The 576716-nt window shown below is 39.6% G+C and overlaps 6 protein-coding genes, 1 long non-coding RNA gene and 1 other non-coding gene across 24 annotated transcripts; 5 read left to right on the plus strand and 3 right to left on the minus strand.

The window, feature by feature from the left end:
* The first annotated feature begins 14377 nt into the window (after positions 1-14377).
* ARRDC3 (arrestin domain containing 3) lies at positions 14378-28498 on the plus strand. Its single transcript, XM_030511645.1, has 8 exons — positions 14378-14873; positions 18056-18137; positions 20644-20791; positions 22000-22102; positions 22490-22746; positions 23171-23333; positions 24154-24308; positions 25753-28498. Exons 1-8 carry the CDS (start codon positions 14594-14596, stop codon positions 25807-25809), a joined length of 1245 nt encoding a protein of 414 aa, XP_030367505.1. The 5' UTR covers positions 14378-14593; the 3' UTR covers positions 25810-28498.
* Positions 28499-53769: 25271 nt separating this feature from the next.
* LOC115600590 lies at positions 53770-71136 on the minus strand. Its single transcript, XR_003989059.1, has 3 exons — positions 71124-71136; positions 58384-58387; positions 53770-53847 (listed from the first exon to the last, which is right to left on the minus strand). It is a non-coding gene; the product is annotated as an uncharacterized LOC115600590 (long non-coding RNA).
* Positions 71137-102546: 31410 nt separating this feature from the next.
* ADGRV1 (adhesion G protein-coupled receptor V1) lies at positions 102547-375706 on the minus strand. The gene is made up of 90 exons (XM_030511555.1): positions 375545-375706; positions 363950-364134; positions 362071-362220; positions 361091-361186; positions 359917-360021; positions 358646-358759; positions 355128-355693; positions 353508-353778; positions 352369-352698; positions 349288-349464; positions 348148-348371; positions 340172-340298; positions 339898-340083; positions 337357-337537; positions 336256-336419; positions 335475-335598; positions 334833-335099; positions 332257-332383; positions 329447-329664; positions 327542-328285; positions 326161-326534; positions 324147-324323; positions 323180-323360; positions 322367-322569; positions 322011-322140; positions 320566-320646; positions 318974-319113; positions 317861-318470; positions 316659-316874; positions 315916-316131; positions 314493-314737; positions 314110-314291; positions 312572-313383; positions 311190-311399; positions 307913-308043; positions 307541-307640; positions 306241-306420; positions 304965-305128; positions 304384-304477; positions 301630-301708; positions 300729-300867; positions 300034-300175; positions 299372-299634; positions 297599-297774; positions 296514-296638; positions 295018-295184; positions 294792-294935; positions 294147-294254; positions 293404-293656; positions 292255-292377; positions 291828-292050; positions 291154-291358; positions 290011-290157; positions 287913-288168; positions 285582-285790; positions 284717-284890; positions 284108-284290; positions 283182-283361; positions 282006-282170; positions 280527-280644; positions 279857-279980; positions 278526-278664; positions 278203-278388; positions 277646-277878; positions 277011-277159; positions 276712-276913; positions 276014-276233; positions 274659-274898; positions 273454-273603; positions 272135-272608; positions 271258-271401; positions 269828-269999; positions 269347-269482; positions 267235-268079; positions 264796-264913; positions 263849-264020; positions 260263-260505; positions 257502-257909; positions 256162-256346; positions 254746-254995; positions 254437-254573; positions 252702-252862; positions 250134-250234; positions 190315-190431; positions 182139-182317; positions 157510-157667; positions 143947-144068; positions 112223-112414; positions 111368-111545; positions 102547-102847 (listed from the first exon to the last, which is right to left on the minus strand). The coding sequence occupies exons 1-90, from the start codon at positions 375564-375566 to the stop codon at positions 102729-102731; spliced, it is 18657 nt and encodes a 6218-aa protein (XP_030367415.1). The 5' UTR covers positions 375567-375706; the 3' UTR covers positions 102547-102728.
* Positions 375707-391582: 15876 nt separating this feature from the next.
* On the plus strand, positions 391583-397146 carry LYSMD3 (LysM domain containing 3). 2 transcript variants are annotated; one of them, XM_030511574.1, is made up of 3 exons: positions 391583-391830; positions 391966-392244; positions 395102-397146. In XM_030511574.1, the coding sequence occupies exons 2-3, from the start codon at positions 391981-391983 to the stop codon at positions 395708-395710; spliced, it is 873 nt and encodes a 290-aa protein (XP_030367434.1). In that variant the 5' UTR covers positions 391583-391830; positions 391966-391980; the 3' UTR covers positions 395711-397146. The 2 variants fall into 2 exon arrangements, with proteins under 2 accessions (XP_030367434.1, XP_030367433.1); XM_030511573.1 differs by lacking the exon at positions 391583-391830 and having other exon boundaries at positions 391833-392244.
* A 2948-nt stretch (positions 397147-400094) lies between these two features.
* On the minus strand, positions 400095-416742 carry POLR3G (RNA polymerase III subunit G). 16 transcript variants are annotated; one of them, XM_030511566.1, is made up of 13 exons: positions 416487-416741; positions 415914-416049; positions 413699-413827; positions 413082-413174; positions 411522-411617; positions 409981-411044; positions 407451-407507; positions 406685-406735; positions 406074-406175; positions 403257-403327; positions 402584-402670; positions 402297-402488; positions 400095-401820 (listed from the first exon to the last, which is right to left on the minus strand). In XM_030511566.1, the coding sequence occupies exons 6-13, from the start codon at positions 410108-410110 to the stop codon at positions 401734-401736; spliced, it is 777 nt and encodes a 258-aa protein (XP_030367426.1). In that variant the 5' UTR covers positions 410111-411044; positions 411522-411617; positions 413082-413174; positions 413699-413827; positions 415914-416049; positions 416487-416741; the 3' UTR covers positions 400095-401733. The 16 variants fall into 16 exon arrangements, with proteins under 16 accessions (XP_030367426.1, XP_030367417.1, XP_030367416.1 ...); XM_030511557.1 differs by having other exon boundaries at positions 411036-411044; positions 411522-411651; XM_030511556.1 differs by having other exon boundaries at positions 411036-411044; positions 411522-411651; positions 415914-416741.
* Positions 416469-423828, plus strand: MBLAC2 (metallo-beta-lactamase domain containing 2). The gene is made up of 2 exons (XM_030511576.1): positions 416469-417134; positions 420255-423828. Exons 1-2 carry the CDS (start codon positions 416690-416692, stop codon positions 420638-420640), a joined length of 831 nt encoding a protein of 276 aa, XP_030367436.1. The 5' UTR covers positions 416469-416689; the 3' UTR covers positions 420641-423828.
* Positions 423829-433425: 9597 nt separating this feature from the next.
* Positions 433426-445309, plus strand: CETN3 (centrin 3). The gene is made up of 5 exons (XM_030511577.1): positions 433426-433592; positions 435060-435195; positions 437008-437122; positions 439742-439933; positions 444294-445309. The coding sequence occupies exons 1-5, from the start codon at positions 433576-433578 to the stop codon at positions 444335-444337; spliced, it is 504 nt and encodes a 167-aa protein (XP_030367437.1). The 5' UTR covers positions 433426-433575; the 3' UTR covers positions 444338-445309.
* Positions 434254-434325, plus strand: TRNAQ-CUG. Its single transcript has one exon. It is a non-coding gene; the product is annotated as a tRNA-Gln (tRNA).
* Positions 445310-576716: the final 131407 nt, after the last annotated feature.

The raw sequence follows: 576716 nt of genomic DNA on the forward strand, positions 1-576716 counted from the left end.
ACTCCGTTGTTTTGCAACCTCTTTAAAAGGCAAAGCTTCTGCCATCCTTGGTTAGGTAACACTCCCAGAGTCACCAGCAATATAAATGGACACAGAACAGTATGAGTGAGTCAACATACCCATATTTGTTCTCCTCACTGAGACTTATAAGACGTTTGCTTACAAATAGTAAGCAGTGTCTTACAGACTCTGTACAAAGTATGTCTGCTGGCACTAATGCTCCTACAAATGCTCTACCAGCTGGCTGGTGGTGGCTGAGCCAGTTCCCCTGCTGAGCAGAAGCATGACTTAAAGCTATGAAAGATTACAGCAGCATGCAATTCTTGCTCTCAGCCCAATGCTAAGCGGGATGAAAAAGGGCACTGGTTTAGCCTCAGTGTGGTGGAAAAACACACTGCCATAGACCTACAATATGGAGCTCTGACGTAAACATCTACTTTCTTATTAAGGACCAACAGTGTATGAACGCTTTATGCGTTACATACATTGCAATACTCACTGGTGGACTGATTTTACTTTAACCTAATGTGTCACTGCAGGCATTGGCTCCAATATTTATATAATATGTTACATAAAGTTTCTTTGCCCTATCTACCCTGACAATTTTTTATCTCATACCTTTTATCCCTTTTATTTATCCCCTTATTTATCCCTTTTATTCCCTCCCCTAACGACTCATTATTGCTTATTATTTCTCCCTTGGGGCAGGACCTGGAAACAGAAGTGTAGAGCCTAATTCTCAAATCTGACATAGGATGTAGTCAGTATCACTCCTGGTTTTGGCCAGGACACATTCCAGGTAAGAGCTGAAGTGCAAGGGCATTTTGCTGACTTCTGTATTTTCCATAGAAAAAGGAATCATCTTCAGTATGAATGTGAAAGAACTACAACCATCAGCAGAACTACAGCTTTCTCTAAAAGTGAAAAAAAAATAGGAGCCCAAAAGTGTTCCACCAGGCAACATCAGAGGTTTTTCATAAGGGTGAACAAGGACCACAGTTCCCTACACAGATGAGATCTGAAGGGCAAATCAACCTCACTAAATGCCACAGTGAGGGACGCAAAGTCATATGAAGTCTGGAAGAGGCAATCCTGGGAATGGTCCCACATCCAACTGCCACCAATTTCACTCGCTCAGCTGAGCTGGCTGCCTTGGAAGTAACAGATAATGACCTTTTTGTAAAACATGGAGGGGTTTAAAGCCAGGCTTTAAAAACAGTAATGCTCACAACAATCAGAGAAATGCAGACACCTTCTTTACGACTAGAATGAGATGGCGTAAGAGGAAATTCATAGCAGAGCACAATTTTTGGTAGTGCAGTGTGATAGGAAGGAATATGATTTTTAAAAGAAAAAAAAACAGCAGGAAGAGGCCTGTTTCAAAATGTTTCATTGTTCTAGTACTGAATGATTAGAGAACACCAAGATAAGTAATTTTAAAGGATTTAATGACAATATCAGATGTAGCGGATTATTTTTTCCCAGTTCCTGCAGAAACATAGATGACAGTCTAGAGGACAAAATAAGACTGTGATAAACGAGGCTTAAAGTACCAAGCAGTGCAGACAGTAGCAGAAATAAAGGCAAGACTTTGCATGCAGGAAAACCTGGCAAACACCTCATTGTCAGTGCTGGGAGAAAACAGCCCAATAAAAATAGCATCACAAACCAAAGGAAGAGCACAGCAAGGACGGTGGACATAGCATCAGCAGAATAACCAAAGAGGAAATGACTACAAATTGATTTGATGCATTCCAGGTAACACATGCCCACCTCCCACATTGGAGATTGTCCTGGGTTCAGCTTAAACCATGACAGAGATACATTGCTAGTGGCAACACCAGTGCTGCACCTCTGGCCAAAGCCTCTCATGCCACTGTGCTTTACTGCAGACAGCTGCAGTGGCTACCAGAGACAGTAAAAAGCCTTTGTGTTCCCCAGCTCCAACCACAGGGCAAGATTTGTGCCCAAGTTTCTGTTTTGTTTACACTATCCAAACACAGACACATGTTGTGGGGCAGGCATAAGGAACTCAAAACCATACAATTTACACTTTAAACCTACGTCTAGATTTGACACCTTGAAAAGGGTCTTCCCCTTTGTTTCCCTTCCTACTTTTAGGATGCTTACCTTGCTGCTAGATCAGGGACCACATTAAATCTCCATCCAAAAGTTTGTGTCCATAGAAATGAACACAACTTTTTTTGCATTGAAATGAACATCCTTTCCTTTCCCTGTCCAAAATACACTATCATGAAACCTGATCACGATGCTGATCCAAATATTTTCCTGAAGGATTTTCTCTTACCAACACATGGAATAAACATTGTGGACTACAGAAAAGCTGTTAAAGACTGCTTTTAACAAGCCATAAAAAAAATCACAAACATTATACAAGAGTAGCACTTGTTTCTGCCTATGCAGAATGAAACTGAAATCTCATTTACACTGACACTTACAATTCTGATAAAAGTACAACCATGTTGTAAATGACACAAAGTAAAATGCACGAATATATCAATGAGATTAACAAATAACATCTATTATTAGCACTTGAGTGGAGCAGACAGGATAGCAACTGAACATGTGGAAGTAGAAATGCAAGCTGAGTTTCAGGAATACTGAAACTCATCATACACATTCTCATACGAAAAGTAACTAATTCAAAGAGCACCTCGAGATCTCAAGTATCTTCTGCCCTTTAATGACTGTTGAAATTTTCTTTTGGCCCTTATGTCATAATCCTAGAGAATTGCAAATACCCAACGCTGCACAGCAGTATTCTGACTACTACTGAGGTCCATAGGACTTTCAGGCTGCATTTGGACACGTCTCCTCATCTTACACTATTTAAATCCTGTGTATTAGTATAGGGTATTCTATATAATATTCGAGTATTTCCTAAACTCAGTTAACATTCGTTACATAGCTGCTGATTTTATGTTTTCTTTTTGAAATTATATGAGTACCAGCACACATAAAGATAACAATTCGATGTAACTCTGAAATGCAGAGAAGCAGCCACCAGATGGCAATAAAACCCAGATAATGAGCAAGGTTCTGGATTTACACGATGTTCAACATTGCTATTAACTGTTGCCTTCCTTTCTTACCCCTACTGGACATGCAAAAAAAAATCCACTCCCGTAATCCAAGTGCTGTTGACAATTCATGAACACCTGAAACAAAAACTGGCAGTATTTACATATTACACCAGTATAAGTGAGTTCACCGAAACAGTAGTTTAATTGCACGCCATAGATGAATACAGCCCTGAAATACTAAATATTTCAGGATAGATCCCCTGAATTGCCCTAAAAACTCTTCACAATGTCCACAGTTTCCAGTGTATGCTTATTCTTTTTCTTCTTCTTTAGTTATCCTCTTAATATTTGCCCAAATTCAGTTAAACGAATATCAATAACTGTGACTGAGACCACTTTACATCCTTTTTCCACTATTCTGTAATTTCAGATGCTTTCAGTATAAGTGCTAATATAGTGATCTACAATACTCACTATCGCCAGTTTTAGGTCCTGTCCTTCATTAACAAGAACGTCACTATTTTAATACGTATTGTCAGATAACATATGAGCGTTTTTTTGGGGTTTTTTTTTTTCTCCTTAAAGAAAATCGGGTTTTGGTTTTTTTTTCCCCCATTACTTGTGATATCATCAGACATACCTCATTTTGGTTATTTAATGATTTTACTCAGGTTCATATGCAAGAACCTATTCTTGTTGAGTATATTGTCATGTACATAAGAAATCTACTTCAGACCTAAAAATAATCAAAAATCCATCTACTTAAAAAAACCTACACTGGTAAATGAGGAAAGTTCCAGCACTTTCTCAGACTCACTCAGTTAAGCACAAAAATGATAGCTAGGCTTTATTTTCATATGAAGTACAAACAATCGTGCATAAAACCAAAATAGTCATGTTCAATGTGAATGAATGGCTGTGCTATTCATCTGAAAGACAGCATATATGAACTTTGCCAGTGCATACCAGCCAAAGTACTGGGACTTCTTGTTCTTCAGCAGCTTTCCCAAAGAATATCTCTTATGCCTTTTATCATTCAGGGTTAGTTTCATAACAATTACACTGTGTGCTGGGAAGCATATTATGCTGAACCTCCAAACTGCATACTACATTAATCAAGTTTGTTCACTTTTCTAATGCTTAATTTGGTCCGCTTGGAGCTTCTGCACAGCTAATTCTTCATCTCCTCATTTAAGAGCTGAATGCTGAGGGGGGGTGGTGGTGGTGGTGTTCTCATCCAGTTGAAGAAAAAAAAAGAAAAAAGGTGGAAAAAGAAGAAAAAAGTGGAAAAATTGCTAAAGTATCTTGACATGTCTTGACATCTAGCAGTAGGACACATGAAACTGTTGGATGATTTGGGATTCTTTGTGCTCCTTTGTTTACTCAGCAGCAAAATAGGGCTTTCTCTCTTTGCAATCCTTCCTGAGGATCACTGCTGAAGTTGCTGCAGCAACTAATTTGTTTAATTTGGCAGAATTAAACAGAAGCCACACAAGGCTCACCAACAAACCCTTGACGGGACCTTGGCCTTGAAGGTCTGAGAGTTGTTTGGTCTTAATGAACGAAAATACGTGACAGCAACATTTTTCTTTTCTTTCCATAGTTAGCTGTCAACACTACCCTTCCCTGCACTGCAGCATTTAATAAGGCCCTTAATGTCCCCTTAATAAGTCCCTACTTAATGTTACTGCTCTACAGCCTTCCTTGTGTGACTCTTCCCCAAAGATAATAATAGCTGTTTCAAAGATAAAACCTACTGACAACTCCATATGTTATACAGTAGCAAGCTCCTTCCTTGACTGATTTATTTAAGTAGAGAAGTTGCAAAAATTTCTAAGCTGTTGTTGAAGGGTAAATCAACACCCTCTTTCAGTGAAGCATTACATCTTTTGGGAAGCATTTTCAGTGAAGCATTACATCTTCTGTGCACCAGCCAGAGTCAATCCAAGAAGTATGTCTGTGTGCCCCTTCAGCACAGTGCACGGAGTTTTTCTTGGTCAAGTTCTCAGCAAGGCCCATGGGTCATTTTCTTTCTTCTGTGGTTGTTTCTAAAGCTTATTCATGTTGGTTGAAAAGGCAGTAGGTAGCAGACCTGTGACTGAGATTTAGCCACAAGGGTGTCAGAAATTCAGAAATTCACGGTGCACATGGTCCTCCCCAGGAATTACAAAGGGGAGGTATGTTAGTTTCTGTCTTCAGCATGAAGGTGATTTTAAGCATCCTCAGCAGGGCAATGAAATAACAACTAACAGTCCCAGCAGAGCACCATCCTCAAACCTGCTCAGATGAATTCTTTTTCTCAGTACAATTTTGCCATCCTGCTGAAGAGCACTCTTCTTTTGCAGTCTTCACAGGGTGCAAGATTAACTCATGGAAAACACTTTAACACATATGCATTAGCAATTTACCTGTAGAATGAATTTACCCACAGAAACTTCAGGGGAACAAGAAACAAAACAGTCAAGCTGCAACACTGCCATTGATCTGAACATATGGATGTCATTGCAAGTACTGTCACCTAGTATTTCACTTCTCTGTAATTTACATGTTCTGTATTCTACTGTGTTGGTGATTTCAGTGAAATGTACATGACTACATCTGGAAGAAAGCTTTAAACAGTTGTAGCAAGAGAAAAGCCTGAAAAATTTCTTCCATTCCTTACTGATCCTGTCAGGGGAGTGAAGGAGAAAACACTAATGTTACTAGCTTTAGCATCTGAGTTCATCTAGATCATCCTAGGTATTCATAAATATGCTGTTCATTTAACTAAAGCATTCTTCAGATTAAACAAACAAACAAAAAAATCCCCAAATTATCACTTACTTTCATACCTCACCCAGCATTGAAGTGAAAAAGTATGGGTCACTACAACCGAGCAAGAAACTCACAGTCCAGTAAAATGAATTAATTTGCCAATGCTGGTGGTTCCTAGAAAACCAGAGAGAAACTCTAAATACATGTTTCACTTCATGCTTAGCTCCAGAATTGAATCCAGGCACTTCTGCTAGGTCCAAACACGGTACGTATAGAGAATTAAGCACCTGAGAATGAAACTCATAAACAATGATACGCTGAAACCACAGCTATCAATAGTGGCCTACAAACAGTCCTGAGGACACAAATTAGTCTTACATTGCTGCATAATTGCAGCAATAACTACATATTATGCAGCAATAACTGCTGCATAACTACATCTGCTGCATAACTGCTGAATTGTGTGGCTGGGAAACAAATCTGCTTGCTTGGGATCCAAACAGTCTGGAGAGAGGAAAACTTTGGAAGAGTTAAGAAAAAAGGTGTGTCATCTGGCGTGTCAGGTTGCATGAAAAGATGAGTTGCACACACATTGTGCCACATAAATGGAATAGTGCAGATTTTCCTGCACAAACTGCATTTGATACAATTCTACTTCTCTGCCTAGACCCCCTTCTGCTTTCATACGTCCTTTATATGAAAAAAAAAAAACAACAAACCAAAACAAAAACACACACACACACACAAAACCCCATAAAAAACCCTGAAAGAACTATAAAGGCCAGTCCCCTGTATTTTAAAACCAGAGTACTTGAGAGGAACTTGGAAATAATACTTTTAACTGCAACAGCCTGCAGACACTTCAGGTACATTTCAGGTACCTACAGCATTTCTGATGCATTTCAGGAGTCACTTTTGGAGACCCACATCACCCCAGAGTGGTGTCTGACCCCACAAGCATGCAGCACAGTGCCAGGGGCTGCCTCCCATGGCAGAATGCAGCATGACAAAGGGCTGTCATCTGCCAGACATTTGCATCAAGCAGAGCAGAGAAGAGGAGCAGCCTCAGCTTGCAAACTGTCCCTAACAAATGTGAGACACATGGGCCCACAGACATACCTGTAATATGACCAGAATGCCACCACAGACTAATTGTGAGATGTTTTCAGGGTGTGCCCCTTAAAACTGGTAGAAAACAAATGCCTAGTTTCTGGATCCTAATCAGCTGGAATAAGAGGAAGACCAAGCTGAACAGCTCTGGCAAAAATGAGCCATGCAAAACTTTCTCATAAACCCTTGTGGTGCCTCTAAAACAGAATGTCAGGCAGAAATTGGGTAGGGATTTTTCCACGATCATGGTTTTGCCTATTCAAAATGCCTAAATCCTTTCTTTCATTAGCTTCGCCTGCCCTGCAGAACACAAGTTGCACAAGGTGTTGTGCTGGAAGGGACCTTAAAGCTCGTTCAGTTCCAACCCCCTGCCACGGGCAGGGACACCTTCCACCAGACCAAGTTGCTCCAAGCCTCATCTAACCTGGCCTTGAACATGGCCAGGGATGGGGCAGCCACAGCTTCTCTGGGCAACCTGTGCCAGGGCCTCACCACCCTCACAGGGAAGAATTTCTGCCTAAGAGCTCCTCTCAATCTCTCCTCTGTCAGGTTAAAGCCATTCCCCCTTGTCATGTCCCAACAGGCTCTTGTCCAAAGCCCCTCTCCACGTTTCTTGTAGCCCCTTCAGGTACTGGGAGCTGCTCTAAGGTCTCCCGAAGCCGCCTCTTCTGCAGGCTGAACCAGCCCAGCTCTCTCAGCCTGTCTTCAGAGCAGAGCTGCTCCAGCCCTCACGGCATCTCCATGGCCTCCTCTGGACTTGCTCCAACAGCACCATGTCCCTCTTGTGTTGTTGCCCCAGAGCTGGATCAGGACTGCAGGGGGTGTCTCCCCAGAGCGCAGCAGAGGGGGAGAATCCCCTCCCTCGACCTGCTGCTCACGCGCTGGGGATGCAGCCCAGCACACAGGGGGATTCTGGGCTCAAGTGCACACTGAAGCTGGGTCATGGGGAGTTTCTTGTCAAGCAACACCCCCAAGTCCTTCTCCTCAAGGCTGCTCTCAATCCATTCTCCAACCAGCCTCTATTTGTGCTTGAGATTGCCCTGACTCAGGTGCAGGATCTTGCTCCAGCGCTCAGCAGAGCACCCTGCATCACTACCCTCTGGCACTGTTCTCTTCTGCCTGAGCACCTTCACACGCTGAGGTTCCAGCACAAAGCCACATATGTCTGTCATACCCACAGCCGTCTCCCCCTGCCATTTTGGTTTCGATGTGGGTGTGAAGGCTGATTTGCAGTCCTGAGCACCCTGAATATTTATTTCTGCACACCTGCAGAGCTGCTGAGCCAACAAAGGGTACACGGAGTCTGTGACTTCACTTCTTAACAGCACTTGCCAGCAAAGAGCAGAGAGGCATCACTTCCACGTTGCTTATGGGGCCAGGAATAAAGACAGCAGCCCGGCTTTCCCAACAGTGATAACCATCACTCTTGTTGCTGAAATGCTCGTCTCGCTAGTAAAGGCAGATTGGATGTGCTTATTGGTTCAGCTTAGAATGTTGAAGCAAAATAGATGGTCTAAAACAGAACTGAGCTTGCCTTGGGGTCACTTTCTTGTCAAAATTACTGCCTTACTAAAGGTTTGAAACAAAGCAAAGGAAAAGCTGGTTTGAAACAGACCAGAAAGCTGGTCTGTTCTCTTTCCAGCATGTAAGTTAGTCTGCAAATAGAAGATATTACTTTTCCTACAATCCTTGCTTACGAAAAAGCGTAAGAGCTTATTTCTGGAGATAAAAACACAGTATATACCTTTCTATTTTGAAATGCAAAGCTGACAGGTGTCCTTTGATGAACCAAAAGAAAGGGGAATAAAAATATTCTTAGTTTTCTTACAAAGCTCCAGTCCAAATATTTTAAAAGTCTTTCTTTTGCTTTTGCTGGATATTGGGAAAGATCCTGTAACAAAAACAAAAATCCTGGGGACATTTTATAGCCACATCTATTACAAGATTTCTTTGCAAACTGCTAGCAAAAAGAGATGTACATGGAAAGAGAGGATACAAAAGCAGTATGAATGAGACAATGGTGGAGTACGGTCCTTAGCACCACCACAATCCAAGCGTGAAGCCAAGTCCTGCTTTCTCTGATAGCACATGGTCAAACCTTATCAATAAATCTGCATAACATGTTTTGTCTCCTGGACTTGCAGTAGAGTTTGTGGCCTTCTTTATTTTGTAGCTTAATCAGAATAATCTTGTCTTTTCTCATGTCCTCGTTAAAGACCTTGTAGGAAGTTTTCATTAAAAAAACTCCAACACACCGAGGAACAGTGATGATCCTGATTTAAAATCATCAAGTCCAACTGTTACTCCAGCACTGACAAATCCACCACTAAACCGTGCCACTGGGGGCTTCATTTACACGGTTTGTGAACACTTCCGGGGAAGGTGACTCCACCACTGCCCTAGGCAGCCTGTTCCAATGCCTGAACACCCTCTCGGTGAAGAAATTGTCCCTAATATCCAAACTAAACCTCCCCTGGTGCAGTTTGAGGCCACTTCTTCTTGTCCTATCACTTGTTCCTTGGGAGAAGAGACCAGCCACCTCCTGGTTCCATGCTCATTTCAGGTAGTTGTGGAGAGCGGTAAGGTCCCCCCTGAGCCTTCTCTTCTCCACACTAAACCCTCCCAGGTCCCTCAGCCGTTCCTCATCACATTTGTGCTCCAGGCCCTTCACCAGCTCCATTGCCCCTCTGACCCGCTCCAGCACCTCAATGTCTCTCTTGTAGTGAGGGGCCAGAACTGAACACAGGATCTGAGGTGCGGCCTCACCAGTGCCCAGTACAGGGGGATGATTCTCTTATTATTAAGGTGATCAGGTAAAGCAAAGGATGACCGTAAATGAGTCCAGTAAGAGAACTTTCTAAGTGCATTTCACATTTACCATTCGTTCACTGCATGAAATACAGAACCCATCCTGGAGGATGGTTTTTCTCTGCAGGATTATCCTTTTGATATGAACACCTTAACCACCACACAACATGTAACATTTGCTTTGACACCTTCTCTAGACCACTCTCTACTGCACAATGAAACAACTTCAAAAGTAGAGGCAAACACTGTTTCTATCCCAAAACAGGTAATGTATCAGAATGGTCTGTAAGGATATGAGAGAAGAATCTGGAGCTTCCTACTCATGCAAGCTGGTTTTTTTTCTTCTCCTCTTTCTTATCTTTCCACCAAAAAAAAAAAAAAAGGAAAAGAAAAAGAAAGAAAAGACAAAAATAATGAAATACAAGGGAGTGTTTGCCAGTTTCGGGAAATGGTTCATTAAGTAAGGTGGAATATTGCGATCTTCCTTGGAGCTACTGACTCCAGTAATAAACAGAGCATCACCTTCATGGTTTTTGTCATCCAAAGAAAAAAAAAGGAAAGAAAGAAAAAATTCTTTTTTTTTTTTATCTTTATGTAGACTTCTATGTGGAGCCTATCATGTACAAGGCCTGAGAAAGCTTACTGGAGGCTCCTCACAAATAACAACTTCTCTGTGTACAAACTAAGTCTTCATGGCCTATTGTTGGTCTAAGATTATAAGACTTGATCATCTTTCATTCAATTTTTAAAATCCCATTTCAGGATCTATAAAGCTTCTAATATGTAACTAAAGGATGGTTCATATGGGAAAATAAAAACTCCTGAAAATTAGCTAGTATTTATAGTAAATTAAACATCTGAAAATAACTTCTGAATAACTCAGTTACATTTCATAGCATGTTAGCTATTTAAATAAAAGCAGGATTCATTTAAAAAAAAAAAATATATATTTGATTTTGACACAAAGTCTTCACCTTTTACCAGCCTTTGGCCTGTCACTCCTGCCAGGTTTGCAGGCTGGTAAAAGTGCAGGCAGTTCATGCCCTTTGCCACGAGATGGCACGAAACATATAAATTACGACAACGACAATAAAAATGAATAGCATACAATGAGACATATCGAAAAGGAAAGCTGCCGAGACAGAACCTATGTGTGACTTTTGGCAGGATGTGGGAAATGCATGAATACATCATTCTGCAGAACTGTAGATCTAAAGTTTAGTATTTACCATAAAGGCTTAACCAAATCCTGTCAGCACATTTGGTGCTCCAGATTTAAACTACATACAAACACATAAAACGGTGTGGTGATCTAGAAGGTCGCTGGAAGCAAGCTGGCATGGGACCAGAAAGAACAGCAGCAAAGAGATGGTGGGTGGCATACCTGGTGGGAAAACAACCTAGAACAAGGGGGAATGGCTTTAACCCAACAGAAGGGAGATTGAGATGAGCTCTTAGGCAGAAGTTCTTCCCTGTGAGGGTGGTGAGGCCCTGGCACAGGTTGCCCAGAGAAGCTGTGGCTGCCCCACCCCTGGCAGTGTTTAAGGCCAGGTTGGACAGGGGCTTGGAGCAACCTGGTGTAGTGGAAGGTGTCCCTGCCTGTGGCAGGGGGTTGGAACTGGATGAGCTTTAAGGTCCCTTCCAACCCACCATTATGTGATTCTATGAACCTGGACAGGAGGAAGGGGTGGGATGGCAGGGAGAAGGGCTGAGTATCAGGCACCCACCCAGTCTGAATTGCTCTCAGTTAGAGACACAGGGGTATGAGATGGGTGAGAGGATGAGAGACTGGTAGGAGAACAACTATAGGAGGGCAAAAGGCATATTTAAAAGGAGGGGGGGTTTGTACAAATTCATATATATTACACAAGAGACCAGTATAACAATTTGTGTGCTGTTCTGGTGAACTCAAAATTCTGTTCTGAACTCACCAGGTCTAAACCTGTCTGCTAGAGATGAGCTTCTTACCTTGCCTGAGTCTCAGACTTTAAGTTGCCATACCAAACCCTGCCAGATTCATAACAAAATCTTGTGACTTGGGACTTTATAGCTATGCCCATGATAACCAACAGGATGAAACACGGGAAGTGCTATTCCCAGTCCATTCTCCTTGTCCAAAGGACGTGAAGGTGAAGGGCTGCAAGAAGGACACTCGTGTTTCACGGAAGAGATAATAGAGATTAATTTAAAAAAAACCAAAAAACAGAGGAAAGTTTTCTGAGAGAGGCACTAGGAAAAACAGGGTAATTGTTTCAAACAAGAGTAGAGGTCAGCTCAGATGCTCGGGTGCATAGCAGAGAGCAAATATGAAATTGGCTTTGCTTAGTTTGTTTGGGGGTTTTTTTCCCCACCAAGATTTGTAACAGGAATTTGGAATTAGTCTTGAAAATTGGCTCAATGTTCATGTAAATAATCACATCTGATTACTCAGGATATTTTGTAATTAACTTAGAAAAACAGCATAGCAACATATGCAAATCAGAGAGTTTCAAAGATTGTGAGATTTTGCATTGCATGGGTATCCAAATGTCCCACTAATTCCAACAGACTCATGTTTTCAGAAAAACATTCAAGAATGCTCAACCCTGCCTGCAGCCCTCAAAAGTCGTTCCAAACTGCAGCTGTTTCACTGTTGCAATAAAAGTCGCATTTATCAGCGGTGTTCTCAGCATGTCCAGTAGAAGTCAGGCTACCATCCGCTGCATTTTCCTCCAGACAGCAATTCAGGAACAGGAAAGAGTTGTCTGCTGCTCAGTATGCTGCATGGTCAGGACTTTTAAGTGTCTGCAAACCGGCAAAACCTAAAGTCCTAGAAGATGACCCACAAGCTCGCAGAAGGTGTGATGTTCCCAGCAACCTGCTTGCATGGAATGCTTGGCGCATACCCCTCATCCCAACAGCAGCTGTGGTATCCTCAAGTTGTCTGTCCAGAAATTGACTGGCAAAAGACAGGAATCCTAATGAGAGAGGAGTCAAGTTAGGGCTACAACATCTGCAGATGATACACAGGGGAAGGTGTGCAGCAGCTTATTTATCTTTCTCCTGACTATGAACCAACATAAGCAGTACACAAAGCACATCACATGTATCAGAAAGTAAATGAGCACACACTATATCCTGATTATGTAGGAATTACAGAATAGTTTGGGTTGAAAGGGACCTTCAACAGGTCATCTAGTCTAACCCCTCTGCAATGAGCAGGGACGTCTTCAACTAGATCAGTTTGCTCAGAACCACTTCTAGCCTGGCCTTGAATGTCTCCACGGATGGTACAACCACCACATTTCTGGTAAAGGTCACCTTCCTTAAAGAGTCAAAGAATGGCTTGGGTTGGAATGGAGCTTAAAGCTCATCCAGTTCCAACCCCTTGCTACGGGCAGAGACACCGTCACAAGACCAGGTTGCTCCATGCCCCGTCCAACCTGGCCTTGAGCACTGCCAGGGATGGGGCAGCCACAGCTTCTCTGGGCAACCTGTGCCAGTGAGAAACACGCAATTAAACACATGCATGAGACCAACTGCATCTAAAGATGTGGCAGCAACAGGAAAAGCATTAGCAGGAGAGGAACTGAAACGCCTCTGCTTCTCTTAAAGTTATCTTTTTATGGTTTGACTCGATTATCTTAAGGGTCTTTTCCAACAAATTCTATGTTCTAAGTATGAACTCTTACCACAAGATGGTGCAAAAACACAAAAAGTCCTACCAGACTCCCAGACCGCAGTCTTGGAAAAGCATGAGAACCTCCACCAGGTGTCAGGTCAAGTGAAACACGACTTTTTTTATTTGAGAAAATCTGTAAATAGGGGAATACACCTTTGGAATAACTTATTTAGCAGTTCAAACTCTCAAAGCACAGCGGCTAGAGAGTGGGGATGGTTACTCACCACCACTCCCACCTCAGAAAAACCTGGTGCCTGTGGGGAGGGCTGCGAGAATTACCAATGCAGTAACTGAACCAAGCGTGTTCACCCTCGGGGGCGGGTAGGAAAAATAAGCTGGTGAAGGGCCTGGAGCACAAGTGTGATGAGGAACGGCTGAGGGACCTGGGGGGGTTTAGTCTGAAGAAGAGAAGGCTCAGGGGGGACCTTATCGCTCTCCACAACTACCTCAGAGAGGATGGAGCCAGGAGGTAGCTGGTCTCTTCTCCCAAGGAACAAGTAATACGGACAAGAGGAAACGGCCTCAAGCTGCACCAGGGGAGGTTTAGTTTGGATATTAGGGACAATTTCTTCACCGAGAGGGTGTTCAGGCATTGGAACAGGCTGGCTAGGGCAGTGGTGGAGTCACCTTCCCCGGAAGCGTTCACAAACCGTGTAAATGAAGCCCCAGTAGCATGGTTTAGTGGTGGATTTGTCAGTGCTGGGGTAACAGTTGACTCGATGATCTTAAAGGTCTTTTCCAACCTAGCTGATTCTATGATTTTATGAACCAGGAGTGGAAAAGACGCGCACTCACACCCAGGGCCGCTGTGGAGCGGGTTTATGAGCACGGCGGCCAGCGGCCTCACCCTCCTCGGGTTCGCCTGGGGTCTGTCACCCAGCGAGCTCACCTCAACAGCTGTTTACCTCCACTCCGCTCCGCCACACCGCTGCTGCGGGGCTGTCCCCGCCTCAGGAGGGCGGCAGCGGGAGGTGCAGCGCATGCGCAGCGGGGCTTGTTTGTCAGAGGGGTTATAAGGCGGGTGCGGCGACACTGGTAGCGCCTTTGTGGGGAGCGGGCGGCGGCGGCGGCGGCGCTCCCGCGCTGGGCCGGGCCGCGCTCGGCGGCGTCCCCATGCACGGGCCGCCTTTCGCCTGAGGCGGTCCCCCCCTGCTACTATAATCTTTTTCCCCCCTTTTTTACAGTCTATTTTTGTACGCTTTGCTATAAAAAAATCATGGTGCTGGGGAAGGTGAAGAGCTTGACAATAAGCTTTGACTGTCTGAATGACAGCAATGTCCCCGTGTACTCCAGCGGCGACACAGTCTCAGGAAGGGTCAGTTTAGAAGTGACCGGAGAAATCCGAGTGAAATCCCTCAAAATCCACGCGAGGGGACACGCGAAGGTGCGCTGGACCGAGTCGCGGAACGCTGGATCCAACACTGCCTACACGCAGAACTACACGGAGGAAGTGGAGTATTTCAACCATAAGGACGTCCTGATCGGCCACGAGAGAGGTGAGCGCTGTCCTGCATAAGCGGTGGGGTCTGTAAATGTAATTTTGTTTGTTGTATATGTGTATTTATTACTTACATTGCTGCATCGCCTGCGCTTGTCGTTTTCATTTTATGTTAATGGACCAGCAGCCTTACCGGGGTAATTAATGAAGGTTGGAGCTGCCTCTGCAAAGTGCCTGCAAACCGGACTTTGTGGAACTACCTGCCCTTCAACGCAGACAGTTAATAACACTTTATTACCTTTTTAAACACACTATTTTATTTTTTTTAACCAAGTTATTAGCATTTGCCCCTCCGTGGTGAAAGCACCTCTTAAAAACAACCCCAGACAGGCAGTAACCGACTTAGTGGGCAGCCCCGAAGAACAAAAGCATAAAAACAGAGTTTTTGACACATCGGGGTTCTGCTTTTAGGGCTGATAATGTGATTATTATTTCTAATTAAGACTGATTATTTGCAGATAAAAAATTGTCCGTGGTTTATTTTGACATACCACTACACGTGTAATCCGGGGGGTGTGGGGTGTGCTACCCCTTCCCGGTAAATCGCTTTAATTTCTTTTCCCCTTCCTATATATCACCCCTCGGGGTTGGGGGTACGGGGAGAGGAGGGGGGACACCCCAATGTACAGACGTGCTCTGATGGGGAGCAGAGGATGGGGTGGGGGTTTGCACCACGGAGCATCCCCCACAAAACCGGGGAGCTGAGTGCCCCCGCGGGGTTCCCCGGGCCGAGGGGTGCCCCCCCACCCGCCCGCGGCGTGCGGGGCCGGGGCCCGGGGGTTGGGTTTTTCCCGAAGTTCGCAGCCTTTGTTCGAAGCGGTTCAATCCTGTTTGGGACCGGAGGAAGGGGGGGGTTGGGTGGGGGGGTCCGCCCGCTCCGCTCAGATTGGCCGCACGCGTCAGGTGGTGGCGATGACTTAATTCCCCAGCAAAGGAAAATAGTGTTAAAAGCCGGTTATGTAATTGTGGTGCCGCTCCTGACGCCTTCTTGCTCTTTAAATACTGCAGCGATGGGGTATTTCCCTTCCCTTCGAGGGGAAAAAACGAGATTTTTTTTAAAGAGCTCCGGCTGCACTGAGCCCGTTACCAACCATTTCTGAAAACAGCGCTGTCCTTTCTAACGCCTTTTCATTATTTTTACCTCACGAACGAGGTCATTTTTGCTTCATCCCCCTCTTCCGCCTCAGGACTCGCTCGCCCGAGCGAAACTTCACTCACCTCCGGGTCGCGGGTGACAGAAGCGTGCGGGCACGCACGAGCCTCCCGCGGTGGGGGGGATCAAACCCGCGAGTTGGGGGGTGTGTGTGCGTGGCAGCATGCCCGACAGTCGGAATGGTTTTGCGGGTACAACGGGGGTAGGGACGGGGCCGGCGCCCGCCGCCCGCCCCCTGCCGCCCGCCGCCGAGTTTCAATGACTGCCCCTGGGCGCCGCTCCCCTGAGCTGGCGGCGCAGGCCGCGCCCCCCGCCCGCTCTCTGATTGGCCGACCGCGGTTTGTTGGCCTGTTGCTAAGGCGATGCCAGCCGCTGATTGGCGGGGTGAGGGAGCAGGTTCCCCTGCCCGGGGCGGGGCGCGGCGGGCAGGGGGCGCTCCCCTGAGGGAAGCTTCTCTCTGCGGGCGGCGCGGCCGGTCACGTCTGTCCCCTTGTACCTGGTAGCGTTCCGGGGAGGGGGTTCTCGGCGGAAGGGTCGAGCGGCGCCCCGCCTTCCCTCCCTCCCTGGGCCGGCGGGGCGCGGAGCTGGCTGAGTGAACGCGGCGGGTGTAACGTATACTGTATGTATATGAGCGGCTGGCTGGGGATCCGCTCGCGCCGGTTTAGGCCGGTCGGCTCCTGCTCCAGCCTGGCCCCTGACTGACAGCTCAGCACTTGTTTACCACAGCGCGGCCGCCCGGCGCGGCGGGACTGCTGAGCTGGCAGGGGGGGGCAGGACGGGGCTGCGCTGGGGGGAGGAGAGCGGAGCGCCGCGATGGGAACACCCCAAAAACACCCCAGAGCACCCCAAAAAGCCACTACACACCCCCGCGCCGGTACACACGGCCTCGTCCTTTTGCCGACATTCGTTCCGCGGCGCTGCGCGGTGAAGGTGCATTTGTGTCCGTAGCCTGCTGGTGCGGGCTTTCCATAATTCCGGGTTATTTCTCTTCTTAAAGATCTCTCCGCGTTTGCGGTGAGCTGCAGGAGGGGGAGCATCGGTGTTCTCTGTAGGACAGTGGGAACTTAAAAATCCTGTGTATGCCTCCATTAACGCTTTAGACCATTAAATATAAGTGGTTGCCTTTCGTGCTGTCTCGCTGCATCCACCTTTTATTGTTCCATCCCTTTTTATGTGCATGTTGCTCAGTTATTTTCCTCTCAACTTTCATTTTGATAGAGTCAGCGTTTTTCTGGCTTTGCGGTAATTATGCCAGAATAAACTGCAAATATGTTGCTGTGTTCAAAGGCACACAAGAAATTGTGGCCATAAATGAAGGTCAGCTTTCTTGGTGGAACCAGCAAATACCTGGGTCTTGCTGTCCAAGCAAGATAACCTATCAAAACCCAAAAAGTTCAGCTCTAGACAGTGCTAATCGGGCGGCTTGGCCATTTTCTGTGCCCCTTAATCTGTCTGGTACTTTCCAGGTGGTGGCTGTACACCAGTTGGGGTATTTTTCCGTTTTTCCACTTCTTTTTTGGTGATGAATTTGTGGACACTCTGGCTAGCCGGGAGATAAAGCTGAATTTCTAAACTTGATCCTATGCAGCAGACTTCATGCACATCACTTAATGCTGTTGAAGAAACATCCCTATTTCATTTTAAGTAGGAGTAACTGTGGAAGGCATTATTTTCATTACATGTCTTGCAGGCAGGCCATGAAATGGCAGCAGTTGCAACTGTGTCAGTGTTCAGAAGCAGGATTATAAGTTAAAACATATAAATATGAAGGAATATGAATTAATGGGAATTAACCTCTGCCTCTATGTAGGGTGAACCTGGCAGTCTTGCCTACCTTTCTGTAGGTGAGATTTGTTCCCACATGCAGCAGTCAATATGAATGGACCAAAGACCCTTATTTCTGGGACACCATGTTCTTAAGTGCTGTAATGAGCGTGTAAATGCCTTTTATTCTAGAAGAGAAGTGCGTGTAAGATATAAAACGTGTGCAGGTGGAATAGCGTGTTGGTTTTTTTTCCCCCTTCTAGATGATGACAATTCAGAAGAAGGCCTTCATGCCATCCATTCGGGAAGGCACGAATATGCATTCAGCTTCGAGCTTCCACAGACGTAAGTGCCTGCATGCAGTCCTGGGGCCCTGCTGCCCACCCTCCTAAGCAAAACTCCTGCTGTGGGTGGAGGGGAAACCTTTTCAATGGTAGTAGGAATTGTTCTCCAACATGCAGCAGAGGACATAATCTCATTAAACTGAAGAGGTTGCTTTTAAAGTGGTAATACATTCTTTTTAGTTCTTAATTTCCACAGAATGGGAGCTCATTGCTGCCCACTTGGTCACTTTCTTTTGACCAAATCCTACTGACTTAATAGCTTTTCCAATATTTTGTTCCTTACCAAGAGGAGGGAGAGGAAATTTGAACCCTCACTGGAGTACTGCAGAGTGGCTGAGATACCTTCTAACCCAACTAACAGTTTACTGGAGCCATGCAGACCAGCAGAACTAGAGATAAGATCACAGCTGAATTGTTTGAGCTCCGTCTGGAACAGATGTGGCAAGTTTTACTAGGTTTGAACAAAAGAAGAGGTGGTTCTTGTTTAAATAGGGTGTATGTGCGCAGGCTGGCCTTTATGCAGAACGGAAATAAGCAGAAGGTTGGGTGAATGAAGCAAGAAAAATGTCCCGTACTTAATCCCATTAGTCTCAGAAAGCAAAGGTAAAGCAACAGTAAGAACAGAAGTGCTAGAAGGTTGTTGTCCTGTCCCTTGTCCCCCCTGCCAAGCCTGAAACGTGTGACGTGGACAAACGTGAATGAAATATTTGTACATAGACGAGCCCCCAGTATGGAAATCAGCTAAAAATACAGGTTGCAATAAAATTAACTACAGAAGAATAGGCGGGGTTTCAACACGGATGGAGAAAAGGAGCCTTCTGCTGTCAAAGGCAAGTGGTGAAGTCATTAAAGTTGAAAAAAATTGGCAGTGTCTTATGTGAAATAGCTCTGTACCTAATATTAAAGCTGTAAACAATCTGTTGTTTAGAGGTTCTGGTTAGCAGAACCTGCAGATGAAGAAACTCTTCTACGGGTCAGTTCAAAGTGAACAGCACAGGACTTTAAACCTTACTGGAAAGGTGAAGACCTGTATATGTGGAGAATTTTAAAGACCATTTAGCATTCTGTGGAAATCTCAAATATTGCGGCTAATACTGATCTTCATTTGAGTTGGAAGGGTCTTTAAATACGAAAAACCAAAACGTTCTTTATACAAACATGAAATGCTTAGCTTGAAGTGAAACAGCCAGTAAAATACTGCCATCAGTGGTCAAAGGACACGTTTAAGTGACTTGAAGGACTGTGAAAATAGCTGTTGATAATAATACTGAAAAAGACAAAAGGCTGGCATTAGAAGCCTGAAGTTTGACACTGCCTGCCTACTTGTTATTTTGTGTCCATAGAATACTTCCAAAATTTACTTAAACTACAGAGCAACAATGGAAAGAAAGACAACAAACACTTGCCCTAAAGAATATGGGGCCAGATGAAGCATTGAATACAGATTAGAAAAATCCTTTATTTGGATTAGTTGGGGGGGGGGGGGGGGGGGGGGGGAGTAAAGGCTTCAGATGTGCAATTCAAGAAGTTGCACCTGTAACTGAAAGAATCATTCTAGTAAAGTACTAGCATGGCCAGTATTATTCCCTGTGGAGGATATGGAAGCTTTGCAGATAATTTATTTTTAATTGATATATTAGTGTATTCAAAACATAGTAAAATAAATCTATTTGCACAAAATAAGGAGAAAAGTTACAGAGAGCTACTGTTAATTAGAGGCAACTGGAATATGAAGATCTTTTGTCTTTTGTGATGTTACGGGGAAAAAAAATGTGATGCTGAAAGGTTTGGAGATCCTTTCCACATCATTTCTGCTCCAGCTCCTAAAAAAGGACTTTCCTCTGCCAATGTTCAAAGCAGAACAGTCTTGATGATCTCTTGTGTATATATATCCTTATATACATACATCCACATATGTATGTCCTTCTATAATATGTTTCAAGCTGGTCTCATCAGGGTAGAGGAGAATTAGAAGGTATTCAAAATAGCCTTTCTCTTCAGAACTCGAATATTTACTCTGCTTACAGTGAAGAAAACTATGAAAGTGCTGACTTGAAGCCAAAATTAACCTGGCACTGAGGTACCAGCCAAGTAAACAATAGACTGATTTACAATATACAATACCAAAAATAGTAATGGGTTGGTACTAATGCTACTTTTCAGTTGATAGTCATAATGTGGCCTTAAAAGGGCAAACTCCAGATGTGAAAGTGGCCTCTTAAGTTTAAAGGAAATGTGTACTCTCCTGGCATTTTGTAGTACAATTCTTTGATCAATCCTTAAAATCTATGCAAAACCATAGTAGGATGAATTGGAGATGATTTTTTCTCCCATCTTTAATCTTGGTTTTTTTCCAAGATATGGAAACTTTGCAAATAAGTTACGCTGCATTAAATATTACAGTGTATTAAAAATGCAGTTCTGCATACTAATCCCTGATCTGATCAATTGTATCATTATTAGACAGAAAAGACTTTACTCAATTTTGACCTTTGTGTCCTGCACAGACCACTTGCTACCTCATTCGAAGGCAGACATGGCAGTGTGCGCTATTGGGTGAAAGCTGAATTGCATAGGCCTTGGTTTCTACCAGTAAAATTAAAGAAGGAATTTACAGTCTTTGAACATATAGATATCAACACTCCTTCATTACTGGTAAGAATTGACAGAATTACTCTTTGTTTCTGACATAAAAATAATTAAGTATAATAACTGAAACAATATCCACATCTAATTTTACGTAATATTTATTCGCTGCTATAGCTACAGCTGATCTTCTAAGTATAATTACATCATTTCAGCAACTCTGTAACTGCTGGTATTTTGAAAGCTATGTTTTCCTGTACTTGGAGTTGCTTCACTTCTAAGATGTGTAATATGGCTTTGTCAAATTAAATTTACAATACTAAATTGTAAAATGTCACTGAGAATGAAAATTGATAACTGTTCCTCTTTGATTTTGAATAAAGAATAATGTGTGGAAGGAACAGTGAAACTTAATATTACAGTGACATTGCTAACTTAAAAATGCAAAGTCAAAAATGTACTGGTGTGCATAATTCATAATTTCCATATGGATAGTTTTCTACCAGTGGGGAGAAATTATCACAGTTCTGTATCTTTTTGATTGATAATGGCATTTCTTTAAAATAATTTCAGTATCACAACTGCTTTCAATGAGGATTTGATTTCAATCTGGCCTGAAGTTCCTCTTTTTTTTTTTCTTTTTTTTCCCTCCTATTTCCAAATTATAATCTGTGGAGGGGAGGGAAAAATTCAGAGTCCATTGAAATAGGTTTCTTGTGTGTATGGGTGAAAAATCAGACTTGCAAAGGGACATTGGCCTTGCACAAATTCCATTAAAATCAAAGGACTCCCATTTGACTTCAGTGGGTTTTGGATCAAGTTCTAAATCCTGATACTGTGTAAAATAACAAAGTCTGTTTAATATAGATGAAACTAGATCATTTTGAAACAGAGGAAATGGCAAGAGTCGAGGTTACAATACTTTAGTTATTGTTTCTGCAATAGTGTAGATGTTTTAGTTTACTGAGAAATTAAAAGCTCTGCCAACAATACGTTGGAATATGTAGGCTTTAAAGCCTTTTCTTCAGTTAAACAGTAGGTTTAACTGTAGCATGAAGTGTAGCAGAAAAGGCAGTGTTAATAAGTAATAGAGTTGGAATAAAACTTGAACCTGCATAATGCCTTTTAAATTGCTTGAGCTTTTTTTTTTCTGAACTAGCAATGTTTATCAAAATCCATAAGCAGTACACTAGGAAAATCACTTATGCTGATTGGAGTAGATTTAAGAGATATGTGGAACTCTTCATTAAATGGGCAATGTTGTTCTTTTCTTGCAGTCACCCCAAGCAGGCACAAAAGAAAAGACTCTCTGTTGTTGGTTTTGTACCTCAGGCCCAATATCCTTAAGTGCCAAAATTGAAAGGAAGGGCTACACCCCAGGTATGTAACCGAAGTAATTATAGGAAATATTTTTCCTTCACTTTTAAAATGACAGTTTGTACTTGCTGCTTTTATATAAACAAAGTATTTAAACTGTTTTTACTGCCTTGGTCTGTATTCAGCAGTCCTGATATTTTCTTAATGACTAATTTGGTAAACTAATGCTATCTGTGTCTCGAGATTCTTGAAAAACATATGCTTCTATTAGACCTGTGCATTTTTCTTCTAGATTAGCTCATGGTGCTCCTATTCCTATTAGCATCAATGGATGCTTTTCAAAGTATAGCATTGCTAGCAGTATCCAAGTGCGTTCTCACGATGCACAGAATGTGGCAGTTTTCATAAGCTACCTTGTAGATATAAAGAGAACATGAAATTCTGTTTCAGGTGAATCAATTCAGATCTTCGCTGAGATTGAGAACTGCTCTTCCCGTGTGGTGGTGCCAAAGGCAGCCATTTACCAAACACAGGCATTTTATGCCAAAGGGAAAATGAAGGAAGTCAAACAGCTTGTTGCCAACCTTCGTGGGGAATCCTTGTCATCTGGCAAAACAGAAACCTGGAATGGCAAACAATTGAAAATTCCACCTGTTTCCCCTTCAATCCTTGACTGTAGTATAATCCGTGTAGAGTACTCGCTGATGGTATGTTGGATGGTCTGTTTCACTTGGGCATGAGTAGTTTGCATCATTCCTTGTGAACTGTTAACAGAGTATTCTGTGCTAACCAGTTATTAAAGAAATACATCTTCTAATGTTAGTCTCCTGATGAGTTCTGTAAATAAATTCAGTTTAAATTCTGCATGTTCTTAAACAGTTGTGGTATGCCAGCTAAATGAGTGTTTTACAAGTAGGCAAAATTTCCATGAGAGGGCTCATGTTGAGAATCCTGAGCTGCTTTTGACTCTGAGAGCTTTTTCTCCCCATAGGGACATTGGACCTAGAACAGACAATAAGAAAGATAAGTTCCTTGTGGAAAATTGCATGGACAGATAATTTAGTCTCATTCTGAAGTGCTCGTATAAACCTACATTTTAACCATGCACCTCTTCTTGTTTTTGATTTTTAGGTATATGTTGATATTCCGGGTGCCATGGATTTATTTCTTAACTTACCACTGGTCATTGGCACCATTCCTCTACATCCATTTGGTAGCAGAACATCAAGCGTGAGCAGCCAGTATAGCATGAACATGAATTGGCTTGGTCTGACACTGCCTGAAAGACCAGAAGGTAAGGTGGCAGTACAAATCCCAATCAATTTGCTAGTTTGCTTTGATTTTTTTTTTTTGTCTGCTTTATTCATTGCTGTCATGCAAACAGACGCAGATTACATCTTTCATAATAAAGGCCATAGGAAATCCCATGTAGATGTTTCCTTGACATCTGCTTCTCCTCTATATAAGAGCAGAGTTCCCTCTCTGCCTTCCTCTCTCAGGGACAAGCAGTTAAATAACAGGTCCTTGGAAGCTGGCACAAGTGGAAGCACAGGATGCCTTTGTACCTGTATAGAATTAATTCTGCCTCCAGTATCCCAATTGCATCCTTGGTTAAAAGCCATTGTAACCTGTCAGAGTAGCAGTTTGTAGTGTCCTTTACCAGCCTTAGTAGTCGAGGCTTTGTGAAATGATAATGTAATTCATTTCAATGGGAAGTCTCTCCCATCAAAGGAGAAACTGTATCTCCTTTCCTCTGTTTTCACATAAATGAATAAACGCCCCTTTTTATATATGAATCCCAGACACAGATTTGTGAGGTCTGGGAGAATGCAACGTTTTATCATTCCTACCTGTACAGAAATTCAGTTTTCTGAGTATGCTTCAATTTTTAAGGGGTTAGTTAAGCCACAGTAAGCAGTGCAAGTTAGTCTGCTCTTGTATTTAAGCATAATCTTAAAAGAAACCTTTCATGTTCAACAACTGTTAAAAAGTCACTGAAGTCATTTAGCTACCTGCTTGTGCATTTTACAATGATTACAGAGTTTTAATATGTTCTATATTTTGACATGCATAAGAACTCATTGTTCAAACTGCGTGTTGCCTTTTCCCTTCAGCACCTCCTAGCTATGCAGAAGTGGTCACAGAGGAACAGAGGCAGTCCAGCCTCGCACCTATAGGTGCTTGTGATGACTTTGAGAGAGCGCTTCCAGGACCATTGTTTGCATACATCCAGGAGTTCCGTTTTCTGCCTCCACCCCTCTATTCAGAAGTAGGTGCCTCAGAATGTGGTGATCCATTCACTGTTGTTTTTCTGATTTGTGTATGGTGGAATAAATGTAGGAGTCGTCTCCTTCCTAAAATCAGGAGAAAACACTAAAAGGATGAATAAAGGATAAGGCAATTTTTTTTTAATTTTTTTTTTTAATTTTTTTTTTTTTTAGCAAAGTGCCAGGTGAATTGTATCAACAGTTTTTAGGATTCTTCACTATACTAAAATTTTGTAGAAGCTTCCAAATGGTCATGTGCCTTAGCAACTTCATAAAAACCCTGGGTTACATACATACTGCATTGCATTGGTGAACACAACATTTTGGGTCTGTAGATGCACAACATGTTTTTCAGTTCTAGTTCTTTCTGAAATAGCTGTGAGGTTTTTTTGCTTTTGTGAATGCTGTGCTTTCAGAAGTCCCATGTAGAGAAATTATAACAGCATTTTTGAGACGTGGGTTTCTGAGGATACACAGTTCAACACTTCTGGCTGCGATTTTAGTTCTGTGGAAGCCGTTCAATAACTGTGACATAACTTCAAAAACTTTCCATGTTGATGTATTTCTGGAAAAAGCAGTGGTGCGGGACAAAAGTAAAATAGTATTCTTTGGCTAAATCTTGCCTGAATTCACCCATTGTGTTTTTTGATTTTTTTTTTTTGGGGGGTTGTTTTTTGGGGGGTTGGTTTTTTTGGTTTTTTTTCTTGAAACACTACTCTGCTGTTGAGTGGGCAGAGTGGCATTATTTCTGTATGCTGGAGACCTCTTCGAGGACTCTTGTATAGCTGAACCTTAGAATACAACTCAAGTCCTTTTCATTTTAGGTACTTAAAGAATTAGAAGCCTTTTTTGTCCTCAAAAAATGGTTGTATAAAATTAACAGATCAGAATAGTCCACTTAAACTGTTCTAACTAACCACTTTCGGAGACCTAAGTTAGCAGGTTGTTCTCCTTCTTCCTTTTACAGAAAGGAAGAAGAGGTAAGGTATGGAACACATGAACTTCGGTGCTTAAGGATTATAATTTGAAATTAGAATGACTTTTTACTAATAACTGTCTTTTGAAACAAAGCGTCTTCTGAAATCAATGGAATCATTTTAAGTTACGTTTTTAGTGATGAGCGAAGTTGTCTTAGTGTACAGTAAGTAATTCAAGACTTCTGTGCTACTAAAGTAGGTTTTTCAAGTATTTTATTAGTTCTTTGTGCTTATCTTTAAATTACTATCAACTCATAGTGAAAAATTTTAAACTAGACTTCCATTCAAAGTTTTGTCTAATTGATGAGAGGTTTAACAGTTACTTTTGAGTAACTTTTGGATTGGGAATGCCATTTATCCCTGCGATTTTCTTAACCCCACCAAAACTGACAAGTATGTTTGTATTGGTTTATTTCTAGCAATTAACTCTAAAAATGCCTTGTTGTTCCTCCCCCCCGCTTTTTGTTAGATTGATCCAAACCCAGATCAGCCCACAGATGACAGACCATCCTGCCCCTCTCGTTGAAAGAATCCGTGAAGAGCTGACTTGACTTGGGTTTTGAATCATACCTGCCATGTTGAAGGTCAAGGCATCATACTGGAGACACCCTTTCAGAGGAAGTGGGTTTGCTGTTGCGTGTATGGTGAATAAATGAAAACAACCTGTGATAATGCTTTGAAGCCTACAGTAACATTGTAGGACTGCTCCACATGTTTTTGAAGACCTGAGCTTTTTTTCTTCCCCTTTCCCCTCTCCCTACCCCTCCCCCCACCCCCCCCCCACCTTCCTTCTCCTTAAATACTGGCACATACTAGGAGCAGCCTTACTAACCAACCTACAGTCATGTGTGTCAAAACACTTAAACCATGCTGTAAGAGAGGAGTGGCTTCCTCTTATGATTTGGAGATTTGCACATGCTCATTGCTTACATTGTGCGGTTCAGTGTCACTACAGCTTTTTCTCATTTATGCCGGACTGTTGTTATCCCCCTCTTCTTTGTGGTCCGCACAATAAGGAGCAAAAGAAAGCTTTGACAAAAAAAGAAAAAAAAAAAAAAAAAAAAAAAAAAAGGGGGAAAAAAAAAAAACAAAAACAAAAACAAAAACAAACAAACAAAAAAAAAACAAAAACAACAGCAACAGACTTTGACAAATGCACTGACTTTTTTTTTAATTTAATGTAGCCTGGACTTTACCTGCATATGCACATGCTCAGAGTTGTCCTAGTAGGCTGATCATGTATCACCTCTTCAGCTTGGATCCTATTGTGGATTTATTTACAAACATCAAATGCCTTCAAGCCAATCCTTCTTGCTGTATGTTTTGCAGCCTACTGTAGTAGATAAGCAACAGATGTGGGGCTGGGGTGGGTGGGTGGGGAGTTCATAGAAACTAATAGACTTCATCAAGATTGTATACCTTCTTGATTACTTTTAAGAATTTGTTGCCTTTCTACTATTATTGCAAAGCAGCATTTTGTTATAGACTGCCTAAAAATCACTTAATCTCAGGTGAACTCATCACTTGCCAAACTGTTGGAATGCTATTTGTTTTGTTACGTTGCACTGTTGAGTTACTACTTTTTTTTTTTTTTAACCTTTTTTTTTTTTTTTGTGTTCTGTTTTTGTTCTTTATTCAAGAGAGGGATCTGGAATAGGGACATACACAAAAGTTAGAAAACCCACCCTCATTCCCATTTCTCTTTCTAAACCATGAAAAAAGATGTTGTAGTTGTGAAGCTTTAAAAAATAAAGGCACAGATGAAAGCAATGCCAGCAGGTACCAGCTCAGCCCCAAGAATTCTAAAAGGAAATAGTCATACACTGTCTAGGGTTCATAGACAGCTCGATATCTCAAGTAGTAGGGATGGGAAGGGAAAGTAAATTTATTTTTATATATAGTTACCTAATCACCAAAAATTCTATATGTAGTGAGTCTCTAGTAGAAAGTATATTTCAAACTGCAGGAAAAGCTTGGACTAGGCAAAGAGCTCAGTTTGTGCACTTTGTATTATCTTCAGGGTTTATGATACTGTAAGAATAGTAAGAGTAGAAGAACAATTAAACTGGGCAAGATCAGTGGTACCAGCCATACTCAGAAATGAGTTAGCTAGAATTGCTTCCGTTTCTTCTTCTGTGGTACTCTCAAGAGTTTTAAAACAAACTGAACAAAGAATTTTGCTGTATATTCATCCACAATGCAAGAAATCATATGGAAAGAGCACTCGCCCTTGACTGTGCTGCAAGGAAGAAGAGAGTGCCATGGAGTCATTAGATGTGCTAACGCAAGTACCAGCACTTAAATGCTAGAGATTTACAACAGAAGTCAACTTTCCTTTTCAGAAATTGTGTAACACAGACCACTGACAAAGGGATGGGCTTCTGGTCTTGACTGCTTAAACAAATCAAGATGTCATCCATCAAGTATCTATCTCCTTGTGCAATAAAAGAGCAATAAAAGGGAGAGGGGAGGCTGGTGTTGCTGTGTGGTGCTCATTCTTGAAAACCTCTGCCTTGTTTTTTAAGGTTTCATAAATGCAACAAAATAGGCTTTTCCGTAAGTGGCCTTCATGAGAACATGAACTACAATTCATGTTTCAAAAATGACAACAGGGTGATAAAATACAAATGAGTCACGTTTTAAGTGATTCAGTTAAAAGGCTTGTGGCTTTGAGCAAGAGTATTGGGCAAGAAGGAGATCTGGTGATATATTGCGTGTTACTAGGCCAATTTTGTGAATGTCCCGTTCCTTTACCCTCTCCAGCCAGACAGTTTAAAAGCTGATGGGATCATTGGCATCAAAGGGCATTTGGTGGTTTTACTTTCTTTTCCTTTTTTTGTTACTTTAACAGACTAGGGAACAATTGCTGATATACATAGCATTAAAGTACTTGCCACAGTATAATGGAAAATTGCATATGAAGCAGGATTGACCAATATCATAGTAATTGACATGGCATTGCAGCCTTTGTGATTAAAGTGAAAAATTCTGTAAGCTTATCAGATCAAGACTTTTCAGTTCAAATTACATTGTAGTTATTCAGAGGCATTACTCTTGCACAAGTATTGGTCAAATCTCAGTGTTACAAAACATGAGGTTCACAGTTGTAGCCCAGTATCTGATAGAGAATTCTGATCTGAATTAGGAAAAAGTAAGTAAAATCCAAACATCAGAGAAACAAAGTGCAATATTAAATGTTTGCTTTATAGATTATATTCTATGGCTGTTTGTACTTCTTTTTTGTTTTGGTTTTAGTTTTCGTGCTGAACATGTCCTTGTAGACTCTGTTCAAGAAAACTGTGTGTGGAAAACAGTTTAATTTTTCCTATTGCTCTTTGTTGTGGAAAATAAACTTTTTTTTTTTTTTTTTTTTTTTTTAAAAACTCTCATGAATGTCCTAGCTAAGTATAAAATAACAACCACTAGGATCGCACAACACAGGAACTTACTTCAGGAACATATACGTTACCTGTCTCAAGCTACATAGGGTGAAGCTCCTAGAACTAAGCACCATGTCAGGGAAGTCCAGTTTCAGTACTCTCAGCCCATATTATTTACCTCGGTGAGTGCTTGGTGCCAGGTCCCAGGTGGGAAACCAGAGTGTCCTCTGTGGGGAGATGCCAGCAAGAGCCAGGAGGTCCATGCCTGTTTGTATCTCATTGCTGCTGCAGCGGGCAACCCTACTTCCAGGCATCTGGTCCTTTACACGCTGGAGGGCTGGGATGGGGTTCTGGGAAGATCGGGGAAGGGGAGCACCTTCACAGGTCTGGTTTGCAGCTGGGACTCCAAAATGTGGTTTGGCAACGTGAGGTTGAGCAGGTGCCCATGGCCGTTCCCTTGGAACATGCAGTGTGACCAGATGTTGAAGGGATCTGATCCATGACCTGCTTCCTGGAGCTCAGTGAAGCGTTTGTGAAGCTCCCCGGCTGCGAGGTGCTGCCATGGCATGTTTCTTCACATGCAGTTGAACCCTGGGCAAAATGGGTTGGCGTCACCCTGTGGTATCACTGTGGTGTTTGACCTAAGAGAAGGTTCAGCAGGCGAGCAGCCAGTGGCTCATGAGCCACATTCTCTCCAATTGTGATCATACTGCTGGGGACCCCTGTGTCCCCATGGACCCTAAGTTCAGTGGTGCGGCTGTTGGTGGGGACAATCCAAACACCTGATCTAACATCTCACATAACACTGTAGGACCTGCCTCTCTGAAACATCACATTTCAACTTAAGTGTTATGGTGAAGAATCCAGGCACACTTTTTAGGGCTTTTTCCCTTGTTCACATTTTTGCCTGAGTTCTGGTTCAAACCAATAAGAAACCGGGAGGTTTGTCTCTCATTTCGCTCATCTACTTTGAGGTCTTTTATAGCTGCATGACAATAAGAATGTATTCTTTTCTTCCAGTACCAGCACAACCCTTCCCAGCAACCAAGTTTCTAAAGCTGCATGGCAGTGCTAGAATTTAAATTATCATCAGCATCATTTGAGGTACACACACTTCTAGCAGTTCTGTGCAAGTTTTCTTGAAATAAATACCTCTACTTAGCAATTAAGCTTAGCTTTATTGCATTTGTTTATGTATATGTATTTATATGTTTAACATTATTGCAGAGGCGGAAGTTGCCAGTTTTATTGGGATCAGATTTGCTTCTTTTTTCTAATGCAAATGTTTCTGAATATTAAAATGCCAATGCACACATACAAATCTGTGCTACACCAGGGTGTAAAGCTAACGGGTCTTCCGCATCAGCTGTCCGTGAAAATGTACAGAAGGATTGGGAGTTACTGCATTTGAGCTTCTGAGAGGCATAAGGCCATGTTGCAAGACTTGATCAACACCTTTTCTGGCAATTATCAAGCTAATACATGTACCTAGTGCTTTTTAATCTCTTTCTAGATTTAAGCCTTTCTATGTTTTACAGAAACGAACCACTGACTTGCCATCAGCTCCAGCCACCTTAGCTTCCCATGGGCAGGAAGCCCAGGCACAGGACTGATGAGGGGTCTCCAGAAGCAGCACGTGAAGCTGGGCATCCACCCAACAGCAGCTTCCTGCAGGAATATATCTTTGCTCAGGTGAATGCTGCTACAACTCCTGAGACTTGAGGTACATGACTATGGGCAACTCTACAGAGAGTCAAGAGCCCAACACAGGTTTTCAGTAGGGTGATGTTGCAGGAGAATGACTGCTGCTGGGGACGTTGAGTCCAGACTTTCCACGTGGCATGGATTTTGGGCAGAGACCCACTTCAGAGGTCCACAGAGATTTGGGGAGATGGCAGGAGTTGTGTTATATGACTGTTACCTATTTCAGGTCCCAGATTTTGGGGTTCTTTAGTGAAAGCCACTTGCAAAGGTGCATTTTCAGGCACATTCCACATGCCCTCCAGACCGTATCCTGGAAACAGGAGAAGAGAAGCCTATTTCTCCCCCACCTAGCTACAGCATGCTATTTTTAGATCTGGATCTCCGTATCTCCTGACCTAGTGGACATGAGGACAGAGCTGTACCTTCTGAGTAGAGGCCAGGTGCTGCCACGAAATCTGAGTTGGACAGTGTACCTTTCATCTAACCCAGCTCCAGATTCACAGTTCAGAATGACACTGCGTTTAGAGTTTGCTTTGGGCACTATGCTGTAATAAATATTTGTCATATTCGGATGAAAGACAGTGACCTAGAGCAGAGACTGCAAGTGTTTTAGATATAAAAAGTTAATTGTTTAGGAGATGTATTTTCACGGGGGTAAGAATATACAATTTAAAATAAAAAGCGCATCCATAAACTACAAAGTGCAAACCTGACACTATGTGTTAATTCTCTGCCACTCCAGCAGTATGATATCTTGCAGAAGAAAAACCAAATTCTCCCTCAGATGGTGCATTCCATCTACCATAACCAGCTCCCTGCAGGATCTACAGCTGAAGACACTGGAGGGAGCGACCAGGGGCACTGTGGCCCCCATCCCTCCTGTGCATCACCACAAGGGACTCTCATCTTTCATCTTAAGTCTTGCCAAGTTGAAGTATGCCTTCAACTTGTTGCCAACTCTCCACCAAGTGCTGGGTGATGGGGACACCACAACCTGTCAGCTACTTATTTTTTGGGGGAAAAATAATTTCAAAACCCAATATTATTTATTTTTATCTTAAAATTAAGGCAGTTGCCGCAGATCGAAGCAAGGCCCTGCTGTCATTGGACTGCCTAGAATCAAAATGAAACTTCCCACTGGTCATAGCAACATTCAACGCACATGTCTCGTTGTTGCACATCCGCTAAGAAACAGAATGTAATAAATCCCTCTGTGGTTCTGTAAAAGTTGTAGAGTATTCACCAGGCAATGACTTCTGACTAACGTATTACTATTTTTTTATTATCTACACCCTTGTTTGGGGGCCTACCCTGAGTCAGTTGATGTTTGTCAACACCAGTCCCTTTCTTCTGTAAGCAGCACTTTTCCTCATTAGGATTGCGAAGAGAATAGATCACCATAACATCTTCATCTCCGATATCTAAAATTGTTTCAGTATTAAATGTGTCATAAACAAAGAGAAACCTGCATCAGTGTTTTACAGCTATTTAATTATCTCCCATAAATTAAACTAAATGGTCCTCTTACCTATCTTTTAACAGGCTAAGACAAGAAAGACAGTTTTACTGCTGCTCATTATTTTTTTAGTGCATCAGACACCATTTATTGAGACAGAGCTGCACACCTCTAAAGCAATAAAGCAATTCATCAGTTGTACCACATAAAGCTATCCACCTGAACAAAACAAATGAAGAAAACAATACCTGGCCTTTGCAGAAGCAGAACAGTGTAGTTAAAGTTAACTTTCAAACCACAATTCTGTGCTTACTTTTCTGATTTTCCCCTCTTTTTTCCCGTGGTAATTCAAAGTTGTTCAAAGGAAGTAACAGTCTTCTCTTAACCCCTTTGCTGTCTTTCCTTTCCTGTATTTTTTTCAAACTTTGTAATGCGTCAAAACATCCTTCTGCTTTTTGTGCTTATGTTTGCTCTTACATCCTATGCCACCAATAAAGCCTCATCTAAAACTGGATTACCTCAAAGAAAATCTTTCATCTACCTTTTTGACCTGAAATGCCTTCCCAGAATGCACTTGAGAAGTCAATTTACATTTTCTCCCCCAGATCCTCTTTTTTGTTGAAAAAAACTCAGGAGCAGTGATTAGATAGAAGGCTTGTGTCTTCCTAGTATAAAACTTACCTTTTATTTGATGGTATGGCCTAGCCAATATGCAGTTGCAATATGGGAACTATTTTAAGGCATTTTAGCACCATTACCCTGAGGAATCTCACAATGAACATAAATTGACTTACCTTGAAAGACATTTTATCACAGGTTAAAAGCATACACAGGAACAACTAATATTGGAGTACACTGCAGTGAACTCATACCTTTTCTACCTGTGAGATAACATATCCTAGCACTGTCTCACAATTACTCCTCCACTCCCCCCCAAAAAAATTAAGTTTTAAAAGTCTTATAAACATCATTTTCATTTAGCTGACACATGAAAGTCCTGTTCTAATGAAGGCTCTATTACTCTACACTCCTCCTGATCCCTTTTGCTTACCATACACACTTAGAAAGTAATTTCAAAATACATTAATTTCTCTGGCATACATTTGGTGCTGTTCCATGATTTTGCATGCACTTATACTAACAAGGCTTCTGGCACTACCAGAAGAAACAAGAAAAAAATACAACTTAGGGTTGAAACAGAGTACAAGCAGCACTCTGCTTTCATTTATTTGCTGCTGCAAAAGGCAAGCTCCTTGCTTGCCTTACTCTCTTGGCAACTAGTTAATAAATACAAAATACTCCAGCAAACCATTTCTTTCTCCTTGGCTGACTCTGAGCAGATCCAAAGGGGAAGAAGAAAAGTTGCTATTATTACAAGTGAAGAGCAGCACAGGGAGGAGGAAGAAACCCAAAATTTGCACTGGCAACTGGCCCCCCTACCCAGAGGATCCAAGCAGCCACCGAGAGAGAAGCCAGACATCTCAGCCTGATGAACACATGGTTATCTTTAGCTCAATAGTGCAATCTGCAGTTTGTAAGCGCATTGCAGTAGGAAAAGTCCCTTGCTGAATGTAGCAAGAGCCCTCTACAAACCTCTGATGGAGCAAATTCCCCGTCAGCCTGCATCACCTTCATGCATCCCAGGGATACTATGTGCACGCACCCCAAATGTGCGCACACACAGATCGAGTAAGCTGTGGGTGATGAATAGCTTTGATTTATGCAATCCAGAAGTCTTGACTGGTTACACAAAACAGAGATCTTGCGAGTTCAGACAAGGACATTTTGGATTTGGGCGAGCTGTTGTGTTTTCCAGCTTTGTAAGAAGATGTTCTGTTTCTGCAGCCCATAGATCTTGCTAAATATGGTGACAGTTTTAATAAGGGGTTTCAAAATGCTGTTGTAGGATTATTCTAAGGTGCTCTGAATTGTACCCAGGAACCGCACTAAATACATTTATCCAGCCCTCGTGCAAAACAAGTTGTTGACAGGAGGAGCAAGCACTTTGGTGACCTTTAGGAAGTTTCACATTCGTAGATTTTAACCCAGGGCCCCAAGAAGCCTTAGGGATAATGTTATAAGGAGACCAAGAGAGGAAAAAAGACAACTAAGAGCACTGAAGCTTGTTGAAAAATAGAAACTACTGTTATTTTGCAGTGGCAGCAGCATGTGCCATGGACGCAGCTGGTGCGATGTGGCAAGGAACCTCGTCACGGTGCTGTCTACTTCATCCCCCTGTACTGGTCACTGGTGAGGCTGCACCTCGAATCCTATGTTCAGTTCTGGGCCTCTCACTACAAGAGAGACTTTGAGGTGCTGGAGTGGGTCCAGAGAAGGGCAATGGAGCTGGTGAAGGGCCTGGAGCACAAGGCACCTAGAGCACAAGGCTGATGAGGAACGGCTGAGGGACATGGCAGAGTTTAGTCTGGAGAAGAGAAGGCTCAGGGGGACCTAATTGCTCTCTACAGATACCTGAGAGGAGGATGGAGCCAGGAGGTGGGGGTCAGTCTCTTCTCCCATGTAACAAGTGATAGGACAAGAGGAAACGGCCTCAAGTTGCACCAGGGGAGGTTTAGAATGGATATTAGGAACAATTTCTTCCCCAAAGAGTGGTCAGGCATTGGAACAGGCTGCCCAGGGCAGTGGTGGAGTCACTGTCCCTGGAAGTGTTCACAAACGGTGTAGATGAGGCCCTCAGTGACATGGTTTAGTGGTGGCCTTGGTAGTGCTGAGGTAATGGTTGGACTTGATCTTAAAAGTCTTTTCCAACCTGGTTGATTCTATGATCCTATGATTTGCTCCAAAGCAATGGGTGCCATTATTTGCCTTCAGTTCGGTCCCACATCACTGGGCAATGCTGAACACAACCCTGAGCAGTAAAAGATTTGCAGCGCAGACAGGGCCGCTCCTGGGATGATGCTAACTGCAACACACAAGTCATGGGCTAGCACAGAACACCCTACTCCAGGCAACATAAACACTAACAGGGGTGCGACAGGAACACCATGTCTCGTCAGCAGACTCCAGAGACTGTCCCCTGGAAACCGGGGTATCAAAAGTGGACCCTCATCAGCGGCAAGGGCTGGCTGACTCTCAGGAGCAGCTGCAATGAAAATCAGCCCCTTGGCTCCTTGTAGACTGACTGTAAAAAGTGCTGCTGGCACCGGCCTGCTCACCCCATCCGGGGCAGCAAAAGGACCGTGTCACCATGTTCCCCAGGAGGGTCAGATCTGTCCGCACTCACATGGGCTTTATATTCTTGGCTTTTCCTCCAGAATTCACAGCTGACACTAGTTATTTCTAGACGTTCTTTCCCTCTAAAAGGAAAAAGCAAGGCTGGAGGAAAGAAGATGGTTGCAATTATTTAAATAAATAACGTGTAAGCAACTGGTCTTATTAAAGAAACAAATAATATGTTCAGCCTTTTCACATCTTGTGTGCTTATATGGATCATGACAAGCCCAGTTCTGCACAGTTACTTTTATGAACGCGCATTTTGCTTCTACATGGTGGTGCATATAGCTAGCTTTTTTGATTTTTTTTGGGGGGGGAGGCTCATATGCCATAAACGCAGTACATAGAAAAGGCAAAAATGGTCATCTAAAGTAGAATTTGTGGTTCACTGACTTTGTTTACTGAGTTAAAAAGCTAAAATTTCTTCCGTTCTGTTGATTTCCTTGTAGTTCACTGGCTTGATTTGCTTTTGGCTCTTAAACTCAGTTTCTTCTAGCTCTGATTCATGACTACTATATTACTAAACCTGCAAAAAAAGAGATCTTCAGCTTCCCCAATCATTTCTTTCTCTGGAAGAAAATGGATAGTGGAGTGCTTCACCCAAACCACACAGGATCAGCACAAACAAAGACAACCAGAAAAAGGCACCTCTGGGGGAATGACTGGACACTGATCTATGAAGAAGATTGTGTGTTCCCCTCCACCAACATCTAGACAGTCACTGGCGATACGCCTAGGTATTTTGGATGTTGCATATCTGTCAAATAAATCAAAGATCCAGATGTAGAATCTGGCAATGATGACATTCTGCTGGTGACTTTCAACCCGTAAGATAGTGAGTAGGACACAGAAAAGCATAAATATTGTGGTTTCTGATCAGATATGTTATTTCAGGCAGCTGTTATATTTATAGGAAAGCTGACATTTATTTCTTTCAGTTCATCAAACCAGTATTTCAAAAACATCTTTTTTTTTTAAAAGAAAAGGAGATTTTCTAAGAGGAGACTTCTCTCCCAAATCACAGAGAACAATCATCAAAAATGTGGCATCATTCAGAACATCATCTCCATGGAATGGCAAGGAGGAAATGGTTTAAAGATCTGTATGAAGGAAGGTAATGAAATTTAAGATAGTACTTCTCAACTGAAAAGACTTGCGGCATCCTTCAGATAGGCTTACTGTAAAATTAAGAGACACAGCCTAGCTCATGCAGGTTACAAAAGGCAAATTTACTGCGTGAATGCTTGTGTTTCACTTCATGTTTTCTTTGGCCCAAACCTGAGAATTCTGCAGCCAAAACTGCAGAAAGCTCTGTCGGACTAACCAGCTCTGTGGATCTAGCATGGCGCACCCAGCACACCCACAACTGCTCTGCACTTACCACTGCATGTCTGATATCTCCCAGCTTGACACCACACAGATTACGTCATTGGGCACATAGATTCATTTTGCACATGCTCTGCCAGGTTCAAAGGAACTTTTTTAATTCATTAGTCATGTATTAGGTAACATTAAGAGGGTTTGGGTTTTTATAAAAGCAAAACAACCTAAACAATTATTGAAAAATACAGAAAATATTGCAGAGTTTTGCTTTAAGTCTCTGCCAGCCAGCCTGTGCTGAGTTTTCTGATACCCACATTGTCTCCTAATAGATACTGCTCTAATTTCCACTGGTCTTTAAAGCAACTGATTCTCTCACCAACAAGTTATTTTTCCTGTCACCCTGGAAGGGCAACAGAGATGCCCACCACTCCCAGCAAAGCACTTGGATAAAGAAAAGTGTGTTGGTTAATGCAGCTAAGCCATAGGCAGCAGGGAGGATTGCCAGTTTGGAGAGCCATTACCTAAAATGCCATTTACCAGCATTCCTCTGACAGTTCTTTGCACAAACACTATGTTTGCCTGAAAGAGACTGCCAAAGGAAGGAAAGCAGTGCCCTGTATGCCCCGTGTTCCAGTGTTCAAAGTGCTGTGATTATCTGACAAGTTACCTAAAAAAGTGGCCATAGACCAACTTCTGACAACTAAATCTTACCTCTTACAATGACATTGTTATGTTTATAATACAACATTTTGCTGCCTTTCTCTTCAAAGCCATGAACAGGCTGTGTATTAGCCGTGTCTGAGAAAAACATTTCAAAGCCCTATCCTAATACCTCTTAATGACTGCAGAAGGAAAGGTTAACTATAGTTACCTCTTACAACCTAGTATAACCTCACCTTTTTAACCTAATGTAAACTACAGTTGTGGTCTTCCATTTAATATAACCACATTGATCTGCATCTTCTCCTTTCATTCATTCTTGGGGTCAGGGCTTTAAGGACTAAGCAATTTTTATGCTATCCATTTTAAATCTGCTTTTCAACAAAAATATCTGCTGAAGAAAGCCTTTAGTTATTACTGAGAATATTCGGTGTGTGCTGGAGTTAATAAATATGCACAAATAAGCAGGAGATAGAAAACAAAATCTCTAATTTACTCTCTGAATTTACTCCTGGTGACCCATGTCTTTGGAGAGTGGATTTATAAGCAATCCTAATAGCCGCATATACAGTTTAAATGGCACTGTCTAATCTAACTGCTGCAGCTATGTGCTAGGTCAACCACCTACCTAGCCTTAATCATTTTTACTAAGTAAGTACAGCATCTAAGCATACACTTTTTTTTTTTTTTTGTGAATCCAGAGTAATTCTTATGCCATAAAAGCCTCAGTATGCAGGAAACTCGGCATTTGAAAACTGTCTTAGTGATCTCATTTTACAGTCTTTATAATAACATATTAAGTACGTTGAAGACCACTTTCCTACCTTCATATACTTTTTCCACTATGATCTCAGTAGGTCTTCAGACTTTCAAAGCTGAGCAAGCTTAGAAACTTTAAATAGCAATATATTCCACATACTTTCCATCTCCCACATCTTACAGTATGACCATAAAGTGTTAAGTGAAGCCTCAGATAATTTGGGATTTGAATGAGGTTTCATGTGAGTGAATCATAAAACACACAAGCAGCACTTTCTGCAAAGAAAAGGGAAGGGATTCTTTTCCAGTGAGAGCTACCCAAATGATTTTCTTCATTATGGTTTTTCAAGTCCTTATGCTTCTTTATAAGTAAAGGAAGACTAGGCAATTGCTATAATCAGCAACACATTCCAGCTATTCTAGTCTAAAAGACTACATCAAATAACTTGTCAGGAAAAAAAAAAAAAATCTAAGACAGATTTAATTTTAAGATTGAAAAACAAGATCCTTTTCAAGCAAACAACAAAAAAGATACCAGCAATTTACTTTTCCTATTTAAAATGCTTTTGCTTCTTCCCCAATTAATGAGTATGGCAAAAAACCCTCTGGAGGCTTAAAACTAAGACTTATTTCCTTACAAAATATTGTTTTAGACTGTATTTTATATAAACCTATATTTTTTAATGTCCATTGAAGCTATATGTGGTAAAACATATGATTTAGAGCTCAGGTTACATGACTGCATATGAAATTTCCTAGTTTCCTGTTTTCATACATGTGTGTGTCACTTGGATAGACACTGAAAATGGAATTGACAGATCAGTCTGTTGTTGAAGAGTTTCTTATTGACATGAACCATTTCAAACTCTTAGGTGCGTATAAAAGAAATGCAAAATGATTCTGGAGACAAACTCCATGGATTCAGATGTCCCTTTATGTTGTTCACTGCTTTCCAAAGGCCTGAACTGTATTTGGGAAGTTTTGCTCCATAAATCTCAAAGCATATGAAATGCATCAATTTTCTCACTTCTGTTTTCTTCACACACATTCAATCCATATGTTTGAATAGCTTTCAAAAGCCACAGTTATTAAATTAATAATATTTTTTTAGGTTAAATGTAGAAATAAGCATATACCTTAAAAAAAAAAAAGAAAGTGTATTAAAAATGAAAGGCCTTGTAAATGACACATGCTTATTTTTGATTTACAAAGCATTCAGGCTTAGAAAATTATTTGAATGTAGGAGCAGGAAGACAGCTGATGTATGCATACCAGAACATAGCACTGCTGACTGAATGAAATTACCGTGTTTGTTGTTAAAGACTAGGACAACACTGGGACAGCTCTGAAGGGTTAAACCCTGCAGAACTTGCTCTGACAAAAAGCTGCATGGGTCCAGCTCTCATGCTATTCCTACAAGTTTTGTTCCTAGCCTACTGTAAGCAGGAAATCAGAGTGGACAAGCCAGAAAAAAAAATGCAAAATCCTCGGTTAAACGTGCTGTGTAATGAGTTGATGAGACGTGCTTGAACAGAGGGCTTACTTAACAGAAGCTGAGTCATGTTTTTGCAAACCAATGCCTGGATTCCCCCCCACTCCCCCTGCCTCTGGGTTGTGTTTTTTTGTTGTTTCTGAGTCATCCCAGTCAGCCCTGGCATATCCCTCCACCGCCTGGATGATCGAGAGCAGCTGCTCATAGCAATTGTCTTGGTGGCACACAAGACTGAACTTCTTGCAGTTTCTCAGAAGCATGAGCAGGAAAGGGAAGGGGGGCATGGAATGACAGCGTCATTTTCATTAAGCAAAACCTCCTCTTTCTTAGGCTGTGTAATTTTTTTTAAGGAGAAGAAGCAGGACAAATTAACCACAAGTGCAACAAGGCACTGTACACTGCTGTTATTAAACCTACACCACGACTGAGGCAATGAATTCATTAACCCACCCTCCAAGCCTTCAAATATCAACAGCGGACTTATCCCCACATTGCAAATAGGGAGCAAGTGACACATCCCAAGCTCATTCCACTGCCTGGAGGAGAAATCAGAAGTATTTAGTTGTTAAAACTCTGAGCGTTGTGTCAGGCAAATGTCCCAAAGCTCCAGACACGGCCAGGCTGCTAATGGAAGGGGGATGGCATAGGCTGCAGGCTGGACTCTGCTGCTTAAACAAACATGGCAGAACAAACAACTTCACAGCTGGAAAGCAGAGTTTTTTCTTAGATGTAATGATATGACAGGCTGAGAGAGCTGGGCTTGTTCAGCCTGGAGAAGAAAAGGCTCCGGGAGACCTAAGAGCAGCTCCCAGTGCCTAAAGAGGCTAGAGGAAAGCTGGAGGGGGCTTGGATGAGGGCCTGTAGGGACAGGACAAGGGGGAATGGCTTTATCCTGACAGAGGGAAGATTGAGATGAGCTCTTGGGCAGAAGTTCTTCCCTGTGAGGGTGGTGAGGCCCTGGCACAGGTTGCCCAGAGAAGCAGTGGCTGCCCCATCCCTGGCAGTGTTCAAGACCAGGTTGGACGGGGCTTGGAGCGACCTGCTCTAGTGGAAGGTGTCCCTGCCCATGGCAGGGGATTGGAACTGGATGAGTGAAAGTGGGAATTTCTGCACAAGTAGCAATAAGATTGTGCTGCTCAGGAGAAATATCCAGTGACAGCTAGGTGGTAGAACAGAAAGAAAGAGGTAGAGAAGGCAATGAGAAAATACAAGCAGCTGAACCAGCTTGATCTTACTTTCTTAGATTAAATTCTGCCACCTATTCATTTCCCAATAAAATACAAAAGGAATTATATTCCTCACCATTGTGAATTTTCTCAGAAAGTAGTGGCAAGTAGTAAACAATTCACATTTTCTTTGTTTGCCTTCCCTCACCTGTGGCTGCCTCAGGCAGCTTCGTCTTTCAACTGCCCTTAAAGCTGGTGCTGCACAAGGGAGATAAACAAAATAGCAGAGGTGCTCTGTGCTGGGAAGTGATGCATCCGTCAGCTCCAGCTGGAGCCCTCAGCCACATGGACTGAGATTTAATTAGTATACAAAATTCTGTTAATCTTCATTACGAATTGTCTTGATGGGTCATCAGCATCCTCCAGCAAGATGATTTACATACACCAGGGGACAACACCACTGTATCTGCCCAGAGCTGGGTCATCCACCAGCTATCCCGTTTGATAAGGTCCAGATTATTCCTTAGTGAGGGCTCCTATCTAGGAAAAGCTCAACTTCCAGTAAGAAAGTTTTTGACCACCTAGCACTCCTACCTGTCAGTACGCAGTGAGTCCACCTTCTATTCAAATGCTGTTCAAACCCTCATGTCTCACCACTCTGTGGGGAAAAAAGCCAAAACAGCACATTAGTGTTCCTCAGTGTTCCCCTTGTTCCTTTTTAGGCTTGTCTTAGTTTTGTAAGCAGCAGACATTTTAAGGTCAGTGTTCAAGGCCAGGTTGGACAGAGCTTTGGGAGACGTGGTCTAGTGTGAGGTGTCCCTGCCCATGGTAGGGGGGTTGGAACTGGATGATCTTAAGGTCCTTTCCAACCCAAACCATTCTATGATTCTATGATTATTTCCAAAACCTCTCAGATAAGGAATACATTTTCACTGGCATTGATTCTCGATCCCCAGTTGTGAAGTTGGGTCTGGCCCTCCCAACCGTTAAGGCAGGGCTCAATGAAGAAATGTGGGAAGGAGACTAAATGAATGAAGAGGACCAGAAGACTGCATTAGACTGATGGTGGAGGCAGCTGTGGGGTTAACCCAGCCCCAGGTACTCCTGTTGGGAGGTTATTCCTCTTTCTCAAGCAAGAGGTGCCCACGGGTGTGATTTCATCATGTGCCTTCTAGTGCTTCCACAAAAGCTCCAGACCTGGGAGTGAGGCAATATGACCACTCCCATGGGAGCCTTGGGGATTTGCCTGCAGCAAGCTTCTATCCACCTTTTTCTGGGAGAAAAGATTGAAACTTGGAAAGTTAAATAAACTAAAAACCCCTCAAATCTCAAGCCATAAAGAAAAGACAAAAGAAGAAGACAAAAACCTACACCCAGAATTACTTTCGGAGTCTTATCAGAAAAAATCCAAAATTGCATTTAGCTCATTGCTCTCCAAGAAATTCATATCCTGTGCAGTGTAAACCAGCGCACTTGTGCACTCTGGTCTGTTTTATTTTGACCTCCATGCTCCCAACAAGCCTCTGCCTTGCCCCAACCCCACAACAATACCGTGTTCTTGTGTGAATTCAGGGGATGCAACTGGGAGAAGAGAACCCAGAATTTTACCCCATCGTGAGTTCATCATTAAGGCTGTACAACGTGCCTAAAATATTTAATTGATACTGTCAATTGCCATTAATTTTCTCAGATGATGGACAAAAATAACGTATAGCACATACTGGCCATAGCTTTATATGCTAATGACTCCCTACCTCCACTCCCAGAGTGGGGAAATGGGGAAAATAATCAGCTTGGCACTTACTAAACTCCCTGTTCATGAACATATTCCCTTGGGTACTCGACACATGTTATCTTTCCTTTCATCCTTCTGTTTGTCTTCGCTTATGCCATAAATAACCTTGCAAGCAATAAAATTCCTTATCTCTTAGGTAAATAAAGCTTAGGCCATTTTATAACCTCCACAATGAGGTTTCTCTTCTAAAGGGAAACTTAAATGCAAGAGCAGATATTCATTTTCATAAAAGTCTCTGTGGGATTCACATTTCATAACCCCCCTTGTTGTGAAGCCAGCCAAAAAAAGCCAGGACATTCACTGTCATCAGCTGCAATGTGGCTCCTGACGTTGTGCATGTTGGCTTTTTCTGCTCTCCTCCTATTTCTCCATTTTATTCTGAGCCATACGGAGGGAGGGAAATGTATTTGTAACGAGATCAATGTGCAATGGCCAAGCAAAGAAAAGGTGGGGGCAAACAAGAGGATTCATTTATTTTGGATCCACTCCCATGCTAAGGGAAGAGGACATGAGGAGTTTGGTGAGTTCAGCATGAAACACTGAAGTTGAGAAGGTGCAGAGAAGAAGGAAGAACACAGTGAGGCAGGGATGGAAAAGAAGGCTCAGACTTTTTTCCTCGCTCTTCCTACGTATCACCTTGAGAGCAAACAACCCTCTTCCAGCTCTCATGTCACGTCTATTCACAAAAACCCCTGATAAAGATACTGAGTAATTACGGGGCAGAATAAAATCTCAGCCACGGCATCAGGATTTGGCCCTACCTTTTGACGTGGCAACTTAAATGAACATGTCAGTAGCACCCAACTAATTAGTCAGTACCATTCTTGGGATTACAAGCTGTACCATAAATTATCCCAACACGCAAGCGAGGAAGTAAATTAACCACAAGGCAGTTGACTTCTGTCATACTCAGCAAAAGGGAAAAATTTGGTCATTGAATAAAACAGTAGAAAGAATACAGGGAAAGTGGAGGGGAAAGCTTTCTTCAACTTGGGGGGAAAAATGGGCAATCTAGTTATTTGCAGCTCATTACTGTATAAAAAGCTTCAGATAGCGCATTTACCCAAATGATCATAACTCTTTCTTCCCCTCCACCCTCTTTAAAAACAGCCACTCAGTGGCTAACAAACAGTTCTCTTGAGAGCAAATTCTTCCACAAGAGAAAAAGGTCTCCAAAAGTATGATATGAAATATCATATGAAAATATGAAAACCCTACACACTAATAGCAGCTTGTCATTGCATGGACCCAATATGCAATATCCATCCCCAAAATACAGAACCAGAGAAATCCTAAAGTAAGCCAGGAAGACTGATTTTTATTATTTACTGATCTATACACTAGAGTTAACAAAAAGGCTGAAACTGCACTTCATTAAACCTTAGCTAGCACATCTTTATGTTAGAAAAAAACCAGCAACTAGCACCCTTACAAATTCTCAATCATCTGTTTCCTTGGCTGAGCAATAATTACTCCATTAGCACAAAATAATTCATACTTCATTATCACTCATTTAATTACTACCCCAGTCCCTCACAGCATTAAGAAATGTACAAAATATAAGTGAGGGGATTTACCTGAAATTGCAAAACTTTAAAAAACTTTCAAAAAAACCCTTTATAATATCCTATGTGTTAGGTAAGGCATAAAAAATACCATAAAAGAATACAGTTCTCTCTTGAACAGCGTGTGGTTGAGTACACCAAGGAAAGATATGGAGGGAAAACTCCACAACAATTCCCTTATCATCTGCAGGTCAGGCTCGTGGGGACACCTATCCTCTCCCAGAAAATACTCTTGAATTTACGGATTTACACATACATAGGCAAATCTGGAGAGGTCAGTTCAACTCAGTTAAAATAAAAATTATTGTGAATCAGTGATTGCCTTTCTGTAGTAGCTGACACAAGTGGAAAACATGCCAATGCTACCTGCAGCCCTACTAATGCAGTTTGAGGGTGTGACTACCTTGGATAGTCCTATAAAGAGGGAATATAGACCCGGATATAAGGACAGCACTAAAAATAGCCACACCTTTTAATGACAAGCAGTCTTTTCCACCCTTGGCTTCTGCTATGATTCAGTCGTTACTCAGAAGGAAGAGAGCATCGAGTGAATGAATCACCAGGCTACATCCTGCAGCAATTTTGTGTTCTCTAGTGGTCTTCCATAGAAGAAATGATGAGCCTCAGCCTCTGCAAGTCAGAGGGATCCAGCTGGGAGCAACAGTGCCAGAAGCAAATGAGTAAATGAAACATAAAGGCAAGGCCATACATGACACCATTTACATTCCTCAGCCTTGACTACACATAACCACATGCCTCCATGCAACATGTATAAGTAGTCACACTGTAGTCAATTAGTTTATTCACGCAGATAAAGTAACTTTTGTTTAAATCTCTAGAGAACAGAATGCTTGGTAAAGGGCACCCTTTAGCAACAGAGAAACATTCTGGCTGAAATTACTTACTCATGTGGAAAATTTCTGTTATCTTTCAGTTGTTCAGTTCACTTTTCACTAGCAGTCTTAAAGCACAGCTGAATGCGTTTATGTGAAATAAAAAGTACTGCAACTTGAGTCAGATCACAACCATTTCAAGTGTACTGTCAATCTAAGCACAGCGTTTTACAAGAACTATCTTCAAAATATCCTTTAATCTCAGTATTGGAAATTTATTTCTAAAAGCCAGGCAAGAGTAACAGGGATCTGAGACTCTCAAATTCCAGCACATCTGATGAGAGTCTAAGGTGTGCAGGGATGCCTTATTTTTCATGATTAGAATTCATGGAAGAGAGACCAATTTTCCAGATTTTTCTCTCTTCATCCCCCAAAAAACTTCTATTAGGGGGAAAAAAGGGAAAAAAAAACCCACATGAAAGGTTGCATGTGATACTGAATTTATGTTATCCACATTAGCAGATAATTTTCTGGATGTATAGACATTATAATGTAGTTACTGCAGCTCTTTCTTTCAAGCAGCAACATATAAAGCTGTCAATCAAGACAATTCAGATAATTCCCATTAAAATAGGTATACACACACACATATATATTTACACATGCATATGTACATACACATCCACATATGCACACACATACACAAACACATACATACATGTATATACATACAAATTACATACTAAACATACAAATATATACACATAGCTTAATAAAGAAAAGCTAGAAAAGTGTGTTCTATTCAGCTTTATACCAGAAACATTGTCAAATGGGATTTAAACCTAGGGAATAAAGTAATTTTTCATGATAGGTGAAGTTATCAAGATCTCTGTTGTTCAACATACTCATAAGCAATTTAGAGAAAAGAATCAGTGGTAACATGACAGCAACCTCTGACAACACAAAGCTGTTGGGGAGAGTCAGAATGAAGCCAATCGTGAAGTTTTACAGGAGGATATCTTGATATTGCACCCCTGAGCAACAAAATGGCAGATGCAATTCAATGTGACAGAGGCAACTTTGATACTCAGGAAGAAAATTATTCTAATTTCACACACTAAGTCACCTATCTGCTTGTGGGTAGACCTCCAAGGACACCAGGCAAGAGACCAGGCAGCACAAGCTCCTGAAGTCTTGAAATGTGGTAGCCTATGCAGTCTCCCTGACACAGGGTTGCATATGGGGGTCATATAGGGGATGTCTTTTTACAGGACATAAGAATACATATTTCAACTTGTGCATGATCGTCACTTCCTTAAGCAGCCTGTGATCACTGGTCACATCCTTGACATATAATGGTTAATAATTTTTCCCATTCTTAGACTCTTTCTTAAATGTCAACTTTCTCACACTCCTGATGATGTCTTCAGATGTTATGAAACCTCCTGAGGCTGAGAGGAAAGCCAATGATGCAACCTCCCTCTGCCAAATGAAATTTCACAATTTGTTCTTCAATGTTTGCTTTGACTTCAAAAAATATACACTATGTATTTCTACATCCATCTTAAATGGAACTTCACATTACTGAGAACCAAGTTACAAAGCCTAAGAAAATATTCTCTGAAGGGATAGGGTGGAGGAGTCTGTTGAGTCTCTGTCAGCTGCTCTCCATTTTGTTTCATCCTGTATTTATACTTGGTAAAGATATTAACTCCAACATCCAAAAAACAACCATCATTTCTAACTAACAGGAGAGTAAACGCCCACTGAGTCTAAACTCATTCCTCCCCTGTCTTGTGGAGGACGATAAGGCCAACAAGCAGTGGGGCAAGAGTGAAGAAAGGGACACTAACAGCTGAGGAAGCAGCTATCATCTTTCTCCAGCTCTCAATCTGTGCACATAGGCAAAGAAAGATGGGATGTTAGCCATCTTAACAGCGTGGCATTAAACAACAAGTAATAACACTTTAATCATACACCAAGTAATACCACTTTAGTCATACTTTCACCCTGTTTTCTCAGTAGGTTTCTCCTATTTGTCATTCTTCCGTAGTTCATTTAGAAGCCAAAATAGCTGGAAAGCACATTGGACTTATGACCAAGTAGTGAACAAATATACAGCACTGACAGGTGAAGGAAAGTTACTTCTTGGCCCTGAGACTGCAAAGAGGATGTCTGTGTTCGAAGGACATGACATAAGTCATGGTTACAATACTTATCCCCGTTCCATGCAAGTGAACACCCACAGCTCCATCAGTGGCAGCTGAGGCGGAATGATCACAGTTATGAACACCTAGACAAGAAACTCTGAGTTCTCATAAAACAAAAATGAGCAACAGCCACAGATGCCACTTCCCAGGCCAAAATTTTGTAATGATGTCATGTCGCCATGGCTCTGCCTTCCCAAAGAGGGTGGTTCTTCAAGGAGGAAGCTGGTATGGATATTTATGGATATTTAAATTTAATTAACACTTGTGTAGTCATTGAATGTTCTGTTTTACAGATGCCCGTCCTAACAGTTAGGTATTTTTGCCAGCTATTTCATCAAAAGTCCTGCTGTCTTTATTGGTCTCTGTAAAGGGTCGGACTGTTACAACCAAGAATTTTTGTACAGAGTGGTATGAAGATAACAAGCAATTTTTGACCCTAAGATAACTGAAGCATCTGTGCAACTACCAGTTCAACCAAGGAACTGAAGAGAAATATGTCAGGCAGACATTTTTCCACTGCTCACTTCGTTCATTATTCCGCAGTCATAAAACTATGATCTTTTCAGGGAATTAAAAAGGTACCAAGGCTAAAATACAAATTGGATTTACTCAGTTTAGAGGGGATCACTAACACAATAGGCACCTCAAAGCAGAAGCTGTCTGGTAATGAACTGTAAACAGTAATTGAAACATTGAATAATACAGATTGAAAGGGATCTCTGGAAGTCCTAAGTCAAATCCCATTCTCTATTAGCTAATATCTTAGAGCTACATGGCTACTTTTCACATATCTACTGAATCTCTTGCCTCTGGCAACTGCTCCTGTAGTCTGTAGCTAATCCTTAGTATTGCCAGTAGCAAAAGTCCCATTAACTTCTTCAAACGCAGGATTGTTATGAAAAAACACCCTTGATCTGTCTGTATCTGAGGTACTCTTACTGCACCATCCAAGCCAAAGGCTGTAACACGAAATTTTTGCTTGAAGAGACACATTGCGGTGTTGTTGGGAAGGGGTTTCTGAATAGAAGCCATAGATATCACAAGATATATCTTTGTTTTGCAATGCAAGACTTCAAAATAAACAAGCAATTGTGTAAAAAGAAAGAACTCGCACATATCACAGCACACACGGGGTATCTAATTTGTTAGGCAGTTCAATTACTGAATTTGGTCCCCTACAGAATTTACATCTGACTTCCCCAGAGTGAAGAGGTTTACATCTGTTCCAACTCTTTCATTTGTTTAGCAATTTCTTGCTGATAAATGTAGAATTGTTAGGGTTGAAGTACATTTTTGCCCCAGATAAAGAAAGAAAAAAACCCCAGAGTTTGAAAAGCACAAGACTTGTGGACATGTGAGTGCTTATTCAAAGTTTCTGTAAAATAACCAAATATCATTGTATAGAAGGTCCTATACCCTAATCTCTCATTCTGCAGATTGAAGGTGACATTTTCCCTTACTTCCAATAAAATTCGCTTCATTAATTTCAAACTTTTTACAAGTCAGCGCTCTTTGGCTTTTCCCCTCAGCTCCCACAGGCCACCAGAGGACTTTGAATGGTATTTAATTCGTACTAGAAGTTACTTATTTCATGATAACTTATTCCATGTAGCCCACCCAAACCCCAGATGGTAACAACTTTCAATTACTGTTGACATAAATTGGATATGAAACAGATGTGGAAAGCCTAATGTAAGTGTGAATACTGGTTTGCCTGAAACAGAGTTTAGTATTTACTGTAGGAGGTATCCTTTAGCAGCAAAACTTTCCTGTCACACTCCCAACGCTATTACGAATTCCTGCTGAAGGAATGCATAGGAATCGTGTACCTATTAACTTTAACATAAGCTACTCTATGATGTCATTCATTTCTGCCCTACTCTATTAAATTAAACCAGCACTTCACTTTACAATGACTTTTAAGTTTTTTTTCCTTCAGGTCTAATCAGGGTTTCTTGTGTTGCTACTGAGATTTGTCACTCCTGTCAACAGCAGTTTCTAATGTTTCTCCCTCCCACAGACTCACCAGTTGTTGCTCCAGTCCTTGCATTTACTACCTGAAGCCAAGGAAATCTCTTGTGCTGCAAGGTTAAACTTTTATCTTGCTCTGTGTCTGTTTTCAGATGTGATTGATAGACATTGCTTTAGCTTTCTGTTTCCACAGAGGAGCCTAAATGTTTCTCAGGCTTATCCTTGACGATAACATGGGGTTACACATACCAGGCACCTTAACGTTTTATCTACAACTTCAGCATAACTGTGTCGAATATTAACTTTATCATGTTTCCATTCCAAGTTTCTTTGCTGAACATATTTCCAAAAGAATTACAGCCATTATATTTTCTAGGTGAAATAATTGCAATATGGCAAAGTTCTATATGAATATTCATTGCAGTTTGGCAGCAAGTTAACTTTCACTTCCACAGTTTGCATTCACTTAGACAAAGGCGTGACTAAAAAATCCAAACAACTGGTCGGAAGTTGTCCAATTTCCAAAATTGCAGGGTTTGGGGGTTTTGTGTTTTATGGGTTTTTGCTTGTTCAAAGTTTTGTTTCTACAGATAGCCTGTCCTCTCCATAGACTCTCTGTCCTGACCCACTCAGGGACACACTGAACCCCAAAGATGAAGATACTTCCAGGTCTCCAAGACCTACCCCTAACTCACAAAATCATCTTATCCAGGTCAACTCCTTGGTATTGTTGACTGAGCTTGCAAGGTCTTGTTCTCAGCTTGAAGATATTGCTCCGATTTGGTGTTACACAATAGCTTACGAACGTCACATGTACTAAATCAGTTCTAAAGTTTCAGGGAAAATAAAAGGGCAAAACTCTACTGCTGTCATTGGGAAAAGCAGAAACACAGCAGGGTGGAGACAAGAGTCTACTGGAATGCGATCATCAAAACTTCAAACTGTAGCAATATCTTTGACTTTTTTCCAAGGAAGTTGTTCCGTTTCAGCTCTGTCAACTTTCTAATATACTTCTGAAAGGACTCACATCCTGAAAAAGTGGGAGGAGAGAGAAAGCAAGCAAAGAGAATGGTAGAGGGCAGAGGCAGGCATAAAAGCGCAAGGGAACGGGAAAAAAAGCACAAACAAGTAGATATATAAAAATCCCGGAGTGGTGGAGAGGAAGTACGTAGTGAGAGGTTTGCCATCGAACAAGTACAAGATGTGGGTTAAACTTTTAACAATAAATGTGAGATCTGTCCCTGGAGTTCAGGGCAAGTAGCAAGTGGCATACAGAGAGACTGGGAGGGGAAAAGCCGAGGAACACAAGAAGCGCTTGCTATGCATGATGAGTTGGTCCTTTAGAAATTACAGCATGTAGCCCTCCAGGGCATATAAGTTAGACTTTATTGCACAGGACTCTGACAAATTTATACAGAGCTTTGAAAAAAATAGATAGTTTCCATTTGGTAATACATCTTGGTAACTTATAATACAATCCTAGCAGAATAAATCTTTCTGCTCCCCACTGACAATGTTGGACTAAAGAGATTGTCAGCTTTTTATATACTAAAATATTTTAAAATGCTTCCCTCAGAGTAAAATTGTGACTGAATACAGCGTATATTTTCTATTTGATCAGCTTAAACACAACATTTCTAAAAGGCTGGCAAAAAATAATAATAAAGAGCAAAAAAGTGTTCTAAATTTAAAATGTAAAGTACTTGCATTAGTGAGGTCTTAACTCCCTTAACAGTTCTGATCTAACTGAATTTCCACTGAAGTAAAGAATATTTGAAGGTCCTTGCTGCCTCACTAGAGACACATATAATTTTATGAGATTGGGGTCTTTATTAAATTGGCCTTGCCTTGTTTTAAACACAAGTTAATTACACAAGTACATTAAGAAAGGACATAAAGCCACCACTACGTAGCACATAAAGAAAACATGAAAGGGAATGCACTAGTCCAACACAGAGCAGGTCAGAAATAAGGCAGTATTATCAAGTTATTCAAGCCCTTCTAAAAGAACTCCCCTGTTACCCAAAGTCTAACCTCTATCATGTTTTCTGAAAGAGCCTCTTTTCTGACAGCCTTTCCAAAAGGGCTGCTGGAAACAGCTGCCTTCCCCCCCGATTGTGTGCCGCATAAACTGGCGAACGCAGCCCAAAGTCGGTTTAGAGAGCACAAAGTGATTGCTATGTTTATGAAATCCTATTCCTGTTAGTCAAGGAAATGAGTTTGACTCACCGGCTTGTTTATGAGTTTTGCTTTATGCAAGCTACTGCTGACCTCAAACTGCTGACCTGCCAGCCCTGCTCAGAACTTCTGTTCAGAGGGGATTTGCACAAGTTGCTATGTCTACAAAGCATTCCTGTTTCTTCAGAGGTAGTATTTTCTACAGTCTTGAAGTATTATAGTGAAAGTGGTTGACAGGTCTTATATGGTACAGACCTGTAACAACAGCAAAGCAGCACAGCATCTCTGTAATATTCTTAGCTCATTTACCCTGTGAGAAAATGATATACTTCTTCTCTCTGAGCGCTCCCTTCCCATGCCAGTCCTTGCCAGAAAATATGCAACACCAGAACTGCTGCCTTTAAATTCAACAGTGACTCCACAGACCTCAAATTTAATCAGTGCCTTAAAAAGAATAATAAAATTAGCCTTTCATATCCGGATCTGAAGAGCTAGAAGGTGAACACCCAAGGATTCTGAAGCAATTAAAATTATTGTTTTGAAACAGTCTGAGGTCTCAGCATTAGAACAGTAATAAAGTTAGCTTACTGGAGAAAACAGAGGGAAAAAAATAGTTGAATCACTTGCAGAAATCTTGGGTTTAATGTTTCTTTTATGGGCTTTACTTTCCACTTGATCTGCACTGGAAAACTTTAATAAGGTTTATCCCCTTCTCCTTTCCAGGGGTACATAACACATGACTGAAGGCCCCGTTCATGTTCAGGCTATTGTTCTGTGTCCCTTTGTTTTAGCAGAGATTAGCTTGGAAACTGAGGCTAGAAGTTAAAACCAGCAGAACCCATACAAAACAGATTTCAGCATGAGTCACAGATATTTCTTTTTTCTTCAGTTAACCAAAGGGAACACAGAGAAGAGGAGAAACCACCCTGTATCTTCTGTACACAGAGTTCATTGATGAAGATGTGATAAGAAAATTGCACATCTGATGTACAGCTATATAGCTTATGTGCACATGCAAGCTTAGACACCGTTTGAATTTGAGCCCATTTTCAAATGCTTACTTCTGGGGATTTTAGCTTTAGATAAGCATAATGTCACCACAGACTGTTGGACAGTATAAAAAGAAAGATACAACAAAAAAAGAATCTGCAATTGTCAGCTTTGTTTGCTTTTTAGAGATCTGAAATCTTACCTTCCTTTTCAAAGAATAAAACCATTCAACCTAATTATATCTTTTCTTTCTTCACAAAAGGGGTGTCCTGAGTGTGCTGCCAAAAGATATTTAAATTTAAACAAACCTTCTCCTCACCCTCCGTATACCAGGCTTCTCTTGTTTGTACTTTTCCTGCTCCTTGTTCTTTCTATGAGGATAGTAAGACACTGATAAGCTTCCTACTCTTTTGCACTGAGGCATCCCACTTGCTCTTCTTCCTCATGCTGGCACTGGCGCTCAGATGACCTTACAGCGAATCAGCTCAGGGAGTTAAACTGGCAAAAAAACAAGCACAGAAAAATAGCTTTCTGCCAGCATAGCTCACCCATTGGCAGCAGAGGCAAGAACCACAGCACCACGGCTAACATTCAGCAGGTCAGCTCAAGGAGCATCCCCCGGCTGTACCCTAAGCCCAGTTACGTCGGACCCAGTTTGTTGTGTAACATTCATTTTCTGGGGCTTACAAGCTTTGATCATGATAGAAATATCCCAAGCACAGCCCCATTCCTGGCGGCTGCCAGCGGCAATAAATATAGAAGGAATCCAGCCTGCTCACGGTTCATATTGAGGTACTGTGTCAACAGCCTGTGATCTGAGGAATGCTTTCTGGACCACTGTCAAGTTCCTGAAGGACAGTGCAAAAACCAGGTCACAGTGTGCCAGGCTCTCTTCTTTCCAGCTGCTGAATCAAAGGGAAAGAGAGAGCAGGAATTCATTCTATGTGCTCCTCCTAACTAACTGCATCCACTGACATTAGTGCTACACAGATATTCTGCAGCTGCAAAAAAGGGGGTCATGGGGTCTGCATGGTCCCAACCTGAGATGACTTTTTGTCAATACCTTCGCTATTCCAAGCTTGGATGGGCTTTTAATATGATAAGAAACCCAAAGGATAAAATGGACAACCAAAGAGCACCCTCACACTGCTTGTTCTCTCACTCCTACCTGAGTTTGTGGCAACTTAATGTCATTCATGCCATAATTTTCCCCTACGTTTAATCCTGTATAGGTGTCTATTGTCGCTCTACTTTCAGCTACTGCCTGCAGCCTTCTCTCTCCCCATCACCATCAGATGAGCAAGATGCTTTTATCAGCCTCCTTGCTGGACTTTGGAATAGTCACAGAATCATAGAATATCAGCTTGGAAGGGACCTCAAAGGTCATCTGGTCCAACCTTTCTTGGCAAAGCATGACCTAGACTAGATGTTCCAGCACCCTGTCCAGCCCAATCTCAGTAGTGTCCAAGGCTGGGGAATCCACCACTTCCCTGGGGAGATAATTCCAATGGATGATCTCATGGTGAAAAATTTCCCTCGTATGTCCAGTCAGAATCTACCCAGGAGTAACTTGTGCCCATCACCCCTCATCTTTTCCATGTCACTCCTTGTAAAAAGGGAGTCTCCATCTTCTTTGCAGCCACCCTTTAACTACTGAAACATGGTGATAGGGTCTCCCCTTAGCCTTCTTTTCTCAAACCCAGATCCCCCACACAACTGCCTAGTCCTTGGATCATCACTGTGGCCCTTCTCTGGACCCTCTCCAGCCCATCCACATCTTTTCTGGACAGCAGGGACCAAAACTGAACACAGTTTTCCAGGTGCAGCCTGAGAAGTGCTGAGTAGAGTCTTCATTTCCCTTGTTCTCCTCCCCTTGAAACCAATTTTGTCTGAAGCTGCCGTGGCAAGTTCATCAGCATTTCTGCTGAGAAACTGTTCACACATCTTTCAAGCACTGGGATCTGAAAGTTTCTATCATATCTGTAATCTCAAATGAAGCAGTAAAGTCCTTGGGGAATGATTACAGCTGGAGGACAAATGCAAGGACAGACAAGTGAGGTCACCTAGGCCTAAGAGAATGATCAGACCTTGAAGGAAGGTCTGGTTGAAGATAAGAGAAAAGCTGGAACGGAAGAAAAAGCCCAACAGTTAAGGCACTGGGATTCACCGACTGTGAACATCCAAGAGTGCTTGAATCCTTGCAGAGGCAGATTAACACTCACTTGCAGAGAAATCTCACTGAAGAAATGCAGTTTTAATGAAAGACATCCGCAATGTTTTTTTTGAAAACACTAGGACATTTTAAGGCACAAAGTAAAATGGTAAAACGGCCATTTCCAAATATTAAAACCTGCCTAACTTTTCAAAAGTTAGAGAGAAATTGAATACCCTGACTTTAAATTTCTATTTTTTTATACTGTCAGTCTAAAACAACTAACATTTTTTCAGCTCAAAAAAGTCGTGCAACATGAATTCAAAGTGAGACATTCTTTGTTATTGTCTTAGCACCCCTACCAAAAAAAAAAAGAGAAAAAAAAGGAAAAAAAAAGTTTATATTTACTTACCTTAAAGGAACCCCATTTCATGTATTGATACCTGCTTTCTGGAAATTAGTTGCTTCAGTTTGGGGACCCAAAAAGACAAGGAGTTTACCCGCTATTTTTAGAACCTGTTTTCCCTATCAACAAAACCCCACCCTGGACTGTTTAAATATAAATGATAATGTAGGCCTCCGCTGTACTGACTTTGCATGTATCTTTTCACGTGTCTTGTAGTATAGGACTAACGACAGGCATATCTGACACAGTGCAGACTCTGGATGTGAATCAGATAGACTGAAATATATCCTCGCTAGTGATGCAAGCTATTAGGAGAATTAGAGACATGCTGAAGAGCACAGCTGAAGACCTGAGCTTACTCATGGAAGACTGGATTCACACCCCTTAACCAGTTTTTACCAAAGATTTTCTGTGATACACAAAGTTCACAAACTAGGTGATCATAGAATCATAGAACCACAGACTGGTTTGGGTGGGAAGGGACCTTAAAGCTCATCCAGTTCCAACCCCCTGCCACGGGCAGGGACAATTTTCACTAGAGCAGGTTGCTCCAAGCCCCCTCCAATCTGGCCTTGAACACTGCCAGGGATGGGGCAGCCACAGCTTCTCTGGGCAACCTGTTCCAGGGCCTCACCACCCTCACAGGGAAGATCTTCTTTTAAGTTGTCTTCCAACTCAAATCTTTCTATGAATCTATGATTCTATGATTAAGTCAAAATCTGTGATACTGCTAATTCAGTCAGTGGTAGCAAACTGGTTTTACAATGAGAAAGGGAATTGTGAGGTACAAAAACACTGCTGTACACAAAACAGATGGCAAAGCCAGGAACTTCCCCAAATTAAGCCAGAGGGGTTTGGGTTACTTAGCTAATATTGCAAACTAGCATATTTTAACTGTCAGGTTATGCTCCAGCTATAATCAGAAATCCTGCATATAATTTGGAGTCTTGTGTGAAGGGGAGGCAAAGAACCAGAATTGGATTGATGGTTTCTGCAATCCATACAAATGCAAAGGTAGGACTCCAGAAGGTCTCTCCTTTAAGTCAGCATGCTTCCCCACTGACACTACACTTTAAGTCTTCTGTGCACACTAAGTACTCGCTTTTAGCTAGAATTAATTCTTCCATTTAAAGCCAGGAATGGTTGAAATCAGCAGAGCAGCTGTATGAATTTTTGTTGCATCTTGGGGAGGGAGGTTTGTTTTTGTTTGGGTGGGGAGGCATTTGTTTGTTTGGGTTTTTTTGTTGGGTTTTGGTTTGGTTTGTTTGGGTTGGTTTTTTTCCTGTTTGTTTGCTTTTGACGCAATGCTGGGAGCAGAGGAAACACATTGCTTGCAAATATCCTTCGTCCCTCCAGCCTGCAGGAAACCAGCGATCCAGCTACAGGATGCTGCAGTGGCTTCCCACGGCCGCTGGAATGGATGGGGGCTACTGGGGGTATAGCAGTGACTCAGTGTGACTCAGGGGACTCCCCTGAGTTTGGGGCACTGATGGGACCTCAGGCAGCCCCAAACCCGCTCCAGCACAGGCATCACACTGGGTTTATGATGTGATTTTTGCATTATTTTGCATTTTTTAATGTTTTACTTTAATATTTTTTTATTTAGTGGTTTATTTTTTTACTATTTTACTGGTTTATGTCAACAGTTTATTATTCCATTATTTCATTATTTTATTAATTTAATATCTTTATTATTGCTATTGTTATTATTATGTTTTACTAGTTCTGCTATTATTCTCATTATTTTCATTATTATCATCACCATTATCATTATTATTATTATTCCTCTTGAAAATTTACCAAAAGAGATGAAATGCCCACACATTTCTGCCAGCCAAAAGAAAGGCAATCAGCCTCCGCAGCAGCCAGCATCTCTATCAATCCGTACTACCGAAAAAAGAAAGAAATTAAAAAAAAAAAAAAAAAGAAAGAAAATATTTCATGCCTAGTTCTCTTCTCCCTCACCTTACTGTAAGCTCCAGAGTTACGTTATCATTGCCATACACCGCAAAAGTAGCGTCGGGGCAAAATCAGCACAGCGGTGACGAAGATCAAGTCTGCACTTGGCATGGGCTGCTGGCACTGAGTGGCAAAATAAAACAACAAAGGACATTTTAGATTGATAACCAAGTTGCATTTATTCACTGTAGATTGCTATCTAGGTAAATAATATTTCTGGTGTTCTCATTTCTGAAATACCTCTAGTATTTCCCCGAACATGATAAGGGAACACTTATCATGTGAGTTACTTTTAGACATTTAAATAACTTGCACAGAATTTAACAAGATGTTTGTTAGTAGCTCAGTTTCTTAATCTGGGAAGATACTGCCGTAAGAATGGCTGAGAATCCACAAGTGTAGGTGCTAAATGCCTAGCTGCTATGGAAATGTCGATGCCTGAAGAATGCTGGCCTAAATTTCTGGGGCAGATAAAGATGCCCACAGTTCCTGGCTCTGCACTTCCACTTTAAAAGTGTTAAAAGTTACTTGAACTCTCATTTGGCGATTTCTCTGTCTGTGCAATGGAGTTAACACTGCAGTGCTTTCCAACACGTGTTGAGAAGTGCTGTACAGAACACTGACTGCCAACATCTTCCTGGGATGACTGGAAGGACAACTCATTTAAAGGTCATGTCAGTGTGTTATTAAAATATAATCACAGCACTGGTTCATGTCCTTGCAGCCACATTCTTTTGGGGTCATTGTTTCAGTGCTGGAATGGGAGTTGTTTGCTGTTGCTCCACCTGCTTCACCAGGAAGATGTATGATTTGAAGGACCCATGAAGGAGGAGGAAGGGACAGAAGAGTTGAGCAGGCAAAGGAGGAGCATCAGTTCTCCCAAGAACTTCCAAATACTTTCAAAGAGGACCATAGCCAGCACTTGTTGTTTTCCACAGCCGTTCCTCCCCCAGCAGCAGATCATAGAATCATAGAATTGTTTAGGTTGGAAAAGATCATCAAGTCCAACCATTAACCCAGCACTGCCAAGTCCACCACTAAACCATATCCCCAAGTGCTTCATTTACAGGTCTTTCAAATACCCCCAGGGATGGTGACGCCACCACCTCCCTGGGCAGCCTATGCCAATGCTTGATAATCCTTTTGGGAAATAAATTGTTCCTAATATCCAGTCTAAACTTCCCCTGGTGCAGCTTGAGGCTTTTTCCTCTTGTACTATGACTTGTTGCTTGGGAAAAGAGTCTGGCACCCAAGATGAAGCAGCTGTTAGAATCAGAGAATCATAGAGTGGTTTGGGTTTGAGAGGACCTTGAGCTCATGCAGTTCCAACCCCCTGCAATGGGGACACCTTCCACTAGACCAGGTTGCTCCAAGCCCATGTCACTCAAGACTCCATCCAACCTGGCCTTGAATGCTGACAGGGATGGGGCAGCCAAAACTTCTCTGGGCAACCTGTTCCAGTCCTTCACCACCCTCACAGTAAAGATCTACTTCCTCATGTCTAACCTGAACTTCCCCTGTTTAAGTTTGAACCTATTACCCTTGTCCTATCACTACAGTCTCTGATGAAGAGTCCCTCTGTGGCACCCTTATAGGCTCCCTTCAGATATTGGAAGGCTGCTATGAGGTCTCCATGCAGAGATCTGTGAAGTTGGAATACATCTCCAGTTCTCTCAGCTGCATAGATCTCCAGACAGACGAAGTGCAGATAGAGGCTCACCTGCTGGGGATACACCTCCATATGCTGGATCATGTGTTTGCAGAAGGGAGGAGAAGGGAGAACACACCTACATGGCAAGGCAATGAGGGATGAACCTAACAGAGCTGTGGGTGTGAAGCATCCTCCTCCCCAGTGCTCATCAGAAACAGGACTGCTATGGAGGTAAGTTGTCTTTCCCCAGCAGACGACTTGTGCTGGCTTGGACAGTGGGTGAGCAGCATCCTAAATTTCCTTCCCTATATAAATCCCATTCCCCCTATTCCACAAATCACCCTAAAAAGTACTGGTGAACCTGTTTAGGAGGGAAAAAAAAAAAAAAAAGAGCTCTGCAATTTCCTAACCTATGGCTATTTCCTTGGGGGGAAACATGTACCTACATCTCAAATCTTTCAGATAAAGAGCATTCAGCAACCCGTTTTCTGAGTTCACAAACTGCATCCGTCCCTAACACATACCCCCATGCGAAAGAAATACAGGCCCAGCAAAATGTCTTATTCAAGCTCTGAAAAACCAGATAAGACTGGTTAGACAGTGTTTACTTTCTGGGACTCAGAGACTGAGTCACTCTCTCTTCCTGTGCTGCCTTTGTTTCGTATTAGGACATATGAAGCTCATTGCCAGAAGTCATCACTATTTGGAAGCTACATATTTTATTGTTGTTTTTTTAGACTCACTTGACCTTTGTTATAAAATAGCTACAGAGAAGGAACAAAAAAAAAAACCCAAACAAAACAAACAACAGAAAAGCAAGAGACAAGTCTCTGTAGCTCATGGAAAAACTATGAGCGAGACAGCTGTTGCACAAGGCTCCTGGTGTTGCCTTAGGGTAATCCAACAAGAAGTTGCCCTCTTACTCTCTCCTCCTTATGGGATGGTTGCAACAGCCCACGTGCAACGCGTTGGTGGAGGGCGAGGGCAGGAGGCAAGCCTGAGCAGTAGAAACAAACCACCTTTTCTCCAAGAAAAATTGATATAAGAAGTGATAGAGCCACAGTTCTGTTAGCTCTCACCAGCCCATCCATCATGAAGCCCAGAAGAGGGATGCTTATGAGCTGGGGCAGGGCAAAAGGGTTTTCCCACCCTAAAGCTGTGACTGAGTTACACACCTTCCCCACTCACTGCCTGCAGGGCAAGCTCCATGTCTCTGAACTGAGGAGCCTGGGATGGTTTTGCTGGGGAGGGATGCTCATCACTGTGAACTGCACTGAAGCAGGATCTGCATGTTTTCTTTTAGAACAGCCAACTGAGAATTTGGAAGTTTTACAAAGCATATTTGTATTTTCATTGCTTCAGCTAAGAAACACACCAGTTTACAGGATGTCATGAATCTACATGATTTGCAATTTAATCTGTACTTTTAAAATGACTCAATGTTCTGTTCTACTCAAATATTTTCTGTTCGTGAAAAAGAGCAAACAGAGTTTAGTGAGATTAGGAATTAAGATATTCAAAGGGACACTATGGGAATTAAAGGCTCTGCCAATGAGAGAACAGAAAGAGTGCATAGCCTCGCCATGGTAATAAATGCACTTATCAAAAATCCTTTAAAGTTTTGTATTTTCTAGCCTTATCTTGTTAGGTGCTTCTTGGATCACGCTCCTTGAGCCAGCTGTAGAGAGGAACCCTGAACTCTGGATTTTGGTGCTGTATCCGGAGACACAATAGTTAATGGTCCGTGATGGCCCATCCCGAGTCTTTCTTGCCTTGAAAGTGTACATCCCAAGCTTTTCTGCCTTGTAACTGTAACTTTGTAACTAAGAAGGAGCAGAGAGCTGTGCTGAATTCATCATTTTCATCAGAAGGGGATGTTGTAACCAGCTACCATAGCCAACTGTTGCCCATAAAAGGCAGCCAAGGACATTTAGAGGTGACGAAGACGCTGGACTGGGATGAACATAGCGATGAAGAGGAGGGAAGGGGAGGAAGTAACCGGAAGTTGCCGACCCCTAAAAGACCCTCTTTGCTCTAGAACGCAAACTCAAACTAGTGCCAAATAGGTCACTAGGCCGCTCCTCTTGGCACAAGCTGGCCCCCTGAGCCAAGACGAGCCAGCACGTTTTAACTAATAAAAGCCCAGGACTCGTGAAGGAGGGGAGGCAGATCTCACTACCACTGAGGTCCACGTTGCCTCCGCGGGGACGCCCGCCAAGGTAGAACCTGCCACCTCTCCTGCTACGATGTATCGCGGAGCTGGTCTCTTGGTCATCGGGTCCTTAACAGGGTCGGTAAGCATATAACTTAAGAAGTAACCTGAACACCCTTTAACCATTTTAAGCATTTTTTTTCCTTTCCTACTCTAATCATTGTAATAAAGTAAAGGAGAGACTTATTCTTGTTGGTTCCATTATTTCCTCATCGGAATCTTCGATTTCCCCAGAACATAATTTGGTGACGAGGATGGGATTCCGGAACTGAGGAAATTGGAACAGAGGGTCTTTGCACGTCGGGTAGTGGGGTGCACAGCTATCTGACAGGTGCATGTGGGGCCGTGTAGTGGAGTGCACAGCTACCGGATCTCGCCACGATTACAGATAAGACCTGTTCACTTGATTGCTATTAGTGTTTAGCAGAGGAATTAACATTATGTTTAAGAAAAGGGATGCTGGGGCTGCTTCTGCAGCACCTCCAGTAGACCGGCCCGAATGGGGGGCCGAGCCGTGGAACACATTATGGGATAGGTGGGAAACGTGCACATTGGTATGTCCTGAGTCATGGACGGAGCAAAATCCACTGGAACTATTGAAATATTTGGGACAGTTTATAGAGGGACCTAATACAAAAAATAGAGAGAGGTTACAACATGCTGGGCGAATGGGGGGCAGCCTCCTCAGTGCCTTTAAGTTCATTTGGGGACATAATCAAGTGTTAACAGAAAAGATAGGACAGTTAGAACAAGAATTGACAGACAAGATAGGCCAATTAGAACATGAATTGCAGGCTGAAAAAGCCAGAGGAATTGTACAACAGCAGGCACTAGTAGCTGCCACTCAGACGGGAGCAGGGTGGCAGGAGAAATTAGAGAAATTGGCAGCATCGTATGCAGTACGAGCTGCCCAACGCAGACGAAAGCATCCTAAGGGAAAAACAGATCCGGGTCCACAGGTTAGAGCAATAATTGCTCAGCCTGATTGGGACCCTGAAACTTGGGATGGTAATATCTGGAGCTCTTCGGATTTAGACGAGAGTGGGGGGGAATTGGAAGAACAGGGTATTGAGTCACTCTGAGCTGCCCCTGTAGTAAAGCGAAGGGGGGCGATGGACCCTGTATCAGGGAGATGGGCAAGAGCAGATACCATGGAAGATTTTTCACCAGAGGATGTAAAAAACTTGTTAGCAAAATTTAGTCAGCGACCAGGAGAGAGACCACAACAGTGGTTAGTACGATTACTGGAAGAAGGGGCCGATAGTGTCATGATAGATAGCATTGATGCTACAAAATTCAGTGGGATCTCTAATGATCCATATGTTCAGCAAGCCTTAAGAGCATTGCCAACAGGCATAAATGTTCCCTTAAGTACAGTCATAGCTTATGGAATAAATCAAAGATACACTTCTGATGGTGCATGGCCCCCTGTTTCTAATCAGTGGATAACATTATCCCAAGCAAAAACCTCCTGAAATGGGAAGGGATGAAAATGGCTGTTCAGCGAGGGGACCCTGGCAAATACTTAGCAGAACCTTTTACAGCATCAGTGCGTAATTTGTTGCTAGAAGGCTGCCCAGCAGCCTGGAAACCCTATATGATCCCAGTGGTAATGACAGCACAAGGAATGACCGTAAGTGGCATGATTGAGAAGATAGGGCGGTTGGGGGAACTACCAGGCCTGGACAAACCTTCCAACCTACCTAGAAATGAGGTACCCAAGACTAGGCAGGAGGAAAAGGGGGATCCAGGAGAGCGTACCCGCCTTTTCCATCAATTGTTACAAGAGGGGGTTCCCAAGAGAGATATCGATGGGCAACCCATCAGTGTGTTGAGGAGAATGGCCAAGGAAAAGAGGGGGAAGGTTCGTAGTGTGACTGCGTTAGGCTCTATGGAAGAAGGGAATGGAGGATCACCCCCTGGCTTGGATAAGATGATATACCCATGGCGGGAGCTAGACAAAGGTGTTGCGCAGTTTCACCCCAAGGCAGAATAGGGGTGTGGCCAAGCCTCAGAGTCCCAAGTCCGTGTAACTCGACATGACCCGCGCCCCTTTGTCACATGTTGTATCTGGTGGACAGATAACAATGTACAACGGGTACGGGCATTGGTGGACACTGGGGCGGAGGTCACTATTTTACATGGAAACCCGACCAAACATAAGGGAATGAAAACAACTGTATGGGGATTAGGAGATGCTCCTGTATGAAGTGTACAAACCAGACTAAAATTGCAAATTGGAGACTGGTTACCCAAAGAATATAAAGTAATGATTGCCGCAACAGGCGAATACATAATTGGGATTGACCTGTTGAAAGGCAACAGCCTAGTATTAGGGAATGAGTTGTGGTCATTTGGCTCCCCTCGGTGGATACAAGTTCGCACCGTCACAGTAGGGTATATCCCTGAAGAATCATGTATACCGGTTGCCACCCAGGTTGTAAACCTCAAACAGTACAAAATTCCCGGGGGAGATCAGGAAATACAACAGACCATTGATGACCTACTGGCAGCAGGTGTTGTACAACACACGCATTCTGCTTTTAACAGCCCAGTATGGCCTGTAAAGAAACCGGATGATAGCTGGCGTATGACAATAGACTATAGAGGAGGAAATAAAGTAACTCCTCCAATCACTGCAGCTGTGCCCGATGTTGCTTCGTTGATACAACAAATCCAACAACACAGTGGGCACTGGTATGCAGTAATTGATGTGGCAAATGGTTTTTTTCACAGTCCCGATTCCACCAGAAACACAGGAGCAATTTGCATTTACTTGGCAGGGGACACAATATACATTTACGCGGTTACCACAAGGCTACAAGCACAGCCCTACCTATTGTCATCAGGCATTGGCTCGTACCTTGAAACAGATTTCAATAGATCCGCAGGTCCAGGTGGTACAATATATTGATGACATCCTCATACAGGGACCAACACATGCCTCAGTAGACAACACATTAACACAAGTTATTGCTAAGTTGCGAGATGTAGGGTGGGCAGTGAATCCGAAAAAGATACAAGGTCCAGCCACCACTGTGACCTATTTAGGAATTGTGTGGTCTAATGGTATCCAACAGATGCCTGAAAAGGCACGAAAAACCCTTCAAGAATGGCCAACCCCAAATACAAAAAGACAAATACAGCAATTTTTGGGAGCAGTAGGTTTTTGGCATAATCAACTACCTAATTTAGCTATTATATTAAAACCTCTGCATAAAATTGCCCGGAAAAAGGCAGAGTGGGAGTGGGGACCAAAGCAAAATAAAGCATTTGAAGCAGTTAAGGCCCTAATAGGCGAATATATGGAATTACACCCTATCCTCCCTGGTCCGGTAGAACTACATGTTTCAGTTAATCAGGGAACGGCTCTATGGAGCCTCTGGCAATTACAAGAGGGAAGACGCCGCTCTCTGGCATTCTGGTCACGTCAATTCATGGGGGCAGCCACTTGCTATACAGCTTTTGAACAACAATTACTAGCCATTTATTGGGCATTGGCCGATTCAGAAGCAAAAACAGTGGGGCATGAAGTCATCCTACGAACAGAAACTCCCATCATGTCCTGGGTCCTTAGTGATCCAACCACCCATAAGGTGGGACATGCACAAGAGGCTACTATACAAAAGATGAGATGGTACATACAGGAACGAGCTAAACCAGGACCAAAAGGAGTGCAGTTTTTACATGAAGCTATAAGTGACGGAGTGACGGGGGCTCCTCGACAGCTTAATCGAGAACAGATAAATTATCAAATGGGGAGATGGGGGGCTGCATATGAAGACCGCATGGATGAACAAAAGAAAAATGCTTGGTTTACAGATGGAAGTAGGAATGGTATCAAAAAGTGGCGCACGGTGGCTTTCAATCCTGTAACTAACACACGACTAGTGTTAGAGGGCACTCAAGGCAGCAGCCAATTAGCAGAATTAGTAGCTGCATGGCAAGCCATCGATGCTACACCGGAAGGCCAAGTATACTATCTGTTCACGGATTCATGGGCAGTAGCACAGGGACTGGTGAACTGACTAGGTAAGTGGCAGCAAGATGATTTCAAAATTGGAACAAAGGAAGTATGGGGAAAGGAATTTTGGCAAAAAATATGGGACACACTGCGTACCGAATGATTCAGGTCCATCGTGTAGATGCACATACAATGAAAGATACAGAAACTGCTAAACGGAATGAAGAAGCAGACAAACAGGCAAAAATCCGACCGGCTGCCCTGGATCAGGAGGAACAATTGGGTCTTAGTCGATGGGCCCATGAAAAGGCTGGTCATGCAGGACGAGAGGCGACACAGGCGTGGGCGCTTGCTCGTGGAATCATATTATCCCAAACAGTACTTGAACAGGTGATTGGAAATTGTTCAGTTTGTCAACTCCTAAAAAATGCAAAAGTCTTTCAGACTCCAATGGGAAAGCTGAAAAGAGGGATCAAGGGAGGTGAAATATGGCAAATTGATTTTATTGGTCCTTTACCAGAGCATAGGAGACAATGGCATGCATGTGTAGCCGTAGATACCTATTCTAGTGTTATAGTGGTAATTCCCACTCAATATGCAAACAGCCATGCCACTATCAGATGTTTAGAAACTGTTGAATTATATTATGGAACTCCAACAGAGATACAGTCCGATAATGGAACACATTTCAAAAATGCACAGGTAGCCCGATGAGCTAATGAACGAAATATTAGTTGGACATGGCATTTACCACATCATCCTCAGGGAGTGGGTTTAGTGGAACGAATGAACGGCCTATTAAAGGCCCAATTAAAGCATCTGGGGAATGGTAGTTACTCTAAGTGGGTAGACCATTTAAGCGAAGCCCAATGAATTCTCAATAATCGAATGCTCTCCCCTACACTAACACCTTTAACGTTGTTAAAGGGCAAGACCCATGCAGTAGCACGGGTAGCGCATGGCTCCGTCACCGTGTCCAGAGGGAAGGACTATATGGTATATCCTGAAAACGGAAGCATAGTTTTAGTCCGGAAACAACCTTTAACTTTAGGCCCAAAGGAGGAATACTGGTTGAGAACTGATGTCCAAGTGCATATACAACCCAGCACAGAAGTATTACTGCGACATATTGTCTTACATCCTGATTTGAAAAAATTAAACATACAGCTGTTAAATCCTTCACAAGCAGATTATAAAAAACCCACAATGTTGGGGCTGAAGAATCAATCTGAAAAACAACAAGTCATTCCCCCTGGAACATGGTGCAATATTTATTATGTAACTCGACTAATAGAACTAAAATCAACAGGAAAATCCTTTGGTGGAGGTCGAGTTTGGTATCAGAAGCCTGGAACACATGTCCCAATACCAGCAGAAGTAATAGCTGCGGATGACTCTCAAGCAGTCACTATCACATGTCCCGAATCTGAGCAATGGCTTAGAGTCCCAGCTGAGCACCTTCGTAGAAGAGAATAAGAATAAAGGGGGGAGGGGAGGGTGTGTATAACATCTTTTATGTTTCCTTCCCTACAGACTTTTGGCCTGGCCGTGGCCGATGATACAACCCCAAACCAATGTATGGATCACCATTGCCAATATCACCCACCACGACACTCTCTGTTTGAGTACTGCAACACCATCTAACCCATTTTCGACGTGTTTAGTGGGAGTTCCTTTGACAGAAAAGGAACTCCACAAAGTGGTAAGCGCTACCCTCCCCACAACCTTACAGAACACCTTCAAGAACTGGAATGGCACGCAGAACTGGAACCTATGGCTCTCTCATGTAGGCCACACACATGTATTGCCTCCACAGGAGCTTAATCTACTTGGCACTTTACCCGGATCAGCAGTATGTACTTGGTTTAACTATGCAAGTGCCACTGCAATCGATGTCAGTATAACTATTGTCAATGCCACAAAACCTATTTATCTGAGCCACATACTATGGTGTAACGTTAGTAGTGTGAACGCCACAACCTCATTTAACACACCAATGACTCTACCTGATGGACTCTTCTTGTTATGTGGTGATAGAGCCTGGTACGGTCTCCCCGCTGCCATATGGGGAGGTCCATGCACCCTAGGCCGACTCACCCTCTTACAGCCAAACATATCCGCACTACAAATACTGCGGCAGCCTCATAGAAAACAACGCAGCCTTGACACTTTTCAGAAAAACTGTAATAGCAGAGTCACCTTTTGGAACGCTGAGAAAACCATCTTTGCCTCTTTCTTTGTGCCTGGTGTAGCTGCTGCTCAGGCTTTAACTTCTCTGCGTAAACTAGGATGTTGGTTAGCCAAAGAAACCAATGCTACTACAAGTGCCATAAAGGAATTATTAGCGGACATTGATTCCATACGACACGCAACCCTACAAAATAGGGCCACTATTGATTTTTTGCTACTAGTACATGGGCATGGATGTCAGGAGTTCGAGGGCATGTGTTGTATGAATCTTTCGGATCACTCTAAATCTATCTCTGCACATTTAGCTGAGCTAGACAACTTGACTCAACAATTGAAAGTAGATAATAGTTGGAATTTCTTTAGCAACCTCCGATGGGGGTGGCCGTGGCTACAAAAACTATTGTTACTCGGCTTATTGTTATTGCTTATCTTCAGTTGTATTTTGTGTTGTATTCCCGTTTTGTTATCCTGTATGCGACGAATAATATCACAACTAATGGCCCCTTTTGAAGTCCAGTTAATACGACTCGGTGATGGTCCCAACACGGACTACGCAGTGGCATGTGTCCGAAAACACCATAGCTAACACCACTAGTGAGCAGGTTTTTTTTGGCTTTATTCCTCACTTCCATCAGTGCCTACAACACGCTACTACATCCTGTAATAATTAGTTTACTAATGCAAAATGTGTATACTTTGTTACAATCGTAATTTGTTCATAGAAGAGGTAGATAAAACTCTGCATTGTCAATTGGATTGCCAAAGAAAGTGGTAAATGGAGCAGCATAGTTTGGTGGGAAATATACTACCCATGACAAGGGGGTTGGCACTGAATGCTCTTGGGGTCCTTCCCAGACCAAACCATTCTATGACTCTATGATTGAAAGCTGGCCAGATGCCCTTACCATGGTCAAGGGCAAGACTGGATTGGCCTCTGTGTTTGCCACTAAGAACCTTTAACTCCGCTGTTGGCTGCAACCCAATAGGCATTGAGCAGTGGAAACACATGTCATACCAGACCTTGATGTAAGGAATGGCCTCCTCTGTTATAAGAGGACCATTCAGAGGGAAGGGTAGGCCAAGCTGCCTGCGATTAACACGAGTCACTGAGTGGCAAAAAGCTGGACAAGACCTCTGCCAACCGCCTGTTCACCAGGGTCACTTAAAACAAACTACCCTAGACTGCACTTAGCTAAGTTTTTGGTTTTCTTTTCCTTTACAAATACAAGCGATTAATTTAACTCGGAAATGGTCCACTCACGGACCACGAGGTGGTATGTATCCGGAGACACAATAGTTAATGGTCCGTGATGGCCCATCCCGAGTCTTTCTTGCCTTGAAAGTGTACATCCCAAGCTTTTCTGCCTTGTAACTGTAACTTTGTAACTAAGAAGGAGCAGAGAGCTGTGCTGAATTCATCATTTTCATCAGAAGGGGATGTTGTAACCAGCTACCATAGCCAACTGTTGCCCATAAAAGGCAGCCAAGGACATTTAGAGGTGACGAAGACGCTGGACTGGGATGAACATAGCGATGAAGAGGAGGGAAGGGGAGGAAGTAACCGGAAGTTGCCGACCCCTAAAAGACCCTCTTTGCTCTAGAACGCAAACTCAAACTAGTGCCAAATAGGTCACTAGGCCGCTCCTCTTGGCACAAGCTGGCCCCCTGAGCCAAGACGAGCCAGCACGTTTTAACTAATAAAAGCCCAGGACTCGTGAAGGAGGGGAGGCAGATCTCACTACCACCAAGGTCCACGTTGCCTCCGCGGGGACGCCCGCCAAGGTAGAACCTGCCACCTCTCCTGCTACGATGTATCTCAGAGCTGGTCTCTTGGTCATCAGGTCCTTAACGAGGTCGGTAAGCATATAATTTAAGAAGTAACCTGAACACTCTTTAACCATTTTAAGCATTTTTTTTCCTTTCCTACTCTAACCATTGTAATAAAGTAAAGGAGAGACTTATTCTTGTTGGTTCCATTATTTCCTCACCAGAATCTTCGATTTCCCCAGAACAGGTGCCAAGCAGTTGAGCCCTACCTGATGTCTCTTGCACATGCCTAGCGTTCAAGCTGGAAATCTGAAGGCCACAAGGTTAAAGTCACAATGTTGAGCTTGGTAAGAATCCAGCTCCTGTTTTGGACCTGGCCCTTTCTCAGAGGTGATGGCTTGCCGAAGTAATGCCTTTCACCCTTAGAGAGTGAAGTGGTCCTGTCTGGCTGCTCCTGTATTCCTGGGTTAGCAGTGCTGACCATGTTGGTAACAGACTGTACACAAAAAATTAATAACATTAATACATTTCCAGCCTTGTAAGTAAACATATTCTAGTGCTCCAGCTCTTTCAGAGTTATTTAATGAACCTTCCACCCCAACATGCACTTACTATAAGCCTTAGTTTCGACGGCTGCTAAAGCCCCAAACCTGGGAGCAGTTTATCTCTCCCATGGGAGTGCATGCCATGGGGCCTCCTGCACCCTCCTGTCTCTTGCACCAAGCTGGTTGCCAGCAGAGCTATATGACAGAAAGAGTATTAGCTGAAAGTGGGAAAAGCTTCAATTACCTAAATAGCTGAAGGTCTAAAAATAGTTTCCCAGCAGGAGCTAATACACCACCGCCAGCCACCGCTGGCTTTAAAAGAAGTGCTGAGTTACACTGTTCCTTCATGAATCTACAGAAAGAGTCTACTTTAAACCAGTAAAATACCCACAACATCTCTTAATTAATTTCTGTATATTACATAAGGCAATTACATTCATTAAAGTGTTATAGACACTAGATTGGGCTGTTCAACTGCAGTGTCCAACTGCAGAAGTCTTTGAAGTAGTACTGCAAAGTTACTTCAGACCTTCGCCCAAAGTCTGCTCCCTTTAACTTCTCAAATAAGAAAAACAGCAGGTAGGTTAAAATATAACTAGCAGAAAGACAAGAATTCTTATCACTGGGGTGCAGTGGAAAAAAAAACAGCCCAAGGTAAATCTCATCAGTCCCACGATGATGAAAATCTAACACAGCAGCTGTTTGACCGGGAACAGCCTCTCAACACGTTTTTATTTCACAGCAGTGAATTAATGTTTTCTAGAGAGCACATGAGAACAGCAGTTCTCCTTGCAGATGGGGTAGACTGTTCTTCCTTTCTGATACATGTCAGTGGCTGCTGTAACATTGCCTACAACCATGCCATGGACACAGTGGGAGGGGAGAGGGAAAGGATGCCCAGAGCTCTGAAAAACTTTATAGGGATGAAGCAAAGTTATTCACTTTAGGTCTGATTATACCCACTAATGAAAAGCAAAATTTTAAATTAGTATCAGAACATTTGCTTGCAAAGTGCATAATTAACCTTTAAAGCTCAAAATGTCATTGGATTTAAGAGCTTATCTGGAGGTAAAAAGGATTATGTATTTATGTTTGTAGTGCAGACATTTATAGATATATTATGGAAAGAAAGAGAGCTGCCCTCATGCTGCAGATTTGTGTATATGAACTGGGTTTTGCCAATAAGATTGAGTCAGTAGAAAACCTGATGTCATTAAATCAGTGAAAATCCCAGGTTGCGGCACTGTGGACGTGTCATTTTGATAAACTACTCCAGCATAATCACGATTTCTTTGAACTTTAAGTTGAAAATATTTTCATTCCTGAAGTAAGTGATATCACAGAGTAATGTCTTAAAAATGTTTTTAGCAATGCTTCTGTAAGCATGATGCCAATGGTGGACATTGAAACTTACATGCAAAGAAGCATACTAGAAAGCAAAAAAAAGATACCACATTTTCTCTAAACCACAATGATTTTGTATAAACAATCTCAGTTCTAAAAGGGATTTTTTTAAATACAATGACTGAATTAAATCAAACTTGAGTGTAGGAATGGGGAAAGTAACTTCACCAGGCTATTTCCAGAGCTGTCTGGTTAAGAAACACCAACAAAAGTTAGGGATGAATGTGTACTGGTATTCTTTCAGATATTTAGCTATAAACCTAAAAAACTTTCTTCACAAATATTTTCAGCATTTTCTGACAAAGGAAAGCAGAATAAAAATAGTATCACCAAATAATTTGCTTTGACATACTTAGATGAGCTTCATTTTCCCCTTGGAATATAGTACAGCAATTTCAAATGGACACTGTAAGTGCTACAGCTTTGTAGAAGAATGTTGAAACAAATATAAGGTTTTTCTAATAATCTCAATTGTATTTTATGTATTGTAATTATGTGCAAAAATAATAATATCATAATATTAGCATGACATAACATGCTTATAAGTCCACAGCAACTTGTCAGGTGTCTTGATACCATGGCGTTTAAAACTAAAACACAGATATGCAAAAATGCTACATAGCTACATGAATATTCCAAAATGTTGAAAATAGAAATCTCTCTTCCATTAATTACTTATGGAAGGAAAGTTTTTGTGCAACTGCATATGTAACTCTGGAAACCAGAGTCATAAGATAGAACTTTACTAGTGGTAATGGTTTTCTTGAATTCTTGAAATCTATCCTACTTTAGGTTGACTTGTGCAAGTGTGGTTAAATTTTTATTTTTTAAACACGCATGCTCACAAAACCTTATCTCTGCCTGGGTTCTCCACTAGTGATTTCTTTCATGTGCCAAGATTCTTGCATTACATGCATTTCAGAAGATAAAGTTTGTTCTCAGCTGTGACCCTTAATTCTTCAGGCAAACAAGAGCAGACAACTGCTAAGAATAAGCATGAATGACAAATATCTATGGCTCTTTATGGGAATGAGGATAGCACTAAAAGGAAGAAGAATCCTTGCAATGTCAGCTTTTGCATCGACACTGTTTGCATTCTCGATGGTTCTTTTTTCAGTTGTGTGTTCATTTTCACATATGCATATTCTATAAGAAATAAAATCTGATAAACTGCATTTTAAGTCTGTAGAGGAAAGATTACCTTGAGAGAAATATAAGCAGACATAAACAGCAGAATCTTGTTGCTTTCCAGTGAAACTAGTTCACATTTATCTGTTCATCTGCAGAGACAGCAAACACTCAGAATTATTAGAAAGGTAAATAAAGTGCAGAAAATAATGATGTTCATAATTACAGATTAAGCAAGTTTCCATTCCCATTGTTTGTGCCCTAAAGGACAAAGAGATACAATTGAAAAATTGAAAAAGTCTTGCCACTAAGATGCTGAACCATCTGCATATGTATAATTGATCTAAAGTGAACAATTGCATGATAAATTAAGGCATAATTTAAGGAAGAATTAACTTTCTCACTTCCTGCTAAACCAGAGCATGCTCTTTTTAAAAGGAGAAACTGTAAACAAAAAGGCTGCCCTTCCCAATCTATCAATGCTTAATTCAACAGCTGTACATCTTAATTCAACAGATGTACTTTGACATCCAGATCACAATATTTCATTCTGTTCTGCACATTAATCCAGTGTGTCCAGTTGAGTTTTGGCTACCAACTACAGACCTCTGATTGGATACTTGGGGTCAGACTGGAAATCACAAAAGGACATAAAATGCCTATTATGCATGAGAGTGGAACAGAAAAGCTTTAAAAGGACACAATCTTGCCTAAATTCTAGGCTCATTTTACAGGTATCTCCTAGCTCCAGTCCCAGTATACATCCCTGCCTTGAGGCTGGCAAGTCAATTTGAACCTTTGGTTAAAATTTCCCTGGCTATTGGTCAATGCCACAGACTGGAAGATATGAAGAAACCAGGTGAGGGCACCTTCCATCCTTCTGACTGAAGCAGGAGAAATCACACATATCGTGCCTGAACAGCATTTGCCTAAACCATTCTTCACAACTGCAACATGCCACCAGTGCTCCTGCAAAATATTTCCTTATTCCTGAGGAAAAACCTTAACTAGTAACCTAAGCTTCTTTTTTGCAAGTTAAACTCTCTGCTTTCTATTGATCATCAGCATGGGAGAACTTTCGGATTTTTTTCTTTTGCAAGTTTTTTTTTATATATTAGGAGGCTTATTTTCTCTTGGTTAGGTAAACATGTAAATATTTTTTATCTTTCCTCTAGAGAACTTTTTTCTAGATCTTTGACAAGATTGCTACTTACTTCATTCTCTCCAGATTATTTTTCCTCCATGCACCTAAAACATCTGACTGCCATGAAAACCTTGCAGCACTGAAGGATGAGGAAGAAAGATTTTTTCACCTTGCTCTCACAGGTTATCTTCTAGTTTCACTCCCAGAAGAGTGTTTACTTTCTCACCCAAACAGCATTGTTGACTCATCCAACCTGTGGACCACAGCAATTCCCCTTTACAAAATGTTGCTGCCTTGGTTGCTCTTTATTCTGTGTTTGAATAGATGATGGCCACTGAGACGAAGTGCTCTACACTTGTCCTTTCTGGCTTGTAGATGCCAACTTGTCAAGACCAATCTTGACGCTAAACCTGTCTACACATTCTCATTCTCTTCCAGCTTAATGTTGCCTCTAAATTTAATCATCCCATCATTAATACAAAGTATTGATGAGTTCCACACACAGGTCATATTCACTGACTTTAAGCCACTGAATTCTGAGAGTAGTTTTCCAACTGGTATTGCACCAAGCCTTCAGAACACACAGATAACCATTCTTCCTTGACAAGATGGTGTCAGGTGAAATGATACAATGATTTGGACTAAAAACAGAGTGTGTAACATCTGCTCTTTGTATCTGTAGAGAAATAAATCCTTCCTTATTTTCAGAGTAGGAATTTAAATTGGTTAGACAATTTGGCTATTTCTCAACACCTTGTTTTCTTCCAGATACTTGCTAACTCCTCTGTATTTGTCCAGTGTTTCTGCAGAATTTTCTAGTAAGCAACAAGGTAGTTTGCCATCCATCCCTTTTCTTCCTCCTTAAAAATTAAATAAAGTAGGCAGCAGGTTTCTCCCTTTTTTCAGCTTTCCATCATTCTTCCCATTCTCCACAGGTTTTCAAAAGTAGCTGCAAACGCCACAGAGATGTCAAGATCTCCCCCAACAGAGTTCACAAGCAATGCTGTCATGATTTTTAGGATCTGTCTGTTTCATCTGGACTACACTAAATATGGTCGGTTTTCTCACCTCAGGATGGACTCCGTCCTCCAAAACAAGGCTGCTGGTGAGTGCATTGCACGCTACATTGACCCAACCTGGAGCCTGCTGGCTTGCATGGTCCTTGTCTGTGTAAACACACCTGTTTTCCCTGTGTCACTCATCAACAGGAACCATATAGTCAAAGCACACTGCAGTGCCACAAAGCAAATCTCACATTCTTCTTCCTCCAGCTAGGCAGAAGAATCTGTCTCTCTTTTGGACATTTGTAGCTATACAATTCATATAAATGGATAAATACCATGAGAATATCACATCCTTTTCCACAATCCACTCTTTTAAAAAGCCTGAGAGGGAAAACAAAATGATGAGCCAACTCCTCAGACTTTCCCATGAAACAAGTTTTATTAGGTAATTGTACAAGTTTTTTTCCTGTTTAGAGTTCACGCTCTTATTAATGGGGATGAATAGGAATTAAATACAAATAGGGTAGCCAATTCCTACAGGAGAGAAGTCTATGGTAACTAATACTGTTTGGTAACATTTAGGGCCAGAGATAATAGCTGCTCCAATCCTCTCCCCAATATCACTCTGTTCAAAATTCCTTCTTTAACAATGTTTGCAAGAAGTTAATTATGAATTTAATGGGAAAACACTGGTGTTTTCATGACAACTTCCACCTCCACTTGCAGTCCTAGGAAGATAATTTAATCCAAAATTAATTGCACTCGAACCAGTTAGAAGTGAACGTAAAATATTTTGAATGAGGGAGGACTTTGTTCCTCCAAAGCTTTCTAATGCAACCAAATGAAATAAATCTCCACTTCTTCAAGTCATTTTTTCCTCTGTTCAGTCTGTCTCCACTATAATAATGACTATTTTCCAGCTGTGCTCTCACATGAGTTCTGCCTACCCAGACTTTCCACATCAATGAGGAGCCTGATTTCCACAAGACTGAGAGAAATGGTTTGGCTGAGAAGTAAACCAACTCTCTGTATAACAAGAGTGCATATAACTAATCAAGGAATTCACTGTTCTCAAATGATGCTGGCTGGGCAAACCTGATCCAACTGCAGTAATCTTAAGCCAGCTGCTAGCAGGAATAAATGTTTTAGGAGGAAGAGGAAATAAAAGAGGAAGGAGACACCCACACAGCAAATAAATAGGGATCCTCTTGAAGGAGAGACAACAGCCTCTCCAAGCTGATCTGACTATTCACGCAAAGCTTGGTAGAAGACAAAATGGAAAAGCTGGCAGGAGAGCAGAAACCAGTTACATTCAGAACTTACTACACTCTTAAGTGGAATGATTATCATACCTAATATATATATATATATTTGTCTTTTTAAAAAGCAAAAGAACAAAGAATCACTGCCTTTGAGGGACAGCATATCATTTCACCATGTTTCTTGATTTTGTGTGTAAATACCTGTTTACAGGATGTCTGCAAAATTACTTGGAGTCATTCAACTATGCAGGCTTTTTGGCAAATAATTGGCACATCCTACTTCTGTACATGGGCAGTTAACTCTGTTCTGTATTTCAGATGTAATATGAAGGCAATGGCCAGTATCTTGATATGCTGGTTGTGTTGAGCCATTGGGTAGTGCAAAAAAACCTAACAAACCCAAAGAACAATCCCAAAACCAATAAAAAAAGCTATGACCCAAATTTTTTTCTTTTTTTCCCAGAAAATGACCAACTGGATCATAATATACTAAGTGTCTCCTTTTGGTATACTGAATTAATTATGTTAAAATGTCTTTTCTCTGAATTCTTTAGAGGGAATTTAAGAATTAAGAGAAAAACAACTTCATTTATATTGTCTAATCCTGGTCTTTGTTCAGGATTAAACAAGCATCATCATCTGCTTTTGAGCGGAGGAGTCTGATGGACAAGAAATGCAATGATTAGCTGTTCTTGCCCTCATACCTCCAAGAGAGGGACCGTGCTCTGCTCACAGATGCATATCAGCCAGGACTCCTTGGCATGTTCCAGGCTTGCTCTTGGCCTCACAGCCTCATGAGATCCAATCCAGTGTTCCAGGTGTTCCTTTTCTAATCCAAATGAAGGCAGAACACGCTGGCAGAAAATTGGACACTGATTTTGTTTGCGACAGAATTTGTTGTGTCTTCCTCAGTTACATCCAGCACTTTTGATAAAAGCAAGCTGCCAGTGCACAGAAAGTGGTTAGCTTTTCACCATTTAACCACTAAACTCTATAAATATTAATAAAATTGTTTTTAAGTAGTAACAATCTAACCAATCACTTTTGCCTCCCACTGTTCCTTCCTAGAAGATCAGAGTTTTTCCTTCTTTTAGTGAGGATTTCTTCTTTATTTTTTATAGATACATATTTATATGACACACCCCTGGCAGTGTTCAAGGTCAGGTTGGACGGGGCTTGAAGCAACCTGGTGTAGTGGAACGTTATCACTGCCCTCCGCACGAGGTTGGAACCGGATGATCTTTAAGGTCCCTTCCAGTCCAAACCACTCTGTGATTCTGTGATTCCATGGGGATGGCTGCCAAGTTAACTCTTCCAAAACCAAATTCCTGCCTGTGAACAGTGGGAACAGGACTCATGTGATTTACACGCAAACTAAGGAAGGGGCCTGTCAGTCTAGGAGGTTATGTCAGCCACGCCAAACAAGCAGGGAGCTCAGACCTGGCTGTTTGCCGTTGGAGTTTCACTGATTAGAGGTCCCCTCTTCACCAGGCTGCTATCAGCAATGCTTGCAGAGAGGAGGGACCACTTCACCCAGACATCACCGGCACATTTCTCCCAGGGGAGGTTTCTCTTTCGAGGGAGAACATCAATGCAGAGAGCAGCTAGTGTTAAACTCTAGATGTCTGAAGGACTTCTCATGCCTATCTTTTATGGGCAGAGTCTAGTAATACCCTTGTGCTTCCATCCTGATAAAGGGCAGTGAATAGCTCTAGCCTGCGGCATGGGCTCAGACAGAGCAAACTCAGACAGCATTAGTCACCTTTCTTGATAAAATTCCATAACATCAAGACTGTTCTTTATCCCAATCCCTCACCTTCAAAGTAAACACATCTGGCTTCTTACTAAAACATACGCCTCCTATCTGAGCTATTCTTTGTCCAGCAGTAAAGCCAACGAGAACATAAAGCAAGACATAGCTGTGTCTGGAAAAGCACCTATTTTAATTTGTCCCACCCATCGTTGTCTCAAGGATGGTACTAGCCTGATCCTAGCTGACGCAAGAATAGTACCTCTATAAAGTCGTAACAAGCAAAAAAAAAAAAAAGAAAATTAAGAAAACCATGGCACACTGTTACAGGGTTGCAGGGAGTAAAGATCATCAGGGTTCTGATGAATTACTGCTGAGCAGCTTTTTGAAAACAAAAGTTATTTAACCTTAAGTCATCCTCAGTCACCATGCTGTTAGTGCAAAGCATAGGGACAGAACTATCTAGAATTTTATTTTCTAGCCAGCACTGGGTTTCTCCCATGCACTTCTACATTTCTGAGTGTGAAACAATGACTCTAACTCAACAGAATTCTGAACAAACTCCCTAAAGAAAAATAAAAGGATTTTGCCGCAGTTCGAAATACACTGGCCTTTGAGTCCTGCTTGCATAAGGTACATGCTGACACTAGTTTCTGAACACTGGCAACATAACCACAGTGAAGAAAGGCAAAAGTAGCTATTTTGACTCACAGTTTGGGAGGCAGCAAATCATTCATCTGAACAAGAAAGACAAAGCAAGCTCACGTGCAGAAGCAACAGGGATATGCTCAGCGTTTTCTTCTCTGTTTCTCAGACAGTTTAAGAAGGTATTAGCTCATCATTAACCTTCAGTGTCTATAGGCTTGCCAAAAGTGATGAAACCATGAAAAGGAGGGGTAGGACCTACTTTGCTAGAGTCCACATTTACTTAATCTTATAGCTCCTCAGTACCTGAATGATGACTGATCTCATATAAACACAAGAAATATCAAAGTACCTTTGTAATGAGACATTTGTTTTAACTAAGGAGCCTAATACTGTGCTGTGGTTTCTTGGTTAAATAAGCTGAATCTCCCATCCCACTAATTGACAATCATGTCAGTTTTTCCACTCAAGTGACTAATGGAAATTTGAATACCACACATGCTTGTTTGCCTGAAGTTTGCCTAACGTTGCATGATTGCAAAGCATTTGTAGATTTAGTCTTTAGTGCATTGATTTTTCTTGTTAAGCTTTTCTATTCAAAGTTAGCAAAGTCTACCTAGAAAACAGCCTGATCATCTCCAAGGTCCAAATACCTCACAACCTTCATTAAGTTCATGGTGAGCTAAAGACGTTTGAATCCTTCAAGGGAAGGAAAATCAGGACAGAAGTCATTTGCCAAATCCCAACTCTCAACATACTGGCAACAAAATAGGTCAGAAGTGTTAAAGAGAAAACCGTCTTTGTATCTGCAAATAATCTGCTATTTGTCAGAAAATTGGAAGTAATGAGGTTGTTCCTGACCATAAAGAGGTATGTGAAGGCTGGATTTTCTTTTCAGATAAAGGTTACAGGGGTTTGGTTGCATCTTGATAATCTCCTTGCAATATCCGAGGAGTATTGCAGCCTGAAAATAATATATGGACACTTCCACAGGTATAGATAATTCAGGCACTGGATAAAATAATTTTCTATATCTTCTGTGAGATCTATAAGGAAAGAGGAAGTCTTACTTGGAAAAGGACTCCTTTCCATGGAACATCAAAAATAGAGAGGCGAAAACGTGATTTGTTCCTGCTTACATTTAGCAGCAGTGGTCCCTGTGCAGTAGTGGAACTTGTGTGACTAAACTTTCAGGCATCGGAGCAGACTGGTATGCCCTTGTATCTCAGCAACTTCAGCTCTTTGTGATTTCCATCTTAAAGTTTGGTGGGGTTGACTGTCTCTGGGTAAGTTATAAAGTCTGCAGCAGAAATACCCTTTACTAATCATCTTCTTCAAAAAAAATCATCAAAGCCAAAGGGGTTTAGGAGACATATGGAAAAGGTTTGAACATAAATTTATCATACACTGGCAGTAAACTTGTCATTCACCATGTATTCAGACTTGCCGCATATATGCTGTATGAAATCTAAGATCAACATAACATTTGAATTTAAATTCCTTAGTTTTGATAAAGAAACAAAAAAACCTCCTTTTCTGCCTTAAACTTCCTGGATCATCTTTGGCATGATGTATTAAATCTGAATGATATGGAGAGCGAATCAGGGGCAGAAAAGATTATGGTCCACAACAGAAAATAACAAAAGTAATTTCTTGTGGAGCAGCACCACGTGGCCAGCTTGCTATTTCATTTCAATCAAACTAATTTGGGCAGCCAGATTAAGGAAAGCACTAAAATTACTTAATATATCAAATGAGTGACATCTCCTCCCGATTAGGTTTTCCAGAGCTTAATTCCTTAATCATTTGGGAGATCACACTCTAACTCTGTAGATGCTGAGCAGGATGCCACCCTGGAATTCAAGCTAAAGGGTGAATAACTTTCCTGGCTGCACCAGGCTGGGAGTAGCTTAGGAGTGGCTACCCCATGCTCAATAAACGCAGGGGGAGAGAGGCCTATTACAGCAGGCATTTTGAAAAAGAAATAGATCCCATGTTGTAAGCTCCAACAAAACAACAGAAGCACTGGCTGAGATGGGGGCTTGGCAGACACTTACAAGAATGTTTTATTGTTGATAATAATTTCACATTGTTGACTAAGATGAGAGTTGCCATCTATTTACACTATTTAAATGAAGGTTAAACAGGTTTGGTCAGTGCATAGTTTCTATGGGCTGTTCTAGGTTAATCTGTTCTTTTCTTCCCCTGCCTCCTCCCCTAGCCTGAAAAAACAAACACAACCCCCCTCAAAAAAAAAAAAACCAAGCCAAAACATCCCACACTGACAGTTTTAGCAGTTTGGGAAAAGCTGGCATTTTCTAAGCTCCTGGGGACAGATTTTACTCTCCAAGCTGGGAAAAAAGCAATAGAATTTCACTATTCTTTCAGCAGAATACCATAATAGCTGAGAATAAAATTTAGCTCCTGCTGGTTTGTGTTTCTGAAAGAAAATTGTTACCTTTTAGTGTTGTTTATTCTTAAAAAGATAAAAGGGAGTCGAGGGTTGTTTCAAAAAGTTAGCTACAGAAGATCAAATCTGGGAGCTGGGTTTTCATATGCCATTTCTGTTAAAGTGTGGGATTCAATAGTGAACTCTGTTCCTAAATAAAAGAATAAATATGTTTACCATGGTCCTAGTCTGATATCAATTTATTAACCCTAGCCCCTTATAACAGTTTATGATTCTGTGGCACAGTCCTCTTTGCAGTAAAAAATAATAGGATGTATCAGTCTAAAAGTTCATCTACTGATGTGAAACCCATATGCATTACTTAACTCTGTAAGCCTTGATCTGTGCTGATCTCCATCATGGTAGTGTCTATCCATATCACTGAAAGCTGTTCTGAGGTCTTCAATGTTCAGGGAGGAAAATACTGGAAGATGCAGAAGGACATAAGAACCTGTCCTCGCACAGAAAAAGAGTTTTATTTTGACATAGACACCCAGTAAAAAGGATATGGAGGAAAGACTGGTTGTTGGTTTGAACAAAACATCAGGCTGATATGCAGCAAGGGTGCTGGTGCATAGACAAAAAGCTGTGTGTGACTCAGCATTGAAATCCGATAAGCAATGGGACTGAAGGTTTCTCCAAACACAAACAAAAAACCCCAAAAGGCCTGGAACAAGCACTCTGCCTGCTAAACGCCCTCCTGCCTACAGCACAGTGGAAGCCAGCAGTGGTATATATTTAAATAGAGAAACCTGTTTTGAAGTTGTGTGAAGGCTTGATATAGGTTATCTATATCACAGTAGAAACTAATTAAGCGTAGGCAATTGATGCAAAGAAACAAGAGAGCAATTGTGCCATTGCAGCTTACTGGGAAGTGACAAGGTAATGACTATTTTAACAAATTCACATTCTTCAGTGAACCTTACAAAGAACTCAAAACCAGTCGTTTCCTCAGGCTTTAAGAACATCAACAAAAAAAGTGATAGGTGCATATTTTCTAAGGAATTTCCCCATCTCTTCACCTCCTTCAAGAAAAGCGTTAACCCTGTAAACAAAATCATACCCTCATTCTCAAAAAGTTGCCTCTGCAAACTGTCAGCTTCTGTATCTCTGAGGAAGTGCAATTCAAAACGCAATCAGATGTCACTGTGCCAGCCAACCTACTTCTGCATTTTGCAGGCAGATGACACAGCGTTGCCTCAAAATGAGTCCCTCGCTGGTGCCTCTCCATGGTGGAAGCGGGCCATCTATGTGCTCCCTTTGGTGGAAGGAAGGCAGGAAGAGGCCATCTTAGAGGATCGCTGAGTTCCTGGCGTACAGATTTCTGGGGGGGGGAAAAAACCCCAACAAATATATGTGTATATACATACATCTATCTCTATATAGATAGATATATAAAATAAATGTATATTATATATAAATATATTTTATATATATTCATATATGATATTTGTATTATGTATATTTATATATTATGTATATATTTGTGTATATATATATTTATTTATATATGATATATATAAGATCATATCTTTGTATCTGGCCCAGAGAGAGTGCATGTTTCAGTCAAATGAATTCAGCTGCCTCTCTAAGGCTGATGCTGACAAATGCGAAGGCTGTCCAGCGAAGTTGTGGCTGCCCCATCGCTGGCAGTGTTCAAGACCAGGCTGGACGGGGCTTGGAGCAACCTGGTCTAGTGGAAGGTGTCCCTGCCCATGGTGGGGGGTTGGAACTGCATGAGCTCAAGGTTCTTTCCAACCCAAACCATCCTGCGATTCTATGATTCCTTCAGCATAATGGCAAATATAGAGGAGGAGTTCACGTTCAGCCATTATGAACTCTTAGCAAGCAGAGGTCAAACATTTTCAGGTTCATTCTTCCCTGCTTGAAGAGAGAAAAAGCAGCAATAGAAGTGCCATGGCTCATGCTGCAGATAAGGGCAATGCCACCAGCCCTTAAAAGGACCTTAGAACAGAGCTAAGATCTTGGCAAGGAGTATTAGCATACTTAAGGCACTCTTGCATGACATTACAACTGCATTACCACAGAGCAGACACCTTCAGATGCCAAGAGACATTCATGCAGCACTGAATGCTATTGAGAGCCTACAGATCACTGAGCACCGTGGAAAATCTTTTCAGATTGTACTGAAATGTAGTAGTTTGGCTGTGTTGATATTGCTGTGGGAAATGTTCTCTCATACACTATCCATCACAAATTTATTCTAAGGTGATGTGCATTGCCATTGCACTAGAATGCAGGGGACACATGGAACAGTTTGGAAGTCATTACAATTAAGAGTGTTGCATTAGAGAAACAGAACCATAGAATCAACCAGGGTGGAAAAGATCTTTAAGATCATCAAATCCAGCACTGTCAAGGCCACCACTAAACCATGTCACTAAGGGCCTGTTCTACACTGTGAACACTTCTAGGGATGGTGACTCCACCACTGCCCTGGGCAGCTTGTTCCAATGCCTGAACACCCTCTCGGTGAAGAAATTGTCCCTAATATCCAGTCTAAACCTCCCCTGGTGCAGCTTGAGGCCATTTCCTCTTGTCCTATCAGTTGTTCCTTGGGAGAAGAGACTGACCCCCACCTCCTAGCTCCATCTTCCTCTCAGGTAGTTGTAGAGAGCGGTAAGGTCCCCTCTGAGCCTTCTCTTCTCCACACTAAACCCCCCCCAGGTCCCTCAGCCATTCCTCATCACACTTGTGCTCCAGGCCATTCACCAGCTCCATTTCCCTTCTCTGGACCCACTCCAACAGATTTTCTAGATTGCTTTATAATAAAAGAAAGCATTATCCTTGGAGCTAGCAAGAGTTTAAAGATTCTAAGGCATAGTCATGGAGTGCTAGCTTCCTCAGCCCTTCACTCAAAAATGAGCGCAGCGTCTTAAAAAATAAAATTACAGCTAAATTACAAACTACCCATGTGCAAACTCATTAGACATGTTGTGTTCAACGTCATAACACACTATGTCTGTTCCTAACACATGCCTTTACACAGTCACTCTGCACATGGTGTGCATATTGACACCTAGCTGAAGCACAAAGGGTTGGAATTTGAGTGGGCAGGTATATATACACACACAAGGAGGCGAATTTTCTGTCTAGCAAAGTCAGGGTTGACAGCGAGAAAGGCCAAGAAGACCTACGTAATGCAAATCCAGTGGACAAGGCTAGAATATTAGGCAGATCACTTCATAACAAAATTCTTCCTCTGGTTTTGTTCAAATTCTCAGGCCGCCTGTGGGCTCTGAATTTCCCCCCTTTTTTTTTCCAGTGGAGGACTAACCTATAAACATTTGTTTTTGCCACCTAATCCATTTTCTGAGAATAGTACTGTCTCATAAATCTTCTTACATATTTCTTTTCAGATACTCTACAACAAATTTCTCAAACTCCTTTTCCACCCTTTCCCTTGAATTCCATTACCAATTTTGCTCATGTAGCCTAAGGAGAGGAAAATTGTCTGCTCTTTCTCCTCCTCCATGGTACACTAACAGCAACAGCAGTGTCTCAGCCCTTCAGCAGTACAAACACTGAACGCCCTGGGACACTGGATCCCAAAAGACTTCACAACTTACAAAGTATCTGCTTATGGTATAAACCAAAATGGCCTCTGACAAGTCCAGCTTGTCTCTGACAACTAACAACTTTGCAAAACTGAACAAGATTCTGAAGTGAGAAAATAAAACATTGTCTTCATTCACAACATATTCAGTAAGAAACTTTAAAACTTGGAATTTTAGATGTTAGGTAATTAATTTTTGTTCTGCAGTAAGCAGTTTCCCTGGTGCATGATGAAGATGGTTGAAGCACTCTGGTCCAACAGTCGGTGTGAGCAGAGGTCCATTCGTAGGTGGTTGTTCATTAATTGACCTTTCTAGCTACATAAGTGTGTACTCACCAAATACAAACACATTTTCATCTAAAGATTGCTCATCAATACTTTACTTTGGCTTGTTACTTGTGGGAATGCAATTGTCAAATAAATTTTTATTTGTAAAAAAATTAAAAATAATTATTTTCTAATTTATAAACACACTGACATATGCACATTATTTGCGTTTTGCAAGTAATAAACCTTTCAGTTTGACAAAACAATGTTTAGTAGCCTTAATTCAGACAAAAAACAAACGTGCTCCATGCGTATAGTAGCAAAATGAAGGTCCCTTTCAACCATTTAAAGACTAACTAATCAAGTTTGCTATCATTTGGCCAGCTCTAGTGTGAAATTTATCTGTAATTCTGGACTAACTACCATCTAGTGAGACTTTGTTCCCATTGAAGTCATCAGCAAAACTCTCCTGATGGCTTAGATCAGGCCCTGAAATCTTGCACATTTCTTTACTCAGTCAGCTGTAAAGTCAATGTGCTTCACTCGCACCACAGTGAGTCAAGTTCCTGCTGCCTCAGGACCTGCTACTACATATACACATATTAACTGTGCATGTGCAGTTAACCTTGCAAATTAAGCTATTCAATACAGCTAAGAGTTGTACATCTGATTTAATAAAAAAAAAAAAAAAAGAGAAAGAGATAACACTGACTCATGAGGAGCTTGTTTAATTTGCTTATTAATGGCTTTATGGTTGACTGAGTAATTATTTCCTATTGGGCAGTGAGCTAACTTCCTGCAGTTACAAAAACAATTCTTGGAAGATTTCTTAATAACTCTTTTTTTTTTTGAAAAAAAAAAAAAGTCAAAACTCCTGCACACCCTGAGATTTCAATTAGACTGCAGACGTTTCTCCTAGTGCCTAAAGTTTTTTTAAAGATAATAGAATCTTTTAATTTAAAACCACACACACATAAAACATGCAGCATGTGATGAATGAGTGAGCAGTATGTGATCAAGAGATCTGCCAAACATATATAAATATTTATAACACGTGTACACACACTGAATTATAGACATAATAATTCACTATAAAAAAATTCAATTCAGTTATTCTAAAACTTAATAGATGGGTGTGAGTACATGCTATTATAACTGGAACCATCAGTATTTCTACACAGGTATCAGGCAGTAAGCAGAATTTTGCTGTAGTAAAAGCACACCATGTGCACTGTGCCAACGCCTACCATCCAAGGCGAAGAAGAACAGTATCATTTACTCATTTACTATGTTTATGTAAACACAAAGCATGGGACAGTGTGTGGGGGGAAAGCTAAGCAAAGAATCCTTGAATTAAAAAATTTAGGTAGCTGAAATATTTTTTCTTTTCTTTTTTAAAGCAAGAATCAAACAAATAAAAAATGAGCAAAGGCAGAATAACGGAATCATGGAATAAGTTGTATTGGAAGGGACCTTTAAAGATCAGGTAGTCCAACCCTCCTGCAATGAACAGGGACATCTTCAACTAGATCAAGTTGAATCTTTCTGCTATCCTTTTGGATCAAACACAGTACATGGATAAACATATACAATTTTCTACATTATATGCATAGAAGGAGGTTAAATTGTAAGAACCAACATTTCACATTGTTGAATTTTCAACTTTTTTAGGACTTCTTTTTTCATGTCTTCAATAAGCCTAGGTGAGTTCTCCAGATACCCTCCTCCAGGCCAGAAATCTGAGCTGTCTCTAGGTCCCAAACAACAGCTATGTTTCTAGTTCTATGAAAATTAAATTTTATTCCCCTCATGGCACCTCCAGCTGGGGGTGGGTGTTCTATCCTATCATGTCCAACTGATTTAAGTTAACAGAAATTTAAAACAATTAATACTTTTTGCTACAGGAAAAGATAATCAAGCCATGTACCTGAAGAAAACAGTGTGTTCACCTGAAGATGGGCCTTTGTTGGTTTTTTTTTTTTTAATCCTAGGTTTTTGCTGTCCAATCTGGAAAAATGAGGAAAATATGTCCCTCTAGAAGGAGAACAAAAAAACCTGATTCACTGTGGGCTCTGCCCAGTGAGGAGGAAAGCTGGCTACGTATGCTTTTTTAAGCTTCATTTTTGATTCTTGTGCTCCAACCTCACATTTTACTGCTTTCTAGCTTGCAAAACACTTCTTCAGTCCGTATATCTTCAGCAACTTCGCTCTTACATAAATACACTGATATGTCCTATTTACTGCAAATTCCCAAAGCAGAATGCTGCTAAATTCCAAATACAATCAGAAAAAAGTGCGTTGGGATGGAACTGCACATGGTATTTCCAGCCCCTCAGAGGTGGCCTTCTTCCTGTCTCCAGAGGCAGGGAGATACCTCGTTCTCTCGGAAACTTTAAATTTTAATGAATGTATTTTAAATCATCTGCTAATGTTAATAAGCATGGGTTAGCGTCAAAGATTTTTTGTATTCATGTGCACACATGCAGATGCATATGTTGGTTTCTGTTGAGCTGCTTTAAGATCCCAGACCCCCAAAGCTTCACTCTCTGCTTGTTTGAAGGGTCTCATCAGAGCTGTCATGCAGTTAAGAAGCTTCTGTGGCGACACTGATGGGTAGTTTCACCCTGTAGCTTTTGCTGACCAGCATGAACACTAACGGATATATTTCCAGACATCCACATCCACAGACACAACTAAACTAAACTTTTTACTCAGACAGGCACATGCGGTGCAGGTGCAGGGAGGCAGTGGGGCTTGTGCCAGGTCATGATGAGAGAATCAGGATCACAGACTCATAGAATGGTTTAGGTTGGAAGGGACCTTAAAGCTCATCCAGTTCCAACCCGCTGCCACAGGCAGGGACACCTTCCACTAGACCAGGTTGCTCCAAGCCCTGTCCAACCTGGTCTTGAACACTGCCAGGGATGGGGCAGCCACAGCTTCTCTGGGCAACCTGTGCCAGGACCTCACCAATGTCGGTTTTTCCCTGGGAGAACTAGCAAAGGCTCCTGTTGAATACTCACACTTTGGTTTGTCTAATAGGTAGTTTGCACAAGCCCCATTTTTGAAACTCCCTAGGCAAACTGTATATTTGCTCTCTTCTGTGTTTTGAGCACTTTGTTGCATGGTGTGAGTTTGTTCAGGCTCCTGACTGCAGTGTTCTGCAGTTTAAAATGCAACCATGAACCCGCAATTGCAATGGCACCTCTATGTTCACTGCATCAGCTGATAGCATTTCTAGTCCCAGCCATGCTCACAGGCCCCTCCTCTGACACAAAAGTCAGGTAAGGCCTAAATAAGGATTTGTAGATAGGTGTTGTTTCTAGAGGTCAGGGAATTTTGATTAGAGTAGCAAGAGCTGACTGAGCTGTTTGGGTTGCTAATATGAAATTGAAAGCTACTCCTCATCCCAAGTGTTTTTCTAAAAAGGACTGAATACTCTTGAGAGGGAAATTATCACCAGAGAAGTAGAACATATCCTGCTGCTACTAATGGGAAAATGAGCAGTGACTCAATAAATAATAAGATAAGATATAAGCTTTTCTTGACCCAGTGAGCCATCAGGGAAATCAAAGAACATATTCACTAAAGTCTATAAATAATAATAAAATTGTTTCTAAGTAGTAACAATCTTTCCCTCCGACTGTTCCTTCCTAGTAGAACAGAGTTTTTTCTTCCTTTAGTAAGGTTTAAACTTTACTTTTTATATGTAAATGCTGTACCTCATGCTGATAATTAGAACAGTAAGGAAGTACTCAATAAACAATGCTCTGAAACAATTTTTTCCAGAAATACTGTTATCCTTCCCTGTGGTTTGCATTTGCTTTGTTTTTTCCTTGAAATGTCTAAACAATATAAGCATTCCTGGAAAGTATTTATATTCTTCTTTTGCGCACTTCCTCCTTTTAAGTCCTTCACTGTCAACTTGGAGTTTCCTAGGGCTAGCGTGCCAGTCTGCATGCAGCACCAGCCATGGTGTTTACACCAGCACAGCACAGCCACGTCTCGGTCACTGTGTCAGCTTTTCTGCTGTACTTGATACTGATGCTTGTTCACATGTGCTCAAGGCTTAGACTGTCCCATTCATTTCTTCTACAGCCTCGCTTCATAACACCGTCTCCTTCAAGGATGACTTCTCAAGGATGGGAGACACTTGATGTTGTTGGCAGCCCTGGATTGTCTGATTCCTTACCATACAAGATCTAGCTTCCATGCTAAGTAAGGTGTTTAGCATTGTTAGCTGATCATACATTTGTACTGGGCACTGGTGAGGCTGCACCTTGAATCCTGTGTTCAGTTCTGGGCCCCTCACTACAAGAGAGGCATTGTGGTGCTGGAGCGGGGCCAGAGAAGGGCAACGGAGCTGGTGAGGGGCCTGGAGCACAAGTATGATGAGGAATGGCTGAGGTACCTGAGAGGTTAGTCTGGAGAAGAGAAGGCTCAGGGGGTACCTTATCCCTCTCTACAACCTGAAAGGAGGATGGAGCCAGGAGGTGTCTGGTCTCTTCTTGCAAGGGACAAGGGAAAGGACAAGAGGAAACGGCCTCAAGCTGCGCCACGGGAGGTTTAGACTGGGTATTAGGAAAAAGGTCTTCGTTGAAAGGCTTGTCAGGCACTGGAACAAGCTGCCCAGGGCAGTGGTGGAGTCACCGTCCCTGAAGGTGTTTAAAAGATGTGTAGGTGTGGCACCTGGAGACATGGTTTAGTGGTGGACTTGGCAGTGTTAGGTTAGTGGTTGGACTCAGTGATCTTTTCCAACCTAAATGATTCTATGATTCTGTGATTTGGAAGTCTCTTTTATTTTTTGGCATGACACCCAAGTGAAGTTCCTGGCCTATCCCAGGGAGCATTTTAGGGCCCCTGCACAGTAATGGCAGTTAAACCATTCCAGGAGAGGGGGAGGAAACCCAAAGGGTTCAGTGGTTTTGAGAATCACAAAAAAAAATCCCTTCTAAATCCCAGCCCTTTCTAAATCCTTTCTAACCCAACCAGGACTGTTATTCCAGAGAGAGTGCCCTGACCTCTTGTAGCTTTAAGCACCCAGGGCTGGTGATGTCCTTCCACTGACTGTTAATAAAATGACAAAAAAAAAAAAAATAAAAAATAAAGCAGTGAAGAACCACTGCCAGAAAGCAGCTAATTCAGAGCAAAGAAGAGGGGAAAAAAGCTCTGAGCCATGCCTGCAGTGGCTTCAGAAATATGAGTTTGGGAATATTGATGAAAATATCAGTAATTAGTGGTTAAAAATAAAGGACTTCTGGTTGGCCATAATTTAGGCCACATCTAACTTTTGTGGAATGGTTGCAATTGGTTAATTACTTTCTAGCATGTGTTCACCAGTTTATGTTCAAACATTAACAGGATCAGTTGAAAAGAGCATAATATTTTAAAACTCTAATGTTAGAAGCCACATTACCAGATTGCTTCATTTAGTATATTTTACTGAAACCAAGTGCATTTGAATACTTTTGAGATTATGAATGATTTACTAATTAATAGGCCTAACCAGACTCTTGAATTATAGTTAACAAATTGTTTTAAATTACTTAACCAGTCTCTGGCTTCCTGCTGTTTGTTTTCCACAGTGTGGTAGAAAAGAGATCAAGGTATACAGTACAATTATGATTTATTGATTTATACCGTGGAAGGGTAACAGTCTTCTTGGCAAGACTTCACTTTCTTAGTGGCTAAAAAAAGGCTATTAGGCAATGACTAATATTACTATAGCTTTAATTTAACATGATTAAATGGTTGTATTTTATTTGGCAGTGGCTGGTACAGTTTGAGAAACAAGGAATCACTTAATTACTAGAGTGATGTGTGTCTCGGAAAGCCTAATTGGGGCAGAAAGGAAGTTTCATTACTTTTGTTTCAATATGGACTTAGCAGATGTTGGGTGTTGGAGTTTTCTTTCAATATGAAAATTCATCACATGGAATAATTAATATTTCAGCAGGGAAAAAAAAAAAAAAGGTTTGAAACACCCATTCACCCATTACAAACTAACATGCATTTAAGCCCTTAATCTCCTAGCATTCATGACATGCTAATGCTTATGGTATGCTTTATACAAATTTATCCCAAACATTACTGAGGCTGCAAAGAACTGGTAAGGGAGTCTGTATTCCTGGAAAGACCATGATGTCTATTTCAGCAACTGTCTGCTTTTAGTGGCTTTCCTCGGTCATGGCAAGTTGTTCGTCTTCATGTCCAGCAGGCATCTGTTCTTGGTGGAATCCTTCAGGAGGAGCATTTAAACAGACAAGAGCAGGAGAGCAGCACAGCACCCTACTGAAAGCCTAGAGGAATCACATTGCTGTGCAACAGCTTTGCATAAGGGAGTGTCAAGGTGTCTTGCTCCCCATCATCATCATCATCATCATCATCATCATCATCATCATCATCATCATCATCATCATCATCATCATCATCTTCATCATCATCTTCATCATCATCATCATCACACTCCTGTGGCACTGTGGCCCCTCCCCACACACCGGATGCTGTTTCAAAGTGAAACATCTGCAGCCAAATGGAAACTGCAACCAGTTGTCACGTGGCGTGCCTGTATATGCAGCAGGTTCTGACTAAATCCCCTTAGACACATTTGGAAGGCGCAAGCCAAATTCTTGTGGGTTGTTTGTTTTGCAAATTAATGATTGAATATTCGGGTTGGTTTCCATGGGAAAAAGCATTCACTTTCAATCAAACGCATAGACAAGCTCTCCCTTCCCATTCAATCACGAAGTCCAAACAAATATTATTACATTACGTCCAAGCAAAAATACAACCTTAATCTTTAGATACTGTTAAAGATCCTATATTTGTATAGGATGAAATGCAGTAGTGTTCAGTGCTTACTTTGACAAAAATATAGTTGCGTATGAAAGCAAAACCAAAACAAAACAAAAAAGACACAGCTACACACAAAAAAAGGGAACTTAGCATGTTATCTGTAACATTTCCTTTCCTCTTCCTTTAACATTGAGAAGCATGTTTGTTTTTAATCAAGGTCAGGCATTCCGGATTATACTGCTCTTGTGTAAAGACAGTGCACTAGAGCAGCATTTAATCAGACATTAAGAACATGTGTATCTATCTTTGGTGTATCTTTCCAGTTTCTTGATGAATAGAAAAACTGCTGTTTTGTATTATTGATAATTTTCACCATTTTTATAGAAACTGACAACACCAGTACTCTGGACCTCTTACCTGAATAAGGCAGAAGTTTTAGGTTTTTGGAACTAAAGAAAAATAGTGTCCCTGGAAGAAGATGAAGTCCAAATCCAGTGAACTAGAAGGCTCAAACCAGTTTGTCCTTCCTGCAGCAGGCAACTACAGCAGGCAAGAAGCAGGCTCTAACTTACCATGCAGCATCACAGTCCATTGCAACATACATGCCCTATCCTTGGTTTGTCTTCCACACACCCCCCCCCCCAGTTGTCCAAGGTGAACCAGAGCCTGCATACCTTCCTGATAGCCAAAGCTCCCTTTAGCTGAACAAAAAGTAAGCGAGCACAGAAAGAAAGTACTGTTACAGGGGAAATCGTAGCAGGCTGTCCTGTAGAAAACCAAAGGAAGAGAGAAAAGTGAAGCAGGAAACCATGTGGTCACAGACAGACTTTCTGCCCCAAACTTGAGAGCCTGAAACACAAATAGAGGCATAGCTCTCTCCAGCCCTTGTGGCGCCCCTGGAAACCAGTTAAAGTTCAATCCAGAAACAAAACCAAGCCTGAAACAACCTCTTGGAATCAAACAGATAGAGCTATTTTTATGGAGACAAATTAACCAAGCTGCAGAGATGAGCCTTTTATCATGACTTTAAATGACTTTTATTGAGTATGTAATCTGGCTAAGCAAATATATGGTAGCTGCACTCACACGTACTCTCCAGGTTCTGCTTACAAGAAAGCAGATCAGACTTTGCTGATCCTGGGCTGTGGGCTGGGCTGCCATGGGCCCAGGCGACCCACACCATACAATTCAGCCTTGATATAGGCTAACACTGAGGCCTGGGAAGATCCCAGGACACCAGCAAGCTAGCCTGCTCCCTCTTCCTTGTCTGCTGGGCATCAAGATCCCAGACAAGGAGCTTCCCATGTCCTCTCACTCTCTTACCTTGTGCCAGACCAATTTCCAAGGCTCTTTCCTAACATGCTAGACATATGCATGCCCAGACAATGAACCGCTTTTCTCTCAGAACATAGCTGGAACTATGATCCATGAGACTGCACAAACAGAAGACATAAAGAGAGGTTGATCAGGCGCAACTAGTTCTTCAAGATCTTCACGCTCGAGACACCCGAAGCATGGGCACTGCAATGTTTTATCTCTGTCCCACCTAGGTATGCAATCTGGATGCCAGCAATAGTCCTTTGGAACACCTTCCCTACAGCATGATCCTAGAGCTCAGATAAATCCCTCTGAGGACTGGGAGAGGCAGAAGAAGTCATGATCTGGGCATGGCCCAAGGCTGTCACTGTGGCCTCAGGAGAAGGGAGAAAGAAGACTCAGGGCAAAGGAGGTGACAGAAGTGAAATCTATTTTGTCTCTGCTGTATGCAAATACCTCCCAGAGGGGCACTCGTGCTACGTGCATGTCTAGTGCATGTGGGGAGTGGATGGTGAACTTCACATTAATAAAGTCCTAGCCTAAAAGCAATGGTTTCTGTAGTGGAAAGCCAAGGTCAGGCAAGATTAAGTGCTGGGACGCTGCAAAGAGTGGCAGGTGGGCAGCCAAGAGCATGAAGCCCCTGTGTTATGGCTCAAGGGCTGCGAATGAGCTGGGTCCGCCACACACATCTGCTCTGCCAGCGCAGATGGTACCTTTGCCCACCAGAGCCCATCTGAGCTGAGGCATCCCCTGTTCTCCTCTGCCAGGTAAGAGACCAAGGGTATGCCAACATATAGGACTGCAGGCTGAGCACAAGCTCACGCATCAATGCAAACAGTCAGGTAAAGTCTTTCTAAAGCTGGGTTGTCAGTCATTATATTCTGCTGTCTCTGCTGGGCTTGCACACAGCCCAGTGTGACACTGAACTGAATAATGCTGCATGCCAGGGTTTTATGGGAGATCTGGAGATTCAGTTTCTCCACCTGCAAACCAAAAATAGCATTTATGCTTACAGCACAACTCAGTTAAGACCCGATTTTCATGCCTGCAAATGCAAAATATAAACTCTAGCTAGTGAAATCTAACGTTAGGGAATACTGTCTGAGAGCCACTGGATCAGAATCTGACCTTGAGAAGCAGTAGAGCTGTCAATGCTGACTGTATCCTCCCAGTACAAATGAAAACACTCACCCCAGGCAAAATCCTGCAGTTGGTAATGATCAAGCTAAGACAATGACACCCACTGTCACTGATCTGTTTTCTGTGTTTTCAGTTTTGGCTTAGAACAGGTCTTACCAGGAAGACACTCTTCTTCTTCTTCTTTGCTTAATGGGATTAAACATTCCCCATCCTTCCCTGCTCTATACTTTTTCTATTGAAATGTAAACATACTAACATCTCACTTTCAGACCTCCCCTCCCAAACCCAGCAAGTATTATTTGTTTGAAGTCTTTATTTAGTTAAGTTTAAGGTTAATATATAAAATACTGAGCTATTTACAATAAAGAAGGTCTCTCTTCAGCAAAAGGAATTAAGCTTGCCTTTATTTCCCTCTGAGCCAGAAAAACTAGAAATAATGGACCTAATTTTGAGCAAAACATGTACTGCCACAGGAATATAAAACTCGTATAAGACACACACATAAGAAAGGGCTTTAAATAGTTTCAACACAACAATTTTCCTTCTAGAGTAGATATCAGATTAAAATAAGTAACAGGCAGTTTAATTAGTTACAATTAATGAATTCTGAACACTTGTGGTCTACAGGTGCTAACTTTGTGTTTTATGATCTAGATGTTAACTTACTTCTATATATGTGTATATATATGTATATAGAAGTATATGTGTATATATACTTCTTCATATACTTCATAAAGTATATGAAACACTGCCTGTTGTTGGCTAGTACTTCTGCAAAAAAGGAGTAGTTCTAACAATACTTCTGAAAGTATTTGAACACAACCAGAGAAGGCATGAATAGAAAGGCACATAATATGAATAGAAATGCACACCCTTTTTTTCTTTGCTAGTTCACACAGTTTCAGAAAGCTATGGCATTTTTTAATCGTGTTAGCCTCAGTTTTATGAGGAGCAGAAAAATCTCAGCTTCTGTTTCCTTTGCAATAAAAGATTGTTTTCATGAACATTCAAGGCTCCTTTTCTCGGTTAGGAAAGCAAGATGATATTGTTTTTCCATTTACTTTCTCCTCTAGAGCATGCAGCTTTCAAAAACAAGGTCTGTGTCCCTGGGGTCGGATGGCATAACAGTGTACAGCGTCTCCGAGGATTTAGCTGTCCATCTCCTGAGGCTACGTGGGATTCTTTTCCATGCTTTCAGGATTATCTTTGATATTAATCTCCCAATGTTTGCAATGAGCCATTCCATTTGCAAGTCAGAAGGCTTGCTAGTAACTGCCTGGCATTTGCCCTGCTCCTTCTTGCTTTGCACTCCACAGCAGAGCATGATTTTTAAGGTGGGCAGACTGTGTCACATCTGGTAATACAGCAGTGGTCCACACTACTGCCGTGGGTCAGGTCTTATTTAGTCCACCAAAGACCAGGGCAGAGGTCTTCTAATGTGCAGCAGAGGTCTTCTGCCAGCACTGAATTTAAGGAGTTGATACGCTCTTAACTCTGGAAAGCCCCTCAGCACTGTTCTCAGACTGAAGCCAAAACACAGCACTGTACCAGCTACTGGGAAGAAAATTAACTCTATCCTAGCTGAAACCAGGACAGTATCCACGCCTTATTCTATACCATTCATGTCATGCCAGGTCCCACACTTACCACTATCACATTTCCTGTTTTTAATATATAAAAATAGCAAAAGACAGTATATATATGTGTGTGTGTGTACATATATATGTGTGTATATATGTATATGTGTATGTGTATGTATATGTAAATGTATACACATATGTGTGTGTATATATGTGTGTATATATATGTATGTATATATGTGTGTGTATATAGATGTGTGTGTATATATATATATATACACAGACACACATACACACACAGAGATATCATTCTTAGTCTATTGACAATCCCTACAAAAGTTCACTGAGTTCATTCAGTCCATGATTTGGGGTTCCCTGTCATAACAGTCTCTCAGGGTAGGAAAGACACATGGTGGGTAGTTTTGGATTGTTGCATGCTGAAGCCAGTTCTGATTCCATCATTGCTGCACTTGTCTAGTTTTATTGAAGTTCCTTTTTCATTAATGTGGCGGTCAAAAGGGAGTCAGGTTCAGATCCTCAAATCCAGAGTGGTGGAGATGGGTGCCGTCAGGTGACTAGTTTAGTTACAGACATATAGCTGCCATGGAAGTGATCATATTCAATATTATACAGCATCATACAGTTTATTTCATTGACTATTTTCACCCAAAATCAAATCCCCTTGAGGTACACACTGGATTTCCCCATTCTCTCGCATTACTCACCAAGTGCACTCAGGTCTTTGAGCAAAAGTAATACCACATGTGGGTTTGCCTTTGCTTGGGGCAGGAATAACCCAGACTGTCTTTATGCGCACCACAGGAACTTTATCCCCCTCTACAGTACGCGAAGGTTCTGATTGGGCTGGGCCAGCCCTGTTGGCAGATCCCCTAGTGTTGACCAACCAGGTGGCTTTTGGTAAATGTGTATCCCAGTGTTTGAAAGTCCCACCACCCATTGCTCTCAGTGTAGTTTTTAACAGCCCATTGTACGGTTCAATTTTCCCAGAGGAGGGTGCATGGTAGGGGATGTGATATACCCACTCAATGCCGTGCTCTTTGGCCCAAGTGTCTATAAGGTTGTTCTGGAAATGAGTCGCGTTGTCTGAATCACTTTCTTCTGGGGTGCCGTGTCACCAAAAGACTTGTTTCTCAATGACCAGGATAGTGTTCCGGACAGTGGCATGGGGCACAGTGTATGTTTGTTCTGTACAGGGGAAACTGATAAAGGCATGGATTGGTTCTTTGGTTCAGCCGCAGTGTCTATTGGGGTTGGAGCAGCTGTAGAGTCTGTTGCTTTGCCACCAGATCCAGAGACCTCTTCTTCTAGAGGGTACAGGATAGTGCTGAGCAGGGCTCAGTAGGCATGGGCCAGGCCCCAGCACGTTGCAGTGATTTGTGCCTCTCTGGTATTGCCAGGATGACAGCATGCTTTTTCTAACTGTTTGTCTAGTTTTTCCACACTTGCAATAGGGCCATGATGGTTCAACATGCCAAGAATATTCAAAATTTTCAGAATTCTCAAATGCTGCTGTAAATAGCCTGGTGTGGAAGGTGTGGGAGGATGTCTCCTCCATAGGCTGGCCCTCCAAGGAGGCAAAAGGTATCATTATTAATAGTTCCCATTACATGGCTCCCAAAGTATAGAGGTGATAGCAATGCCGAGTACATGTACCAGATTAGTTTCGTGACTAGCAATTCTATTCCATAACAATCCACTATTTTACAGTTCAACAAAATAAGAACCTTAGCCCAGGCCATAAGGATGACCAGCAACTATTAAACCAATAAAATCAATGCTTATACCAAGTTTGTTTTGACACACTTTGGTCCAGATCTGACATTACCTCATCCCTTCGTGCCCCATGCTGGGCATCAAAAAGGCCTGTTGTGGTTTAAACCCAGTCAGCAACTAAGTACCAGGTGGGATGGAGAGGAGAATCAAGAGAATGTAAAGCCCACAGGTTGAGATAAGAGCAGTTTAATAACAAAAGTACAGTATAATACTAACACTAATGGTACTACTAATAATGCAAAATAACAAGGAGAGAGAGATAAAATTAAAAGCCAAAAGAAAAAAACCCAGCAAAAAGCAGTGATGCACAATAAAATTGCTCACCACCTGCTGACTGATACCCAGCCCATCCCAAGCAGTGACCAGCCCCTTCTGGCTACCCCTCCCAATTTATATAGTGAGCATGACGTGCTGTGGTATGGACTACTCCTTTGGCTAGTTTGGGTCAAGTGTCCTGCCTCTGCTTCTTTGCTGCTTCTTGTGCCCCTCCTCACTGGCAGAGTATGAGACTTGATCAGGGTAAGTGCTACTGAGCAACAACTAAACCATTGGTGTGTTACCAGCATTGTTCTCAGACTAGAGCCAAAACACAGCACTGCACCAGCTACTAGGAAGAAAATTAACTCTATCCCAACCAAAACCAGGGCAGCCTCTTAGCCCTGTAAAACAAAATAATTCGTATTAAACCTGGCTCTCAAGATGAAAGAACCAAAAAGCTGTAGGCACTTGGTCCTTGGAGGAGGATTGCAGTCCTTGCCTTAAGTGCCCAGAGTGGGCACACAGTGCTGACTCAGAAGGCAGAGCAGCATGCTTATGGAAGCAGTAGGAAGTGACTGGGTGATGGGAAACTATTAAAAATTAAGGCAAGGAAGCTATCCTTATTTCTCCTCTTTGCTTGTGCTCTACAGCTGTTAATTTTTTCTGCCAGAAGTACTACCATCCCCTTCCAAGGAACTGCCCAGAGTGCATGTAAGGGATGGCAGAAGCTATAGATGTTTTTGTACAGTAGGCAGCTGATCGGAGCAGTGCTCACAAACCAGAGCAGGGTTTCAGGCCCTCTGCAGGCCCACAAATTCAAACTCATCTCTTACACCTGGACACTAGTGTAATGACCAGAGTGAAGAGTTTCCACTGCCTGTGCACGACCGTGCCTCAGTGGAATCAAGGTTTCAGCATTCACTAGGACATAAATTCAAGAGATACCACAGGGCAGCCTGCATGTCCAAAATGTGCAGAAAGTCCTGGTTAAAATGGCTGTTCCAGCTTTATTGAATACATAACAGACAGTAGCTGGATACAGGATTCACATGGGTGGAGAGGTGACTGTGTGTTTTGCCATCTGAATAATCAAAGTGGGCATATATTCAGCTCTGTGGATGGTCTCAAGTGTTTTTTGCTGGAGTAGAACATTACTTCTTAAGACCTTATCCAGCAGAAGGTACAAAATGTGGTGATTGCAGAACAACAAAGAAGTAAGAAGGAAACCGGTTCCTTCTTACACAAGAGAAAAGCAGAAGGTTCTTATGTGGCATTATGTCCTTACAAAGGCCTGCCTATTGAGGCAAACTTTATTAGAAGGAATAATTAAATAAAGAGCCTCTTTGGGAAGGAATGTGGGCTCGCAGAAGTGACTGAGGTGTTGGACAAGCAGGAGACCAGGGAGAAGGGTCAGTAATTCAGCAGAAGAAAGGCAGTCAGTAGGGTATTTTTAGATTGCTGCTGCAAGGACTGTTGCACACAATATCCATGGCATGGAGAACAGACACGAACAGGGCTCACTCTGGGCATGAAACACCAGAGAACAAGCCCCATCTGATCTTCTAGTGCAGATAATTGCTTATGTGTTGCAGCAGAGGTGTTGCCATCCTGCAGGAACAACCACTATACACACATTTGGTGAGGAACATCTAATTATCTCCCTTTATGAGGACTCAACAAGGATTTTGAGTTCACTTTCTGTTTGTCTGTTCTTTTCCTCCTTGCCTGTCCCAATGTCCAGGACATGTGCTTGTCCCTAATCAAAAATAAATATGTCCCTGCATGCCTGCAGAGCAGATATCCATCTGGTCCTTGCCAGATAGGAAAATCTTTGCTTCTTTCCTTCCCCAATGTGGGGAAGAGACAGACCTGAGGCAGCAGCATCATGGTGTATAGAGGGGCTGCAGGCAGTGCATTACATGCTTGTGCACTGCAGGAGGCTGAGAGCAAAGGGAGATTTCAGGCATCCGCTTTTCTTGCACCCTTGTTGACAACTGTATATCCCATGCCTGGATGCATGACTCTTTCCAGTTAGGAAACTGGGAAATCACATGCTTAACTTCAGTTCAGGAATTGCAAAGCAGGAGCCAAGAAGTTTCCAGGGAAACCTCTTTCATAACCTGGACCGCAATGTTTTGGCTTCCAGATTGAAACTGAATTCATTTTTATTATATTAAATTGTTATATCCTGTAATTATTTTTCTGTCTGTGTGTACAAAGTGACACGTACTTATGTTCCACACTGCTTTAAGCCATCAAAATATAGGCCAGATGCTGCCATTTGCTCTGCATGAAAAGTAGAGCCACACTAAGGATGACAGCTTTTGGAAGTTAGAGCATCTCTGCATAAAATCACTGTGCTCAGTTCGGGGGTACTATAGCACAGGAGTGACCACACCATCTTCAAAGCCTACCTGCTGAGTTGGGGAAAATACTGACAGCTTCAGTAAAAACCTTTCCCTGCACTTTTGATGCCAGTCATTCCTACGAGATGTTTTATGAGGGGTTTTGGGGCTACCATTCAGACCAGTTTAGACAACTGTCTTCTCAGGTTCAGTGCATCATTAGTCCCAGGGATTTCATTCAATAATATTTGAGTATTACATTGCAATTATTTCCATGTATTTATTGCATAGAAGATTATTTCAAATGATGAAATGAAAAATAGATTTTTTTTTTCTGTGAAAATTAGCAGAATAACATATTGAATTGAGCAGATGAGCCCAAACTTGCATGTTCTATTTTATCTTCATTACATGTTACTGCCAGTAGAAGTAACAAAATTCTGAAGGAACAAATTTTGCTGCCAGCAAACTGGGCACACGTTCTGATTTCTTACTGGTTTGCAGCACTGCTGGTGAAGCAGAACCTACAATAGTAGATTGAGGTTCACAGTACAGGCTGAGTTATAGTGAAATGTGCCTGAAGGCAGGATATGCCTGAACCTCAGCAATTTTCTAGTCAAACCTCTGCATTATCAGCCATTTTAACATAATTTGATATGTTAAAAAGAGCACATAGGCACTTTATTGCTGTAAAGCTCTCAACATGATTTAATCCTTTGCAGATCAAAATTCTCGCTGTGCAGTTCTCAGCAGCATGATGAATTTGCACGTGGGATATGGGAGTACTAAGTATTTGCATAGTAGAGACAGACAAGGGTATACTGGGGGTCTCAACTGGGTTCTAATGAAAAAAAATCTGAATACTTCTGCTCAAGTCCCTGACATGAACTGACTTATTCTCGATATGCACTAAGAAAAGTTACATCAGAATCTTCCACAGTGGCTTTCCCTGAAACATCACCTAAAAGATGTCTGTTGAACTTAGCATTTTTCATCACTTGCGCACTTGAACATGAAATATATTCAGACATCTTTCAAAAAGTTATTCTAATCATGTTGGCATACAAGTGGTGATAAACTCCTGAAACCCATCCATTCATTTATCTTATCTACGTATTTAAGTAGCTCTAGCTGAAGCTTGTCTGGAAAAGGAGTCTCCTTCACGCAGACAACTACCAAGTGTTACATCCATATTAACCACAGTTCCTTCTACCTCTCAAAACGTGGGGATAATGGCCTCTTGTGCAGGAACGATGGTGCCTTTTATAGGGAAAAACAAAGGTAGCAAGCGTCCTGGTGTTCTTCGCTATAGGGGAACAAAGCAAAGGGTTGAAATAGTCACCTCAGCATGGCAGGCCCCATGGTAGCACTTGCTTTGAAAACTGTTTAGCTGTGGATTCATTCGTCTCACAGAAGTGAAGAAATGCTTATACTCTGTACCACATTTTAAAATGCCTGAGACCAGGGAAACGCAGGAGGCATCCAGTCTGGTTAGGTTGAGTCCCGCCACCTGTAAAGGTACTTACTCCTCCTGTCCACATGTGGCTGTTGGGCACATCTGCCCTGCTCCTGTCTCAGTCTTTGACTGCTCAAGCAACAGCCAAAAGGAGCTGAGAGAGACCCTTGCTATTAAAACATTGAATACAGATAAAATATTTTCTTAAGAAAAAGAAAATGGTTCTAGAACAATAACAGAATCCATTTCATGATCTTAAGCCATGTGAGCACCACCTAGAGATTTAAAACTCAACAAATGCTGGCAGCAGACATCATCCTACTGATTTGTTCTGAAAATGCCGATGAATTTACAGTAAATCCCTAACCAGGCCAGTTGTGCAACTAGCTGAAGTGACACAAAGTATTAACATTTATGGTGGTGAGTCAAAATCAAACAAACATCCTTCTTTTATAAGCTTTCTCACAGCATGTAGTAGCATGTACCGCGAGTAATGAAACATCTGTTACTGCCCTGACTCTCACAACTGAGCAAGTGTTGCAATCATTCTGCAGGGCCAGGCTTCACATTAGGACTTTAGAGAGGAGTCAGATGAGAAGTATCAGCAACAGACAATGCCCATCTCTGCGCAATCAAGGTGAATGAAATAAAACAAAAAAACTCTTCAAGAGCCAGGTTTCCTGTGTAGAAAATTAAAAAAAAAGTACCATATTCCAAGGTAAGTGTCCCAAACTAATTTTAACTGCAGACTGAGACTTATTTCAATGATACTTGCACTTCATTCAAGCGTCCAGAAAGTCCTTTTTCAGCAGGTGTAGGTATAGGCAGAAAAGTGAATTACATTTTTAGATGGCTCATGCTTGTTTAAAGCTGCCCACTATGTTTCAGATGCACCGAATTTAATTTTAAAGGCTGCCTCTTCTACAAGGGGCATTGGTCTCCCTGGCCACACCATGCTTCTGTATGTTGTCCACAGTCAAGCAAAGCTCATTCCCTTCCCTCCTCACCCCCAGTAAGTTTTGCCATTAACCACAAAGACTTGGCCCTGTTTGCTCTCTGTTTGCAGCATAAACAGAGTCAACAGAATTCCTGGCAAATTCCAAGAAACTGAAGACTCAATGCAGCAGAACATGTACTAATTAAATATAGATATACTCTCATTTCCCATCAATTCAAATGTGTACTTAAAAAGCACTTGTTTAAGGGCTCTGCTCACTAGAATTAGTTTTCTGTGTCTGTGAATGCTTTTGCAGCATTAGAGCTTAAAGGCCATGTCTGCTTTGGATATGAGTGATGACGGTAAGCTGTGCAGTCCTACCAGATATTAGAGAACTGGGACACAGAAGTGGGGCTTGTTTGTTGGTTTGGTTTTGGTTTGGCTTTTTTTTCTCCAGCTCAACACGTAATTAGATACAGCAAAATCTGTATAAAACTATAGCAAAATTCATGGAAAGATTTTCGTAAGAAAAGTTTTCTTCTAAAGGGAAAGGGTGTTGCTCAGAGCTTGCCTGGCATTAAGCCTTTAGGTAAGTTCCTGAAGAAGGTATGAAAGGCTTGCATTCTCATTGACTGTATTTCTATACTATGCTCAGAAATGTTCAGAGGAAAATTCCCTCAGTCTTCTGCTTTAATATGTTTTAATTCCAGAGTGTCTGTGCAGAAGCAGAGTTAATGATTCCTACAGGAATCATTAACTCCCCCTCTCAGGTCTGAAATGCTTCCTCTGTGTATATATTTCTTGCTCATTTATGACCCCAGATTACTGATCTAACTAACTTGTTCGTAATGCAATACTTGAACCCTTCAATCAGAACAGGGATATCTGTGTGGCACACAGAATGACTATCAGAAAATTAAACTCCCTGGAATTCCTCCTTACTTGTGACTGCAAGAAAAGTAACAGGGTTTAATGTTATGAAACAGCAAGGTAAAGCAGTCGACAGCAGGCCAGTGGTTTTGCTCTTGTCCTTCATCTCCCCTCTGTTTGTTTTGGATCACTGCATATTTTATCATGTCACAATTCAAATTTCAAGTTCTCTGGCTGAAGACTGTGTCTTTATTTGAATTTGTAAAGTTCACAGATTTGGCTACTCAAAAACCAGTGAGATCAGTTCAGCTTAGGAAACTTGGAGCAACTGTGTAATTAAAAAGCTTTCCTATCCAACATGGTGTCTGCATCATCTTCCAGCTGTATATTCCAGCAAGCAGAAATAACAGACTTGTTTGTATCAAACGGACTATTATTTTTATTAATCAGTGTTACACATACAGGTTAATTAAAAAAGCTACAGTTTGTGAAATACGCCATCTAGCTAAAAGATACAAATCTAGGCCAATTGCCGTGGTATCTATTGATGCTCAGCCACTGTAAGAAATTTACAGTTTATTTTCCAATATACAAAACCTCAAGCAAACATTTCCTGTTAAACGCTCAGTAAAGCTCACAGCATTCTACTACGCAGTTTCATATATAGTGTTTTAGTGCAAAAGGAAGTACAAATATAAAAATACTGAGGCTCGAATTAAAAAAAAAAAAAAAAGACAAAAAAACCCAAGCAAGCCGTGGAGTTAGAGGTGGGTGTCTGCTATGGGTATTCTTCTAAGCTCTACAATCTGGGAGTTAGCCATGCTGCCACCATCCTGGCTGCCATGACAAGATTCATTATCACTGACACTCAGACCTGCACCTGAAACAGCAAAACAAAGAAAACAAAGAAAGAATCAGTGAGAATGAAATCCTGACACAGAAATGGTGACACTGTGTCCTGCTCTGCTTTATTCCAGTTATTGAAATGATTCCCTACCCCACAACGTTGTGGCAAGCTTCCTCTTACTAGCCTGCAGTTCTGAATCCACAGATTGTAACATTATCTGACGTAGTTTTGTACCATCCAGATACGTTTTTTCATAATTCCACTGTCAGTCGCTTTATTTGTCTCAGTAAATGGTACAATAGCTATTCAAAGGTTGTCTTGAAATCACAAAAGCATAAATCAAGGCCTGGCTTCGGCTGGGTTCATGGTCTGGCTGTTACAGTCTGGTATTTCCAAGGACTTCTTCATGAAAAATTGATTTTTAATGATACAATTTCCCTGTTAAACTATAATTCCAGCTGGTTTAATAGGATTGTAATTTCAACATGAGAAAAGACGCTGACTAAATATTCCTAAACCCACATTTGGCACAAGCTGGTGTATTATGTTTTTCTTCTGCTGTGAGATAATACTAGATTTTGGCCCATGGAAACTTCCAAAACATGTCTGGAAGAGACCTCAGGCCATCCCCTCCATCCTTTTGTCACAGGAGTTCTGCTAGCTTGTTGCTTCCTTGTTGTTTTGGGGAGGTTGGAGTTTATTTGGGGGAGAGTTTCAAGTTATTTAATGTGAAGATACATAATCCTTCACTAGCTTTTATGAAATATGTACTTTTTCAGACCACTTCTTCAAAGAGTATCAGTTGCAACTATAAACTTTGATGTGTTTTCAGCTCCTCTCTTTGAGTTGCAGAGCAAATCCTAAAAAATACATGGGTCTTGTTAGGGTTTAGGGCATCTAGGCTTCGAATTTATTGAGAAGTGCACATCAGTGTGATTAGGCATGGTGATTTCAAGACAAATTTCAGGCATGGTCTTAGGGCGATGTCACTTACAAATGACTAGGTACGTTATTAATTTGGGCATACATAGATCTGTAACTACATGTAGTTCAAGGGAGCTGCAAAGGAATGACATTTGGCTCACAAAGACCTGAACAGATTATTTCGGGAGAGCCAGAGATTTGCATTTTCATATTAAAAAATATGTTCAGGAGTTTCTATCAGTTGTGACATGCATCTCTCATTTCTGCCTCAACCAGCACTCCAGGCTTTGGCTTGTTCAGCAAAAGACGAGATAAGTGTCATTTTTTGGAGTTACCTCATCATTTTCTATGCCCCCTATTGTTCCACTTTTACAAAGTTTTTCCACGGCAGCCTTCCTTCCACTATCCCCCAAGTGGAAAAGAAGTACAGACAAAGAGGCAGAGGTGGGATGCTCCTTTGCTATGGGAAGTCAGGCTGCAATCTTGAATATGGAGCTTGGTACACAGAACACAAGCAGGTTCTAGGCAGGCTTTCCTGCAGAGGTCTGGTAGAAGTTCTGGTAGGGACCAAACTCAGCCCTACTGCATCCAGGGAAAAAGTGGGTATTTCTGCACTGAGGTCCTTCTTACAACTGGTTTTGGTGTTTGGGCTGTAGAGTCAACATACATACATAGGTGAATCCTGCTCTTGGGTCTGTATGACCCAAGCTCTTTAGACCAGCAATTACTGTCAGAGTATAACAGGAGTAAAAATCTATCAATGTACAGAGATACAATAATAAAGACAAAAAGATTAGGCTTTGAATCATTAAAAGACTAGTTTATAAGTGTACTGAAGATGATTAAGGAGTACTTTCTAATTTAAATTTATATGCGTTATTTAATCTTGTCATTGAATTATGGTCCTAATAACTAAAAGCTGCTTGAAAGTCCTCGGAAACCAGCCATTGCATAACCCAGTTATTTGGATTTTTTTTCTTTCTTCTCTCAAATGGGTTGTTTTAGAAAGGAAACATGAGTATAATAGAGAAGATAAATCAGACTGCTGTATTTACCACTTGGGGATGGAAGAACAAGGTAATAACCTTGAAGTAACTAAAATATTTTGAATAGAGAAACAAAATAATACTTCTTATACAGCACCATTAACATTGGAATTTGCTCAAAACATTTATTTAGGCTGAAGAGGGTACAAATTTCAAAATGGGAAAAAATACATTACTGAAAAATATTTAAAGTCATGTCATATAAATATGATCATTCTGGGTTCTGATTTTAAGGTGAACACTGACTGTTGGGGTTAGAAAGATATTTGTCTTACTGGTGGCTATACTGCAATTATTCAGGTCGAGCTTTCTTAAAGAATCTCACGCTGGTCATTATAAAAAGATACAGATGCAGGTCTAATATGCTAATACATATAGCATATGTATGTATATTCTTATATGTCATATATGTCTGTATATTCTTAAATGTCATTTACATGCATGCTTTGTGCAAAGTAAGAGCAGAGGTTTTTTGTTACAGAGCTTCTTCTCGGGAACTTGGTAAACCAGAGACTGAGGTAGGCTACTCTGGGTTTACAAGGGCCTTGTTCTGCTGCTGGTACAAAGGCAAACTATGTAAGTGCTGATCCTTTTTAGGAATACCTGGATACCAGCTTACCAAACAGCTGGCAGACTGGGAAGGGTACAACTGTTTACATGATGGAGTTTCATAGAGTTCATTGGCCTGGATTGTTCTCAGATTATTAACTCAATTTAAACTCAATCAGATCACAAAAAACATGTAGTCCCCTGGAGATGCAAGCGTTGGATGGTAGCTACGTACACAGCAGGGAGTATTACTTTTCCCCAATTTGTGAAGAAACTATTTTAAGAAAAATCGCAGGAAAATGGGGCCTTTCTTCCCTTTTTTTCGTATCAAAGGAGTAGCTAGAAACCAGAAAAATCTTGTATCTCACTTCGCAAACCCAGCAAGATCGCTCCAGTGACATCTACTGGTAGAAGGATTTCACCCGAGCATTCCTACGTGCCCTTGAACTCCCGCTGTTAACATCTGTTTGCTCAGATATATCTCAAACTTTCACTAAAACATTTCAAGGAGTTTGTAATTACTGTACTCAGATTTCTGGGGAGACTTTATTTTGTAAACACTTCCATCTTGCTCTCTGAATCAGTCGTTTATATTTTATGCGTAAGCCATATTAGATAGAAATGAGTAAGCTACATGAGCCAAATTTAATTGTTCTTTCAGAGTTTTGACCATACAGAAATGACACCAACAGACATCTAGACTTCTATTAATAGAGTTCATTGGACAAAAAAATGCTTTTTGGATATTATTCAGTCACGTTCAACAGATAACAAGTAGAATATTTGTGAGCACTCACAAATGAGAAGTTGAATGAATATGCACACTGGCTACCCTCCCTTCCTTTTTTTGAAGGTGAGCCGTTCAAAGTGGAAATAACACAGGTTGATAAGGCAGAGCACGAATCTGGCACTTTGCCACTGTCTACAATTTATCTGTCCTGTGACAGACCATCTCCAGGATGTTGCACTGAAAACTTTCCAAAATTTGAAATTTCAAATGTTTCCTCTAGTTCAGGATGCCCAGCATGAGATGCTTAACTTTTAAATGAGGCACCTACAGTGGTATCCCCAGTGTTTAAAAATGCTGACTTTGGAACGCTAGCTAAGTTAGATTAAAAACTATGAGTTGGTTTATATAGCATCATTACTGTAATCAGTGCATTTGTGTGTGGGGAGGGTAACTTAACACAGCAGATTTTCCCATGTTTTCTCCATGTAGAATATTTATTTAGGATTTATCATATATGCCTCTGTTAAACTCAAAAATACACTGAGATGTGGATGTAGCAATATCCTCCATTGATACTATCTAATATATATTTGGGAAATACCATGTGTTAGGCTGGTATTCTCTGCTCTAACCCATAAATATCTTTGCAAACAACTTCCTACAATGGTGGATCACCAGTCAGCAGTGGAGGGGTTTGGGCCTCTCCAAGGGCTTTGTTGTTTCTTGCATTCACATCTCACCCAAAGGAATGAATTGGTTCAGTTTTGTGCATCAAAGAAGAGGGGAGGACAAGAGCATCTGTAGGAGAATGGAATAGGGATGGAAGCTCAGAGATCAGTAAAGCTAGCGTGCATTTATGGTATTTATGCTTTGGAGCAAAGCTGATGGACTGAAGCTGAATCTGCTTTGGGACAGATTCCGTCTACTTTTATTCTCTTGGCTGCTTTTTTAACTCCCCAGCTCTAACCAGAGTCCTCAGGGAATTCTGCTATATTGAGCTTTAGCCTCAATGATGGTAATATGCAACTCTGTGACAATCTGGAATGTAATGGTCTTATTAAATTGTTTATCAATATAAACCTTGCATAAGAAATTAGAGGAATAATGAAATCTAGTCCAAAATGACAGCACTTTTGAAGTTAATTAGTGCAATTAACAAAAACTGATTATTAAATATTTCTCCTCAGTACAAGCTAAGCCTTTGATTCATTATAAAAGCCGTAAATGAAATGTAATAAGACAAATTCAAAAACACAAAAAATGTTTTTATTTTAGATAACAAATATTATATAATATTTAAATATTATTTAGATTTTATTTTATTTTTACCTAAGTACATAAAATAGACAGGATATCCCTAAATAATTTTTTCCTACAACAATTGTTCTATAATTTCTTCGGGTAAACTGTATTTGAGTTGACTGGTCTCCCAAAAGATATCTACAGTATAAGAGATGAGGTGGTATAGTGGGAATAGTGATTCCTAACTATGTATTTCTGTAAGAACATGGACATATTAGATGGAAAGGAGGAATTTAGTGATTAGGAATTCAGAGGCTATGACTTTATGATAGAAGAAGTCCAGCTTTTGGATTGCACCAAATAAAAAATTCACTGGCCATGTGATGCAAGGCTTGCATAAAGCTAGCATAAAAGCTGTCCAAGAAACAGCACACTGTTGTCCACCTAATTTGCTAGAAAAGCAGTTGTACGCCTTCATCTGACCCAGTCCGTATTTCAGGTTAATCTGTAATTAGGCCCAGCATTAATGATTATGGAACCAAGGGCTAAGTGCATAGTTCTACAACACATTTCTTTAGCAATAAGGCCAAGTGTGCCAACGCATCTATTCGTGGAGCTGTACTGCAAACTGCAAGCTCCTAAATCATTGCAAGTTAAAGAACAAAGTTGTGCTGTGGGGGTTTGTTTGATTTTCTTTAACTTACACCAGTCATCCTTCATTTCTACTGTTGAAAGTGGTCAGCTGCAGTGCAAGGGTGAGGCAGGAGGAGAGGAATGGGATTTTAGCTCTGCGGTGGGTTATACCCTCATTCTTACTGATCCTGGCTGCCAGATTAAACCCTGTGGCTACAAAGAGTGAGCATAAATTAAAGTAACCTCCAGGCAGCTCCAAACTATGTATGCAGAAAGAACAGATGAAGTGCAAAGAGGCATAATGACATTTTTGCATATTCCTCTGCTAATCAGTGCTGATCCTCAGCCAAACTTCAGAGTGGGAGCTAAGGTTGAGTTTGGTTACAGATTGATAGTTTTAGGGAACGACAGATAATGGAGGTTTCTGCTTCTGTTAATCAGAGGTAAAGCTCAAGCAATAGCAGTGCAAGCATTTCTATTCTTCCTCTCTAGGCCAAAGCCACAACATACAGTTTAGGAGTGATAAAAACAGCTCATGTGGTGCAAAGCACCTTTCCCCTGCTCTCCCAGGCGCTTGTTTACTTTAGATAAGGAATTCTCAGCCTGCTGAAATAAAGCCTGGCCCAAAAAGTTTTGACAGGCACTACTTAATAGCAAATGACCGACAATAGCAAGGCAGCAAAAAGGCATCTCAGCTGCCCATACATTTTAGTTTGTTTAGAGAAGTGCTGGCCTTCCAGTTGCTGATGACCACTGCTTCCTTGGAGCTGGGACTGGAGCTCAAAGGGCATCAAGCAAGGGAAGAGCAAGACAGACAGAGGGGGAGAGGAAGCAGAGTAAGAGGAAGAGGGAGAGAAGTCCCTAACCTGGCTTGATGCAGTTTCATACGAGTACGGGCAAAGATGCAAGGGAGGAAGAAGAAGTGTGCAGCCAGAAGGGACCAGGAGACAGGTTCCTTTCAATGCCTGCTAGCTTAATGGTATCACAGAATTCCCATCAGACCACAGCTCAGTGAATACTTTTGCAGAATAAGCTTGAACTGCCAAATAGAGGAGAAATCCCACTTTCACCACCTCATCTCCCTTTTTATTGCTCCCATGTGGTTTCCTCCCTCATGCCACTGGGAGCATCTTGGCTCCTTGGCCATGCACTGAACTGGACTGAAGAGCAAAAATAGTAAATCAGATATGATTTTTAGTTACAAAAAAGGTCATGTTTTTTGTTTTAAAGTATGTGTTGAGCTGCAGCTTGTACGTAAGGCAATAGATGATAAGCACTTACTTGGTGGTTTAAGCTACTCTAACCTTAACACCGCCTCTTCAGTTTGGCTTGTTCAAATGTTGCTTGTGGGGCTCAGAAGCATATGGGACAACTAGTTTGGCTTAGAAATCATCTTATTTTGCTGCTCTAATGTTTCTGGGGACACAGTTCAGGCAAATAAATACATGTTGGGGCAAAATGGTCAGGTGCTACTTGAATCTGTAATGCAAATAAAAATATTTTTCCCCAACTGTGACCTAAGGTCTCTGCTTCAAACCATACTGATACAAAAGACTCATAAGAACAAATGATAATGAATAATAAAATATTAATAAAGAAGACAATAATAAAATCCAGGCAAAACAATCGAAAGTAAAAAAGTTCTAGACCCACTGCCTTTAGAAGGACTGCCTTTAGAAAACAAATTAACTGAGGAGCTTGAAGATTTATTAAAATATCAATAAATGCTAAATTGTGATGGATTACATTAACCACAAGTTTTAACTACTGCTGTTGCCTAACTTGCTCTTCATGATTTAAGATTCATTCTTCCACAGTGTGTAGAGTTTACTGCTGAAAATAGGCCAACTGATGACAACTGACCTGCTTAAGAGGTCAACATTGTGTGCAATGGTGGGAGTGTTCGATATGAATGGATTCATATCGTACTATCTGTGAATCATCTGGTTTCCTTCAAATTATTCAGGAAATAGTAACAAAGTAAAAGCTACCATCTTAGGTATTTAGAAAAAAAAGTTTGCAATTCTAAGCTTGTGCACCTAGATTTGAAAGTCTTGCCCAAGTCTTTAAATACATAACAAAGTAGAAGTAGTCTGCAGGATATGCAGGAAAATTGATGGGTACAACACAGATTTTGAGACAATTTTCATAAAAATTCATATTTCTTAGCAGTAGACCAGTTATCAATCAATCAATTATATTCCTAATTAGAAGAGTTTTCTGCAATAGAAATTGGCTTAGGAGATAAAGTATTATGCATATACTGCATAAAACTACCCCTTCATTCTCAGCATTCCCAGTCTTCCAACCAGCTTGACTACTTTCCTTGGTGTCACTGAAGTGAACAAACTCCTTAAATTATCAGTGCCAGAGCACCTAACCTACTATTGCCACCAATACCTCGCTGTTGCCTCTTGAAAGGCTCAATGGTATCCTCAGAGATCATTCGGGTGACCTCCTACTACCAAGCCTGTCCATTTGTATTTCAGCCAGTGCCTAAAGGTCGGCTTGGGTTAGCATCTGCCAAGTCTTATCAGTTGGCACTCCTCTGCCTTTGTGGTCATCTTATCAGATATTTCCATGTTGACCTATCTTTGAATCAGGTGTCACTTCACTTCTTCCACCTGTGGCCACATTTTGACTATCCATTTATATCACCATTTGAATAACTTCAAGTTTCCTTGGTGGAGTGGGTGAGACAGCAGGAAAGCAATACATACTGAGGGCAAAATCTAGGATTTTGAAGACTTGAACTCTAAGGCTATTGAGGGGAATCTGATTATAAACATTTTGGTTTGCAGGCATAGTTTGAACGTGGACACCTGTAGTGTCCTCCCCTGCTTCTGTCCTCCAGTGGCACAGTGAGATCATCACAGCTGGGTCTTGTGTTTGGGCAGAAATCTGACTTGTTTATCTTTTGAGCGTGCCCCATTTTTCAGGACCAACTGTATTTTATGTAAATATTTTGTCTTACACTTATTGAGAGAATCAATATTTATGAAGTTATGCTGTTTCTCATAGATATATATATATGCAAAAAATAAAGATAGGCATTGTATGTACCCTATATGTCAATGTGAATAAGAAAGGAAAAGAAGACAAGACAGCCAATGTCTGGAAGCAGCAAGATAGCCATTTAAGCACTTGTGAAAAAATGTCAGAGCCTCCAATCTGCTGCTACTTTCTGTAGGTATGCTTGTCTTCATGAATCAAAATGTATTTTTACAGCCCCTTTCTCTGTTATTTTAGCTAGCCTCAACAATATTGTCATCGAATAGCATTCTAAGGCAAAACAATTTTACTTCAGAATTTCACTGGCAATCAAATTCCTTTAATGGATCTCATTAATTGGATCTCATGGCACAGTGACACCATTAAGGTAAAAAACAGCAAAACAACCTTCAAGGAACAAGCAGAAGAGTCACTCACCAGCCTTTAAAGCAAATATTAGGTCATCAAACTCCTGTGATTCCTCATCAGCAACCAATGAGCTGGCACTAAATCCTCTAGAAGGGTGGAAAACATTGCCATTTTGTGGACTTTGCTTAAAGGCAGCACTAGCCTGACTAGCAGGCTGCAAGGATGCCCTCTCCCAGTCTGCAGGCACCTGCAAAGTTTAAAAAGACACAGAAATGCAGTAATCATCAAAACTACAGTATAGAAATTGGAAACTATGACCAGAGACAAACTCAAGACTAAGAGATTTTGAAACCAGCTATTCTGTCACTTCTATAGGAAACAGGTAGCCTTTTTTTTTTTTTTAAATAATATATTTAATATATATAACTCAACTACATGTCATTTAACTTTGCTTTTATTATGCCTCTCTTCTCTTCTCCTTCTCTCTTCCATTCCTTTCCATTCCATTTTATTCTAATTTTATTCTATTCTATTAAATTTTCCATATATTTTGTAGAGCATGACTTTGGAAAATTAAAACTCATCTAAGGCCTATAGTAAGTGTTAGAAAGAGTTAACTTGATATATTGGTATCTCATGACCCACTTCTGAAAACTTTACCCAGTCTTTATAACAAACTGAAGACTTGAGTAGAAAAAGAGAAATTCTCTAGATGGGATGTTACCAGGGAATTGTAAGTTCTGAGACTATCACCATAGCTAAAGATAACAATTTTTATGGTAAAAAAATTAAAAAATCCCCCCCTCCCCAAAGCCAACCTAAAATGATTAGCAACTCATTCCTGTCTATTACATTTCAGTACTGCCACCTAAATTTCTAGGTACATTTTCAATAGACAAGGTAATGACTACGGAGCATTGTTACCTCTTCCATAGCACTGATGAGGTTCTGAGTGGACTTGCTGATCTCTCCACCTGCAGCCGGCAGACCACTGCCATGTGTGAGAAAAGCTGACCCCGGTGTTGTATGCCCATTCATGTCTACAGAATAACTTGCTTTCACAGGGCAGCAAAGTTGGTTGTGCAGGATAAAATATACCACAAAGACATAAAGACCCTGAAACAGAGAGAGAAAAAGAACATCAGCATTTGAAATACAGGGAGCGTAGGTCAGAGTTTGAATGCAGTCATGGCAAGGTCCTATATACTGTAGCAGATGCTTTCCCTTATACCAGCAATCTGTGCCTTAAAGGGCTGTAGCCTATGGAAATTCTATGGAAAATAAGAGAAGACATCACTGCCTATCAAAAATCTGGAAGCTAAAAGTAAGTTCACATTTTGAGGCCTCCAGCTAAACACACACAAACACAAAATCACAAAACAAACCAAAAAGAGTCATTGAAACTGATTATTTGGTTGAACCCACATGGTTGCAAAGCAAAGCCAAGATCCCAAGAACAACAAAACCAACTTGAGTTTCACAGTTGTCATAATAGTGAAAATGTGATCAAGGGCCGCCTTTACAATAGGATTTGGCTGCTTTCCTCTAGCCACAGTTCTTTATTTCCTTACTGACCTGCTGGCTTTTTGCATTCTTGCTCCAATTTCAATCTCCTGCAAGCTGCACTGCTGCCATCACAGATACCAAGTTGTAGTTATAAATTAGATTTCCTATGATATCCACGAATTCAGCACTGCCTTTCATTTCTGATTACTACAAAGGCTGTGCTGTATGCTTCTGCAGTTCTTCTTTAAAACCTGTTAATTTTGACCTTTAGACTTATCCAAGAAAAGTATTATAACAATGCCTTTTGTTTGCATAGAAATCCAATGATTGAACTTCTGAATATGAAATCTGACTTTCTCTAATTCTTAAGTTACACTGAGAGAAAATAATCAATTTCAACTGACAAATCAACCAGTTAAATAGTTACTAAAGAAGGAGTTAACCAAAAAAGTACAGAAAGAAGACTTCTGGATTCTTGCTGATTGCTGCAATACAATTACATTTGCACTGTATTTTGTATTTATTTCCCATCGTCCTGAAGACCCCTGAAACCAATTGTACTAAACAGAAGAATTTATTGGAAAGGTACTCATTGGCATGAAAGTAATAACTGCTATTATAAATAGAAAGGAGTTTCATCTAATTATATTTGTGAATTCCTCATGGAAGGAATTTTGAAAATACATGGAGACTGCAAATACCCATGAGGTATGTTCATTTCCATCTCTATAAAACAGCCAACAGCACTTCATTATCTACAGATTCATAATTTCTAATTATGCCGAAACGATATGACAAAAATGCCGGGTCCAAAGTGACACAGAAGTTACTGGAATTTCAATCTCAGCTGGTCAAATACTGGAAATACCCTCATACAGTTTCTAAAAAGCCACATGTGCACTCTCTTTTTTAACAGCAAAACAGCAAACAAAAGTGTAAAACCAACTATTTCAAGAAAATATTTTCCCACTTTTCCACATTATTGGTTTTTGTCATAAGGACCCAGGCAGTTAACCAAGAGGAGATTTCTCTGTGATACGTATAAGTAAATACATTCCAAAAACCTGATGCAAACACATATTGCACTTAAGAAACACTAAAAAGGAATCAAAATGCTCTTTCATTCTATAAACAAATCCAAGAACTTTGATGTAGGTCAAGCATAATGGGACCAGCAAATGGATTTCTTTTAATTTGTTTAATGGATATGAAAAGTATAAAAAAACCAAGAAGGACAGATAATAGTGACAACACTGAATTCAAAGCAGCCTCTGGCATTTTGGTCTCTGAGGACATAGCCACAAAAGCTGCACACGTTTCAAGTGGTTTTATACTTTTAAAAAATACCCCATTAGCTGACAACACTGCACAGCCCTGTCTTTCAGAGTCACTGGTATGAAATGACCATGATAAGTCACTGTTCTAAGCAGCCCCAGGTGTGGGAACTCACTCTTCTAGAACAAATAAACATGGAGTAAAGTGCAAGAATTTTCTCCTTAACCCAGCCTGATCTAATTCTCTGTGTGTTTTGGACAGTGCTATTTCTGAGGAACTGTCGCTCTACCAGAACTGTAGACAGGCATGTCGGCACCCCAAACATCCTTGCTGCTACTCCTCCCTGCTTCTGCTCTTTGCTGTCATCCAGAGACATAGAGCCTTGTCCTAGGGAGCAGGAGCTAGCATCCCTGAGATGCACTGCCTCCTGTGGCACTCCTGCTGCAGCCCTCCTTTTCTCGAGGCTGAGAATGAACTTCAGTGTGTGCAGTTCAAAGAATTCCCATGCATTGATGCAGACAGGTGACGAGGCAGCTCCTCTGGCTCTCCTATAATGAGCGCACAGATTCAGGGGGGTTATTTGACTGTGTAAGATAGGGGGAATCAAAGGCTGAGTTAGCTAACAGAAAAAAAAAACTTGTGAGTTTTACTTCCCCAACTCTTGTGAAATATTATGGCAATGCCTTACAAACTGAAGTTTAAACCTAGCAAACCCCAACACTCCTAAGCAGGTTATATGTTTACACAGATACTGTGTTGCTGGCTAGATTTCTTGTTTAGGTAGACAAACGATGGAATCTGCTTTGACCTACATTCCTATTCAAATCTTGACACTCAAGAAGATACACTTTGTAGAGGTGATTTCCTATGTGGTTTAGTTTGAAGTATCAAAAAGCATTTGTGGTCTTATTCTCACTACCCTGTGTCTTTATTAGAAACCACCGCTATTGAATTTCGAGAAACTAAAACAAGGCAAATGATCCTGCCCAAACCACACCGAGGTCTAAGGATAAAACACATGAAGATGCCATGGATCAAGTCATGGAAAGAGATTGCCCTGAGAAGCTGTGGCTGCCCCATCCCTGGCAGTGTTCAAGGCCAGGTTGGATGGGGCTTGGAACAACCTGGCTTAGTGGAAGGTGTCCCTGCCCATGGCAGGGGGTTGGAACTGGACGAGCTTTAAGGTCTCTTCCAACCCAAACCAGTCTGTGAGTCTCTGATTACGATATGACTTGTGCTTGTTTTAGCACCAGCAACTGCCAGGCTATTTACTTTGAAGGAGAACAGGCAAGATGCAGACACACGGGTTGTGTCAGTGCAACCACAGCTTTCATAGTCTCAGTGTTTTTTTCAAAAGCACTAGTTTGAGAATTGACTTGACCTTCATCACACTTTTGACATATTATGTTCTTTTTCACTGCAACCTTTAATACTGTAAAAATCATCTTAAAGTACTATGAAAATAAGGCTGTTGGCATTGTAATATATGTTTCACTGTGTTTATCATATAAACACAGTTTATATAGGCCAAGTTGGCACCACTTTGCTTTTTCAGAGACATACAGACATTGCCTTTGCCAGCTGGACCAAGTATGAAATGCAGAGAATAGTCAAGTTCTGTTGACAGGTCTACCAGTCTTGCAGGCTGTTCAGAGAAGAAACTTACACACTTCAAGGGATCAAAAGAAGATAGGTCTGGGTTACATTAGTAACACCAGCAATGACATCTCTATGTGGTTAAAAACGTGGTAAATACAGATTTTGTATTCTTCAGAAGTTTCCATTAAAAAATCCCCAACTAAACTCCCAAAACCCAAAGCCCAAAACCTCAGCCTAGTACCAATATCCTCTGCTGTTGCATACAGATTCAGAGCCATCTTCATCAGCACATAAGCACGTACAAGGAAGTCAAAAGAAACTATTGAATCTCAGAGTGAAACAACTGCTAATCTCAGAGCTGGACCTGTGCTCTGTGGAAGAAGATTGAACAACTAAGCTGAAGAACTATGACTCTGGAGGATGCAATTGTTATATTACCTAACTTCTGTAAACTGGGCCCACAGGGCCACTTAAAAAACATTTAACCCTGTGTCATTTATGGTTACATGATGATAGCAGTATTAATACAGTGTCACAGTAAAAGATAAGAGGAAAAAGTGTTACTAATGCATTTCTCGTAGAGGAAGATGAAAACTACTTCAAGCAGACAATCAGGTTGTCCCAAAGGAGGGAGCACAGACAGGCAACTTACAGTTCTTCTCAGATGTGGTGGCTGTCTGAAAAATGTTTACAAGATATTGTCAGTAAAGACTGCTGGTTATTTCACTGATATATGTTGATGGAAGACAATTAAGCTTTTATTATCTCACCTCAGGAAGCTGGCCTATACATCTGATCTTTTGCAGAGTTATGTTGGGAAAAATTACCCAGAAAAACCACAGCTTCAACTGTCTGAAGGAAAGCTCACGTGCAACAGAGTCCGCTGTGACCTTTTCAGCCACTGAGGTCAACCACTGAGCAGCCTCAATGCTGCTCTAAGTTACACAGATATCTCAGCAATCCTCTTTTGGATTTTCTATGGATACTTGGCCAACTTGATTGATTGACTGATCCCATGGACAAGGGGAGAATGGTCAATAACAGCTGATTTGAGTTTTGCAAGGCTTTCAGCAAGGTCTCCCACAGCATGCTCGTACCCAAGTTAGAACATTGTCGTCTACATGGGTAGAGAACCAGATGGGTAAGAAATTGAACAAGCGGAGGGCCACCGAGATGGTGAGGGGCTCAAGCACATGCCCTGTTAGGACAGACTGAGGGAACTGGGATTTTCAGCATAGAATCACAGAATCATGGCATGGTTTGAGTTGGAAGAGACCTTAAAACTCATTCAGTTCCAACCCCCTGCCACGGGCAAGGACATCTTCCACTAGATCAGGTTGTTCCAAGCCCCATCCAGCCTGGCCTTGAACACTGCCAGGGATGAGGCAGCCACAGCTTCTCTGGGCAACCTGTGCCAAGGCCTCACCACCCTTACAGGGAAGAACTTCCTAAGATCTCATCTCAATATCCCTTCTGTCAGGTTAAAGCCATTCCTCCTTGTCTTGTCCCTACTTGCTCTTATAAAAGGATACTTAACATGAGGGTAATTAAGCACTGGAACAATTTGGACAAAGAGACCGTGGAAAGTTCTCTATTGGAGAAGAAGGGAGGTTTTTCCTGGTACATTTTATAATCTGTGGGAGGGTTTTGTGCATGCACGGGTGTGCGGGAGATTCTCATACACAACAGCTTGATTTACTTATTCTGTGGTGTGACAGCTGCAGGAAGCTACTAAATTAAGGACAGACTTCCACAGCTGTCAATGAAAGGACAGTATATTTTACACTTCATAAGATTACATGCAGACCGGGAGGACTGATCCATAGAAAGCCTTCATTGCATATTTGACACTTGTAGTCTCTCTGCCTCTTTATACTCTAATCCTGCATGTTCCAACTCACTGTGTTGACACTAGAGTATGTCTAAATTTGGAAATATAGATAACTGCTAATAGTAATGAGAGAGGATACAACAGACTGTAGGCCATCATCAAATCTCTTTATTATCTCCTTTTTACACACTGAGAAAAAACCAAGTTGCCTACCGTATCCCATAATTTTAAATTGGTCTTGTAAGAGAAAGGACTTTAATTACTCTAATAGACACAAACACATCAAGGCATTAGATTTAAAATAAAAAACCAAAACAGCCTAAAATAAATTATACTTCTCACAAAAGTATTTTCATCCATGCCTAAGATATCCTACCCTGAATTGCAAAACTATTTTTCCAAGGAGAAGTGGATTCAGACAGCATGATCTATTTTAGAGCAGTGGTATTTCTATTTATAAAATTAAAATATTTTAGCAGGGCTTTTGGTAAAGACAAGTAATTTAAACACTCCATTTGAATAGATCCTCATACTGTTTCAGGGTTCCAACACTAAGTAAAATTCAGTGTACTCTACAGAGGCATTCTTTGAGTCCCAGTTTTTACTTGATAACTATCATCATGTGACTGTATCACCAAAAGTTGTTTTTTCAAAAAACAGTATTTTAAGTGAAATCAAGGCTTGTGAAGAAAGATGCTACCTTGTGTTACACCACAAAAAGACCTCTTTGTCCGGGACTGGATCATTCTGATCTTTAGATTGCCATGTCTACAACATCACTATCGCTTTTAAAGTTACACATCTACTGGTTCTAGGTGGTAAAAAAAAAAAAGAAATCACACAAACAGGTGCCTCTACAAAAAGAGTTGTCTTTATTCAGACCAGCTTTTGAGACTAGCTGTCTGTAGTCGCTGTAGTAGAATTTCTGCTTGCTGGTTTATGCATTGATTAGTTTCACTTTAGAGTTTTTAATCTTGTCAGAGTGAGATTTATTCTTGTTCTCTGTCTGGACCACACTAATTTACTGTTGGCAGCCCATCCTAGAAAGTTCTTTGGTTGTGAGTTTAATTGTCAGGCTGTTGATGGCCACAGGATGTTCCTGCTCCTGGTGGCGTGTGCCTTAATGCCATAGCTGACTTCCTGTGAACTTCCCTGGGGATTTCACTAATTTACTGGAAGTTCTTATGCTGCGGACTTCTCTTTTCTCACGTAGTTTTCCATCACTGGCCAGTTAAAGCCTGCTGTGGATTAACAATGATTTACATAACAAGTGCCTACTGCTTTGGGGAAAATTACTGGTCTGATTAATCCAGATAATTTGCATGTTTCTCCATGTTCAGGATGCTAGTATCTACATAGCAAAAAGTGAGTCAGAACGTTAAAGGAATCATATTCAGGAAATTATAATCAGGGCCATTGTACAATGCATGATATATATTTGACACTGTCCTCTTCCCTAACCATTTCTGGAAGAAAATTAGCCATGGAACCGAATATTCACACACATAATGTCATTGATAATGTTAACCAAGTGACATGCATAAAATACCTAATTTTCTATTTCCTTATGCAAGTTTCCTTTTTTCAGAGATAATTATGATAAATTGGAGGCACAGTATTTTTGTGCATGTCTAGATACCAAAAAGCAGACTTTAATGTACATTTCATTTTTCTGTATCTCCTTCAACCATATTTTTCTTTGAGAACAGCTTGAAGATCTTTTATTGGTGTCATCATGACAGAAGTATCATCTCAGTCACATGATACTACATCCTAAGCCATCGTTCAACATCTCCCACTCATACCACTCCAGAAATATTAACCTTTGAAATGTAAATCAGATCCTTCTGTTTAAATCTAACTTTTTCTTGTCATTAAGTGACTGTTGTAAAAGCCATGTCCTTAGCAGTGCAATCCTGCCAACTGGTGATTACATTTAATAATTCAAATTTGGACCTGCTGTGTATCATCAAGGTTTGACTGTTTATTTGCCATTGGCCACCAGTTTTGATGAAGCTATTATAATTCTTATTAATCATATTATTGCTCTTATCACAGTTTCTATTTGGAACATTCACTGCTTATCCACACATTGCTTCCTGAGATAGTTACTCTCCATTTTGCTCTGCAGGAAAAGATTTGTGTCAGTTACAGCTGAAGTTAAAAAAATTCACATCAAAAGCAAAAGACAACAATAAATGTAACTGAGGACTGCAAAACTCATACCATCTTGGTAGGCAATATCATAAAACCACTTGTTGAACCAAACAACTGCCCTGACATACACATACACATACGCATAGACGCACACACACATATATGCATACATGTATAGGAGTCACCAGAAAAAATGAAGAAAAACAATAATTAATATATATATCATTAAATTAAGACTGTATTTACAAGTTTGCACTATAGTTATTTCAAGTGCTTTCTTTTTTGTAAAGTTATAATTCCACAGATAAACATATTACCGGTATATTCTGTAATAACTCTAAAAATATGTGCTTTCAGCATTATGAATACATTTTCCTAATATTAGCATAACACCTGAAGCTTAGTTTAAACTGCCAAGTTTCTCTTTATGCAGAGCCAGCTATGCCAAGACCATGCTGAATCTTGCAGTTTCTACACAAAGCCAAAGCCATAAATTCCTTTCAGGCAAACCGCTTTAAGCTCAAATTTAGTCAAAACTTGGCTCACGCTTACCTGAAAGGTTCACAGATTTTGGCAAATCTTTAAGAAGCAGATTTGATTGGATAGTCAGGATTCATTCTAAATATTTTGCACAGCTCTCAGCACACTCACAGCTACTCCCACACAACAGCCATTTGTACCTTCAATTTCAACCCTGCGAGTGGTGGAAAAGGTCTTGGGGTGTTTGGGGTTCTTTGTTTTGGTTTTTTGGGGGTTTTTTGGGGGTTTTGTTTGTTTGTTTGCTTGTTTATTGTTGTTGTTGTCTGTTTTAAGAGGACAGATTCAAATTTTAAAAGAGGTGTTCAGCTTGAAGATGCACTGAAAATACAGATGTTCAGCCAAACGTTCCAGACGTGCACACTGGGCTAGAATAAAATCCTGTTACTTCCTTCCAATGTAGTCATCCCGGAAATATCAAGAAAGCCCTATTTTTGTATTTCAGCTTAGCTGAGGAAGAAACAAACACTGAGTCAGAGACCAAAGGTACAAACAGTGGGACAGGCGTGATGTGTGGAGGACAAACATGGGAGAGCCAGCATGCAGAGGCATCTTGTAATTCATAGAATCATAGAATCATAGAATAATAAGGGTTGGAAAGGACCTTAAGATCATCCAGTTCCAACCCCCCTGCCATGGGCAGGGACAACTCACCCTAAACCACGTGGTCCAAGGCTCTGTCCAACCTGGCCTTGAACACCGCCAGGGATGGAGCATCCACAACCGCCCTGGGCAACCCATTCCAGTGCTTCACCACCCTCACTGTAAAGAACTTCTTCCTTATAGCTAATCTAAACTTCCCCCGTTTAAGTTTGAACCCATTACCCCTTGTCCTACCACTACAGTCCCTAAGGAAGAGTCCCTCCTCAGCATCCTTGTAGACCCCCTTCAGATACTGGAAGGCTGCTCTGAGGTCTCCACGCAGCCTTCTCTTCTCCAGGCTGAACAGCCCCAACTCTCTCAGCCTGTCTTCATACGGGAGGTGCTCCAGCCCTCTTCTCATCCTCGTGGCCCTCCTCTGGACTCGCTCCAACAGCTCCATGTCCTTTTTATGTTGAGGACACCAGAGCTGTATGCAGTACTCCAAGTGAGGTCTCACAAGAGCAGAGTAGAGGGGCAGGATCACCTCCTTCGACCTGCTGGTGATGCTGCTTTTGATGCAGCCCAGGATACGGTTGGCTTTCTGGGCTGCAAGCGCACACTGCCGGCTCATGTTAAGCTTCTCGTCAACAACACCCCCAAGTCCTTTTCTGCAGGGCTGCTCTGAATCTCTTCTCTGCCCAACCTGTAGCAGTGCCTGGGATTGCCCCCACCCAGGTGTAGGACCTTACACTTGGCTTGGTTAAACTTCATAAGGTTGGCATCGGCCCACCTCACAAGCGTGTCAAGGTCCCTCTGGATGGCATCCCTTCCCTCCAGCGTATCAACCGAACCACACAGCTTGGTGTCGTCAGCAAACTTGCTGAGGGCGCACTCAATCCCACTGCCCATGTCGCCAACAAAGATGTTGAACAGGACCGGTCCCAACACCGATCCCTGAGGGACACCACTCATTACAGGTTTCCAACTGGACATCGAGCCATTGACCACAACTCTTTGTGTGTGGCCATCGAGCCAGTTCGTTATCCACCGAGTGGTCCATCCATCAAAATGATGTCTCTCCAATTTAGGGACAAGGATGTCATGCGGGACAGCGTCGAACGCTTTGCACAAGTCCAGGTAGATGACGTCAACTGCTCTGCCCCTGTCCATCAGTTCCGTGGCTCCATCATAGAAGGCCACCAAATTGGTCAGGCAGGATTTCCCCTTAGTGAAGCCATGTTGGCTGTCACCAACCACCTCATTGTTTTTCATGTGCCTTAGCATGTTTTCCAGGAGAAACTGTTCCAAGATTTTGCCAGGCACAGAGGTGAGACTGACTGGTCTGTAGTTCCCTGGGTCTTCCACCTTCCCCTTCTTGAAAATGGGGGTTATATTACCTTTCTTCCAGTCATCGGGAACTTCACCTGACTGCCAGGATTTTTTGAATATGATGGACAGAATTCACCTCCACATTTCTGGCTGTAATCCCTCATTGCAGAGCCCGATAAGAATCAGTAAATCATAGCAACCACATGTGGTTGCAGGAGGCTGAGAACAGCCAGGAGCAGACAAAACAGACTAGCACCTCATTGTTCCCATCCTGCCTCATTTCTCAGCCCATGGCTTTTTTTTCCCTCTGCCTTTTTCTTTTTCTTTCCTGCACAGGCAACAGAAACTGAGGACAGCATCCCTTGAGGTCCTCTTTGATTAGGTTCTTCTTGTACTTCGTCCTATGCAGAGGACTACTCTGGTAATAGAAAGCTGCCAGATCTAATGAAAAATTGACTATTTGTCCATGGACGAACCTTACAATGAAAAAAGAAAAAACAGAAAAACTGAAAGCTATCAGGATGTTTTTTCACATATTTTTCAACTGCATTGACTATAAAGACCTAGAAATATCACAGGTCATGAATTTGCACACACAGTTTACCAATTTTGCAAACATTTACTCTCATACTTGCTTTCCAAGGTAAACATTTATAACCCTACATTTCAGCTCACATCTTACAATCTGAGCGTACTACTAATTTCTCTCTCCAACAGACAACAAATAGGGGATGATAAAGCCTTTGTTACCTCTGCCCCTAGGTCAGGAGGTCCCCTGACTAATAGTGTTAGAGCAGTTAATTCTCTAGTTATATCTGAAAGCTAGCATAGGAAAGCAATACTCCAGAGGGAAGTTAGCAATTGAAGAAATTACACTCAAGGACCATACAAACTGGCATCAACGAATACAGGTCAATCTTGCCCATATGAAAAATCAAAGAGAGGGCTGTTCCTGCAGCATGTTAAAGAATTCTTTTTATCATTAATTTTTGCTAAAGCAGTAACTTCTGCATATGTATACCAATGACAAATATGCAGAGTATAAAGAAACAGGGAACTGAAAGTCAGTATTGACAGACAGGAAGAAGTCAAAATAGAGAAGGTAACTTTGTGTTTATTGCTGAACTTGCTATTACAGAAAATTCTCAAAATGAAGACTTTAGTAAAGGCTAGGAATTACTGCTATAACTACATTTCTTTCCCTCTAATTGATTCTTTCAGTGTCATAATCTTTCTTATGCTTACTGTTATGTCTTTTTTATTTGCCACTCTGTGATATGTGACTGAGAAATTTGGTAGACCATTTACTTAGCAGCATTTTGCTGCAGTGCCACAGAGGAGTGCAGCTGTAACTGACTGGTGCAACTTCAGAAGCCACAAACACAAGAAACTTTCAAAAAACTCTGGACTGAAGGGACCCCTGGAGGGTTGTGGATTACTGATATAATTATTTTCCATACCTGCTGCTTGGGTCTTTTAGGGCAGACTGGTCAGAATAAGGTGTTTGTATACTCCAGCATCTACTGACTATAGGGAAAAGCTTTTGGGGATGTTGCTATCAGTTAGAGACACAAGCCATGCAGTTCTGTAAGGAACCAAACAAAGTTTCACCATCTTCAACCTCCTCTGAGTTAAAATTGACCCCAGCAAGCACCTTACAATGAATTTTTATACTTTTTATGTCCAGAATAACAGATGTGTACGGTACTGCAAGAATTTTTGCCAGAGAGCTCTGATAGTCTCAGAAGGAGAGGTCTTGTTTAGCAGGCTTTGTGATTAAATGATAATCATGGGAACCTCTCAGCAGTTTACACTCCCTACTCCCCTTAATAAAAATTACTGTAGATATTTACTGCCTTTCCACAGCTTTAGAGACAGAAGAAGGCAAGTCTTACTTATAAAGAAGGAAGTTAACACAGTTTTGGTTAGGGATGCTCCTCAAAAGAAGGGAAACATGGGCAAAAATGAGGACAAGGACTAAACGTCCTTCCATATCTGACAAGTAGGTGAACAAGAGTAGGTGGAGTATAATAATATATTTGGCTCTGTCATTGAAATCATTCATTTTCTTGCTTGAGATGCCAAGCTGATTTCTTCCCTCCATCCTTGCCCCCAATCTGTGCAAGGAGAGAAAGCTGTGGTTGAATAAAACGCACCTCAAGAGTTAATGAGATCTCTTTTCACAGGGAGTGTTACTCAAAGTAAAATTAAAACCAAACTCACATTACATATGGATACGATATCAGCCTTGTATTAGAAACTTTTGATTATGTATTTTCTTTTCCCCAGCAATGGTAACTCTAAAGCTTTCTAGAATTTGCATTTGTGGGTTACAATTTTCTGGTTTTTAATGGAAAAATTAATGGCACAAAAATTTGTATTGGCCTTTTTAAATAAACTGAGACAGAAATGCCACCACTAAACTGTTGGGAAAAAAACCCCACAAAAAGAAAACAACAAAAAAAAAAAACGAGGAAAAAAAACCCCCAAACCAAACAAGGGGACATTTACACAAAATAGAAAGGGAATTAAATGAACCTTGAGGCAATTCCATTATCTGACTCTAAACAGGGACTCTGTACTTCTGAGACAAGAACACCACTTGGGAGAGTAATGACTTTGTAGTATTTAGATATTTCCCTATGATCCTGCTTATATTCTGCCTAAACTGAATGTCAATGCATACCAATGTAATACCAAAGGATATACGTACACACATATGTATTTCAAAACTAAGCAACTGGAACATTTGATTTCCATGCCCTGGCATATTTACTGAACTTTGCAGGAATGCAGCTCTACCCTTTGTCAGCAACAGATAGTGTAAGTCATGAAACACGTGTCAAATTTTCATTTCTTCTTGTACTTGGAAAACGAGAAGCAACTTTCCCTCTTGGAAGTTCTCTCTAATGGATTAATGCCAGAAGTGACCTAAGATATGTTTGCAGCACTAAACAGAAGGATTTGGATATGATCTGCTCTGTGAACCATTCCTGATATCTGGGGAGTATTTCTTAAGAGACAAAAATGATAGGAGCTGATGAAGGTTGGACTTTCACATATTTTTCTAAGCAATAAGCATCTCAGCTGTTGTTTTGGGGTTTATTTTAGCTTAGTTTCCCCTACTACTTAGCATGGAGTATATGTACTTTTGAGGTCTCCCTCTGTGTGAGGGCTGCAGATCACTCTCTATTCTTTTCCAGCTCCCTTGTATGGCAATAACTGCTGGCTCTGCAGTGTCATGTTTTCTCATTGCAAAACCACCCAAAGTGTTTGACAGAGCTGTCTTGGCTGCATGGCGAAGCCCAATGTAAAGCAAACACAGACAGCTGCCAACTCCAGAGCTGTGCGGTGGGTCAAGAAGAGATGGACTGGAAGAAGACCTTCACTGTTTTAGACTGTTTTCACCCTACTGTTTTTTGACTTTTCCTCCTTTGCACTTTTCTGTCCCCAGTTGCAGCAGAGCAGCTACCAGTTCTGCCGTTATCCCTGCATCAGTCAGTGCTGGGAGAAAGATCTTGAGTCTGGTGCTCCTTGCCTGCACAACCACAGGCAGCACTGGGTCTGCCTGCAGAGCATAGGGAGAGCAGCTCCACCAACCTGGAGGTACTTACAGAGCAGACCAGATTGGGAACACTGACCTAATAAGGCTCCCACTGAGAATGCGCATGTTCAGGTGGCTGTTACAGCATTTTGGCTCCTTGCAGAAGTTAGCAGAAAAGATGGGCTGATAAATGAGTAATGAAAAGCCTGATGAGAGGTAAAAGCAATCTCCTGAGGGCACAAGCAGGAAATTCTGGAGTGAGACATGGAAACTTTGCCAGGCAGGTGGATTTTGAAGCAATTTTATTTTAAGCAGGTCAAACATAAAGTCTATAAAACCCAGTTCTACAGGCAAGTACTGGAAGTCTCATAGCCTGGTGTGGCAGTGCCGTGTCACATAACTAGTAATTATAATAATGAATATAATTTAATGAACGTATAAGTCCATAGTGTAATGTTCACCGCCCCACTCCAGCGAGGACTGTGGAAATGGTAACAGACTGAGCGCGCTTCTGCTTTCTCTGCTCCTACGTCAGGCACAGTGTCCCTCCACCACCTCCACCAGGATGGTGGTTCTTGCACCCAGCTCACTCAGAAAACTTCAGTTCAATGTAATATAATGACACTCCTAAAACTTGCCAAGCCAGTTTCTCCAAGTGCTTTCAGTGGAAAACCGTAGCTTCGTGTCTCCACATACCTACCTTTTGCCTCACTTTCACTCCATTCTTTCCTTTAGGAGTCTTTCGAAGCTACAAACAGCCTGTGAGGGCTTTGTTAAGGTGGTTTCTGTCTTATCTAAGACATAACAAACATTTTCTGGGTAGCAGAAATACATATTAATTTGTGTCTGCCCATAATTATCTGTAATTATATATACATAACTATATACCTATTAATGTAATTTAATATAAATAAGCACAAAATTCAATAAACTAAGCACAGTCAGCAAGTACGGCAAGTTTTCCAATGCAGATGAACTTCTGTCTTGGGCGTTAGATAACTGCTCCACACGGACCTACCTCTGAATTCAAATATAAAGCTACTCAAAGCACGTGCATTGAATTACTTGTAACCGTACTCACAGTCTTAGGTTAAGATAGGATTACTAGATGTAAAACTAGATGTAAAATTGGATGTAAAATTACCTTACTAGATGTAAAATTTGTGGCAAAGATAATAAGGGGTTTTTTCTCCATTAAAAAGTATAAAGATAAAATGAAGATCATACCTTCCAATATAAATTAAGGTATGAAAATGTATTTACTTTGTGTCATACTTTAGCTCTATGTCACCTTTACTGCAGAAATTGAATGAATGAAGGCTAAACTGAATTTTTCCTTTCAAAGGAATCTAGCAGGAAAATAATAAAAGTACCAGTAGTAGCAATCTCCCCAAACTTCACAAAAACAACAGAAAAAGAATTATAGATTATGATTTCATCTCACATGTTAGTATCGGACATACATCACTAGAATGCCCATATGCAAAGAAAATGCTACTATAAAAGCCAGTATAAACATAAAAGGAAGATAAGTTGCTAGTAAAAAACCACCAAACCATAAAATGGTTGGTAACACATTGGCCTATAAAAGAATGTTACCCATGCATGGCATTTTTATGCTTGGCAAATCGACTCTTTGCAAGTGTAATCATTAATTACTATTACTTCTGAGAAAACTGGCAGAAAATCTGTTCCAAGATTCTATTTATGCTTAGTTTCAAAGGGTCGATAAATCATTAATGTACAGTACGGACACGACTATTACATTTTGCAGGTGTTAGTAAGTGTAGTATTTGTAGCATGGCTGTTGTCATAATTATAGTCCAACCTGTTGGACATTAACAGACTTTGTGCAACAGAACACTTACTGTTATTTAGTAAACCTTAATCGTGCATATGAAAGTGAAGTTTTAATAGAAAACAGAACTTAACACAAACCAAAACATGACCCAAACAAATGACTGATCCAAAGGCCACTAAGGACGAGGGTATCTACAGTCATCATCTGAGCAGTGGGTCAATAGCAGCATAGCAGAGTAAGCAGCACTGAGCTCAAGCTTGGGAGCTTTTCCTCTCCTCACTGCGCTCCCTTGTCTCCACATTTCTGTTGACACTATTAAATTACTCTTGGCTCCAAAGCAGATGTGCTTTATGTCCCTTTGGGATTATCTGTGTCATATCATATAGCAGATGCATTTCAAGTGGCAGCCCAAAAATCTAGCACTTTTGCTTTCAGGATGCACTGACCTTTGACCTTTTTTTTTTTTTTTTTTTTAAAGAAATAGATAAATGTCCTCACATTTTCTCGGTATTTCTGCATTGTGCTAAAAGGGAGGTTTCACTTCCAATTAAAAGACCGGTTTTTTATGTTCTTCGTAGGTCATTAAAATAGAGATTTTATCCAGTTTGCCAATGAAAGCATCCCATAGGATGTGACATGGGTATAATTTCACTGTTTAAGAGCAGAGAATACAGAAATCTTACACACTGCTGTTTTCTGGGATTATTTTTGCCCTGTTGCATTCTTGGGGTCATCAAGGGATAGCAATGAAGACAGCAGCAGAAGTATAGGCCTATGGAATTAACTTCTGCTCCTCTGGTTTAGCAGTGCTGGCGATGAGATTACTCAGTGGGATAGGATGAAGTATCCTACAAAACACACCTAAACTGCAAGACTTTTCCATCCCCAAAGTCTTTGAGACTGACATGATGGCTGATTCCTCTTTCTTATAAAAAAAAAATGACCGAAGCAGTTAACACCTACTTAAACACCTTTTTGAAAAGTTGCACTATACAGCATAACTTAGGTTTTATGTGAACAAAGCCAACAAAAATAATCTTTTAATTCACTAGATGGCTCAATCCGTAGAAGTCACACACAGAAATCACATTTGTGGCAGAAAGCTATAATTATGACCCTGGGATTTATTTATTTTTTATTTTTGCATTGTTTGCATGGGTACTGTGCAAGGAGAAATTTCCACGCAATTTTGACATCACCTATTGTTAAGCACTGCATTATTTTCTTCCAGTCCATGCTTGGCATTTTAGCTGTTACAAATCCTTTTCACAAACTAAGACAAGCCATGTAAGCAAAGAGGATAAACAGTTTGTGCTAATGCTCTTTGCCAATGGAAAGGAGGGTGGTGATCTGAAGAAGTCCAAAAAGAGATGTTTCCAGGAAGAGAAGGGTCTTTGTTTAGACTATGCTGACAATCATGCATCCCACAGCTCCTTCTGCTCTCCACTCTTACAGAGATTTAAGGAACTAGCAGCACTGAATTTGGCTTCCATTTAAAAAATACAGTCCATTCGAAAAATAAAGTACTTGTGGCCATGCAGACTAAGAGACTGGTAGTAATCTGAATTAATAAACTAAGCACAAACCTGAAATGTATAAGCTGTTAAATTTGCTTCCTACTTAGCAAGTGTGCTGGCTCTACACAAGCCATTTATCTTCCCATGGCTTTTATTCCAGCCATCTACAAAACAGTGGTGATAATATCCATCTCAGAAAGTTGCTCTGAAGATTGACAGGCTGGTAATTCAGGCTGCTGCAGAGCAAACATGACCACTTACAGGCCAGGTGAACTATAAAGAAAGTCATTAAAAAGTAATGTATTCTCAGTTTTTCATACATTATACCAATGTATCCTACTGTGGTAATTTTCATGAGAAGAAAATGACTGTGAGTGCTTTGACATGTCTTCACAATGTATGAACTTAAAATTTATATTACATTAGCGAAAATACTGCCTTTCTGAAATTTTTTATTTTCTGTATTTTCAAATTTCTACAAATACACCAGATAAGATCCATGTTCTTCTAAAAATATATTTTCTGAGAGGCAAAGTGATCAAAATTTTTGTTACTTTAATTATTTATAAAATTTTGTTAGGTCTACCCTAGACATACTTTCTCAGTTGGTTTTCAAATGTCCTAAAGGAAAGTGGGCCAGTTATATTGTTTTTCAAGGAATTGGGATAACAGCTTCAGCACACACATCTAGATCTTGGATAAATTACTCTTCAGACTATTTATCCACTGATTTTTAAGGAAAACTACAAGGGGTCCAAGAATCTCTTCATGACTCCATGGTGTCACTACATCCTATACTAGTAAGGCCTTTGTGGACATACGATATCTACACCGTACTTATTTGTAAAGCAAAGCCCCTGTGGAAATGTGGACACAAATGATCCATTTCTCCTTCTGAGATCACCCATTTCTCAAGGAAAAATAAAAAAAAAAAAAAAAAAGGTTTTGAGATAGGCAAAGAAATATTGGAATGGGTGCTAGCAGACTTTCTGTTCTCAAGGTACGTGATGCCTCGATATTATTTATTTAAAACCTATGCAGAAGGGGACAAAGAAGCAGGTGTGTCTTGGACCTAAGGACAGGGTGTCTTTGGGACTAAATCACAGAAGAGTTTCAAAGACAGGACTGGATTCCTGCCATGGGAAGAAAGGGAAAAGCTTACCTCTTTGTTGCAGAGCGCTCCACAGCACTAGACTTTAGTGTGGGTTTACAGCATAGAAAGTCTTTATTCCTCGTTGACCCAGCTCAAAGGTACCTAGTGTACTTGGGGTTTATTTCAACTTATTCTCATTTTCTCTCCTTCTCCTACCATGCAGCACTTTGAATAGCGCAGTGCACCGTCAGTGATGATTTATATGGACAAACAGCTAAATGTCCAACCTGCTCACTTTCTTGTTGACCTCACCTCATAGAATCATAGAGTGGTTTGGGTTGGGAAGGACATTGAAGCTCATCCAGTTCCAACGCCCTGCCACAGGCAGGGACACCTTCCACTAGACCAGGTTGCTCCAAGCCCCGTCCAACCTGGTCTTGAACACTGCCAGGGAGGGGACAGCCACAGCTTCTCTGGGCAACCTGTGCCAGGGCCTCACCACCCTCACAGGGAAGAACTTCTGCCTAAACTTTCTCTTAGGAGTCTGGCTAGAAAAGCTTGTGGCCTGCCTATCATGCTGGCCTGTTGTCTAATTGCCTGCTTGTATTGTGCGTCCATTTCCTGTCTGACATAGAAGTTTATAGACAAGTTAGGGCTCAGAACATCTTTTTGTTCTCTGTACAGTATTCAACACAATGGAAGTCTGGCCCATTCATGAGCTCCAGAGAACTACAGTTAATATACAATCATAGTTTCTGAATCTATATAATTGCTAGGCATTAGCATTTACTGAGAAGCAAGTATAATAGATACCAAGCTAAAGGAGGTGGTCCTAACCTGAGCTTATCTCTCAAGACCTTATCATGTTCATCAACTTAAGATGTTCATCAAAAAAACCCCCATTGTAATAAGGAAAGGACAAAGCACTCTGTATAAGTAAAGGCCAACCTGAAAGTAAGCAGTTCCTAAGCAGACTATTACTTATTTTCACTTTTGTTATGTGTTGGTTTTTTGTCGGTTTTATAGAACTCAAAGACATTTCTATTTAATAAAACATTACAGTGTCAAGAACCTTAATACTGAAATGTTACACTAACTGAAAGTAATGCGAAAGCAGGAACCTCACATGTGTCTGGTGATGTATCCTCTGGAATCACATTTCTCTCTTTACTGACCACATAAAAAGCTTTTTGAAACCAGTGTACTAATTCAGGTGCATAGAGGTGGGAAGGGTGACTAAACCTTTTTTGTTCACTGATGAAAATGAAATGACAGAATTGGAAATAGACCTATCAGCATGCACTCCCTTTATAAAGTAAAAATTTCTGTCACATAGGTTGGCCTTTTCAGCTAATAATAGGTGGTTACACAAAAGCTGGTGTGAAAATAACTAAGCTTTGCAAGAAAGCAGCAGTCTTCGTGGTGAGAATCACTGTTTTCCTTCCATCTTTTAGGAATGAGAGAAAGGTCCTCCAAGAGCTGCTCCGCTCCATCCAGAAAGGACTCACTTTGCCTGTTAAAAGGCCATTTTTCTCTTCCCTGGAACTCAAAAGATTAATCCGAGAGTATGCTGGGGCATAATGAATACTGAACGTTCCAAATCCTCTACTGGGTGTGAGGGCTGTCTGAGCATATCTTAGGGTAAGTGTTACAATTTTCAGCTTGCTTCCCTGCTACACATTTTTTGAAGCACAATCACAGCATTAAGAAGTCTCCAGAAGACCATGTGTTTTATTCACCCACACTCACACAAAGAAAATAAGATGATACACCTACCAAAACTTAAGTCTTCTTACTTTTTACGAAGGCATGTAGTGACAGGACAAAGGGGAACAGTTTTAACCTGACCAAGGGGAGATTGAGATGAGATCTTAGGAAGAAGTTTTTCCCTGTAAGAGTGGTTTTACGGTTCTATTCACTCTCCTTTAAGAAGATTTAAAAAAGAACAAATATCAGTTCACACTTCTGTGGAACTTGCGGTTCCCCATTTTGCTGTCGAGGATCTAATATATCTTTATCACTAAAACTTTTCATGAATGTTACAACAGCAAAACACCGCATCTGAAGATTTAAACAAATAATGAGCTGACAATACAAGCTGATTTGGTGCTTTTTTAAAATCTAATTGACCTTTCTCGACACAAAGGCAAAAGAGCAATACTTGACATTTGCCTCAAAATAGAGAAAACATAATTTAGCAATTTTCATCCAAATGTGGTTAGCTCCAGCTTCACATTTGCTCAATTCTTTCTAGACACAAATAATTCACAGTCCTCACATGCATTAGAGGGCTTCTTGAGAGAGTTGCCATTAAGTGTTTATATTCGGACCTCACATTTAACTGTTGACATATTCTTCTTGACATGTTCCTTTGAAGAAAAAAATCCGCCACAAAAGTTCAGTACAAAAAGAAAATATTGTCAACATTACAATTACACACTTTCAAACAAACTGACTTTGGAATGAATTTACAACAGTACAGTTAACTTGTTCCTTAAATTCATGATACTTTGGTTAATAGAAGGAAATACTCAAAATCTCTTTGGTGTTATGAGATCACAGCCACACTCTGTGTTTCTCAGCAAGTTAGCTGTTTAAGCTTGCCCGCACAAATTGCAGGTGGCAGAGTACTGTGCTAGTAAATGTAGTCACAGTGAATTGAACTTTGAAAGTGACACTCAATGCCTTCTCTATGACCTTACACCACCTTGCCTCCTGAGCAGAACCAAGGTGTTGGAAATCAGAATTTGTTCCAAGCTAGGGCCAACTCTGAAAAAGACTGAAGTCTCTAAAAAATGCCTGCTGAGTGACAGGATACATTATTTACTGTGCATCATGACACAAGTGTGATTGTACAGTTGATGATCAAGGCCAGTACACACAGACGGTAGTGAATTGCTGACATATGAATTACTCTCCGGCTTCTGAAACAAGATTTTCAAATCCCTGATCACCACTAATACTTTTTTTCCTACTCTTACAATACACAGAATTCACCTCTTGCACGTAGGCTCAGAAATGTCCACAGGATCCCAAATAATGCATCACCAGTTTACAATGGCATTTGTGTTGCTGTTGGGTGCAAAATTAGCATTGCATTTCCTTCTTTCAAGCCTGACTCATACTGTAATTTGCATTTTTCCTGAGATAAAGCAATACACACCATTCTTTGTTATATATGACTTCGCAACTTATAGCAGAAATTCTTTCACTATTACTATCTTAGTGCATAACTCTGCATTTAGTGTAGTCAGATCTCATATAATTCCTATCAAGTCACTCCACAGACTAAAAATCATCCATGTCATTGTGTAGGATACATCAGTTCTCTGAACCACCATAACCCCTAAATTTGTGTAATCAAAAGGTGTATTAGCATTTTTTCTGTTATGGTTATAACGAAAATTCAATGTAGTGTTGAGATGCAATATTACTATTATTTTTCCCATTTTATTTTTACTGTGTTTTTCCCTGTACTCTTAATCCCCCATTTTTGTTGTGGAACTGTATCAAATACCTCCATAAGAGATTTGCTGTATTTCCTTTATATGGATTAGCAGATAATGACTTGGACTAGTATGCCTAACTTCACTACATCCAAATTAGATTTCATCTTTCTTCTAAATATCTGATCTTTAATTGTAAAACTGTTGTCTAAATAACAGGCTTCTAGTTGACAAAATCAAAATATGGTTAGTATGTGACATATAACTGAACCTATGTTCGGTTTCTATGTACATGTTTCTATGTAGTGGCATAGAAAGGTTTTGCTGATGTCTAGATGACTCCCAGCTTTATTTCAAGGATTCTTTGCTTATTCTATTCCAGGCTATTTTTGAGTAAAAAGCAATTTATATTTTAATCACTGTTTCAAGGAGTCATTGTTTATTTTGGCAAACTACCTCCCCTTTAGTCCTAATATGACCTGAGAGTCCTCAACACCACTTTACCAGAAAGCACTTCTAAAAAGAATCCATCGAACAGTTTCTTTTAGGATAACTCTGTTCTAGTTTTGACACTTCTCTTCATTATTTCCTAGGCTAGCAAAATCATTATCAACTGTACTTAAAGAATTGCTCTGTCCTCACTGGAAAATATGCACTTGCAGTTTATGTGCCTGTTAGATTAGTACAAGAATTAATTTTTTTTTAGAGTATCGTAAGAAAAAGCTGCCAGGGATTGGTCTCACTGATGATTTCAAGATGATCTTAACTCTGTCTTGCCCACAGTACAGCAGAATTTCACTATGTGAGAAAACTTATTAAGTGGTCTGGTTTTTTACAGTTTGGAACTCCTACTTAACTCACACTGGTTGTTATATGCAATAACCTTTTTACCTACATGAGAGAAGTTCCTTCATGCATTATTCTATAATGACCATATTCCCAGTCTTGTACACGTTTTTCACACCCCTTCCTTTCCTCTTCTCTTACCAATTCAACAAGTCATCCTATAAATTAAGGCTGGGTGGTGGTCCTTTAACTCATATTCCTTCAACACTTATCAACTGGATGACATTCCAGAAACCTAAACAATTTCCATCAATGGTACCTGTTTAAAATGTATTACATGTCAAGGATAAAATAAAATACAAAGAAGGACTTTATGCTGTGTATTATACTTCAGAAAAAAAATCAGTGAGAGCGGTCTTTACTGAATTCTTGTTATTTCAGTATTGTTTCAGAATGAAAGCTTATGTTTCTGCTAAAACTGCATTCATTAATATGTTAAGTAATAATAAAACTATGAGACATAATAGCAGTAATACCAGTCACTGTTTCTGAAGTAGTTGCTTGGAGGCTACTGAAGCTGCATATAAAGTAAGGGAATGATTTTTAATTTTTTTTAAATACAAGTTTTACAAGCCTCCAAACAAGAACTCACCTGTATTTGTTATGAAGGAGAAAATATCCTTCTTATTTTGGTGAAACATCAGGCTTGTACAATATAGAGGGTTCTTGTGCAGGAAATGTGTGGGTGGAGGAAAAAGGAATGGTTCTTTTCCTAGAGGCTATTAAAACTTCACATGCATTTATTTCCTAGAAACATTCAGTTCAGCATTCATAACATAATCTTGTTCAGCAAGAAGACGTGTATGCACAGAGGCCGCTTCGTAGTGCTGAAACATGAGAAACTAAATCCCCTGCTCTGAAGTAGTTCCTAAAGATGGCTAATATTTTACCTAAACTTTCCTACCTATATAATTTCCAAGTCTTTGGGTTTTATCATTAGCTCTGTGGTACTGCATGCTTTCCTAAAAATTCATTACCTCAGTGCCACATGGCTGGTATTGCTTGCCTATCGTAACAAATGGGTTGAGAATTGAGCTTCCCACGTGCCATATCATAGAAGCATAGGAAAACTGGCTGGATAGGACCTCTGAAGGTCATTCAGTCCACTCAGAGGGTCAGCCCACGGATCACGTCAGTAGGGCTTTGCCTAGCTGAACTTTAAAACCCCACAAAAGGAGAGATCCCAAACCGCTCTTGGCATCTGTTTCAGTTCTGTATTCCTACTGAATTATTACCTCCTTCTGAACTACTTTTCCTAATCAGAAAATTACACACTGGTTTGGGTTGGAAAGGACCTTCAAGCTCATCCAGTTCCAACCCCCTGTCACAGGCAGGGACACCTCCCACTAGACTAGGTTGCTCCAAGCCCCATCCAACCTGGCCTTGAACACTGCCAGGGATGAAGCAGCCACAGCTTCTCTGGGCAACCTCATAGTCTCACCACCCTCATACTGAAGAAATTCTTCCTAATATCAAATCTAAATCTAGTCTTCTTTATTTTAAAGCCATAATGTCCAATCTGAATCTCCCATGCCACAGTTTTGTGGCCACGTGCCCTTGGTATTACCTGGCACTACCAAGAGGGTACAAGGGAAGAGAATGACATCACCATCTTTTTAACTACCTTTCAAATATTAGCATGCTGCTATTACATTTTCCATTGATGTCCTCCTCATCTAACTAAATAAACTTATCTCCTTCATCCACTTTTCACAGGACATCTGCTCCAGGCCTCCAACCACCATGGTAGCCCTCTCTTGGACCATCACTAGCTTCTCAACACAGCTCATGAAATGGAGACTCCAAAACTGGACAGATTATTCAAAGTGTGGCTTCAGCTCTGAGTAAACAGGCATGATAACTCAATCCATTGACCAAATTCCTCCTAGTGCAGCCTGGTATGTGCTTTATCTGATTTCTAAGACAAATTCCACTTTCCCCAGTTACTGTCAGCCACAAATTCTCCTGTGTTCTTAAAATTTGAGAGCAATCTCATCTTTTACCTTGCCACCACGCTTATCCTCAGTTGTCATGATATTCAAAAGCAGGCTCACAATTACATGGCCAGATCTTTCAGCACTTTTGGATGAATTCCTTTCAGCCCCATTTGAGCCCCAAAGCTCAAAATTCTTTGAGCTGTGTTTAGCTGTGTTTGGTTTATGCACTCAGCTGACAGAAGAGTGTTTGGTATTGCTTCTACTATTTCGACATGAACAAGCTTATGCACTTTTCTTGATATTCTGCCTGTAGTTCACCTTATCCTGGCAATACTACGATGACTTCATTTTCTTTTGCTGGGCTTATCTGTAGTGTAGAACCAGACTTCTGCAAAATCTTTAGGCAGTGTTTTGCAGCTCGCCACATTTACTCACATCTCATGTCTGGCTAGTACTTGATTTTGTTTTTGTGTGGCTTCAGTCATCAGAATTGCTGTATGGGATCATGGTAGTCCATCTCTGACTCATTAGTAGGAGACACTTTAGGAGATGCCTTAAGAAACAGGAAGTGAACCTATTTATAGCACTCGCCTTCTCAATGTCTATGTCCCAGGGTTAAAAGAGTACATTCTAGGGAAAAACATATCTTTCATTTCAACTGGTGTTGCCATTATCTTTATAAACTGTAAGCTTTTGTTTATTTTCTTTACTGCAGTAATATAATACGCTTACAAAACTGCATGGTTTTGATCTCTTCTTGCTTTCCCAAAATGCTGTATTTTTTAACCTTTTTTTTTTTCTTCTGAAACTGTGGCACATTGATTTATCTTGTTACATTAATTTTCTGTTGCTCCACGAACAGGGTATTCCTCATTATAATGTGGTTCATTTGGGTGGGTTTTTTTTGCCACTATACCTCCTAATTTTCTTTTGTATCTTATCTCCTTGACTAGCCCTTGCTTCTGTTCCAGTTTGCCTCTGTTATTTTAATTAATTTTGGTGAATTACGTCAACTCCAGCCAATGCCAGGTTTTGACATGCTTCTGTTCACTCACTTTCTGTACATCCACATTTCTTGTTAAAGATACTATGGGCTTTTCAAACATTTCCTCCAATGTTCCTGAATCTTCCCTTACTGTAACCTACTATAAACATATTGTCTTTTAAAATGCATCATATTAGGTATATCAGCCATTTTGCACAGTTTGGAAAACGAACAGTCCATTCTTGTTTCCTGATGTCTCCTGTGTTTCTTGGGAAGATATATTTTACACGTAATACATGTAATAAAATACCACATGTCATTATGTGGGCATGAGTCATCCTGGTGTGCTCAAACACCCTGGTCGGCAACAGACAAAATCACTACACAAGATCTTTTTGAACACTGTCCTTGATAATGGGTTACCTCCCAGGTTTTATTTACTTTTCTCCTATTTAAAGTTGCTGAAAAATAGAGTTTTGATACTCGTGACAGGTAATATTTCAGTATTTCATAAAAGCAAGGTTTTGATTTAAAATTACTTATTAAAAAAGATAATTAATTTATTGCTGAGACTCGGGCGTGGTGGGGCACAAGGTACAGAAAACCAGGACAGGGGTAACTATGGAGTATCTAGTACCTTGTAGTTTTCAGCATACATACACCCTAAATGATAAGATGGAGGGTTGGGGTGTGCAGTGAAGTTTGCTGGAAATGTAGCTGAAGAATAATCACGATTATATTAAGAAAGATCCTGAGATGGGTCTGAAGCCTCAACCCAACCCCTCTGCAAAGACCAGGAAGACATCCACCCACTGCCCTGATCTTTGGATCCATTGAACTGCAAATACGATGCTGATGACGTTAACCATACAAACCAGAAACATCCCTCCCTCACTGCATGAAAAACACAGTGATCATTTTGGATGAATATGAAGTATGCACAACAACTTGTGAAATCCTCACCTCTAGAGAGAAGTACATAAGACAGCAGGTTATTCTTTCATTCCTGACCCCAGCAAATGTCTCGTGAATAAATTCATAAAGGCAATCACACATTAAAAAAAAAAAAAAAAAAAGTGAATGTTCCTCTCAGTTTTGAAAGTGAAAACATGAGGAGCCTAGGCATTACACATAGAATCACAGACTGATTTGGGTTGGAAGGGACCTTAAAGCTCATCAAGTTCCAAGCCCCTGCCACAGGCAGGGACACCTTCCACTAGACCAGGTTGCTCCAAGCCCCTGTGTCCAACCTGGCCTTGAACACTGCCAGGGATGGGGCAGCCACAGCTTCTCTGGGCAACCTGTGCCACGGCCTCACCACCCTCACAGGGAAGAACTTCTGCCTAAGAGCTCATCTCAATTTCCCCCCTGGCAGGTTAAAGCTATTCCCCCTTGTCCTGTCACTACATGTCCTTGAGAGCATGGGGTATGCTTCCGCAACACAGATGCTGACTGGGTAGGATAATCAAGAGCACACTGCTAGGGAACCCAAAACATCTGTTATCCCAAACATACTTCTTTTCTTTTCACGCTTTTCTAAATTTATATTTTATTTTGTAAATCATCTATTGTCCCCCAATACAGAACTTTGAATGTTTATTCCTGAAGTTACAGGAAAAGGCTTGCTTTCCCCTCCATTCACTAGAATAGCTTGTACTATAAACCCATCTATGATGGGAACTGTTTCCCACAGGAAGTGCTCGGAAACAATTTGTCCTTAGTAGATGATTTCTCTATGAAGTTCATTTCCTAGGAAACGTATGTCGTAAGGCTAAGCAACTAGATAGGATAACATGCAGTGTCCTTCCAATCTCCTGAGCTGAATCCATTTGGATATCCAGCACATTTTAAGACTTTATGTTCTGCTTCGTTACACAGTCTGCATCTCCTGAGCAGCGGAGAAGCAGGTCTCTGTTTCTCATAAACTATTTCATGTTCTCTTCTCCTGTTGAGGAAAACCTCTTAACTAACACCAAATTGCTTTCCAGCTGAAACAGGGCACGTTGTATAATAGAAATGCCCACCGATAAATGCTAAAACCACCTTTTATTGCAGAAAAAACAGCCTCATTGTAACAATCGCTATCAATTCTGAGAGCTGATAAAGACATAATGTGTAGGAATGAGATGCCAACAGCATGCAATAAAAGATATCTAGTTCCTCTCAAATCATTATTAATATCTGTTATCCACTGCAAAGTCCCATTTTCCTATCCCAAACAGCCGGGCTGAGATTAAAGCTTCAGATGACACTGTAGATGGTTATCCATGTCATGGATGAACCTGGCTCTGCATGCTGACATTTTCTCTAAATAAGACAATTTAGTGCATCTGATTATCCAATGAAAATCATAGATTAAGGAAATTTACAGACTCTACACCTTGTTCCGTCCCTGTTCTTCTTTTCATGCTGCAATATGGTCTCCTAATCATACATATTTTTTTCTGTTTCCTGATTAGATAAATGGTAACATTAAACCAGGAGAACAATATATGTGAGGCGGTTATTTTCTCTAAATAAGACAATTTGGTGCATCTGATTATCCAATGAAAATCATAGATTAAGGAAATTTACAGACTCTACACCTTGTTCCGTCCCTGTTCTTCTTTTCATGCTGCAATCTGGTCTCCTAATCATACATATTTTTTTCTGTTTCCTGATTAGATAAATGGTAACATTAAACCAGGAGAACAATATATGTGAGGCGGTTATTTAAAATGTGGGGGTGTTCCAGGAAATGTTTTTTAAACTTGTTTTATTGTAGAGATTTACAAAACACTGAAGACAATCACTTATTAAAACAAACAAACAGATATAAAACCTGTAGTACTGTGAAAGAGCTAGGTTTTTTGTTTTGTTTTGGTTTTTTTTTTTACTGTTCTCAGGGTATCCAACACAAAAAAGGTATCTTTTCCTTGTAAATATTTGGTAACTTTATACTTCAAAAAGTAATTTCTAATATATAGTAATAAATACCAGATACTGCCTAGTAGTTGCTATCTAGATGGATTCCGTCTGATTACATTATATGTCTGAAAACTCCAGCAAAGGATAAAAAATGGTTTTAAAACATGAAGTCTGAAGTTCCTGACCTCCTCACTGCTGGAAGGAAAAGTTTTTATTTACTATTGCTTGACTTGCAGCTCCAACTACATTTTAATTTAAAATATTAATCAGGAAGAGAGTATACATTTGCAGGGTTTTTTATATCTTTCATAATTTAAATTATAAATTATATTTATAATTTTAATTTAAAATATTTACATTTTAATTTAAAATATTAACCAGGAAAAGAGTATACATTTGAAGGTTTTTTTATATCATTTCAATAAAGGAAAATTTGTTTTATATTTGAGGTTTTACAGATTCTGTAGGGTTAGGAATAACAAAAATAACATTTCTTGTTTTCATGTGGCAGATCAATATTGATGTAACTTGAACACAGATGCTGCAGTATTTTCTGCAGACCTATTGATATCTACAGTTATTCCCCAGATATTGCTATCTACTACTGATAGATTTGGCAAGAAGTCAAATGAATTGATCCCAGTACAAAACAGATGACATTCATTGGTGGAGCAGTTGCTTGTGTTGGAAAAGAGTTGAAGGAAGAATTATGGGCAATTTAGCATCACCACCAGTATGAAACTAAGCCTATGCTCCATAAATGGTGTTGCACAGCAACGACAACAACACAAGGCAAGCTGGCCAGTGGAGGGTGAAGCTTAATTTTTCATTTCCTAGCTTCTCTGAAGGATTTCGAACAAAGTTTCTGAATACATATTTTCCAGATTTCTGGTTGAGGTGGGAATGCAACTGTGGACATGCCTCTGAAAGATTAGAAATGCACCTGACAATAGAGATTACTTGACCTTTGTGCGCAGCCTCCTTCAGCATACAGCCTATGCTGTATGCTGAAAAGTACAGCTCTTCAGAGTATAGAAGATTATAGCTTTTGATAATGAAAGTTATTTATGTCAGGTCCCTGAGTACAAGAACAGTATATACGAAAATATGTGTTATTTTCTTTAAGCAACCTGCTCTAGTAGAAGGTGCTCCTGCCCATATCAGAAGATTAGAACTAGATGAGCTTTAAGGTCCCTTCCAACCCAAACCATTCTATGATTCAGTTGCATGAAATCATGGTAGAAATATTTCTGAGACTATAATACCCCAAAATAAAAGTTCCAGGAGATGCACAGAATTATGTACTACCTATGCAAGTCTTACTGGCCTTTAACTTTTTTACGGACAAGCAGACTTGATAAGAGACCAGTCAAAAATCAAAGAATAAAAGAAAAAAAACCCAAAACAACAAACTTCCTAAAGTTCAAAGATTTTAGAGTGCATGAATGGAAACAAAACTACACAGAAAGCATTGAATTTAACCAACTGAAAACCTTCACATAGATTGAGAAATATTTCTGCTATAATCTCACTTTTCATAGAACCATGGGATGGTTTGGGTTGGAAGGGACATTGAAGCTCCTCTAGTTCTAACCCCCTGCCACAGGCAGGGACACCTTCCACTAGACCAGTTTGCTCCAGGCCCCATCCAAACTGGCCTTGAGCACTGCCAGAGATGGGGCAGCCACAACTTTTAGCTGGATCTTTACAAAATCCTAACTTTGGAGTTATTCAGTGATGCATCTCTAACAGCCGTCATGACTTAAACATTTTTCTAGGAATGCTATTTTATCTGTATTTTCACATTACTTGCTATCATACTGGACCACTACTGCAATAAATCCTCACAGACCTTGTGCGCCTCATATTTTATATGACTGACTTTCAACACCCTGCTTTACTTCTTGATAGTATTACATGAATTGGTGTCTTGAAACTGGCAACATTAATTAAAACAACAATAATTCTATGGCTTTGAACTTCACTTGAATTTCAAGCTATATAAAGCAGATTAATAGGAAGTCTCTCCCGGCAGTTCCACGGAAGGGTCAACATTCTGGCCAAGAATGCTAATTTTCACAGAGCGCTCATATCTCTCTTCTCTAAATATGCACTGGCAATAAAGTAGTTTTATTTTAAAGCAAATATCCATGCATACTGCAGTGCTCTGGCACTGTTTTACCTTTGCCAGAAAATCTCAATTATAATGAATTACCCCTTTAAAACATTTATATCTGAGATATATCTATGTAACACAAACCCAGACCAGAGTGTAGTAATAATTCTTTTCAAGGAGATATTAAAGAAGGATATATAAATATAAAAATATATATATACACGTATACAGATATACACATGTATGTACAAACGTCAACACACATTTGTGCTTTATATCAGTGAATTAGGTTTCACTAAAAGGCTGCAGCAGTTACAGTTGCAGTGCTAAAACTCCCATGGGGATTTGCCTGCACTCTGAGATTTTGCAGGGGGAGAGGAAAGGGAGGCGATGTGCTTTGGTACTACTGCCAGTCCTGCAGAGCTGTGGCAGCCTCACTGCAAAGAAGCAATTTTATGTTTATGCTGTAGACTATTAATAGAGCAAATCTATTCACCTAACTTCACAGAAAAAAACCCAAACCATAAATCATAACTAATTTGAGCCAATATATACAGAATAGTTAAGTGACAACATATACTGAATAATCAATGTATTACAAGGAGAATAAGTGACATTTTTTCCTCAATATAAAAAAACTATTTATGTCTGAGATGTACATTTTAAAAATATTAGATTGCTGCTTAAGGAAACTCCCAAATATTGAATTACATTCTAAAATAAGTTTGCTTTGTGAAAATACACAATTAATTATTTTTTATTTGATTCAGTATATTTTTTTTAATATTGGAAAATAATACATGGCATCACAGACATTTCTGTTATAAAAATGGCAGAGGAATTTGCACACCATAGGTTTGGATATATATTTTTAAAATTCCTCTTAATTTCACTGTTTTCAGACATCATTTTCCCATCCATGATATACTAACCTGCATTCTGCAAACAACTCTGCAGTGTGCAGTGTAGCATTGAATGCAGTGTAATGCAGTACTGAGTCCAGTGGAAGTACCTACATGTGTAAAATTTTGCAAAGTTCTATTTGCCTTTATAACTACATAATCAACACCCAGTTGTCTGTATTTGATTTTTTCAATGAAAACATTTTTTTTTTTGTTATTTTTCAATGAAAATCTTTGCTTTACCAATACATATGCTGAATGAGAAAAGCTAACCCCCAAGGCTCACCTCCCATAATAAAAAAAAATGTCAATATTAGGGTTGTGTAATTTTAAATCTCTCTGGTTTGTTGATTTTTCTTGTTTTGTTTTGGTTTGTCTTTTTATTAGAGTTAACAGATACATAAAATTAAAATACTCAGTGTTTTTGCAAAGGCTGCAGTTTACTCAGTAAAACATTACATACAGAAGCAAGCAATTTTATTTTCCAGTGTATTAGCTATGAAATTAAATCTATGCAATTATACTGCTATTGTTTCAAAACAATGCATCCCTTGCCTTAATATGCATTCTATGTTCATTTGAAAAATACACAGAATACTTAATTAACATTTCTACCGTGCCATAGTGTGTGAGTGGATATTGCTTAGCTGGTGAAGCTGAAATCCCAAGTGTTTTGTGAGTGGTGGAGACAAAGCCCAGCTCTGAAAGAGGACCGAAGGAGAAGTCGCCAGCTCTTACCTGCAGGCTGTTGAAGATGATGAAGAAGACTAACATCCAGAGGTGCTGGTAAGCCATGTGCAGTCCTCCCCACAACCAGGTGACAGAAATCAGGGCAAAGAGGTACAGGACCAAGGGGATCTCTGAAAACCACAAACACAGCATTTCACCCTGGGAAAAACACTTTTTGAAGCATTACTGGCACAGGACCTGGTTTTGCCATCTCTATCCAACCTTGGAGTTTGCTCTCCAGCTATGGGCAGCCCTTCTCCTGCCCCAGATTCTTCAATAAGAGGGTGGTGAGACTATGAGGTTGCCCAGAGGAGCTGTGGTTGCGCCATCCCTGGCAGTGTCCAAGGTCAGGTTGGACGGGGCTTGGAGCAACCTGGTCTAGTGGAAGGTGTCCCTGCCCGTGGCAGGGGGCTGGAACTGGATGAGCTTTAAGGTCCTTCCAGCACAACCAGTCTGTGATTCTATGATATAAATCCACCTCGGTCTGGCCATTTGTAAATAGTGATATTTCTGTGCATGCAGGATTACTAGCTTTCTCTCAGTGGATGGGAGCCCTCAGTACCTGGGGACTTCTAGCAGGACTTCAGGTATGAGGACTTGAGGTACTCATTGGGTGAGCACTGGTGTCTTAGAATGGCATCAGACTTAAAGGAGGTCCAAAGGATCTGTACATGATCAGTACATACAAAACAGGCCCTTTGGAAGACCAGTTCCCTATGAAGAGAAGGCAGGAGGCCAGACTGGATATCCTTGGTTGACAATCAATGTCTATCAAGCACCTGAATCACTTCTCCCATGGCAAGGTGAGGTCTGGCTAAAATTTACTACAGGTCTGAGACTTCCTGACTTCCCAGGGATCCCTGATCCCAAACATTACTCTTAATAATATATGTGTATTTTTCAGAGCAGCATGCGGGGAAGAAGATTAAGACTACGTACTTCTGTTATTTGTCTGGGATGAACTCAATTTTGTTAGATGAACACAATAGAAATGCAATGCCTTTGTAACATCATACTCCAGAGCCACTAGTATTCGTTGCACACAAAGCACCTGTCTCAAAATCCCATGGGCAAAATGAAAAAAATTCCTTGTGGCATCAGTGGATGTTAAAACAGTGGATGTTTACACATGACCATGTTTTATATATGGTCATGTATAAAAAATATACATGACCAACATCACAATGCTTTTGCAATAACAAAAAATGCAAAGCCCACTAAAATACCAGGTAGTACCGTAAGAAGTAGAGCATTAAGTATTTCTCTTTATCCTGCATTGCATGCATTACTGAATCCCTATTAGATGTGTAATTACAATGTTCACAAAAAAGAAGAAAACAGCAAAGAACTGACAACCCCTAAGTTTCTAAGGTTGTAACAATGAAATTCATAAAAATTAACAAAAAATAACCCATACATCAAAAAATGCTGCTTTTTGTAAATGTAATTCTAAAGGTAAATTCAGTAATTATCTGTAGAGCAATTAATTTATTTATGGGTGCACAGATATTAATGGAATGGTATCAGCTTTTGTTTAAATCTCAAAATCATGCAAAAATATTTATCTGCCTATGAAATTCAGCAGATATAATGGAGTAGAAACTAATGATCACCTATTAAATTCTAAATGCTGTACACAGACCAAAGTGAACAATGAAGTACTGTCTCCTGTAGTTCAAATAATGACTTGGCTTTGTATTACTTTGCAATTCAGTTCAACTCAGGTGAGGGCAGGTGAGAGAAGAAAGCAAATTGTGGGACGACAAACTGCAGGCAGCAGAACATGCCAGAAGCTAACACACCATGATTTCTGCTTTTAGTGCATAAACATTACCTAAGGAAAAATACCACAATATAAATCATAACCTAGCACCTCAAGATTGTTGCAGCCATAAACGGCTGAAATAGCTGTTTACATGAAGCTGAAGGAAATGGACCAATATGGTGTCTAGATCACATACTTTTGATGTACAATGATCTGACTTCACTATCTTCAAGTGTGTGTGTGGGGAAAATTTGATAAATTCAGTGCCATCTCACCAGAATAAAACTACCACAGGTAAAACCAGAATCAAGCCCACTGAATCTAACAAGACCTCTGTGGAGTGTATCTTGGGTAATGCTCATAAAAGCTTATGTAATGAATGTCACTTATACAAACACTTCAGATTATAGATGCATTCTACCAAGAAAAGTCTGAAGACACCTGCTTTTTGCTGTATGCCGAACACTGGTACAGTTTACAATTCTGCTTTTATCTTTCTCAGTAACAATTGCTTCATTGTCAGTATTGTAAAGGGTTAATGCAGGGTTGAAACTTTGGCAGTATTTATAGTCTCAGCTGTTTAAATTCTCTTCATTAAATTCTCTTCAATTGTTCAAACAATTTGTTGTATTTTGATCAAACAAAAGCTCAGTGACTAGAACAAATGTATCAGAGTATCAGCAACATTTTCTTTTAAGTTTGTAAAAACAATATTGCATGAAGGAAAAGGGTGCCAATAAATAGGTTTGAAATAAACCAGAATAGACAGTCTAGTTATCTGTGGTTTCCTTCATATGGAAAGAAAACCAACAGCCTCCTCTCAAACAAACTGCAACTCCAAAAAAGTTTCTTTCTGGGCAGATGAACCTTTACTGACACGACTTTTAGCCTAAATCCAGTGCAAACAGCTGCCTTTAGACTACTTGAGTAAACCTTAGCAGATCAAAGACTGCCATGGAATACTCAAGTCAGTATCAGTGTGATGTACCCCACACAGAGTCAAGCAGCTCTGCTGGGTATTATATATTCAAACCATGCCAGTCCACATTTTTTTACATCATTAGTACACCTTTTTTTAGTACTAGGAATGATGAAAGATTTTATTTAAGCAACAGTCAGTCCACCCACTGCTTAAACATATATATATGTATGTATGCATCCATGTATCGCCATCCTGACTGTTCATGTTCTCTCCCTGAAATATCTTCCTTTTTCCTCAACTACAAGCTTAAGAAACACTGGCAGAATTGACAACTCAGTAGAGATAAATGCAGCTTATGCAACTCTAGTTACACTTTTTAGGTTTGAAAACTTACAAAGTCAAGCTTGGCATTTGACTAGATGAAATTACATACATTCAACTTACCAAACAACTGTTTGTGCCCACTGTTTCTCATTTCTCCTCCATTGCTAAGAAAAGATTATTTTCCTTACTAATTCATCTATAAAATTTATTTTTCTGCAATGCTTACTGTTCTGAGGGCTGCAGTATATTGCAATCAGTTTTTATGGGTGGTAAACCTGTAGTTTTACTACAGGAGGGGAGTTCTTAAAGTAAACACAAGGCTTTTTCCAGTGATTTACACAGAAAAAATGCTGGGGAGAACTTGAAAGAGAGACTGCAATATTTTCATTTGGATTAGATTACAAAATTAATGAACTGAAAAAGTATTAAGATGACAGAAAAATTCAATTACCTCAATGTGAACCTAAAAGGAGTATGGGGTATGAAACAATATCTATCTGGCCTTGCCACCAACAAGGGCCAGAAAAGCTGGCCAGATGTGGTACTTCTCCCAGCATATCTCCCATTTACAGCTCAGGAGGTTCCTGAGAAATTTCAGACATAGTTTCTTTCTATTTAGTAATCTTTAGAGGACTTCTCTTTCATGAAATCATGTTGAACCAATTCTGGCAAACTAGGATAATTCAGAGTATCCAGTGGCAAGGAACTCCATAAGAACAGCATAAGATTCAGGTAATAAAATGCCAGATTGCTCAACTGAAACAGCTGTCAGCCTCATGTTTGTTATTTGGTTTCTTTCTAACAGAAGCAAGAACAAGAAATAAAAGGGATCAAAAACACCAGAACATTGCCAAACAGCTAAGCTTTAATCTACAGTGGTTTTAAATCTGTAACAAAATAAAACCACACAATTTTATATTTCTGAAATAAACCTCACAAAGAAAATAAAGGGTATACTGACAGTTCTAAGTTTCATCTGCTGCCACTGTAAAACATCTGTTCTGACCTACGCAGAGAAATAATCTGATGATGAGGCTTATGTGTCTATACCTACTGCAACCTAAGCAGGTTGCAGCAGCTTACTGAGGTCCACAAAGAAGTTCACCACCATAAGACTGTGGTTCAGCCACCCTCTGCATGACTTCAGAAACGAAGTCACATCTAAGAGGGTCAAGGAGCTGTTGGAGCAACTCTAGAGGAGGCCATGGAGATGCTCCGAGGGCTGGAGCAGCTCTGCTCTGGAGACAGGCTGAGAGAGCTGGGCTGGTTCAGCCTGCAGAAGAGGCTTTGGACAAGGGCCTGTAAGGGCAGGACAAGGGGGAACAGCTTTAACCTGACAGAGGTTCACTAGCAAATGCTCTGACCACACCATGAAAGTCTTCGAAAGCAGATGCAGGGACTGTGAAAATGAAGACCTTAAGCCCACTGTAGGAGAGGATGAGGTTCGAGACCATCTTAAGAACCTGAACGTGCACAAGTCCATGGGACCTGATGGAATCCATCCACGGGTCCTGAAGGAGCTGGCGAATGAAGTTGCTAAACCACTGTCCATCATTTTTGAAAAATCCTGGCAGTCAGGTGAAGTTCCTGATGACTGGAAGAAGGGTAATATAACCCCCATTTTCAAGAAGGGGAAGGTGGAAGACCCAGGGAACTACAGACCAGTCAGTCTCACCTCTGTGCCTGGCAAAATCTTGGAACAGTTTCTCCTGGAAAACATGCTAAGGCACATGAAAAACAACGAGGTGGTTGGTGACAGCCAACATGGCTTCACTAAGGGGAAATCCTGCCTGACCAATTTGGTGGCCTTCTATGATGGAGCCACGGAACTATGGACAGCGGCAGAGCAGTTGACGTCATCTACCTGGACTTGTGCAAAGTGTTCGACACTGTCCCGCATGACATCCTTGTCTCTAAATTGGAGAGACATCAATTTGATGGATGGACCACTCGGTGGATAAAAAACTGGCTCGATGGCCGCACACAAAGAGTTGTGGTCAATGGCTCGATGTCCAGCTGGAAACCTGTAACGAGTGGTGTCCCTCAGGGATCGGTGTTGGGACCGGTCCTGTTCAACATCTTTGTCGGCGACATGGACAGTGGGATTGAGTGCGCTCTCAGCAAGTTTGCCGACGACACCAAGCTGTGTGGTTCGGTTGATACGCTGGAGGGAAGGGATGCCATCCAGAGGGACCTTGACACGCTTGTGAGGTGGGCCGATGCCAGCCTTATGAAGTTTAACCAAGCCAAGTGTAAGGTCCTACACCTGGGTGGGGGCAATCCCAGGCACTGCTACAGGTTGGGCGGAGAAGAGATTCAGAGCAGCCCTGCAGAGAAGGACTTGGGGATATTGTTGACGAGAAGCTTAACATGAGCCGGCAGTGTGCGCTTGCAGCCCAGAAAGCCAACCGTATCCTGGGCTGCATCAAAAGAAGCGTGACCAGCAGGTCGAAGGAGGTGATCCTGCCCCTCTACTCTGCTCTTGTGAGACCTCACTTGGAGTACTGCATACAGTTCTGGTGTCCTCAACATAAAAAGGACATGGAGCTGTTGGAGCGAGTCCAGAGGAGGGCCACGAGGATGGTAAGGGGGCTGGAGCACCTCCCGTATGAAGACAGGCTGAGAGAGTTGGGGCTGTTCAGCCTGGAGAAGAGAAGGCTGCGTGGAGACTTCAGAGTAGCCTTCCAGTATCTGAAGGGGGCCTACAAGGATGCTGGGGAGGGACTCTTCCTTAGGGACTGTAGTGGTAGGACAAGGGGTAATGGCTTCAAACTTAAACAGGGGAAGTTTAGATTAGATATAAGGAAGAAGTTCCTTACAGTGAGGGTGGTGAAGCACTGTAATGGGTTGCCCAGGGAGGTTGTGGATGCTCCATCCCTGATGGTGTTCAAGGCTAGGTTGGACAGAGCCTTGGGCCGCATGGTTTAGGGCGAGTTGTGCCTGCCCATGGCAGGGGGGTTGGAACTAGATGATCTTAAGGTCCTTTCCAGCCCTTACTATTCTATGATTCTATGATTCTATATTTTTTTTTATTTGCTGCTCCTTGTGGCAAGCAAGAGTTTGAAATTAAAGAACAGCTCCTAAAAGAGAAGCATGCCTCCCAATAAGCATAAATACTACATCACAACTACAAAATCGTAGAAGACTGGCATAACCTTTCCCTAAATCTTTTATTTTTTTTTTTTTTTTGGCAAACTTTCTCATACAGCTTTATGGTATAATCAAATGAAAGATCAGGCATCTTATTACAGCTTATGCTATTATTGTTATTCAGGGAACATGGCAAATCCCAGAACAACAGCAAAACAAAAAAGAAAGAAAATATTGAACCTATTTATTCCATATAATAAAATTATTTAGAAGTATTATGCAAAATATTAAATGAATGCTAACTTCGCGACTGTACAGGCATAACTCATGCAAATTAACTTGCTTCTGTAGATTTCTTTAACGGAAGAAAGCTAATAGCAGCATGTGAAGCTCAGGGCAAACAATCTAAATTACATGAGTGAAGACGATGCACTTAAGTTACTATGTTATTCAGATCTTTCTTCTTTATTTTGCTGGTAATTATATTTTTGCTTTCTATCTTAACTGCATTTGTAAAAATCTTGGAGGCAAATATTTGGTTTTCTCCTAATTACAAAAAAGAAAAGCCCCTGGAGCACTATCAAGACTAAATTATTATATCCAATGCGTGACTGTGATGAATACTGTGAATACTGTACATAACTTGAAGTTCAGAGGTAGCCAGCATCTGGTTCTTGATTTCTAGAGGCATATTGTCATCTCAAGATGAAAGCACTCCTGCAATTCACTGTGCTTTCGATTTTCTTAGATACATGATATGTATCTTACAATTTGAGATAAAGATTTTAGTATACAGCTCACAGGATAAGGAAGACATGTAACTACAGGTTTAGATATACATTCTTACTCAGAATCAAAAGCCCTGTCCTCAGCACTGTTTCCTGAGCACAGAAGTATGGTTGGAATGTCTTGCACTTGTATTTTGTATGGCTTATTTTTTTCATGCGAAGATCAGATGGTGGTAAGTATAGGTGGACCATCCAACATGTTCTGTCATGATCAAGAATTGCATACTGCTGAGACAACAAATATATTAAAGAAATTTATATGAAAGAATATGCAAGAAGGTAGTTAAAATTTTACAGCTAAATATCTAAGGCATTCTTCATGAAGTTCTAATTTGACAACATAAGGTTTTAATCTTTAAATTAATTTGGCACATATACAATGATGAGATCGGAATCAGGTAAATTCTACTGTGTATTTATGTGCAGAGCATAAAACTTATCTCACCACATGTTCTTCAACAAATGGAAGTCATCTATTCACCAAGGTATTATCAGAAAAAATGCAGCTGATTTTTCAATTCAAAATTTTTCGTTATATTTTCAAACCTTTCTGTGAAATTATGAAAGATTAGCAAACAGTTGGAAAATAAAATAATGTATATTGGATTGCTGTCTTATCTCCAATTTCTATATTTGCATATTAGGACTCTCAAGAAAAAACAATCACTTCTTGTTATTTCAGCCAAATACAACCATCCTGCTTTATACCACCTGATTTCTTTCAAAAGCAGTCTTTCTTGTTGCAGACTTAAATATTAGTTCACCCAGAGGCTGTTTAACCAATGCGCTCTTCTGACTTGTCTCCTTTCAAGGCTAAGTTTTGAGAAGAGAGTTTCTATAAATAGCAGAAGAATCAGTCAACAAAACATATTTGAAGAAAGGCTGGCAAAATGAACCAGTTCAAATTGAAGTATCTTTTCTAGCAAACTCAATGAAAATCTTTAAAAGAGTTTACTAGGGGTAGAGCTGACATTCTTTGTAAACCAACTTTCACACTATTTTCCAACAGTCACTTTTGAGGAGGAAATGCTGCCTGCTCTAAGAGATAATTGATTCTTGCCTCTCCCATTGCACTTTCTTCTAGCCTTATACTATTGAGGGAAATTCTCTTACATAAGCAAGCTGTATCAATCACAACTGTGTAACAAAAACCTATTACTAGCATAAGAGCAATTCTGGAGCAGTAAAAAAGAATGTGAGAGTGCAATCTCACATATTTGGTGGTCCAGACAGGGCAATGGTAAGTGTATGTATTGATCAAATTAGGATTTGGAAATTCTATTTATTTGTGTTTATTCTCCACTACAACCTTATTTTAATCATATTATTTTAAAGTGATATCTCAAGTATAAGAAAAGAGTATGATAAGCTCTCTGGTAAGACGACAGACCACAGCCAAATGAATTAACTATTATTAAAAGGAAAAACTAGCAAAAAGGCTAGTTGTCCTTTTTAAAAAGCCTGGAAACTACCAGGACAGCATATGGGAGACGTGACTCTTACCAGGAGTACCTAGGACAAATGTAGAGAACTAGGAAGAATATATGCATGACAGAAAAAGAGGTACAACTAATAAATTAATATCTGTGTATAAATATATGCAAAAAAAACCAACCCCAATTATATCCTATAGTTTTCTGAGAAACTATTTAACTAGGCATACAAAGATCCTTTTTGCAGTTACCGAGGGGCAAAATTTTTCTTTTAGATATGTATGGTGAAAACCAGCATTTTTACCCTACTTTTAGTAACAAAACTACTTTGGAGTCCACTTTAGTGTGGTTAATAAAAAACTCTCTGCTTCTACAGACAAACAAAATAGTAAACCACTGTAGTGCTACCTATCTTCAGGAAGATGCTTTACTACAGCAGATAGAATTTATTCTCATATCTGTAGAAGACTAATCTGGTGGCCCTCTGTGATGGAGTGACTGTGTTGGTAGATAAGGGAAAGTAACTCATGCCATCTATCTTGACTTCTCTAAGGCCTTTGACTTAGGCCTGTACAACATTCTTGTCTCTAAACTGGAGAGATATGGGTTTAGATAAATGAACTACTTAATGGATTAGGAATTGTAGTCAAGGACTCAGTATCCAGATGCAGATCAGTAACAAGTGGTGCCCCTCAAGCGCCCGTACTGGGACAAGTACTGTTCAATATATTTATTAATGACACAGTGGTCTTGAGTGTGCCCTCAGAAAGTTTGTGGATGGTAGCAAGCTGAGTGGTGTAGTTAATATGCTCGAGGGAAGGGATGCCATCCAGACCCTGACAGCCTGGAGAAGTGGGCTCATGTGAACTTCATGAAGTTCAACAAGGCCAAGTGCAAGGTCCTACCCCTGGATCAGGGCAGTCATCAGTATTGGTACAGAGTGGGCAATGAAGGACTGAGGCTGCCCTGCAGAGAAGGACTGGGCGATACCAGCAGATTAAAAGCTGCACATGACCCAGCAGTGTATGCCTGCAGCTCAGAAATCCAACTGTATCCTGGGCTGCATCACAAGAATCATGACCTGGACTTCTGTGTCCAGGGCTGTGTTTCCCAGCACGAGAAAGACATGGACCTGCTAGAGAGAGTAGAGAGGAGGCCACAGAAATGATCAGAGGGCTAGAGCACTTGTCCGATGGGGGAAGTCTGAGAGAGTTGGGGTTGTTCAGCCTGAAGAAGAGAAGGCTCTGGGGACACTTTAGAGTGGCCTTTCAATATTTAAAGAGGGCCTATAAAAAGATGGAGAAAGACTTTAACCTGCCAGAGGGGAGACTGAGATGAGATTTTAGGCAGAAGTTCTTCCCTGTGAGGGTGGTGAGGCCTTGGCGCAGGTTGCCCAGAGAAGCTGTGGCTGCCCCATCCCTGGAAGTGCCCAAGGCCAGGTTGGACAGGGCTTGGAGCAACCTGCTCTAGTGGAAGGTGTCCCTGCCCATGGCAGGGGGTTGGAACTGAATGAGCTCTTCAATGTCCTTTCCAACCCAAACCACTCTATGATTCTATGCTGTGAGGTCAACAAGAAAGTGAGCAGGTTGGACATTTAACTGCTTGTCCATACAAATCATCACTGGCAGTGCACTGCGCTATTCAAAGTGCTACATGGTGGGAGGAGGAGGGAAAATGGGAGTAAGTTGAAATAAACCTCATGCACACGAGGTAACTTTGAGCTAAGTCAGGGAGGAACAAAGACTGTTTCTGTGCTTTGAGCAACCTGGTCTAGTGGAAGTTGTCCCTGCCCTTGGCAGCGGGGTTGGAACTAGATGTGCTTTAAAGGTCTCTTTCAACCCAAACCATTCTATGATTCTGTGATTCTGGATAGTTCAAGATGAACCTTCTTTGCGAGGTAAGTTTCAGAGTCAATAATAGCAGAAAAAGTGAGTATGAAAAAAAATTTACCTAATTTTTAACTTAGCCACTTACGTGTTTGATTTATTAAAAAAAAAAAAAAACACCAAACCAACAAAACAACTGTATACACTACAAATGAGGATAAACTTTACTGTTTCTACTCCTATTACATTTCTATTAAGGCTAGTAATAGCTTTCCTCAAGTAGAGATCACAGATCAGCATTACTAGTAGCTTAAGAGGCTTTTCCTACAATCTGTGAAATGACTCAAAGAATGTACACTCAGAAGTCAGATATCAATTTAATTTTTTTTCCTTTTAGATCTACAAATCCAACCCCTTTTCCTGTTTTATGGTAATATGCAAGCCAATGACTTTGCTGTTTTATTTTTATTGGCAGTTTTCAGTCATGTTCTGCGTGAATTATTGCAGAATCCACATGGGGTCATCTGTATCACACTTCAATTTTATCTATCTTTTAATCAGATGACTCCCACAAAGGGAATAAATAGTACTAGTTCAAATATTCACATGAAAATAGGTGTTTGTATGAATATCTATGTATAAATTATAATTACATGTCTATAAAAGCCACATTTTCTTTCCTGTAATACTCTTTGCTCCCTGGAATTTAAATGAACAGGTATCCACAGTAACTAGTAAAAGCTTATTTAAAAATATTTTTGTCTGTGTTTCACCTCTCTACACTTGATATGCCAGAATTGTTTACAGTGTCATTCACCTGGAATTTTATTCTCCTTCAGGAAAGTGTAACTAATGGAGAGTAGACAGCTTTCCAAAGCAGTGATTTGGGGTTTTTTTTCATTGCATAGTGCACTGTTCAAAGTGGGGAAGGTTTGGGCACTGAACCTCAGGCTGAAGTCTGGGAAAGGTTTTCCTTGCTGTAGGAATTCATTGTTGTGGGTGACTGAACAGGAAATAAATCAATATGCAGATGACAGCCAGAGACATAAGTCACAAGTCACGAAACATAGATAACTGTTGCTTGGTAGCTCCATCTTTCTTCTACTTTTGAATGAAACAGAGAAACCCTGGCATATTCATTGCCATAACAAAAGAGCAAAATAATGGGCGTCTGTGCAACTTCGGGAGGCAATGCTGCCGAAAGACCTCCCTACTCCATAGGATCTTGTAAGTGGCACTGAAGACAGAACTCACTGCGGGTGTGATCCTCTCTGTTGCAGAAGCAAGATATCATGATGCCACGACTGCAGGCAACTCTGCCGTTATGAAAGACATTGTTTCCCACAGCATTCTCTGAGGCTGTTGCAATAACACTACCAAAGCAAGAGCAGCTCCTACTGAGCTTGTAAGAACATGGAGTCAGTGGAGTGAACTTCTCCAAAAAGTGGGTCATATGGTAGCATTCAAACTTTCCAAGTAGTAAAGATTCAAAATTTAAAAGTGGTAATAGGTTTTACCACTGCAAGCTCCTTTGAGTATGTGTTTAAAAGCACAATATATCCATAAAACGTCAAAAATAATGTAAATGTACTACCACCGTCTCAAATTTCAGGAGGGAAATATTCAGTCAGAAAGTCAAAGGCCTTCAGTTAGCAGCTAGTACCATGCTGCGTAATTATAGGCAACATTAAAAACTGCATAAATCACTGGCCCTTTTCTCAGAAGCTTACACTATAAACAGAGCTACACAGAGAGTCCTCATATAACCCCAGGCACCATAAACCTCAGCAGACAGCTCTTCTTCTCTAAATCAGCCTCTCTCCAACTTGCTCTCACCCACACGGCACGATGTACTTTCATTTGTGCTTGCAAAAGCCTCTTGCTAGCAAAACGCCAGTTTGCTGTGCAAGTGCACAAGTAGTAAAAGTTACAACCTGCTTTTTTTTTTTTTTTAAATAAAAAGCTATTACTGACATTTTACTGAACCCTGATTTTTTTATTTTTCCTTCTGCATTCTCTATACCATGTCTGGACTCTACCAAAGAAAGAAAATACCCTGAATCCTATTTTAAATCAAACAAAGTTTTGCTTCAACCATATTATTTCATATCTTTATGTCATGTAGCTGTAACTCATATTACTACTTTCTGCCATTTTGCAAGCTGACTCTATGGCATTGTTCCAACATTCAGTATTTTTCTTTCATTGGTTTCACTGCTCTGAGACTAAACTTAACCTTTAACATATGAATATGGAATCCTAATCTTTAAAGAGACTAAAATAAAATGTTATTTATAAATAAATAAACTGTATTACCAAGACTGAATAAGGAGCCACCTCTGTGATTGCTCCAGGCAGTCCCTTTTATATCAGAGAGATATGAAAAAGTGCAATTAAGGTCTTGGGTATCATATTTAAAAGCTATGTTTATCAGACTTTACCCAAATTCATATAGCTATTAGTCAAGCTGACATATTGTCACTAATAAATTAATATTTTAAGAAATATGCAGATGATATTTACTTTCATTTTCTCATAAAGGAATGTACTTCTCACAAATATATTTTCATAATATATTCTCATATATTTTCATAATACATTTTCTCATAAAGAAATATGTTTCCATAACTCAAATGTTATAAACATACTTGCACTTGTTTACAAAACTCAGATTTCTTCTAAAAACACCATGAAAACAAAAGAAATATTCTTTGCTTCCCACAGAGTGTGCTATTATTATGATATTGGTCTAAACTGCTGCAACTTTATTTTGGGGACATTATTGTACTTGAAATTGTTCTGACAGAGGAGACCGACTGATACTTCCTGTTTTGCACAAGACAGATCTTTTTTTCTCAAGCACGTTTCAGTTGTGTGTGGTGCTGGGACATTTCAAAACTGCCATTAACTCCAAATACTCCAACACGCAGCCTGCGCATAACTGTGCAGCCACCGAGTACACTGCAAAACACCAGCACCAGGAGCTATTCCCATCCCCTGAGGACAAGCAGAGGAGCACAGCATGGGTTCATACGTTATTGCTGCTACACATGCAGGCAATTGCTGCTCCTGACCCTCCACAGCCCCGCCTAGGACAAGGTTGTTTGGTACCCCCACCAAAACCAGGACACAATGGTCCAAGCAAAGTGGTGCTGTGTGTTATCACTCTTGTCTTTACTAGACTACATAATGAGTTCTTGGTTTGGGTTTAACACGTTTTCATCCTCCTAAGACAGTTAAGCATCTGCATAACTTTCATCATTAAAGTACTTTCGCAGACTTCAAAGGTGATGCCTAACATTAAACAAGTGTGTAGGCTCCTATTGAACTGTGGTTTCAAGTGGTGTTTTCTGAACTGGTGAGAACAGTCAGTACCATCCTGAAAGTCTAACTTGTCTGCATAGGAGTAGCCAACCAATCATACCTGCAGCATTTGTTCTTCCTCTGAAAATATCATCGTACGCTTTCCATTGCGGGGTCACCTGGTAGGCGTGGATGAACACCACAAAAACCACTACCAAGCACATTAACGGCACCAGAGCAGCAGTGAAGAGCGCAGCGTAGGCATTTGGAATGAAGCACCTGATGGAAAAAAAATGGAAAAAAATTGCTCTTGATAAACATAAGATTTGATAAACATATTGATAAACATAAGAGACACCCTAAATGTCCAGGAGTGAAATTTCAAAACCAAATGTTTTTGAAGAAGGATATGCTCTATAAATCACAAATTCTTTAACTCTATTACCAGATAGGATGCATTGGGTTCTGTTGGTTCCTATCTCTTTATCGTATCTTATGGAATATAACATTTGCACCTTAAAAATATGGATGTTATAGTTTAGCATAATCACTGTTGGAGAGATTTAAACTGTTGCAATGGAACAAATTATATTTTAACAAACTCCATGCAAGTTATATTCATTTAATGTGATCACTCTTAGTCACCAAAGTCTAAAAAGCCATTATGCAAGTTTCTATACTTAGCTCCTGAAGCCACAAATTAACTTTTGAAAAATATATTTTAAAAATAAATTAACAAGTCTTACAGGCAACATAATTATTCCTCCTCAAGTTGTTGGAAATTGTACATCATTTGCACACTGAAGCCAAATGCTCCCTCCCTCCTATTTTTTTTTTTTTAATTGTCCTGTCTCTCCTTATCCTTTCCATTTATTAAAGTTATAATTATTTATAAAGATGTGACAGGAACATGAGTTATTCCTGAAAAAGAGTCAAATTGCACATATAAGATGGTGACTTGAAGGATATGGAGAAGATAGTTAAAAAGAGCTCTCAACAGCATGAGAGATCAGGGTTTTCTGTGAATTCCCTGGAGATCAGTATGTGCTTTACAGCCACTGACCTACTCTAGAGATGACGCACAATGGAGCAGCCCAAGGGATAGCTTGGGAGTCAGTATGTCTAGAGAGTATGTGGTCACTGCTATCCCTATTAAGAGGGTGTAACTTACCCAGCCTTTCTGTTTGTCAGGTCTGCTCCGCTAAATAAGCTTAGAGTCAATGCTGGCCATGTTCAAGGCCAGGCTGGATGGGGCTTGGAGCAACCTGCTCAAGTCTAGTGGAAGGTGTCCCTGCCCATGGCAGGATTTTGGAACTAGATGGTCTTTAAGGTCCCTTCCAACACACACCATTCTATGATTCTATGATTCTATGACAGTATACATCTGAGAAGAGCCTGGGTACATTTTTCACTGATATACCTGGTATACCTTCAGGGTTTGCTTAGGTGGACATGCGTACTAAGTCCAGAAAGTCAAGATTACATTCTCTGTCAGCTCTTCCAGAGCATCAGTTGGGCATAATGAATGAATCCCAAAATAATTTCTAACAGAATGTAGATAACTTCTGCAACACTCTTCAGGAGGTACAGGCTCTGCCAGACACCAAGCTGAGGTGCCACCAGATAACATTACTGCACAAGGAAGCAAGAAACAGGGAAGGCCAGGTTGGACGGAGCTTGGAGCAACCTGGTTTAGTGGAAGGTGTCCTGTCCATGGCAAGGGGTTGGAACTAGATGAGCTTTAAGGTCCCTTCCAACCCCAACCATTCTATGATTCTATGATTCTCTATTGCATAATTGGTGTTCTTTTCACAGAATCACAGAATGGATGAGATAGGAAGAGACTGCTGGAGATCATTTTGTCCAAACCTCCTTCTCAAACATAGAGCCAGCAGCCCAGGACTGGGTCTAGATGGTTTTTTTAGTATCTCCAAGGATGGAGACTTCGTGACCTCTCTGGGCAACCCATGCCAGTGCTCAGTCACCCTCCACAGTGAAACCACCATCTGACTCTGTCCTCTGTGCGCCCTCCCTTCAGGTGTTTAAATTCATTAATAAGATCCTCTGGGGCCTTCTCCAGGTTGAACAGTCCCATCTCAGCCTTTCATTGTTGGATTGATGCTCCAGCCCCTACGCATCTTCCTAGCCCATTGTTGAACTCTGTCCAGTCTGTCCATGTCTCTCCAGTACTGGGGAGCCCAGAACGGGACACAGGACTTCAGGTGTGGCCTTGCCAGTGCTGAGCAGAGGGTAAGGATCACCTCCGCTGACCTGCTGGCAACACATTTGCTTCCTGGACACAACATCTGATTCATTTCACCCTTTTAATTTTTAGTATTTCTTAGGTATGAAAGTTATTTTTCTTCTTGAGTGGGGCCAACTAGCGTTAAGACATGAAGGCACATTACCATAACCTGTGCTGCTTTTAATGATTAAAATGAAGCCAAGAATCTTAGGACAAGTACGGTCTCCTATAAAATCATATTTATGATTAAAATCTGTATTTTTTTTTTTTCAATTTGATACATTTTTGTATTTCAGAGATCACATATTCTCTTCAAAAACATCTGAACATCTCGGAAGTTTTCTGTGAACACTATATTGTTAACAAAAGCTGCATAAAAATGAAACCCCACAAAGATGGATCAATTTTACTAATACCCTTAAGTACTCACTCTAAAAAAGACACTGAAAAGTTATGTACAAAGGAAGTACACGAAGACATATTAACAATTTTTTTTCTTGAAAGCAATGGTGAGCAATTCAACAATGACTACTACTTCCTGTAAGTTTTCTTCACATATAGTAGTGTGATGACACATGTTGAAAAATATCTTTTATGCTGAAAATCATATCGGACATCATTATAGGGACCAACTGAAAATATTTGTTATACTTGACATAGGGGCACATATGTATTGTTCTGTTACCGTCACACATTTGTCCCATGGAATTAGTGTGTATCTCATATTCCTAGCATTGGATGGGAATAGAAGAAAAATGTCCCAAAACATCAACTAAGTTGGTGTTCCAGAACACAACTACTCTACAGGCAAAGGCCTAGAAAGACTGATGTGGGAACTGGAATGACCCACATAATTACAAACCTTACTTGTTTAAAGAAGTGCATTATCTCCTGCAGTATCGCCTTCAAGCAAGTTCTTTTTTCTTTTTTTAAACAGGCACCCTTTGTAAAGTAAGTCTTTAATCCATGAAAGATGAAGCCATTGTGCACAATGAAGTAATTTTTGTATTTCTTTCTTGGGTAACTAACTGTAAGGTTTCTGTTTTGTTTGTTCTGAACCTAAGTAATAGCAAAAAAAACATCACCAAACTTACAGCTAACATACACACCTTCTGCAATGGGCACAAGAAAAATAAAATACTGCTAGCTTCTTCAAAGACTGGCATTTTATTACAAAGTTTCTGTGACTTCCTATTAACCAAATTAACAACTGACAAGATGTATACTGGAACTATTTGTTAGTGCCATTACATAATTAATAATAAAAAAGGAAAAAGAAGCAAAAAAAAAGGCAAAAATAACCACGCAACATTGTTAAGGAAATAAGAACTATTAAAAAATGCAGGAAGTTATAAAATGAAAGAACTGGCATATTGTGTTCCCTAATGTGCAAGAAAGATTTAAAACAGATCAATGTATTAAAGACAGTTTCATTCCGTCATTATGTCTTGAATTCTAAGGACAATCTCCTTGAAATGCATCTCGAAACTAAGAAAAGTTAAGTTTGACCAAAAAATTGAAAGTGTTCTTGTCTATTAAATACCCAGTGCTCTCATTTAGTTTTGTCAGCAAAAATCTTCTGACTTTTAACAAGTGATAGGATAAGAAGAAACAGCCTCAAGCTGTGCCAGGGGAGGTTTAGGCTGGATATTAGGAAAAGTTTTTTCATCAAGAGGGTGCTCAGGCATTGGAACAGGCTGCCCAGGGCAGTGGTGGAGTCACCGTCCCTGGAAGCGTTCACAAACTGTGTAGACAAGGCCCGTAGTGGCACGGTTCAGTGGTGGCCTTGGCAGTGCTGGGGTAGAGGCTGGACTTGATGATCTTAAAGGTCTTTTCCAACCTAGCTGACTCCTGTGACTTACTTTTCATGTGAATTTCTCTCCAGAGCTAGATTATTATCATTGTTATTACTACTATTGTTCTTGCAATTTTTAATTTACTATTTATTTTCATTTTCACTATAATCATTTAATCCTGCGCACAAGGCTCTACAACTCTTGTGCTTCTCCCACGTTTTAGGCACAGCTGGTTGGCGGGCAGCCCAGCACAGAAAACAGGGAATTATGGCACCATGTGAATTTCCCCATATTGTACATGTTACATCAGGAAAGTAAAAGGCAAAGGTCAGACACCTGAATTTGCACTTACATTTGTGTTTCATCACCTCCACATAAAGAAATAAATGTGTGTACCTAAAATAACCTAACAAAAAGGAAAGCTTGAATTGCTTATTCATGCTTCCTCAGCAAATTCTTCACAAAGTATTCACTGCTTAAAATTAAAATACACAAGTTTGGTTATAATCTACATATACTTCTGCATATTCACACATTCTGGCCTTTCTTAAAAAGCAACTTCCTCTGTTCCAGATCTTAGCTTTGCTACACTACCCTTGAGTTGGTACTTCATATTTTTTCTTAGAATGCACAACCATTTTCTGCTAACTGCAGTGCAGGCCAGACAATGGAAACATTTTGTGCAGATAATTAGTTGCTAAAAAGTTGCTAATCTGACAAATTATCTGCAGCAAATTGTGTATGACATGTATCTAACAAACAAAACAAAACATAAAATGTCTTTCTTTTATGAATTTATCCTAGATATTTATTATCTGCGTCTGATGTTTTGGGCAGCATAATAGTTTGGTAATCAACCCTTTTTTGAGAACATTATACGTATATAATAGGTGGAAACTCTGGGCTTTTAATTTTGACACAGTTGTCAAGCATAACCCTGAGAAGATCTGATCTCTTGTACTGCATCTCAGAATCACCAATAAACTCAGTTCTCTGCTATATGTTCATTTGCACATTCAGCTGACAAATTGCTCCTGTGTGGGCGTACATCTAGTGCGATAATTCTTACAGGAGTTTATGCTGCTCCCTCTGGCCCCTTCTTCCAACTTTCTGCCTGTTTTGGAATACTGCTGTTCATCATATCAAATACCTTTGTACAAACCCAAGGCAGCAAGCATCCAGGTAATGGTGTAGTATTTTATTTCCCTTAGCACTACGCTAGAGGCTCTGATCCATGTACACTTCATACGCAGCTCAGGACTGCCAACATTTTATGCACATGGACATCTACCACAATTTAACAGTAGTCATTTTCCATAAATACATTAGGCAACAAGGTTGATGTTTGCCCTGTGTTTTATTTTCCACTCCCCTGACAGGGAAAGAAACATAAGGACCATTTCGTTGTATGTGTTGGTTTGGGTTTTTTTTTTCAAAAAGGCACTTATATTTCTACTGCGCTCTGGGGAGACCCCCTCTGCAGTCCTGCCTCCAGCTCTGGGGTAACAACACAAGAGGGACGTGGAGCTGTTGGAGCAACTCTAGAGGAGGCCATGGAGATGGTGCGAGGGCTGGAGCAGCTCTGCTCTGGAGACAGGCTGAGAGAGCTGGGCTGGTTCAGCCTGCAGAAGAGAAGGCTCCTTAAGGGGAGACCTTAGAGCAGCTCCAGTGCCTAAAGGGGCTACAAGAAACCTGGAGAGGGGCTTTGGACAAGGGCCTGTAGGGACAGGACAAGGGGGAATGGCTTTAACCTGACAGAGGGGAGATTGAGATGAGCTCTTAGGCAGAAGTTCTTCCCTGTGAGGGTGCTGAGGCCCTGGCACAGGTTGCCCTGAGAAGCTGTGGCTGCCCCATCCCTGGCAGTGTTCAAGGCCAGGTTGGACGGGGCTTGGAGCAACCTGGTCTAGTGGAAGGTGTCCCTGCCCGTGGCAGGGGGTTGGAACTGGATGAGCTTTAAGGTCCTTTTCAACCCAAACCGGTCTGGGATTCTACGATTCTATAACTGATGTGAAGAAAATCAGCTGGAAAACATATGCTAAGCTTAAAATGGGTAACATTTCAGATGACAGCCACTAGTTCCTGCAGAAATTCAACTCACATTCACAATGGAGAAGTTTCTGTTTCCTGAGTAGATAAGATTCTGGAGATATCCACATGATTTTACAGAATTTACAGTGACAAAGGCACATGTTTTTAGATCCATAGTCTTCATTCCACTTCATGCAGTCTTCTAGATACACTAAAAACAGACCACACAACACCCTGAAAACATAGCCTTAACACTTTTTAAAACTCAGTGGAAAACTGAATTAAAGACAGTGGCCCAACCAGATGTGTTTTATGGGTGCCTTGGGCAATGGAAGGTGGTGCAGCACTTATTTGGATGTTTTCTGGGGCTTTACTGCGCAGATAGGAAATTTACAACCCAGCCAAAAGACAACTACATGTGTAACAGATGCCTCCTTGATACTTAACATTGCAGCAAGTGTTGGCCTGTGATGGTATCAAGAATACAGCTATGGGGCAGTTCAACATGAGTGAGAATTTGAAAATATTTTTGATGTACCATCAGAAATTACTCACTGTCCATTTGAACCTTTTATTGAAGGAACTTGTACTGCGGCTTAGAACTAAACAGCTATAAAAAGGCTCCCCATAAAAAGGCCTTTCCCTATACCACACCCTATGTCATTACTGCCTGATATCTGTCTAGCCTGATAAACACCACAAAACCTCTCCAAGAATCCTGTTTCACTGCCCCACAGCACTCACCTCTAGAGACCACTTCCCAGGGTTAAACTTTACTATTTCTTGGTGCGGTATACATATGTTACATCTTGGCATAGCCAACATGTATTTTTACCTTATTTGACACAAAATTTCTCTATGTACTTGTAAATTGCTACAATTTTCCCCTCCAGTCTTCTTTTAACTGAGCAGTCCTAGATCTTTCAGTCTTTCTGATCATACTTTATATTGAAGACTTTTGCCGGTCTCATTGATTACACTACTTTGTTAATGTATTAATTAAATTATGAGATCCAGCACCTTTGGTAGGATTTCATCTCAGTACATCTGAATACTTATTACTCAGTAGTCAAAAATTCCTTCTGACTACAGCAGAAGGAATTTATGTGTCCTTAAGACTAAGTTGCTTTACCTACAGACCAATACTATTTCTGCCTTTTGTGCCGTAGCACAAGGTTGTTGACTCATGCTCATTTTATCATCTGCACTAGCACAAGATCTTTTTGCGAAGAACTGGTAAACAGCCAGTAGTTATTCTCCATCCTATTTTTGCATAGCTAATGATTCTTGGCAAGATACAATTCTTTCCACATATTCCCACTGAAAACCATACTACTTTTTCAGAAGAGATCTAAGATACCAGTAACATTATGAATTACAACTGACATTCAATGTACTTCTTTCCCAGCTTTGTGCTGTGGTAAATTTGAATGGAGGCTCCTTTATCCCAGGCTTGTATTATATGAGGTAAATCTAATATTTTCCACTTCATTAGTAACCAAGGAAGATGTTGAACAACATCTGAAGGGCATTTTAAAGACATGATTCCTTGAGAAATTTCATCTAAGAATTTGGAAAAATTTAGCTGAGAACATAGTCTACTGACATCTTTTTTTATGTCTTGGAATATATAGGGAAATTTGAGATGACTATATATGTACCAACGTTGCTCCAAAGGTCAGAAATTAAACAAATATGGGACATGATAAAACATTCAGCCCATGAAGAATTAAAAAGCAAAAATTAAAATGCTTTTCTGGACAATGGACTACATCATTTAAACTTCATTTCATTCTTTCATGGGGTTACGGGTCTGGTTTATAAATGCACTTGGAAACTTCTGACACTATGTGAATTACACAGTAGGATGCAATGCGAGGAAAGCAGATGTAAAACCTACTACAGACCTACCACACTCACTGGCTAGCTCTTAATTCTGCAGAAAAGAATATGGAAATTACTGGTGATCACATTTAAGCAGAACATGATTCGTAACTTTATTCTGTTCCAAAAAGGTAAATGTCATACTTGGATGTATAAACAGCAGTATATGCTGCCGCACATAGGAAGTAATCGTTCTGCTCTAGTCAGAATTACAAATACTGCATTGGCAAGCTGTCTCTGGCTTTGGCACATTTAAAAAACGTGAATTAAATAATGAAAGTTCACAGTAAAGCTGTGAAGGCTACCACAGGTCTTACAAATGTGCTCCACTCTGGACAGACTGAAAAAAATTGTTTTGTTTGGTTGGTTGGCTTGCTTGTTTCTAAAGAGAAGGAACAAGTATTGGCAAACTACAAGTAGGCAAAGGAAGAGGCAACCTAGGAGTAGGCAAAAAGCAAAAGCAGGATACTTTCTCCATGTTGTAATACATTTTTCTTGCTAGAAAACATAAGCCCAGGGGCTCAAACTATTCCAAGATTGGCTACCAGAGTAGTCACAGAAGGGATTAGCTGTATTTAGCAGATCCACGAGGATCAGAGCTAGGTACCTTAAAAGAGGATCCAGACACAAACTAGCAAGGTACTTTCAAGCCTAGTAATTAATGCTTGGGCAAAAAAAAAAATAGAAGTAGCTAAAGCACATGCCTTACAATGAAAGACGTTAGGCAGCTCTTGTTTCTGTGCTTGAACCGTTCTTTCCAATGAAGCCCCTGACTTTCAGTTCTAGTGTAGACAAAGCTTTCTCTTCTGGTGAACACTTGTTAAACATTTCCTAGGCTATCCACAGAACAAAGCCCACAACAGGAAACAGAGAAGATGAGCTGAGCTTTCTTTTTTCACTACTGATAATTTCTCAATTTTACTCCTTTTCTTTCCTTTACTCACCTTGCCTTTCCTTTCTCCCAATACCTGCAAACTATGCCCATGCACAGGCTACCTGCACACATCCAGAGAACATGCCTAGCATGTATTTTATTTACATCCTATTTGCTACTTTACTGGGATGTTGCCTGCCAAAGCCTCTGATGATAAGCAAACTCATTTATATCCATAACTGACTAAAATATTGCACAATCCAATCTGCATAGTAGGAAAAGTAATCCTTCCAATGCCCAAGGATGAAAATCACCTGTATAGCTCCAGTCTAACAATGCAGTGTTTACTTCATCCAGTACTCAAAATAACATTTACCAAAAACTTAACTTTCATTGATAATATGTCTTGCATCCTGGTACTGGCTAGACAATCTCTCTCTAAAGATTTGCATAAGACACAAACAAGAGAATTCTAAAACAATCCATCAGCAAAGGTTGTTCTTTTTGATTTTGCAAAAGGCAATACAGTAGGCATGGACGTATGCCAACCATTACATTCTTTTTCCTAGGCCTTCAGAAAGCAACCATTGTTTTCATGTGTGCTCTGAGTAACAGGATGGCATGAAAAGATAGTACTGAGTAATGCTTCTATCATCTATACTTATTATATATTAAGCATAGGCCATAAAATTACAATTTCCAATTTGCAGCATAGAAAGAAAACTTAGCAATGTAAAATAATTTTTACAGGGCTTTTGAGGATGTTAGTGCCAGGTCAAAAAGTAGAATATAGGGGATTACAGCTGCCAGGACAGTGCTTAAAGAATCAGGTTGGTCTGTCTTTATGGATGAATTTACATGTAAATATAGCTTGAGACAATATTTTTCAACCAAACATTGGTCCACTGTTGGCACAATGTGTCTGATCAGGTAAGTGAAAAGTTAAAACAAGGATTTAGGAAAAAATCAATCAATATTGACTTAATGCAGGCAAATGAAGATCTAGGGATTTATGGTCAAGCATGGGCTCTTAAGATCCAAGATGCCTAACTCTCTTTTGCATCGCTCCAACTAGGGATTTTCAAAACTATACGTAGGTAGAGAGAGACGGAGTCAAAAAAGTAATTTCTGACAAAACATCAGATTAGACTCCTTCCATCCTCTACAGTCTATCAATCAACGCTACTCCAGCCCTACTCCAGGCCTTAGGGCTCTGTGGTCAGCTGACCTTGGCTGGACTCCAGATGCCCACCTGTAACTCCCCTCCTCAGTGAGATGGAGAGGGGGTAGAAAATAAGGTGGAAAAAACCTAATAGGTTAAAATAAAGGCAGTTTAATAAAGCAAAAGCAAAGGCTGCATGTGGAAGCAAAGGAAAACAAAAAGTTTATTCTCTACTTCCCATCAGCCGGTGATGTCCAGCAGCTTCCCAGGAAGGAGGGCTTCAGTACATATAGTGGTTGGTCCAGAACACAAACGTTGGGACAACGAATGTTCCTCCTCTTCTTTCCCCTTAAGCTTTTTTTGCCAAGCAGATGTCATATGGTATGGAATATCCCTTTGGTCAGTTGGGGTCAGCTGTCCTGGCTGTGTCCCCTCCCAAGCTCTTGGCAAACCCCAGCCTGCTGGTGAAGGGGGATGCTGGAGAGACAGCCTTGATGCTGTGCAGCACTTCCCAGCAGTAGCCAAAACACTGATGTGTTATCAGCACCTTGCCAGCTATCAATACACAGCATAGCACTATGAGGCTGCAATGGGGAAAATTCATCTCAGCCAGACCCAATACAGGCTATCACAAATGCCTGTGTGCCACCTGTGAGGGCACACCATGCATACCCTCAGTTTTGTGGTATAAAAATACTCCCCTGGCTGCTTCAATCCAGCTCTCGTGTTGCTTCAGATACTTCAAATTGAAAAAAAAACCAAACCCCAAACCAAAACCCAAAAAGAAAAACACATGAACAAATACATTTTAATGCTAAGAAGCCTCTTTGCAGAGAACACAGCAGATACCAGGACCAAGAGCTGTGTAGGGAGAAAGTTGAATAGGTAACTAAAGAGAAAGTTGAATAGGTAACTAAAAACCAGTCTGTGTCACTTTACTCTTGGGTCCTATCAGTCCTTGCAGCTCTGTTATTTGACATGCATATCTGGAATTTGAGGTGTCGTTTTAGAATTTAAAAGGAATTTTAAAATTTAAAAGTTTTCAAAAGTGACAAGTAGTAACCTCCTCAATTCTAGGCCACCTAGTGAAATCGCTAATTTTGGGTGATAGTAGATACCTCACAGTAGGAGGGAAGCAGGCCCCTTTATAGTGTTTCAAGTTGGTCCTAAAAACTGACACACCAGAATTTTTATTTCTTTGTCTTGTCTTACAGTGGTAGGATCAAACTTCTACAGAAAAGCCAATGATGATTAGGAGAATGTATTTCCTTACAATCGTACTACAGTGTTTATATGTAAACTAAAATCAGCCAGTAATGTATATTGAAATACCAAGATCACACTGTGGTAGTCATATTTCAGTAGTTAATGTAAGAAATTATATAAATGAAGACCTAATACCTCTATATTTTGATGACTCTCCAGTATGCAAGAGTTTATTTCAGCAAGAGGTTCCTCTGAGGAAATAGGTTATTTATTTATTTATTATCTGCTCTGCAACAAGAGAGTAGCTCAAAATGACAGACAGCACATTGAGATGAGCTCTTAGGCAGAAGTTCTTCCCTGTGAGGGTGCTGAGGCCCTGGCACAGGTTGCCCTGAGAAGCTGTGGCTGCCCCATCCCTGGCAGTGTTCAAGGCCAGGTTGGACAGGGCTTGGAGCAACCTGGTCTAGTGGAAGGTGTCCCTGCCCATGGCAGGGGGTTAGAACTGGATGAGCTCTAAGGTCTCTTCCAAGCCAAACCAGCCTGGGATTGTATGAAACAAACAAAACTCTACATAATGCAAAAGCTTCTGTTAACACTTAGAGCTGGAGATTCTCTGGCTGTGTTGTTTCTGGTGAGAAATGAGACACGGTTTTAAAAAAACCTTCACTAGTACGGGGAAGGGTTGCCTGTGGCTCACTTATCAGAAGGAATATTCGTTTATATTAGAGTTCTTCATTTATCAGTAACAGCACCATCTTGAGCTTACTGTAAAAATTCAGCAAACACTGTATTGTTTCTGTTTAAAAAAGAGAAATCTTTATAAATGCTGATGCATTTTGTAACATTTCTAATTTGTTTTACCATTTTCTTAGCTTTACTAAATGTCCTATCTTCTGGTAAAAACCCTACTTATTTTTAGCAAATTTACTTTTTAAATTACAGAAAGGTTTTGTTTTGGGATTTTTTTTTTTGTTGTTGTTATTATTGTTTGGTTGGTTGGTTGCTTTTTTCCAGAACTGGAAGCAACAGGAACTGACATTTAAATAGTTTCAATGCAGAGAGAAGTATAAATTTACAACTGTTCTGTCTGTCATATTAAATTTCAGAAGTGCATAATAGATAGCATGATGTGTTCCTGCCCATGGCAGGGGGTTGGAACTAGATGATTTTAAGGTCCTTTCCAACCTAAAGCATTCTATGATTCTATGATTCAATATGAGTAACAGGGAACCCACTAACATTAGAAAACATTTGGCTTCACAAAATGTAACTCCAGCAGAGTGCCAGTGTTCTAAAAATCATCATACACTCCTTAATTTCAATGCATGCGGTATTTAGGATCCATTGCTTTGCAGTTAAGGCACAATTCTCACAGCTGCCTACATGTTTTTATGGAAAGAAAGAAGCAAAATATTTCTAGTAAGAGCATGTATATATATGTATACCACTTTAAAATCTGAAACTGTCTAGTTACAAATTTCCAGAGTGCAATGAATACTTTCCGAAGATTTTTTTTTAATAAAATCAGAATTCTATCTATTTTATAACGCTGTATGACAACTCAATTTAAGAAAATCAAAGTTCAGCTTAGAATTTGATACAAGCCACATAATTTAGGCAACATGGGTTAAGCACACAGTTTGTTTGCAAGTCAAAAGAAAAAAAAAAAAAAAGTGGCAAGGGTTTTCCAAAGATAGGAGAGGTGCTGGGCAACCGCATCCTGCCAGGGTGATGTTAGCAGGATGTGGGCTGTGTCATGCCTCTTTGAAAGGTCCAATAACACCCTTTGACTCAGTGATAAATCAGTGCTGCTTTTCCCTTTACCACAGTGCCATTTATTGAAGTTACCTGCTCAAAATATAAATCAGATGTACCAGATACTTTCTCCTATTTTCATAGAATCAGAGGATGGTTTGTGCTGGAAAGGACCTTAAAGCTCATCCAGTTCCAACTCCCTGCCACGGGCAGGGACACCTTCCACTAGACCAGGTTGCTCCAAGCCCCGTCCAACCTGGCCTTGAGCACTGCCAGGGATGGGGCAGCCACAGCTTCTCTGGGCACCCTGTGCCAGTGTCTCACCATCATCTCAATCTCCCCTCTGTCAGGTTAAAGCCATTCCCCCTTGTCCTGTCCCTACAGGCCCTTGTACAAAGCCCCTCTCCAGGTTTCTTTTAGCCCCTTTAGGCACTGGAGCTGCTCTAAGGTCTCCCCTTAAGGAGCCTTCTCTTCTGCAGGCTGAACAAGCCCAGCTCTCTCAGCCTGTCAAACCCTTGTTTGGGGTTTTCAAGGTGGTTCCCCCTCCAAGCAGACACAGCTCTCAGCACAGCGTGTGCAGGGTGGAAGCTCGCAGTGTTACTGCTTTGGAGGAAGTACTGGTTTCTTTCCTCACCAGCAGCATGAAAAACATAAACTTGTGAGCCTCCAGAGGGATGACTACACTCCCATGCCTCTTATCAAAAGCTGCGCACTGTTTGGTGTGTGACAGAAGCAGGCTTTGAGATAAGCTGCTGCTTGCATCCACACATCCCAAAGCCAGCGCAGCTCACCAGGCGAGACGGGGCACCTAGCAAAGACCTGGCACAGCCCCCTAGCAAACACTGAGCCTCTGCCCCAAAAATACCTGCCTGGCTGGAGCTGCATGTTCCAGCACATGTTACAGCACTTCTGCACACCTTCTCAAGAAATCTTACTTTCTTTATGATGTGTAAGTTCTTCATAACCCCGTGGCCACAGTGTTCCACTAGCTGTTTCACAGGTTGTGTTACAATTAGATGTGGTCTTGGTGACTTTACAAAAATTTTGGTGTCAAAGTGTAAAAGAGCCTGGTTCAATTTGCCCTACTTACCTAAGAGATGGGGTGCAAGAACTGGAATCGGAGGGAAGGGGAGATAGATAAACACTTTTCACCCTGTAATTTCAGCAAAACAGTTGATTGAGAAAGTATGTATCTATGGAATTCTTTGGAAAAAAATTAGATAGGCGAGTGCTTTCCCTATAGCTGCAGCAGGTTACACCATACTATTACTTCTGCTTTTGTTTAATCATTTTCCCTCTGTCTGGAAGGTTTTAAAGGAAAATAGGAAGGTTTCTCTGGAAAACTTTAAAAATAAATAGGGGCTTTTCACTGGAACATCATCTGCTCATAAGTCAAAGCAAGCAAATCTCAGAACCATAAAAAGTGCCCCAAAGAGTCCCATATAGCTGAGAAACAAGTCACCCGCTTGTACCAGTACATTTGAGACTTCTGTAATTAATTACTGCTGCCCAAAGCACAGCAGAGCTAGACTGACCCCCTTTGATTTAGTGCTGTAATTGACCTCTGTCACCTTACTGGGATGATGGGAAAATGACCAACCCAAGAAATATCTTCCTGCCCACACTCCTGCTGTTGTGATATGAACAAAAATGAAAGCTGCGTTTGTGTTTGATAAATTTAGATCAGTTTATACCTCATGCAGATTAGCTCAGCAGCAGGTCCTTACCTTTGATTTCATATATATAATTCAACATGGGGAAATTAATTCTTTTACTGGTTGTCAGTTTGAAATTAAATACGAAATGTTAAATAACAGTTTTTCCAGATTTTGTAGATAATGTGAAAGTCAACCCCCGGCATTACTTAATTTCCTTTTAGTTTCTTTATACAGCAAAAGAAAAAGGAAAGAGAGTGAGGGGAAGAGGAGAAGAAGGAGGGGAAAATAAGGTAATGAAACCCATCTGGACCATTTTGGTTAAGAAATGTAAACTCATAAAGCAGCGGAACTTACAATTGCCAGAAATCAAGCCAAGACTTGATCGTTCTTGTTCACATTTAGACAGATTGTCCGAGCAATCTTTTGAAAATCAACATCAATAGGAATTACTGCTAGCAATCTGACCTCATCACCTTTACTCCCATGTAAAAATTCATTATGAGTAGCACCATATTCCTTAATGGATTTACTCACAGAGTAACTATCAACAGTAGAAAACAGTGAAATCCAGCCCACCACGGACAAAGAATGAAGAAGTGCCAAGATGCTGTTTTGAAGAAGCAAAGTACAGAAGATTCAGTTTGAGTCAGCATGTGCAATAAAAGTCATGTCAATAAACCAGACCTATTGCATAACAAAGCAAAAAACTATTTCCTTGTTTTTCTCTACTGCGGCTGTTACTGTAGAGTAAACAGTTGGGAAAAGGGGAAAAGTAAAATGCCTAAGCAATGCTCTTCTATAATGCAAGTGTCATCTGCTGGTTTAGAATATGGCCCACTGTGTTTCAGTCTTCTCATTATACCATCCTCTGGAAATTTCTCTGAACAATTTTATACCTACTTTTTTGCTTTTTGCTTTTTCCTTCTGTGAAAGTAAATACTAAGGAAGCACCAATTATGAAAGGAGAAGCAGCAAGGACCTAGCAGAAGCACTGCATTAATACAGCTTGGGCTTCTAGGCACTGGAAGCTCTGGAGTCCCCAGGCAGGTCATCCCAAAAGACTTGTAGCCTTCAGCATCTGACCAGGAAAAAAAGCTGGTGGAAACCTGCTTGGAATCTCTTAGAGCAGGATTCTTGCTAAAACACTGACATTTTAAAATTACATAAGGAGTTGTGTGTCTGATTTCTGTTAATAATGCTCCTGTTTACATCTAAGGTTTCTTCCTTATGTGTGTCAGCCATCACCAATGGTTTTGAAACAGTGATCTATTATTATGGTTATTTGGGGGTGGTGGTGGTGGTGGGTGTTACTATTTAATATTTGTTACATTTTCTCACATGTAAGACAAATGTTCCCCTTGTACTAGCTTTTAGGGCAGACACTACCAATTTGCTTACTTTTCCTATCCACTCTTTAAACCAAGGATTTTAGTACAAATCTAGCTGAAAAAGGAGATGTTTCCACATGCAAACTGTCAAATGAAAATGAAGCATATGTTCACAGCCCTTCCGTTTGGCATGAAGATTAACAAAATATCATGCAAAAGTGTGTGGGGAGGGGGTTCATGCTTCAAAGCAGTATTTAGTATGTAAGCTTTTTTTTTAATCTGCATGTTTTGTTGTAACATAATAAATGTCCAGGATAAGCATACACTACAACTGCTTGTGTTGCAGCTTCTCCATCAGACATACTGCTTCTGTATAAGCCACACTGACAAATAAATTTAGTATCACTACTACAAATCAATCTGCTAAAGCTGCACTCCTATTTCTCAGAGGTAACTTAGCACTTAGAGGTATCAGTCATCAGTGAGATAAGCTTTTAATTACTGGTGCTGTTACTTAGCGCACACAACAGTTTGCCTTCCACATCACAGCACCCTGCTCTAAATACGGTCAGTGTCCGTGGACTTCACACAACTAAAATGTGAGCACAAAATCGACCTATTGCAGAATAATCCTCTGGTGAAGATAAAAAACAAACAAACTTTTTTCCTACTTTTTAGGAAGATCAAATACAAGAGGTTAGATATATAAACTTACTATAAACAGCATGTCAGTGTCAATAAAGTAGTTTGAGCCAGCTGCCTCTATTGATCTCATGATGGCTTATTTTAGCATTTCCTGCTATAATATAGCATATCAGATGAAGGCTTTTTTAAGCTGTTGGAAAACAGATAAACTGCGAACAAGCTTTTTTAGTAGCAGTAGGTGGTATTCTGCTAATTAAAGATCATAAAGTAGGAGGGACTATCTTGCTAATTTCTTACACAGTCTGAAAGGAAATACGAAGCTTTTAAAAGCTGTCAGTGGCAAGGATGCAAGTCTTCCTCCTTCAGACATTCTCTGTTACTCTTACCATAGTACTACACAGGCTTCAAAGAAGTCTCTGGAGTTTTGCTTGGGCACAAAAATCGCATCATCTTACTGAACCTGCTTGAAGGATCAGGCCCCAGAGTCATTTGTGAGTGCAACTTTCACCTACCAAAACCTAACCTTGCAACATTTTAAAACTACCTTGGTTTGTCAGAACTTAACAGTGGCTGGGAAATTTACGTTAATAACAAATATTTATCTCTACTCGCTTTTCAAAATTCCATCACTTAAACCAGCCAGAATTTATCTTTCTTTATTTTAATGCTTTAAAAGCATAACATAGTGGTTTTGCCTGTTTCTGATGTGCTAACATTTGCTTAACATTAACAGTAAATATTTACCAAGATATAAAAAGCATTCAAGCCCCTGCCCCCAACTATTTTCCTCCACTGAACACATATGTTGGTAATGAGGGATAAATAAAAGGTAATTAAAGCCATCACATTTAGCAGTGTTTTTAAATAATCCTTAGCAGTGGGTAGCACATTAGGCAGCTTCATTTGAAATAATGAAGGACTTCAGAAAATAAAGCATGAGTACAGAATACAAAAAGGCCAAACTTTGTACTCTCTTAACTGTTGCTATAGATCAGAGAAGTAAGGCAATTTGGCCAGTCTATACATATATACGTATATAGGGATGTCTGTATTGTGTACTCACAACCCACGTGGCTTTGGTTCATCAGAAAGATTTATCCCACAGTAGCACTGAGCTCAGCATGGGCTAATTTACCCTACTGAGACAGGCAAAACAGTGAATGGTGAGAAATCAGCCTGTGAAAAATGCAGGCTTTTTCCCCCCTGCTGCTTCATCCAAGTGGTTCACGCAGCATTCAGCCTCGCATTCAGACGTGCAAGCCTCATTCTGCACTAAGCTCTAGCTATGGTGGCTTGCAGAAGCTCTGAAATCCTAGAGGGTTTGCCAGGGAACTGCGGAGAAAGGAGGTGAATAAATTGGGATAACAGGAAGCACAAGCTGGAGAGAGAGAGAGGACAATGCAGAGAGACATTTCCAAGTCCACGCAGATTATAAAGCAAGGCTTGGGGGTTAGGGGATGGGAATTCCACATCCATTCGTGGTATAAATCTCTTTCTCTTAGCACATCTGGCAGCCCAGTTAAATCCCTGAATGCTTTTTCTAGCTATTTTCTTAACTATTCCTGCCTGTAAAAGTCTGGTGTTCTTCTAAGACTCAGGACTAAATACAGTGCTTTTGAAGTAATATGTGAAGGGGGACATGAGATTTAATCCAAATACTTGGACAGAAATTAGCTCGCTCAAGCTAAAAAATTCCTATAACTGGTAGTGGCACAAGTCCTTGGGTTTAAGAAGGCAGGGCTCCATTTTGGTGAACAGCTAGCAAGCCAGGGATCTGTGCCCAGGATGTGTCCCAGCACTGAGACACATCCAATTTGGTGAGACCCAAAGCAGCGTCCAGTATTTAGTCTGACCAGATGAAGTGTTGGTGCACCAGTCTGGCTAGTGTTTGGTTAGAGAGAAAGCATGGCTCTATCTGTAACAAATAATTAAGGTTTATGGGATCCTCCTTGTAAGTGAAGGCAATAGATAACTGGAAGTTGCGGAGTTGTCGCCTCTGAAATAAAATTTAAGAAAAAAAAGTAGTGTCTGGAAAACTCCTTCAGGAAATTTTTATCCTTATAACAGCATCAAAACATATTAACCTTAGAGAAGTACTTAGACAACTCGTCATGAATTATGATATCTTATGTTTCTGTTTACTTTGGGCCCTGAGCCCAGACTGTCCCCATCCTCCCACCTATCCCTGTGAGTTCAAACTTATATCCCTATAAATTCAAACTCATTTAAGAAATCTTTGATGGGCCTTACCATTCAAACTTCCAGTCCTGGCAAGACTTTAAAGTAAACATTTCTCATTGTACCCAACTTTTATGCACTGCCTGTAACACCAAATATACAAGCAAGGCATAATCATTTATACATTTGTGCCTCTTTCAAGCCTTCCACTGCTTCACTACACTCAGAAGTGATGTGAACCCTGCTACCCTGCTAGCATTTGTACCTCACCACACAGGAGTATCTTTGGAAGTGTAGACTATCTGTACTTTTGTGCAGTGTATAGCTCCCAGCATACAGGTGTTATGCAAACCAAGTAAGACAATACCTTCGAGCATTAGTTGTCTCCATGTTCTATTTTAGTTTGTGTTGCAACCCAGCAGGGCATTATATGTTCAAGGAAACTAAGCATGCACACAGCAACTGCACTGTCTGTTTTGTCTGAAATCAAGGTCTGACCCCCTCTCAAAGGAAAAACCTCTGCCTTGGGCTGGACTGTAGAGGAGATAGAAATGTTTGGGGTTTTTCTAGAAAAGAATTTTGGTGTACAATCTTTTTTCATTATTTCTCATCATGGCAGATGATACATTGCAAAGAAAATATATTTGTGAGAAAATTTATCTTACCCTTTTTCTGCTGTGAAATGTTATATCACTATCACCGAAACCAAATACACGGTTACTTCTATAATTCTGAAGTTTTGTAATGGTACATGTGGCTATTCTGTGCTCAGCTTGATTGCCACAGGGAATGTTAAAGAGGAAACTGAATGAATCAGGTCGGACCTGATGAGGGGGCAGATCATTCTTCCCTTGGACAAATAAATGATACTGCCTTTAAAAGAGATGCCTCTAGAATCTGGAGGCGTTGGCAGAGCGAAAGAGCTCTTAGAAGTGCAAAGAGCAGATAGCCATATCTTAGAAACAACAAAAGAAATGTACTGGGAACTAGAGGAAACTATAGTTTGCTTCAATTAAAAAAGATAGGCTAAAGCGTGACAAAAGCCGTGCTTGAAAACCAGCTTGATCAGCTTTCGCAAGGACACAATGGGCAGGGAGATATTTGTTTATAAACTTTTAAATTTGTATTCTGTCATGTCTAATTGCTTCCAGTTTTCTCCTTTTCAAAGGTTACTTCCACTGCTTCACTACACTCAGAAGTGATGTGAACCCTGCTACCCTGCTAGCATTTGCGCCTTGCCACACAGGAGTATCTTTGGAAGTGTAGACTATCTGTACTAATAAAAACAGTCCTTTGGTCTTCTTAGGGGAGTTCAGTTTCAAGAAGGTGGTCTAGTCAGACTCAAAGGTTAAAGCTGCAACAAGAGTACTTCTCAAGTTTATGAAAACCACACTTTAATGCTATTGTAGGTAAGAGTTTTCAAACCACCCACGTGAATTAATAGTTCAAGATCCTCTAAGCTGATGTATTTATTTATTTATTTTATGTATATAACATCTATTATAGCGCTGGACAATCTTTTGTGTACAAGTGCAGTGAATGTAGCATAATTAACCTTTAAACTCATGTTTGTGGAACTCATCTCAGAAACAGATGAGTTCAGGTAATACCCTTCAAATGGGTGTGGATCCCCTGACTTCAAAGTGCATTTACATTTTTACCTGTATGTAAGTGTGGACAATTAAATTTTCAGTGTTACATGAGAAATAAGAAAGGTACTTTATTGTACAGGGATTCCCATTTTAGAAGTTCTTTTGCTTGCCTCTTTGTTTTATAAGTGTAAGGTGTCATGAACCCAAACCCAGCTTTCTCCATAAAAGATGAATGAATTGTTGCTAGTCTCAAGTCATTCTCCAGTTTAAGGTTTTATATCTATACCTGTATTGCTTTCCAGAACTGTCTGCAGTCTGTAAACCCTGTGATGCAATCCCTCTAAAGGTACATGGTGGACCTATATTGCTGACATTTTTCTTCAATGGAACCACCAGTGAGACCAGATGAAACTGGTGGGAACTAATTTTTATGTAATTCTTTACATTCCTTTCTTCACCTCTCCGTTGCACTGTACATCTCTCTTTGCAATAACTACAGTTTGAATTTGCCTCCATATGCTTTCCACCATACCAGCAGAACTGTGCCTCTGTAAAAGACCGATTAGACATATACTACTCAGTTTAAACATACTGCTATGATTAAACTCTCTTTGAGAACATTAGCTAAAAGATTTAAAGAAATGAGGGCATGACTGGCTAACCATATTATAGCAGGACAAACAACAGCAAATAATTGAACTTTGGGAACTGCAGTGAGCTTTGGAATTTGATTTTAAGCTGAACTCTTGTTTTATTGTGAACTCATCTGTTCATAAGTTTTTCTTATTCAAGAAGAAATATTAATTTTCAAAAGGATAAGGGTGTTAAAGTGTTCCTCTGAAGAAACACAAATTGTGTATTTGGTTTATAATCCTCAAAGAGACAATCAGACAGAAGATAAGAAACAAACCAGGGCAAAGGGAAGAGAAAGGTTATCCTGAAGTCTCTACTTACAGCATAGACAAAGTCATAGTGACAAATGACAAAAGGAAGTACTTTTTTCTAAGAGGTAGAATTTATGTTTTTAGAAGATATTTTAGACAGTGATTGCAGGGGTTGGAAAATTGTATGTATGACATAAAATCTCAGAAATACAGCAGGTTAATATACTTTTCGTTAGAGTGATTTTACACTGTCTAGTTCAATGCTTAATTCAAACTTTAGTTATTAGCAGGTTGAAAAGAGCTGACATCTCTTATCACAAAAACCCACTAATGCCTCAGCCACCATGGCAGTTCTTAAGCAAGCATATACATTTTAGAGCATGGTTACTAGAGACCAGGGTAGACAATGTACTTGAAATTCAGGGACACATTAGAAATTTCATATTTACAAGCACTGACAATCTTTCATGTAGGACTTTTAACATAACACAAAAAGTAAAAGACAGGATAGATGGCAAATGCCTATGCAAAACCCTTCTACAAGCCAGCTGCACACAGTGAATGCCCCTACTTTGAAGTTTCATGACATGACTTAGCCAACGATTATAACACACAGAAATTAAGCAGGGGTACAGTCATGGACACCTGCATCTGAAATAACTCAACAGTCTTTTTAAAAGAAGATGAGAGAAATAATGCATATTTTTAAGAGAAGATCAAATCTTATTACTTTCCTTAGTAAAGGTATTGTATCAGATACTCATATAATCCCCATGTTTTTCTTTACAGATACACAGACAGACCATTATTCCTGCATTCAAATCGACCCTATGCAAATGCCTATCTCATTACTTCTTTCATTCAAGTTATGCCAATATGCTTTTCCTCAGCAACTCTTCTGGTCCTATTCAAACAGCCTTTCACCTCTTCGTTTTAGCAATGGGAGAATTAGCAAAGGGAGGAGTAAAAAAGCCCTTTGTTGGCAGTTAGCTCTTTCACACATCATTGAGCTGCAATCTGAAAAAAATTATGCTACTTGTTGGCATATTGATACGAACAAATTTACCAGTATCACAAAAAAATTCATGTAACGCCAAAAAGTGCATTGTTCACACTATACATAAACTCCCTTCATTATGAAAATAACCAGCAATATGTATACTACTGTTATCACCCTAGCAGCCTGTTAGTTTTATACTCTGACATGTTATGGGAGTTATGTACAAAATATGTGCATTTGTGTGTAGAATTTGTCATATCTGAAGGAAGATTCTGTCATAATACTTCTTTTGAAGCACAAAATCCAATACAGCTCAAATCATTTTTTGTTCAGTACAAGTATGAAATGAAGTTCTTTCAGCATAGCTATCCCGTTGCCCATGAATTGTGCCCACGGCATTCAGGTTAGGAATAAAACAGTTGGTCAGACACCACAGTAATGCAAAAATGAGTTGCCTGAAGGAGTGATCACTGAAGGAGAGAGCTAAGATAACAGGCTTCACTGCTTTTATTACTTCAACCATTCTCATGGCTCTCACATGAAATGAGCTCCTTAGCAGCACACCATTGTTCTCAAACTATTTCTGACACTGTGAAGTTACTATGTAATGACCTTGACTTTGGAAATCTCCTTGTTACTTTTTCCACTACTACATCCTGTGTTGTAGAAAACAAACCGAGTGATGTAGTCCAATCTGTTCTTGTTTCCACACTCTGGCTTTGAAAGTTCTCTTTTGTATAATTATGAACAACTTTTAAAGTGCTCTTCAAATTAGGAATTAGCATCAATGCTATTTATGAAAATCCTTGCAGATAACTCCTTACAGTGTTCACATTGGCTGAGCTGGAATAAGCAGCACACAACTAAGCTTGGGATGATTTCTGGCATTTGCTCACTTTAATAAGATGTTGGAAAAGTTTTATATTTAATTAGGGCAGATGAGTTGGACTGAGTAATTTTCCTCTACTTAATAACTTTATCAGAACTTAGGGAATTTTCCTTTTTTTTCTGAGGAATGAGACATGGACATCAAAAGAACTGTGAAACTGTGGCTTACTGCATAATGATACCACTAACCCATCTGATTGCAATCAGAAGACTTGATTATGCTACACACATTTCTTGTGTTTACTATGCACAGAGAAGCATTTTAACATGAAGATAAATACAAAACTTGTTTGCCATGTTCTGCAAAGAACTGTCTATGTGTATGGAATGGTATAGACCTATGCAGCACTCCCTCATGTAGTGTGAATATCAGAAATGGTCTTCTATTGTGGACTTCAGATACACTTCTGAGTTCAGAGCTGGTGTCTATTAATGTGGGGCTAAACCTTGGCTAACACAGCTAGACAGCTTACCGTACCCAGTGCAGCTCATTTAGACCTAAATCAGATCCCTGCTTATTGTGCATTGTACATATATACACATATATATGTGCATAAAAGTAGTAACTGTAAGTCCACATATATATGTACATATTCAAACAGATACAGAATTCTACTACCTACTCACAGTAATTCCCTTTGTATGACAAAAAACCACTACTGAATTATGTTCAGTTATAACAGAATTCTACAATATAATATTCTCCTGATTTGGGTCTACTCTGCAGTCACCCTCAAAAGAGGAATTCGTTCATTCTTCTATTGTGTTAAACAGAAATAATGAAGAATTTTCATTTAAAAGTGTTTACTCTTTCCCACGAAAGCATGCAGCATGTAATTATGACACAAAGTGAGTAAGCATAATAGCCTCGTATCCTGGAATAGCTATTATCATAGATTAGCTTTGCCAGAAAAGGGGCCAGAGCAAAACAGGTAAGGAAGGACAACATAAATATTTATCTATGTATCTTCCCACCTAAATGTCTCAGGTTCTATGAAGATGTGTTGTTTTAATTGGAACAGTCTTCTCAGGTTATATATAGCTTTCAAAGGACTGTCTTAATTATTGGCATTACAGGAATGCTCAAATTTGGAACAGTTTGAATACAGTATATTCTGTACTCCAAGAGCAATCCTTCAGAAAATATATTTGACATGTTAATGTAGTAACATTGTTTACCAGAGAATATATTTTGACAACCTAAGAGACAGAGGATTTGGGTTCGGTTTGGTGTTGTGTTTTTTTAAACACTGAAATTAAATGGAAGAAAAACATGCTCTTCTGCTCGCTTCTGCAGCAGTCGCCACTTCTATCCTTTACCCTGAAATTGCACAGTCTTAGAAAAGAATAAATAATTTACCCACAAAGCAGACACACTGGAGATGGCTCTGCCAATGCTCAGCTCAGAATGGAACTGTGGAGAAACCGGAGCAGAGCCCAATTGCACAGAAAGTGCTGCGCTGCATGTGGGTGACATTCTTGCTTTATCTCCACCAAACAAGGAATCCCCTGCCCTTACTGCATTTGGGTGTATGTCTGCCCCCTTTTCTACATGCAAGCAAATTAGGTATATAACAATATAGAGAATACAATAGCTAGATCATGTTTTTTTTAAAGGAAAACTTACAGATCACTGTAGACAAGGCCATAAACCTGTGCTGTACTGTGATGATAGATTCCTCTCAGGATAATTAAAAGCAGGATCACAACAAAAGCTGGAAGCCCCCAGCTCAAAAGGAAGTAAAGCAGATAGCGCCGCTCTGTGTGTTCGTCATTCATCACCAGGACGTACCAGAAATTAACAGCCTGAAGAATAATGCAGAATATCAATCAGTAGATTTGGTGAGTGATTAGTTATCCCAAAAAACAAACCACTCTGAAAATCATAATACTGCATATTTCTGTCCCAACATATGTGTGTATATATATCAACATTTTTCAACATAAATATTACGTTCTCAGTTTCTTAAGTAATCAAAAAAGACTGATTATAAAGGAACTACGCCTATTTATGTAACTGTTTGTTAGATTTGAAATTAGATTATCAGAGAGGAAGGGACACCCTGTCTAGTAGAAAACATTACTTCTGTAGTGCAAGAATAGCTTTGTGGTGTAAAAGTAGCTTTCTTCTTGGATTTCCATACCTTCACAGAAAAGACTGACATATAGTATTGCTAAATCTGATCTGTATTAAATCTTTTTACACTATTGTTCAGCTATATGTATCTCCTTGTAGAAAATGCCCTATCCCTGGCAGTGTCCAAGGCCAGGCTGGGTGGGGCTTTGAGAAACCTGGTCTAGTGGAAGGTGTCCCTGCCTGTGGCAGGGAGTTGGAACTGGATGAGCTTTAAGGTCCCTTCAAACTCAGACCATTCTGAGACTCTGTGATTCTATGAAATGCACTAACCTCCATCAGTGGTTCTGACTGTGGTCCAGTTTTGGACTCACCGGTACAACAAGGACATAGACCCCAGCAAAGGGCCATGAAAGTGATTAATAGAGTGGAGGATCTCTCCTATGAGGAGAGGCTGAGAAATTTGGGACTGTTCAGCCGGAAGAATAGGAGGCTCAAGGGTAACTTATCCATGTGTATAAATTTCTCATGGGAGGGACTGACAAAGAATGAGCCAGATTCTCCTCAGTGGAGCCCAATGACAGCACAAGAGGCAATGGGCACAAATTAATACATGTGAAATTCCATCTGAACTCAAGAAAAAGCTTCCTTCCTGTGAAGCCAGTCAAACACTGGGTTAAGCTCTCCAGAGATGTTGTGGGGTTTCTATCCTTAGAGATAATCAAAACCTAACTCAACATGGTCCTGGGCAGCCTGCCCAAGCTGACTGTGCTTAAGACAGGGTGTTGGACTAGACAGTCCCAAGATGCCCCCTGCAACCTCAATGGTCTGTGATTCTGTGTAATATTTGTATAAGAGTTTGAGGAAAAATGCAAAGAAGTGAATGTAAATTCACATGCATCTCTAAAACAAACTGTGTCTTTTTATGATCAACTTATTATCAAACAGCATAACTAAGAATTTAAAACCATATAGAATCAAAATTTAAAAGCAGAATAGTTGAAATCTCTTGAAAGAACTGGTAGTATCAGTAAGGAAACTCTTCAAATAAAATTAAATGCTTAAGAGATTTGCTTGGATCTTTGCATTTTCTTTAAGAAGATAATACTAGAAACACTTTCCTAGGTGTTATGCATTTTTGCTGTATTACTACTTTCTAATAAACACCAAAAGTATCCATAATAAAAATGTTTTGCAAAATATTTCTTCACTTCCTCCACTTCAAACATATCACTAGCTACAGCTTTGCATGCTATGTAGTTATTTATGGCCTTTTTTATGGGGTGAATAAGGGATTAGTTTTGTCTTTTTCTGCCTAAAGGGCATCTAAGTCAAGCTCATGCCTGTAGCCTGTATGTCCAGTCAATGGAGAGAGGACAGACACCTCCAGGCACTCACTGATCTTCACCCAATCATACTCATCTCTCTCCATTGTGTAGACAGGGATTTAATACTATAATGTTGATTTATACACTTACTTTGCAGCTGTCCATTGTTAGGAGAGATAAAATCCATACACAGTGACAAGAAAATTGCAAAATTATTATTTGCAATAATCATATTTTGCATAATCTCCTATCCTTTGTGAAACTCTGCAGATTTCCCTCAGCCAAGGCTTTGTCTACCAGTTTGTTCAGATAAACTGAATTTTCACAATCAAGTACTTAATTAGTGGATTGTGGATTCCCTGTGCAAGTAAGAAAGTAAGTTAATTACTGCAAAAGGTTTTTTTTTTCTGTGATCTATATAGCATGAACATACAACGCCATCTGTCATGAATCAGAAAGCACATTGCATATGCTAAGAACTTGTTTAAAAAAAATATATGCTAGTTTAGTTAGCATTTTAAATGCTCCCTTATGGAATGATATTTTATAAATACATCCAGTGTATTTAATTATATACTAATTGTTATGACCTTTTTTATTTTCATTTGGTGATTGGTACTATGTGAACAAAGGCAAAGTTTGTTTTCCTTAAAAGACACGGGAAAATCTTACGATATAATTGTAACTGCCCTGTATAGAAAGGGCACACTAAAGAACACACTAAAACTATTAATTCCATTATTGGACACTCACAGGAAGAAAACATTAAACAGATGCAAATGATATTTTAAAAAAACATCCACCGTATGTGGAAAGATTTGGTTGCTCTTTTATGAAGTCTTTTTCTCTCTTAATTTTTACATGGTCTTGAAAACCTATCCAAGATTCTGTTTGTCACCTTATGCCAATAAATATTCTTCAAATTACATGCCCTTGTGGTGCTGACTGGGCTGTGCTTCACTGCAAGCATTTCCAGACAGCAAAAGCCTTGAACTGATTTATGCCATTATGCTCAGAGATTGTTGGTTCAACTAATTCTGACAACCTGGTGAACATTTCTCTCAGTCATCCAACTAAGATTGCTTTCCAAGAAATCGTACCCTTTGTCCTTGCTCTGTGTTTGTTTAGCCATATTTACCTATCTTACCTCATTTACCACGGAACACTTTAAAAGCAGTGCTGCTGCAAAGCTGCAAGTGGGTTTGGGTAGTTCACCATGTCCCGCACAGTAACATTTCTGTCTCGATAATTGTAATTTCTTGTCTTCAACCCATTTTGATGTACCAAAATTTAACCAATGAAATACAAATAATGCAGCTAATTTTAGCAAATTCTTTCCTGTTGCCATGCTGCAACAATAACCATTTCTACAGAAGAATAAAATGTACAGTCCATTTCCCAGCTGCTCAGGTGGAAGACCAATTGTGTAAGTTGTGTTTGTTCTGATGTAGATTGAAAATTAATTGCAAATTCAACTAACACTCTAATGAGACAATGCAAACTTCATTAAAGCTTCTATCTTTTAGAATGAGGCAATTGATTGAAATTACCTTCCCAAAAGTAGGGTGCTTTTGTTTATTTCTTTCTTTCTTCATTAATTTATATTTAGTAATAATCTGAGGATATCCAGTAAGTATCTGCTGCAAAATATTTTAAATAAAGTCTTTCCTGTCTCAGTGGGAAAACTGCTATTTCCTTTCTTCCTTCTTCTAAGAATGGCGACAGCTTTCACTTTCAGAATGTTTGCATGCTTTTATATAATTCCTTTTTCAACGCTGTTAATAAATCATTCTTAAAAATAAGCACTAAACTTATTATAAGGTAAGTGCTTGTCTTACAAGTCTGCAATAAATTTATAGAAAATTTAAGGTGCCAATAAATTCACAAAGGGGGAGGATTCAGGTATGGGTGATAGCAAGCTCATGACCTTCACTATAATTTGCTTACTGAACTGCCATTTTTGCTATTGATTTATGCCACTGTAGCAACAATTTAAAAAATTACAAGTCCACCTTTTCCCATAATTTTACTCTATGTCAGAATTGGCAATTGAGAACTACAAAATTATTATTCTTTTTTTCTTCAAATTACAATTTCTAACTTTTTTTTAACTTTTGGGTTTTTTTTTTTTGTTTTGTTTTGTTTTTTTGGTAACAAGTTAGAAAACGCTAAAAGAAGAAAATTATTTTTCCTGATAACTGGTTGTCATACTATAGATTTGTCCTGGAAAAGCAACACAGAAAGCTATCCTTAGTGTGTGCTCCTAAGATAAAAGCACAGACTGCATTTGAAAATAAAGCCTATGCTGCAGCAACATATATATGTATGAAGGGACATTTGTCAGGAGGAAGACTTCTGAATTTCGGATATTAGTATAAGACAAACATTTCAGGCTAAGCTTTATTTGTGGGCATAAAGAGTCATTTGCACCCTGATTACGCCTTTACTTCTGCAGTCAAGAAAGCCTCATCCTTAAAAAATTGGGTAATATTATCAACATTTGCAACTTACAAAACTCTCCATATAAAAGCTAAAAAACAAGGCTATGCCATACAAAGGGACAGGAATAATCAGGCAAGAAAGGATGACTTAATGTGGGCTTTGTTCTGACTCTGAAAATGGACCAGGTGACCTCTGAGGTCTTTTCCATTCCTGCGGTTCAGTCAATAGGTGGGTAGAAGCTATGTGTGTAGTACAAATACTGATACCAAGTGCAAGCCCACAAATACAAGAAGCTAAAAATGAAAAAGAATTAGAATATGAAGCAACTATAACTATGATTTAGTTGTTTTAACCACTAATAAAATACGATCAAATGCTACGTATAATTACTATAGCTGGCAATATGCAGAAGATGGAAAAAAAAAGGACAAAAAGGTAAGGAAGTTATCCTAGAGTGTAGAAACTGAAGATCTTTATCTGGACTACAGAATTGAATTTGCATAGCTCCAACTGTAGTGTTAAATCTGTGGTTTCCTATAGACTTTCGTTGCCTGGAAATGTTGCTCCATCACCACCTGGTCACTTAAAATTGGTCTGAATTTTCTGGATGTTTCAGTTCCACATATCTGCACATATCTGCATGCTACTTGCACTTGATTTTCACATCCACCCACTCCTGTATGAAGAGATCAAGACTGAAACTAGCACATTTGTATAAAATGAGTCAGTGATCAAGCATATGCACTACACTGTGCAGCCTCACTGTCCTGGGTTCAGCTATAGCAGTCATTTTTCTCCTTCTTAGTAGCTGGTGCAGTGCTGTGTTTTTTAACTTTCAGCCTGGGAACAACGCTGATAACACTGATGTTTTCAGTTGTTGCTAAGTAATGTTTATTCCAACCAAGGACTTTCTCAGTCTCATGCTTTGCCAGGGAGGAGGGGAAGCCGGGAGGAAGCAGAGACAAGACACCTGACCCAAACTAGCCAAAGGGGTATTCCATACCACAGCACGTCATGCCCAGTATATAAACCGGGGGGAGTTACGCGGAAGGCCCAGATCACTGCTCGGGTCGGGCTGGGTATCGGTCGGCGGGTGGTGAGCAATTGTATCCTCTCCCTTGTTATTTCACTAATCATTATTATCACTGGTGGTAGCAGTAGTGGTTTTGTATTATACCTTAGTTGCGGGACTGCTCTTATCTCAACCCGTGGGAGTTACATTCTTCCGATTCTCCTCCCCATCCCTCCGGGAGCGGGGGAGGAAGAAGGGGGGGAGTGAGTGAGCGGCTGTGTGGTTCTGAGTTACCGGCTGGGCTCAAACCACGACACTCACAGAGGGCAGAGTGTCTGTATGGGGGATGCAGAATCTGCTTGCATATTTTTGCTGATCCCAGACAGAAGTATTTAAGTCCTGTTGAAGTATAAATACATTAATAATTCTGCCTTCCAGATCAAGTCATGTGTATTAAGTATACCGTACTGAGAAATATGACCATTCATTTCCCAGGAATTTAAATCTGACATTTAGACAGCAGTAGCATCCAGACTTCCCACATCAGTCTGGTTTTCCCCTGGATCCACCTGCTTTGCTAATACTATCATGGAGACCAATTCAAGTACAGAAATCTCCCAGCACTCTTTTACTTCCCTGGCATTGATTCCTCACTGCGTAATGATAAATATAATTTCAGGAGCTATTCTCAATCAAGAGGAGTAAATTGTAGCTGAGAGCTGGGTTGATCTATATTTCAGATTATTTCTTTCCTTTTGGATCTTTCAAATTTCAGGAATTATTCACAGTTGAAGAGCTGCACCTACAAAAAATGACATCTCCTTCATTCTAAGTTTTACTCCTGGCAGCTCATCACTCAGCATTCTATAAAATATTCCCTCTATGGCACCTTTGTCCTCTCAGATCTGCATGAAGAGTCTTCATGACTAACACAAGCCTGAGGCTCCACTAAATGCAATGGGACACACAAATTCTTAGGACCTGCCCAGTCTACTCCAACAAAAATAACAATGGATTTTAACTACAGCCAAAACCTGACCAACAGTTAACAGTCATACTTTGTTTGTTTGTTCTGTCATTCTAAGTGATTAATCCTTAGAAGAGCAAGCATTTGAAACAGGAATCCTTTTGCAACTTCATGTAATGTAACACACGTAGGATGGGATCATGAAACACTATCAAACACCGAGAAGCCAAAACATGAGATATCCCAGTAAACTTGCAACTTAAAAGCATTACTTTGTCTGTCCAAAATAGGGAATTTTCATGATGTGACTTAGGAATTAGGTGAAGGAGCAGCTGTGAAGAAGAATGTAATTTACAGCTCAAAAAATAATCTACGTTTGTTAACCTAGGAGAATGTCATAAACCAAGATAGGCAAAGAAGTACAGCAGAAATATTTCTGTACTGTGACAGTAGAATGTAACATCCACTGGAAAGAATATTTAGTCTTGCTAACTGTATAAATTCAGGAAAATAAGAATTAGTATCACTAAAGTCAGAGGAGTTTAGATGTCTCTGCTCTATCATTACAAGCAGTTGCAGCAGCAGCGTACATGACAGACTATCTACTTGTAGCTTGCTAAGACCAATAGGCACAGTGGAGCTGCTAGGGAAGCTGCTAAGGCTCTCAGAAAAGTGAGCCTGACATCCCAGGAAAATGCCAGATACCACATGAATGTCACTGGGGAAGAAAGTTGTATTTAGATACAGCCTAATCTGCAATTCTCGGTTTGGTCTGACAACTTGCCTATTGGAGAATTGTACGGTAAGGTATGGAGCTGCATATATAAAGCTGTATGCAAAAATAAGTGTGCTATGGATAAATCCTATTAAAATAATAGACAAAAAAAGGCATAATTCACACATTAGTGCTAAATATACATTTCTACATGAGTGTGTGATAATGTATTTTTCAAATAACCTCAGAGCTTGTTATTTTGACTAATTTACAATTGGTAATTTTCCATAACAAATTGTTCATGGTGTCCCACATTAATTCAATTGTGTTTACACCATGTTGTATAATGTGTCAAAAGAACAACGCAGCTGGTTAAGAGTCTGGAGAGCAAGTGTGATGAGGAATGGCTGAGTGAACAGAGATTGTTTAGCCTCAAGAAAAGTTGGCTCAGGGGAGACCTGATCACTCTCTACAACTATCTGAAAGGAGGTTGTAGTGAGGTGGGGGTCAGCCTCTTCTCCCAGGCACACTAGGAGAGGTTTAGACTGGATATTAGGAACAATTTCTTCACCGAAAGAGTCATCAGGTATTGGAACAGACTTCCCAGGGAAGTGGTGAAATCACTGTCTCTGCAGGTGTTTAAAAGACATATATATGTGGTGCTTAAGGACATGGTTTAGTGGTGGACTTGGCAGTGCTGGGTTAACAGTTGGACTCGGTGATCTTAAAGGTCTTTTCCAACCTAAATGATTCTATGATTCTATGAAAATTCTGGCAATATTGATGAATGTATGTACTCCTATTTTAATGCAAAATTATGAGGGTATGTTTCTCGTATTCTATGATTCTAATGACTAAAATGCTACTGACTCAAAAGATTAAAGCGTAGTTTACACTTACATTTCACCTCTAGGAGACTGTTTTAAAAGACCAAGTGAAAGATGCTTAGAAAAGCTATTAACTCTAATAAAAATAGTTCTTCATTATTTTTAGGCATTAGCTTTTACAGGTCACTTTCACAAGTGAGATGTGGAAATTCTTACACAGTTGTAATGGATGTTACTGGAAAAAGTCTTTATAGGGTTCAAATATTTACCCTTGCAGCTGTAACATTCTAGGTTTAATAAGGACCATCTAATGTTTTGCCTTTCTAGTAGCATTAGATTCAGAAATACATATACTATGATATAACAGAAACACAGTCTAAGCATCAGGTATTTTTACAGAGTTTTTGGAAAAGGGGTTAAAAAGACAAAGAGACCAACCTGAATAAGCATCCAGCTGAACTGGCAGAGGTAAAGGTAATGTGTAATGGATGCAAGAGCAGAGCAGCTTTCCTCTGAGAGATGTTGGCTCATGTAAGCAGAGGCCAGAAATGAAATCTGCAGGGAAAAAAATAATATGTGCATATTAGAATTAAACAAAACTACTACTAATAATGAGGGGAAAAAAAAGTATCTTCCATTTGGAAGCAAAATACACATCCAGTTACCATTCCAGAGACTCAGGAGAGATACCTTTGCCATTTAATATTCATCCAAAAGAACACTGTCAGCCACAAAACTAGCTTTAAACTTTTTGCACTCTAGTATCCATTACATCCATATCTGAAAAGACTATAGAGAGATTTCATATTTATTGGTTAATATTGTTCCCCAGACTAATTGCCATACAACATTAGATATCTGTTTTGCAACTGAGGGTGGGTATTTTCCTCCATAAAACAAAAAGAGATGTTATCATCTGACCTCACTAAGGCAAGAAATTTTATCAAGTAATCAAACTCAAGAGGCATTTACTGTCTTCAGACTGTGACATGTGTAGCAATATTATACCCCATCATATATCAATATAGAACAAAAGTGAGCAAGCATTTCTTCTGTTGCCTAAGACCATACTAGGATTTCACACACACAAGGCAGATCTAAGTTGTTTTGCAGAGACATGCCCAATGTCAAAGGACTATTCCTTGGCTGGATAAGCAGCCAATGCATTGTCTAAGGAACAAAGGTATTCTGACTCTGACTGCAATGAATGCTGCTAAACAATTTCAAAATAGCATTTAAAATTAAAACACAACTCAGAAGCTTTTAGCTCTGTCTTCTGTGAACTTCTTTACAGAGGAAATAGTTCTGCAAGCAGACTTCATAAAAGAATTAAAGTGTTCAAATAAAGAAATGTTCAGTTTACCTACTGAACACCTGCAGTAACTGATGATTTTTCCTTTCCTTTACAAGGAATACTGCTATTTTGACCAACGGCACATTGACCTGTTAGTGATAGCAATTCATGGACTGTGCAGACTGATTTTACATATATAAAATCAGGAGATGGGGTGGGGAAGGAAACTAAAGTATACCAAGTGATTTGGCATATACCTGCACATTGTATTTACAACAAAAAGACATGTATGGTATTGGATAACTCTTATGCAGTGTCTTTACTATAGAAATACCCTTATAAAGGCAGGGTCTGCATATTGACAGACAGAGAATGTTATCTCACCATGAAATGGAAGTATAAGAATAAGTAACTGGATGACAACTGGACTAAAAGCAATTATGAGATGCATTTCATTATCTAAAGGAAAAAAAAAAGTGCACTTTTAGTATTTTAAGTGGTGTTCATTAGTCTTTGCTGTGAACTGGAGTCCAACCATGGCCATGTAACCATTCAATTATTAAGAGGTTAACTCACAGTTTAATATAGGCTGCTACTTGCCAAATTCTGACGCTGATAAAACAAATGCTATTGTCTGGAGTGAGTTAAACACAATTGAAAAGTGTGTGCAATAGCTGCCTTCCATTAGAGGTAAACACAAAAAATATATGTGTAAACAACTCCGTAGCACTAGCTAGCTCAAACAGTTCCACCAGTACTTTTCCTAAAACTTGAGCAAGTGCTTCTACTTACAACAGGAAAAAAAGCACTGCACATCTGGGTGGAGAGGCTCAACCACCTTTTGTTATGTGAAGGCTCACGTATGTGCCAAGGACAGACTGTTAGGTTGGACAAAGAAGGGATGAAAACACAAAAGCAGACTGACTGAATCCTGGAAACATGTTTTTGCACCTTCTGGACTGAATATTGGCTTGAAAGCGCTTCACATGTATAATTGAAACTGTAATTTCTCATGTTTTAAGAATTTATTTTTTATTCTTTTTATATTAAAAAGTATCTTGTTATGTCAACAGTTTTTCAACCAAAACAATGCAAGGAGTCCAAATATTTGCTAAAAATGCATACTTTTCATGGATACTGTCTTTTGTTGAAGAAGTAAAACAGCAATACAACTGAAGTAATCCCTTAGCTAAGGATTCGTTGAATATATTGGCATTACAGTGTTTTAGACAAAAGAGAAGTCTAATGATGTAAAAGACGCAAAGACACATAGAGTCATAGAATGGTTTGGGTTGGAAAGGATCTTAAGTTCCAACCCCCTGCCATGGGCAGGGATGCCTCACACTAGACCATGTCACTCATTTTACATTATTTTAATATGTTATCTTGCATCTTGGGAAGAAGATACAAATAAGAATTGGATTATAACATAAAAAAACAATTTGCAGCCATATTTTGAAAAGTTGGGAGAAGAGACTGTGGTTTGGCTGTGCTGTTCTAATAACGCACTGCAATTAGCAGAAACACATGGAGCGCCAGCCACTGAATAGACCATTCCCCCATAATGTGTGAGGTGGTTAGGGAAACGAATGAAAAAGCACATTCCAGATAAGTTGTTCCTTAGACCTAACTGCCTTGTGGCTTCTCTACTTTGCTTAGTTTTTAACTGTAGTAGGCAATCCATAAGTTGATTAGGGTGGTGAGGCCCTGGCACAGGTTGCCCAGCAAAGCTGTGGCTGTCCCATCCCTGGCAGTGCTCACGGCCAGGTTGGATGGGGCTTGGAGCAACCTGCTCTAGTGGAAGGTGTCCCTGCCCATGGCAGGGGGTTGGAACTGGGTGAGCTTTAAGGTCCCTTCCAACCCAAACCATTCTATGGTTCTATGATTCTATGATCTTTTGTAATAATGAACTTGTTACTTTAATAAACAAAACACATACCATATATTGGAATAAGCTGTTCCCTTTTGGAACATTAAAAAATACATGTTAGGTGTGTTCCTTTTGATACCAATTGTTCAGAGCTCTTTTTACAGTGACAGCATGAAATTAAATACCCCTTTTTCAAACAATCTTTGTAACCTGCCATTCTGTTCTGTGCAAAGATTATAATGTAATGCTTCTTCCTGGTAAGACTTGACCCAAAATGGTTTCTCTAAGGGATAACAAGTGACTGAAGTTATTTAAGTAGCAGGCTGCTACTCTTGGTAATTTGTGATAGTTCTGTGCCACATTCAAAATTACAGTGATAGCATATCAGTCACAGGTTCCTCTTGACAAATTGAAAAAATGAAAGTTAAAAAATAAATGACGATAAATCAATGCACTTCTGCTGAAGAGCAAAAAGGTCTTTGGCAGGGTTCCCACCTGACAGTCATTTACTCAGTTAATTAATCAAAGGATACTGTAATCCCTTTGTAACTCTAAGACAACTGCCTAGTAATTACTTGAAGGAAATTAGTACCTGGGTATTCAACCTAAGCCATCAGCACCAAACTATAAATTAATAACACCAGATGATTCACAAAACTGTATGCTCCTGTATGAAGAGTAATTTTGTACTGTACTTTCCAAGCAGCAGGCTGTCTCAGAATATCACTCTGCTATTTAAGAGCTGCCTCCTATTTTCCAGCCTGCACTTATTTGTGCTCAATTTATATCTATTTTTTCTTCTGTTGGAAGCCTCTCAGGTTAAACAGGATTTCCTCCTCCTTGAGGTTTGCGCTATCATGAATTCACGGAAAGCAGCAGCATTCTTCCCCAGGCTTCATTTTTCAAGGTTAAATAAGCTAACCACTGCACAGCACCATACTCTGTAGCGAAGCCTAAGCTGGGCTGGACAGCAAAAGCAGTTTAGCTCCAGGAATACAGCATCTGCCAGGTTGATTTTATCTTGTTTCTCCAAGTAATCCTGTGTACTGCATTGTGGAATGTGTACTCACACGTGCAAAAAACTATCTTTCTGCAAAAGTCTTTGCAGCTTGCGCACCAAATTCATCATCCTCCTCTATACTGGTGCTGCTTTGATTCTGTCCTTCTTGAATCTATGTACCTAAGGTTGGATGGCGAAGAGCTGCAGAGGTTTTTAAGGTTCTCATCTGGCAGTTTTCTTATCTCCATATATCTCATGCAAAGACTTTTTCTGACATAAGGTAATACTTTGGTGATCATCTGGTACATACAGTTTTTCTTCTCATTTCCAACTCACTACTTCTTGCCCCAGAGTTAAAGCTTTGCTGTTAGCCTACAAGTTACAACTTTTCACTTTGTTCTTGGAAATATCATTGTATGCCACTCTTCAGTCTTCCAAGATACTCACATCTTCCTACGTGCTACCCCACTACCATTTTGTAGAGTCAGTGCTTCTCTACTTTCTGCCATCAGCTCATTTTGCCTGGGCACATTATTTTCCATTCCACAAACAGAACAATGCTTTAGGATCAGTGAAATACCTCTCTTCATAAACCACTGTCCCAAAGCTGTGTTTTCCTATTAGTCTGCCTCTTTCCACATCTGAGTTCCTGGACTAATCCTCCTCCATTATGATTTTACTAACTATGTGACATACCATGTATTTTAATGCATTTATCTCATCAAAGAAAGCTATTAGACTAGTCTGGCACAATCTAACTATAAACACACAGGAGTATTATTCTCCACTTCATTTATCACTATGCCTTTGATAGAATTTTGTTCTATCTTTCTGAGACTGAATTGAAGGGCCTGCAGTTGCCAAAATTATTTTATATATATATATATATATCATACTTAAAAGTTTGCTGGTAACATATAGCTGTGTGGTTCGGTCAACATGCTGGAGGGAAGGGATGGGATCCAGAGGGACCTGGACAGGCTGGAGAGGTGGGAGTGTGCAAACCTCATGAAGTTTAACAAGGCCAAGTGCAAAGTTGTGCACCTGGGTTGAGGCAATCCCAGCACAAACACTGGCTGGGGGAGACTGGATGGAGCAGCCCTGAGGAGAAGGACTTGGGGGTGCTGGTTAACAAGAAACTCCCCATGACCCGCTTCAGTGTGCGCTTGAGCCCAGAACCCCTCTGTGTGCTGGGCTGCATCCCCAGAGTGTGAGCAGCAGGTCGAGGGAGGGGATTCTCCCCCTCTGCTGCGCTCTGGGGAGACCCCTCTTGCAGTCCTGATCCAGCTCTGGGGCAACAACACAAGAGGGGCATGGAGCTCTTGGAGTGAGTCCAGAGGAGGCCACAGAGATGCTGCGAGGGCTGGAGCAGCTCTGCTCTGGAGACAGGCTGAGAGAGCTGGGCTTGTTCAGCCTGCAGAAGAGAAGGCTCCTTAAGGGGAGACCTTAGAGCAGTTCCAGTGCCTAAAGGGGCTACAGGAAACCTGGAGAGGGGCTTTGTACAAGGGCCTGTAGGGACAGGACAAGGGGGAATGGCTTTAACCTGAAAAAGGGTAGATTTAGATTAGATATTAGGAAGTTCTTCCCTGTGAGAGTGGTGAGGCATTTATGGCATGATAAGGGCCAATGATACCAAATAGACATCCAAAATAGCAGCAGCACTTCAATTACTTCTGGATTTAAGACTGCATCTAATCTTACACCGTTTTTAACTTGTTTGGAAAGTACTGTATTAGAATGGTTACAAACATTGTGGCATTCCTTCAGAAAGGTTCTACAGAATTGCAGTGAAACTGGTAAATACTGGAAGAGTTATTTTACAAAGACCTAAGTTTATGTGATGCAATATAAGCTACACCACTACTAGTAAAACACTAGAAATATACCATTCAAAAATAGAATACATTATAGAATAGAATCATAGAATGGTTGGGTTGGAAAGGACCTTAAGATCATCCAGTTCCAACCCCCTGCCATGGGCAGGGACACCTCGCCCAAGGCTCTGTCCAACCTGGCCTTGAACACTGCCAGGGATAAAGAATTCACCCATTCCTTTGGCAACCTGTTCCAGTGCCTCACCACCCTCACAGGGAAGAACTTCTTCTTTATATCTAACCTGAACTTCCCCTGTTTAAGTTTGAAGCCATCACCCCTTGTCCTGTCACTACAGTCCCTAATGAAGAGTACCTCTCCAGCATCCTTGTAGGCCCCCTTCAGATACTGGAAGGCTCTTATGAAGTCTCCACTCAGCTTCTCTTCTCCAGGCTGAACAGCCCCAACTCTCTCAGCCTGTCTTCATACGGGAGGTGCTCCAGCCCGCTGATCATCGTTGTGGCCTCCTCTGGACTTGTTGCAACAGCTCCATGTCCTTCTTAAGCTGAGAACACCAGAACTGCACACAGTACTCCAAGTGGGGTCTCACAAGAGCAGAGTAGAAAACAACAACATATTGCAAAACCCCCTAAGTAATAAATAAAACTAAGGATAAAAGTAAAATAATAAAGTCATAAAGTAATATAATAAAGCCATACAGTAAAATAATAAAGCCATAAAGTAAAATCAAAACCTGATTTATAATTTTCAGAATTGCAAAAATGTTTTCACAGGGGGAGGATAAATCTGAGAGCAATATTCTTTCCCTCTTGCAAGAAGTACCGAAAGGGCAGCATGTTGCGCCTGGTGAAGAAAAAAGAAAGAATACATTTTGCTATGCTGAAGAGAAAAAGCTGTGGAAAAGACTAATCAATCCAGGCAGACACAGAAGCACCGAGCAGCAGAACAACAGACATTTAGCTCTGTAAGAGTGCACAGAGTTAGGGCCTGCTGCTTCTGCTCAAAGCAGTTTCATTTTCCCATCAGACAGGAAGCAGCTTTGCCTCCTGCACTGAGAAAAAGATCCTTTCCCAGAACCAGTGGATGACTCCTCTGGAAAACCTCAGAGCATGCCAGTGAAGAGCATGGCACTATACTCATGTCATATTTTTGTAATTCTAGTAAATCCCTGTTTCACAGCATGAACTCACAAGGCTTTAGACACTGTCTTCTTCTAGATAGAAGTCTTCATGTATGTCTTCTAGAATTGGATCCTAATGTCGGTAATTTCATTTCTTTTCACATTAAATATTTGTTGTCTTTTATAAATGTCATTATTCTTATTTTAACAAACCAAAATTTATTTCTTTGTTCCATGTAGGTAGGAACAGACTGTCTTCTTCATAAAGCCTGTTTACATGCATGCCTATTAAAAAAGAAAACAAAACAAAGAGCCCACATGCACGCTATCTGTCATTATACCAACCCAATCTCAAAAAAGTAATAGTATCAAAGGCATACTTTACAGTGCTGTTCCTTTTGTTGGACTTAATTGCAGTGAACAATAACATAGGAAAATAAACACATTAAAACTCCCATGTCCTGACCAAACTGCTCTCTTCTGCTTTGAATTTACTTTATATGGATAAAAAAAGGGGTTCCCTCTTTGAACACGGGGACACTGCTTAATACTAGCACATATGAATCATACTTTTTGTTACTGCTTGGTAGGTTAGGACAGCACTGATGGGAGCCAAGTGTTCTCATGTTTTGTATTCCAATATTAAACGCCAGGACCAAAAATACCAACAAATAATTGCAGAGATTTATAGATGCTAGCAAAAATTCTAAGCCACTCTTCCTGGAAAAAGTAACAATACAACATGCAGCATGTTTTGGAGCACAGAAGAAAAGGTTATTTGGATGATTCAAAACACAGTGTTTAACAGGGTCAGAAGAAAAGTTTTGTAACTAACTTTTAATTTCATATTTATTCTGTAGTAATGATGGTAAAGTAAGCACTTGAAATACTGATGGTATATTTACAACAGTGACTCATGATGCTTTTGTATAAAGATGTTTACACTTTATTAAGCAGCAGCAGAACTGGCAAGCATTGTAAGCAGTGATTAGGCATCAGCAACCATATGTTACTCATTCCCTTCCCCGAGCTGAGCAGGATGGTAGTTTCATGCTGGGTTCATTCCCATTTTTAAGGCTCAGGGACTTTTTCTAGCTTCTCCAAGCAGGGCAGCAGGCACTCTGAGAAGCAGGCACACTTCTCCAAGCAAGGCAGGGTCCAGGGCAGGAGCAGGAGCGGCACCACAGTGTGCAGCACACCAGCTCACAGCTGGCCAAGCAGCATGAATTAGCTGTCCGGGAAAGGCTGGGGTAGCTTGCACCTCCACAAAACAAGTCTGACAAGCACCCAGCTGCATGGTCTCCTCTAACACAGTTTCTCCTCTGTTCCAACCATGCTGTGCCTTACAAGGAATGTGTTCATAGAATTCCAGACTGGTTTGGGTTGGAAGGGACCTTAAAGCTCATCCAGTTCCAACCGCCTGCCATGAGCAGGGACACCTTCCACTAGAGCAGGTTGCTCCAAGCCCCGTCCAACCTGGCCTTGAGCACTGCTAGGGATGGGGCAGTCACAGCTTCTCTGGGCAACCTGTGCCAGGGCCTCACCACCCTCACAGGGAAGAACATCTGCCTAAGAGCTCATCTCAGTCTCCCCTCTGTCAGGTTAAAGCCATTCCCCTTGTCCTGTCCCTACTTTTCTGCAGTAAGTGCACATGGATTTGACAGCATGACCGTTTATTACCTCTAAACTGAATTTACGACTCTATCCAGGGTCAGTGGTATGTGGTGTTGGGTAAGTAAAATTACTGCAAGGAAAACACACCTGTTAACTCCTGATGCTTTATATAAATGGCTAGAACTGGTCAATGTTCTGTGCCTGTCAGTGTTTAAGAGGCATTTGGACAATGACCTGAAAAATATTCTTTAACTACTAGTCAGCCCTAAAGTGGACATGCAGTTGGACTAGATGATCAGTGTAGGTCCCTTCCAACGGTAACTAGCCTATTTCTTCTATTCTATTCTAGAAAAAAACTGAAAATAAGAAAGACAAAATCACTCCTCAGAGTCTAGATGCTGCCTGGAGTAATATGCAGCTCTCTTTCCACCTGTATGCCTACAGGAAATTCCCTTCCTGTAGGAACAATAATACAGGGTAGGGCAGACTCACCACAAATTGGGGTCAGGATGCTATCAGAGTGCCCCCTTGGTTGATATTTTAAGTATGGTAGCAGAGGATCTCCCATGCTTCTCTATATGGCTAGCCAACTGTGAAGGATAACTTTTTATCTATACTCTTAAAGAAATAATTAAGATGTGATAATTATAGACCTGTAGTGTCTTCTGGCTTCACTGTGCTTCAGTAGCCAATCTCTGCTGTGAGACTAGTCCCCTTATACTGGTTTGGAGATCCTCTTGAGGGGCTTTTACTCTTCAGTTAAAATGCGCTAGGTTAAGCAAAGACCTCCTAGTTAAACTGTTAATAGTAATCTGAGTCATGTTTACAGAATTAGTGGCTGCGTAACCAGCTCAAAAAGCAGGTACACTAAAAATATAACCTCTCGCAGAAGTGATGGTAAATAGTTATGCTTTTCACGCATACCTCTGCTGGGTAGAGTGCCTGCTGTCTACAGTCTCAGGAAAAAACAGAGGTTTATGTACAGAAATTAAGAGCTGCACAAGACTATGGGATCTGTCTCCATTTATTGGTTGGAAAAGCTATACTAAGATGAAGTCTGACGTGATATAAAAGAATATATAATTTAAGCAATCCAAGTCTTGACAGAAGCTTTTAACGCATGAAGAAAAATTTCCTTCACACAACCCAAGCTTTCTTCAACAAGGGCTCACAGGTAAGTTTCTGAGTTCTACTATTATTTGTAACCTATGATATTAAAGAAATGCTGGCCTTATTTAAATATTTGTGGCAATCTTTGATCCAGATTCCTTCTAAGTGTCGAAATATAGCCTAGAGAATGCTGAGTTCAGTGATCAGTATCATCTATTGTGATATAAGTATCTTTACTGTTGCTTTCTCTGTGCAAAAGGCTTCATAACTACAGAGCAGAAGGTTTCCCTCCCTAACAAAAATACAACACAAAACCTTTGGATCTTGTGTTAATGGAAAGATTGAGTTTTGAACCCACAATAATCAATGTGAATTAGTAAATTGCATAGGCTGTAAGAAGCAGTAAAGATTTAAGGTGATTCCACTTGAAGACAAGACTTTTCAAATGCCTGTAATAAAACCATCTAGAGCACACCAGCTGATGTAGATTATTAAATAGCATTAAATGATCTTTTAGTAGCCATAGTTTATCTGTTCTGTACAGAGTCATCTCATCTGTAAACAAGCAGAGAATGAACTGGGTCACTAGTGCTCTGAGCAATAACTTAGATTAAAAACAGACAAACAAAGAAAAATGCATTAAATATGCCAGAAAGATAAGGATCCTAGAACTGTGAGTAACCTAAAGTAATAACATAGGTGAGGTAATAAATAAAACTTTTAGTACGTAAACAGTCTCGTAACAATAAGTTCCAGTGTGTGGTTCAAGTAATTATACAATTTAGAAGCCGTATCCTGCTGCCACAGACTTTGTTCAAGGGTATAGGCTGTATGGCTTTTTCAAACTCAAACACAGAAACTTCCTTATCTAGCTAGAATCCGTGCTCTGTAGCTCTGCCAACATGTGAAAACGAACTGCAGAGCAAGTCACTTATTCCTAAAATAAATGCTATTCTAATTGTCTTAATGCAAAAATTATTTTAAATAAACTGATGTTTATTCTGGAATAGAGCATCTGCATATGAAACTAGTCTGAAAAATTACTCTATAGTGCTTACTTCATTATTCTGATATTTAGTGATTAGAAGTTCTGGTAAGCTCTAGAGAATATAATGTTTTCTGTTATAGTTTTCCATAGTTTCTCATGTATAATGAGAATGCAGAACACATTCACTTCTTTGTCTAAAGTTAAGTGGGCTCGTAGATAGTAGTCAAAAGCCAGGCTTAGCAAAATTTCTGAAGGTAGAGAGTGATTCATGTTTAATTCTTTAAAATGACCACTCAGATGTTATTAAAGAGACTTCTGTTAAAAGGGTAATGTAGACATAGATTTCTGTATTTAAAAAAAATAATTAAATACTGTCTGCATTGTATCTAGTAAGTTAGACAATCATGGCCAAGGTTGGTCTAAGTAGGTTCATATGTTTTAATTTCTGTTTCTTAGTCAGGATTTACTATCAAATGCTTAAGGAATTTGACCACGCAGTTCTACGCTTTCAGTAAGTCAGCTGCTTTTTGCATGTTCCTCTCTTAATTACTCACAATTTGAAACATTAGTTTGGTAAACTAGTACCAGGGGACTGTGGGAAGAAGCACTTAAACATATTCCATGCTTTGGGCACTATTTAGATCATACTTGTACTTATTATCACACTTAGTAGCCTCAAGTTTCTGATGCACATTTATGGAACTTCAAGATCAGTTTGGCTGTCCCTTTAATCAGAGTGGAAATAGAAAGGAGGTTTGTTTTCTATGTATGCTTTGAATATTTTCCATCAATATGTGAAATTTTTTATGTAGTTTATGAAAAGGGTGGGAAGTAACCTGGGATGTGAGATGGTCTTTTCATTTCACAACATTTCAGATATTTCTAAACCATTATTACTGTAAAAATCCTCAAGCTGTGCATAGGAATTAAAGACATTTAATCTGTCATACCCAAAGTATAGCGAATAGCCACTGATTTGGACTCACCGTATCCAGATGCAGCTGAATGTCAAGCAGTGTAGATGTTCTGAAGCTACAGTAGGTAAAACAAGTTGTAGCTTTAAAATGCTGTGACTGGAAAAGCGTAGTTGTATTCTTTCATTTATACATACTTCTCTAGCTGATTCTTTCTAACAGTTTTAATGTTATTTTCATAGCTTGAGGTTTTGCTATGTGTAATGGACACAGGATTGAGTGGAGATTCATACCCGTCTTGAGAGAAGCTGTGGGCCACAGGCTCACCTTTCTGCATCTCAGCTTGTATGAATCCCCTTGGTCCAAAAGTTTTTAAACTGCATCCCTGGGCTTTTACTGAAAACACACAAAATATCCAAAATACCCCTGCTCTATCTTACTTGAACAGGAATAGAAACACACTGGTAACTCATTTTCCAGGGAATCTATTGACTAGATTGGATCTAGCAGGGAACACATAGATTAGATTTCATGCACTAAAGGAAGATTTCCTGCACTAAAGGAAATCTTCAGCATCCAGTCAGAAAATCTGGGTTTAAAATATACTTGACTAAAGCAAAAAGGCCTTTCTGTGCCTGGACTGCAAGGAGGTGTGGGACAAAGTAACAGGTCTGGATTAATACTGCAGGTGTCTCAGAAAAAATAGCATCTGGAAAAAGAGCCCGCACCTATGGCTTCAGCATGGATTTCTCAAAGCCTCATACTGGTATGAATGAGGCAGCTCACAGCTACCAGGGAAATTTCAAGCTCTCACCTGAATGAGGGAAAAACCCCTACTGTATCAGAGTAAAGTCGAAATCATGAGTTGGGTCTATTTCTACATCCTCGTGTTGTAGGAATGTATAGGAAGTTGTATTATTTAGGAATGTAATTTTAAGAGGAAAATTCAGGCTGCAGAGTAGAGTTCTGTCATGAGCCATTTCCAAATTTTATAGCCTTTATACTGCAAGGATTCACCCTCAGGGGCGGGCAGGTAACAATGGGTCTGCACATCTTTCCCAGCCGCGCCAATCTTACTGGCTGGGCAAATAAGGACACCTAGAGAGAGACCATTACTTACATCAGCTGTGAGCAGCTTCGAGACTCTTTTATGATTACTGGGCATCAGTAGGGAGGCTCTAGTTACTGCTGACACGTGACTGCAGAGATCGGACGCTGCATGTGAGAAAGACTGCACGGGACAGTCAAAGACAACCATAGGAAAACGAGATTTGTATTAACACCCAGCAGGATACGAGCCCAAACTTTCGAGTTTTGTTTTGGTTTTTTGGTTTTTTTTTAAAAAAACACCTCCCTGAAACAAAGCTGTTATGTGATAAATTGAAAATTATTCCTGTTTGCTTATGTATTACTTATTTGATCTTCAAGAAGATTTTTTCACTATTATTTATCAAACTTCATGGCTTCGCAGGAAAAACTATTTAGATGCCTCATCTTCAATAACTTTTTAGGATGCTGTTTATTAGATGAAATGATTATGTTATAAAACCTTAATGTTTTGTGGAGAGATGATGGTCTCTGGCAATGTTTATTCACCCACATGACTTCCTTTCTTGCAATAAAATGTGTTCTTATAGAGAGCATGAAACACAAAAAGAGAGTGTAGGGAAGATAGGAGTTAAAACAAAGCACAGTATTAAATACAAGCAAAATTGAGAGAACATGGAAAGTGAATGTTAATGTGGGCCTGAGAGATACTGAGTCTTCTTCCAATATAGTTTTTCTCCTTTGTTCCATATAAACCTTCCAATACCTAAAGGGGTTTTCCTACAAGGAATCTGGAGAGTGACCTTTTACAATGGGTTTAGACATTAGGAAGAATTTCTTCCCTCTGAGGGTGGTGAGGCCCTGGCACAGGTTGCCCAGAGAAGCTGTGGCTGCCCCATCCCTGGCAGTGTTCAAGGCCAGGTTGGACGGGGCTTGGAGCAACCTGGTCTAGTGGAAGGTGTCCCTGCCTGTGGCAGAGGTTGGAACTGGATGAGCTTTAAGGTCCCTTCCAACCCAAACCAGTCTGTGATTCTGTGAGTATAAGATGAACTTCTGGCCTTGACACATATTGAACTTATTTTGGCAACGAGAAGCAATAACACCACTGAAGGGAACGGGGCGATGAGATGGATGCTAATTACAAGATGGAGAGTGAATGAGATTCCTAATCTCCAATTCTTGTTTTACTTTTTCCCTTGTAAAGGGTAAACACCGAGCAACTTCTGCCACGTGATTCTATCAGCTCATCCCAAAGTAACACAGGACAACACTCAAAAACCCTCCAGGAAGCCCAAAGGTCTGTTCCGCTGCCTAAGGTGGTACCAACACTCTCCCACCAACTATGATGCCAATGTCCATATGGCCAAATGAGAATTCCAGTGGGCTCAGTGGCAGGTCCCCACTGAAGTGGGGATGTTCTGCAGATAGGGATGAGATGCCTGTCCCAGCAAGTGTGGCCCCATCCCCAGCACCTCCTTTCTTTGGGTTTTGTTCCCAGCAGAGCACCCCCTCCCCACCCCCAGCCACTTATATTTAATCTACTGAAACTGAGTTTAATAATTCTAATTACATGTTCCAGTGACCCTACCCTATAAGAAAAGCAAAGATCATTCCTAATAGGGAAGTAATTTTTGAACGATCCTCTCTTTCATTATGTCAGACTGAAACCATAAAAAGTAACTGGAAACATTTCAATTTCATTTCCAAATGAACCTCTTTGCACAAAAATTGCTTTTAGACCAGAAAGTATTTCACAGCTGATTAAGATGCTATGAGGTTTTTAGGCTCAAAAATGTTTCCTGCTGTACCTTCTGGAACAGTAGGGAAAGCTTGTCATAGGTAATGACCATGCTTTTTTGTTTTTTAATGGTAGTTAAACTGATAACCAGACCTTTCTATGTACCACTGGTTGACTGACAAATCAAGCTGTAAGAATAGTAAATCTTCTGTGACTTTGCAGGATATATACTGTATAATGCAGTGTGATGGAGAATTATCTTCAAATAATAACTCAGATACAGCATTCAGAGTGAGAGGAATAAATATCCATAGCTTAACGATTTTTGGGGGGGATCCTTTTAAACACTGAATGTGCTCCTGCCACTCAGAGCACAGAAACCAATTTTCTCCTGGTAGGACAGAGTCAAACAACTGCAGATCTGAGTTCTCTAGAAAGAGGTTTCTGTGAGCTGATAGATGCCTAGCGCTGTTTACATTCCTCCGCTGAGGTGACTGCAGCTCCTCTGCAACTCTGTCACTGTAAAGCCAGGAGCTGTTTGTGTTTAGCAGGCCCAAAATAATGAATATTTCTCACAGATGTGTAGTGATTCTGCATTCAAGAAAAGCTGAGACAGAAAACAGAGTTCTGAAAAACAGCTTTGAAGAGCTTACTCTTAAATCACACACGCAAGGAAAACAGGCCAAGCAGAATGGCTCTCTGTATATTTAAGGAAGCAAACACCCTCTCTGCTTAACTGATAGTTCCAAAGCAATTAATCATCACATTTACTTTCAAGATGTGAACAAAAGCACTTTTTCTGCAGCCTCTTTTTTTCTAGGAATATGGCATTATCCCCCTTATCTGTTATTGCAACACAAGCCAAACACAGAAGTTTGTTTGTCTTAAATCAGTCATACATCTCAAACCTTCCCTCTCTAGAGATCATTTCTGTATTTAGTTTCAACATTTTGCTTGTTCCTACAGAAACAGGGATGTTTTTGCTGTGACCAAGTGCTTCAAACGCTTCCTATGCTTGACTCTACTAATAATAGCAAATGCTCTCCTCAGACCCCTCCCATGTGCTAAATTAATCAACACTAGAAGGCCAAACATGCATAAAGTAGCTTACGTACATTAATTTATTAACTGAAATGACCTCATCAGCACCAGTTTTCCTTTTCTGTTTCTTCTTAATATGTTCATGTAGTCAATTACTATCACTGAAATATCTTCTGAACTCCAAATCTGCATTGATTCCATGCCATTTCCATACTGCATTTGTGGACGAACTTGCTTGTGTTTGCCTCTCGACAGCAAAGGAAAACTGGATTTTGTAATTTCAAAGAGAACAACTTAATTTCCTTAGTTCTTTAGTTAACCTCGTCTGTGAAGGTACCTTCCAGCACTCTCCTCCTCTGCACCTCCCCATTCTGTAACCCACCTCCACAGGTTGTGACTGCAAATAGCTCAACCATGTGTCTGTCACCAGGCCCTTTGGTGCAGTGAGGGCAGACTTTCTGCTGTGCATGGCCATTACCCCATGTTGCTTTATATCAGTTTTAATTTGTAGTGTATCTTGCACACAGATGTGACTTCATCTGCCTTATGCTTAAAGTCAGCTAAATATGAGGTAGCACCAGACCAAAAAGCTGTATAGTTAGGCTAATGCCGTGTAGTACTGAGAAAGTAAGTCTTGCTGAGAGGCTGAGTCCTGCATCAGTTAGAACACAAAGCCACTCTAACTGCAGCTAACCAGTTTTGTTCAGAGCTGGCCTGAGTTCAGCTTGAAGCAAGAGAATTTTATACTTGTGTCTGCCAGGAAAGGACGACAGAGGCATATCCTTGCTCTCCAAGGCCTGATGAATAAAATGTCAGTAGATAAGATTAAGTTCATATGCTTCATTGTTTTGCATTGTACAGCCACTTGGATAGGAGTTCAAGGAAAAGTATCAGGCGAAAAAGAAGGGTTCTCCTAAAATTTTCCAGCAATTGCAGGCTGCTGTAATGGCCCCTTTGTGTCACTGACAAAATTCACAGTGAAGCAAAGCCATTCAGTGAGGTAGTAAAAAAACATGTAAGTTGAGGGACACCAGCCCCTTCCCCGGTTCTTCATCACTAAAAATGTTGGCATAAGACTTACCAAGTTTCTCCAACTGTGATAGCTGCTGTAATAAAAAATATTATCTTGTCCTACATATTTTGCTGTGAGCAAACTGATCTACAGCAGTATTACTACATGAATCATACTCTTATTTAACATATCCTTATGAACACATATAGCTCTGCTTTCTATTTGAGCGGATATAAGCGTGCATCATGAAGATACAGATTCAAGCAAATGGATTAAAACCCCGGGTGTACAGCCTATGCCAGGATGATCCTTTCCTACACAGACCCATACCCCTCACTGCAGATTTTTCCTCTGCTTTCCTGTTTGCATGCACCTGGCAGCCAAGCTCAGAATCTTATTTGGAAGCAATGGGAATGTAATCGAAAAACGTAAGTTCTACTTTTCACTCCTCATGATCAGTCATTTCCACCATTTCTTATTGCAAAGTATAAATGGATATATGAAAAAAATAGGATTATTTTCCTATGATTTACCATATTTTTGTGTCTTGAGTGCAAATGTAAAACCCTAAGGTTACAAAACTTAGTATCTATGCAGAACAAATGAGCCTAAAATTCTGCTAATACTATTTTTCTCCTCACGGTTTCAAACCTCTTTACTTTATACTTTGTTTGCTGGTATCTGTAGCATACTGCAGATATTGATGTGACTGCTCAACGTGCAGCATTAATTCAAAACACTTTAGAGACTGTATTATAGGATTCCCTTTCATTCCCTCCTCAGGTAAATTAATTGTAAAGAAAATCTACATAGAATAGGTACAAACGTCCCACATGAATGGATTCTAAGAACTTGTGAGCATTCAGATTGGAGCATGGGTAAAGACTGCCTCTCAGCGGGCATATCTGTTCAGTGTGAAAGTGAAAGTCATCTTAAGTGGAAACCCCCATCATCGTATATGTTCAAGTGATTTTGTCACCATCTAAATTAAACAGATCTGAAGGGAGACTGCCATCAGTTGCTTCCCCAGAAATGCAGTAATTCACACTATTTACTATGCTTTTGTGCACTATTATGCTTATCATCAGTGGAATTCCTATACTGAAAATACAGGAGGACTTTCTGGGAATAAAAAGGACTCTTTTTTTTTCAGCTGCACACATTAGAAGTGACCTGTTCTGCATATTAAACTATTTTTTGGCCAATTTTATAACTTCTCTTATTTCTTTTTCAGAAAAGATAGCTGTCAACAGAGGTATTGACAAAGGTCCCAAACTTACCATTTTGCCAGGACTATCAACTCATTTCCCTCTCACCTAGACCATGGGCAAACAGCACTGTTCTGCTCTCAAAATCCCTAATTTGCAGCAAATCTCTTTAAAAATAATTAACATTTACTTTGACCAGAAAGTAGAAAACTAAAATTAAAAAAATTACACCCCTCAGGAATTAATAACTAAACGAAAAACAGGAGGCAATCATTTCTTTAATACTCTGATGATAGTGAGTATGTGAAAACAAAAGACAATTCTGAAGAGATTATTATGAGCTAAGGCAACTGCTTATTACCTTTGGTAGCATATTCTACTATTTGACAGAGCAATATATTTTATTTCCTGTTGAAGTAAGCAGTTCAACCATAAAACTGAGATGGAAATAAGTACACCTTTATAAATATATTGGCATTTGTCCTGTGTTAATTTTTGTCTCTGAATTTTAATTTTTGTTTGTCATAATTTTATTACACTAACCTCTATCTCTGTTCCAGAAATGTACAGACTTGCAAACTTTATATTACCCTCAATTTCATAAAACTTCTTACTCTCAGGAAGCAATTTTGCAAATATTTACCTTCACTCAAAGTGGCTTTTGGTTTTTGTTATATTTAAACAACACGGCAGAACACACCAAACAAAACCAGTACCGGTGTTTGCTTTGGGCTCTGGTTAAATGTTGCAGAAACAGATGGTTAGCATAGAGGAGGAAGAGGGGAAGAGGCATTAACAAGGAGGTTAAGGATGAAATAAAGATGCAGAGGATCAGAGGAAGGTTAAATTGAGAGTTTGCAATGCAGCATTTTTACAAAGGCTGAATCAGAGCATAGGTGGGGAGGAAAAGTCATGGTTTAAGCCCCTCAGGAAGAGAAAATCTTGGAAGCCCACCTGTTTTCTGTAAGACCAGCTCTTTCTAGGCTCAATACTGTGACTACAAGGCATGCCTTTGAAATGGAGGCTGCTTACATTCTTTGCACAGCACTGACATAACCAGCTTATGAATTGGCATTTCCAAAGAGGTTAGCAAGGCACAGAACTAGGAGAAGAACATATTTTTATCATGAACGCTCATTAGTACATTGCTGTGCAGTGAAATCTCAAGCTTTATGCTCCAAGAGCTGTCAAACACATTTCCATTTCTTCTAAAACCTCTTTCCTCTGGGCCTGACTGACCCTAACAAAGGAATTCAGCCAGACTGGTGAGGCATGAGTCACAGAGGAAGATGACTTGAACATGAGCATTCTTTGGCTTCCTCTTTTCTCTCCCCTTTCCCACCATCTTTTCTGACTTAAAATTCTCAATTTCTATTCTTACTGATATCCAGCCTAAAAATCAGAATATTTTATTAAAAATTGTCTTCAGGGGTGGAAGCAAGATACATGAAAGAATAAAACCACCAGCTGGAAATACAGAAGTGGCTACAAAGAAAGAAGACAGAAGCAACTTCAAATGACACTGAGAATTACTATTGCTCATGTTTTGAGGAGCTACACAAAAAAGATTACCTAGCCCTTAAAAGCACGGCAATGCTCAGGAGTATCAGCACATGTAACGAGTTAGTATTTTGGAGTTGTGACAGTTAATTTTCATGTCTAAATTAACCCAGAACAGAGTTTATTGTTAAACTGATGAAGAGAAAAAGCTCATTTTCAATGTGAGAGAGGGTCCAAAACTCTGTTGCAGCTTAGTTAAAAAGCATAAGAGACCTTCTTCCCTCCCCCAAAAATATTAATTATTAGTTGAGTGATAAGGTTTAATTCCCAACGTACTCTTCCACTGGCAGAAGGTGTTGCAGGACAGCTAAGCAAAAACATTGGCATGCTGATTGCAGCAGAGAGTCTGCACTTGGCACCTATGCTCAGCACAGACGTGCCAGTCTTTGTACGTAGGGATTGAAAGTATTATCACTTGAGAATCTTCAGTGCTTTCTGTGGGAATGAATTGCCAGGTATCAGCCAAATTAAAATATTCTCCACTTGTCTTAAAATATTTCTGCCAGATAATCAGATGAATGAATGAAATGTGATGAAATGCATTTTAAACTTTTACGTATAGAGGTAATGTTTTAGCTTTATCCAGTCAGTATGTTTAAATGTTTTTCACATTATTTGCATCACTACAGAGAATTAATCCACAGTTGCAGGCTGGTTTCTCAGTCTTGAGATGTTGTAATAAATCCATCACACGTGCCTCCATGCAAATACTTCACATGCTTACATAAACATTCCTTTTTTTTATTTCTGAATTTTAAGGTCCTGAAGGAGCTGGCGAATGAAGTTGCTAAGCCACTGTCCATCATATTCAAAAAATCCTGGCAGTCAGGTGAAGTTCCTGATGACTGGAAGAAGGGTAATATAACCCCCATTTTCAAGAAGGGGAAGGTGGAAGACCCAGGGAACTACAGACCAGTCAGTCTCACCTCTGTGCCTGGCAAAATCTTGGAACAGTTTCTCCTGGAAAACATGCTAAGGCACATGAAAAACAACGAGGTGGTTGGTGACAGCCAACATGGCTTCACTAAGGGGAAATCCTGCCTGACAAATTTGGTGGCCTTCTATGATGGAGCCACGGAACTGATGGACAGGGGCAGAGCAGTTGACGTCATCTACCTGGACTTGTGCAAAGCGTTCAACACTGTCCCGCACAACATCCTTGTCTCTAAATTGGAGAGACATCAATTTGATAGATGGACCACTCGGTGGACAAGGAACTGGCTCGATGGCCGCACACAAAGAGTTGTGGTAAATGGCTCGATGTCCAGTTGGAAACCTGTAACGAGTGGTGTCCCTCAGGGATCGGTGTTGGGACCGGTCCTGTTCAACATCTTTGTCCGCGACATGGACAGTGGGATTGAGTGCGCCCTCAGCAAGTTTGCCGACGACACCAAGCTGTGTGGTTCGGTTGATACGCTGGAGGGAAGGGATGCCATCCAGAGGGACCTTGACACGCTTGTGAGGTGGGCCAATGCCAACCTTATGAAGTTTAACCAAGCCAAGTGTAAGGTCCTACACCTGGGTCGGGGCAATCCCAGGCACTGCTACAGGCTGGGCAGAGAAGAGATTCAGAGCAGCCCTGCAGAAAAGGACTTGGGGGTGTTGGTTGATGAGAAGCTTAACATGAGCCGGCAGTGTGCGCTTGCAGCCCAGAAAGCCAACCGTATCTTGGGCTGCATCAAAAGAAGCGTGACCAGCAGGTCGAAGGAGGTGATCCTGCCCCTCTACTCTGCTCTTGTGAGACCTCACTTGGAGTACTGCGTACAGTTCTGGTGTCCTCAACATAAAAAGGACATGGAGCTGTTGGAGCGAGTCCAGAGGAGGGCCACGAGGATGAGAAGAGGGCTGGAGCACCTCCCGTATGAAGACAGGCTGAGGGAGTTGGGGCTGTTCAGCCTGGAGAAGAGAAGGCTGCGTGGTGACCTCATAGCAGCCTTCCAGTATCTGAAGGGGGTCTACGAGGATGCTGGGGAGGGACTCTTCCTTAGGGACTGTAGTGGTAGGACAAGGGGTAATGGATTCAAACTTAAACAGGGGAAGTTTAGACTAGATATAAGGAAGAAGTTCTTTACAGTGAGGGTGGTGAAGCACTGGAATGGGTTGCCCAGGGAGGTTGTGGATGCTCCATCCCTGGCGGTGTTCAAGGCCAGGTTGGACAGAGCCTTGAACCACGTGGTTTAGGGCAAGGTGTCCCTGCCCATGGCAGGGGGGTTGGAACTAGATGATCTTCAGGTCCTTTCCAACCCTTACGATTCTATGATTCTATGATTCTATGATTTGTTATTTAAGGCAAGAAGAAGTTACAAAGACCAATTAAAGGACTTTGGTGCTATTTGCAAGCCAAAGGTGAAAAATGACAAGATTATTTACTGGTAGGAAACAGCATTTTCAAAAAAGCAGGCACTGGGTCTCAGTAGGTGGTGCTGTGGATAGAACAGACTACATGTCGGCAACAGAAGAGAGTTTTATAGGATCATAGAATCATGGCACGGTTTGAGCTGGAAAGGTCCTTAAAGCTCATCCAGTTCCAACCCCTGCAACGGGCAGGGACACCTTCCACAAGACCAGGTTGCTCCAAGCCCTGTCAAACCTGGCCTTGAACACTGCCAGGGATGGGGCAGCCACAGCTTTTCTGGGCAACCTGTGCCAGGGCCTCAGCACCCTCACAGGGAAGAACTTCTGCCTAAGATCCCATCTCAATTTCCCCTCTGTCAGGTTAAAGCCACTCCCTCGTGTTCTGTCCCTACATGCCTTTGTAAAAAGTACCTGTAACCTTGATTCCTGTATTCAGTGCACATTAGGAAAACGTGGTTATATAACAGGGGAGAGAGGTTTACTTTGAGCATAGTGCCTGCATGTTCAGGCAGAAAAAGACCATGTTTTGTCTATCTTTAAGAGTGCACTGCACTTTTTGAAAGTCACACTTAGCTAAGAATATATACCAGCCATCTAATACTAAAATTGTCACCACTAATTTGTCCATGATCTCATGATTTCTCACATGTAGGGACAGGACAAGGGGGAATGGCTTTAAGCTAACAGAGGGGAGATTTAGGATTGGACATTAGGAAGAAATTCTTCATTAGAAACAAATTTTAAGATTCTATAATCAAATTATGAAGTGAAGTGGCAATAGTAAATGGTGTCAGCAGTGCAATACAAGAGTTCATACCACCTACCACCTACCACATCCCACCTACCACCTACCACCATTCAGGTATTTGACATTTCTGAAATTCCAGAAAAGATTTGCACGGATGTATGATTAGTTTATAAATACACTGTAAATTTGAGTATAGGTTCTTCATATAGATCCACAGAACATATCCCATAGGTCTGCTGCCTTTTACACAAGCCAATATAAACAGTAGCTTCCTGATCCCCATTTGCCCTTGACCAGTGCTTTCTACGACACGTAAGAAATGGTCACCACTTGCTGAAAAACAGAGTCATTTGGTGTGGCAGTGAGCACAACCCACTTCGTTTTGAACTCTGCGGTACTGTGTGACCTGTAAGACTTAAATTTTCACAAAACTCCATTTCATCCCTGTCCTCAACCTCGTAAATTATAATTGTTTTTTTTTCAAGAGGGGAAAAGTGGGAGAGTTCCTCTTGCATTCAGTATTAACTAAACATTCACAGTTTCTAATGATTATATGCGGAGTTCATACACAAAATGTTTTTCAGAGTAATCTGGCAACAATTTTCATAATTTTGTACGTTCTCATATTGGCATTTAATTTGTTTGGAGATAGGAGACTATGCCTGTTCCAGTCATGAACTACCTCAAGACTTCATTACTGAGGATGAAAATATGGTTAGTTCTTAAAATACATAGATTTACTAAAGTAGTTTGTATTTTGGGGAAAGTTTTTTTCATTCCAGAGTACAGGAGACTATCTGCAAAATTCTGTTTATGAACACAAAATAATGCTCCTTAAAAGTTACTTCCTCCTCTCCTTTTTGCGCCCTTTTCCTTCTCTGGATAATGGGAAAGTTACCAATGGAACCACTGGAACCGATCTTGCCTGTTTTTGTTCCAGCTGGAAAAAGAATTGAAATTCCTGGCTCCAGCATAATTGTTTATAGCTCCCAAAGGTGTTCAGCTACTTGCTTTACTCCTTTGTAAATGTATACATTGAAACAAAAGGAGATATTTATATGTAACCACAGTATATTTTTGGCATTGCCAGGGCTACTCTAGGAAGAACCTTTCTGACTTTATGGTTTCAAGCATTCTCAAGGGAGAGATTTTTCAGGAAAATAATTCATTGTTTTAGTGGGGGTTAATGGCAGTGTTAATTAATAGAAAGTCATCATCAATAGTTTAAGAACTTTTTACTTACCCTGGTCAATCAGTAACAGATAAACCATGTTATGAGGGGGAATTGTGTAAGTGATTAATTCCAAATCCCACATAAACTTCTAAGTAGCACATGGAAAATTACAAAGTGTCTGCCCTGTGATAAGAATTTAGCATCCTATCTGCCATGGAAAAATCTAGGAAAATACAAAGAAAATGAGAGAAGGCTCTGCAGACAGGCAGTATTTTAAACATTTTCAAAGAAATTATTTTGAGAAACATAAAAAATAATAACTATATTTACATTTACCTGTATAAAAAGTAACAGTGGCTGCTATCATTTAAGAAACTTTTCTTAAACATTAACATCTTAACAATGAATATATAGCATTGATTTAAAAACAGACAAGAATACTACTGCTTGCCCAAATACAAACCCAAATAACCGCTCACAGACTTGAATTCCAGCAAGTTACTCTCAGGCAGTGGAACTGTTTTTTAATAAAGAATTTGATAAATTTAATAAAGAATTTTGATAAATTTAATAACGAATTTGAGCTGTTGTCAATGGGCATCTCTTAAAGTTTAAGGTAGAAACGCCTCCTCAGAGGATTTTCAAAGGAAATCCTAATAGCTAGAGGACTAAACTTCTGGAAAAGCAGCTCAGAATGTAGTATAGATCTTAACGTTGGTTAGTGTCTCAAAGAGAAAATGGGACTGTAGAATTGGTAGACAAAATTTAGATTTTTTACTAAGAATATGCTTATGGTGTGATTCTTATCACTTTGGAGTAAACAGATCACTGGACTGGGGCTGAAGGGACCTAGGTTTAAATCCTGGCTCTGCCCTGTCCTAATGTAAGCACTCACAGAAGAGTAAGGATGCTTCTCTGCCTCTCACTTTCTCCATCTACAAAACAGAAATTTCAAATATCTTTTTTTGAGCACTTTTTAATGGGCCGTGGAAAAATGACACACCTTATGTGCTGTTGCTGTGCTTATTTTTAAAACCATCTGTCACTTGAAAAAGTAAGAGACAAGTTGTTATGCTTGAGCCATGCAGCTGCATGTCAGACCTTCACTGACCTAAGGCTACAAAGATTAATAAGTAATACCATAATTATGAATGGTGGTTAAACAGCAATCTAGATCCCAAAGCCAAAATATACAGTTCTCTTTCATGTTATAAACTTGCCCCAAATTAAACAAACTAGCTTCAAAGGTCTACAAGACCAGAACTTAACTCTGTCACCTTTGCAGGCCACTTTATTTGAGAACACTGTCCTTGATGTGTTAAAGTTCACTGGGCTACATTCACGCTGTTTGTTATTAAATATTAAATCTGATTCCATGGAAAAAAAATCTTCTTTTTCTGCAATGTTACATCCTGTGCCAGAAGCTTACAGTTTACAACTCTACTGACACCATTTGAAACAGCAGCCTATAAAAGACTTAGCGTAGTGTTTTCTACTGGTGTTTTCACTTCTGTTTTTCCTAACATAGCATTCAGAAGACATCTAGGCCCTTCCACACTGGGAGGTTTTCATGTGCCAAGCTTAGCTTCATCATATCATTCGACTCAGGAGACACCCAGCTGGCTGAAATTTTTCATGCCAACACATGATCATTTTTTGCCTTGAGGAGTTTTGACTATCTTTACTATAGTCCCCTAGATATCCCTGCAAAAAGTCTATGCTGACAAAGCAATATCAATAAAAAGATATAAATGTTATCAGTCATGGCCACTATGAGAAAATAACGTTAAATTGCAGCAGAAGCTACTTGTGGAAGCTTTACTTGTGGAAGATATTGAAGGGACCTCATCCCAGGACTTCCTAGTACACCTCTGGAAGTGCCCACTATAGCATTCTCAGTTCATTTCGAAGCGTCAAGGTGTACAGTAGAGTAGGGATTGATAAGGGCAGCAGAAGGAATGGTCACGTTACAAGGAAAGGATCTCAGAGAGAAAGTGACACATTTTTGTGGCTGAAGTGTTGTCCACATTGGTGCCCCTGCCTTATGGGTTCCCCTTGCTGAGCAACATCAGCAGTCTGTAAGGCTGAAGCTTGGCTGTCTTGTTTCATTGCTGCTGCCACTCTACAGCTCTGTAGAGTAAGGGTGTTGAATATTTTTTATCTTTCTTTTGCAGTCATGAAAAAAGTACCTTAACAAACCACCATATACATGATCTTTTAGTAGGTGATCTAAGCACAATAGTTAAACATCTGAGATCTTTCCATAAAAATTTCCTAGAGAGTTTGCCAGCTCTAGATTTCCAATGGCTGATCTAGGTCAATAAAAAAAAATGTTTCAGTTCTACCCATTGGAAATGTTGACTGAAATTAAAATTCTGAGCTCAATATTTCTATTTTAGTATAACATCACCTGACAATGAGATAATGATTAACTAAAATTCTTCCAGAGAACCCTGCTGTTAAGCTAGAAATGTCTTCTGGAGGAAATGAAGTTAATCTGATGTTATTCTGCAGAATGGTTATTCAAGGAGAACACAGCAGCTGTGTCACATATCTGAGACAAAAGCTGTTGTGCCCTGTTTACATGGGTGTTTACATGGGTGAATCCCATTAGCAGGCAGATTCTCACTATTCCACAACAAAAGAAAGGGCACAGCGAGAAGGTGGTCCTCCATCTAAAAATCTATAGTACTGTACTTTGGGTTGAGTGGCCAGAAGTTTCTAAGCAAAACTGAAATTATTATCCAGTTATGGCCTTTATAATTAAGCCAAAGATACTAACTGCTCTCTCCTGCTTCTCCCCATGTTTCAGTAACTCCTTTTTCTCTACCAGGTTGACTCACAGAAAGATGTTCCTTTCCAAGAAAACACTCATATATTATATCCTCATCTGACTTTTAATCTCTGCTATTCCATCTCTGTTTTAATCTTTGCTGTGAATCTCTATTTCAGTGCTTTAAAATCTCCGTACAATTTACTTCTGATTTATTGTTGTGCTTTATATTCGTTCCTTCGTATTCCTTTTGGGAACATTAGCCAGGACCACACAGGAGATGATACACATAAGGTAGCATCTCCCAACTACACAGGAAGGACTGATGGCATATTCTTGCAAGAGAAGTCAAAATGAGATTCTCTGTCTGCTTTGTGAACAAGATTGCCTATATTTCTCCTAATTTCCAATAGAAAACTTATTCTTTGGTACTTGAAATTTGTAAAAGAAACAAAACCAGAAAACAAAACCAAACTTGAACGATGCTTATCATTCAAGGGGCCAAGGAAAAATATCGTCATGGGCATACAATGTGCTTTGCCATCAAACATGATATTCCCAGCTGTTTACTAAACCACTATTATTCCACACGATTTCTGTTTCCTGGGAAACACAATAAGAATGAACACAAAGTAGACCTCAGCATGAACTCTGGAAAGATACAAAGGTGACTTGCCCATTCACTCAACACATGATTGCTGAACGAGAATGCTGGCACATACCTCTATTTACTGAGAATGAAAAAAAGTTAGTAAAGCCAATGCACAACTTTCAACCTCTCTGCCTGTGAACAATGACCTAAGATGCTCTTTTTAATAGTTTTTGTTTGTCCTTTTAAAAACTGAACTATTCCAGGCCACAAAATTTACTCCATGCCCCATTTTTATCTCGTTCTGGAGTGCCTGCAATGAAAGTATGACAAAAAGGTTAGCCTCTAAACTGCCTGTTTGTCCCACTCAAAGATTAGATAACTTCTTTGCTAAAGGACAAAGCATTACTCTTGTGCAAAATGACAATGTTCTAATGCTACTTTGCTTTGTTTGTGAAAAGGCCCAGTAACAACTGTATATCACATATAGCACCAGGGAACATGCTTAGTAGTGATGGCAGCCTGAACGCGCTTGTGTTTCATTTGCAGATCCCTGTTTGTATCTGCCCAAACATGGAAAAATTCTTGCTAACTCTTTCTATTTAGTCTATAAGACTCTGGATTTAGACTGATTAAGGTTCATCAAAAGCACCAGAGACAGCATTGCAAAACTAACATCTAACTAACATTAGAAATACATGACAACAAAATAATGCTATAAAAGGGGTTGTATAAACTACATTTCGTCTACTACATAGACTGCATTTGCCTACTGCCATTACACCCCAAAGTGTAATACTTTAGGGGTGTTCTGACTCAAAAAGCAAAGACAGAAAATGACTTTCCATGGTGGATAGTTCAAATTTGTTCACAATTGCAAAACACCAATGTTACAACAATATATTGTCTCCTTCGGGGTTAAGAAGTGCACCTTCCCAGACAGATAAGATTTTTTTCGTTAGTGAGAAACAAGCTGAAACATAATGCTGTTAAAAGTTTAGTACTTCTGCCTGCCACAGTCACCAACACACCTAATCCTCAACAATGGATTTCATTTACTATTTCTGATTACAGAAACAGAGCACTACCGACAATCATTCACACTTCTGTAAAATTCCACATACAGGGATTTTCCATCAGTAGAATATTTAATCAGAAACTCTTATTTACTGAAATGAATACTTAAGCTATATCTGGCAAGAAAAAAATCTATCCAAAGACAAATTAATCCCTCCTGTGGAACAGTTAATAACTTAGTAGTTAGGCTGCTCAGCAAAAATACATCAGACAAAGGTACAAACATCTTGCTCTTTCCCAGTAAGTGGCACTCATTGATCTGAAGTGAATACACTAATAACAAGGTACAGAACACTATATGCAGAGGGGAACAACTTAACCTCAGAGATGGAGAGAAGTTCAAGCTGTACACGTCAGTTGTATTGTGGTCACTGAAAAACAATTAAAAAAAAAAAATCCTAAGCCAAATACAACCTATGTTATTGTACAGTAGAAGGTCAGCACAAAGGGAGCAACATTTATATGATAGTGACAATTATTTGTGGGGTTGTCATGAGCAACTCTCTGCTTTAAAAAACTTTTTTAAACTTCAACTTGTCTTCAAATGCTTTCCTTTAAATAATTAAATAACTCTTTGCTTTGAACTTCAGCTGGTCACGTCATGATTCAGCTCATTTGCAGTATTTTACATGACATTTGTAAAGCTAAACTGCCACTGTGAAATTGTAATTATTTCAGTCCATGAGTATAACGTGTTTCTCAAGTCACCTAAGCCAGATTTTCATTGCCTCATTCCCCCGTGTGAGTCATCCCATTGGCTTCAGTAGCAAAACCTGCATGACTAATCTCCTACCAGCATGAGTACGAAGAGCTTAAATTGGCCTTCACTGTTTTATTTATTTGACACATATATGTATTTACGTGTATTTTGCTATCCTTACATTTATGAATATAATACTGTGGGAAGAACTTAAATTAAATGCGTGGGATTGTGCCTATGTGCTAGAGAAAGGAGAAAAGTTGCAATGATCTTGTTTAGAGTCCAGTCTTGAAACGGCAAGCCATCTGCTGCTTGATAATACCTCCATCACGGAAACTCCCTGTTTCAAACAGATTCCAACAATTCTGCTGGGACTACAATAATGTAGAATTTTATTACACTGCTTTTTTGAAACAACATCAAGTGTAGTAACCTTGAAAGTTACCTTCTGCCATGCAAATCTGCCACACATCTAGATATCAGCGTTATATGCTTCTTTACTTTGTTCTGCCCACAGGAAAAAAAGTCAGTAAAGTGATTTAATCAAACAGCTAAAGTATTGTAAGGAACACCTTGGTGCATCTTGGCTTCCCAGCTATGGCATTTCATAGACTGGCAGGGCTTTATGAGAGCTTTCTGCTTGCTGTGGCAGGCTGCAGAGTATGATTTTAAGATGACACATGTTCTAAGTCTAATTTTAATCATCAGCTATTTCTATCTATCTGCTATCAGAATGAGAGGAGGTAGACTTATCACGCTAAGTCAGCTTTTTAAGGAGCTCTGCAACAGATGAATGGATTCATCTTGGTGTTGCTCTTTAGATATATATGTATATGGGGCTGCAGTGTAACTGTTCAAAAAGCTAGACTCTGTGGTCTGTAAACAGCTATTGATTTGCAGGACTTAGTGCCACATGTTCCAACACTCCCTCTACTAAAAACTTAAATCCATTTATACAAAGTCTGCTTTGAGAAACTGTAAACTTTGCAAGAAAAGCATGGGCATAATTCAGTTTCAACATTTTCGTATTTAAATTACTTTACAATAGCATTCATGCACGAAGACAAATTTTCTTAAGGTTTTCATTTATTTTAATTATTTGTATTGATGGATCTCTATCTCCTCTTTTTGACAGGCTTGGGAGATACACGAAAAGAAGAATTCACTTATTCAACTTAATAAAAATTTCAGGAAGCAAACTTAGCACCCATTTTTGACAAGTTGCTTCTTTCTCAGGAACACCGGAAAGATGCTATGCCTTTCCTGGATTTTTACAGTTTTCAGAAAGAAATCACAAACAGAAGCATATTATGCTTTCAGTCTTGAGGAAGATCAAATAACACATCAAGAAATAATGAAACCACCATATTCATGTCTTTCTCAAGAACACTTGATAAATCTAATCAGCTTATTGCTACATATGTCAGGAAAATAGAGCATGTGCCCTCCATTGGACAAAGAGTCCTACACAGATTTTTCTTCACTCTGAAAGAGAAAAGCTAGCCTAAACCTTGGCTGTTCAGTAGATAGTAGTGTGCAAGACAGGTTGATTGTAGACACTGTACAGGGCAACAGAAATTTCAGAATGGCATCAGATAAATGTGTCCTGTATCTAGATAACTATATTCGTAAATACAGCAAAAAAACTGGAGAACCCCTATACATGCAGAAGGGAAATGACGTGAATTCTGTCAAATCAAATGCCTGAAGCGCAGTAGATTTACGAAGTACTCTGGTTATCAGAAGTAGAAACTTTAGGAGGCTATCTTCAAACAACTTTTTGAACACTCTGGGATGGCATTCCCAAATATTTCTATTTCTTTTTTTGCTAACCAATTTGCTTCAGTGACATTTGCATGTGCTCTCTTCCTGCCAACAGCAAAACCTCCTGGCCTACATGATGAATGCACAAAAATCTGCTAGGTCTTTATAACTCCTAGATTCCATTGTTTTTAAGCCAGGACCACAATAAAATCCTTGCTTCTGATATGTGGTATACCCATTACTTGGTAAGTGCACAGGACTCATGCTAAGTAGATTGCCAGTAGAGCAAAAAGAGTTAGGCCAAACAAAGTACAAGAAAATGGTGGTGAAAGATCCCCTCTATTGAGGCAGAACAGGAAATCTGCACCAAAGCACAGCTTTTTGGAATAGACAGATGTGGAACTGGAGCTAAGGAGAAGCACTGAACCAGACTGGGCAAAGACTAGAGGAAAATGACTTCTTGTCTCTGACCTGCACTTAGACCACTGCAGGCTGTTTTGGAAAATACCATTTATAACTTCAGAATTTTTATACTGAAAATCCAAGCAACCTAAAGTTGGTATCCTTGCCAATGAAAGCTGGATGCATAGAAGCTTTTGGCTAGTTGAAGCATTTCCCTGCATGCAAGTTTTACGCTGTTTGCTTAAAACTAGTTCAGCAAATAGCTATTCGCTTTAAGGTTATTCTTTAATCTAGAAACACTTTAAAATGTGTTTTACTTTAGTACCTTACATAAGCATTCTATGAACTAGAATGAGTAGTATTCCTCCTTAATACAGGCTTGTTGAGAAGCTAACACAAACACCAACCTGAAAACTTTTCTCTCCAGGTTTGACTCCTTCCAGGATTTCCTCTCCTAGCACTGTACCTACATTCCACCATTCAGATAAGCCACTCTTCCCTCTGCTTCCACTGAAATGGGAAAATGAACTGCCAATACTGCAGTGAGTCAGCAGGACCCAATTAGCATCTCTGTAAGCTTTCTACCTGTTACCACCTGGGAAAGTCAGGAAAAGAAGGCAGCTGCACCCCTGCTTACTTGGGCAATTTCTTGCTTCTTATTTGATTGTTTTTAACCAGTTTACCTGAGAGGAAAACAAAGTTAATGGACCCAGAATTCCCATAATTGTACTAGGGCTAATGAGTCAGAAAGACTGCATCTAGTTACCTGTAACTCATCCACTCCACCTCATTCTGTCAAATACTCAATACTAAATAACCAGCCTGAGGAGTTTTTTTGGTTCAGGTGGTTTTTTTGGGTTTTTTGGGGTTTTTTGGGGTTTTTTTGTTTTGTTTTGTTTTCTCATTTTGTTTTATTTTTCTTTGTTTTGTTCTTTAATTGTAGGTGTGAATAAGACTTTGTTGTTAATACCCAGCAATAGAAACACCAAAGAATGCGGGGAACTGAAGCCTTTTGGCCTCAATTGCCAGTTCCATTTTCTCTGTTCCTTTCTACATTCTCTAACAGTTCAGCTATCCCAGTATTTCTACTCTATGCTTCCTGCTACTAAAAAGATAAATTGCTTAGCACAAATTGCTAAGTATTCTCTATGATAGACTGGTCCATACTCTGAGTAGGAGTTTTTTCCTCAGATGACCTCAAGAGCTCCCTTCCAATGTAAATTATTTTCTGATTCTATGATCATACCTTAGTATCATGTCTAATTTATGACAAAAAAAGTCTGTTTACTCATCTTCCTTGCATATGAGAACGTGTAACTGAAGGGAAAGAAATGAGAAGAGACATCACTCATGGAATAGAATGTGAAAGATATACAATAAAAGAAGAAAAAAAGAATATATGGAGGACTAAGTCTGCATAATGTTGCTCCTGAAAACTCAAGACAAGAAATGTGGGCTCCATGAGACCCAGAGGAGTAACTCAAAGTACTTTTGCTTCATGTGCATGACATGGCATACATGAGACAATATTTTTTGCAAGATAAGCTTGATAGATAGGATGCAAGCTCATGCAGATGCGCTCTGGGAAACAAAATATAAGAGTGTACATGAAGGATTTGGGGCATAATTAATGAATGGATCTTTAGAATGCTACAAAGAAAACACGTGATCACAGCCTAGATATGCATGACAAGGAGATGGAATATTTCACAGTAAATCCCAGGTTATACAGCTCACATACAAGGGCTGATGATTATGTTAGCAATAAAGATTGGAAGATAAACTTTTAAAGCTGGGTTCTTTAAGTTGAGACCACGTCGTTAATTCAAGAAAGGATTTGGCATTAATAGGTGAATATAAATTGGTTTACATGAGTCTGCAGTTATCCACAGTTAAAAATACTCATGACATCTACACTAAAATGATATTGTGAATGTTGTTTTCATACTGTGAATTTTTGCCTTACATTACATTAAAAATCCATGCAACATCACTAATTAGAAAGTGCCATAGAAGGTGTAATACATACAGTTTTAAGGAATATCGTGCTTGTTCACGGTATATCTAAAAAGACTGCCAGCTGGCTGTTGACAGTGCACTCTTACAGTCTGGTTTTTATAACTTCATCTACAGAATGAAACCATTTGGCAAGCTGTGTGGTAAATGACAGCAAAGTAATATTTGCCACGCAGTCTTTGTGATGACCTCGTTTTGAGAATGTACCACAATATATATGTTTTAAGAATTTTTTAAGAATTGCAGAATTGGGCTTTGAACAGGTAAGAAGCAGATTGTATTAACAACAGCTTAATGCCTTCGCCACTTAATTGCTGAGCAAATCCTATTCAGAATGACTATTGTGTTCATTATTTAAGCAAGCAAAGATCCATCATAATTAATGTCTACAGTGATTGAGATACCTCAAATTTTAGTATTTTTTATGTTTTCCTGTGTAAATGAGGAGTGTCTCAGACCAAAAATATAATCATGCCTCTTATAAATCTGTTGAAGGAGGACATGGTCTAGAATAAAAACTGAGGGAGAACAAGAGGAATATTATTAAGTGATTGTACCCCTGTACTTGGCACTGGTGAGGCTGCACCTCAAGCCCTGTGTTCAGTTCTGGACCCCTCATTACAAGAGAGACATTGAGCTGCTGGAGGGGGTCCAGAGAAGGGCAACAGAGTTGGTGAAGGGCCTGGAGCACAAGTGTGATGAGGACGGCTGAGGGACCTGGAGAATTTCCTGGAGTCTGGAGAAGAGAAGGCTCAGGGGGAGCCTTATTGCTCTCGACAACTACCTGAAAGGAGGATGGAGCCAGGAAGTATCTGGTCTCTCAAGTAACAAGTGACAGGACAAGAGGAAATGGCCTCAAGCTGCACCAGGGGAGGTTCAGGTTGGATATTAGGAACAATTTCTCCACCGAGAGGATGTTCAGGCATTGGAACAGGCTGCCCAGGGCAGTGGTGGAGTCACCGTCCCTGGAAGTGTTTAAAAGAGGGCCCTCAGTGACATGGCTTAGTGGTGGCCTTGGCAGTGCTGGGTAATGGTAGGACTCGATACTCTTAAAGGTCTTTTCCAACCTAGTTGATCCTATGTTTCTATGATTCTATATTCATTTGCATGAGAAGAAAACACTGGGTTGTTTGGGGTTCTCTTGTTTTCTCCACAGCACTTAATTTTTCAATAACTTCATTTTCTTTCAAAGAAAGTACATTTTAGCACAGAAAATTAAGTAACTGTATTGCCTTTTATAAATTGCTTGCTTTTATAGCACAAGGTAACAATCTTACTCTTAATATTTTATGTTAATATCTGTTCACCATTAATTTTTTTTATTGAAATGAAAGTCAAGGAAAAAAGCAAGCAAAGAACAAAGCATGAGCATTAATAGCATTTGCAAGGCTTTTTGATGGCCTAAAAAGATTAAATAGCTACACTTAGTATACAAAATTGAATGGTCTTCATATCTATTCTATCATATTGCTTCTGGTTTGAGTACAATCGGGAAGAGATGACCCTCAGAGAACGAAACCTCAACTTTGGCTTCTCAGAAGGTTTTTTTTTAATATTGCTTAATGTTCTCTAGAGCTGGTTATTTATTTGCTGATGTGTTAAAGTTGGTTTTGATTTTATATATATAAAAAAGTAGCTGCTGAAATGCATGAATGTAGGTATTTCTGTGTATTAAACATTTTTTTTAAGAAGTTTGGTGTCATTTTGAGGGAGGGAGTTGAGGAGACTTGGCAATATCTGAATTAGCCTAAGGGTAGACTTCGTTAATTTGCACAGGAAACTAAAATCCTCACTGCAAATTAACTGAGATTGTCAACTTAAACAGTAAAAAGCAAGTATATGTAAAAAACAAAAGCTCCAGAATCTCAAGGTATCTCAACATGCTCTATATTTAAGAAACTTACAGAATGTGTTATATAATTAATAACATTTTATAAACTGTGGAAGCTATTATAGCACATCATTCAGACTGTTGCCAAACATTCTCAAAACTATGCTTGATTACTCTAATATTCATCAGAGTGGGAAAAGGCAGTCTTTTAAATGCAAATAATGCTTTGTGCTATAAAGCAAGCATAGTTAAGGTGCCAGTCTGAGGTCTAGGAGTTCAATGAACTCTCAATATTGCCATAAACATCTTGCATGATCTTAAGCAGGTAATGTAATATTAAAAACCTAAAAACCTGATTGCAGTCCTAAAACGTAGCTGCCTGGATCTCACAGTGGGTCCCTGCCTTGAACAAGGAATCTGACTACTCTGTCAGAGAGGTATCTCCCACCAGAGATGCTACAAACAGCTATCCAAGGTGGACAATCAAGAGACAAGACAATACGAACATGTTTCGGTCCACAGAAGGCCATGCCAAGGTGGGTCTCAGTCCCATCACTGCCACAGTCTGCCGTTAGCCTACTCTCCAGCCCCCAGCATTTTGAACACAGCCTGCACGGAGCATGAGTTCCCATCAACAGGGAAGACAGACGGGAGAAATCGTCGTAAAAACCTGTCTCTTCTCAGAAGTTAGGCTTGCAGTTCAGAAGGAAGTTTTAATATTTGATTAGGGTTCGCAGCCAGAAAATTTCTCCTAGACTTTGGCAAGAGACTCATCATTTTCTTCTAAAAAACACAAACATTTCAGGTGGTAACAATGACCTTCTTTTATACAATAGGTCACTGGTTGTAAGATCCACCTAAGAAGTGGCTTCCATGCCTTCCTCAACCGGTGGGTTGGTGTGGGGGACAGACCCACATATCTGAACACTAATAACTTTGGAACATAAGGCTCTTGTGCAGTCTTTGGAGCTGAAATCAGAACTGAGATCTTCCCTCTTCTAAATAAGTGCCCCAATCATTTAGCCACAGAATCATGCTCCCTCTTGCTCCCTCACTTTGACCTAAGGAATTCTGATATATTTTTTTCAAGCTGGCATAGCATCAGAAGGTGAAATGGAGGGAGCCTCACACCCAGACTGGCCTATAGCCTGGTAGTCAGGTCCCAAGATGAAATGAACCATCTTTATTCAGGCTGAGAACAGGGCATGCCAAAACATTTCACCTTAGGGTGTGTAGTTTATGTGGGACTGTATCTCCATAGAAAGTTTCACTCTTAGGAAACTGACTGTAGCTGACTGTCAACAACATTCACAAATCCTTATGTGGACAAATGATCCAGTGCTCCTGCTTTAAAAACAGTCACACTTTTATAAATGTATTAGGACACAACCTCTATTTGGTTTTCACAAGTTTAAAACCAGATTGATACATCTGGGAGGAAAAAAAATAAAAAGCTTTATATGCAGGGTTAGTACACACTTTTTCAGCACAGACACACAATATAAAATATTTATCGCTAAGACAGAGGAATGGAAAACCTTCCCAGGTGGTCCAATCCTACCCTGCTAAGGTCACTATATTATGTACTACATTGATGTTTCACAAGGCTGTGACTTAAATCTAGACATTGTAAAGTGAACCTCTTCATTGGTAGGCACATGGGGAAGAGGCAGGAGAAATCAAACTGGCACCAGTTGCAATAGCAGCACTGGGACATTAGCATCTTCAGTGCTGTGCTTTCCACATAATCAAAGCTTGTTTGATATAAGCCCAGGAATGCAGCATGTTGACAAAGTCCTCCTACAATAGCGCTACTCATAATGGAAAGGGAGATAAGTTGAGAACTGGCACATTTTGTCTATGGCAAACATGGCTGAAATACTAGCTCATGTGGCAACAGCCTGAATAAATAGGAGCTGTTATGCTAAATCCTAGAGATGTTGGCTGGTGAATACTGCTTGAGGTTTAAGGTGTGGCAACTTTTCTTTACAGACTCATTGGCACACGCACACACTGAGCTTTATTACCTCTCATTTACTGAAGCTGGCACACCTTGGGGTGTTTTTTTCAGGTTTTTGTTGTTTTTTAAAGAAAGAAGAACTGAATCATAGGAAGACAAGTTGGCAAATTTCAAGTCTAAGGCATATATTTTTGAAGTTAATGAAAAAAGAAACCAAAGAGTCAAAATCAGATCACTGTATCTCAGCAGCACATAAGGAGTAAAAAATTCAATCAGAAGATGTCTGAATCTGAGATGGGAAAGAAAGATCAGGTGTAAAAAAACCCCAGGTTTGTAAGTTCCTCTTTAAAGCAGATCCCCAGCGCTACCTGTTATGGATAACAAAAATTTTTATATCCCTCATCCATTTTGGTATGTTACACAGCACGTTGCAGTGCAGTACAAACTTTACTTCCAGACTTACCTGCTTCTAATTTTCTTCTAAGATGTGTGCTATCTTATCCAACCTGGACATCTCTGTCAAAGAACCTCTCCCAGTCTCCTCATATAACAGTAACAATAAGCATGCAAAGAATGAAACAGAAAAATGCACTTAAAATTCCCTGGCAGAATAAACAGCTGATAATAGCAAGCACATGGATAATTTTTAAGCTTCTTTGACATCTCTAGGTCACAGTCAGTCATTAAAAAGACAGACGTTTATGTAGAACTCATGAAAAAAAAACCCATTTTTTTTGCTGAAAAGAAAAAAAATAAGATGACAAAAAATCACATTCCAAATTAGGATTTAACCTAAAGAGGATCTGAAGTACTTTCAGAGTGCAAATGAGAGGAAATAATGAGAAATCTTCAACAGAAGCAACAGTTCAAGAAATTCAACTGCCTGATGAGCCATTCTCCTTTATCCCAGAGGACACCTCAACCAACAAGTCTCTGCTTACACTACAGAGGATTCATAGTAGTCTTTCCAGATTCAGTTTTTCATTTTTTAATAACGTCCAGTAGAGCCAGGTTTAGTCTCTCTCTCTCTTTCTCTATGACTTTGGTGAGAAGTAAATCCAAGCTTGCCATTTTGAAAATAAAACAGTAAGTCTTCAGAAAATGTCTCAGCAGCAATAATTTTTAGTGATGTACACCAGGAAATTAAGAAAAAATAGTGACTTTTTTTTTCCCCCCCCTCAAATACATTGGAAGGGTTATTGTTAATGTAATTCCTAAGTCAATTTTATATTCATTTTAAGAATATGTTTATCAAGCAATTATGGAATTATTTGCAGGTTTCAGAAGTAATGAGAAAAATCTGCATATATCATGTCTGGTACTTTTGCTGTACTTTGTTTTGATAGACGAGTTTGCAAAACAGGATGTAGAGGTATTTCAACCATCTAGTAATAAATAACCAAGGAATAAAAACATCACTCTGTGACCTTTACTTTACATCCATTAAACCAAAGCAATGTAAAACTTAAAAGACTAGTGGAGGCAAAAAAAACCAAACGCACTGAAGAGTCAGAGAGATTTTACTTTTCAGGCAGAAGCAGACCTTGAAAAACCAAAAAGAAACCCTGTCATTGCTCATCCCTAAGGCACAGTTGAGTGCGATTCAGGGAGAAGATTTCATAATTCTTGGGCAGAGGGAAATCAAGGTAATAGTGACAGCCAAACAAATTACAGTAGTATTTGAAATGCCATAAGTATAAATTGTAAAAGGAGTGTATGGCCTTTAATGATAAATGACAGGTTTCTTTATTGAAGCAGAAAATTTATTTCTGGGAATTGCAATGTACATGTCCAAAAGCAGCTGGCCAAAAGTCTGGTAAAAAGTTTTGTTGAACTTACTTCAAGAAACTGGTATTTGGGTAATTTTTTTCACTGATACAGATGAAATTTAACCACATATACGATATTAGTGAATTTATGAGGATAATTTTTGGTTATTTTTTCTAGGCGTACACATAAACCACACTTACAGTTTTCATTATAATTTTACTTGGAAGACTGTTTACTTCCAGAAAGTAAATGTAATATACTTGACACCACGAAGATAATCCTTACTCTGTCAGAATAGTTGCTTAGGACAAATACCTGTTTCTGCAATATTTCAGCGCTGTTATAGTTGTGTGTTTATAAATGAAACCTTATTATGATGCTTCTCACCTTCCTAAAGGAAGGGAATAAAAAGTGATACAAAAGCAATCACTCACTACCTCCTACGAGCAGACAGATGTCTTGCCAGTCTACAAGCAAGACTCCAACTCACCACCCCTCAGTTTTTGTTTCTAAATATGATGTTCTGTGGTATGGATTACCCCTTTGGTCAGTTCAGGTCAGCTGAGCCGGCTGTGTCTCCTCTCAGCTTTTTGCCCACCACCCTCTTGCTGTGCATGCAGAGTGGGAAAAATAGAAAGCCTTGACTCTGTGCAAGAAGTGATCAGCAACAGCCAAAAGACTGATCTGCTATCAACACTGCACTATAGAGGCTGCTATCAAGGAAACTAACTTCATCCTTACCACAACCAGTACAGTATGCTGAAAAGAAACTAATGGAGAGGAAACACATTGGGAGTATAGCTCTTATGTCAGCTATACAAACATACACACAAAATTACACAGACCTTTGTAAGATCACAGTAAAAACTCCCTGCATTGTAAAAACACCTTATAGATATGAACATCATGCCAGCTTGAAAAAATATATCAGAATTCCTTAGGTCAAAGCGAGGGAGCAAGAGAGAGCATGATTCTGTGACTAAATGATTGGGGAACCTACCTGGTGCCCCAATCTTCTGGATCTTCTGGAGATGGAAGATCTCACTTCTGACTTCTGCTCAAAAGAGTTTATATATATATATGTATATATATATATAAATCTCACTGATATATTAAATTGAGAAGTAGCCCAGTTTGCTAGAAATCAGGCTCAACTGTTTAGAAATCATGAAGTCCTGATGCTGGCAATTTTGTAAGTATATGAGTTTTATTTCTTTCTAAGCTGTTTTTATTTGTAGATATGATCATATATGTTACAGAAAGATAACATTTACCCAGGAGAGGGCATTAGAGCCTTTCTAAGTATTGAATTGTCCAATCTGGTTACTTAAATAATGGTGTAACTTGCTTTATGCTATTTCTGTTAGCAATAGAAAAACAAGTTGGGGTGCTTCTGTGGACAATGAGAATCAAAGTTGGAGGCTGGTGTAGAATAGGTAAAAAAAATAACCAGATGAGACCGAGCAGAAACGCATATACTGACCACGCTGCTAATCTGAATGTTATAAATTGAGTCAAAGTGTATTAATGATCCATGCACATTTGCAAAGGCATCTAGCACATGGGTCCTTGACAATATCAACAGCTATTACGTCCCAACAACGCAGTACAGCAGCCTGCACAAATACTGTGTGGTGTTTGGAAGAGGAACATTTGCATCAGGTGTAGAGGGAAACAAATAAGCCTTGCCTCTGGGTAGAACTAATTAGGTTGAGTTGAATGCTACCCTAACATAGCTGTCCAGTTTGCAAGTCTGAACCATGTGCAATTAGTGTTAACTTAAAGCTCTCTGCATTTTGCTGTGTTACAATGCATAGCATAAAGGGCTCCCTATCCAGATTCAAGAACCCAATTCCACTGACCAGCCTTTAAAACGGGAAGCTAAGGTAACATTTGATCATGTGCTGCAGAACTCTACCTGGGAAGAAAACTAGTGAGTAGCGATTACTCTATCAAATAAACCAACAAAATTCAACTCCATAAAACTGAAAAAAACAAGGACAAAAAGCAAACATAGCTCATAAATTAGGTGCAAGGATTTACTTCAAAGGAAGTGCCTTGATATACCTCAGATAAAGTTGCAGGCTTAGATTACATACTCTATTTGACCCTATTTTTGAAGCAAGGCTTATGTACCTATACAGTTGAGATAAAGATTATGTTTTATCAGTCATCTGGAACAACATACAATGACATTATTTAGGTAACCAACACCATATCTGGTTAATCAAAGAACTAAATTAACAAAATCAGCATGTTAGATTTTTTAAGACTTCTACATGGTTCAAAATCAAAAGCAAGGAGGTTAATAAATGAAAACACAGTATTAATTTATACTTAATTCTGAGTATTAAGTATAAAAATATTCTTGCTGTTGTACAGCTTTTCTTATGTTGAACTTTACAGTTTCTAAAAAAGAACTTAAAGCCATATCACTTCTGTTAAAAACTTTTTAATTGCCTCATGGTTTATCACTAACAAATGTGATAGTCAAGAGGGAAAACTTTCTGAAGAGAGAAATCACTTAAATGTAGACAATTTAGGGGAAAGATGACTGTTCCTCTCTCTCCAAGCTGCTAATGCTTATTAATTTCAAATTTCTGGCTCTGGTCACTCTTCAGGTCTCTTCAAAATACCAATCTCCTACCCTCCTGCTACTGCTGTAGTATCTCAATTTAGACTACACATAGGCATAATGTTCTCTCATCAGAGCTAAACAGGTATTCAAAACATGCCTGAACTCTGCACGCCACATTCATCTACACAATTACAGCAGACCAATGGGACAATTCAAAGGAGCAGGCTTGTTTACCATGAAACGAAGCTGTTTTGGACCTGAATGGTATCCCGCTGTGATGTTTCATGGTAAAGGCAAAGACAAGTTTCTCATGTTCACCACCACAGAGAAGGCATTTGTAACTGAGCATATTAAACAAGTCCCACAGCATGGAAGAATAAGGTGAGTACAGTGCCCAGCAACAACTGGTGAACATTATTTGAAGAGTTAACAAGGGCTACTGGTTAAATAAAAAGGAGATAGAGTTCATTTGCTTAGCTAAACCCAAGAAGTTTATACTGGGACTAGTGTGGGGAGTAAGAGGAGTTGCAGGGAGGTGTCAGAAGGAGAAAGGCTTTTAAGAGTGAGCAGCAGAAAATCAAATCACAGCATCCAGCATTCAGTTAGAGCTAAGGACCAAATAGGAAGAGGTCATGGATAGTAATCATTAGTGAAGGAGTGAAGTAGGCTTAGACAGAGAATTTCAATGTATCAAAGGTGGGAAGCAGGAGAAGATGGAGGGATGGCTATAATGAGCATGAGTATGATATAAGCATCATATGATTGTTGAGTATCACATGATTGATAAACAGCAGCTGATTAAGATTTAAGAAAGCAAAACGTTCTAAATTCCAGTAACTACTGTGGAAAGAAACATACTGGTCTCTCTGCTTATGAAAAAATTTTCTTTAACCTGACAGAGTAGTAATGCCTCTGTGCTTTGAGTCAATGTAGGACAATTCAGACGAAAAGGGTCTGTGCCTCATGAATCTGGAAGGCCTATAAGAGGCTAAGTAACCAGAATCATGAGAGATCACAAAAGAAGTAAGAGATGGCATTTCTTTAATATAAATCCATCTTGGAACAGATATGAAATACTTTGAAAACAGATTATGTTGCAAAAATAAAAAGAAGTCTTCTGAACAGGTGAGATTTCAGGAATAAATTGGAGAAAACCCAGGAAGGGACCAGAAATGCACAACCAGCAGGTTCTCACATTTGCTAACGCTTTTATAGAAAATATATAATTAAAAAATATATTTAAATATGCATGCATTCTGTAGTCCATCATTTTGTGTTGATTTTTCTGCTGTAAATTGCATCAGTCCTTATGTTTTCAGCTTAGTCTCCTATTCCGTCTCAGATAGTTCAGCCTAGCTTTTCTGGTCTAGCCAGTCTCTATCTTTTGCTCTCTCTTTTCTCTATAACTGTATCTATGTACATATATCTCCATCTTAGATCTACATATATATTTATATGTTTATATACATCTGTATATCCACATATATATATTTTTATATATCCACATATATGTGTATACCTATGCGTGTATACAAAGAGAGGTCAATTTTAGACACACTTTTAAAATACATGAAGTTTTATATACTTTATACTGTTATACTTCATTTTTCACTGATACAGTGATCCCTGACAAGTGATATTAATCCACTGAAGATACTCAAAACATCTTTAATATGAGATCCAATGTCAGTGCACTGTAAACAGATTTTCCCAGTTCTGAAACAGATTCCAGAATTTGATTCTCTCATCTTGAGATACTTATTTCTAAGTAGGCCTGATGAAATAAATGAACCTACTCAAAGAGTAACTTACAGTAAGTGGAAAGATGCCAGAAAGTGGTTATTGATTATTGCTATAAACTCTCTCTACGGAAACATAAAACTTCAGTCAGATAAAAACTAATTCTTAATAGTCATAATTCAGAAATTTATCACAGGAGAGCAAATTTTCTAAGTTTTGGCCAAACATTTCAGTAATATCATCCTTACCAATCTAGCTCTAGGCATAATTAGGATGATTACAACTATAAAAAATTACAACACATAACTGTGTTAGACATGAAAGACTTTTTTTTCTACAATCCTAGGATATTAAAATACCAGCTATCCAACATCAAGGGAAGAACAACAATGCCAACTGTACATTAATTTTTCCTTTTCTATTAACTACAGTGTAGAAGATGCACTCACAATTAAGTACAGATGTCCCTGTTTGCCCTGTTTCTCATACTGGGATTGTATCTATTTCTGCCTTTGGGCAATTCTGAAATTCAGTCCTGTCTAACAGGACACTCTTATTAAGACAGGAAATTGCCACCTGGTATTAAGGCCCATAGAACTAATCAGCACCACTGTAACATCATACAGTAATTTCAAGAAGACAATGGAACTCGATCAAGCTTAATTTTTTCCAGGTTGTTATATCATCTGAAAGCTACATAATCTTCACTTTCACCAAAGGCCCTAAATGCCAGATTCGCTGTCCAAATAAAAAAGTTTCAAATTCATAGGGACTGTAGGAAATGTAACACTGGATGGATGGAAAAATACAAGATTACAAAACCCCCCACAGTAATCCTTTAATGAAGGTTTTAAATGAACATGAACCCATTAAATAATGTCACATTTAATGAGTACTTAAATAATATCAATAATAATGGAGTAATTGGACCTCTTTACAGACAGAAAATCTATTTAACACTGTCATCATTTCCGGCAATACAAGTTATTGAGTTGTGTCTTATTCTTAATTATTATTTTTTAAACACAAATAAGCCAGAAATAATGAGCGAGAGCAACTTTTCCGGGAACTGCAGCCCAACCATTTAATTTCTGTTCTGTTAAAAATCCCCACACTATCTCTCTGTGATTATATTAGGTGGGGATACAAAATTACTATTGTGCTTACTGTTGTCGTGGAAATGCCTGCAACTTGGCCAGCTGACTCAAGCAGGATGGAATGGTATGGAATTTCACAGCAATTACCACCCCTAAGAAGAAATCTATAATGACTCTTTGCCATGTATGTATTCACATTCACATATGACTTAAGCAGTTTATCATATGTAGTTTCATACATTGTTATCAATAAAATTAATTTAGTATTCATCATCTAAGTCTTCAAAGTCATAGTTTACACACTACAATGTCATTTAGATAAATAGACCAATGTCAAACCAACCAAAATTAAATTTTTTTGTGTTTTGTTCAGTCAAGGGAAAGAAATTGCTTTTATGAACAAATGCATTTTAGAGCAATGATGTGATAAATTCTAAATTTGAAATATTTCCATATTGAGATTTGTCAAGACATTAAATCACAATGTAATGATGAAAAACTGAACAGCTAAGAAAAACAAATGTGTCAAGTTCAGTACTCAAACTAGTAACTTTCGGTTAGTCTACTAACTAACCTTTTTACTAAATAAGTTTCTTATCATGCATGATTAGAGTTCTGATATTTGACCCATAATTTGTTATATAAGGTTTAAATTACTGATCCAAGATAGCTAGACCATCTTCAAATAAAAGATTAATTAAATAAAAAATTAATTAAAAAATAGTTGGGCTTTTTATGTAACCAACAATAACAAGCATTGATGTTTCTCTCTGTATAGTTTTATTCTTCTAAAATTTTAGAGGCTACCTTGATTTCCTCATCTATATTCTGAATTTATACTAAAAAAACCCAAACAAAACAGGATGTATTTGTTATTGCCAGACATTCCTGTGACTACTGCTAATTTCTATTTGTACGTTTTAATACTCCAAATGAGGTTCTGCTTTGTTTTTGATACTAGCAGGACAAAGACACCACTAAAGAGAAGCGGAGAAACTCCCTCATAAAGGTTAAATTCACCTTAACGAGCATAATCTCACTATAGCCAAGAATAAGTGGTAGACTTTCCCACAAAGCAATTCAAAGCAGGACTCTAACTCAACTGCTCTGATGCTGAGGAAGACTTGCTCGCCACAGAAAGGGAGTGTGGGGAGAAAGTCAGCCTTTGTGAACAGCCCTTACAGTGGCTGGAACCGCTGCTCAAAAGGCAAAACTTCTGTGACATCTCTGTCTAACAAAAACAGAAGATGCAGGGCAGAAGGTCTATGCTACCACAGGTTACTGTACTGTGTTAGCACTTCGAGGATGTATTCTTTTTCAGAAATTAAATTTGTGTTTAATTATGGGAAAATGAATTTTGTTCTCATATCATGTTTTATCAATTACTAACCATGCTAGTAATTTTTTGTTGTTGTTTGTAGATTTGAAAGAGAAAATGTTGGCTTTGGTCCCTGTGAAAAGTTATTGACAAAGAATTTGAATAGGAAGGTCGACCCTGCAGACTTCAGACCACACTTCAGCAGCATATAGCAGGTGTAACTTGGCAGTAGCAAACTGAAGCCAGGAGTAAATCAAACAGAACTGAGTGATGGCAGGGCTGGATTGCTTTCTTTTTTCTAGTTTCTCACAAAACTGTTTGGAGTTTATTTCCCATTTAGCTCAGGAGCAGCCAATTCTAACAGAAGCTTCAGTTCTGTACATGCTTGGATTTATTAGAAGTCTTTTTTGTTGTTATTCTTGATCCTATAATAATTTCAACACCATGTATAAAGCACAGGATCATTTCTTTTCACTTGTTTGCTTTTAAAAGTTGGGGTTTTTTTAAATAAAAGGAGTATTTTTCCTGTATCAGGGTGCATTGCTTTTCTTCACTTTGCTATGTAAAATAAAGAAAATATTTTGATCATAATAGGCTTTAAAAATTTAGTATAGGTGAGCTAGCTAACTATTAAGTGTATCATCGTTTCATATGAAGCAGGGCAGAGTTGACAGCAATTAACCTTAGACTACACTGCTTGATCTCAATCCATATTCTAAATCAAAGTTACTTTTGAGAGGAACAAGTGATCACATCAATAGAGTGAAAAAGAACCAGATGTGAAAAAGAAAACAGATTAGAAAATTAAATGAATGTGGAGATTAGAGCTCTAAAGGATTCTGTGGGAGACAAGAAGTAGTACTGCTTTTGGTCAAACCTGGTCTGCAGGTCTGAACCCCTAGCACAGCATTTCAGCATTCGGTCTTCAGCAGGAAATGGTGACAAGTGTGAGTCTCTCAGATACACCTACGCAGTTATTCTGAGCAGCTTATTTGGGTGTAAGAGAAAGTCTGGTTTCATTGTTCCACTTTAATTGCTTGCAAACAGCTTAGAAAAGAATATTTAAAAGTTACCGTGTCTAGTAACTTAAGTTTTTATATTCTATAAAACTCTTAAGTTAAAAACACATATCTCTGAAACCAAGGTGAGGAAGACTGAACGTTCTCTCCACATCACCCAGAATTACATATCCTACAATAAAATACCTGCATTGGAACTGTTGAAATTTAACAAATAAATGTGTTTTCTAAAATTCAGCAAGCAACAGTATGATCTGCCAAGCTAAGCCATCAGACTATCCTAATTCACGCCTCCAAGTATAATCATTAAATGTAGCATTTTGAAAAATAAATGGTGGTTGGCATTATTTAGGCTATTAAGAGCATTTGTACAATTGTTTAATTATAATCAATTTCAATGGGAAACTTTTGATTTATAATTTGTGACAATCTGAGTTATTTATGAAAAAACTCTCCAGATACTGTTTTGAATTTCAAACCCATCCAAAACCACTAGAAATGCAAGAAACAAGCCACTTCTAAGTAAAGTATGGTTTGATCAGAATGAAATATAAACTTCACAATTCTCTGTAGATGCTCTACTCAGCAGCTGATTTGGGTCAAAGTCTCTCTCTGTTAAGCCATCTCAAATGTTACTAAGCACTAGACTGAAGAACTACATGATAGAAGGAACCTTCACGGACAGATTTGTTGTTGGAACAAAAACCAGAAAAAACACAGAAAGAGAAGAAATGGCCAACTGACAAGAAACTTAGGGAGTCACAACTTTCATCATGGAAGTGTGAAAACAAGAATAACCAAAAAAAAGACAAGGCCAAAATCTTATCACATTACCAAAGTGGATTGAGAATCAGTAAGTGATATATTGATGACATATAACAACATAAGAAAGTCTGCCAAAGCAAAAACACCTCCAAACACCTAAAATAAGCAAGTAGCAGGCTCTTTCTGTGCACTTAGAAAGAGACCTCAGTACCTTGAGGAAAGGGCAACTGTAAGGACAGAGGACATGGTTATTTTTCAAATTCTAAAGTAGATCTGCAGAACTTTTTCTTAGTTTTAACAGACTTCCAGACTTGCTAAAACTCCAATGAAAAGATAAATAAAAAGCACGCTTATTCCTTAACCTACTCCATACCTTTGGCTTTACACATACTAAAGTTAGGAGGGCTATTTTAGCACCTAAAGTAAAAATAGAGACAACAGCAAATAATATATTCTCCCAGTATTTCCCTGACCATACAGGTTTTAAAAAAAATGAAAGAAAAAATCTAGAAAAGAACATGTAAAAATCCACACAAACCAGCAAAGCTCTGTAACCTGATCTATGATATGGTTGTATTATCAACACTGATGGATGGGCATTACAATACCTACAGTCCAAATAGTTGGGGGGGTGCTGGTTTTGGCTGGGGTAGAGTTACTTTTCTCCACAGTAGCTGGTATGGGGCTCTGGTTTGGATTTGTGCTGGGAACAGTGCTGATCCCACAGGGATGTTTTCATTACTGCTGATCAGTGCTCACACAGAGCCAAGGCCTTTTCTGCTCCTCACCCCATACCACCAGCGAGCAGGCTGGGAGTGCACAAGGAGTTGGGGGAGACACAGCTGATCCCACTGACCCAAGGGATATCCCATACCATAGGACGTCATGCTCAGCGTTTAGAGCTGGGGGAAGAAGAAGGAAGTGGGGATGTCTGGAGTGGTGGTATTTGTCTTCCCAAGTCACCATTAGACACGATGGAGCCCTGCTGTCCTAGGGGTGGCTGAACACCTGCCTGATCATGGGAAGTGGTGAATGGATTCCTTGTTTTTCTTTGCTTGTGCAGTTGGCTTTTCCTTTACCCATTTAACCGTCTTTATCTCAACCCACAAGTTTTCTCACTTTTACTCTTCTAATTCTCTCCCCCATCTGATTGTCAGGGAGTGAGCAAGTGGCTGTGTTGTGCTTAATTGCTGGCTGGGGTTAAACCACAACAGGGAGGTAACATGTTAGTATCACATAGAACAAAAAACAATTACATAGGCCCAGTTCAAGTTTATCAACATCTGTAGGACAATGAAGGCTTTGCAGAAAACCCATTTGCTTTTCCAAATAGTGCTGATCTGTTCCAAATAATGGGACAGTAAACTTATCTCTCCTCTTGATAAACATATTTTCCATGTTATCATTCTCAAAACATTTTATAGAACAAACATTTCAGGGCAGGGCCTACCCCGTAGGCTACTACTGTAATTATACAGTCAGTTCAGGGTAAATATTCAACTCGATCTGACTGAAAGTTAGCAAACCAGAGCTCAGCAGTGGGATTAGGCTTGGAACTGAATTTCATGCATATGACAACACTAAACACATCCTGGAATTGCACTACATAAAGTGTATCATGCTTGGATTTAAGATTTACATTGGTTTTAGCAGCACAATAATTCCAAAAGGAACTGTAAAATAAACAAGTAAAAATAAATTCAAACATACAGCATAAAAACAGAATTAGTTTTAGAAATCCTTTATCATCTGAGAGTACAGCAACAGCTATTACTCTGGTGGGTCATGATAAACAAAGAGAAGGCAATTATGCTATTGAACAGAACACAGTTGTACTGAGGCTAACAGCAAACTATAAGGAAAATTCACATCTCCAGATTTCCACATGATGTGTGGAGAAGTCTTGGTAGGATAAGAAAAGAAGAGAACTTACAGTCTAAGATGACTAATACAGGTTCCTAGTTTATCAGTGACACCTGGCTTTTCTAAACAGTACTGTCTCTCATAGGAAGCTACTAAAAAAGCTTTGCAAGTCTTAGTTAGAAAGCACTGGCCATATTAAAAATTCTGTTCAACAATGTGATCTATCAAATAATTTATTTTTTGGGCATGTAGAACAATTAATCCATCTATCTGATTCTACATCAAGAAAACCCACTTTATTGGTGAGTAAATGACAGCTGATAATTTGCTCAATTATTCACAATACATTAATTATCAAATGAGTCTATTCTCAATCTCATGAATTTGTTTCCTTGATCTGATCAAAATAATCTAAAATGCTTAGTTGAAAGTCTTGACAAGCAGGCATGAAACAATATCAGAAAACAGAACACTAAGCCCAAGTTCAGAATATGTGCCAACTCCCTTTGTTTCAGACTAGAAGTGCTGAAAATTAAATTACAGGGACTCTACCTATTTATTTTACTTTATAGAACTGTAGTCCTATTTAAAAATCATGCTTCTCTCCCCTTACATAAATGTAGTAAATTCATATGAGGTTTTGAAAGCATTATGTTGGACTTGGTTGAAAACTAGCTACTATATCCACAAGTTCTTCAACTCTTTCCTGTCCAGTAATTCAGAAACTAGGCTGGCGTAAAATTAGTCTTACAACAAATTTCTTCCCTGTACGTGGGTGGTCCCTAGGTGTTTGACTGCAGTTATGTGATATAGCAGATTGTCTAAGTAATAGACCTCCCTAGGATGATTTAGCATCCAAGATCATTCAATGCATGTTAGGAAAGCACCACTGCAATTTCTTGTGGTCAATTCAGATTAAATTGTGGAGGAATATGAAATAAGCTGAGTAAAGGTACAACGCTTACATTTTCATCACTGACAGCAAGCGATGACCTCAAGGTTGTGTACATCTGCTATAGATGTATCTCATTCAGCAACCCTCAGCAACTTCAAATATTCTGAAAGGGTAAAATGATGCAATGTTTAGTGGAAACTTCAGGCAGGAAAGACATCTGCTGGAGCTAAAGCAAAAGTGGATTCTTTATACTATAAATTCCTCAGGTGAGTTATTTTCTTCAAATTTCTGTTTATCGTGTTTAGTACATTGTAAGCATCACAACTAGTGCAGTACTTCACAAAGTTCACAAAATGAAGCTACAAGTGAGTAACCTGTATACAACTATGGACTAAATAGCCAGGCAATGAACAACTGAAAAATAGAAGCTGACACTAATTTGTTTTTGCTTTACAAAAAAGTGTTTCCAGTTTTGTAAACCTACATTAACTAATTGGTTAATTTTGAAAAGAGGATGATTGTTGTGTTATACATAGATAAATTCTAACCTCTGAGGGTGGCGAGGCCCTGGCACAGGTTGCCCAGAGAAGCCGTGGCTGCCCCATCCCTGGCAGTGCTCAAGGCCAGGTTGGACGGGGCTTGGAGCAACCTGGTCTAGTGGAAGGTGTCCCGGCCTGTGGCAGGGGGTTGGAACTGGATGAGCTTTAAGGTCTCTTCCAGCTCTAACCAGTCTGTGATTCTGCGATTCTATAAATGTTAGCAGAGTCCTTTAAAATATTGTAACATTTTGAAGATAATGAGTCAGAATGTCAGAGGTTAGAAAAATAAACTGCATCTTTTTTCTTTTGATAACAAAATTATATACTGGAATCTGACATTTATCAGGCTCACTAGCAGCACCTCAACATCTCAGTATTTCCAAAGAAAGTTTCTAAAGGTGCTTTATCCTAGGGTGAAGCTTAGTAAGGACACTTGCCATTGTGAAAGCTGGAGGACAGAATGACACATGCCTTTGGGCACACTGCTTTAGATCAGTAAGGTGATATGGTGTGTTTCTGCCTTGTGAACGGTCTGAATATAAAGATAAAAAAAATTAAACCTGAAAGACCTAAAGCATTTGCAAATGCCTTGAAAGTTACCACAGCTCTATGTGTGTGAATGAGTGTCACACACTGCAGCAGGACTTTAAAACTGATGGCTGTCAACAGTTATCTTCAGAGAGGTCTCTTATCCCATTTATTATTTTACAGTGTATGCTTTCTGGGCCTCTAAACAAGTCTGAGCTTAGTAAAAGCTTATTATAAATCTGAAGGAAAATCTTACAGGCAACAAGAGAGGGAGAGTTTGGTGGGAAATTCCCAGTGACTCCTGCTCCTGACCAGAGCCAAGCTCTGCTGCAGGCTCAGTCCGTGGCTATCATCGGATTTCAAAGAAGTTGCTGCTTATTTGTACTTGTGATTAAAAGACCCATCAATTTTTCCCATTCATGCTTCTAAATAGAAGATCACCATAGCCTTACATTTACTTCTTATGTCAGGAATGGTCTATTAGTACAATGAAGACCAAGTTCACCTTTTATTTTATCCCTTTAGTAGTACTGAGCATACAGGTACAGAACAACGAAAGCTTACAATCTAAATGCTAGAAGCATCAAAGCTAAATTCATTTAAAAGTATGAAATAAACACAACCAGGGATACATTATGGAGGACAAAATTCACATAGGTAGAGGAAGATAATTGTGACCTTTAAGTCACTAATTTGTAGGATTTTATAACACAGAAGGTGGCTGAAGAGCTAATGCTTACTTACTAATCACATGGGGAAAAACATTTCATCCAACTTCCTTATTTGGTTCTATTCCACTCCTTTTCCAGTGAAAGCACATTTACACAAGGCTTTAAGAAACCAGTCCGATGTTAACAAAACATATTTTAACAATTGATAGCATTTATGATGAAATATATCCTGAAAGCTTTTGTTCCTCAAAGTTGGGAAGCTGGGATACCCAAATTAATAATTATCCTGAAGTCATAAGTGGCTATCATGTCTGATCTCAGCTAGAAGTTAGTAATGAACTGCAAAGTATTAATGCCATATATTGGCGTGCACAAAGTAGAAGGCAATGTACATGTTTATACAAAACATAAAGATAAATATATGAACATCACTTTAGCCTGCCCCATGTCAAGTGTAGGACTCCATGTATCACAATGAATTAATGACTTGGCAATTATTAAGATGAGGGTTTAAGAACACATTAACCACCTATCTACCCAAAACTCTGCTCCAAGGTAAAAGATTGCAAGGATCTGCACCAACTAAAGAGCATGATTTAATGTGAAGGTAGATTTTGTAATAGAGCTCAGTTTTTTATCTCTCGGGGACACCTTTTGAAAATGTTCATGTAATTGTCTGTATTTGAAGTACAAAATTATATCTTCATCACAGATTATACTCAAGCACAACTTGCAGTATTTTAGAAATATGCCAGAAGTAACATCTGTAACTATGAGCCACATGTAAGCATGAATTTACACAGGACAGTTCTGTATCTACCCTTTTCAGCTACGTATTTCTCTGTCTGCCTTTCACATATTTTGTGCTGAATCATGCACACCTATGAAAGACAAAATACCCATGTGTTTCAGAGTTAGAGGACTGAATGCTTTTGTGGGACACACAGTATAACTGCTTGGTCTCTCTCTTCCCAACTTTGTTCTCATTGTGGGAACATTAAAAGCAGGTCACCTATCATGAACCAGGGATTCACTTTTTGTTTCAGAAATTTTCTTTGCCTCAAAAAGGTAAATTATTTCCTAACTTACTTTCAAGGTTGGCTTTTCCTGAACCTGGATGCTGTAGAGCACAATCACCCTCAAAGCACACATAAGGAGGACCTGCTTGACCTCACAAAACATAGTGAAAATACAAAATACTGACATGACTTACATGAAAGAATAAAAGCATAATCAAAATGAACAGTCTGTCTTGCCTTTGTTTTATGACCTGCTTGTTTGAACCTTAGAAATCCACATGTCATTTTAAAAAGGCAGTTTCTGTACAACAACAGGAAAAAATTACCATGTGAACAAAATCACATCCACCAGTGTATAAAATTCTACTTTAGCCTGATGAGTAAACTATCAAAAATTATACAAGTGTACTTACCTGAAATCATGATTAAACTAGTATTTATTAAAATCTTATTCACTTATTTTCAAATGCAATCAGGAACACAATACACCTGAAACTACACTTGCCGTATGAATCTGACAAGGTCAGGCTCTGGTTTCGTGTATACTAATAATTTATCCAGTTAAATCTTGAAAGGGACTTGTTGACCTACTTTGTATGCAATATCAGCTGCCTGGAAGATAAGAAGTAGTACGTCATGATAAACCTACCAAAGATGGAAACAAAAAGACCCTTTTAAAATATCCTTGCATATATTCTTGCACATGGAAGTAAGCAAATAAAGTGACAGTAGTGGAGTAAAACCAGAAGCTAAACATTCAATGGTTAGTACAATTTTAATTAGCTGTAAAGGAAAACTATTGAGGCATTATTGTTCATGAAAGCCTATGGATTTCTTCCTCCAAAAGATAAACTAAGTTAAGAATGTTTTGGAAACTTGACATTAACACTGCACAGCTGTTGCTAGGGCTTGAATTTATGGGCAACTGCAACTGCTGAGGTTCTTCTCTCAATTAAGACAGGGCTGAGGAAAGCCTTTGGTAGAGAAACAAGCAATGGGAGATTTGCTAATTAGGAGAAGTAATAGATATCTGCCCTTTTATTACAGCAGAATGGCACATGTAAGTAGACAGAACACAGGGAGAGGAAAAAAGGAGGTGGAAAAAAGGAGGCAGAAATTGGGAGTAAGAGTTGAACAATGAAAAGCATGAAGCAGAGAGCGGCAGCATATCCTGCAGTATAACCTGCTTCACAGGAAGATATAGAGAAAAGCAATGAATAGGCAACTTGGGAATGTTGCTGTCTATTCCTCTCTGTGTGTGGTCCCCAACTGTTTGTGATGTTGGGAAAAAATAGGGTATAATTGAAAAAGAGCTGGAAGGCATTAGCTGATAGAAATCTCATACTCTTATAATTTAAAGTGATAAACAGAACATTTGACTGCTTGCAATGAGGATAGGAGGTGTGAGGTAATGTAGCAGCATTCTAACATATGTTATAGCACTGCTCATATAGCTGAGTTTTGGCAAACACCAGGAGATAATCTACAAGAAGATACTAACAGCCTGTGCATTAACACTACATGGTGAGCCAACATGAGAAAAGTGAACAAGTAAAAGTAACATTATTCCTATGAACAGCAACAGTAGAAATACATGAGTACTGCTGTAGTGTTACCAGTGAGAGACCAAAGTCCTATGCTGGTTGAAGGAAAAATGTAACATAAAATTTAAATTACATTGAGTATTTCAGGTCTATTTCTTACACGCTCCGTCACCTGGCCATGACTACTAAAGCACCACTTCTTGCCCTTTTTCCATGGGATAGAGGTATTTCAGCTGGTTCTACATCTCCACACTCCCTTGACTGAGACCTTAAAGGTCCACTCTTACAGCATCTGCACCGCTTTTTATTTTTGCCTGAGCTTTAGTTTTATGTATCTGCAGATGGTGTCATGTTTATATCAAGCTTCTCAGAGCCACAGCAATTTGATATCTGATGGAACTCCACAGGCAAAATGGGTCCCTGTACTGGAAAAAGGAGAAATACGCTGCAATAAGGTTCAGGTAACGAACTGCTTGTTGTTTTATGTGACAGTCCTTCCTCACTGTTATATTACGCTTAATACTTATCTGATGGTCAGGTGCCGCAGTGCTTCAGATAAGGATTTCTTGACCCTCAGATCATAAAGGACCTCATACACCTTATCTATCACCTGAGGATACATTACATATACATCTTTAAAATGTGTGTGTATATATATATATGAAATAACAAAGCAGCTTATAAAGTCACTGAAATCTTGAGATAAATGATGACTTCTTCTACTACACATCCCTGATTAGCTCCACCTTTGTCTAACTGATTCTTCTCAGAATCATAGACTCACAAGTAGTAGCATAATTTAATAGAGATGGGTCCTTAGAGCATTACTGATCATAAAACTTTATTGCTTTGCTAGAAAAGCATTCAATTTAGATTACTCTACTATGAAATTGTCTTTTATGTAAACTAATCCCCAAATAGTTCTACTTTTTACTAGGTTGAAACTGCTTCTGAAAGAAGCTGCATGAACTTAACCCCATGCTCTGGGGTTGAATTGGGCTCTGAATTGGTGGGAATTACTGAAATCAGCTAATAAATAACTTATTCAGTATGAAACTTACTGACATAGTCACTGGAAGAAAAAGTTTATCTGCTAATTTTTCTTGTAAAGGTAACAAAGAAAATAGGTGAGACTCCAAGAAATCACTACATGTTGTATTACATTGGAACATGTGATCAGCAGGACTAGGGTATGTCTATCACATGCCCTGTATCAGCCTGACTGTTTGTAAACCAGCTGACATTTATTAACTGTGATCATACAAATATCACGTAAGGAATTGGTGAAAGCATCTTACCTGCCAAGAGTATTTATTTATTTAGTCCTGTGAGATCAAATGATTACCAGAAGATTTGTCTTCCTTTATTAGGAAATATGGCATCAAAAGGTTTAGCTGGAAAATCTGCCCATGCTATGGAAACTTTACTTATCCCAGGATGAATGGAATATTCCACAATTGTCTCAACACAAGTTGTGCAGGGACAGAGAGATTGCGTAACATCTTTAAGAAATCTCATCTAGGGAGTTAATGGTTGAATACCCATTTGAGAAAGGTTCTGGTCACTTTAATAACATCAAATAATCCAAACTACAAAGAATATCCAGTTTTATTTAATAAGTTCTAATATTCCTCTAACAGAAGAGTAAATCTTTTCCACTTACCACTGTAAGTAATGCATGTAGAATCTCTCCTTCTCTAAATGAGGATGTTTAAACATTATTATCCCAAAGATAGGAACATCGACATTAAGGGTGGAAGAAGACTCACCATTCCTCTTACTGCAACATTTCACATTGAAGAATAACAGGATAAAACACATTAATATGAGGCTGAATTTCTAGATCACTCCAGTTCAATTTTGTTTCTGCTGTGCCCTTTCAAACCTTCTCAACTTCATGAAGGGCTGATGGTAGCACGTTCAGCATTATTTACTGCTCTCAGGATACAGCAAGGAAATTAGAGCAAGGAAATCTCAGACCTAGTTGTCCTCAAAGGCAGTTAGGTTTTATAAAGCAAATTTCCTCACCTTTCATACATGAAAATATTTGTTGTTTCCTATCCCATAAGAGTTTCATATTTCATATGGACACAGAGTTTAGTGAAGCTCTGCACCAGGCTTCTTCAGAAACAGCCCTTTAATTAGTATTTCCCGTCAGCTGACTAAAACGTGTGGAATCATCATACGGGAGGACTAAACTGGCATGAAGGTTCCTCTCTATCGCCAGCAGAGAGGCCAGTCAGCCACTCACTGGCAAGGGCTGCCCTGTGGTGATGGTACAGAGGATCACTCTACCCACCTCATCCTGGAATAGGCTCTGCAAACTCCTTCTGCCCAGGTATATATGACAATTTCTTTTGGGTTTTGATTATGTATGGGGAAAAGCGAGAATTCCCCTAGTTTGGAAGAGAAGGGTTAAGACTAAAAACAATACAGCAGAAACAACATTCTACAGTTAAAGCAGGAATTTTCATTTTTACATAATGACTGAAGCTACAGGCTCTATGATCACTTATTCATATCCTGCTCCTTCATCATCTCTTGGAGATTTCATACAATCTTTAAAATTTACTTTAGTTCTGGCAGAACTGTGTTTTCTATCTTCCTACAAATCTGAGTAAGAACAATTAATAAAACAACAAACTTACAATTTATAATTGGCAGTTCATAATTTTCAAATAAATGTTTAACAATTTCTAAACTAGGATTGTTTGCACAATTTCTTCTTAGATAACATGTAGGTTTGTATTTCTGCTCAGGCTGAATAACGCACAGCTTTCAAACAGTTAAACACAGTAAGCATAATTCTTCATCATGCATTTCTACCAAAGTCAACAGTAGGATGAATTTGGCTTGCCAGCTTGGTCATTATTACAGATATTACACTGACGGATGATGGTGCTAAGTGCTACTGTATCTTGAGGACTGATTAAATTAGAAAATAAAAGCTTTTTAGACAAAAATAGGATGACACAGTTCCCCATATACCTTTTTTTCTATTTGACCATTAGACTTTAATTTTCATTACTGGCCAGAAGAATATCAGGCCATTTGTACACAATTATTGCTGTAAACAGATCGGGAATGTTCATATATTTCAGGGAAACAGCTACTGCACATATACGGAGTAGCTCAGCAGTGCACACAAAAAAAATCTAAATGGAGAACTTAGCACGTGTTCATGTCATTTGCAACAGTCAGCATATGCTGCAGAAATGGCCTACGAAATTTACTGAAACACTGAAATTTAATGTGGACAAGATGCATCAGGCTGAATATACATGCACAAGCCACGTACAAAGTGCTTAGTCATGTATTTCTGCCTTGGAATTCCCAAGCAAAGCATGGCAGCCATAAGCAATGGTTCCTATTAAGATTGTAACTTAGGTTTAAAGTTTTTTGAAAAGAAAATTTTATCAATTAGTATGGCTGTATTGAGACACTGTGAAGAATGTCCTCATTATACTTTAATTTTTTAAATACATAAATCTTTACTTAAATTTACTTTGAAACTGAAAATCTCAACCCAGTAATTTTTTGCTTGCACATTTAAGGTATTCTTGCATGAACTTATGCTGGTTAAACAAAAATACCATGACTAACTAATGATTCAAGAAATAATGTTTGTTGGAGACATCGTGATTCTTTGAATAAACAACAGAATGGAAAGGAATGAAAAACTTTTTGAATTATTTAGCCTCTTATGTCTTTCCAAGTAGTTTTATAAAACACTTGGTGAAACATCCGTTCTTGAATACTTTACAAATGCTCCATTAACACTGGAAGCTCTAGACACACCAAGAATGAAATGAAGGTCAAATACTGTGAATCACCATTCCCCATCACTGACAGAGTAATGAATTGTTGTGAGCAACCACAAAGCAGGCACAGCCTTGGAAGACCAAGTTTCTGAGCAATGTGCTGAAAAGGTTTGACTGCCATCTACAGATAATAGTAATTAGTGCACTGGTAGCAATTCAAGAAAAAATTTCTACAAGCCTAATAAATATCCAATGCAGACGTATTGCAGGAAACCTAATTATTCAAAAATGTATAAAACAGGGCAGCTAACCAGAAATACTCTAGGGTTTCTGTTTTTTTTCTGGTAAAAATATAACTGCATAAAGAAACACCAGTTTCCTCTAGATTTGACATCTAATGGGTACAAATACAGCATCTACTACTTCCTAAATATTACTAGATAAAAATGCAAAGTACTAACATTTCCCTTTTATTTAAACTAGGAATTATTAAATGATGATCTTCACATAGTAAGTTCTCAGTTAACACTGTCTTAAATAAGACCTCTCATACAGAGTCACTGGTTAGCAAAACCACCAAACTTTCGATTATATTGTAAATATCTAATCATACATATGTTATCCAAATACTTGTAGGTGGGTATAGCTGTACAAGTATCTTCTATTTAGAGTTTTCTGTTAAACTTAGTCTTCCTAATCAGGCCTGCTCCATCTAGGCAGAACATATGCAAACGTAACACAACACAAGCAACTTTTTAAAAGATTTTCCTTCAGCTGTTCAGAATAGCCAGCACAGTAGTTCAGTTCACTCCTGTCAAACATACCCCGTCTCTTTTCTTTCTACCTCAAAGCCACTTTTGTTTTTTCAACAGCTGCTGCAAAGCTGTCTTTATTTCCTCTCCAAGTTAGCTAGCTGGCTAAGCAGTTACCCTGCTATAACCTTCTTTCAAAAGTTTTGTTCTAAATTGTGGAATAATTGAATGGCAAAAGAAAAAGCAATCAGGAAAAGCCATGGATTTTTAGGGTTGAATATAAATAACAAAAGGACTTAGAACTGTTCTAAATAGTATCTCTAATTAAACCAAATTACTATATTTACACACCACATGGAACTATTCTCAAGAATTATTGTACACAGATCAGTATTTCATATAAAAGTTTAAACATGGAGTATTTTAACTAAAACCAGCTAGCAGACAGAAAAGCCTGTGAGCCCAGCTGAAGTTAACTTTCTCACTTTCAAAGTCCTTCAGGAGCTAGAACTAAGCGTAGTATTCCAGTAGCCAGAAATATCTGACTTCTCAGTATTACTTTTATACATGAAGAAGGAAAGGCAATGACGGCTTTTTTATGCTCTTATATCTTCGTAGAAAATCCTTTCTGTCTTAACCTGTTAGCTTCTGTAATCTTTTCCTGCACTGGCAATTCCAACTTTTCTCCACCCATGAAGTACATGCCTTTTGCATAGTTTTTCCTTACATACAGTTTTACTAATTCTCAAAATATATTCTACTTAGGAGTAGAAAGACTGGAAAACAGAGACATTCAAACCCTCCTTTCATTCTTACTAGAGATCACTTACTCTGAATTTGAGTATGTCCCTGATATGACACATTCCTGTAAGTACCTGCCTGCTATCTTCTTAACTTCTCTAAGCACTCCTGCCTTCAGCCTACATTTAAATTTGTATTTACATCATCTTTATAGAACTAAAAATATACATAAAATCTCCTTCTTAAGAAATCTTTCCATAAAGTAATTTTAAGATACTTGAGGTTATTGATAGCTGTCCCTTTCACCCGATGGAACAAAGATGAGAAAGTTATATTTTATAGGACAGAGAGATATATTCTCCTTTTATATGCTCCTTCAGTTTGCTGATATTCTATTATCTACTATTTGAACCAGTATGAGAGAACTAGAAGGACTTTCTACAGTTTATTCTCTTTTATTATTGAAATTCTTCATAGCTATACCTTCCTACAGAGACCAGGGTGCAAAAGACCTTTCATCGTCTACTACTCAAACCTTTCCCACAGAATTGATGATTACTGACACTAATCTACTTCATAAATAATGATGTCAATGATGGAACTCTTTGTCTCAATTATATACCCCATCATTAAAACATTTATTATTTCACATACAGAACTATCTTCTCACATGGCTATATCACCCATAAGTTTTCTCTAAATATTCTGAGAAAACGTATAATTTCAACTGAATTTCCAATATAAGGTATGAATATTGGATAAACCATAAGTATCATATGTTGAAAGTCTACATTTTCCAAAAGTGGTTTACACTGTGGAAAAGAAAATGAGGTCTGTTCAGACATGGCCACAGAAGCGAGGAAAAGGAAAGCAAAGATTTACTTGATTTACATTTAGAGATTTAAGTCTTTTTTCTTACCTGAGTACCCAAACAAGCAACCATCATGTGAGTGAGAAGTTTAGCTGCAAACATTGCACACCTGGTGCAGAAAAGGTGGGAGAGAATAGCCAGAGTGAAACCTACACAGAAAAAAACCAAAATAAAACAAAAAGGGAGAGATTTAAAGATTAGGCTAATAAACAATGGTAGATAAGAACAATAATATTTGGTCTCTTGAAGGTGTAGATGATTAAAAGAAAAAAAAACAAAACAACAAAACATTACAGAGCGAATATGTTCACTTCGGTTCACGCTGGGCTCACTTACGAACTTATTACTCAAGTACTAACATCTATTTAACTTTTTTTATAAGTTTAAGAGCTTAAGTAATTGAATAATGTAAACAAGGCATTTTTGCAAAGTTTTTTAAATTTCTGAATGGTATGGATGATTGTCATAATAGTCAAATAAAAAGCAAGGTTCATATTACTGCACCCAAAAATGCTTTTGGAAACAAACAAAAAATTGTCTCCAGTTGGATAGCATTATTTTAGGAGATAGCTATAACCTTCTAAGTGCCAGTCTCCCATTTCATTTTGTGTTTAGCGTAGAAACCTATGACAGCAGTATTCAGAAATAGCAACACCAATTTTCATTTCATTATTCATTGCAAACATGAACAGAACAGAAATGGGAAGGGCCCCTTACCTACCAGTAGGTTGTTCTTGCAAGAAGAGCCCTAAGAAAGCTGAGCAACTAAGGAAAACACTCTTAAAGTTCATGGAGAGTTAATTGTTTGTGTACTTCCACAGCCCAGGAAGAGCAGGAATTTGGATACATAAGGCAGATCTTTTACACTCTCTCAAGACAGACTGGTTGCTCAACTACAAGTATTTGTAAGATATGAATGAAATAAATCATTGAAGACAGAATTATTTCTAAACCTTTAAAAAATTAGGTAGTGATACTTATACAACTATCTGCACAAGAAAAGTTTGGAAATAACAATATTCTATTTCACTCTACTATGCTATTTTTTTTTTTTTCCTTTTTTTTTTTTTCCTTTTAATTCTTCACACTTAGATGGAGATGTTAGAGAAATAAATAATATCCCTATGGCTCTTAAATATAAAACCATTTGTTAATTACTTGATTTAAATAGCTGTATCTACAACTGTGTAAGGAAACACCTTAAAACAGCTGAAGAAGCTAAAAGTCATTGAAGTTATATTCAAGGCAAACACTTAACCAGGCTAAACTGTTCTAATTTCTAAATACATTATTATGACACATGACTACTGTAAATGACTAGTTCTGCAGGTCTTTATTCCTTCCTGTTCAGCAAAATATTTCTCTTAGCTTCAGTGTCAACAGCATATTTGCTTAGTTTGTTGGGTTTTTTCTTCAGTTTCTATACAATTTTGCATTCTATTGCATATTTGTCTCATCAATTTACTTTTTTTTCTGTAAACCAGTAATTCAATTTGTTTATTATACTTCGTCTTCACTAACACAATCTAAGTGAGAAGCTTAACTGTATTTTAAAATCTGCTTATTTTTATATGCTAAAAAATTCTTTCATTATTATATAAAACAATGAATTTGTATGGTGTAGGTGAAAAACAGAGGGTTTTCTTCCCTGTCTTCTTTTTTATGGCTGTGGTTTAAAAACAGTAAAGGAGCTTAGCTTTAGTCCATTAGGGCAATTTGCTGGGAGGGCATAAATAGGGGATTCAGGTGATTGCACTGTTTTTTAATACACTGATGGTCTGGTATAGAGGTCATAAACCTCACACAGAGCAGACCCAGACCCCATTTAAATGCCTTAAGGTTAGACTAAGAATCTCTTTAGCATGTTTTCTTAGTGACCATGTTAGTCTCAGGTTCCTGCTTGCACAGTGCCTATCGACACAAGAAGAAAAACTTGCTTTCATCTGGGATTGCCTGAAACATGATAGTGAACTGACTGCAATGTGAAAGGTGTAGTTTCCTTCTCCTTTGGAAGCCAAGTGGAGTTTAGAACTCAGATCTCCTAATTCCTGTCTGACATTTTTGGACTTCTGCAAATGCTGTTGTAGCTGTCAATGGAGTCATGATTCTCACAGGTTAAACTCTTGGGCTTCTACCAAGACGTTAGGCAGCAGAGTGTAATGGAGCTCTACATGCATGATATGGAATCTATCTCCCTCTAGTTACCACTTCTGAGTGTAAATTGTCAACTAAAATTGTCAAAGAAAGAACTTTCAGGCTAGGCAGAAAAGCACCTGAAAGATTTGACACAGAGGACAACTGTTGCTAGAAACACTGGTGAATTTGGGTCTTCTAAGATTCTTCCCCTAAATAAATAACGTATTTCTCTTTTGCATGGTTCAATAAAACATCACAAAGAAACATACTTTCTGGATTCTTTTTTCCAGAAGTGGCAGAATTTGTCATTGTGCAAATACCAGACCAGATGGCAACTTTAATACCATGAAGTTGGTTAACATTCCTCCAATAGTCCTCCAGATACAGACACTGTCATCAATTAATAAAATTGCTCAAAATAAATCAGCCTTACTGGTCCTCAGTCGTCATTAATGAGAAAACTGTCTTAAATCAACTGACCTGAAATGCAGATGAATCCAGAAGAGAAAAAAGCCTCGTTGTATGAAGACAAGTTATCTGTTTGGGCATAAACTGCATAAATGGACATATGAGAACAAGAGCATTCCACGTAGTCTGATGAGTCATCAATCACTTTGCAGAACCCAGTATCAGACAGCCAGCTGCAAAACAAAAGATTCACAAAGTTGGAAATGGATTTGTGTAATTTATATGCTAAGTACGCTTGAAAGCTGTTGTTGTATTTCTGAAATACTAAGTTTTCTAAACTGTAGCAGAGGTGTTTTGTGTAATCTTCCAGGTGCAGATAGCTTGTTGGGTTTTTTTTTTACTTTCATGATTAAAAATAATTGTAAATATATAATAATGAATATTTTTTCCACTAGAGAATTTTTGTGGCCATATTTTTAAAACTTCTGCAAGAGTTACAGGTCTGCCTGGTTTTTCAAATAGTTTCTTTTTTAACTTGCACAATACATTACCCCATTATGGAGAACGCTTCATTTTATACTGTTATTTGTTGTTTTGAAACTAAATTCATGTTGTGTTTTCTTTCAGTATTGCTGAACTATTCTGAAAAAGCTGACATCCTAAGCCATTTCTAGTGGAAATTACATCTGTTCTGTACTTCAGTGTCTAGACAAAAGGAGAGAATACAGGTACATTCTGCTGCATGTCCTTTCTGCTAAGAAATAGTTTATATCAATAACAGACCAATGTAATCCAGCCAGTCTAATGAAACCATATCTAAACCAACTAAATCTCAGCAGGACACAGAATATAATTCTCTCCAAACTCATTTATACTGTGTGAACAGGGAAGACAGGCTAATCAAATAATGGGGCATTGAAGAGTGTATACAGAAAAACTTTATTCCATGGTTTGTGATGGTACGAGTAGCAACAAGAATGAAAAATGACCATCAGCTCACCATTTCTTCTAAAAACCAGGAGACATCAACTTAAGCTAGCAGCTGCAGATGGCCCTTCTGTCAAAAAGTAATAACCCTGCAGAGATCATTGCCAAAAGATGTGCTGAAATTCTGGATGGTGCAAGGAAAGACTGGACAAGTTTGCAGCAGATAAACCACTTGGGGTATGAAATACACAAAATCACATTCAGCATATAGAGTTAGAGAGTATAGCATCAGGGGAATTACTATTTATACTTGTCCTGGTCTTATTCTTCCCTGGGAATTTACTTCTAGCCACTACTGGAGGCAGGATACTGGTCTAGATATATCCCTAAGATGCCTCTTAACAGGTTTTTTTGGTTCACTTACACAGTGTCCTTCACAGACCCAAATAAAAATGTAGATATTAGCAAATTCGGAATATTCTGAGTCAGTGACTTGAAGCAATACTAGAGAGGCAGGTTTAGTTCTCTACTTTTTAAGCATGGACTTGAGTCATTAATATTAACGAAGTGATGCAATTCTGAGATTTGTGGCCTGTTATCATTGCCTAATACATCATTATAGAATCTATATGGTATTTTGTTGGAAAATGTCAGCAGTAGAAGACTGAGAAATTTCTGATCTAGAATAACTATGCATTTTATTATATGGAAAGTTTTATGTGCTGGTACAAATGCCAGAAAAAATGAGGAAAAAACACACATCCAAAAATGGATCAATTTTATGCTTCCAAATGATCTAATCAATCAGAGTTATCACATACTAGGCAAATACACAGGTTCATGGTAGAACCTGCAGAACTAAACCGGTTAATCAAATAACCTTTCAGCAGCTTGATTCCAGAGGAGACATAGAGACTTCTGTGGAACAATCCGACTTCCTGTAGCATAAATCCGATAAATGACTTCATTATCTTTCAAAGGCTGTGAATTCCGACCCTTCAAACTCATAGAAAAAACCTGAAACAACATGCACAACGTAAATACAAATTTAATATTAAAATGCAATAGTTAGTTGCATTTTAATCAGAGACACAAAAATGTTCACATTATTTTAAATATGTTAAGATGCTTTGAGCAATATCTAAATTAAAGTAATATCTTGAAAAAATAAATTGCAATATCTTCAAACCTTGTTCTTCAGGGCAAGTTCTTTATCTCCAGTAATGAACCACTGCTGACTGCTGTATTCTGTGAACTGCACAGATTCACAGCTCTCTCTTTGAGAAGGTGATAATGAAACAGAGACGTCTAGTAAATGTTCAGGCACTTGAATAGAATCCCCATCTTTTCCATCAAATCTGTGTCCATTGATTTGCTGAGGAAACCAGTTGTGAGCCATTATTGCAATGTGCGGGCAGCTGTCAAGGATATTTTTACCTCTGTTGAATTGGAAAAGCAATAGGCCTGGTAAGTGGAAATGAGCTTCACTATTCTTCACAGAATGGCTGTAAAATGTGTTTGTAATTAATATTTTATTCTTCCATAATTTTTAGTCTTTATGACATTTAATCGACAGATAGTTTCTGTGATAAAACAAGGGGCTAAATTATTGTGTATTTCAGGTTCTCTATTTCCCCTCCCCTGGGTTTTGCTCACTATGATCTGCAACCAGAACCCCTCCATGGTAAACTAGGTTATCATTACACTCATCTTTATAACTTGATGTAGAGATTAGTCTACAAGAATGAGAGACATTAAAAATGTATGATCCTGCTTTTCCTCTTTTTTTCCCAATCGATGATGCAAAAAACCATGGAATAAAGAATTTTAACTTTCAAGTTCTGGACACTGTTCGGGACAGTGTTGATATTTATACCACCTACGGTCTTTTGGCTGAGATGGGCTTCAATACCCCCTACAACCTAGGATGGGGCAAGAAAATTTACATGTCCAAAACAAGCTGTGATAGAAATCTAAACTATATTGATTTTTTGAGGGGAAAAAAGAAGCAATTTTTTCTAAATTCAACTACCAGTTGTTTAATAGATTCACAGAAGGAGAAACCCACTGCTTTAAATCATCTGACTCATAAGAGTGCAATGTATTTCTGCAGTCACCTATTTCCCCTGCCCATAAGCCTGACCACAGGGTATTATGCACTGGCAGACACAACTACCAATTTGAAACTACATGTGAAAAGTACACTTAGCTTTTAAAAAATTGTAAATTATATTCAAGTGAGCAAAACCAAACATGCAGAAATTACAAAATGCTAGGAGAAATGTTGGGTTAGTGACTCTCCTGTCAGTTTTCGAACATAACTCTCCATCATAAAATTACATAGTATTTTCTTCGTAAAAGTAATAAATATTTTCCAGGCAATATTTGAGCTAAAGTTGAATTAATATATCCCAGATGTCCTGACTCCTACTCCCACAACTACCCTGTGTCTTCGTACCAGTTATTTGTGACACCGGTCATAGTACCAATACAGTGCTGTCTGATTGTGACACAGAGTAATGCATTTCCATGTAGGTGACAGATGACAGTCATTTGTATGTTGTCACGTATTTCTAAAACATATTATGAATTCAAGTTTACTAACCTTTCTCCCGGTGACCCACACATTATCCCGGTCAACAGGGAAAAAGCAAACTTCTCAGTCATCTCAGCAAGCAGGCTATATCCTCGTGTGTCCTGACGTTTCGGGCTAGCCAGAGCACAGAGTATCTCATAGAAAAGACTTCTACTTTTATCAGTGAGTAACTGTTTTTCACCTATGCCTGTAACCTAATGAGAGGAGAAGAAATCAAACAACACTTCAGAAGTCTGCTTATAACATTTCCTTATGTTGAATAGTATAGTAAGACCTACAATTTTATACCAGTTTTCATTCTGAAAGTTCAGAATACTTTTTCCACCTTCTGATCATGGCTGCTAAGGCATGAGATGCAGCCTATGCCAGAACTACATAAAGATATGCTTACTAATAGGGATTTGGTTATTAAAGAAACCATGTGGCACTTTCATTCTTTCATAAATATTGTTGAGTCCTGAGAATTTTTTATCTTATTTTTTGTATTCTGTGTCAAAACAGCAATAGAGACAAACCATTGTTCAAGAATATTGCTATACTGCTTTGCATCTATGTATTTAAACATTTTCCAGCTTCCTTAAGTCCAGAAGAGCCAGAAAGCCAAAACTAGTCCCAGAGTTTTGATGCAATGATGAAGTGCTCAGCTACCCTGCCAACTCAATTCCCGAAGCTACTGCAGGGAGAAAGACAAACTGCATGCCTGGTTAATAGCACAGCAGACTTCATCTGGTCCTTGTAGGATTTGGTTGTGTGTTAACTGCAGTGAGCTGTGAATATACAACCAAACCTTGGGCCTCAGTGTCTTGTGCCAGGGCTAAAACAAATAAAGATGTGGCCTGAAAATCAAGAAACCATAATCACAGAATCATAGACTCACAGAATGGTTTGGGTTGGAAAGAACCTTAAAGTACATCCACTTCCAAACCCCTGCCATGGGCAGAGATGCCTTCCACTAGACCAGGTCACTCCAAGCCCTGTCCAACCTGGCCTTGAACACTGCCAGGGATGTGGCAGCCACAGCTTCTCTGGGCAACCTGTGCCAGGGCCTCACCAGCCTCACAAGGAAGAACTTCTGCCTAAGATCTAATATGTAAATCTACCCTCTGTAAGCTTAATGCCATTCCCCCTTTTCCTGTCCCTACAGGCCCTTGTCCGTAGCCCCTCTCCAGCTTTCTTGTCTCCAGATTCCTCTCCTTTGATAGCAGGACTTCACAATTTCTATTGTTACCTTTGTGTTCTGAGCTCCTGACTCACTGATGAGGATGCTAACCTTGATCTTATCACAGGCCTACATGTTTTATACTCTTTTAAAGCCACTGGTCATTCAAGAAAGAGCAGGAGAGGTTTACCTTATCTATGATGTGCATCACGGCAGTAAGCTGCTCTTCTGTAGTTTCTGTAGCCACTCTGACATTCAGATTCTGGAGGACTCTGTGTAAAATGGTATCATCAAGAGGCTGATGCAGTTGATCAATCAGCACCCAGACTGGCAAGGAGTCCAAATTTGAGACAATGGTGATGTTAGCAATACCATACACAACATCTACTCTGGCACCGCCTGTGGGATTAGAAAGTACAACCTGGAAACGTTTAGGAAATGGGTTTAAAGAACCCGTCTTTGGAGTCAGTGTCACATCCAGAAATGCATTTCTTTGTCCAGGTTCAAAAGTCAATAAACCTTCAGATCTGGCAAAATCCTGTCCTGCCACAGCTGGAGATACAAATGTCCGACCAATAGGTTCAGGTTTTTGTAGCTCCTTAAAACAAACCAGAAGAGGTTTAGGTAAAATTACAATAGATAAAATTGCTCAAAACCAGCTGCTGTAGAACACGCATACTTTAAATGGGTAAAATTTAAATGTATAAAAAAGAAGTCCTCTTTCAACATGCACTGAAGAACGATATAACAATTGCACTAAATGAAACTGCAATCTGTCACTTGAAGTCAGTGGCAACCTAGGAGAAGAATCATATATATTGTCAATAGCAAACAGGATCCCTCTCTTTCTTTTCCCAAACAAAAATCACAAAGTTTTTCTGGGTGAACAGATATTACAAAAATGTTAGCACATTCATAATACGAATTAAGGAGAGGTCGATGTAGTTTGTGTCTGCAGCATGAACTCCCTCAGTTCAAGGTACAGACAGGCATCACAGATATGTAAAAACTTAACAAAAGCAGAGCATAGGTTTTGGAAATCCGTGCCCAAACTAATATCAATTCATGATATTTTCAGTCCCAGTGTAAATAATTAAAATGAGAACAATCCATGTTGGTCCAAAGGCAAAAAAACCCACTATAGAATTCATATGCAAGGCAGAAAGATGAACTTATTTAGGAATGCTAAACAGCCTCATTTCCCTGTGACATAGCACTATTTTTACCTTCCATAAGGTTTGCAGATATTGTTTCATTCTTCACATTCTTGCTCTTTTTTGTCAGTTTCCATGACCTTCATATTATATCTGGTAATGTAATAAACTTTCCTTAAGTGGAAACTAACATTCTGGGCTATTATTCAAATGCATGATTTTTCAATTGTACCTATTCATTTAATAAGTACAAGTATATACTGACTCTTAAGTAAAGCTCTCCTACTGTAAAAAATTAGGATTTTTATTTGGGGAATACTAGAATTTCGAAAACATTTAGCTTTAATTAGTAGAGTACACTTATAGAATAAATCAAACATTTTTGAGTTCACAGGAGAACTTGGTAAATCAGTGCAGTGTGTATCTGTTCAAAATCACTCCAGCACATAATCACATCTTCTGTGCCAGTTCCAATGAGAAGTTTCCTTTTGTTTATCCCTTCCAATTGAGAATTAGGAAACAGGAAAATAAGTGATAATAAAAGCACTAGTAACAAGAGCAGTGTTTAAGAAACCTTTGTGGGAATGATGTAAACATCTGTTTCCAGTTAGCCCTCATGCTTCCTGTCTGCTGTGACTTCTTATTTTACAGGTACCAATACTTTGGTACTTGGCCATGCAACCTTGAAACCTAAAACTGTTCAACTTCAGCCCAAATGTACACTGGACAGCAGCAATTTCTTCTCCACTTAACATAAATTATAATGAACTATTAGCTGGAAAGAATGTGAAAATTTGTTACTACACAATCTAGCTAAAACAGTGGCAAGCTACTGTAGAATAAATGCATGGAAACACCATGCAAACCTATGTAGTGAAAATAGTTATGTATGCAATATAACTACAGAATGCAAAACCTTTTAAAATAAAGGGTGAGCACACTGGTCACAACAATGCCTTGCTATAAAAACCCTGCCCAGAAATAATGCTTTTAGGCATAAAATCCCACATACTCAAAGCAGATCAGACTAAGCACTATTCCAATGCAACAGAAAACTTGGAGGAATCCCTCTTGCATCCAGTGCCTAAACCCTTGAGGCTGGGTTCACAGCTATAAGGAAGTGGAAGGAATCATGTTTTTGCAGCTGTGTTATTTCAGCTAACGGAGAATCTCCATCAGCTGTCAATAATTATGAGGTACTTGTTTAAAGATAAAAGGTTCAACAGTTAGTAGTGTCAGGTGTTACAGCTGTAAACATAACAGAATTGAACGGGGATGATAAAATTGACTCTACCACACTGCATTTTCAATCAGAAGAATAACTGTCAGGTTTAGTACTTCAAGAACATGGGATAAAATTTGATGAAAGAGTCTTTTTTCTTAAGTGTTCTCTGTGCATTAATAAATTTGTGACCAAAGACAGACAGTGCTTTGGTATCTGCATCTTGCGGTCACACCCATCATGGTAAAACTGAACCTTAGAAAAAGAAGCCTCAAACAAACTGGAGTCTCATAAGAAACTTACAAAAAAGAAATGTATTTAATGCCTGACTGACCATGGCCTTTCACACTCCTGGAAGGCACTATCAATAAAATCACTCTTGTCAATGCAGTGAGAACAAGGTCTTTTTACTAATGGAAAAGCAAAGAAGCTAGACCATACCGGCCCGGCAAATGTTTGACTGTTTCCTGAAAAAAAATGCTAATTATAGTAACATTTACTTTAGCGAATGAAAAATGATTTAATGATACAAATAATAATAAGTTAAATAATAAAAATAATAATAAAAGTCTTACCTGCATTCTGTAGCTAACCGTTGTGGTTACTGATGTACTAGAATCTCTAAGCACTTGCAGACTGATTAAAGTTGTCTTCCTATAAGCCACAGCAAAACGAGATCCCACAGCAAAATATACTAAACCATGAGGAGTATCACTTTCAAGAACTTTTATAAAAGCGAATCTGGCACTGCTGTTCAATGTGGCTCCTGTGCTCACAGCATATAGTTCAACAAAAAAATACGCTTCAAATTCAGGAACCTGTAAGTGAGGTGTAACGATTTTCGTATCATTATAAGACCTACTAACTACTTTCAGCTTCAAAAAATGTATATATTATTTTGTACACACAGTGGATTACTTGTACTAACACTTACCACAAGCATGCTTCCTGAAAAATGCAGTAAAAGTACAATAAGTATATATCCTGAAAATAATACTGTAATAGGCAACACTCTTCATGTACAATAATGAAATCTCAGCTTTTCACATAGAACTTACTGCACTAAAGTAGCTATTTATATACTACATGTATTGTGGCTGTAAATCTGGCATAACACACGACAGTAAACTCTCCAATAGCTCCATATTCCAGATTATGGATCTATGTAGATGTACATCTTGCAAAGAATTTGCTCTTTCATTTTCTTTGCCTTACAAAAAGGCATGTACACACCTACTCACCCATGGAAAAACTGCACAGAAGTCTAAATGTGCAGTTTTAAACTGTAACTAATTAACTTGACTGTATTCGACTATTGAGCTCAGGTAAAGTTCTGAAAACTTTGTGATTTTACATACAGCCTTAGTGTTTAAACACTAATAAGTTTATGCATGTTTTTTCAAGCAAACCTCAGTAGACTTGAATGCTTAATTGAATTTATTGAAAATCATAAAGATTAGAGCTATGATCTGATGGTCAGTTTGGAAAACAGGGTATTGAATTCTAGTGTTCATAAGTCAAAGAATGAGTCTAGTCAAGCCTGCATTCATAATGCTCATTGGCTGAAAATACAGTAGCAGTATTAAATTACAGTATGACATTGTGCTTCATCCTTGATTTTGTACCTAAAATACAAACATAACATGTTTAGAAATAGGTGTGTGATTACTAAGATTCCAGAAATCATTGAAAATATGTTATCTGTACCTATTACACACACTTATGAAGCGGCAAACTTGCCAAAAATTTATTTCTTCACAAGACAATAGCATTACAAAAAAAAAAAAAAAAAAAAAAAAGATTGCTGAAGACAATTTTATTTTTTTTTTTTTTTAAATAAACACAGCTTTTTGTTTCAGCTCTGGATTTTTGGAAATCTTACTGTAATTCTAGGAAAGCAGGATTTAGCTCTTAGCTAACACAGTCAGTACAGCTGACCAAGTAAAAACTTTCTAGTAAAAGCTAGAATATACCATAAAAACATAAAATATTTATTGAATGTATTTATGACTTCATCATTTTATAACATATTTGCTATTAATTTATAAGCTGTCTTATGGAAGAAGAACTGGAAGAAAAATTAGGAAGTATTTGGTGGGTTAAATAGCATATATTTTTAATTGACTTGTTAAGAAATTCTCTAAATGGAATTATCTTTCCTAATTGATGACAGGAACAAATTTACTTGAATACCACAGGAAACTTTAGCCTTCCATTAGCACCTATTAGAGTGCCACATGCTCATGCTTCATGTGACACAACTGCATGTCTCTGCAGCTGCTCAGCTGCTGTCATTAAATAATGATTTCACTCCTTTGGACTAAATGCTTCAAAATCCCAGTTTAGCCAGAGAGGCAGCCTATGTCCCATCATCTATATATTTTATTCATTAGCTCTGTAATGTAAAAATAACATCTGGAGACAAGAAGGAAAATGGCCCTGTTACTGAATTCAGAGAATGCACCCTATTCCCTAGTGGGAAATCACTATTTCCCACATCCTACATCTTGCATTATTTTCTATAATGTAGTCAGAAAAAACGTGGAAACCTTCTCATCTTGTCCTTTTCTATTCCCCAGACCTCAGCTTTGCCACTAGCCTGTGGCTGTTAAGATAGATAATTTCTTGGAAAGCTTCAATCTCTCCACTCTGAAAGAACGGCAAGCATTAATCCTTCCTTTCTTAAGGGACTGCCTTAACCACTGGGTGTTCACACAAAAATATTTTTTTTCCTTCTCTTTTCAGTAAAAATGACTGAATGCTGTGCTTTGTGTTAATTCAATGATGTCTGCTTTTCTGAGTGTCATCTGGGCCTCTCAAGGCTCTTAGAGTTAGGCATACCCCACTGACAAATGCCAAACAGCTTTAGTGGATGATGGTTGCTAAATTGAACTTTGCTGGTCACAAGCTGGATGTGCACAGTGACAGATTTTTATGCACCTTTATGACTGAGTAGAGTTTTCAAAGATCACTGTGGTAGATTTAGGCATGTAAAATCATGCACGAGTTGCAATAAAAGTTTTTTTGTTGAATGAGATGTTATTACTTACAGGACGTGCTTTCCATAAACCAACCTAAGAAGTGCTTTGATAGGTGCAAGATTTGCTGAGTAAAGATGAGAGTCCAGTACCTGAATATGCAACTCACTGAAATAACTCCTTAACTCCTTTTTTTTTAATCGTTCTATAAAACTCTGAGACCTTCAATTTACTCTTCAAACTAAATACTCATCTCCTTCCCAACTTTTTACCAGTCATGATTATTCAGAGCAGGCCTGAAGAGAAGGACTTGGGGGTGTTGGTTGATGAGAAGCTAAACATGAGCCGGCAGTGTGCACTTGCAGCCCAGAAAGCCAGCCGTATCTTGGGCTGCATCAAAAGAAGTGTGACCAGCAGGTCAAAGGAGGTGATCCTGCCCCTCTACTCTGCTCTTGTGAGATCTCACTTGGAGTACTGCGTACAGTTCTGGTGTCATCAACATAAAAAGGACATGGAGCTGTTGGAGTGAGTCCAGAGGAGGGCCATGAGGATGAGAAGAGGGCTGGAGCACCTCCCATATGAAGACAGGCTGAGAGAGCTGGGGCTGTTCAGCCTGGAGAAGAGAAGGCTGCGTGGTGACCTCATAGCAGCCTTCCAGTATCTGAAGGGGGTCTATAAGGATGCTGGGGAGGGACTCTTCCTTAGGGACTGTAGTAGTAGGACAAGGGGTAACGGGTTCAAACTTAAACAGGGGAAGTTTAGATTAGATATGAGGAAGAAGTTCTTTACAGTGAGGGTGGTGAAGCACTGGAATGGGTTGCCCAGGGAGGTTGTGGATGCTCCATCTCTGGCGGTGTTCAAGGCCAGGTTGGACAGAGCCTTGGGCAACATGGTTTAGTGCAAGGTGTCCCTGCCCATGGCAGGGGGGTTGGAACTAGATGATCTTAAGGTCCTTTCCAACCCTTACTATTCTATGAGTCTATGATTCTTTGATTCTATGATTCTATAATAGTGGTAGTACAAGCCTGTAAATAAACACATATTTGCAGAACATGTGTTTGCAGACATCATGTTACCTTCTTCAAACTGCACATCAGCTCCTCTGGATCAGAGGAGATTTTGACCTTGATAAATTGCAGTTCAGCATCATAGTACTAGACATAAATGAGCAATAATTACTTACGTTATCAGGTTTTACTTCAATGGAGATGTTACACATTGTTTCACCTGCCATGCAGGTAGTGGCTCCCAGCACAGATACAAGCTCGTTCTCCAAGTTCATGCCATCCTTCAGAAGGACAACAGCTGTTTTATTAAATGTCACACGCCAAAAGATCTTCACATCTTCAAAAGCCCTATAAGCAAATCAAAAGAGCATACATATACTGAGAAAGCAAACACAAACCACAGAGGTAACACACACATTACTATTCAGAACTTATCACTAGGAACAAACTGCTTTAAGATGAAAATGTCTCTCTTTTTACTTAAATTCTTTCTTCTAAAATCTGTTTCAGTTGCCAAAAAGTAACAGAGGAAGAAAATATAGCAACTACAGGCACCCAGATCCTTCTCAATTTTTGTTTCAGAAAAATGAGATTAGTTAAATAAAAGACACTGGTGTAACCATGTGTCTAGAAAGCTAGGGAGAAGTTCCTTCCTATAAGCTTCAGGAATTTAGAGTACTTGAGCATATCTGTTTAAAGAACACAAATATGCAACATACATATGTTAATTAGAAAAAAACATAGGATCTGTGTGAGTGACAACATAAGCGTAGTACTGACTTTTAATTGCTCATTTTAGCATTCATACCTACTTCTGTTACATAGAAGGATGAGAATTTGACTTACACCTTTTTTAGCAGTTTTATCATAAGCAAAGCTTTCACATTTGCTGTCTAATGGTGTAAGTTGGAAAATATTTGCGTTTTTCCATTTCTGTTTTATACCAGTACAGTGACAGACCTAATCACATTCACAACTTAAAAGCCTATTTGTCAAATTCTGGGAAGCTATTAAAGGAAGTGAAAAGCAAAGATTTATTATAAAATGCTATCATAACCTCTTCCACTAAGAGCAGCATATTACAGAGTGTGGGAAGAGCACTTGAACCCGCTTTTGCCTGTACCTGTTTGGTTGCCTTGTGACAATCAGCAGCACCTCTCTGTTTTCTGAGTCTTCATCAAGTACAAGACCACTTTGTACTTCTGGAATGAATCCCAAAATGCCATTCTGGAGATCACTTCCTATATAGGAAACAGTCCATGAAGATAATTAGCAAGAAAGTTAAGCTGAGACTAAACTATGATTTTAATACAGATAACTGAAAAAAAAACCCCAAAACCCCTAACTATCAAAAGCATGCTGCAAAGTACCACTTGGGAATGCCTCAAGCACATTTCATTTGTTATTTCTAGTCTTAATTTACAGTCCATATTTATCTAAAACTTTAAACGTCGGCATTTCTAAATTTTGTTCTAACCAGTAGAATAAGTATTTTTAAAAGTAAATTCCTTATGAGAGTGCTGGCACTATCTATGCACATAAGCTTGTATTTTCACAAGCATTTAGGAATTGCTTGACTTCAAGAGACTAGGTGTTATAGTGGTCCAGAATATTGTTAAAAGTCTTGCTTATAATGCCCGTATGAGATATGACTTCAGCCATATTATTTTACATTTACCATATTATGTTTAGGACAAGGGGGAACGGCATTAAGGTGACAGAGGGTAGATTTACATATTAGATCTTAGGAAGAAGCCCTCCTCTGTGAGGGTGGTGAGGTGCTGGCACAGGTTGCCCAGAGAAGCTGTGGCTGCCTCATCCCTGGCAGGTTGGATGGGGCTTGGAGCAACCTGGTCTAGTAGAAGGTGGGGTTGGAACTGAATGAGCTTTAAGGTCCCTTCCAACCCAAACCAGGCTGTGATTCTACGATAACCCTTAAAACATATTCTTTCTAAACAGGAATGGGCCTCAGCATTCCCCTGGATGGACAGCATTGACACAGAAAATTATGGGATAAAGATGGGCTTCCAAGCATATGACCTCAGCTTTCCTATTCATCCCACCCATAATTTATCTTCCCAAATTGTTACATCAGCTTTTCTCCTGCATCTTTAATTCAGTATGTAGAACTAGGGAGCTGCAAAATACTTCATTGTCCTCATGGGAATGTAAATAACTTCAGCAAAACAGCAGTAGAGATGAAAAAAACCCAGGGTTAATGAGGGGAAACTAATGTCTGCACAGTGTTCCATTAAATCTTGTTTGTAAAGGATTTCTCCTTACAGGTAGTGATGGCTTTACTCTTCAATTGAAAAGGCAATCTACTTCTGACTCAGTGCTTATTAAATGTCAATATATACACTGAAGATTAATAGAAACTGCATGTTTGCATATGTGCATGCACAAATACTTAACCTGTCGTATCTTTCTCTTTATACAGTTAAATGCAGATACATGCTTTAACCTTTGTGCTTAGCGTAAGTTGTCTCTCAATCTTACTTTATGTGCTCATTGTACTCAGGGTGTAAATCTAGAGGATGTTAATACACTCTGTGGGATTCAATACAAGTTCAAATTCCAACCTGTGCCTATGCACGTACTTCTTTGGTTAACTTGCACGTACAGGACACTTGGTTACTTCTGTGGTGAATTCTAAAGATGGTGCACATGTAGGAAACTTGTATTTTATACAGTCTGGTTTTGCACACAGTCTTGGTTGCTGCATACGCTCATCCAACAGCACAGTTTCATCCTGGTTCTCAACACCTACCTTGTTTTGTTAAGACTATCTAAATACACAAAACTTCAGTAAATGTTGGACCTTACATGTGACTTTCTTGATTAGCCTAAACTGTTCCAATTCCCAAGTTGTTTCTAAAACATGAGCTATATTGTGGTTAAACTTGGTTTATATTCAATTATTAAGTCTGACAGATATCTGAAAGATAAGTGAAACTGGAGGTCAGACATCACTTTCTCACAGTAGCATTCAGTGACTGAAAGAAAAATTCTCCCCTGATGTCTATACAAGTCCATTCCTACCCTCCATCCTCAGAAGCAGAGGACTACTGCAGATATGAACTGCATAGTATCAAAGAACAAAACCAGAAACTGCTGCTTATACTTTGTACAAACCCTATACAACATAAAACTGAAAAAATCATGGAACCATTAGGGTTGGAAGGGACCTCTGGAGATCTTCTAGTCCAACCTCCAATGGCAAAGAAATGGCAAAGAAAAAAAAAAAGCCTGCAAGGCTTACATCTGTAATAAAACCACTCAAGTTTAGCCTTTGGCTTCCTGAAGAAAAACAGGACAAGAACAGAGATAAGCAGCATCTATAAATACATGTTAGGCTACTTTGCTAAGGGATGCATGGTGGGCTTGGTATGTTAGATGCTTCCCCCTGCTGATCTGGAACTCAAGATTTGGGAATAAAAAACCCGCTCATCATCAAATAGAATCCCAATCTTTACATGAAAATTGGTATTAGAACATACAGTTATTTACTGTTATTTAACTCAGATGTACTTACTACTTTTCTGGGGGAAAAAAGTATTACCTGCAATAATCACTGTTGCAAAGGCAGCAAATCCATATTCATCCTTTCCTTCCACAATCTGAGCTCCACATTCAGGATCTGAGAGGAAAACATAAAACAATTCCTGTCCTTCAGGCTCATCATCATCAAAAATTTTAATGGACACCTTGCTTTCTCTTTCTCCATCCAGCAAAGTCAGAGAAACTGACTGTTCCTCAAAATCTTCTCCTTCCATTGCCCATGTGAAGTTTGATTTCCAAGCATTTCCAAAAGGATATGAATCTACTCCACTCTGTGCACTCACACCCCCAAAGGTTTTAACAGTTACTTCAATATCACCAGTAAACCCCTTGGTCCTTCTGATATGAAGTACCACTGTGTTGGGGGTACTGTTGTTTGCATCTTCTTCAACATAAGTTAACTCTGGTCCTAAACTTAGTATTCCATGAAGAATATCATTAGCCAGGATATTAATTGTTGCAACACTGAAAGCTGGATTCAAACGTGGACTCCAGGCAGGATTCACAGGTTGAACATCCAAAATTTCCACAGCAGTCAAATTTACAAAAAAAACTTCCTCCATTTCAGAGATGTTGTCATCTATTATTGATATTTCTATCACAGCACTTGTCTGAAAGCGTAAAATCATAAGCTCTCCATCGTAGATGGGTATAAAGTCCTCTAGTGGTTTGGCACTTCCTGGAATGGTCTGATAGGTCAGTTTAGTGAGATTATTTTGAAAACCAAACAGTCTTTGGACATGTAGTGTGACTGTCTGAACATCTTCTTCAACTGAAATTGACCTTGAGTTAGGAGCAAACTGGTATATCCCCATTGGCTCAATTTCAGCTATAGTAAATCTGGATCTGAAACAGAAAAGGTATCAAAGTTGAGAGAGGAAATACGAAGTTTGAAAAGTAAAACACCCAAGCAGAATCATTTCCAGAGAACAGTCGGTGATGGCTGTAACAAATGTGTAACAGTAGAGGGAAGCAATAGCAAAAATAAAAAACAAGAGCCAAAAAGGTTCTGGTTTTGCAATTACTGGATCAAACAGTTGTCCATAGGCTTGATGCATCCTGAGTCAGCACAAGATACAGAGTAAAGGGTAAATAAAGTAAGGTCTTCCTGAGAAAATGGAGAGGCAAAGGAAAGTATGATGTCTTTCTATTGTGGACACGATGCAGAGAGACATAATACAATACAGACACTCTGAGTAATACCAGTTTTAATAACTGAACAAGCTTCCTGCACCAAGGGAAAACTGTGGAGAAGACAGACGCTAGCAGACTTTCAGCTTTAGCTAGGAAGCTAGAGAAGGAAGGGAAGTTATTTTAAGACTTACAGTGAGGCTTTGAAATACTAACTGCCCCCCCCCATATTACTCATAGTAATTTTTACCAGATCTGAGCCCTATTATCAGTATCAATTTAAGCTCAACTTTATTCATATTAAATATATTTCCTTCCTAACAAAATAAGCATTGAGACTAAGACTCTCTCCTAAACCTTGGGTCTTACAGTTGTCTTTAGAACTGACCCATAATTCAGTGCTAGCGACTACCAAATGGCATTGCAATTGCAGGGAGTGATTTTCGTTAACAAACTAGACCCCTTCGACCACTTCAAAATAGAGTCTTCAAAATAGTGGTCAGCTTTACCTCCTGTGCTAGGTTTTTAAGAATAAAAGTGATTTTTTTATATAAATCAGGTATTATCAGAGCATTTCTTGTTTCATTTATTTATTTTAAATAATGTTTGTTATCTAAGACCTTCTAAATACGGATTTTTAGGGACACTAATAAAAACTGCTGGAGTTGCTGCTATTCTGCAGCTTCCTGGCTAAAACTGTTGATCTTGGTTCTTAACTGTCTCCATCATTCTAGACACATTCTAGGTACGTTGGATCCCAGTGATATGGAATAGACTGAAATTGGAGAAAAGTCTTCGTTCTGATCAGGTCAGATATGCAGCACTGACACTATTTCAACCTGAGACAAGACATACAAATTTATCAAGGTAGGCACAACTTGCTACCTACCTATAATTTAATAGGGAATTGTATGAGGTGTATGCCTGTACACAGGTTGTAATTCTTACAGCCATCTGTGCAATGCAGGAGTAATAACCTTACCTGAGGCGAGCCCCACCAGACACGTTGGTGTGCACTGCTGTTAAAGTGATGGCAAATGACTCATGTTTATTTAGGCTTGGAGTAGCTTGAAATGAAATTACTTTACTTTGCTCACCAGAAGAAAATACAACAGTACCTGAAAGAGAGAGTGAGAGAGCACAAGTCAAAGTCAGTAAATAGGAATTGTCTTTAGGTAGGTACTTTAGTCACAATTCCACTCCATTTAGGAAGAAGAAATCCATACAATAAAGTTGTCCATCAGGGGCGCAGGCTTGTGCCTGCCTCCCAGACATGTCTCTATGAAGCTTAGTTCCTTTTTTGCTCATAAATATCCCTCGCAGGTAAAAAAATTAGACCATACAATTTCATTCTAATAACTTTTCATTAATAGAGGAAGCATGTGTAGGTACAAATAACTAAAAGGTGGAATCATCACTTATGCAACTTTCATAGCTGTTTCCTCCCTCGGGCAAGTACTTACCAAATGGAGGAGTAATATTGCCTGGCTGAGCAAAGTCAGTGATTAGGTCTAGTGGGTATCCTGAAATCCAGCTAACTGTTACAGAGCCATAAACTCCTTTTCTGGTTACGACAGCCTGGCCTGTCCCTGCTACAATGTCTGCAAGTCGTAAAATCACAGATTCAAAGCCAACCTGTGGAAACACAGTAGATTTTGTTACAGAACATGAAATAAAAATGAGCAATAACATAGGTGAAACATACTATATTTTGCAAAATAGGCATTTTAAACAGTAATTATGCACGCATAGAGGTATGTATATACACATATGTATCTATATGTGTATATATGCATATATGTATGTGTGCATATACATATGTGTGTGTGGTTGTGTATACACACATGCTTCCTTCACAACTATTTAACAATACTTCTAAATCTTAGATTTCTGAGAATTACATCTCTGGGAAAAGGAACCAGTATGACTGACATTTCAGCACTGAAAACACTGGATACAGCATTCTGTGTCTGTTGTTGCCCTTAATGCTCCCAGGCAATAGCTGTAGCAGTACATATATATACACACATAGGTCTAAAATGAATTATTAATTGTGTATCCAGTGAAAAGCAAGTTGTTGCCACATGGCATTGTTCAAAAATTATTCTTGCTAGTGTGATCTAATTTTCTTTTTCTTTGAGCAGCAAATGGGCCTTAATAATTAGCACATTCTAAAAGCAATGATAAATGGATGTATGGTAGTAAACAACGTTTATAGAAGAACCATTTAAGTTCAATTACAAATTAAAAGACAGAACATGCTTCAAGACAATTAAAATAATTAAAAATCATTTTAACAGACTTTTTGTTCACTAAAATTTAAGTGAGAAAAACTCAGCATGCTATGGTCTTTACCTGACATACAAAATGGGAACTGTAGCACACAGAACAGGCAAATTCTCTTTTCTCACTCTCATGCAGAGTAGACAAATGGAAAATTCTCTACTCAGGGATTAGCCAAATATATTGTCAACTGCATTAAAACCAGCATGACTTACACCTCATTTTGCACATATTACTGCATGCACGCTGTTACCTACTTCAGGGCTGTTATACTTACAGGAATAACATTGTACAGAATTAGTCCTTTTCTTTTAAGCCTCAGAACTTTCATTTCACATAAGCAAAAATATAAACTAACCATAATATTTACACTCTCTGCATTTTACAGATGAAGAGATTTTCAAACTGTATTAACACATTTCTGTAAAAATTTGTATCAGAGAAAAGAAAATATACAGTACAATAACTGGAAAATTCTTGTCAGTCATTAGATTGGTTGCAAAGCTGAAAACTTTGTGAAGCCAGTTGAATCCTCATAGCATCTATCTTTTGTAATGGAGCATACCTTCCCTGTGTCATAGAAACGTTACACTGCAGCCAGTCTACTGACCTGCGAATTGGCAGCTTCCTCAGGAACAAGCAGAATAGTTGACTTTGCTTTTCCTAATATTTTAGGCACATCCTTGGCACTTCCCGTAACCAGGCTTACATTAGTCAGTTCCAGAGTAAAATTCAAGCCCAGTAGAATAAATGCCTTTGAGAGAGAAAATTCAATCAAAAAGGTAAAAACTTAATTCCACTAAAACCATCATATTCACCAGTTCAAAAAATTAAGTAGCAGAACAACCTGCAGGTTTTGCTCTACTTGCATACAAAAAGCAGTGTTTTCGTGGCAAGTGTTTTGTTGATTATGTGTCTCAAAAGAAATACAGCTAAAACATCGATATTGTGAATGTGATTTGCCAGCATTTTGTTCGAATGTGAGTTTGTAGACCAACTACTGCCATTTTAATAAATTGTATCTAACACAGTAGCCTCAGCTTTATTTAATCCTTAGGATTATAAAGACATAAAATGGTTGTAAAAGGATGTAAGTGTGGATGTAAGACACTAATAATAATAACAACAACCAACCAGGGAACACAGAGAACTGCACACAAATTTGCTAGCTGCTTCATGAGTCAGCACTGACAGGTCACTATTTACAACCCAAAAGGGAAACTTGAGGAAATAGTTGCATAAATATAATAATAAAATATTGAACTGATAGTAACACAGAGCAATGATGGAAGGAAAGACTGAATATATGAACAGCTGCGTAGCAGCGACTTTACAACTATTATCTGAAAATGTGGTATTTGAACCCAGTTCTAATCCATAATGGTGGATACCATTGAGAGTTTAGTATCTTTTTCCACTATATTGGTATTGTGATGGACACAAATGGAAACAATAGATATCATAGGAGCTAAAAGGATAATACAGACCTGGTTACTTATTGGCACTCTTTTCACTCCAAAGCTGGCACCGTCTTTTACTGTGAGGTATCCCACCTCGTTCTCAGGTTCAATTAGCACTTCTTCATGATGAGACATGATATGGTACTCAACCATCACTTCTCCAAACGCCCCAGCATGCCGAGTTACATTGATCTGAACATACCGATCCAGGCTTCTCTCTATGAATACTGACTGATGATCAGAGTACAGGGCAAACACCCCATGAGGATCATCATTTGCAAACACATTGATCTTTGAAATTCTTTTCTCTTGGTCTAAATCTGCTCCACCTTCTACTGAAATCAGCTGCACCACATAGTTTTCATCCAGTTCTGGAATGTCATCAGGTAACAGGTAGATATTTATCTCAGCTGTACTCTGTTGGTCAGCAATGACAACAGAGCCCTCTGTCCTAAGGAAGTCACCTGTGATGTCAGATTCACTACTTATTTCCCAGTAAACCTGAAATGAGTTCAGAAAATGCACAAAACAAAAGAAAGCAAAATTACACACTGACTCAGAAACTTTCATATTCAGGATTCAGTACAGATAGGATATGGAACAGACTGGTTTTAAGAGGGTAAAATAAATATTGGTTTAGGTAGGCACAGCAAGAACACAAACTGTCTTACAAAAGGGTGTGTTGTTCCTTTAACAGTATTGTGAATTTAAAGATGTCCTTTGCATATCTTCAGAATATTTATGTAAAACTATATGGAATCTCTGAATTTTTAAAAATTAATCATATTTTTACAGCAACATATCCTTGCCGGTTTTCCTGTTTCCAAGATTCCTCACGTTAGAAAAAAAAAAAGTGAAAAACTCTCATTAAACAAATCAGATGCTTCCATTAATGGATTTTTTTTTTTTATTAAACAAGTATCTGCTAAAACGCTTACTTCTAAACAACGTTCAGTAAAAAAAAAATGTGAGTGATGGTTCAAAAAAACTGATTCTTAACTTTAAATATGGCTGGAAAAATATATTGTGATGATCTCAAAGAAAGCTCACTATGATTATATGGTCTCTTCTGTTCTCCCATCAAAAACACACAGGAAAGCGAGAGAGGAGAGAAGCACTGAAGTACTGTTTTTCTTTTTTTTAACCTGACCAGGGGAGACTGAATCTGACTTTCCAAACCACAAGTACTAGGGCTAAGCCCTTGCTAAAATCAGTCTAACAGGCAAGATGTCAAAAAAGAATTTGAGAAACAAGCAAATGAAAGGCACAGAATAAGATATTCCTCCATACATTGATACTGATGATGATTCTGGATTATATTGTTTATTAGGAAAGAGTGATAATACCGTTATGTTTCCCAGAGTGCCCTGAATTCGTCTGACAAACAGTGTAATGCTTTGTGGCCCTTCCACTGCTGAGGGTTCTGTACAGTTTTTCTCAGCTAAGGATTCAGGAGCAAACCGTACAATTCCATTAGGATCACCAAACTTCTGTATCTGTAAAAAAGTAAACAAACAAAACATCAAAAATGTAAAGTGACTTGTATTCTCATTCAAAACAGTGACACATGAAGAATTTTAAGCGGGATCTAAACTGAACAGGAGTCAAAATGATATTAAGAGATAGTAAAGGAAGTATGAATGTCCCCTTCTCAGTTCTCAGTCTCTCTGTCTGAGGAAGAAAGGACAGAGTTTTATTTCAAATGCTGTATATGAGTATTTTGATACTAAAGCAGAAAACGCTCAGGCACCTTTGGGCTCGTCTACAGAAACTCTTCTACCATTATCAGTTTGTAAACTCAGCCCTCTGAGATAGAGCTTATCCACATCTATCTGCATGAATCACTAGCTGCAACAAGAATTTCTGGTGAACTGGCTTAAAATGGAGTTGTAACACCAATGCCTACTGAGAAGCTAACTCATTGGCATGCAGTGTGAAACATTCCAGCACAAGGGAAAAACGTGGGTCGCTGTGGGAAAAACAAGGAGTCTGCAGATATAGGAACTAATTCCATCAACACTTCATAGACAAGGGAAAAAAGAAAAAAAAAGGGCAATTTCTAGGAAAGATTTTTTTTTCCCCCAGCTTCTTATATCAGCCTCATAAATATTTCCTTAGTTGCAGTATCCCTAGAGCAATAATTTGTCTTTGGCAACTCCCTCTGCCTTCTCCCACAGATTTCTGCATTTCTCTTGCTCTGTGATAGTCAGATTCTCTCCTTTCTTCTGCATATGAGAGCTGCAGGGGAAGAAGAGGTCAAGAAGGGATGAACAATGAACTGACATGTAGAAAAGAGGACCCCATCCATGCTCTCTACAGAGAACCACAGAATTCTGTAAATAAGAGGGCCAAAACAGGGCTTACATACCAATTTTTCTGACAGATTCTTTTTTCTTTTTTGAAGAATTGAAGCTGTAACAAGTAGTACAAGGGACAAAAAGCCAAATGACAAACTGTGCAATCATTATGATTAATTTTAAAAGCTTTGCAGAATAAATAGCAATAACAACAGAGATCTTTTAGAAGGAAAAAAAAAGCAACAGTGACTTACTATTAGTGCAATGCTGTCTGCCTTAGGATCGATTTCTGTTTCCCCTTCCATAAGTCTCAGTCTAATAATGAAAACCTCCTGAACTTCAACTTCAGTATGAGGATGGATTTGTAGATTAATAGTTCTCAGCCCTCCTTCTCCTTCTCCAAAATAGAATGATCCATTCACAGGGTCACCGATGTCGCTATTCATGGGAGATAAAACCTCTTCTGAATTAGGTCCCAAGATGTCCCAATTAACCTGTGGATGATACCAGTTTCAGATTTAGAGTGGTGATATAATGGCCTCCTAGAGGGAGAAATGACAGACTACCACCAGTGACATAAAAATTCTTCTATCTGGTAACCAGATGTGTTTAAATCTTTGCTGCTAATATAGAACACAAAATATTCACAATGAATTCTATGTGTTTAAAATATATAATCCTTTGGAAAAATAAACATGACACATTCCAAAATGAAATTTTCAAGTTAGTTAGGTACAGTGTCTGTTCTAGGTATTAGTAATAGAAAAGAAGTGAAACTGTGATTTCTTTGGCACTTAACAGGAAACACACGGGCCAGTTTGTATTTCTCTCTCTTTCATCATTTGTTTTGCAAAGCCCCACAAATGAGTACTCATGATCAAAACCATTCCTGTGAAGTGTGATTTCAGGACTGAAAGTGACAAATATTTTCTTCAATAAAAGTTTTTAATCTTTTAATTTATGACTCTTACTTCATTATGATTAAAAGCTACAGTATTTTTTAAATTTCCCACGAATTAGATTGCCTTTGAGGAGTTCATATTCAGCACTTTAAAATTATTAATTTGGCCATTTAATTGTTTTCCAGTTTTCTCCAATGACTTCCAAAATAAGTCAAAGAAGACCAAGGCAATTTTTAGTGGTAAAATAGGAGCTCATGGCCTTTAACGCCAATCTTCCAGTCATTTGCCAAGACTGTGGAAGGCCTGTCCTGGTTCATATTTATACCTTCACTTTATCAGTGGCCTGAATAGAGTGGGGGGGAAAAAAAAAAAAATCTAGAAAACTCGAAGTAAACAATTTACTGAAAAAAATTTGACCAGCTTTACTATGTAATTCATCTGACTTAAATTAGCAGTGGTGCATTAAATTAACCAGATTTTCAACAGTTAGTCAGCTAGTTCAAAACAAAGCACACAAGACAATAACAAAAGTAAGAAAGCAGGAGGAGAAAGAGAATATTAGAAGGGCAACAACATTTTCTGTGATACCAAAAATATATGCCATTATCCTATTAGAAATCAGTCACAAATAAGCCCTTGAAGGAAAAAGTAGGAGCTTTTTGACCTGGTCATTAGAAAGCATTCAGTCTTTGACAGCCAAGGCCCACCTGTGTCTCCCTCAACAATCTTCCAGTCCTTTCCAGCACTAGGGACACTGTGATGGGTGTATCAGGGTTGGGAAGAATAATTTGACTTTGGTTGAGAAATCGGACGATACCCTCGGGGGAGTCACTCTCAGCAATAGTGAGCTGGCTCACTAGGTGATGCCCCAGGACTGCTCCACCAGTGGCTCCTGTCAGCTGGATTTCAAACTGCTCTGCAAATTCACTGCATGGAAAAAGAAAAAATGTTTCTGAGATATCTGAGAAAGAAAATAGTTAAAATTATTCTTTGTGATTCAGCCATGCACCCAGCTGGATCTGTTTAAATGTGTACATAAGTCATCTCCATAAGCATACAGCAGAAGATTCCTCCCACTTGTATAGAATGTTGATATCTAAAATTAAAATAACATTCTACTTTCTACTTGTGTTAAACTAAATACGGCAGAATATTTTATTATTCACAGCAGTACTATTAACACACAAAATTTCTGATAATCTAATTTAAAAAACGCATTTGCATAAAATTTAACAGGAACTATGAAACCCTATGAACTTCCCCCCCCCCTTTAAATTAAGATGATTTTTCAGCACTGCAGAAATTTGTTTTTCAATTCCAATTCTACACACAAGCATGCTGTACATGCTAAAAATAGTATTTCTCAGAAGTAAAATGGTGAATAAATATCTGAAAAATTAATTACCTTTCTTCATCATCTATAATAGAGATGTAAATAAAAGTCTGGTTCTGGCCATGATAAAAAATGACAGAAGTATTATGGATGACATAGTCAACACCATTGGGAAGTGCAGAAATACTTCGAGAAAGAAAATCAGCTGTTACGTTGCCATAAGTTCCACGCTTTCTCACAACTGGAATCATGATTAATCCAGCATCCTCTTCCACTGCAACAGTAATTGAGAAAAAGTTATTTTATTTCAAGTTATGCCACAGCCACAGACTTATCTTCTAAGCCACAGTGAAAACTGAAGGTAAACTGACCCTGTAGAAGGATATACTGCGGATCAAATTCTATGATGCCTTCTGCATTATCACTTCTTGCTATAGTGACTCGTACTGTGGAGATATTTCCTATTATTGGAGGCTGATCTAGCTGTAGACCATTTTCTTTTATGGTAAAATCAAGTCCACTTGCAGTAACATTAAAAAAAAAAAAAAAAGAAAGAACATGAAAAATTATTGTGACAGTATTCAGATGCAGAGATGCCTGCATGACAGTTTGTGAATTGCCACAAATACTTTTATTTTCTGACAGTTATCATTGAAGACTTTTGGTCACACTGTTTCAAACTATTATATAAACAAAAATTGTAGTTTATTCACATAAATGTGTATATTTCTTTTTTTCTTTCTCATTTGATCTTCTTATTTGAATTTCATGCAACTTGGCAATTTGTATGTAATGTATGGACTTTTAGCTTTAAGAAATCTTAATCACCAAAATCTTTATACTAATGTTTAAATAATCTGCTTCCCTATGCATCCAATTTCTATTACAATTACTATTATAGCTGTTTTATGAAATTTTATACTAGTGACTTTATGCACGTAGATCAGATTCCAAATATAGTTTGTTCTTCTGCTTGTAATCAATCAACTGGGAATTTTGTCTTTACCTTCCTTGGAGTTCCGCTTTGGTAATCATCACTGAAAAGTCTTCAGGACCTTCAGGAAAGTCATCATCATGGATTTCAACAAAAATTATTTTACTTTCCTCATGTGGTTCAAACAACAGTTCCCTTACTGTAGGAGTGAAATCAATTCCCTCCTCTGCAGTCCCATTTATTATCTGAAAGCAAAGACGCACTCTGCCATAGGATCCCCTGGAACGCACAGTAGTGATGTTAACCTGAGGGAAAGAGGACATTTTCTTTAAAAAATGGCTTTGTTTTTCTGTTACAGTTGCCTTTAGGAGCCTGTTCTAAAGGCATCTTTTCAATGGTTCTCTGAGGTAACAGTTTGCTTAATACGTACAGAGTGCACATAACGTTGCTGGTAGCCTTCTTTTTTAGAGCATTAAAAAACTCCAAAACCTACATACAGCCATTCTAAAGACTGTGATGAAAAATGTAGAATAAGTCTTTCATTTTTTTTCTCTAAAGTTAAGCATAAAACTAGCAACAATATTAACATATATCAATATTTTACATAAGAAGGACTTTTAGTCTAGTACCCATTTTTCTTCTTCTGTTGTTTGCAGTAGTTCCCGTGTAAATGTAAACTCTCCATATGGAAAATCACTGGCGGCCATAGTAATATTTGCTGTGCTGCTAGATTCATTTATGAGTCCTCCATCACTAACTCCAGTTAGCTGAAACTGGTAGTAATGCTTCTCCTCAGGAATGTTGTCATCTACAGCCTAGGGAGAAGAACCAATGAAAGTTAAAAGGATTTAAACCATTTCCAGGGAGAGAGGTGTAACTAATTTTAACCAACAAACTAACAAAATAAAAGGAATTATTTGCGATAGCTAGTAGTGTAAAATCTCTCATATACCTGTATCAGAACAACTGCTGCAGACTGCCTATCTCGCATTGTCAAGGTCCCCGATGTCTCAACAAACTCTTTGTGATGAGGAGGTGTTATATTCCAATATATTATGATCTCACCAAAAATCCCTGGGCCACGTGTCAGGCTGCAGGTAAGAACACAAACAGATTTTATTTTCTACATTTAATATTTAATATCCAATCCAGAGACAAACAGTATATGATACTGTTCTGCATGAAAGAAATGTTATCAGAGCTGTGAAGCTTGATAAGCTTGTACTAAGTCTACTAAGATCTTAAAGATCTATAATGATCTTAAGTACTAGTAAGATCTTTAAAATTCCCTCTTCAGAGCAATAACATTTCTGTGATTATGTTTTACTTCCCTACGTTGGGAGGCACCTTGAGCTGCATTTTTCCCAAGAGGTCTTTAAGGTTTCTTTGCATATGTATAGCCCAAAGACAGGGGCTGAAACCTGAGCTCTCTTCGTTCTATTCTGGTCTTCTAGCGATATGCACAACAGAAGGAAAATGGGACTTAAGGGTAATGCCTAGATGCAATTTGAGTTTTCAGGCAGAAGGACACTAGAATACTACTATGAGATCACCTGAGAAATGTTCTGTCTGCTACTTGTCTAAAAACCTAGAGCTTAATCCTGCTCATGACATCAGTCTTGGTGAACTAAGTCACGACAAAAATTTGTCCATACCTAACACAATCTACTACATGATCTACAACAACTGCTGCACAAGGCATCACTTTGTCTTTTGGACTTCTCAGGGTAGCATAAGAAGCTGTTCTGTTGCTTTTATTTGCTGGTTTACCAAGGGAAGTGTTGTAATCCTTTTTCCAGTACTCTTAGAAGGTATGCTAACATCTTTATTTCTTCATCCTGTTTTCAGTTGACTGAATGCAGTGAAATAATTACATCTTGTTTCAATTACAAACCCAGTTCCTGCTTTGGTTAGGCTAGCCATCATAGCAGTGTAGTGACATACACTTCAGGAATCAACCCTGAAAAGCACAAAGTATGTTCAAATGTCATTGTTTCCTCTTTCTCCTTTCCTTCACTAGAATCCTCTTTCCTTTAATGCATCAATGTGTAAATAATCTGAAGACCCAAGGCAGTATTTGGAGCTTTCCAATAATACTGAAAAGACACATGCATAGTATATTCTGCCCTTCTTTAAAAACAAGTATCTAATTTTAAAAATAGTTCTGATTTTAGAAGTGATAATGAAATGCAGCACTCAACAAATTCTTGGTAAATGCGAAGTCATATAGCTGTTGAAACTGAACTGTTGTCCTTCCTTTGGAAAAATGAGTGATGTACCCACCTAATAAGAGCACTTCCGTTATAACTTCCTGAAGGTTCCCCAATCAGAACATACTTGGATGAATGGGCTATCCCAACTACCCCAGAAGCTCCTTCATCACCCACAATAATGATGGTTGCAACACCTATGAAAAGAGCAAAGCTTCTCATAGTAATTGAAAACTAAATAATGAGCTAACTTTTCTAAATTTTGTGACATGAGTGGTTAAGCACCAGCTTCCCAGAGAGCCCATGGAATCCCCTGTGCTGGGAGACATTCAGAATTTCAGCGAACAAGGCATACAGCACCCTGATCTAATTGTGAAGTCTCTTGTTCCTTGAGCAGGGTTTTCAACCAGATGACCCCCCCTTAAAAACAAAATTGTTCTACGATTCAAAAAGGTCTGAACCTGGTTTGCTTATTTTTGTTAAAGAATTCTTTACAATGTTAGCCATCTTAATACAAAAGTCTACAACAAAAATTAATTTAGAATGAAAAAGTATGACCTAAAATTCTCTTTGATTTCTTTGGACAATGAAACAACTTGGATAAGAAGATTGACAGTCAAAACTTCTACCAAGTAACTGCACACAAAATACTTAAGCACTGCAGACTAAAAGAATATGAACAGGCTTACTAGAATTCTCATATGAAATGCCTCAAAATAGAAGGTAATGAATTAATTCTTTACCATTTACAGGGGATATCTCTGCATCACCAGTAGAGACTAGCTGTATGGTAAAGGTTTCACTACCCTCCAGCAGACCATCTTGTACTGCATGTAAAACAATCAACTTCTGGGATTCAGTCTGTATCACGTAAAGATCAGAAGATATATAAATACATTAAGTATTTATAACTGAACAAAATATGGCATTATAAAAAAGGGGTTTTTTTATTTAACAAATCAAGTGTTAAACATGCATATGCTTGATATATTCTGTAATTTTTTTTAAATATTGTATTTCTTATCTGGCTGAAATGTTTTCTCAGAGCTTAATAAATACTACAAATTATCTCTCAAACATTGTGTACTCCCCAGAAATCTCCTGGCTATTTTCAACTGTCTAACAACTCAAATTACCTTGAAATTGTATTCACATAAAAGTTTTCAACTTCGGGGAAAGTTTCTATACAAAATTTTTTCCATCAGAAAGTGCATGTTCAACTGCATGCATCCATTCTAAGGATTAACATTATTAAGGTTAGATATATTAGGTCATAGCAAATTCCTGTCTAATCCACATTTTTGTCAGTGGGAAGTAGCAAATGCCTGAGATAAAAATATAGGAAAAAAGTAGGTACACATTCTGTATCTTTAGTACACCATATATACATACTTGTATTCTTACAGCTATGCATATACAAAAACTTCAGGGAGAAAAAACAATATTCAGGCCTACCAGTAGAGAAAGGATAGCAAAAAATGACAGGAAAACCTTGCCAAATACTGGTGAATCTTACCAAAAAAAGTTATTTCAAGCTGATTACAAGTAAAAGAAACAATTGGTATGTATATTTATTTTATGCAAAATAGCATTGTACAGACAGAATAGATTATGCTTTATGTTAAAACACTTTTCCTCATTAAATATTTTGAGTAGCCTATAAACCAACAATATTAAGATAACAACAACAGTTTGACAATATTCAGTATTTTGGCTCCTACTTCAGAGTTTGAACCTGCCATGAAACACAAATCAAATAACACTGCTCAGTTTGAAAGTCACTAGGGTGTTTTATTATTTATTTTTTAAAATCTGCAAATTTTGAGCATTCTTTTATCCTTCTCACCCATTCAATATCAATCTTTCTCTTGCAGTTTTCTGACACTGCAATGGAATAAATGTTCCTGTAATCATTCTTCACATTCGGTGCATTTTTGTTTCTCTTTCTTATTGCAAAAACAATTCAGATCTGAAGAGCCTATCTTCCTGATGATTACATTGTGCTGCCTTAAAATGAGCATGTCGGTTTTCCCTTTGTTTGAAAAAAACAAACCACTGCACACTGCTAACCTCACTGGTTCAAACTGGCCTTTTTCTAGAGTTACAATACTTAGCAACCCCATGCTTCTATAAACACACAACAGCAACCACAAAACCACACACAATAAGAAGAAACTATTTATAAATCTAATAATAAATCACTTATTGCACATCAGAAATACCTCATTGAAGTGAAGGGTACCATTCAGAGGGGTCAAATCATATCTGGCTGCTTCTTCAAGAATCCATAAGACTTTAACTGCTCCTTGTCCTCCTTGACTTCGATTTACAGTGAGTAATGCAACTGCAGCAGAGTCATCAGGTGTCTGAGGTTCCTTCACTGTTACCTGATGAAGAAAGAGGAGGAAAAAGTAGGAAAGGCTGTAGCAAAATGCATCGATACCGGCTCAAGATAAACAGAAAACATCATCAATGACAACGTAAAATAAGGACAACAGTGAAAATCAACAGGAAGATAATGGACGTAAGGGATGTACTAAATTCTGCTACCAAAGATTAGTCACTCGTGTTATTTCTGTATGCCCTATGATTAAAAATAATTGCAGGCAGTGAGTCACAAACAGGCACAGCACCAGCAAGATGGAGAGCAGAAGAATCATTCACTGATGAGAACTAAGATGAAATATATTTTGTAATTTCTTTACTAACTTTACTTTCAGCAATACAGATTCTTACAAAACCATTTTAATGTTCAACACACCACCAAAATACTACCTTGGATGCCCTGAATTGTAGGAGAGGATGGAAACTATTTCATTATTGCCAAAGAGAGGTAGCTGTTTGGCTGGAGAAGAAAGAGTAAAAGAAGCACCAAAGTACACTGTGTGATTAAGCAGAGCAACCAGCTGGACTGGAGCAGGAGAACAGAAAGACAAGGAACTGGTTATTTTGGGACTGTTTGTGAAACGATGAAGAATGTTGAAGAAAAAAAACCTGTAAACCAGGAACTAAACATGATGTGATAAAATAGTTTGGAATAAGAGTTAGAGCAATAGGCTAAAGAAAGCTTTGGTAGAATGGTATAAAAGCTAGAGCAATAGGCAATAAAGTGATTTGCTGCATGAAGATGCTCTGAGTCCGTGCCTTACATATGCCACACTGAATTTTTAGTAAACTGAATTAAATTGATTCAGTAATGCAGAAATCTACATCTACACAGCAGCAGTTTTGTTGTTACAGCCATCCTACACAGCTAGATGAAGACAAGCACTAATATGGCTTTCAACGAAGTCATGTCTTCCACTGCAATGAAGGCTCACCAAAATCAGCTATGTGTTAGCGACACGAACTCACTATCCAGCTCTAGCAGAGAAGAGTGTAATCCACATCAAACTCACGTTCTTTTCTTCAAAGCCAAATACTCCAACAGGCGAATCATTTGGTGGAATAGCAACAGTTACCAGGGTGTCATCCCCAAGTCTTGCACCGCCTGTTACCCTCACCAGGGCAATCCTGAATATCTCAAGAAATTCCACTTCACTGTCATCTATGATTGTAATTTCTATTTCTCCTCTAGCCTGCAGAAAACATTATTTAAAAAAAGAAAAAAAAGAGCAACCAAGTTTAATTTATAAAATTTTGTGAATAGCTTGAAAAAAATAAAAAGTATAAAATAGATAAATTTTATCTAAAAAAAAAGATAAACACTCATTGTTTATCTTTTGTTTCTTACCATACATGCATAATAAGATAACAAAATTTCAACAGGAGTTTTTAAGTCCAGCAACGTAAACCTTGTACATTAAAGGCAGCAGACTGCTCTGCTTTGGTAGTCAGTAGAAAGTGCAAGTATGCAACATTGTATTTAAGCCAAAATTCTGCTCACAAGGTATATCCCATTTGCCAAAGACCAGTTCTGTTCACTTGAAATCAAATCCCCTTGTGTACACTAAGTATGCCAGGGACAGCATGAAATTTAAAACTATATGTAGAAAACAGCTAAGAAAACATACAGACTTTATAGTAAAGACATGTTATGTTACAAATTTTCAGTGTTTCAGGCTTTATTATTAGAAATTACATCTTCACTTGTGGAAGACGCATTTGGTCAACATTTCGTTGACCAAATACAATCCTATTTTGTCAATGCTCATGAACATTCTAATTTTCCCTGTTAAGGAACTGAAGTTAGGAGCATCATCCACAGACATAAGGCCATAAACAAAATGTTTTCAATGAAAAGACACAAATTCTGCTGGAAGGAAACATGAGAAACTCTTAAGCTGGTAACCCAGAGACAATTAAACTTTCAGAAAGCACATACCTCCCCATTTGCAAATGTAAGGTTTCCAAATGATGGTGTGAAGTCTTCAAAGCTAGCAGTTGCACATATGGCTTCCCAATACAGAGTTGCTGACCCAAACCTCCCAGCCTGTCGAACAACTGGAAGTTTCACTATATTCTGTGGTGGCGGTACCTCATAACCAACAACAGCTCCAGTTATATCCTGTAAAGGCAACAAGAAACTGCTAAGTGTCACAGCAACTTTGGTTTGTGGGATTTTGGGGTTGGGTTTGTGGTTTTTTTGCATATTGACTTGAAGGTAAAACTAAATGAAGAAATACATAATCACTTATATATTGGTCTGAATTCAGCACTGACCTTGCTCTGAGCAAAAGTCTGGATGAGATGACCTCCTGAAGTCCCTTTCAGAATATTCTATCACACTAGTTTTAGCACTTCCGGCTATCTAATAAATTTCATATATTAATTGTGAAGAATTAAGATCGAATTGTTTGTCTGGTGTCTGGCCTTTTTATCCAGAACAATTTAGTATCATAAAGCTTATTAGAACACCATCAAAACTGGTCCAAAAACACAGACTCTCCTGTTGGAATGCTACTTAAAGTACTTTTCATTCAGACTTACTTACCTTTGTAACATTGAAACTAAATACTCCTCTGGCATCATCATTTTCTTCAATTGTAATTTCAGCTATTTCTAACCCAAGCCTCTTCACGTTTGGCTGGCCCCCAGTGGGAGAATCAAGCAGTCGCACATCAGTAATGTTGATTATAAATCCTTCCTGTAATTCTGGAACATTATCCTGCAAAAATGTCATTTTTTAAATAAAACACTGTAAGTTATAACACATGCAGGAAACTGACTACTTGTAGGCTGCTTACTGTTCAAAAATTCTCTGCACATGAGACCATATAACCAACCCCTTGCTTCACACCATATGAAAGGAGAAAAAGACTGCCTTTGCTGAGCTTTAGAAAATGAAGTTGGCAATCAGATTCCAGATCTGTCAGAACAGCAGAGAGCAGTGCTGGCTGTCTCTTGTTTCTCCTATCTACAAGAAAGTTGGCTAGATCTTAGAAACTAAACTAGAACTTGAAAAGCAATGCCTCCATTCTGAATATATTTAAAGAACATACATATTTTTGGTAAAAAAATTAACATTTCTTGAACTACAGAATAAATATGTTAAGAGCATGCAAAGTAAAATAAATCTTCTGTAAAAATCTACAACAAGTTGAAAAGCCAACATTTATAATCTTTTCCTTTGTCATTATTAGATGTTAATTTTGGGACTACAACAAAACAAATAATTTAGTTCATTCTCATTGATGAATGCTCGAAGTCTTCAGAAAGCGATGCCTGCCATCTGATGAGGCAAGAATCCCATTTCAGCAATTTCTAGAATGCTAAATCCTACTTCTGGTACAGAAAAGGCACTATTTTCCCTTTCCTTAAAAGACATTATTAGCTAAAGTCATTGTTAGACTACTCACAGGCAAAATAGTGACTGTGACAAAAGTTATTGTTGCGTTCTCTACCATAATGATTGTCTTCTTTTCCAGTATATAATCCTCATTCTCTGTTGCTTGGTTGGAGAGTGGGAGTTCAAGGTTAGGCGCGGTGCTCAGCTGAACTCCAATCTCTCCAACAAACCCTTGTTCTCGAACAATTTGTAAAGTAAGAGTAGTAGAATTCACTTGCCCTATAACAAGGAGAGGAATAAAATAACACACATTGTTTTAACCCTGGCTCTGCTTGACTTTCAGTTCACCTAATTATACTGGAGCTGCTTGCTAGAGCCCACTTCAATTCTGCTTAGAAACACAATACTTGGATAATTCAATGAGTCAGGCAAATGAGCACCCGCAAATGGAGTGAACACAAACACCACACAGTGGGTACACCTGGAAAGCATTTTAAACCTGGATCTGGCGGAAGAATAAACCACAGAATGTTTCCAGTTTTAAATGTTTGCTACACAAACTGTTACTTCAATATGACCTGTTAGGTTTTTTTTTTCAGTTTTCCTTCAAAACTCCCATCTCACTATTTTGTATGGCGTTTGCATGCCTAGGAGATCACTGTTGATTCTAATACAGAAAAGAGCATTCGAGGCAATTACTCTGGCTGTAAATTTTGCATTTCCTTCACTCAAATTTTGAAGTAAGTGTTCAAAGGCCAGGTTGGACAGGGCTTAGAGCAACCTGGTCTAGTGAAAGGTGTCCCTGCCTGTCGCAGGGTTTGGAACTGCATGATCCTTAAGATGCCTTCCAACCCAAACTGTTCTGTGATTCTATGATTTTACAAAAACAAGACACACTTATACCAGTCAGGCTCAGATCCCTTTTGAGAAAGAAGATTTGCAATTTTTACCAATGAACCATCAAACACAGCACTTGGCTGAAAGTGCTGGGTTTATGGCTGAAGAAGTAGACAATAAGACAATAAGGGTTTGTGCTTCCACAATACTTACACGTGCTAAAGAAAGGGCAACGCTAGTTCCCTTTACAATAGAACTGGTGAGGAGGTTTTATCTGCAATAATATATTCTGATGAAAAATGTATTTTTCATAAATTTCATTTGTTAATATGGACAGAATATTGAATTGCCAGGAAATTTCAGTTGGGCTTTTTGAAGTATGAATAGGCCATGAGGCAACTGCTGGAAAACCCCCAGGCTGTGAGAAGTGCCAGAACGCCCTGTGCCATCAGGGAGGACAGGAGCTGCAGCACCTCAGCAGTCTTCCTCTGGCCGACTGCCTGGCACATCCTTTACAATTTCACTTAGACCCTGGAAGGAAAACTGACATAACCCCACCAAACACACAGCTGGCAGGCAGAAAAACCCTGATTCAGTTTTCCTGATGTGGAATTCACTCTTCCTCTGCTGTCTTCCTTCCCGTATGCCACACAACAAAGAGCCTCCCTTTTTCACCCAGTTCATGAGGAAAGCCTTTCTATGTAAATTGTTTTAAACAATATATCAACCCCATTAAATGGGCAAGTTCGTCTTTTAATCTAAATAGAAGAATTTCATGTATTAGCAATTAGCATCACAAGATGCCAAGATTTTAATAACTTACCCCCTAAACAAAAATTACTTAATAATGTTGATATATGCAATGTGAAATACAGCACAAAATGTATGTGATGAAATGCCATAGTCATATATTTTAAAGGCTATTTCTGGTTTAAAAAAATGTAGAAAAATGCTGATCTATATAAAAATAAAATACCTATAAAATAATATATATAACTATATACATGGTCACATATATTCTAAATTATACTATATATTATAACGATTCTAATGAAATACTACAAATCATATTACCTATTGTATATTAGGTATTACATATTATATGATATATTATATGATATGTCAAATAATATATATCAAATGTATAAAAAATACATTATATATTCTATATTCTATAGTATATATTATATAGTATATACTATAGATCTATCATATATTCTATGTTATATATTATACATCATAAATTGTGCATACATATTATCATATATAGTATCCATCATGCATCATATATATCATATATCATATACTATATATTATACATTGTGCATTATGCATTTTGTGTTATGTCTTATGCCTTATGTATTGTGTATTATATATTACATGCTATATATTGTAATGATTATAATAATATGGTACTTTAGAATGGTTATAAAACATATATATGATATGTATATAATATAAAACCATGATATACTATATATATAAAACCAATATTACAGCTTCAACAATGCTGACTTTCAAAAAGCATATTTTTTTTTCCTAAAAATGAAGAAACAAGACTTACCTTCTGGCTCTGTGACTTTAACAAAGAGGGACTCCACATGCCACCCAATCACACCGTGTGGAGAGTCACTGGGTAAAATTGTAAGTACAGCTCTTGCCCTATTGGGGTCGATGACAGCTCCTTTCATGGTATCCTGAACACCCACAGTGGTAACACGGGTGAGTGTGATTTCCACGGTCTCTGCAAGCTCTGCAACACTGTCCGCGAGAATTGTCAGGGTGACTGTGGACAGGGCCTGACCTTCTGAAAATGTAACCTGAAGTTCAGAATGAGGGAAAAAAAGAAGTCAAACTTCTTCTCAATGCTCTTTTACCATTTTTATTCTGTAAAACTCTATCAATTAAAAATACACATATATATATAACACTCATAGACACAGGTATATACGTATACTTACACATATATGCATATATATGTATCATAGAATCATAGAATCCCAGGTTGGAAGAGACCTCAAAGATCATCTGGTCCAACTTTTCTAGGCAAAACATGACCTAGACTAGATGTCCCAGAACCCTATCCAGCGAAATCCTAAAGGTGTCCAGGGCTGGGGAATCCAGCCCTGGGGAGATTATTCAGAAACCAGGACAAAATCTATGATTCTATGAAACTTATTTTGGTATCATTAAGCTACCTATAGATATCTGCTTTGTAAACAGGCATCCAACCCAAGACCTCTTTCTGACAGCTACACTCCAATTTCAGGAAAAACAGCTCAGCTATTTCAAAGTGACCACATATCTTCATTATCACAGAATCACACAATGGTTGGAAGGGAACTCTGGAGATCACCTAGTTCAACTGCCACTGCTAAGAACAAGTTCAACCAAAGCAAGCTGCTCAGCGCCATGTCCAGACAGATTTTGAGTATCTCCAAGGAAGAGTCTTCACACTATCCCTCAGTAACCTGATCCACTGTTTCACCACCCCTACAGTAAGGTTTTTTTCCTTATGTTTAAATGGAATTTCCTGTATTCTGCCCAATGCAGGCACAGGGCATGGTCAAGAAGTATCTGGCTCCATCTTCTTTAATCTTGACCCCATGACCCTCATAAATAGTTGTAAGATCCTCCCTGAACATTCTCTCATGTATTAAATGCTCCAATCCTTTCATCACCTTCATGGCCCTTTGCTAGGCAAACGGTGGGCGGTTTGATTAGGTCTCTCAACAAGGAAGATGTGTCTATAGACACTTAGGCTTAGGAAATACTTTCACTTATGCTGAAAGATAAACAGAAATCTCCTGTGAACAAGATATACCTTTACTTTACCCTTCTGTTTTTTCCTACCTGCAAGCATATGCAGGAAATCATGCACTATCCATCAGGAATGCTCAAGGAAAACTTCAATGATTTCAGTATGATTTTTTTAGCTTTCTCTATTTCACCTCTGTTGACTTTTCTCTATTTCTTATCTTACTTCAGACTCATTATTTCCGGGTGTAAAGTTTATTTCTAGAGTCTGTTGTCCCTATTCCCTCAGCTCTGGTTTGCACTACAGCTCTAATGGCTCAAAGCCCATAGGGCTTTGTATTTTCTACAGACGGCCACGAGGTGGAGGCCTTTGACCTGAAGAACCCGGCGTCTGTCTCTCCTAAGGCATATAAGAGCTTTGGCTAGCAGGAAACACTGGGTTTTAACGTGGCTGAAAATCTGAACAGTCTTAGAAACAGAGAGAACTGGGACTTGTCATTATTCTCCTGGTCCACTGACGCTCTCAGGTGTATTAACAAGGTCAGGACAAAGATTCCACCTATGGAAATTATTTGACACAGTATCTGGATCTCACAGCAGCAAGAAAGGAAGATGGGGAACAGGACAGTGTGGATATACATTTCTAATTCCTGGAAGCCATCCTGGTCCTAGAATTCCTGGTTCTAGAAGAGTGAGCGTGATGGTGCAGTATTATGTGGTAGCCAGCAGTGCAAACTGCCAGAATCACAGGAAAGGACCAGGAAGTAGAAATTAACAGAAGAGTTGGTCAATCTAACGTGTACTATTCTTCTCCCTCAGCATACCTGCACCTACTGTCTGAGACAATACAGTCAGTGCTTCCTAATATCAGTGATTATGTATATATGTATCAGATTATTACATACCATTCCAGAAGCTGGAAATACATCAGTTATGCTCCCATTTGCAATCCACTCCACTGTAACTCGTCCATATGTTCCTATTAAACGTTCAATATTCAATGTAATTAAGCTGTCCTGTTCCATTTCTTCAACTTGCTTAAATAAAGAACTCTGGAAAACATAAAGTAGCAGAGCCATAACATTATTTTCTTACAAAGAAAACTTTCTTTAGGGGTCTGGGTATTCAGTGAGGGCCAGTGACACTGGGAATCAAATAGGTAGCTAAATACATATTCACTGATTAAATTTTTATGTCCTAATTTTCAGATCTACTCAATAATCACAGGTTTCATGGATGTAAGAACTTCAAATGTCAGGCCTCTTTATTCTAAGACAAAACAAAGTTTCTCTTGTTGGGTTTTCGTTTGTTTGTTTGTTTGTTTGTTTTGGTTGGGGTGGTTTTTTTCAGTACAGTATTTATATCCAAATCATATGAAGCACATAACAAACAAGAGGACCTTCAAGAGAGACATATTTTTACTCCTTTTACTTTATTGCTATCCACCCTCTTACAGAAGTCCAGATGCCATGTTTCATTTCAGTAATGACTTTTCTGTGGTTTACATTTTCAGTATGCCTTTAGTATAGATCTGTCTAGATAATTTCTACAGTGTTAGATGATTTAAGAATTAACCACTTCAAATAATACCTTCAGCCTGACATTTTTCCAAAGAAATTATTTTGTTCTGGCAGATTAACTCAGTTAGTTAGTACCTTTTCAGGGGAAAAGGATCTACAGATTTTTTTACTTAATTCCCTTGATTAACCTCGATTAACCAGTAGTGACTCTATGCTGACTTCATAAATGCCATCTGGAAACTGAATTTTTAGGTTGTTGATAAACCAATCTGATAAACTAATGTGTTAATATAAAGGTAAGGGGATTATAAAAATCTCACAATAGGGACAGACTGTATCATCACATAGCAATGCTAAATGGATGTTAAAAAGCTTCTAATTCAGATTGCTAGTTTCTAATTCAGGTTGTTACAAGACTTTAGAAAAACAATCCTGTCACATGGCCCAGTTTACAGTTTTGGTATGTTTGTGTTCCATTATTCAGAAATTATATATACATATTTTAATGATTTACCTTAGCAGTTTTACCTGAGCAAATGCAATGACTCCGTAGGCATTGTCATTGGAAGGAATAATTATGTTAACAAAACCATGAACACCAATCTCTGCGCCTCCCTTAGGGTTTTTCAACCACACTTTGAAGCATTCTTCCTCCTCTGGGATGATGTCATCCAGGATATTGACTGCTATCACAGCTTCCATGTCCCCAGGTTCAAATATCAGTTCACCTGAACTGGCATAAAAACACACACGTCAAATAATTATAAACTGAGGATAGCTGATTGATGAACTTTGAAAGCACTGCTGTAAATTTAATAAGCTTTTTTTGGAGCTGGAATGACTGTTTATATGCCTAAGGAAACAACTGAGGTTTAAAGTTAGTGGGGTTTGTGTTGGGTTGGTTTTGGGTTTTTTTTAATTATAATCGATCATAGAGCTACTGAAATTAATTATGAAAGTAATTTCATTTAGCCTAAATAAAAGCTTTTTTAAAAATCAGGTCATAACTGCACGTCCTTTCTTGCCATGTTTTAAGGCCAGTCATGAGGCTGTTTGTCTTCAGGTTATATTAAACCTGCGAAAAATTAAAAAAAAAAAAAAGCTTATATAAAGGTTAAATAAACATGTTGTATAAATATGTTATGAATACGTTATAAAGTTATATATATATATGAAAAATATATAAAACATAAAAAACCTACCTAGGTATAAAATCTGACTGGTTGGAGATAGCAGTCAGCTCATAAATCTGGGAGTGGGACTCTACAGATAGAGCAATCAAGCTCTTGCTGGAGTTCAGGGACTTTGCAGTAGCTGAAGTGATATGATCTGCAAATGGGGCTTCCAGCATTACAGAGAACTGGTTCCCTTCCGAGTTCCAAGAATACAGTGATGTTGTGTCCTCACCAGATAGGAGGATGTGAACTACATTATTAAGGAGGGAAAAAAAGAAACGTGCAGTGATACATTTAAAAGTTCTTCTTGTAATGGTAGAAATGCCCTTGGTAGCAAAATGATTCTAATAACTTCAAAAGTCTGACAAATAATACCAAAAAATAAGCACATATATTTCTGCAATTCCAGCATTATAAACTAGGATATGAACAAATATTGCCATTTAAGTCTTACCTAAACCAGAAGGAGGTAAGAAAACATGGATGCTTCTTACAGCGCAGACTGGAAGAGACTGGAAGTGTCTAAAGGTAGATTGCCCCGTCTCCCAGATGAAAATTTCAGAAGAATTTCCAGATTCTACAAAAGAGAAAAATGAAAAACTTACTTACATTTGTTTGCTGCTTGTTAGCCAAATCACACACTATTTGTGTGATGTGGCCATTCAAAAGGCAGACTTTGGCAGCTTTAATTACAAAGGGAGACCAATAATCACATTTTCCTTTTTTCTTGGTGCATAACTCTGTAGTACAACTGATCACAGAATCACAGACTGGTTTGGGTTGGAAGGGACCTTAAAGCTCATCCAGTTCCAACCCCTTGCCATGGGCAGGGACACCTTCCACTAGACCAGGTTGCTCCAAGCCTCATCCAACCCGGCCTTGAGCACTGCAAGCGATGGAGCAGCCACAGCTTCTCTGGGCAACCTGTGCCAGGGCCTCACCACCCTCACAGGGAAGAACTTCTGCCTAAAATCTCATCTCAATCCCCCTCTGTCAAGTTAAAGCCATTCCCCCTTGTCCTGTCTCCACAGGCCCTTGTCCAAAGCCCCTCTCCAGGTTTCTTGTTGGCCCCTTTAGTCATTGGAAGCTGCTCTAAGGTCTCCATGGGATGATTCATCCACCAACATTTAAGGCCTCTTCTGCACACATTCACATATCAGATTATAAATACTGCCAGTACACAGCAGCCAATTGCAAAGAAACTACAATATAAACTTTTCAATCAGCATAGAGATGTACTTAGAAAACAGTGCCTAAAGTGCAGTATCTATAATAAAAAACACATATAGTTTGCTGACCATTGATTTTTGCACATCACAAATCTCAGAAAAGCTTAGAAGGGTTGCAATCAGCAGCTACATGGATAGTTAGAAATGCCTATTGTTCTTGGGAAAATAATTCACCAGTTTCATAAGTATTTGAGAACAAACACAACACTTTTATTTTTGAGGGACAAACCAGAGATTACTTTAATAAAATGCTTATCAGTGAATTGTCACTCCCCTGTAATACTTTAATCCCTAGCTATTTACCCCAGATGCCTTTACTACCAGATAAGCCAGCATATACTTTGCAAACTCAGTGTTTGTCTTCTGCTAAATACCTTTTGCAGCAATTACATAGATATCCGATCCAGAAATCCAGGCCTCCATATATTTTATTTCTTTTGCTGGTAATTGATGAAGATTCCTAAACTCATTATTCGACCACTGGTACAAGAGCAAGTTCTGACTGGTATCTGGCAGAGAAACTAATAGGTACATAATACCTCCTCTAGCAAACAATGCTACATTCAGAGCTCTGTAAAGTGGAAGTTGATGATGAAGCACAAATACATCATTATGCCACTGGAAAACCTGTGGAAATATGAAATATTTATTTCATTATATATTCATAATTAGCACCGAGAGAAAAGAAATTAAGCGTTATGATGAAAAACTGGAAAGACTTATAATGAACTGAATTCCTCATTTCTAAGATAGACCTTATATTAAGCTAGAAGCACACTGATAAGAAATGATCCTACTGCAAGCAGCTGTGCCTGTTCTTCAGATTCATAGGTTTATGATCAGAAGCTATTTCTGTTCTTATAGGTGTTCAACATGCTAGATTTCAAAACAGAAATAACACTAGCAGTAAAATCAAACCAAATACAAATTATGTGTCAATGTAGAGAGTATTGGTACAAGTCTAGAATTTTCAGTCTCACAAACCCATAATAGAAAAGTAAGCTTTTTTTTTTTTCCCAGAAATATACATTTCTAGGGTTTTTTATTATTCCTTCATACTTCAAACTCAAAACAAACAAAACTGCCCATATAAAAGGGAAGACAAGTGTAGTCTAACCTGGATGGAACTGGAACTGGTTGTGTGACTCATAAAAATCAAATAGTTTTCTTCATCCACAGCAAAATGTTTCACATGTGTAGTATTCAGAATAGATAAAGTCTGTACCTGTGAGCAAAATGCGACAAAAATGGTGGTTGGAAGTCTCTTCAATTGCCAAGTTTATATGTATATACACATATTTTCCCTGCCCATAGCAGGGGCTTGGAACTAGAAGATCTTAAGGTCCCTTCCAAGACTAATAATTCTATGATTCTATGATTTTTAAAAATTATGAAATTACACATAAAACTACATATAAAATACATTAAATTACATGTAGGTAGTTTTACAAATATGTCTATATATGTGGGATTAAAAATTAATATAATGTTACACATTTCTCAGAAAATGTTGTATGACTCGATTGCTCCACAATTTCTTCCTCTTTTACAGGTCATTTTCCTCTACCCCAAAAATATAAATATAGAACCACATAAGACAACCATTTATAAAAACTTACATCACTGAACTCATGCAGAGTGCTAGGAACACATACTAGGTGAGAACAGAGTGCTGTTTTCTCAAACACGGCTGGACCAGAGGGCTTCCTGAAGCCCTTTCCACCTCCATTATTTTATGATTTTTCAAGTAAAACAGATTCACCTTCAACAGTCTGTGTCCAGGCATGAATGCATAAACACTGCTGTTGGAAGCTCCCTCACTGGCTCCTCCATGAGTAATCACAAGGTAGGGAGAGGTATGGATTTGGAAAGACAGACAGCCCTTAGGATCCCACATGCTGAAATTCTGAGAGAGGAATAAAAAAGTAAAATTGAGACTTAAATTCTTTATTAAGTAGCATGCTTGGTGTCTGCTAGCAAACATTTACCTCGACAGGAACAAAAACTCCTTTCCACTGGTAGACAGTAGAAAACGTAGCTGGAGGTGTACGCAGCACAATACCGTACAGGATTTGACCTGATGTAAAGAAACACCAACTAGATGCTGACTCTTCCACAAAGCTTTGCAAGACAGACAGGACACTGATACTGCCCCCTGCAATACAGTAAAAGAAAATATTGTTTATTCCTGAGGTCTTTTTCAATGCCTTTTGCATTATTCACTTGCCAAAACCAGACCTAGTATCAAAAGTTTTGAAGTAGTCTCTAAATAGTTGGTATATGTAAATACACAGGTATATGTAAATACACAGTTGGTATATGTAAATTTACACATATATGTAAATAAATGTTACAGTTCTGAGGATCTAATGAGAGTTAAAAAATAAATTTATTATTCACATATTACAATTACATATGGAAGATTCTTAGGCAATTTGAGTGGGATTCTGAATGATTCAGTTTGGAATTCAGCTAGTAAGAAAATTAGCTAGGTAGCAAGGAGTGAAAAGTGACAAACTACAAAATGAATGTGTTTGTCTTCTTTCCCCCTCTCATCGCAACAATCAGTCATGGCACTAAGATTCTTAAACAGCCTAAGCTGTTTGACTGGCTTACAGAAAAAAGTACTGTGTTGTCAGAATTAAACTCCAAGAGCTAAACTCCCAATCGCACAGAGCTGCTGAGCCAAACAGAGTGTTCATCCATGTTCAAAACCAGGAATTTTCTTTTTTGCCTTGTTAGTTTCAGTCTGGATTAGTGATCAGCTATACATGTATCAGTACTGGAATAAAAAGGTTTAGCATGGAAATAGGTACAAATGGGCAGAGATGGAAGGATAGCTTCCAGTGACAAGTGGTGCTTCCGCGGGGTTAGCAAAACCAGTGCTGTGTAACATCTTTGTTGGCAACATGAACAATGGGATCAAGCACCCTCAGCACATTTGTTGATGACACTGAGCTGTGGGGTGTGACCGTCACACTGGAGCAAAGGAATGGGATCCAGAGGGACCTGGACAGGCTGGAGAGGTGGGATCATGTGAACCTCATACCTGGGTCGGGGTAATCCCAAGCACAAACATAGGCTAGGGAAGACTGCATGGAGCAGCCCTAAGGAGAAGAAATTGGGGGTGTTGGTTGACGAGAAGCTCCCCATGAGCTGGCTTCAGTGTGTGCTTGAGCCCAGAAACTCCCCGTGTAAAAAAGTGAAACAGAAGTCTAGTGACAATAATATTCATATAAGCAGGAAGTAGAGCAATACAGATTATTGAAATTCTGACACAAGTGGCTGATGACAAGGTCACTCTTAATGAGCTAAGCTCTTTTATCTCCTAAATATTGACATGCTTAGAAAAATATTAATTAATCTGATGAAGTCTGAATACATGAATCTACATTCCAAAGTTACTTCTCCTGTATTTCTGGCTAGCCTCTTGCTATAACCACTCTGACAAAAGCAGTGGAAATTCTCAATAAAGTGAACGTACTGATGCCAAATGCAGTATCCGACAATGTCTCCCACTCAACACTCACAGGCACGTTGAGCCCATTACTCCGTGAAACTTTCAAATAAACTGTAGTGTTGGCTTCTTCAATTATGAGGAAATTTGTCCTAAATGTGAGAATTGTGAAAAGAAATTAAGAATGTATTATCTTTATGGTATATGAATAAGATTCTTACAGAACAATTTTGGTGCAGAATACACAAGAGAAGTAAAATAAAAATATTAGTGATTAGTTTTGCTATCTGATGGACTGATAACTACATTAATTGAGGTTGTCCAATGTTTCTTACCACAAGACCTTGGCAAAATCACAGGCAATTCAACAAAATCTTAAACCAGCCTGAAATTTAACGCACCAGCTTCATGGTTTAAGCTGAATGATTTTTCATCATATAGAAATGTCATTCCATACGGTTCATTTGCTTTTGAAAAACAGCCCTGAGTGCCAGTGTATTTTACACAAACTTAAAAACAAAAATCAATTTTAAAATGCATGACTCCTTGGGTACTGATCTGAGGTTTGGAGCTCTTAATATGGATTACTATCAGTTGAATGTTTAGGGACTATTGAAGTACTGGTTCATGAAAAAATACACTGGAAAATATGATAGAAAAGGTGTGATGCCATTTCTTCAGACTAAGGCTACATCAGGTTTACGTAAAATGTGCCTTTTATACTAGAATGTATATAGAATGTAAATGTGCTAGAAAAATTCAAAGCTAAAAAAGTGTTTACTTAAATATTACATGAACATTTAATTTAAATAACATATTTATTATTTCTATATAATATAAATATTTTATCTATAATATAAACTATTATATTTAAATAACATAAAAATATATATTTCTAATGATGAATAGTCCATTTTAAGTGGGTTTCTGTTCTTTTGCATAGCAGTAATAGTATTTGACAGACAGGATACTTTTCAAAAGTAGAAATGTTTTACAACTGGATTATTGAATTTCTTTAAAGGGATTCATCAAAAACAAAATTGTAGAGAGATGCCATCTCTATTGGACATGACATAAAAAAATTTCCTTTTAACTGAATCAGTGCTTAGTACCTGTTTGTAACTGGATAAATGCTGAAAAGCCCTAGTGGAGCCTGGTTCTGTAATACTGTAATCATAGTTTGCACTGTTGTGCCCAGTGTGGCTCCTCCAGTTGGATTGAACAGGGTGACAACAAAGTGCTCATCCATTTCTGGTTCTTCATCCAATATTGCGGAAATATGCAGTGTCTGACAACAAAACAAGCATAGAAAGTTGTTGAGACTTGACAGCTAATGATGACACAGCCTTATCAGACCATACTCCTGTTTCTATTCTTTCAGTGTACGCCTTTGGTTAGCACAGCAGGAGAACAGCAGATCTTGAAACTGGAGAGGACACATCTGAGGCAGGGATGGCTCAGGATGAGGTTCTAAAGTCATCCGTCTGGTGACCTCCATTGGTGCAACACCCGGACAAGCATAAATATCCACTTTCCTATTTTCTTTCTCATTTTTTCTTTTTCCTCTCATCCTAAGACCCTCTGAAATGTAGTAATTTTTGATCCTTGTCTCATACTTTAGTTCTCTACTTACTCCCCACACTCCTTGGTAATTCATAGGCCCCGTATGGCTACCTGATCCCCTAATGTAGCTCAGTCAAGTTGGTTTTAATTTACTTTAGTTGGCAACTAAATTAGTGCCAGGGAAATAAGGTAATTCCATTACTGTTGCTGGGAAGAAAGAAGGTAAAAATGCAAGAATAGAGGGGTATTTGAGATACTCTTGCTCTTCTTGACACTTTTTTCCATTTATTGCACTACTGTGGATGAGACTAGGATCCTCTCAAAGTGTTCTGAAAGTAGCAGAGAATTATATAGAGTTAGGTGCTTTCATTATCATTTGGGGGTCACTGCCATCCTTCCCAGCACCCAAACAGGCAGAAGTTACAGAGGTTCACATAGCTTTGCTGTAGAAAAAAAGTTAGTAATGATGGATCAGGAACTAAACTGAGCTTACAACCTTTCAGATCCCTGTTTACTTCTGCAGTAGATCATATTTTAGAGATCAATTTAAGAAGTCCTTGACTTCCCACAGATCTGCTACACTAACCAGCACTGTGGTTCCAAATGCATTTAAGGTTCGCAAACTGAAAAGCGGTATTTCCAGAAAGTTTTGTTTCAGATTCTACCCAACTAGCCACTACTAACTAACCCCTTAACTTGTTACTGACCCTCGCCTCACTGATGAAATAAAATAAAATTAAATTAAAAAAGTAAGCTGCCATTTAACCTTCAGAAGGGTCATGATTTCACAAACTTAAGCTGCTCATTATCTAGCTGACATTCTCGCGGGCACAGTATAGAGGCCGTGAGTTTAATACTCCCAGAGAATAAGCAATTTTTCATTCCTAAGACTCTCAGAGCTGTTCAATTTTTGCATTTGCTGCAGCATATTCTGTTTAGTTCAGACCCTCCGAGGTACCATGTTACAGAATGGGATTTTTGCTTCAGCCTTAACTACTTATATGCATACATTACCACTTCATTTCAAAGTTTGTGTTCCAATTGCATGTTGAATACATACGACAAGATGTCCCTGTGCATACATAAACATTGTATACCCATTATATTGTTTTTAATTTACCTCATCTACTACAGAGGAATACCTACAGAAGAGCACATTTAAATTTAAGTAAGTAGTCCTGCTCCCATGAGACGATTTGCTCTGAGAATGAAGGAAAACATAAGAAAAAATAAACACAAGAAAAACCACAGACATTTCTGAAATCTTCTCAACAATTTCACAAAAGCTTTCTTCACTTCTTTAGTAATAACTATCATATTACCTTGAATCTGACTCCTTCTTCCAGCACAATATATCCTTGAGAAGGGGTCAAATCCACTGATGGCTCTGAAGAATTAATTTCACTTACAAGATATTGAACAGTCACGGTGCCAAATATCCCCTGAGGAGGTTCTCTAATAATATTTAATACTGCAACACTTTCCATCAAATGGAGAGCTGTTTGCTCTCTCAGAAAGAAGTGATCACTGTTATTGAATGACAAAATTCCATGGCCGTCATCATTGGCAAGTATAGTAATTGTGGCTTTCAAGAAAAAAACACAGTAAACATAGTAAAATATAATTGTACACATAGATAAATGAAATACATATAACGACAAATCCATTCTTCCTTTAGTGTATACATAATGGGTTTATGTCCATGATATTACTTGAAGAGAATATGTAAGTAAGGAATATTTCTGGACAGGAAAAACCTAGACTCTTTTATTAAAAATCTCACTTTTGTACTTTTTGATTCCCCATTTTACATATTATCTTGTTAATTGAATAGATTTCATAGAGGTGTTTAAGAACTTTCCAAAGGAGCAGAAAGATCATAGCAGGGCAATGGTCTTTTCTGAAATACGGTTATTCAGAAGAATAAAATTAAAATGACGGCCATAAAATTCCAAAGAGTAAGAATATCAAAACTAAGTTTTACCTGTTGTGTTCTCCCCTAATTCCATCCCCAGAGAGGGATTCGTTAAAATTAATTGGAACTTCTCAGCACCTTCAGGAATATCATCATCAAAAATTGTAACAACAACAGATTTATTCCTTTCTCCATCAGCAAAAAAGAGAGTCTAGCATTGAAACACAGAAAGCATCAAATACTTAACAGCTCTTAATACATACAGAATTTTTCAACTAAGGTAAACAGAATTATGTTCAACGGGAAGTAAGTGGAGGCAAGAAGAGCTATAATCTCCATTTTCCTTATAGATTGGTTGAAACAGAAGTAGAAAGTTCAACACATTGCAGAATGATAACAAGCAAGAGAAATTTAATTTGAAAGTTCTGTTGTAAAAAAACATGACACCTTACATGAAATCTTACGTGCTCTTGTCTAAGCAAAACTGTATTTGAGATACACATTTGAAAGTTTACAGTGTGCCTGATATTTAAAAATATTTTAATATTTAAAAAGAAACAGTTAAATAATTTCATCTCATTCTATTCAGATGACCAAAGCAATTGAAACAAGTTGAAAAATTTAGCTGCAGTACTGATCATTCCACAGATTAAACAATAAAATCTTATTTTGAGGAAGCTGAAGGAATGAAAAGTACTAGATTAAGAATTTGATTCTTATCCTTGAAGGAATGCGAAGTGCTAGATTAAGAATTTGCTTCTTACCCTTGAGGTCACATTAAAATCCAAACCCAGCTGTGCCTCCAAATTTTGGGCATAAAAAAACACAGACACATTTCCATATGATCCCCTGTTTCGGTATGCCGTTATTGTCAAATTGCCGTGAGATTCATTAACTTCAAAGCTGAAACAAAAAGCAAGAAAAATTATCAGTGCTCACTGATCATGTTCTTTTGAAGAAGATGGTAGACAGATGTTATATTTTCACTTCAAATCACTCTCTCTGAAGTATGCTTTATAATGCTTTTCCCTAGCAGTGTTTCAGGCCAGGTTGGACAGAGCTTTGGGCAACATGGTCTAGTGTGAGGCATCCCTGCCCATGGCAGGTGATCTTAAGGTCCTTTTGAACCCAAACCATTCTATGATTCTATGAGAAAAAGGCATTATTACAGTATCACAATCACTACAATTGCCTAATACAACCTTTTCACCTTTGTTTCTTATCTAAATGGAATTAAGCTATAGGAGGTTGTGGTTTTTTCCTGCTTACTAGAGGCAAATTAGGCTTGTCTGTGTTCATGGATGCCTTCTAGAAATTAGTCAGAGAAGAAGATCTGGGAGATGCCAGTGTGTATGCTTACATGGAAGCAGAGGCTGGAATACTGGATGGAAGCTGGAGGAGTGACGCATATTGACAATATAAAAGGACAGCAGTGAAGGCGTGTAGTAGCAAAATATTTCTGAGTAAACACACAGTAAATGTTGGGTTTCAGTGTTGGAATTATCTTACACTTTCCAGTTCTACTGAACTGAATGATGCTTTGCCATCTCAAAGATCTGGCCCTGATTTTAACAGGACTTTTTTACTGTTGACTGAAAACAAAAATAATTGGGAAACCCCAATCACTGGCTGACACAGTGAAGTTTTCAAGGAGACAAGACTTACTTGGTACTTTCCCATTCAATTACTCCGCTTACTCCATCATTAGCATCAATAATAATTTGAGAAGCTAAACCTTCCACATCTAAAATGGAAAACAGAATGACAAAGATGAAAGAACAGTAAAGTCCATTTTCCTTATTTTCAAGATTAACAGAAGCATTTCTAAATTTGTAGAATACATAATTTTCTGTTTCCAAAATGTGGATGAGAAATTGGTAGTCAGTAAGATAACTGGAAAGGCTCAAAGAAAATCTGTACTTACTACCTTACTACTAGAAGTGCAAGACAGTGCCTTGAATTACTGCTGTTACATTTACTAATGCATACATTTACTAATACATACTAATACATAAGAGACTAAGGAAAATTTAGAGAGGAAAACACAGCACAGAAAAATTAGGAAATACCAAAAGCAAGACTTGTCACGGAATCTTAATTTGTCTTCATTGTGTGTATTATGATGACAATCAACATTTTGCAGATTGTGCCATTCTGAATATGGGAGGGAAAATCAGTAAGGAAGAATAATAAATGATCCAGTATTTCATCTCATGTCATGTTTCAATGCGTGATCATAAACCTTACTGGCACACAGCTCAGATTCTGCTACAAATACAGAATTATTTATTTTTTTGTTGGCTGTTTATGTACTGTAACATTCTATTCAAACATTCTATCGCTCCATAAAGACATATGTAACTGAAAGATTACTGTATGTATTGCACTGTGAAAATACTGAATAATAGACCAACGCCAGAAATGACCACCAATTTCAGGAATCAGAACCTGAGAGTCAGAACTTGATTATGATGAGAAAATAATGTTTCAGTTGTTCAGACAACCTTAAAATATGACTACCTTAATTTACTTCAAATTACTTTTAATAAGACTTGAAAAGAAAGAAAGGATGACAATTTTTACAACCAAACTAACCCCACTGAATCCATAGTAAATATAACATATTTAGATCCATAGGAAAGATTTCTACCAATTCAGATAAAAATTAATAAAAGGTCATTGCCATGAATCCAAACCTGTCACTATGAGGTAGTGATGAAGATCAGCAAAACCTCTACACAAACAGCAAAATGTTATCAAGGTTTAGAAAACCAGAGGGAGTGCTATTGGTTACAGACCTCTCAGCTTCCCTCTAACCCACATTTTCCCTTGTGTCATAATCAGATCCGTTCACCCAGTGTCTGTTATACTTTGCTTTCAACATGAGATCTCTTATTTCATGTCTGGGATTCCTCCCCTCCCCTGATGCCCCCCTGCCCACCACCCCCAGCTTAGTTCTTTCTTGTATCCATTAAGTTTATTCCTTTTTCTTTCATCATTCTCAGCTGTTGAAAATTTTCTCTTTTAATTCCTTGAACTTTTGTATTTGATTTGGGCTCTTTCTTCCACTTGTTCTAAAAGATGGGGGCAAGAGGAGCATGAAGAAAACAACAGAACCATCTTTATGCTTGCTGTTTCTGCTCCTTGTCAATAGAGCCTCAAATCAGAAACTAAGGGCACTTCAGTTCAACTCTGCATCATGGACATACCAGACTTACTCCACATATTGCACGCACATGGCTAAGACAGGAACACTACACGCAATATATTCCAGATGTGTAGGACTGACTGAACATGCCTGTATCATGTGCAAAACACCCATCTCTGCTGATATTAGACACTTCCTAGAAGTACTTCAAGTCCCTTGTATAGAGTATGGGATAGCTATAAATGCTAAACAAACATTGCACCAACACGGAGTTAAATTGTCGATCACAACAAATCAAACTATGCCAACATGGAAAACAAGATTAGAACAGAATTCGTAGTGACATTTTACAATGAGGACAAGTTTTTTCCTCATGGGTTAAAACAAGTATATGTTCATCCTAAATACATTAAACCCAATGCAGATATCACAGCAGGGTTGAATAGTCATGATTCAAAGAGACTGCCAACCGCTTACAACTGAAGGTGAGACTACACAGCACTCAGCGCAATTTAGTTCAGAGAAATCCTCTGTACATGTATGTTACTCTTTTCATGGTTTAGAGTTTAGACTCAACTAATCACAGCTCAGTATCTACAAATCAGCAAGTTACAAGTCTTGCAAGTTACCTTTCAGCCTGTAATGAATTAACTCTGTCACCTCTATAGGCATGCAAAGAAAAGGAAAAAGAGTCGAGGAAGATGTTAGAAATAATCAGTACAACTAGTCTAGTACTACAGGATAATCCAACTGTCCTTAAAGCCAATGGTAGCTAGGCTACTGAATTCAGAAACAGAATGAGGAGCTAACTAAGCAAATGATAAACAAAGTCTACCAGAAGAGTAGGAAAACCACAGAATATAACTCCTAAAAGTAAATCTTATAAAGAGTAATAAAAAGGGACTTTTAAAAGAATGAACAAAGTAATCACAAAAAGTAATTTTTTTGAAATTTTTGTTTCCATTATGTACTTGGAAATGAAAATCAGAGTAACACACTGCCTATAAAACTCTGACGATAATTGTGCTCTCCAGCTGTTAGTTACCAACTCCTCTAAGAAAATTGACTTATAATTTTTACAGGGCTTAAAAAAGTAAGAAGTGTAATAATGAGTATGTTTGCTATTCTACAATGTTTCTTTCAGAATACCCTATCTCGTATTGGCATAGTTGGCAAGTAAGTGTAATACTGATAATATGCCAGGGTAATATAATCTGCATGCAATTCGCATAAAAGGAAAGCCAAAGATAATTCTGTACAAGTTGTTTTACCCAGCCTAGGTGGGGATGAAGTTGAATGGCTCATGATGAGTTCCACTGAAGTTAAATTAACCAAGAAGAATTCTTGCAGCTCTGGTACATCATCCTGCAGAACACAAATTCAGTACATCGTCTTTTCATTTTCCTTTAAGAAACTGTCACAGAAGTCACCAAAGAGCAACACCGTAGCAGTCTTTAAGGTTATAGCAACACTAGAACTATGAAGCAAGACATTATATTTCATGAAAAAGACTCTCTGGTGACACTAAACTATGCTTGTGAATAAATTTCTGCCCAATTTTAAGGGCATAAACACCAATCACTGAGAAAGTAAGTCTGTTGCAAGCAATGACTTACACTGTTCTGGATACCAGACAGTAAAGTTTTAATGAGACAGCTAAATTTCATTTATGCATAGACCTGCTTTCTGTAATTATTTATTCTTCTATGATTTTAACATTAAGATAAAAAACATCTTTCTAAATGACAATGAAATACATTGATTCAAGAAATATACAGGTTGCAAGCTTTAGGTTCCAAATTACTATTCTTCTGATACAGATCATTATAGAATGAAAGGGTTTAGACTTTACCTCTAGAATAGTAACATTTATGGCAGCTGACGTTTCTCCTTCTTCCAGAATCAGTGAGCCAGAAACAGCTATATAATCAGTTCCTGGTTCAGCCAAGGTCCCTTTTGTCTGATTACTTAAGGTGAGTATTCCTGGAACTGTGGCATACGTGACATTGATATCACCTGTTTAATTTGTGACAAAAAGATATTTTTTTTAATTCTTATGCATTTTTTTATTCTTATGAAATGCTTTTTGGAATAGACAAAGAAGAGAGATCTCATGCCCATCCACAAAATGAAAAGCCTAACTGCAAAACAGAAGGATTAAATGGTTAATCCGGAGCCAACAGAACTTTGTTACACTTTTTAAAGTTCTTTCAGTCCAGTCTTTGGTGATTTCTCCAACACCACAGGACTCAAAATGCATTACAACCAAACGTATTCAGATAGTTAAGGTGCTGTGGAATGCAAATATTACACTGCTGAGGTACTACCTGGCGCATCTAATGTATTATTAATACCAGGTTTGGTGCCAAGGGAAGCAGAATGTTTCAGGAATGACTGACATCTAAGAAAGGCTCTAAAGACAGTGCTGGAAAAAAACACTTAATAAATACAATTTCCTCCCCAGGCAGATTGACAAACGCTTCAATGAGGAACAGTAATTGGGGACACACTGGTAAATGCTACCAAGGGAAAAAGTTAGACATTACTTTTTTATAATAAAGCCATGTCTTGCTAATCAGTCAGGATAGTCAAGTTGAAAATTTAAGGAGAGTGATCCTATAGATATAATAACAGGTGGAATTCAAAGCTAGTCTGTATGAAATGAAATGTTATCTCACAATACAATTTGAAATTCTCAGGCAACAAACACAAGAAAATATTTTGCACACAGCACATTATTGAATTCTGGAATTATTATTAAATACCCTTAATTAAATACCCTGCCAGGTTCTGGAAGTTTAGAGGGGAATCATTCCATACAATCTCCTTTTCTCATATGTTTTTTACTTCTTCTGGAGAGACTAACACTTTGAGACATTAGACATAAAGGTAGCAACCCTAACAGCCAACTAGTTAAGTCACAGCTCCAAGATTCCTTGCTGCGGAAATGAGGGCTATGGCTCCAGTTTTAACTGAAACTTAGTTTCCAAGCCTGCAGTAAGAAACCTACAATTTCTGAAAACATCAACTGTACCCAAGATATTTCAAAATTTCCAGCCTCCATGTCATGGCTTTTATTTGCCTCATGATTACCAGAACAGAACTTCTCCTAGAGTTATTATACAAACCTAGAGATCCAAATTCTCTGTTAATAAAAAGCTGAACCGTTTCATTTTCCTCTGGCATTAAAACAACCCTGGATGGGGAAGCAAAATTCAGGATTCCATGTGGTTCATCACTAGCTTCGACTGTCAGAACAGCTTCATACCCTTGACTATCCAGAACAGCAGCACCTGAAGAAGACACTCCTGCAAAAGAATCAGGAGTGAATAAAGTGTTATGCAACTAATTGTTTTGTCTTATATTACTGCTATTGTAACATCCAAATGACAGTCAGTGACAGTGCAAATGAAATTAAACCAAACACATATATATGCTCACTGAAGTTTATGGATAGTGTGAAATACATATATTTACATTCTGTATCGAACACAGGAATATACAATCACAACATAAATTGTATCTATACTGATTATAGAGTCAGAAAAATATACTAAGAAATGAGAAAACTTAACAGGCTAGTGCCAAATATCAACTTCCCTAAACTTCCTCAATTGTAAAAGGAAAGTTTTCGCAGGAATTAACTTCTAAAATTAAAATTATATTAAACTTCTCAATCATTCGATTAAGAAATTACTTCCTTTTCCAAGTGTTGCCTTGATTAATAATCATTGGTGTACTAATTTGTGCTTATCCTGATGGATTACAAGAGTCAATAAATGCTTCTGGCAAGCTGGTAAGGCACCTAGCAGCAACACAATCCATGTCAAGTCAGTTTGGTGTTTAGACATTAACTTCAATTTAACAAAGGGTATTTCAGAAGGGATGCAGTTCATGCTTCTTTTTTTATTCTAATTTGAATGGCAAGAATAAAATATTCTGACCTCCTTGAATTCAGAGACAGATCAGAAAGTCAGCTTGTGGCATTACAAGATTGCTTTAAAAGGTAAAAATATCTGCTTATTTCGTGGCAACTGTATCCAGAACACATTAGCTCAGGTTTGTATTCAGTTAAAAGGAAGGAAATAACCACTGAATTAAACAGGCAGAGTTAAATCAGGTTTAAAGCCAAAGAAAACTGCAAAGACCGTGGGTTTTATAAATATATATATACACGTAGAAATGCATGTATTTGTGTATGTGTATGTGTATGTGTATGTGTATGTGTATGTGTATGTGTATGTATATACACGTGTGTATACACATAAGGATTCAAGCCTGTTATAATAAAATATGAATGAACTTTGCATAGTTTACATCAGCTGCAATATATTTAACCCTACACTTCCAAAATGGATTAATACATATGAAAATATTACACTATTAAATGGTAGTTTCAAGATATAGCAGGCTACAGCTCCACATTACCTTCTGTTTTGATATTGTACAGGATTATCTGGTATTCTTCTTTTTCTTCAGGAATATGGTCATCCAGCAAGTGAACATACAATGTTGTATTCAATGTCCCCTATTTATTTTATTGATAAATAGATGAGTCATTATTACACAAAATACAAGTGATACTGCTTTATCATATATATTTTGAACAACACCTTTAAGAAATGTAAAGTTGAAGCATCAACAACTATAAACTCCCCTGTTTATAACTCCAAGAGTAAAAGAGCAAGTAAACAATCTCATCAAGAAACAAAGACTGCTATAAAAGCACTTTTTTTTTTTTTCAGCTCAGTTCTAATTACCGTGTTTTCCTGTAGCCGTTAGCTTTGCTTATGGACTTACCTCAGGAAAAAAGAGTATTCCAGAAGAGTTTTCAAAATTTTGTTTTACATTATGCCCAACTATCTTCCATTCAACAGTAACATTTCCCAATCCTGGGGCAGTTCTTACAACATGGAATTGCAGTTGTTCTCCTAGAAACAAAGGATAAGATGCAATATTTTGGGCTTTCATCTACTACATATCAAATATAAAAATCAGAAGCCAAAAACATTCATCACAGTTAAAATAGTTATTCTGAAAAGCATTAATATTTTTAATAATGACATTCACAGTAGTTATAGAACATATTTGTTTTTAATATAAAAAACAAAAACCTCAAACCTAAACTCTTTCTTCCTGGGCTTTTTTGGGTTTAGTTCATCCTTGGGAAGAAGTATCAAATATGAGGGAAGCTGATACAGATGAATAACTTAGGAAGTAAGCTATTCATATGCATCAAAACATGCACAAATAGAAGAGCAATACCTGTCTGTAAACAACACAAAAGAGTAAATTCTGGGAATAATTCCATCTTTTGATTCTTCTTTTGCACATGCTTAGAAGCAACCCTACTGAAAGAGACTGAGAAACATCTATGATAGTGAAAGAGAAGATGTGGTGTTGTGTGGCTTCTTACTCCGTGTCATAAAGAACTGAGTAGCCCAGCCAGTCTCTATGAGTAGGTATTTTAAAGAGTATCCAGGTAGGATGCTATCTAGCTATTGCAGTATATTATATTGCAGGAGAGTATTGTATAGCTAAAACAGGAAGGAAAAATTTGAACCTTTTTCTAGACATGTTTTTTGGTAACAAAAAATTAGAGATGCATGTATATTGACTACCAATGAGATGAACAACTAGTTTCAAAAGACCTTAATATAACTAATTAAAATATCAAATTGTGAAGACATAATACAAGAATTGTATACACCCATATTCAAATAAATAAGTTAGTATGTGTTATTCAGCCTCAACATTTCAAATTTCAGTTAAGCCTTGGACATGTACCAATGTTCGTATCTTTATCTTAAGTTGTTCTATGTTGCTTCTAAGAGAATAAAAGAATCTAAAGTTTATTGATACCACAAGGATTCTGCTTCTACAGTCAGATATCTGAGGGTAGATTGCCAGTTTACAGGTTTCCATGAGGATAACTTAGCATATCATTTAACACTGCACCGAAATCAATTCTATCATCATCTCATTTGAGAATTTTGCACATCCATTGCAAACAAATAAATATTTAGCAGAAAAATTGTTACTCTAGTACCGTTTCAGAATGCACAGTCTAGACAAAGCTTATTTCAATACCACATGATATAATACAGTGCATTTTCACTGAAGACTGGGACAAAATGCTTTATGATGCAGAAGCCTGTTGTACTGTAATCTAAACACTGAGAAGAAATCTCAAGTATAATTCATCATAATTACACACATCATGTAGTTAATTACTGACCCATTTTTCTTGGTCAGCTTTACAATGTTATTTGGTATCCCTATCCAGAAAGAAATACTAATAGAAGTACTAATTGATTTCTGAAGCTTTAAGGTCTTATTAGGCTAATTTCACCATTTTGGTTTAAGTTTTTTAAAATTTAACTATGTTGTTATTATGTTAGTTAAACTATTATGTTTAACTATGTTAAAATTTAACTGTGCTGTTATTTAGATCTCTGCATTTATCAGGAAGAAGAAGGGGACCTCAGCAATCCTCCTCTTCTTCCTTATTTCAAACTACTGCAGTGCATTTTCCTCTAATACAGTCATAGCCACACAAATGTTGCATGCCTCTGCATGCACTAAAATTCTACCCTTGCCCCAATAAGGTGTTAAACAATAGGTACAGCTTGAAAACAATACAGATTTGCTGAACAGAAATTGTTCAGCAATACAATTAATACAACCATATTTGGATTTATGTCTGATAAATTTTATTTTCAGAGCAAAAAAATGTGTTAATAAACATGAGTAAATACTGAAATAACCTAAAGGCCTTAGCTCATTCTTTTCTTTTTTTATCAAAGGGAATTAATTTCCTTGGGTTTTCTTGCTGTCATGTATTGTAAGAAAATGCACTGTTCTTCACAAGCTGGAGGAATTAGAATCAAGTAATTTATAAACTAAAGCAGAGTGTTTCAGCTCCCAATAGGCAGCATTTGCTAGCATGCTATGATAATATTTAACCAGTGGAAAGTATTCAGGGTCATCACAACCTTTGGGAATGAGATGGTTTGTCTTGTGCTCATTAACAGTTCTTCTTAGCCTGCCAGATTGCAGCTGGCTTGGCAGAGGGATCAGGACTATTAATGTGGAGGAATAAAGGACGAAAACTGGGCACACATTAGAGCAGAATTAACACAAACCATATCTAGATAAAAACCCAAAAGGTTATGATTCCCTTTCATTTCTGGAAAAAAACCCCCAACCAATCGAACAAACAGAAGGCATTCGGTTAAGAAAGACTTACTTCTTTGAACAGAAAATGCATTTCTGGAAAGCAAATTTCTGTTTTGTTAACTTTCGCTACCCATTAGTTTATATGTCAGAGAAAAATCAATACATTTTGATTCCAGCAAAGGCTGCCAAAAGCAATCACCATTAGTACTGTCATTATCCTATGCACAAATGCATCAAACCTTACACTGAACACACAACGTTCTCTTTTAAAGCACTAGTAGACACCTTTGGGCCTTATCAAAGTATTACTCCTCTCTCAAAGATTATGACTGAGCAATGACAGCAAGATTCCTACATTCCTAAACTAGCTACCATAAGAAATCACAAACAGAAAATTTTTAAACAGCTGGTTATTGAGTCAGGAAGAGGGAAGATGAGATCCTAATCTTCTTCTGGGAATATTTCCTAGAAGATTTAAAGTGAATTTTAAGCACTGATAGATGAGATTTGCTTATGACTACTACTAATACATGTGTATGATGGGAGTTATATACAGTTTTGGAATATGGTATAAATGAATACAACAAGAAATGCTAAAAGGAGCTTTGAAATACCAATTGAAGCAAGGCATGCTCTTCAGAAAAAAAGAAAGCAAATGATGATATATAAAATGGTTTTGGAAATGGTGCACTCATCTTTTCCATTGATTTAATCTAAGTGCCAGGCTTGCAAGAGTTAAAAATTCAAGGAAATAGATGCCAAGTATGTGGTTATTCTCTGCTTGCTGGCATTCTCTGAACAGTAATAAAAACAATCACTGTGGGTCACGATCAATAGAAAGCACAGACACAGAAACTAATGTTAAACAAACTGAGTGTGATCAATATGAAGAACCCACCTTCACGACCAATAACAGATCTGGAGGCTGCCTGGAAGCTAATAATTCCTGCCACATTGTCACTTGCCAGAATAATCACTGTGACAGTGTCAAAACTGGGCAGAATCCGACTCCCTCCTTCAGTATGGACCAGGCTGATTATGATACTTTCATTACCCTCTGGCTCCATATCATCTAAAATGGTCAGTGTGACAATCTTTTTTGTTTCCCCTACAAGGAGAAGAACATGCACATACTTATGTGCGCACATGGAAATCACCTTTTAAAAAGACTTAATAATCTCTTAGGAAATACTTCAAAAATATTAAAAAGGATATGAAGCATATTTATTTGTTCAACTGATTAGAAGTTACTGATTGTCATTGTGAATTTTTATTCAATTACTACTGAAAAGTTACATTAGGGCAATGTGATTATAAAATTATTAAATATACTATGTAGAAATTACTAAGGTAGCCATAATTACTGAATGTCTAGAATCTTCATGTGCATAATAAGTTCTCTGACTTTCAAAATTAACTTAGAAAAGGGGAATATTATTCTTGTAAAAAAATTATCAAGCGCATGATAATTTCTGATGAACCATATACACAAGTATGTACACAGTTTACAAAATACAGGTATTTTCTTGCTATTATCTTTCAAAATACTCCAAAAACATTTTTTTATTGAACTTACAACCTCAGAATTACTGCTGGGAACCTTTCTTTTTGTTTCAGATAGCTCTATTTAGGAAGCTAGATAGCACACTAGAATTTTTACTACACTACCATAAGTTGCTTTCAGAATAACTGTTCAACCAACTCAGACTTTGAAAATACAAAATATAAAATATAAAATATATCTGTCAGTCTGGATGGCACTTAAGTAATGTTTCCCATTTACTTGTTCATCCTATTTTCAATTTCTTTTAATATGTGTCATGTTCGGAAATCAATACAATCTCAGTCTAAAAAGAGACCTCATCAAAAATCAGTACTGTACTCACTGAAGATTAACAGAAGACCAGTTAGGCCTGATTCTCATTTTCATTACCCTTGATATAACAAATGCGTTCAGCATTATCATCCCTTATTTATTTGGTAAAAAGGTAATCTTCATAATGCACTCTGCAATATTTCTTAAAAACCCACATATTTATGCTTTTCATCTTTTTTTTTTTTTTTTTTTTTCAATTGAGCTACCACTGTGTATGTTCTGCAACATAATGCTATAAGCTAGTGAACTAGATTCTTTTGAATAGGTACTCTGAGCATTCAGGGAGGCTTAGCCTAAGAATAAGTCTTCACTTATCAAACTATCCATAGGACTGAGTGCCTATCAGTTCTTTTTGCTTTTCTTTAGTTTTATCAAACAGAAGCTAGTGCAAAACCTTGCCTCACCTTCAGCGAACATCAGAATCTCACCAGCACCTACAAAATCCAAGTCTGCAGTAGCAGTTCCACCAGTCACACGCCATTCCACTGTCACCTGTCCCAGGCTGCCTTCTGTCCTATGTATCATTAGCTGCACGCTGGCTTGAGGGCGTTCTTCTACTTCAATATACAGACCTTTCTCTGTCGCATTGGGACTTACGCTGTAGATCTTAAATACTCCAAATGCATCCCCATTCATCATTATGATAACTGTGGAAGTATTTGGCTGTCCTATAGTTGGTTGATTTTTTAAGCTGGCTGAGAAGTTCATTAGCTCAACTTTCAATAGGGATATAGCGAATTTCTCATCCAACTCTGGCAGATTGTCAGGTAGTATGATAACTGTGAGATTTGCAAACTCTTCGCCTTCCTCCATTATGGCCCACTGTCTTGTAACAGATTCATAATCACTACCAGCAATGGCTTGTGTGCTAAAGAAAGTGGATGCACTGGTGATGTTTTTCCTGTAGGTCCAGAATCCTGAAATGTTAGTTAATGGGCTGATCACTGATGTCAGCCAAAGGCAGAGAGGAATCTCAGAGGCACTGGAAAATGTAAAGGCTGAACAAGCTTGTTCTTTTAGGCACTGAGTTGCACAGGCATACAGCGGGTCACTTGCTGCTGACACATTCACTCTGGTCTTGGATGGTTGGTCAAGAATTCCTTGTACAGGAGAATCATAACTGGCCAGGATATCCTGACCTTGCTCAATGGCAAGAGCTACGACATCAGTCTCAGAAGTGCTGTAAAATATCTGCAGCTGACCAAACCTGCCTCCACTAGAAGACATTAAAATAAGAAAATAATGTTAGTTGATGAACTGTGTCTAATATTCTGTTTCTGGGTTAAGAACAAACATGAACAAAATTGACTGCCCCTTTCTGAATTGCTGAAAAGTTCCAAATAGCTAATTAAAATGGATTCTCTTGAAAGGAAATTTTTGTGGACAGCAAGTTTGATTATTTTTAGCTTGGGTAGCAGCCTGTTAAAATTGAGTGTTTGCAAAAATTTTTTCTACGAATTAACTTAGTCTTCTCAGGGTTGGCTAGGAACAACAAGCCTGTGTTACCCAACCGTGTCATCTTTCCTCCTAGGTATCCTCAGGATATCGCATCACATGCCTAAAACCTGTTTTCCTTTTTTTTTTCTTTCCATCCCACAGGCATTGACCATTTTGTCCTCCAGTTAAAATCACTGGAGCAGGCTGTTGTGGAGCTTTAAATTATTTGATGATCGAATAGGCAAAATGAAACTTCACGTACACTGTGTACATTATGTTTACAGTGCACATTACAATGTATTTTACATTTGAGTACTTTATGTACACTTCTAATAAGCTGACATCTAGCTCTAAAACAATGTATATGAAATAAAAATACGTTGAGCTGGCAGACCAAGAAATTGATATAAATACTTATACAAGAGGAGCATGACATTTGAAATTATAGCCAAGACAAAAAAAGGAAAAAAATAATAGATATAAATAAATCAAACATTATACAAACCTTCGCCTGACTGTTATATTTGCAAGCATTTTTCTTTCTAGTGGCTCCTGAATTCGATAGAAGGATTGATGAAAGAAAACTGTGCCATAAGGATTATCATTGGCAGGTATTATAATATTTGCCACGCCATCTAACCCAATAGCACCACCATTGGAAGCCTGAGTTAATTCTACATGGACAATCTCAAAAAGAAAACAAAAAAAGAAAAAGAAATAATGCAGCTAAACAATTTTTGGTATTTCTAACAATAATCACAAACAAAGTAATATCTGAACTTCTTGCACCTTCCTGCCAGAACATTCCTTGCTTTTGTTTGCACACATCTCTATAACAAGTTAAAACTCTAATACTATTCAAGAAGGACGATAAACTGCTTTACTTACTTCTTCTATTTCTGGAACATCATCAGCCAGGATTTCCAGCAGCAACATCTGAATGGCTTCCCCAGGGGCAAAAGTAATATTACCCAAGGCGACCTGCAAGTCATCATCAGCAGAATGTCCATTAATGGTAGCAACCCACTGAATTGTAACATTACCCAGAGTTCCAGCATTGCGGATTATTGGCAGATTTATGGTTACTGATCCAAACTCAGGCTCCTCCACAGTGAATTCGGTCATCTGAAATACTGAAGCACAGCACAGAGAGATGTATTTCATTAACAATGAAAATGAAAGTAAATATAACAGCTCCTGAAGTACACAGTTTTATTTCACTTGGTTGCATTTACATGCACGGGTAAACCACTTTTAGTCAGGTTTAAACTTAAAATCAAACTTTCAGTATTAATATTTTCACCTACAGAGGAAATTAGCATGAAAATTAAGACCTCATCCAAGTTTATTCCAGCATACTCACTCTTTGAGGCTAACCATGAGCATGTCCCTAAGCTCTTAGAAGACAATTTCATAATTATTCTTTAGCAGCTGTCATGTCACTTATTGAAGAAATAAGTCAACATGTTCCATCTGAAATTCCTTCAAGTAAAAGTCTTCCTTGTATTAAACTTTCAGTTTTTACTAATTAAGTTAATTTATTATCCATCTGGAATTATTTTGTTTTGACATTTTTTTCTTCCCTCTACCATTTTCTACTGACAAAATGGAACAAGATGAACTAAGTAGGGTACCAAAGGAATAAAAGGGTAAGCCAAAGGAAAAGGCAGGAAAAAATACATAGAAAAAACCCCAAAGAATAAACAAAAATTATAAATTTCTAATATATCACTAAATTTTTGAAATCACCAAAACCCTTCTCAAAACCTGTGTAATGAAATGAATTTTGGAATGTATACACAATTAATTTTATTGATAATAAAAGGCAAAAGAAAAACTAAATTACTTGACAGAAAAAAAGAGAATGTAGCTGAATTTATCTTTATATTTTACAATTTCCCCAGATTTTTAAATCTGCCTTAGCTGATTATCTAGTAAAACACAGATATCAACATATTTAAGCAACGGATATTAGAATGCAGATTTTGGCTTAAACCTATTGAAGAAATTCAGCACTTCTTCAACAAAAAAATAAAAAAATAAACTAAAATCCATCTATCTCTATTAGGAGATTCCAAAATCTTTCCATATCAACTGACTAAATACTACTTTTTTGTTGTATTAAAGCACTATTACTCCCTCATTGTATGTTTTAATTTAGTTTATCTTATCTTTTCCTTTACTGTAATCATTCAGGCTTCCTCTTTGTCTTTTGAAAGTTTCCATTCAGTTGCCCAGTAACAGCTCACCCAAAAATCTGCAGTAAAAATGTTAACGGAAGAAAGAAAATATGCAAATAAGACTCATTTACCAAAGGATCCAAACGGGTCATCAGAAGCCTCAATAGTTATGATTGCCCTTGTCAAAGATCCAAGCAAGGCTCCTCCTGTTGTTTGATTCAGTAGCTGAACATAAAATGACTCCTCAACTTCAGGATCGATATCATTAATTATATAAATTGGCACAGCTTTACTTGTTTCCCCTTCGAGTAAGACAACATCTGATGAGGCTACACTGTAGTCCTCACCTAGATTTGTAGATAAAAAAAAACCCCAAAGCAACAAAAAACAGAGAATATTAATGCACTATGGTTCAGTGTATTGAACATCATCAGTAACACTTACCTGCTCTCTTTCTCCTTCTTACACATGCATTCCTCAATGATTTTCCTAAACATTGCATGGTGGGTTTAAGTACACAGGACTTAACAGTAGCTACATATACTACTATTGTTTTGGGGGTTTTTTTCTTTTATTTTTTTTGGCAAGGTGGTAGGATACTAGGGAAATAAACACCCCAATTCCTTCATTCATTTCACTTCCTAGGTTCTTCAGTGATGTTTCAGATTTTCCTAGAAGCTGATGCATGATCTCTCCCATAGGATTCCTATTTGCTAAGAACAGTCAGTAAATGTCTCCATAATTCTTTTTCTTTTGTACTTGTTATACAATAGTGCATTCAATACACACTTGTTTGCTTTGACTGCTCAAAGCATACAGCATGCTCTTTCCAAGTTAACGCAGACTGCATACTTCTGCTATTCTGATTACTTACCAGCTGTTGCAGTTATTGGCATGGCTTTAAATTTCACAGAAACATCTGAAAATATTCCCCCAGTCCTGGTCACGTTAATGATTGGTCCAACATAATTTTCAGCAACTCGCACAGTTGAAGCTGAAAGCTGAAGTGTTCCAAAAGCATCATCATTGGCATTGATAATTACATGAGCTATTGTCTCATCCACTAATCCAAGTCGAGGAGAATTTAAAACTGAAACATAAAGAAAACTTAGTGAGGAGGTGCCCAAGATGCTGGCTATCTATGGCTACAGAGTTCATAGACATACATGTAAGTTTAATGGTTAGTCGCTACTAGCTTTCAACAAAATTGCCTTTTTTAGAATTGGACAAAGTATAACTACTCACTGCACCAACATACTTTTGGTGTTTGAAATATATTTCGGCAGAAAAATCCCAACTTGTAATAACTTATTATTTTACCCTGCTGTGAAAGGCAGGCAGTGGAAGGTAGGCTGTGGAAAGCAGGCAGTTATGGCTTTTAAAAGCCATAACTTTTTTTGAAGAGGTGAGGTACTGTCAAGTAATTTGTTTATTTATTTGACCATAAAGCCAGTAGCAAGATCAATACAGTTCAGAAGAATTTCATTTTTACACTTGCTATGATGAAATTCTCCCAGCAGAATTATATTTGAAGTTTTCCTTAATATCAATATTATCCTGGGTGGGGCAGCAATTAGACATGCCAAGAAGTTTTGAAGTGCAAATCAGGCTGTAATGACCTGAATTTATCTGAATGAGGGATGAAGCAAACATTCTCTACACTGAAAAAAGTAACATGAGGCTGTAATTCTATATCACTTTATTTTTAAATTACTATTTTGGCTTTCAATAAGCAAAACTAGCTTACTTGTTCCCTAATACTGAACTTCACAGAAACACACTAGCTGTACAGACATTAGTGCACAAAATCAATACTGTAACATATTTGGCCTGAAAAACCTTGGATAAGGCAATACAAAAGGGATAAAGATATGCTCACCCGTCCCTGTCAAAATACCGTGCTAAAGGAAATACAAGCCAACAGCACACAAGGCAGGTAGCTTGGAGATTTCTTAACTATACAGAGTTTGGCAGAGGCAAAAAGTTTATCATTTAGCTTGTTGCATTTTATCCAATTAAATATAAATACTACCATTAATATTTAAATGGTAGGTTTTACATATGTAAGATACTTACTTGGCCGATCCTGTACTTTCTCGATCAAAACAATACTGCTTAGCTCCACAAAAACAGACTCTGACCTCTCAGGATCATCATCATCCAAAATAGGTAAATATATTGTGGCCTCACTTTCATTGGCTGCAAAGACTGTGTAGCCTGTGATGGGTGTGTAATCTTCTCCCTCTATTGCTCTAACAACATCAGGTGGAAGAAAGGGGGGCTTTTCATCATCATCCATTGTCCTGTATGTTACCATCACTGTGCCGAGGAGACCACCATGCCTTATTACTGTCAGGGGGATATTTTTTGTTTCTTCTTCAACTTTTATTGGTCTGTTTTGCTCAGAAAAGATGAAGACTCCATATGGATCATCATTAGCTAAAATAGTTAATGTGGCATTAGTGTGATTTCCAAGACGACCACTGGACACATTGACGATCAAAACTGAAAACATTTTATCCAATTCAGGAACTTCATCAGGAGAAACCTGTACTGTAATATTTGCGCTCACTTGGCCAACATCAAATGTTACATTCCCATCTCTAGGGATCAGGTCTTTTGTAAGATCACAGTCTATCATCCAATGCAGTGTCACCTGAGACAAGGCCCCATGCGTTCTCACAACCTAAGAGAAAAATATAAAGATCTGCATATTTTTGTTCTGTGAGAAAGAAAAACATAAAATTATGAGATAGAATTAAGCAAAGACATTGACATAATGGGTTAAAAATGAATTTGTGTTTTAAATAAACAGTGTAATCTTCATTACTGCTGGTTTTTTTGCACCACCAACACTGTACCTCAAGATGAGGTATTACTTAAGGTAGTAATACCTCAAATGTAAACACATAGCATAGTAAACATAGAAGTTTAAATTACACATAAACATACACATACACATAAAATTACATAGAAGTAATTTTAAATTTGTGGATATTATTATACCATCATTTTAGCCTCAAGCTGAATGATGCACATTAGAAAACTCAGTATGGAATGGCAAAAAAAAAGTGCATGATAAAGTAGTTATAAACCCTATAGACTTATGGCAAAAACATCACAGAACACTCAGTAAAAACAGAGACAGAAGAGGATTGCACAGCAATATAAGACTCAAAGCTTTCTAACCTGCAGTACAATATTGCTATCTCCATCTTCAGGCTCAGTTCCATTCACCAAGAGTGACTCAGTACTGAATTCAAACACACCATGAGCATCATCAGAAACCTCAATAGTCACAAGGATGTATGATGCAATCCCCAAGCTAGCTGTTAAGTGCAAGTTCCAAAAGGTTATTTTTTCTAGCATCTTTTATTACATGAAAGTAAACAGCTAAAGAAATATGTTGCAAAAAAACCACACAGGAGAGTATGACTGGAGTATCTGTGCTGTTTTGTCTGTTTTTTTGAAATGCATGATAACTATGCACATGGATAAGGAACTGATCTTCCGTAATGCTGTCCTGTTCTATGGAACTATGCAACAACATAACAAATATAAATATTTTAAGGGAGGACTACATTTAATGAATTAAAATTACAGGCTTAATGAATGCAAATGGAGCAGAATTTCGGATGGTGGGGAGTTACATGGTAAAACACAGTGTAAGCAGATAGACCAGATGAATGCAGGTGTCATCCTAACATAAGCTGGAATGAAAAACAAAGAAAAAAGCCAAGTCCTGTAAATCCCACTACTGAAAAATATTGTCTTGGGTTAGATAAATTGCTGCTCAGAAAAAGAGCCTGGCACTTAAAATCTTTTCTGGAAACAAGGAAAAGGGAAACAGCACTTCAAACAGAAAGCATTTGAGCATTGGAACAGGCTGCCCAGGGGAGTGGTGGAGTCATCAGCACTGGAGGTATTTAAAAGATGTGTAGATGTGGCACTTAAGGACATTGTTTGGCCGTGGACTTGGCAGAGTTATGTTGGTTGGACTTGATCTTAATAGTCTTTTCCAACCTAAACGATTCTAAGATTCCATGAAAAAAAAACCCAAGAAGCTCCAAAAAGTAGCTAAACCACAGACTTGCTCTCAAATTTAAACTGAAATCCATTGCATTTACAAATAAAATTGAAAATCAGGCCATCACAGAGAAATAAATTTGGATAATGGGTGCTCATAGTCCATCTGTAGGGTTTAATTTGAGGTTGTATATGATTACGATTTTCCCTCAGATTTTATGTTATTTCCACATCAAGTATCTTTTTTTCTGCATGTCTGACATACATACAAACTTTAGGAGAAGAAATAAAAAATAATTAAAACATTCCTTAAAATATCTAAGCTTACTTTAAGAGTATTTTTGACATGCAGAAAATAAAAGTAACACAAAGCACATACCAAAGCATATAATCAGGTAGTTTTTTAATTACCTTCAATTTAAAAAGTGTCTGCTTTTTGCTCTCCAGAAAACTTGACGATTTTCAAACAGAATTAATTTTGAAAATTGTACTTCTGGAATTAGCATATTGTGTTTTACAACAATATAGTTTTGATGGTATAGAAGCTGTTATTTTCTGTGCTAAACACTGACTGCTATTGAAATTATGCCTAAATTAAAATGGAAAAGAATGTTTTGACAGAACTTTATAACAAATCTAAATTAATCACCTGTAGCTGTAAGTACAGTAGCACTATGACAAGTTGTGCCAATGTAGTAATTTATAAGGGATATTACTATTAGCGATAAAAAATAGAATTAATCAAAAATGCTTACCATGTTGATGGACAGTTGGAAGGAAGAAATCCATGTTCCCATCACCACTACCACTGCCATCATTTCTAAAGAGCTCAGCAACTTTAAGATGACAGACATACAGATACATACACATATATACATTTATAAATAAAGAGAAAGCAGAAAGTAATTTAAACATTTCTGGACAACACAAAAAGAGAGGAAAGTATTCCAGGAAGGCATCAATTTTGGATGTGAAAGTATACAGGATTCCTGATAAAAGTCAGAAAAATTATTGGGTATGTTACCTCATTTAATTTCTAACATTGGACATAGCAATGGAAGGTCAGAAGGAAAGAAAACACATACACCTCTGTTTTCTCTTTGCTTTCTTTCCTTCTTTGTGTCCCCTTTTTGTATTTCCCTTTTCTCACTCCTAAATGAGGTCTGTCATGCAATTATGTTGGAAAGGCCAAAAACGGGGTTTGTGTTAAGAAGGTATCTACCTAGTGAACAACCGAAGTTAGCTGTAGTTTTTCTGACAAAAGAAAAAAAATTGAAGAGAAAAGTTTTATTAACAAAACAACTATTCAACCAAAAAGTCCCCATCCATGATAGGTCTCAAGATCAAAAGAATCACTACATTGCACCACAGTGCCATGTTGCACCATAGACACTAAAGGTAGTATGATAAAACTTTCCAGAAGGCATCACGCTTGCATTTCTAGATTGCTGAAAAACACCCCCATCCATTAAAAAGTTGCTTTATGTCTACCAAAATTTCTAATTACCTTTTTCCTCCAACCAGCTTTACAATCTCCCTTAAAAATTTTCTCCAACAGACACAAATTCTGTAAAGACTGAGTGGTTTTCTGTGACAGGAGCACTGACTGTTGCCATCCCATCTCACACCAGGATTTCCACTGAGTACAAGAAAAATTCATTTTTCTTGTTCTTCCACAGAGCTAGCAGCAACCTCTGAAGCTCAGCTAAACATCCTAGTAGGCCTCTCAAGACCCACAGCACCCTACCACTATAATCCAGTTGAATAAATTATGAGCCAGTGTACTCAATTGCTCTGCCACTGACTGGCAGATAAAAAAACCCATTTTGGCTGTTTAGCCTTAAATATCTTATAAATATTGACAAATTTTTAAAAAATTGAAATCAATATATTTTTTACATTATTTTAATTCTCATTACCAATCATGAAACTATGTAATGTGAAAGTAGAAATTGCCTTTAAATGAGTGAGCGCATAGTAATAGTACACTTTCTTTAGGACCTGGTGGTTTTCAGGAATGATTAACAAAATATCTGAAGAACAGTTTTTCTTAAGAAAAATTACAGCTGTCGGGGTGATATGGGGATGTTTGCTTGTCTTTAGAAACAACATGGAAATAGGAAATCTAAGAGAAGTAAGATTTTAGTAGATGAGTAGAGGTCATGAAAATACAACCAATGGATTGATGTATGTGCCTTACCTCCTCCCTCTGGGTTCAGTAGTTCCACTTTAAAAGTTTTTTCTAATTCAGGAATAGAATTATCAGTGATGTTAATGGTAACATACTTGTATGTTTCTCCTGGCTGAAATTCCAGCGTGCCAACAACAGCCTGCAATATGAAAGCTATTCACATTTTTGTTCAAGTCTAATGTTTTCATCCACATGAAAAAAGAAATAGAACCTTGATTTTGTTTGCCTTTGTCAAAATATCTACTTTTTTCAATTAAGCTTTTTAAAAATCTGCTGAATCTTTTCTTATGAGAAAAAGGCATGTGAATTCACAAATAACTCTAATTAAATTCTAACATAATTACACACCTTGGCAATGGCCATACCTGATAATCTTTAGGACTGAAAGCTGTAAGCGGCACTGTTCTGTATTCCACCAGAACTGTCCCAAGAAGGCCTTGTGCACGAACTACCAGTAATCTGATGTGTCCAACTTCTTCTTTAACAGTTATATGGGGCACAGCAGAGGCTGGCAAAATCATTTCATCACCTGGCTGAGGAGGTGGCCCCACTGAGAACTGAAGTAGACCTGGCAGACAAGAAGTACATGGCTTTTGCACCAAATTCAAATTAGGATTATAAATGGAAAGCAAATTATTTCTAATATTTATCTTTAACATATCTGAAATTAAAACCCAATTATTGATATGCCGTTAGGACTCAATCATGCTATTTCTGGGGATGTGTTGTGCACCTTCCCCTCTCTCACTGATATCCATATCAGTCTTGACAAATTCAGAGCACAATAAGAAATCCAGCTCTTCCCAAAGGAGCCTCACTATGTCATAGTATTGGGTACTTATTGGCACAATAAACATTCGGAAATGCCCCTCTTCATCAGGAATTCTCATGTGAGTAAAACTTGCACAGGATCAACTACATGCAACCGTTATTTGCTCTCAGAGGGAATCATCGCCCGTTTGATCTGGGCAGCTTTGATGCTTTTTTGTAATATTCTCAAGAATAAAAAATTCATCTTTCACTTTTGTATCAAAATCATGAACTACTCTCAAATTAAGTAAAGTGGAATACTTGGCATTGCTTCCTCAACTATCAAGGCTAAGCAAAGTTTTTATCTGTTGAGCTAGAACTATACATTATCATCTGCAATAACACTGAATTATCTTCATCACTGTTACCATAGGGGTGGTCACTGGCTTTGATGCTGATATCAGTAGTTTCCTTTTCTGGATCTATACTTGCTCCACTGGTAGGAGTTGAACCTAGTTTTCCATCTCCAGACACTGCAGAGACTAATGTCACATGGAAATATTCATTTAGCTCCGGAATGTCATCATCAATAACATGCAAATTTAAGACCTAGAGAAGGACCAAACCATGGAGAAATCAAACCATGCAACATACAAACTTATGAGTTTCATGACCCTGTTTAACTCATAAAATTCTTTGATTATTCAGTCAGCTGTATCTGCTGTGTAGTTCTGAGAGTGATAAAAGTGAAACCAAGGCCAAACAAACACTAATAGAAAACATACATTCACTTTCTACAGTATTGTGGTCACACATCTCTTCTTCAAATAAATGTGAAATTCCTGTGCTGTGGGTCAGGATTGAATTCATAGACACAGATTAAGCAAAAGGAAAAAGAACACTGCCAGCAGTGGTTGCAAGACACTTGCTTACAGTAGTGAACTTTGCTGCTGTCTATTGATTTGGAAATAAATCTAATTGATGTGGAGAAAAATCCAAGTTTCAAAACTCAGATCAAAACCTGATAATTTTCCAGTTTCAAAAGTAGCTGGATCCATTATTTCAGCCCAGTACTATCTACACTTCAAGTACACAAATAGATATACATAAATCTAACATATACATATTTGTAAACATATTTTATATATTATGTGCATTCAAACACGTGCACACATGGTGACCCCTGAACTGAGATGCACATAGATATACACAGATCTATAAGCATCTAGTATACCACTTATTAGTTGTCAGGGATGAAAAAACCTGCAAAGCACAACAAAAGCCATGTAAAGAAAACACTCTCTGGTATCAAAAGCCATCAAGCATACTCAGAAGGTGTTTTCCAGCAGGTTTGCAAAGGACAGAATGAATAGTTAATAGGAAGGTAGGGTTTACCTCTGATCTCTGCCAAGGATGAAATGTGATAGTGCCACTGCTGTTAGAAAAATCGGTAACAGGGTAACTAATGCCAGTGGAATCAACCTGTGAGATAATGTAATTTATATACACATAGTCTAGGGCTCCCCTTGTACGTTCCACGACACAGGATATAGTGGAACCCTCATCGGCAGTCTGGAAGAAAGCAAGAAATTGAAATGTTTGTTTTCAAAGTAAATCAAAGTAATAGACACAAAACATAGAATCCTGTAGTCCAAGTCAAATGTTCAAGTCAAATATTGCTGTCGTGTTAGTTTCAGCACTTTGGAAATGGTAGGAAGCTGAAACTGAACTTGGTGGTGGTCAGAACAACCTTAGTGGAATTTGCAACAGCTTCTAGTATCTCCCTGAGGACTACAAAGATAAACCAGTAACTATACACCGTTGCTTGCTTTAAACACAACCTTTTCCCCCAAACTAGATGTCAAAGACAATCAGCATGCTTGAAATGTACATGACAAAAGCAACTGAAACTATAATTTTATATTAATGTCAATTCTTTTAATTTTCACTGGCAATAATTTACAGAAAAAATTTGGATTCCCCCTTTCCCCAACTAGAAACACTATGGGAAAAAAAAAAAAAAAAATGCAGGTATTAAGATTATACTATATTACATCATTCAGGAAAAACTTTGAAAAATTTTCTGTGCTACAGTAAAGAGTTCACAAAGAATGACTCCAATGTCCACAACTTCACATATTTGGAATGAAATAGGTATTGACATCGACCATATGTTTTAGAAAATCATGATCATTGAATTAAAATAGAAAATAATTTTATTTGAAAATTGCCAGGCAGGCTAAAGCCATATTAAGCCCTAGATACACTTTAAAGCTCCTGTATAACACAGTGCATGTGCCTTCAGCTGCCTAGGAGACAGATATACACATAAAGCAATTCAACTATGGATAAACCAACACTGTGTATCTGCATCATCACTGAGAGCTCTGATACTTTCCTGGTGAAATGGAAGTCAGACAAGTGCAAAACAATTAACATGCCGTATAAATTTTTAATTTTGCTTTACGGTCAGTTGATGATCTGTGGCATCACAGTATTATCGGTGGCATTTGAAACTGAAGGAATCTGTTATCATAGCATATGGTAGGCAAGTAGAGAGCAAACTGAACCAAATTGAAAGCCAGTATCGCTCAGGCAAGATAGTTACTTTCAAACATATCATAAGCACTGCGGTTAGGAAGAATGTAATTAAAACGTCAGGAGAGTTCCCAAATTGGAAAGTATTCTGAAATTTGTTTTCCAAAATAATCCAATACCAACAGAAACAGGTATCATGTCTTTCATCCTTATAATTGATTAAAGAAGTAAAAATTAATTATGTTTACTGCAATCCTTCCCAAAATAGTAGGAAATTTATATATTGCATATATGGTGGCTATCATCAAAGAAAAATTTAATGCTTAAAAAAAATTAGCAATTCACAGCCAGTATCAACTGAATTCACACCAAATATATGCAATTTATACCTTTTAACTTATGGCAGCAAATGATGCGGAAAAATACATCACACCTTGTCATTGCATGACCTGTGGTAGAGTTCGTTCAAACTCATCATGTAACACAGAAATATAAAATAAAAATATTTGTATTAATCCATTCTCCAAAAAATAAAATCTTATATTTTAATTGGTATCCCAGTCTCAGATGTGACAGAAGTAAAGGAAAAAATATTCTTCTAGAAAAACTTGAGCCTTAGACTTCAGTTTATGCTATAAGATCAATTTTCTTAACAAAAATAATTTGAGAGGATTTTTAAAAATTATATTGTAAAAGAAAGTGAGACAGAGGCTGTAGTAACAGAACTGAGACATTGACATATTCTGGAAAAATTTTGCTTAACTACAAAAAACTAACAATGTGAAATCAAGGGCCCATGCAGGTCAGTTGGTCTTGCCATTGATTTTTGTGTCCAAGACTTCATCTATAATTTTCCTTACAAACACTTTACCTCAGGAATACATGCTCCAGTGAAGCCAAATAAACCATTAGCATTATCACTCTTCTGTATTCTTAATCTTGCTGTGGTATTTTCTTGTGAAATTCGGCCTCCGCCACGCACAGAAATGAGTTTTAGGATGAATAACTCCTCTCCTTCTTCCTCTTTGTCATCCTTTGCAGACACAATGAATGATTTGTTGGTCTCTCCTTGCCGATACTCCAAATACCCAGAGATAGGGTGGACGTCGCTCTTCGCAGGAGTTGCATGGAGTTCATAAATCTCTGCTCGTGTCAGCTTACGCTCATAGAGCCTTACATCCTGCATTAGCCCTCTGTACCTACTGCTGCCATTGATTCCTGCTCCAATTCTCACTGTTCCTGGACCTGAGAAGGGAATTCCAATTTTCCTCATGTTATTGTATTTCTTCAAAGTAATAAATCTGTGGCTGAATAGCTGCAATTAGTAAAAATCAATGGTAAACTGTTTATTAACCCTGGATTAAGAGACTCGTTGATCTTGAAATATGCAAAACCAGTGGGTTCCTTGAGCCTCATCTCAGTGTTACAGGTTGATTATCACAGGTCAAACAATTCCATCCTACATTGTTCAGGTTTTTCAACCTACTAGTTCTACCAGCACGTTATTTTAATGGGGCTTGGGAACTTCTCTCTTTCCATTGAAGATTTGCAAAGCACAACTGCAACCCCTCTCAGCTTTTGTTTTGCTAAACAGACCCCATTTTTTCTCTCTCTGCTAGGACAGTGGATCCATTCTGATGATACTTATCACCATTTTATTAGCCCTTCCAGACATGCTTTTCCTCTAGTGCACTGGGAATACAGACTTCAGAAATGTACACCAAATTCCAAGACATTTTTACAACAGTATTAATATTTCTCTGTCTCTAAACAAGGATCCTACTCAGCAAATCATACAATCACAGCTGCCTTTTCCACATATATACTAAGCTGGTAGCTCATACTCATTTCTGTTGTGCTAAAACACATAGATAACTGTTCTTTCCAGAATCTGAGAGGAAAAAAATCTGTTCTCAGCTACAGTGCTGTAAATCTTACGGAAAGTATTAATTGCAAAACATATATAACTGTATGTATACATGATAAGCATACATATATAAATATAATTATAAATTATTAGTTTATTTTTAAATTATTGCAATCCAAGCTTTGTTACCATTCTGAATTTTTGGGAACCTTCTCAGCTCTGATTTCCATACGCTTTTTGAAAATCATCAGAATTTTCTATCCATTCAATTAACTAATCAGATATAATAATTTCAGTATCTTGCATACACTTGTAGAGGAGCTAGGCTCTTCTATACATTGCAGAAATTTACATACAGAAAAAATAATGCAGGCTATTGGCTCACCATCAGCAATTGCTTCTCCTTTAAGGCTCTTCATTCCTCCCAAAATGGGAATTCCATCCATGTAAAATTCAATTATACTTTCATCCAGAGTAATCAGAAGGTGAAGCCAAGTGTTTTCATCCAGATATTTCAGGACTGCTGCTTTAGCCATGTATGTCATATTGGATCCTAATGCTGTATAATGAAGCACTACAGAAACATGAGAATCATTTGTCTGGATTTTCACGCCATAATATAAGGTCCCATTATCATCATCCTTTTCAATTATATAACCATCAGTACTGAAGTTAGGAATTAACCATGCTGAAAATGTAAAATTGGTTACTGCAGTATTTCCATTGTACAGATATTCTGGACCAATAACCCCAAATGAATCCTCTTTTCCACTGAAATACAAAGCATCTGTTACACTGTGGTGACGCCTCATGTGGGGCTGAGATTGTACTGAACTTGGAAATGATCCCAGCAACAAGAAGTCTACCATTGATGGCAGTCCAGCTTGGAATGTACTAGACAGTATTTCCCAGCCTAAACGGACAACACCGAAGGTGCCTTGTTGTCTCCAGATGGTGAAGTCTGTAATATAGGAAAGATCGTCTTCAGAAAGAACATCTTCCGCTATCTCTCTGTCCTGGCTCTCTGCATCTATAACAAAGACTCCAAAAGGGTCATCATTGAATGGGATCATCACAGTTACAGCAAGGCTTGTTTCAGATAACTGACCACCAGGACCAGGAGATCCACCTATATAATGGAAGTTGAAAGAGTAAAAGTTAATGGTCTGTTTCAAACGACACAGTCCGAAAAAAGTTGCTAAGTATTTTAAGTTTTCTTAATAAAACACATTTCCGAAAAGGCTTAAATCTTCTTTAAAGAGCCTCTGAAATCATATAAAATGCTCTCATTTAACAATAATATAATTTAACTGTATCATTTTAAAAAGACTATATGAAAATTTTCATAGAAAACAAAGCAGAATGTAATTTTTAACAGCAAAACATACATTTGCCTTTCAGCTAAAAAAAGATTACCTCCAACTTTTCCACATTAGTCAATGAGACAGGTTACCTTTGGTTCATTTGACAAACATGGGGCCAAATTCAGTTCTCATATTACTCATATTACTCCAAGAATTACACAAATTTTGAATGGCAAAATTTCGACCATTGCCTCCGAAACAGAAGCAGAGATACCTTACAAAATCAGATTGTGTACTAATTGCTGCCAAGTACTGCTATCCTGCCAAGTCATCTCTTTCTGCAGAGTAAGAATTCATGATACGAAATCATGATATGAACATAGAGCCTCTATGCTCTACGTGTGCAGTGATCTATTGATCATAAGTATGAAATCTTCTGTACACACATATGGATTTCACTTACAGGAAAGGTCAACACATATTTTCAGTTTTGTCTGGGCACAGTAGACCATTAATAGTACTGAGGTGGAATGAGTCCAGCAGATTTGGAACCCTGCTCAGTAGCAGACCTGTAGTAGTTGTAGTTTAAGTCATATGAAGTGGCAACTAGAAGTGTTTTACCTACTTTAGAAAAAAAACAACAGACCAACCAAACTCCATCATGGTAGACATGCATAGGCTCTAATAACTTTACTTTGTCTTCAACTACATGGAGATCTACATCTCTGAAATCACCAGAAGGCATCCTTTTTAATGGCCAGATCACCAAAATGTGTATAACAGTAATTCAGGAACTGCATAACTGCATTCATGTATCTAAATTAAGATTAAATGAAAAATAAACCCTAAAACCTTACCAGAAAAGTACAGGATATCAAGACATGATTCAAGGCAAAGCTCTTTTCAGGGTTGGTTTCTTCTTGATTGATTAAACATAATTCTTTCCTACCAGACATGAAAGGAATGGTGATAATGGAAGACAATACCTGAAGCATTCACCAACTTTAGAACATAAAATTCATTGAACTCAGGAATTCCATCCGAAATAGCATGGAGTGTTATTGGCTTTGATCCTTCACCATCTATGAAGCACAGAGTCCCATATGTTTCATAGAACTCTTCTCCTGGCCTCAGCGCAGAGACATTACCAAACAACTGCCAGGTCAATGAGACATTGCCAAAGTGTCCTCTGTGTCTCAGAACCCTGTTCAATGACACAGAAAGAGTGAACATCCTGGCACGCATGCATCAGTGTTCTTTAACAAGGGAAAACACAATTACATTAATATTCCTTACTGTGAAAAATAATATACAATGTTCTGGGTAACCAGGAACAATAAATACAGGCATGAATAACACAATCATCTTTGAAGGCCCACAATTTCCATAATTCTACAGGCATTTTAACAAAAAGGTCACCAATGCAGGTCCATGCAAAGTAGCACTGTTAAGCTAAACATAAGTTTGTCTTGGTTTTATTATGCAAATAATAAATTCCAATGTTCAGCAAGTTAACATTAAAAATCAATATACCTGGCCACCCTTAAACAAGAAAGAAAATTATCTACATTTAACCACAAACATTTCTCCCTTTAACCATCAAGCCTCCTTAAATTCTTTCTTCTATTGGTATCAAATTTGGATTATATCTTATGTCCTTCAGAAATCTGTGGTTATTCCGCATTAAGAATATAGTAAATAAAAACAATTTTTTTTTCATAGTTCCCTGATAAGTTAATTTCACCAGTTTCCAAAAGGCAATATAAATAAAAACTGGGTGCCTTTATTAACAAATTGTGCTGTGCATAGAAAAAGTGTGCTTCTGTTTGCATGATAAAATAAAATCCTGTACAAAGAGGCTGAATGCAAAAAGACTCTTTTCCCTGTCTGTTCACATTGATTATGATTTTATATCCTGTCTAGAGCTTCTTAATGAAAAATCAGTATTTTTACCAAATTAAAATCCCATCCCAACTTTATGGAACATAACAACGTAAGATGTCAAACAAACTCATTTCTTAACCCTTCCCATTCCTGAATACATCCCAGCCGCTGGAAGGAAAATACTTTCAAGATCAGACTAGGGAACAGTATTTCCAGTCTAGAAGACCATCACATATGGACTTTGAGTACAGACTTCCATCTGTAATTAACATATAGAAGAAAACCAAACTAACAGGAGGAGTACAGTGATATAGGTTGTTTGTAGGCAAAGGCTTCAAACTAGGATGCAAAAAGAAATTAACAACCACATAGCTAGATCTATCTGTATTTTGAAAAGTTTTTTTACTTCCTTGTTAGTCCAGGTTATATTCATAGAATCATAGAATCGTAAGGGTTGGAAAGGACCTTAAGATCATCTAGTTCCAACCCCCCTGCCATGGGCAGGGACACCTTGCACGAAACCATGTGGCTCAAGGCTCTGTCCAACCTGGCCTTGAACACCGCCAGGGATGGAGCATCCACAACCTCCCTGGGCAACCCATTCCAGTGCTTCACCACCCTCACTGTAAAGAACTTCTGCCTTATATCTAATCTAAACTTCCTCTGTTTAAGTTTGAACCCATTACCCCTTGTCCTACCACTACAGTCCCTAAGGAAGAGTCCCTCCCCAGCATCCTTGTAGACCCCCTTCAGATACTGGAAGGCTGCTATGAGGTCACCACGCAGCCTTCTCTTCTCCAGGCTGAACAGCCACAACTTTCTCAGCCTGTCTTCATATGGGAGGTGCTCCAGCCCTCTTATCATCCTCGTGGCCCTCCTCTGGACTCGCTCCAACAGCTCCATGTCCTTTTTATGTTGAGGACACCAGAACTGTACGCAGTACTCCAAGTGGGGTCTCACAAGAGCAGAGTAGAGGGGCAGGATCACCTCCTTCGACCTGCTGGTCACGCTGCTTTTGATGCAGTCCAGGATACGGTTGGCTTTCTGGGCTGCAAGTGCACACTGCCGGCTCATGTTAAGCTTTTCGTCAACCAACACCCCCAAGTCTTTCTCTGCAGGGCTGCTCTGAATCTCTTCTCTGCCCAGCCTGTAGCAGTGCCTGGGGTTGCCCCGACCCAGGTGTAGGACCTTGCACTTGGCTTGGTTAAACTTCATAAGGTTGGCATCGGCCCACCTCACAAGCGTGTCAAGGTCCCTCTGGATGGCATCCCTTCCCTCCAGCGTATCAACCGAACCACACAGCTTGGTGTCATCGGCAAACTTGCTGAGGGCGCACTCAATCCCACTGTCCATGTCACCGACAAAGATGTTGAACAGGACCGGTCCCAACACCGATCCCTGAGGGACACCACTCGTTACAGGTTTCCAACTGGACATCGAGCCATTTACCACAACTCTTTGTGTGCGGCCATCGAGCCAGTTTTTTATCCACCGAGTGGTCCATCTATCAAATTGATGTCTCTCCAATTTAGAGACAAGGATGTCATGTGGGACAGTGTCGAATGCTTTGCACAAGTCCAGGTAGATGACATCGACTGCTCTATATATACTGGTCAATCATCTAGATTCTTCTGTATCTAAAGTCTACTGCAAATAAAACAAGTATGCTATAGTCTTATTTTTTACATTTTAACATTAATTTCTGTATACCTTTAAGTATGCACACTCTACTTGATAACAGCACGTTACATCTTCAATATGTTTACAAATCATTTAGACCAAAATTTGGTAATTTTTTTCTTTAATATATTTTTATCAAAGTAAACTTGTGTGGGATTAGATCAAAGTACTGTTCATAAAGTGCCACATACATCAGTTAAAAGTACAAAAGTATTATTTAAAAGTTACTTACAAAAAATTGTTACTTTTGCCTTCTTCCACTGGCTTCTCTAAAGTTTCCAAGGAGAAAATTCCATTAGGATCATCATTTGCTTCAATAATAACTGTAGCTACTCCAGCCTTAAAGATAACAGTATCCCCTAAAAAAAGTGATTCATTTCACCAAAATTGGAATCAGAAATGGAAGGAACTTGAAAACTGAGTGTGTTTCTGTCTCACACTAACTGCTTTTATGCAAACAAAGAAATGAACAATGAAAAAAACCATGAGTGAAAACCAATAATTGAGATATTTGGTAACAGGCAAACTAGAGTAAAAGTACTTCAGCAGCATCTCGTGCGAAGAGCAAGACAGGAAAAAAATATGTGACATGACCAGAGATTCTGAGCAGAAATGGTTGTATGAGAGGTAGTATTTCATGTTTGATCAATTGGTCAAGTCAAAAGAAAAAGACACGTATTCAGAAATCCCAGCTCTCCTTTAGACCTAGAATAGAAATAATGCACTTAAACTAACTGCAAGCTAAGAATAATACCTAAGAGTTTATTAAAACCCATATCCCAGCCTATCTGAAAGGAAAAAAATATAAGATACCTGTGATGCAGAGAGGAAGGTAGTAGGATTTATGCATATATTAGCACTATAGGGACATTCTAACACCCTTCCTGCGTCCACAGATGTACATTATTCTCCACCCCCATCCCATTTTTTACCTTATTTAAGAGCATTAGACTAGCTTTTGTTCCAAAGTAAACAATGTGTTCACTGCTTTAACTTCATACACCTGTATATACAGTCCAACATGATTTTCAAAAGGGTTGTAACAACCGAGGATGATATATGCAACAGATCACAGAAAGAAAATCTTTTTTTTGCTTCCAGGAATATGTATAGAAACATTCTGTATTCTTAGTGATTCTAGTGAGGCTGCATAATGATACGTTCCTCCTTTCAGAGGCAAAGGGAACTTGCAGCTACCCATTCTTGTAGGACCAGTGTGCTAGGAGGAAGCCATCATATGTTCCCAGTAGAGTGGCAAGAGAAAATACTATTAGATCATGAAGAAAGTTAGTAAAGTGGAAAGAGATCACTGAAGAGAAAATTTAAAAAGGGTGAAGAATGGCTTTGTCCAATCATTTCTGTAAGGTTCACTTTGGGTACCAGAGTGAATTTCAGCTGACCGCAGCAAACCGATAAGCTACTTTATACTCAAATAACTGCTAAAAATTCCCCTATAATTCTCTGTCTGCCTGCTACCAATGGCTAGGGTAGACGCAATTTGAGATCAGTGAACCGTTGTGAGCAATTCATAGATAGGCCACAGGGTGTCTGCTTTCAAGTGACCTGAAGCACTCCCTTAGTCTCACTAACTCTGAACTCTAGATCATTATACAATGTAAGGAGAGCTAAGACACTTCGTATGCATGTCTAAATGAAGAAATCTAATTTTACATTTCCTCATCTCAAACTGAATCCCTGGTAGGTATTTTACTTTGTGAACCTACAACACAATCTAATGTGAAGGTATAGTCTTATGGTTAGTTGTAACAGTCTTCCTTCACTTTATTGAATTACAGCCCCTCAATTCTCACACGTTGTTTTGATGGCCAAACCAATTCGGTTTTGGTTTGCACTGCAAAGATATGCAGTGCATTCACAGCTGGTTACTACCTCTCAGCTACAGAATAATAGCAATTGAAGGACAGTTTATCATTAAAATTGGCTAACACAGCTGTACATGACTCTACCACAATCTTGAGTTTTGGGATGGCTAGAGGTGGAGAGGGTCTTTATTAAGCAGGCAGACCCCGGGTAACGTTACCTATTTCTTAACTTATATTTTCTTATCAATATTAAACAGCAGTGATCTTTATTCCACAAGATACCTATTTCAAATATAGGAATGCGCTGAATAATTTTCTATAATTTCCTGCTAAATGATAACTTAAAAAAAAAAAAAAAACCAAAAAACCCCACGTTATTTCTAAGATAATAAAACCATTCTTTACTCGTGGTACATTGGGTAATTTCTATCACACATTTTTCTGTAGATCAAGCCTTATAAATCAATAATGTCAAACTGAAAAAAATGTATGCCTACATCACACTAGTACAAAAAATAAAAGAAACCAATTTACATGGGTTTCCTCTAAAATAAGGCACTTCTGTTTGTTTTTACAAAAATCAGGCAGTTATGTAGTATACATTGGAGCACAACAAAAAATCTAAAATAACTGCTCCTTCCTTAAGATTGTTGCAGTACTAACATTCTTTAGACTTGTGTTTCTGTAATCAAGTCAAACTCCCATCTAATTTGGAGCATTTACATTTGAAAAGAGACTTTCACTCCAGTTATTTTTGCAGGAAAGGTTTCAGCTGTACCATTTGATTTTTGTTTCCAATTACACAATTCAAGATGAAAATCCAAACACATTGTGTGCAGTAATTGTACAGAAATACCGAAGCAAAGCTTATTAATTAATACTTGGCATTTATATATTGCTTTATGATAAGACCAAGCTGGTAAAAAAACTGCAGGAGGGGAAAAAGACAAGAGTTACTAAACAGACATCAAATCATTACTTTTACCTGTAGAATTTAAAAGGAAGATATAGAATGTTTCATCAGTTTCAGGGATATCATCATCATTAATATACACAGATAAGTTCTGCTCTCTTTCTCCAACATCAAACAAAATGACACTGCTCTTTCCACTGGGAACAAAGTCTCCTTCTTCAGCTGTTGCATCTCCATTAACAGTAATGTACTGTGCAGCAACAGCGACGTCCACAGATCCATTCCTTAGGACTGTGAAGTTTGCAACACTTCCTTCTTTAACACTCACTGTCAGGGGTTCTGAAAACAGACAAGCAACAGATCTACATGAGTTCAAGCCTGAGCTCCTTGCATGTGGTGGCCTGTCTTCTTAATCCTGCCAAAGAGGATGCTTCTCCTCAGTGAAAAAGAAGGCATGTGTGGAAAAGGCATGGAAACATTTGCGGGTACAAGAGAACACTGTTGTACTTAGCCACCTAGCTAATCCCAGTATCAACAAAGTGAATAATGAATAAAATAAGAGAAGGTTCTGAACAATACAAATTCACGACAACAAAAATACGAACGCTTTATAATAGTTCCATTGGGATTAGGATTTCTCAATGATCTGGTCTGTCAATAAAACCTCTTTGGGGTAGCATATGTATTCTGCATATAAAACCAGTAATATCTAACCTGCAAAATAAATGGGATCATCATTCCTTGTAATTTGTAAAATTGCACTGGTTATATTGCCCAGCCTGGCTCCACCAGTAGCATTGAATAAGCTGATGACGAATACTTCCATCTCTTCAGGCACCTGAAGTAGAAAGTGTCACCAAATTAATTTCTTAGATACAAAACAATGAATTAATTAAAATGAACAGCTAAGGGGCTTAACAAACCAGAGATTTCTGAGTGTTGTTTTTTATTTATTAATCCTCAAGTGTGTCAAATGACAGTTCATACTGTGACACAGAAATTATCATCAGTCTAAAATCCTTGTAATAAGTCCCCTTACCTAATAAGTCCTTGTAATAGGTCTTTATTGTTGTACAGATGAACCAGAAGTTACCTAGCAGTTTCCGCCTTCTGGTACATGTAATTTACTCTCACAGCTTTATTTATTTATTACTAATTATTCTCATTCTTTCTTATATGACTTCAAAAATATCAGCATTAAAAATTAGGATTTCTGCTATCAAAATAAGGGGTTTATTCAAATGAATTTTTCCTTAATTTAACTACATTCAAATACTCTCTGCTTCTAACTTTATTTATAGGTATGCACGGATTCTCAAATTTTTTTATGATTTGCTGAAATAATCTCAGTATTACCCAAGTATTTTGATTTTCCCTACAAATACTTATCAGGCTCTTAAAACACATACATCCCTTCTTTCTCCTTACACTGTAATGTTTTAGCACTTACTCTTTGTGCCATATACTCACACAAGAACACTGTAAAAATGTTTACCTCATCTGGCAGTGAGTAAACGGTGATATTTTTTGAAGACTCCAGATTATCAAAGAAAATAGTCCCTTGCTCTGGATAGATGTCATTGGTACATGCTGGGTCAACAACCCAAGACACACTAACATTGCCATAGTTCCCTTGGCTTCTTATAATTCTGTAAGCAGCTAAAAAATGCAAACATATACAGTCAGTGCATCTTCAGAAGAACACAAATGAAAAAGAAATATATAAGCACAGCTGAAACAAAGAAAAAGGATGAAAGAAAATAATAAGTAAATCCACTTGCAAAACTAATAGGCGAGCGCACTGTACAAAAGGGCAAAGATAGAACATTCAAGCAGTCCAAACTTGCTCAGATTTGTTATTTGTTATAAGCCTGTAAATATACTCGATAACCGAAAAGAGGTAGATAAACTGAAGTCAACCATATGAATCACAAAATCACAGACTGGTTTGGGTTGGAAGGGACCTTAAAGCTCATCCAGTTCCAACCCCCTGCCATGGGCAGGGACACCTTCCACTAGACCAGGTTACTCCAAGCCTCATCCCCATCCAGCCTGGCCTTAACTTCTCTGGGCAACCTGTGCCAGGGCCTCACCACCCTCACAGGGAAGAACTTCCTCCTAAAATCTCATCTCAATCTCCCTTCTATCAGGTTAAAGCCATTGCCCCTTGTCCTGTCCCTACAGGCCCTTGTCCAAAGCCCCTCTCCAGGTTTCTTGTAGCTCCTTTAGGCACTAGAAGCTGCTCTAAGGTCTTCCCAGATAGTTTAATTTAAACATGAAGACTTAGGTCTATTCTTCTCCCACATAGCACCCTAAGCTTCATGCTCAACAAGCAGAGCTGCTACCTCCAGGTTGCACTTTGCACAGACATCAATATTCTGCCCCTCCTACCTGTCATATTTTCTAGTCATTTTTTTACTGGATTTATCCCTCTGGCTTCTCAGGCCCACCGTTCATCATGCTGGCACTGTACCATTATGGAAACTCCTGAGTGAAGGCTTGAGTCAGACATTGTGCTAGAGAGGTGAAATGGAGAACAGAAGCCTTGCAGGGGCAGGCAGTAGATAAAGCAGTAACTTTAACGAAAAAGAATTACCAGCGTGGATGATTTCTCCTTTGCTTTCCTTTATCATTACAGATAGTTCATCAGGTAGAAACTGAATGACACCATGCGGGTCATCATTCTTCAGAATGGTTATATTGACCCTTGTGGCATTCCCCAACTTGCCTGGCATTTCACTGTAGCCACTGAGTACTACAGAATATATCTCATCCAGCTAGAAGAAGGGAAAATCAGTAAGAACAAAAAGACATATTCAATATTCACATCCAAAACAAATGGGCAAACGTCCACAGTCCCTGGCCTGGCAGAAAAAGATACAAATTTAAACAAAAGGAAATCACTCACACTTTCTACATGCACAATGTGTTTGTACATTGCCATCAGAACAAAGAAAAAATCACAAACTTCTATTTCTGCTAGCACCATTTTCTAAAACAATCTAACATTATAGAATCATAGACTCATAGAATAGTTAGGGTTGGAAAGGACCTTAAGATCATCTAGTTCCAGCTACCCTGCCATGGGCAGGGACACCTTGCACGAAACCATGTCGCCCAAGACTCTGTCCAACCTGGCCTTGAACATCACCAGGGATGGAGCATCCACAACCTCCCTGGGCAACCCATTCCAGTGCTTCACCACCCTCACTGTAAAGAACTTCTGCCTTATATCTAATCTAAACTTCCCCTGTTTAAGTTTGAACCCATTACGCCTTGTCCTACCACTACAGTCCCTAATGAAGAGTCCCTCCCCAGCATCCTTATAGGCCCCTTTCAGATACTGGAAGGCTGCTATGAGGTCTCCATGCAGCCTTCTCTTCTCCAGGCTGAACAGCCACAACTCTCTCAGCCTGTCTTCATATGGGAGGTGCTCCAGCCCTCTTCTCATCCTCGTGGCCCTCCTCTGGACTCGCTCCAACAGCTCCATGTCCTTTTTATGTTGAGGACACCAGAACTGTACGCAGTACTCCAAGTGAGGTCTCACAAGAGCAGAGTAGAGGGGCAGGATCACCTCCTTTGACCTGCTGGACACGCTTCTTTTGATGCAGTCCAGGATACGGTTGGCTTTCTGGGCTGCAAGTGCACACTGCTGGCTCATATTCAGCTTCTCATCAACCAACACCCCCAAGTCTTTCTCTGCAGGGCTGCTCTGAATCTCTTCTCCGCCCAACCTGTAGCAGTGCCTGGGATTGCCCCCACCCAGGTGTAGGACCTTGCACTCGGCTTGGTTAAACTTCATAAGGTTGGCATCGGCCCACCTCACAAGCGTGTCAAGGTCCCTCTGGATGGCATCCCTTCCCTCCAGCGTATCAACCGAACCACACAGCTTGGTGTCGTCGGCAAACTTGCTGATGGTGCACTCAATTCCACTGTCCATGTCGGCGACAAAGATGTTGAACAGGACCGGTCCCAACACCGATCCCTGAGGGACACCACTCGTTACAGGTTTCCAACGGGACATCGAGCCATTTACCACAACTCTTTGTGTGCGGCCATCGAGCCAGTTCTTTATCCACCGAGTGGTCCATCCATAAAATTGATGTCTCTCCAATTTAGAGACAAGGATGTCATGCGGGACAGTGTTGAACGCTTTGCACAAGTCCAGGTAGATGACGTCAACTGCTCTGCCCCTGTCCATCAGTTCCGTGACTCCATCATAGAAGGCCACCAAATTGGTCAGGCAGGATTTCCACTTACTGAAACCATGTTGGCTGTCATCAGTCACCTCGTTTTTTTTCATGTGCCTTAGCATGCTTTCCAGGAGAATCTGCTCCAAGATTTTGCCAGGCACAGAGGGGAGGCTGACTTGTCTCTAATTCCCTGGGTCTTCCACCTTCCCCTTCTTGAAAATGGGGGTTATATTACCCTTCTTCCAATCATTGGGAACTTCACCTGACTGCCATGATTTTTCAAATATGATTGTAGGCAAGGACTTATTTTGTGTACTTAGAACCACATCTATTCACTACTACAAATATGTTTGTAGTGTTCCTGAAAGGCATTTTTTCTGTAAGATTTGTTAACTTATGGCTTTGTAACAGGGAAAGCAAAGATTTCAAACGCATTGGCAGCAAGCTAATTTAAAAAGAATGTATCAGCTTGCTTTATTAGTCTAATGGGACTTTGTACGTTATACATTTCTTGAAAAACACTCACTGCAAATGCTTCAAGGGACATTAAAACCAGCATTGCATCTATGTATCTGTATGGCAAATATTAGTCTAGACTGGGAAGCACTGAGGGAAACCAGCAGACAATTACTAGAGAAGAAACAAAAAGGAAGTGAAGTGGTTCTTCACACACTTCAACTGAACAATGGCACTCTATACTAGAGAATATAATAGATAACATACATGGATTCAATATGGAAATGTTTGAATTCACAGAAAAAAATCCATTGAGGACATTTAAACCCAAAGACACCTTCTATTTATCTAGGCATTCCTGAGAAGGCATTCTGGAGAAAAACCATTACACACGTGTTATGTTCCTATGTATTTGCCTGTATTTTATTAAGTGGCAAACTAATATGCCTGTGAACACAATCTGAAGAGAGAAAAATATTAACTTTTACCTCTGGAATCCCATCCATCCTTGTCAGAAGAGTAATTATGATCTCTCTTTCACCGGGCTTAAACTCCAAAATTCCCGTGCTTCCATAAAACTCATTATTGTCTCTTGGTTCTACAGTGTAGCGTAGAAACTGCCTTATGAGACTTCCTCTGCTGCGGACAATCTGCAGTTCAACAGACTCCCCTTCCTGTAAGAAAGGAAATCCAGCTTTTTACTAGTACTCTGCTTAAGCTACACTATCCATAATTATTAAGGGAAACTACTCAGATAGCTACCTTGATACTGTAGGGACCTCTGGAAGAGGGCGAAAATTCAAATACTCCTCCAGGATCATCATTTTCCAAAATAATAATTTCGCAAGTAGTAAACCCGTATTTCAGTATTTGATTTTCCACACTGACCCTGAGAAATGAAGGCAAGAGGGGTTTTTGAATGGCAATTCTTATTTGGCAAATAAATAGACACCCGTGTGAAGGACATCAGAATACTGATGAATTTTACAAATATATTATTAAAACAATTACCTGCAAACAATAATTTTAATTAAGAAAGACATATTGGTATGTTTTATCCATTTGTAAGGAGAACCTTTGCTTCTGAAGTAACTTTGTTTTCTGATTAGTTTTCATAGTTGGCAATTTTGGGTTTTTTTAGTCACACATGCACAAAACACACAAGAAAACATACAGAACTGTGCAGTAAAAAGTCAGAGTCACATTCAGTATTACCTTGTATATAGATCAAAGCATAAAGGATAATCCAAAATCACTTATACAAACAGAAATTACACGGACAACTACACATCCTTACCCTCTTCCACAAGATTTACTATTGCTACAAATAGGAAGAGACTTGCTCGTCAGTAATGTGGATTTCATCTTCATCTGTGTGTTAACCTACCTTCCCTAGACCTATAGGATCCCAGCCTGGCTCTAGGAATTGCTGGATGTACTGTCAGTAGCTCAGACTCATTCCTCTTCTTGTCCCTTACTTACAAATGCTACATATGCCTAAAACCTATATGCCTAAAAGCTTACGGTGAAGGGTACAGGCATGATCAGACAGAGCTCCTCTTGGTGGAGGATTTCTCTCCCTGGGCTACTGCCGCACTGTCTTGGTCTTACTCGTGGACACGAATGGGCCACATCTGACAGAAGAAGGAAACCCTGTGCATTTCTTGCATTCATTTCCTCGGATGTGGTAATTTTCAATGACATCGTTTTAAGTTCATCACATGAAAAATGCCAGAAGGACTACTACTGAAGAATGGAGACTGATGGTTTGGATATGGCTTATTATATGGTGGTTTATGCATTTAGATTCCTGAGCGTCTTCCCTCTTTCCTGAAGAAAATGGCAATGAATTCTTGGTCCAACATATTATAAATACTTTTATGGTTTTACTGTACTACAACCAGACTTCATGATACACTCGTTCATGTAGACAGAAATGTGATCTATTATAGCGAATATTTGAAATCAGTTCCAGAACTGTTTCCACAAACAATCCATAAATAAATGGGACACACACACACAGAGATAAATAGCAGTGTAACTTGTAGTAAAGCCTAAATCGAGGATACAAGATGGAAAATAGGAAATACCTTTTTAAAAGGGTAACATGTCATGTTTATTGCACATAAAAAATATGTCAGCAGACACAATAACTTGTGTTAACATAAACTAAACGTGGGTTATTAAAAAACAAGATAACCACAGGAAACAACCTCTCTATAATTCTAGTCGGTTCAGTCATTTAGTTGGGGCAAATTGTATTTCTGGCAGTTGAAAACTACTAATCCATTATTGCATCAAATGGTTAAATAGTAAACACTAAGCCATGCATTCATAACTTTCATCATTCACAGATCCTAGATAAAGAAACGCCTTCAAGCCAGAACCCCATGCCAACAAATGAAATACCAAAGGGCAAGCATGCATTGTCTGAAGAGATGCAGAAGACGTGATTCCTGAGAGGAAAAGAAATGATAAAGGCAGATTCTGTCCAAAGCAATCACTTGTAAAACAAAGCACTGATTCACTGAAGACAAACCACAGTTCACTGCACTTACCCAAAGTACACGACAAACCTTTCTGTCTCTACCCTGTCAACACAGAAAGAAAGAAAGAAAGGAGATGGGGGAAGGAATGAAAGTGCCACTTGCTAGAACTTCAATGGCACTAACCTCAGAAAAGAATAATAATAATTAAAAAAACACAACCAAACCACACAAAAGAAAACACAAAGCTTTCTTTTTCCTTTCCAAACACTTATAACATTCATTTTATGGGAATGCTACTTGCTTGGCATTTTCCTGTTGACAAATGTGAGCAAGTGGGCAGCTCCCACTTAGGAGAAATGATGCCACGACCAATTCAGCACTACCAAGTTCACACTACCAAGCACTTCTTCAAGAGCTCGATTACTGCCAGCCTCTGTGCCTGCACACAATGGCACCAGAAACTCAGGTTTATAAATAGCCCTTCTTTAAAAAACCATAAAACATCTACATGCCTCCACGATGTGTTGTTTCATCAATCTGCCAAAGTAACCAACAAAAGCAGATAAGCACAGTGGGAGTTGTAACGAGTATATATGAAATACTATTTTGGCACTAAATCACATCAAACTTTATTTTTAACAATTTTTCAGTTAACCAAATTATCAAAGTAAAATAATAGTATAAAAATATAACAAACAAAAATACAAAAATAAGAAAAGAGTATTTGCTAATCTCTTAATTGGTCCATTTTGGTCGAGCACTTACAATAAACATCAAGTCAGGTAAAGGACAGTATTGTTCTGCAACGGCAACCATTAACTTTGACTTTCTTACTCTAAAACCAAAATATATATTACGTATAAAACCTGTATCTCCTAAAAATTACTGTAAATGGATTACCACAGCATTTACAAAGTGAAATACTGACTTCACTAGTCTCAAAAAGAACTCAGATTCAGAATTCAGTACAGATAAGAGTTCAATCAAAAGTTTGAGAAAGTAAAGCAAAAACACTGCTCAATTCGTTCTTTTAAGTAAGAGATCTGAGTTAATAGAAATTTCTCACAGATTTTCAATGAGGCTAGATTTTAAACCTGAACCTCCCCTGGTGCAGCTTGAGGCTGTTTCCTCTTGTCCTATCACTTGGTAGCTGAGAGAAGGGACTGACTCCCACCTCCTGGCTCCATCCTCCTTTCAGGTAGTTGTAGAGAGCAATAAGGTCCCCCCTGAGCCTTCTCTTCTCCACACTAAATGCCCCAGGTCCCTCAGCTGTTCCTCATCACACTTGTGCTCCAGGCCCTTCACCAGCTCCATTGCCCTTCTCTGGACCCGCTTCAGCACCTCAATGTCTCTCTTGTAGTGAGGGGCCCAGAACTAAACACAGGATTCGAGGTGTGGCCTCACCAGTGCCCAGTACAGGGGGCAATCATTGCCCTGGCCCTGCTGCCACACTGGTGCTGATACGGGCCAGGATGCTGTCGGCATTCTTGGCTGCCTGGGCACAAGCTGCTCATGTTCAGCTTTGTCTATTAGCACCCCCAGGTCCTTTTTGTGAGCAGCTTTCCCTCTCACTGGGAAGGCCCCTTGCCTGTCTTTTTCCTCAACTTAACTTTTTCTGTAAAATGGCCATCTTTGGACATGAAGTTTCATTTTATCAGAGAACATAAGTGCTGGCAATGTTTATGATGCTGACATAACAAATGCAATCTCAAATTGTGTAACTGTGTTTTCTGTAATGAAATAGCTGTAAATAAACCAGTTCCCATACAACACATCTCATTTGAAATGACTCTTCATTGGGGAAACCGTTTCTTTAAAAAAAAGACTATTATTTAGCAAGAACTACAGATTAGATAGGACAACTAACAGAAGCTTCAAAACATTTCTTGCATTATTTTTTTTTATACATATAGTACAACAAAATTGCGGAAAGAAGATTTCTTACTAAGTTTAAAGCAACATGTCAATTTCAATGTTATTATGAACTAAATACCACTGCAAATAAAATAAGAATTATTAAGAGATGCAATGTCAAATTTGACAGCTTTGGACCAAGGTTTGGAATTCTGCGGAAAGTGAATGTTTTGAAAGACACCTGAGAAACTGATTTGCAATTGTGAATCTGTATTGCTGTTACTCTTAAAAACACTCTTCTCTAAAAACTTTCCTTTCTATCAGGGTATCTCAGAAAAGGTGCATTCAGATTGCCTGTGGAATGTCACTCAACAGGCTTCTAAGATCTGTAGTCAGTGTTCACCCCTTCTTCAATTTTTCCAGGATTATTTACTGATTTAATTAATGGCAGGACCTCGCTTTGAAGTAGGATTTGCCACATTATAAAATCCACAGTGCTTCTCATCAGAGGGAACCCTTCCTCTCCAGGTTTAATCTACCAATTATTTTATTTTGGAGGCTATTTTAATTTTTGTTACTCATAGCAGGAGATATGGTATTATTACTTCTAAAACTAATAAAAGTTAGCAGTAGGTGTCCAGCAGCATTCAATTAAACATTCTAGAAAAAAGTCTTATTTAAACATTCAGACAAAAGTATGATCAAACCCTTGAAGAAAAAGCCAACGTTTTATAATGAAAAGTTCACTCATATAGCATCACATGTATTACTTAATAGCAAAATTACAAAAGTAAGAAAGATAAATACACTTTTGAAACAGACACTAACCACAGGAAATCACAAAGTTAGTTAGGAGAAAATCTCAGCTCCATTAAACAGCATATTAGTGTTTCTCTGCATGCCAGTGCAGACAACAACCCAAAAGATATAAATATTACTTGAATGGGACCATAGGCATTATGCAGTGCATTAAATGGGCCTTCCATGACTTGCTAACTTTTTGTCATGAAATAATCTCTTAAATACAATAATGTTAAACTGACATTTCACAATGAAACAGTCAAACCTGTGTTTTGCTTTTGCAATTTAAAAAAAAATAACCTATTTTCTAAATTTACTCAAGACATAATTTTAGCCTTGTATCACATCACAGAAATCACTAGAACTATAAAGATCCCCACATTACGTTGTTTCAGGCTTGCTTTATTACATATAGTAAACGAGATTTAGGTAATAACATACAAACGTGAATCTGTTTTGGTATCCGAAATCATATGAGTCATGACTCAAAGAAAAAGAATTTGAGGACTATTTCAAGAGTCATCTATTCATGGATTATCACTTTCACAAATTAAAATCAATGTATTGGTATATTGCTGTTCCCAGACCCCACGGTCCAAAGTTCTCACTGTCAGCAAACACAACCTGCATGCCCTAGAGGTCCTGGCCCTTCACTTGTGCCCATTGTCAAATTGATAGCTGTGTATCTGCACTGTACTGAGGGGGTGACGACTGCCAACAGGAGAAGCTGTTGTACAGAAGGCAAAAACAATAATCAGAGTTTCAGAAAACTGATTTCTACTTGTGCTTAGCAGGTAAACTGAACAGCCCTAGTATGTATATATGCTTTCAGAAAGCATACACATGATTTCCATAGCCTGTTCCACCTACATTCAATAGGAAGACCAAGGCCTTTTCTTTCTTATACAAATTTCACTACTGACATCTGGTTTTATTTATGTTTGGTCTCAATGCAGGCCTACTCAGGTATAGCCAGGCATTCAGCCTGAGCTGCTCCTAAAAAAAGTACATATGAAGAAGCTTCAGCAGGTACAGGATTGCCTTGCATCTTTATTACTCATCTGCCTTCTTTGGAAGCATATTCTTCATGATATACATTGGCCTCCACTTTGTTGACAGAATTTAGAGTTATTTTTAATTTGTATGGCCTATGGACAGAAGCCATAGAGCAAGGAAGGAAAAATATTATTTTTAATGGCTTAGAAAGTTTCTTTCAAAGCTTATTCAAAATGTAAACTGCCTTAACAACACAACTGAGTTGTAAATAATACATCCTTGTTAAAACTAACTATTTTTATTATTTTATCCATGCTATTACTAATTGCAGTAAATAGAATGCTTATGAACATATTTCTACGTCTATGGTTCTATTAAGGTTCTTACATGCTCTACTTTCCTACTGACTTATGCTATAATTTACAGAACAGTACAAGCACATCCATAGCACAGTGCATCTTTGTTTTCATGCTAATTCACTGCTGCTGTGAGGTGCTGGCTGCCAGCCTTGAAAACTGAAATCTTCTGTTCATCCACAAAATAGAAACTATGCAGAAAGCAATACCACAAGCTTACACACATAACCCTGCCAGTATCCTTCAACATCGATTTGAAGAGTCATCTCCAGTGCTGAAAGGATGATCTTTGCAATCATTTAATTCTTGACTTCTGCTAACGTTGAAGTTGCCAGTTTTCACTTTTAGCCTTGAGGGACACTAGCCAGGTCTAGAGAAAAGTTCAGATTTTATCTCCTCCTTGCTTACTTTTTTATTCCAGGCCAGATGACTTGTTCTTTACTTCACTCTCAGACCTTGCCAAGTGTGGGAAAGCTGCTTACTGCTGGCACACTTTTTACCAGACACTTTATGATCATCAGAACTTTGTGATCATCAGAACCTGCTACTTCCACCACACACAGTAAAGGCAGAACACTAGTTATGTTTGTTCAGCTGCCAGTTCAATCCTTATTGCAGCAATCACTTTCAAGGCACAGGCTAGGGTTACTACTCAGAATGAGCAGCAGAAAGCTGTAGTTACACACACCTGCACAGCTGTCAGAACTTGAAAAGTTTATTTTTTTATGCTGTCCACTTCCTTTATCTACACTTAACACTTTTCCTGCCCTTACATTTGAAAATTTTGGTGACCATACACAACTTCTTCACAATCAGGTTGGATGTGGCTTTGGGCAACCTGGTCTAGTGGAGGGTGTCCCTCTGCCAGGGGGTTGGAACTGCATGAGCTTTAAGGTGCCTTCCAACCCAAATCATTCCATGATTCCATGATTAGCTTCCCACTTTCTGCCAAACACTCTAATGAATTCCTTCAGATGAACAGGTTTCATCCACAGGAAGGAAAGCAGAGAACTGCTGCCAACAGTCTCCACTTGCTTTTGTCTTGAATAGGACTGTCTTTCCAACGCAGGGAGTAGTCATGGTAAAATGAAATAACTCATGCTGCACTAGATGCACCCAAGGGGATGCTTTTGTAGAAGCAGGCCAATCCTGAAATGCAATAACATATTTTCTGTGTGATAGAATGATGATCAAAAAACAGGCTTTCCAAACTCAGCAACAGTTTGAGAGGGTGGTTGCTGGTTTGCTAGTATGTAATCTACATGCGTATCTGGTGTTGAAGATCCCAAGAATCAGTCTGCGCTTCCTATAGAGGAAAAGAATACTTCTGCATAAGGTAAGGACACTATAAGTAGTAGATGTTCAATGTGGACACTGCAACTGGCAGACCCCTATTAAAATGTTTCCAGAGAAATTGGAAAAATGTACCTTAGACTACTTGGAGCTAGTAGAAGTGGTGGTATTTCTAAACCATATAGACAACTGAGTTGTTGGAAGCAGGGCAGGAGACATAGCCAAGATTCTCTTGCTAGTAAAACAAACAGGGAATACACTCCTGGATATGAATTAATTTAAATATTCAGAGCAGTGTTCACATGAGGATAATAGCATGTCCTGCGGTCCCTTACAGCCTTAATTATCCTGTAATCCTGACCTCGTGCAGAAGGGAGACTAAAACACTGTGCTTCAGAAACACCATCGCCCTCTTTGTAGCCAAAGAGTGTGGTAATGGTCACACTGGAATATTTTGGAAGCCAGGAATTGTGAGGAAGTATCTAATTGTCAAGAGCAAGCAATACTGAATGTGCAGATCCAACAAACAAAAATCTGATCCAATTCTGCAACAACACCCTAGCTATAAACCTTTTTCTGTCAGAAACAGTTATGTATTGTTTTCTACTCATCATCATAGCTTTCCCCATTATCTCACTGAACACTACTTTTCTGAAAAGATACGTTTTAACCAACAGCTATAATTTAAGATTAAAGCTGAAAGAACTTTCTAAATAGCAGACATTATTTTCATTAAAATATCAATGAAATTAGATAATAAATACCACACAGTTCCTTTCGCTAATCTGCAGTCAAAGAAGAATCTATACACAGTCTGAATCAAGGGCCTAATATTCATTCAGGCACTTATCAACACAATACAGGCAACACCTCTAATTAATACTGTGCTAATTTGTTATATATTAATTATTATAACTGATATAGATGAATAAAGATTAGGGTAAAATACCTGTCCAAAGTTAGCAACACTGTTTCATTCATTTCAGGTATATCATCAGCTTTAACAGTAATGTTGATTGTAGTATCACTTTGTCCAGATAAAAAAACAACAGAGCCATTAAAAGGACTTATATCGTCACGTGTTACTGCCTTTTGATTGACACCAGAGGGTTTCAAACTCCAGAACACAGTTGCTTGGCCATCAGTCCCATCTCGATGTAATGCAATGGAAACCTATGAAACATATAAGTCTATTGTGATTTGTAAAACTAGGTAGTTCTTTTACTCACACCTGTGTATAAGATATGAAATCAAAGATGGTGTATCAACAAAATTATATACTTTTAACCACTTAAAGTGGAGATGTCAGATTATTAATATGACAAATCACTAAGCAACCATGAACACAAAATGTGACTGATTTAATCAGTGCCTATCTCGTCAAGACACAACATAGGTTTTAAATGTAACTACCATAATGTCCTGGGTTCAGCAGTAGCAGCTTAAACCTGAGAATGAGAAACAAGTTATCTGATCCAGGATTTGTGGGAAGATATCACTGAAGACAACAAGGGGAAACAGAGAAAATGTACGAAAAAAATAGTTCAAAAAATGTTTCTCAGGCTGGGACTAAAGCACCCAGACGGGTGGCAATGCTTTTGAAAATGCTTCTTTGGGTTCTCAGAAACCTAACAAGTATCACTGTTAGAAAACACACCCAGCAAGCCAAACGACATGTTCGCATTTAAGTAAGTCAGCTGTAAGATACAGACATTTACATGAAATTTAGGAGCAATATCATTACTACCTTTGCAGTTGGTGAGAGAGATTAAGCGTCTGCATCATCTTTATCTCCTTGTGAGGATCAAGACCTAACCAGTTTTAGACACTTAGAGAGAAAGCAAAGATCAGCCTTACTTTTCTGATAATGGCTAACACATTTTTTCAGACCTCAGCTTTACAAGCACTTTTTTGTCTCTTTTGTTTGTTTTTGGTTTATCCATTTAAAGCAGGGGAATATTTGGGATCAGGCATAACTAAAGGAAGGATTTTTCTCCATTAACTTTCAAATGTTACATTGAATATGGCAAACTTTGCTAATCTAAATAAATGTTCCGTACTAAGGGACAATATAAAAAGGTTTACTTACCACTGTAGCAGGGGAATCTTCTGGCTCAGAAAGAATAATTGGAAGGTTGCTAGTAAAGCCTATTTCTCCATTTGCAATATCTGGAGTAATCCTTAGAGAAACATTTTGAATCTCGCCTAATCTAGGACTCACAGGTGGGACTGGAGGAATTCTATTCACCAGCTCAACAGTTTCCATCTGTACAAAAAAGTAAGAAAAAACTGAGAATTAAGAAGCCTTACCACCAAGTTAGAACAATTCTGACATTTCAGAATAAGTTTCATATGCAGGGAGCAAAACATCTCCAGAACAAATTTTTCTTACTGAAAATGTGCAAGTGGATGTCAAAGAAATGAAGTGGGTATCACTGAGCTTTGTCAGGAGAATGGTATACCTCCCAGAAAACTCATGATTGTGTACACAACTAGATGTATCTAGATGGAGAATGAACATTCTAGAATGGCTGATTCACTACTAGAACCTATGAATAATGGTACTGATGTACACTTGTTACAGGCCAAGATATTGTCCTAAATTTTTTCTGCCGTGCATTCAAAATCTGCTGAAGTCACTGGATCCCTAATAATTTACAGACTTGATGAAGCCAAAGAATGATCTAATCTTTCTTCACTCATACAAATTCAAGGACTTCTCCATTTATGAAAACTGATACACTCAAACTGCATTCAGAATTGAAAATCAGTAGACTATTTCAAAACTGTAGTATCCTCTTGTTACCATATTTCTGATGGCTTACTTATTAGTATAAATAATTATATAGAATATATAGAATATATAAGAAATAGAAAAATTTTTACCCTTTCTTTAAATGGAACATATCACTCCCTCCACACAGCAGCAGTACTGACATAGCAAGGAAAGCTGAACTTGCCTGTTTAAATCTTTCTTTCAAATATCACTTATATCATGTGCCTCTGCCTACATTCATCCTTATAATAAATGTTCCCATAACTGATTCGCATATACTTCCGCATACATTTCATTAGTGCATGAACCACCAATGACAACTACCTTTTAACTCCCACAAGGATGTTTTTTGCTTGGAGTTACCAGATGTTACCATATAGTAAGGTTTTGCTGGAGGAGGGGAAAGTGGCCTTATCTAAATCCATACAGTGATCATGAATCACCATTTCAACTGATGAGTTTTAAATCCCTTCAATTCTTAAACCCAAACTATATAAAATAATTGGGCTATATGATACTTAGTTCTACCATTCTTGAGTAACACACAAAAATATTCATGACCATTTTATAAGATGATAGATGGAACTGTTATACAAATACTGTATTCAGTAACGGATTTTCAGGCATACCAGATAGTTATTGAGAGTATGAGGAACATGTGGTGGGTCTGCTTGTTTCACATGTTTTCCAAGTGTTTTTTTAGACCAGGCCCTGATCCTGCAATTAACAGTAAGCAGGAGGACCACCGGGTGGTCATTAGCTCAGTAAAGTTTCTGAAATACCACACAGCTGAAACAATTCACTTTTGTAAATGGTTCTAATCCTGGATAGTAACTTCGAGATTAAAGTAGTAATTAATGAAGACCTAAATTGTTGTTTTGGGATTACTTTTTTAGCTCAGTGTTTCTTTTAAAGCAACTCAGCTCATCAGGAGAAAAGAATGCACTGTGAACTTAATACTAATGACAAGTAGTTTATTACATTAGTAAATCTTTCCACCCATACCAAAAACTGCACCTCAGACTACAATATGTTATTTAACTGAAGATGTCACTGAAGAATGCTAATCTCGGTTTTCCAGTTCCTCTCTGTTCTCTAGTTGTGTTTAAGCACGATTTCCTCCTCCACTCTTCCTTCCTGATTTCTGAGTCAATCTTTTACTGTGACTAGTACAAACTCTATGAACTTCTCATTCTAAACATGTTCACTGAGATTATTGTTTTTTCACCATGTAAAGGATTGTCATAGTGATAAATTGGGGTATTTTTCTTCCTTCTCCAAATGCATTATTTTTCCTGGAAAGCTCCTCTGATTTTGTTTATTCAAACAAAAAGATTTTTATGGTTCATGGAGAAAATACAGAACACCCAGCCCTCCACCTCCCAGAAATCCACAGTTTGAAAAGCTGGGCAAACTGCCTGAATTCTGAAATACTTATTATATGTGTGTTTTGTTCACAGTCCACACTGCAATGCTATTTAGAATTCATTTGAAAATGGCTTAGAAATAGATATTTCAATTCTTCTGATGATCTTTCAAATCTCATGCAGATGTAAAACATACGAACTTATTCTAGTATTCCAGAATGCAATTCCCTACCTAAATGAATGCAAAAGAGATGAATAATAGTAAAGCAATTATATAATCCTGGTAATTTTTTTTTTTTTTTTTTTTTTTTTTTGAAGAGAATGTGTGAGGGAAGGAGATGGAAGGAAGAAATCTTTTCAAGATCTCAGAAGCAATTAAAACATGGGTAGTTCTGTAGTGTGGCTTTCTCCAGTGAAAAATTAAAGCCTTCATTGGAAACTGAAATTTTTCCTTTAAACATTTTTTCTGGAAATACATTTTTTTGTCAAAACCATAGTTTTAGTGAATTTTTCCAGCCAATAAGTTTCCTTCTTACAAATTTAGATTAAAACAAAAACAAGCAAACAACAACAACAAAAACCTGGAAAAAACTGGCCAAATTTATAGAGTAATTTCTAAAGTTTTCCATGCTTCTGCAGTTTAAGAACCTTCATTTGGTTAAATTGAAAGCCAAGTGGTAGACAGAGAAAGCGTCAGACACAGAAACATACCTCGAAAGGTAACTAACTTCTGCAACATTGACCTCATTTTCTCAAATTCCATGATTAATACTTGAATCTTGTTACAACAATCTACTTTCGAAAAATTGTGTAATTAGTAAATAATTATTAGGAATAAAGCTCTTTATGGCATATTTATGGAAGCCATCTCTAAATAAAGAAGTTTTAGCTACTGAACTAATCACTTTTTTCTTTTTTTTATTAACAGGTTGGATTATTTTAATTAAACTAAAAGTAAGGAGCCACTACTAAATTATATACTTTATATTACACAGGCCAAATAAACCCCAAAACGTAATGGCAATACCTGTACAAGGAAATGAGCCCCATTTTGAAGAAATGCGTCATTTTTTATTGGTATATTTAAAGTATCTTGTGTTTTTCCTTCTGGAAAGATGAGAATGTTTCTTTTAGATGTATTTAGAATGCCATCTTTCGCTCTCTCAGGATCCAGAGCCCCAGCTGGAATATAAACTGCAGTATAAACCAACTGCACATCTCCAACTGTTCCTCTCTCCCTTGCAAAACTCAAGGATAAAAAGCGTCCCATAGGATTACTCTCAATCTTCTGATTCTCCAAAGGATAAAATTTTATTAGGCCATAAACATCATCACTGTCCTGAATGTAAAACAGAAGCTGCAAAACAGAAAACACCATCAATTACTCTATGCTACAGTTAACTATACACCATAGTTTTCATGCTTTCACAAAAGCATGTCCTGACTGTCACCATACATTTTTCTCTTTAGTGAATTGGCACTCAAGAAAGAAATCAGATCTACAGCTCCAAATAATTCTTTGTACACAAGCAGCACAACAGTGACAGTGGCAACTCCCCCACTATGCACCATCCACGTGCCAGAATGAGCTCTGAACGACTGAATTTTTGGTTCAGCAGCCAAAGCGAATTATCTTAAAAAGTTTCCAATTGTGAAAAATTTCATTTTATTCAACAAGTTCTTCCCAACCATTTTTGAGAAAGACAAAGCAGGGACTTGAGTCCCTATATTGTCAGCAGTGCTACCCACCCTTTATTTAACAGAGGTTACAGTCTCAATCACCAAGCCCTCCTCTTGAAGCTGTTACTCTATGTAAAACACTCCAGTAATCATTAAGACAGCAAATGAGCAAGTGAAAATAACTTTCGCGCCTTCTCTTAGCAAGAAGTCACTTAAGACAGCATTCATGCAATGCTACATATATTGGGAATAATCTAAGCTGAATGCCACTGCATTAAAAAGGTCTGGCTTTGTATAGCACTCTCAGCCAAATACTTTGGCTATGGCTCTGTATACTAAAATTACATCAAGAATTAATTTGTGTGATTTTTATTGAAGCCCAAACCATTTAGCCAGTTTAGCCAACCAATCAATGTTATCAAAGTTGGCAAAGACCCTTATTTTCTATTATTACCTTCCCCAAAAGAACTGTAAAAGCAGACTTACCTCAGATGGCTCACTGACTTCTGCACCTCCCTGTACTGTGTGAGCTAAGAGTTTTAGAAGATAGGGCTCTGCCTCTTCTGGTATATCATCATTAACAATATTCAGAGGAAGTGTTACCAGCATCTGTCCTTGATGAAAACATATCTCTCCAGTCTCTGGATAAAGGTCTGCAGCCACGGGCGAGGGATCACTGCTATTTCGGATTACAACCCAGGTAACAGAAACATTTCCATGTGTTCCACCACTTCTTATGATCGTGATCCCCTCAAACCTATGTTTTTGAATGAAAAAAAACCCCACAATATAAAATTACAAATACTGGCTTGCTTAGACATTGATTCCCTGAAAGATTTACACTGACTTAAGTGGAATAAATGTTAACTGCTGCAACTGACATTTGAGTCAGGGCTCAAAGTTTGTGACATCATAATACACATGGAAGCCTTTCCTTAGAGTGCTTGTTCATGAGCTCTCCAAAACGTCTCGGAAGATATTTTTAGAACTTACTTTTTTACAGCAAGAAAGATACCAAAAAGTGAAGACTTGATGTTTTACATTTGTCTTGACAAATACATGTCAAATTTCTGAAAACCTTTTCTCTGCTAACTTTCTAAACCATTTTATAAACTATATCAAAACAATTGTCAGGCATGAATATTTAAATAATGATTCTGAATGGTTCTGAGTAACCTGATTTATTTGAAGATGTCTCTGCTCATTGCAGGGGGGTTGGACTAGATGACCTTTGAAGGTCTCTTCCAACCCGAATAATTCCATGATTCTATAAATTTTGCCGCTATATTGAAATATTAAGTTATCAACATTTATGATACTGGAAACGTCCTGTTTCCTGCATCTGAGAATCACATGACTACAACAAAAAATCTGGGAATCATGACTTACAAAAGTTTAGGAACCAAGATTTGTTTCTTTACTGTGTATGAGAAAGCAAGATGAATGCTGAAGTGCTGAGCTCTACATACTATAAAGTATTAATTCAAAATTTTTCTTAGTGTGATAGCTTGACGCATTACCTGTTTCTCTGGGGATGAAACAGTGGACATTTTTATTGAGACTGTCAATATCGTGTATCAGTCCTGCCTGTAAAACTTCTACAGAGCTTTGATTTTAATCTCTCTGTAAAATTACAAATATTTAACTTAGTTTTAAGTTTAAAGTATGCATTTCAGGGAAAGTAATCAACTTTTTTCTATTTTTAACCAAAGACTGCTTTTGTATATAGCAAATACAACGATTTACCAGGGAAGGAAGCCGGGAATCTATTTCCCACTTGTATGAATTGGTGTGTAGCACCACCATAACTTTATTGATCCTGACTTTAGATTCAGGGTTTTTCAGTATTCAGATACAGTTACTAATATGTACAGTTTTTACTTACAGTTCACACACATTAAAGTACTTCCTTTATATTTAGACATTTGCGCTTCCCTGAAATCTTTGTAGACATAGTTGATAATAATAACAATACTCTAAGTGATTTCTACATTATATTTTCAGCAGTGATTTTATAATTACTTTCAATGAAATCCTAAGGATGCTTAACAATGTCAGTCAAACCTCTTAAACTGATTAGATACTAGATTTGAAGATCTGTAGTACCTTGAAATTTGGTCTTCATCAATGCTAACAGTCTGAGCAAGTAGGATACCGTTGATTGATAGTACTCCATAGGGCTTATCATTGGGTTGGATGGTGACATGAACAACAGATGGATTAACCAAAACAGCATCTCCTTGCAAAGTGTCCTTAAGAAGCATAATCTGGAAGGTCTCTGCAATTTCTGGTATGGCATCATCAAGGATCTTAAATTTCACATATATTTCATGAACTAGAGCTGGGAAAATAATAGTTGTATTTGGCTGTAGATCTAGGAAGTCTACATTAAGCTGTGCATGTGCTGTTGAATTCCCAGTTATGATGGCGTATCTCACAGAGACTTCATGTTCATCAGGTCCAATTAGTTTTCCACTCACATCCTTACCACGAATGACTTGAATTGTTACCACATCAACTTCTTCAGGCACCATATAAGCACTCTGAACAAAACGCACAGGACTGTCATTTTTCTTAATACTAATCTGAACAGAATTTTTTGTGTTGTTGATTTCAGCGCCTCCTTCCACATTCCTCAGATAAACGACAAACAATTCATCATTTTCAGGTACCTGGAAAAATAATATTAGCAACTGGGTGTAACTTACACCTTGTATACATGCAGAACGCTCTTACCGAGAAACATGTTTTATGCATTTTGCAAAAAAGGTAAATAATACAAACTTGACTGCTCATTTCATATTAAAGCAAACAGAACTCTTGCTTTTAAGTCTGGCTGAAAATCCCTCCTCAAAATTGAATGTTTCCATTTTCTAAAATGTACTTTCTGTGCTCTGGCGTTAGGAAAAAGGTAGAAACCCAAACAAAAGCAAAACAAAAACTAGGCAAGAATCAGAAAAAGCTAGATCTTTGCAACTTGAGACTATGAGGAGATCCAAACTCTACTTTTGGAAGCTAGCTCTATTTGGAAACAAATGTTCCTCCCAGTTACTTAGATTTACATCTTGATTTTCTGATGTTGATATTCATTTTCCTCTACGCATGCCTGAGAGAATAGAGGAACAACTTTCCTTAGAAAAGGAACAATTCCTAAGTTCAGACACACCCACATCCCTGGAGAAAATTTCCATCACAGATCTGAGAAAGTGTTTTCTGGAACTCAGCTATTAATTAGGCTTTGACATTTCTACAAATGACTGTTTAAAACTACATTTTATTTTGCGTTATTTCTTCTCCAGTATCTGATGCAGCAGACAATAAAGAACGGATTATAAACTGCAAATTACAGAGGTTAAGAATGGGGGGGGGGGTGGTGTTTTATATTCCTACATTTTATTCCACACATTTTCATTTGCTAATCCTATTTAACTGGAAAATGTGATTATTTTATTAATACATATTAGTAAAAATAGATATTTAAAAATAATTTATTATCTTTGCATCTCAGCCTTGCTGTGGACTCCTGGAAACTAGCAGTATTTGCTTCTGAGAGGAATTTCAGGACAATACTGCTGATTTTTCGCTAATGGTAATACTCTTTTATAAAGTTGACAAATCCTTTTCAGGAACCTTTGTTTACTCAGCTAAAAGAATTCTGAAAACCCTGCTGTCCAATATTTCTTCTCTTTCCCACTCATTTGTTAATTGGCCACTCTCAGATCCTTTTCTAGGGCTAAGAGAGTGGGCATGCAACTGCCTTTATAGTTGATGCTAATCCCATCCCTTGTTTGGCTTGTGGCACTTAAACGTGCATAATGTAGTTGACTGATTCAGGGGTTTTTGTCAACATGAGATCTGGAAGCTCTCAGTCACCTCTCTCTTGCACAATAGTTATTTTACCTTAGAATAGACGCTAACTTACATTATGTTTAGTTCACTAATTAATATACCATCTGGCACCATAAAAATCTACATGTAAGAGAAAGTCAAAATGTATCCATAGTTTGTTTTTGCAGTTTATATCTTAGTATCTCATATAAATGGGACATTCTGGAGTTCTTAATGGCATCATGACTGACCAATTAAAAAAACAGCCAAACTTCAAAGACAACAAACAGTATAAAGCATTTCCAGTGGTGCCTTGCCTCTTTCATCTTCTCTTAACAAAGTTCCCATTATTCCTCACTAAAAAAGGAAATGTATACAATAAAATTACTGTAAATGTAGTGCTGTGGAGATCAGATCCGCAGTCCCCTAGCTTCTGCAGGAAAAGGACTACCCAATTCAGAACAAGACTTGTTTTGTTTTTTCTCCCAACTTCAGATCCTAAAAGTTCAAAGTTCTGAAAGTAATATTAGTTTCTTGCAAATTCCATTATCATCATCATCAGTAAAGGGTTTTTACACAAATTTAACCTTTCATGTACACCTGGGAGGACTTTCAGTGGACCAGTCACAGCTATACAGATCAAACTTTGAGAAACAGAACTTTGAGAGTAGAGGAGAAAAAAAAATATCACATCCTCCCAAAAAGCCTAATGATTTCTTTCTGTGTAAAAGACACAGAAATACTACATCTAATCTGGAAGAAAGGTTTCTGCACACCAGTCCAGCATACTTTCTTAACATTAAAAATATCAGCATAGATGTGGAAAACCACGTTTTGCAACTAACAGAAATATGCAATGAAAAAGGCTTAGAGGTTACAACATATAAACGTATTTTTTTCAAAGGCCAATATAAAAATTGAAAAATTTTCATTAGCACCTAGTGTTTATGTGTTTCACAAGATTGCTTTTCTTTTAGTTTTACGTATTTTTAGTAAGTTTTAAAGCATATTTATACCTCGTAACTTATCTACATAAAAACATATACATTTATTCAATCTATATTTTTGTTGTGACCATTCAATGTGTTATATTCTTTCTTTAATGGCAAACATAACATCTTCTCTTCACATAAGTGAGAAACAAGTTAACAAAGAATAAACTGGATTCTTAGGCACTGTTAACTGAAGGCAGAGGAGCCGCACAGGCATCATTGCGAATGCAATAAAAAATGTGTTATGTGAACAATGTTATGATTAGATTCTTTTTGCCTAAACAATTAATAAAGATAAAAAGGAAACCCTGCATTCATTATGCAAACACAGCCTGAATTTGCAAGGCAGACAATTAGGGAAAAGCAGGGCACATTTGAAAAAGAAAAAAAAAGTTTTCTATAGTCTTCTTTCTATATTAAATAGTTTAATATTAAAAGTTACATACAGAAAGGACAGTCTAGTAGATAAACCTATATCTAGTCCTTGGCCATACAACATCATCCTTGGCCATATAAGACTTTCCTGATTATACATTTACTGCAGTAGCACCTAACAGGTCTAGTCAGAGCAGCCAGGATATGTTCAGAAACTAAAAATATTCACTGATGAGAACTATAGAGGTAGCATTAGAAGGATTAAAAATGAGGGCCATAAAGCCAAACTGTAAAACCACCTTACTAAGCAGAAGCACTTTTAACCTTATTTAAACCAAGCATTTTTGTAACTTAGTACTCTAAGTTTCTCCAGAACAGTGTTTAACCTTCTACACATCCAAACCAAAAACGAAGTCAGCTTGTTCTTACCTGATCATCAAGCACCGTTAAATTATAAATCAAGATTGACCTCCCAGGAGTAAATGTAATATTTCCCCTAGCTGGACTTAAGTCTTCTTCAGCTGGGTTTGGTCCATCGTCTATCTGCAAAGAATTGATTTTTATGATAAGAAATATATAAAACAGGAATACAAATCTAGCACAAGTACAATAATCAGTGTGTGACATGCATAACAAATGACTATCAATTCAGTCATCTCCTTCTCACAGGCACAAACATCCAGTTGTGAAAATCTGCCCTGTTTTTGGCAGATGGAGTACGTAAGAGTAACCACCCTGAAGAATTTATTTATTGCCAGAAAAAAAGGAAAAAAAACTACTTCCATATAAGTCTACAAGGACTCTTTGGGATCTACTGGTGCATGAGTGACTCTTTAGTATAAGAGAAAGGATATTCATTCTAATTTCATTTAAATAACTAATATTTCATAATAAATACCAAGACAAAATAATAGCAGTTACTAGCTTTGTGTCCTTTCAATCTTGACTTGTGATATTATGGAAATTATAGTTAATACTGAAACCTATGAGGCAAAGAAGCCTCTTACAAGCAAAATGAGACCAGACAACTGATAAAGAAATACTCACATGAAAGAATAAATGTGTAATTTTAAAGCAGAATCAGACCTAGATAAGAAAAAACAAACCAACCAACCAACCAAAAAAAAAAAAAAACCAACAAAAAAACCCCCATACAAAAATAACATTCAAACTGTTAATTAAGAACATAATTAACAGCCTAAATAGTCAATGTGCTTAATTATTTTGAAAAGTTTAAGTTTCTGAGAATTCAAACTGCAGTCTTAAATAATTTCAGTAAATACTAAGTTTTCATACTTGAATGCTCGAAGTTGGCACAAGCATCAAAGATTCACTCAGACGTTTATTTGTAAAATATAGATAAATTTTGAAGAAATATTAAATAAAGCATTTCTTACACACTTAATACACATTGTCTTCTAGTAATACCAACTAATGTGTCTCAAATATCTTCCTAAATGACAGAGAACACTCAACTTTCTCTAATGTCTCTTAATTTTTCCTCAAAATCAACAGTCAGAAAATTATAATACTTCCCAATTGACAGGTAGTATCTTTTCATTTTATGAAACAATTTTAACAAATGTAGACATAGATATTTTGCCCCTCTTTCACTGTAATAAACACTTTGATAAGTTATGATTATAGCCTCAAAGATTCATCCAACAGACTAGGTTATGAAGCTTTTTTGATAAACTCACCTCAAAAGTTACAATGACTGTCCCGTAGGTTCCCCTCTCCCTAATTAGAGTGAGAGGCACAAATTCATTTCTGCCCCTGGGCTCATTCACCGTGATTAAGGCAGACTAATGAGGAAGAAAAGGGACAGGCAATCAGGCACAGATCAAATATCACAGCAGAAGGAAGAAACTGTTACCATAGAAATACCAAACTCCCACAGACAAGTTAATCCAATCTGCAAACCAGTCCACTGATGGCATACATTTCCTAGCAACCAATTAGTTCAGCTAATAAAAAGCATGAAAGAATTCAGATAGAAAATCATCATAAGTTATGTGAGTGGGGTTTTTTTGTAAATTAATGTAATTAGTATACACAAAGCGCTGGTGTATTAGTACTGGTATTTATAGGAGTTCCTAATCCCATTCAAAATAGGTTTTCTCCATTAAAAAGTAATTTATTAGATAACTAGCTAAATGGGCTCTGTCTATCAAACTGTCATGGCTGAAAGATTTCCAAGAATTACACCAATTCAGGGAGAAGCTTAGCGTAGTACTGCTGAGCTAAAATCTTCTCATGTTCTTGTGCTTTTTCAAGGAAGTCCTCCACAAATATTATAATGCTGACAATAAGGCACAGTTTCTCTTTCTACTAACACAAACTCTGTATTATTGCAAATATCCTTTGCACCACTAGAGTCACATCAGTGTCTTGTCACAGCTATTATACAATGCATATATCACGATGCTGTTCTCTCAGCTTGAGAGTAAAGTATAGAATTTCTTACTAAACATGGGGAAATGTATATATTCTCAAGATTTCCAAATGGCATTTTTAGCTTTCCTGTGGTATTATTCTTCACTTCTTCCCTATGCATTTAGATCCTGACTTACAGATGAGGGGCAGTGGGACTGAACAACTTTTGAGTTGTATGTTTAACATGAAAAACATAGATATTCATCCAAGAGTGAGGGTCTCAGGCTACGTCTGGACACCTAAAAGCATATAGAAGTATTAAAGCTGTATATATGTATGAATTACATACATACGTATGAATTACCTCTAGAGATGTTTTCAAAGATGTAACTCAGAATCAGTTTTCAATGGATTCAGTTGAGTAACTAAACAGCATCTCTGACAATTGCACCTTTATGTTTCCTAAAATTTTCACATATACCATATAAAAAGCCATACCATGTTAAAAGAAATTATTCCAAAGGCATTGTCATTTGATAAGATTGTTACAGTGACAGATTTGGGCGAGCCAAGCTTTATCGTTGCAGACGGTTTCTAAAATTAACAAAACAAAATAAGACATTAAACATGATGACCAGCAAAACTCACACATTTTGATTCACTTTTAAGAATAAATATTAGCCTATAACAAATTGTATGTTTTTGTTATATATTACAATGAAAATTACTTAAAGCAATAGAATGCACTGAAGTAATTCTTAATTATTGAGTAAATACACTCTATACAATCGACAACAAAGTGCTTGAAACAAACTTCGTAAATGATTAATCATAGTTTGGCAATCTATTAATAACATCATAGCAATAGGGAACTAGGTAGCATGTAGCACTGCATGAAGCATGAAGCATGTAGAACTGCCAGGAACTCCACAGTTGTTCTTTTTTTCCTAACATTTGATTAAAACTGAAACATTGATGCTACTATACTGATACCAGCTAAAGGACACAAATATTTCTAGAGCGCTGTGAAAAAGAGCTACATTTACAAATCACAGGAAGAAGGAAGGGAAAATATGTGGGTTTAAGAATTTGTGTGGTTTTAGGTAAGTCCTGTTTCCATCTTCTGGAGCACTGGAAGTCACTCTCTTTCTTTTGCTACTTCCAGGCATGGTCTATGCAGGAAAACAGGAAAGGCTGGTAGTCTCTTCACAATCTAATGTCCACAGATGAATGCAGCGGCCACTGAAGTTTCAGACTATGTCTATATGGCAGAGCAACATCACATAGAGACACACACAGGAGTGGCAGAACCTTCCAAAGAGCAGTAAGCACCATCCTGGCTAGTCTCCAGATTTTAGCTCTTACCTATTAGGATTCAGACTCACAAGATTCCACTGAAATCTGTGGAATACAATTAATTTATGTCACATTACCCGCTGTTTTCTGGGGAAGAGATAAATTGAAAAATTGGGACTTACTGGTAGTGTCAAGTAAAATGTGAATGTCTCATCAGCCTCTGGAAGATCATCATCACAGACAGATATATAGACTGTTCGGTTTGTTTCTGTATCGGGTATAAATGCAGCTGCATATGTGTCAAAAAAGTCTCCTGTGTTTTCTCCATCAATCTGCAATAAATATACAACTGAATGCCATCTCTTTCTTCCCCCACTATCTTCTAAAATATTATTCTGGACTCATTTAACAGACTTCACACACTTCTTTGTACATAATTCTCCCTGCAATTTCCACATACTGTCATACAGTTAATTTCTAGACAGAAGGAATAGATAATAGCGTCTTATATCCATGTTGAGTAACCAGGAAAACAAAACAAACACACCACTTCATTCAGAACCATTTATGACTTCCTTCCTTGCAATTGGGTGTCTTTTGCATAATGCACCATACGACCAGTTTTTTAATGGAAAAGCTATTGCCAGCACAGATCTGGATACCTCATAATGCCCTACCTTCATTGAACTTACCCTAAGATGTAACTCTGCCTTCCTGCCTCACTCTAGTCCCACTCTAGGGACTAGAAGGAGCCTCAGCGTTCAACCTAGATCATTTTGTTTGCCAAAATTGGCAAAATGAAATGTTCTCTAATGAACAGCCCTGCTTTCCTTTCAGTCAACAAAAGCAAATCCACTGATTCTACTGTAAGTAAGGTGGCCAGAGGAGAGATTACAAAGGTAGCAGTGTGAAGACAGCAAAGGGTCTAGGTTAAGTTTACAGTTGGAAGCTGAGACTAAATGGAGAGAAGTAACTGAACCAGCATAGCTGCCACACCTGAAACTACCATCCATACAGGCACTAAAGGTGTGAATAAACCATTATGAGAAAGGCTGGTTTTGCTTTGAAAACACTGAAATCAGAAGTTCAGTGAAGAGGAAACAAAGTATGAAGAAGAAACAAAGTATAGGAGGTATTTTTGTGGCTCTCACCTATCACGGGACACAGTGGCAACTACTTTTAATGTATCTGAGCCAACACAAAGCAAACAGCTGTTACAAAAACAGGCTATAAACACCCCCTTGAAAGAGCAGCTCAAAATATTCATGTTACACACAAATTTTGGAATTTCAGGCCCTTAATAAGGAAACTAAATTACTCTGCTTGTTATATCAGTAAAGAGCACTAGTTTCAAAGTACAGCCACATTTTCTCAAGGTTTTCTCCTCAGATATTAATAAAGTGTGAAATCCCTACAGATCCATTTCTATTCCTTGTAATTTCTAAGACATATGTTTTTCATATTTAGTTACAGGAGAATAAAATACTGTACAGGAACATAGAGAATTTCTTTTGCCTATAGTCTGTAGAAATTTATAAGCAATACACTGGTGTGTTCTCATGTCATACCACATAGATCTTGCTCCATGTACATATGGTCTAGCACACTGAGAGAGTTAAACTTTTAAACGAAATACAATTGAGATCATGTGAAAAAACTCTGATCTCCAAATGAATTGAACAATGTAATTTTTAAAATTCATAATATGGAAATCTGACTCAGAGTCAGACTGCGACTCTACAAGCAATCTGGAACAGGAAAAAATTTTATATATCCATGTTATATATCCACTATGTGCTCAAAGACACAATGAAAATCAAATAAGCAAATCAGTTTAGACTTCTACCTGAGCAGTAGGAGCTGGCTCCTTGTTATATCATTTTGAAAGTACTGATGCAGCCAGCAGAAAGTTACAGAAACCAGGTGTTGCTTCTTCAAAGTAAAGCATTGTTCCAGTGAAATACCACCCTTCTTTTCACTGGCTTAATAATGACAGGCAACATTCAAAACTTCAGAAAGATGCTCATATTTACTGAGAATATAACTGGCATAGTTTCTTACCGACACAATTGCTGTGATGTTAGCAGGCTTCCCTGTCCTTTCAATTACAAGACGTATAACAGTTGTACTTGTTTCATTAACTACAAATTCTGTTTGTCCACTGAACTTCACTTCTGTTTCTCCAGATGTGAACTGAATGAATAACGCTAAAAGCAAATAAACTAATAAAGGAGCAGAGGGCATCCCTATAGAAAAAGAAAAGAATAATTAAAAATAAATTGTGAATCTAAAATACATAAAACATTCTCGGTTGGCTTTACCAATCCAGTCAACCCCTCTCAATCCTTCAAATACTGTGATTCTCCTGTGAAATTCAGAAATGAGATGAAAATATGCACAGGCCTCAGCTATAATCAAGTCAGATAATGTAATTAACACTAACATCTAATTCGATTTTCATAATTTTAATCTAGTGATTTTTAGACAGTGTTTATCAACTTCTTCCAAGTGGAGGAATAAGTAACTTCATTTAAGAAAAGACAATGACATCGCCACAATTATTTTCATTTTCAACCAACAAATAATTAACTTAAAGGTTGACAGTTCTATTTCCACTTTCTTTGCTCTCTCTTTTGAAATAAACAGGAATTGGCAAGAAGCGTGAAGGGTTGCAGTCATTTCATAGATCATCTTCTGACATCTTACAGACCACAAAATGTTCTTAAACATTTGTATATTTATTTGAGACTCTTCACTGCCTCTCTTATCCCATGATTCTTTCATGTTTTCTTGTCATGGAGAATGACTGTGGTGCACTTTAATTCCATTGTAACGTTTGCACAGCCAGAGCTTTTTCTTTTTTTTTTTTTTTTTTGTGCGTAACGCCTAGTTTTCTGTTGATAAGAAAACTTAAAACTAAGGTGGTTTATTTCTCCTACATTAGAGTTCAGTTAGGTAATGTAAAATACAAGTTTAAGTTCCAGTGAAGTCCTCAGGTGTTGATAGTCTGAAAGACACATTTTAGTGTGTAGTCACTATTTCATGTTACCTCTTAAGATTTCTGTACAAAAGATACAAACAATATTTTTGTAATTGCATATATAAATAAAATGTCACTTTGCTTAAAATGATACTTCCAAGTGTTATTCTTACCAGACAAATCTGGTCAATAATGTCAGACTTGTAATTAGAATACATCTGAGGTCCAGAGCAGATTCTGAGTGGTTTATGTATGCAGTCAGCTAGCTTTAATCTCACACTGAACAGGGAATAAGCCTTCAGACCACTAAAGTTAACACAGCTTCAGAAAGACTTCAAGACTTTATCTTACAATAAATTCTGGCTGGGCAAGGGTTAATTTTACATTGTGGGAACTTGAAATAAACTGCTTTCAGGCTAGTCCACAGACATGATAGTAACCAACTGTTGCTAGTTGGAAGTACAGTCAAGATAACTATCAGTGTCTTGCAGAACTCCTACAAGCAAAGACTGCCAGGATGACAAAAATAGCTGATTTTAATTACTTGTAATAAAAAATTCACCTAATGCTCTACAGAACATCACAGAGGGAACAGGCAAGCAATAAAACCAAGTGCAAAAAATCAGCACCTAAACATTTTTCATATGAAAACAACTATCCCTTTAGCAACCTATTTGAACAGAGTTTTGTGATTTCTGGCAAAAATGTCACATATAGAAAAATAATTTTGTTGCAGAACTTCATACCGCCATATACTTTTATCACCATCAACACAGTCCTTCAAGATATCCATGGCTCCTAGTGAGAATTTAATGTGTAACACTTTCAGGAACAATCCTCGATTTCTATATATCTGTTTATTTAGTAATTCTAGTGCAGAAAAAGATTACAGTAGGAAGCAAAGATAAAACATACATTAAACACCTAGGATTTAAAATTGTGAGCATTTCCAAAATTGACTGTATTAACTTGAAAGATGTTTTTGTTGGTTTTATGTGGAACTGCTCTGAAAAATACAGACCTTGAAGCTGTAAAGAGAACAGTTGTCTAACCTTTGTAAACCCTGAGTTAATTACACTGTCTGCAGATGCAGGCATCATACATACTAAACTGAGGAATTTGTTGACCTTTTAGCTTCAGCTGTTACCTTGCTATAGACTTCACAAATATCTTCCCACGGTACATGCTTCTAGTAAATAATACTGAAAACATGATCCTTGACAGCAAGATTACAAAGTTTAGAATTACTTGAATTCTATTACTTCTACTAGAGAGCATTCTAAAACTATAGGATTACTCCTGTGGAACAAGAGAGGTTTCATAATCATACCATCAATTATTTAGCTGGTGTGTATTTTTCCTTGTTACATTATTTGTACTAAGATTTACTCTGTACAGACTTCCAAAAGTAGTTTTTGTTCACTTTATATAAACTTGACATTGAAAATCATTATTATTTTTAAAAATTGGTGTAATATAGTAAAAATATCATAAATCAAGACTTAAAGAATGCAGAACAAATTCGTTTAAATAGATGAAAAAGATACTGTAGGTCACAGTATTTTACTTTATTAAATATGAACTCAATTTATACACTAAATTCTTACATAAATTTATATGGAACACAATTTGTTCTTTATTAACCATACTACACAAAGATCAGCAGAAGCCTTTGCAAGATCAGGGAACAAAAGATAACTCTTCCCTACCTTCCTCACCCCAGTATGTCGCTAGTGAGTTTACTTTTTTAAAAAAAATTAAGCTGAAAGTCTAGTCCTTGTTCACTGCTAAATTTTGGTCAATTTTGCATTTTGTGCATCAAATACTCCCCTCTGCTTCAGCTAAATATTACTGAGTTCAGTTGTCTCAATCCAGGATATTCAGTCAAGCTTTAAAACAGATTAATAAGTCAAAGTCATTCTAATGTATCTGAAACAACAACAAGCAACGGAGCATTACACACCTTCAGAGTATGTACAAGTCAATATGCCAACTATTCTGCTACCGTGTTCTGACAAGCCATTTCAAAGTAGTTGTAGTTGATCTGTAGTATCTGTGGTAGTTCAAACCAATATTGCATACTGAGGCCTAGAGGATGTTTGTAGGGGTTTATAATAAAAGTTTCTGGAATCAGGAACAGAAAGAAATATGTCTCAAGAAATTATCTAGACATTTTAATGGTATTAAAGAATACTAAAGTCTAAAAACCACATTATTCAACCATATAATTAAAAAAAGGTAAAGAAATCCAACTAAGGGTTCTGACTGAATATCCTGGATTGAATGTATTTTATGGCACTTTCTGAAGTGCATCTCTTTCTCCGAGGGGATTTCTCCAAATCTTAGCGTAGAACCCAGCAAAGCATATACTGATTCCACACAGTAACTTCCACAGTAATGTCACAAACTTCCACAATAATGTCACAAATTATGGGAGCCAAGGAAAGGTGGGCATATGAAACTGGTGTTTCTTGTAACTGATGAATCAGCAGGATTAGTTTACCTTTTCTGCTCGGTTTCTGTAACAAATTTCAGATGAAATTTTAAAGTTTATAAAGAATGAGCGATCTTTTCTGCAGACTTCTGTAAAGACTGAAAAGTCTTTTCTGCAATTTTTTACACTTTGGTTTCCACGCTTAACAAATCAAAACACTTAAGAAGGAAAAGATCTCCTGGCCTTTTTCATTGAAGGATGAAGGAACCTACAGACTAGTGGCACATGGAGATATCAAGAAGGGAAATGAAAGGGCTGCAGAAGATTCAAAACCTGAAATGAAATGAGCGTAAAATTCCAGATATTGAATGGAGAATGGTAAAAGAAAGGGGAATTCTCTAAGTAAGAATCAAATGGAATGAGGAATTAAGTACCCTGCACCTCAGATTTGCCATTGCTGATCGGGAGAAGAAACAAGCAGGTATGCTGAAGCAGCATCTCTTCCACTTAGTAGCTACGACTAGATTACTACTGCTCATCTTCGCACAACTTGCTGTAAATTTCTGAAGTCCACAGACACAGCGCAGCAGAGCAAGTGTAAAGCCCAGTACACTTTTCACTACCTGTCCTTGTCTACTCCCCGTGATTACAAATGCCCAGCCAAGTAGAACATTCAAAAACTGGCATGCCTAGTACTCTGCATTGAGTACAGCATTACAGCTATCAATGGTTGCCAGAGAGAAGTCTATTCACAGCAGAGATGTCAGCACCCAGAAGCATCTTTGGTTGAACACAGTGGGAGAGAGATACCATGTGCTCTTTCATATGTAAAGAGGAGATTCTCTGTAGTACACAAGAACAGCACAGAGCAAGAATTTTCACAAGGTCATTGCCTTTGCTGCGCCTGTTGTAGACACATAATAAAACCCTACATATTGCAGCGTTTGTATTTTAGGCATTCTCAGAACCAGTGAAATTTACAATAGTATTGGAGAGCAATCTAGGAAAGCAGAATGAATTATAAAAGCTGTGATTTACTAAACTTCTCCTTTCCATGTTATCATGATACTAAATTGAGAGAGAAGTATTTTATTTCAGACTGGGGTTTCCTTTGCCTCCAAGTTCACACATATGCAAAGGAAGACACAACAGCTGTGTTGTGTCGTAGCATTGGATAGTGGGCATTATCCAAGTCTGCTCTGTTGGTTGTTTTTGGTTTTGGGGGTGGGGTTGGGCTTTTTTTTTAGATATGAGATCAGTAAGTCCCTAACAGAGACTGGAAAAGAGAGTGTTCCAAAAGTACTGCTTTAAAATATCTTCCTATATCCCCTTTTTGCCTTCAGCCTGCTCCAAGGTGGATAAAGCATGAGAATTACAGTAAGCCACAAAAGGGACTGCTTTGTCTGCACCTCTGGACTGCACCAATAGTTGCAACATTTGGGGCAGAAGTCTGTCTCACCAATTTCCACACACTTTATTCAGTGCCACTGGATGCCTTTGCTCCAAATCTTGTCTACGGTTTCCAATCTTCCTCTACTACAAAGACATTCCAGGCACCTGCCCACCATCCCCCTTCTTATTACTAACACTGGAAAGCGCTAGCCAAAGCACAAATGCAGACTGCTCCGTGATGAAAATCCCTTGATCGGCTTTCACTGTCCTGAAGTTTTTGGGCTCAGCTGCCTACTTACCTACTCACCGCTGCCATGGCAGAACAGCACCCCAGAGCAACCTCAGGGACTAAGAAGATTTATCTGCATTTGAGGTTAATGACACTGACAACAGTCAACCCAGGACCATTTGCTTTCTAACTGCTGCAATATTTAAAACAAAACCCAAAAATCTTATTGTCTATGACTGTATGTATCACTGGGAATGGCCAGTTTAATGTAATCTAAACAACATTTCTGCATGAAAACTCTCAGTCATTCAATTAAGTTCCCTTGAAACAGACATGCATTCTTCAACATCTTTTCCTAAGGAAGAAAAGATGCTGAAGCTGCCTGCCATTGTATTTATATTTACTAGTCATAAAAGTAAATCTATCATTATGGCCAGAACTAATACTAAAAATACTAAATCTGCAAGCCCAGGACAAGCCAGAGGTCTGATGAGAAATCCAAATCGCCTCATCCTGTTATTGGAGGTCACTGAGAGATAAAAAGCGTAATAAGCCCACAGTACCCCTTCTAAGTTTTCTTTTCACTTTCTCAGAAGGATTTGAGTGGATCTAAACTGTATCCTTAAATTTTAAGTTCTAAAGCATGTAACTGCTGCTGGTGAAGCAAGTTTTATCTCTTAAGCCAGGTAATGCCAAAGGCTTTCTGAGGTAATTGCCCGCCCTGCCTTTCTTCACTTTGAGCAAGGGAAAAAGGGCAAAACCCTCCAGCAGTGTTGAATCCTCTACTGCTGTTTGGCAGCAGTAAGCAGAGAGAACACAAGCCTCTTCTACAAACATTTGCAGTTACTTTATAATTTGGTAGTCAAACAGAGAACCAGACAATAATTTTGACTAGATGTAAGATACAGATTAGTTTTATCCAGGGTAGCTCTGGTGATAGGATTTGGAGTTATTAAGGTTGCTTTATATTTAGAACACAGATCAGAGACTAATGTAAACAAACTTTGGCTGAAATCTACTTATTAACAGATGTTATACCAGTAGGAATCTGAATTTGCCCTAATTTGTACCAACAAAGCAACAGTGATTTCAGCTGCAGAACTCCTAATTCATCTCATGCAGTCGATGAGAATCTATCCATATATAGTTCTCACTATATACTGAAAAAAAAATCAAACCAACAACCAACCAACATTTGGAGTATTTCCACTTAACATACAGTATAGGTTTAAGCAAAAAGTAAATCTAGTTTTCAGTTCCACACTGGAAATCCTTTTCCACCTATATTGTTCTAATGAAAAGAGCAGACATCTTTCACTAACAGAAGTTATTTAGCAGGGGCTTTTTATCTAGGCGTTTTGCTCAAGTACAGCTTGAGACACTCTGAGCACTCATACTCCCTCTCAAACAGCTTCTTGCACAAAGAAGCAAGTAAATTAAAAGGAAAAAAAAAAAAAAAAAAAAAAAAAAACCCCCCAAACAAAAAAAACCAAAACAAAAAAAAAAAAAAGAAAAAAAGAAAAAACCACCCCACCCCCCCAAAAAACCCCACAACAACAAAAAAACCCCAAACAAACCAAACCAATCCAAACCAAAACAAAAAAAAAAATCCAGAAAACCCTAAAACCTCACATCCAAACAAAACCAAAACCAAACTACATAGCCACAAAGGTGCTTAGCACTTCCCTCTCATGGTTATTGTAACTGCACAACTGAGCCTGCCACAGGATCTGGCTTTTGCAGACACAGAACCAGAAATCCAGCGGAGGAAGGTCTGCAGGCTTCAGGGAGGAACATCCATTTATTCTACTTTAGTAAAGATACGAAGTTCAGCTACAATTTCCACTCGTATCACTACCTCAGAGGTTTCTCGCTCGTCCTCAATGCTCTTACTTAATGTATTGTTACAACATGTGAGCTGAGGACAAAACCATCGTAGTTTCAAACACCTAGTCCTTGTCCTGAATGATGTACTATGGTCTGAATGAATAGCATGTGCCAGAAAAAGTAATTACGGGCTTTTGCAGTATAGTGGTTATTTTTCTCATACTTTTTTCTCATATTTTTCTCGTACAAAAATATAACAAACTGTTTTGCAATAGAGCTTCACGCATAATAATCTTGCAAGTAAAAAAAAAAAAACCAGTAGGGTATATCACAGAAAATTACAGCCTCTTGGTGGGGATTAGATGGCATTATTTCAGGTACACTGGCAAAAGAATTACTGCTATCCACAGTGGATTCTAATGGGTTCTTACAAGTTAATACACATGTATGAGCCCAACAGAATTTTAATGTGTTGCCTAATCATTACAATAACTGTCTCAGTGGGTTACTGCTGAGTTTATAAAACTCAACACAAAAATTTAAGATGTATATTGAAAAAAATCTTCATTTCTGCAGTTAAATGTGTCCAATTTTTAATGAGATTGCAGCAAACAATGTTTATTACAGATCTGTATCTTAGCAAGTCCCCCAAAAGCCTTCTTTCTGTAGAATTAAAAACATATTTGTATCATTTTTGAGAAGATGATTAGCATGGGGTGCTCACTCTAATCTATACTGTGAATAAATCCCTTAAATCTCGACAATCCATTTTTAAACAAAACATGGGATAAAGTATTTATGTGGTGAAGAGAACTCCCCAAGCAAAATTTGTCTGGATTCAAAGACTTCTCACACTACCTTCACCGTGTGTTGTGCTTTCCTTGGCTTTCTAAACCTTTTAACCTATGTCACAATTTAATAATCACTATTTAATAATTATAATCATTCCCTTATTAACTGGGTATTTCTTTTCATTATTCTAAGGCCCCCCGTAGTTCAAGACCAGGAAATCTCTTTGTTGATTAGTTATTTAAGACCAGCAACAATAACTATGGTGGAAAGAAAGGTGCTTTGAGAGGATTACACAGAGCTAGTTCTCAACAGCACCAAGCCAAGAGCAGCAAATTACAAACCCAAGTACTTCATTGCATGTAACCAAATTGGCTGGTTGAAATGCTAATTGCCTTTCAGCAAAGCTAAAGGCAGACAGGGGACCCTGTGCTTCAGAGAATGACACGCACTTTTTATCCCACTTCTGCACCATTGTCTTGCTGAGAATTATTCAAAATCTGTTGATAAAGGTAGCGCTTTTCCTAACCTTTAAAAATGTGGGAAATTTCTAAAGCTCTGACCAATACCACAGATCTCTTGGTCTGCCAAACCCATAGCAGATGGCTGAATTAAGGTCATGTTAAATCCTTAACGAAGCAAAGCTTGAAAGAATTCAGAGCAGCAACATATTGGACCAGTCCAGGACAAGTGACTGAGGAGAAAGAAGTTTCTTTTGCCATCTGAAAATGAAAATCATAACTGTACTTTAGCTAGTAAACCTGTAGTGGATACAAAATGAGATAACCAAATAAAAATTGCTTGGTAGATAAAAAGATACTGCTATAACATTGTAGAGGAAATTCTGTCTTCAACTTGCTAAAAAATCCACAAACACAAAAGCTGCGATGAACATGGAAAGCATCTTCTCTGTTGTTTAATTTTGCCAGAGAACTTTAGCCTGTCGAATAAGCCTGTTAATAAACAAGTACAACTTTATCTTAATTGCAACCTCAGTTTGGACTTAAAAATTGTTTCAGTGAAAGGAATTTAAACAACTTTACCTAGCTTTATAGGAAATATTCATAAGCCAATCCATGAAACAATGCTTTATTATTTTAAGTGTATTTCAGAACTCGCAGTTTCCAAATTCTTTCTGCAAGCAGTTGTCACTGTGGAGTAAAGTCAATCATCTCAAATGTGTTTATTGCAGTAAGTATTTTCCAGTGACTTAGGGAAGTGAGGTTTTGTAGAAATAATATAATTTGTGATTCCATAACTTTTTTCAGAGTAAAAAAAGTTACTGTGTGTCCACCTGGAATAAGATAAATGGCCTGTAACATTGATTCCTCCTGTCAATCTCTTTTTTTTTTTTTTTTCTTTTCCTTAGGAAACAGTAATACATCTCCTATTAGATATAATTCTTGAACTTCTGAAACTTTGACAAATGCTTACAATCGACAGCAATAGTTTTGCAAGCTTTGATTTGATGACAGGGATGTTATATAGCACCTGAATCTTAATACACACAGAAAAAAGTTTTCAGATACTATGTATGCTTATTCCTAGTGAGCAGAAGTGCTATATTCACCATTATGCACAACAGTGACTATACCTAAATTGGCCAATCCTGTAGAGCTGAAACACAAGCATAATTTCTACAAAGAAGTAAAACCAATCAATAGGATTACATGTGTAAAAATAGTTACGCATGTGATTATATCTGTAGGAGGTCAGGGCCTAATACTCCCTGAGCAAAGAACTTCAGCATGCTCTTTGTAGTTTCTCTCACCTACCTACACTTTTGTATTTCTTAGTGAACAACTAAATTGACCCGATACCACGAACACACTGGAAGAGGCTGGCCAAGAAAGAAAAAAAAATCATAGAGCAGGGTTATTCAGCAATAAAATGAAGCTAAACCGCATCAGATACCCTACCTCAAATGGTAGCAAGAGATAGACATACAGTTTACTGTTTTGATGCTTCCAAAACCAGTTTAGGCTAAAAACTTCAGATGCAGTTAAGAAAAAATTTAATTTTCCCTTTCTGCAAAGTGTGATGCAAGGACATACTTTTCCATCAAGTTTTCAATGAAACACTCAAAAATTAAAGTTTTGTTAAGCTCACAAACCATTGCTATGTACTTAAAAAAATACAGTAATTAATAATCACCTCACTGTTACCATGCTGTAATTCTGAACAACTATATGAAACAATATCAAAGATGATTTGTGGGTTGTCACTATTATTCCCCCAAGTTGCTGTTAAATTGTTTGTACCCCATGACTGAGATCCTTACAGACCTCTCTAGGGGTTTTCTTCTTCGGTGCTATACACTAAAGGTATATGCTTTCATAGCTTTTCCAATAGTTAAGTTTCAGTCATTATATTCACATTAAATAAAACATGTGTAAGCATTTGCAGACTTAAGCACTCTATTTTTTTTTTAATGAAATTCCTAAAGCAAATAAAAAAAAAGGAAGAAAAATAAGTTTCAATTACAAAATATCTTGTACACTAGAGCTTTCAATAAAAGATTATTATTTAGACCTGATTCTGAGAATTTCATTCAAATATAGCTCACAACAATTTCCAAGGGAAGTATTGCCCTATAGGTTTGCCCTATAAGGATCAATCTCATTCACTAGTATCAACTCTTTAAAACTCACCCAGTATTATTTTTCAGTCTTAAAAATGCTGACAAATAAGATGCCCAGCACTAGCCCTCACAAAAGCAAATATCATTTTTCACATTGATTTCCATGTGCCCAGGACACAGACCACAATCACAAGCTACTAAGCATGTGCTCCCATTATCGATGTTAATTAGTTCAGTCAGATGCAAATTGAGTAAATACCATTGATTTCTTCATGTCAGGCTATTAAAACAAAAAGGTGTAGTAGCAAGCCAGTAAAGCACAAAACTGTGTGTTAGTCATCAATAACAAATATTAGTAGTAACAACAAATGAGAAACTAAAAATCGAACACCCTTGGAATATGTTAAGTTTTACATTATCAAATGTTTGACCATTTCAGTTCTAAGTCTAAACTGCCATAAATTATTTCTTCAAGAATCTGGTTCTCTTTTCCACACGGACACACTGAATACAATACACTTAGCAGGAAAAAGCTTGTTTTAGGCTTAAGGGACAGATGAACTAAATATATTACATTCTACCTTCAGCTACTGAACTGCCCTCAAGGCAGACTCTCAAAATGCTTAGCATTGAACTGAGAAGATGTATGCAAAGCATTATCAGAAAAAACACTTTTGGCTTCTATATAATGAATAAGATTTTTTTAAAAATCACGTTATTTCACACTTGCACTATAAAGCAATTATAGCTTCATTAAAAAACAATGATTGATGTTTGGCAAGCAGTTCCGTATACATTCGATCTTAACTTTATCTGGGCTAGCCAGAGTGAATTAAGCAATGTCTTATATAGAATGAGCATATCAAAAGCAAGAAGCACAAGCCATATTTCAAAATTGTAATCACTTACATGTCATATTTTAATTATTAACACACTTAAAACTCATTCGTCACCAGATGATGATTTGAAAAATTCATTCTTACTTTTAACTCACTCTCCTTCGCAATACACAATGCTCCTCCACTTGTTTTATTTTCACCTAGTTTAAACACTCAAATTAAAGCTTTGTGCATTTTTCTGAGAGTTAAAAATTACCAGCCAGGACAATTCAGACTGAGTTTCATCCTGATATGATCCCCTGACAATAGGATTTTCCATTGGAAAGACTATTGTCCCCACCTGCTCTGCTGTGCAGAGCAGAAAGAGGAGCTGCTGGAACAACAGAAACCTTAGCAGACTCTCACCATCCAGCAGCCACTCACGGGTGAGCGACATGACACGCTCACTGTTTGCCCTGGTTAAACCCTGTCCCTCTGCAACAGGTGCTGCTGGCAGAACCCTGGAGCTGACCCTGAGCATCCCTGCAGCAGATAAAGGATGCTTCCAAAGCAACTACCACCACAACAGAGAGACAGCAAACCTACCTAGACCCGGGGATGTGGACATCCGCGTCTTGTGGACTCAGCCAGTCGCCTGCACACCCTCTATCACTCACGCATTATGCTCACCCTCTCCTACTCCTCCCTCCGCTCCGTGCAGCGTCCAGCACTCTCCTCCCTCTCCTGACTCCTGCTGCCTTCCCGCTGCTGTGGAGATAAAAGGGGGTGGGATGGAAGAGGACACAGTTTTTTTCAAACCCAAGCAATTGCCCCTGCCCTGTTGCAGCTGGGACAGAGCTAGCCCCTCAACTCACTGCAATTCTTTGGCAGTCCCTCCACTTGGCTAGGACTGCACTGCTTTATTACAGAAGGCAGCAAAACTGGCAGGGTTTATTAGTGGATTATGACAGATTTTGGATTCAAGTCCTCAGCTGCACCAGGGCATGAAGTCCATCTTAATTCACAGTTATTCAGTGCTCAGCAGGGAAAAACGATTTCCAATCCTAGGTCGAGCATTCTGGACTCAGTAATTTCTATAGTTAATATTGAATCCACATATTATAATCACTACCATTCCAAGCAAATACTGAGTCATGGCAGAGATAGATACAAAGACACAAAGGCAGCACCCAGATCTTGCCAGTGTTGGACCCAAACTTCCCAGTTCTCCCATTTAATGGTCAAATTCTTAGTTATCCCATAAATGTTAATACACCTATGCCTCAAAACATCTTAGTCCCACTTACACAGTCTCCACTCTATTTCCAGGTCCTGTGAGACAGCTAAGTAGATCTTAAAAAGTGGAAATGCAATTGTAAACGAACGTAGCAGCAGCAGCACAATGTCACGTAGCTGAGCCCAGTTATATCCACTAACACTTCCACACTCGATGCATCCCATACAAATTGAAATCATTCCACCAAATTTTAAAAATGCATCGATTCCAAACCCAAGAAAATCACGGAATCACAGAATCAACTGGGTTGGAAAAAAACTTTAAAATCAAGTCCAACAGTTGCCCCAGCACTGCCAAGGCCACCACTAAACCATGTCACTGAGGGCCTTATCTACACAGTTTGTGAACACTTTCAGGGACAGTGACTCCACCACTGCCCTGGGCAGCCTGTTCCAATGCCTGAACATCCTCTCTGTGAAGAAATTGTTCCTAATATCCAGTCTAGAACTCCCCTAGTGCAGCTTGAGGCCATTTCCTCTTGTCCTATTCACTTGGTAGCTGAGAGAAGGGACTGACTCCCGCCTCCTGGCTCCATCCTCCTTTCAGGTAGTTGTAGAGAGCGATAAGGTCCTCCCTGAGCCTTCTCTTCTCCACACTAAATGTCCCAGGTCCCTCAGCTGTTCCTCATCACACTTGTGCTCCAGGCCCTTCACCAGCTCCATTGCCCTTCTCTGCACCCGCTTCAGCACCTCAATGCCTCTTGTAGTGAGGGGCCCAGAAATGAACACAGGATTTGAGGTGCAGCCTCACCAGTGCCCAATACAGGGGGACAATCACTGCCCTGGCCCTGCTGCCACACTGGTGCTGATACAGGCCAGGATGCTGTCGGCATTCTTGGCTGCCTGCGCACAAGCTGCTCATGTTCATCTCTGTCAATCAGCAGAAAAATACCCCCAGGTCTTTTTCCATGAGCAACTTTGCAGCCACTATTCTCCAAGCCTGGAGTGTTGTGTGGTGGTGGTGTGACCCCAGTGCAGGACCCAGCACTTTGCCTTGCTGAAACTCATACCATTGGCCACAGCCCATCGATCCAGCCTGTCCAGATCAATTCTGGACAAGTGCAGAGTAAAGGACTCAAAGACCCTGAAAAGTATTTTACTTATAAAAATAAAAGCAGTGCTTTGAAATAGAAAGCATTCCACCTAAATCAGCCAGCCAGGCTAATCATAGAATCATAGAATAGCTATGGTTGGAAAGGACCTTAAGATCATCTAGTTCCAACCCCCCTGCCATGGGCAGGGACACCTCGCACTAAACCATGTCACCCAAGACTCCGTCCAGCCCGGCCTTGAACACTGCCAGGGATGGAGCATTCACAACTTCCTTGGGCAACCCATTCCAGTGCCTCACCACCCTCCAGTCATTGCAAGGATGAACTACCTCTGAGAGGTGCTCTGGTCTGAGTAAATACGGGAGTCCAAATGACTCTCCAGATCAGTTCTGGTCAGGCTGGATCCAATTGCCAATATATTCCCAATACATTCCCAGTCTACAGTAGTACACAACCATTTATCAGGTACTTTGAGCTTGCTGGATTCTGTCCTTGGGTTTTTTTTGGTCCCAAATCCTCAGACCACTCTGTCAAAACAGTGCTCATAGGTAGCTCTATAAATCATGCCTCTGACACAACTCAGTGCTAAAGCAATGTAACAACCAATATCCATCTAATTGAAACTTAACAAATTCATTTTTTAAAATCCCATATTGCTTATTAGTATTGAATACACAGAATCTACTGTAAATGTCTATTTTGATACACATTAGGGTTAGAATTAGATGATCTTAAGGTCCTTTCCAACCCTAACCATTCTATGATTCTATATTAGCATATAAGTATCTAGAAAAAAACTCGAATATAATTCCAGCCTAATTTTAGATATTAATACAGCTTTATTTCACAGATAGGGCATTTACAGAAAGCACAAAGGGAAATGCTAAGAACAAAACAGGATATTGCCCTGAATGAAAGCAGAAAGATTTTTAGCTTTGATATAGTTTGAAAAGTCATATATTTCAAATGAACTTCCTTTGCTTTGTTTTTAATTTATTTGGAGCATATGGAAAAAAAACAATCACAGAGATAGAAATCAGAAAGGGAGGATTCTGCTAAGGCTAATAAAATCTTTGAGGATAAAAGGAAGCAATACAGTGCAGAAGTATTAAAGCCAAAAAAGAAATGACAGGATCTGGAAGATTTTGCCTTCTGATGGCACTTGACCAGTCACTACATCAAGCACTGCTGAGTTAGGGTGATCACAATTCGGGAATAATTTGAACAAACAGGAAAAGACAAAGAAGATGCTAGAGAATGATAAAAGGTTTGAAAAAGCGCAGAGTAAAAAGACTCAAAGACCTTAAGAAGTATTTTACTTATAAAAATAAAAGCAGTGCTTTGAAGTAGAAAGCATTCCACCTAAATCAGCCATCCACTCTAATGCTGGTCACTGCCAGGATGGACTGCCTCTGAGAGGTGCTTATTTCTCTCCTCTGAGTAAACAGGGAGTCCAAATGACTCTCTTAGACTACCACCTCACTTTTGTATAACAACATTAGGTTAATACTAGGTGAGATGAATCTCCGTATACAGTTGCAGAGAAAATGAATGCTGAGAAACAAAAATCTGCAGCACAACAGACAAAGGCGCAGATAATCCAACATGCAGATGCAAAATTAGGCATTAATAATCAGAATACACTCCAGTTCCTAAGAGTGAAGGAAACAATCCACTGGAATGACTCACCAAGCAGAATCATAAAATATCTTTTTTAAAAACCCCCGAAAACATAAGTGTAATTTTTTCTCCTAAAAAGCTATGTTGTGCACTTAAATGGAATTCACGTAGGTGTGTACAATCATCTGTGCTGTATGTCCACCACTTCTTCCACCATCTGGCTTTATTTATGACAATATTTTTGATCAGTACTTTATTTTGCAGTATTCCCATACACCAGCTCCCATTTTTCCATACTGAAAATGGAGCAAGAAGCAGTCCTTAAAAGGCCCAGATATTAGCTGCCATATTTTGCATTACACAGAACTTAATGTATGAGATAAGTAGTATGTTTTTCAATATCCTACTGTTACTATTTTCCTGTCTCAGCCTCATAATCTAGATCCCATATTGGTTTTCCTCTCTGGATCAACAGATAGAAAAGATACTTGAGGTGTAAGATTATTTTTACCTTTTATTCTATAATGCTGTTTCAGCTGTTGAAGCGTTATAGAATAAAATTACATAAATTTTACATAAATTACTTCATGTTGTCCTTCTCTTGGACAGTTTCTGTGGGAAGTTTGGCTTCCACCAACTCAGCTCAGTATCAGAGGAGTTGCCTTAACAGCCATCATTTCTCAATTACAGCAGACCTGGGCACATTAAATGATGCTAATTACTAGAACTAGAAAACAAAGGAGGAGTGAGAATTCGGACTTGGGCTCACTAATTCACATGGCTGCTTTCATGGAGTCTTACAACAAAACAGCATTCAGATCCAAAATGACTAGCTTTTGCAACTCTCTCCCACTCAAACATTCCATGTTTTCTCTCCATGCCCGAGGATTTCTCAATCACTTTTTTTTCATTTTCACTGTACTCCTCCAGAGACCTGAGTCTCCCCTTGTTATACAGAGGGACGAGACAGAGCTCCCATGCGATTTTGTCAGTCTGCTGGAAGGTTGTTGGTGACTGACATGGGACACTCCATGCACACTGTTAAGGGCTCAGCATGCTGCACACACAACACCGTCACCTCTTACAAACACCAGGGACAAACAACCATCAGGCCTGGTACTGGACCTGCAATAGACCCGGCACTGCAGAGAGCTATGCCTCCAGGTCAGCCTTAACTTCTCTTTTCAATAAAAGCAGTAAATAAGGTGTACTAAGTACACCCCTCAATTCTTGGTTTGTTTGGATTGCCTTTGTTCTGAATTCATTAAAACTCCACAAGTTAAAAAATGGCTCTGCTGCAAGTTAACCAATATTGAAAGCAGCAGCAATAGAATCAATGGACTCTGGTTTGTTTGTTTGTTTTGAAATCTTGCCTTTTCCCTTTATTGGCATGATCTGAAAGGAAAGAGCAGAGAAGAGGGAGTTAGAAGAAGAAACAGATCCCTGAGAAGGAAACAGGACTTAAAGGAGTGTGAAGAAAGAAAATCCAAACAAGGGGCTTCAGAAGGGAGTTATTTTCTCTCCTTGTTCACATTTTTCTTTCTATTAAGAAAAATTTTTGTGATGTATGAAGGCAATTTGGTTTTCAATCACAGGTGTTGCAACCTTAATCCACTTACATTAGAACGCAAAAAATAATGCTGACAATAAATTCTTCTGAATATCTATAAATACCATTAAAATTGAGATTTTTTTTTTTTTTTTTTTTTTTTCACCTGTGGCTTCAAAATGCTGGGCTAAGCACTTGCTTGGATGCAAGCAGCAAACAAGGAAATTCTGAAAATTCTGAAATTTCGGTCCTGTACAGATTTCCACATTGCTATGTCCATCACCTTTTCCTGGGCTTCAGTTGAAGCAGATTGAACTACTCAACGAGGAACATTAAGCATGTGCATAGCTTTTTCATAGATCTTCATTAAAACACACCAGGCAGAAGTTAACTTTACGGCTTTCCTGTTTATTAATGAATCACTTCCAGCGTGACGTAACACTTCAGAAATACGCAACATCCATCAGATGCTGTTCTAAGTAGTTCCAGTGCATAGGCAGAATACTGATCTTGCTCCTCTCTCCACTGAGCAGTTGACAAGATAAAGATTATCTTCTTGCAAGAAAATAATTTGATTTTGGTGAACAGGTTTGTGGTTTGGGGGTTTTTGTGGTTTGGGTTTTTTGGTTGGGTTTTGTTTTTTTTTTTTTTTTTTTTTTTTTTTTTTGAAAAGTGTATTTTCTTTGAATAATGGCCAATGATGGTGAGCATTTCTGCAAGAGCGAGACCATTTTTAACAACATTACAGACCACCACAGGCACTTATATTCTTCCCTGTGTGGCTGTAGTTGGATATTTAATGCGTACAGGTAACTGATTGCTTGGTTGATGCCTAGGATGCATTCCCCACGTTTGCTCTTATTACTTCTTCTCAACGTGACTCTGTCCTGGGTTCAGCTGTAGCAGTAATTTTTCTTCTTCTCTGGAGGGAAGTTCTAACTGGTAGTGTTGAAAGAAACAGTGGCCAGAACTACAGAATATGACTTTGGTAACACAGCCTTCAGGGAACTACTCTAAAAGCCGTGCTTGGGTAGAAGGCACTACGGACCAAGATTCATCACACCAAAGAGGTGTCCTCATCTCGGAGCCCAACCGGTCTGTATTAGCTTGTGACCACTGATGATCAAGCTTGTGTTGCCTCTTCTTCAACATATGAAATAAGGTTCCTGATCACTTTCCTGCTGCCAACTGACTGCACTCCCTGGAGACCCCTATCCAGCTACCCATGATGGAGAAATGCACCACCACAGCCAGGGGTCACCCAATGCCTCTTCAGTAGCACCAGGTACTCATGCTGCTCCATTTCCTTAACTGCTCCACATCCTTCTTGATGAGCCAGGAATGCTTTAGTATTAAAGTCTTTAATTTACCCCACAGCTTATGGATGAATAAACAAACACATGCAAGAAAGAGCATGCGGCAGACATACGAACAGCAGTAATAATCTGAGAAGACTGAATGATGAAATTTGAGTGTTATGCATCTGCCCGAGCGGTTTATACCGGACTGGTTGATGTGCAGATCTATGTAGATAAATTCAGGTTTTGACCCTCTATTTTTCAGACACATCCATGGTTTAAGAAACTGAAAAATGAGAACTTCCAAACAGATTGTGCTTGATGGACAAACATTAATAATTTTTTCCTGCTTCCTGTGATCAGCTTGGCTACAGTTAACCATCTTATACAGCTCCTGGCTTGTATACTTCTAAGCATGCTGATGTTAGTATTTTAAAACAAAGACAAAACTAAAACAGAAAAAAATTAAGTTTTCCTATTATCAGGAAATACTTCAGGAAAAAAGGAAATGTTCCCTGCCATCTGCTCACAGGAGGTTGCTATATTTTAACATACAGAGTGTTACAAATAAGAAATGTTATTTGTATGATCATAACCTTTTTATCACTGAACTTAGCTACATATTTGACAAAACGTTCACAAAAAATGAGTTCACTTTTAGAAAATGTTTATTTAAAATGTGTTCAAGTGTAAAAGACGGTGTGAATTAATGTGTCACTATAATGACATAAAAAGAATGTCATCTCTGAAGAGATGGTTTGGTCTCACAACATTCAGCGGCTCCTTTCAAGATGCAGTGCATGGCTACTGGATGGAAAGTCACAAGGAGAAACAGCAAGATGAGAGCTTGGCAAGAACTGTCTGCCTGCTCCTCTCGCGCAGTTATTGTTGCTAAATAAAGCTGCAGCCCTGTTTTTTCCAATCAAATGTGTCCAGCTCTTCATTTGCAGCATGTCACTGACAACGTAGACAGCATATGCAACAAACCAGAAGCTTTCTCATAAAACATCCATCAGAACACACAACTTCAAAGCATGTCAAGTACAAGACTGCAAACTGAAAAAGAATGCTTACCAAAAGTGCAGTTTTCTGAAAGTAAAACATTATAAAAATATTAAAAGGTTTCCATAATCTCTTGCAGTCCTCAAAAAGTACTTCTGACTGACAAAGATAAAAGCAAAAGGGTTCCAGCTGCTGCACACAACTTGCTTTCCCAATTCTCAGACAGGTTATATTGGTTGCTTCCTTTTGAATGAGGGGAAAAAACTGCTTGGAAACACAACCAACCTATGTTCTTCAACTTAACAGTTGACTCTTTTCTGAAATTCTGTAAGTGAAATATGAAGTGTTTACTCATTTGTTGCTTACTTTTCCTTGAGATCAAAGAGATGTTACTTCAGTAAATGTAGAACTAAGTACTCATAAGAACTGCAAGCTTCCAGTGAAAAGCTGTAAGGCTTGAATTTCTGTCTGAGAAGTATCTATCCTCCATATTTATGAATTAATTTTCCTGGCTGTGGGGGGAATCCTGGCATCCATCCTTCCTGAAAAACTGTGTCTACAAAGGGGCACTGGAACATGTTAACATTCTGATGCTGAGACAGTGATCCTGGGAACTGGCAAGCACATGGACGAAAATAAATACAACCCAACAGCTGCTAATGTAGAGGATAACACGCGCTGTTTTCAGAGTGGGTCTGCAAGGGAAAAAGACACAGCTACTCTCGATATGTCTGCATTCAGTTTCATATACACATTGTCCTGAAAAAAATCTAAGGCCTTCATGATTTCCTTCTATTAACGTAATGCTTGACCTTCAACATTTTTAGTCTAACGAAGTAACTTCATACCATTACTATTTTTTTTTTAAATCTGACATCATGTGCTTATTATCTCCCCCCTCCCCATGACTCCTGAAATCCATGTATATTAGATGCAAGGAGATGGAAAATCAAACCACTTGATTACATTATACTGCAAAGCACCCTAAAACACACACAGAAGTTCTGTACATGGTTTGTTATTCATTATCTAGGTACTGCAGAAGCTTGCATAAATGCAGTAACAGTACTTGGTATAAAAGATACTAAACATAACCCATGTAAGACTACTATGAAACGCACTTTCACATAGCCTTTTAATTTATGGCATTGCAAATCAAAAGCAAGAGGTGGTTCAGATAGGAAATAAAAACATTCCATGAGAAAGTGATATATGAAGGAGAAAGTACTGAAATGCATGTTTGGGGTATGGAGTATAAATCAATAAACCCCATATTGTTTAAAATCTGCCTAAGATCAGCTAACTTGATCTTTTAAAGTTGTTTCCAGTTTATGCCCACGATGTGTGGTGCTTCCCTGCAGCTTGTTATTTTACTTCAATGGCAGAGGGAGGAAACCAACAAAGCTCCGTAACCATACTGCATAGCACAATGTAACCATGGAAGCATTTGTCCACTTGTCACAGCTTCTACAGAAAGATTCAGCCATTCATTTCATTGAATCAATATTGAAGCTTTTAAGATTTATTACTTGAGGGTGGAGGAAAACTAATAAAACAAATTCCTCGTTGCCTCCCATTAAATACATCTTGCCACAGTAGGCATATTAATACCTTGTAAACACTTTACTAATGTTTTGTGGGCTATGTTACTGTCTCTCTTCATGGAGGGATTACTCATAATGTATTTGCATTAACATGCCTGATACTCACTGAAAGAACTTAAAGGTTTCTGACACATTCTGCTGTCCGGTATAGAAGCTGAATCAAATAGAAAAGACAAAAGTTGTAAGAAAACAGGGGTGGAATGAGTCTGTTTTAAAATTCATGAAAATGCTCCCATCAAAAGGGTCTCTATGTCTACTGGACCACTCTCTTACTTATGTCATACACTGGACATTTTTAATCATATTTTAAATGCTTAAAAAAGTGGAAGGAGATGATTTATTTTACAAGTACTTTTATCTTACTATGATAAGATAAAGGCACAACTGAAACCAGTATATTTTTTACGAAAACCAGCCATTTCTTAAGCTTTATACTAATAAAAAAAATATTGTAGATTACAGCTAGCTATAGTATATGACAAATTTTTCATTTTTTTCATCAACTTTATACTGAGAATTTGAAATAAAGCATAGCAAGATGTTTACAATTACAGCACCACCACTATTACTATTATCAGGAACAGAGAGTATTAATTCAACTGTTTAATTTACACTCACATGCCATTACAGGTGAAAACTGGAGGCACCTTAAATACACAGTTCAAATATTTATCAATATAGCAGGCTGCGAATGCCATACCTGCTCCTATACTAAAGATTTTAAAGATTCTGAATCAGATCCTCTACCATGAGAGAGTCTCCTTGCTCCTGCCCCCACTCCCTTCTACTATTCCCTCTCCCTTTTGTCAAAGCTATTCAGCATACCCCGCTATTCCAGCCGTGAGGAGCTTAAAACAAAAGATGAAAGTAACTACAGGATATTCCAGACAACTCCCTCACTTGCCTATAGACCTCTCTTCACGTGGGAAGAACAGTACAAGGGTGGGAGAAGAGGCTGCAGAATTGACAGGAAAGCACAGGAGTTTCGAGGCCTGCATAAGGGCACTTTCCCACTCGCTGGAATGACATCAAAGGACTGTTTGCTAGTGAAGGATTTTCTCAGTTGTTGCTGTAGGTAGCAGTGTGCCAATACAGAATACATCCACAGTAAAAACTCCTGTGTGAGTGGGCTTCTAACCAAGGAAAGGTCTGCATCCATGAAGATGCAAACACACCTACATAGCTGTGCCATCAGTAAGGGCAAATTATCAGTACCAAGGAGGCCGAGAGCTGAAATCCCAAAGCTTAAAAATTATCATAAAACATTCAACTCCTTCTTGTGGGGGGAAAACCCATCAAAATCCTTAAGCTTTCTATTTACAAAATGAAGAAGAGTTTACCAGAGTGAGAAAAGGCCAGTATTCCACAATCAAGTTAAAAAAAACCAAAAACAAACCCAAGATTCAATAAGCATCCCTCTTGGTGCAATACCATAGTAAAAATTCAATCAGAAACAAAATTAAAAATAAATCAGTACACGGATTATGGAAAAGGGAACTAGAGAGCAGGCAGTTTAAATTACACTGTATAAATTATAGAAGATTAAAGACATAAGGGAAAACCACTGGGTTGGCAAGACAATGGCAAGGTTAATAACCACATTTTACATGCCTGTAACAATCATTTCCAAAGATATAAAAGGAAGTTCAGACTACACATGCAGGTTGACAGCAAGCCTAGCCAAATAAATGTAAAGGTTGATGTGGGATTTTCCTTTAAAAGAAGGCAAAAGAAATTACTGGAAGAAAATATGTGATCTTTTACAAACAGTGCAATTTGGTTTAATTCTGAAAGATTATAAATGTGAATGACAGTAATGGTGCTGATGTAACAGAACTGAATAGTTGGAGGACTTACTTTTTAATCACATTTCCACAGGGTAAAGACATAGTGCAATGCTAGTAAGCAGTGCAATATTGAAAATCGGATTAAAAGCTAACCAGTAGGTCTCAATAAAACATTCTCCAGTAAGAGATTAGGAACAAAATATAGACTTCATCATAAACAAATGAAAATACTGCTATTACGTAGGTTCAACATGAGTTACAAATAGGTCTGGTGCTCTTCAATGCTCTCTCCCTATAAATACAGAAATCACAGCTGGATGTTTGTGATGTCAATACGAGCAGACAGGAAATGACACTATCACAGTGATACTGCTCACCTAGTAAGCTGGTTCTGTTAAAACAAATCATCTTAACACTGCTGAATACCTTCAAAGCTAAAATACAGGTTACACCTGACAATCTTCTGGATCACTCTCATCTGAAGAAACTCTAGCAGAAAAGCAGCTCTCTTTAAGTGGCCAATGTGATACTGTGACCAGGACAAAAAAGAAACTAACAGTTAGTGTGATCCTCAGATACTTCAACAGTAGATTAGTGACAAGTAGCTGGGGTGAAGGCATCATTTACTTTTGTATGTAGCACTAATAAGGTGGATATTTGAAACTGCGTAAGTTCTGCTGTCTACATTTTAAAAGAAACACTGAAGCCCACGGTGAAAGCAAACAAATAAAATTCCCAAAAACTGAGAAACAGTGAAAGCAGAGAGCAAAAGTTAACAAACTTAAGTGCTTAATGCATTAAAAAAAGTGAAGGTTTTGACTACAGTGCACAAATTCTCTCAGATTAAAAAAAAAAAAAAAAAAAACGATGAGCACTGAAGGGCTTCTTTACTTTACTTAGGGAAAACATATTAAAAACCAAGAACTTTTCCTGGACTTAATCACAGATTCATCCAGCTAAAATTGGAAGGAATCTATGGCAGTCTTTAAAAAAGAATGAACTTCAATTATCACACTACAGAAACATATTCATTAATACAGGTGTGTATGAACAGGAATTCAGAATCTTACAGCAAAATCTGTCTGTGAATAATATGAAATAAATTTTTAGGAGTCTATACTCCATTTTTGCACATTGTCTCTACCGGAACTGAATGGTTTCAGTGGTGGATTTTCTTACTCAAAGGATGCCTGAACTGAGAAAAGTAAAATGTGAGTCAGAAGCAAATACGCAGCTCCTAACAGATTGCTAAAAACTAAGTTTCAAACAACCAATGCACCCTACTGGCTGCGTTATGGAAGGTACACAGTATATTTCTATTAAGAATACATATTAGATTTAAATAAAAATAATTAAAAAGTAACCAATTCGTGTCAAGTAACCAAAGGGTAGCAGCAAACACATGAAATATGAAATTGGGAAGTAACAGACTATTCACAGGTAATTTTTCATTTATTCTCATAAAAACCATAACAATACTAAACTAAACAATTAAATTTTGTGGTCATTTCTAACCCATTTTAGAGTGGAAAAGTTGGAACCCTGCTAACTAAAAAAGCATTTCTGTCACTTTTCAGGATCAAGGCCCAGATTACAATACAAATAGTTAAATGTATACATGGAAATACTTGCTTCCTCTTTATCCTTTTATCCTTCTTAAATAGCTCCTCTTACTGCACCTTACACATCTTGCACTCAGACACTGCTTAGTAACTTCACACAGTTTGGGCTCCATTGGAGCTACAGATCTACCTTGACATTACCATTTCTATGATTTTAGTACCTTTCCCCAGTACTGAGCAGGGAAGTAGGGACAGACAAAAGCTGTATATTTATTTCTGTGCGAATCTTTTTAATGAGTCATAGCTTATCGTGTCATTTGAACAATTAAAACATACATTTAGATACTTGGCGCTGGCTATCTAAATGCAAATCTAGCCCTGTGGCCCCAAATCACAGAACAACTTAAAGGCTTATAAGGTGACACATGACATGTATGGAATTTCCAGACAGAAAGAGGTATAAATATGTATTTTTTATTAAAAGTGATTAACAAATTATATCAGCCCTCCAACATCTCCTTTATAGTACATTTCCATTATTTTCTTAAGATCTTTTTAATATTTCTGTGTGCATGCTTAACTTCCTAGCTCTGATCAAGCCACACTAGACATAACATGACCAAGGGGAATGTGGTAGAGATCCCTGCAGTTGCTCTTGGAATGCCATGGAGTGATTAACACTGACCCTGTTGCTCATTGAGAATGCACTATTAGGATATGCAAAGTAACCTACAAGAGGATGGAGAAAAGCTGTATTCTTATTAGCATTCATGGGAGCTATGCAGCTCCAGTCTTGTTCATCAAGTTTGGAATATACCCTTTTGTTATTGATGGGAAAATGTCACTAGTTACAAACAGTTACACACTGGGGTGTAGGAAGGTCAAAGAAAACTCCAATACTTTCTTTCCCCATCTAAGGCAGAGTGCTGCTTCAGCAGTTCTTTTTTGACCTGATGGTACACCTCTTTAGATAAAAGAAATGGTGAAATTCCCTGCCCTGACCTCTTCTGCAGCCTCATCATGCAAAGATTAAAAAACAACTCCAAAAGATATGCCATTAGTGGTGTATGATGGGGCAGTCATCAGGCACCACTGCAAGCATCGCTGCGTATGAAGTCTGCTGTCAAACTCCTCTCCAGGTCCACCCACAGCTCTGACGGGTCTCATAAAACAGTCTTTCAACAGCATGAATAGGGTCTGAGTCATCAGTTTCCCAGCTACAGACAACTACAGTCGCTTCACTTCTACTTCTGAAAGCTCCCTTTAAAAAACAAAACAAAACTGGTCAGTGCTGCGGATATTCTTTGCCAGATGTGGCATGACACCTCTTGGTAGCTGGAATTCTCATTCACCACATTATAATTACTCCTTGTCAACTTGGGATCCACAAGAAAACTTAGGGTTATGGGAAATTAATTCAGTTTTGTCATGTCCAATATAGCTCTTGCTGGAAATACAGCTGGTGGAAGATTCAATCTACTTTGCATTTTACCGTCCTGCACACATGTAAGATTATTCTGGGACCCCTACAAGTATGTTCACACATTTGTCATGTAACCTGACAATCCCAGCTTGTCTGTGCAGTGCAGCAGCTTCTATGTCAGGCTGTACCTAAGGCCTTCGGTGCAGCTGTGTTAATTAGCACAAGCTGTGCATCTGACCTATGATAAAAATAGAACGCCTATTCTTGAGCAAGCTTCGGCAGGGAAGGTGCTCAGAAATACTCCTAAGAAAATAAAGTATCCCTAGTTAGGCTCCTGACCAGTTTAGAAATAGCCTCCTGACTTGCAAGGAACTTCAGTTTGAGTGAATTCTAATTACACTTGGCACCTAAAGCAATATTTTAACAAATGCAGAATAAAATCTGCTGAAAATCAGCTTCTACTAACTGTGCCCAGCTTCCTGCTGGAAGGAAATCATGTTTTCACGTTAGTACTGTTCCGTGCTTCTCCGCGAAGGGCAGCAACTGGACCTGCCTAATCTGGCCAGCACATATTTTATCCTTACTGCTGACTTCTGCACCTGAGAATATTTATATTCTTTAATGCAAACCTTCCCCTACTCACAGCATAGAACTTCAATGCTCTTGACAGAACTTCTATGTAAAGAAGTTAAAAAAAGTAAAGGAAATTTATTCCTTTTCTTACCAGGCAAGGGAGACTTAAGAATATTTTACCCAGTCCGCCCCTCATTCACAATAGAGCACTATTTTAAGGTAGATACTGCAATACATATATTTAATCTTTAAAAAAAGCTGAGACACAAGAACACACTGTACCTTAAGAGCTTATTTCATAGTGCCTGCAAATGGGGTTTCAATCTTCTTCAGCTTCTGTGGGTGCGAAGTGTGACACGCAACAGAGCTACACAACCATCAGCTCTTACGTTTATGTCTTCAGACTCAAGTTGTTCAATTTTTTAAAACTAAAGTCATAAAAGAATTCTGCCTTTGTTAACGTCAAATGCATTTCTAAGCTCTTTGGTTATTCAGGAAAGTCTGAAAACAAGAAAGGGAATGAGAAGGGAAAAGGGAAAGGGAAGGGAAAAGAAAAAGGGAAAGAAAAAGGGAAAGGGAAAAATAAAGGGAAAGAGAAACCACACCTTATTTAAAACTACTTTCTTTTTTAAAGATTAATCTGTTCAGGAACCAGACTCACAACTGCATTTGTCTTCAGCAACAATGCAATCACTTGTTACAACATATTCAGCCTAACCTTAGAGCTGTCAGCTTTTGTAAGAAACACCGCACTTACTCCTGCTGTAATCAAAAACTTCCTTCTCAGGCCAAGTCAGAAGAAACCCACACTAAATTAAATTTACTACACAAACTAGGAAGACTTCCTATTCCAGCCTATTGCCTCAGCAAACGCAACAGCTGCTGCCAGTTCTTTGATAGTGAAAATGACCCTATTAGGGAAACCAAAATATCTACAGGCCTTAATTGATGGTTTCCCTCTTGTGGGAAAAAATACATCAGCATGGGCTGAACGCCTAAATCGCTGTAGTACTAGCCCCAAGGAGGGAGAAAACAACATAAGAAGGGACCCAGCATAAAAAGGACGTGGAGCTGTTGGAGCGAGTGCAGACAAGGCCACAGAGATCCTGCGAGGGCTGGAGCAGCTCTGCTCTGGAGACAGGTTGAGAGAGCTGGGCTGGTTCAGCCTGCAGAAGAGAAGGCTCCTTCAGGGGACACCTTACAGCAGCTCCAGTGCCTGAAGCGGCTGACAAGAAACCTGGAGAGGGGCTTTGGACAAGGGCCTGTAGGGACAGGACAAGGGGGAATGGCTTTAACCTGACAGAGGGGAGATTGAGATGAGCTCTCAGGCAGAAGTTCTTCCCTGTGAGGGTGGTGAGGCCCTGGCACAGGTTGCCCAGAGAAGCTGTGGCTGCCCCATCCCTGGCAGTGTTCAACACCAGGCTGGATGGGGCTTGGAGCAACCTGCTCTAGTGGAAGGTGTCCCTGCCTGTGGCAGGACGTTGGAACTGGATGAGCTTTAAGGTCCCTTCCAACCCAGACCAGTCTGTGATTGTATGAGAAGTGTGAAGGAACAAAAAGAATCTGCCTGACAACTTCCCAGCGAGCAGTAACGCAGTAAGAGCACACACTGAAGATACACAGGCTTTGGTTAGCAGCTACCAACTGCTACACGTTAAAAAGGCTCTTAGAATAATTATCTTAGTGTCCCAAACACATGACACCCTCTGCTCCTCCAGAAACAGGGCCACTCAGAAGGAAGTGACTCTCCCGGGCGACCCGCCACCCGGCCCCCTCCTGGGCCCACCTCAAGGCTGCTGTGCCACCGCAGGCCGCCCGCCACGCGCGGCCCAGGGCCCGCCGCCGCATTCCCTCAGAGCCCCGCGCGGGAACGCGTTCGCCGGGGCAGCGCCGGCCCCGAAGCGACCTAGACACAGTGCTCCCTCCGCTGAGGCGGCCAGAGGAGGCAGGGACAGCGCCACGAGACTCCGCCGCACACCCCCAGGACACCGCAAAAAGCCCCAGAACCAGTCCCTCAGCGATAAGAGGCGCGCTGGGCCTTTAAGGGCGACGGGGGGCGGTCCCGCGGTGCGGACGTGGCGTGGCCGTGCCGCCGCCATTGCGGACGCCATGAGGAGAGGCAGCAGGTAGGGCTGCGTCTCCGGGACGGGGGAATGCGGCGAGGGCCGGGCCAGGCGCTCCCCTGCCGGCTCCTCCCCTCGCTGGGCGGCGCGGTGCGGGGATCCCCGCGGAGGCTGCCACGGCTGCGGTGTGTTCCACAGGGCCCCCAGCGGAGAATGGCCGGCAGAAGCGCCGGGTGCGGCCCGCAGCCGCCGACCGTAGCGCAGCAGCCCACCGGCGGTCACCTGTACCCGTTCGTGGTCGCGGAGAGCGAGGGGCCGGAGGAGGAGGGCGGCGAGGTGACGGAGCTGCGGCCGCGGGGCAGGGAGAAGGTGCGAAGGAGCGCGTCGAGGGACAGGCTGGATGATGTCGTCCTGCTCACGAGGGACATCCAGGAAGGGGACACGCTCAACGCCATCGCGCTTCAGTTCTGCTGCTCTGTACGTCCCCGGGCGCTCCACACCGCTGCTGTGAGCTGGGGGGTCGGGGTTGCGGGGACCGAGTTGGCGGCGGTGGGACGCGGCGCGGTGCTTACACCTCCTGCCTGTCCGAGGCCCGTTTACACCGGCTGTGTTCTGTTAAAGCCGGTGCCAGTGTAAGAAACGAGTGTGTCGGTTCTGCTTGCGGCGCTCTCTCAAACGTGTGCGCGTTGCAGTGGAAGTTACGCTGGTGCGCAGTCACACGTGGGCACTTTGCACTGAGGGACTCGGTGATGAGGAGGATGTTGCTGAAACAGCTTCAGCGTTGGTGTGGAGACCGACTTCCACTAAGGTGGGGGGAAGAAAACACCCATGTAGTTTTCTTTTGAATTCTACTAAATTTCCTAAATATTTATCAGGACGAGCCTGTTGTGCTGTTGGGAGTGCTCAGCCCAAATGCCCCCGTGTTCCCTTCTCAGAACTTGCTGCTTTTCCTGGTTACGAGTTCTTAAATTTAAAATCATAGAATAGTTAGGGTTGGAAAGGACCTTAAGATCATCCAGTTCCAACCCTCTGCCATGGGCAGGGACGCCTCACACTGGACCGTGTCGCCTGAGGCTCTGTCCAGCCTGGCCTTGAACACTGCCAGAGATGGAACATTTACCACTTCTCTGGGCAACTTGTTGTAGGGCCTCACCACCCTCGCAGTAAAGAACTTCTTCCTTATATCTAACCTGAACTTCCCCTGTTTAAGTTTGAACCCATCTTAGGCTGCATCACAAGAATCATGGCTAGCAGGTTGTGGGAGGGGATTCTCCCTCTCTGCTGCGCTCTGGGGAGACGCCGCCTGCAGTCCTGATCCAGCTCTGGGGCAACAACACAAGAGGGATGTGGAGCTGTTGGAGCGAGTCCAGAGGAGGCCACGGAGATGCTGCAAGGGCTGGAGCAGCTCTGCTCTGGAGACAGGCTGAGAGAGCTGTGCTGGTTCAGACTGCAGAAGAGAAGGCTCCTTAAGGGGAGACCTTAGAGCAGCTCCAGTGCCTAAAGGGGCTACAAGAAAGCTGGAGAGGGGCTTTGGACAAAGGCCTGTAGAGACGGGACAAGGGGAATGGCTTTAACCTGACACAGGGGAGATTGAGATGAGCTCTCAGGCAGAAGTTCTTCCCTGTGAGGGTGGTGAGGCCCTGGCACAGGTTGCCCAGAGAAGCTGTGGCTGCCCCATCCTTGGCAGTGCTCAAGGCCAGGTTGGACGGGGCTTGGAGCAACCTGGTTTAGTGGAAGGTGTCCCTGCCTGTGGCAGGGCATTGAACTGGATGAGCTTTAAGGTACTTCTCGATACAAACCATTCTATGATTCTGTGAAATTCATATGGTGGGTGGTAGTAATTAAGGCAGAGGTTACTGTGTTGGTTGATGTCAGCCTTTGCGTGTACCCGGTTCTAACAGGGTATCATCTGTGTGTGTCAGTGTACTGACTGTTAACTGTGCAGTTTTCAAGAGGTCAAATCCAGAATCCATATTTACAGAAGTTTTGCTGTCATCTAGTTCTTCAGGCGGAGACAGAATTAGGGGCCTCCTGTCGTGAGTTTTAAGTACTAAAATTTTGACATAACTATTTCATAATATGACAGACCTTAGCTTCATCTACCCATTCTTGGCTTCAGAACGCAGCCCAAGTAGCTATTTTGAGCTGGCTTACTAGATCAGGCCTCAAGTAAGAAAGAAAAGATAACAAGAGTCAGACTCTTTCTTGGAAATTCACGGAGAATGTGGAAGAGCAGTCCAGGACTTTAGGCAGGAAGGATAACTTGTGGAATCAGTAATCACTCAGGTAAATCCTGCCTTTGGCAGTATTTTGTGCTCACCCTATTTACTTAGTGTGGTTAAATACACCAGCACAGGAACTGAAACACTTCGCATGCTACAATATTAGTGCAGGCAGCAGGCACTGATCACCCTAATGTATTTCTGGCCGCATCTCTGTTTTAAGTGGAGCCATTGCAGCAGCAAGGGTCTCTTGACAACCTTGTTTTCTGTCTGTAATTTCTCCTGAGGTAGATGTCCTCCCAGTGAGGACAGGAAGGATCTGAACTCAGGCACTGTGCTTAACATGGGCACAACTCCTGTGTGCCTACCAGGTGTTCCAGAAAACTACCAATCTTTATGTACTTCGTCATGGTGGGGTTTGTGGCTGGGTCTTCCATGCTAAGGGAGTTACTGTCTCAGAATGAAGGTGCTAATTCTCCAAAGGCACTTAAATCCTTGCAGAGTATTCACTTTAGACTGAAAAGCTGAACTTACTGAGAGCAAAATGAGATTCATTCTGAGCAAGAATGGGGAAAGGGGAGGGCTGACTTCAGAAGGGGAGATGCCAGTTTTAAGTTATGCTTGGTTTCTGCCTTAGACCGCCAGAAGCAGCAAGTATCCAAACCACAGCTTTGGCTAGGTGAACTGGACACGCATAGGTTTTAATATTCCTTACTCCTAAGTTTTCAATTTAATGAGAAGCTAACAGTAATTTACTTCACTTGAAAGCACTGAGGTAAAGTCCCATATGTTTCACAGAGGTAGTTGCCACTGATAGATGAATATACATTAAGTGAATGTGTATGTGTGAAGTGACTTTCATTCTTCTAACATGAAGTGAGGAGGTTTGTTACCTTGTAATTACCTTCTTGCTTTAACATTGTTCACATTTGTTCTTTGACGTTTTCTCACTTCATACTGTTTGAATGGGTATCGCTTAAAAATAAAAGGCAGAACAAAGGCCTTGCCTTTGCTTCATTAGGGACAGATCGTATTTCTTAAGGATGCAGCACTCTTTAAACAGTTCCGGTTCAGTGGAGCTTTGACATTTAAACTGTTGGTTTTATTTTTAGGTTGCAGATATCAAGAGAGTTAACAATCTTATCAACGATCAAGATTTTTTTGCCTTGAGGTCCATCAAAATTCCAGTAAAGAAGTTCAGTGTCTTGACCGAAACGCGTATCTCTCCAAAAGGAAGACAGGTTCTTCGGCCTGCTCACTGCTCCCTAGAAGCACAGGAAATGTCACCTCCTGATAAATTCCCTGCTAACGAGACCGCTGGCAACTTCTTAAAAGAAGTGGATCGAGATATAGAGGAAATAGTGAAGTGTAATGATACGAAGAGAGAGAATCTTGATGAAGTTGTTTCCGCCTTAGCAGCCCAGCAGATCTCTTTCGAAACTGATGGTAAAGCTAAAAAATGCAAGGATCCTTACTATGGAGCAGACTGGGGTATAGGATGGTGGACAGCTGTAGTGATTATGTTGATTATTGGCATAGTAACTCCAGTGTTTTACCTCCTGTATTACGAAGTTCTAGTGAAAGCAGATGTCAGTCACCATTCTACAATGGAATCTTCCCATCTGTTTGTCACAGCAGCATCACATCAGAAACAAATAGAAAATGGAGTAAATCAGGCTAATATTATAAATGTTGATAATCAAGGAGACCTTCAGCCTTAACGGTGGAAAACACCAGGCAACTGTTACTCATAGACACATAACGTAGCATTAGATAAAGGGGAAAGCACAGAATGCAAAGTGCATCTGGAACGCAGAGAAAATGTATGCTGATGTATGACTTGCTTGCATGGGCAGTAGTCCAGCACAAGGATATTTCTGTGGGTCATGTAATCTCTGAATATGCCTGAGACAGGCGATTTTTAATGCCAGATTGGAATACAAATTAAGGTTTAAAATTGTCTCTGAAGCGTTGCACTTTTTTTCTCTATTTTGATAGGCATGTTTTTTAATTATTGATGAGGTGAAAAAATGTAGGTTGAACTAACACACGAGGAGTCTCACTGTACGTTTTTCAGCCCTAAAATGGGCATTTGGGGATATCTAACTTTTAAACATCTGTAACTATTTATAGAATGCGTAGGACACTTGACATTTTAATATCAGGTTTACAGTTGTCAGTTAAAACTGCATTCTCCTAATCCTATTTTACAGAGTAAGATTTTCTCTATTTTTTTTTTTTTTTTTAAACCCTCAATCATTCCGTAATTAATTGCCACGGTGAAGTTTTTTTTACAAGTGACTTCTATAAAGGCAGTAACCAATGCTTAAGCTGAAATCTCCGAATCTGATGCCTGTGGTCAACCCATCCTTGACTACCTTTCAGTGCAGGCAGTAGTTTGTTTTCTGTGTGTGTGACACTGTGCCTCAACACAGTCCAGTTGACAGAGTCTTGCTGAAACTTCACATCCTTCTGTGTATCCTGCTGAAAACAGACTGGACAGGACTGCGCTTCTCATGTGGTCAGCTGCGTACAGGACAGAGTGTGGATGTTCAGTACACTTCACAGTACTAGTGAAGTAGTCACATACTACTGCTGTGACTGCTTCAGTAGTCTTTATTTTCTGCTAATGAGTTGCTTCTCAGCCCCTCCAGTTAATCCCAGTTCAGGACCAGCTGATTCTTTAGACAGCAGTCAGGTGGGTACCAAGTATGCCAAAGGTCATGTGTCCGTGAACCTCAAACACTTAACTTTTCCCTGAAATCTAGAAAACTGCAAACAAGTTTTAGTGCCCGATAGCAAGAAACTTAATTGCAGCAGAATAGACCAGTTGTAGTTGCAGGCTTGTTCATTATGTAGTAGTGTGTATTCATGAGCCACTCTGTTCTTCAGTGTTTCACTTGGGCTTTCATGAACAACGTTGGTTTTCCTCTTTTCTTCCCTACCTGAAAATGCTACAAGATTTAAGAAACCAAAACAAACCTGAAAGGAGGAGGTACTTGTGTACTCACAATATTTTTAAATAAAATCTGTGATGCTGCCTGTAACTTTTTTGTTATATTTGCCTTGTGGAGTAACATTTCCATTGCCCTGTTCAAAGTACCATTTGTTACTAAAGCCCAAGATAACTGAATTGAATAGGACTTGGAGAAATAGAGAGATAATCACTGTCCTTTAAACTGCTATTATAAACTTTCCTTTGAGTGTCTTGATTAAGTATATACAATACAAAAAATCAGATAAAGTGAATGTTTACAAATTATTGGAGGTATTCCAAAGTGCTTTAACAGCTTAAATTTTGAAGGTAAAGACACATGCCCATTCTGCTCCTGGGGCCTCTGTTGCCCCGGGAAGTGGGCAGGTGTTTTTCCACCAAGTGTGTGAACGCAAACACCATAACTTGTCCTGTGTTATGTTGAAACTGAAGCAGGACAAAGCTTGAAAGGAAGTGCTGCACAGTTGGGTATGTGAACTATGATCTGTGGCTCTTGAACCTGCTGATCAAGTGGTATCTGTGGAGATAGTGACACTATTTGTAGTTGTCACATTAGACGAGGGACTGCAGACAGGCATGGACTTCTATGTTTCATGTAACACTTGTTTTCCAATATCTTTTTAGAGTAATAGTTCTTTCCATGAAAGGAATATGCTGATTAACATGAGCATGAATACTGAAGTACCAGTTCTGGGTAATGCAGTATGAAAAGTTGCAGTGTGAAATAACGTATGGTGGCTAAATGATACAGCTGATGTGACTGGAAGTTTAAAAGGCAGCTTGCTCCACTGCAGACTACAAAGCTCTGGTACGTCACAACAAATAGTTTTCTGTGTAGGACTGAAACTTGGTACATTATGTGTCACGTTTTTTGCTGCAAGCTTGTTTGCTTCTCTCCCCTTATATTCTGTTTGTGGAACCTCAACATTTTTAATACTTTATCCTTCCATTTCTTACAAAATTCTCAAAGAACATGAGTTAGCTATTGTGGTGATGCAAAATAAGCCTCGTTTACTGCACATTCCTGAACTGATGGGTATTAAATTGCCATCGGTATAGAAGTGAACTTAGCTTCAGTTGCGGTTTGGCTCAGTCAAGAAGGTCTTTGTCCAGTTGATGCACAAGTAAAAAGACTGGCTGTTAGCTGCTGCTTTTCATCCTGTGGTGGTACAACTGAGTTATCTCAGCTTTGGGCTTTCAGTGTTGGAAAGCCTGTGGCTTACTGTCACCAAGTTATGTGTGATGGGCCTCTATCTACCTTGGGATAAGCAGCCGTTGAACAAACACAAAAGCATAGCTGTTGTATTGGACTATTTTATACTCTAACCAAGAGCCTAGCATGTTGTTACTATTATGTAGCATATGTTTAATTTAGCAAGTTAACTTTATCAGAGGATACAGTAGGTCTCTTTCCAAGACTGTCAGGCTCCCAGTACTGGTAATCTACAAGCATCAGCTGGCTTGGCTTTCTGCAGGATGCAGGGATCTATACTGCTTTTTCTGAAGTACAATACAATTGGCAATGCATCATCACATGTCAGCCCTGAGTAAACAGGGTAACTGCTCTGTGTGGAACTTAAATATGATTTGAGTTAAAATCTTTAAGTTAGTCTTTTAGAAACTGACTTGTTTTAAAAAACCCCAACAAAACAACTGAGTGGAAAATCATGTTTTAGATTAATTACAACACATTGTTGATCAGGAAGTTGGTTTCAAATTTAAGTGCATATTGCACTGTTGGATCATGTAAAATGTAAATGCTTTAAATCTGCTATATTTTGGAGTATGTTGTCACAAATAGTTTTTGTATGACTTTTATGAAGGCTGAAAATATAACTTTGTAAAGTAATCCTGAATGAGGACACAAGTCTTATTTTAAATACTGCTGCTCCTCTGCTTTTAGAAGAACATAAGTAATATACATAAAATAAAGATTTTATTTCAGACTGCAGTTAAAGTGGTGCTTATAATGTATTTTTAGCTCTATATTTTTGCATGTATAGGCCACTACTTGTATTTGTATTGGCTAGGTTTTTATGTGTGACCTAAAACACAAATCCTTGGCGAGCAAGTATTTTGTTGGCGGTAGTTGCACACAGCATTCACATCTAGCGCACCATAACTGGAACCTAAATGGTTTATCCTGTGCATGCCTTGTACAACTTGGATCTTTTCTGCATAAAGTTCTGAGAACTTGTTAGTTCCGTGAAACTAGGATTAAGAAATAGACATGAAAAACTAAGGTAGGAATCAGTAAAGTTCTCAGATGATGATCTCCCTACACTCAGAAAGCAGTGCCGCCTTGTATGAAGTAGTAATGCTCTTCCCCTATGTTGTTAAGATAGGATTTGAGTATGCCTGTACAGACCCAAAGTTTGCTAAGACCCAAAGGATGGTCTAAGTTTTATCAGCATTATGGTCTTGCAATAAATTCTAAGCAAGTGGAAAATCAGCTTATTAAAACACCTGAAAGTGTTAGGCCTCTGTAAGGGCGCAGTCTCATTTCATTTCAGAGGTGCTTTGGCAGAGATCACTGCAGAACACGGTGTGTTCATAAGCATTGGCCCGATCTGCCATTGTTAAACTAGACCTAAAGGGTCCAGCCTAAGACTTTGTAGTTCCCTCTGGAGGACAGAGGTGACCACAGTTCAACTTTTAAAAGGCTCAGAAAGACCCAATTTGTGCCAGAGCAATGTTTCTGAACAATACAGCAGGGAGGCAGCTGTATTATGCCATTAGCAATATGATGAATGAAGAACGTCATCAGCTCTGAAGAACTAGTGTCACATTGTACCTGTTCAGGCAAGCCACAGCTTGTGACCAAACTTAACTCCTGCAGTAAACGCGCTTCGGGTGTTGATTCTCTAGTTTTGCCTTTGGCAAAAGCAATCTATTTGCATTCTTTATGTGAGAGGCAAGGAGTCTCACTGTTCACCTTACGTGGGGGAAGCAGATACTAGCCATGCTAGAGGTGAATTTAATTTTCAGTGTGCTTACCCTGTTCACAGTATCTTCATCTCTCTTGTGTATCATGCAAGAAACAGTCACACCTGCTCAAGAAACAGCTGCTGTCATGTGTGATGTTAAAAGAAAACAGAGTATGTTTGCTATGCAATGCAGCAGAATCTTTATTAAAAATTGTTTGTATAGCTACAAACACTTCCAAATAAAATTGTTATACCTCTGGGGTGTGACCTGCATAGCATTTTAGTTCCATTTCCTTTACATCTGATATGTATTGTATCAGAGCACTTGAATGCTACACCTTAATGATCAAATACTTACTACATACAGGAGTTCACAGAATAATACAGTACTGTTTTCCAGGCAGCAGTGAGGTACTGCTTAACACCAGACTCAGAAGGGAAACTTCTGCAGCTTCCTTAGCTGATAAAAGAATTGGTTTTGGTTTAAAACTGTTCTTTCATGAGATCTGATAACAGCACTGGTTATCAGGAACAGAATGTTTTAAGAAAGTAAAAAAAAAACCCAACAAAACAAACACCAAAACAAAACACCCTAATCAAAAGTAATATATTAACACTGACCAATGATATTTTGTACCAGCAAAGGACAACAGGACACAGAGAATGCTCTCACTGTGTTCTTCAACTATATAATCACAGGAATAAGTTTGCGTGTCAGCTGTCAGTTCCTAAGTAAAATGGGTATTTCCAAACATTCTAGTTTTGCTATTCTCAACATTCTTGTCCTGTTTTCCTAATTAAAACCTCACGCACTAAAATACTTCATCGCATTCTCTTCCTGTGTTTTTGAGTTGTTTACGGGGGTTTGTTTGTTTTCTGTTTGGGTTGGTTGGGGTTTTTTTGTATTAATTTGCTGTCTGTTAAGTTTCTGTCTTTAGGAAGTAAATAAATGCATTAACAGTTACATAGGTACCTATCATCTGCCATCTCACTTAACAGGTAAGAAAGCTAGGATCACCTTTAGGGGTGGAGAAACTGAGGCAAAGAAAGGACTGACATTCTTGTCACTGATCTGTGTGCCACTGGTGAAAACCAGGATTCTGTATTTCTCGAACTTAAAATTCTGCCATATATTCTTTCTAAATGAAATTACCCTTAATTATTACTTAATGCTTATTCCTAAACCTTATTCACATTGTTAAGTAAGTACTACAGACCCTTTTTACCAAGATACTAATTCGTTCTTTTAACTAGAATAATAGCTCTTCAAAATACTCTCATACTTTCAAGTCAGTTTATATTAAAGTGCTTAGTCATTAATTATTTTTAGTCACCTGAATTCAGAAGTTACATAAATTCCTTTGGAGAAGTAGTTCCCAAATACGAGCAGCTTATGTCCATAAAGGCCAGATCTCTGTTTTTGCTGCAATCATCAAGAATTTCACTTCCTATTTTCAAGACTTGACTGCTGAAGCGTAGAACTGACTAGTGCAAATGCTTAGGCACAAGTTTGATTGAGATGCATACATTCTTTTCTGTGCAGAGGCAATACAATGGCATATCACTTAATCCACCAGTAGGCATTCCAGAAAGCCTTAAGAAGGAGCATGTCTGTGAAACATTTGGCAAAAGAACAAAACAAAGGATTCCATATCCTGTTTTACAGCATAGTGCAATCAAAAACAATTGTCCAACATGTTTTTGTAGAGTATACTTAAAACCAACAGAGCTTAAGCATTAGTTCTGTTGATACTTGGCGCACCTCCACAATTCTACTTCAGGTAATGTAAGGCTTGAGCAGTATACCACCCAGCAACAATAGCTAGTATGTTGCTTCATCCATGTTGTCATCACTGCCAGCACCAAAGTCGTCTCCGTCTTCAAAATACGAAGAAATGTAGTCATTTGCCTAAACAAAATGAAAAAAAACCCCATCTATTGCTGCATCTCTGGAGGAGACAATCTATGAAAGAAAATGCCTGGAACTGCTTGAGCACCCATGTTTTGAAACAGTAATAGTTTTTTTCTTTCCTTATTTCTTTGGAAAGAGGAAAACACCCTAATGAAATCCTGGTATCTATGAAAGAAGAGGCATCACAGTTTTAGTGATGAAAATGAGTAATTTTATGTATTGATTTGTGGCAGGACACATTCCTGTTTGTGAGATCTTTTTTCTGAGCTCTTTAGACGTAACAAGTCTAACACACCCACTTGAACTAAAACAATATAATGCAATGAAGAAAATGAATGAAAATGAATGTAATAATGCCTCTCACTACAACTCTCCCTTTCAGAGAAGATCAGGGCATTTCTTCGTCTGACATTCAACAGACTACTCAATGAGTGGGACCAGACTTCCTGTAAATAAGAAAATCAACATTATACCTCTTCTTGCTCCTCTTCATCATATTCCTCTGGTTCTTCTGCTTCTTCATTATCTTCACCTTCTTTGTCTTTTGTTTTTTCTTTCTCATCTTCAGATTTTTCTTCTTCATCATCCTTCTTTTCCAACTCCTGCCACAAGGCAATCTCCTTTACAAGGTAATCCTGTGTTACAGCAACAGCACATCCTCCCCACTACCAAAATGTTACACGACAATGCAGTGCAAATGCTTTTTGGTCAGTATTTAAAACAACATAATATGAAGCATAAGAACTCCATGAGGACTTACTTGATCAAGCATTAGCCATTGGACTTGAAGTCTAGAAAAGTATGTCTCGTGTAATAAATTGAGATGATGATTTCCCTTTACCAGTTGCTGTTAAAATAATTGACAGTAGAAGGCCATGTCACACTTGATAACGCAATACCACATTCTGATCATAATAATCTCTTTGCACCAAACAACTGGTGGTTCACCAAGAGAAAAAATACAAGGCTGTTTCTCCTCTAAGCTTCCCATTCCCACATGGTGGGTACTCACCTCCAAAACTAAGGTCACTTTCCTCCTAAGTTTCTGTGTGTTTCTTCCCTCTCAGCTTATTAACTCGTTTAATTTCCAACACCAGGAAAATGCCAAAGCAATAGATTTAAAAGCTCTGGCACCAATTCCTCCTTCAATAAGCTCTAGTAGTAACTGTTACATCACTACCCAGTGCAGAACAGCTGGTTGTTGTGTTCAGAGTCAAACAGGAGCAAAGAAAACAGTTTCTCCACGGCCAAGTTCTACCCTTATGCTCTCCCTTGTGCTAGCACATTGCAGAACAGTTGTCTGACAGGGTAACAAGACAAGACCAGAAAAACGCTGCTCTGGTTATTTCATTTGTACCAAAAAACATACTGAAGGTTTCATTTTCCTTCAGGAATTTCTATTGTACAGTTTAGAAAGAGTATGCACATCTTACCTCAATTTTTTTCAACACATCCACATTACTTTTAGGCTCAGAGCTTTTTGCCTTTTTTGGTTTTGCACCTGCTGGAATAAAACACATCGCTATTATTTTTCTTTTAATATGGAAGAACACAAATTCTCCTGTTTTACTTCCTCTTAAGAGCCTACATCTTGAGTATGTCAGGGAAAACCCATGCCACCTGTATTAGCATTGCTTTAGGCTTCAAGCTACATCATTCATGGAAGTGTAAATGCCTGATTTATGTAAGTGATGCCTACGGGCCCAGTCTGAAATTCACTTTGAACAGTTGGTTGACCAAAGGTTTGGCCAAAGCATGACGTTCAGCTTTGCAAAATACTTTTCACCTACCTACTCACAATGTGTTAGGTAAGTAGAACAAAATATTAATTGTTATTTTTCATCATCTTGAAAATGAACTTGTTAATGTTACCAATTCATGCAACACATTAATAAGAGCTGGGTGCTTCAGACAGACAATAAAAGGCAGGCAGGAGTTTATTAGCTCCAACACAGAAGGCATGGTTACTGCAGCAAGATGGCTTCTGGACCACAGCTGGCTCTCATAAATATAATCTTCATTAAGTTAATCCCTACAATCCACCCTCTTCACACTACTTCACTATATGGTGGAGTGAAGGTCAAAAATAGCATTCCAGGTAAGAGTTATCTGATTGCAGCACCCTAAACTAAGGTTGCCCAAGTTCCAAGTAGATGAGAGGAACTAAAGAGCTCCAGAGTGAGAGACGTGACAGCATTTATAGAGCTCTGTGAGAAGTCTCGTTTCCACAATGGAACTATCTTTGTCCTCTCCTGCAGAACTTCTCCTTACATGACCTATTCAGCATTTTACAAACTTACAACACAGGGCTGTACCTAACACTAATCTGATTAGCTCTTCTCAGCAGGGTAAAAGTGCCTGTGTAAAGTGCCAAACTGGTATAGCCACACAGCTTCCCATGGACAAACTCATGTAACTTGCCCCTTTTCTATAATGGGCTGCACTAAGTGGCAGCAGAAAGGAAAACAGTGTGCACTGATGGAGGGGATGTCCTTTCTGGGGCAGATAGTAACCTGATGAGGTTATGTATTTTATCTCGCCTAATACTCAAGGAAACAGAACACTAAGAGCTGCTAAGAAGAGAACTGCATTTTGTCAAAAGCATTTTTCATAAATAACATTCAGTTAATTTCAGTAATTTCCTTTGCCTAGGAAGTGATTATGTGACAAAAGCACTGCACAGAGCTGAGGAGGGTCAAGCTGCTCTCTAATAACACAGGAACAGCGTCAAAGCAAACATATCCAGAATGAAGTAGGCTTTTAAGGAAAACAAGTGGAAAGTGTGATTCAAAATTACCGTCTCTGCAGACATTTAGAGACAATGCGTATAGAACAAACAGCCTGGAAATGAAAACAGACATGCAGATCTTAAATGATGGGTGTCTCTGCAGTTAGAGAATGACCCATTGTTAGTAGAACTTCAAGAAAACCAGCTCCTTACATCTATGTAGCTTAGAGGTAAAATGGAATACAATCTCATCTTCCCCAATACCTGTTCTCACAGTACTTGGGCTTAAATGCATACATCTGATTGCTATATAAATATAGATATGGCTGGCCTACATGAGCTGAGGTTAAAACATTCAGGGAAACCAGAAAGGGAAAGGGAGAGGTGTGCAGAAAGGAAGCTATGCCTGTAAATACAACTGTGCAGTGATGCCAAACCCACTCCTGCAATACGCAAAGGGAGAACGGTGGTAGAAGTCTCTCTGAATTTTGGTGCAGATTCTCTTGACTCCCTCACCACTGCACCACTTGATTATGAAGTGTCACCTAAGATGGCTGTCCTCAAAATGGAACAAAGATTATCATGTCACTGCTCAGCTATTTACAAACCTCCTGAGTCACACGGACTTTTTATGGCCTCTGTATCATCAGGATTCAGATGATAGGAATTAGGTTGCTTCGAGCAACCTGGTCTAGCGGAAGGTGTCCCTGCCCGTGGCAGGGGGTTGGAACTGGATGAGCTTTAAGGTCCCTTCCAACCCAAACCAGTCTGTGGTTCTGTGATTCCCAGAAAACACCTAAACCCCGTGATTTTTGTTTCTAGAGGAACCTTTGGGGGTTTTTTTAATCCAATCTAATTCTGATGGTCAGCTGATCTTTGCCATTACAACTATGTACAAATACGTACTTCTAAGAGCAAATAGAGAAACTGGCACAACAGAAAGAGGGAAAATCCCCGACAGTGAGCACTGATGCTTTCTCAGTTCATGAAAATCACATCATTGTAACAAGAAATAATAAACTGGCATTTATGACTTCATTGGATCTTAGGGAGCTAATTATTGTGTACAGGCTTACAAAATCCAATCCAGTTTCTTATTAAAAACCAAACCAAACAAAACCAACCGAAAGTAGGAGGTACTGGTTTCACCTTTAGAGATTTTGCACATAAGTACTAATTTTCAGTTGAATCTTGCAAGTAAGTATTTAATTTTCAGTTGAATCTTGCAGTCTACCTTTAACACTATGCTTCTCAATGACGCTCTTAAAAGGAACAAAGCTTCCAGCTGAGCTAGTCTCCATGACTACTGCACATTCCCTTTTCCTTTTCTATTTTATCTTTGAACTGAAAAATGACACATGAAGGACTAGGACAAAGAGAACAAGAACGTAAACAATTATATATAACAGACAGCTAGATACAGGAGGCCAAGTGTTATTTCACATCAACAGAGCAACAGACTTCTACAGAGAACTTAAAATTAGAGTCATGCATGCTAGAAAACACTCTGAAAAGCAAATACATGTATGATGCTGTGTAATAAAAAAGTTTTTTCCTGTAAGAACAACCAATACCAGCTCCAACTGCTGTTGAAGGATCTGGTTCACAATTCTGCAGAAGCAAGCTGAAAATAAACAAAAAAAGTAAAACCAGGGAAAATAGAAAATAGGCTACATTAAATCACATATAAAAGGCTTAAAAAAAAATCAAAAGTCAACCAAATCATAAACAGATAATTGAGAAACCCAAAATATAATGGAAACTTGCACAGCCAGCTATTCATTGAATAGAAGGCGGATGAGTGTTGACTAAAGATATAAGTTTTCACACCAACAAGATTTGTGAGGGGTTTTTTAATCTTTCACTGTTACTTATCCTGTATGTTAATATCGTACATCAATATGAAAGGCAGGAAAGGATTATAAATCTGTTCCTGTAAGTTAAAACACCCTACAGACGCAAAGCAAAAACCACAAAAGACAAGCAGACTTGTAAATTATTTAGAAAAAATCTGCCAAAAGTCCTGACTGTTCAGACTAATTGACATTTCTACCATTTTTTTCCCCTAACCAGCTCCAGTATGTCTTCTATCACTCAACTAGTGTGCACTAAATGCTTCTTAAAAATATATACCTCTTTTGGTCTTCTTCCTTGGCTTCATCTCTCTTGGGAGCCTCCTCCAATCTGTACAGAAAATAGCTTCAATATGTATGAATGATGATTTACAGCAGCAATCCTCCCCCTGCCACCCACCAAGGCCAGGCAGGGGCCCCTGTTGTGCTTGATCCTATTTACATGCATGCCTACATGTTTTAGTAGATAACGATTTTAGGCAATTCTGGCTGTACTTTAAATTGAGGACTGTCATTTCACTCACTTCATGTCACAGGCATCTGCCCCAAAGAGGGCAAGGTTCAGCCCTTCCAGTGGCCCACGTGCCCTTCAATTTACATTCCATTATTAAACTTGCAGTAGTGAGCTATACAGATATGGTTGTGAAGTCTAATGTTATAAAACCCAGGCACCTGAGACATCGGGTTGGGTTATTTTTAGTTACATCAGTGTTTGCTCCCAGTTCAAAACCAGTATCTGCATGGCAAGTAAGGAAGAAGGAAAGCTAGAGCGAGAGCTAAAGATTGCACTTGTGCTGCTCATCAGCTGTTTCAACTGAGTAAATAAATAAGATCAGGTTTATCTTGTTGGTTTTTTTTTTTTAGAAAACAATACTTCTTGATCTGAAAACATTCAAAGGACGTAACCCTCAACAAGGACTACATGACTTGGTGGTAAGGCTTTTTTTTTTTTTTTCCCCCTTGAAAAATAATGAGTTAAACATTTAAAAGAGCAGAACATTTCACAGACTAATAAACAGTTAGCCTTTGGTAATCTCAGATATTACCTGGGGTCCATGTTGCATGCTCCTTGTCCTGATACTTTTTACTGTACCTCTCAATTACTATAAAGGATAGAAAGAGTTATTGAATTCCATTAAATAAAAGGCAACCCAGACACTGCCCCTGATGTTTTCCTGTAACTTAACAGTGTACTTTTTAATTCCACATTGAACACTTTCTAATGCTGTTGTCAAACACTTAAAAAACAGCTTAATGTTACTACTCTGAGCAGTTCTTGTAATAATTCCCAGGACTGACTAATCATTACCTAAGTACTTGCAAGAGCTGGATTTTACAGCCATCCAAAAAAAGGCAAAACCACTGAATGCTGCGTTGCTTTTTTGGGCCATCTCCTGTCAATCAAAAAACTATCCCACCCTAAAAAAAACCCCAACAAACCCACCACCCCCCAAAATGATTATAATTGAAACTTCTGTTCTTGGAATGCGTGAAAACATGAAGTGCAGATACAGTCAAGGAAACTAGGTTAAAATACCAACTGAATGCTAACTCTTTTCTCAAGAGTTTCACAATCAAACCTTTGCTACAAAAGCAGCCAGTGACGTTCATCACCACTGTGCTCATCACAGACAGTACCCAGAATTCCCAGGTCTCAGAATGATCATGATCAGCCCCCAAAACATTCAGTACTTCTGCAATGGCACAGCTTTGCAGCATAACAGAGATGTGTCCTGAACAGCAGCAACACATTCTAGTCCATTTAACCTCTTTCCAGGCACAGGAACTAAACTGAGAAATGCACTGTAAATCGTACAGTAGTTGTATAGTACATCCATTCATACTCCAAGAAAACTTTCTTGTACAATCTCTAATGACAAAAGCAGTATCAAAACTTAAGTATTTTTAAATCGGTCCCATTTTTTCTTCCCAAATCACAATGCCCAACTGCAAAATCCACTTAATGCAGAATTACTGATTCTGATTGCATTAGTAACTTATTAGCCAAACAGGGATAATTTTGTGGGTATTCTACAAAAAGTGGGAAGAAATACAGACTGTGACCTTTACAGTCTACTCACCAGAGAAAAAGAAGGGAGAAGGAAGACATCAGAAACGAAGCTCAACTTTAAACTTAGTCATGAGTGAAAGCAGAAGACCTACTTAAACTGGGCAACAACGAGCATGCATTTAAAATGACAGCGCCTCAAGTGGCATTTAACGTAAGTGGCCTTCACAGATGCTGTAGGAAACTGTAGGGAAAGAAAATAGTTTTGATTTCAGCTCGAAGCTCTTAGTGAAGAACTAATTGCTGATGCCATCATAAAAAAATACGTCTGACTCTGGCCGCTCATGGCTACTGGATTAATTCCAAACTACAGTCACCCACACGTAGCAGATACACCTACAGGAAAAGTATGAATGATTCACAGCTTATAAAGTGAGGAAAACAGGGAACTTACTATAGCATATACCTGCTCCTCACAAAATGAGTGTTGAAATGAATGATGAAAATCTACCCTATATGTCACACTACAGCATCAAAATTGCCAGTTAGTATGAGACATGGTTTTCATTTACTACCTGAATAATGAAAGAAAGCTAGCTAGCTATGCCCTAACTAATCAAAATGTTTCCCTTCTCACACTTCAAAGGACCATTTGGCTCACAGATGTTGTGCTGAGGATTTAAAACAACCCATCTGCTCTTGTAGCAAAGCAAATTTAAGGAGCTCCTGCCCACAGTCCCCCTCCTGTGTTTCTCTTAGTCCTACCAAACGTTTTCATGAAATACAAGGGGAGCAAGGGGCTGTAAACCAGATCACAGGAAAGATCAGCTAAAAATTATCTACTCTGGAGGAAGAAAGTGATTTTCTTAAAGCTAGGCCACTTCTGTGACATAATGCAGTCCCAGAGACAACTGCATACCATGACTGAGATGAAAGGAAGCTTTTTAAGCTGCAGACCACTGCTGATGTAATTATATCCCACCCCTCAGATGAGGCATTTTTGTACAACTGCAGGATCAGTAAAAAGTTCCCTCAGTGTACCAACGTACCCTTGGGGAGACAAGGAGAACAACTGAAGCATTATCTGAGCGTACAAGTGGCTGACTACCTGTTTTCTCTGCAACTGCCAGATTTTGTAGAAGTCTTCAAAGCTGGCAGTTCTACTAAGAAACACACTCAGCAACAGAGAGCGATCACTCAATCTCAGAAAGAAGGCTGCAGAAACAGATGATTTTGAGGTGAACAGTAAGAACCATCAGATGAGGCAGAGCTGGAAAACAGAGATAGTATGTCCTCCTAAAGTGGCTGGTTCCCTGGAAATAACCCTGACCAGCTCTCAGGCACAGCAGTTTCCTTTTGTGTGCCTGAAAAGGAAACTGCAAACTTCAAGCCTGACAAAGATAAAAAGCACTGCAAGCCTTTAGGAAGATGAGAACCCAAGGAGATCGAAATTTGCTTCCTCAGAAGATGAAAGAGAAGATGTGATAAAAAAGTAATCTGGAATTCATAACAGGGATCTAGAAAGGAAGATCAGATCTGTTCTCCTTGTCGTGTAACCAAGGTTTTACCTGGCTGCATCACCAGGGTCCACCCTGGGCTGTGCCTGTGCTGCAGTACGGCTTCCTGCTGCATCTTGCTGACTGCTGGGCTCCAGATGCAGCTCAGAGGAAATATTCTGCCTTTTGTGAGCCACAACATCTGGGCAGCAGAGTGTTCACAGCTTGCACTGCAGCGTGCTGCTCCATTTTAATCAGTGCTTTAGCGTGAGAACAAGTGGACAATCAATAATGTGTGTTAATCAGAGTTATGTTCAAAGCCTAATAAAAAAACCTGCATGCAGCCTCAAAAACCTCTAGAATTAACCCCTACCCCATGAACAAAAATTATCAAGAATTCAGAGGGGATTGGAAAATGAACCTCTGTCATATCGACATCAGGAATATTCAGTCAGAAAATATTCTGATGGTTTTGGGGTGGAAATTAAACCATGTATTTTAGAGTTCAAGTCAGCTCTTGTTATTCAACATCAGCACAAGATAGCAAGGAAAAGACTATCCAGTGTTTGGCCATTCTGGATTTCTTAAACATTTTATAAGCTTTTTAACGACTTCCTCTGGCACGGATTGGACCCAGGGTCCAACAGGTGGCATTTCCTGCTATGTTGTATTTCCTATTTTCCTGTGACAGGACTTGACATTCAGAATATGCACTCAGGAGGATGACACAACCAGGCAAAAATCACAAATAAAAAGAAGCCTTTCTCACAGTAATAACCTCCTGTGGCTGCTAGATTTACAACACTGCCACAGCAAGGGAGACAGACATTAAAGTCTTCCTACCCTGCTCCCACTCTTCCCAGCTCAGTTTTCCAACCAGAAAGCTTGGATTTTAACAGTATTATGATGTATGACTGGATGTCAAGTATAGCAAAGCATTAATTGCTATCAAACAATAAAAAAGTGGATAATTTTTAATTATGTATAAGCAAAAGACATTCTTAGGTCAAGCAGAGTAAGATCAAGCTTTGGCTTCTAATCCAGCTCTGCTTCTGATGCCAACATCAGTAAATCACTTATCTTCATCTCAACCTTCATATTTCAGGTGACTTGTCAGTAATTCTTACCAATCTTTCCTGAATGATAGGGGGAAAAAAAAAAAATTAGTACCTTTAAAAATGTCCAGCTATTAAATACAACATTATTTTAAGGATGTCTTTCCACTATTAAAATAGAACACTAGTATTCACCCAGGTTTTGCTGCAATGCAAAATTTTGGGGTATTTTTAACATGTAGTTATGCCTATTTTGCTTATAATTGAAAAGACTGCATATAGTTGGTCTAAATGTTTCTTACTGTGTATCAAAAGGAAAACATGTTTCATACCTCTCTCTTTCACACAGTAGTTGCTTTCCAGTTACAGCACTTGTAGGTGTGTGACCTACAACCTCAGTAAAAGCAATAAAGCTCCCTACTATCAATAAACTGCCAATTTTATTCCTCATAATCAGTACAAAATACATCTTTACCACATGCATTTCACTACATTGTCATTCGCAGAATAGCAACTACTGAAGGTATGTATATAAAAATAAAAAGCACACAGACAAACCTTCATGATCTTCCTCTACTGCCAAAAAATAAGGCATTTTTTTCATAGTTCGTCTAAGATCTTGTTTTAAGGCCAACATGTAATCTTCATCTTCTCCTGTTTTCAGAGGCACTGGCTTATTGTCTGTACTCTGTACAAATTATGTTTATTATTTATAAGGTCTTAATATCCATCAAATACACAGAAACACTAACAAAAGCTACAATCAACACAGCTAATCACAGAAGAGTGCAACTATGCATTATACTACTTCACAAGTATACTTTATTGCATTCTGAAAAGCACAACTATGTTTACAACTAAATTTATACTTTTTATGAATTTGCTGTGTCTTTCTTAAAAACACATCAAGAAACCAAGAAAAAGAAAAAAGTATTAGAACTGTGAAATAGTCATTCATAGTCATGATAAGCTCTTAATTGCCAAAACCAGTTTTTCACACCAGCCTAACTTACTCAGAACACACTGCTTCTCTCCTCGAGTAGCTCTGGCCTTCACCTATTCTAAAACAGTGGTTTAACAGCATTAAGTATGATTGCTCTGAGTAACAGGGACACCCTTTACTTGGTTGTGCCGTTATACAACCAGGTAGCACACAGGCCCTCACCTTCATGCAGTTCAGTTTCTGTCAGCTACACTTAAATCGTTAAGGTTTGGATTTTTGGTGGTTTTTAACTATGAAGCTTGAAATTGGAAAAGCAATATAAACAAAATCAGTTTTAAAAGTATAAAGAACGCTAAAGCCAGAGACAGAATTACAGAACGGATTATGCTTCTCTCACACCACAGATGATGTGTGATCAATACCTGAGTGGTAAACTGCAAAGCACAAAGTGCTACCACAAGTCCCAGCGCTGGATTATGAGAGGAATTTATTCCTTGCAGCTATTTGCTACCTGGCCAATATTTTAAATCACCAATGTTGCTGATGGTAAGCTGATGTTCCTTAACTGGGTTTCTAATTGCATCTACAGGAAGTTCGCAAGAACCCAGACTGTGTATATTAGAAATATGCAATAATAACAATTCACTGCTTAATTTCACTGTAAGTCAGTCAACAGCTGTAATACACTTTTAGGCACTGCCCAATCATTAAACCTAACTCTTGAAGTTTTTATCAATCCTAGTTATGCCACCGGGTTGACTGGGGTTTTTTTTGAATGGCACTAGACTTCCCTTTAGAAGTTTAACTTAGTTCTGAAAATTTATTCACGGAAAGAAGAAAGCGTCTTCAACTTCTCCATGGTATACAATAGTAGGGGCTAGTAATTCTCCTACAGGGCTGATCCTTTGCTGACTGTAACTGCAGAAGCTGTAGTTCACACAGAATTCAGTTTACTTGTGCTGTCAAGCAGACTGCAACGTTCACATTAGGAACAGGCTTAGTATCAAAGAAATCACATAATTTAACTGTGAAGGTGGACTAAGGATATATAACATCTTGCTCAGTAAGTCAGACCTTGGGTGAAATAACTACTCAATCTCAGCACAGCACCAGTTATACATCAAACTTGCAAGTTCTGTATCATAACACGTGAGAGTGAGAAAAATTACACGCACCTTGATCAAATCCTGCCATAAGCAGTAAGTTCTCTTATATAAAACTGCAACATTGTAAGACTGCTTTTCTGCCTCAAGATTGTCCAAGCTTCCCTGCACAGCAAACTGCAGTCAGAAAATGCTCTTTCTTCCCCTTTAATTTTCAAATGCATCCCAAATGCCAAAACTCAATTAAGTTCCCTTAATTGCATAAAATGTGTTTCAGTTATTTTCAAATTGCTTTCAAATGCTGCTGTTGAGGTACAAGACAATCATCCAAAATCTTTCAGGTTTGCATAAATGGTAAATTTCTAAAATCGGCAAATCCATTCACAGCTTCAAAGGCTAGTGTAACTTCAAAAAAATTCAGATACCCAGCGTTTCTGTTACTGTAACGTCCAGAAAATCAAATCATGATGAGGACTTTAATGAATGAACATCTTGCAATCTAGTTAAATACCAGATTTGACAGTTAGGAAAGGGACAAGAAATAACAGTATGAAAAACAATCACTTACATTAAATACTTCAAAACTGACCTAAAGAGCTTAGGTGTGTCCATTACATTATCTAAACATAAGAGTGAATACTCTTTACCTGAACACCGACAGCGTGCTTGAAGATATCTGCTGTACTTACAGGAAAGGCTGGTGGAGGTTGACACATGACATCAGGCAGAGCAGCACCTTTACCAAACCCAATGGCCTCAATGTTGAAGGTGAATGCAGCACGTCCTCTTCCTCTACTTGACCCAGCCATCTGGAGTTACTGAAAACATGACAGATTTTTAAGGATTTCTTTTTGTTACATATATCAAATGCAAGTATATATTACCTATAAAATTAATGTCTAACAAACATTACAGTACTTTTAAAACCAAGTATCGTTTTCAACAGAAAGACATTTTTTCTTCCGACATAGTATAAATCTGGTACATGCCTAAAATCAATTCCCCCTCATTTCTGCTAGACGCCTCTGTGTGCCTGAAATTACACCCTAACCTAGGGATTTTAAACTTTCTTCTTCTAAATCTTAGATGCACTGACTTGACTTACATCATGGTAGAAGAACCAGAAAGAAGATTAAAAGAAATCCCAACACAGGTTCAAGGACCCAGCTCTAGTGGAAGGTGTCCCTGGCCCATGGCAGGGGGTTGGAACTAGGTGATCTCTAAGGTCCCTTCCAACCCAAACCACTCTATGATTCTATGATTCCATAAACCTGAACTGTTTGTGAATGTATTTTGCAGTTTCTGAACTTTTCTCCAAAAAACATTTCGCGTTTGTCACGCATGGCTTCTTCATCCTTCAGATTATTTCCTCCCCACACCCTTTTTGTTTGTAACTAGTTTTGGGTACTGATTAAAAGCCAAAAGCAAAGAGGTTTGTGGTAAAAGCATCAAAGGACTCCAGTATGTCTGCAAGCTGATCAAAGGAGGTTGTTGCTAACTAAAGCATTTCAGCAAGGATGTAAAAGAAAAACAGACTGCAAAACTACATTTACAGTCAGATCTCACCACCTTCACTGTTATGCCAATCTTCACCTCTGGATTTTATGACCGGTGGGTTGGAAGCAAAGCAAAATGTAAGAAACACCACTTCTTACAGGGAAGATGTCAAGAAACGGGACCCAAGAGAAGCCCGGGTGAAGCAGTGTGCTACTGCTCTCTCCCCCAGACCATGGCAAGATCACTTCGAGGCCCCAGCCTAGAAATCCCATGCGCTGTTTACCACTAATTGCAAGCTTACCATTTTGTACCCTGCTCGGTAAGAACGAGTCTGTTCCAGATTTATTGCTGCTGTACCTGTATTATCAAATCTATTTCCACCATTAGTGTGCAGGTGAGATAACAAGTTCAAAAAGGAAATAAGAAACAGCACAATACCTGCAGTTTCTCATACGCTTGTCTAAAATAACAAGGAATCTGGGCGAAGACTATGGTTAGAAGCAAAGAAATGCATACTTAAGATTAAGATCTTTTAAAGTTCCCGCAGATGGAAGCAATACCCTTTATTATTAAATGCCAGTGAGAAACTAGTTGATGCGAGTATTTTCCTACTTGTGATTTTCAACAGGAATAAGCTCTGCTTGGATAAAATGAAATTACATTATATATTTCCACATCACTCACCAGCACAGAAGACTGTCTAAAGAGAGACCTAAATAAACCATTTTAAGAAATGCAACAAAGCACAAGTGAAGCCTGAGCATTTAATTAACTGGAAATTAAAAAGAAATAGCAAACTCATTTGAAAAGAGGATGAAAAGCAAGATCCGAGCCTGACAGAAAGGAGAAAGATAAAAGATACGGTAAAGCCCCAAACATGAACAATTACATCATCTATATGTGAAAAAAGGGAGTCAACAACAGAAATATAAAAAAAGGGAAATGTCCAGCCAGCAAGGAGATGCACACTGTTTGCATTATTATGGTGAATATAAAGATCCATTTTTTAAATGCTGCTCTAAAATAAATTCTCAGTAAGACTGTCTTGAAACAGCACATTAGGCTGACGAGAAGTAACAATTTTAAAACTAGAGGTATTTCAACTCCACATTTTTAGTGAAAATTGTGGCATTTTCAGGCATACTAACTTACAAGGTTTATGTCTAATGATACCATAAAGTGACAGTAATGGATGGCTGAAGAAATAATGAACAAAACACTGAGCTGTACAACTAAGTCACCAAGCATGACAAAGTTACCACGACGACCACAGTGTTTTGGCTGCCACAAGGGATGACAAATGGAGTGCCTGGGCCTGTTTTCATGTCTGTGGATTGTGTGCATGTCACTCTACAAATGAGGAGAATTTCAGATTTAAGCTTTTAAAGTTCCTTCAAAACTACATACGCTGTCGATCAGTCAGTCAGCAGGGAATGAAAAGCAGTCGGTGGGATGGCAGTGGACGTGAGGAGACCCAGCGCTGGGATGAGCTCGCCTTACTGTGCGTTTTCCTCAGAGCAAAAATCTCGATGGTGTGTGGATCCTTGATTTTCAGACAGGTACAGCCAGTGGAAGAGCATATAAAGGAGAAAGGATTGAAATAAAAATACTGGGATTTTGTGGGTTTTGTTTTTCAGCTGATGCCCCTTAAGGTAAAATCAGTATCACAGGCTGGTTTGGGTTGGAAGGGACGATAAAGCTCATCCAGTTCCAACCCCAGGCCACAGGCAGGGACGCCTTCCACTAGAGCAGGTTGCTCCAAGCCCCGTCCAACCTGGCCTTGAACACTGCCAGGGGTGGGGCAGCCACAGCTTCTCTGGGCAACCTGTGCCACTGAAGGATGAAGGTGTTAAAATAAGGCGTCATTTACAGGATGAAGGCATTTATCACCGGCCCCAGCCGCGTGCGGCTACACCCGCCCGGCTCCTCCCTCGCCCGTCTCGCTCCCTCAGCCCGCGCTGGCCGCCCCCCGCGCCTCACGGCTCTGCTTCCCCTGCCGCAGACGGGTCTCGGCCGCCTCCGCCCGGCCCTGTCGCGACAGAAGAGGCGGCTTCACCCCCTCCGTCCCCTCGGAGATCCCCCTCAGGACTCCCCTTCCGTCGCTCTCCGCCCGCGGGTGCCGCAGTGGGCCGGCCGCGGCGCCGCCCCGCCCCGCCGCGGGGATATGAGCCGCCGGCTGGACAATGTCGGCGCTGGAGTGGTTCGCGCACAAGCCCCTGGGCGGTGGGATTTTCTGGATCCAAGAGCGCTTCTACGAGTCGGGCAACCGGGCCAATATCTGGCTGGTGCGGGGCTCGCAGCGGGACGTGGTGATTGACGCGGGGCTGGGGCTGCGCAGCCTGCCCGACTACCTGCGCGCCGCCGGGCTGCTGGCGCCGGCGGATGGGGCCGCGCCGCGGCCGCTGCTAGCTGTGGCTACACACGTCCACTTCGACCACTCGGGCGGGCTGCAGCACTTCGAGGAGGTGGCGGTGCACAGCGCCGAGGCTGCGGCCCTGCTGCGCGGAGACAACTACGAGACTGTCACCTGGCTGTCGGACCGGGAGGTGGCGCGGCCGCCGCGGCCCGGCTGGAGGGCTCGGCACTTCCGCGTCCCGCCGGTCCGGCCCAGCCGCCTGCTGCAGGAGGGTAAGCGGCGGTACTGCCGGGATCGTGTTCACCCGGGGCTGGGGTGGTACGCGGTGTTTGCGAGTCCCCGGTGGCACAGCAGCAGCCCTCTTGCTGCCCTCTTCTGCTGTATGCGTTTCCTCGAGTTGCGTAGACTCGTAGAGGGGCTTGGGTTGGAAGGGACCTGAAAGCTCATCCAGTTCCAACACCCTGCCACGGGCAGGGACACCTTCCAGCCAGGTGTGATGCTTAAACTGATGTTTTCTTCTTTGCTTACAGTCTCTGCAACTCTCTTTGCAGAATCTAAAAGCCATCCGCAGTCCTCGATGTGGGACAACAAAGATATGTAGTGGGTTATATTCTTAAATGATTGTTTCTACCAGTTCTCAAAGTACTGTTTGGAACTGAGAAACAGACATTGTTCAGTCTGGAGAAGCTTCCGGTGCCTAAAGGGGCCAACAAGAAAGCTGGAGAAGGGCTTTTAACAAGGGCCTGTAGGGACAGGACAAGGAGGAATGGCTTTAACCTGCCAGAGGGGAGATTGAGATGGGCTCTCAGGCAGAAGTTCTTCCCTGTGAGGGTGGTGAGGCGCTGGCACAGGTTGCCCAGAGAAGCTGTGGCTGCCCCATCCCTGGCAGTGTTCAAGGCCAGGTTGGACCGGACTTGGAGAACCTGCTGTAGTGGAAGGTGTCCCTGCCTGTGGCAGGGGTTGGAACTGGATGAGCTTTGAGGTCCTTTCCAACCCAAACCATTCTGTGAAATACCCTGTGTTTGCCTGATATGTTTGCCCATTGATGCAGGTGTTTTTTTCCTTAGACTGAGAATCACTCAGTGGTAATTTGAGTGACTGAGCAGGTTTTGCCTTAGGCTTCTAACAATACGTCACCATGTCAATCAGCTCTGGTATGTGGTAACTCTTATTATTTATAAGCTGTCAAGGCATAACAGAGTAAAGAACAAGGCAATTTATTGAAATAGGTACTGCAGAGAACGTGGGTTTTGTTCTGCAGTATTTATGTAAATGTAACATTTACTGAAGTGGCTTTTACAAATAAAAATCCATTTAGCCTCTCGCTGCAAACAATGACTAGGTTATTTCAGCAACAACCCACCTAATAGTACAATATGGTGAAGAAGGAGTTACAGGGTAACTATCTGACAGACAGGTGACACCTTTTGCAGGGGTCTCGCTGTCCTCTTGATATATTAGGCCATCCCGCATAGATGCTTGGAAAACCAGAACTGAACTTACTCAAAGCTTCAGAGGAGGTCTGGCATGATATTTAACAGTGGCCAATCAGCACAAGTGTAAATTGTTTTTTCTTTAAAAGAGAGGAATTATTAAAAAGGTAATCTTGTAAAAGATGAAGCACACTTGCTAACAAAGTAACACCAAGGTTTCTAACACAACATTCACTGGGACAGGCTGCGTGGAAGTGGCATATCATCTCAGTGCACGTGGAAGGCTGTGGGGTGAGGATATCCAGCAGTGCTGAAAATACAGAAGGAGGCAGTACTCTGTTACATCCAAAGCCACAGCTTTTATTTGTATGTACATTGCCTGCCTCACTTGTTTAGGTGTTGCATTACCTTAATCTTACCAGATCTTTCATTGTGGCTGTTCTAGCTAAAATTGCATTTATTTGTATTGTGCCTTACCAGTTAGTGTTTTCCTAGTCACTCGCATCTTTCTAAGACTCACAGTTTCCTTCAGCTGCCCCTTCAGGTTCAGAATGTAAGATTTTTGCTTAAATTCTATACACATCCTTAAATTTTGGATGCCATATTCTGTTTCTTTGTATTTTTTCAGTGCCAGGAGCAGTTTGAAACCCACCTGAACACTTTCCTCCATTAACTTCACCACCTCCACTGTGGTTTCCTTCACGAATACAGGCATTTTCAGCACAATCTTCTCAACGGTCAAGTCTGTTTCTTTCTCCTGCCAAGGCTGCCCAACATTTCCCTGAAAGAGAATTTGTCTGAAAGTCCTCTTTTATAATTTTGAAACTAGCTGCTTGTGCAAATGTGGGGATCTGTTCCCTGTTGGGTACAGCATAGTCAGATATTACCTCTCCAGTGACTTCCCAAAGCTGTTGTAGCACGTTCAGTATTCCTTTTCAGTTGAACACCAAAGGTCCTGTCACAAAAGGTCTGAGTTCCAGCAGTTAAGTACCTTTAGGCTTGGTGAGTTTTGAGGAAATTTGTGGCATGCTTGTCTCTGGTGTGAGGCAGATCGGTAACTTTCAGATTTCTAGTAACAGCAGAGGTCTGATAACTTTCTTGTTCTCCTTGGCAATTGAAGTGCGGATTATCTTAAGCATCATTTTATGATGGTACTGGATGTTATCTTTTAGAACACTTTCATGTACTTAGGCAGCTGCTTGTAAGAAGGTTGCTTATATATTGGTCTTCCTTCCCTACACAGTGCTAAAGTTTACATATTTGCTATCCCTTAATTAGCAGGGTTAGCACATTTATAATTAAGCTGGCATGGCAGTTTAAAATCAGCAGCGGACTTGCTTGGCCAGTTCTTCATCCCTAGGCTGACTTGCTCCTGAAAGTGCTGGTTCAGTGGCTAGAACAGTGAAAAGACATGCATGTTTAAGCTGGAAAAAAATTACCTCATGCTAAGGAAGTACTGTTTTTATGTATGTGACTGAGTGAGATGAAGAAAGTGTGTGGAGGCTGTTCTTGCAATTCATGTTCTGTCCTTTTGCCTTTCAAAAGTAGCAGCAGTGCAATTCTAGGCGAATTAAGTGAGGGTAAGATGATAACAAATTGTAAAATGCTTACTTTTTAAACTTTAAAAGGACATCCGGCTTAAATCTCTTCAGTTTGTTTCCTGTTTTATTTTGTCTTTCACATTCCTTTCCGCATTGTTTAGTTTACTAGAGTGAGAATAGATTGAATTAATACAGCCCAAGCCTGTGTTAACTGTTACCATCATTGGAAAATACCCTTTTGTCAAGCCTGTCTTTCACGTGCTGCTTTGGCACTCACCAAGAAAGTAAATGTCCCGCTCCCACTGTGGATATATAACTGTGGATATATAGTATGTTTAAACTCTCAGTGTATAGGTAGGTCGTACTCTTTTGTGGTGTTTATCATAGATATATTTTCCTGTAACACATTTGTTTGCAGGGGATGAGATCAGCCTTGGAGACCGACAGCTTACTGTCATGCACATGCCTGGTCATTCCAGAGGCAGCATTTGCTTACATGACAAAGAACGGAAGATTTTGTTCAGCGGGGATGTGGTGTACGATGGATCCATGATTGACTGGCTTCCCTACAGCAAAATCAGCGACTACATTGCAAGCTGCCAGCGCCTCTTGGAGTTAGTGGACAGAGGTCTCGTGGAGAAGGTACTGCCTGGGCACTTCAACATCTTTGGGGCAGAAAGGCTATATCGGTTAGCTTCCAACTACATTTCCCAAGCTGGAATCTGTCACAAGGTTTCTACTTGTGCCATGAAGTCCATTGCAAGCATAGCACTTCGCATTACAAATCCCAGAGTCACTTCTTAAAGTGTTTCTTAGTGTGTTTTGTGTGATCTGCTCCCTGTTGAAAAGCCAAATGGCTTGTGAAAGTGTTGATACAGGCAAAAGCAGTATGTGTTAGTAAAAAGCTGGCAAACTGACACAAATGAGCTGCAAAAGTTCTCCTACTTTATTCCTACTTTTATAAAAAGTGTGTCAGCTGGTCGCTTCAGCCAAAGCTATTGTTTTTCTGTCTATTTCTTTCAGGGCATGTTTGCACACATACTGTGATTGAAATATATTGTATTATTTTCGTTACAATTCTGACAGGTGCACATATGCCAAAACGAGAGGTTTCACATTCATGCCTGAAACCTTGTTGATGTAGCACTAGACTTGTGACCACCCACTCAACTCCCGCTCAGGTTTTGGCCTAACACAGCCTGCGCCAAGAGCTAGTGTGTGCTGGTGGAAGCAGCACCGTTAGGTCAAAGCAGGAGCAGCACATGCAGAGGACTCGGCGGGCAGAAAGAGATGAGGGCTGTCCTGCAGCCGTTGTCACCTGCTGGGTGCCTGCTGCACTCCTGCATCTTAGCTGAGTAGCTGTCTGGCAGTGTCTTTAGAATCCACTAACATACAGACATGCTGCAGACTAGACTTCCAAGCTGGAAGGTATATAGATACATCAGCTTACCCCAAAAGCTTCTGATGTTGATCTAGCAGCAGACAGACTGTTGAGGCTGTCATGCTTCTCCATGGGGTGCAGGGAATGCCTGTGCCTTGATAGAGGAGCAAGAAGGAGTGCTCTTGCTTTCGGCTAGGGAACTGTTTGCTTACAGATGCGCAAGTTAGGAATTGGAGAATTTGTGAACTAATGCATTAATGTGTTAAACTAGCCTGTACAAAGTGGATTGAGCCCTTGCTTGATATGTTTCGTTTTTTTCTGATGAGCTCATTTAAAAAATAAAATTACTTACAGAGTATGTTGTTGTGTAAATCTGAGCAAACTGGACTGTGACAAACTTAAAGGCTTTATTTGCAAGTAAAAGTATTTTTATGTGACTGGATTGTAACTCAGTTGTTAATGCTCTGTGGTAGGGGAAGGAGGAAGGCTTTAACATTATCTTGCCCTACTGCAGGTGCTGGATTAAACGGCCCATATGCTGGTTACCATGAAGTGAATGTAGCTTGAGCCGTTTACTGTTTGCTTATGAAGTGTTTGCTGCATATATTTTATATTAAAAGTAAAGTGCATTGCATTTGAGTCTGTTCCAAAAAAAAGTTGCATACAGTGAGAAATGCTAAATGACATTGTAACTTGCTTATGAAAATTGAGTGTGTGATACTTAAAACCTGTTGAAATGGTTAGACTTTGTGTAATTATTCTAACAGTATATATATTTAACTTTTTTAAAAGGACACTGATGTTATTTTTGTATATAGACATAAAAAGACAAGTATATATGTATAAAGACATATATACTTTACTAAAAAGAATGCATAAATTTTTCCCAAATTTTAGTGCAGTTTAAACCTTATTTGTTTGACTTCCTCTTTATGGGGAAGCTTCTCCCCCATCCCTCATCATGCCCAGCAGAGAGGGAGTCCAAAGACTGGGCTCCATCTGAGGCATGGCGGAGTAGAAGTTGAAACCTTCTTAACGGGTGTGAATTCTGGTGGAAAAAACAGTTGCAAAATAAAAAGCATCTCTGTAAAAAGTATGAAAGAGACTGTCTTACGTCATGCTTTTCTCCTTTCGCAGATCACAGCAGTCCTGCCTTTACTATTTGAGTACGTTCTTTACCAGGATTTGTACTGATAGGTTGTGCCTAGCTCTTGTTAGCAGTGCCTATCTCCAAGCTGGAGCAAAATGGCAAGTGGGCAAACCAGGTGCAGCAATGCCGTGCTTGAAAGACCTACTATCACTCACATCATAGTCTTTTTTTGGAGAAACCCAGAAACGTGAGTGTATTACATGAGGGAGTGTTTAATCAGCAGGTAGACTTCTGTCATAAATGAAGCCAAGAGCTTTCTGTCTTGGCCTCATTTGGCCAGAGGAAGAAACACAAAAAGTTAGCCTGGGAAGCAAAAAAGCTGTTCAGCGAAGAGGCCCAGAACAAATGCCACAGTGTGGTTTTCGTTTTTAGCCTGCTGACATATGCTGCTATTCACACAGCAGTCCAGGCACTGTTCTGGATAGGCAAGGGTTCACAATGGGCAATCGCAGATCCGAGGTGGCTGAAATCAGAATGTCCGAAGAAATACCCAGCACTGAAGGTTACACCAGTTATCCAGGTGAAACTGTGGTGTCACAGGTTACCTGACAGTAATCGAATTCCTTCAAATTAGCCATGTGTGGTGTAATACCAGTAGTAATCTTGCTCTATCCTGTCAGGAAGGCTGTAGGAGCACTGATGCTAAGCCCCGTGCAGTTACACGGACAGAGAGGCCTCTTCTGTCACAAAGCCTGCCAGTTGCTAAAATTTTGGAAATGTTCATTAAGAGAGTGAGATCATGTTGAATTAGCGTTTTGTGTTATACCACCATTGGTTTATTTTATCCAATACTGAAAGCCTTGAAACCCTTTTCGGCTCCTAAGAGAAGGCTCACAGGCATGCCAATTCAAAAGAGAAGATAGCCTCCATCATTTCTTTAAATTTGTGCACAGTATCAGCTACAAGATACTCTTGTGTCAAAATGCACTATTAAGCCATGCTTAAGTCCATTAAGTGTATGTAGATAACAGCAATTGACTGGGGTTTTTTTTACCTTGACCAAAATCTAGGAATGATTTCCTAGCTCAGAATTGTGCTTTACCTGAACGTAGCCCAAAATGGAGCGTAAACTGCTGCTATGATCCCACTGAAAGTAGATTTTGAAGGTCTCAGAATTATTTTTGTATTGTAAGGAATACACTACTAGGTAAATGATACATCTTAAGTGTAAAGAACTGTCTCTGACTATTGTTGTTAAGAATTAGCCAAGTTTTAGTCGTAAGGGTTTGACAGTGGCCTTGTAACACTACTTGGATTGAATATTTAAAACATAAGTTGTAAGTTTAAATATTGCGACATCTTGGGTATTTAGAACTGTGATGATTTACTTGTAAAATCTAAATGTATGGGAAGTTTTGCTCCATAATGTGTCAAGACTTATGTGATGTTAAACAACAGCTGACACATAAAAATGACTTTATCATAGATAATCGTAATAAAAAAATGTTATAATCCTGTGCAGTTCAGTCATAATTTCTAGATGTTTTTCAAGAGAAGCACTTTTTGATTCTAAATGGAGTGTGAAATCTTTAGATGTTGCTAGCAGTGTTCTGAGCAAGAGACTGCATTAGAAATGTTCACGTATCAAGGGCGGATGCTGCAAAGTTTGTATAAAACCGTGAGTGGTACTTCTTGGAAAAAAAACAAACCACATTTTAACACAAATCAGAATTAGGTTTTCACCAAAACTCATACACAGAAAACATGCATGTGATGAAAGTATATATTTGGGGGTTGGTTTCAGTTTGTGGTGACATAGATTATTACTTACACACAAGACAGTAGCTAATGACAGTTGTTTACTTGAAATAAAAATGAGTCACATAGCTTCTGTTTGGCACATAACTGGAGCTTTAAATAATCCTTAGCATACTTGCTGACTAGTTTCTGGTAAAAGATAAGAGTCCTTATTAACTGATAAACTGTAGAAGTTTGTGGAAATTAGTCCATTGATAACAAAAGCAGCTGCTGTCATGAAAACCAGCGGAAAAGAAATGTGCCTGTATAAAGGCAAGAATAAATGGAGAAAGTAAAATGCACCTCTTCATCCAAAGATGAAGGTACGCTTCCTTCCAGACAACTCATAACTGGACTTCAGGGATATGTGGTTGTTCATTTAATGTGATGTGATGTGTTTGTTTTCTCCCAGGAGTTTCAATGTTAATGTGCAGTCTTCATGTCAATCTCTGTGCATGCTAGCACAAACACAATCTTACTTTCAAAGCTAGTTTACCTTGTTAAATTTTGCATTTTATGGGCTGACGAGGACAGAATTTGAAGGCAAATACAGGTAGAAATAAGACAATTTTATGAGGGAAATAAGGCAATTTAATTTAAAAAATATTACAGTGTTGGTTTTAGCTAAAGAATAAAACAAATGACCTTGGGCGCAGCCAGCTGGGAGGCTCCACTTTTTAGGTTGTTATTGGGGTCCTGCACCTTGCTCCTCTGTCCTTATCGGTAACGCAGGGAAGTCTTTCATCGTACAGCTTAACAATCAGGACTAACCTAGTTGATCAGGAGCGAAATGTGTTGCATTACTATTGTCATATTGAGCTACACCTTGTATATCACAGGAGATGCTATGATGCGAGGTAACCATCTCAGATGAGTGAGGGGTCTTTGTAATCATCTTTCAACCACACGTGGAAATGGAACAGTCATTTTAATTACTTCAGTACTGCGGCATCTCATTTTAGTTTTTACATCAGTGAACATCTCTATGTGCTATTTTGTCACCATGAAAGAAACGTGGGATGTTTCTGCAACATTCTCAAGAACAGAGGAGGGGAAAGAAAGTATCCTTACTGTTAAATCCTAGTCTGTAGGATGCTACGTAGCAGAGCTCAGAATGAGCTTTAAAACAGGTACTGTTAAAGCCTATAGTAATGCCTTGCCTTTGAGGAGCAGACATCAGTAGCCAAAGAAAACAAAAATAGAGAACTGTTAGGAAAGAGGGAGGGAGAGAAAGGTGGCAAAATATATGTCAAAGGAGGAATTTAACTTCTAAAATCTAGGTCTAAGAATTCAGCCAATGATGTTTCAAGTTATTATTTATAATTCATATGCATATTACTGAAATTATTAAGGAGTACCTCTTCTGTCTATAAATTGAACCAGATGTTATCCAAAGTTAGTTCTTCATCCCCCTCACTTCTTAATTCAAGGAAGCACAGAAACAGGTACAATGCAAAAGCATTCAGAACCACTTGTTAGTTTTATTTTAAATTTAACATTATCTGAAGCTAAACATTACATAGGGGTTTTGCTGGTAAAAACATATAGGGTTATATTTACACTGCACACACTTGCAGCAGAGGGATATCCAGGCTAGTCAGAAAGCAATCCAGTCCTCGGGTTGCTTTCTGACTAGTTTAGTGTGGTGTTAAATCACTTTACTACTAGCTTATACATTCTCACCGCGTTGTTTTGTTAGGTGTCATCATACCTCAAAGTCAGTTAATGCTTCTACAGAGTACGTACAGGCGGAAGATCCCTTCTCTTCTCCTCTACTGTATTATTACGTTATGGACAATAAAAGTCACACTGCTTACCTACAGAGCGGTGTAGACTTGCCACCTGGTGGTAGAGGTGCCCAAGTACAAGCAGGAGCTGCCTCAAGGGAAGAGGAGGAACTCACGGAAACGTGCGAGCAGGGACTGCATCACTTCGTGCAAAAATTAGTGTATTAATTTACCATGAAAATAAGACAAGCTTCACTGGATAATTATAGATGAAATTAGAAACTAACAGTGTTAATAAACTTGCTCGTTGCTTTTGCTGTGCTACCCAAAACCATTTTTCAGCACATGGTTCCTCCAACTATTCAGTTTTTATTGGACAGGATGAGTTCTCCAATTTAGTAAGTGACTTTGTGTGTTCCCATATGTGCCCAACAGTGTGTTGGGAAGGCATTCAACAGCAATTAAAATTGGAAAAAACAAACAAAAGATGCCTGACAGAGGGTCCTTGGCCAACACTTTTGTGAATGTACTAGATCAAAAGTAAGATATCATGGAATTATGGAATGGTTTGGGGCGGAAGGGACCTTAAAGCTCATCCAGTTCTAATCCCTTGCCACGGGTAGGGATGTTAGCGGAGAGAATGAACACATAACCACTCTAAGGAGGTTATATGTGGTGCTTTATTTCGAGGCCCCAGGAACCAGGGGTACGCACCCAAATCTGGTTCCAAAGACCGTCACAATGCGCCCGCAATTTATCCTACTAAGATTTCACAATCTAATGTATATTCAACAGGTTACATCCTCCTCTCATACATATGTATTTATAAATTGCATCATCTCCTGATTACATCATCAGTTGTTTCTGCGCTTGCGCAGCCCCCTTCTGGTGGTCGTCAGGATGAAGTAAGTAGTCTTCCTCAGATGAAGTAAGACGTCTTCCTCACTATGTCCTTTTTACCTTTTAGAGTCCTGGATAAATCCCAACGATTGTGTTTGCGCCAGTATCCTTCTCTCTCTCCTTGACTGGTTCTTAGTATACAACTCTGTTTCTTAACACAATTAAAAGTTCTACTTGAATAATCTTTAAAGTACTGTTCCTTCCAAACCACTACCTTATAGGGATATCGCTTGAATAGTCTCATAAATCTATGTCCATATCCTAGGTACTAGGTCTCTCTGACCTAAAACACAAATCAACCAAATCAGTAAGGCTGAATGCTATATATGTATGTATTAAAACTTGATTAAACTTCTGTTAATCAAACGTTATGATTTCTAACATTTCCCCCCTTTGAAAATACTTCATTTTCTGCAAGTATTTTCACTCATGTAGTTGTTTCCTGATAAGTAGAAGGTGGAGGTGTTGGGTGTCGTGGATAGTCTTGAGTCACTGCTCCAATGATTTTATGCGTCCAGCTGGTATTTCGGGTCATTTCTCTTCGAATACAAAAATATACCAAATAGATTACAAGGAACACAAGTAATAGAGTAAACACTGTTTCTATGAGGGAATGAATCCATCCAGTAAGGTGGATTCCCAATCCATCAAACAATGCTCCTACCCAATTTTGACTTATTTCTTCTTTTTCCTTTTCGGCTTCCTTTTCAATTTTTCCCAACTGAGTAATGTCATATTCTATATCTGCAGTTACGTTTGGTATATGCACACAGCAGTGATCGGCTCTATCCTTGAGATATCCACAAACACCATGTTCTTTCAACAACCATTTCACTGTTTCTTTAGCCTGATTGATGAGACAGGGAGAGGCTTCTGGCCATCCAGAAAAGTGTCAACCCCTACTAACAAGTATTGGTATCCCTGTGTCTTGGGTAATTCCACAAAATCAATTTGCCAATAGTCACCCGGCTCTATACCTACTCTGATATGTCCCATTTCTACTCTCCTTCTGACTACTGGATTGTTTTTCAAACAAATTTCGCATTTAGATCCTATGGATTTTGCCATTGTTAACATCTGTGTAGAGATTATTCCTCGTTTTAAATATGTTACCCATGCCTCTGCCCCCCAATGACATTTTTGATGTTCGGTTTGTAAAATTGTCCGCATGATGGCAGGTGATACTACCACTTGTCCAGTAGTGGTTACGTACCATCCTTCCGGGTTCAGTCGAGCCTTTACTAATTCAGCTAATTTAACATCTTCTTTCGAGTATCTTGGTCTTTGATTCATATAATTCTGTAATGGGCTTACCTTCGTTGGTACCAGGGCCATAACAGTCTGTACCTGTCGTGCAATTCGTCTAGCCATCCGATCCGCAAATGTATTTCCTTCGGCTATCTTAGAATTTCCTCCTTGATGTGCTTTACAGTGCATGATAGCCACCTGTTCTGGTAATTGCACAGCAGTTATTAAATTTAGAATTTCCTCTTGGTATTTTATATTTGTCCCTTGTGAGGACAGGAGCCCTCGTTCCTTCCATAGAGCTCCATGTATATGGACCACACCGAATGCACATTTCGAATCTGTCCATATATTTACCTGCTTTCCTTTGCTCAGTTCTAAAGCTCTGATGAGAGCTATTATCTCTGCCCGTTGTGCTGAAGTCCCTGGGGGCAGAGCTTTTGCTTCTATTAGGGCGTTTTGTGGGGTTACTGCATATACAGCATAACGGACCCCACCTTCCACAAAACTGCTTCCATCAGTAAAAAGTTCCTGATCAGGTTGCTCAATTGGGGTATCCTTCAAATCGGCCCTCGTCGCATATGTATATTCAATCGTCTCCACATAATCGTGTCCTAATATGCCGTCCTCTGTATTTGTACCTAGAAAAGCTGCTGGGTTCAACAAGTTAGTTGTCGTTAGAGTCACATCATCTTGTTCAGTTAATACCGCCTGGTATTTCATCATCCAACTTGGGGATAGCCAGTACCCCCCTTTTTGTTCTAAAACAGTCATTACCATGTGTGGCACATATACATCAATATGTTTTCCTAAGGTCAATTTTCTTGCTTCTTGTATTAAAGTCACTGTTGCTGCTACTGCTCGTAGGCATGATAGCCATCCAGCACTTACCGGATCCAGCTGTTTGGAGAAGTATCCCACTGGTCGCTTCCAGCTTCCCAGTCTCTGCGTCAGGACTCCCAACGCCAATCTTTGTCTCTCACGCACAAACAGCTGGAAGTCCTTGGTTAAATCCGGTAATCCCAGGGCGGGTGCTTTTATTAATGCTTCTTTTAGCTCCTTAAAAGCTTTCTTTTGGGACCCTTCCCAAATGAAGGTCTGAGATTTCTGCGCCTCATATAAAGGTTTAGCTATCAGTCCATAGTCCGATATCCATAACCTGCACCAACCCGCCATTCCAAGGAATGTTCTCAGTTCATATAAATTCCGAGGCTCTGGAATTGCACAAATTGCCTTTATACGATCAATTCCCAACCTCCGTTGTCCCTGGGAGATTTCACAGCCCAAATACATTACAGTAGTGCAGGCAATCTGGGCTTTCTCCCTCGAAACCTTATACCCATTTAGTCCCAATTGGTTCAGAATTTCTATTGTTACTTGTATGCACAGTGATTCTTGTTCAGTCGCAATAAATATGTCATCTACATATTGCAATAAGAGATATTGTGTTCTTGGTACTTGAATTTTCCCTTGAGTTACCCAGAGTTCCAATTCTTTCGCCAGCTGATTTCCAAAAAGCGTCGGGCTATTCTTGAATCCTTGTGGAAGTCTCGTCCAGGTTAACTGAGTCTTACGTCCATTGTGCGGGTTTTCCCATTCAAAGGCAAAGAGTTTCCTACTGCTTTTGTCAAGGGGAATGCAGAAGAAAGCATCTTTTAAATCAATTACTGTGAACCATTTATATTTCTCCTTTACAGATGTCAACAATGTATATGGATTAGCCACTACCGGATAGATATCCTTTGTTATTTCGTTTATTGCCCTTAGGTCCTGTACTAACCTGTATTCACCATTCGGTTTCTTTACTGGAAAAATTTGTGTATTATGTTCTGATTCACATTCCTCTAAAATTCCAAATTTTAAAAATTTCTCAATTGTTTTTACTATCCCATATCATGCCTCTAATTTTATGGGATATTGTTTTATCCATACCTGTCTTGCCCCTTCTTTCAATTCCACTACTACTGGCTGAGCTATCTTTGATTTTCCCAGGATTTCTGTTTCCCAAACTGTGGGAATCACTGCTTCCTCTACTTCCCTAGGTATTCGGGCCTTTGGACTGTCCTTTAACACTAGTATCTGTCCGGATTGTGATTCCAGTACCTGCATAATCAATTCCCCATTTTCAAAAATAATTTTGGTGTTTAATTTTGATAATAAATCTCGTCCCAACAGGGAAACAGGACAGTCTGGCATGTATAGAAACTCATGTATCAATTCCTTTCCCCCAAACCGTAATTCCAGGGGTCGCATGAATGGCCGCACTTCCTCTCTCCCTGTGGCCCCTATTATTGTGGCAGTCTTATTCCCTATTTTCCCATACAGGTCATTTAACACAGAATAAGCTGCACCAGTATCAACTAAAAATTGTACCTCCTCTTCCCCCAGCCTTATTTTTACTAGTGGTTCACCTTTTCCTGATTCTAGTCAGCTCTGACTCCCATATTCTCCCAGGGCCATGGCTTTTGCTACCTCGGATTCCCCGAAGGAGTATCCAGGTTGTGGGTCCCGTCTCAGTCTCTGAGGGCATTCATTTTTCCAATGCCCCTCCTGTTTACAATAGGCACATTGATTAATGCCTAATCTGCCTGATCCTGACCCTGGATTATTAAGTGTTTCAAATCCTCTTCCTCACCCACGCATTATTGCTCTACCTCTACTCCTACTACCTAGGGTACCTTGTCCTCTGCCTTGTATTATAGCCAATAAATTTCGCTGCTGCCTCTGAGCACCGTCTTTTTCTTGGTTATTATACACTTTCCAAGCTGTTTCCAGCAGCTTATCTAAATCACGTAACTCAGCACCCTCTAATTTCTGCAATTTCTTCCTGATATCATCCTGAGATTGCCCTAAGAAAATTAGAGCCAGCTGAGCCTTAGCCTGTTCCGTTTCTACATCCAGATCCATATATTTCCTGGCCACTTCTTTAAGTCGCTCCAAAAACACGGACGGAGATTCTGTCTTTTCCTGTCTGACATTATATAACTTTGACCAATTCATTGTTCTTGGCATAAGCCCCAGCGGATTGTTTCCAAAGCACCAAATCTCCCGGGGAAAAAGGAATCTTAACATACACAGGTCCCTCTGTACCTACTCCCTGATGGAGCGGCGCCAATAATACACTGGACGTTTGAATCCTTGCCTCTTTACCCTGCATATCTCGCTGTCGGGTCCGATGTGAAATTGGGGTGACGGGATATTCCCGTTCTTCTCTACATTCACATCCTTTATCTACTTCTAGGTTCTCATCATCAACGTCATCCCTTACTTCCCTGCTTTTTAGAGCAGGTGGGGCTGACGGAGCTGATGGGGCTATCAACAAATCAAAATCATCATCCTCTCTCTGATGTTGCAAAACATTATTCACAGCCATGCATCCCATGCATTTCTTCTCACCCGCACAGCCTTTACATTGTTCACTCGATTTTGTACTAACAACCATTATTCCACACGCCTTTCTCCATTCATCATTGTTTCTTTAACATAAAGAATAGTTCCACACATGGGACCTCGTCCCATTTTTCTTCCCGTTTGCAAAATAACATTAATTGCATAATCGTATCATAATCTAAAGTTCCATTCTCCGGCCAACGGACTTGATCCTCTAATGCATATTGCGTCCACCACACATTACAGTAATCAATCAATTTCCCTTTTTGCATCTCTTGTCCAAACCATCCCTCCTTCTAATGACTCAAAATACACCCTAACGGCGACGACTTTGGTATTGATGACATTCCGAGCTTATTTCAATACAGACTAATACAGACAAACTCAATTACAAAATATAAAAATATACCGAATACTTCACCAAACCAAACCACTGTTGCCTGAACCTGCAGGCTTTATACCAAATAATTTACCAGACCAGACCACTGTTGCCGAACCTGCAGGGCTTTCGCCACTGTCTGATGGACGGCGCCTAGGCTTCCCCTTGGAGCTCCGTAGCCCAACCACGCACAGCTTTCGCCGTGTCTAACAGGCAGGCTCTTACCAGACCAGAAAATGGTACCAATACCGAATAATAAAGCACCGTCTCTTACCAATACCGTTGGTCCGTCAAGAGCACCGGAGGTCGGTCGCGGTCGATGGCTCCCCGAGAATCACTCGGTGCCGGCTGGAGCTGAATCGATACGCGAGCCGCCTCAGCAATGCCCGCGAGGTCCCATCTGGGTCGCCAAAACTGTTAGCGGAGAGAATGAACACATAACCACTCTAAGGAGGTTATATGTGGTGCTTTATTTCGAGGCCCCGAGAACCAGGGGTACGCACCCAAATCTGGTTCCAAAGACCGTCACAATGCGCCCGCAATTTATCCTACTAAGATTTCACAATCTAATGTATATTCAACAGGTTACATCCTCCTCTCATACATATGTATTTATAAATTGCATCATCTCCTGATTACATCATCAGTTGTTTCTGCGCTTGCGCAGCCCCCTTCTGGTGGTCGTCAGGATGAAGTAAGTAGTCTTCCTCAGATGAAGTAAGACGTCTTCCTCACTATGTCCTTTTTACCTTTTAGAGTCCTGGATAAATCCCAACGATTGTGTTTGCGCCAGTATTCTTCTCTCTCTCCTTGACTGGTTCTTAGTATACAACTCTGTTTCTTAACACAATTAAAAGTTCTACTTGAATAATCTTTAAAGTACTGTTCCTTCCAAATCACTACCTTATAGGGATATCGCTTGAATAGTCTCATAAATCTATGTCCATATCCTAGGTACTAGGTCTCTCTGACCTAAAACACAAATCAACCAAATCAGTAAGGCTGAATGCTATATATGTATGTATTGATTAAAACTTGATTAAACTTCTGTTAATCAAACGTTATGATTTCTAACAGGGACACCTTCCACTAGACCAGGTTGCCCCAAGCCCCGTCCAATCTGGCCTTGAACACTGCCAGGGATGGGGCAGCCACAGCTTCTCTGGGCAACCTGTGCCAGGGCCTCACCACCCTCACAGGGAAGAACTTCTGCCTAAGAGCTCATCTCAGTCTCCCCTCTGTCAGGTTAAAGCCATTCCTCCTTGTCCTGTCCCTACAGGCCCTTGTCCAAAGCCCCTCTCCAGCGTTCTTGTAGCCCCTTCAGGCACTGGCAGCTGCTCTAAGGTCTCCCCTGAGCCTCCTCCAAGCAGTTTGATCCAGATGTACACAGCAGTGCGTCTCCAACCATGGGGACGCCGGGAGCTGGTCCGCCTCAGCCATGGCACACGGAGGCTGGAGAGGACCGAGCGGAGACGGCGCTCACGGAACCCTCAGGCCGTGCCCACAGTTCAACACGGCTACCGCCATGTTCCCACAACCCGCAGCGCACGGCACTCTGGGTAGCGGCACCTAGAGGAACACACCCACCCTCCTTGAGTGGCAACCCTTCAGCCAATAAGCAGGAGCTCCGCGCTAGGAGGCGGGAGCCTCTCCGCCAAAGCCCAATCAGACGGCGATGGCGTGGCGAGGAGGGCGCGGGTTGGCGGGCGCCGGCGTTGTGCCGCGTTTCCAAGGGGAAGGCAGCGCGGCGGGCTCCGTCCCGTCCCGTCCCGTCCCGTCCCGGTGCAGTGCAGCCCAGCCCAGCCCGGCCCACTGCGGCCCGGCGGCGCCATGAGCTTGGCCTTGAGGTCGGTATGAGCCGGGCGGTGTTCCCCCTCGTCCCCTTCCGGCCCTGAAGCGCGGGCGGGGGGCGGCTCCGCCGGGGGGGTCGGCCGCCGCCGCTGCTGTCCGGGCTCCTCAGGGCCTCGCCGTCCCCTCAAGGGAAACCATGGCGGGGAGCGGGGTGAGGCGGGAGGCGGCGGCGCCTGGGTCACCGCAGCTTCTAGCCACTAGTTTGATCCCTTCCGAGGCGGGGGGTCAGAGCCGGCAGCGCCTGCTCTCCCAGGGAGGACTTTGAGAGGCTCGCTTCGGGTTTGTCTGAGGTGATGCACCTTCAGAACGCTTTCAACAGGCGTTAGGGTAGGCTGTTGAGTTTTGTTTTGGTTTTAATTCCGATTCGGTAACTGTAAGGGGACCGGGCTTATGAATTCTATACCTGGCACATCCTCTTCAGGCGTAATTAATATGCTTATATGACATATGTGGTCCTTAATTTTCAAGTCCGAAAACTTCATGCTTCATGTGGTAAAAGTGGTTGTAGAAGTGGTGCTCAACTCCTTGCACTTAAGTCTATAGAAAAAAAGAAAAAAAAATTGTTTTATATAAATAAACATTGAGTAGCTGCATTCTTCTTCTAGCAGCGTTTGGCATTAATCTGCTTTCAGATTTCTAGACCAGCTGCTCCTCAGAGGTCCCATGGTGTAATGGTAAACACTCTGGTCTCTGACTCCAGCGATCTGAGTTCAAATCTCAGTGGGACCTCAAGATTTTGTTTTCCTCGGGGATTTCTGAGCATGCTTACGCCTTGACAGCCTTGCTCTTATCCTGGAGAAGAGAACGCTGCGTGGAGACTAGCCAAGGAAAAATGGGCTGTCTTTGAGCAAGACTTGGTGATTTGGGGAGCTTGTCTCTTTTGCATATACCAAAACAAAGCAAGAAGTCTTTTGAACAGTGTGTATACGTGTGATTGAAAGGATTTTAAAGCAATCCGTAAATGGAGATTATCAATAAGAACTGTTACTGGGAACAAAGCCGATTTGTGACACCTAACACCCACATTAGTAGCCAGACAATCCAGTTGTCTGGCTTAGATAAGCTTCTAGCTGCCTGTCTGTCTCAATTCTCTTTTCTAAGCTTCAGTTTACCAATAAAGCGTTTTCAGGAGTGGCATCGTTTCAGCTGCTAATCTGGTTTATAACCTCAAGTATTGTTTTTAACAGTAGTTTTTCTACCCTCTTTTTTGTTGTTGTTATTTACTAACCAGAATGCCTGTGCTGATTTTATTTTGGGTGGGCAAGTGGCAAGTCATTCAGTTTTCACAAAGGAATTTTCCTTTACAAGTGTTAATTTAAACTGGGAGGATGAGCTGAGAAAAGTTTGAATGGGTAAGGTAGTAATCTGTGCTGTTATGGCAAGTTTCTTATTGGTAGAAAATGTTATTTACGGTGGTATCTTCCCAGTAGAAATCAATTATGCTGGATTTCTTTGTTATACAGGAATGAGCTTTCAGTAGACAAAACTAAAAGGAAGAAAAGAAGAGAACTGACTGAGGAACAGAGGCAAGAAATCAAAGATGCCTTTGAGTTGTTTGATACAGACAAAGATAAAGCAATAACTTATCATGAATTAAAGGTAAAAGGTTTTTTTTTTTTTTTCATTGAAACAATTTTATGGTAGATAATATGTATCTGCTTCTTAGTGAGTTTTTAAGATGTTGGTTGTATCTTTAAAAAACGCTCTGTGTTCAAGATCTCTTGCAGGGCTAAAGGAGTGAGGATATTCAGGGGGGTAAAAAACCTAAAATACTGCACTGCTCTAACAGTGAGCTTTTCTTCCCACACTATATACATGACACAATGACAGAATTGCTGTAGCATTTTGCATGACACTGGTTTGAATGCTCCAAGGGTTTACCTTGGACGGGTGACTTAAGTGGGAGAAGCTCTTGAAAAGCTGTTTGCTTCTTTTTAAAGGCAGTGTATAATCTGAAGGTTGATGTTGTGAAAATCCACAGGTTTCAGATGCTTAGATAGAAGTTGTAAATCAATTTTGTAAAACTGTTGACTACAAGCCAGAGCTTATCCACTTATATATTTCAACAGGGAACCCATGGATTGCAGGAATGAGGTGTACTATTTGCTGTGCGTGTGGAGGCTCAGCAGTTGCCCTTGCCAATGAAGGCTTCTCCTATTACTAGCTGTCAGCAAACGGAGGTTATATCAGTCTTTCCTAGAGAGTCCTTCCATCTGGAAGTCTCTAGAAGTAGAACATGAAGTTTATTAAAGTCTCTTTAAATCTTTTTATGAATTTTTATTCTAATTGTACTGCATCAAGAACAAAAAGTGGCTTTGGAGAGGCCAGTGTTTCTGAAATGTATTGGGTGAGATTCTTTTGGGAAGGAATGCCTAAATCAATCTGCTGGCTCCATGTTCTGTTTCTACCAAGTAACTGAAAGCGGGTTGGGGGAAAAACCAAGAGAGCCTTATTTTTACTTTAATTGCTGTTTCAGGAATGTCTTAGGTGCAGCAATTCCCTTCTCTTTATTTCAGAGTTCACGTATTTTATCTCTGCTGGAAGCCACATTGAGTGGGGAGTGCTAGGGACTGTTTTGGTAACTTGTTTTTCCACTTAGGCATGCTTTGAATTTCCAGCTGTCATGATTACTTGCAAAGCTGTTTCCTTAGCTGTCTAAAAAAATGTTGTGGCCCTGAAGATAATACTATAGAGGAACAGAAATGAATAAAAACCTGTCTTCTTCTCTACAAAATTAGTGGTTTCCCACTTCTGGTTTAGTATATGTTCCTTAGTTTAGAGGAAGTCAGTGTAGTGTGTGCTGAGAATTTGCCATCTCAGTTGAAGTGGGAAACTAAAGGTGTGCTTGTAATGTAATGGAAAAAGTTAAAAAAAAAAAAAAAAAAAGTTGGTTTATGTTGTTCACTGGAAAAGCAGTAAAATCACTTGTAAATCCATAAATATATTTACCTGCCCATGGCAGGGGGTTGGAATTAGATCATCTTAAGGTCCTTTCCAACCCAAACCATTCTACGATTCTATATACGCTTAGTTTGAATACTGAGTAAGAATAATTTGAAGAATGTTTTTCAGTTTAGTCTTTAAAAAGTGTCAGTACTTGAAATGTTTTGGCAATGAGGAAGATAGATCTATTTGTCCTGAGAAACATGTAGTCCAGTCTGTAAAATCCTTGAAAATGCAAAGACTAGTCTTTTTCACTGTAACTTCATGTTTCATTTGCTACTAGTAGTTTTAGGTGATTTTTAAATACAAAACTTTTTTTTTTTGTTAATTTTATTTACTATTGTTGCTAAACCACTGATATATATCGTCTCTCTTGGGCAAAAGGGTAACTACTGAAAATAAAAAGAAATCTGTTAAATCTATATTTTAATCTTCATATATGATTGCACTTCCACTTTATTCCAAAAGGTGGCAATGAGAGCCTTGGGTTTTGATGTGAAAAAAGCTGATGTGCTGAAAATACTTAAAGATTATGATCGAGAAGCGACAGGCAAGATCACCTTTGAAGATTTTAATGAAGTTGGTATGTGTTTGATTGTGTACCTTTAGAGAAATTTAGACTATAGAAGTGGCTACAGTTTTGAAACAGTACTTCGTGTACTCTTTCAGTTATCTAGTACTATTAAGAAATAGAAGTGGGAGATTTCATTTCATATTTTTCTTAATAAAAGTCAGTACTGGAGCAAAATAAATCTTTGTATTCTGAATACTCAGTTTGATGTGTAGAGATGAATGTATAAAAGGAAATAAGAGTATACACAGTCCTAAACTTTTTCAAACTTACACAAAGGAATAAGTGCTATCCGAAAATGTGTATAATTCTTGTGTTGCTTATGGATGTTGTAAGATTCTCCTTGATGCTGTGGAAAAAGTATTTGACATAGTATTTCATGGGAAGGAGAGTATACACAGACAAACTGCAAACTGAGTGCAGACTTCACACATAACAAAGATAAGAGAAATTGAAGTAAATGTGAAATATTGTACTTCAAGGATTTTCAACTGTTGTTAAAACCAGCGGAATTTCATTAGGCTGCTCCTTTCATCTGAAGATTGATTATTGCACAGTTTGACATACTTTGAGTAACTTTCTTTGAAGGTTTATACAATTTGTGTTTACCGGGGTGGGGGGGGTGGGGGGGAAGCTGTGTGGGATTCCTCAATGTATGGCTTTATATCTCAGTTTTATTATTCCAGTCTATGTGTTCAAGGTATTAGATTCCTGTAAATCTTCTGAAAAAATACCCTCAGTGCAGTGCGTGTTTGATCCTGGTGATGAGTAACAATCTGTTTAAAGTGGCAAAACAGTTACTGATTCAAATGTGGCAAATTTTAATGACCTAACAGGTTAGGGTTAGACAAAGTGTGCTGTTAACAACAGATAATATTTTTGTAGTTGTGCTTCAGGCTAGAGCAAGTTGTATGTCAGAAAAGAACCAAAAATAAAGCCTTTGGGGAAATATACATGACCACTCCTGATTTAATCAAAACAAAGCAACAGGTAGACAAAACACAACCAAATAAAAAAAGTTAGCATATGAATAGTAATAAAATTATAATTACATAATTATGCTATAATATTATAGGATTGAATCTACTGTAATTACTGTGTAATTACTTTTTAATTGCTGATGTTCAGTCCTGTATTTTTCATTGTTTCCTGGTTCTGCCCTAGCTTCACTATGGGCAGTCAATACGTGCTTTGAGAAGCTAGCAATATTCTTGTAGGAAGCACAATATATACTGGGAATGTGGTCAAATCGGTCCGAAAACTTGGATTGGATTTGAGTGCTGCTGTGATGCAATGTGTCCTTGACACAGAATTAAACATGATACCACTTGTAGCAAAAAGATCAGGGAGTTAGAGAAAATAGGTTATAGAAGCTTTAATTGTGAAGAGCTGCTGAATAGAGCTAAGCAATTTTTGAGCTGTCAGTTTTTCACAATCTAATGTTCTTCATGCCTTTGAATGTAGGAATGACCCATCTGAAATGTATAAAGATGTAATTACATTTTGTCTGGTTTTATATTGATTATGTTACCTGTAGTACTAGAGACCTAGTGTTTTATTGTTCTTCAGCTAGCATTGCAGTTGTCTTTTTGACACAAAAAGTAGAATTTTTCCAATGATGTAATACTGTCATGTGAAGTTGTTTTAAATGAAAATACTCAAATTTAGGATAAATCTAAAAGGTAGTTATGTAGACATACAAACTTCATTGTGTAGTGAGCTTGTATGAGCTTGAATCAAATTCTTTCCTGTCAAGTTTGCCACACCAGAGCAGGCGTTCATCTGCAGACAGTAGCAGATGCTAAGTGATTCTCCAACTGCCTCCAAACGGGGTTGATATGTTTTTAATGGCTTGATGAAAGTCAGAAGCAGCAAGCTCTGTAATACAAGACTAGCAGGTAAAAGATGTGAATATGTATTACAGTTGATTCATCTGAAATAATTACTAGTAAAATATTGGATGTGGCAAGTTTGTCTTTTCTGTTACAGAAACTGACAAGTGGTTGTGATAAAAGAAATAATAAAGACCAATTAATCCTTTCAAAATTAACATCTTGTAATTCATGGCAGTGCCTTTTCATAACCCCCGTGCTTAGGGGTTTGGGGCTTTTTTTGTTTTTTTTTTTTTGGCTAGTTTGGATTTGTATATAAAAGAGACGTTCTATGTGAATGTTTTTCGTTTCTTAGTGTTTCAGCGTTCTCTCCAAGTCAAAATTCTATCCCGTTCAAAACATATAAAATAAAAAAATAATTACATGTTTTCATCTGTCGGAGGTGATTTTTTTTTTCTGAAAGGTAAGTTTGGAACAAAGGAGGCATGTGTATACTTTTAATTCCTATTGAAAAGTATGTTGAAAGCATGGCTGTATCTAAGTTACCATGTAGCTTTCCACTGCAACAGGTATGTCCCTGTTGCAAAAAAAGAGAAACTCTTGGAGTTTAGGAAAAGCAAGGTGAGAAAGAGAGGTCAAATATCAGCCAAACAAATATGCGTGTTCAATTGAAATACGTAAAGATGAAAGAAAGGATGAAGTCAGAAGAGTATGTTCTTCATACTGCCTCAGTCTGTTAAGGTCGTTCTGAGTTTATCCTTCAGAGTGTTTTAGTCTAACTTAAGTATCCTTCTTACAGTGACAGACTGGATATTGGACAGAGATCCACAAGAAGAAATACTCAAGGCATTCAAATTGTTTGATGATGATGACTCTGGTAAAATAAGTCTGAGAAACCTGCGCCGGGTTGCTAGAGAACTGGGTGAAAACATGTCTGATGAAGAACTACGGGCTATGATCGAAGAATTTGATAAGGATGGAGATGGAGAGAGTACGTGTTAGCAAACAAAAACCCAAATAGTCTGCTCTTAATTTTCTCCACTATTTAGATGTGCTTATGTCCTTTTAGATTTTCTTCTAAATAACTTTCAGCTCAAACTTAATTTACCTTACAGATAATGGAAATTTCTGGTTTTGGAAACATATATTTGAGTCTAAAAATCAAGTTGATTTCTGAAGTTGATTCATCACTAACTCTTATTCAGCCAATTATTAAAAGATTGGTGACAATGTACTTGAAGATGAAAGTAACTGAACCAGTACATGGGAGATTCAGTGGACGTACATCACATTTTAATTTCCTTATAAAGCAGTGAAAGGACTAAAGTGCTAGGAGAAACCCTTTTGATCACCTAGTCAGTATTTCTCAAGTGATGTGCCTCTGTGGTAATTTTAGCATGTTAGTCAGATCTGAGGTATTGAGCTAATAAGTTGTGCTGGATGTACCTGGGTCTACGCAGGATCAGCTGGCATGGGTCTTTAACGTAGTTCTGAACCTCAAAGTGCTGAAGAGCATGGCATGAAAAATGGGTCTGGCAGCTGACAAGGTCCATACAGAGTGACCTGCAGAAGGGATCTATTAGCTATATATAGAATGAGTTAACAAATGCAGGTTGTGCTTGTTAAATTTTCATGACCACTATAACAGGTTGTTTTCATTAAACTGAAAACTGAAAAGCATGCTTATGTTTACATCAGAAACGGTAATATCTGAGTTTCAGAAACCACTCGCTTGAGACCATGTACCAGAATACTGCACTTTTAACAGTCATCAAATCCTACTTGTGAGTTTTTCTTTCAGGACGATGACTCATGTCTGAGCTTTCACTAGCATTTCATCAACTTTGTCAGTTACAATAGTATTTCTGCATGTGAGCTGCTGCATCTGTTAGGCTCAACCCTCACTACTAGTGGAAAAAAAATTACATTCTCAGCCTTGTGACAGACACTCCTTCCGCCTAAACTGTTTGCTGTAGATGGTATTCCATACTTGGGAATACAATTACGTAAGTGCCGAAACAACCCCTTTTCTTTCGAGGGGTGAGTGGTGTGGAATTGCAAACCTTTTGGAGACAAAGGTAGTGAAAAGTCAGTGATTCAACTGCCAGACATGTGTTAAAGTTGACACTGTTATTACTAAAGTAAGTGCTGGGGTCAAGTGTGTGACTTCTTTCCTTTTGGAGCTATTGTTTTCTGGTATCGGTCTGTGGTCTGAGGCCATGGTTCCTTAATAAATCCATACTGCATAATTGCAATGTTCCTCCACATTCCCAGCTGTGTCTTCCCACTCATTTCTCATATTGGCAAGATCTGATCCCGCAGGCGAGATGTTTTAAGGAAGCTAAGCCAGGAGAAAACTACTCATTTAGGTTTTTAAGTGTTATTTTTCTCATTGGTTAGATCCCTGAACTGTCTCGCTTCTTGATCAGATTTACTTGGAGCTGCATTTGAGAAAACAGATTTTGGGTTTTTTCTTGGTGTTTTCTATAGGATAATTGAAGCAGGTCAGTGTAGTGAAAGCTGAAAATCCTTTTTTTAAGGACTTGTCTGTGTGCAGTGACACACAGGATTGCAGCTGTGAATTCTGGTAGACAACAGGATACCTATTTACTTACTTTTCAGTAGCAGGCAAGGAGTGATCTCTGTTTTCTCAATCCATTAGATAAATTGCTGGTCTAGGTAAGTACTTTAATTTTGAGCTTGTTTTGCTTTTAAAAGGAAGAGTTGTTTCAAAAGGAAATTGCTAGGTTTCCTTTATTTTAAAGTGTAGTTGTAGAGGCGAGTGAGAGTAGAAGTAATCCGCAATCACATTTTGTTCTGTCTCTCTGGGAGCTGCCAACTGAGATGTCAGAATCATGGATCAAGGGGTTTGTTTGTTTTTTTTTTTTTTTGTCTTGTGGCTATTTGGTCACTACCAATTGAATGTAGACCATTAGCTCTTTTCAGGAAGATTACTGAGTCATAATTGTTTTGCATCAGTGCTACATTTTTAAATTCAAATTGATCAGCTGAGAGTGGGTGGCTCAGTTTCCTCTTATTCATTCATCCATTCCTTCTCTTTGTTAGGACAATCAAGCATGAGATCGAATGTGGAAGATTGACAGCATAATGTTTGTATATGGTGCTGTTTATCCTTAAGGTTCTGTGTGTTTTCTGTTCTTTAAAGAAAACTGATGCTGTTTCTCGCTTTTTAACATTCAATCTGAGAAACTGAACAATCCTGTGAATCGCTGTTCCATTTAGCTTCAAACATCTGGGCCATGTAACAAAATCTTGCTGTCATCTAACTCTACGTGTTTTCCTGCCCCTCCCCCCCCTCCGAAATAAATATCTGAAACTCTTACTTGGTAGCATTGTTGGTTGATACTTCAAATACAGGAATAATATCACTTGGTTTAACACCCTTCTTAGATTTGATTTACTCATGGTGAAATCAGGTCTGTTGTGTGACAACCAGGCTAGTTGAAACCCTTGGGTTTTCAGCAAAACCCCTGAGCTATACTAGTACACTCTAGGTAAATTTCTGTAGAAATAAGTATTTTTTACATATTTCTGTCTGCCTTAAGAATGTAAGTAGTCTTATTTTTGTATTTCTGGTCTTAGGAATGACTTCTGTTTTGGAGTGTAAGTATTTTTAGAAACTCCATGCTGTCAGTTCATGCAGCTTTTATTGTCTCGTGTGGATGCATCTGTAGGAAATATGATCCAGTTTTAGGTCTCAGATTTTGGCACAGAAGTAGGGAAAAAAAAAAAACCAACAACAAAACCCTCCACTGGAATAATGTGCTCTTTTAACTCTCTAGAGCCTGAGTCAACATCTTCTTTATATTAGCTGTGATACTAGTTTGTTCTTTTGTGATCATTTATGTCATGAAGTTGAGGGAAATCTGACACTAGGAAAGATGGTGATTGCTTCTTATTTCATTGTACCTAACTTGTGAACAGATCCTAAGGCTGAGCAGGATTAACTGGGTTCCTGGAAATTGTAACTACACTTTTCTTTGCAGTTGGTTTGAATGTTACAAAATTTGCTTGTCATTATAATGCTGTATTTCCACTTTGTGGCATTGTTTAACAATGATATTTTAAACCAGAGAATATTTTGAGGAGGATGTTTGTATTTGTGCTGTTACTGTGCTGTTATTGTGATAAAGCTGTGGAAATGCTTTTCAAAGTCATGCAGTCAACATTATGCTTACGTGTAGTAGAACATGATGTAGCTATATGAGGGACTGATATTTCACAGCATAGAGGCCTAACCTAAACTAAATCTACTTGTTTAATATTTTTTTTCTTGTGCTGCAACAGGGCAGATTTAGGTTTATTTTTTATTTATTCTTTAACATAGTTGAATTGGTTTGATTTTTCTCTAGCTGTAGATGTAGCTCTTACTAGTGCTTTGTTTAGGAATAGTTTGGGCACATTGGCTGGGGCAAATAATTGTCAGGGAGAATTCTTCATACATGTCTGGTCTTTTCCATACCACTGACTACTCTAATTGTTCTCACTACAGTAATTAGAGACTGAACATGTTCATTGGTTAACTCTTTTATGGTGGCTCTGTTTTAACATATGAGCAAGGTCAATAGCTCAGGTGTAAGTGCAGCAAAGTAATTAATGACTGCTAATTAATTTATTATTACGACTTAATTCCTCTAAGTACATTTGTGGGAATTTTCTGTTAATTATAACTGAAGAATGAAGAAAGTTCAGATGGGGAAAAGCTTGTCAAAAGTCCATTTAATTCCAGCAAATTTATGGAATCATTAGTAAATGATCTTAAAATTCATTTTGTATTTGGCAAGTGTTACAGGTTTGAGAGAGGAATTTCATGTTTTGGGTGGGTAGTTGGGACATAAATGTTTGAATCATGATTTCAAGAATAAAACTGAATTTGATCCTAACTGGAGCTGCAATATTGTTGCTTGAGAAGCACTTATTAAATAAAACGTTAATAATGGTAAATTTTTATACTAAAAAAATCATAATAGTAAAGTGTTATGTTTTTGAAAAGCCATCTTATACTTTTATGAGTGTTTTGTTTTTCTTTCAATCTTGTTTTACTTTTCAAATATTTTTACTTTCATAACTACAAGTAATAGCTTGTTATATGTGAGATAGATAGATTCTAGCTTAAGTTTTTAAGCTTGCATTTGGGCTTTTCTACGCTGAAAAAAAGTGTGGTTCTAGAAACAAAAAAACCAGACTTGTAAACCCTGACTAGTAATGGGTCAGACATGACTAATATTGACTGGGAAACGTTTTAAGCAAAATACATAATACAGAAATGTATTATTTTATGGTTTGTGGATGTTTGCAGTTTGTCTAACAAATTTTCTCCTTTTCTACAGTCAATCAAGACGAGTTCATTGCTATTATGACTGGAGATATATAGCATTAGAAGAAAAGAAGTGAACTCAGCACGAAAGGGAGGAGTCATTGGCAGCTTCCATTACAATGTTTTCTACTTCCATTCTTTTCTGTAGCTGGAGTGATGCAGAAAATAGCTTTTCCTCAAAATAAATTAAAGACAGGTTGTACACATTGATAGTTCAGTACTTTCTATCATTAAATATTATCACTAGAATAATTGATACATCATTTTAGAACAAGTAAGCAAATGCTGCATTCAGAATGTTTGAGTAGTCATTTGTAAAATAGCTTTGTATAAGATTTCTAAATTGTATCATAAGAACCTTTTGAAGTTGATTGTGTTAGCATTAGCTGTGGCCCTAGTTCCGATACATAAGGTTTGACAAACTTCCATTTTAATAAAATGTTATTTTACTATTGCTGCTTGAAAGTGGGGGTGTTTTTGTAGTTTAATCGGAACTGGACTGTAATGTAAAATCCCACAGGGAAAATAATATTTTTTTCACTTACAGGCTTGTACTTCCACTGTTCTAGATGAACGGTAACATTAAATGAGTAAGCATTTACATCTTCAAAGATGCAGTTTACTAACTCTGTATTACCCCTGTGTGATAGCAAAGCGCAGGCAATATAGAATCATAGAATAGTTAGGGTTGGAAAGGACCTAAAGATCATCTAGTTCCAACCCCCCAAATAGGCATGATGATAAACTGCATCAAACTGACTCAAGATGTCAGCCACTAGATCTGAGAGCTATAGAGAGAGTGACAGCTACTCATGATGAGTAGGTGCTCTTTCTGCAGTATTGCGTTAGAAGAAAAGCATCACAAGGAATGAACTTTTAAAGTAGTTAAAGAGAGTTGAAGTGTTTCTGGTTTACCAGGTGTCTTCCAGAACAATCGTTGTGGGTTGCTCTTCTAGATTTTCTGTATATTGGTTGTAGTTTCTTATCTTCCAAATTTCTCTCTCCTACATAAAAAAAATGTACCTTTAAGTCTTTGTTAATCCTGTGTTTATTGTCAGAAAAACAGCTGCTTTTAACTGTCAGTAATCCTGGGGTTATGAAAAGGTTTGCCCTGCACGGACAATTGGAGCTTGGAAATTATTGAAGACAGAAGTTGAGGTCATCAAAGTTAATAGATTTTTACTGTTATTTTTGAGTGGGTATTGTGCCATTCTTTTCTGTGAAATACTGTGTAGCTCTCTATTAAGCCATCAATACCAATCATACAGAAGGTTGCAGCAATTCAAAATTACTAGCAGTGGCTCTACAGAAGTATAGAATCACAGAATGGTTTGGGCTGGAAAGGACATCAAAGCTCGTCCAGTTCCAACCCCCTGCCATGGGCAGGGACACCTTCCACTAGACCAGGTTGCTCCAAGCCCCTGTGTCCAATCTGGCCTTGAACACTGCCAGGGATGGGGCAGCCACAGCTTCTCTGGGCAACCTGTGCCAGGGCCTCACCACCCTCACAGGGAAGAACTTCTGCCTCAGAGCTCATCTCAATCTCCCCTCTGTCAGGTTAAAGCCATTCCCCCATGTTGGGTCCCTACAGGCCCTTGTCCAAAGCCCCTCTCCAGCACTCTTGTAGCCCCTTTAGTCACTGGAGCTGCTGTAAGGTGTCCCTTTAAGGAGCCTTCTCTTCTGCAGGCTGAACCAGCCCAGCTCTCTCAGCCTGTCTCCAGAGCAGAGCTGCTCCAGCCCTCGCAGCATCTCTGTGGCTTCCTCTGGACTCGCTCCAACAGCTCCACGTCCCTCTTGTGTTGTTGCCCCAGAGCTGGATCAGGACTGCAGTGGGGGTCTCCCCAGAGCGCAGCAGAGGGGGAGAATCCCCTCCCTCGACCTGCTGCTCATGCTCTGGGGTTGCAGCCCAGCACATGGGGGGTTCTGGGCTCAAGCACATAGGGGTCATGTGGAGCTTCTCGTCACGCGAGATCCCCACGTCCTTCTTCTCAGGAAAAATATAACTCCATATAACTTAACCTCCTTCGTGTAACTGATCAAGTATTATCTACAGATACCTCCTGTAGAACCCCAGTGGGGTCTGTGGCCATCAGTTGGGATTGTCCCGCTGGATCATTCTCATTCAGACACGTGTCTTTCTAAAAGCCTTTGCTAGGAAAGGAATTTTCTTCCCATTGAGGTTGTTTTTGTTTTGTTTTGTTTAGTTTTTTTAAATGTGCAAATATAATTGGGAAAAATGGTAGGGATACAATTAATATGATATTTGTGGGAATGAATGAGTAGTTAGTATTTGTCTGGAAACCGAAGTCGTCTTGATGTTCCATTAGTATCTCGGTCTTAAAATTTGAGTAGAACTTCCTCTGTGCTCTCTCAGAGGATTTTATAAACAGGTTCCTGCTCAAAAAGTGAACAGCATGAGTATTTGCAGGATGAAGATTGGTGTTTATGGGGAAAAATTCTGCTATGGCTAGTACAGACATGCTTCATTTCTTCTACATTAATTTCAGTATAATAGTTGATAAAGGGGAAAAATGAGAGCTGAAGGATTCTACCAAGCAAGAGAGAATCTTGCTTTGGACTAAATGCATCAACTTTCTTGCAAGTCCAGTAAAATGCTTTTGAATCCAATAGCCAAAAAAAGTGACATAAAGTGTAATAGTTATTTTAAAAAAGCCTACGTTTAAAACATGGTCCTAACCAATATTTTCTAGAGAGAATACGAGAATTGTTTAGTATTTTCTGGCTTTGCTTTTAAGTTATGTGAACTATTTCACGGACCAGACACCCAGACAGAGCCGATGAGAGGGAGGCTGCGGCGCAGACCTCGGAGTGTAGAAAGTGCCTCGACTGGTCTCTTGAGGCGAGGGTGCACAATGGACAGGGCTGCACTCGGTGCGCCCCGGTGGAGGTCCTCCTGCAGCAGGTGGCTGAGCTGCGGGAGGCTGTTGGAGAGCTAAAAGCTGCCAGGGAAGCTGAGAGGAAGCTGGGCTGCTTGCTCCAGGCCCAAACTGTGCAGGGGCTGCAAATGTCCAGCATTGCTCATATAGGGAAGAAGGAGGGCAGCAACCCAGGAAGCTGGGAATTAGTCACGAGAAAAATGAACAAAAAAAGGAGGAAGAGGACAATTAACGACAAGGGGCTTCCTCCTAAATCTGATGTGCCCACCCAGAACTGCTTCGCAGTTCTGCAGGGGGCTAATGAGAAAGCACCCACCACACCTAATGAGCATCCTGCTGATGCACCAGTAAAGAGGATCACTACTGGTGCCTCCAGGAAAAAGCGGCGGGTCATAGTAGTAGGGGACTCTACTTTGAAAGGCACAGAGGCACTCATCTGCTGGCCGGACCCAGTCTCTAGGGAGGTGTGTTGCCTGCCAGGGGCTCAGATCGGGGGTGTTGCTGAGAGGCTGCCTGGCCTAGTAAGTCCTGCTGACTATTACCCCCTTCTAGTGGTCCATGTGGGTGCTAGAGATACAGATAGCAGTAGCCTGGAGAACATTAAGAAGGACTACAGAGCCCTGGGAGAGGTGGTTAGGGGCACTGGAGCTCAGATAGTTTTTTCATCAATTCTCCAGGACAAAGGGGAGGACCTTAAAAAAGCTAGGCACATTTGGCAGGTTAATAAATGGTTAGAATGCTGGTGCCATAGTCAGGGGTTTGGTTGTTTAGAACATGGGGCTCCATTTGGGAGGCCAGGTCTACTGAAGACTGGTGGAGCTGGTCTGACAAAGAAGAGGAAGAGCTGTTTTGGTAGGAGGCTTGCCAGGCTGGTCAAGAAAGCTTTAAACTAGATGTGTTGGGGGAGGGGAGCATTGATCCGTCCCAACACTCCCAGTCAGTTGCCAGCACCTGTAATAAGTGCTTGGAGCGATGTAGAGATGTTCCAGCTGCTCCAGCCATTGAGTTGGCTTCATTTGGAGCTCGGCTAAGGTGCCTCTATACAAACGCCCGTAGTACGGGGAACAAGCAAGAGGAATTAGAGATGTGTGCAAGGCTACGGGAATATGATGTCATTGGTATCACAGAAACATGGTGGGATGGCTCCTATGACTGGAGTGTCAGAATGGAAGGTTACAGGCTGTTTAGAAAAGACAGGCCAGGCAGACGGGGAGGGGGTGCTGCTATCTATGTCAGTGATAGGCTAGAGAGTATGGAACTCTGTCTGGGGACGGGTGATGAGTTAACAGACTGTGGGCCAGGATCAAAGGGAGAACAGCAATGGGGGGCATTATGGTGGGGATCTGTTATAGGCCACCTGATCAAGAGGACTCTGTGGATGAAGCGCTTTACAGACAGATAGGAGCAGCCTCACACTCGCAGGCCCCTGTCCTCATGGGGGACTTCAACCGTCCTGTCATCTGTTGGAGGGACAGTACGGCCCGGCACAAGCAATCCAGGAGGTTCCTCGATTGTGTGGAAGACAACTTCCTCTTTCAAGCAATAGAGGAGCCGACAAAGAGAGGTGCCATGCTGGACCTTGTGCTCACCAATAGGGAGGGACTGGTTGGAAATGTGAAGCTCCAGGGCAGCCTTGGCTCTAGTGATCACGAGATGGTTGAGTTTGAGATCCTCAGGACAGTGAGAAGAGCGTGCAGCAAGCTCACTGCCCTGGACTTCAAGAAAGCAGACTTTGGCCTCTTCAGGAACCTGCTTTGTAAGGTTCCATGAGATATAGTCCTAGAGGGCAGGGGGGCCCAAGACTGCTGGTCGATATTCAAGGATCACCTGCTACGTGCTCAGGAGTGTTGCATCCCAACTAGAAGAAAGTGCAGCAGGAGGGCCAGGAGACCTCCATGGACAGACAAGGAACTGCTGAGGAAACTTAGAGGGAAAAAAGAAGCTTATAGAAGGTGGAAGCGAGGACAGGCGGCCTGGGAAGAATATAGGAGCATTGCCTGGGAAGCTAGGGACCAGATTAGGAAAGCTAAGGCCCAGCTAGAATTAAGTTTGGCAAGGGATGTAAAAGATGACAGGAAAGGATTCTATAGATGCGTAGCAAATAAAAGACAGACTAGGGACAACGTGGGCCCTCTCCGGAACCTATCAGGAGAACTGGCTACCATGGATTTGGAGAAGGCTGAGGTTCTTAATGATTTCTTTGCCTCAGTCTTCACCAGCAAATGCTCTGACCACACCATGAAAGTCTTGGAAAGCAAATGCAGGGACTGTGAGAATGAAGACCTTAGGCCCACTGTAGGAGAGGATCAGGTTTGAGACCATCTTAAGAACCTGAACGTGCACAAGTCCATGGGACCTGATGGAATCCATCCACGGGTCCTGAAGGAGCTGGCGAATGAAGTTGCTAAACCACTGTCCATCATATTTGAAAAATCCTGGCAGTCAGGTGAAGTTCCCGATGACTGGCAGAAGGGTAATATAACCCCCATTTTCAAGAAGGAGAAAGTGCAAGACCCGGGAAACTACAGACCAGTCAGCCTCACCTCTGTGCCGGGCAAAATCTTGGAACAGTTTCTCCTGGAAAACATGCTAAGGCACATGAAAAACAACGAGGTGGTTGGTGACAGCCAACATGGCTTCACTAAGGGGAAATCCTGCCTGACCAATTTGGTGGCCTTCTATGATGGAGCCACGGAACTGATGGACAGGGGCAGAGCAGTTGACGTCATCTACCTGGACTTGTGCAAAGCATTTGACACTGTCCCGCACAACATCTAAATTGGAGAGACATCAATTTGATAGATGGACCACTCAGTGGATAAAGAACTGGCTCGATGGCCGCACACAAAGAGTTGTGGTCAATGGCTTGATGTCCAGTTGGAAACCTGTAACAAGTGGTGTCCCTCAGGGATCGGTGTTGGGACCGGTCCTGTTCAACATCTTTGTCGGTGACATGGACAGTGGGATTGAGTGCGCCCTCAGCAAGTTTGCTGACGACACCAAGCTGTGTGGTTCGGTTGATATGCTGGAGGGAAGGGATGCCATCCAGAGGGACCTTGACACGCTTGTGAGGTGGGCCGATGCCAGCCTTATGAAGTTTAACCAAGCCAAGTGTAAGGTCCTACACCTGGGTCGGGGCAATCCCAGGCACTGCTACAGGCTGGAGGAGAAGGAATTCAGAGCAGCCTTGCAGAGAAGGACTTGGGGGTGATGTTGACGAGAAGCTTAACATGAGCCGGCAGTGTGCGCTTGCAGCCCAGAAAGCCAACCGTATCCTGGGCTGCATCAAAAGAAGCGTGACCAGCAGGTCAAAGGAGGTGATCCTGCCCCTCTACTCTGCTCTTGTGAGACCTCACTTGGAGTACTGCGTACAGTTCTGGTGTCCTCAGCATAAAAAGGACATGGAGCTGTTGGAGCGAGTCCAGAGGAGGGCCACGAGGATGATAAGAGGGCTGGAGCACCTCCCATATGAAGACAGGCTGAGGGAGTTGGGGCTGTTCAGCCTGGAGAAGAGAAGGCTGCATGGAGACCTCATAGCAGCCTTCCAGTATCTGAAGGGGGTCTATAAGGATGCTGGGGAGCGACTCTTCCTTAGGGACTGTAGCGGTAGGACAAGGGGTAATGGCTTCAAACTTAAACAGGGGAAGTTTAGATTAGCTATAAGGAAGAAGTTCTTTACAGTGAGGGTGGTGAAGCACTGGAATGGGTTGCCCAGGGCGGTTGTGGATGCTCCATCCCTGGTGGTGTTCAAGGCCAGGTTGGACAGAGCCTTGGGTGACACGGTTTAGTGCGAGGTGTCCCTGCCCATGGCAGGGGGGTTGGAACTAGATGATCTTAAGGTCCTTTCCAACCCTTACTATTCTATGATTGTATGATTCTATGACTTTTTTTTCTGCAGTCAGCGAAAGTGATAGAGACTCTAAAAGGTCCCTTAGTACTCATCAAAACACTTTTTCCCAAAGAATCATACCTTTATTCCGAACGCGCCAGTTTTCTAAAAGTCTGCTGTGAGGCTTTTACGGGAAGATTACTGTTCTGTTCCTCCATTGATGGCTGGTAGTCACCTCTTGATAAGTGCCACTTTCTGTTTGCAACTGCCAGCAAGATGCTCTTCTGTCTCTTCTGGATTGAGGCCTCATTTCTCGGTTGTTTGCAACGTGCTTGAGAAGCCTTGCTTTATACTTGTAGATGTGGCAGAGCTTTACAGGCTAGATAGCAACAGTGCAATGCTCCATGAACACAGGCCAGTGAACTGGAGACATCACGTAAGTTGCTGAGACTGGGAGTGGTGCAGAAGAAAAATAATCATTATGGTGTTCATTGATATTGTTTTAATGTTTGGCTTTGCTTTTTCTCTGCATTTCATTGTTTGGAAGATTTTTTTGCATTCCAAACCCATACTTGGTGTATGCTGCTGACTGGTGAGCTTCTTGCTGTTTTATGTACTGGGTTTGCTGCAATTTCTATTGGTTCTTCTTCATATTCACGAACTAACTGTGACAGATTGGAGTCCACAGCATGGTGAGATCTAATGTCTGAGTTTAGCACTGTCTGCTTGGTCCCAGCATTGACACACATTCAACTCTGTTTTGTGGGGCTCACACCCATCTTAGTGCTTTTTGGTAGTTCGTTTGGTGTGTCATAGGATAGAGATTCCTAATTCTTGACTTTTTATTCTTTGTCTAGAGAGCCATTTGGTGGCTCATTTAAATCTTGTTTGGTGCAGGACAGTATCAAGGTTCAGCAGTCATTATGCATGTAAAAGCAGTGCTGTGAATGTGTGCCTCACTTCTAGACTTGCAGAGGTGGGTTAAGGTCTGATCTGATGTACCTGGGACAAATGCTTCTCTGTTGCCTCTGCTATGGAAGGCAGTGATGTCTGGTAGTAATAAAAAAATGGCAGCTAAGGCAATGTCATAAAGCACTGCACTGAAATCTACTGGAGCCTCTCTGGGAGCTTACAGCAACAACAGTTTAACTGTTCCAACTAGTCTATCACTTCCCTAATTAATCCCATGCAACTTTGAGGGAATTGAGAACCTTCAAACAAATAACACCACGTTGGAGTGCAGTGTATACCAAATGCTACTCTGCCGACTTATTTTAGAACAGTCTTTTCAATGCTAATTTTGTCACGTCAGACATTTTTGGTTTGTGTTTATTCACAGGAAGGTTTCTGTGCACAGTTAAGTCATCAGAAGTCAGAAAATGCCAGTGTGAAGCTTACATGTGCCTCATCATCTGGAGGCTCTGCCTGAGTTCAGAGACACCTCCGGAGCACTCTGGTGATGTGGCTTTCTTCACCACATGCCTTGCTTCCCTTGGAGCTCGGCAAAGAGGAAAAGGAAAACCACAACAACTTGGCTGGCAATAGAATGGAGGCCGAAGAGGCAAATTGTGAAGGGAAACAAGAGCAAAGGCTCTGGGAAGAGACCTAGCTGATCCCAAGCTCAGAGCAGAACTGGGGATCTGTGCTGAACTACACTAGTGTCTGTGCAAGGGGAACAGCAGCCTGAAGGTCAGGGCATCTGTGTCGATGTTGATCCACCTCCCGTGTGTATGGTGGTTATGGTGTGAAGCTGTGTGTGGAGAAATCTCTCAACTTTTAAACTCTGTCCAAAGAACGTTTTGCAGGCTACGGGGCCCTCAATACAAGAGGGACGTGGAGCTGTTGGAGCGAGTCCAGAGGAGGCCACAGAGATGCTGCGAGGGCTGGAGCAGCTCTGCTCTGGAGACAGGCTGAGAGAGCTGGGCTGGTTCAGCCTGCAGAAGAGAAGGCTCCTTAAGGGGACACCTTACAGCAGCTCCAGTGCCTAAAGGGGCTACAGGAAACCTGGAGAGGGGCTTTGGACAAGGGCCTGTAGGGACCCAACATGGGGGAATGGCTTTAACCTGACAGAGGGGAGATTGAGATGAGCTCTGAGGCGGAAGTTCTTCCCTGTGAGGGTGGTGAGGCCCTGGCACAGGTAGCCCGGATAAGCAAATATGTGGAGAAGATATATGTGGAGTTCTGTGATGTTGCACCTTAGTAAACTTGGTTAGCAGAGCTTTTATCACAAATTACACAAGAACAGAGGACAAGGACAGCTGCACTAAACCCAGTTGCCCCATGGGTTGCTTCTAGTAGCTCATAACCCCTCAGAGCACCAGAGTTTTTTGTCACCTCGCCTCTGGTGGACACACTGCTTGCATCAGTAACCCTAACTTTTGTTTGTCAAACCAGTTCCTGTTAAGTAAAGTAAACTGCTATTAAGCAGATAACAGCTGTGACTGCTACTTGCCTTGCTGCATACAGAACCGGATCTGAAGTTGGAGCTGCGCTTCTCTGACTTTTCCTTTAGGTCAACAGTTTATAGAAGATAGTGGCTCGTACTAGGAAGGCTTCTGCCGAAGTCATTTTCTGTAGTGCTCTTGGAAGAGGGATAATTGCCACTGAAGTAAGTCTGTAGGGATGCTGAGAATGTTTTCAGCCTTGAGTAACAAAAGAAAAGTGATTCCACAAAGGTAAGAAGAGGTCAGTGTTTTGAGTGTACATTCACTGCTGTACACGGAGGGACAATCTGGTCAAATCCATTCAGAGAGTTCCACTAAGGTGTCTCACACATTCAGAGAAAATCAGTAGAAACATCATAAACATCTAGAGAATCTGCAAGTATCTTACGTTTATAATAGCGTAAATGGTTCATCTGCTGTAGAACCGTTGCTAAGCAAATGGAACATGTTGGCAATTACCAGCAGTCATAAGTGATAGCTCTTAGAATATATAATAAGTAGGAACTTTCCATACGTAGGTCTTTGTGAAACAACACATGAATGTTTAGCCAGTGGAGGTTGTATGTACCACTTTTTAGCCCTTTCTCTTTAGAAAACTACTCACTTATAAGGGAGTATTTAAAGGACTTCCAAAGGAATAAATTAATAAATTTAAAGGAATAATTCCTTTAAAATACTCCCCTTAATGGAATAAAGAGTGGGCTTCACAGAAAAGGCTACTTTATTAGGAGAGATCCATTTAGAGCTAGGTAGCTAGACAACACTTTGTAAGTAAGATTGCCTAGAATGTTTTGCAGAAATGCTTTTTAAAATATTGGGATAAACTTATTTTATCTCAGAGCTTAACTATAAATGCATTATTTTAATTATAATTTCATAGAATGAACTTTTGAAAGGGTCTTTTCTTCTATTTTTATTTTACTTTTCTTTTTTTTTTTTTTTTTTTTGAGGAAGTGACCCTGAAGTTTGACTGGCAGTAAAGCCTGCTTTATTGGTGTGAGTAGAATTGGAACAATTTATGTTGGCAGAAACTTGCAGTGGTTTGCATCAAGTTCTGTAAGCCTTTCCTTGCTAGAAAGGCTTCCCCAGGTTCTGGAAGAAATCATTTCCCAGCTGTTACTGGAGGACAGAGAAGTGTCCCCTTGTTCCCACTGCGGACAGAGAGGTGGCAACACAGCAACTGTCCCAGCTGTAAATAGAAGTGTGGGGTAAGGAAGAACTGTCTTAGTAAACAGTTACACATTGAGAAAGGAGTTGTGCAAGCTCATATAATAAATAGATCTATTTTCATCTAGTTTGATGGAGGGGAAAACCCCTGACCATCTAGTGCTCTCTTGTTTAGTGAAAGGCAGAGCTACAATACTAGAGGCCGAAACTATGCAGTAACGTGCTGTACCAAGAAAAGCAAAAAGAAAAGTAGTAAAATATCTAATGGTATTTGTGATTGCTGTATATAAAAAGCAAAGCAAAAGAAAACAGAGGCAAACAAGCAAAGTAAAATGAAATCAATAAAACCTGCTAGTTAATATAGCTCATACTACAGATTTACTTTCAAAAGGCATTAGGAAAAAAAAGGCAAAAATATCTGAAGGCTTAAATATGGTTTGTGCCTCTCTGCTCACCCTTTCTCCAGGGTTCCTTAATACTGAGGGATAATCTTGCTAAAGGTTTTGCAGTTTGAAGAATGCATTAAACAAATTAGTTCTTCAGTCCCCACTGGAAGGTGGATAATGCCCTGATATTTTCAAAAGAGCAAAACATTAGTCCCACTATCCTACCTGAGACTTCTTCAGCTAATAAAATAGGTATCGATGTCTGGCACTGTGTGAGTGAACTAATTATACATGTTTATAACGGCTGCCACATTTATATAAATAGTAGCAGTGCCAACAGAATCTAATTCTTTACTTTGTGAAACACTGAATATCTTGACTTGGAAGAGTGTTAGAGTGACTCACTTTTGCAAAAAAAAAAAAACAAACAAACAAAAAAACCACCAAACAAAAATGTAAAACAATAAAATAAAAGGTAATATATGTTGTCTTTCCCACAGAGTATTTCTGACAAATTGATTACACGCTAGCCGGGGCAACCTTAATAGAAAAATCGATATATATTATTTTTTTATTGCTATTAATTTATTTAAACCTAGGTGTTTATGTGCAGTTTCTGCAGTTCAGGTGCAACCTGAGGTGCAGGTTCTGTGCCATGTTAGTGGTCCACCAGAAGGATCAATCAAATCACTTGGTTGATTAGTGAAACAGGTCTGCAGCAGTATATATAACTATAGCATATATATAGTGTACATACTAGATACAGATATACTATACATATCTATATATCAATATATGCTTTAGATACCAATATATGCTATAGGTATCAATATATGCTTTATGTTTTAAAAATGCTTCTCAGAAGTTAGCCCTGCCTGTTTGTGCTCATCTTTCTACAAGCAGGCAGCCTCCACTAGGCATTCAAATGTGATACCTCGCAGCATTAGTTATTTAGGACAAAAATCGTCAATTATGCTTTTACCCACTAGGGGGGCCCATTGTTACGACTAAGAAGTGGGATCTGAAGTTACAAAAAAGCAAAAACCAGTATAATCAAGTATCAGGTGGAATTTTTATACCAGAATCTTCTCACTCCCTTGATGTGTACACACACCTTAAAAACCTGTGGGCCTCTGCCACCCGTGTGACAGTGATTTGCCAACTCAGATGCAACTGCTGTGCAGCACAATCAAGAACTTGCATGCACAGAAAGCTCATGTTTCTATATTGTCTATATTGCTGCATTCCAAAATAAAAATGGACAGAAAAAAGGAAAAGATTTAATTGCTTGTGATGTGGAGGATGTACTTGTTCAAAGATGTGCTAGTCAAAGATGGCAGTGTTCAAGGCCGGGCTGGACAGAGCCTTGGGTGACATGGTCTAGTGTGAGGCATCCCTGCCAATTAGAACTAGATGATCTTAAGGTCTTTTCCATCCCAAACCAGCCTCTGATTCTATGATTTTGTTTTCTTTTATTCTTGGGTGGGGGAGCTGTGCACTTTTTGTCCTGACAAGCGAAGAGCTCACCCACGTCTGAATTATTTCTACCTCCAGCATGCACTCTACTTTACTTTGCATTTGCGTGCCCTGCTTTTCAGAAGGCTTCTTGCAAAATCACCTTATGCTCACATCTCCCCCATTCTGGGCTTGCTCTGCTTTCCCCACTGCACTGCCCTGCCTCAAGGTGCTCCAGTGAATGAGATCTGTGGCCATGCCTGTCTCTGGCCCTGAACTCATGATCTGTCCCTTCTGTGGAGCCACCTCTTGCCTCCTGCAAGCACCTCAAACCTTGGTTTCTTTGTGATCATCGCCACCTCATTTCACTAGCCCCATCACAACCCTCACCTTGCTTAGGTAAGAGAGAGTGGACTGAAAAAGCTAAACAGCAATAAAAAGATCTGAAAATTTCTTCATTCAACAGATTTTGATCAATGGTCGCTTCATCTTGTGACTTTAGGTCTCTTCTCTTCCTCTTCATTTGCCCCTGTCTGGGTCCTCTTGCTCTTTTGACTGTTTTGTTGTCTTGAATCAAGATGAATTTAGCACCCAAGCTCTAACAAGTTGGGGACAGCCCTATTCTTGGGTGTGCCAAAATAAAAAGCGATGGAAATTGTTGCTTTCTGCCTAGAGTCATCTTCACTCTAAGTAGAAAGTAGCTAAAGGGAGCTGACAAGAAAGCTGGAGAGGGGCTTTTGACAAAGGCCTGTAGGGACAGGGCAAGGGGGAATGGCTTTAACCTGACAGAGGGGAGATTGAGATGAGCTCTTAGGCAGAAGTTCTTCCCTGTGAGGGTGGTGAGGCCCTGGCACAGGTTGCCCAGAGAAGCTGTGGCTGCCCCATCCCTGGCAGTGTTCAAGGCCAGGTTGGACACAGGGGCTTGGAGCAACCTGGTCTAGTGGAAGGTGTCCCTGCCCGTGGCAGGGGGTTGGAACTGGATGAGCTTTAAGATCTCTTCCAACACAAACCAGCCTGGGATTCTATGGTAAACTATGTTCTTAATACTGTTTCTAATGCTACCAGCAACCATGTTTTTTTTCTCAGAAAGAATGCAAAGCTTTTTTAGTTCTTGTTATTTCACACATTTAATATTTTTAATTCTTCTCCTAGGTGTGATGGGGATACGATGCAGTAACATTTTATTTTTAACAAAGAGCAGTTTTTAGTTAAATACACTCAAATGAGTGAAAAATTATCTTGCATTTGTGTTTACTTAAGTAAGATTTCTTCCCCTGCATAAATGACTGATTAGCAATTGTGCTGTGTGACCATTTAAAAAGGTTATTTCAGAAAATTTCAGCAAAGTGCCTACTTTGCTCCTTTCAATGGCCATTTTTGACCCACTGTGCAGAGCTTTGGGATGAAATATTCAGATTACATCCAAGTAGCTAATGGATCTGCAGCTTGATTTCCACAGTGAACCATAGGAGGTGGACATCTCAGTCACTAGGGTCCTGGCCCTTGAACCTCATGGACTTTCAAGTCTCTCTGCTCCATAGGAAAATAAGCACCCACACACGCTTCAGAAGCGACTTTAACTTCCTAAAGCACGTAGTTGCTTTTGCAATTACTACCCTCATCCTGTGCAGGAATCTTGATGTCCTACGTGTGGCAGATGTCCATGTATTTCTATTTTACTTATGTATTTATTATTCATGCAAGTTTATAGAGGGGATAAAAACAATTGAATTGCAGAAAATTTTGTGAGATTGTGATAAGGCTGAAGGATAAATTTACATCCCCTTCTCCCCTATTGATACTAAGGTACCATGCAGTGACGAACCTGATGTTGGCTGTTCTGTGCTAGTCTTTGTGCATCCTAATAATGTCAAATACAGGGTGGAAGGCTGGCATTTGCCCTGTACTTCCATGAGATGAAACACAATGGGTGGTAGAAATACAGAAAAGGCATTTTGGTAGTTTTTTTCAAATAGAGTGGAAATTAAATGCGTACAGTTTGTGTAGTCCTATAGTGTGGGATCTATGCAGAGACCTGCCCCAGGAGGCAGTGTCAGAATGGAGCACAGAGGGTGAGGTTTTGTACCAGCGGATGCTGTGGGCTCCACAGCAGATGCCAGCAGAAGGGACATCATCATCAAGGAGGCTTGCCAGGCTGGTCAGGAAAGCTTTAAACTAGATGTGTTGGGGGAGGGGAGCATTGATCCATCCCAACATTCCTGGTCAGTTGCCAGCACCTGTAATAAGTGCTTGGAGAGATGTAGAGATGTTCCAGCTGCTCCAGCCATTGAGTCGGCTTCATTTGGAGCTCGGATAAGGTGCCTCTATACAAACGCCCGTAGTATGGGGAACAAGCAAGAGGAATTAGAGATGTGTGCAAGGTTACGGGAATATGATGTCATTGGTATCACAGAAACATGGTGGGATGGCTCCTATGACTGGAGTGTCAGAATGGAAGGTTACAGGCTGTTTAGAAAAGACAGGCCAGGCAGACGGGGAGGGGGCGTTGCTATCTATGTCAGTGATAGGCTAGAGAGTATGGAACTCTGTCTGGGGATGGGTGATGAGGTAACAGAGTGTTTGTGGGTCAGGATCAAAGGGAAAACAGCAACGGGGGACATTACGGTGGGGATCTGTTACAGGCCGCCTGATCAAGAGGACTCTGTGGATGAAGCGCTCTACAGACAGATAGGAGCAGCCTCACGCTCGCAGGCCCTGGTCCTCATGGGGGACTTCAACCATCCTGACATCTGTTGGAGGGACGGTACGGCCCGGCACAAGCAATCCAGGAGGTTCCTTAATTGTGTGGAAGACAACTTCCTCTTTCAAGCAGTAGAGGAGCCGACGAGGAGAGGTGCCATGCTGGACCTTGTGCTCACCAACAGGGAGGGACTGGTTGGAAATGTAACGCTCCAGGGCAGCCTTGGCTCTAGTGATCATGAGATGGTTGAGTTTGAGATCCTCAGGACGGTGAGAAGAGCGTGCAGCAAGCTCACTGCCCTGGACTTCAAGAAAGCAGACTTTGGCCTCTTCAGGAACCTCCTTAGTAAGGTTTCCTGGGATACAGTCCTAGAGGGCAGGGGGGCCCAAGACTGCTGGTCGGTATTCAAGGATCACCTGCTACGTGCTCAAGAGTGTTGCATCCCGACTAGAAGAAAGTGCAGCAGGAGGGCCAGGAGACCTCCACGGATGGACAAGAAGCTGCTGAGGAAACTTAGAGGGAAAAAAGAAGCTTATATAAGGTGGAAGCAAGGACAGGCGGCCTGGGAAGAATACAGGAGCATTGCCCGAGAAGCTAGGGACCAGGTTAGGAAAGCTAAGGCCCAGCTAGAATTAAGTTTGGCAAGGGATGTAAAAGATAACAGGAAAGGATTCTATAGATACGTAGCAAATAAAAGACAGGCTAGGGACAATGTAGGCCCTCTCCAGAAGCTATCAGGAGAACTGGCTACCATGGATTTGGAGAAGGCTGAGGTTCTTAATGACTTCTTTGCCTCAGTCTTCACCAGCAAATGCTCTGACCACACAACCCAAGTCTTGGAAAGCAAATGCAGGGACTGTGAGAATGAAGACCTTAGGCCCACTGTAGGAGAGGATCAGGTTCGAGACCATCTTAAGAACCTGAACGTGCACAAGTCCATGGGACCTGATGGAATCCATCCACGGGTCCTGAAGGAGCTGGCGAATGAAGTTGCTAAGCCACTGTCCATCATATTTGAAAAATCCTGGCAGTCAGGTGAAGTTCCCAATGACTGGCAGAAGGGTAATATAACCCCCATTTTCAAGAAGGGGAAGGTGGAAGACCCGGGGAACTACAGACCAGTCAGTCTCACCTCTGTGCCTGGCAAAATCTTGGAACAGTTTCTCCTGGAAAACATGCTAAGGCACATGAAAAACAATGAGGTGGTTGGTGACAGCCAACATGGCTTCACTAAGGGGAAATCCTGCCTGACCAATTTGGTGGCCTTCTATGATGGAGCCACGGAACTGATGGACAGCAGCAGAGCAGTTGATGTCATCTACCTGGACTTGTGCAAAGCATTCGACACTGTCCCACATGACATCCTTGTCTCTAAATTGGAGAGACATCAATTTGATAGATGGACCACTCGGTGGATAAAAAACTGGCTCGATGGCCGCACGCAAAGAGTTGTGGTAAATGGCTCGATGTCCAGTTGGAAACCTGTGACGAGTGGTGTCCCTCAGGGATCGGTGTTGGGACCGGTCCTGTTCAACATCTTTGTCGGTGACATGGACAGTGGGATTGAGTGCGCCCTCAGCAAGTTTGCCGATGACACCAAGCTGTGTGGTTCGGTTGATACGCTGGAGGGAAGGGATGCCATCCAGAGGGACCTTGACACGCTTGTGAGGTGGGCCGATGCCAACCTTATGAAGTTTAACCAAGCCAAATGCAAGGTCCTACACCTGGGTCGGGGCAACCCCAGGCACTGCTACAGGCTGGGCAGAGAAGAGATTCAGAGCAGCCCTGCAGAAAAGGACTTGGGGGTGTTGGTTGACGAAAAGCTTAACATGAGCCGGCAGTGTGCGCTTGCAGCCCAGAAAGCCAACCGTATCCTGGGCTGCATCAAAAGAAGCGTGACCAGCAGGTCGAAGAAGGTGATCCTGCCCCTCTACTCTGCTCTTGTGAGACCCCACTTGGAGTACTGCGTACAGTTCTGGTGTCCTCAACATAAAAAGGACATGGAGCTGTTGGAGCGAGTCCAGAGGAGGGCCACGAGGATGATAAGAGGGCTGGAGCACCTCCCATATGAAGATAGGCTGAGAAAGTTGTGGCTGTTCAGCCTGGAGAAGAGAAGGCTGCATGGAGACCTCATAGCAGCCTTCCAGTATCTGAAGGGGGTCTACAAGGATGCTGGGGAGGGACTCTTCCTTAGGGACTGTAGTGGTAGGACAAGGGGTAATGGGTTCAAACTTAAACAGAGGAAGTTTAGATTAGATATAAGGAAGAAGTTCTTTACAGTAAGGGTGGTGAAGCACTGGAATGGGTTGCCCAGGGAGGTTGTGGATGCTCCATCCCTGGCGGTGTTCAAGGCCAGGTTGGACAGAGCCTTGAGCCACATGGTTTAGGGCAAGGTGTCCCTGCCCATGGCAGGGGGGTTGGAACTAGATGATCTTAAGGTCCTTTCCAACCCTTACAATTCTATGATTCTATGATCTTCTTCATCATCTTCTTCTCACTGGCCTGGTACCTCAGTGCTTGCCCAACTTTTCACAGTGTATTAAGCCGGACAAGGTGCAAACTCACATTTGTTCTGTATCTTTTGTGATGTAGCGCTTGGCTTTGGCACAGGGGCTTCAGAAACAGATGGGATGTTGACAGCTGAAGCTACTGAATCTTTGCACCCACCTGAAACCTCTCTGTGGAAACCTTGTGTAGTGCTAATTAGAGTTTCAGCTGTGTTGATTAAGCTGGTACCTGTAGTCTCTCTTCTTTGTAAGGTCTATGGAAGGCAGTTCAGTTGATGCACCTCCTGTTGCAGCCCCAGGGAGTGCTGGGGGCTCTCAGTTTCTGTATGGCAGTAGTTTCTGGGGCCTTCTGTGGCATCCTCGTGCAGGCAACATCTGGCAGTGAGTTCATGGCACTCAGCTGAGCACATCAGGCTAGGTTGTGTTAGGACATGTGCTTAAATGCAAAGAGATGTGTTAATTCAGTCTGTTCTTGAAAAAAAGGACAACATATGCAGTCTAGTAGGAAATTACTAACTGTGGAAACTGTTTTTAAGCTGATGTAAAGATCTGTGATCAATAAGAATATGCAATGTAAAAGCATTAACAAGCTATAATAACCAAATAATACTACTGGCCTTATTTTAATTCAGCACAAGCTAGTAGCATTTTATTTCTTGTTGCTCCTGATTGCTAAATGACCACCTAAAAATGTGCAGGGGGTAGGTATTTAGGCCAGATTTGCAATCATTGAAAGGTTATTATTTATTTGCACTGGCAGATGTAAAATTTCAAAATTACCTAGATGTGCTGTTAACCTGCTTTGATTACAGTCTGTAAAATATGAGCTTTAAAAAACCCAGGAACCTGGTGGCTGCTTCTGAGGCTGTTTTTCTTTTCAGGTTTGGGAAAAAGTATTTACATGAAAGGGTAATGATGCTAAAATTAATAAACTAAGGATTCTTTGCTCTGGAGGGACCGAAAGGAACTTGCGTGTTCTGAAATTGATTAAAATGCGTTCTCTTTGGCTAGGACTGAGTTGATGCCAAAAAAGCGGTCTCCAACTTATGAGGAAGATTTACTTCATTTTTTATTTATTTGTTTGTTTGTTTGTTTTTGTAGCTTACAAAACGTACCCTAAATCCAAACTCACCAGGTCAACAGCACAGTTTACTCAGCCCAATGTGTCCAATTAAAAAAAACACCAAACAACTGATACAAACAGGAATGTAATTATTGCAAGTTCTCACTATTTTTTTTTTGTAAACTGTTCCGTGTGCCTGACAATTTCCTACTCTTATTTCATATTCTGAGACACATATTAATACGGCTTAAGAGTCCCTCATTTCAATTGCTGTAATGTTAACTGCATTTTGGAATAAATACAAAGTTTAATAAACTGTAGAATTACTTAAAATTTGCTGGTTTTCCATGAACACCTGCGTTTCCTGCTCATTAGAAGCAAGCTTTGTGAATATTAATTGGCATCCTTACTCATCCCCAGAGCTTGATCCAGGAGCGTATGATGGATTTTACTTCTTTGCTATGCTTGCATTTTAAAACCTACCTTGTGAAAGAAAAACAAGTGTAAAGGGTGGGAATTCAGTGAAAGGAATCCAGAAAATCCATCAGGATCTACTAACTTGCCATTTCATCTAAATATAAAATATGCACAGCAGTTGTACAACTGTATGTTTATATGCAGCTCTTCATTTTTGACTGAAAAAGAGAACTTTCTTAATATAGCCTAAAGTGTGATTTCGCTTGGAAAAGTGAATCTGTAAACTTAGCATCATGTTTATTGTCTTAATGACTTTTCAAATTCCAGACTTGATTTGTACGCTGGAACAGCAACTTGTTTATCCTGACTACAAGCTCAGCCTGAGGTCAGCAAGTCTAGCTGCGTTCAAGAGCCTGACATTAATGTGATAGTCCATCTATGGGCATGGCTGTATAACTCACCATCTTATCAAGTCACCACATCAATCCGGGGTTGCGGTATACGGGACTATAAAAACTGCTGCTGCCTTTCCCCAAGTTTCTCCACCCTGCATTGTGTTTTCCTGTCCTCCTCCCTTCTGTTTTCCACACAAAAGGGAGTTCACTGAAATGCCTGGTTTGCCCCCAAACTACTAACCTTTGAAAGACACCAGCAAGGCTTTCAAGGGAAGAAGTTGCTTAACTTGTGTTCTTTCTGACCTAAGGCTAGTTTGTGTTAAAGGGGTCATTCAACAGGAGCAGCATCCTGTTCCGTGCAGCCATCCTGTCCTGCGAGTGGAGCAGATGCTTGAGCACTGGCTCGCTACAATTGCATCTATGATAGGTTATAAAGACCAATTTATTTTATTTTATTTTTTAGTAAATGCATTTTGAATGACATGACAGGGTGCTGCTTTAGCATTGTGTAACAAGATTATTTAGTTCCAGCTATCAGGAACTAAGTATCCGTTATACATGACATAACTCAGTGGATGTCCTGCTAACACCTACACAAACTGCTTTTCCATTCTGCAAAGTTTGCTTGTATTAATGGAAGGGGTTTTGTGTAATGCTTTTATTATTTTTTAAATACCTTTCTTTTGGAGTGCTGAAAAATCTGAGGAGAAATTAAGTTGTTGCCGAAAAACCAAACTGGCTGCCACCCCTTTTTTTCTTTTCTGGGCTAAAGTCCAATTTTGCACAGCAGTTGCAAAGAAAAAGCAAATGCAACACTAGATTCAGTGAGAAATATTGTAGCAGTATGTAATCTCTGTCAAGATAAAATTGCTTTGTGATTTACATTACAATAATTTCTGACCTTCAAGTGCTGCAGGCTAAGCTAATCTGTGAAGTACTTTATTCTATCACAAAATCAGTGTGTGAAGTTGAAGCAAAGTGACTGTGTTCATCCCACTGTGGTGCTGCTGAAGAGCGAGTATGAAGGCAGATTATGGCACATCATTCCATGTGCATCACAACATATATCACAACTAGGTATTTCAATATCTAGTGTGGATTAATACAGTTACGTGCTACTGCTGTACGAAGTAGAGATCAATCTTTTAAGAAATATAGATCACATTATATTTAAATTGACGTAAATCAGGACATTTAGAATTAAGCTTAGAAATCTGGGCTAACTTTCTAACATTAATTTGCTAATTGCTCCTTCCCCTTCTTTCATTTATCTTATTACCTTTGTTTTTAAGGACAACAACTTGTTTGTCAGCATGGATAATTCAGCCTTAACATAGATTTGTTGGTCTTTGTCTTACAAAGTCTCGCTGTTTTTTTGGCAGTTTGTGTCACCTCTGGCATTTAGGTTAGCCTTCTTTTATTCTTTGGGGGTTGGAGTAGATGACCTTTGAAGGTCCCCTCCAACCCAAACTATTCTATGATTCTTTTTTTGTGGAAAAAATAAAAAAAAGTCCCAGAATAAATATCTCAGGGATTCTTTAATTATGTATTTACCCAGCAGTCCTTACCAGAAAACACATAATATTCACCAGATTGAGTAAGTAGGTAATCAAGTTGTTATTAAAACAGGAATTCTTCACATATTATCCCATAACACAGCAGTTGAGTTTATTGTGTCATGGTCTACTTGGAGCATTTTTAGCTTATGTATTTATATGCGCACCTAGAGGCAACCTTACTATAAAGCACTTAGGTCTACTGAGCCAATCAGATTTCCAGACTAGGAATGTATTATAAACTCTGTAATTTTGCATACAAAGCATCTCATGCTGTGAAACTAACTGTTCTTAAAGCTCTATGTTACTATTAGACCACGTCACTTTAATGTCTGCTGAAACGTTGGGAAGAATCTAATATGGGTGGAAAAATGATTATTTGGGTCTTTTTCCAGTCTTTTCGTCACATCACATATTCCTCTTTAATTTCATCATACGTAGTGTTCTGAGATCAACTAGATTTCCTGATACGTGTCAATGTATGTCCATTGTCTAGGAGCTTTCATTTGTCTGTGTATCATTCATTGCACATTTTGAATGGGATATATGTATATATATTGTATATTTGTTATGTATACCCATCATACATTATGTTATACATACATATACACATATATTTATGCACATACATATTTATCTTTTTTGTTGGTTGTATACATATGTCTATATTTACATACATATATATTTATATACACGTATATATGTATATGTGTATATATGTGTGTGTATATATATAGTGACATATAAGTAAAAAAATCCGCTAGGATTACTCAAGCCTGCATCTGGATTTGATAATCTAGGACAAGACAGGAAGGAAAAAGGGAAGCTAGTAGGAAGCAGATGCTGAAGACAAAGATGGGCACTGGTGTGCAATATAATGGAGAAGGATGAAAAGAATCCAAATGATGGGAGAACAGGATAGAAACCACTGTCATGAGAGAAAGAGCTGCAAAAGCTGAATATTCTAAACTATAACAAATGAGAAGTTGATTGGCGATATAAGGTTTCCAGTTTTACCCAAATGAATGCAAAGTGTCTTCTAAATATTTTACTCTTATTTTACAGCCAAATGTTTTTAAGTTATGGCAAAATCTTTTTATGTCTCTGGGGATCTAGAGGGAAAGAAAGGAGGTATTAGACAGGAGAATTTTATTTATCTAAAGTTTTTAACATTTTGACTGAAAGTCACCTGGTCGTCTCTAAACACGGAAGTTATAAACCTTTAAAGCATGGACTTTCTGTGGGGATCTGTCTGAAAAACATGTTAGTCCATTTGCTTTCCTCACTGCTGAATGTGTGGAGTTGTCAGTTATATTTAGTTATGGATAACTGAGTAAATCCAAACAGAAAATATCCACGGAAGCCTTTGACCTGTCCATAATGTCCTGGGTAGTCCAGGGCAATGGCACAGACATAATCCCCACATGGATCCAAAATGCAAGGTGGAACAAATCTCTGTGCTAATAGGTGGAATCACTGCATATATAATATACATTACGCCTGCCATAGTGGACAGAGTCCCAAACAGAGTTCATTGAGGGTTTTATGATATTTTTCTTTTTTCCTTAAGACAAGTTTAGAAGCTGTTTAAATCAGCATTTTTGCAACAAAACCATTTTCTGGAAATGGTTTCTTTCAGTTACATTTTAATTAAGAAATACTTTTGACAAAAAGTTTTGAAATTGCTAGACTGAAGGAGCTTGAGATTTTTTTAAATTGAAAAATCTGAGTTCACCAATTCAAACTAATTCTTTGGAAACTTAAGGTAGTTATCTTAAGTAACTATTAGCTTAAATGAGGCCAATATTAAAATGTAAGTTTAGGAAGCTTTGAAAAGGGGAGAATTGGAAAAATATCTCAGATTTCAACTGTTGGTTTGTTTTCTTTGTTCCTTTGCTCTTTCTTTGAGGGTTTCCATTGATATTTCACAGGTTTGACTGCCAGGTCATTAGAGATGTGTTTACCTCCATCAACTGTCCCTGATAATACCCACCTCTGAGGTAGCAGCAACGATGCCCGGGTTACATTTATACTGGTGGACATGTCAGAGTGACACTGCGTCACTAATATATGTCATAGGAATGTTGTTCATTTCAAACAGTTCATATATGCTGTTCTGGATGCTTGGAGATGTTTCCTTGAGTGCTATCTTGCCTGGGGGACTTCCATAAGAAAGAGGAAAAAAGGTAAGGGGTCTTGTGATGAGAAGTCCTAGTCAGTTTGTTTATTCATAGAACCACAGACTGGTTTGGGTTGGAAAGGACCTTAAAACTCATCCAGTTCCAACCCCCTGCCACAGGCAGGGACACCTTCCACTAGACCAGATTGCTCCAAGCCCTGTCCAGCCTGGCCTTGAACACTGCCAGGGATGGGGCAGCCACAGCTTCTCTAGGCAACCTGTGCCAGGGCCTCACCACCCTCACAGGGAAGATCTTCTGCCTCAGAGCTCATCTCAATCTCCCCTCTGTCAGGTTAAAGCCATTCCCCCTTGTTGTGTCCCTACAGGCCCTTGTCCAAAGCCCCTCTCTAGCACTCTTGTAGCCCCTTTAGGCACTGGGAGCTGCTCTAAGGTGTCCCCTTAAGGAGCCTTCTCTTCTGCAGGCTGAACCAGCCCAGCTCTCTCAGCGTGTCTGCAGAGCAGAGGTACTGCTATTCCCTTTCCTTCCCTGTTGTTCGGTGCCTATTCATTAAGCTCCCATTGTCAGTAGCTGTGCATTCAGTGAAGCCCACCTGTACCCCTCCCTGCCAGTTTGGTAGCTAGTTTCCAAGAAAATTATTTAACAGCCTTCTCTTAACCTTGGTCTTCCAAACAAAATGTTTATTATAATCTGAAATGGCCCTGCAAAACAGTTTTCTCAAAATAATATATATCGAACTCTCTCTGGACAAGTGGTTGTGCATGTCCATTTACATGATGGTTTTACAACAGCTTGTCCTGAGATGTTCCTTGTGCTTCCATTCAGTATGACCTTAAATATTTTATCAGGGCTTAAAATACAGGATTCTACCCATTTACTAAAAGTTCTTTCCCACCCCCTTTCTATTAATTTTCACTCTCTATTGCACAGCAGCTGCATCTTTTGTAAGTTTCTGGATTTTTATTCTTTTAAACTGATTTTCAAGCAACAAAAGCCTGAATGTCAAACACGAAGTGTTTCCCCTCTTTATTAAAGGTTCCTCGGTCATCTCCAAGTGGTAGCTAATGCCAGCAGACAGCTGGCCTCCTAAATTACACCATCAGCTTCCTGCCAGTTCATGTGGGTATCGTTCCTGGGCGCAAATCCCCAAACTGAATCATTTCTCACAATAACAAAAAATTGGCTTTGTGGGACAGAGGAACCTTAAGTCCCCCTGTGAAGGGAGCAGCTGTGTATTTCTGTTAACCTCAGCAATCTGCTTGCGAAGGTTCAGAGACCTATTGCTGGAAGGAAAAGGTCTAGACTTTTTGTCTTTTTTCTGTTCAATTCTCCCCAAGATGAAGAGAGGTATTTACTTGTCAAGCAAACAAAGGCTTGTCCACATAGCCATAAGCCTCCTCCCGTTCATCGGTGGTTTGGAGGGGTGAACACAGAGGGCTGTGTTGTTTGCTGGCCCGTGTGTCTCCCCATGAGTAGTTTGGTGGAGCTTCATTCCTTGGCCAGGACTGAATAACTAAGTGGACATGTGATTTTCACTCACTGGGCCAGGCTGGGCAGCATCTGTCGCAGGCAGCATGGCATTGGCTTGCAAAATGGATTTTGAGTGCCCTACAAGCAGAGGGGAGCGGCTACCTGTTGGGGAGAAAACAAAGTCGAAATTAAATCCCCTGCATGCCAGATAAGGGCATGATTAGTAAGGAAGTGCAAACCGCTCTCTCCTGCTATTTACTGTTATGCTGGTGCCCCTGCAGCCCCACTAATGATGCCTAAATGCTTCCTGAAACACTAAATTTTCTACCTAGCCATGATTGCTTTTGATGGTGTTGAAGGTCCATGTCATTCCTGATAATTGGACGTCCCCGTGTTCCCTGTGAAGACATTCTCTCACTGGCATGCAGTACTCCTTCCTCTCTTCTTACCTTCACAGGCTCAGCCCCTGGCTCTGCACCCTCATGAGTGGTCATCCCCTATCTGCAGCAGAACCGCAACCCCACCATGGCATTTTGGGAGAATGATTTTTAGGTTTCTGATCTGACTTGGCACAGGTAAAAATCTTGCCACAAGGTAAAAATCTTTTAATGTTTTTCAACTTTTTTTTTGTCCGTGCATCCCTTTCTCCTCTTTATATTGAGAGTCTGCGATTTCACCCTGTTTCTTGACCACTTCTACAGCTGATCCTGCCAATAATGCTGATGTGGAAGTAGCAACTGCAGTTGTTTCCTTCCTCCTGCGATAGCCAGGAGTGATGGTGCTCCCGGAGCAGAATCATAGAATCATAGAACCACAGACTGGTTTGGGTTGGAAGGGACCTTAAAGCTCATCCAGTTCCAACACCCTGCCACGGGCAGGGACACCTTCCACTAGACCAGGTTGCTCCAAGCCCCTGTGTCCAACCTGGCCTTGAACACTGCCAGGGATGGGGCAGCCACAGCTTCTCTGGGCAACCTGTGCCAGGGCCTCACCATCCTCACAGGGAAGAACTTCTGCCTAAGAGCTCATCTCAATCTCCCCTCTGTCAGGTTAAAGCCATTCCCCCTTGTTGTGTCCCTACAGGCCCTTGTCCAAAGCCCCTCTCCAGCACTCTTGTAGCCCCTTTAGGCACTGGAGCTGCTCTAAGGTGTCCCCTTAAGGAGCCTTCTCTTCTGCAGGCTGAACCAGCCCAGCTCTCTCAGCCTGTCTCCAGAGCAGAGCTGCTCCAGCCCTTGCAACATCTCCATGTCCTCCTTTGGACTCGCTCCAACAGCTCCATGTCCCTCTTGTGTTGTTGCCCCAGAGTTGGATCAGGACTGCAGGGGGGGTCTCCCCAGAGCATAGCAGAAGGGAAGCAGTATCAAGCCAGTGCACACTGTGCTCTCACTGGCCCACCGCATGGCGGTGAAGTGAATAATCGTAGGCACTGGAAGAGTTGTATCCATCTGTGTTGCTGTCCCCACTGGGCACACTTGGCTTCTTCCCTTTTTCCTGCTCCTGCAGGGACCAGCAGCAGATGCTCCCACATTATCTCCATGGGGCCTGGTCCTCTAGGAGTCTCTGAAATTCTTCTCCCTGTTCCTTTCCTACATCTTAAAATTATCTGAGATTTAGCATAAATTCAGACTGTTCCCACTTTTTTCTTTCCTTTTTTTTTCTTTTTTTTTTTTTTCCTTTTTTGGTGAGGGCGTGGGACACACACACAGAGGAGGAAAGTGCTGCAGCAGAAATAGATCTGAGGTCATAGAAAGAGTCCACTGCTGGAAAGAATGAATCCAGTTGTGTTTTAAGCCTCTATGAATCCATTTCTATGGGCCTCTATTTGATATCTGGGGATTAGGATAGGCATACCAACAGTTCGTACTATTGTAAGGAAGGGAAACAAAATGTAAAACCCAAACCATCCCTGTGCGCACTCAGGAAATAAATGATTCAGGTCTATTCATTTTAGAAATAGCATTGGATAGATTGCACACAGCTTGAAATGCACAAACATGCACAATGACAATTTAGATATAATTGTATCTCCTTTTTTATTTAGATTTATACAATATTAACTGTACAAAGACCAATAACGTCAAGAACTGTGGAAAAATATTTTTCATTAGGAAAAGAATACTGGAAATTTATTCTGTCCCTGAGCTCAGTGAACATGCTAGCAGCTTGGTATAAAGCAAAGCAAATACTCAGGTTGTGAAAAGTTGTTTTCTCTCTGCAACTTCCTGAATGTTACCCGAACTGGATTTTCAGATTGGTTTCTGTGGTCTGCAGCTATGCACAGCAGAAGAAATTGCAGGCATCTCTTAAGCTGAAAGAGTATTTTTAGATGTTTTGTGGGCTGTGAATCAATTACTTTATAACATAGAGTTAGTAAGGAATGTATGAAATATGTTTAGTGTCTTTCAAGAGTATTTTAGGAGCATTTGATTCTGACACATGGAATATAATTTACAGAGATGCAAGTTACATCATTATAAAATTATATATTGAGAAAGCACCACCACACACATATACAAAGCCAACAAATAACTCCATGAAGAAAATCCTTTGAACCCTGCCCTGAGGTATCCACCCTTGAGAAGAGTGGAAGTTTTCACTAAAGAGTCTTTGCTTTCCATTCAAAGGAAGCTTTTGGAGGGTTATACAACCTCTGATTTCTCTATAAATTATTGTTGTATCCATGGTTATGCTAATGCCAGTTGCATTACTAGCTGACTGTTGCTCTAGCCTTAAAATACTTTTCAGACATCTTCCAGTTTCCTTGGCTTGCCCTGTCTCTTGGCTTGTGTGGAAAGAGGAGGTGGGAGAAGGGCCCTGCTTTTCTCTTTCACGTTTTTTTTCTTTTTTTTTTAATTACAGAAAAAAGGTAAAATGTTTTGTTATTATGAGGTTTTATGGTTTGTTTTGATTAAAAAAGAAATAATTGCTATGTGTTTCTTAATTTGAATAACAGAGTGATTACACCCAGGCTCTAATGTTTTCCTGAATGTCATAGTGGTGAATACATTGGCAGGAGGGAATTAATGCCTTTTCTTCTGCTTTTATTGGTGACTAGTGACTATGGGTTGCATAGGTGAAACTATAGCTTTCTACTGGAAGAGTCAGAAAAAAATTTAAATGTCCTCCCTCCTCCCTAAGAATAGTTGACAACATAAAAACCTTCCCCACATTATACCATATTATACCCATATTATAATATATATATTGCTGGAGTTGCCAACATGGGTAGCACAGATGAGCCCCAGCAAAATACCCAGAAGGGTGTATACCATAGTTTATACAATACCCACAGTTTCCTCTGTGATTTCTCCTGCAGGCTCAGTCCAAACAGATTTGATGGTCTTCAGCATTAAATTCAGATACCTGATGGGCAACAGAAGCTGACCTGTGGACCTTACAGAGAATTCTCTATCTCTGAAGTTTCTTACATAGAGGTAAATTAGACATATTGCTTTCGCAAAGCCCCAGATTATATTGAATGTGTAACCATGACTTGATTTTGAAACCAGTCTGAAAGAACTGCCAAAATGTTTGTTTTTCTCCTTTTAAATAAATATGAAGTGCTGTTAGCATGGAAAGGCTGTACATCAGGAAGCAGGGAGGAGACCTTCTTTGTCCACCACCTTTTTGTGTGACTTTCACTAGGAGGACCTGGTGATCTGCCCAGAAGGATTCCATAAGGAGAGGGAATTTGACAAGGACGTGTAGTGACAAGAGAGAATGTCTTTAAACTGACAGAGGGGAGATCGAGATGAGATCTTAGGAAGAAGGTGTGATACTGGCACTCTGTCCCTGCCCATGGCAGGGTGTTGAATGACCTTTAAGGTCCCTTCCAACCCAAACCACTCTGTGATTCTGTGATTCTATGATTCTATGATCTCTTGGCTTCCTGAGATTCAGCCATCCTTCACAGAAGGGAGGTGTAGTGGGAAGGCTCACTGGTGATGGAAGGGATCATTTCCACCTACACAAACCATACCCCAAATTTATACCTGTTCTTGCAAATTTAGTGTCTGAGTGTACAGGTGCCTGAGACAGATTGCAGAGACAATCCTCCTTTCAACCTACTTATGCAAACTCTGGGCAGATATGCACTTTGCAGGCACCATTCAAACAATGAAGCTCTGGTAAGAAAGAATGTCTCTAGACAGAAAATTTTCCACCCAGATCTCAGGAGATGTCTAGTAGTGACTGCTTCTGGTTGCAAACAACTATTCTTAGATGCTTTTAAAATTTCTACTTTCAAAATGAGCCATAGCTTTTCAGATGTTTAAAGAAAAAAAAGCTCTTGAAAAGGTAGTTACTCTGTTAAACCTCACAGAGTTTCCAGATTGTTATTTTTCTAACCAGTGCAACTGACCCATCCCTTCTGATGACCGCTGCAGAAGCTGAAAATACCTACTACAAAGTGACTTCCTTATCCTAAAGGGCTGTGCTTCCCTTATGAAGACAATGTCTGAGCTATAAGCAGTTAGGTCTGCCCTGTAAAGCTTTGTCAGGCTCTTGTGCTGCTGTCAAGCAACCTCAGCACAGTCCCATCTTGTGGGATGAACCTACAGTGACTTCTAGACTACTAGGAACTGTGAGGGGATTAAGCTTCATAAAACCTGAGTCCAAAACCGAGCTGAGAAAAGTGTTGTGAGAACATTTTTAATTCAGCGAAGGGCTCAGACACCTTGAAAAGATCAAACTGTAGAGGCCGCATACAAATCATGGTAAGCCACTTGGTCTTATCCCTGTCCTCTTTCTCTATTAAAAAATACTAATATTCCCTGTTAATATATTACAGGATAGATTTTCTCTGATTAATATAGTGAAGATTCACAACATTTCTCACTGGCTCCTGTACAGTATCACTCTTCAATGAAAATTGTCGAATTTGATGAGATTCTTCCACAGTGTCTGCAGACTATGGCAAACAGAAGCCAAAGGCTTTGATTTTGCTATTTTTAATTTTTATTTAATGACAAGAAATTCACATGACTCATTTTCAAGTGGAACTGACAACACGTTAAACTCTGAAGCTCGCTGCTTGCAATTTTAACGTACAGCGACATTACCGTGTACTTTGTTTGGCAGTGGCCTAGAAGGAGTTGCTAAAGGATCAACAGCAAAGGAATAAAAACACAGAGCAAATACTAGAGATTCCTACTTGCTGTTAGCCCAAGTGGCATCCTGCTTCAGCTGATGCCATGCAGCAGACATGGCAGAAATACTCACCAGCATCAGCCCAACCAGCAGAAAAGAAGCTCGTGCAACCACAGAAAGTGTTGGGCACTGAATAAAGAGTTCATAAAGCCCAGTATTACATGTAAGCACTTGCTTGTGTCTCTGTCAGTCCAGCAAGACATTGGCCTGGCTTCTGGGACAGTAAAACATGCATGATCATGGTTCTTGAATAACTTGAGTTTTTGCATTTTGTCTTCACACTCCTTGAGGATGGTCCAGAGTGAAGACAAAATGAAAAGTGAGGAGCCTGGCCTGCAGAACTAAAGTAGGCAAGACATGTGCAGTTGCAGGGATGAGAGCGTTAGCACCGATTATTGGCAGCTTGCAGATGGGACAAACATATATGCATCTGTCCTATAAACTTCCCTTTACCATAGGACACTTTGAAACAGGTTTATTTACCTACATTTGGAGTTTTCCAGTTATCTACCTCTTACAGAATATCATACCAGTAACAATAGTAGGGGAAACTCTCTCCAAATCAGTTTGATACATTCTGTGTTGTTTCCTCAGAAAAGCTGTTGCTGCTTCCTAACATTTCTGCTGCATTCCCATATAAACAAAGCAGCACTTCTAGTTGTGGCATCAGCTGTTCCTGTTTACAGCAGAAATCTGGGGCTCAATGTGAGGCCATTAGCAGAGAAACTTGGACCACGCTATCCGCTTCTTTCTGCCATCTTATTTTTTAGGACTTAACTGAGTGTCAGGAGAGGTGAAAGAGCACATACTTCTTAGGTGCAGGAAAGCGACTATCAACATGCCTGGCCTTGCTTCAGTGTAAGAACATGTGTCTTTTAAGGAGTTAATGAAAATAAAAATAAAAATAGAAATGCAGGAACTTAGAGGAATTGTTCCTTTCTGAGTAGTTTGATGAACTTCTTTTCTATTAGTGGAAATCTGGTGAATTAGAATGAAAAATCATGGTTTAGAAGGTGATCCAGTCTACTCAGAAAGTTGTTTTGTTGATATTATGGCTATGTGTTTGTGTTCTCTTCTGGGTTTTCCAGCCATACTGTAGAGTTATCCTCTTTCTAACTCTGATTTACGTCATATAGCAGTGTTGATGGAAATGTGCAGACTTTGGTAGGCTTTAAAAGCCATCTTCAGAAGAAGTATTTCCAGACACAAAAAGTTTAACACAAAGGCAGATTTGTGACTTGGAGCAAGCAGGAGGTAGAAGGAGATTTGGCATGCATGGAGTATGATGGTTTATTTAGCTGTTTAATGTCGTGGTTGGATTCATTGATCTCTAGTTAGATACATCACGGATAAAATGACGAGTAGTATACAACAATGTTGAAAAAGATAAATATAATTTATTATCTCCACGAAGATCTATGCAAGAGATTGTTTCACAAATATTCACTTACCAGAATGCTAGATATGATCCATGTCATAAAGGAATTAGTTCAGGCATGACAACATTTCACGCTGGGACAGAACGAGTACAGCTGTCTCGTCAGTGCTTTCTTGGAGATTCGTACAAAGACAATATATACTCCATACGATGCATTAGGTATGCTGAATTAAAGAACTATAACAACCTTAAATGTATTGAAATGTTGAGAAAGCAGCACCTATTCCCCCTTGGTTGTTATTTTGGTCTTTTAGAGATAACGATCAGCAGCTTAAGTAAAACAGCATATCTGTGGCATGCGAGAGATTCATTTGTGAGCACATAAACACAGGGTTCAAATTCTTTCTAAAGCTTGGGTTTTTGAGCAGCACCAACACCAATAGAGACCTCGGGGCAAGGAGATGTGTCCCACCGTGGTGACCAGCTGGATGGCACGGTCCCACCTCCAGCAGCATTACTGCTGACCACGGGGTTCAAGGTATGACATGAATGAGGGGCAACTGTGGTTGCCGTGCCCCTGTTCGCTGTGCTGCCCCAGACCGTGCTGCCATAGGGAGAGACCTCTAGGGCTCAGGATGGTCTGCAGCTGGGGACGGGAGCCCAGCTCCTTCTCTGGGCAGCATTCCCAGCTGACACATCTGCTCTGCTCCATCCTCCGATCGTGGAGACCTGCTGCCGTGCTGGCACCACTGTGCTCTGCACCACTGGACTGCCTCTCTCATGGCTGTAGAGCTTAAGGCAGGCAATTAGATTTAGCAAGTAAATAGGGAAAGCATAGACCAGAGAATGGTTTGGGTTGGAATGGACCTTAAAGCTCATCCAGTCCCAACACCCTGCCATGGGCATAGACACCTTCCACTAGACCAGGTTGCTCCAAGCCCCTGTGTCCAACCTGGCCTTGAACACTGCCAGGGATGGGGCAGCCACAGCTTCTCTGGGCAACCTGTGCCAGGGCCTCACTACCCTCACAGGGAAGAACTTCTGCCTCAGAGCTCATCTCAATCTCCCCTCTGTCAGGTTAAAGCCATTCCCCCTTGTTGTGTCCCTACAGGCCCTTGTCCAAAGCCCCTCTCCAGGTTTCCTGTAGCCCCTTTAGGCACTGGAGCTGCTCTAAGGTGTCCCCTGAAGGAGCCTTCTCTTCTGCAGGCTGAACCAGCCCAGCTCTCTCAGCCTGTCTCCAGAGCAGAGCTGCTCCAGCCCTTGCAACATCTCCATGTCCTCCTCTGGACTCGCTCCAACAGCTCCACGTCCCTCTTGTGTTGTTGCCCCAGAGCTGGAGGCAGGACTGAAGGGCAGGTCTCATGGGAGTGTAGTAAAGGGGAAGTGTTTGCCTTTCTCCAAACGGTCCCAATATTAAGAGTCCTGGGACTTGCCTTCCCTGATGCATTGAACGGTCCAGTGCTTGTAGCATGCCCCTAGCAGGACTGCCCTCATTGCCTGATGTATCCAGATTAATGCCAGCTCAGGCAGGTTCATTTCAGGTCTAGACCAAATATTGCATCAGCTGATCAAATAATAGCCAGATCCTTGACTCCTTGTATGGAAATTATAGAATGGGTGGCACTTTTCTAGCTGGAAAAGGTACAAACAACCAGAGGTGTTTCACATTCTTATCACATACTGCATGCATGCCTGTGGCCTGTGCTTGAGTGACTTTTGAAGCACACACAGGACGAGGAATGGAGAAAGGCAAAGTTACTCCTTCCTTGTTTGAAAGATGGAAAAAAATTCAGCTGCACCAGTGCCAAAACCCCCTGGACTTGTTGAGGATGTATGGGGAAAGCAGTAATGATTCTTCTCTGTGGGTGCCACCAGAAAGGAGTGCAATAAAAAAGGGTTGCATTGTTCTGACACGACTTGGTTTGGAAGTACTTCATCTGGTAAAAACATTTCATAAAGTAAGACAGCAGTTACTAACAGCAAAGCTGTCACAAAGCTTCAGAACCCACTCCATGAAAATAAAAAGTGCGCGTGACATAGCTTTGCATGGATAAGGCAGAGAGAAGGTAAAAACACAGAGGAATTTGTAGATAGTCTAGTGCTGATGAGCCAATTTCCCATTTTTAGAGAGCTCACTATCTACTGATTAGAACACTGGAGGGAAAAAAGGAATAAGTGAGACAGGCAGACAGAAAAAGAAAAAACATACAATTTGTCAGACTACCAGGAACACAATTAAGAGCTCTGATAGTGAAGGAATGATGGACATACAAGAGGTTACCAAAAGTCTAATTTCATAAAAATTGGAAGGTTTTAGGTGGGGAATAGCAAAAGACATGCTTCACATGTTGGGGAGTGGGGGGGATGATCAAGAAATTAAATGCATTTCATCACTTTCCAGGTGTTTGAACACGAGGAGGAGGAGAAAAGCTAATAAGTGTTGAGGAATTGCAGCCTGATTGAATGGGCTCTACCAGCTTAGGAACTTTTACTAAGTTCAATTGTATATGAACTAAACGTATGGTCGAAAACATACCATGGAAGTTTTGAGGGACTTTTTTGAGCAATGGAAGATTAAAAAGCAGACATTATTTGTTAAAGAATGAGGTGAATGAGATGGCTTCATGCTTGTACATCCATTGCAAGGGTAGGAATACATCCAGTTGAAGGAGAGGTTAAAGATGTCCAGGGGAACAGAGAATATTTCATCATCTGGTGAATCATGACCACAATTTCCTTTCACCTATGTTATGATTGAAAAGGGAGCACCTCCCACTACATACTGAGGAACATTTTTGAAGAAATGGATACCAAATATTCTCCAGTGATTGACATGTCAGCAAAATTATGGATTGTGTCTTTGGGAATCAAAAAAAGAGCTCACATCCCTTAAGTTGGTTTTGTAGAAGGGGCTGTGTCAAACATCTTGCTGCTGAGGTGGGTGCAAGAAAGCCTACCCCGTTTATGTGGTTAGAAAGCAGGGATGTGGAACTTTAGGCTGCTGAAGGGCTATTTTCTGCCTCCTGTCAATCCAATTCATGCACTTAGCTGCCAGGCTGGTTTATCTGAATTATTTCCATCATCCCCTTCTGCATGGCTGGGAAAGGTGGGCAACACAAACATGGTGATGGGAAGAGTCTTGCTGAGGGTGAAAATGACACAGAGTGGTCAAGAGTTACACAGGCTCTTGTAGGTGTTTTCTGTAGCTGGCTCAGGGTGCATCTAATTTGGTGGTGCCGAAAAGCGCCAGTGCCACAGTGCTGACCCTTGAAGCAGCATGCTTGCATTTAATTAGGGAACCTTCTGCGGAATCAATCCATCATCAGGGTAATCCACTGGTTTACCACATTTCCAGAATTCAGGAATGGCAGTCTCCACCTCTGTCAGTCCTCTGTAGCAGAGACCAAATCTCATACCTTCTTCTTCACCTCAACCTTAAATCATGCCCCACCACATGTTGGTCATCACCAACTCCCCATGTCCTCCCCATCTCGTGTCCACTCCTCTCCCACCTATGTGTCCTCCTTTCCTCTCCTCCCCACTCCCCTGCCTTGCTGGATTACCATCCTCCACCTCCATGTTCTCTGCTCTCTGCTAACTTTTCACTTTCCTTCTTGGACAACCACATTTATTTCTCTTGCACAAACAGTGAAGGAAAGACTTACAAGTTGTTCTTGGTCCCCTTTTTGTTCTCTTTTTCTGGTCCCAGGTAAACAAGGCAGATGATCCGGTGTTTTCTATATTGCATGGGATTTGTCAGGGAAGAGATAGAAAAGTCATGAGGATGGTCATTTCTGCACATGTAAGGAACAAACCAAACAGGTGCTAGTTTTAGCCCTTCACGTATTTCTGCCCTGCTGGTCAGAAAAAGCTGAATTCTTCCCATTCATGGCTACAACATAGGTTATTTCCTGACATCAACAGTTTTCTCTGGTTTTACCCTTTTTCAGACTTTTATTATTGACACCTACCAGGTAAACGTAATTGAATGTGCAACATCATGGGTTTATCTCTTGTTTTCATTGTATTCTTTAAAACATTTTTAATTACAAGAATGTAATTTTGTACCTCTTTTAATGGAGATCCTAGAAACAGAAACCATTATTTTAAAGGCTTTTTTTTTCTACTGAGAAATAATGAAATGGACATGATGGTGGGTGTCTGACCATCCCATTCCTCTGAGACTGTCATGGTTTGAGCCCAGCCGGTAACTCAGAACCATGCAGCCGCTCACTCACTCTCCCCCTTCTTCTTCCCCCCCCTCCCGGAGGGATGGGGAGGAGAATCGGAAGAATGTAACTCCCACGGGTTAAGATAAGAGCAGTCCCGTAACTAAGGTATAATACAAAACCACTACTGCTACCACCAATGATAATAATGATTAGTGAAATAACAAGGGGAGAAGATACAATTGCTCACCACCCGCTGGCCGATACCCAGCCCGACCCGAGCAGTGATCTGGGCCTTCCGGGTAACTCCCCCCGGTTTATATACTGGGCATGATGTGCTGTGGTATGGAATACCCCTTTGGCTAGTTTGGGTCAGGTGTCCTGTCTCTGCTTCCTCCTGGCTTCCCCTCCTCCCTGGCAAAGCATGAGACTGAGAAAGTCCTTGGTTGGAATAAACATTACTGAGCAACAACTAAAAACATCGGTGTTATCAGCGTTGTTCCCAGGCTGAAAGTTAAAAAACACAGCACTGCACCAGCTACTAAGAAGGAGAAAAATGACTGCTGTAGCTGAACCCAGGACAGAGACCAGCTGTACTTTTTTCATGTCTTCTATGTTCAAAAAACCTGCCTGAAATAGAATTGCATGATGTTAAGAAAAGGTATCAGGGATGTGGTGGTAATGCTGCATCCTGTTCTGTGCTCAGTGTCTTTCATAGTACACACGCCTTGTTGAAGGCTCTGGATGGTGACTCAGAACATATTTGCTAAATACCTCTCTCTACAACAGACTTCCCATCTGTCTTTAGGCCAGTCACTAAGGGTATTGTTATTGAATGTGAAAGGATTCAAAATCACTTCAATTATTTAAAAAAACTTAATCACTTGTCTCTCTCTGTGATTCATTTCCATGTTTTCTCCTATCTTTTACCTTATGCATTTAAGACTTGTCATGACAGGTGCTGTCTCTTACTATATGTTGCTAGAATATGAAGGATAATGGGAAATTGCCTGGGTGGAACTCATGACATATTGCTAAACTAGAAATAACGAAGGAGTTTTAGTAATTATAGTAGATGGCAGAGTGCACCCAATTTTCATGTATTGTTTGAAGAACTATATTTGTTGTTGAAAGCATACATCAATTTCTAAGCTGCTTTTCTGATATTTCACTTTCCAACACTATTCAGGTTGGAAGCTTCTTTTGGTATTTACTTTTGCCCATTTATTGAGCTTGGGTGTATATTTTCACTCTTTATTCTCTACATCAAGACTGTGTTTATTTTCTCTGTCTTGCATTCTCACTGTAAGCATGCATAAAGTCCTTGTTAAAGTTCAGCTTTACAGCAGTGAAGGGTTCCATCAACAGAAGTATAACCAGCAGACTAGGGATGTGACTGTTCCACTCCACTTGGCACTTCTCAGGTCATACCATGGAAAACTATCTTGGCCCCTGATTCCATGAAAAGAAAGATAAAGGCCACCACACCCAGAGGGAGACCACCAGGATGATGAATGTGTTGGAGAACTCGATGTATAGAGACAGGTTGAGTTTGCTCAGCCTGGAGAGTAGGCAGTTTAGGAGTTTCTAATCAGTCTTCCATTTCCTTAAAGGTGGTAATGGAGAATAAGTTAGCCTCACTTCACAAGGATACATGGTGCCAAGACATGAGGCAAGAGACACAAGTTGCTTGAGATAAAATTCTGCCTGGTTATTAAAAATACTTTTCACAATGAGAATACTCATACATTGGATACTTTACCCAGCAAAGTACTGGGATCCCAATTGATAGATATAGTAAACACTTGACTTGGTGTGGCCCTGGATAACCTCATCCGAGGCCCTGCTTCCAGTGAAAGGTTGGATCTATGAACTATGGATATTTTTTTCAACCTGGAGTTTTCTGTGGTTCTGTGATTCTGTATTTCTTTTATTTTCCTCACTGTATAATTCATCCATACCCTGACTTCATGCCTGAATAGAGCTATGATTTTTTCAATATACTGGCAGTACAGGCATATTTCAATATAATGCACTTTCCTGTTGAAACTATTGAATTAATCCTTTTCTTCCAGAAGGAATTAATGTGATAGCAGTTCTGCTTTTCTTGAGGAACGTGTAAAGCTAAACCAGTATGCTGTGTTGATTTTTTTGTCTTATGAAGTTGGTTATCTCCCTGCTTTGCACAAAGGTGTACTCTCCAGTCATGTTGCACCTATGTCATCTGTGTTCCAGTCTCTGCCTGGGGGTGAATTAAGTGGTCTTCTGGAGAGATACACAGAATGGCACTTGCTATATCCAGCCTGGATATAACCTCCAGCAGACATGATCCAACACTCCAAAGCCACCTTGGTAGTCTTCTTTCTTCCTCCACCCTTTATCCCCATTCCTCCACTTAAGTAAGACGTGTTAGAAGGTGGGGTACAACAGGAAAGCTCTTGGTCCACGATATGTCAATATGCAGTATTGATGCAAGGTCTTTCTCCTTGGCTGCAAGCTCTTTCCCCTGAAGAAAGAAGCATATGACCAAGCTATTCTGTGTCCCTTTACCTTTGAGGTGCTCTGTAAAATAGTCTAACCTGCATTTGCATACGAATGAGGGGAAAATATTTGGATTAGCAGCATACTCCCCATGACTGTAGGAGAAGATGAAATTGAAACCAAAAAGTAGTTTTGTACAACATTAAGACAGTAGATGCTAGGGAGACACATTATATATTTTTTATATATATTATTGCCCTGCTATATTAGGCAAAGAAAATACTGCTGAGAGTTTATGCATAAGAAAGTTTTGAAGCAATGGTTGGGAGTATCACTCTGTTTCATGTCAGATAACACCACTGCAGTGTGAAAATATGTCAAGGTGGAATGCCATACCTTTGGGTTGCCTCGTGCTTTTCTGACCTGAAATCCATTATACCAACCTGAAAAACGAACACTTCTTTAAAGCCTTTTGAAGTGCCCAGTTTGTCCTAATATATGCGTATTCCAGGTATTTAGGTTATAGGCACACCAGCATTATCACCCATGACTAATACATTCTTTACACTAAGAAAAGCTTTTCTAAGTACAGGCCTGGATAGTAAAGTGTTCCTGGAGTGAAGACATTTGAAAGACATTTTAATTCGGTGGCACCATGCAGAGGGCATTAATCTTTCTTGTGATTTCTTCTATTGTAACGGAGAAAAAGATTTTTAATGTGCAAACCTCGTTAAATCAATCATCCTTGGGAATTTAGATGCACAGTGTGATAAAGGCAACAACTTCCAATACCTAGAGGCAATTTTTTCCATATGGTTTGGATGTTGGGGTTTAGGAAAAATCAGCATTTTAATGGATTTTGGTCCTATTTAAAAAAATAAACTTTCAATTTAAAGATATCCTACTTTAAGATAGATAATACATACAAAGTTTGCAGTTATTACAATGGAATATCAACCTGCATTGTGCAAACTTTTTGGTGCTTTTGGTGCAAAATCAGGATGGGTTTGGAGAGAATGGTCTAAATTATCTACTGTCTAGTGTTGCAGTAATATGATATAAACCTGAGGCAAATATTGAAAGAAAACATTGGTTTTTAGACATTCTTGAATTTATTGAAAATTAGAGCAAGTCTTTGAGCTATTGTGTTTCTTCTGTTCCTGAGGTTTAGCAAGACATTTTTATTCAATAACAAATTTATACCGTCTAAACTGTTCGCAAACCTGGGATTGGGTTCTTTATTTAGAGAAAGTAGAAGTGTAATACTATTTGAAAAAGTCAATGATTATGTCATTTTGCATCACAAAGAGATGGCTGACTATGACTAATCCTCAGGCATTTGTCAAGCCTAGGCTTCCCATGGGAGAAGATTTTTACTAAGCACCACAGCCTTTAGAGCGAACTAGGACATTTGATGTATTTCCACATGGATAACAGCATTATATGACATCTAAGTAAACTTACATTATCTATTAATTGACAGGTAAGATCTGCCTGGCTCAAGGAGAACAGACAACTCTGTGAAGGCTGAGGTAAGGTTAGAGGACAAAATGTCAATTGTCACTGGATTATATCTCATGAGACAACTAGCAGTACAGATTTGTAACCTGGATTTAGGCTTATGGCATGATCCTTTTCCGTTTTGTCCCCGAGAAACGTATTTTATGCAAATAGGAAAGACCACACACACTCAGACAAGATGGTATCTTTTTTTTTCTTTAATTGTATGGCTAATATGGCATAATTTCAGGAAATTTTAAGAGGTGCTTAGTGTATTTGCATAATCAGATTGCTTTAGACTATTCTGCAGCTCTAAACAATTATCCACTCCACTATATAAGGGAGGAGAGGCTCAGGAGGCTTGGTGTTGCTCTGCTGTCTGTTTCTGTTCCTGAAACAAAGCACCTCACTTACAATTCATGAAAAGAAAAAAAAGAAGGGAGGAAAGAAAGACTAATTGTTTGCATGCAATTTAAAATACCACCATTGGTCTTGGTGAATTACTGAGTAGGGGTTTTTTCGAGAAAACTTGACCATTTCAGGTAATGCCTCTATATGCAGTTGAGAGATAAAATTTGTATCTTCATCTTCAACTTTTATCTTCATCACCTCTTGCATTTGTGTATCAAGGACTGTCTTAAGGGACTAACTGGTGTCAGAGCACTTAATACAGTCTTTTTATAGTCTTTGTGCAGTCTTGGAGATGACAAACACAATGAATTGGATGAAAGGGCAGATAAAAAATACCCACAGCACTGGTATTGTTTTTAAAGAAAAAAAATTGTCCCTCCAACCTCACTCAGTCTTTGGGTCTGACTAGGTTGTCTCTTTCACTTGTGATTGAAGGTGAGACCTGTTCACTTTTGCTCTCAGAGGCCCATGAGCTCAAATATGATGATGTAGGAAAGAGAGGACATTCACAAATTTGGAGCTGGAGCAATGTCTCCAGGTCATCTCCATCCTGGCTGCCTCCTGAGGCCATGCAAACACCTGGCAAGGAGACCTAGCTATTTAGACTAGCTGCCCTTCACACTTGATGAGCAAGCGCAGCATTCATCATTCTTTGCCTAGTGGAAGAAGGTGCACTATCTGTTTGGTCAGAAAGTCTGGACACTGCTGGGATAGAGCAACAGAATGCAGCTCTGAAAAGAAAATCTGCTGAGAAATTTGCCACCAAAAGCCTGGTGACACCAGTGTGAGCCTCTTGCCTCAACTTCAAAAGCAAAGAAAAACAATCGCTGATGATGGAGTCTTCAACGAAAGCATAAAGCCTTTCTTCATGCACAGGGATGTGGAGGGTGAGACTATGGACATAGCCAGCATCTGTGAAGCAGCTGATGTGTTTACAGTTCAAACCCAAAGTCACCTTCTGGCTAACTATTTGGAGGCTCACACTTTCGTGGCTTTACAAAAATGATAACTAAAGCAAGCCTAAAATAGTAATTTAGTCTCTCTCAGTATCTTCAACTGTTAGATTTATTATTACTTATTAACTGAAAAACAATAGTCATGACTAATTGAATTAAACTAAGATGCAGTTACTTCCTTAAATTCATTTTATTAAACTTTAAAATAAAATCAATAACAAATGTCAATATTTTCACCAGTACTGGTGAAAATGTTTTGGGTATAAATTATGTTTTATGAATATATACCGTAGTCAGTAAGGCATGGATATTAACTTATTCTAATGTTAAAAAAAAAATAAAAACGTGAGAAAGAAAGGATGCCACTGTTTGAGATTGCCATGTGTCCCCGGTGATGGGTGCAGATGGTCTGTGACCCCCAAAGAAGAAACAGTGTGCAGGGAGTGCTGTGGGCACACAACCCCTCCACAGCCACACCTCGTCTGCAGCACAGACCAGCAGCATTGCTCAGTGAGAAAAGAGAGAGAAAAAAAGGACAGAGTCCTGTAAAGGTTATTTCACCCCAGTATGTGTACCCAAGAATATATTGAACTACCTCTGCTGCAATTTCCTGGCTGCTCTGTACATCAGCTGCTCTCCACACTCAAGAAGCGGGCAGAGGACAACACACGCACACATATATCCTCCCTCTTATCATAGCCCCACTCTCAGCCTAGAGATCTTTAATGTGACTTTAGAAGATAAAAGAAGATAAACCACTGTCATACAGAAATAAAAGCAGTAAGAAGGGTCACGCTGCAAATTCAGGTTTAGTAATTTGAAGATTCTTTCATTAAATTTTCCATTTTGCCAGAATTTACAGGTAACTCTAAACCTGGATTTCAGCAGATGCTAGCCTGGGGAGGCTATTACTTTAATAACTGCACTGACATGCATGTTTTTTCACCAAGTCGAACTATAATGTCTTGCAGGCAGTAGGCAAACAGTAGATTTTTTAGGATCTGAGAAAGCACAAGTTGTAAACACAATGCAGTAAAAATGCCTTCTTCTCTGTTTCCCATTGGCTGTTTGTCAATTTGTTTGCTTCCCACAGTCTCCCAGCACTTGGTGTATTTCTCCTTAAGCCAGTGATCCTAAGATGCACGGGGTCTGGACATTTCAGTCAGCCACTCTTGAGCTGCAGTGCAAACAAAGAGAAATGCAAAATGCTGACTAGAAAACAAGTCTGCTATACACTGCCATACGCTACAGCATCCAAGCATTTGTTCAAGATTTCTCACTCTAGGGAAAAGAAGAAATCAACCTTGCTACAAGTACTATAGAGGCAATAATTAAAGATGGAGCACCTCCCATATGAAGACAGGCTGAGAGAGTTGGGGCTGTTCAGCCTGGAGAAGAGAAGGCTGCATGGAGACCTCATAGCAGCCTTCCAGTATCTGAAGGGGGTCTATAAGGATGCTGGGGAGCGACTCTTCCTTAGGGACTGTAGTGGTAGGACAAGGGGTAATGGCTTCAAACTTAAACAGGGGAAGTTTAGATTAGCTATAAGGAAGAAGTTCTTTACAGTGAGGGTGGTGAAGCACTGGAATGGGTTGCCCAGGGCGGTTGTGGATGCTCCATCCCTGGCGGTGTTCAAGGCCAGGTTGGACAGAGCCTTGGGCGACATGGTTTAGTGCGAGGTGTCCCTGCCCATGGCAGGGGGGTTGGAACTAGGTGATCTTAAGGTCCTTTCCAACCCTTACTATTCTACGATTCTATGATTCTATTCTATGATTCTATGTACTTTTTCCTAAATAGATATGCTGGTTTGGGGCACATATTTGTTTCCCTTTAAATCATAATCTTTAATCACACTAATCTTGCAGACAGCCTGTAATCACAACTACACAACTTATTGTAAATATTGACTTTCTCATTTGTCCTTTTACCGCAGTAAAAAAAAAACAAAACTGATGTGGAGTTTGTCCTGTCTACTGCCATGTTATCTTATTTGTTATAGAAATATGAAAGACTGTCTTGAAACACTGAGTTACAAAGCTCAGTATTTATCTATAAACTTCTTGGGCTGTGCTCTTGTGGGAGCAAATATTATTCCTCATGTGGAGGTCCCCAGGAAAAGGTGTAGGTGAGCATGGCCTGGCCTAAGAGATGGTAAAAGAGATGTGCACATAATCTTCTTCCTTCCCAGAAGTCTTGTGGCTTACTTGCAGAAAGGTGTTTGGGGAGAAAAGAGTGAAAATCCAATATTTCAGCTGCAACATACATCATTCTCTCTGCAGTTAAGGACAGATACTGAGGTTATGCCCAGCTAGCTATATAGTGGTCATTGGCTTAGCCTGAAAAGGCTTAACTAAGCTACCACATGAAGTACCATAGTGTCTCATACTTTGAAGACATCTTAGGTAGATAGCGAAATAAAAAGTCTGTCTCCCATATTACCCATTTGAGGTGATTTGCTTTTCACAATACTGGTGTGATTGGCCATGCCTGCCCTGTTGTGTAAGAACATTTTTGGTGGGACCCTGAAGTTACCTAAGCTCTGCCAACCTACCAGGTCCAGCAAGGTTTACATTATTAACACTCATTATCTGAACTAATGCTTTACTCCCTAACTGGGGCAGTTTACACCTCTCAGGCATATTGTTTCTTGCTTTCTGTTACTTCTTGATTTAAAATACTCCTTAACAAGCGCCTTCAAATAGAGAAATTCTGAAGAACATGATGGAACTATAATGAAGGTTGAGAGAAATGGATTTGTTCAGCCTTGAAAAAAGAAGTCTCAGGGGAGACCTTATCACCATGTTCCAGTATTTAAAAGGCAGCTACGAAGAGGACAGAGACTCCTTTTTTACAAGGAGTCACATGGAAAAGATGAGGGGTGATGAATACAAGTTACTCCTGGGGAGATTCCTATTGGACACAAAAGGGAAATTTTACACAATGAGAAAAACCAGCCATTGGAATAATCTCCCCAGGGAAGTGGTGGGTTCCTCAACATTGGACACTGTTAAGATTCAGCTAGACAGGGTGCTGGAACATCTAGTCTAGGTGATGCATTGTCTAGAAAGGTTGGACCAGATGATCCTGGAGGTCTCTTCCATCCTGGTACTGATGATTGAAGGACAAAGCTTCCCCCCGGTGGACGCCTGCCCATCCAGCCACTAACATTGACTATGAGAGATTTTATGTGTGTTGAACTACAGTTTGCAAAGGCTGGACAAAAATTCCTCCATTTTTGCTGTCTTTTGAGTTTGGGTGGTGAAGACTATTGGGGCAATATTCAGCTGTCAGTCAGCAGTTACCCAGGCTCAGTTTTTTTGGTTTACATATGTAGCCCATGGAGTAACGTGACATGCCTGAGGAAGAGATGGAGAGACACCGCACAGACACCTTCCTCCCTGCTCCATAAATTCATTTATCAGGTTAGACTTGCACTCAAAACAAGTACTGTATTTGTGTATCTGTACACTTCTGCTTATCAGCATTGTAAAAGTTCACAGTCCAGCAAGGCTGGTAATGATTACAGCAGTCTGAAGCACTGCAGACTGTTTGATAAGCTCTGACACCCAGGACTAATGCTGTACTCCTTACTCCTTATATGTAAACATCCCATGTTAAGTCATATTTTCTTCAAATTAGTGGGAAACAAACAAGGAAGGCAGGTCAATGTGGAACATCAAAAGGCCACTGCTCTCCCCAGGGGTGAAGAGAAAAAGAAAAAAAAAAACTAACCCAACCCCAAATCACATTTTTCTCTAGAAGCTTTCAAGAAAAACAAAAGCTGCAGCTCTATTTTACAAAACACACTTAAACAACCTAACACTGAATTATTCATGCCTGTTCTGAAACACAAGCTTTATAACCCTGAATTAATTGCCCTTGGTGGTGAGCATATCTAGTCTCATTGTAAATACTTTGCCAATTGAAATACAAACATGTTCTGCACAAAAAAAGATGTTAACACAAACAGTGTCATAAGCTTAATAACATTGTCATCTCCTTCTTTGGACCAAGTTTTACTCTTGGAGCTGACGGTAGACTGAGTGGATTTTTGCTGGTGTAGCTCAGATCAGTTTTTCCCACTGACCACATTTTTGGGGGGAGTTTACTGGTTCTGCCAGCTTGCAGACACAATCTACTGTTCCATTTGTCTCATCAATCTCCCTCTCCTGGGATTCTCCTGCAGGTAATAATCATTTTGCAGGATTTTAAGATGGGACATTTCCCCTCAGAGCCTTGTTCCTAGCCAGGCAGCCACCCAACATCTGTGACAAGATACCTTTTCTTGGAACACATTCCCGAAATTGGTGTCACCCCTGTAAATGGGGTGTCCATACCAGCTTGCCTCGAGTGGAGTGATGTGAAGAAAAACCAAACCCAAACAACAAAGTGAAAAATAGATTGTGGCTTTTCTGAAGCAAAAGCAAACCGCTGCCTTTTGCAGTAATGGAAAACAACCTCTTTGTAACGAATCTTTCCTTTTGCCTGCATTCTTGATCGGGTACAAAATGCTTTCCATCTCCATTGATGCCTAAAACGCAAGTGCATTTTTTGTAAATACCAACCTCTGCAATTGCTTGCAGAAATTAGGTGATTATATTCTAAAGAAAACCCTGTTTAGCAGTGCTGCCTGCTAATGAAGGGAAGTTGTTCCTCACAAGAAATACAGAAAAATTACTTTAAAAAAAAGCCCAAACAAACCACCTGTGCCATGTTTCCTTTAATTGAGCTTTGGAGAGACACACATGAAATAAAATTTAACCTCTCCACAGAAGTTAAGTGACATTCAGCTAATGGCCTGAATCCTCAGCTGCCTTGAGCTCCTGCTCAGCACTTTTGATAGGGGTGGTGGGAGGAGAAGGGCAGCTCATTCATTTCCATGCTCTTCTGATCCCATGACTGTCATTTAAGCTTTAGTGTCCTGCTGGCATCAACAATCTGGGTAGGCAATCATTCACTGCTCCCTTCTGGAGAGGGAAGGAAATATTGGAGAGCTGGAGCCATATGAAGACCACCAAAAGCTTTCTTTGCTGGAGAGGGATCTTCAGCTGCCCCAACAGCTCCTATTTAAATGTTTGAAAGGCCTGCATTAAGGTTCTGCCTTGTTGCTTAACACCAGGATTTCAGTGGTGAGCAGGAAACGAGAGTCAGAGGCTGGTAGCTGTGCTTCTCCATCAGACAGGGGCATGGAGGCATGGTTCTGCTCCCTCTTGGCCCTTCCTTCCTTGCAATCCCCTGGAGCAGCCTTCGTGGCTGAACATTTGCCCTTCTGAGTCTAAAATAACTTCAGGTCTAGTCTTGACCATTGCTCCAGAGTTTTAACGTTTTCCACGGCTGAAACCCGGAAAGGGAAGGAATAGTGTGGCCCTGAGCTGATCCTGATATCTGCACACCCAGATGTGCCCTTTGCTTGCAGCACACCTTGACACCGCATTGGCCCTCTCCTCCTTAAATTCCTTCCTTCTCTCTGCAGGAGTTCACATCCAAAGGGTTGTGGAGGTTCATGTCAGATTTGGGCAAGGTTAATGAGAATAAATGATGTTAGTGTGTGATGAAGCTTCAACTTACTCTAATGGGAGGCTTACGCAGACTTTTTATGATCTTACCCCAATACCCACCTCAAAAACCTTTGGAAGGGGAAGAAGCTGAGGGCAGGTGAGCATCCTAATCTATTTGTGTAATTTGGAAACTATGGCCTTAAGCCAGTTGGTAGTGATTTACAGTCTTAGTTTGGTGATGTGCTGACTGCTTTTCTACCCTGTGTGGGGAGGGCAAAGCACTTTCCACATGCACTTAGCTCACTGACAGCTCAGGTCACCTGGCGAGTGCTATGGTTATCCAAAACCATGGGGGGGGGCACAAAGGAATGTGACGCTACTGTCAGGGGTGCAAAAGGCATACCATCTTTTTATTTTCTGTTTTTTTGTTTGGTTGTTTTTTGGGGGGGTTTTTTGAGCGTTGACATACCATATCCTATGTGGCAGGTGGCATGACACAGATGAGAAGCCAAAGTGAGAAATGGCTTTCCTCTCACTCCGAGGCATGACATATGCTGGGAGATGCTGCGAACCTTATTAAGGCTCTTATTACTGTGCTATCTAATGACTGGTATATATATAAAATATTATTGTGTTTTACAGAGACACCCAAATGTTCAAGAGCAGCTAATGGGTTTGGACATGCAACTGGCAGCTGATTCCCCTGTCTTTAAAAATCAGGCTGCTTCAAAATTTTTCAGAAGTGAGGCAGCTAAAATCTAGTGCCTTTGAAAAGGTAAGCTATTTTTTACCAATTAGATATTGTGGCCCCTGCACTTTAAAACTAAGGATTTTATTCCTCAGAAAAAGTACTAGCAATTATCTGATGGTATATTTTTCTGGTAAGGGAAACCCACACTAGATGTCGCAGCCAGGTGGACAGAAAAACACGTAAACTCAGGGCCAGGCAATGATATAGTTAGAGGTCCAAGAGGAAGCAGAAATATAAGGTGGCACTTGCAGTGTTCATTGAGGTTAGAAAGATATAACAGTGTGTCAGAGCTGCACACACAGGGCAGAGTCAAGGCACTAAGAATAAACACCACTGTTGTGTATTTCGATTGTCGTACGTTATAATTGCAGGCTTAATCTAAATGTCATGAAAGAATGCTACAGACAGGTTTCTCCCCATATAAAATGTAAAGCTTTTCTCTCTCCATTTTGTACAGATAAACAAAGCCACTGCTTAAGACAAGATACTTGTAATTAAGGCATGTAAGTTATCCCTACATGTATAGGCTACGGGTTTCTGTATGGAATGATAGGGGAAGCAAAATGCTCACCCATAATCATATAGCATGGTTTTATTTCTGCTATTGCCGACTCCTCTAAATATTGTGCAATGAAATCGGTGTCTAAAGTGGCATTACAGACAGGCGTAACAAAGCAGAAGCCATGGAACAACCGTATTTTTCTTCTCTTTCAGTGTCAATGCTGTTCACCCAGAAGGGGGAGATCTCAGCCCGCAGCGAGCACCCAGCCTGGATTTCTGCTCCTGCTCGGAGTTTGTCTGACTGGGAGATTTCAACACAAACCATGCAATTCGGTGCTGGTGCACGCTGGACCTCGTCTGCTTAAAAAGATGCACAGATATAGTCATCACACTTCATAATTTAATAAACTGCTAAAAAATTGCACACGTTTTCATTTTAGCAACTTAGGTCCCGCAACTAAACTCATGATGCTACAAAGACATTTGAATTTTTCACTAATATGTCATGAGCACTGCACCCATTGCAAATTAATGAGTCTCTGAATAGCACTGTGCGTTTGTCATTTGAATTTATGCTAATGCACTGAGGTCTCCTGATGATGTTGATAGTCCACAGCAGCTGCTCAAACTATAGAATATACATGCATGTTCCTCCACTTTTTATTCATCTTTCCTTGGATTTTTCTGCTCTATCATTTGGGCTGCAGTCCTGCAGCTGGTTATTGATAGGGCTGCTAACTCTCTTTGACATTACACTACAGGCTTGACCCACAACCCTGATCAGAGGTAATGGACCAGTGTTGAGAGAATTATGTACATCACACAGCAACAACCTCAGACCAGCAGGTGAAAAGGAGTTCATTGAGAACCAATGGTATTTACAAAGACTGTTGGCATGGTAACTGATAACTTTTTTGAGGGCTTTTTTTTGGTGTCCCCCTTCCCTGATGAATTATCCCAAGTATAATTTATTTCAATAAGTCAGTCTGAGGCTGTGACTGCACTCACATAAATTATATATCGTGGTAAATGGCATTTGTTTTTTCTGCATGTACAAAGAAGTAAAGGCCTGTCATTTACCCTTCCTGCCCAGAAGAGGAGAGTGTGCAACAGCCAGTGTATGGTAGCAACTGCAAGACCCTGGCCAAAGGCTAGATGACAACCTTTCCGTTCAGAGTTCAGGCAGTGCCATTGGGTAATGAAGAACAGTGTCAGACCTAATCCGTCTGGAGTCCTGTCAAAGAAACAAAGAAAAGAACTACTCGGGAAACTAGGAATAAAAGTTTCAAAATGTTTACCCGTGAGCTGTTGTATATTGAAAGTTAGAATATTCCAGAGCAGACTACAGCTTCTACCAACTTTAGCTCTAAACATGACAATTATAGTGCTGCTAATATACCCAGGAAACAATTATTTGAGCTGCCTAATGATTTTCAAATGACTCAGAAAAATCAAGCACAGAGATGAAATAAGTAGCACAGACACAGAAAATGCAGCTTGCTAAGAGTGACTCCATTTTTTGTACTCTTCCAGGTTTCACAGGGCTGGGGAGGCTTTAGTAGTTTAATTTTGAAACATCTGGGAGCAGCAATGCTGTACAATATATTATGGCCTTTTGTTTGCAGCAGGTTCTTTTCAAGGGAGCAAAGCTGTGTCACATGAAGGAACTTGACTGAATTATCTGATAAATGTCAAAATCAGACAGATGCATTCTGCCATCTCTTAAATACTGTCAGGAAAGGGTTTTAAAAAATTAACCAGTTCATCTCTAATACCAGAGAGAAGCTCTGGTGCTGAACAATGGCATATACAAAGCGAAAAGAGAGCAGACTGACTCCACGGTCTTAAAGCAGCTCCAATCAGAACTCTCAGGAGAGCTGCTTAATATATATATATCTATGTCTATACATTCCAGCACCCTTCCCAGGGTTAAAGGGCCACTTCAGAGAAATATGTTTCAGTAAAAAGCAGCAAATAACTACTTTCTTGTAGCACTGCAGTTTTCCCATCAAGGAGGGTAAAGACATTTTCACTGTTCTCAAAAAACTTTGAAATGTAAACTTGTTCGATTGATGGCTCCTTCTGGTCCTGGCAGCCTTTTTGATAGCTGGTGCTCTTTCTGGAATACTTGTTAAAAATGTCTCTGTAGCAAAGATGTTGTGTTTTTTGTTGTGGTTCTTTTTCCCCCATGTGAGAGATATATATATTTTTTTAAAAGTCAGTGCATGGAAGAGTAGAGATCGGCTCTAGTTTTCAATGCAACAGACTGACAGGTGAACACCTACTCTCTCTGCCCTTGTACATTGTAATACTTTACAAGATTATAGTGCCTGAAAGCTGGTTTTTTTTAGTCCAAACCTTCAATCCCCTTTGAACATAACCAGTCGTGGACTTATGTGGGGGAAAACTGGCCGTGGCACTGCAGGTTGTACCCGAGGCTGTAGGGGTGACAAGGTCGGAGGCAGCCAAGTGCACCAACATCATTTAAAGCTGGTGCCATCTACAACTATTAACTCCTGCCTTCACAGACACTGACCAAAATCTGGGACTGGGGGGTGATCCCAACCTAGAAGATACCATCTTCGATTCTCTCCTCTGCCAGTGCCCATAGGAACCTCACTCCTGACCTTTACCAGCAAATCAACCTCTCTTCTGGTTCGGTGGCTGCCTGCCTGTTTGAAGCAATCCAGCTTTCAAAATGACCACACTTGCATACTTGCTTGTCAAGCTCGCATGGCTCTTAGTTTTGGGAACATTTTGCTTCGCACATGTAAGTTGTCTCCTGGAGGTTGTCACATATGCTCGTTTCTCATCTCTCATACTACCTCCTCTGACCCTGCTAGTTCCATCATTGCGGTGCAATTGTAAAAGAAATCTTCCCAGTTGAAATAACAAGCAGTGTGTCACGGGAGTTTTTTTGGAGTAATATCTTGATGCCAGCCACTGTTCACAGATCTGGGGAAGATTAAAGCTGCTCCATATGAAGAATTTTATACGTAGATGTAATAGAAAATAATTTGGCTTCTAGAAATAAATAATCTGAGGCAGACAGCTTTTTCCACTCCACTTTTCCTTTCACTGTGCTCAGCGTAGCTATTAATGAGCTATCATCTTTATTAAAGATTATTCTTCTGTGTAATAGCTGGGATTGTTTACCACGTCAATACACAAGAATCTGCAAAGTGCCTCCTGGCATGTTTTGTGGACCAATTCTTGCCCCCTCATTCCCCTCGTGACAGCCTCATGAGCACCCTTTTCTTATTCCTTCAGAAGGACTTCTGCGAACTCTGCCACTCAGATAGCAGACAGTGAATAATTCAGCACACTGGCATATGAAGCCATGGCAGAGCAAGTCGCTGGTGTGATCCACACAGGCTACAATGTGCTTACAAAGAAAAGGCAGCTAATCCTGATAATATGCTGTGCTAGCCATGGCTGTTGGTAAATTATACAGCACTCAGTAGTGTCTCAAGGCTCAGAGGAGGCCGTGCTTCTCAAAAGTGATAAAAACTTTGTTACGCTTTTGTAGCCTTTTGCCTTAAAAACCCTTGCAATGATTTTATACCAGTGTGCTTGGTGCTTTTTTTTTTTTTTTTAAGTGAGAGAATATTTGGTTTTACTTTGGTTCTATTTCAACTACAACAACGAGTTCTCTGAACATTTTTCTAACATTTCAGATTTCTATAAAGATAGCTTACTCTTTTCCAAACGATTGTCTTAAAAGAAGTGTGAGGGATGGTGGTAGTGGTGCAGATGAACTTCACATCTTAAAGTCAGAAATCTACAAGGGAAAGGTTAATTTGAGTCAAAACCTGTGTGTTCCAGGCCTCAGATTCTCAGTGTCTTTGGACATCCAGGGAATTTGGAGTAGGATTCTTGGATAATGTGGGTCAGCCTTGCCCTGCTGATATCAAGGGGCTGATTTATAGGGACAGGTGATCTGTCTCTTTGTGCGATTTTCTTGTGGTTCCAGAGAGAGATGCTGCCTGCAGGTCATTGCCATCCCCGAACGCCCAGCTTGCATTTGGTCTCCACCTCAGCATGAACTACAGAATGCTCAAAAGTATCCTAAAATCAAAGAATCCAAGCACATTAATTACACTTTTTTTTGTCCATGTTAGCAAAAAGGCCACATTTAAATCCTTATTCAAGGGCTTAGTTAAGAGATTTCGGTAGTTTCCAGCTGTCTGGACACAAGAAATACCTGCTATCTAGCTAGCACAGCACAGGCAGATAGCATTCAGGGCCAAGCTGTGAACACCACTAAGCACCAGGGATGGAGTATAGGGGCTGGAGGATGCAGGTGGGAAAATTTCACTGCAGCCCTTGCTGTCTCCACCTCTGACACCTGCTCACAGCTTTTAGCAAGATGCTATCCACTGAAGAACAAACCAAAGAGCTAGGTCAAGCACACAGAAGATCTTTGGAAGTGTAAATTTGTCATTACAGTAAAAAATGCATGCTGCAAGATGGCAGTTTGGACTGGTTGAGTTGTGTGTGTTGTACTTTCTCCATCACCTCCCAAAGGCATGTTGATGAATGCCTGCTGGCCTTCTTGGTGTCACAATGCAGTTTTGAACTGGTAGGAAAACAAGTACGTGGACAGGGAATATAATTTAAGTATCCATACCCCCAAAGGGAATTGATCCCAAATTTGGCCTTTAGTCCTGAACACTAGAGGTATCCTCAGATGGCAAATTTTGGAGTCAAGACGGTCCTGAAAGAAACCTGGTGCTCTAAACACTAGACATATCTCTGCTTTAAATGAAACATTTTCTCTGAAGCTATTTATTTGAGTTTCTATATGCATCATGCCCAGATGCTGTGTGCATTTTTGAAAGCAGATTCTTGCTTCTAAATTCCATATGTGGAACGAGTGTTTATTAACATATCAAATTGGATAGAATCCTGACTCCGAGGGAAAAGTAAGGTTTCCAAGAGGCAATTGTTTGATGCACACTTTTTTGGTGTGTTAACCTTCTCGGTGCTCACTCCTCAGCAAAGCTTAATAGCTGAAGAGAAGAGTGGAACGACCAGCAGCCCCTTCCTTCTCCAGATCCCACAGTGCTGACATTACCCTGTGAATGTTATGCTGGATCAACTGCTCTAATGACTCAAGGGCTGTTCCCGGAGGGTTTTGTCCTTTCCCCTCCACAGTCGCTCCCTTGCATGGTTCCCATGTGCTGTGTGGAGGCTCAGAAACCTGCCTGTTTAGCAGGCTTGAAATCTCAGCACAAAGTAGACCACCTGCCATGGTAACCAGTCTCTATGGCTGTTTTCCTTTACGAGGAGAGGAATTCCACATCTTATAGGTCTGTATTTACCTACAGATAAAACTCCATGATGCCATTATGCACTACTACGTAGAATAGGTATTTTATACATGTGTGGGAGTGAATCAAGATTTCTTTTAAACTACAAGTGCCACACATTTCATGCTCTTTTTTACCCCCATAACCAAGCTTCCAGGTTGCAAAGATTCTGCTTTGCTCACAGGGACTTGTGGTCAAACTGCAAAGGGAAAAAAAATATGTTAAAAAAAATCACAACATACTTCTTAGTAAGTTCTCTGTCTCTTTCAACTAGCCAGCATAAAAACATTTTCTCCTGGCCTGTACAATCTTTTAAAGTACTAACAAGTGTTCTGCGGTTTCTAAGACATCCTTCTTTTTCTCCCCTTTCATAGCTCCAGGGTTACCACCATGGTAGGTGTGGAAAATCTTTGTTCACTTCATTATAAGACACTTTTGTGTACCATCTAACTGGATTCAGCCAGCAAAGGAGACCAGATATGTCATATGCTGAATGCTTTCTTCCTCATCCCTAACATCCTAGGATATTGCACACTTTCATGTTTTGATGGACGTTTCTTTTACCAATGACCAACATTTTCCTCTGCTCTCTAACGCTCCTACAAGTTTCTGACCTGTTATACTTTCCCTGCCTGCGGTGCAGTTTCAGCCAGCGTTCCTGTTGAGTACTGAGGAAATTAATGTGCTGCCTGGAAAAATCACCTTCAGGTTTAGAAAATCTGTATTCCAGAGGATGCTAACTTCTCTACATTAACATCTCAAGTGCTCTCTGTCATATCTGTGTGAGAACTACAGCGAAAATTAGGGAAAAGGGTCAAATCAGCTCATTTAAGAAACTTCACTACAAGCTTTCTCACATGCCTTTGCCCACTGTCACTGAGCAGCCAGCAGAAGATGGAGATAAAAAGTGCTCCAGACGAGTGAAAATGAACCTGTACGTTGAAAACATTGCATATACTATTTGTGTGTGACAGTGAAAAAATGCCCAACCACATTTCAAACCTGCATTTGTTCAGTAACATATTCTTATTACCCAGTTCTGTACCTGGGTTATTTTCAGAAACTGAAAGCACTGCTTCTCTTTTAAAGGTAGCCACTTCCTTTATGACCATCTTCCCACTCCGAACATAAAACAGGTGCATCAGCAATATTTGATGTGTTCATAGCAAAAGAAGTTCTGTCTTTAATACCTTGTGTTTCATGTAGCTTGCCTTATCTCAGCCATCAGCACTGATTCAAAGCTATTGAGTATCACAGCACTGACTACAAAGCCAAGTTTTACAAGAGTCAGCTGGGGTTACAGCTGCGGGAGGACCTGCAGGAGGAGGCAATAGCTGCCTCTGGAAGCCAAGAGATGCCTGTTATAATGCTTCCTTCATCTTTCTTATTTGCTAAAACTCAGTTTTCTTTGTTCTTTTATGAAAGGTGACTGGACTGATTAAGATTTCCAGATGCAAACAGAGAAATCATCTGACATCACTGGCAAGGAAAATGAAACAGAACCTACTTCATAGTGAAAGATTAACACAAATGTCTTTGGCAGAGTTATAAACAGTTGAAAACAAGGTCTTACACTGCAGGGGCTGAGGGAACTGTAGCTGTGGGCTGTGCTGCCCACGCTACCTACAGCAAGTGAGGCATCAACACAGGCAGCAGATGCTGCCTGTTACAGGAAGGTAGCATCAGACAATATGGCCCTCTGCAAATTATGTTTTAACATGCCAAGATATCCGTGCTTTATACTGCATTAGAGAACAAAGGCACGCAAGAGGTGATGTTAGAAAACACAATCTTTCAAATGTTATTGTAAAATAAAACTCCTGCCAAATTTAAAATCAGAGCAAGCTGAAGGAAGAACTGTCATGAGCTGAACTTTTGAAAAAGGTTTCCCTCAGCTCCTGAGGGTCTGTGGTAAAGGATTACAGGTTGGTGACTTGCAGTGTCATGGGCTGCAGGCAGAGCAGATGAAGTATAAAAGTCCAGAACTGATGCGCCGTTTCCTTCCCCTGTCACAGCCTGAATGTTCACCCCAGTAAAACCCACTCAATTTTCCTCTCTTTTTTACTCTTATGGTGCTTTTCGCTTCCCTGTTTGCCACCAGGAGAGTAGGTGTTTGCCATCAAGTGTGGTAGGCAGAAGTTACACTGCTCTGTTACCTGTCACCACAGAGTTATAGACTCATAGAATTGTTTAGGTTGAAAAAAACTTTAAGGTCATCAAGACTAACCACAAAACAAATGTGTTCTGAGCTGAATAAACACTTCAAAGTTATTTTTTCTTAAAAACAAAAACCTCAAAACAATAATGTGAGAGCTATAGGTAGTCTGTGTCATCACCATCTTGCACAGGAAACCTCAGAGTAGTTCCATGCTCATCTTCTTACTCCCACACTAGAGGTCCTGAATGCAGAAGCTGGAGGAGATGTAATTTAAGTTCATACATTAGGAGACATATATGAGTTTTAAAATATGTAATTGCTAATTGTGATTTTGGTTGAGTCTCCTTGTCATCATCTCATGCCTATCTACTGAGATAGATGCAAAAGACAGATTCTCAAGAGAAAGCTACAGATTGAGAGGTTTTTCAGACACATGTTGTCTTGCACAGTATGCATTCAAGCCATCCTATTCACTACAGTTTTCAATGCAAGATGTTGTCCGTTGTCTTGTTTTTTCTGCAACATTTATGAGAGAACAATTTATGTTTTGAAGATAATTGGGATACTGCACCTCCAAATCATATACCAATAAATAGAAATACTTTAGTAATGCTTTGTAATGTTTCCTACAGTGTTCTCCTGTAGAAATTGGCTACTCATGGCTTGGATGGGCATACTCTTTGCTGGGTAAAAAACTGTCTGGGTGGCTGAGCACGAAGATCGGTAGCGAATGGAGTTAAATCCATTGGCTGGTGGCTGGTCACAAGTCGTGTTCCCAGGGCTCAATACTGGGGCCAGTTCTCTTTAATACCTTTACCAATGATATGGACAAGGGGATCGAGTGAACCCTCAGTAAATTTGCAAATGACACTAAGTTGGGTGGGAGTGTTGATGTGCTGACAGGAAAGATGCACAAAGGGATCTGGGCTGTGGCCAGTGGGATGAGGTTCAACAAGACAAAGTGCCGGATCCTGCACTGGGGTCACAACCACCCCGCACAATGCTCCAGGCTTGGGGAAGAGTGGCTGGAAAGCTGCTCATGGAAAAAGACCTGGGGGTGCTGATTGACAGAGCTGAACATGAGCAGCCTGTGCCCAGGCAGCCAAGAAGGCCAACAGCATCCTGGCCTGTATCAGCACCAGTGTGGCAGCAGGGCCAGGGCAGTGATTGCCTCCTGTACTGGGCACTGGTGAGGCCACGCCTTGAATCCTGTGTTCGGTTCTGGGCCCCTTACTGCAAGAGAGACATTGAGGTGCTGGAGTGGGTCCAGAGAAGGGCAATGGAGGTGGTGAAGGGCCTGGAGCACAAGTGTAATGAGGAACATCTGGGGGAACTGCTGGGGTTTAGTCTGGAGAAGAGAAGGCTCAGGGGGGACCTTATTGCTCTCTACAACTACCTGAAAGGAGGATGGAGCCAGGAGGTGGCTAGTCTCTTCTCCCAAGGAACAAATGATAGGACAAGAATTAAAAACCTCAAGCTGCACCAGGGGAGGTTTAGATTGGATAGTAGGAAAAATTTCTTTGCCACAAGGCTTGTCAAGCACTGGAACAGGCTGCCCAGGGCAGTGGTGGAGTCATTGTCTCTGAAGGTATACAAAAGATGTTTAGATATGGCCCTTGGAGATATGTTTTAGCAGTGGACTTTGCAGTGCTTGGTTAACAGGTGGATGTGGTAATCTTAAAGGACTTTTCCAACCTAAACGGTTATATGATTCTATGATTCATATTTTTCAATGTAAATAGGTAATTTCTGTCACATTTAAGACCATGGACAGGTTCAATTTGGTGGATGAGCTAATCCTGTTGGTTTTCCCAGAATATTCAACTTAGTTTTACCCATAGCGTTACTGCCCCACTGCTTAAGTGCATCAAGAGTTTACTAATTATTACTCTTTTAAAGAGTAAAGGAAAAATATACTATACAAATGAAAGAGGTAGGTAGGATTAAATAAAAATTACTAAGGGCTAATTTCAGCAACCACATTTATTATTTTTATTCAACCTCCCAGCTAGGGCTTTTTTTTTACTTAGAAACAGCTCCTGGAAGGTTCCTTTGGCAAGTGGGAACTATCTTGGTTTTGCCAGCACTAATGCTGGTTTTTATTTTAAATAAAAACCTTTACAAATCTTAGTTCTTCTTATTTTAAGGGTCCTGAACTCTGAAGTCATGTGATTATAGCAATCTTTTTTTAATTATAACTTAATAACAATTTTTATTCATTTGCAGATTTTTCAGGACTGAATATTTGGATAAAAACCCTTAAACATGTAAAGGTAAAAAATGAATATGCAACAAAAAGGCTGTCAAATACCTGCATATTTTGTTGAAATAGATCAAAAAAGTCTAAATGTGCTGCCATATTTAGATGTTGGGTGGTGGTGGGACATTAGCATAATCTGAAATCCTGTTCCCCCAAGAATAGGTGGGAGAGAGCTCATATATGTGTGTATCCGCCAGGAAAATCTTCACGAGGAGTTCGCACCTTAGGCATGAAACTAAGTCAAAGAGGATAAGCAAATGAGCCAGCTTTTTCAGTTTCAGTACTGATTGAACTATTTATTGAACTCTTATGGTCAGAGACACAAATAATTTACAAAGAAGAACTGAAACAATCTCCAGGATGGTTGTCTTGTAGAGCAAAATGCCTGTAACTGGGCAATTTTTCCATGTGAATTTTATCACAGTATGGAGCAAAGACCCCCTCTCTCTTGCACTGCTTTACTGCCTCATCCAGGAGATGAATAGACAGACACTGGTTTTACTCCATGTGGGTCAGCAAAAAATTAAGATGCTGCAGGTATTATGCATTAATGCACAACAGGGCTCTTTCTTGTCATAATGTTAATATTATTTCATTTTGTAACATTAATTATAATATTAATTGAATCTAATTGCTGCCTGCATGCATTTTTGGCTTAACTTTCTTTTTTTTTATCCACACACACCTTCAGATATGCCCTGCAGAGAGGCTAGTGTCTACATGGTATTGGAAAACAGAATCATTATGTATCTATCTTTATCCAATTCACACTCCCATTTGTGAGAACATGAACCCTGAGGGGGGATTCGCTTAGCTCTCATTTTGCCTTTTTTAAAGCCTAACTGTTTAAATAGGAGACCCTTTCCTAATGTGTCTGCTTTCTCAGCTATCTCATCTTTATATGGCTCTTTTTCCCTTAGCTTTGATTTGTACATGTGGAATGTTTTTGATCAGATAACACCCACTGGATATGTTGCTGTCTTTGTTCAGGACATTGGTTTTGTAAGCTGCAAAGCTGATAAACGCTTATAAGTGCCTTGTTTCTTTTTCTGCATAAAGATTGTATTGAGACATCAGCACATCTGGGGAAAACATGTTTTTTAATATCATAGTTGTTATTAATTTTAAATTCAACACTATCATATTTGATGTCTGCATTTTAAAAAAATGCAAAATGACGTCTTGTTGGCAATAATGAATACAAACCTAACAGAGAAGAAGAAAGGCAACCTGCCTTAAGGTTCCTTTGTTATAAAATTCTTATCTGAAAAAAGAACCTCTGAGAATATTAAAACTTGACTTTTTTTCTGTTACCCTCATGAAAGGTGGAACTCTTGTTAAACTTGCATTGCTTTGTTGTCTCCACAGTTCTGATGCCTTACACAGCAGTTTTCCCTTTAAAATAAATCCTTGGGACAGCAGATAAAACAAATGCCATGCTCTAGTGACTGGCATATACCAACTAGAGGCATATTCACATGAGAAAACTGCTTGACAAATATTTCTTCTATCTGAGATATTTTCCAGCTGAATTGCCTTGCTATTCTGTTCCCACCACATTCTCTGCATTGCACAGTGGAAAAGCAAAGACATTTAACTTCTGCACTGGACTGGGAACTTCAGATGTTAAAAAACAGGTTTTTGTTTTTTGGTTTTTTTTTTTTTAAGGTTTCTTTTTTTTTTTTTTTTTTTTTAGTTGGCACCGGATAATGGAAACAAACTTCATATCAGCTCTTTTCTCTGAATACATCTGTATAAAAGGAGAAAATCTGGGAGGGGTTAGCTGTGTAACTCAAAAGCCCCTGCATACAATAGCTAAAAATTCTCATGAACTCAGACTATTTATGTACTTATTATAAAATCATGAAAAGCTCACAAAAACATCTTTCTCGTCATTAATACAGGAATCTAACTTGCCTAGCTATACAAAAATACAACTGACAGAAAATAAAAAAAGCATTCAGAAATATCTGTATTCCAACTCAGGAGGACATTGAAATAATTTTATGGAGGTCAATTTATTGGAAATCCTTGTTGCAATTGGCTGAGCAGGTAATTTCAAACACAAATTTACAATGACAGTTTTTGTTTAGTGTCAGCCATAAGGGCAGTATGCCAGCATGGTGCATGCAATGTATTCCTTCAGCTTTATGGAAAACAAACAAAAAATATATTAGCAGTATAAGAACACTAAAAATAAGTCACTTGTTTGAATAATAACAATTGTAGAGCACATTGAGTAGTTCCTTCTCCAGTTTAAAAACTAAAATGGAACCTAGGACAATTTATTTCACTGTACTTCATGGATTTAGAAAAACTAGTGATGCACCACTCTCAGAAAAAGGGAGAAAATGGTGGAAAGTTACACAAGTTGTTCCTAATCCTTCACACAAAAATTAAGGCTAAAACTCCTACTTAATTGGATACAGTTAAACAGCAGAGGTCCACCTTTCAAGAGCTGATCATCTAATATGCTTGTAAAGCTATTTGTGTTCAGACATGAAGTAACCAAACAACTGAGCAGCATGCATTTGATAAACTCAAATAGAAGTTCACTTGAAAAATTACTGTTTGCTTGCAGAACAGGAGAAAATGCTAAATTTTTTTTTGTTAATTATTTACTGCAAAATTTTCACTCAGCTCTTGCTATGAGTAAGATGGGAAATGAGTCAAAAGGCACCATGTAAGGGAAAAGCTTCAGTAGTTAAATGATGGCTTTCTACTTTTAACACATCTTCTACCTTTAGCGCACTGCTTACATCTACTTGAAAATCCCAGGTAAAAAAGAGAGTGTTTTCTGCCCAGTGGCAGGTTCCATAGTTTTGGCATGGGCCAAAGCTCTGATCGTGGATCACATTAACACGAGTGTGTTAACACTCAGCATTCTTTTGAGCATGATCTTGTAAATTGTCATTGACTCCCTGTTACAATAAACGGTAGATTTCAGTTTCCAGTGCTGCCAGCTCTTTAATCTTCCTAAGGACAAAAAGTTCATTCAAGATAAATTGAACTGATGAGCACTCACAGTACTCAAACTGGATTAGGCTTGGTTTTTTCTATTCTAGGAAGCTGAGGCAAAAGGAGTATAAAGTTGTACAGTACCATGTACAGTACAGTTGTACACCAGCGTTCATGGGCAGGCAGCAGTGGTTGTGCCTTAGTTTAGGGGGGTTACTCTTGTTTGGACTACAGTATTCCTACTTACTTGGGAATTTATGAAAGGAAATGGAGTAACAGATATCAGAGAACACTGTATTTATTTTATATTTTCTTAAGGCAATATTGTAGGAAAAATAAAAATAATAAGAAAATATAACATTTTTACAGAAAGTGTCTAATGCAAGATTTTTCAAGAACAGGAGTCTTAATTTTTCACTCCTAAATCCCTGTTAGATTCTTAGCTAAATGCCTGATTTCTAACAGTGCTGATCACCCAACACGCCAATCAGGGTCCCACGAGAAAACAGTTTTATCAACAGTAAATTTGTTTGAAACATTTTCTAGCTGACTTCCTGTGCTTGAGCTCAGTTGGAGCTTTACAGGAGATTTGCTTTTGAAAATCAGCCTATTTATTTTGGTGACAAAATTTGGGAAACTTGCTCCATGGTTACATTTGTACTTGTGCAGGTCCATTTATTCCCCTTGGAAAGAAGAAACACACAGGAGTAAAAAGAAAAATAAATAATAAAATTCAACTGCCCTCATTAACACAGCCAGAAATTTTCAAGAAAAAGCCAGATTGGGGTAAGGATCATAATATTTCACCAGACCACAGACTAGGCAAAATTATGAGCTTCTGATTGTTCATCTTTTGCTAAAACCTGACAGTATCTCCTTAATTAAACAGAGCTTTTCTTCAGTAAAACTTTTAATGTCAGAATTATACAGACTTCCAATTCTGACATTCAAACTACTTCTTGCCAGGTGTTAATGAGGTACCTTAGTTTGTTTTAATGAGGTACAATGCACAGCTTCATTTTTACATGAGAAGAGAAACAGGAAGATTTTTGAGCAGGTTTTGCTCTGTAATCCAAGCAAAACCTACAGACTCTGCTACTAACCATTAATAGGATGACATAAAGAGTTGGCAGCATCTTTTTCTGCCGAATACCCTAATCTCATGTGGCTACATTTGAAAAGTGGAAAATCATTGTTATCTCATATAGATCCTTACAATGCACCGTATGTATCTAGTGAATGAGCATCAAACTGACCCTGTGGCTGTACGTTGCACATCCTGCCAGTCCATTGATTTTAGGACTATACCGAAAACAAAAGGCTGGCTTTGAGAAAGGGCCATGAACTCACATTTAGGGGTATAATTTTGCACGAGTCAGAACAGAGGAGAGACAAAACTGTCCTCCAGACAATAGGCTTCAGTATGGGGAATGCTAATTATAATGTTGGAGAGCTACAAGGTCACGCTCTTTCCACTATTCCGTAATTATGCTCCAGGAAGCACGGCACACAAGAGGTTAACTTCTTTGGTTCAGTTTTTATTATTCTTGGGAATTTCATGCAGATGCAAGGCATAATTCCATAAGAATTATATTGTTGGTTATCATTAATGGCTGCTTGTTATGAAGTGCAATATTCCTACCTTTTAAAATTCAGCAGGATTCTAGACAGGCCTTTCCTCTGTTAGGATCTTGGCCAATAAATTACTCAATAGGGTGCATACAGTGGCTGGAGCAATATAATAGCATCACCCTTGGAAACTGTGTGGAACAGTATTGGTAACCACAGGAGCAAAGGGGCACTTCTTCACAAGGATGTCTTTCACTGGTGCAGACGGTCAACCAGAGGGCAAAACACAATGTTTCAGGCTACATATAGATTTCAAATGGGGCAGATATTTGGCAGGCGGGAATCATATACATAAAGCCTACTTTGAAAAAATGGCATTCAAAAAAGAAAGATCCACTGTTACCACAGGAATCTGAATACATTATATGGTGCTTTATTGGCTGGGTCTCATTTGAGGAGGAAAAACAAGTTGACCAGACCCCAATTGCAGCCTTGAGGAGCAGGACATCGCTTCTGGGCTGGATTCTTCTCATTTACAGTTTGGTTTCTACTGGCAGCATTTCCTAGATGGAGAAGATCTTCCCCAATAACTGGTTAATACCAGATCTCATTCCAGTTCGACATGCTTGAGACAGTTCAGGTAGCTCTGTATATCAAATGTTGTTGGAATTCTCCATACTACTTTTATGGCTGATGCTGTAAACTCCATCTACCTGCCAGGTCACAGGAGAAAAGCATTATTTATGTTTGTATGTATCTATGTATGTATGTATGTGTCTGTCTATCTATCTATCTATCTATCTATCTATCTATCAATCATTTGTTGTTGGGGCCTGTGCTGTGAGGGAAGTGAAAGGAGGGAGTTTGTTGGGCAGCCTTGTTTCTGGGTGATCCATGCTATGCACAGTGAATTTGCTGTGAAAGCAAACCAAGTCTTTTGCAGGTAGGAAAACATCCCCTCTGGCACAGACCTATTCTGGAATAGATTTTCCCACGAGGTGTTCTTGTGTTGTAAATATTACCTCCTGCAATATGTTAGAACATGTTCATCATTATCATATTAAAACAAAGTCTCACCTGAGGCTAATGCCCCAGTACAGTTTCTGAAGTCTCCTTAAATAGGTGCATAAAGGGACACACAAAGGCTCACAGCTGTGTGCTCTTTGTTTTCTATCCAAAATGACCCCTAAGTCTTTGCAGCTGGGTTGATAAGACGTGAGGGCTGGCTTCAGAGTTAGTCTGAGGCAGGGCTTGAATTAGTGTTTCTGGATCCGCAGCAAGATGCCTTAAAGGCTGTCTGCACCAGCTTTACTATAAGAAGCATTGTCTGTATGTTACCACTTCTGTACATTTCCAAAGATGTCTGACAGTGTCTTAGCTAACAATTCAATATATATCTGCACAATGGCAGAAGCGGTCCTAAATAACCGTGGATAACCTGTACATACCCTTCACGTGTTCCACAGACTTGCTTATAGATGTATGCCTGTGTAATATTTACATCCTTAATATAACTCATTATAGTCAAGGGCAACTTATATGCAGTTAGAAGTAAAATTGCTGCTATCAAATGAGAAGTGCAGTCACTCCTTAAAAATTGAGAAGATTATCTCTGAAAAGCCTTTTCAAAAAACTCTCTACTCTGTTATTAACACCCTAAGAAAAGATCTCAAGAAAAATGGGATAATTTTCCAAATGTAAAGGACAATATAAAATGATGTTTTTTATGAAAGTTTTAGACTAAAACAGGTCCTCTATTATTAAGCAACAGCTCATGTTGCATACTAGAGACTCTATACGCTCTTATGGCACTTCTACATATTAATTGTCCAATTTTATCAAAGTTGGTAATAATTTACTTATTATTACCACTGGGGTCTGAATAATATTTTCCTTTCCATTAAGTTCCTTTCCCAGGATTTTTTGACAGTTATATCCTCTCATCATTAATGTTTCTTCTCATCACAGACTGAACTGAATATTCACATGAAAGATCAAATCACTGTTATTTTGACTTGTTACTATTTTTTCATCTGGATTGTTAACCCATCATTTTTATGGCATTTTACAGTAGTTGCTACATTTATAGCATACCTGCTAGTCCAATTCATTGTATAGACTAACATTTTGGAGGAGAATTTTAAAAGAAAGCCTCTTTATGAACTCACACATATTAACATTAATCTGTCTCCCATTTCTTTTCCTTTAGTGCTTCCTGATATCCTAAGAGTATTATTTCCTTACTTTCCAATTTAGATTTTTCTGGGTTTTATTTTCCAGTCTTAAAAGGGCTTTGAGCAGCCTTGTTGCAGCTAGCACCAGATTTAAGTATCACAGAGGAAGGGACCGTGACCTTACAACTGAAGTCCAAAATTCATGAGAAAGGAAAATTAGGATCTATTCTTGATGGACTTTCTCTATGAAGGTCATTAACAGAGAGCCTCATAAGCATGATAGGATGACTGCTGATAGTCCTTTTAGAAGGTAAAGATTTTTATCTTTTTTTTTTTTCCCCCTGTATAGACACAGAAACTAAAGTATACAGAGTTTCTGGGCTTTGTCTGAAGACTTGACAAATGTTCCTAAAACAATACTATTTCTTCTTTTTTCTCCTGAAGTGTCTTATTCCCAAAAAGCCCTATGTGACCTTGGGACAAACCCTGCCTCATACAGGGGCACTGAGTCTGTCTCATTTTGCCCCAGCGGAAATCATATGAAGCCTATGGTTATTGTATGACATTGGCATCTGGAAATATTAAGATCATCAGAAACAACAAGAGGCCAAGAAGTGTTAAGGATCTAAATAGGTGGGATAGAAAGAAGAAAAGATTTTTATGCCACTTTCAAAGACGGGAAGCAGAGTCAGTGAGAAATGAAATTAATTCCCAAGAGCACACAAGGAATTTTTGGCAAAGTTGAGAATTTAACTTAGATGTCCTCTTTTCAAGTGCAGTCTGCTGCTCTTTTAAAAGAAAGAAGCAAATAAGCCCTTAATCTCTCAATTTTTCATACCTGGCTAACTTACGTGTAAAGTCAATCTAAGACATCTTTCAGGTAAGGTTGTAAAACTAAAGTAACTGATAGAATAAATTGAGTTATACTTATCTGTAGGCTGAACATGACTTAAATTCTGCTATAAATGAGATGGAATGGGGCTGGGAAAAAGAAAAATCTGAATAATAAAAATCTACATAGGTTATATATTTTTTTGGTTTCGTGACTGACTTCTGCACATTTTGTGCCCAGCACAACAGGACTCTGGCTTAAGTGTTTTGTAAGCAGTAGTAAAGACTTTTGCAGTGATGGTGTAGCTTTACAAAACTAAAAGGAAGCCTCTTAATTTGCGTGCATGTCAGTAAGGTGAGATTAGATGACTGTAGCCCCACTTTTAAAAAATAAGGTTTATCCTGTTATGAGAGTTGAGTAACCACATGCTTTTAGTCTGCTCATGATGCTGAAATCAATGGGATTTTGTCTGTGATGCTGAACAGAGCAAAACTGGACCCTGAACCTTCATACAGAAATACTGCAATTACCTGTACAGACTGGGTAATTGTACTCACGACTGGCCAGATGCTTAATTCTGAAGACCAGTTTAAAAAATGCTGGGAAACCCGAACGCTAAATTATCATGTTCAGCTGATTTCAACTGCAAAATTGTAGATGCAGGGTACAAGAGGTTGTGTGTATAGCCTTAATCTATATATGTTTGATTTTGAACAAAATTTTAATTTAGCTTTGAAAAAAACAACCTTCCAAGTAATTAAACAGAACAGTGAAGATTCTAAAAATATAGCAAATGCTGTAAAAATGCCATTTAAATGATGGGTTAACAACAGTCCATCTGAAAAAAACCGCAACAAGCCAAATTAATGGTGATTTGAACTACATGTGAATATTCTGTTCTGCCTCTGAGGAAAAGTAAGAAACAAACCTTATGGAAAGAAAAAAGGATTTTTAGAAACCTCCTGCTGATAATTAATAAATTATACCACCTCCAATAAAATATAATGATCATCTTGCAGGTCTCTGATATGAGATACCATTAATAAATAAACCTAAATTCCTGATGAAAGAGGAAGATGTCCTGACTGAGTCATCCAGAGGTGCACTGCAACCAAGAAGCTGTCTATCTGTCCAGGACCCTCATTCAGAAAAATATGGTTATTTGTCTTAGCAAAACTCTACCTGGTCCAAATAATAGGGTAAAAATTTAGAAGTTAAAAGGAAATAATGGTTGAGATGTGTGTTCAGCATCTGTACACCTTTTCCCATGGCTCTTTCTCTGTTGGAGCAAGTCCTGGGAAGGACACAAGGATGCAGCAAGGGCTGAAGCAGCTCTGCTCTGGAGACAGGCTGAGAGAGCTGGGCTGGTTCAGCCTGCAGAAGAGAAGGCTGCTTCAGGGGACACCTTACAGCAGCTCCAGTGCCTAAAGGGGCTACAAGACAGCTGGAGAGAGGCTTTGGACAAGGGCCTGTAGGGACACAACAAGGGAGAATGGCTTTTACCTGACAGAGGGGAGGCTGAGATGAGCTTTCAGGCAGAAGTTCTTCCCTGTGAGGGTGGTGAGGCCCTGGCACAGATTGCCCAGAGGAGCTGTGGCTGCCCCATCCCTGGCAGTGCTCAAGGCCAGGTTGAACGGGGCTTGGAGCAACCTGGTCTAGATTTTGGAGGAGATGTTAGTTGTAAAAGCCTGTCTTCGACCTGTGATTGTGAGGGGTGTTAGGATGGCAGATGCTCTAGTCTTCTGAGCACTTCAAGTTCTCTCTTAGCATCAGCAACAAGCCATAAGGACAGCACTAGAAGTGGTGAAGAAAACACCATGTCTGCAGGTCGTGTGCTTCCATGTGCCTCATATGAGAGCAACATGCTTCTACAGGGTTGTTTCTGACTGTGAGTACGGAGCCCATGAGGCCAGGGCAGTCCTTGCTGTGGAGGCTGTGCCAGACCCAAGCAGGTTACAGGAAACCTTTGCTTTGCAGGTAGCCCAACCCCACGCTATCCTCACGAGCCATATTTTCTAGACCACTTATTAAACACACAAGAGATATTCTTGCACTGCTGCAGCATAAAACTCATCCTCCTGTCAGGTGCAAGTGTTGCTGTGATGAACTGCCAGGATTTAGGGTAGCTGCTCATCCCTGGAGTGCCAACCACTGCTTGGTGTGGCTGTGCCACCAGGAAGCTCCCAAAAAATCTGATTATTCAGCTCTGTGGCCCAAGATTTTGGCTAGTTTTGCCCATGACACCCCACATCACAAATCAGGATGCTCACAGATGACCAGAAGGACACCATTTGTCTGTTAGCCTTACATCGATGTTAAGACAATATGGAGTTCTTGTTTCAATGATTACTATGACTTCCAGAAGCTGTAACACACTGGCCTCCTGTGCAAGGCAGCCCTGCCTGCCCAGAGCAATGCTTACCAAGTTATTTATTGTCTTTTTACAGGCCTAAAAATCTGTGGTAAAGTGAAGTTTATGGCATCCTTCTCGCCTCTCACCATACTCTGCACTTCTGGCCATAGCTCCTTCAAGCTGTGGAGCAATGTACCAGAGGGGCCATAGCTGCAGGGATCAATTTCAGGAGCATGTTTTATTGTTGCTGGACTAAAATCTTCAGGAATAGGAACTTCAGTGCAGGCACCATTTCCTAATGGCCACCCAGCATGCCCAAAAGGTTGTGTTTCATGTGCACTGCCATCTGCTCATCCACAATACATCTTTTTACCTCCCTTCTCCATGGAGTGTAGGGAAGCTGGAATAACCCTTAAAAACACAGCCTCTAAACATACCGTATTGGAGCAGGATTTGTTCATTGGACAAGAGCTGTACCCCCACCTGCTATAGATTAACAAGTAGCTTTTTCTGCAATGACACAGGGCTCTGCTGGATGGCTTCCCGATTTATTTACCCATGGATACACCAACAGGTATCCCCTGCTCCTACCGCCCCAGCCTCCTGCACCTTCTGGGTGCCAGTTTTATACAGTCTGGGAACTATTTCTGTGTTTGATTTCCTAGCAGTTGAAGAATACTGCTATCTGAATTGGTTATGTAAAGAAAAAATAAAATTAAAAGAGAAAGATTTTACTCCGAATTCTCCTCCCAGTCCCTAGTGAGAACTCAGTTTCTTGCATGCCGCACTTCTGAGTTTTACTTCTACAGTCATAATACACATGTTCAGCAGTCCCTGAGCGACAACTTCAAGAATGTGAATTCCTGGGCTTAGTGTCGCCTTCGAGGCATGGATAGCCTTTGCAACGTTTCCTTCTTTGTCAGCCACAAGTGGGATGCTTGCGCAAGTCCATCCAGGAGCTGGGGTTCAACTTGCTGCAGCTGCTGTTCAGTATTTCATGTCAATGCAGAAGGAGTGTTTTGGGGTTCTGGTGGGCCAGCACAAACAAGTTAGTCCCTTGTGCAGACCCTGTGAACCCTGTAAACCCTGCAGCTTGTGTTAATAATCAGACAGCAGAGTCAGACACTGCCAATTGTCTGGTTTGATGTTCATTGATCAAAAAAGTAAAAACCCCTAATAAATTAGACCAAGAAGAAAATCAGAAGTTATTTCGTATACAGGATTTCTGTGAATTAAGAAACTTTCTAAGCTCAATACTGAAGTAATAAAGCTATTACTATTAGAAAGACCTTATTTTACAGAGCTGTCTCTGCATACTGTATTGCCTTTTCTGCTCATACTGCCTCAGTCGAGTCACGCAGTTACCTTGTGAAATGCGAACTCTGAAAGCCCAAACCTGTTAAAAATGCTTCCCATTGCCAAACAAAGCAAAAACCTTTCCACTTTGGAATGAGCAACTTTCTGTGATCAACTAAGTCTGTTCTCTGATGAAAATAAATGTAGAATTCAGATCAATGAAGTGTGTGTGTGAAAGGGAAAGAAAGAGAGAGTGGGCGACTGGCAGTGAGAAGTGGAAGGAGCTGGATATCCTTCAGTTTCCATATCTGCACATTCTAGCTAATAAAAAAAAACATAATAACTTGTAGTATTTCCAGCAGAAATGGGAAGCTGTGACTGTACAGTCTGCGGTGAGCTTGAATCATGTGAACCAAATGGAATATCCTGTAGATTTTCTATAGACCTGCTCTGCGCACACTTTCAAAATAACCTTTAACAAAGGCAATGAATCTCTGCTGCCATTGTAAAAATCTCTGTGTGCTGTGCTAACATGGTACTAATGAAAAGTATCTTAAACAACAGAAGTTCCGACTACAGAACTTCAGTAAATAAACCTGATTGTGCACCTGTATCATTTCACCAGGATATGTTTTTTCATTGATTTTTAAAGAGAAGCAAGTGTGGGGTAGCAGTGACCAATTCAAGCTGCAAAACCAAAAAGTTGTGTGGTTTTCTGCTTCTGTGATCTCTCTTCCCCACCATCTGAGCTCTGCCATATTTTCGCAAAGATTCAGCTTCTATATGAGATAGCTAATATAGGTCCTATATTAGACATAGGATTAAGTAAGGTGAGAAGACAAAAAAGCAGGGACACTAACTCCCCACAGAGTTCCATTACTGAACCTTTCCCAGGAACTCCATTAGCTTGGGAAGAAAAGAGCAAAAAAGTAACGATCCAAACAGGCTGCTAAATGCTCAGTACATGGGGCAGCCAGTAAATACTACCTGCAAGGATGTCCACTCAACCCACAAGACTCATTGCTACCTTATATTCTGCCCATGAGGTACTTTCTCGCTGATAATTCTCAGGTGTATCAGGTGAAATTCCTCCTGGGTGTTGCTCAGGGAGTAATTAGTCCCGTTTTAGATCATGGCATGCTTGCTCCAGCTTCATCCAGCTGAGATACATGTTGGCACCCTGCTACAAAATTATTAGAGGCTAGAGTAAGTGCAAGGGTAGATTGTGTTTATCATGTTCTTGTCATGAACTTGCCACTGCAGTCCAGGCAGATGTATATCAAAAGTATGCAATGTAGAACTCTAATGACATACACAGAATAGGAAATGCTTTTTGTAATTTCTTCTTATCCTAGGGTGGAGGGAGGACTGACATCCTATTAACCCGATACTATTAAAACATGACCTACAATCCTAATAAAGTCCTTTATTCATCCACTTTTTGTTTTAAGAAGCCATTTTATGACATTGGCTCCCAGGACCTTGTCTGAGGAAGGATGAGGGAAGATGCAGAGACTACGATGCTCTGAGCAAACAGGCGAGATATTGCTCATCTAGATCATTCTTGGAGCTTGTGGTTCTGGCTTTCCGGAGTGCTTGCTGTGGACCTCACTTTGCATGGGGTGGTAAATTTCCCATGGAATTTGCAGTGGTTGTTCTGAAAAGTATGTCTCGTGCACATCTGCAAACAGGAATTTAGTACAAATCTTCCCTTCTTGAACTGGTGACAGCAACCCTTCTCCAGAGCTGGTTTTTCCCTCTACAGAACCAGCTACAATCCTGTCAGTATGAGCGCATATATAATATTCCTCTCCTTAAACAGTTATGGCTTTCCTCTCTTTTATTCAACCTCTTCTTTTTCCTGAGAACATATTTCACCCATGCTGGCAATGTTAGTAACTCTAAAGGGGACACTGCCTTTTATATTTCAGAAGCTTTCACATTGTGCAGATACTGAAGAGTCCTGAAACTATTAAAGTTATATATAAGGGAAATTCTGGTAACATTATTAATGCCTGTCATTTTCAAGATAAAAGCATTTCCTCAGTCTCCTTGTGATCTGATGGATTTATTGGCACATAAAATTAGTACCTTTCAGTCTTTGAAACCAACTTACGTCTCAGTGACCTGATTCTCCCCCAGATCAGCAGACAGCCCCATGCAGGTGTGAATGCTTTACAGGGACTGGATTCTGCCTCAGTAGGATTCACTATACCTCTTACATGTACAGAGGGAAAAAGTCTTGAGGATAATAGGTACATTTTCAGTGCAACATAGGGAAGATGCAAATTGCTACTCGCTAACCTTCACACAACTTATATTACAAATCATACAGCATCTTGCCAATGCCTCTTGTTTTGTTCTGGGTTGTGTATTGTAAGCACTGAGTATGTCCGAATGCCCCCGCCTAATTATTGCTGAGATACCCGCTATTAACTAAGAGTATTACCATGAGGAAACCATTATTAATACATAGTATCATTGTACTATCACTATTATTGTTATGATTCTTTTATTTTTCAACCCCTATTTTCTGTGGCTTTCGTAGTAAAATTACCTTTGAGGCTAAAATCTGACATTTGTTCTTCTCAAGCCAAAGGAAATGAAAAAATAAACAGATGAATAAAATCCATGCAGTCATTTCAGAACAATGAAGCTGGGGAAATATTATGGGGCTCTTACCAACTAATTATATTTTTTTCTGCTTCTTTTTTTTTGTTTTTTTTTTTTTTTCCATTACAGACTCTCTCAAATAGAGCTTGAATGTAAAGCTCTAAACTTGGCATGTACACAGTTTTCAGTGAAGATCACATGCTTTTGTAAGTTTGGAAAAAAAGGTTAAGCAGCACATTACATGCACAGTATATATTATTTTTCCATGCTGCTTCATCCAGCTCAATCCTATGGGACATGGAGACTGCCTGAGAAATGGGCAATGCTGTTGATTCCCAATGAAACCACTATGAGCAGAGAACTTCTAAGCCCCTGGGGACATGGAAGTGAAAGCTTCATGTCCCTCCCACCTTTACAATGTCTGCAAAGCTTTAAGCCTGTCTGCCATGTGGAAGCTAGGGCTTCCTTTCAGCTGGATTCACAGAAATATGCTTTGGCTGCATGTAATAATCCAGAGTATGGCCTAAACTCTCTGCTTCCCAAGCTATTTTCTGCAGCTCTTTCTTCTGCCATGAGCTCTGTCCCTCTTTGTAATTAGCTCAGGCCAGAACCACAGTGTCCTGGTCATTTTGCTTCCATCCTGGGAGCCAGCTCATACCCTCACTGTCCTGAGCCGATCTTGCAGCCCCCTGCACTCCCACTGTGTCGGGGACATGCCCTACAGCTTGGGAATAGCTGCCATAATTAAACCATTTAAAATTGAGGAGCCTGAAGGGTTTCATTTATGGGGAAAAGCCATAAACTAAATATAGCTTTGCTAAATGACGAGTAAGTTGGGATTAATAGTTTTGCAGAAAAAAATGGCATGCATGTTCACCAGAACAAAGAAAATCATTAAGCAGGAACATGGAGAGAGAAGTGGGGAGGTTAAACTAAACTCTGTAAATCCCCGAAATGTATCCCATGACGTTCTCTTTGAGATGACCCCAGACATCCATTCCTTCCCTTCTGCCCTGGCCCCTAACTTCCTTTTCCCATCCGTTTGAGCATTTCTTCATGCCTTCACCTCCTCTCCTCCTTGCTCCATTGCCCCTTCTGCTCCCCATGCTGCCTCTGGCTCAGCCAAGGCAAGGATGCTCCAGCCGGATGGTGCAGTCAGGTGTGGCAGGCAGGGTTATGTGGAGTCCCTCATGCCTGGCTGCTCCATGTGATACTGAGTGCCTCTTCAGGCCCTCTGGAAAGCTGGCAGATGTCCTGGTGCTGGCTTCTCGATGGTCATTATGGGACGGCAAACCCGCAATGCTCCGTTGGTAGATCTAACAGGCTGGAGATTGCTTGAGGCAGGTGTTGTTGTGAGGCCTAATTTTGATAGCATTAAATGCTAATTCTATTTCTTTTATTTTTTTTTTTGCAAGAGCACTGAATTGCACTATTTTAAAACAGGAAGTCTATGTTAAAAAGCTGTGTAAAACCATTATGTTTTCGCCAACACTCCAGGCTTTTCTAATTAGGTCATTTGGAAAAAAGATGACCTTTTAGTTTCTGTGCTGCTTTTCTAGGGTCACGTGTTTCTAATTATCATTTGTATTTTACTCGCTAAAGCTGTTGACAAGCTGTGACTCTATGTGTGCGCGCGCGCGTGTGTGTGTGTGTGTCTGTGTTTTGGTTTGTGTGAGAGAGAAAAAGAGGGCAGAAAAGAGAGACAGTACACACGCTTCATAGGGTTGCTGTCTGCAAGTGTTCCGCCAGCAGAAGAGGACATGTGTACGCTAATTTTAAGCTGGTCCAACTGAGAACCTGTGAATCTATCGGGTGAAGAAACTCAAAGGAGTTTTCGAATGTCTGTGTCCTTTTCAGCCAGCTTCCCCTGAGCTTGTCCAAAATCCCTTCATGAGCGTTTGTGCTCTCTTGGGCTGAGCATCATGGACAGCAGACCATGAGGGATGAGTGAGCAGCTTTTCAGCTTGTTTACAAATGTTAGCCAGAAAGTCAATGAGGAGGCGACTCTATGACTGAGGAAAATACAGAAAGACAAATTTTTGAAAGGAAGAAAATTTGCATTTTTCAAGCTGCATTTTGAGTGTAGAAAATCTGCCATCAGAAGCAGAGAGCGATTACAGTTTCTTGATTCATTCTGTGCCTTACACTCAACCTTATAATGAGCACAACTGTAGACCAACACGCGCTTCTTGCAGAACAGTAGGAAAGTGTAAGAAAGGGACTTGGTGTCTTCATGTGTTGGTCCACTCATGGCTAACAACACAGAGACATACACAGAGAGGCTGAGAGAGCTGGGCTTGTTCAGCCTGCAGAAGAGAAGGCTCCTTCAGGGGACACCTTAGAGTAGCTCCCAGTGCCTAAAGGGGCCACAAGAAACCTGGAGAGGGGCTTTGGACAAGGGCCTGTAGGGACACAACAAGGGGGAATGGCTTTAACCTGAAAGAGGGGAGGTTGAGATGAGCTCTTAGGCAGAAGTTCTTCCCTGTGAGGGTGGTGAGGCACTGGCACAGGTTGCCCAGAGAAGCTGTGGCTGCCCCATCCCTGGCAGTGTTCAAGGCCAGGTTGGACACAGGGACTTGGAGCAACCTGGTCTAGTGGAAGGTGTCCCTGCCTGTGGCAAGGGCTTGGAACTGGATGAGCTTTAAGGTTCCTTCCAACTCAAACCAGTCTGTGATTCTATGATTCTATGATATTGGAGCTGCATGGTTATGGACAAGGGCAGCACATCAGGTCCTAGGCACTAAGCCTAACTGAAAGTTGAACTCACACATGCAGTTTTGGGTGCAGATGACAGTAGAAGGAAATGAGTGCTGTGCTCAGGGAAGCTGTGAGATCCTCTCTGGAACAGCAAAGCTATGGCCACAACTTCCTGCTGCAGGCACGAGGGTGCCAGTGTGCACGGGTTGGTGGGCTGGCTTCTCTACAAAGAGTGTTTGCTGCAGAGCAGCAAAGCAATGTACAGCTCTTGTCCAGAGCTCCAAGAGAGCCACATTGTTGCTGGCATGAAAAATTAGGAAAGAGATATCCAGGATATTCTCTCAAAGAAGTCAAGATACATAATGCATAGTCTAAGAGCCTCTCAATATTCCAATCTGTTGCACCAGAAGTGACTTCACCCATTGGTTCTGCTGCTTGAAAATAGAAGGTGTTGCTACTCTGAGCTACAGACCCATTCATGAACTTTGGAATCAGACCACCAGCTTGTCTAAAAGAGAGTTTAGTCCTTAGTTAGCTAATCTATTGTACACCCCTGCTTAAACTATGGTAGGTAGTAGTAAATTTTGGGGTGCAATGAACTGTTAATAATTTAGAAAACCTTCTGACTCCGCATAGTTTTTCACTGGGCACTCATGATTATTTCAATTGTACAATAACTGGAAAATGAAATCAAGATCCTCGAGATCTGACACTGGGTTGTACTCACTGTTCCAGGAAGGAATTTCATCTCATCATTTCTCATAGGAAAAATCTGTTTACAAAGAAGACTGAAAAGGGGAAAGAGTTCCCATCTGTGAGTACTGCTTTATGAAGATTATGCTATAGTTTCATGTGAAACAGAGAGAGCATATCTCATTTCAGCAAAGATGATGAGGCAATTCATAATGAGAACATAGTTGGGTCAGTTTTTATTGAGAATGCACCCCATGGGTTAAAAACTGGTTGTACTGTAAGAGCAAGGGCGGACAACTACCGTTGTGAATGGCCCTGATTTAGAAAAACACCGAACAAGTGCTGGATGTTAAACTTGAATTTTTGGATGTCAGTTTTGAAACAAGGCACCAATATTGCACAGGCTTCTCAACTGCAATCTGAAATGTTGCTATGACAGTTTTCAAGGTTTCTTTAGTTCTTGGCTATCTGTAGGTGGTTTCCAGGAAGAGGCACAAATCAGCATTTGCAGAAAGATGAGTTACCTATAAATTGACGGTAAAATATAGTTGGCATTTAGTTTTTATGTGTGCGATTATCTCTGTGTACACACACCCCGGCACAAACACACACACATGTAAATCACTAACTTTCATGTGAATTTGGTGTCTTTTGGTTCTAGTCCTACCATCAGCAAGTGTAGGTTTAGAAAAAACATTTCATGCTCAGCATGAATATCTAGCACAAGTGTGCAAATGGTGGAACTTGCCTTGTGATCATAATTTACAACACTTGTGATGATGTTGCATGTGGATTTGCAGTTGTGTAACATCTTCTGCACTCCTTGTGTCTGGCTGCTTGAGCAAAAAACACCTTGATTTCAAAGCGAAAAAGAACCTATTTCCATGAAAAGATTGTACTTAACATGTTGTGGAACCAAGCTGAAAACCAACCAACCATGTCACAAACACCAATAAAAGAGCTTTTAACCTTGGTCTGAAAAATGCTTTTCAAAATCACTTGAAAAGTAAGTTTAGTTACTGATCTCCAGCCTGGAACAATAGTACAGTAGTACATTTTCAATGTGAAATGTCTAGCGTTCAAAGGAAAATAAATTCATTAGGCAAATCACACATAACTTGCTTTCTTATCTTTGAGACTAACAGCAAAGATTTGGTGGTAATCAAGGTGTGGGGACACTGCCCAATCAGTGTTTTGAGGATTTCTATTGTGAACAAGATAAAAAACTGCTGATGAGGTCCACTCATGCTGTGTGTCAGACTGCGCAGTCGTGATGTGCAATCAGTTCAGTCCAAATCTCCGTGGGGATGCTTTGAAGGCATCTAAGCTTCACCAGGACTCCCTGCATGCTTAAAGGGAATTGCACATTCAAACACTTCACTCAGCGCCACAGTTACTTGCATAAGGTCACACTTGGGCCCAAATCAGCTGCCTTCTAAGCAAATCAAAAGCAAGCCAACACAGTGAACACTGCAAGTGGCATAGTCTGCTCTTGGAGGACAAATCCCTGTGCAACCAGACCAATTCTGAGTCTGGGATCCCTTCCAACCCAAATTATTCTGTGATTATCCATTGTACCCACTGTTTTGTATTTTCGTATACAAGGTTGTGCTGGCCTGGGTTTGCACATGGAGCTGCTGCACCATCCCCATTTCAGGTCAGCAGCAGCTGGTTTGCACTCAGCATTGCCAGGACCACTAAATTCCTGCCACTGAAACCGAGCTAATCATATGGCAGCTGATACCATGCATAAGCAGGCAGAAAGACACAGAGCAGAGTTTTTTCCTATCTATCAAAGCAAATGGGTCTGAAAGCTGGAGAAAGGCATTAAGTACTCCTGGTTTTGGATATACTGCTTGAGTTCTTTCCTAATGCTAGTCCAGCACCTAATCCTTGGCTTTTCATTCCTTTTTTTCTCCTCCCCCCATTCCTACAGCCACATTATTAGTCCTGTCATCTGAAGATCTATATAAGAAGAGTTACAATTAACCAAACATTTTGATAACCTAAAAGCAGCAGGAGGAATAGTTCTGGTCTGTGCTTTAATTCTTGGGTCAGAACCTTTCTGTCAGTGTTACTTATATGATGCATTGCCTTGAGCAAATACAGTAAGTAATAAGAAGTTCCTGATTTTATAATTGAGTTTGTTGAATATCTTCCAAGTCTACTCTGCTCTGTTTCCTACAGGGAAGAAGCAAAATATATCCAGTGCATATGACTAAAAAAATCCACCAGAAAACCTAGAAAGAAATGGTTAAATTGACCTACATACTAGCAATTTTGCTGACCAGATTACTTAAAAGGCTAAAGGGCTGCAGATGTCATATATGTATCAGTAAAATGATCATGATAATCACAGCTTATAAAACAGAGCTGAAATGCTTCATTAGGTACTGACAGTTTCTAAACCATGTTGTCACTTTCTGAAAATGTGTCACACTGGCGTTTATTATTTTTTTCTAGATATGGAGAGAAAGAAATAGAGAATTGCACTGTGAAGCATGGAGGAGCTGAAAGTGAGTCAAAAAGGTCTCTTTTTGAGCCAATGGTGAGATCACAGTTCTCTTTCAGCAAAGCAGGACAATGTATTAAATAAAACTGCTCTTAACCTGTTGGGCACTTGAATCCCTTGGGTTTCCTGTAGTTATTCTATTGAAAAGCAGGCTTAAGAAGTACAGATTTCAACAGCTTTAAATTGCCAGTAGCTCCATGTAAGGAAATGTAAAATTTAAAGGTAAAGCGAATTCACTGCTGCATTCATATTATGATAACTTGCACTTGAGAGTGTTCATTTTTAAAAACTGTTGGTTTGGCTTTCTTTTTTTTTTTTTTTTTTAATTTGTGTTCTGGGAAATTTGTCTTATGCTTTGTTCCATCTGGTTTACCTGTTAGTTTTCAGGTAATTCTAGGAAAGAGAGGAATATTTTACTCAGAAATGTGACATAGGCTTGTGGGAAAAATATGCCCTTCTGTAGTTGAAAGGAATGGTGCACTTGACCCTCCCTTTCAAAATGTAATTTGAGTCATACTTTAATAATGCCTATGCTTACTTCTGCATATTTTAACAATGGTGCCTTTCATGGAAGCTCCTTAAAATAAAGATCTCCAGTTTGAGTCTACAGATATGCAGCACACATGAAAATCCACCAAACTGATCTGCAAAGTCCCTCTTGTGAAGGATTTCCTAGCAAGAATAGCTTTTCAAGTGAGCCAGAAAGTCTGGCAGAAGTGGCCCAAGTAACCATTTTTTGTCTGTTACATGTAACCACCAAAATAGTTAGCCTTGTAATATGGAGGAATAATGAGGCTGCTCTGGATTACATCCCTTTCTTTTGTCTCATAAAGATTCATAGGGATTCCTCTTCTTTTTCTCTTCTTCATGTATTTCATGGTCACTGCAACATTACCCTGTTACCAGCCCTGGGAAGCAAGAATGGGTTGGCATAAATGAGTTACAGATGTACCATACCGGGGCAATACTCCTTATCCATACAAAAATAGTGGCAACGAGACTTCAGCTACGGTAGCACCAGAAAGAATTAGACTGGACCCAATCCTCACAGTAAGGATGAGAACAAAAATAATTACCTGAGAGGTGGTCAGGGGTCATGTAAGAGTAGGGTGAGATCATCTTATATTTTAAGCTATTAAATGAAAAAGAGGAGAACATTTACTTATTAAGATAATTTCCTAATCATTCTTATAAGATTTTAATGAGTGACAAACTGACTGTGGATACAAATTTATGATTTCCCAAAATAACAATTTGATTGGTTTGAGTGATGTCTTGCATCAGTTAATCACAGTTAATTTTGCTTCTGAAGCAATTTGACTTTGCCAGTCTATCACATCTTCCATGTGCACAGCTATATTTCCACAGCTCTATCTCTTTCCTTTGTCTAGTGTAACCCCCAGGACCCACGGAGAGCTTCTTCTCTAACCTTTTTTCCTGTCCTATGCATGGACCAGCTCACAAATACATGTCTGCTCATCTAACTATTTTCTTCTCGTTGTCTGAATCTTCCTCCTCCTATGGTCAACTTCCAGCCTTGGTTTCTTAGCAGAGTGAGAAAGTAGAAATAATTACAATGATAAGAGTAACCTGTAGCAGTCTGTGCTATGGCTTCCCCCCCCCGTTTCTATTATATCAAACAAAGCTCAGAGAGGACGAAATTTTTACAAGAGCCTGTAGGGACAGGACAAGGGGGAATGGCTTCAACCTGACAGAGGGGAGACTGAGATGAGCTCTCAGGCAGAAGTTCTTCCCTGTGAGGGTGGTGAGGCCCTGGCACAGGTTACCCAGAGAAGCTGTGGCTGCCCCATCCCTGGCAGTGTTCAAGGCCAGGTTGGATGGGGCTTGGAGCAACCTGGTCTGGTGGAAGGTGTCCCTACCCGTGCCGCAGGGGGTTGGAACTGGATGAGCTTTGAGGTCCCTTCTAACCAAAACCATTCTATGGTTCTATATCATAATTGTCCCTAGTCACTTTCCTGATACCATAATAATAGAATAAAGGGAAAGGTCACATGTGCTGCACCTGCCTGGGTGATGTTAATCTGAAAAAGGGAGTTCTTCTATTTTCTTACACTTATGCAACCACAGCTTGCCCAAGAAATAATGTTAACATACATCTTGTGTTGTACCTGGAAGTACTGAAGCCACAGTTTTCCGCTTTGATGCCAAAGTCAGGCCTGCAAATTGGTGTTACACACCTAAATAAATATAATTTGACTTGAAGGGAACAGCCTTAGGAGCCAAAGGTATTTAACATTTAGATAAAGTACTCGTATCAAATTCTCTGACGCAAAAGATTCTGATGCAATCACCCTGAGCTCGACTGTGTGTATGCATGTGTGGATGAAGGCTGTAGTGAGCAGGGAGGCAAAGATGAAAGAGTGACAGCAGTATTGCTGGCTGGAGGAATGAACCTATTACAAAGGAAAAATTAAGTTGTAAACCACTCTTCAACAATGGCAGAGGATTCGCTTAGATATGTGAATGTTGTTGGCTGACTCACAGTGCAAAACCAAGCAACTGCTCACCAGATGTGTTCAGCTATATGCGTGCTACCCTGGCCCTGTACACAGCCTGTCACACACGGCAACTGCATTGCTTGGGGTGGGCTGTGAGAAGCAGAAAGGAAGGCCAGAACACAATTGACATTTTTCTTTTTTACTGTTTGTTTTACATCCTCCCACTCCTCATTTTCCTCCTCCTACACCCTGGTGCCACATACTGATGAGAAAATACTTGGTTCAGACCCAAGCAGTTATTTTTGGTTATTAAGGTTGGTGCTGGCTGCCCAACCTACACTTTCTAACTTGGCAGAGTTTCATGGGGCCATTGGGTTTGCATTGTCAGCATTTAAGGGCATATTTAAGAAAGATTCTGAAAACACACACGCATGTGCATGCATCTACGTACAAACGCACATACAGAGCCTTCCACCCCATACGCTACAGTAAGTAGAAGAAACTGTCTTTAGACAGGTTTCACAGATATTCTGTCCTTTCCAGCTCTTATGAGCAACACTTGTAGAAATAAAGAAAAATAACAAAGGAAGGTGTTGCATGATGAAATGAGAAAGCATGTTGTCAGGAGGAGAGTATGCAACTCAAAGGATGTGGGGACAAGTGGTATCACAGGAGGATATATAAGTTTCTGTCCACTTGGAAAGTGAGGTCTGTGAATTCATATAAAAAAATATTAGAGAGAAACCCTGGGATTAAGTGATCTGAACAGTGAGCTTCCTCCTCATTGTTTGTGGGAGACAAGAAATCAAAGAAAACTCCAGTCACTAAATGGAGCACCCAACTTCCTTGCTACACTGTTCATACAAGAAAAAGCAAACCATTTCCCAAATCCAGATCAGCTCAGCATCTTTGCCTTCCCCAGGTGAGCTCTGACTGAGACATTTTCACTAATGCCATCACAACAGGGCTCATGGTCCAAGTAGATTCAAGCTGAAGCCTATTTTAGACTAATGTCTGACACTGTGCTTCCCTGGTGGGGGTCAGAAGAACGAGGACCACGCACATGATGGTGACACACCATATGGACATGGTGCCTTGGTCTTTTTTTCTCTCTGGACTTATGCCACAGGTGTTGGGTGGCTATGGCCCATGAGACAAGAAGTGCAGCAAAGGAAGCTGTGGCACCCTGTGACATTTTGCAGTTACCCCACTCGCCAGTCTTCCAGACCTTGAGATGGTTTCCAGATAATTTTCTTGAATGAACTTTTGAGCCAAAAGCTACCAGATTGTCAGGTCCTTTTTTCTTCCTAGTGGAGGTGATCGCTGCAACTACCCTGGGCTTGGACTCAGAGCATGTCAGCCTGCTGCAGTTATGCGAGGAAGATAATGAAGCTTGCCTGTAGCGAGCTTGAGCAAAAATATGTGCTAACCTGTTGCTGTAACTCATGCTGTGATTTATTTTAGGTAAGCTGTCTCAGGAAAATCTCCTTGAGTGCTCACTGCTATTGCCAACTGCCTTCTACAGTCGAGGAACAACCGTGTGTTCCTTCTGAAACTGCAGGCCTGGATGCTGGCAGGAGCACTGTCTTTAAGATATCTTGCTTTAGGAAGTCCTGTGGTGGCCATCATGCTAGTGCTGGTGTTCGCTGTGCCCCGCGGACAAGGAGCGTGCACTGGGGATGCCCATGTTGGCAGCTGAGTATCTTGGTTTAGGCGTCTGCTGGTCTTCCTTCACGATTTTCCGCAATACATACCCAAGGATCCCCTGCACTGGGATGAGTCAGTCACTTCACATCATAGTGCATGAAGCAGAAGGCAGCTCCATCCGCCCAGGAGCTGTAATGCATGACAGCTGAGATAGCAGCTGAGGCTCTGTCCTCCCGGCTGCAGAAAAACGGCTTGGAAAGAGGTCAGCAAATCTGTATGGAGATGTCGTCATGATGCTCATCTTTTTCTGCAACAACTGACCTTTTTTTGCTCAACATTTTAAAGCCAGACATTTCGCTCTGAAGAAAGTCGCTGCCACTGTTTCTTTTTTGTCCTGATGTTGATTATACCATGAGTGTCATGGGGAGGGGAAAAATTAACCACTTGGAACTACCACGAGAGGACAGAAGTGCTGGCCTTGAGCTGGGAACACACACACAGATGATGGAGCCAGTGCAACAAGCAAGACAAGATGCCTGGAGAAGAGCAGGCTCCTTAAGGGGACACCTTAGAGTAGCTCCCAGTGCCTAAAGGGGCTACAAGAAACCTGGAGAGGGGCTTTGGACAAGGGCCTGTAGGGACACGACAAGGGGGAATGGCTTTAACCTGACAGAGGGATTGAGATGGGACATTAGGAAGAAGTTCTTCCCTGTGAGGGTGATAAGGCCCTGGCACAGGTTGCCCAGAGAAGCTGTGGCTGCCCCATCCCTGGCAGTGTTCAAGGGCAGGTTGGATGGGGCTTGGAGCAACCTGGTCTGGTGGAAGGTGTCCCTACCCGTGCCTCAGGGGGTTGGAATGGGATGAGCTTTAAGGTCGCTTCCAACCCAAACCGTTCCATGATTCTGTGATTGCAAGCACAGGTTGGCTGCTTGGAGGTTTCCAAAGCCCCAAACTGTAGGGTGGGTGGCTTTGCAAAGCAAATTGGTATTTCCCCCATTTTAACACAATATACTATAGTCTCTGCCTGCCCAGAGCAATCTTGACAACACTCACATGCCTGTAAACACCAGCAAACCAAGTACACTAAATCTATGCATGGCTATTTTTGGTAAGTTAAAGGAAAAATAGCAGCCTGCATTGGGAAAGTCTGGGAGTCTGCCAAGGCCATGATGTAAAGCTTTCCAAGTGAATGCTATGGCTGAATCTGTAAAAGCATGTCTGAGTCAGGATATGCTGTAAGATCTTGCCTTCTGAAATTCAATCCTCCTCTCTCACAGAGAGGTAATATTTCATGCTATTAACCCTTTCTCCTCTGCTGAGGAATGAGCATTAAAGCTGCATAATTCAAAAGCTTCATTTAATTTAGGAGGAAATGCTTTGTTTAGTATTCAGCATTTGGCTGCTAACAATGAAGTCTGAATATACTAACGAAGCCAGAAATTCCCAGTGGAGAAATTATGAAAACCACTGGTATTTTCCTAGAGTCTTTTTATTTTTAATTCATATCAGTGTATTCTTGCACAACAGTTGTATTCAAACAGCTGCTAGCTCAGAAAAAGCAGAAACCTTGAAAAACATGTTTCCTTATTTCCCCATATTTCAAATTTAGAAAGTTTTCCTTTGTGTCTGTCCCCTTTCAACTATGCTTGTGGTTGATTTTCTTCTTCTGCGATACATAGACAGGGTCGTTAACAGGGCCGTCCCCTAAAAGGAAAAGGATTCAACAGCAAAATACTTCTCCATCTTACTGGAACAGGAATGATTTCCCTGGGCCTCTCCCCAGCATCCTTACAATAACGGCAATTCCAGGAACTTATATGACTTTCAACAGGAGAGGCTTTAAGAAACAGGGAACAGTATCCAAAATGCAAAATCTCTTTCCCTTAGTGAAAATGGTTTGCAGACCCACTTGCAGCACCTCTCTAGGACAAGGTTTATTGATGAAGGGATGGTTAGTAATAGTAAACTATCTGAACTACACAGTAAGTGTGTTTGAGGAATATCAAACTCTGTCAGTGGACATCACGACACTATTTATCTGAACAATAATAGTGACTGCTTCAAACTCAGAATTACTTGGTTTTACACTGGCAGACATTGCAAAGCTTTACATTTCCCATGTTGCCCCCTTTTCCCTTTCTTTATTGGCTACTGCTCCCCACATGCCTTTTTTCCATGCTTTGTTTCCTGCAGCTCTCACTGCAAGGTTTTTTTCTCTGCTACTATCTTGGGTGTCTTTTCTCTTTCCTCACATCTCCCTACTTTATGCCGTGCTCCTACTTTCACTTTGCTACAAGCCAGGACCTGTCAGGATCTAGTGGAAAAAACGAACACATGTTTGTGTACATTTGGGACTGTGCTGAGAGGCAGAATTTCATCAGTCTGCCATTTGGCTTGTGCCTGCCCCTTCAGACATATCACTGCAAAGCTCAGCACACTACGGAGGATCTTACAGGTCTTACAGATGATGTTTCGAGGAAGAAAGGGAGAAAAAGTGCACAGGAATATCATTTTCCCTGCAAATAATGGGAGATTCTGAGGTAAACCTAGAAAACCTCAGCTTGTAATTTTTATGTGATTGAACAACACATCTGACCACAAGCAACATGCCTAACTCAGTGGATAAATAGCAGCAAAAATAAATGATGTTCTAGATGCGTTTCTCTATTCCAGCTCTAGGTGCTCATCAACTTATCTCCTGATAATTCACAGTGTATCCAAAAAATGTGTGATACAAATATTAATAGTTTCAGAAAACAAGGAGACTTTGCAGTCCCAGAGAAGAATCGGAGACTTCACAGTCCTGTAACATCAAACTCATATCTAGATCCATCTATAGCAGCTTCTGAGATATTGTTGAAGTGCAGTTCTCTCTTTACATTGCTCTGTGGCTCATGCATGGTAGATTTTAATACAACTAGGTGTCTTATATGTCCAAATAGAGACATGGACATAGAGAGGTGTGAAAAAGATTTTGTATTTTTATTTGTGGAATGGTATTTCTAGCTCAAGCTGATCAAAGATTGCAGGCTCCGTTAATGCAAGCAGTCTTGCACCACCTCAAATTGCTACTGTCATCACAGAACTGGTGTGATTATTTCTTCAGCTATACTTGTGAGATTTGCTAGGCAAATAGAAAATCCTTTAAACTTCGGGGTCTTTTTGGGTGTTTCAAGCTGGCTAAATGGCAGGCCTCAGTGCTGTGAGCTGCAGTTCTAATTTAGAATAAAACTAGATAACAACAATAATTTAAAATGTCACAAAGAATGAAGTTTTGTTTCAGGTGCAGATCTACTGGGGGAAGTGTCTGTGTCCCTCACCCCCTATACCTCTGCCCACTGTGGAGGTGGGCTGGCAGGGATGCAGTGCCCACTCCCCCTCTACAACTGCGGGCAGTTTGCCCTGTACCATTGACAGTCTTGGGGTGATTAAGCCAAGGAAATGGTGTGGGTGATGGTGTGTATAAAGGATGTGAAGTGAAATAAAGTTGTATTGTGCTGAGTTACTGTCTCCCACGATAGCTGTTTATCCCCTTCAGCAGTCTTTCTGCCGCTTCCCTCGCAGAGGCCGTTTAAACCTTCAGGGCATTTTAACTTTCTTTTGCTTCTCTCAGCCACAGGAGAGCTCTCCCGTGGCTGGTTACCCTCCTGACTCTTTTGCATGCCAGGCTAAATCTTTGGCCCAGGCTGTTCTTTGTGTGTTGCTTCTCCACTAATCTGCCTTATGGCTTTTCACCGGGGGACTGGCACTGACACATATTTCCTTCCAGCAGCATCCTGTTCAATTAGTGCTCTATGACAGGTTGCGGTCCCTACTCAGCAGCAGCTGGGGAGTTGAAACATGAGCCTGTTTTTTGCTTGGTAGCCCTACAGAGGCTGCTCCATCAAGATCTGAGTCTCTGGTGAACAACTGAATCTCATTGCCCGCTCATTTGCATTTTATGCCTAGCATCTTACTTTGCATTCATCTATATTTATGATACATCACAGCATACAGGCAACTCCTTTCAGAGCAATTTTCTTGATGTCATTAGCCTCTCTGGTAACTTGCTAAACAAACAGTGAAAGGGTTTAGGAGGATTCAAATAACAACTAGATAATTATGTCTACAAGAGCAAAATGACATTTTGTAGCTAGACAAGGGAGACGAAAAATGGTGCCAGTGTATTAGCAGAAGCAAATTTCAGGCAAATAGCCAAAAGTTTAAGTGATGTTTTAAACCAGCCCAAGTCCCATGAGGTCCCATATGCTCCTTACCTGCCCACAGTCCCAGCTCTAAGAATTTGCTCTCCCTTGCTCTCAACCTTTCCCACTTTTTCCACAGTTCAAGGCCCTCCAGGATGTGTTTGCTACACTGTGCCCCAAAGCTGTCTTCCTTTCTCAGCTAAACCCTCTGGCACACTCTCCTTCACAGTTTTGAGAGATGACAATGGACTCGAATGGATTGGAAGAGGCCACAGCTCTATACCAACTCTCAAAGTGACCTACCCCAAACATCTTGTCTGGTGCTTGTTATGGGATTTACATGACACTTATTACTAGCTTGCTTAAGGCAAATTAACTGGAAAGCTAGACAATACATCAGAGCAAGGCATGCATTTTGAGACTGAGTTTAAATGCCTTTACAAGGTGAGCAGAGCTGGTTGTAATGAAATAGTAGCAGTCTGCAGTGGAATTGCACCTACAAACCTGCTTGTCTGTGAGAAACTCCTCAGCGAAATCATAGAATCATAGAATTGTTTAGGTTGGGAAAGACCTTTAAGATCATCGGGACCAACCATTAACCCAGCACTGCCAAGTCTACCACTAAACCATCTCCCCAGCCAATGCCACATCTACACATCTTTTTAATACTTCCGGGGGTGGTGACTCCAGCACTTCCCTGGGCAGCCTGTTCCAATGTTTGACCACCTGTTTAACACAGAAGTTTTTCCTAATGCCCAAACTAAACCTTCCCTGGCGCAGCTTGAGGCCATCTCCTCGTGCCCCATTACTTGTTCCTTGGGAGAAGAGACCAGCCACTTCCTGGCTCCATCCTCCTTTCAGGTAGTTGTAGAGAGTGATAAGGTCCCCCCTGAGCCTTCTCTTCTTCACACTAAACCCCCAGTTCCCCCAGACGTTCCTCATCACACTTGTGCTCCAAGCCCTTCATCAGCTCCGTCGCCCTTCTCTGGACCCGCTTCAGCACCTCAATGTCTCTCTTGTAGCGAGGGGCCCAGAACTGAACACAGGATTCAAGGCGTGGCCTCATCGGTGCCCAGTACAGGAGGCAATCACTGCCCTGGCCCTGCTGCCACACTGGTGCTGATACAGGCCAGGATGCTGTTGGCCTTCTTGGCTGCCTGGGCACAGGCTGCTCATGTTCAGCTCTGTCAATCAGCACCCCCAGGTCTTTTTCCATGAGCAGCTTTCCAGCCACTCTTCCCCAAGCCTGGAGCATTGCATGGGGTTCTTGTGGCCCAAGTGCGGGACCCGGCAGATAACCCTATAAAGGTGGTTGCTGGTTGCTTGTCAGGTATAACATAAAACCATGCAACAGAAAAAAGTTGCCAAGTCAGATTTTTCCTAGTCCAAGGATAATTTGGAAGAAAACCTCTAAACTTTTTGTATGTGCCCAGGAAGGAAAAAGGGATGAAAACATCCTCTGACACCTCCCCTGTTGCTTCTAGGGGAAATGCAGGTAGGGAGCAGTTGCTTCTCCAGCAGATAGAATGAAGCCAAATAAAATTAATTTCTGTTTATATTGTAGAGGACCATGCTGCCGGATAGAGCAAGAAGTATACCAGAAAAATTAATCCAAGTTTTCCTTATGTCTGTTTAGCAAATCATAGAATAAACCTGATATTCTTTTATTTTGAAAGCAGTTAACCAGCTGTTCCTATAGCTTAATCTGGATGCTACAGAACTCATCTAGCTATAGCATTTCAACTGTTTGTTACACAATAATGAGAATTAGAGGTTTATGTCCTAAAAACATGCAGAAAAGCAGTTATTTTTGAGGTCAAAGAGCTACTATATGTTTCTTTCAGTTATTATGATGCTTAAGATGACTGACTCTGTTCTGGAGGATTCTCCAAAACTGAACGAATTAACAGTGATGAAGAATTGTTCCTATTCTTGATTTTTTTTTTGCCAGAGAAAGGAAAATATAAGGAAAATAAAGGTGGTGGTAGCAGAACTGAGAATAAAATTCAAGGTTCCTTTGCCTCTTTCATGTCCTTTAAAGTTTAAGCTTTCATCTATTTCATGATCTTCTGTTTAGATGTATAAGATCCTGCCAATGTATGTGAGGCTGCTCCACTCAGTCTGAAATCTCTCTAAATTACAGCATGGTTCTTTGGCAGAAGATTCTTATCTTCCACTGTAATTTTATGAAAAAGGGTGTATTACTGCAGTGCTGCCAAAGTCACAATTCAAGCAATATGTAAGGCTCTCCAAAATTATGAAATTATTGTAACTCTAGTGAGATGAAGGAGAGAAAAATGTCTGGGGCTAGGTTTCTTAAATGAGTGGTCTTGAACTTTCCATGTCCTTTCAGGAAATTTTCTTAATTTTTTATTCCTTGATTCATGCCAGAAAGATATTTACACTTAAAATTTAAGCATAAATTCTGACATATTTTCCTAACTCCAGAAGCTGCAGCCTTAAACAACACACCAAAGCATGCACTATGAACAATAATGTTGCAAGTTGCCAATGCTGCTAGTGATACTTTAACATTAACAAAAAATAATAGCATAGTTTAGATTTTTTGTAAAGAAGTGTCATCCATCTGAGCCGTGTTAGTTAAAGGTTAGACAGCTGTGAGTGTGATAAATGTGTCCTTGTTATAGGCAATTGCATCAAGGAAATCTCACATAGGATTGAACATCTGCAAGTGGTGTAGCAAACAACATCCATCTGACAGACCAACTAGTTTACCAGAGTTAGTCCAGGAAGATTTTACAGCCAGATAACTGAAGTTTCTGTATAATTTACTGCCGAAACACCCTAAGAGAAAACTTCACAGTTCAGTTGTGTCTATTGAGCATTTTCCAAATAGCTCAGATCCTTAAATAATGGGGCCAAATTTCCAGCTAGTGTAAATTAGTGCACCTCCACTGCTGTCAGTGGAACAGTTTCAATTTAGACCAGCAGAGAATATAAGCGTCTGTGTTTATTCACGCAAAATAAATGATTTCATGGAATAATTACAAAACAATTAAGCCTGTCATTTATTGGCAGCATATAACTGCATGCCATTCCGTATACCTGCAAGTAACATACAAAGAGTACTCAAGCTGAATCTCGGGTTGAATTCATAATAGATAACTAAGGCAGCAGTGACACCATTCCCTGTTGAAATGAAACTTAATGAGGATGATGGAGAGAAATAATTCTGCAATCCACCTTTCTCTGCTCTTAATTTAACCAGAAGCGGAATGCTTTGTGCAAAGTTACAGCTACTTAGTCAACTCATTATTTATCTTTACACCTTTTTTCATTCATGGGGAACATGGCATGAGTTAATTCTTACAGATAGCCCACCACAGAATTGCTTTTAGACAAAGAAGACAGATGGACTCTCTCTTCCCTGAAGCCTTGTTAAACTAATAATCTATAACATTCATCCTCTAACTTTTAATTGCATTTCATCAGCTAGTGTCTCCTAGTTTGCACTTCAATTGTAAAGCACAGGATTATATTATATATGTGTACAGGACTCCTCTGTTGCAAATCTCAGTGGGTTTTGGCTCTTCATGTGTGTGGCTGTGATTCAGCATGGCAGGGGTTAGTTCTTAGATGCCACTGTACTCCAGGGAATTGGTAGTGATGATTAAGTTGCGAATACCAGCCCTGATAATTAGCTCAGAGATTCTGTATCTAGATATGCGCTGTGAAAAGCAAGGGGGAAAAAAAAAAAAAAAGGAAAAAATTGAAAAGGGAAGAAAAAGAAAAGAAGAGATATTTAGAGCAGTTAGCCCCAAGGAGTTGGCTAACCAGCTGTCTCAGAATTGATACCTGCCAGCAGCTGGTTGGTCAAAATAGTTATTTACTATATGGAGTGGGCATGTTTACTGTCTCCTCCTTGATTTACTGGTTTAGTATGTTGCTTTTTGAAAGATAGAAGAAATGGAGAAGATGGAGACAGAACGATGGAAAAAAAGATAGGAAAGGAGGAAGTGGGGCAGGAAGAATGAGGATGATTGTCATCTGTTTGAGTCAGCTCATAATATGATCCCTTCAAAATAATGGATATAGCTCCTCTGAAAGCAACACGGTTACTCTGGTGTAGATAAGAAAAAAGTCAGCCCTTTTTGTGAAACATTTTTCTGCTCTGCCTGAATCTGAAAGCTAGTTTTCTCAATGCAGGTCACTTTTCCACCTCTCTTTTTTTCATATATCACTATCTTTGCTGAATGAGGTAAGAAGTCCAACCTGCTGTACTTATAACAAACCAGACTTACAGTGGAGCATTTTACATATGTTATAGACTGATGAAAAAGAGAGCAGTAGTGTCTTGCATGTTAACAAAACAAGAATTTTCCTAAAGGTGAACAGAATTTACAGATAGGGTCTTTTATTTGGGTATGGACTGCAGATTATGACTAACATGTATGGCAGATACCCCTTTAACTGTGAGAGCTAAAGTTTTTTAAAGATTAGTGGAACATTTTAGTAACCAATAGTTAATACAGTGAGTTTCCATGCCAGCACAAGAAGCACTCAAGATTATGATCTAATTCTTGAGATTTTTACATCTAGAAGATATTTTGAAGAGAGGATCTCGTTTAAGAAGTCCAAGTGTTTTTTTTAGAGAGCGGCAACAGAACCTTTTTGTCCGTTGTTGTATTCCTCCAAGTAAAGTGTTTATTAGCCCATTATATCTTCTTGTGGATCCATTCCAGCCCCCAAAATAAACTTTTTTGTTGAATGATTTCTTCTAAGTGTTTAGTTTACAACTCAAGGAGTTGATAGAGGTGGGTCAGTCAGGTCAGCCAACAGAGAAAGAGTTTGACTAATACGTGGATATGAACAACTCTTGAATGTCCATAAGTAGATTTGCAATTAACTAAGTTTTGCCTGCCATGAAAAAGTGGGAAAAAATAGAAATCAAACCTTTGCCCCTGCCTATGAAAAAAGAATTTTCAAATCTCCATCATGAAATAGAGTCCTTAAGTGTTCCCATAGCATCTTAAAAGTGTTTCTGCCCTCTTCAGAAGGTACTACAGAGGTCAAAGTGCTTTAGAACTTTGAACACTGTTTTCTACAAAGATGCTCAGGCCTAATGAAATTGAGTGCTTTCCTCTCTCTATTCTAAACCTCATTCCGAAACAACACAAACACTGATATAAAAAGGCAGCGTGACAGCAGATTACTACATAAACAAACAGTGATAGTGGTAGTTGTAGTATTAGTGTAGGTATTTTTGAGCACATGACATCTGGCATTATTCTTCAAGAACTAGGTTGTTCTAACAGATGTACATATCGCACAGTGTGTAAATAGTCAGGAACAGTTGCTGGTTTGTAAAAAAATAACTAAAAAAAAGAAGCCCAACAACCCCAAAACCAAAACAAGAAACCCCATACCACAAATAGATCTTGGGCTTTTTAGAAGTAAAAGCTGTAGGTTGGAGGCACTATGGGGGAAAATTTCAGACATGCCACACACCTGAAATGAACCATGCCCTGTCCCAAACAGCCTGGTAATGGACTAAATGGACTGGTATGGGCGCATTCTCTGCTTTTTTAGTTTTAAAGGCACAAAACCACATTTTCTTAAGTTAGCTAAGAAAAAACTGTTATTCAGCAAGAAAAATAAAAAAAGTTACTGAAGAGTGGTGAATTATATGAAAAGATGGAGGTTCTTCTCATTGTAAAAATATGGAAGATCTAGTAAAAAATCTGTTAAAACCACAAGTGAGTGAAATCAGATAAGGTGTGTTGCAAGCTTTGAGAACCAAAGAAAGATATTGCCCTGTGATGCCTGTTTTCCTGGTGTTTCCCATTCACCCAGCCTGAATCGTGCAAACAGAAAAACAATTGGTTCTGATTATGAATACAATGTATATGTGGATCTTCTATTCATTTCAGCAAGAATTAGATACATACAACTGAGACCATAATCTAGTCCCTGACGTTTAAAAGGCCACAGGCCTCTAATTTTTCCCTGCTAAAATCTGTGTACTTTTAAATACTGTGAAATTTATATCCATGGATATTAATGAGGAAAGGCACCATATAAATTATGAGCAATCTTTTCAAGGCATTTAAATTAATTTCTGGAACAAAAGATATAAACCAAGCGAGTTTTTCTGGATCTAGCTTTCACAATAATATGGATAATTAATCTTTCATTCCAAAATTTCTCTGAGGAGAATGGTAAATGGTTTTCATTTGTTGCTAAACATCAATCTTAAATGACTCTAAAGACTGTGCCTCGATTTGTCATGCAACATGTTGTATACTCTTAATCTGTCGAATGGGGACATTGCAAGCCACATTTTAAAAGACATCACTCAACTATCTCTCTTCAAAACAAGGGAATTAGTGCAATTTTTTCCAATTCTGATTCGTCTTGCTAAGGCAAGAGTCTTTGTATTAATTTTATATTGATACATTGAGAAAAAATTTGGACTTAAAATACTTTCTAACCACGTAATCATGCAACTGTCTTTGTCCAGGCAAAAAGCTTTGGAATGTAATTTTGTTTCTTTTTTTCTCTTTCAGTTCATGATTTGATTCAGATTTTATTTTCATCGGGGTAATTTGAGGCTGAATAAAAGAGAACTAGTCTACCTTTGCTCAATTTGAGTAATATCTCCTAAAAGTGAAACTGAATAACACCCGACATGCAGAAAGGTGGTTGAGAAAATAGAAATAGTAAATGTTTGAAACTATAGGGTTATTTTTATTAATACATGGGCATAACAAGTGAAATACATGGGCAGTGCAATCATAAGCTTTTTCTCTGGCCTGGGCCATTCTGGCTATAGGATCTGACTCTTTGGGTTTCAACAGAAACATGAAAATAAATGGAAGAGATTTGGGATGGATGTTTCTGTTAAGACAAGATTTACCATATTAAAAGACAAAGAGGTAAATCGCTTTTATGTATTGAGGAATTTGTATAAACATGGGCTGATAAGTAATGCTAGGAGTCTTATTCAAATCCAGTGAAAGAAAGTTTGAGATTGTTCCCCAAAAGTCTGTACTCTCTCTTCTATTTCTTCAGTTTCAGTAAGTCTATTCAAACTATAGTCCTTTTGATAACATTTTTTAGGATCTGGGATACTTTTCAGAGTTCTGTTTCACCTTTTTTTTTCTTTTTGGGTGATGATTAGGGAAGTGATAGTCCTCAGACATCATCTTTGGCAGTACTGGCATAGTCTTCCCCAGAGTCTTATCAGTGATCTAGAGACACAAGACAGCTTTTTTCTTCTCTAGTCTCTCCTCAAAGTCTAAGGCTAGATTTCTGAGAGGTCTTAAGCTTGGATAAGCTTTTCTGTCAATATCAATAAAAATTGGATCACAAACAATAAGCGTAATTAAATTATTCCAGAAATGATTAAGTGATCTCAACTTGGTGCTCAGTGCTACACTGAACATATTATAGATATATAACATATATTATAGATAGATGAACGTATTATAAATATGTAAGATATATTATAGGTAGATGAACATATATAGATATATAACATATATTGTAGATAGATGGTCAGTGTGGTTGTCACATATATGATAGCATCCAAGTTCAGTACCATGACAACCTACCCAGGTTAACCTCTGTTCAGCGCTGCCAGATCCTGGCTGCCAGTGTAGTTGATGAAGAGGAGAGTAAGGATGCTTAAACTAGGCATTTTAAAATGATAACCTTAGATTGTTCAGTTTGTTAGCTAGTATGTTTGTTAACATCTCTGAGTTAGTTGTTAATGTTGCTGAAAAATCATCAGACACAAAGCATGTACCCTTAAAATCAAAAGGCACAATGGAGGCACTAGTGAGGTGGAGAGATTCTGAGTGTTGGGATAGATTGAGGGGGAACGATGGGAAAGAGGGCTTGAAAAAAAAGAAATTTTCTGCCAAAACAGCAGCCTGGTTTTCTCTGCAGCTTCAAGGCTTTGTCATATTTTGAACTTTAGTGCAATCATTAAAAAGAAAAAAAAAAGAAAAAGAGTAAAAAAGAATCCATTCAAAACACAGATAGAAAATATAGCAAAATAACAAGAATGCTTGAGATATCTGGAGGTGCTGCCAACAACGTGGACTACGTGAAGAGGGAACACAGGAAGAAACAGGATGAAAAAAAGCAGCTGATTACCCAGCCCTTTGGAAAGCCCATGTCATACCCCAGGGCTAGATGATCTAAACCTTCCTAAAAACCAGCCATTTTCTGGGCTAGACTCTCCTGCAAGGCACATTCTTCTAGATTACACATTCTGATACAGTGGAAAGGTCATTATTTAGCTCTGTAAATTGTTAGAAACCTGAGTAAGGAAATACATTTCTCCATGTCAGCAAAGGCTGACAGATCAATAGTTGATACCATATCTGCTGGAAGAAACCTTGGAGCAGCATCGCTGCATCACAAGTGATTCCCTTGGAGTCACAGACAATGGAGCGCTCATGGAAGCAAAGAACAGAAACTGTAAACAGGATAAAACCCAACAGAATAATTCCTGAATATGACTGAAGCTCACCCATACGTGGAAATGGTTCTGTGTGTTACTACAACAACTCCCTTATTTTTCTTGATGTATTTGCGTGCTGGTTGGCCCCTTTTTCCACCCCCTCAAGGCTCAGTAACATGGGAGAGATGCTTTCTGACAGACAAAAGATAATCTTACACTTGACTTCCAATATCAAGCCATTTTAAATGGCACACTTTACATTGAATAATTCATGGGTATTCAAGCTTTACTTCACAAAGAAAGTGCTTTCTCTTAGCAGCGACAGTAGATATGAGCAGCTAATTCATTATTTAAAGAGATTAAGTATTAGCAACTGGTATGGGCTCTTCAGAGCTCTTTTTATTCCCTTTGCTCACGTTATCCCCTGCCACTTCCCTGCCTAGTACAGATTTTAGATTGATTTTACCATATTAAAATCTTTTTTCAACAGATCTGTACCCTAAAACCTCACTCTTTCCAACATTGCTTTGTCCCACTTTAAAAATGTAAAGTAATGGGTAAAAAATACAGTGTCCTGGTGAAATGCTTTAAATCCCTGTGAGCTCATGGGAATGCACACAAATGCAATGCTTTTACTCTTGTTGTTTAAAAAAGCAGTAGATGAAAGTTGGGAAAGGGGATTTTGTATTTATGAACAGTCTCAGTAGCCTCACACCATGGACCAGGAGGAGGGGGCATGTTTGATTGAAAAGCTGCAAATTGCACATTGTTAAACTTTGAAGAGCTGCTTATACAGTAGATCATCTTCTTGCACCTGGGGATTTGTCTCCTTTGGGATGCAGAACCTTAAATGCTGAAATCAGGTAGGATGTTTTCAACGTTAAAAGCTCTACCATTAGATATTACTTTGCAGACAGGTACATTCCATTGGACCTGAGAGAGTTATGCTCATTCCATCTTAGCAAAACTCCTATGAGCAAATTTTCATGCAGATTGAAATTAAAGAGACCTCTTTCCTGTGACTTGATCAGAGTTTGGAGCAGCCCTTAGTCTCCCCACAGATCAGCAATAGTTTTGCTGCAGATTTCTAGACACGTGTTTTGGCAATAGAAAACACAAACTCAGGCAGGGTATAACCAGGGAAGCTTTTCCCCCTGATCCTCCCAGCAAACCTGCGGTATATGGTCCATGGTGTCAATGTCACCACTTCACCCTATGGCTTGTTGGTTCTTATAGCTATGCTGGACTCCTTATGCATGGGCAACTGTGCATGGACATGCGGGGTGTGAAAAATAGAGCCACTTTTGGGTTCTCCACACTGATGTCCCTGCACATCAGGAGCAAAGGCAGCACATGTGTAAAACGCACAAAAGGATGAAGCCATGAAGCTCTTCTGTGGCTATGGAATTGATGCAGTCAACAGTAAAGAGCCTTTTTTTAGGTCCTTCTGCTGCCAGTGTTTTAAAAGTAACATAGAATCCCAGAATGGTTTGTGTTGGAAAGGACATTGAAGAGCTCATCCAGTTCCAACACCCTGCCATGGGCAGGGACACCTTCCACTAAACCAGGTTGCTCCAAGCCCCTGTGTCCAACCTGGCCTTGAACACTGCCAGGGATGGGGCAGCCACAGCTTCTCTGGGCAGCTTGTGCCAGGGCCTCACCACCCTCACAGGGAAGAACTTCTGCCTGAGAGCTCATCTCAATCTCCCCTCTTTCAGGTTAAAGCCATTCCCCCTTTGCCGTGTCCCTACAGGCCCTTGTCCAAAGCCCCTCTCCAGGTTTCTTGTAGCCTCTTTAGGCACTGGAGCTGCTGTAAGGTGTCCCCTTAAGGAGCCTTCTCTTCTGCAGGCTGAACCAGCCCAGCTCTCTCAGCCTGTCTCCAGAGCAGAGCTGCTCCAGCCCTCACAGCATCTCCGTGTCCTCCTTTGGACTCGCTCCAGCAGGTCCATGTCATTCTTTTGTTGGGGGTCCCAGAGCTGGACACAGTCCAGCCTGAGCAGTGGTATAGAGTTACTCTACAGAGGAAGAATATACATGTATATACCTCAAAGCCTCAGACCTGCAAAGCATTTAAGCACATTATCAGGTTAATGCAAGTAGCCCCAGTAAAACGCTTAACTGTTCAGAGCTAAAGCTGAGGAGCTTTGCAGATTTGTCTGGGTTTCTTCAAACAATGTATGTCTCCTAAGCAGCAAACGGATGTCCCCTCCATCACACAGAGGTGAGCTAACCTGAGCTAGTTTTTGTCAGTACAGGGAAAGGGTTTCTGCCTCTATTGCTAGGGTCAAAACAATGCTCGTATAATTAAAGAACATTAGAAGATAGATACCATCAAAACAGGAACTGTCCCATCAAAATGTAGGTTTCTTCAATTTGGTAATTTTGCTGTGAATACCACGAATCAAGCCTCCAGATAAACAAGAGGTAAAACAAAGTGAAGCAATCTCCTCCTTATATCAGGGGCGGACGGAACAGAAGCAAGAGGAGTAGAAGACCAGCTTTAAGAAAATCTGCCTTGAGCAAGATATTTTGCCTCATTTGCAGTTCTTTCCACTAGAGATCAAGCAGCCGGTCTCATGAGAAAGGCTGCCCTAGAAAGCCTGTGTCTGGACTCTCCAATGCATCGAGAACATGGCAGAGCCACCTCCATCCTGGCCACCCGGCCTCTTCCCTCCCCTCTTACAGAAGCAGTGAAACAAATCCCATGGTCCTGCTCATCCTCAGCAGCAAGCTGTCATCCCCAGAAAGTGCTGGGCTCCCTGGGTGGTGTTTCAGGCATGGATAGCTGGGGAGAGGCAGGTTACTCTCTTCCATGAAAGCAAGGGAGTGGCGAGGAGCTTCCAGCGCCTGACTAAGCATTTAAACCCTGGTTAGGTTTAGGTACCTTGCTCACACCAATAGTGCCTGGGGACTTGCCCTGTACTTTCATTTTCATTGCTAAAAGAGTCACAGGGAGCTGAATTATACCCATCTCAGATAGACATGCTGCTCTGGCAAGCAATTTGATTTCTTTATATATGAATAGTTCTCTCGTTTGTGCTAAAATAACAAACATGAAGAGAAAGACAAAACACTTGGGTCAGCTGCAGTTCTGCATACCTCCCTTCTCTCCTGTTTTTTACCCAGCTTCACAATTAACTAGTTTGTTGGGGTTTTTTTCATGTTGTACAAAAATATAAGTTAGGGAATCTGTTTTATTCAAGCTTGCACTGAATTTTTAGCCAAATAACTTGCAAATCCCAGGTTTTACAAGGAGAAAGAGCAATACCTGATGTCACAACTAAAACTTAATTCAGACCACTTGTTTTAAGATCCATTTAAAAAGCTCATAATTTTTTTATTAAAGGAAAAGATATGTTTTCATTCCACTATTTGGACTAAACTTAAGGAGATTTGATATGATTCTCACAACTTAAGCCAAGCTTAATCACTGTTTTCAACTCAAGCTGGTGGCTGGCTGAATCAAAGCATTGTTACTGGAGAAAGTGCAGAGAGCACAGGGCTCCTTTACCGTATGCAAAGCCACAGCTCTGGCAAGTAAAAGCATTTTCCAGAATAACTTCAGGTACAGGGCTGGAACTTTATCTTGGAAATATTTTTGTTTCTATTGGTATTACTTATAGCAGGAACAAAGAGGGGAAAAGGAAGCCATTGCTTTCCTTAACCCTAATAGTTACCTGATTGAAAGGGTGTAAATATTCCATAGGCAGTACAGGGAAAGCAGTTAATGCAGAGAAATAAAACACTAGGGTTCACAATCCGTGTCTGCATGGAGCTGCTGACTGCTTCTTCCACTAATGGTTCTGCTGAAGCCAGCGGGCTCCTCGCATACAGAGCTGCTACGTCTGATTCTGGCTCTAATTAAGGAAGTTGTATTCAGAGCTTTTTGGATAAATGTAAGTGTTTGTCAACCAGGTTTTTTGTCTAATTTTGTAAAAATCTTCAAATTCCAAACAAAGGCTTTTTTGTTGATGGCCTCTCCTAGCTATCCAGGAAGCCAATCAAAGGCTCATTTGAACACAGGGTAACCTTTTCCAGCACTTTCAGGGAGTTTTGTTTGAGGATGATCCTTCTCTGAGGGAAACTGTTCTTGACTTCACCTCCCACGTTACTAACATGATCCCTTGCTAGGAGCCAGCTGTGAATGGGAGTGGATGGTTAATGCCCTTTTCAACTCTCAAACATAAACTAAGTACTGCGAAGCACTGTGAAATTTCTCTTGCAGCAGTATTCTCTAAAATCAGTGCTAACTATGGTGAGGATCAGGTCAACGTTAATTCTGATTTTTAGGTAAAGTGAAAACACAGGTTCCAATAAAAAGTATATATGCACTTGCATCCTTTTCTTTTACCAATTCTTTGCACCAGAGCAAATTTTGACCTTATATCAGGTACTAAAAGATATGTAGAACTAAAACCAGATGGCATTCTTTTCCATTCTAAATTGTTTTCGGAATACATTTGATTGTACGTTTTTACCAAGAATAGATTTTATATTAGGAAAAATAATAACTTAATCAGAGACCGGACAAAATAGTGAGCTCAAAAATTCTAAATAGTTCACAACCAGATCATGTTGTTTTTATTAGACAATATAAGACATGTAAAAAGGCAAAAGCTTTATGATTTAAATGTTTTTTGGTTTAAGATTATTGGCTTCCATAGCTTGCCATGTGGGTGATCTAAAACTATGTCAAAGATATTACATTTCCCTCAGAATTTATACATTTTTCTCTTTTACAAAAGACAATTACATCTACTAGGCAAAGGTAACCTAGCTTCATTTTGAGCTGAAATAAAACATAGCATATTAAAATCTGTGTTCATGGAGATAAAACATACATGTCATGGTCCTTAAACTCTCTGTGATCCTGCCTCTTGTCATCAGAAATTTATCTTCCTAATTTATCTATCTAGTATCAGAAATTTCTAAATTGCATTAAATCAAGATGATTGTCTATATGATGAAATGATGTTGTCCTTTTAAAGTGTCTCTCTACTCCCTGCTCTGCTTTCTAATTATTTTAAGGAAGAAATAAATGAGTGGTTTTTTTCTTGTATGGAATGACCCGTTTCCTTCTGCAGGAAGATTTTTAATTGCTGTGGTGTTGTGTGCCAATAAACAATTCTTCACACAGCTGAATTTTTTATCTGAGGAGGCCATCAGTTCATATTCAGTCACTGAATCCAGTGACTGAAAGCGGTTGCTGTCATCCTAGGAAGGCAACACAGTGAAATGTGAACAAACTGAGAATCCCCTGCAGGATTTTTGCAGTAGGACGCCCATCTTCTCTTTGTGTTCCAAGTGAAGCACCCTGAAGAACCATGTCTATGACATAGTCTGTCTGTCAGGCAAACCAGAAAGCTAGCCATAACTCCTCATAGCTCCATAACTTTTGAGGATTATTTTCCCTCTAGCAATAAGATTAGCCCTCCTATTGCAGATCTTCCTGCTTCGCTTCCTCCAGTACTCGGCAGTGGTCCCACTGGTGGTCAGTGGCGCTACCTCTCCCCACCAGTCCATGCACCAGAAAGGTTCTGCAAATGTTTTGTGGGACTCATCACGGGACAGGCGCAATTTCAATGCTCTTTCTGATGACCCAGTTTGGGCACTCACTGTTGTGGAGGTGGCATGTTTGCATTTTGTTGGTCTAACTAGATTTCAGGGAATTTTGCTCCTGCAGAAATACGTGTGCAATCATCACAGTTTCCTAAAATACATGATTTCATTTAACATTTGGAACAAGCGTTAGTGAAAAGGAGGCTTGAGAAGACAAAAAACATACATGCTCACGTAGTTTCAAGTGCAGACAAGCTCTGAATGTAGTTGTTTCTTTCTTCACAATTTGAAAATACATTTAGGAAAACAAGGAGAAAATACAACTAGTGAAACCTTTATTATACTGCCCTTTATCGCATTTCGTTTTACGTATGTATGTATATATGATAAATAAAATGTATAAAAGGCAGGATCTCACTGAAGCAAAAGTCATGATTACTTAACCACAAACTAGAGCTTGATTAGGTTAATACTAAAGGTATCCTTAATTGCTAACATACATACATACATAAATGATTGCCTGCTAAAATGTCTGAAATGATTAAAGGAAGACTTTTAATTGTAAGGTGGTTTGAGAAAATATGAAACATTAAGTGAAATACTGTGTTAGCAAATAACTGATAAAAAGATGAAGGTCATAAAACAATAAATCAATTGACCTTTACAAAGAGCACATAGGGAACTTTAAAACAAATATATGATAAGGGCAGTGTTAAATGAAACCTACTGTACCAAATAACCATTCACATTATTTTATGTAGGTAGCTGTATAGAGTGGATTTTTTTACTATAGGGAGGCAAATATATTTGGCTTTATTTCAGAAATGAGATTAAGGAGAATTACCTATAAAGTAACTGTTCATTTCAAGTAAACATTTTAATTGACAGATGGAAACAGTATATTTCTTTTCTTTTATACACAAGATTATATTTAAACAGGTTATTGTTTTTCAGCCTATAAATACTTGTAGATGTTGAGGGAGGGGGAGATTGTAATTTGAAAAATTAATCTTTCAAAGTGTGAAAAGAATGTGTGTGTGTGTGTGAGCAAAACGATCTATGCATACTCCTTGTAGCAGGGCCAAAATGAAACATTAAAGGCCAAATCCTGAAGCTTTACTCAGCAGTAAGATCAAGGAGAGTATTGTCTAAAAAGGAATTAAGTTATAAACCCACTGAAACCATCAGCAGTAGAACTCATGAGGACATTTTTTCTATGAAAATGTTTGAAGAAGCATTTTTCTATTTTCAAGCTCTGCCTGAGAGATAAAAATTACTTTAAAAGAAGGCTATGTTTTTGCCTGTTTAGCTGAAAAGGTATTTCTGTCTGAAAACAAATGTCTCATTAAAAAAAAAAAAAAAAAAATCAATCCTTTTGAGTTTGAGGCTTTTCTTTCACTTTTGACAGTAGAGTGCTTTTTCTCCTCAGTTGTTTCTTCAGGGCAGAGGTGGCATTCAGGGCTGGAGCATGCGGACGGGGCCATATGTTCCCCAGCCAGGGCACAACCCTGCACCACAGTCACCCCAGTCTCCCACATACACGTGTCCAGTGGTGAAAGCACTGGGTCCTTTCCCTGCCCCAGGGCATGACGTAGAGCTATGCCACCACGTCAGAGTCCCAGCATGGGATATGACACAAGCAGGGACCCTGGAGCCATTCCTGCTGCCTGCAGTTAAATGGGAATTGAACTAGGGAGGAGGAAATACCTAGGGAACAAGGCATTAGTGTGTTTTCCTTTCATGGAAGAAACAGCCACCTATGCTGTGCTTATAGCTGTGGAAATACTTGGGTAGGAGTTGCAGCGCATTTGCTTGGAGGATGTTGCAGGCAGTCTGGAGCTGTGGCAGGGATATGGAGGAAGGGAACAGGCAGAGAGACGTGGGTGAAGGTGAGACTTTCTTTCCAAAGCCCTTGGTCTTCTCTTTGCTTGTTCTTATAACCATAAATAGGTGTTGCTGGCTGATTTCGTGCTGCATCCTGCTTGGGATGGCTGGGCCAGCCGTGCGGGGTGGGCTGCAGATGAAGGCAGCTTCCATGGTAGACCACTGGTGGCAACACGAAGATTCTCTTTTATTTTAATGTAGACGCTCATTTCTTGGAAAGTGGATTGGGAAGAAAATAACAAAATATGAGTTTATGCATGATCTTTCGCAGCAATAATACACATGTCCTGCACAGGATTAATCTACTAGAGAATAAAGACTCAATGCACTCCTAATATTGGAATTTCAGAAAAACCAAGCACTGTTACATGTATTATTCAAATGCTTCTGTAAGATGATAGAATTTAAAATTCTGGTTTACAACCACTGTAGATATACATATAGATATCTACTGACATGCATATATATCTGTCCATGAGTCTTTATTACACACTTTTATACACACACGCATCTTCTAAATTATTTTCCACATTTCAAGTAAGACAATTTCTATTCCATGAGATTCAATGTAAATGTGAGGGTTTGGTGTTTTTTTCTTTCTTTAGTTTAATACCTATGTTAGAAAATGATAGGTATCTAAAGAAATATAACTCCCATTCAGACATATCTACATTGCACATGAAGGTATCTAGAAACAGTGTGATTTAAAAGAACATGGATTTCCATTAATTTTTCTTTTCTATGTAGATTTGTAAATTAAAATCCAGACAACTCTGCCTCATCAGTGCTTATTCTGACCTACCTAGAATTTACCTTCTTAAAAGCTTCCTTTACTTTTTAGGATTTTAATTACTGCCTTCTCATTTAAATTTCGGATGCCAGTTTATGCATAATCCTCCAGTCATTTTTGCTTTTTCACTTTATCCAGACAACCTTTGTTTCCATGTATGCCAGATGTTTGCTTTTCTAACATGTCATTTTGCATCTTTCTTCCAGAGCACTTGCTCCACGGCCTATTTCATGCATCTCCCTCTCTCCTTTCATGCTCATATTATACTTTGATATCTTGCGCATTGTTTTTATGGACTTAAATAAAACTAGTTTCAGTGTCAGAGTTTCTCCTGTTGCATGACTGTGGTCCAGGCTTGCCTTTGGATGTATGTGCCTTCAGGCCTCTTTGTTGTCAACAGGAACTTCACGTGCATCTTTAGAGCACAGTTTTTCTCCAAGGCTTCGTTTGAGAAAAAAAAATCTCGATTTACAAACACTTTGCCAGGACCTATGCATAATAATCTATGATACTTGTGGCATTTTTATTTCCTAAGGAAGTATATCAACACATACCCACATGTTTTATCTAGGGTCTAATGGAGGTGAATATGACGGTAAAAGCACTTTGCATGCCCACATCCAGAAGCTTTTCTTCATGTGGTGCACACACAGAAGTAACTGGATATTTTTCTGTGTAAGGATTCACTTGCTCGGACTGGTTTTATTTGCTTGAAATGTGAAGAATACAAAAGGCTGGATATGAACGCCACAGATTTATGTTGAATGTACATCTTCTACGATAATTCCAGAAATCAAACATAATAATAAACAATAAATAATAACATTAATAAGTATTAATAAATAAATAGTAAACCCCATAAACATATGTTTTCAGCTCAAGTGATAGCTAAGATTTAAAGCCATGAAATGTTGTTTCCACCACAAAAAAGAAAAAAAAAATAAGAAAGAGAAAGAAGGTATTTCTTGGTCTAAAAATCTGTTTTGACATGTAGTAGAAACAAACAATAGAGAAGTGCCTGAGATTGCCTTTCCAGGACACTGTGTACAAAGATGATCTCTCCCCTAAGCCAAACCCATAATCATTGCTTATACAATTCTCTGGCTTGCTTTCCTTTTGCAGCCAGCTGTTCTCCACTCTATTGTGCTTGCTATCGGTCCCTATCGAACTCTTGGATCTGTATAGATCACCATACCACTAAGACAACAGGGAGGTCAGGACCTCCCCAGTTTTAGACAGTCAGTACCTAGAAAAACTTTCTTGCTCTTGCCTTTTTGCTCAAATGAAGAGAAGTTCACACCAATATTACCTTTACATGTCTCAATTGCTTCCCAGCTTTTTAAAGTAATTTTTTTTTTTGCCTCTTTGTGAGATACTTTCATGTGATTTAAGATCCCACAGAGTAAATGGAGAAATCGGTAATAACCTCTCACTGAGACAAAGTTCTCAACAGTCTGTGAAACAGTTCACATTATTGTCAAGGAAAGATTAGAAGAAAAACATCTTCACATTCAGACATGAAACAAAAGGCCTTTTAGAATTAAATGGTTGCATTAGTCACATTTGAAAAGTTAAAAATTGCTTCTTTGAGGCCCTTGTAGCTGATGGTACAAAAGATAATGAGGTTGTGGAAGCCAATATTAAGAAAATTTCACTATTTGGAAGGATAAGTAATGTAAACCAAACAGTGCAGAGATCCTGGCTCTGCACAAGGTACATGATGTAATATTCAAGGATATCACTACAGTTGTATTTTATGTTTTGGAGAGGTGCCAGAGAGATTTTTAAATTATCTAAGTTTTGCCTCCTCATTTCCTTTCTTTACAATGTACAGTATATGCCTGTGTTTTTGATCTTTGAACAAAAAAAAAACAATATGAAAAAACCACAGGGGCACAGCTGGGTACCAAATAACTGTGTTTACTAAAAATATACAAACATGCAAGGCCTAGTTATATACATATTGCTGCTCTGGCTGGTTTCTGGTGGCTCTGAAACGCATACAGTGAACAGCATTAGGAGGTTTGCAAGCTATTTAAGGGGAAGCTACTCTCTGCATATACAGTGTACTAGAAAAATAACATCTGGGAATGCTATAGTTCAATGGGATTTTTCTCTCACACATGAACCATGTCTTTCTCGTATTATTTATATATTAGATGCACACACATGAATCATACACATATCCTTTTAAGGAGCATCAGAGAAACAGCTTTTTAGGCATGCCTCCCCAAACCTTGTCTGATGAATGCATGAACTTCCCTAAAATCCAGCTTTTCTTATCACCTTTTTTCGCTGGGAGTACAAGATGATTGTCACTGAGACTACATTAGTAACATCACAAAGTGAGGAACTTCAGAGTAAGAAAATGGCAGAGAAAAGATGCCCACGCTTTATTATTCAGTCTTAAGTTGTATGATCACATCCTAGTATTTTCAAAGACAACTGTCCCATTTAGTGACTAGGTTGGTGATTCAATGATGATATATCTGATATTTTGGTTTTTTTCTTCAATATGTTTCTTTTGTTTACATCTTTGCTGTAAAAAAAAAGTGTGATTTACTTTTCAACATTCTCTTGTGCTGGTCTCATCATGCTTCATGAAAAAAGGGGATAAGAAGCTATAATTAATAATCCCACATATAAACATGGGGCAAAGAGATGCCCAGCCAGATAGGTTGTTTTCAGTTGCTTTACTTGCCGTAGTTTTGCACAGCAGTTCAAACATCTTCCACAGAATTTCTTTGCAGCTGTGAGCTATAAAATAGGCTTGTGATTTTGTCTAAATTTGAGTACACTTTCCCAGGAACAGCCAAAGCTACACACATGATTCAAATGCCAACCTTTGTCAAATTTCAATTACATTTCTCAGAAATTGACTAATTTGAACTTTTCAGAGAAAACACTTTGGTGATTTCTTCAATGAAAAATAAACCAAAATCAGGTAATTTTTTCATTAACCTCATCTCAGATATGACTAATCCTGTTCTGAAGTATTCCCAAATTCTAGCATACGGTTTGGAAGAATATAACTCTGGTAATTAAAGTTTTGTGAAGCTTTTAGACATTGAAATTCTCTGACAATTTGACAGTGGACGATGTTGGTTAACCAAAATACATCATCACTGTAGAATAGGTGGTTCTATATTTCAACCTGCAAGATTCAAAATGTTAAAGGAGTTTAAGGGCTAAGAGCATAAAGTGATTTGGTCTTTTGCTTCCCCAAGCTCATTGCTCTGCTCTTAGTCTGTTGTTGTAAGTCACATGGCCGAGAAAAGGCAGGACTTGAATTCAATTGTTGTGTCATATCTGTGTTTTATTATACACTTTATGAGTCTACACTCAGAGATGCACTGCATCAAAAGATTAATGGTTATGGTTTTAAGATTACATACACTGAATTATTTTATTCTATAGTGCTGGTACAGCATCTATGTCTGGCCTCCTTAGGCTTTGCTTGTTGCTCTTGGAAGTGTTTTATAATGTAAAAACTAAATTAAAAAAAAAAAACACAAAAAGGAATCAATATTGTATATGTTAAACTTCCTGAGTCCTTGTCTATATTGTGCTGCATCTCTGATTGTAACTAACTAGGAAAGAGTAAGGATTATTGATTGTAAAATAGAATACATCTTGCAGATTTTGCTTCCATTACTTCCATGGCTTCCTGATTCTAAACCCCAGACTGAGTGAAAAATGTAGGATAAATTTTCCTGCTCAAATTAACTTATCAGACTTAGCTTTAGGTAAAAGTTTTTAATGGTAGAGTAGCAAATAGTTTACATTTAACATGAAATGTCAAAGTGCCATACAACAAACAATTTGTTTAAGTTTTGAGAAGATTATGGATGTTGCATGAAACCTTTGTTTCTAGGTAGAAAAATATAAATGGAAAATGTTGTTTCACAGTGAAACCAGAGAACGAGATTTTATTTCAAGGGAAAAAAATAAAAAGAGGAAGGGTGGTTGCATTTACACACACATGAAAAGTTTTTATTTTTCAAGTAGAGGGTCTTGTGTCATACTAACACACCAGTGTCCTTTGGTGGTTTTCAGCTCCATGGAGCTTTTCAATTAGTTTAAGGTGGATGGAACCTGCAGTTCTCAAGAGGCATTTTAACCTTAAAGACCACTGTTTGAATTGGTGAATAAAATAAAGTTAATGTACAGATGATAAGTCACTGTGGCTTAAATGAAGTTAATGGGTAGATGCTGAAGTCATTGTGGGTATCACTTGTGGTATAAATTAAAGACCCAGAAGACCTAACTCTACTGTCTTAAGAGGATTTCAAGCTATTAATTGGACTAAGTGGTTGGACCTAAGAGAACGGGAATTTTTCAATTCAGCTGAGTGTTTCATGGCATTTTTCTTCCCTGGGCTCTGAAATTCAGGTGCTATTTTTTAAATAAGAAAACTGAGAAAGGTTGCCAGCTCACATGTACGTTTCAATGTTAACCACTAAGCCATGTGATTTAGGACATTCTTCTACCTCCAAAATTACTGTTTTCATGTACCTTCATCCTGAAATCTACCTCTTTCCATTCAGTTATTGAATATACCTAGGATGCAATTAACAATGTATTTTGTGGTAGTTTCTCAGTGAAAATTAAGGTCTGCTGAGGGACAGAGAGAGTTGTCAAGTTTATTGATTTATGAGTTAAGAAAGTCAAGTACTTACTTACATGTGCAAGGAGAAAATAATAGATAATTTCACATTCTCCATCTGATTTCCTATATTCCCTAATTATATTATAGTTCTTAATATTCCTGTTCCACATCATTGCTAGAAAGGCCCTCATCCCAAGAAACCATGTCATTTTTACCTGCTTTTAAACTCAAAGTTTACCAGATGTTTTTTTACAGTATGTTATTCTTGCTTGAGGTCACAAAGGAAACGTTTTTTTTTCAGGCAAAATACTGCCTTGTTACACGTCAGTTCACCTAGTGATCATCACCATTCTATTGGGTGTAATTTGCAAGATGGACATTTCAGGAATGAGGGTGAGGCTTGAGAGGGACATTCCACCTTTATTCCATGCTGTGGAATAAAATTTAATTTCTTGTTTCATTTACTAAGACAGCTCAACAGGAACATCTTACCATGGATCTGGGGCAGATTGCAAGGCATCCAGAGACACGGTACTAAAGTGCCTCCAGGACGCCTGCACCAGAAAGAATTTGGTGCAGGACTCCTATCCAAGTCCTTTCTTATCGTCAATAGATGCAGGGAGTGTGTCTCTTGATTTGTTGTGTACCGAGAAGAGATGTTCCTGTGACTGTGCTTCACCTTCTTCCACCCCCTCCATGACATGGAGTTTGGGAGACACCAGCTCAATCCCTTGCTCTATCAGAGCTTGCCTGTGAGACCTATGGGGTTGTGCTTTAACATCTCATCTCTAAAATAGTGGTAACAGTATTTTCCTTCCTCAGAGGAGTAGAGTGATGATAAACACATGAAAGGCTTCTGAGGTTTTCTAGTACTACAGAAGCAGATATATTTAAAAAATAGATTGAGCGATCGGAGGTTTTTTAGTATATGCTACAGAATAGTGAAACCTTCAAACCTAAATCTCTAGAATCTCAGCTTTCTTTCAGAAAATCAAAATAAAATGGTAACACATTTTGCCTCTAATAAAACATCACTTACCCCCACTTTAATTCCATTCTCCTTTCTTTTTTCTGATATATATTATCACATGATATGGAAAGAAGATATAGAACCCAAATAATTTGAAATAGGAATATAATCTTTTTACAGGAAGCCTTGATTTATAAAGCCAACTCCCTGAGGTACAGACAGGTTTATCATTCTGCTATAAATGTCTGAATGCATAATGGAATGCAGACTCTAATTTCTATAACGTGTTTGGATGATGCATTGCTCATTGAGAACTGTAGACGAAGCCAAAAAAGAAATCTCAAACAAATTCTTCTGAAATTTCAGTCCTCTAATGCATTATTCAGGATTTCAGATAACAGGCAAAAATGCCTCACAACCTTGTGAAGTCATAAGAGAGTTCATAAGTTAATATTTGACTGCAATTTAATCTGTAATAATAAAGTTGCTTTTGTTTTGAGGCAGTTACAAGTACCAATAGAAATGCAGAGCCCCAACAGTTTAGCTTTTCATGAGAAATAGGAATAATTTATGATTGTGATATTGTTGTGTTTGACTAACAATGTACATAGGCACTAGCCAGGTCTAACACAAGGATAACAAAAGTTTAGTTTGATACTTAATTGAATGCACACTTTGGAGGCTCTGTTTTCCCACTGAAATAATTTGTACAAATAAATCTTGATTATGACTGGATTTACACCCACTATTAGAAACCCATCCAGATATAGCTTCTTTCTTCTATTTTCTTTCCTTTCTTTCTTTAAGTGCTGAATTGTTTGAGCTATTTCAAACAAAAGAAAGTAACTGGTTTTAATTAAAGCACAGCTAGAATGTAAAATGTGTAAATCTTTCTTATTAAAGTGCCTGGGAAAGATTATTGCAATGCATAGATATTATTTCTTTGTTGTCAGCTTTTGTGATGTTATCGGAAGAGTGGTAATATTTGATGTTTTTCTTGAAAACTTGAAAAGTTCCATGCATCATGTAGTACTTTAATAACCTCAGCTTTCCTTAAAAACAAAACAAAATAAAAAACAACCAAAAAGAAAAGAAGATTAAAGTCCTCCTGTTTGATGAGGAAAATTTGGAAATTTGATGTTATGTGTACCTTAAAAGATGACAAACTCAGAAGGCAGTGGAGAGAACCAAACATTCATTATTTTTATTTTTTTTTTTTAAGTAAGTTCACTATTTTAAGACAATCTCATGGTTTATGGGACTTGTTTCATGAGTTTGGAATGTCTGGGTTTGGCCATACTGCCTGTGTTGTACAATTTTAAATTATCTCAACATCCACGAGTAGGTCACAGCCTTCAAGTTTTAAGACAAGTAATTAACAACAACAATGACAAAAAATATTTTAAAATCATCTGGCTTTTCTATACGAAAATCAGATGCTCCAGACAAATTTCGCTGTGATGGGGAAGATCTTGTCTTTCTGCAGGCAAGAGGGTCTTGAACGCAGATGTTGAGTAGGGTGCAGAGGGCTGCAGGCATGGTACAGGAGCTGGAGAAGTGTGGACAGAGCAACACTGTCCTGGAAGAAACATCCCTTCTCTTTTACCATGGCCAAATGCTCCAGATGCAGACCAGGTTTGGCACAAGGGTCATGCTTGCTGCTCCTAGCTAACAGAGGTAAAAAGAATGCACATACTCCACGATGCAATATAATTCTTTCATATCTCATACCCTTGTTGTCTCTGGGAAGCAACTTTTTAAGCAACTAGGAAGGACCGAGGAAAGGATGGGTGTAGACAAGAGAGTTGATACTCCAAAATGTCTCTTTCTTTGCTTCTTTCCATCCCCCACCCTCCTGTTTTGCTTTTCACCCCTGGAAGCCTGCTAAGGATGACTGACAACATAGTTGACAGCTCTACCCTAAGAGCTAAAGTAATTTAGATCTGAAATATATCTAATGTTCTCTTGGTTTAGAGGACTGCATTTGGAAACAGTCTGAGGAAATGAACCATGATCGCAAACTAGCCTCTCTATTAATTTTAGGATCAGCACTCCTAACACTTCTTTGGCTTTACTACTATTCTGGTTTATTGTAAAGAATTAACTGGGCTTTTAGAGCTTTAAAGGGGTATTGTTTCATGCTTATGTGCTGTCACTTAAGATCATATTGCTTGCCCACCTGACTTTTACCTGTCATCAATGGTATGTTGCAACCTGGAAAGAGCAGACCTCCTGCTTCTATTAATGTGCAAAGAGACCTAGGTGAACTCCTGGTCTGTGCTTCTAAAAACCTTTGTTTTGCTTGTGACTGAGGGAAAGGGGAAAGGGGGAAAAAAAAGAGAAAGAAAAGGAAAAAAAGAAAAAGGCAAAAAGAAAAGAAAAGAAAAAAGGAAAAAGAAAAAAGGAAAAGGGAAAAGGAAAAAGGAAAGAAAAATACATTAAAAAAAAAAAAGAATAAGGAAAAATAAGAAATGAAAAAAACAAACTGATCTTCCTGCTTGAGCTATGAAAGTGATTATAGAGCATTTCAAGGTTAAGTTAAAACATGGAATTGTGACATATCCATGCTTAAACTAAGTGATTCTGTCACTGGAAGTTCTGTGAAAGTCATTCCTATCTATTGCCAAAAGGACACTCAAACCATTATGGAAATGGTCCATAAACTGGAAATAAGAAAAAGTCATCTAACCAGTCTGGGAGAGGAGTTTGAACAGTTCAGTCTGAACAAATATTGTCTCCATTTCTGTCTTCTGTCTTATGCTCGGAATACATGGGTCCTAGGCTCTCCTTACAGCCTAGAAAGCACTGGGGCTTCAACCCATAAATCCAAAAGATCGCCCTAATGATTGGCAAATATGGCTCCCAGAAATACGACTCTCATATAGAAGTTTGCTTCAAGAAATATTATTTACTTTAAAATATGGCCATTTGTATTGTATTGTCTCTTCCCTCAAAATTCCCTCAATTTCTAGGTAATTACTATTAGGGTGGTGAGGCCCTGGCACAGGTTGCCCAGAGAAGCTGTGGCTGCCCCATCCGTGGCAGTGTTCAAGGCCAGGCTGGATGGGGCTTGGAGCAACCTGGTCTAGTGGAAGATGTCCCTGCCTGTGGCAGGGAGGTTGGAACTGGACGAGCTTTGATGTCACTTCCAACCCAAGCCAGTCTGGGATTTTATGATCCTGTGACTTTTGTTTCGAATTATGCAGTGCTTAATAGAGACATGCTTTATTGAAAGCACAGTTTCAGGCTTAATAACATTAATGTTAGTAAGTGATTTTGTTGAAAGAAAAAGAGATGTGTTCCTCCAGCGAAGAATTAAGCACAAAGTTTTTTAAATATTAAGGTTCATTTGGGTTTGTGCTAAGTGACTGTGGCATACAACTGTCTGTGTATGATTCCTGTGACTTCCAAAACTGGAACGGTCCACTCGATGAGCTCCAGTTCTGTTTGTGGGAAAACAATTTTGCTGTGCTTTACACCCAAAAGACCTTTTGCTACCTGAGCTGTAGGTCTGCAGAAGGGTAGGAAAATGCAGACCAACGTGAAGATCTTCTCCATCTCACTCACTCCACCACCCTACACTTTCCTTTTGCTCACAGTGTGTTGGACCCTGCAAGTGGAACAAAGGAAGGAACACCTTGCAAACCTATCGTTGATGTGCATGCTTTCAAATCGTTGTCAATGATGTAGTATGAAAAGATGGGTCCTGTTTGGACCTTTAGTGGTGAGGCAGTGTCCTTGAGCACAAACCCAACAACTACCACTCATTTTCATGTGGTCTGGGTTGCAACTCTTTGCGGATGATCCCAGGAACAATGCTCACACATACTCTGCTGAGCAAACCCCGAAATGTAAAGAAAAAGGAACAAAAACAAGTCCATGTAGTCTGTTTATACAGCCCTAGAGATTCAGATAAAGAAAAGCAAACATAACCTTTTCAGCTGTTCCTCACAAGGGAAAAAGAAAATGAAACATTTGATTATAATTGTTTTAATGAGCTTTGATTCAAAATGAAGTCATAATGGTCTGGTTAAAAAATATTCTGTTAATGAGCTTATATTTCTATCAAAGTGTGCAAGACGCAAAATTCTCTGAGGATAAAATTAAACAGCAAGCAATATTTATTTGCTGATGAATAAAATCCTACTTTTTCCTTGAAAAAAATTATTAGTAATAGTAGGAGTAGTATTAAGAGCAGCAATAGTAATGGCAGTAGGACTGGTAGGAGCACAGTAATAGTAATTATCCAACCAGATGGTCTTTCTTAGGTTTCACCTTGAAGTTAGAAACGATATCAAGAATACCTGGTTCTGCAGGACTAAAACCTGATCTCAGACATGCAAAACTCAGACCTGACTGTAGGTCACCCCTAAATGCTGTAAAGAACTCCTCCAAATTTATTCTTCTATTGTGAAGATGCGTAGGACACCCGAGTTATCAAAAATTGCAAAAAAGAGAAAAAAGAAGAATCATACTGTGTGCTAATTAGGCGGAGTAGTGTGAGCTCCCAGAGAATAGAGCTGCCACTGGTTATTGCACTGTTAGAGTGTTTGTGTGTACTTTACATTTTATAGCAGTACATGGACTGCAATGTATTTTTCCATGTCACATTCTCTATCCCATAACCCAACTGGCCTTCAACCTTAGAGCTTTGAAGACAATCTGGAATTTGCTTACTTAAAGAATATTCACTCTTGAAAAAGATCCTATACATAATGATGTTTTCCCTGTCATGTGCTGCAGAGGGTAATAGGATAATAGATGACGATACAGGCATATATTTAATTCTGACTCAGAATATTTTTATTCTGATTCAAATCTAATTTCTTTCAAATCTGAATACAGATCTCTCCTTTAGATTGCCATGTCAAGATATTTCTAAGCATTGCCTTGTGCAACATGTTACCTCTTCCGTGCAACCACTCATTCACATGTCAGTTGATTTGCCTAATCAGGCTCTGGTTAAACAATGCAACTTGTCTCGTGTAAAAAGAGACAGCTACAATCTGCTGTGTTTGTAGTTTCCGTTTCAAAAGGAAAACAAAAAACTAGCATTAGCAGGATGGATTTCAAGACCAACTCTTAATCACATTAAAAAAATAATATTTAATTAGTGGGATGCAGGAAGAAAGCAAAATTATACACATGGCTCTATGAACACAGTAATGTTACAGAGGTGTTAACTATAAACACACAAGGATGGTTGGATTATACAGATAAAAGAAATCTAGAAAACCTTATGTAATAGAAAAAAAGACATGAAATTATTAAATTGACTTAGCTTTCTTAGATCCTGAATCTGCATGATTATAAGAGGCTGTCATATTACAAACCTGGGTGTGTTTTTTGTGTTTTGGTTTGGGTTTTTTTTTTATTTCTTTCCGTAGACATACTTCTTTAACAATATATACATACATTTACAATAGAGTTACCTACAGCAAGAAAAGACAAGCTGGACCTTAGGGCTGAGATATGACTAACTTTGTTCCAGGCTTCTTAGCTCACAAGAAAACACATTTTCAGGAAAGCTTTCTGACAACCTGCTGTGCTAGACTCATCCTTAATTACTGTCTTTTGCAGTGTCCAATCCTGTTTGTTCCTTGGCACAGAGGAACTTTGGGGTGTTTTTTATGTTGGTTTTGTTTTCCTTTTTGTGTGTGCATCTGTATCACCTTCACTTCCTCCGAACACATTGTCAAGGACTATTTCTGGCCCTAGCTTCAACCATCCTTTAAAATAAAGAGCAAACTTCTCCTGGAGTGATAATTCTACTTAGGAATGGATAGATTCTCACAAGCTTAAATCCTGAAAGGTACACGAAATGGTCTGCTCTAAACCACAGGTTGCCATGGTTACATCTTTCTGCGGCTCAGATGGGGATGAGGGCCAATTATCAAGTTTTGTTTGCTTGATTTTAAGTAGTTTGTTACCTGGATACTCAACAAATAAGAAAACTGAAAAAAGGCTTGTTTTCTTCTCCCCTAACTGAAGGAAAGGGAAAACAGTCATACCTGAATGTTAAAAAATCCAACAACATCCATATTCTTAGTTACACAATGAAAGCACTTCTGAATTGTTTGCTTGAGAGAGGGGTGGGAAGAAGCCTGTGAATAGTTTTTTACATTAGCATCATACTGTGAGTTGTGGACAAAGCAATTCATCACATAATATAGCTGTAAATTATGAGTGGGTAGAGAGAGTGGGTTAAATGATGCTGGGCTTTTTATCATTATTTAGAAAATAAGAGCATTTTCTGCAAAGATCACTTGGATATCTAATTAGTGAAAGAAAAGATCCTTTCTGCTGGGCTGCAGAACACCAATGCTTACCTGGTGTAATTCACATTCCTGCTTCTCAAAGAGCATGTTGAATATGGTAGCCTGTTCCTGGGCTTAATCAAAAGCTTTGGTAACAAGCTGAAGATGGAAGAGTGAATTTGGGTGGAAGAAGTGAGGGAGAAGAGGACAAAATTAAAATACCATCCTGTCAGTGTCCCTGATAGTTTATACGGGCAATGACAGAACACTATTGTAATTTTTGTCTGGTCTCCTTTCTACTCATTTATTCCATCTCCTGCTTGTTATCGAAGCTTCAGATTAAACTTAAAGACATGAATGTATTGCCATAATAAATTTATAAGAGGATATTTAAAAGAGCAAATATTTGAATGACACGAACCTCACTGTAACAGAGCTGAAGAAAGAATTTACAGGGAGATGCCACAGCAGTCAGAAATGACTGCTAGAATTTCCTTAATTAAAAAAAAAATTAAAATACTGGAATGCAATAGGTACAGAAGGTGTTTCATATAAATTTAGGCTTAACTTTAAATTATTGATGCTATTTTAAATAATCTTTAAAAAGGTTAAGAACAACTAAAGAAGATTATTGAAATGCAAGCTAGCTATTCAGAACACGGAGAAACTAAGATGTTAAAAAAGGGACAGATATTTCTAACGTGCACCTAAAACTTGAGTTGTTTTTGCTTCATCTCTGTTGCACCAATTATTTTTCCAAACGGCATGAAAAATGATGTTTAGACTGTGTGGTCTTCAGATTTGCTATTGTTTTTTCATAGTGAATAGGACACATCTGTCTTAATAAAACAAGGAACTGCCACTTTAAGGAAAAATCTTTTGGCTCTGGCTTTCTCAAATGAAAGATGGTCCTGTTTATATATAACTAGTTTGCAATTTATTTAAATTACAAAAGAGAATCAAAGAACATGGCTTTTCTTTGCAAATTAAACAAAATTGATAGTCACCAAGAAGGTTACAAGCACAAAGCAGAACACTCCAGACACCAGAAGAATTATCGAAAAAGTGATGAAAAACGTATGTGAGTATCTTGCAGTTGTTACTTTAGATCTGTAATCCCAGTTAGCAATTTATTAAAAAAAAGAAATAAATAAATTAGTAGCAGCCCTAGCCCTGCAATCTTCCTTTTAGGTAGGTAGAAGATGTCAGAGACAAAATATCTATTAAAATGTTAATACAGATGATTGTGATTTGTGACAGTATTTAGGAGCAGGCTATTGCACATGAGCACTGTTAAGGAGCGTAGGGAAGGTGCAAGTGAAGGAATGAGGAAAAGATATTTAAAATGGCATCTCCATTCCCAAAGGATCTCAAAAGGATCTGGAAATGGGTAAACCAAAGCGGATCCTGAAGGGAAGACATAGGTACTCAGGGAAGGGAAACAGCCCAGTCAAGGGTCCCTCAGGGAAATCTGGGAGGTGTAGCTGAGGGGGGTGTAGCTCTCTAATACGCAAATTTTCCCAAAGGATTAAATCTTTCCCAGTTTTCATTTCAACTGTTTTTCCAGGCTGACGACCTTTGCCCAGCCCTGACCTGTCAGGAACATTTCCACCAAGCTCCAGCTTTGGCATGCAGCAGCCTGGGCTTTGTGGAGCAGAGAGGTCTTTCCTCACTTCTGTAGGTCCAACCAGCACCCCTCCTGACAAGTCTCGTTGAGAAAAGAGATGCTACCTCCTGCTTTTGGTGGAGACCCTGGAGGAGGGACCCAGAAACATACGTTAAAGTACTGAGAAAACAATGAGAAGAGGAAGGGAGCAGCAGAAGAGTGAAGTGAGAGCAGACACACAGGAAGGATAGAGAAGCTCCCAGGCAGCACATGGTGTACGGATAGGTCAGGGCATGATGGACCATAACTAGCTCTCTCTGTTTGAGCTGGTTGTGTGAGCCTCTTGGTTTCATAACAGCTCTGGAAAGACAGGGAAGCTGGGTTTTATAGAGTCTGGAGAAGGCATTAGAGAGCAAAAGAGGGAGGGGAAGGTAAATGGGATTGAATTTTGGTGGGAAACATAAATCTTCCAAGGGATTGCAGAATGAAATATGACATTATATCCATGGATGCTCACAATGCCTGGAGGCATACCAGTATCTGTGTACCTATACACAAACACAAGTAACTAGAGTGGGTGACATCTGCCCATTTGTGTATTGAACTGGTTCTTGTTGCTACTTTGGTGTGGACTTTTTCTCAATAAAACATTGCATTGGTTCTTTCAGCTTTAGCTGCATGTGATCTACCTTTTGAGGAGAAGATATAAGAAACTTATGTGTTCAAACACTACAGCTGCAGGAATGACAGAAGCAGAAGTCTTTCTTTCAGTTACATGCCCATTTTTCCTGCTGAATATTTAATTTCCTTTAGCAATCACAGAGTAAAGTAAGATTTTACGTATGAATACTACCCTGCAGCTATGATGATACTGGTGTTTTTCATGCCATATCACTGTAAATAAACTTAGAGGTAGAATTAAGATTTATATAGTTGATATTATGTCTTCTTGCAAGAGAAAAGAATCTATACATTCTTTGCTCTCACTGAAATCAGCTGCAAAATTCATTTGTGGGGCCAGAATTTTGCTTAGCAAGCTCAGGCTCAGTTGTAAGATTTGAGTTATACAGGAGACAATGAAATCACAGAGCAAAGAATAAGGAGAGAGGAAAACATGAAATAAAGAAGTAAACCAGAGGTATGGCTAGACAATTCATATCCATATGATCCCCTTCTGGGCGCCTGGCTTATGAGAAGTGGAAATACACAGCTCACTGTCCCATTTAATAACAAACAAAGCAAGCAGACAAAAACACCAAAAAACACCCCAAACCATGTTGCTGGGTCAAGTATTTGACTTTGCAAGAAGAGGTGCTTGCGGACCTGAGTTATTTTTGCAAAGAAGGAAGAGCAAGTGTTTGCAGAGCCTCAAGGCTCAGGAAGTCAGTCCGTTCTCCTGCCTAACCCCATTGGGTGGTGATGAACAGCAAAGGGGAATTGGGGAGCCACTGAAATCCTGCCCTGGGGCTTGTAGCTTGGGGCTGGCCAGGACAGGGATGAGAAGAAACCAAGCTGGAACAAAAGGCTTCAGCAGCAGAGGCTGCAGCCAGGAACCGGCAGCTGTCTCTGGGCTTTTCAAGGTTGTAGAGCAGTCGCAGTACATTCCTGGGGATTGCAGCTCTGGGCTGCGGGCAGGAGCCTCATGCCTAAATATTCTCTGTGGCTTGGCTGTTTCATGGCTTATAGAATTTAGTCAGATCCTTGGCTTGCTCTGGATTAGTTTTATCTTTAAAGTTGGCTTGGACAACGCCAGTGGAGAAAACCAGATGTAACTTGTACCAACAGAAAAAGTCCAGGAACTCTGCAAATATGTAATTTTCTTGAAAAAACAAACAAAACCTGTTTTCCGTTAGAATAATTTTAGAAAAGACTATTTACCTAAAAAAAAAAAAAGAAAAAGGTATTAATTTTCAAGAACATAATTAGCATGTGATGAGCCAAATTGACCCCTAGGGTAATATCTTTTCAACTGGGTGTGTTTGTACCGTCGTTTAATTTAATCCAGAGTATGGTAGCTGGATACATATGGTAATCATACTGGTCCCAAGAAAAAGGTTGTGGCAATCATATACACATATAATACTTCTAATTTCTAGCTTTATCTCTTTATATTTCAAGCAGTTAGTTGACTGAAAATTTTAACAGAAATGCAGTTAAGTTTTGTGTCTACTAATCATATTTGGATTTAAGCTCTAAAAATTAAAATGAAAGCCTGGTCAATCAAACTTTACTATTTTGGATATAAGGACTGCCTGACCACTCAGGACAACAGCTGGATCTAGCTTCTTGCTTATTAAAACACACACTACACACAGAATAAGCATTTTTAAATTAATTGGGCCATATGGATGCTCTTACCTATTCATCTGGGCCTAAGCAACACATCAGCATTCCTTGCATCTCTGGCCCGTGGTAGATACTTCAAGGCTTGTTTTGAGTGTTTCACCTGTTTCAGAAATTAGTTAATCACTGCAGTTAATCCATAACGCTTTTTTTTTTGCTTCACTGCTCTTTGGCAAACCCAATTCTTGCTTCTGATGTAGCATTTCTCACATAAATAAGGTATCACTGAGCAGGGTATGCCATCTCAAAACCAGACTTTAAAGGCTCACAAAGTGGAGCAAGGCAGTAGAAAACTGAGCCAGAAGGAAAATGGTTAATGCCCTCTGTTCACAGACAGTCCCTTACTCCTGTAAGGCAGCACTCCTGACTGACCAAAATTATGTTTGTTGTTTTATTTCATTTGCTATCCAAATGCAAAGTTAAAGAGAGCAAAGCAATTGCTTGACTGCAAAATTAACTATGAAAAAGCTTCTGTAAAACAAGTACATATTATTATCTGTATTAACATAATTACTGGCCCACAATACCACTACTCTTGACACTGAATTAGTGTACCTGCTTGCATGACCCAGAAGCGGGGCAGAAGTGTTTATAAAAAAGTCTTTTAACAGATGTTTGTGACTTTGTGGTAGACTTTGTATCCTTGTGCCCAACATGAAGGACACACTTGTATATGTTCCTAGACAGTGACTATAAAACACAGGGTTTTTGAATGTCTGTAAGTAGGGCAAGGCAAATAGATTCATAGTTAGGAGGCAAACACAAAGGTTTTCAGAACTAATGCTCAATTCCCCTGACATCTACTTCCTCATAATTCAAGTCATTCTGCATTCACTATGTAAAAGTGTCCAGTGTGCCACATGGTAGGACTATTCCTGAGCTGTAGGTGCTAATCAATGGTGTATTATTAGTGCTAGCTTTTATTTTTAGGGATAACTGTCTATATTCCACTAGAGTGGAGTTCCTTAGGCAGTATGACAGGAAAAATGGAATCACCTTCAAACAGACGTGGATTGGGAGAGATATTAACATGAGGCAAAGGTTCAAAGGTTAGGACAACAGCAACAACAACAACAAAAAATTAAAAAAACAGCTAGATTGTTTTGGGGAAATGTCTTCACTAGACAACAGAATAAATATATGTAAGAAGTGGGGCTGGTGGGTCTAAGATCTTCCTAAGAACTGGGATCACCATAGTGATCTCAGGAGATTGGTGACAGCCAACAGGGCTTTACTAAGGGCAAATCATGCCTGACCAATTTGATGGCCTTCTACTACAGTTCTAGGACATTGGTGGTTAAGAGAAGAGCAACTGGTATCCTCTACCTGGACCTGTGCAAAGCATTTGACGCTATCCTGCATGACATCTTGTCTCTAAGTTGGAAAGACATGGATTTGACAGATGGACCACTTGGTGGATGAGGAATTGGCTGGAGGAATGCACTCACAGAGTTGTGGTCAACGGCTCAATGTCCAAATGGAGACCAGTGACGAATGGTGCTCTTCAGGGGTCAGTGTTGGAACCAGTACTGTTTAAACTCTTCGTGGGTGACATGCACGGTGGGATTGAGCACCTTCAGCAAGCTGGCAATGATACCAAACCGTGTGGTGCACTTGACATGCTGAAGGGAAGGGATGGGGTCCAGAGGAACCTGGACAGCCTGGAGAGGTGGAACCATGTGAACCTCATGAAGTTCAACCAGGCCAAGTGCAAGGTCCTGCATATGGATCTGGACAACCTCAAGCACAAACACAGACTGTGGGAAGCTGAATTGAGAGCAGTCTTGAGGAGAAGGACTTCGGGGTGTTGGTTGATGAGATCCAAGGCTTCAGTGTGTGCTTAAGCCCAGAACCCCCCTGTGTGTAGGGCTGCATCCCCAGAGCGTGAGCAGCAGGTAAGGGAGGGGATTCTCCCCCTCTGCTGCACTCTGAGGTGGGAAATGTGTTTACATTTCCATGTCCATGAGAGTCCACTCGTAAGACCAGGTCATCTGCTTGTTCTGGACTCCATTCAAGAAGAAGTACGCCATTCCATGCTTCAGAAGTATCTTAGAGGTAATTGCTATTGTACCTGCTTGTACCAGGCTATTGTACCTGCTGTACCAGGCTATTGTACCTGTTTGTACGTGCTTGTACAGCTGCATTCAGTTGTGCAGATGGAATGTGTGTTAAAAGAGTTTAGTACCATTAAATAGTGGCTATCAGCCAATCTGCTGCATTAACAGGAAAATGCTTACATTTTCCTCTCTTCAATAGCAAGGCAAACTCAAGATGCTAGGTGTCACAAGAATATGGTTACAGAAGGTGCACTATGCATAATCCACAGGGTCAGGGTATATAGTGGGGGTGCAAGACCCTTTTAGCACATGACGAGAAAGCTGGTCTGTATAGACTACATTATGGGGAGGCATTTTCAAAATTTGCTGGGGCATATAGCTACTGAAGCCCGTCTTTCAGAAGCGTTTATTTTTCCTTCATATAGATGATAGAGCCAGGAGGTGGCTGGTTTCTTTTCCCAGGTAACAAGCGACAGAACAAGAGGAAATGGCCTCGAGGTGCATCAGAGGAAGTTTAGGCTGGATATTAGGAACAATTTTTTCACAGAGAGGGTGGTCAGCAGTTGGAACAGGTTGCCGACGGCAGTGCTGGAGTCACCATCCCTAGAAGTGTTCACAAACCGTAGATGAGGCCCTCAGTGACATGGTTTAATGGTGGCCTTGGCAGTGCTGGGGGCATGGTGCAACTTGATGATCTTAAAGGTCTTTTCCAACCTAGCTGATTTTAGGAGTCTAAGAAGGCCTTTTAGTTGTTTAAGTACATCTGAGAACCCTACTCTGTCCTTGTGCATTTCTGACTGTTCTGGAGGAAAGACACTGCTACCAAATGTCCTGTAGCTCCATCTGAGTTTCTGAAATGTAACAGCACTTGTTTATTGTCACAGCAGGAGCTTCAGCCCAGCTGGGTAGTGCTTCTTCAGCAACACAAATGGCTGAATGTCAGAAATACCTTCAAGTATTAAAACCTGTGCCTTTAAGGGGGTGCGTTTGGCATTAAACAGACTTTCCAGCTAATGAATTTCTCAAGTTACAAGAATAATGGACTTTTTAATCTTAGCAAGAGTAATTAAACCGACATTTGTTATTAATGATGTTGTTAATGGTGGTAGATATTGAAATTTCACTGTGGATATCATACAGTTGTAGTGATTTTTTGGAGGTTTTTTATTAACTTGATTGGGCAGTGAAGCTAAAAATGTGTCATATATTTTTTTTCTGCTTTTGGAGGTATTGATTTCTCCCTGTTTTGAAGCAACATCTTTGCCTCAATTTTGTTCTTATTGGAGGGCCTTGACTTCATCTTCCTTTACTGGCCAATTGACAACAAAAGGACCAGATCTTGTCTGCTTCCACTCAAACATTGCCTGGAATGATTTGTGCAGAAGGGGATGTGGGTAGCTGTGGCTGCTTCTGCCGTCCCTTTTCAACACTTGCTGGGGGTTCCCATCTGTGTTTCACCCCAGAGAAATATGAGTTTGTTGCTTATCCAGCTAAAAACCTTAGGTTTCTAGCTCAGATTAAAGAAAATAACGTGGGGGTTTTTTTAACTCTTTTTTCATTTTAAATCCAGAGTCAGCCAAGACAGCAGGCAGAATACTTCCTCTCTTTTTCTTCTCTACCATATTATGCTCTTTTCCTTGTATTCCTGGTGCTGTGCGGGGTATAGAGAGGGACATTATGCCTAAGTCTGAAGCTCAGATCTTGTGTTAGGCCATCAATGAGGCCTCTGCTTTTATTCAGTGCTCTGAATTGGGGATAGTGTAAGTTTGTGCTCTCCTAGTGTGAGTGCAAACCCCTTCAGGACACAGTGCATCTTCCATCTAACAGCTACTCAACCTTGCTCAATAGTGTGGGGCAGTTCCTAGCTGTGGAGACATCCCTGTGGGCAAGATGCCTTCTTTTCATACACATGCGTTTTCAGCATTATGGCTTCAGATAACCCTGCATTAGACTTCCTACTCCCTGTTTTAGTGGTTTTCTCTTGTTTTATAGCAATCTCTTACCAGTAGTTACTGAAATTGCAACATCTCATGTTCGTTCTTACTATCTTTTGCTAGGAGCCATGCTGAATAAAATGTATGTTTATTACCATGTGGGATTCTCAGCCCTTCCTGACAGGTAGACAGATTAATCAGAGCAATTTTTCCATGAAAAGGAGGACTTTCCTGACCAGGCTTAGAAACAGCTTTTGCAGTGACACAGGACCCTGCTTGACTCCCTGTGCCTTTCACATCTGAATTTCCCCTGAGAAAAATGCTCCACCAAAAGCTTTAAAAAAATCCTCTGAACTCTAGAGAGCAGGATTTTTCTGCTTTTGGATTGTGTCTGTCAGTGGATTCTTTCCAAGTTCTCATGTTTCTGTGAATTCCAGTTTACACCTTTTAAAAACACTCCTTCTGGCTTGACTTGCTGTCCTTCAGGGCTTGGTCTCAGCTCTGAGGCCATTTCAATCACATTCTTAACCTGACTTTGCTGCCTTTTCCAAGTATTATTTTACTCTAAAAAGAAGGGGGAAAAACCCCAAACAAAATAAAAAACCCTAACATGAGTTGCTAATTTCCCTTCCTCTGTTAAGATTTCGCTAGTAGTTCTAAGTAATTTGGTCTCATTTTCTCAAGGGAGTAGGACTGAAATAATCCAATGTTTATTTTTATACAAATTCTCACAGTGCTACAATGTTTTGGAGGCTTCCTGGGATGTTTCTAGTTTTTTCATAGGCTAAAAGGCCGTTCTCAGAGGTAGCTCCTTCACGTAAACCTAAAAATGGCATTTTCCCACAATACAGCTTATCAGGAAGTTTAAAGTTCAATAGTCTCTCTCTCACTCTCTCTCCCTGTCTCATACACATGAAAGTAAGAAATAAAAAAAATGAAGGGGCTGTTCCAGTTCTGCTGGGAGTTGCTTTTCAATCATTTCATTCTGGTGTGCTGACTGATTGTAATGGTATGATGTGACCCGTGATGATCTAAGGACAGAAGTGAAGCAAAATCTTTAGGGAAAGAGAGCAGCTTGTATTCAATAAATTTTGATTTATTCATACAGTAGCCAGCGAGAGAATGTGAGATGCTCTCAGCATTCCTCATGTTTTGGATTTATGGACATAGCCTCATTATGGGTACAGGCATAGAATTAATTTCTGCACCAAGACACTAAAACTGTAATGGCTTGATTCTGTTACCTCTAACAAGTCTGGGATGGTTTAATTAAGAGCTATGGGATGAAATGCTGTGTGACTTTGGTGCTTGAGGATGGGGTTTCCAGGACTGTTTTGTTTCGTGTTAATTCTGATTACTTTCTTTTAATCCCATTGTGTTTACCAATAAAACTGCTGAATTTGAGGACAATCAATCAAGTTAATGCTGGGCATGTTTGAAAACCTTGGACAAAGACCTGGTCTTCTTTTCTCGTGTTACAGAATAAGTTTGCTCAAGTGAATAAAGATTAGACACATTAGCACCTGGATTCAAGATTCAAAAGAGAAGCCTGGTCCCTTCCTGTTGCTTTGTGCAAGGGCACATTGTACTGCAGATGCATCGGAAAGAGGTGACTCCTTGATTTCTCAAAGTTTCAGCCCCATTTCATTGCTTGATTAGTCATTTTCGCCCCAGGGGCCCTTGTTGTTAAGATTGTTGTTAAACAAAATTGCCTTGCTGGCATTGTGTTCTGACAAACAATTTACACCTCTGATTAGTGCAGTGCTTTTATCTTGACAGCTAATCCTTGTCTCACATTTTAAAGAACAGCTGAGGAGGACTTTTTTGTGCCCAACGAAACAGGTCTGCCTGGTGAGGTTAAGGAAGCTGGAACATGAATTATATAAAATGGTACATGTCTTGGGTTTTGAATCACTTCTAAACATCTAGGCATCTAAAGGCCTGAAGACCACCGAAGTCTAGGAAGAAATTATCTTACTACAATTATTTCTTGTTAAACAGGACTGACAGAATTAAAGGACCTACCCAGAAATCCAGTACTTTTTGACCAGAAGACTATGGCACATTTTTTGGAAGAGGGGAGAGAGACCACACTGCATTCTAAGAGTGGTGTGCTCTGGGCATCATTGGAAGGGGATATGACAATGATGAGGAATTTCAAACCTCTGGCAGACACTGCCCAGCAACAAAATGGGTAGGTGCTGAGGGACTGCAGGAGTTGTCAGTGCCAAAAGTGGGAAGATCTAACCTTGACAAAGGTGAGGGGTCCCACAAGAAAACGAGTTTGCCAGTTTTTGTAGTAATCTGCTTCAGGAAGGGAAGAGTGAGTAAAACCTGCACAGCTCTAAGCACAAACCTGTAAACCCTGCATCTACCCCAGCTACGTCATTTGTTCCAGATGGAGACGGAAAAAGGAAAATTGCAGGGTAACTGGCTACAATAGGAATAGGGGAAAAAAGTCACAAAGACCCTTCAGACAGTGACAGGATGATAAAAACAAGAGAAAGGTAAGAAATCAATACTAAATCGACATTTAATAAAGGAAGCAACTATGCCTAGATGGCCTATGGAAAGTAGATGAAAGATGCATTTTAATATCTCTAAATAGCCAAGAAAATAGATTAATAGCTTCAGATACTACAAATAAAATTAAATTCAGAACACAAACTCTCATCCCTATCACAAATTCTATTTTTTGGTATTTTGAGTACGAAGCACCAAACTGGACAACCAAAGAAAAGTAAGCAAGACACTCTATTTCACTCAGCTACTGTAGGTAGTGTGCCTAATCCCTTCTAAATTCAGATGGGTTTTTTAATGGTTAGGGATAGAATTTATATTGCTGAATTGTAGCTCTCTTGAAGTTGTATGTGTGTGTGGCCTCAGTTTACTGTTCAGGTGTTTCCACAGCTGGGAAAAGACAAAGGCATCTCTGAAGGTCAATTCTTCCACAGAGCCACCTTGGCTCAGACAAAATCCACCAGAACTATTGTACTCCTTTTTGATCAGTCAAGATGGCTTTACAGTGGAAACTACAAACCAAACAAATATATTTTGCTGTGTGTCAGCCACTCAGTGGAAAATTTTGATCTAAAACCACCCTCAAGTGAAAACCAGGCTTTCAAAATGTCTTTCTGAATAAGTCCTCTGCTCTATTTACCAAAAATTGAAACACCATTTTGTTCAACAGTTTCAAAACATTTCTTTCTAAACTTTCCCAAGTCTTGGCAAACTCCAGCGGTGGCACCTTGAACATCCGTGTTTGCAGGTCTGACCAGTCCGTGGCTGAGAGCCTGGGACCTGCGGCAGCTTGGTCGCTTTAGCAGTGTATCAGGTGAACAGGCAGCAAGTCACATGGGATAATTTTAGAAACCCGCCTGAGCAAGAGATTTTCAAAACTGGCACAGCTGCCAGTTTCCTTGGCTTCAATCATTGGCTTAAAATCAGTTTCCTTGGCTTAAAATCATTCTGTTCCCATGGATCAGCTACATTTTGACAAATCAGCATTTTCCAGTGGGAAAAAGAAAAACAAAAACATTCAGTTGGAACAGTTGCAATCATTTCTAGTAACAATCAAATGTGAGATGATAAATTGGAAAACAGCTCTGGCAGTGGTTTTGCAGCGCAGCACTACGCTAAACAACAAGACCTACCATTTCAGGTGGCCTTCACTCAGCTCTCATGTTGATGCTGATCTGTTGTCTCTGCCAAGATACTTGCATGAAATGGTAAGGAAATACTCCATTGCTTCTGGATGGCATTAGTTTCCACGTTTTCTATGCAGATTTCATAAAATGACATGAAAGTGTAGGTTACAGGGAGAGGCCACCTTCTTCATCTCCCTTTTTTTTTTTTTTTTGCACACTGAAATGTCAAACCACATATTTTTTGTTGGTCTTGATAGGATGTACAAAGTGCCCACGTGGAGTTGCTCCCTACACTCAGTGTCCTTGTGCTTTACTTGACAAAACCAGAACCTCTCATCAAGTCAGTAAGTAACACGCATTTCTAAACAATGTTTGGGTAAACAAGAGCCAGGTGCTTTGCACATAATCAGTCTCCAGCAAAGAGGAGGTAAAATAAAGCAGACACTGCTTCTTAGAATGTTGAATGAGGAGCCATTAGTAGCTGTTCTCTCAGGCAAGGTTCTTGATCAGTAATCTTGTTAATTATGAATACATTCCGAGGTACTGATAGCAGAAATCTATTTTATGTGTAAGCAGTTGGCTTCATAGCAGCATAAGAGACTTTAGGTAGTTCACCAATGAAATAAACATCTGAACTTCCTTTCAATCTGCTGTTACTCCAAAAGGGAAAGAAGCCACCCTGGCATCTCCACATGTGCTCACCTCTTTTTATTTCCCATAGCTGAGAAAGTAGCCTTTCTTTGGGAACAAAATCAATGAATTTGGCTGAATTTGTGGTTAAGCTGTCATCCATAGCTCTCTGAAAACAACTCTGTCAGGAAAGGTATTCTCTGCTCTTAGCCTCTGTTTCCTTCTTACCATATTTGGGGAAAAGAAAAAGGAAATTCTCCTTGGAAAGTCTGGCCACAAAATGGTGTATCAAAACCATGTTTTAGAAAAAGTTCTTGAGCTGATATTTGCCTTCTTTTCTCTCAAGGTTATGTCTCTAGGTGGCTACACAGAAAGGACTTGCTTTTTTTTTTGTTCTCCCGTGAATTAAAAGACAATCAAGTTTACAATTATTTGTATTATGGTAGTATATGTGTTGCTTCCACATAAAATTACAGCTCTATTGTATCAGAGAAGGAGACAGCCTCAACATTTATGCTGCTGTAATTGAAAAAGATAGAAAAAAGTGCTGGAGAAGGGGATATTGTATTATTGCATATGACGCTATTACAGATATAGAGCTGAGACATAAAGAGATGAAATAACTTCACCAAAGCCACAGAGGAAGTCTGTGATAGACACAAGAATTAAACACAGATCTCCCAGCCCTCAGTCTGGTTCTCCAGTCAAGAAGCTATTGTTCCTCTCTCCCTCATCTCCTAATTGGATCCATAGACACCTCCTATCACTGGCTTCTGCTAAGTATTACTCCTGTAAGTAAAGCCTCCATATGTTTTTTTTAGTGTTGATACTAAACCTTAATAACTAAGGCACCCTTCTGCTTTTTTTTCCTGATGTCTGACAATAATGGCTCAGTAATTACTGAACTAATGTTATCAATTCCAACAGATATCATATTTATTAAACAGAAAATGCTATGTTGCTGTTCATCAGTTAGGAATGTGTATAATTGAAACATGAAAATGAAGTCTGTGTGAATATGTGTGATTCATCATGAATTCTGCAAGCCCTACAGTAACTTTTCTTAATTAAGCTGTCAAATGGAAAACTTATAATTAACGCAACAGCATATTTTGTAGGAGTTCCTTTCTACCCCCATATAAAGCTCAATTCAACAGAAATATTACAAGGTATACATGTGTGTATTGGGCACCCTTGTCTTATTGAACAAAATTTTGCTGTTCTGAATGACTGGTTTTAGTCCATTACACCTGGATCTTCCACAAAAAATTAATGTAGGATTGAGATTCAATCATTATTTTTCTCCATAATATTCTACACACAAATAGTCATTTGCTTGCTATGAGAAACTCATGTTACAGGCCTAATAGAGTGCTTAGTCTGGTAAATGAAGACTGGCGATAGATGCAGAAACAGCACAGTTTCTTAACTGCCGTGCACAGGATGAGTAGCTTGGTTCCTAGCCTGGATCTGGACTGATGCCCGCAGCCAAGCCCACCCATGACCTTAGGACATCTGCACTCAGGACAATTCAAGGGTTTGGGCATTCATTCTAGAACACCAGGTTTGGGTGGTGTTGGACTTGGCTCCACTCTTCCTTCCTGTGTGACAGATAAAATAGGCACTGTGCTTTTCACTTGCTGTGCATCTTTTCCAGGTGGGGTCAGAGATGCCAAAGTGAAGACCCATCTGCTCTGCATGTGCAGTAAAGATAACATAATCCTTTCCCTAACGGGTTTCCACACTGCATTTCACTGGTGCTTGCTTGCAGGCAGCTTATAAGGCCCCTTGCTGTGCTTATACCCCTACTAGTCATAGAAGATAGTGCTTTAAATGTAATCTCTTTGGCCTTTTGTGCAAGAATCTGAATGTTTTACAGAATATTTACATTTTTCACTGTAAAATAGTAACCTCCAGTATGCCATTTTCCAGGCAGGGAAAGCACAGCAGGGCTCGGGAGGACAGCTCAGCCTTCTGAGGCAGCCCTACATGTGGGTGTGAAGCGCCTGTAGCCAGGGATGTTGTGGTCAGCCTTGCCTTTGCCTCTGCCATGCCACTCCACCAGCAGCTGCAGCTTGTGCACTCTTGGTCGTTTGTCCTCTGATTGTGGTTATTTTGCTTGTAACTTCTTATGAGAGCCCCATATTACACAGTGACATGCCAGTTTCCATTGGCAGGGGTGGGGCAGTGGGCATAACGCAAGAAGAGACTTTTCTCCTCCTGCAACATCAAAGCCACAAGGTTTCCATATGCTTTTTTTTTTTATTATACTTTACATCTGATTACAACTGTTTTCACTTTAGTTCCAAAAGAAAATACCTAAAACAGTGTAGAAGAGGAAGACACAGGGGTTTGTGGGCACTTGCAGCTGCCAAATAGCGCAGCTGTAATGCTGCCTGTGCTTGGGAAACCAATTAGAAACACATGGAGTGACGAAAAAATGTATGTAACTTAAGATTAGCACAGCGAATGCAGCCACACTGTGTGAAACTTAGGCAAGCTAGGGCTGGCTGGCACCAAGGATCAGTGAAAGCAAAATGCAGCTAGGATGCCTCAAAGAGAAATTGAACATTAGTGCTGGGAAATAAGGAAATATTCTCACTGTGATCCTAACTGTAGCTTAAGTACATGGATACATCAATGTCAAGAAAATTGTTTTTAAAAGTTAAGTATGCTAAAAGCAAGTCTAGTGTTCACAACTGGGTTCTGTGGGAAAACTGTTACCTTAAAGGATGCCCTGACTTTCTGTGTCGCACAGGTCAGAAGCTGTGAGTCCAGGTAGAAGGTCTTTCTTTTAACCTTTGCTAAACAATGGATCGGACAAGCCGAAAGAATGTGTCCAGGCAAACTTGAGACAGGTCTTCTTAAACAACATAAAAAAGAAAAAAGACAAGATCTGAAGAGTCCTATATGTTCATTACTTGGCAGTGTATTTTCAGACGCTCATTTGGAGATTTTTTTTTAATACATGAGAAATGATCAGGTCAGACATTAGTTTATCCAGTTACATAGTGTTGCAGAGGAAAGCTGTGCTTTCCACTGTCCTTGTTGTCTATCATCAATAAAAGAAGGAACTTAAGGCAGAAGTTTACACCCTTCAGACATAGGGTAGCCACCCTAAAGCACTATAGGGTAGCCATCTTTGATCCAAGAATAAAGTCCTATAGATGACAAAAGACCTAGGAATTTTTTTTTTTTTTTTTTTTTGTTGCAGAGACACAGAATGGGGAAATTTTGCTGATGGTGGTCCAAAACTTGCAAGGCAAGTATTATGAGGATTGAATGGCAATGTAGTGTTTAATGCATTGACTTAGTGACAGAACATAAATGCAGGTTACAGAAAACTGATTACTCAAAGGAATAACCAGAACGATAGGAGCAGGGGCTCCTGGGTGGAAGCACAGATGTCATACTTTGTTATTGAAGTCCATCCAGCAGTTATCGCATTCCAATAAGCTGAATTCACTTTTTTGTTTCTACCAAGATACTGCACAGGTATATAGAAGAAATTTCCAGGGCCTTATTTTGTGGACTTTTCAGCAATGTGCTGCTGGCAATTCGGTTTCTCCTCTCAGTGAAGAAAGAAAAGCCCAAGCACCTCACAAGTCTTTGCCCTCCTGTAAAACTAACATGGCCAAGTGCACTATATGTCCTTCAGCATGCCCCAAACTTCATTATTTTATCGTGTGTGAACAGACAGGAGTTCTACACCCTACATATACTTAGTGACACATTTGAGGTCCCTTATTTATTAAGACAGCTGTGTAAGTTTTGTCTTTGTCCTTCAGCCTGCATGTCCACGATGTATGGTTTAAGTATGTAGGGCACTTACTGCTGTTAGCAGAAAATGAGCAGGGAGAACAGGCTTCATTTATCTTTGCCAACTGCAGAATAATTATTAGTAAGGGACGAAACTTGTAAGATTTTCACAGGCTTGAAAATTGCCTCCACCTCTACTGCCAGCAGAAAGCATGCCGCATTCAAGGCTGACGAGCAAGGGTGAGAGCTTTGCTGAGCAGAATACTTATAGATTTCAGTAATTTGCCTGTTCTGGGGAACAGAAAAGATAGACGGAGGAAAGAAACAGCACTATGGCCCATCTGTGCAAGCCAAAAATGCTGCTAGTAGGTCAGAACGAGTTGTACAACTGCCCCCGATAATTAAATCTATGGTCTCCATAAAGCTTCTGAATGAGAGTGCTCCACTGGCTTGGCCTTATATTGCTGGTAACAATTAATTTGCATTTTAGAATGTTTCTATTTGTCTACTGTTTGCAATTTTAATATTTGTCTTTACAGAATGAGGTACAAAAGTCTGATTTGCTTGCTCATGATTTACTTCTCTAATTTTGACTACCCAGATGCAATAATATCACTCTGAATGAGGATTTTGGTGATATTGCAAAATGGATGAAAAATGTTTTCCTTGGTACAATTTAAAATGGTGTTTGAATATGTAGCCCACAGAGCTCTGAAAAACATGCTGATTTTTTGATGGACTTGTTTTGAAAAGCTCATCTTTAGCGATTTCTACTTTGAGGGAAAAATAACCCTTGCATTTCTAGCCTATTCTATGCAGAGCATGCTGAAGATGTGCTCCTGGTCCAGTGACCAATTTCCAGCCAGATCCAAAGCAAGAACCATTTGTTTGAGCCAGTGGAGGCACTCCTAAATGGCGAAATACAAAAGCTAATCCTCAGAACTTTAGTTTCTTTAAAACAACAACAACAACAACAAATCAGAATACCAGATGCGGATGTTTGCTCAGACATTTGTAGAAGTGAGAATGTGTCTGGCTGTTTGGAGCATTATTTCTGCATCGTGATGTCTTTTGTGCCATGGAACCTGCTGTGAAACCTGCTCTCTGTGTAACAGCTCATATGGAAAGATCAAGGGTGCATTGCTTTGCTGGCATGGCTGCAGGATAAACAGTTCTTAACGAGACTATCACACACTGCTAGAGTTTCTGAAGAAGAAGTTATGAAGTTAAAGACACTGGGTTTTGCCCTCATTTAAAAATAAAATGCTGCCTGGAAGAGCTGAGACTAGGGAGGAAAGAGAAGGGGTTTGAAATCCACATCTGAAACTGGAAGCAATTTCTCCTGGTAGTGCTTAGCTCTCTATCCTGTTAAAAAACCTGCACCATTCATCACCACATATTCTGGCAAGAACAATCCATAATCAGGACAAAAATAAGGTTTTGTGGAGACACTTTCCAGTCGGGATTTCATACTTGCGTTACTTTCAGCTATGGCTAAACAGGAGAGCACTATTTTACATGCAAGGAGTTGAAGTCTTCTTGCTAGAGGGATTACAGCTTGAGAAGTGCAGATCTTGTTTCACACTGTAATAAAATGACCAGTAAATTCAGAAATGTGTTCTGTCTCTAAGGATCAATTTTACTGGTGGAAAGGCCAGTGTAGAGAGGTTGTTAATGTGATTTACTTTAAAATACAGTGATAAGAAAAACACCAGAAAATGTTAAATCTGCTATGGGTTCACTTGCAGATTTGTCTATTAACTGCAGTAGGTTTGGGCAGTGACATCTAAATAATTTCTGTTTAACTTCTATAGCACTTTACTGGTGCCAGCATGATGCTATGCCAGCATACTGCCATGCCAGCAGATGTTCTTAGATAGAAGTATTTCCCATGAGTTCCGAGATGGGCAGTAAAAGTCTCAAACCTGAAAGCGGTTCAAGGCGTCACTTCTTTTGTCTATTAGTATCCTTGCTCAGAAATGCCCAATGCTTCTCTAAACGCATGGTTTTCGGTACGCTTCCTCCATGCTTTGCACAAAGTTCTACCATTATTCCTCCTCCACCGAAGAAAGATGATAATAAGATAAATGCCTTGCACATCTCCTATAATATACCCAGACATGCCTTTCCCTGCTACCTGCGATCTTGTGAAGTAGGCACTAGACTATGAGTTATGGGGAAGATGCATCTTCTGATTCTAAGGTTGGGTGATAAATGTCCAAAGCCAGCATGGGACACTTCAGAGGAAGTGCCATAAATTTACTGCTGAATCAGCTCTAAAGAGGAGAACTGGGGCTAAAGAATCACAGCTGTCATTTGGCTGTGGGAAACGGTTCAGGGATCATTAGTATTGGTCATTCCCATGAACTTGAGTTTCGCAGTGGGGAATGCCGGGAGATGACACTGCAATCTGTGCAGATCTCAAATCCCAAAGATGAAAGATTGCCTGTTGTTAATAAACAGGTTACATTTAACATTCAAAACAAAGTGTATTTCCCAGTTCCTAGTTTTGTTCTGCTTTCTTTACAAGTAGTAGTATTTTAAAAGGTAATTGGTAAAAATAAGAGGTGGAGAGGAGGATAGTTGTTGGAGATTTCAACTTAAACTCAGTTTAGTACAATGTAGGTTTTTTGTATAACATTGCCTGGTAGTTGGAAAATGCTGTAGTGCAGTCAGGCTTTTAATATTTTATATTACTTATTAAGAAAAGTCAGAGCTTTTGGTCAAATGACTTTTAAGAGGAATCTCTTTCCGCAGTATTCCCTCTCCCCCTTCTCTCCTGAATGATACTGCAGAGGCAAAGCTGGAGAAACACAAATATAATCTTGCTGGAAAGTAGCAAAATGGTGTGTAACAGATCTCTGACTCACATAACTTCTGCCTTTAAGTATTTGTTATCATTGTTATTATGACTATATGCTTTATAGAAAGCAGCACCAAAAAAAAGAAAATACACTTTACCCTTCTGCAAAGGTTGATTTTGATGATATTCTTTCCAGGCTTGACTGTAATTGTAGCTCAAAAC

The sequence above is a fragment of the Strigops habroptila genome, chromosome Z (genome assembly GCF_004027225.2).
Source record: "Strigops habroptila isolate Jane chromosome Z, bStrHab1.2.pri, whole genome shotgun sequence".
NCBI lineage: Eukaryota > Metazoa > Chordata > Aves > Psittaciformes > Psittacidae > Strigops > Strigops habroptila.

Bases quoted from the DNA above. Each gene is read 5' to 3' on its own strand.
- ARRDC3 (XM_030511645.1), top strand. From the start codon at position 14,594: ATGGTGCTGGGGAAGGTGAAGAGCTTGACAATAAGCTTTGACTGTCTG. The intron at 22,103-22,489 runs GTATGTAACCGA...ATTCTGTTTCAG, and splicing joins AAGGAAGGGCTACACCCCAG to GTGAATCAATTCAGATCTTC. The intron at 24,309-25,752 runs GTAGGTGCCTCA...GCTTTTTGTTAG, and splicing joins CTCCACCCCTCTATTCAGAA to ATTGATCCAAACCCAGATCA.
- ADGRV1 (XM_030511555.1), bottom strand. From the start codon at position 375,566: ATGTCCACATCCCCGGGTCTAG. The intron at 284,291-284,716 runs GTAAGTAAGTCT...TTGCCTTTACAG, and splicing joins TTAGTTTCAATGTTACAAAG to GATATAACTGGAGCTGTTGT. The intron at 272,609-273,453 runs GTATTATCACTC...AACTCATTTCAG, and splicing joins GCACTCTGGGAAACATAACG to GTTTACTGGGAAATAAGTAG.
- LYSMD3 (XM_030511573.1), top strand. From the start codon at position 391,858: ATGCGGCGAGGGCCGGGCCAGGCGCTCCCCTGCCGGCTCCTCCCCTCG. The intron at 392,245-395,101 runs GTACGTCCCCGG...TTTTATTTTTAG, and splicing joins CGCTTCAGTTCTGCTGCTCT to GTTGCAGATATCAAGAGAGT.
- POLR3G (XM_030511557.1), bottom strand. From the start codon at position 413,818: ATGGCTGGGTCAAGTAGAGGAAGAGGACGTGCTGCATTCACCTTCAAC. The intron at 413,175-413,698 runs GTAAGTACAGCA...TTTGCTGTGCAG, and splicing joins AACCTCCACCAGCCTTTCCT to GGAAGCTTGGACAATCTTGA. The intron at 402,671-403,256 runs GTAAGATGTGCA...TTATTTTAACAG, and splicing joins ATGTGTTGAAAAAAATTGAG to CAACTGGTAAAGGGAAATCA.
- MBLAC2 (XM_030511576.1), top strand. From the start codon at position 416,690: ATGTCGGCGCTGGAGTGGTTCGCGCACAAGCCCCTGGGCGGTGGGATT. The intron at 417,135-420,254 runs GTAAGCGGCGGT...ATTTGTTTGCAG, and splicing joins CAGCCGCCTGCTGCAGGAGG to GGGATGAGATCAGCCTTGGA.
- CETN3 (XM_030511577.1), top strand. The intron at 435,196-437,007 runs GTAAAAGGTTTT...TTATTCCAAAAG, and splicing joins TAACTTATCATGAATTAAAG to GTGGCAATGAGAGCCTTGGG. The intron at 437,123-439,741 runs GTATGTGTTTGA...TCCTTCTTACAG, and splicing joins TGAAGATTTTAATGAAGTTG to TGACAGACTGGATATTGGAC.